The sequence below is a fragment of the Bos javanicus genome, chromosome 3 (genome assembly GCF_032452875.1).
Source record: "Bos javanicus breed banteng chromosome 3, ARS-OSU_banteng_1.0, whole genome shotgun sequence".
NCBI classification, from domain to species: Eukaryota; Metazoa; Chordata; class Mammalia; order Artiodactyla; family Bovidae; genus Bos; species Bos javanicus.
In genome coordinates, this window is record NC_083870.1 from 100,102,751 (window position 1) to 100,580,404 (window position 477,654).

Genomic DNA, 477,654 nt, shown 5'->3' on the forward strand with positions numbered 1-477,654 from the left:
AGCAACTTTCACTCACATCCTGTGCTTTTACATCCTGAGTTTCCTCAGGGTTCGCCTTACAGAGTGGCTGCAGTCTGATGGCTGCTGGATGGCAGACATTCTTTGTTTCCTCTATGAGTTCCCCCAGGGCTCACTACTTTCTGTGGTGGCTGCAAGTCTCCAATCACTGATGACTGTGACATCTTTTGAAAAGACCCTGATGCTGGGAAAGATTGAGGGCAGGAGGAGAAGGGGGTGACAGAGAATGAGATGGTTAGATGGTGTCAGCAACTCAATAGACATGAGTTTGAGCAAACTCCAGGAGATAGTGAAGGACAGGAAAGCCTGGTGAGCTGCAGTCCAAATGAACAACAATGGCAGGCAGTATTCCATTTGTCATCCCTATTTTACAGATGAAGAAACTGCTTAGAGAAACTAAGTTTACACACCTTGAGAATAACCAGGATTTGAATTTAGAATCATTGTTTTTCAGTCACCATGCTGTGGTAAGGAGGGGCTGAGCTAAGTTTTGTGGGGCCTGAAGCTTTTGTAAGTACTTGTTTAGACCTTCTAAAGTTGCTGCTGCTGCTGCTGCTAAGTCGCTTCAGTCGTGTCCAACTCTGTGCAACCCCATAGACGGCAGCCCACCAGGCTCCCCGTCCCTGGGATTCTCCAGGCAAGAACACTGGAGTGGGTTGCCATTTCCTTCTCTAATACATGAAAGTGAAAAATGAAAGTGAAGTCGCTCAGTCGTGTCCGACTCTTAACAACCCCGTGGATTGCAGCCTACCAGGCTCCTCCGTCCATAGGATTTTCCAGGCAAGAGTACTAGAGTAGGGTGCCATCACCGTCTCCGCTTCTAAAGTTAGGTACACATTAAAATTAGGTACTCAGGGCTTCCCTGGTGGCTCAGTGGTAATGAATCTGCCTGCCAGTGCAGGAGACACAGGTTCACTCCCTGGTCCAGGAAGATCCCATATGCTGCAGAACAACTAAGCCCAGGCTTCACAACTGCTGGGCCCACACTATGCAGCCTTAGAGCTGCAACCACTGAGCCTCCGTGCAGCAACTACTGAAGCCCAAGTGCTCTAGAGCCCATGCTCTGCAACAAGTCACCGCAATGAGAAGCCCACATACAACTAGAGAGTAGTCCACTCTCACTGCAACTAGAGAAAGCCACAGACCAAAGAAGACCCAGCAGAGCCAAAAAATAAATAAATAAAATTACGTTCTCAATGTTTGTTTTTAATGAAAAACAATGATAGAATCTTGGAAATGTAGGTCCTTTTCTTCTGAAACCTCTAGGCAATTTATCAGAAAGCCTTCTTTATGCAGTCTGGCTTCTCCCCAATTAGAACACTCTGATCCCTAATAACTTCCAGGACTCCAGGGTCTGTGCAGATGGTCCCTGAAGCTTACCTTTAGCTTTATGGTAAATCTGCCTCTGATGTTTGCCTGGAGTGGGACAGGGTATACTTGCTTATTGACTTTTTAATCATGTATTTTAATTTAAAGATAATTACCAAAAAAAAGCTAAAAAGAAAGAAAGATAATTGCAGATTCATATGCAATTGTAAGAAATAATACTGAGATACTATGTACCCTTTATCCCATTTCCCTAATGGTAACATGTTGCAGAAGTGTAGTATGACATCGGGACCGGGATATTGACATAATGCAGTCACCATACAGAACATTTCCATCACCTGAGAATCCCTCATGTTGCCCTTTTATAGCCACTTCCCCTTCTCACTTCTACCCCTTCTTTAATCCCTGGTAACTAGTAATTTATTCTCCATTTCTATAGTTTTGTCATTTCAAAAATGTTATCTAAATGGAATCATATAATAGTAACTTTCTAAAATTGGATTTTTCACTCAGCATGATTCTCTAGAGATTTATCTAGATTGTTGAGCATATGCATATCATATCAATATTTCTTACTATTGCTGAGTAGGATTCTGTGATGCGGATGTACCTCAGTTTATTTAACTAGTCACATGTTAAGGACACCCAGGTTGTTTCCAGTGTTGGCTATTATAAACTGCCACAAGCATTCATTTGCAGATTTTTGTGTGAAAATGTCTTAATTCTCTGGGATAAATGCTCAGGGGTACAATTGCTAGGTTATAGAGTATTTGTATGTTTAGCTTTTTAAAAAACTCACAAATTGTTTTCCAGAATGACTGTAACATTTCACATTCCCAGCAGCAATGTATGAATGATCCAGTTTTTCCACATCCTTATACTTTTGGAGAAGGCAATGGCACCCCACTCCAGTACTCTTGCCTGGAAAATCCCATGGATAGAGGAGCCTGATAGGCTGCAATCCACGGGGTCTCGAAGTGTGACTGAGCGACTTCACTTTCATTTTTCACTTTCATTCATTGGAGAAGGAAATGGCAACCCACTCCAGTGTTCTTGCCTGCAGAATCCCAGGGGCGGGGAAGCCTGGTGGGCTGCCGTCTGTGGGGTCGCACAGAGTTGGACACGACTGAAGCGACTTAGCAGCATAAATTTGATGTTATCATTGTTTTTAACTTTAGCTGTTCTGGTAAGTGTCGAGTAATATCTTGTGATTTTAATTTGCATTTTCCTAATTGCTAATGACATTGAACATCTTTGCATGGACTTATTTGACATCTGTATATCTTAGTGAAATGTCTCTTCAATATATTTTGTCCACTTTCTAATCAGATTGTTTTTTACTGCTGTTTTGAACATGCTTTATGTATTCTAAATAGTAGTTGTTTGTCAGATATGTGGTTTGCCAATATTTTTGTCCATTTTGTAGCTTATTTTTTCATCCTCTTAACAGAGTCTTTCACCAAACAAGCCTCCTTAATTTTGATGAAGTACAGTCTATCAGTTTTTCCTTTTTATGGATCATGATCTTGATGTCAACTCTAAGAACACTTGACCTGGGAACTCCTTGGTAGTTCAATGGTTAGAACTTGGCACTCTTACAGCCACAGCCCAGGTTTGATCCCAGTCAGGGGAACTAAGATCCAGCAAGCTGCATGGCACTGTTCCCCCCAAAATGGTTAAAAACAGTAAGAAGAGGGGCTTCCCTGGCGGTTCAGTGGTTGAGACTTTGCCTTCCTATGTGGGGGGTGTGGGTAACACTTGATATAACCCTAGATCCCAAAGATTTTCTCTTAAGTTTTTTCATAAAACTTTTGAGCTTTATGTTTTGCATTCAAATATGTGATCCATTTTGAGTTAATTTTGTATATAATGTGTGATATATAAGTGGAGAGGCTAATTTCCTATCGATATTCAGTTGCTCTAGAACCATGTTAAGAAGTGATGAAATGGGTCTTCCCTGGTGGTCCAGTGGTTAAGAATCCACCCTGCAATGCAGTGGACATGGGTTTGATCCATGGCTGGAGAACTAAGATCCCACATGCCACATGGCCTAAAAAATAAATAAACAAAAAGATTAAAGAAGATAATTTAGGTGATACAAACTTCATTTAACACTTCATGATCAGACAGTAGCCATCCATAAAACTGTTAATGGAGTAAAAGACAGATAAAGAATAATAAACAGGAAGGGAAAAATAGAAAATACCTGATCGACTGGGACAACATAGTCAATCCTGCTTGGAGTGAGAAGGAGCAGAAATTAAGTATAGAGCCCAGAGTTGGCTTGGCATTTGGGGATGGCTGAGGGTATAGAGATGTATGTTTCTGCTGAAGCAGAGTAATTACAGGGACGTGAAGATTGTATAAATTTCCGTGTCACCACAAGCAGGAGTGGCTCCTGCTTGTTGAATAGGCTATCTTTCCTTCTCTGAATTGTTTTTGTACTTCTGTCAAAATTTAGTTGGGTGTATTTGTGTGGATGCATTTCTGGGATTTCTATACTGTTCTGCTGATCTATTCCTTCATCAGTACTATACAGTCTTGGTAACTGTAGGTATATGTCTTGAAACTGGATAGACTGAACCACTTTATTTTCTTTTTCAAAGTTGTTTTACCTATTCTAATTTCTTTGCCTTTCTGTATAAATTTGAGGATAATCTTGTCTGTGTTTACAAAAAAGTTGCTGTGATTTGGATAGAAATTTCATTAAACCTATTTACCAATTTGGAAAGAATTGATTATGTTTACTGTATTGAACTTACTAATCCATGAACATAATATGTCTCTCCATTTGTTTAGATTTTCTTTTATTTCATTCATCAGCATTGGGTAGTTTTCAGTATACAAATCCTATACATTTTTTTTTTTCAAATTGACACCTAAGTTTTTTCTTTTAATGATTATTAATGATACTGTATTTTTATTTTTTATTTCCTCATGTACATTGCTAGTATATTGAATGGAAATTGATTTTTGTATGTTTAGTGTGTATTCTGAGACCTTAAAGAACTAACTTATTAGTTCTAAGAGGCTTTTTGGTAGATTCCTTGGGATTTTCTATATAGGCAATCATGTCATCTGCATATAGGGACACTTTTATTTCTCTTTCTAATGTATTTGCCTTTTATTTACTTTTTCTACTTTATTGCACTGGCTAGAACGTCCCATAAAATGTTGAACAAGAGTGATAAAGGGAGACATTCTGTCTTGTTCCCTATCATGGGGGAAAATTATTATCCTTCACCATTATGTATAATGTTAGCTGTAAGTTTTTTGTTGATGTTCTTTAACAAATTGAGGAGCTCTCCATTTTTCTGGGAAGTTTTATCATAAACAGTTGTATTTTGTTAAAAGTTTTTTTCTGTATCAAATGATGTGATCATGTGATTTTGCTTCTTTAGCCTACGAATATGATAGGTTACATTAACTGATTTTTTTAAGTATATTTTCTAAAAATTAATTAATTTTTTATTTTTGGCTATGCTGAGTCTTTATTGCTGCACACGGACCTTCTCTAGTTGCAGCAAGCAGTCTACTCCCTGGTTGTGGTTCGCAGGCTTCTCATTGTGGGAGCTTCTCTTGTTGCACATCATGAGCTCTCCAGCGCCAGCTCAGTAATTGTGGCCCATGGGCTCAGTAGTTGCGGCCCATGGGCTTAGTTGCCCTGCAGCGTGTGGAATCTTCTCTCACCAGGAATCAAACCCATGTCCCTTGCATTGGCAGGTGGATTCTTAACCACTGGGCCACCAGGGAAGTCCCATATCATTCTTAATATCCAGTATCTAACAAAAAATTGTTACTCAATTTTGAAATGTTACTCATAAGTCAGACAATAAAATCCTGCCCTACTGTGACACAGATGTTAAAATTAGCAGACAAGAATTTTAATGCACCTGTTATTAATAGTTTCAAAGACATAAAAATATGTGCAAATAAAATACCACTACATAGCTACTAAAATAGCTAAAATTAAAAAGAGTGACACTATATTAAAGTATTGGTGAGGATGTAGAGCCTTTTCATACTGTTCATGGGGTCCTCAAGGCAAGAATACTGAAGTGGTTTGCCATTCCCTTCTCCGGTGGACCAAGTTTTGTCAAAACTCTCCACCATGACCTGTCCTTCTTGAGACTTTATTTTTTTGTGCTCTAAAATCACTGCAGATGGTGACTGCCCATGAAACTAAAAGATGCTTGCTCCTTGGAAGAAAAGCTATGACCAACCTAGACAGCATATTAAAAAGCAGAGACATTACTTTGCCAACAAAGGTGGGTCTAGTCAAAATTATAGTTTTTCCAGTAGTTAGATATGGATATGAGAGTTGGACTATAAAGAAAGCTGAGCGCCAAAGAACTGATGCTTTTGAACTGTGGTGTTGGAGAAGACTCTTAAGAGTCCCTTGGACTGCAAGGAGATACAACCAGTCCATCCCAAAGGAGATCAGTCCTAGGTGTTCATTGGAAGGACTGATGTTGAAGCTGAGACTCCAATATTTTGGCTGCCTGATGCAAAGAAGTGACTCATTTGAAAAGATCCTGATGCTGGGAAAGATTGAAGACAGGAGGAGAAGGGGACAACAGAGGATGAGATGGTTGGATGGCATCACCGATTCAATGGACATGAGTTTGAGCAAGCTCTGGGAGTTAGTGATGGACAGGGAAGCCTGGCATGCTGCAGTCCATGGGGTTGCAAAGAGTCAGACATGACTAAGCAACTGAACTGACTGACTAAGGAAGCAGAGCAACCGGCACTCATATACTTTACTGATCGGAGTATAAAATGGTAAAAGCATTTTCAGAAAAGTGTTAGTGTTTCTTTTATAAAGTTATATACTTGCCTTATGACCCATTCATTCCACTCCTGTATTTATCCAAGAGAGGTATTTATTTGCGAAACAAATGTTTACAGAAAAGCTTGTACATGAATGCTCACAGAATCTTAATGAATAAGAGCTCCAAACTGGAAACAACACAAATGTCCATCAATAGGTGAATGGATTAACAAATTATGGTATATTCATATAATAGAAAACTACTCAGTAATAATAAGTAACAAACTTTGATACATAAAATACGTATGAATCTCAACACATATGATTCTGAACAGAAAAAAAAGCTGCACATAAAAAAGTAGATGTTGTGTTATCCTACTTACATGAAATTCTAAAGCAGAAAATACTAATGTTTCTTGATACAAAGCAGATCAATGGTTGCTTGGGGCCAGGGCAGTAGAGACTGACTGCAAAGGAGGATCGGAGAAGGCAATGGCAACCCACTCCAGTACTCTTGCCTGGAGAATCCCATGGGCGAAGGAGCCTGGTAGGCTGCGGTCCATTGGCTCGAAAAGAGTCAGACACGACTGAGCGACTTCACTTTCACTTTTCACTTTCATGCATTGGAGAAGGAAATGGCAACCCACTCCAGTGTTCTTGCCTGGAGAATCCCAGGGACGGGGGAGCCTGGTGGGCTGCTGTCTATGGGGTCGCACAGAGTCAGACACGACTGAAGTGACTTAGCAGCAGCAGCAGCAAAGGAGCATGAAATAAATTTTTGAGGTGATGAAAATGTCCTATGCATTGATTGTAACAGTGATTATATGAGTGTATACATTTTCAAAACCCATCAGATTGTAACTTAAAATGCATTAATTTTCTATATGCAAATTATACTTCAATAAAGTTTATTTTCATTAAAAAGAGCAAAATAAATACAATTTCAGATAAATAAAAAGAATCATCACCATGAGATGTGTACTACAAGAAATGTTAGGCAAACTTCTTCAGACTATAGAAAAATGACACCACATAATCCACAGAAAGGGAGATCACCAGAAATAATAAACATGTCTGTGTGGCAGGTAGAATAATGGCCCATCAAAGATGTCCCTGAGCTAAACTTCAGAGTCTATGAATATGATTACATGGCGGAGGAAAATTAAGACTGCAGACTGAATTAAGGTTGCTAATCAGCTGACCTTGAGATGGAGAGATTATCCTGGATTATGTGACCCTATATAATCACAGATATCCTTGCAAGTGGAGGAGGGAGGCAGCAGAGTCAGTGTCAGAAAGCAGATGGCTTCTAGAACCTGGAAAAGGCAAGGAAACAGATTCTCCCCTAGATCCTCCAGAAAAGAATGCAACCCTTCCAGCACCTTGACTTTAGCTTAAGGAGACCCATTTCAGACCTCTGACCTCCAGAACTGTAAAGTAAGAAGTTTGCACTGTTTCACACCACCAAGTTTGGTGATAAATTTGTGTTGTTTTACAAACACTAAATTTGGTAATTTGTTACAGTGGCCACAAGAAAATAATACTGTGGTTTATTATAAAAGTCTGGCTTAAATTTTTTTTCTTCTCTTAATCTCTTTAAAACTCATATAACATATTGAAACAAACATTATAAACTATATTCTGGAATGTATAACTTATGTAGGTAAAGTACACCTGACTACAGTAATTCAAGGATCGGGCCAGAGGGGAAAAATGAAACTATCCTGTTGCAAGATTCCTGTTTTATATGAAGTAGTACAATAATTGTCTTATCACCCATGAAAGAAATGTGGTAAAATCTCCAATTATGATTATAGACTTTTTTCCCTTTAGTTCTACCAATTATTTTATTCATGTAATCCGAAAGCTCTTTTATTAGGTGCAAACATTTAAAATTTTTAAGTCTCTATGTATTGATCCTTTTAGCATTATAAAATGTCCCTCTTTTTCTCTAGCAATACTCCTTATCTTGACATTTATTTTGTCTGGTATTAATTTCCAACATTCCTTGGATCAGTGTTTGCATGCTATATTTTCCCCAACCTTTTAATTCCAACTTATTTTTATCTTTGTATTTAATTACATCTCTTGTAAAGAGCAATAGTTGAATCTTGCTTTTTTATTCAGTCTAGACAGTCTCTGTTTTTTAGTTGCAGTTTAATTCACTTACATTTAATGTAATTATTAATAAGTTTGAACTTAAGACTGCCATTTGCTATTTGTTTTCTATTTGTCTCATCTGTTGATAGAACAAGTGGATAGAAATTCACCAGGGAGGTAGAAGACTTGACTAATACTATCAACCACCTAACCTAATTGACATTTATAGAACATTATATCTAACACTTGCAGAATGCATGTTATTTTCGAGAAGATATGGAACATTCACTTAGATAGGGCATCTTTTGGGCCATAAAAGAAGTCTCAATAAAATTTTAATTCATACAGAATATATTGTCTGGAATTTAATTATTGTTTAGTCACTAAGTCATGTCTGACTCTTTGAGACCCAATGAACTGCAGCATACCAGGCTTCCCTGTCCTTCATGATCTCCCAGAGTTTGCTCACACCCATATGAATTGAATCAATGAAGCCATCCAACCATCTCATCCTCTGTTGACCCCTTCTTCTCCTGCCCTCAATCCTTCCCAGCATTAGGGTCTTTTCCAACGAGTTAGCTCTTCACATCAGGTGGCCAAACTAGTGGAGCTTCAGCATCAGTCCTGTCAATGAATATTCAGGCTGATTTTCTTCAGGATTGACTGGTTTGATCTCCTTTCTGTCCAGGGGTCTCTCAAGTCTTTTCCAGCACCACAATTAGAAAGCATCAATTCTTCGGTGTTCAGCCTTCTTTATGGTCCAACTCTCACATCTGTATATAACTACTGAAAAAAACACAGCTTTGACTAGATGGACCTTTGTTGGCAAAGTTATATCTCTGCTTTTTAATATGCTATCTGGGTTTGTCATAGGTTTTCTTCCAAGGAGCAAGTGACTTTTACTTTCGTGGCTACAGTCACGTCCACAGTGATTTTGGAGTCCAATAAAATAAAGTCTGTCACTGTTTCCACTATTTCCCCATCTACTTGCCATGAAGTGATGGGACCAGATGCCATGATCCTAGATTTTTGAATATTGAATTTTAAGCCAGCTTTTTCACTCACCTCTTTCACCTTCATCAAGAGGCTCTTTTAATGAAGTTCCTTTTCGCTTTCTGCCATTAGAGTGGTATCATCTGCATATTTGAGGTTGTTGATATTTCTTCTGGCAGTCTTGATTCCAGCTTGTGATTCATCCAGCTGGGCATTTCACATGATGTACTCTGCATATCGGAGAAGGCACTGGCGACCCACTCCAGTACTCTTGCCTAGAAAATCCCATGGATGGAGGAGCCTGGCAGGCTACAGTCCATGGGGTCGCTAAGAGAGTCGGACATGACTGGGCGACTTCACTTTCACTTTTCACTTTCATGCACTGGAGAAGGAGATGGCAACCCACTCCAGTGTTCTTGCCTGGAGAATCCCAGGGACGGAGGAGCCTGGAGGGCTGCCATCTCTGGGGTCGCACAGAGTCGGACACAACTGAAGCAACTTAGCAGCAGCGGCGGCACTCTGCATAAAAGTTAAATAAGCAGGGTGACAATACACAGACTTATGTACTCCTTTCCCAATTTTGAACCAGTCCGTTGTTCCATGTTCAGTTCTAACTATTATTTCTTGACCAGCTTTTAGGTTTCTCAGGAGACAGGTAAGGTGGTCTGATATTCTGATCCCCTTAAGAATTTTCCACAGTTTGTTGTGATCCACATAGTCAAAGGCTTTAGCATAGTCAATGAAGTAGAAGTATAAAAATAAACTTTCTAAAAAGCCCCAAGTATTTTTGTAGTTAAGCAATATACTTCTAGTTAACTTATGAACCAAAGAAGAAATAGCAAAGGAAATCAAAAAACAATTTTAACTGAATAATAATAAAATACAAGTATAAAAAATGTATGAGATGTAATAAATAAAGCAGAGCTTAGAGAGAAATGTACAGCTTATTTTTTAAAAAATAGAGGCTTAAGCAAATTAAATGCAAATCAGAAGAAAAAAATAATAAAAATTAGAGTTAAATTTGATGAAGAAGAAAACAAACAATAGAGAAAATTAATAAGGCCAAAATTTGGTGCTTTAGAAACATTAATAAAATGGATAAACTCTGAGCAAGAGTCTATTAATCAATAATAAAATGGAGCATCACAGATTATACATAGGAACAAAAGAGAAGTTGTCACTACAAATCCTACAGACGTCAAAGGATAAACAGTAAAGAACTTCTGGGAAGATGATAATTATGATGGCACGTATGTTTTCTTTTTCTTAATTAATCTATTTCTTTTTTACTGCATGGGGTCTTCATTGCTGCGCTCGGGCTTTCTCTGGTTGCAGTGAGCACAGGCTACTCTTTGTTGTGGTGCACAGGCTTCTAATTGTGGTGGCTTCTCTTGTGGAGCACAGGTTCCAGGATCATGGGCTTCAGTAGTTGCAGCACTTAGGCTCAGTAGTTGTGGCACCTGAGCTTAGTTGCTCAGTGGCATGAGGTATCTTTCCCAGACCAGGGATCGAACCCGGGTCCCCTGTATTGGCAGGTGTGCTCCTAGCCAGGGAAATCCTGGCACATCATTTTTCAATCTCTTCAGATCCCCACATAAAAACTGACATGGCAGCTGGAGACTCAAAATTTTAAAAACATGCGCAACATTTACAACAAAATTTGGTGACAATTTATCTCCACAACCCTAAATTACAAGCAAGTGGGGACAAACCACCAAGAGCCACCAGACTATATGAGTTCAGCATCTGTACAGAAGAAAGAAGGAACCAAAGGGATGGTATCTGAGACAGTAAGAATAATAGACTCCCTAAAGTGTCAAGAGGTGCTCACTGGAATCAAGAAAGGCCAATGAGAACAGTAAATGAAACTTAGGAGGGATCTGCAGTCTAAAATAGCAAGTGAAGGGACTTCCCTGGAGGTCCAGTGGCTAAGACTCCATGCTCCCAACGCAGGGGGCCCAGATTAAACCCTTGGTCAGGGAACTAGATCCTGCATGCCACAACTAAGACCTGGTGTATCCAAATAAATACATATTTTTAAAATTTACAAATAAAATAAAGTATCAGGTGAGTGCAAGGGGCCCACAGTGAGAAGGACTAAGTGGCTGGAGCAGGTCAGACACCTGTGAACCGTCAAAACCAGTCCATCTGGAGAAACTGCTGCTGCTGCTGCTGCTGCTGCTAAGTCGCTTCAGTCATGTCCAACTCTGTGCGACCCCATAGACGGCAGCCCACCAGGCTCCCCCGTCCCTGGGATTCTCCAGGCAAGAACACTGGAGTGGGTTGCCATTTCCTTCTCCAATGCATGAAAGTGAAAAGCGAAAGGGAAGTCACTCAGTTGTGTCCAACCCTCAGCGACCCCATGGACTGCAGCCCACCAGGCTCCGAGAAACTGCTAGGAGTGGAATAAAAATATAATAGGATAGGGACATCAGAGATGAAGAAATCAAAGATGGATACCAATCTAGAGCCAGGAAATCCCAGGAAACAAGTCAGACAAAACTAACAGAAGACGGAGTTCTCTGATGCTATAAAAGCTTTTCTGAATCCTGACTTATTCCTTAAGTTCAAGAAAACTAATTTCACAGAAAATGAATAGGAAAGTATCAAGGTCAAATGTCATATAAAGTTATTACCAAAAAACTGTAAGCATTACATTAGACACTGTGAAAGCACATCACAGAGATGTGCCACAAAGCAGATCAAAACTGCAACCTACTGTTTGAAAACAAACTAAAAGACACTAAGAAAACGATATGTGAAAGAACAACAAAAATCCCGATTAGAAAAACTCAGCTTTATTTCAGGCAAATAGCATTCAAATCCTTTGACCCAAATCTCTTGTCTCAACCTGTGTGCTAAAAAATTGACAGTGGTCCTAGTACCTTTCCATTTCCTTCTCCAGGGGATCTTCCCAACCCAGGGATCGAACCCAGGTCTCCCGCATTGTGGGCAGACGCTTTAACCTTTGAGCCACCAGGGAAGCCCTATAAAATCTAAACCCCAGCTAAAACTGGATTTTCCTTCTATCTTAAAATCTCTTTTAATTTTTTAATTTGGTGCCCCTACATTAAGCAAGCCAACACGCTTTTTTTTTTTTTAATCCAACCATTCTTGTCTGCTTCCAAGGCCATTTTGTATATCTTATGATGTTCCTACCTTCTTGGCCAATTATACCTACCCAAAGGCCCAAATTAGGTCTTCCTGAGAAATTCTTTCCAAACTTAACCTCCATCTCATTTAGGTGATATATTTATGTTTGTGTATCTTGTTTTCAGCACCAAACTGTACAGTACTAAAATATACTGGCATCTGCTCACCAGCTCTCTATGCTGGACTCAAGAAAAAAATCAGTTATTATCTAAGCCAGGGGATTCCAATCAACTGGTCAAGATTAAGATCTGATTAGTTGAAGCTACTGCTGTTCACACTGTTGAAAATTCATCTCTCTTTAAATACCTTTCCCAGGACTTCCCTGGTGATCCAGTGGCCAAGACTTTGTGCTGCCAACGCAGGGGGCCCAGGTTTGAATTCTTGTCGGGGAACTAGATCCCATATGCCGCAACTATAAGATCCCACATACTGCATCTAAGACCCCATGCAGACATATAAACAAATATATATTTTTTAAAAAGATTACTTGTAGAACTAAAATTACATAAGGGCTAAGAAGAAAAGAGTATAGTATACCATGACTATATGCCCTCACAACGTAGATTCATTATAAATTTGTTTAATGAGGGGGTGAATGGCAAGTGCATTTGTAAAATACTTTAATGTTTTCAGTAATCATATTGGTGGTAGTATGTTGTGATTGAGATAGAAGAAAGGAGTAATTATGGAATATTCTAAATCTGTCATCTCCTGTGTCTTTTTTGTTTTGGCCACACCCCATTGTGGGATTTAGCTTCCTAGGCAGGGACTGAACCCAGGCCCTCAGCAGTGAGAGTGTGAAGTCCTAACCAATGGACCACCTGGGAATTCCCTCCTGTGTCCTTGAAAACTAGGATTCTTAAGAAAGGAACTAGAGAAGAGATTAAGTAAAAGTTCTTTAATCTTTAATTTGAATTGAAAGTATTACTATGTACTTATGAATTATTTTAGTGTGTGTATGTACATGTGTGTGTGTATATATATATATAGTCTATTCACTGAATCTATAGCTCTGTCCACTGTAAAGGCCTACCTGTGTCCTTGAAATATAATTTCTCACTTAAAAAACTGAAGGCTTCTTAGAGAAATGGTTGATTGCAGTCTGGGGCAAGAAGTGTACAAGATGACCCAGGAATATTTTGTCAAAACAATCAGTAAAGAGAGCTGTCAAAAATTACTAGAGTCATCAGAAGAACTAAGAAGTCAGCCTAGTGTCCACTGGCCAAAGTTGGTGCACTTCAATAATGACAATATGAAACCCATCGGTTCCTAAGGGCTTCCTAGGTGGCGCTAGTGGTAAAGAACCCACCTGCCAATGCAGGAGACCTAGAGACTTGGGTTCAATCTCTGGGCAGGAAGATCCCCTGGACAAGGGCATGGCAACCTACTCCAGTATTCTTGCCTAGAAAATCCTATGGACAGAGGAGCCTGGCAGGCTACAGTCCATAGGGTCACAAGACTCAGACATGACTGAAGTGACTTAGTATGCATGCATAGGTTCATAATGATACATATATTTATTATAATAATATTTTTAAGAGTAGTCAACTTTGGAGGATGATAAGGATTCAATTCATTATCTTCAAAACTGGTGAAAAAAGAAAAGTCGAAGTGAAAGTTGCTCAGTCATGTCTAACTTTTTGCAACCCCATGGATATACAGTCCATGGAATTCTCCAAGCCAGAACATTGGAGTCAGTAGCCTTTCCCTTCTCCAGGGGATCTTCCCAACGCAGGGATCAAACCCAGGTCTCCTACATTGCAGGCAGATTCCTTACCAGCTGAGCCACAAGGGAAGCCCCCCCAAAAGAATCAAATATTTATTCTACCTTTCCTATGTGAACTGTACATTCAGAAATCAAATAGTAGATAAGAGGATGTTTCTCTTTTTGAAAGTATTTCAATGAATAAATAAAATTATAGAATTATTGGCACCATTTTATAATCCTCAATGAATTAATGGCTTTAGGCAATAAATATCAACACCTGAAAAAAAATCTTAAGCATAGAGACAGGATTTATATGCCTCTTAAGAGTCTTGCCAAAGTGATAAAATCTGTCTGATTCAGCCTCTGGAGTCAGCTACCAATTTGCAGGAGATATTGAGGACATAAGAACATTCAGAACTGTATGATGAGTATCTATATCAGCAAAATCCAGACTGTGGTAAACTCTACATGTCAAATGGCCCAGGTTGTTAAACAAATAAATTGTAAGGAATCAAGAAAGGGATGAATGGGGGACTTTAGGTTCAGTTACGTTCAGTCGCTCAGTCGTGTCCGACTCTTTGCAACCCCATGGACTGCAGCATGCCAGGCCTCCCTGTCCATCACCAACTCCCGGAGTTTACTCAAACTCATATCCATTGAGTTGGTGATGCCACCAAACTATCTAATTCTCTGTCGTCCCCTTCTCCTCCTGCCTTCTTCAATCTTTCTCAGCATCAGGGTCTTTTCAAATGAGTCAGCTCTTCACATCAGGTGGCCAAAGTATTGGAGTTTCAGCTTCAACATCAGTCCTTCCAGTGAACATTCAGGACTGATTTCCTTTATGATGGACTGGTTGGATCTCCTTGCAGTTCAAGGGACTCTCAAGAGTCTTCTCCAACACCACAGTTCAAAAGCATCAATTCTTCGGTGCTCAGCTTTCTTCACAGTCCAACACTCACATCCATACATGACCACTGGAAAAACCATAGCCTTGACTAGACGGACCTTTGTTGGCAAAGTAATGTCTCTGCTTTTGAATGTGTTATCTAGGTTGGTTATAACTTTCCTTCCAAGGAGTAAGCATCTTTTAATTTCATGGCTGCAGTCACCATCTGCAGCGATTTTGGAGCTGCTGCTGCTGCTGCTAAATCGCTTCAGTCGTGTCCGACTCCAGCGACCCCATAGACGGCAGCCCACCAGGCTTCCCCATCCCTGGGATTCTCCAGGCAAGAACACTGGAGTGGGTTGCCATTTCCTTCTCCAATGCATGAAAGTGAAAAGTGAAAGTGAAGTCGCTCAGTTGTGTCCAACTCTTAGCGACCCCATGGACTGTAGCCTACCAGGATTTTGGAGCACCCCCCCCCAAAAAAAAAGTCTGACACTGCTTTCATTGTTTCCCCATCTACTTCCCATGAAGTGATGGGACCAGATGCCATGATCTTCATTTTCTGAATATTGAGCTTTAAGCCAACCTTTTCACTCTCCTCTTTCACTTTCATCAAGAGGCTCTTTAGCTCCTCTTCACTTTCTGCCATAGGGTGGTGTCATCTGCATATCTGAGGTTATTGTATTTCTCCAGGCAATCTTAATTCCAGCTTGTGCTTCCTCCAGCCCAGAGTTTCTCATGATGTACTCGGCATAGAAGTTAAATAAGCAGGGTGACAATATACAGCCTTGACATACTCCTTTTCCTATTTGGAACCAGTCTGTTGTTCCATGTCCAGTTCTAACTATTGCTTCCTGACCTGCATACAAATTTCTCAAGAAGTAGGTCAGGTGGTCTGATATTCCCATCTCTTTCAGAATTTTCCACAGTTTATTGTGATCCACACAGTCAAAGGCTTTGGCATAGTCAATAAAGCAGAAATAGATGTTTTTCTGGAACTCTCTTGCTTTTTCTATGATCCAGCGGATGTTGGCAATTTGATCTCTGGTTCCTCTGCCTTTTCTAAAACCAGCTTGAACATCTGGAAGTTCACGGTTCATGTATTACTGAAGCCTGGCTTGGAGAATTTTAAGCATTACTTTGCTAGCGTATGAGATGAGTGCAATTGTGTGGCAGTTTGAGCATTCTTTGGCATTGCCTTTTTAGGGACTGGAATGAAAACTGACCTTTTCCAGTCCTGTGGCCACTGCTGAGTTTTCCAAATTTGCTGGCATATTGAGTGCAGCACTTTCACAGCATCACCTTTTAGGACTTGAAATAGCTCAACTGGAATTCTATCACCTCCACTGGCTTTGTTCATAATGATACTTTCTAAGGCCCACTTGACTTCACATTCCAGGATGTCTGGCTCTAGGTGAGTGATAACACCGTTGTGATTATCTGGGTCATGAAGATCTTTTAGATTAGATTAGGAGACTTAAAAAGACATCAAATGTACTAAATGAAGTAAGTCAGAGAAAGACAAATATCATGATATCACTCATGTGGAATCTAATTTTTTTTTAAATGATACAAGTGAACTTATTTATAAAACAGAAATAAACTTACAGGTATTGAAAGCAAATGTATGGTTACCAAAGGGGAAATGTGTGAGGCAAGGATAAATCAGAAGCTTTGGATTAACATATACACTCTACTGCAATCAATAAGATTGACAACCAATAGGGACTCACTGCATAGCACAGGGAACTCTACTCAATATTCTGTGATAACCTAAATGAGAAAAGAATCAATATATGATATGTATAACTGAATCATTTTGCTGTACACCTGAAACTTATACAACATAGTAAATCAACTACACTCCAATAAAATAAAAAGACATCAAATGTTTTCAAATGGACAAGACTATATAGTATCTACGGATGTACGTTTGGATGATAAAACTATATAAAAGATACAAAGAAGTTAATACTGTAGTCAGGAAATGGTTGCTTATTGGCAGCAGAGTAGTGTTAGTTGCTCAGTCACGTCCGATTCTTTTCGATCCCATGGACTGTAGCCAACCAGTCGGCTCCTCTGTTCATGGAATTCTCCAGGCAAGAATACTGGAGTGGGAGGCCATTTCCTTCTCCCGGGGATCTTCCCAACCCACGGATCAAAACTGTCTCCTGCATTGCAGGCAGATTCTTTACTGTCTGAGCCACCAGGGAAGCCCAGATATAATGTAAGTGCTATGTAAATAGTTGAAGATGAGTGGCAAATTCAAGTTTTGTTTTTTGGAATTTCATGGAATTTTTTTCCCAAATATTTTCCATCCTTCGATTGAATCCACGGATATGCAAATATGTAGGGCCGACTGTCTTTTCTTCTCTCTAAATACCAAATTCTTAGCAAGTAAATAATACCATATACACTTTCAAATTAAATTCACAAGTTTCTTGTTTGTGTGTTTGATTTTGCTTTAACCTGTCATGTAACATACTGCCATGAGTCTTTGAATGTGGCATCTAAGCAAAAAAAGCTGCATATGGTCATTCTCTGTATGAGAGGTATAAATAAGTAAGGAGACAACATTTTTGTGGACTATTTTTAAAGCATGATAAATAATATTATCAACATTATTCATGATTTAAATATTACGTATACACTACAGATCATCTCCATATCAACAATTATGTAAGGGGGACACTAGAAAATAAAAAATTTATAATGTTCTTATGCAGTGCTTGGCAGCAGAAGAGGATTATAATTGGGATGGGGCATATATACAGGACTTCTAGGTAGGTTCTAGTTCTTGACATGCCAGTAGTTATAGGAGTGTTTAATAATTCATTAAGTCCTATATTTATTTTGTGTGTTTTCTACACTTGTGCTTTATTTTCCAACGAATAGTTTTTTAAAAAGAATAACAAGGCAGTGTTATAAACAATTTTATGCCAATAAATTCAACAACTTAATTGAAACAAAATATTTGAAAAACACAACTTACCAAAACTAACTCAAAATGAAATTAAAAGTTGGAATACCTCTATATGTATCACAGAAATTGAATTTATCAAAACCCTCCCCCACAAAGAAAATTCCAAGCCCAGATTATTTCACTGATGAAGTCTATCAAATACTGAATAATGCTGCCAAAGTTACAAAAATGTTTTCAGAAAACAAAGGAGAAAGAAACACTTCCTAATTTCTTTTAAGAGGCCAGGATAATCCTGAAATAGTAAAACTTAAACAGAAGTTTATCAGAAAATTAAATAGCTATATTTCATTATATTGAGGAATTATTAATTTTAGGTATAATAATCATAATAAAAGTCCTTATATTTTAGAGGTACATAATAAAACATTATAAATAAAGTGGGATCATATCTAGTTTTGCTTCAAAATAATCTTGGTTAGGGGAAGAGTAGTTGAGGGAATAAATAAACCAAGATTGACCAGAGTTGATAATTATTGAAGCTGGGTGATAGATTCATGGAAACTCATTATACTATTTTCTCTACTATTGTTTACTCTCAAGATTTTTCATAATATAAAACAAAAAATAACTACAAAATGATTAAAAGACATTAAATATATAAAACAATAAGTTCACAACAATAATTTAAAAAGAAAGTAAAACAAAACAAAATCATTGAACACCAAGTTGCTAGGACATCAACTTACTATTTGAAAGGGATAAATAAGGGCAGCGATTTAAGCACTTATCTTGCCATTCTGGTATGAACTTTATTTCAGGGTAACCAAATGGTCCTGAAGGATGTAAAAAAAGTTTTTCTGTAGAGAATTATGACTAATAGAAGGAAAAATAATAGCATTAGAGAATAATCATTTTGTAATTGCTAGTGAAATACCCAATTTATAAAATGGTTATAAATGGATGGTAAAACAATTTGGTGAAGAATTGATAGAGAACCTTATGATACAGGGTCAGCCCATCACCACCTGAAAATGGAAGGAGCCTAGGGCATGAAGTGGGTAGTGAAGGAGAGCTGTCCAACCAAGAACACCTGTGCTGCTGTGTAAGTGAAAAATAAATCTTTATTGTGTTAAATCACTGTAATATGGGTTAATTCATTATAAAGGTGCTTACTTTAGAAGTATATCATTTATATATATTAAAACACATAAGCACATAATTGTATTTCAAAGATACATACATATCCAAACACATACTGAACACATTGAAGTGTGTGTCTGGGTCAGGGAGAGGAATGAGAACAGGGATCAGGGATTAAAAGAATAAAACCAAACAAAAAGTCACCATGCTCCGCCAAGCATGGTTTAACAAGGAATAAAAAAATAATAATTTAAAAGAGAGACAACTAATCTACTCTTTGTAGAGAGAGCTCAGGCTAGTGTTAGCCAGTAATTATCTTCTACCTTGAGGAGGAACAAGGTATGATTCTGGAGAGGAGGCAATGTTGAAGATACAGCCTGTTGGAACCCTCCATGACATTCACCAGGGAAGTCTCAGGTCTGAAAGGTTCCCTAAACTGAGACTTTCTCCCAAGTATGACCTTCACTCTCAGCTCTCTTTGGTAGTGATGCAGGAGAAATTTGCCATTCTCTAGACATGGGGCCTGGGCTGGCTAACTCCCCTTGGCACCACCTCTCACTCCAGGCTGAAGGAGGCTTGCTACAGCTGAGAGGCTTGTTCTGGGCCTGGGTACATCTTCCTGCCCACCCTCCATCTCTGCTTGAGGAGGACTGAATAATGGTCCTTCCTCCAAAGATGTTCAAGTCCTAATCTCCATAATCTAGGAATAGTTTACCTTCTGTGGCAAAAATGACTGGGAAGATACGGTTAAAGTAGGGATCTTGAGATGGGGAGATGATTCTGTTATCACAGTGGGCCCAATACAAGCACAGGGATATATAATCACAATGTAATCCTCCTAGTAGGAGACAGGAGAATCAGAGAAAGATGTAAGAATGGAAGTAGAGGTCAGAAAGGCGGAAACTATGTTGCTGGCTTTGACGATGGAGGAAGGGGCCATGAGTCAAGGAACACAAGCAGCCTCTAGAAGCTAGAAAAGGCAAATAAATGGACTGCCCCCTAGAGTCTCCAGAAGAGGTTACCAACACTTTTTAACTTAACCCAATGAAATTGATTTCAGACCTGTGACCTCTAGAACTGTAAGATAACACATTTGTGTTGTTTTAAGCCATTAAGTTTGTGACAGTTTGTCACAGCAGCAATAGAAAACGTGTACACTGGCCCTGCTGCTGGGCCGCATAACCTGTTCTCCTAGGAGAGTAAGGTCTGTGAGAAGGGAATGGGGAATCAGGGAAGATTTCCTGGAAGCCTCTGCAGCAGACTGACCTAGGTTCATAGCATAGTTCATTTATAATCTATCTGTTAATAATGCATTATTTATAGTGTTGCTGAGAATGGAATAATACTTTAAATTTCCTATTCCTACCTAATTAACCACTTTTTAAATTATAAGCCACGTCTCTTCCTGGGTTTACACACATTTATTCTTCTACTCTGGGTGTTACTGAACACCCAGTACGTGGCTGGCACCACGCACAGAGCGAGCCTGAGCCCACTGCAAACTCCAAACACTTCTCACCTAAGCTGCCGCTGAGCTCCCGCTCAGTCCAGGGCTCAAGTTCATTGCCCCATCCTAAATGCAGGCTCTCATACCTGAGCATTCACATGGTCTCACGTCTCCCTGATGGACTCATCCCAGCAGCATCACCTCTTACCCTCTCAGATGCTGTTTCCACAGCTACCAAGAGCAATCTGGCCTCTGCCTTTACCCTGACCCTGACAAAAGTCTGCAGCCCACTTAGAGGATAGTATGCTCCCTCTGATCATATTTTCAAGACTCCCTTTTCATCTCATTCTTTTTTGTCTTTCTGCATCTCTCTCCCTTTTCATGTCTTCTTCTTTGAGCTCCTAAACAGGTCCTCTTCATAACCTGGAAAGGTCTAAACTAACAGGAGAGCTAAGCCTTAAACAGCCAGTACAGAAGCAGGTAGAAGGGACCAAGGGTGTGTGTTTACCAGCTTCTCTGGGAGTGAAATGAAATCTAAGGTATTGAGACGGGATATCCAGGTTACCTGGAGTTCCCAGGCAGCCCCACTCACCCACCTCTCTAGCCTCTCAACACCTTCAGATGCCTATCCAAACTGAGATAAATCCCTTGACTTTGAAGCTTCCAACTCCTCGGGATCCATTTGAATTTCTCTCTCATCTCCCATCCCTATCCCCTTCTTCTAATGTCTAGGTCTGTAATGTTGAGTTCTGATCCCATGATGTTGGGCCTTCTCACCCTGCCTTCCCAGAAAAATATTTGGTCCAGGACTGATTTTCCTTGTATCCCTGGTCCGGATTAATGCACCCTTTACCCAATTCTGGTCCAAGAGTCTCTTTCCTCAGAGTCTGTGGCTCTTTCTGCAAACACCAAGCTGCCTTTCTAGGACAAGGTAAGAACCTGAATGTTAAAACAGGGAGAAAATTGCTTTCAGATCCTCTGGGCTTGGATGATGTTGACAGGGTGCGGTGGGGGAATGGTCTGGTCAAGTGATAGGACTTTGGTGGATAGGCAGGTAGGCAGGTGATCCGGGTTCTTTAACCTGAGGATCCTCAGAGTTACCACAGGCAAATCTGGGGTACTCTCTGCCTTCTCTACGCCTGTCTCTCTAACATGTCTGTGCAATCAGAGGGCTGGTCTTCATTAAGGCTCTTTTGAGCCTGAAGGTTTCACCCAGCTACTCCAGCAATGGTGCATGATAGCCACAAGAGGGCGGACAACCTCTTCAGCTCAGAAGTTTGTAGATTAAATGAACCACCAAGCTTAAAAAAGGAACACAAGGGTTTCAAGCAGAAAGGTAGTTACCCAAAGTTACCACAAAATGGCAACAGGGTCAGGGTACTGGGAAAGGGTACTTGAATTCCCAGCCTAAAGGAAGTCAGCAGCCCCGAGACCAAGAGGGATGGTAAGGAGAAGAAGAGACTTACTTATATTTTAAGTGAGAGTTACTTATATTTTTAAGAAGAGACTTAACGTATATTTGTATATTTTGCTGGTGGGCAGCAAAGAAGAGACTTTCCTATATTCTTTAGAGATTTCAATCCCTTTGAGAGGAGGAAACATGGTCTTTAGAGGAGAGCCACAAATCAAATGTATTGCCCGAAAAGGATCTGGGTGGGGGTTTCAGGATAAGACTTGAGGAGTTTATGGGAACTAGAGATGAACAACTTGGCTTCTGTCCCTTCCCTAGCATAGAATGAAAAGTAGAGAAACTGCCGGGGTTATTCTAGGATTTGAAGATTCCTCAAGTCAGGAAGTGAAGTCGCTTAGTCGTGTCCAACTTTGCGACCCCATGAACTGCAGTCTGCCTGCCTCCTCTGTCCATGGGATTTCCCAGGCAAGAATACTGGAGTGGGTTGCCATTTCCTTCTTCAGAGGATCTTCTCAACTCAGGAGGGCACAGCAAATAGGCAAGGATCACCTGACATCCTTTTTTTCTCCTTTTTGCCTTCCAATAATCTATTAATAGTTTCAGGGCCCAGGAAAGACAGGGACCAACATAGGGGCAGTACCTGGGGTTCCCAGGGTTAATTTCCAAGGCCAAACACTCTGACATCAGTCATAGCCCTCATCTCCACCCTCGCCCTGGGCCTGTCCCCTCCCTGAGCCCCAGGTTGGCAGCTTCCCTGAGTCCCTTCTTTGGTGTAACTCACTAGGGCCCTGGGACCCAGGACCACAGCCAGTGCCCCGCTTCCTCTGCAGTCCCAGGAGTCTAGAGCTTGTTCTAAGAGAGGAAGGAAAGCAGTCTTTCCCTCCCACTCTCCCCCTCCCAGGATGCGGGCCCTAAGACCAAAGAGCCTCAGTCTTTCTCTGCCACGCCCCGCATTGTAACCCAGACAAGGGGATTCCTTGTGTCCCAGCCCCAGGCCAGCATTTTAGCGTCCAAATGATGGGAGGTCTGGGGCAGGATGGGGGAAGGGGAATCACAGGATCTGAGAAGATATCTCCCCCTTTTGGAGATTCTGCTACACCCCAAGCTTCTCCCTCTGGCTCCCATCAGAAGTTGAAGGACTCATCTGCATATTAAAGGCCTGAGGCCCAGAGTAGAAACTGAGAAGGTGTGGAGACACAAAGGCTGAACCTTCTGGCAGACAGATTTGGAGCCAGAATACAAGAATGGGGGCAAACCAGGGACAGAATAAGACAGGGGACTATGGCAGGGCAGGCCAAATAGACTGTTGAGATCTGTAGGTGGAGGCCCCTGCCAGTTTCCTCCCTAAAAGCAGAGAAACAGGAGTGCAGGCACCAGACAGGCAGGGGGTCAGAGAAGAAGTGAGAATCCCTGGAATAAAATGAGAACTCCCTATTTAAATAGAAAGAACCTTTCTGAGAAGTGCAAACATCTGACTGAGAAACTTTCCTGCCAGGAGGGTAGTATAGTCCCATTCACAAGAAGGAATGGTAGGGAGAATAAATAACATGGTCTCACTTAGCAGCAGGGGTTCAAATACCCCTATATCTATCATCACTAAAAGACTGGTACAAAGGAAAGGCTAATCCATCCTGGCAGGAAATGACATCACTCACCAGACAGGAAGGGGTGGCCCTACCAACCCCAAAGGCTTCTGGGAGGGCCAATCCATGGAGGTTTGGCCCTGAATGTCCATGTCCCTCCATAGTCCTCCATATTGGCCAAAAGTGGGGCTAAGGCTCCTAGAAGTGGGTGAGGTAATCAAATCCCAGTCCCTTCATCAGTGATTTCATAGGGATGCTAAACCCTCAAATCCTTACCTAGTTGTGGGGAAAGGAGAAGAGATACTATCACACCTGGAGCCACAGGTCAAGCCTCTAGAGTCCACGTATCTATGGAAATAGCTCTAGGGACCCAATAATTGAAGGTTAAAGGCAGAGCCTCCCCAGGGACCAGAGGGATGGTAAGGCCAGGTTTCATGGTAACTGATTTCAATGTAGCCTCTTCCTAATTCCAGACAGAGGGAGAACAAATTCAAGGGAGACCAGGGCCTAGTGAGTAAAGAGCCAAAAGAGTGGAAGAGTTGTTACAGGAAGGTCACATCATCCTGGCACTGGCCCCAGTACCAGTGGGTCTCAAAGCCCAGCTTGGCACTCTCATCCTCTGGCGGCTCAGGAGATGCACCTTGCAGCCCCTCCCCTGGGGGTTTCCACACGGCCCTCAAGCTCCCTAGCCTGGTGGCTGTCAGGTCCACCTCAGTCCTGGCCCTCTCCCCACCAGGTATAACCTTCGCCCAGTCCATCTCGGGACGGGGAGCCCCAGGCGGGCCATGTTCATCCAGCTCGCTGGGCGCCACTGTGTCCAGGAAGCTGCCGATGGAGACACTGTCCAGCCGGTCAGTGGAGCTTGTGTCTGGCAGGCTGTCCCAGCTGCCTCGCCTTGAGCGGCCTGGGCTCCCGCCTGTCAGGCTATATTGGCTGCTGGTGAGGCTGCTGCAGTGGCTGGTCAATGTCCCCCTCTCCTCCAACAGCCAGCGCACCGCCTCAATGCCCTCATTCAAGGTCACCAGTTGCTGCAGGATCTTCACGTCGATGGCTCTCAGGTAAGCCTAGGGGAGTGGGAGAAGAAATCAGTCCCAGGTTCTGGGCCATGGGTTTCCCCAGTGTTTCTAGAGGCCTCTACCTCGTAATCCAACCAACTATGCTTGACTTTCAAGAACCATGTAAATAGAATGGTTTGGACTGTAGGCTTTAGAAGCAGAGAGATTGCTGCTTAAAATCTCAGCTCTACAACTGATCAGCTTTATGACTGTGGGCAACTTTCTTGCCTTTGTTGGGCCTGGGTTTCCTTGTCTGTGAAATAGGTTTAAATGACTCACCTCACAGCGTGGTTGGGAGAGTTTTGAGATGTTGTCTATTAAGTATGGACCACTGTACCTGGTATAGAGTAAGATCTCAGTAAATAATATTAAAATCCAATCCTACTGAGATTGAAACTTCACAGATAGGATATTTACTACTGAACCAGTCCAGATTCACCAGTAAGACTTAGAAGCAGTCATCCAAAAAGTTGCCTTAGAGGGGGCCAAGTGTTAATTGGGAAGCAGATTGGGCCAAACGGAGGCATGAGCTGGGGGCGTGGCACAAAGAGGAGGCTAACCTGGCCCCCCAGTCCCTTTGGGGGGTGGCAGTAGGCGCTGTGGGGAGGGAAGGGTTGGCTAGAGCTTCCAAGGGTCAGAATCCTCCTGGCTGGGGATTTGGGGCTTCCCTCTTCTATACACCAGTCTCCCTGTCTGCACTGAGTGCCAGTCTGACTTATTGGGTAATCTCTAGGGTCCTTTCCAGCTCAGATGCACTGAGTTATCTTCCCCAAGCACAAGTCTGAACTCGTCCTTCCCTTGCTCAAGAACCTTTAAGGGCTTTGCACTGCTCTCAGAAAACAGAATATTGGAATATTTTAGCAGCAGGTATTCAAAAGCCTGTCATAATATGGCTCGTGCTCATCCCTCTAACTTCATCTCTACCATATTTCCATGGGAATTCCAGGTCCTGCCACACATAACTTTTAAAATTTCACTTCATTTAGTTTCACTTTTAATGAAAGTAGTAGATGTACATAAAGAAGCAAATAGTTCTGTAAGCTTTGTTAAGAAAAGGAAGTTTCCCCATCCTAAATCCCACTTGCCAAAGACAACTACTATTAATTTTTTAGCTGTTTATTTTGTTGTGTGTGTGCCCAGTCACTTCAGTTGTATCCAACTCTGTGCGACCCTACGGAATGTAGCCAGGCTCCCCTGTCCATGGGATCCTCCAGGCAAGAATACTAGAGTGGGTTGCCATGCCTTCCTCCAAGGGATCTTCCCAACCCAAGGATCAAACCCATGTCTCCCATGTCTCCTGCATGGCAGGTGGTTTCTTTCCTGCTGAGCCACCAGGGAAGCCCATTTATTTTGGTACTTACCTTCTAATTTCTAAATAACTGCTTACTGATTTTTAAGTATTTTCTATTGACTTTGTATATAATAGAAGGTTAAGGATTTAACTCTTTCATCCTACTCCCTATATCTCTGCCATACTCACACCCTCCCCATTTTATTACAACATATGTAATAAAATCAATCATTCAGCATTTACCTTGTTAGAATTTGGAAATGCTACTCACAGCTAAGCCATGTGGTTTACTGTGGCTACTTTTCCTTTTTTTACAACTGTAAGTTTTACTTTTTAGATAATAATTATTATCCTTATTATTACTACTACTACCACAACTGTTTTGCTTAGTTTGGTATATTGTTATCAGTAAGTCATCCTTAAACTCTCTCCCAGGAGTCTGAATTTCCCTCTCAAAGCTTTATTTTTTTTTTTTATTGAAGTATAATTGCTTTACAATGTTGTGTAAGGTTCCACTGTACAACAAAGTAAAACAGCTATATGTATACATAGATCCCCTTCCTCTTGAGCCCCCCTCCCACCCCCAACCCCATCCCTCTAGGTCATCATAGAGCACTGAGTTGAGCTCCTTGTGATATACAGCACCTTCCCACTAGCTATCTATTAGACACATTATAGTGTATATATATCAGTTCAGTTCAGTTGCTCAGTCATGTCCGACTCTTTGTGACCCCATGAACTGTAGCATGCCAGGCCTCCCTGTCCATCACCAACTCTCGGAGTCCACCCAAACCCATGTCCATTGAGTCAGTGATGCCATCCAACCATCTCATCCTCTGTTGTCCCCTTCTCCTGCCTTCGATCCTTCCCAGCATCAGGGTCTTTTCAAATAAGTCAGTTCTTTGCATCAGGTGGCCAAAGTATTAGAGTTTCAGCTTCAACATCAGTCCTTCCAGTGAACACCCAGGACTGATCTCCTTTAGGATGGACTGGTTGGGTCTCCTTGCAGTCCAGGGGACTCTCAAGAGTCTTCTCCAACACCACAGTTCAAAAGCATCAATTCTTCGGCGCTCAGCTTTCTTCACAGTCCAACTCTCACATCCATACATGACCACTGGAAAAACCATAGCCTTGACTAGACAGATCTTTGTTGACAAAGGATTGTCTCTGCTTTTGAATATGCTATCTAGGTTGGTCATAACTTTCCTTCCAAGGAGTAAGCGTCTTTTATATATATCAGTACTACTCTCCCAATTCATTCCACCCTCCCCAAGACTTTTAAACATATCACATGTTCTATCTATTCCCTCTTCTTCGAGGCAGTTTCTGACCTGCTCCAATCTGTCCCTGCTGCACAACTATCCTCCAGAGATCTATCTCCCTTCACTATCACCTTGGGGATTCCCTTTGCCTCTCTCTTGAGTTGGATCCCAATTCCTGGATCCCACATCTTTTTTATTGATTTACTCCTTAATGTATGTGTGGTGCTTTTCCTCCAGTAGCTTCCCAAGAAAAGTCTGCATAGACTATACCTGCATAGGAGGTATATTTGTTGAAGCTTCACATGTTTTAAAACATTGTTATTCATTCCTCACACTATTGACTGATTAGCTGAGCATAGAAATCTAGGTTGAAAATAATTTTTTGTCAGAATTTAAAGCATTTTTCCATCGTTTTCTAATTTTCAGTACTACATTTAAAAAGTCTGATGCCATTCTGATTTATTGTATGTGACCACCTTCCCACTCTTCCTAGAAGTTTTTAGGATCTTCTCATGATCCCCAGTGTCCTAAATTATCATAATGATTTACCATTGTGTGATTTTGCTTTCATCCACTGAACTGGTCATTTATTGGGCACTTTTAATCTGTAGGCTCATGTCCTCCAGTTCTGGGAGATTTTAATTATTTCATTGATGATTATATATATATATATATATATATATATATATGAAAAATACATATATATGAAAGCGTGAAAGTGTTTAGTTGCTCAGTTATGTCTGACTCTTTGCGACCCCATAGACTGTAGCCTGCCAGGTTCCTCTGTCCATGCAATTCTCCAGGCAAGAGTACTGGACTGGGTTGCCATTTCCTTCACCAGGGGATCTTCCCAACCCAGGGATTAAACCTGGGTCTCCCACATTGCAGGCAGATTCTTAATTGTCTAAGCCTGTCTACCTATACACACACACACACACATTTTTGTTCTTCCTGGAAATATCTTTATTTGGATAGAAGGTACCCTGAATGGATCCTCTATTTTTTCTCTCTTCCTCCTCTTCCTATGTGTATTCTAGTTTGTGAAATATTTCAACATTATCAACTCTTCTATTGAGTTTTTCATTTTTTCCTATCATGTTTCTATTTTCAAGAGTTGTTTCTAGATCTTGGATTTCTTCTTCTTCTTCTTTTTAGTTGTGGCATGCAGGATCTTTTACTTGCAGCATGCAGAATCTTTAGATGTGGCATGCAGAATGTTTAGTGGGATCTAGTTCCCTGACCAGGGATTGAACCCTAGTCCTCTGCATTAGGAGTGCAGAGTCTTAGCCACTGAACCACCAGGGAAGTCCTTACATGTTTCCTTTTATAACTTTACATTTTTGTTCATGACTGCAATATTATCTCATCTCTTTAAGGATATAATTAACGATTATTTAAGTTCTTATCTCTCTGAATATCTCTATTCAAGTTTTTTCTTTTTTCCGTTAAATCTATTTAGTTAAAGGGTTTCATCAGTCTTATAATCTTAAGCTGCTGCTCACACTTCAGACTGGTCTCTAAAAAAGCTGATTGTAAAGTCGGTGCCTGAGGCTTGCCAACCCTGAACCTCACTAAGAGTTATTCAGTGAGGCTGTTCAATTGGGTAACGTAGGTAGTATCTTTTGTTTGTGTGTATGAGTGTGTGTTTCTCTTGGGTTCATAAGATTCACTATATTATACCCATTTAGAGAATATAATGTAAGCAAAGCTGCCATTATTCTGGGAGCCAAGTAAGGGAAAGGCTAAGAGGGGTATTACATAACATTTGGTATATTTTAATTTAATCCTTCTTGCTCTCAGACTCTGCTTCGTATCTCCCAATCTGGAGATCTTTGGTTTTATTATGTTTTAAATATATATTACTTGATAAGTGTTTATTAAACTATTCAGGAAATAAATGCTTCACTCAAACCAACAATGATAAGCCATAAATAAGACCGAGTATTTGTACACTAAGAAAAATATAGCCACTGGAATTAAACAGTCCTAGATTCAAATTCTGGTTTTGCCACTAATGAGCCATATGAAATGGGAATATACTTTTCCTTTAAGCCATCATTTCTTCATGGTAAAAGAGAATACTCTCTAAAGGTTTATTAAGAAGTAGAAGGAACAGTCACAGGCATGGCATACTGTCTGACAAGTATTCACTAATCAATAAAAGGTAGTTATGCCTGGAGAAGGCAATGGCAACCCACTCCAGTACTCTTGCCTGGAAAATCCCATGGGCGGAGGAGCCTGGTGGGCTGCAATCAATGGGGTTGCGAAGAGTCAGACATGACTGAGCGACTTCACTTTCACTTTTCACTTTCATGCATTGGAGAAGGAAGTGGCACCCCATTCCAGTGTTCTTGCCTGGAGAATCCCAGGGACGGGGGAGCCTGGTGGGCTGCCATCTCTGGGGTTGCACAGAGTCGGACACGACTGAAGTGACTTAGCAGCAGCAGCAGTAGCAGCATGCCTATTATTATAATTAACTTATCTACTATGGCATAAGCACAGAAAATTTTGTACCTGAAATTATTTGTGTTTTTGGAAGAATATCCCAACGTGAATTCAATTAAACAAATGATTATTGGGTACCTGGATCTTCTAGTAATTACACAAAGACAACCTAGACAGCATATTAAAAAGCAGAGACATAACTTTGCCAACAAAGGTCCGTCTAGTCAAAGTTATGGTTTTTCCAGTAGTCATGTATAGATGTGAGATTTGGATTATGAAGAAAGCTGAGCACCGAAGAACTGATGGTTTTGAACTGTGGTGTTGGAGAAGACTCTTGAGAGTCTTCTTGGACTGCAAGATGATCTAATCAGTCCATCCTAAAGGAAATCAGTCCTGAATGCTCATTGGAAGGACTGATGCTGAAGCCAAAGTTCCAATACTTTGGTCACGATGCGAAGAACTAACTCATTTGAAAAGACCCTGATGCTGGGAAAGACTGAAGGCGGGAGGAGAAGGGGACAACAGAGGATGAGATGGTTGGATGGCATCATTGACTCAATGGACATGAGTTTGAGTAAACTCCAGGAGTTGATGATGAACAGGGAGGCCTGGTGTGCTGCAGTCCATGAGGTCACAAAGAGTTGGACACGACTGAGCGACTAAACTGAACTGAAAACAAAGATAATGGAAAAACTCTCCCTGCTTAACAGAATCTTACAGTTTCAATAAGGAGATCTGGACATAAATAACTGAAGTACCATAGACTATACAGACTATTAATGATACAAGATAAAAGAGATTATATTCAATTATTTTATGCTGGGGACAAATAGATTAAAGGTAAAACCATTTAGTCCATGACCAAACTAAATGCATTAAACAAAACTTCTCATACTAAAAATGCTTCTCCTGCTTTATTTTCTCCTCCCTTCCTTCCTCTTTCCTCCCTTCTTCCATCCCTCTCTCCTTCCCTTTCTTCCTGCCTTCCAGCCTTCTGCCCTTGCCCTTCTTCCCTTCCTTCTGTTCCCTTCTTTCCAAAACGTGCATTTGCAGTCTTCTGCGATGATAAAGGAGTAGTGGGCAATTAGTTGCCCAGTTGTGAAGGGAATCTTAAAGAGTATGATTCTTAGATAGACATTCATCAACCCATTTGTGTTCAGCTCCATTTGTACCCTCAGTTCCAGAAATATCTGAGAATAGCTCCTGAGACCTTTGAGGTGTAAAATGGATTGCTTTTCTGCTTTTTTCATTGCTGGCTTGGAATTCAGCTTCTTTCAAGTCTACTTAGTTACTAGTCTTCCTTCTGCTTTCAGCTTCCAGATTTTATTTCTATCACCTTCTCTCCTATTCTTGTCCTAATGGCTTCATGGCTTTACAAATAAGCTCTTTACTAGCTTTTAGTGGAATTTCAAGAGGGAATGGAAGTAAATGCATGTGTTTAATGTGCCATCTTGAACTGGAATTCCCATTGACTATATTCAAGGCCCAACTCAAATGTTGCCTCCTCTAAAAAGTCTTCCCCATACTTCTTCAAGATGAAATTAAGCCATTCGGTCGTGGAACAGTATTTATTGAGTGTTTTTTATAGGCATGGCATTTTGTAGCTAAAGCAAGAAAAGACACCATTTCTTGCCTTCGGAGTTCACAGTCTAGTAGATAAGACAAAGATACAAGCATTTAAAATTCAGAGCAGGAAATGCCAGGGGACATAAATGCTGCACAGAGAGCTGTGGGTACCCAGAGGACTACAACCTAACCAGGGGAGTAAGGAAATGCTTCCTAGAATGAAGGACAGGAGCTGAGACTTGAAAGTCAATGAGTCTTAGCCAGACAAAGCAATGGAGAGTCATTCTAACCAGAGGAAATAGCCTGCGTCTCCAACTCAGTCGTGCCTTTCCAGAACACAAATCTGACCATGTCACTCTACAGTGAACTCTTCCTGGAAGTACTCTGTGGGTTCCAGCACCTGTGCCACAGTGGCTAGTCTGTTTCTCCCCTAACCTGGACTGTGAGCTCCCTGAGGGTAGCAGGTCCCACCCAGTTCATTTATGGTGCTTAGACTAGGATTGGGTAGGTCGGCTTCAGTGCTATGATTCTCTGGCCTTTATTTTCTTTGGTGTCTTTGCTGGTCTCAGGGTTTGGGGGCTGGGTTTTATCACATTGGTGAGAAATGAATCTGAGCAGCAGATCTTATAGTCCTGTGACAGTGGGATTCCCTGACTGTGACAGCACAACTGCTCAGAATAGAAGAAAGCAAAGCTTTCTTGCCAGAAAAAGAAACACTCATTTCACACCAATCTCTCTGGAAACAGCAAGGGGATAAACAGCGCAGAAAAGATGCAGCATCAGAGGCCACTCCAACCCAATTCTCTTCCCAGGGGAATTCAGGTTCCCCATTCCTCCCTTAGCAAGCATACATCAGACGCTCTGACCAGCCCTAAGGTCACAAGTACAGCTCACTCACAGGCTCAATCTAAATCAAGTCTGGGCACAAAAACCCAGAGATCTGAGTCTCAGCTCCCTGGTTTGAGACTGAGATTCCTAGACTATTGTTACCCTCCCCCCACCCCTCTACCCTCCCTCTAGAAGTAGAAAAACTGAGGCCAAAGAGAGTCAGGGCTCTGCTCAAAATCACAAAAGGATTTAGGAGCAGAGCCAGGACTTGAACCCATGCCTTCTCTCTCCCTGCCTAAAGCTTTTTCTCAAACTGTTCTGTGGGGGTGGGTTGCCATAGCAACAGTTCTGTGGGTGGGAGGATTAAGAATGGGAGGTTGCCATTGTTTTCCCTTCCCACAGATCCCAGAGTCTGTCTGGTTCACTCAACTTTTGAGTAGGGGAGGGAAGTGGCCAAGAAACAGGGATGACCTTGGCCTCAAGGGCAGGCCTGCCCACTCCCTGCAGGAAAGCTGGGTGAGGGGCAGTTGAAGGACACTACTTACAGGGCTTGGGCTAGTTCTGCCACAAGTGGCTCCAGGGGAACCGCCCCAATGCCCCACCCCTTGTCCTCCCCAGAGCAGAGTGCATAAAGAGACCAAAGGCACCTTTGCAGAGGAGGGAGAAAGGAATGGAGTAGGGCACTTAGGGAACCTCTCCCTGAGCAGGACCAGAAAGCTCCCTCCCTTGTGTCTTTCATAGGTAGCCCTGGGCCCCAGGCCAGGCTGGGTCCGGAATGCAGAAAGATCCAAACAAAAATGAAACGTATCCTTTCATGTTTACCAATAGGTAATCTCCACCAGGGCTTCCCAGGTGGTGCCAGTGATAAAGAATCCACCTGGCAATGCAGGAGACTGAGGAGTCCCGGGTTCGATCCCTGGGTCAGAAAGATCTCCTGGAGGAGGGCATGGCAACCCACTCCAGTATTCTTGCCTGGAGAATCCCATGGACAGAGGAGGCTGGCAGGCTACAGTCCATGGGGTCACAAAGAGTCCGACAGGACTGAGGTAACTTAGCACACACGCAATCTCCACCAAAGACAGGAAAGAGTTAAAGCTAGAGAGAGCAGCCATGGCTCCTCCCCGTGTGAGCTCAGGCAAGCCCCTCAGCACCTGCAAGCCTGTTTCCTCTGTGAGACAGGATAACTGCTTTTCTCCCTCCAGTGACATAAAAGACATTTAATGCATCTGGCACAAAGCAAGTCTCAATACTGAAAATGTAAAGTGCAGGCAAATCATCTGAATTCAAAACTTGGCTATACTTTTTACTTTTTGTCTGACCTTGGGCAGCTACTTAGCCTCTCTGTGCCTCAGTTTCTTCATCTATAAAATATCCCTTGCCTAGTAAGTTTCCGTGAGAACTAGGAGACTATCTTGTAAAATGTTCAGCATGATTCCTGGCACATGCACTTGGTGAAAGTTAGTTTCCAAAGCAAGACATTCTAAGTTAGCTCTTTCTCTGCCCTCAGCTAAAGTTTGTACAGTGAGGCAAAGCCAGACCCCTCCCTTAGGTGGGCACAGTTACAGCCCTACTGGGGAGAATCTGGCAATAGCTTCCAATCTTCAAGGCCAAATGCACACATGGCATTCAAATCCTTCCCCCAGGGAGCCTTCCCTGACTGCTTTGCCCAGAAAACTCTCCCATCCTTTCAGGAAGCCCCAAGACCTCCCTCCCAACATCTCCCTACACACACACACACACACACACACACACACACACACACTTCAGCAGGGCACAGAACTGGGCACAGTGGGGCTCCAGGAAGACCTATTAGCTGACACACTCACTGTGGACTCCTGGTTCTAGGCCAGAAAGTAGCTGGCAATTCCTCAGTTCCCTAGAATTGGTTGCAAAGTGGTGGCAGGTGTAGATCACCCCCTTCACCAGAACCAGGGCCCTAGGGAGCCTGGGAGGCCCCAGCTGCCCTTTTGGCTCTGAATCTAGAGCAGCAGCAACAGGGAAGGGGCTGGGTGCTGGTTTCCTCCTCTTCTCCCCAAGGAAGTGCAGGAGAGATGCAAATCTCCAGTGTACTTGGGGGCTGGCAGGAAGGAGATGGGGTCTGAGGAGGTGAGGCCAACATGCTGGTGCTGCTCCTCCGTGTCTGCTAAGCTCCTAGGAACTTTCAAATATTGTCCGTAGGTGTGGGGGATGCTGGGGAAAAAGGATGTTTTTAGTGGCCCTAGTCCAGGCAGTTTTCACGCAAATCTCTACTGTGCAGAGTGTTGGGGTGGATACCGGAGCCACAGAGGAACAAACCCCGGGCCCAATTTGGAGGAGGAGAAAAAAACTGTTGCCCTGTAATGGTGGCTAGGGGGAAAGGAGGAGCTAGATTTGTCCCGTCCTAGGTTCTCAAGGCTTCCCAACCCTCACCTCTCCCCTCCCAATTATTTGGCAAAAAAAAAAAAAAAGCTTACCAAATCCTGCACCTCCCACCCGGAGGGAGTGAGTACTCCACTCACCCTTGGTGGGGAAGGCAATTAATGGACCCCAAGGATTAAAGACTGATCTGGTAGGAATCCTGAGGAGTTGGGCAGGTGGTTTTAACTCTCTCCTCCCCAGCCCAACTCTGGGTACGCGAGTCCATCCTCTCCGGCCCCACGCAGGAGACTCGTCCCCCCCGGCCCGTGCAGCCCACACTCACCAGCTCCATCCTCAGCGCCATGATCTTGTCCCCCAGGCTGTGGCCCGTGCTAGGCGCCCCCGAGAGCAGCACAGCCTCAGAGGTTCCCGGCTCCCACTCGCCTCGCAGCCCGCGGAGCAGCCCTTCAGGGGTCTTCCTGCCCACCTTGCCCTCCACGTCTCGCAGGTCAGGCGTCTGGGACTCCGCAGTCCCCTCCATGCGGGCCTAAGCCTGAACGGGGTTGGGCAACCGGACGCCGGGATCCCGCTCCCGGGGGAGGGGGGGGGGGTCCTCCTTTTTCGGCTGCTAGTGCCGGGCGGAACCGGTGGGTCCCCGCCCGCACTCTGTCGCGGAGGGAGGAGGGCGCCGTAACACTCAGAAAAGCGGCGCAGAGCTCGGTATGTGTGTGCGTGAGTGTGGATCTTCGGGTGCTGCGCATACACCTCTGGCTCCGGAATGGGTGAGGCTGGGTGATGCTGAGTATGCACCTGAAGGAAACTCAGCGCCTTCTCCCGACTGTGGCGCTGAGTCCAGCCAGGCACTCAGCAGGCGCCCAATGAATGTTTGCTGAAGGAAGGTTAAGCACCCTCAGTTAGGGAAGTGGGATTTTAAGGAGGAGTGCTAACAGAGCTACAGAGGGTTTTGGAAGCCTTCTTGGAGTATATTCTTTACCGTCTGAGCCACCAGGGAAGCCCCTGGAGTAGAGGAGCTGGGTCTAAAACAGTGGTTGGAATTTAGCCACTGATACACACACACACACACACACACCCAGTGTAGCCACTAAATTTAGACTAAAGGAGAGGAAGTCAAGTTCTTCTGGGCAGTGAGGAGAAACCAATATTGAAGCTAATGCTTCTTATACTTGACTGTACATATATGGATTATCTGGGAATCTTGTTAAAATGCAGGTTATGATTCTGTAAATCTAGGGTACGGCCAGAGATTCTGCATTTCTAACAAGCTCCCTGCTGATGGCCATGCGGCTGGTCCACGGACCACATTTTGAGTAACAGGGTTATAAAAGATGGTTCTAAAATGCTTGGATTTTATTCTATGGGCAATGAGGATCCATAAAAAAACTTTTTATGCTCTGGCTTGATTTTGGTTTTTAATCCAAGTAATTCTAGTCCATGGCATCAGGAAGGTTTATTATGAAAAGATAGTTACCCTGACCTATCCTTTCCCACATCTAGTTCCACTTCCCAGAGGCAACCACTTTTAGCTATTTTTTCCTGGTGTTTATATTCATAGCTCCACAATAGGCTTTTATCACCATCTCCTGATTTTAAACATTGTCTACTGACTTCCTATTATAATACATAAGATTTACTGCACATTCTATACTTCCCTCCTTCCATTGGCCCTATTTCTATCATTATTTTTCAGCTTGTTACCTTTGTAACTTTAAGTAACATACTTTTCTTTAGTATGCCTTGATCCATGAAAGGGTTTTAAATCAGAGACAGACAAAATAGATTTGCCTTTTTGAAAAAAATACTCTGGATTTTGCAAGGAGAATTAAAGGGGTGAATATCTGAAGTCAAGGAGACAATGTAGAAGGCAAGAAACTAAAATGTCCTGGACAGGGGCTGGTTGTGAAGTTGGAAAAGAATTAGACCTGAATGGAGGAGGAATCTTTAGAAGGTATGATGGACAAGACTTGATAACTAGTAACATTCGTTTATCTATACTGTCATTCAATAAGTATTTGTTCAGAAACCAAATGATTTCAAAAAATATTATGGAGAATCTCCTATGTTCTAGCCATGGTATGTGGTACAAAGAATATAATGGTGAGCAAACAGATCTGGCCTGATAGCTAGAGAGACACAGGGAATTGAGGGTGACTCCCAGCTGTTTGACCTGATGCTATGCACCAAGGAAGGGAACCCAAGAAGACTGGGATTGAAGAGAGATGGTTCTTGCAGGAGTCATGTTGGACTGGAGGGGCCTATGAGAACATTCACACAGTAGTTGAACACGGGTCTGCCTGGAGCTCAGGAGAAAGTCTGCAGGAATGAGTTTAGAAATCTTGATGGTCAGAGAGCTCATGAGAGTGGATGAGATCTTCTATGAAGAGTGAGTTTGAGGAGAGAAGAGGGTGGGGAGGGGAACCCCAAGGGACACCTTTTTAAAATATGTTGGGATTTATTCTGTTCTAACACATACTTGGGCTTCCCTGGTAGCTCAGACGGTAAAGCGTCTGCCTACAATGTGGGAGACCCGGGTTTGATTCCTGGGTTGGGAAGATCCCCTGGAGAAGGAAATGGCAACCCACTCCAGTAATCTTGCCTGGAAAATCCCATGGACTGAGGAGCCTGGTAGGCTACAGTCCATGGGGTCACAAAGAGTCGGACATGACTGAGCGACTTCACTTCACTTCAACACATACTTACTTATTAGAAGTCACTCAGTCACTACTTAGAAGTAGTTGAGATTGCCTCAACTACTAAGACAAGCCCTGTTAACATTTTGAGGATACCATCTCACCATTTTAAGAAGCAGATGGAATATGGAGAGCTCAAAAAAATCTAATCTACTGGCTTCCTCTGTGTCCTTTTAATCCACTGTCCACAGGACAGTATATTTTCTCCTGAATTGGATTATATTGCTCCTGCCTAAAACCGTGCCATGGCCACCCACTCATTTCAAATAAGCAGCACCATCCCCTAGAAACTTTTTAGAAATGCAGTATTCTGCTTTGCCCTCCAGACTCCTAAATCAAAAACTCTAAGAATGGGGCACAGCAATCTGTTTTAATAACCCCTCCAAGTGATTCTAATTCAAGCTGAAGTTTGAGAACCACTGTGTTAAGCTAAATGCTTCACACCTGCTGAACTTTATTAAGTTATTATCAGTATAGTGAGGGGTTAAGAGGAATCTGGAACCAGACTGCCTGGGTTTGAATTCTAGCTCTACCAACTTCGTGATATTGAGCTTCATTTTCTTTGTCTCTATGATTGGGATAGTAATAGTTCCTACCTCTTGGAGTTGTTGTGGAATTAGATGAGTTAATATAGTGCGGTGCTTACTTAGAACAGTGACTGCCATGCAGTATGCATCGTGTAAAGGCATCCTCATTTCACAGAGAAGGAAACCTATGCTGAGACGTGAAATGACTTGCCCAAGGTCTAGGAGAGTGGTATAACCAGGTTTTAATTCCCCGTAGTCTTCAATGGCCTCACATACACTAGACCTAGGTGCAGCCTCGCCCAAGCAAAAAGAGGTGGGTGTCCATGTTCCAGGCCTGTCGCCCTTCTGACTCTGGCGCGCAACGCGGTCTAGTCCAAGGCTCTAGGACTCCGACTCGAATCGGGTTTGCCATCACGCGGTACTGGGGGCCGGGAAGTGGCTCCCCGCAGCCGCCCACCCGGCCAGCCGGCTGCAAAGCAGCCGAGGGACCGAACACTAGCAGGACTCGCGGGCAGCAGACACTGGCCGCCGCCCTAAGCGCCGCCCGCCGCCCTCTCACCCCGCGGCGGCTGCGGCGGCGGAAGCGGGGAGGCGGGCCGGCCGGGCCGGGGCGGGGCCGCGAGCGGCATGGAGGAGGCGGAGGCCGCGGTGCTCCGGGCCGAGCTGTGCGGGCCCGAGTGGGGCTCGAACGGGGCCAGGGCTCCTTGAGATGTGAGTGTCTCTGGACGGGGGTCCAGGAGGGGTGGCGTGGCCCGGGCGGATCCCCCGACTGCTCGGGCAGCCCCGAGCCCCGGGAGGAAGAAAGCAAGGCCAGATCGGAGGGGGCGAGGGCCGAAGCGGATAGAGAATGGTGATGTTGGGAGTTCGCTGCCCTTTGCTCACCCGAGCATTAGGAAGATCTGGGGCTTTGTTCTTTTAGGGACTGATGAGCCTGAGAGCCGATTATTTGGCCTCCACCCCCGGGACCGTGAGCAGTCCTGTCAGTTTCTCCAGCCACAGGGGAGTTTGCAGGTGTTCTGACCCCTTCGAAGGTTTCCTTTCCAGAGTAGTTGAGCTACTTTCTCTGGGTCACAGAGCATGGATGCCTGCAGGGAATAATTACTGGGAGGTCCTCCCTCATCTCCCGGAGAAAACATCAGACTCTGGGAAGAACACCTTACCCCATGTGACCCTCTCTGGTCTCCTCAGATTGCTGCAGGCATGGGTTGGCCAGGACAGTGGTGACCCCCCCATACGACATGGACGACTGGAAGCCCAGCCCCCTCATCAAGCCCTTTGGGGCGCGAAAAAAGCGGAGCTGGTATCTTACCTGGAAGTATAAACTGACCAACCAGCGGGCCCTGCGGAGGTTCTGTCAGGTATAGAGGTGTCCCCAAACTCCCAGGGGCTCCCTCTCAGCTTTGCCCCCAGCCTAGACTATGGGCACGGGACCTACCTTGGCTGGCCCCACCCCAGAAAGAGGCAGCAGCTTCCTAGAGGGGAAACTTCTTTGTCTCCCATCCCTACCAGGTAGTGGTTCAGGCCCAGAGTTCTGGAATCAGAACCCAAGTACAACCTCCTAGGCTTCTGACAAAGCTGAAGTTGGATCAGGAAGGCTTTGCCCAGGGTACACACCTGTCAGACAGGCAGGGCTAGGACCCAGGTCTTCCAATTCCCCGTGTGGTTCTCTGGTACTGGCTCCATCTCTAGGAACTAATTGTGGAGGGGACCAAGGAACTCAAGGCCTCCAATGGAAGAATACAGGAGTTCTGGGTAGGGAGCGCCCTGATGGAAGGGGTGGGCCTCTGAAGGAGGTGGTTATGAAACTGGACCCTGGTCTGGGGGAGTAGAACTGGTCATACAGAGAGAGGACAGGCAAACCCAGGTTCTCCCCATGTCATTGCTTCAGCCAGAGCCCTCACTTCAGGAAGACCCTCAGTGATCTGGAGGGGGTACACCTCTTTATCATCCCCACCCATCCCCTCAGACAGGAGCCGTGCTTTTCCTACTGGTGACCGTCATTGTCAACATCAAGTTGATCCTGGACACACGACGAGCTATCAGCGAGGCCAGTGAAGACCTGGAGCCAGAACAAGACTATGGTAGGGCCAGACTGAGGCTGGGATTGGCGGTGGAGGGAGGTCCCCTGGGATCCTAAGACTGAAATGGCAGGCAGATCCCAGATTTTGCTGGAGGGACCATCTCTAAGACCTGTCACACCCCAACAGATGAGGCCCTGGGCCGATTGGAGCCTCCACGGCGCAGAGGCAGTGGTCCCCGACGTGTCCTGGATGTGGAGGTATACTCAAGCCGCAGCAAAGTGTATGTGGCAGTGGACGGCACCACGGTGAGTGGGCTGGTGCCTGGTGTAAAGTATATGAAATATATCATATGTAGCGGGTATTACGGAGAAGGCAATGGCACCCCACTCCAATACTTTTGCCTGGAAAATCCCATGGACGGAGGAGCCTGGTAGGCTGCAGTCCATGGGGTCGCTACAGTCTGACACGACTGAGCGACTTCACTTTGACTTTACACTTTCATGCATTGGAGAAGGAAATGGCAACCCACTCCAGTGTTCTTGCCTGGAGAATCCCAGGGACGGGGAAGCCTGGCGGGCTGCCGTCTATGGGGTCGCACAGAGTCGGACACGACTGAAGCGACTTAGCAGCAGCAGCAGCAGCAGCGGGTATTATCAAAAGTGATAATTAATATTAGTAGGCAGTTACTTTATTGATTTATTTATTTTGTAACTACTTCCTGCTGCCTTCTTTGATCTTGGCCTTGGTCTGGACACTGGGAATCCAGAGGTAACCAGACCTGGCCTCTACTTTGAGGGGTTCAGTCAGATAAACTGTGATAGCTCCAGCATGAGGCAGAGATAGTCAAGGGCTCTAAAAGTCATGACAGCGGGAGTAGAAAGATGGGATCTCTTTTCATGGGAGAACTATGGAGACTTCCTGAAGAGCTGGGCTTCAAGCTGGGTCTGAAGAGAACTATGTGACCAGAGGCAGAGGAAGGAGGGGAGGTTTTGTTTCATGCAGCTGTTTCTATAAGTGCCCATAAGACAGAGAGACCTCAAATGCCAGAATGAAGAGTTTGTCCTTGTCTACACTGCTCTGCAGGTGCTGGAGGATGAGGCCCAGGAGCAGGGCCGGGGCATCCACGTCATCGTCCTCAACCAGGCCACGGTGAGGTTCTAAGGGTAGGGGACCTAGAGGGCCGTAGCTAAGCCCTCCTTGCTGGTGACACTAACTCACAGGAGCTGTGTCTCCTGCCAGGGCCATGTGATGGCAAAGCGAGTGTTTGACACCTATTCACCTCATGAGGATGAGGCCATGGTGCTGTTCCTCAACATGGTGGCACCTGGCCGAGTGCTCATCTGCACCGTCAAGGTCAGTGACTCGGCCTTGGCCCCATTCCCAGTGCCCCTAATTCAACTCTGCTTGTGGCCCTGGGTTCGTGCCCCTAATATGGCAGAGTGGCAAAAGCCTCTGGAGGAAGGTGACCAGGTTCCAATCCCAGACTTGTCAGTGGAGAGCACAACAGAGTCCCTACCCTTATGGAGTTTATACCCACAGGGCAAGATCAACAGAAAGCAGCCAGATAAATCTATAATGTCAGGAAACGAAAACTTATATGAAGAAGAAAATTAAGCAAGGGAGACAGGGTGATGGAGTGTGTTTTAGAAAGGGAAGGCCTCTATAAGGAAATGACCTGTGCACAGAAAGCTGGAAGTAGTGAGAAGTGAGCCCTGTGAATATCTGGAGAAAGAGCATTCTAGATGGAAAGGCAAGCACAAAGACCCCTAATTGGAAAGGTGCTTGGCATGCTTGCGGAACAAGGCTGCCAGTGGAGATGGAGCAGGATGGGGGAGGGCAGGGAGGTGGCAGGGGACAGAGGTGGGTACCGTGTGGGACCATGGTAACGACTGCTTAGCCTGGTGACCTTGGGTGAGTCTCAGAATCTAAGCCTTCAGTTTTCTGGGATGTGATAATTCAGTGAGCTGATTTAAGTAAAAGATTTTACATGGTGCTTGACCTGTGGTTAGTATTCCCTGAGGCCAGGTCTCCTGGAGCTGTGCCAGTCAGGTTGATCACCTTCTCTGGTCTCCTAGGACGAGGGCTCCTTCCATCTCAAGGACACCGCCAAGGCTCTGCTGAGGAGCCTAGGCAGCCAGGCTGGCCCTGCCCTGGGCTGGAGGGACACCTGGGCCTTCGTGGGACGAAAAGGAGGTGCCAGCACCATAGGCATCCACCCTGTAGTATTCAGGGCCTGGGAGGAGCAGAACTCCAGGAGATGGGGTGGGATAGGGGTCCGAGCAGAGCTGGTGCTGGTGGGCTGGATGAAGCTGGGCCAGGAGATGGGAAGAAGATCCAGCACTAGAGCCTGGATCTAGGGCCCCCATTGCCCCTCATTTCTGCCCCCTGCCAGGTCCTGTGCTCGGGGAGAAACATTCTAAGTCACCTGCCCTCTCCTCCTGGGGGGATCCAGTTCTGCTGAAGACAGATGTGCCGCTGAGCTCAGCTGAAGGTGGGGTCAGTGGGGGCTGGGCTCCAGGGCAGTGTCTGGGCTGGGGGTGGGCATCTGGGTTCTCTTTACAGGGCTGCATTCTCAACTGCGTGTCTGGTGTTCTCCAAACCACACTGGCCTCATTCTCCCATCCTGTTGACCTCATCTTTCCCCCCACCTCAGAGGCAGAGTGCCACTGGGCAGACACAGAGCTGAACCGTCGCCGCCGCCGCTTCTGCAGCAAAGTTGAGGGCTATGGGAGCGTGTGCAGCTGCAAGGACCCCACACCCATCGAGTTCAGCCCTGACCCAGTGAGTGGGGCTTTAGGCAGTGAGTCCCAGACTCTTCCCCAGCTAGGCAAGAGGCCCCAGGAAAGGTCCCGATTGGGCTTTTCCTGCCCCAGCCTGGAGGGAACCAGGAGCTGATTTATACTGGACTCTGAAAGATGGGGGATCCCGGTTGGGGGGAAGGAGCAGACCATGTGAGCAAAGGCCTGGAGATGGAGTTGAGCTGAGTGTGTGGAGGGACCAAGACAGGGAAGCCCTCTGCCTTTTCCCTTGAGTCCCCCTCTCCCTCAAGACTCTTCCCCAGGTGGGGAATCCCAGTCTGAAGAGAAAACAAGGCAAGAGCTGAACACTCTTTCTCCCTCAGCTCCCAGACAACAAGGTCCTCAATGTGCCTGTGGCTGTCATTGCAGGGAACCGGCCCAATTACCTGTACAGGTGAGCCCGGGAGTGGCTGTATCTAGCACCGAACAGGAGGTTGCTAGTGGTGGGAACCCCAGGCTCATGTATCTGCAGGAAGAATGCTTGAGGTGGGTGGAAAGGCAACAGATTATGGGTCCATTCACTTATGTGGGTGAACATGGGGAGTTGGGGCCCATCTGTAAGTATAGAGGAGTCCTGATTTTGGGGGGACAAAGAGGTCTAATCCATCCCTGGGCTCCCCAGGATGCTGCGCTCTCTACTCTCAGCCCAGGGGGTGTCTCCCCAGATGATAACAGTTTTCATCGATGGCTACTATGAGGTGAGTGGGGCTTGGGGGCTTTGGGCAGAGCAGAGTGCAGGGTTGCAGGTACTGAGTAGCAATGATCACAGAGGCCTGGCAGGGGAAACAGCCCAGGCAAGGGCTGTGAAACATGCAGGGCTTGACGAGACAGAACCTGCAGGGGGTGGAGTTGAGGTGGGGGGCTCACATGATGGCCGTGCCCCTTAGGAGCCGATGGATGTGGTGGCGCTGTTTGGTCTGAGGGGCATCCAGCACACTCCCATCAGCATCAAGAACGCCCGTGTGTCTCAGGTACCACCTGGGCAAGGATGGAAGGGGTGGACATCTGGCCCCACTGTCCACCCCAAAGCTCACGTGCCCTCTTCCTACTCCCCACCCAGCACTACAAGGCCAGCCTCACTGCCACTTTCAACCTGTTTCCGGTGAGTAGTAAGGACAAAACTCTTGGACCTAGATGGGGAAAGTGAGCATAAGTCTGGTCTTACCATATAGCAAGCTCTTCCTCTCCCTGGGCCTCATCCTCCTGATATGAAAAATGGGGGCAGTGTGGCCTGAGAAGTGGATGGAGGTGGGAGAGACATGGGATGAGAAAGCTCCCTAGGGCTCATGTTGTCCCCCACCTGCTTTAGGAAGCCAAGTTTGCTGTGGTTCTGGAAGAGGACCTGGACATTGCTGTGGATTTTTTCAGGTGAGAGGGATCCTCCTCCATGCAGCTCCAAGCTGCATGGGGCCTCTTTGCTTGACTGGGTCTCCAGGGAAGAAGCCCCCAACTCCAGTGGGGGCTCTTAGAAAGCTTTCTGGAGGAACCAGTCTCCAAAGTGGGGGGGAATGCCTGAGCAAAGGTAGGCTGGCCGGTGTTGGGGCAGCAGGAGAGAGCAGAAGGGATGAATGGAAACGGAAGGGATGAATGGGGTTTGAGGGGAAGGTGGAAGGAGGCATGACTCCTGAGTCCCATCTCCAGCTCTTCCAGCATCACTGTGTGACTGGGTTTGTCCTTGCCCCTCTCTGAACCCCTGGACCCTGCCTCTCAGTTTCCTGAGCCAATCCATCCACCTGCTGGAGGAGGACGACAGCTTGTACTGTATCTCTGCCTGGAATGACCAGGTAGGCTGAGCGGCCAGGGGTCAGCTGAGGGATGGGCAGAGGCCCCAAGCTAAGACCTCCTCTCGTGGCCGCCTGTCCACAGGGCTATGAGCACACGGCAGAGGACCCAGCACTGCTATACCGTGTGGAGACCATGCCTGGGCTGGGCTGGGTGCTCAGGAAGTCCTTGTACAAGGAGGAGCTTGAACCCAAGTGGCCTACACCAGAAAAGGTGCCCTGGCAGGGGAGGGTGGGTAGGCTTGGAATCCCCTGCCAGCTCGAACCTCTAAACTCCCATTGTCTTCCACACTGCCAGCTCTGGGACTGGGACATGTGGATGCGGATGCCGGAACAACGCCGAGGCCGAGAATGCATTATCCCTGACGTGTCCCGATCCTACCACTTCGGCATCGTTGGCCTCAACATGAATGGCTACTTCCATGTGAGTGGGAGGCACGGGTGTTGGGGCGGGGAGTACAGTGTGGTAGATGGGGCAAGAACATGGGCTCAGCTCTGCCACTCACTAGCCAGTTAGCCTTGGGAAATTGTTAGTAACTGCCTTTTGCATTAGTTTCTTTATTTGAGAAAGGAGGATAAAAATACCACCTACCTCATAGGGTTGTGAAGCTTAAAGAAGTTAGTATGCGTAATATGCTTTGGACTGTAAACATTATATAAGGGTCAGCTGGTATTATTTTTATTATTGCTATTCTTAGCACTAGACTGTGGGTGTGGGGAGGGTATTTCTGCTGCCACGCACTCGTCCAGCCCTGCAAATTGTGCTCTCTCCTATCCTTATAAGTGCTGAGGATGAAGCCTCAGCCTGAAGTGACCAGGGAGGGCCCCAGTCCCCACCCCTTCATGGCTGTGTCCAAAAGGCCACTCCCCAGTTATAGCCAGGGAGACCTTGAGAAAACCCAGTGTGAAGGAATGGACAGCTTCCACTTTGGGACCTCTTAGAAGCCAAGAGGGCCTTCAGAGGCTGGTTACTATAAGACCCCCACTCATCTCTGAGAGGAACAGGGAGTGATCTCATTTCCCTCACCCTCAGCTCCTTAGTCATAAAGTTCCCTCCCTCCCAGTCCAACCTGTCGCTCTGCAGGCCTCATTCCCAGCTTCTGTGGCCTTAGAACAGCAGGCCCAGGGAGAACCGCTGGAGATAAGGACTAGCTCAGGGGCCAGTAGCATGAGATGCCAGTGTGAACTGTCTGGCAATGGTGGAGCCAGATTAAAGCTCGTAGCATACTGCCGAGAGGATGGGGAAGACGAGGAAATTAGAGAGGCTTTTATAGGTCTAGGACTTCATCTGTGGGTCTTGTGGATGTGTGGTGGGTCTGCAGCAGGTGTAGGCCAGCCAAGATAAGGCCCTGCTTCTTACCTTCACATCCATTCCAGGAGGCCTACTTCAAGAAGCACAAGTTCAACACGGTTCCAGGTGTCCAGCTCAGGAATGTGGACAGGTAGAGGCTGCGGACAGCAAAGGGGAGGTCTGGGAGCCTCGATGACCAGTACTTGACAGGCCCTTTCCACCCTGGGGCTTGTGTATTTACGCCAGCCCTGTTGCCCCCGACCCACATGTGGTCCCTTAAGGGGCTACCCCTCCCCTGCACTGATTTCTCCCCCCCGACTCAGTTCTTCCTCTCTTTCAGTCTGAAGAAGGATGCTTATGAAGTGGAAGTTCACAGGCTGCTCAGGTATGGCTGAGGGCAGTGAGGGATGTGTCAGGGAGTGAGGAGATGTCACATACTGGGAGTCTTGGCCCCAGAGTTTGGAGTCCAGTACAAAATGAAAACCAGGGTCCCTTGTTCAAAAATTATTAAGAAGTTCAAGATAGCCACAGTAGAGCATTAAAAGCAAGGGTCTGTGTGACACAGTCACGAGGTGGGCCTTGTCTTGGCCTTTCTCCCCCGCCCCCTGCTGCAGCGAAGCAGAGGTTCTGGACCACAGCAAGAACCCTTGTGAAGACTCTTTCCTGCCAGACACAGAGGGCCACACCTACGTGGCCTTTATCCGGATGGAGAAGGACGATGACTTCACCACCTGGACTCAGCTTGCCAAGGTGCTCCAATACCACACCTCCCCCAGGAATACCCCTCCCCAAGATACAGGGAGCCTTTCTGGACTCCTCTACTTCAGAACCTTCTCTTCATAGTCTCAGAGCCTCTCTTCTAGCCCCTGTCACAAATTCATAGTCTTGAAGATGCTGTCTCTTGCAAATTGAGAAGGCTGCTGAGGGGGGTGGCGCTGCGGGCCCTCACCACAGCTCTCTGACCTATGCCTTTGTCGGCCCCCCTCCCCCACCCCCAGTGCCTCCGAATCTGGGACCTGGATGTGCGTGGCAACCACCGGGGCCTGTGGAGACTGTTTCGGAAGAAGAACCACTTCCTGGTGGTGGGGGTCCCAGCCTCCCCGTACTCGTGAGTGACCCTATCCTGTCCTGGGAAATGGAAGACTGATGGGATTAGGGGATGTAGCTAGTGACCGCTTCTCTGTCCACATTCCTATTCTCTTCTCAGGATGAAGAAGCCACCATCAATCACCCCAATTTTCTTGGAGTCACCCCCAAAGGAGGAGGGAGGCCCAGGAGCTGCAGAACAGACATGAGACCTCCTCCAGGAACCTGCAGGGCTGGGTACTGTGTACCCCCAGGCAGGCTAGCCCTTTACCCAATCCTGTAGGATTTTGTAGACACTGGCAGGGGCTGGGTCTGGTTTGTTTTTAACATGAGACTTAATTACTAACTCCCAGGGGAGGGTTCCTCTGCTCCTGAGTTGGAGGTCTATTTATTTACTTCCTTGTCGGGAAAGGGCAGGAGAGTACCTGGGAATCACTGGGATCCTTGGGCAGCCCATCCTGCCCTTTGCATACTCCCTCCTCCCAGGCCTGACTCAGAATCTAACATATTTATTGACTGTCCTGAGGACCTTGGAAACAGCTGAAGCCTGGAGGGCCTTGATTCTTTTTTTTTTTTTTTTTTCTTGGACTGGGGTGCTGCCCTGAGGGTGGGGCAGGCTCTTACTCAGGAAACTGCTGTGCCCAACCCATGGACAGGCCCACCTGGGGCCCACCTGCTGATGCAGACTCACTCAGAGACCCTCAGACACTGAACCAGGCCTCTTCTCAGCCTCCTCTTTGTCCAGATTTCCAAAGCTGGATAAGGTGGTCATTGATTAAAAAAGGAGAAAAGCTCTGGGGATGTGTCTCGTGACTGTGTGTGTATGAGAGAGAGAGACACACACACACACGGATGGGTGGGAGAGAGAATGGTGATGATAGATGGTGAGTTTTCTTTACTATCCTCCACAGGGTTATTTTCCACTTGGGCTTCCCTGTGGCTCAGCTGGTAAAGAATCCACCTCCAAAGTGGGAGACTTGGGTTCGATCCCTGGGTTGGGATGATCCCCTGGAGAAGGGAAAAGCTACCTACTCCAGTATTCTGGCCTGGAGAATTCCAGGGACTGTATAGTCCACGGGGTCACAAAGAGTCAGACACATCTGAGCGACTTTCACTAGTGCCTTTTGGCCACCAGGGGATGCCCGAGTCTCAAACTCCAAGATTTTTACTTAAGGTCCACCCTAGAACAACTGAGCCTGACCTTTGCCCGCTACTTGGGCCTGAACTCAGAGCAGCCACCCCACGCCCCGTTCCCACTGTTCAATTAACCATCCTACTGTTTCCTGCCAAGTTCATCTGGGCCAGAGGACCTGTCCCCAGAAATGGAGCAAGAGAGAGCAAAATGGAATAGGTGGGGATGAGGAGGTGATGGGGAGCAGGAGGATAGTGCATGTGGGAAGGAAGTGGGCAAGACAGAGCTGAATGTCCCTCATGCAGGAAGTGAGGAGTGCACTGCAGATGGAGACGGAAGAACAAGGATGCCTGTGGCCCTTAGGGTACTTTGTATACAGATTCCGTATCTGAGCGTTTTTCTGGGGAAAAGCTATCATTTTCATCAGATTCCTATCCAACCAGTGATCCAGAGAAGATGTAAATCATGCAAGCCTGCCAGAAGATGGAAGATATTATCCAGAGGAGTAGTTGATACAGCCCAAGGCATGGCAACTGGGGAATCTGTGAAGGACTTAAGTTCATGAAAGTGTGTATAGGACAGTTTGAGAAGGGGTCTGCCTGCAGAGCCCTTGTAAAGTGAGCTGGATAAGCTCCTTATATGGAGCTTTTTGGCCAAGGAGGCAGGAACTGGCAGGAACTCCGCCCTGTCATCAGCTCTCTGCCCCTGCCTCTCCACTGGTGCCTGGAGCCCTGCTCAGTAATGGCAGGGATGGTATGTGGCTCCAGCATTTCTCGCCACCATGACGCCTTCAGTGTTTGCCGGAGGTAGAGATAGTGTTCGAGGTGCCACAAAAGCCAGGTTGAGGAGCAATTAACCTGTAATGAGGTGGACGAGGCCCGCCCAGGGCAAACAAATCCCTTGCAGCCTCTATGTATGCAACTGGGGGTTGGGCAGTATGAGGCATAGAAAGGTGGGATGGGTTCCGAGTACTCCACCTGCCCATTCCCCAGCAGACTCCTGATCTGGGCCGTGAAGACTAGCTCTTGGACCGTGTTGCACTGGCAAGGTTGCAGTTCTTTTTTGGACTCAGGGCAAGTGATGGTTCTGGCTTGTCCTAGTAAAGCCTGGGAAGAAGGATTGAAGGGTGAAAGGGAGGCAAGGAGGCCTGGTTTGCCAGGCTGGGCTTGGCTTGGAGGTAGACACCATACCCTCTGGCCACGGCCTCCCTTAGTGCTCTTTCTTCTGCAGCAGTGATCAGATGGTTGTCTGGGATGTTGTGACTTAAAAGTGAATCATGCCACCATGTCAGCCAGGACCCCACCTGGCTCTGGAGTCAGATGGGCTGGACCCAAATCCAGGCCCAGCTTTTCATAGGAGGTTGTGGGCCTGGAACAAGTCACTTGGGCTCTCTAGGCCCAGTTTCTGGAACATGGGGTAGTTAAGACCAAATAAGAGATCAGATCTATAGAGCACTGGGTGACCAAGAAAGAGAGTAAATGAAATTCCTTCTGATGTCCCCAAAGCAGGGACAGGTGTGGGGCTCTGCCTGCCTGGGAAGGGTAGGCAGCTTGGGTGCCCTGGTGGGGGCTTCTGGAGGGCTTCCCAGAACTTAAGGAATGACCCTCTTCCATTGCCCTGGCAGTATTTTTAGTCTCCCTGCCCCCTATTTGGGCACAAGCTTGTTATTTTCATAGTTTTCCAGTCCAGTGCCTCTACCCAGGAAGGGGTAGTTTCAGGCCAAAGTCCTCCCACATTATAGGGCTGCAGACTGGCTCAGCCCCTGCCACCTCCTTCAATGACCTCTTGGGCATTCTTGTTAAGCTCCCTTCCAGGTCTGCAATCCAAATGAAGGTGAGAAATAGCGGCCCGCCTCCATGCCACTTCCCTTCTGCTGCCTTCCCAGGAGCCTCTGAGTCAACAACCCCACAGGCATTTGAGGCCAGTGTAGACAAGTTTGAGGTCCCTCTCCCCAAGGATACACAGAGTCCAGATAAACATTTTAATGGGTTTATGAGTTCTGAAATGCCTTCTACACATCCGCTCTGTAACTGCTGATTTTGTATATGCTCATGCTATGGGCTGCCTTTCTCTAATCCCCCCTGTGGAGTACTGGGATCCCCAAGAGCACCCCCCCGCCTTGCTCTGAGAGGGTATCAAGTGTTTAAGGGACAGACTGGAGGAGTGGGTAAGAGGATTGGCTACCTTAGGGGCTCTGGAATAGGAGGACCCCAAACCCACCAATAGAAGGAAATGTCAGGCTCCAGTTGAAGGGGGTGGTGTCCATTTGGCCCCGAGTCCAGAGGAACAAAGTTAGGTCAACTCCGGCCCAAGAGACACTGTTAGATCCTGTCCCCACCCTGATCATCGCCTCTTCACAGTTCTCATACGACAGCAGCAGTGGTGGAAGGAGAAGCCAACTTATTCCAGATTGCAGTACAGATACATGGACACAATCATGGCAGCCAGCTGGTGGGAAAGGAATAGGGAGAGATGAAGAGACATATCAGGGTCCTTAAACTTTAGTCCCCTGTCCCACCAGACACTGATCATGAAGCTTTGTTAGAAGTCTGTCTCTTCCAGAGAGGCCTCAGAGGTGGGTCAAGCAGCCCTGAACCAGGGTGGGGGATATCCTGCCCCAAGCTCCTCTCCTTACCTCCAAGCCCCCAATTCCGGCTGCCACACCACCCACAGTGACTGCATTGGTTCGGATGTCATACAGAAGCTGTTTGAAGCATCCCTTGGGGGAGGGGAGAGAGCATCTATAGTCAGCAGCTGCTCCCATTCTCATTCAGCACCCTGAGGTCGTTAAAGCATCCCAACCTCCTAGGCCAACCTTTACCTGTACACTCATGTTATGGGCGGTGAAATTGTTGCAGGGTTCCATGAACGAGTTATTCACACTGTCATAGCAACAGTATGGGGGAAAGGTACCGTTCTTTCTTACATAGGGTGACCCCTCAAAATCTGTGTAGTTGGTGAAGCCACAGCACTTAAGCTGGAGATGAAGAGAAGATGATCAGAGGGGCCTTGCTTATTTCTCCCCACCCCCAAGTCTCCCTCAGCCCACCTTACCCCTGCCATGGTGGAGTTCCACACTTGAGTGAAGTCTTTTTGGGAACCGTACTCTTTTTTGATATTAGGCACCACCACCGCCGTCAGGAAGTTCTCAGCCTGGGTGCGGAAGGCCAGTGTTTACAGCCTGGTGGGGAGGGTGTGGCCCCCTCTCAGGGCTTGCCCAGTGGTACCCCTTTGCCTCATCCCTGTTCCTCACCAATGTAGTATACACTAAGGCGACCACAGCAGCTGCAACCTCAGCAATGAAGATGAGGAGGAGGATGAAGAAGAACTGAGTGGAGAACAGGGATCTGAGTTTTAGGGAGAGAGAGCCTCTCATGCTTTCCTTACCCTAATCGTGCTCTGCCCTCCCACCCCACCATGAAAACAAGGCAGGGGCCCCGTTTGCTGAGACCCCTGGAATCCAGAGCAGGGTTTGGGGATCCCCAGGGCCTAGTGTCAAGGGTGAGGGGACCCTGGGCTTTGGTTATGGGCCTGTGGAGCTGGGTTTGACACACCGTCATGAGGGCACACTTGCTCTCAGTTTGGGCACCGTAGCAGCCCAGGAAACCAAGAGCGAAGAGCACAGCACCGGCTGCAATGAGGAAGTAGCCCACGTTGACGAACTGCATGGCACTGGATGACATCGGCCCAAAGATCTTCACAAAGGATGGTCCATCAACCGACACCCAGATGCCCACTGCCAACAGGGCTGCACCACATAGCTGGGGACAGAGAGGCAGACTTTGAAAGAGTGCTGTCAGGCAGCTCCCTATCACACAGCTCAGTTAGGAAGATGGGAGATGAGAAACTTTCCCATTTATTGGGTATGGAGTCCAAAAACTCATCCTGTAGGGAGTTGTGACTCATCTTTAGAGCTAAAAAGATGGGAGCTGGGACATCTGCAGTCAGCAGCAGGCTGCACATCTAGGCAGATGTAAATGGGACCAGGGATTCCAGAAATAGCCACGGTGTGGGGGAGGGGCAAAGCTTTCCCTTACCACTGCCAGGGTCCTGCCACATAGCTTGAAGTGCAAACAAGCAGGTGAACACCTGCCCCTCCCCCCCACCCCCCACCCCCGGCCAGCAGCCACCTCCCCCCCATTTCGCTTCTGGGTTATAGGTGCCTGGAACACCTTGGTTCTCTGATAGGCAGAAAGAGGAGGGTGGTAGCATTGAGCAGGTTCAACAGTCACTATAGCAACAGAGGTGTGGCTGAGGTTTAACACCTGCTTCCAACCTTGGAGAGGGCAATGGTAAGAAGGGACACCCACCCTAAGGCCCCCCATTTGGGTCTCTTCCAGGACCAGCTTAGACCTCTCCTTGCCACACAAGTGGAAATTGAGGCACCAGAGATGGAGTACAGCCAGAGCTCTGAGAGGCTCTACCCCACCTCAGAGGTGATCCTGAGGCCAAGACTGGAAAGGAGGGCCCTGCCCAGTTCCCACAGCTCTTAGAGCAAAGCCTCGCTGACCCAGTGCTTCAGTGGATGAATCAGCCCGACACCACCCAGGTGTCCAGTCCCCACTTTCCGGCTATGGAAACTGAGGCTGGAACCAGGAGCGAGGTGGCAGGTTGTGGGTGGATCCCAGGCATGTTTGCCCAAGGACACAAGACTGGGCTTCTAGCCTGTGGGGTCAGATTTCAAGGAGTCGGAGGCCAGCCCTGCCCAGTCTGGCAAGGCCTGGGCAACAGAGGCCAGAAACCAAACCGGATTTGCCTTTAACCCCCTTGGGCCAGAACCCCTGTGCTCCAGATCCCTGCAATCCTGCTGCCTTCTTCAGATACAGGGATAAAGGCTAGTTCCCTGAAAGGAGAAGAAGCCCAAGGCACAGGCCACACCATCAACAGAGACTGTCCTCACCCCTAGCCCAATTCCTCCAAATTCACCTACACTTCATGTCTCCACTTCCTCATCCTTTGCTCACTCTCACCCAGTCTCCTGTGGCTTTGAGGTCTCTGGTGACAACCTGTGCTCAGCCATGGGTGTATCCTCCTTGACTTTCTGACACCTTGCTCTCCTGCTTTGCTTCCTTATGCTCTTTCTCTATTTGCTTCCTGGTAGCCTTTCCTCGGAGAAGGCAATGGCACCCCACTCCAGTACTCTTGCCTGGAAAATCCCATGGATGGAGGAGCCTGGTAGGCTGCAGTCCATGGGGTCGCTAAGAGTCGGACATGACTGAGCGATTTCACTTTCCCTTTTCACTTTCATGCATTGGAAAAGGAAATGGCAACCCACTCCAGTGTTCTTGCTTGGAGAATCCCAGGGACGGGGAGCCTTGGTGGGCTGCCATCTCTGGGGTCGCACAGAGTCGGACACGACTGAAGCGACTTAGCAGCAGCAGCAGCAGCCTTTTCTCTGTTTATCCCTTACAAATTGAGTTTCCTGGAGTTCACTCTCCCTGTGTGTGCTCACCCTACCCATGGCTTCAATGACCACCTACGGGCACATGACTTCCAAATATCCTGAGCTGCAAGTCCACTGGGTACATGGCTGCTGATGAAGTACCCACCAGGTTTGCTCTCAGCAGAGAGGAGATGTGGTCATCATCTCCAAGACCTCTGTCTTGCTTGCCCCTTCCTCCATCCTCAGCCACCATCCAAGGGCTTTGTCCTTTGTTCATGTTGTCTATTTCTCCCCAATTTTACCACCATCTCTAGATTCATGCCTCATTGCTCAGCTTCCTCAAACATGCCCTATATAGTCTGTTCCTGGTTTTCTGAACAATATCTGATTTCATTGCCTCTGGGCCTTTTTGCATGCTTTACCAACCCCCTCACTATGTGCAAATTCCTAGCCTCAGCTATTTCCTTCTAGAAGTCTTCTCTGACTAGGCAGGGTTCAAGCCCCTTCAATGCACCCTGTGATCAGACCACACATACTGTGGAAAACTGGTTGCCTATCTGGCCTGTTGGACCCGAGATCCCTGAGGGCACAGAGTCTTAGGCAGTGTTTGTTGAAAAAATACAACAAATTCCGCTTGCAGCTGAAACTCTTACTCTCATATCTCCGGACCTTCTCGGCTTTTGGCTCCCCACCATACACAGGCCACCGAATTTCCTTCCACGCTAGGTGATCTTGGGCAAACCCCTGCCCCTCCCTGAGGCCCCAGCCTGTTAGCCTACCCTGCCCTGCTCTAAACCTGAAACTTCCTGGAAGGAGAGGATGCCCCTAAACTTCTCCACCCCAAGTTGTGTGGCAGCTAGTTTGCTCCTGGAGCCAAGACTCAGTCTTCAGGGAGACTTCCACATCTCATCATCAGGGGAAACTTTCAGGAAGAGTGGACATAGCAATCTCTTATTCCCCAGTTGGGGCTCTACTCAGGTTAAGACCCACTCCTGTAGGGAACCCTAAATAACCCATAACCCCCATACTTACAAAGATGAGCATATTGAAGAGGATCATCATGACCTTAATGAAGTTGAAGCACCCCATGGTGGCTCCTGGGAGGCAGACATGTGGGAATTAGGATCTCGATCCCTGACCGCCTCCCCCAGCCTGGACTGACATACCAGACTCCAGCATCCTGGACTCACATAATTACCAAGCTTCTCCTGCCTCTGGACTCTGATGTCTCTGGACTCTGACGTGTCAGGACTTTCCCCAGTTCCCATCCTGATACCCCTAACCCTCTGTACTGCCCAGGCCCTCTACTAACACCTGACACTTTGAAATTCTAACATCCCACGTGCGTCCATCCCACAGGCACCCTGAGCCTGATTCCCCCACTTCAGGGTCACTCCATGTCCTTACCTGGCTCCTGCTTATCCTGGACTTTCCACTCCCCCCACCCCAAACCAATCCTAGGCTCTTCCAGGACCCTCCCCGTGGCCCTCCCAGCTCCCCAAACCTGTTTCCAGATTGCTCTCTTTTCACAGGAGAGTCTCTATCCTATGCCATCACCTGGTCAGGGGTCCTGGTAGTAAGTTCTGTAAGAGGGATCTGCTGAGGCTCCAGAGAGGACCACAGCTCCAGGAGAACTGCCACTGAGTGGGCAAGCGGGAGACAGCGCGGGCTCTCACGGCACTGCTCACCTGTGGGCGGGGCAGGAGCTTTAAAGGCTCCTTCTGCCCGCCCACCCCCCGCCCACCCGCACCCGGTCGGCCTGCCCCTGCTGCCCCCTGCTGCTTGCCGCTCCCTCCCCACAGCTCCAGCAGCCTCTGGCCTCCGCCTGGCAACCCAACCACAGCAACGCCCCTCCTGATCTGAGTAAGACAGCTAGCTGTCTGTGGCTGAGGTGAGCGCCCCCCAGAACCGTGTGCCTTCCACAGCAAGGCACAGCTGCTTCCTAACCTGCACCTGCCGAGATGGCCGGACACATCCCACATGCTCGCAGGTACACACACCTGCCCAAGCTGTGTATTCACACCCACATACACACATCAACTCCTCCTAGTGCTCTCGAATGCACACTTGCACAGGCACACACACCTGTGAACTCTGTGTGGGCTGACTCCTAGCAACAATCCAGAGCAACATCTGAGGTGCATACTGAAACGCTCATACGCACACACACACACACACACACAAACTCATGCAGGCATGCTCACACATGCTTTCAAGGAAGTGACCCAGGCTTGGCATTTTCTTCCCCTCCTCTGAGAGGCAAACAAACGACTCTTCCTTTTTCTCCCTCCAGGAAACTTCAACCCATCTTTTCCCTCCCTGAGTCTTTCCTCCCTCTCCTCCCTCCCCACACTTTTTCTCTCCTCAGTCCTCTTAGCATTCTGTATACACCCCTCCCTTCCTGCCAGCAGAGGGCACCATGGTCCCACAAAAGCACTGCCCTCCCCTGAAAGTTCTTCAGCTCTGTTATACCCATCTTCACGAGTCCTTTCCCGGCTGCTGATGTTGAGCTGCTGGGAAAGTTCTGGCTTTTAAGTCACTCAAGCCAAGTGCTCCAATCCTGGTTCTGTTGCTTATTAGCTGTGTGACCCTGGGGGCATTTCTTAGGCTTGAGTTTGAGCCTCTATTTCCTGGTCTGTATAACACAATAGTTACAGGGTTTTAAGATGAGATTAAAAATGAGATTTTTCTTCCCATTCTGGGACATAAACGAATGACCACAGAGTGAAAAGTTCAGAACAAGGAGAGTCACAGCCAAAGGGGGTGTGGGGTGGAAGATTTTTAATTTGTTTTTATAATGGGAGGAGGCAGCTGAAGAGACAGGAAAGAGAGGAAGGCTGTTAACATGAATATTTGTACAGATCATGTTTTCAATGTGTAACTTATATCGTAGGCTTTTTTTTTTACCTTTCACAATAATCCTATAAGATTCTCTTTTCATCTGCTTTTTCAATATGGGGAAAGAGATACAGAAAGTTAAGTGCACATTTCTGAATGAATGAATAAATGCAGAATGTGCTGTGTGGTCAGTTGCTCAGTTGTATCCAACTGTTTGTGACCCCCTGGGTTGTAGCCCACCAGGCTCCTCTGTCCTTGGGATTCTCCAGGCAAGAATACTGGAGTGGGTTGCCATTTCCTCCTCCAGGGGATCTTCCCAACCCAGGGATTGAACCCAGTGTCTCCTGCAAAGACAGGTGGATTCTTTACCACTGAGCCACTTGGGAAGCTTTGACTGCAGAAGAGCAGGAGTTAAATGTCTGGGCTTTGGACCTTGGCCATCCCAGATTTGAATCCTTGCCTGCCTCTAGTTGTGTGACTTCACTCAGCTAAGCCTCGGTTTCCTTGTACAGTCGATTTTCATCGTTCATGGATTTCACATCTGTGAATTTACCCACTCATAAAATGACCTGTAAGTCCAGAGCACACTCACGGCATTTTAGTGGTCATTCATGTACACATGTAGAGCAGCAAAAAAATTCAAGTTGTCCAACACGCTTGTTCTCAGATGAGGTTGAACAAGGGGATGCTCTGCTTTCTTGTTTCGACTCTCATAAACAAGTGTTCTTTTTGTGGCCTACTTGTTGTCTGTCACTTTTTTGCACTTATGTGCTTTTTGTTGGTGATTTTGCTATTAAATACCCTCCTCTAGCATAACACTGAAGTGCTCTTTAGTGTTCCTAAGTACAAGAAGACTGTCATGTGCCTTATGAAGAAAATACTTGTGTTGGATAAACTTTATTCAGGTACATGTTATAGTGCTATTGGCTACGAATTCAATGTTAATGACATCAATATATTTTAAATGAAGCACCTTTAATAGAAACACACATAAATTAGGTTATTGGTGAGTTGACAAGATATTGTGACCAGAGCTTGGTATGAATCTAATCCTGTATTTCTCCTGAAAGCACTGGCTAAATATTTGCTAATACCATGATTGTGGTGACTTTATTGGAACATAACTACCACAAATAATGAAATTAGAAGACGTTTGCTCCTTGGAAGAAAAATTATGACCAACCTAGACAGCATATTAAAAAGCAGAGACATTGCTTTGTCAACAAAGGTCTGTCTAGTCAAAGCTATGGCTTTTACATAAGTCATGTGTGGATGTGAGAGTTGGACTATAAAGAAAGCTGAGCACCGAAGAATTAATGCTTTTGAACTGTGGTGTTGGAGAAGACTCTTGAGAGTCCCTTGGACTACAAGGAGATCCAACCAGTCCATCCTAAAGGAAATCAGTCCTGAATATTCATTGGAAGTACTGATGCTAAAGCTGAAACTCCAATAATTTGGCCATCTGATGCAAAGAACTGACTCATTGGAAAAGACCCTGATGCTGGGAAAGATTGAAGGCAGGAGGAGAAGGGGATGACAGAGGATGAGATGGTTGGATGGCATCACTGACTCAATGGACATGAGTTTGAGTAAACTCTGGGAGTTGGACAGCGAGGCCTGGCGTGCTGCAGTTCATGGAGTCACAAAGAGTTGGACACGACTGAGCGATTGAATTGAACTGAACCACAAATAATGATAATCGACTGTATGTGAAATAGGAATAATGATAGAATCTCCTTGTTGTGGGGTTGTTGTGGGATTAGATGAGGTAATGTTTGTGAAGGACTTGGCACCATATTTGGCACATAGTAAGTGCTCAGTAAACAATGTTAATATTATTAACATTGGATGAGTGAAAAGGTGAGGGAGTGAATTTTTTACTCAGAGTTCCTTTCCCAAGGGGCTAAACTGAAGTTTTCTGTCTCTGGGGCTGGATCCCTGGAGGGAATTGTGACGGAGTCAAACCCTTAGGGAGGGGCTGGGCACCAGGCTCTGTAATAAAGAGCATCACCCCTACACAAGCTCTGTATGTCACAGAAGCCGCGTTGCCCTGGCCAGTAGCACCATCAGGCACCTTACAGAAGCTCACTACACCCATGGGGCCTTCTCAGCTTGTCCGTGCCCCTCGGCCCCGGGGCTTAATTTCCCCTTACCGCAGGCCAGGCGTGGGTTGGCCTCGGCGCCGCTTTCCCAAGATGTTCAAGTGTAGCCGCAGAAGGTACCGGCAGAAACGGCAAGGCCCAGCTGGCACCACTGTAACCACCAATCTTGCCAGTGTGGCCACGGATATCAACGACACCCAAACTGCCACCACCAGGGTGTTGATCCTTGCACCGCAAGGTAGGCTGAGGGCCTGAGCCCGGGTAGGGTGGGGTGGGGTGGGGGAGGAGAACAGGGCCACTGAAGTCCTACCCACATGAGCCCTGTGCAGGTACTCTAGCACCCCAGAGTCTGAGCGCCGTAATGGAGGAGGACGTGTTAGCTGAAGTGGACGGCTTGGGGAAATGGGAGAGTCTAAGAGCAGTGGAGCTTTCTCACACTGTTTTTCTCTCCCTTCTCTCCTCAGTTCTCAGACACCTCTGTCAACCTGGCAGCTTTCTGATCCTCTGAAACATCCAGAAACTAGTCCAGAAGCTTGGCTGGCTCCGGACCTTCATCTCCTCAGGGCCACGAGTGGTGAATAGCAGACAAATACAGTCCTTTCTGCTCCAACTGCTTTCCTCCACTCCCAGGTGCTTCCAGCTGACTATGGAGGGTATGAGGGCAGGGCTAGGGCTGAATGCTCCCAGGGACAGGCTTCAGCAGCAGCAGCAGGCATCACAGGAAGACATTGGAAGGACAGAACAAGGTCAGCAACACATACCATCTTTGGCCTCAGCTTTTGCTCTGGCCTGTGAGGTGGGGGTCCTTCCTGCCTTGCACTCCCATCAGAACAGGGAAAAGGGTCTCCGTAGACATATTGGAAGGTATAGGGACCTGGGTCACTGGGGAGAAGGGTAGAGGCATAAATCAGAAAAAGATGGCATGAAAGACAGATTGCACTGCTCCAGCGTAATGTCTGAGTGTGAGATGTATGTGCCTCTGTGTGCCTGTGAGGGTTAGTGTGAGTGAGACAGAGAGAATGGAGTTTGAAGCAGACGTGACTGAGTGTGCCTTTGAGATGAGTGTGTCTCTGTGGCCAGCTGTGTGTCAAGGTGTGTGTGTGTGTGAGGGTATGAATAGGCCAGGGAGGCAGTCATCTGCTCCACCAGGAGGGGGATGGGCTCACCCGGAAGTAGGAAAGGGTTAGCTTCCAAAGGGGTGCACCACCCTCAGCCCCCACAGCCGTTCTCTGAGGTCGGTATTTTCCCAGACTAACAGCTGAGCTGGGGCGTTTGGGGGTGGGGCGAGACTGAGTGAGCGTCCAGGAAGGGGGAGGGTGCTAAGCACTCAGGCCTGGGGATTTTCCATTTGGATTTCTGCGTGTGCGCCCATGTGTCATCGGGTGTAACTGGGTTTCTGTGGGGTGTGTCTCCGTGGAGTTTGTGTCTCAGAGGCAGGAAACACTGTGAGGGACTGTCTGTCATGTGTCACTTCATGCACAAGTGAGTGAGTGTCCCAGTGTCCCGAGGTCTGGCTCCAGTTCCAGGAGGGCGGGGGTGGGAGTGGACTGTGAGACCTCTGGCCTGGCCCCCTGGGCAGCCTGTGAGGAGAAAATGAATTGTGTCTGCTTTCCTCCACTCTAAGGCTTGCCAGAGACCGGGACCTGAGAGGAGGACCGGGGCAGAGAATTCACTGACACATCGTGCCCAGACTGCACTGGTGGAGGATGAGGCTTCTCAGGGTTTGGGGGAAGGTGCTGAACCCCCAGTCAGAGCTGGAGGCTGACTAGCTAGTGCCCAAAGCCCGCAAGGATGCCCACACATATAGACATGTGACACAGTCCAGGAACACATGCAGACATATAAACACAACCGATACAGATAAACAAGGTAACAAATTCACACCTGCATGCAAGTACACGCCAAGTACACCCCTATAAATAGATGTATGTACTGACACAAATACATATAAACCTTTCCACCTGAGACAGGTAACACACACACATGCCTACAAATGAGCACACACACGCAAACATGCATGCACCTGGTTACAGCACACGAGCATATAGACTGACATCTGCAATCCTGCTCACGCCAACATAGGCACACACTCATGCAAACACACTCAGCAGACTTCCCTGCCCCTGTGGCCCTGGGACCCAGAAGCCTCCCTTCCCCTATGTGAGACAGCGCGTGTATGGGGGTGTGTGTGTGCCTGCCCACACTTGTGTCTATGTGTATCTGGGGCTGTGAGATTGTGTGTGGATGTGTGTGTGTGCACGCACGAGTGGATGTGTGTGTGTGTGTGAGAGAGAGAGGGGGTTGCTTAGCTGTGGGAACCCGATGACATCATCTCTTCTGGCTATTTTTAGCTTCCTCTGCAATGACGGCTCCTTCACTGCCCCTCCCCCGCCAGGTTCCCAACTCTCCTTCCCCTTCAAGCTCCCAGAGACAGCCACAGCCAATGGTCCCCCTCATCCTAGTCTAGGTGACCCCCTGGATCGCTAATCTGGTTCACTCTCTCCCACCCCAGTCATGGCTCCCTGGAAGCTGAGAACACTGGGCTCCCAGGCCAGAGGAGGAGGCTTGGGCAGTATGGCAGCCCGGAGAAGGGGCCTGGGTTAGGTGAGCTGACCTGGCTGGTCTCCAGCCCCTAGGGTGCCTCTCCTTCTGCTTTTCAATCTGAAATTATGTCTCGGTCAGTAGTGCCTGCTATGTGCCAGGGAAGATGCCAAGTTCTGGGGATAGAGCAGTGAGCAGGACCGTGGGAGTTCTTCCTGGTTAGAGTTGCAGCTCGGTGGGAGACAGACATTAAACAGAGCACACAGGTGCAGCCCTGAGCTGCAGCAAGGGCTCTGAGTTGGTAACGAGGGCATTCAGGCTGGGATGATGGTCTGTCTCTCATAGAGGGGACCTGAGGAAACCAGAAGGACACACTCCCTTTACCTTATACCTCTCACCCCAACCACTGCACCTCCAGAATTCCACCAAGCCCTGCTTCCTTCTCACACCCCATTCTGTGCTCCCAACACTGTACCAGCCCACCATCCACATGGAGGTCCACTGCTATTCTTTCCTTTGGAGCTTCCCCACAGTTGATCCCTGGGAGGCAGTGCAGTGTTCCCCATCTGTAGATGAGAAAACTGAAGGCCCAGAGAGGGGTAGTGCCGGATCACACATGCCCCTGCTCAGGGAGCAGCTCAGGGGAGATGGCAGGCAGGTGGAGGAGGAAGCAGCGGTGGCACTGCTGTAGAAGAAGCAGGGGATGCCATCAGGAGGTGGGGGAGGGGATGCCATCAGGAGGTGGGGGAGGGGATGCCATCAGGAGGTGGGGGAGGGGATGCCTGTGGCCTGAAGGACTCACGCCTGGAGGAGGGCTTCCTGCTTTACCCAGCCTGGGGCAACCACTGGAAAATCGGGTTTGGCAGCTTCAGCTGGGCTGCAGGGCTGGAGGAGAGGTCTAGACCACAGTGAGGAGGCCTGGAGGCGGGCCTATCTTCTAGCATGGAGTGTGGCCAAATGGTCTCATTGGGGGAGCGTTTTATAATACTGGGACCCTTTGGAGAGTGTGGGCTGAATTCAGGAGCCCAGAGTTTCCATTCTCTGGTGTGACACTTAGAAACTCCTGCCCCTTTCTTGGCCTCAATGGCCCCTCCCAGAAAGTTGCTCTGGAGGATCAGTTTCTCCACTTTCAACTCCTGCCCTCGGGGGAGGGCAACTCCTGTTTCCTGGGAGTCTGACTCAGGCACAGGAGCACAAAGCCAGTGGGTTAGGGCTGACCAGACAGCCCCTAGGGCGCCAGGATGGAGGTCCCTTGTCACCAGTGGGTCAATGGCCGGAAGCCCAGCTCCAGCCCCACAATGCAATACCGGTCACCCCACCCTTACCAGTGCCCTCATCCACACCCCCACTTCCGGCCTCTCTTCCTTCCTCACCTTCAGGGAAAGCTGCAGGGCTCCCTTGGGGATCTCCCATATCTCCTCCACTGGCTCCCTGCCCTGTGCTTAACCCTCCCTCTCTGCCCATTTGGGCAGGCCAGTCTCCCAGTAAACTTTCTTTTCCTGGACCTGTAGGCAGTCAAGGGAGGAAAGGAAGCTGGGTGGGAGGAGCTGTAAAGGAGCCTGCTTTTCCTCCTGCCCTCAGATGTTGTTGTTCAGTTGCTAAGTCATGTCCGACTCCGCAACGCCATGAGCTGTAGCACAGCAGGCTTCCCTGTCTTTTACCATCTCCCAGAGTTTGCTCAAACTCATGTCCATTGAATTGGTGATGCCATCCAACAGTCTCATCCTCTGTCATCCCCTTCTCCTCTTGCCCTCAATCTTTCACAGCATCAGGGTCTTTTCCAATAAGTTGGCACATCAGGTGGCCAAAGTATTGGAGCTTCAGCTTCGGCATCAGTCCTTCCAATGAATATTCAGGGTTGATTTCCTTTAGGATTGACTAGTTTGATCTCCTTGCAGCCCAAGGGACTCTCAAGAGTCTTCCCCAACACCACAGTTCAAAAGCATCAGTTCTTCAGTGCTCAGCCTTCTTTGAGAGGCTTGGGGGAGGCGGGTGGACTGAGTGCATGGGCCTAAGACTGAGCTTCCCAGGGCATGTCTCATACCTGGCAGCCCCAGGTGAAGTAGGAATGCTACCCTTGACCCATCCAGCTGGCTTCTTCCTCTGCTTTCAGCGAATTCAGAGATAAGAACCTAGAGCAGACCTAGAGCAGATATTTGCATTCTCTGGAGGACAAACACAAGAAACTCATGCCACGTGACTTCTGATTGTTGTCATCATGTCAATGACAAATTTATGAAACAAAAATCACAAAATTCTGGATGCATAGACTCCATAGTCACAGAATCTTAGTATCACAGAATTCTAGCATGGTGCAATGCAAGTAACAGCATCTTAGAAACACAGAATTCTGGCATCAGTGAGTCCCAGATGGCAAGGCTAAAGTATCCTTGAGATGGAAGTCTTGAGAAGTCAATTAGTAAAGGGTGGAGGTCTAAATCTGGGAATTCCCCACGGGGGATGCGCACAGTAGTTCTCACATGAACTTGAAGGAGGAGGCAGAGCTCGGGACACATGAGTTTAGTTAGGGTGAGGTAACACACCTGCAATAAACCAGACAGAAGACAGACCTCTTTCATAAGGACACATTCCTGGTTCCTGAGGGTGAGGGGAGTGAAGTGGCAGTGAGAAGAGAAGGGGAACTATATAAACAAAGAAAATACAACCTAAAGAAAGATCAAGTAGCAAAATACACTGGCCCTAATGCCTTCAGCTTCTCCAGGATTGGGGTGAATATCAGCTCAGGACATTTTCAAAGGTTAGTAAGACTATTTACCGCATTGGAATGGGTGACCCATGGCTGGTGTTTTTTGTTTTTTGCCAGAAAGGTACCAAACAGAAAATAGTCCGCATCCTACATTTTTCTTGGGGCTGCTGGCAGGAGCAATCCCTTTCTAAAGAGATGCTGATCTTGGAGCAACATGATGTACACCAAAGCCACTTTGTAGGGTGGGGCTCACAGCCCCCAGCAAGGCCCTGATAGGGGACCTTGTAGAGGGCGTCTGTCTGGGATGGTGCCTGTTGGGGGCGGGCATCTCTATGGAAGGAGCCAAGTTTGAGGCAACATTTTGTATGGGGACCCTTGTCTGATTATGGGGTTGGTTACTCAGTAAACAACAGGGATATTTACCTAGCATTTCTGGGAAACTACTGCAAACTCAGGAACCCAGAAGGAGTGGCTCCAGAGAAAGGCAAATGCCAGGCCCTTCTGGGCATGGGAAATGGGGCAATGTCCGATGGAGATCCTCCTGCTCAGCTGCCTGTCCTTGGATTCAGCCTTGACCTCTACCCACACTCCCACTTGCCTCCCTCTCCCTGCTTGCTTGCTGCTCTACCTACCTACACCTGCTGTGTGTTCTTTGGTAAATGTTGTTCCCTCTCTAGGCCCCAAACCTCCTTTACTCTTTTTTTGAAGTCTGTAATTGGGTCCTAAGTGCAGCTTTTAGTATTTTATAGTCCTGCTTTCATCCAGAGCAGTTTCAGCTTCAGATAGCTCCATTCTCAGCTTCCAGAGAAAGTGTCTGGCAGCTTCAGGGAGGAGGCAGGGAAGAGGGAATAGAAATAGTGCTCACATTTGACATGCTACATGTGTCAGTGTCCATGATGAGTGTTTTTATAACACTCATCACTGGGCATCTTACGCAATGCCCACAAACACCCTGTGTATATAAATCATTGCTCCCATTTTATAGATGAAGGAACTGAGGTTCAGGGAGGGTAAATAACATAACCTCAAATTATTCAGCTAGAGAGCAATAGGAGTGGAATCTCAACCAGGTCTGTCTTAATTCTGAGTGCTGTGATTTCAGATTAGCATTATTTCATGCGGCTTCATTTGGTAAAATGGAAGTCCATGGATCGGAGTTTCAGGGAGAAGTAGTCTCTCCAGCCGGCTCTGAAAGGTGACAGGTTCCACTTAGAAAAGTTTGCAGCCAGGACTGACAGCTCATACTGTGAAAAAGCTGAACTGAGACTCCTTGTCTTGGGAACTCTGGGTATGCTCCAGCTCAGATTGGAGCTAGCTGAACTGGGTTGAATGTGAGGAGGTTGGGTTGGAGAGTGGTCCTGGTTGAGAGGCTGCTGTCACTGTTCCTGGAGATAGTGTGTATATGTTGGGGAGGGGCTGTGAATGGAGGCTTCTTGACTTTCTGGGATGGGCTAGCCTCTGCCCGCTGAAGCTGGAGCTGACTGATAGGCCTCCAGGGCTTGGGGCATGGGACTTTCCAGCTGGGATGGCATCATGACATGTTGGCACTAGTCTCACTACCTTGAGAATCCCAATACTTTTTGGATCCCCAAGACTCAGCAATGTGCACAACTGCATCAGGTAACTGACTCAAAGGAGGTGGAAGGATTTCAGATAGATACCTACCCCTGGTCTGTCCAAAGATGGGTCATCATCGGGGGCTGAGAAATAAGGAAGTCACTGATTCATAGGGTCAGGACTAGGGGCACCTGGTGGGGGTGGGGGTAGTCATCTAAAAGATCCTTCACTGTAAGGGTGAGGATAGAGTTTGAGGTCCAGAAAGGGAACAGGACTTGCCAAAGATTGCTTGGTGGATACACCGACAGAGATGTCAGGACTAAAAGCTTCAGATTTTGTATACTGGGAGCTTACAGAGGCAGGGCACAGACCTCTACAGGCCTCATGGAAAATATATAGGTGGGGGACTTCCCTGGATGTCCAGTGGCTACCACTCCATGCTCCCAATGCAAGGGGCCCAGGCTGGATCCTTGGATAGGGAACTATATCCTGCATGCCACAACTAAAATTTTCCATGCTGTAACTGAAGATCCCACATGCCACAGTGAAGATCAAAGATCCTGCATGCAGCAACAAATATCCAGTGCAGCCAATTAAATATTTATAAAGAAAGAAAAGGTATGCTGCTGCTGCTGCTAAGTCACTTCAGTCGTGTCCGACTCTGTGCGACCCCATAGACGGCAGCACACCAGGCTCCCCAATCCCGGGGATTCTCCAGGCAAGAACACTGGAGTGGGTTGCCATTTCCTTCTCCAATGCATGAAAGTGAAAAGTGAAAGTGATGTCGTTCAGTCGTGTCCGACTCTTATCGACTCCATGGACTGCAGCCCACCAGGCTCTTCCATCCATGGGATTTTCCAGGCAAGAGTACTGGAGTGGGGTGCCATTGCCTTCTCTGAAGAAAAGGTATAGGTGGTTTTAAAGGTGGACTTAAAGAAAGGACAACGTTTTAGCTGATGCAAAGGGGTAAAAGACATTCCTGGTTGAGAAACAGTAAGAGCAGCCTCTGGAGGGGGCACCGATTGGCCACCTGGGATGAATGAATTATCCCACGAGGAAGAGAAATCTGATGCCCAGTGATACAAGGCTCAAGGCTGTTTGTGTTCTGTGCGCAGTCACAGAGGTGGAGGCCACAGGGATACAGGGCCCAGAAGCAGCTGGCGGGCCAATCTGAGGAGACCAGGGCTGGGAGACTCTTAGCAGTAAGGGGTGGGGGCCGCTAGACTGTCGCCACCCCAGGGCGCCAGCTTTTCCTTTAATCCTAGCCTCGACAGGACCCAGGCCCAGTCTGAGGTCCGGCCCAGCAAAGGGGAAGCGATTACACCTTTCCCGGCCAGTGTGCACACCTCCTCCCTTCAGCAGCTTCCTTTGCACTTCCTCACAGCCTCCGATCCGGCCACTGGGCGGTGACGGGAGAGGGACTTTCTCGGCTTTAGGGGTTTGGAGGCTGTGAGCCTATCCAGTGTTGCTGTGATGCAAATCCGCTCTGGATTATTCCCGGACTTTCTTCCGTAAAGCGGGACGCACCCGGCGCCAGAGCTGGACTGGAAGTGTCTCCCTCGGCCCTGACCCGGGGACGCCAGGGCCTAGAACGGGGTGGGGTGTGGGTGGGGTGCCTTCCGCGGCAGCCCTGGGATAAAGGTGGCGGTGGGAGCCCGGGGTGGGATGGGGGGCGGGTGGGAGCAGGGCTGTAATTAACGTGCCGGAACGCCTGATGTGGAGCCGGAAGCAGTGGTCTGGAACACCACCAAGAACCCAGCTAGGAGTGTGGAGGGTGGGCAGCTGGAACTCAGGTCCGCGCCTGAGGTTTTGGAGAGATTTGAAGGTGTTGGACTCGGGACCATGTGTAGCGGTGGAGATCGTGGTGGGTATGTGAGTGGCCTGTGAGGGGCAGCCCCAAGCCTGAGCGTGGCTTGGTCTCGGTACAGACGTGGTTTGGACACCAAGACCAAATTTGAATGATCACTGTTCCGCAGGGAAACCAAAGCTGGAGTAACAAGCATCTGAGGCTTGAGAGTCTGAGACTGCTAGGGGGAGGACAGAAGAGAGGACAAGGCGGGTGGGGGGTGCTGGGTGCTTGGGCTCCAACTTAAGGAAATAGACCTGCAGAATGGTATGAGCAGTTTATAGGAAATGCTGTCCATACAAATCAGCATGTATGTATAGGTATAAGGAGAGGCATTTACTGAATGACTACTGCATCCTTGACCAAGGATACTCAACACATTGACAAAAAGAGGAGTGTGTTTGCTTTTTTCTTGTTACTTTTATAATCAGAAAAGGACAATACAGCTCTTTTTATTTAAAAAACAAAAAACAGTAGACCTAGTTTTCAGCCGTACAAAGCCTACTTACTGTTTGGCCTTGGAAAATTTGCTTTAACTTCTACAAGCCTCAGTTGTCTTATCTGTAAAATTAAGAATAACAGGGACTTCCCTGTGGTCCAGTGGTTGAGAATCTGCCTTGCAATGCATGGGACTCAGGTGTCATCCCTGGTGGGGGAACTAAGATCCCACATGCCACAGGGCATGAGCTACATGAGTTACATGAACTAAGCCCATGAGCCACAACTAAATCCTACATGCTGCAACTAAGATCTGATGCAGCCAAATAGATTTAAAAAAACAAGAAGAAAAAGAAGAAAACCTAGGCCAGGGTCCGTGGATTTGAGGATTAAATGCGTTGGGACAGCAAAGGTGCTTGGAACAGTGTTCAGCAAGTTGTAGCAGTGAAAACATAGCCTAGTTTGAAGGTGAGGATTGGGAGCAAAAAGTCTTCTGGAAGAGTGGAAATCAGAGCGGAGTCTTAGAATATGAGTAGCAGCTTGTTGGTGGAAGAGGAAGAAGGGAAGAATGTTAATGACCGAGCAGACAGCAGGAGGAGGAGCAGGTGGGTGAGAAACGTGAGAGTGAATTTGGGGGAAATAAGGAGGCGTGAGGTGGGGAGTGGAAAGAGATGAGATTAGAAAGGTAAGCTGGGGCCGGATGTTCAAGGTGGAGGCTCAGTTCCTGAGGCTGGTTTCCTTTCTAAGAGCTGTTGAGGAGTTTTCAGCAGAGGCAGGAGGAGATAGGTTCCTAGTGGGGCAGTGTGGGGGCAAGGAGACCTGTGAGGAGAAGGGTAATGGCTTGAACTATGCGGCACCGGTGGGGTGGGAAGAAGTGGATGGGTTTGAGAGATTGAATAAGAGGCAGATCTTGATTTCTAACTTGGGTCCCCAGGGTGCTGCTGTTCTCTGAGACAGAGATCAAGGGATCAGAAAGAGTAACACATTTGAGGGGAATCTGAGTTCAGTTTTCAGCATGCCTTTGACCTCTGAACAGACCCTCAATAACTGAGGTCCTGTTGTCCCACCCGGCAATTACTCTGTCCATAAGATGGGAGGGGTGTCTCCAGCACTACTGGCTGGCTGTTCCTTGGCTAGAACTGAGTAGAGATCTGGGTGGGGAGGCTGGGTTGGGGGTGCTGCTACCAGTGGGCCAGACCTGGGAGCATTCCTTTGTGGTTCTGGACTGCTCAGCAGTTTCTTTGGGCACAATCATGTTATAGGAACGTGAAGATTGAGTTGTCAAATGGTTCCCGTAGAGAGTCCCTGGAGGGGGGCAGTGGGCTTCCCAGGTGGCCCTAGTGGTAAAGAACCTGCCTGCCAATGCAAGAGACATAAGAGATGTGGGTTCAATCCCTGGGTTGGGAAGATCCTCTGGAGGAGGGCATGGCAACCCACTCCAGTATTCTTGCCTAGAGAATCCCTAGGACAGAGGAGCCTGGTGGGCTACAGTCCATAGTGTCGCAAAGAGTTGGACACGACTGAAGCGACTTAGCACGCATGCCCGGAGGGCGCCAGTGCTCTGTGCTGTGGAGATTACTGTGTCCATTTTATAGCTCAGGAAGCTGAGGCTCAGGAGTTGAGAGTCAGAGCTTAGAAGTAAACAAAGTTCTGCGTGATGTCTTCTCACAATTCTAGCTGCCACATCATCAGTGGTGACATTAAATCTAAGAGGGTATGGAAAAGCACCACAGCCATGGCTCCTTAAGAAATGCAGTCTAGAGGGGTTCTGGGGACTCAGGAAGGAGGCAGGGAAACTTCCTGGAGATGGTACAATATGAGAGGTCATAGAAGCATAATCTTGTCTGTCTTTCCAGCCAGTGGTCATTGGCAATCAGCCACTGCCTGCAGTGAGGGAGACCTTGTCATCTGAGGGGCCTTTAGGCAGAATGTGTCCACAGAGCCCCAAAACTGGCAGGCTGGAATTCCTTCAGGCATTTCAGGCCTGAGATGGAGGTACTTCTACCTCGATCTCTGGCATCCATCAACCTGAGCATCCTTTCTGCACTGGTACTTCACTGGCCGCTGGAATCCTAGTTAGCCTGTTCATTTTCATATCAGGGTTCAGCACAAGTTTCTGTTCTGTTCCCAGGTTTTGTTTTACTTAAAAAAAACCTCTTGTGATGAGGTGATGAATTCTTTCTAAGGGAGGACTGACCATTAAAAAAACCCCTGATCTTTCTGTGAATGGTTGGGGAGAATTTTTAAGATACACACACAAAAATGTTGCTAACCTTCATCTGTCACTTACCAAGTGTTTTTATTTTCCAGGTGTCCAAATAACTTGCCATGGTAAGGGATGGCCAAATTTAGGAGCTGAGAAGGGGTAGTTTAAAAAAGAAAACAAATGTTTAAATAATATTTGGTCATTGTAGATAACACAAGCAAATAAAAAAAGAAAAAGATCAAGCATCCATCAAGAGAGAAATACTGCTAACATTTTAAAGTATTTCCTTTTTTCCATTTCTGGGCATATGTAGTTTTCTTTTACATGGTTAATACACTGCATAGACAATTTTGTGTCTTGCTTTCTTATTCAATAAAATTGTAAGAACTATCTCTTGATTTAAAACCATTAAAAAAATTTTAAATGACTGCATAATCTTCTAGTATATGGAGTTACCATATATATATATATATTTACCACTCCCCCATCCTTAGACATACAGGCCTTTTCTTTCTTCCCTTCCTTCCCTCCTTTCTTTCTTTCCTAAAATATTTACTAATTTTTTATTATCTTTTTGGTTATGTCAGGTCTTAGCTTCAGCACACAAGACCGTCCACTGCAGCCTGTAGGCTTCTGTCTAGTCAAGTCACGAGGGCTTAGTTGCCCCATGGCATGTGGGATCCTAGTTCCCTGACCAGGGATCAAACTCATGTCCCCTGCAATGGAAGGTGGATTCTTAACCACCGGACCTTCAGAGAAGTCCCTCTTTCTTTCTTTTTTATTATAAAAATGCTGTGATGAAAATCTTTGTACATATATCTTTGTCTGTATTTTGGGTTATTTTCTTATAGCTTTTTCCTCATCAGCAAGCTAAATGACACAACCAGAGCCTTCATGACAGTTCCTGCTGCTGCTAAGTCGCTTCAGTCGTGTCCGACTCTGTGCGACCCCATAGACGGCAGCCCACCAGGCTCCCCGTCCCTGGGATTCTCCAGGCAAGAGCACTGGAGTGGGTTGCCATTTCCTTCTCCAATGAATGAAAGTGAAAAATGAAAGTGAAGTCGCTCAGTCGTGTCCGACTCTTAGCGACTCCATGGACTGCAGCCTACCAGGCTCCTCCATCCATGGGATTTTCCAGGCAAGAGTACTAGAGTGGGGTGCCATCGCCTTCTCCGATGACAGTTCCAAGGCACCATCAAAAGACCAAAAAGTGGGAGTGGCCCAGTTCCTGGAAATCTCCACTCCTTCCCCAAGATGCTTCCTAATGTCCACTTGACTTCAGACTCCAGGATGTCTGGCTCTAGGTGAGTGATCACACCATTGTGGTTATCTGGGTCGTGAAGACCTTTTCTGTATAGTTCTTCTGTGCATTCTTGCCACCTCTTCTTAATATCTTCTCTTTCCATTAGGTCCATACCATTTCTGTCCTTAATTGTGCCCATCTTTGCATGAAATGTTCCCTTGGTATCTCTAATTTTCTTGAAGAGATCTCTAGTCTTTCCCATTCTATTTTCCTCTATTTCTTTACACTGATCACTGAGAAAGGCTTTCTTATCTCTCCGTGCTATCCTTTGGAACTCTGCATTCAAATGGGTATATCTTTCTTTTTCTCCTTTGCCTCTAGCTTCTCTTCTTATCTCAGCTATTTGTAAGGCCATCTAGAGCCAGACATCCTGGAGTGCGAAGTCAAGTGGGCCTTAGGAAGCATCACTAGGAACAAAGCTAGTGGAGGTGATGGAATTCCCGTTAAGCTATTTCAAATGCTAAAGGATGATGCTGTGAAAGTGCTGCACTCAATATGCCAACAAATTTGGAAAACTCAGCAGTGGCCACAGGACTAGAAAAGGTCAGTTTTCTTTCAAATCCCAAGGAAAGGCAATGCCAAAGAATATTCAAACTACTGTACAGTTTCACTCATCTCACATGCTAACAAGGTAATGCTCAAAATTCTCCAAGCCAGGCTTCATCAATATGTGAACTGTGAACTTCCAGATGTTCAAACTGGATTTAGAAATGGCAGAGGAACCAGAGATCAAATTGCCAACATTCACTGGATCATCAAAAAAGCACGAGAATTCCAGAAAAACATCTACTTCTGCTTTATTGATTATGCCAAAGCCTTTGACTGTGTGGATCACAACAAACTGCAGAAAGTTCTTCAAGAGATGGGACTATCAGACCACCTGACCTGCCTCCTGAGAAATCTGTATGCAGGTCAGGAAGCAACAGTTAGAACTGAACATGGAACAACAGACTGGTTCCAAATTGGGAAAGGAGTATGTCAAGACTGTATATTGTCACTCTGCTTATTTAACATATATGCAGAGTACATCATGTGAAATGCTGGGCTGGATGAAGCATAAGCTGGAATCAAGATTGCTGGGAGAAATATCAATAACCTCAGATATGCAGATGACACCAGGCCCTTATGGCAGAAAGTGAAGAGGAACTAAAGACCCTCTTGATGAAAGTGAAAGTGGAGAGTGAAAAAGTTGGCTTAAAGCTCAACATTCAGAAAACGAAGATCATGGCATCTGGTCCCATCACTTCATGGGAAATAGATGGGGAAATAATGGAAACAATGAGAAACTTTATTTTGGGGGGCTCCAAAATCACTGTAGATAGTGACTGTGGCCATGAAATTAAAAGACGCTTGCTCATTGGAAGAAAAGCTATGACAAACCTAGACAGCATGTTAAAAAGCAGAGACATTACTTTGCCAAGCTATGGTTTTTCCAGTAGTCATGCATGGTTTTGAGAGTTGGAGTATAGAGAAAGCTGAGCACCAAAGAATTGATGCTTTTGAACTGTGGTGTTGGAGAAGACTCTTGAGAGTCCCTTGGACTGCTAGGAGATCAAACCAATCAATTCAAAAGGAAATCAGTCCTGAATATTCATTGGAAGGACTGATACTAAAGCTGAAACTCCATTAGTTTGGCCACTTGGTTTGAAGAACTTACTAGAAAAGACTCTGATGCTGGGAAAGATTGAAGGCGGGAGGAGAAGGGGATGACAGAGGATGAGATGGTTGGGTGACATCACCAAATCAATGGACATGAGTTTGAGCAAGCTCCAGGAGTTTTGATGGACAGGGAAGCCTAACATGCTGCAGTCCATGGGGTTGCAAAGAGTCAGACATAACTGAGTGACTGAGCTGAACTGAACTCGCCAAGGTAGTTGGAATAATCCTCCCACTCATTAGTCTATGAAATTACTGAGCCCATAAAAGCTAGCCACACCTCATTTCAAGGCTGCCACACTTATCCTCCTTGATGGCCCACATTCTGTCTATGAAGTGTATTTCTGAAGAAATCCACTTCTTAACTATCACTTTGTTTCTCACCGAATTCTTTCTGGGATGAGACATCAAGAACCTGAGCTTCATTAGGTCCTGAAACCAATACTGTGGGTTCCAGTCCCAGCCACATGGGTTAGAGTCCCAAACTGGGTTTTGACCTGGTTTGAGTCCCAGCACCTAGGTTCAAGACCCAGTCTGAGGTAAACAGTTTTAATTCTTTTAAAGGTTGTGCCCTGTCCCCTTTCCCTCCTGTTTCAATGTGATTCAAATGAGCCATGTCCACCTCTGAATTCCAGGGATGGGCATTAAGACCCTGGCATAGTCAATCATTGTGGGAATTGGTTTAGTGGTGGGCAATTCATCCAAGTGGGGCAATGAAAGCCTTTCACTGGAACAACTGGGAGGCAGAGGCCATCTCTCCTGTTAGGGAGTTGGGAATAGAGACAGTGAAGCTAAAGAATGCAGGCCTGGAACTGACTGGTGGCTTTTGCCAATCAAGGAAGAGTCCATGTAAGACAGAAGCCAAGACTAGTTAAGTGGTGCCAAGAAATGGGGAAGATACACTGAAGACTTTGAGCACTTGGATTCAGCTACCTTACTTTACATGAGGTAATGAATCCACCCCTCCCCACTTTAAAGCCACTTTGAACTAGTTCTCTGTTATATGCAATTGAAAAAGTCATATGGTTTAGCATGGTGTTCAGAAAAAAGTGCCAAATTGTTACAGAATCATAGGTTCTGAAATTTAAAGGATCTTTACAGTGTTCTTCATTCATGTTCTATAATATAAATCTTCCAAGTATTTGAATCAGGCCTTTGCTTGGGTAATTCCAAGGATGGGGTACTCACTACCTACAGAGGTAATCTTCCATTGAGATGGGAGATAGATGTGTTCCCTGTGGGCAGATACTCCAAGATAAGATAGTGGCATGAGCTGAGATAAAAGACAAAGGAGCAATTCAGTGTTGTGGAGCATTTTCCTCCAATTAAAAAAAAGAAAAAAGTAAAAAAAAAAAAAAAAAAAAAAACCTAGTAAGAAGAACAGCAAAAAAAAAGAGACCACATATTTCTCATTCCTGAGGTCAAGAAGACCTTCCTGACTACACATGCACAGAATGTCTCCTCAGGGGCGAGAAAGGGAGGGGGCACCACCCCATAGTAGATGATGTCACATCTCTGTGCTAGAATCCATCTTGGCTAAGAGAGACTTGTACACATAGGCAAGGACACTGAGAAATATACCAGATACAGACTCAGACCCAGGCAAAGCACGATGACTGGCCAGAGGAAACAGAAGAAATACCTCATATGAGTGATTGAAACTACCACAAAGGCATGACTCTCTATCTGAACCCACCCACATCGGTCTCAGTTCAGTTCAGTCACTCAGTCGTGTTTGACACTTTGTGACTCCATGGACTGCAGCACGCCAGGCTTCCCTGTCCATCACCAACTCCTGGAGTCCACCCAAACCCATGTCCATTGAGTCGGTGATGCCATCCAACCACCTCATCCTCTGTTGTCCCTTTCTCCTCCCGCCTTCAACCTTTCCCAGCATCAGGGTCTTTTCTAATGAGTCAGTTCTTCGCATCAGGTGGCCAAAGTATTGGAGCTTCAGCTTCAGCATCAGTCCTCCCAATGAATATTCAGGACTAATTTCCTTTTGGATTGACTGGTTTGATCTCCTAGCAGTCCAAGGGACTCTCAAGAGTCTTCTCCAACACCACAGTTCAAAAGCATCAATTCTTCGGTGCTCAGCTTTCTATATAGCCCAGCTCTCACAACCATGCATGACTACTGGAAAAACCATAGCTTTGACTAGACGGACCTTTGTTGGGAAAGTAATGTCTCTGCTTTTTAATATGCTGTCTAGGTTTGTCATAGCTTTATCTTCCAAGAAGCAAGTGTCTTTCATGGCTGCAGTCACCATCTACAGTGATTTTGGAGCCCCCAAAATAAAGTCTGTCACTGTTTCCACTGTTTCCCCATCTATTTGCCATGAAGTGATGGGACCAGATGCCATAATCTTAGTTTTCTGAATGTTGAGTTTTAAGCCAATTTTTTCACTCTCCTCTTTAACTTTCATCAAGAGGCTCTTTAGTTCTTCTTCACTTTCTGCCATAAGGGTGGTGTCATCTGCATATCCCGTGACACATATCTATGCACACATAATTTTTCCCCCAATAAGGCCTTTATTTGTTTCACTACTACTTGTCTCTTTGTTGAAATTTATTTCTGCAAATCAGACAAGCCAAGATCTTGTCATTGACCCTCATGGTCTAGAGATAGGGTTCAGTGCTCTCATTGCTGGGGCCTGACTTTAGTCTCTGGCTGGGAAACTGAGATCCTGCTTCAAGCCACTGTAGGCTGAGGCCACCGAAGATCACCATCACTGGAGAGTCAAAATCAAAGGGAAGTTTTTTTTCTCCTGAATTGGAAGAACTAAATTACTCCCTTTGATTGAAACTAAAACAAAAGATGGGAAGATTCTAATCGGATGACCCAAGTGAAACAGGAGGGAAGGGGGCAGAGGACAACTTTTGAAAGAATGACATATCCTGAAGACAAAACATAAACTAATTTGAATCAGATGGGTCCAAGATGGCAGACATGTCAGCTTCGACTAGACCTTGATCCTCAATCAGCAAGCTAAATGATACACCCAGAGCCACTATGACAGTTCCAAAGAAAGAAGTAAAAGAAAGTGTTAGTAGTTCAATCATGTCTAACTCCGCGTGTGACCCTATGGACTGTAGCCTGCCTGGCTCCTCTGTCCATGGGGTTCTCCAGGTAAGAATACTGAAGAGGGTAGCCATTCCCTTCTCCAGGGGATTTTCCCAACCCAGGGATTGAACCCAGGTCTCCTGCATTGCAGGCAGATTCTTTATCTTCTGAGCCACTAGAGAAGTCCATGACAGTTCTAAGGCACCATCAAAAGATCAAAAAGTTGGTGGTGGCCGAATTCCTGGAAATTTCCACCCCTTCCCCAAAATAGTTGAAATCATCCTCCCACTCACTAGCCTATGAAATTACCCAGCCCATAAAAACTAACCACGCTACATTTGGGGGCTGTCACCCTCACTCTCTGTGATGGCCCACACTCTGTGGAGTGTGTTTCTCAATATAGCTACTTCTTGCCTATCATTTTGTCATTCACTGAATTTTTTCTGCGATGAGACATCAAGAACCTGAACTTCATTAGGTTCTGAAACTAGGTCTGTGATCTCTGTTGGAGGACTGTGGGTTTTGGCTGGGTTCAAGTCCCAAGCAAGGTTTTGGCCTAGTTTGAGTCCCAGCCTGTGGGTTCAAGTTCCAATCTAAGGTAAATGGTTTCACAAGTATTTTGGCCAAATCCATGGCTTTAGAAAGGAAGAGGTTAGGGACTTCCTTGAGGGCCAAGTGGTTAAGAATTTGCCTGCCGATGCAGGGGTCCCTGATTTGATCCCTGGTCCAGGAACTAAGACCCCATATGCTGTGGGGCAAGTAAGCCTATGGCCCAGAACTACTGAGCTGGCGTGCCCTAGAGCCCATGCTCTGCAACAAGAGAACCCACTGTAACAAAAAGCCTGTGTACCACGAGGGGAGAGTACTCCCCAGTCAGTGCAGCTGGAGAGTAGCCCACATGTGGCAATGCAGAGCCCATGTGCCATAACAAAGACCCAGCACAGTCAAAACAAAAAAGTAAAGAGGTTAAAGACACCTGAGGTTGGGGGCAGGAAGGAGCTTAAATGATGTGAATAAGATAAGGGGCATTTTGTTTGTTTGTTTTTGCTTTTGAGAATTTGAAGGGGCCAGGAAGAGAAGGCTGGAGAGAAAGAAGAGAAAGGAAAGTCAAATAATACAGCATAGTACCAGAAAGGCTTTTAAGAACAATAATTTCTAATACTAAATTTCAAAGGTCTTCTGCAGTTGTGCTAAGTTCTCTCTGTCCCATGAATCTTCAGTAAAGTTTGGTCACAAAGCATTGGAGCAAGCGATTGTTTTTGATGACAAAGGATTGAGGACCAGGTGCAGGACAAGGATAACACACAGGGGATGTGAGGCAATCCATAAGCTAAATTCAGACAGTGGAAGCAGGAATGCAGAGACAGGTTATTACGGCAATGTAATTGCCCTGGGGATTTCCAATAATGTTTGGGAATGTTTCCGGGAATTTGGGGGAATGAGGGTTTGACTAATATTATCTGTTCTTTTTTGTTTGTTTGTATGTTTGTTCTGCTTTTTTGACTATGCTAGTTGGCTGTGGAATTTTAGTTCCCTGACAAGGGATTAAACCTGGACCCTCAGCAATGAAAGCATGGGGTCCTAACCACTGGATGGCCAGGGAATTCCCTTATTTGGTTCTTAAGAGGTAGAGAGAACTCCAGCTAACAACTATGTACTCATATTAAGATGAAATCAGCCTCCTTAATGCTTCCTCTGTGATCAAAGGCATTTGTCTTTGAGGGCCATAAAGACCAAAGCTGTTTTCTTTGCCTCATAAGACTATAATTTTGTCATCTGGTTTTGGATTCAGAACTGGATTTGAATCTGGGCTTTGCCCCTGACCAGTGTGACTGTGAAATTTATAATCTAGTGGGGAGAGATTGAAAATATCCAAATAAATAAAATATGTAGGGACTTCCCTGGTGAAGATTCCATACTTCCACTGCAGGGGGGGCATAGTTCCCATCCTTGGTCAGGGAACTAAGATCCCACATGCCTCAGGGAGTGGCCAATAAGACAAAATAAAATAAAATATGTAATATGAGGGATAGAAATAAGTGATATGGTGGTAAAGCAAGTGAGAGGGAGATGAAATGCCAGGGAGTTAGTTATTTGCCACTTTTTATATGGTGGAGACAGGAAGCCTAATAATGTGATATTTGATAAAAGACCTGTAAGAAGGGAGGCAGCAAGACTTGTTTATACTTGGGGGAAGAATGTTTCAGGTGAGGGTAGAACAAGTGTAAAGGCTCTGAGGAGGTAGTATGTAAGGTGTGTGTTTTTTGTTTTTAATTAACTTATTTTTTAATTGAAGGATAATTGCTTTACAGAATTTTGTTATTTTCTATCAAACCTCAACATTAATCAGCCACAGGTATACATATATCCCCTCCCTTTTGAACCTCCCTCCCATCTCTCTCCCCACCCCACCTCTCTAGGTTGATACAGAGTCCCTGTTTAAGTTTCTTGAGCCATACAACGAATTCCTGTTGGCTATCTATTTTACACATGGTAATGTAAGTTTCCATGTTACTCTTTCCATACATCTCACCCTCTCCTCCTCTCTCCCCATGTCCATAAGTCTATTCTCTGTCTGTTTCTCCATTCAGTTCAGTTCAGTTCAGTCACTCAGTCGTATCCGACTCTTTGCGACCCCATGAATTGCAGCACGCCAGGCCTCCCTATCCATCACCAACTCCCGGAGTTCACTCAGACTCACGTCCATCGAGTCAATGATGCCATCCAGCCATCTCATCCTCCGTCGTCCCCTTTTCCTCTTGCCCCCAATCCCTCCCAGCATCAGAGTCTTTTCCAATGAGTCAGCTCTTCGCATGAAGTGGCCAAAGTACTGGAGTTTCAGCTTCAGCATCATTCCTTCCAAAGAACACCTAGGGCTGATCTCCTTTAGAATGGACTGGTTGGATTTCCTTGCAGTCCAAGGGACTCTCAAGAGTCTTCTCCAACACCACAGTTCAAAAGCATCAATTCTTTGGCACTCAGCTTTCTTCAAGGTCCAACTCTCCCATCCATACATGACCACTGGAAAAACCATAGCCTTGAGTAGACGGATTTTTGTTGGCAAAGTAATGTCTCTGCTTTTGAATATGCTATCTAGGTTGGTCATAACTTTCTTTTCAAGGACTAAGCGTCTTTTAATTTCATGGCTGCAATCACCATCTGCAGTGATTTTGGAGCCCCAAAAATAAAGTCTGACACTGTTTCCACTGTTTCCCCATCTATCTCCATTCAGTTCAGTTCAGTTCAGTTCAGTCACTCAGTCATGTCCGACTCTTTGCGACCCCATGGATTGCAGCATGCCAGGCCTCCCTGTCCATCACAAACTCCCAGAGTTCACTCAGACTCATGTCCATCGAGTCAGTGATGCCATCCAGCCATCTCATCCTCTGCCATCCCCTTTTCCTCCTGCCCCCAATCCCTCCCAGCATCAGAGTCTTTTCCAATGAGTCAGCTCTTCGAGTGAGGTGGCCAAAGTACTGGAGTTTCAGCTTCAGCATCATTCCCTCCAAAGAAATCCCAGGGCTGATCTCCTTCAGAATGGACTGGTTGGATCTCCTTGCAGTCCAAGGGACTCTCAAGAGTCTTCTCCAACACCACAGTTCTATCTCCATTGCTGCCCTCTAAATAAATTCTTCAGTACCATTTTTCTAGATTCCATACATATGTGTTAGAATACAAAAAATATGGAATGCTTCACGAATTTGCATGTCATCCTTGCACAGCAGCCATGCTAGTCTTCTCCGTATTATTCCAATTTTAGTATATGTGCTTCCGAAGTGAGCACTGTAAGATGTGTTTATAGACCAACAAAAAGGTTGGTGGCTGAAAAAAAGAATTTGCCCTCCCAGAGCCTCAATTTTTCATCTAAATAATTCAGATGAGAATTGTACCTATATAACAGAGTGGATATGATGAGTAAATGTGATGGGTAGCACAAGGCCCAGGCCTTGTAAGTTGTTGTCATTAAGACAGTTACACCTTTGGCCTTGTTGACCATTCTTTTTTGATAGTGATTAATGGTTCCCCCTCTATCCCAGTTCTCTTCTTCTGATTCATGCTCTCATTAGCCTATAATCTGTCTATGGCAGTTTGTGCATCAATAACTAATGATTACCAGTGCCTACTGTATGCTGCACACTAGATGATAAGACTTTCTTAAGATGCCTATTGTCCCATGGGGGAGAGTACATCTGTATGTTAACATCAGTTTTAAAAAGCAGAGCAGGCCCTAGAGAATAACTAGCAAAGTGCTCTGGGAATTCAAAGGTGAGCTACGGAAAGCTTCATGGAGGAGGTGGCATTTGAGCTGAGTTTTGTCTCCTTATTTATGTATTTATTTTTGGCTGTTCTGGGTCTTTGTTGCTGCACAGGCTTTTTCTAATTGTGGCAAATTGTTGTTCAGTTGCTCAGTTGTGTCGACTCTTTGTGACTCCAGGACACCAGGCTTCCCTGTCCTTCACTATCTCCTAGAGTTTGCTCAGACTCATGTCTATGAAGTCAGTGATGCCAGGCAACCATCTCTGGAGTGGTTTTGGAGCCCAAGAAAATAAAGTCTATCACGTTTGCATTGTTTCCCCATATATTTGCCATGAAGTGATGGGACTGGATGCCATGATCTTCATTTTTTGAATGTTGAGTTTTAAGCCCTTTTTCACTCTCTAAGAGGAGAGGCTCATCAAGAGGCTCATTAGTTCCTCTTTGCTTTCTGCCAGGGGCTTCCCTCATAGCTCAGTTATTAAAGAATCCGCCTGCAATGCAGGAGACCTTGGTTCTATTCCTGGGTCAGGAAGATCCTCTGGAGAAGGGATAGGCTACCCACTCCAGTATTCTTGGGATTCCCTTGTGGCTCAGCTGGTAAAGAACCTGCCTGCAATGTGGGAGACCTGGGTTTGATCCCTGGGTTGAGAAGATCCCCTTTTGGCTACCCACTCCAGTATTCTGGCCTGGAGAATTCCATGGACTATACAGTTCCAGTCGCAAAGAATTGGACACGACTGAGTGACCTTCACTTTCACTTTCGCTTTCTGCCATAAGGGTGATGTCATCTGCATATCTGAGGTTATTGATATTTCTCCCAGCAATCTTGATTCCAGCTTGTGCTTCATCCAGCCCAGCATTTTGCATGATGTACTCTGCATAGAAGTTAAATAAGCAGGGTGACAATATACAGCCTTGACATATAGTTGTAGCAAGTGGGAGCTTACTTTCTAGTTGTGGTGCTTGGGCTTCTCATTGTGGTGGCTTCTCTTGTTGCAGAGCACCAGCTCAAGAGTGCACGGGCTTCTGTAGCTGCAGCTCATGGGCTCAGTAGTTGTAGTTTCCGGGCTCTAGAGCACAGGTTCAATACTTGTGGTGCACAGGCTTACTTGCTCTATGGCATGTGGGATCTTCCTGGACCAGGGATTGAACCTGTGTCTCTGCATTGGAAGGCAGATTCTTTACCACTGAGCCACCAGGGAAGCCATAGGCTGTCTTTTGAGAAAAGTCTTATCATGGACGGAGATGAGGTGGAGAGGCCATTCCAGAAGGGGAAAAAAGTGTGAGCCTGGGCACAGAGGCTGGCATGCTTAAGTCACAGGTGGGGAAGGGGAAATTGCCTGGTATGGGATGAGCATAATAGGTTGGAAGTGGGACAAGATTTTGAAGAGATTTGGTTATTAAGTTGCTAATTTTGGACTTGCCCTGTAAATTATAGCGCTGTCAGATACTTTCAGGGAATGATACAGTCACAATTGTGTTTTTGAATGATCTGTCTGGTTGTAAAGGAGGAGAGCTGAGGGTCAGCATGGACAAAGAGGGTGATGGGAGTACCCAGAGAGGAGGCTGTAGGAACTGCCCTGATGAGTAATGATGAGGCCTTAGGAATGGAGATGGAGAGAATGGATGATAGGGATACAGGGTGAAATAAGATACTTTAACTGCTCCCCAAGGATCATCAGGGAACAGACAGGAATTGCCCAAATATGACTACAATGAAACTGTGCTCTCAACTCTTCTGCAACTGGGCTTTGGGAGATTGAGGTCAGCTATTTTCGCTCCTACTCCACGGAAATACCTTTCAGAAAGGGGAGATGGACAGGAGTAACATGGGTGTCAACCCTGGGCACCTTCCTGTTTTGGCATTTGATAACTGCACGGAACTTCAGCAGCTAGGAGTACTCTAGCCATCACTCTGCCCTGCGGGGATCAACTTTTTGAACAGGGATTTCTCCTGGCTCCCAAGAGCAGCTTGAACTGAAAGATGGAGAATTGAGCTTCTGCCCTGGGGAATGTCAGTTTGAAAGCTCTGTAATCTTGGACAAATAATGCTGTGATTCCCACATAATCTTTTCAAAAGGCTGTTCTGACTTCCTAAATGGTCTATCTAGCTGAAGAAAGTAATCAAAGATAGCCAAAATTTGATACTTTGGGGGAACCCAGACCTGCCGTGCTGCCAATTCCTCTAAAAGAAGAAAGCCAATCCAGACTCTGGACTTCAGGATTTACAATACTAGTTGGCTGAATGCAGAGCATCAATATTGGGAGACTGGGGGATGGGGTTCCGGCCTGGAACATGGACGACTACTCAGCCATTTCCTGTGGAGTTTTCCCACTGACACTCCTGTGGGCTGACTTTGGAGGGGCAGGAACTGAAGGGAGAGGACTCAGCAGATGATTATTTTAATAGCCCAGCTGACCATTCTTCAGCTTCAAGCATTTTTACCCACATTAGCTAATTAATTAACTGAAAGTTTGTCCAAGTGGAGATGAGGGATGGTAGGAGACAGGGAGCTCATGCCTGATCACGCTTTCAGGGTCTGAAGGGACTGATATCATGACTACAGTTTAGGGCCAGGGCATTTAAGTGTTTGGACAGGGGCTAATGGACAAGAGCTAATTGGCAGGCTCCTAGGCCCACGTGCATGATGGTCAGCTGGTCTGTCCGAGACAGTGTGATAAATGCCCCATACAGTTCATGGGCAGTCATGGTCAGAGAAACCCAGTCAGACCCCGTCACTGATCTGATGACAAGTGCATGGGGTATTAGCCGCTTCACCACAGATGTCTTGTCCAGAGAACTGTCCCTGTGTCCAGGAGCCTGAATGAGATTCTTCATGGTCAGAGATGTTGCGTATGATTTTTTTATACAGGAAACTTTCACATCAGAACCCAGCCAGGAATGAATTCTTATTATTTACTATTTGTGCTCTATAAGGAGCATCAGAAAAGACAAGCACATTTATAGAAAGGAGTGTGTTTTAGTACAGCTTGTAGTAATTCAATGTAGCCATCTATAATTTCACATTTTAAAATTCACCTTAAAATTTTTACATAAGTAAAATATACTATTTTTTGTGTATATTTTTGTGGGTTTAGACTTAACTGTAAAGAAAAACATTTTAGGCTTTGTGGACACACAGTCTGTCACAAATACTCAACTCTGCCTTTGGATCACCAGATAATACATAAATGAATGAACATGACTTTATTTATGAACACTGAAATTTGATATATACTGTTGTTCAGTCACTAAGTCGTGTCTGACTCTTTGTAACTCCATGAACTGCAGCACACCAGGCTTCCCTGTCCTTCACTATTTCCAGAGTTTGCTCAGATTCGTGTCCATTGAGTTGGTGATGCCATCCAACCATCTCATCCTCTGTCTCCCCCTTCTCCTGCTCTCAATCTTTCTCAGCATCAGAGTCTTTTTCAATGAGTTGGCTCTTTGCATCAGGTGGCCACAGTATTGGAGTTTCAGCTTCAGCATCAGTCCTTTGGATGAATATTCAGGGTTGATTTCCTTTACGATTGACTGGGGATATAATTTTCTGACCTCTGGTTTAGACTGGGGTTTCTCAGCCTTGGCACTACTGACACTTGGGGGCAGATAATTCTCTGCCGTGAGGGCTGTCCTCTTGCATTGTAAAATGTCTAGCAGTGTCTCTGGCCTCTATCCATTAGATGCCAATATCACTCCCTTCCTCTTTGCATTGTGTCAACCACAAATGTCTTCAGACATTGTCTGATAGCCTCTAGGGAGCAGATCGCCCCCTGTTGAGAACCACTGGTTTAGACAGATGCATATAGTCGATTCACTACCACAACCATGAAAATACAGAATAGTTGTATTATCCTAAAAACGTCCCTCATACTGCACCTGTGTAATCAACACCCTCCTCCATCCCAGTCCCTGGCAGTCACTGGTTTCTGTTTCTATAATTTTGTCTTTTCCAGAATAATACATAAATAGAATCATAAGGCATGTAGGTTTTTGAGTTTGATTTCTTTCACTTAGCACAATGCACTTGTGATTTATTCATGTTGTTGAGTGTATCCGTAATTCATTTCTTTTACTGCTGAGTAGTAGTCAATTTTATGGACATACTAAAGTTTATCCATTCACCAGTTAAAAGATATTTATACTGTTTCCAGTTGTTTTGTGATTTTGGATGAAATTGTTTTGGACACTTGTGTGCAGGTTTTTGCCTGAACATAAATCTTCATTTTTCCTAGGTAAATACCTAGGAGTGGAATTTGGAGATCATATAGTAATTGTATATTTAATTTTATAATAAACTGCTAAATTATTTTCCAAAGTGGCTGTACAATTTTAAATTCCCACCAGCCATGTATGAACATTCCATTTGTGCCTCATTCTCACCAACACTTGGTATTGTCAGGGTTTACTTTTTTAAGCCATTCTAATAGGCATTTAGTGTTTCATTGTGGTTTTAATTTGCATTTCCCTATTGATTAATGGTGTTAAGCATATTTTAATATGCTATCTTTATTAGTGAATTGTTCATATCTCTTGCCCATTTTTTATAAAGTGATTTGTTTTCTTATTACTAAGTTCTTTATATATTCTGGATAGAAGTCCTTTGTTATATGTGACTTGCAAATATTTTCTCTCAGTCTGTACCTTTCTTTTATTCTCTTAGCAGAATCTTTCTAAAACAATTGTTTATGTATCTACTTTTTAAACTTTTTGGCTGTGCTGGATCTTCACTGCTGCACACGGCTTTCTCTAGCTGTGGCGAGCAGGGGCGCCTCTCTAGTTTCGGTGCAAGGGCTTCTCATTGTGGTGGCTTCTCATTGTGCAGTAAGGTTCTAGGGCGCACAGGCTTCAGCAGTCGTGGCGCATGGGCTCAGCAGTTGGGGCCTGAGGGCTCCGAAGCTCAGGCTCATTAGCTGTGGCCTTAGTTGCCCCACGGCATGTGGGAGCTTTTTGGATCAAGGATTGAACTGGTGTCCCTTGCATTGCAAAGCAGATTCTTAACTACTGGACCACCAGGGGAGCCCAACAGTTTCTTTCATAAGCAGATGTTTTTAATTTTGAGGAAGTCCAGTTTGTCAATATTTTTCTTTTATGGATTGCTCCGTTATGTCGTATCAAAGAAAGATTTTTTTTTCCTGTGTTTTCTTCTACAAGCTTCATAGTTTTAGGTTTTACATTTAGGTTTATGATCCACATTGAATTAATTTTGTATAAAATGTGAGATGCGTTGTTTGTTCTGTTTTTGCATATGGGTATCTAATTGTTCCAGCACCATTTGTTGAAAAGACTATCCTTTCTCCATTGAACGCCTTTGCACTTTTGTCAGGTTGGTTGAGAATATATGTGTGGGACTGTTTCTGAGTTCTCTATTTTGTTCCATTGATCTATGTGTCTGCTGCTGCTGCTAAGTCGCTTCAGTCGTGTCCGACTCTGTGTGACCCCATAGACGACAGCCCACCAGGCTCCCCCGTCCCTGGGATTATCCAGGCAAGAATACTGGAGTGGATTGCCATTTCCTTCTCCAGTGCATGAAAGGAAAAGTGAAAGTGAAGTCACTGAGTCGTGCCTGACTCTTAGCGACCCCATGGACTTCAGCCCACCAGGCTCCTCTGTCCATGGGATTCTCCAGGCGAGAGTACTGCAGTGGGGTGCCATTGCCCTCTCCGATCTATGTGTCTACCTTTTAGTTGATATCACACTGTTCAATCTTACATATTAAATAAAATTCTCAAAGGTGAATTCTTTTGAAACAGTTACGTGTCTAATAAGTGTTCTGTCATGTTGAACACATTCAGAATTGTGAAAGATTTGAAACCCAAAGCTAATGTTTAGGTGAAAATCTTGGATCAAAGTTGGCGGGTGACAGAGTTGACAATGCAGATAATGTGAAGGTGTTGAAAGAACACCGAAACATCTGTGGTTTTGGGCAAATCCCCTAGCCCAGTTAAAGTTCCTGGGAGTCATCTGACATAAGCTGAAATAGTAGTATGGTGGCAAGATGACCAGCCACTGAAAAACTTATTCTTTTCTTTTCTCTAATTTGGCTATTAGGTCTTAGTTGAGACTTTCGGGATCTTTAGTTGTGGCATGCAAACTCTTAGCTGGAACATGTGGAATCTGGTTCTCTGATTAGGGATTGAACCCAGGCCCAATGCACTGGAAGTGTGGAGTCTTAGCCACTGGACCACATGTAAGTTCCTGTAGAACTTATTCTTGAAGACTCAAAAGGCCCTGGAGAGAGTCTCTGAAATAGCTGAGGAGGGGTTAATTCCTACAAGTAGGGAAGTGGGTGTTCATGCTAGAATAAATAAGGTATAAAAGGTTATTAAATAATATAATCTCATTTGGTAATTGGAGGCAAATGAAGCTGAGGATATGTGGTTATATTTTGGGGATTCCACCCAGAATTTTTATAAATCTTATTGAAATGTATATCCACACCATGAACTCATCACTATATCTAGAAATAAAGCCAATAAATGTTAGGATAATGACCAAGATAACATTAGAAAATTTGTGCATGGTGGTAGATGTAGACTTCTAGAAATCTCTGTGCATTGTGGGCTTTAAAAGAACTGTGAAAAATCTGAAATCGAAGAGATGTGCAACTTTTCTGTTAGGTACCTGGGCAGATAGAGGGCCCAGTAAGGTCTTCAGGAGGAGAGAGAACACAGCCTTACTCAAGTTTCTAAAGATGTGAACTGGGCTGCGGTACTAGGCAGATACCAGGGAACAGAGTTTCAGTGTTGGATATGGTTAGAATTTCTCCTACATGAAAACAGATAGTTCCAACTGTCACCAGAGTCACCGGCCTAATTGCTGGGGACAGGTGAAAGGAAAGGCCATTCAGTTAGAGATTTGTGAGATCCAAAAGCTGAGAGTATTTAGGGGAAGGCAACCTCTGGCATGAGGAAAGTGTGCTCTTGGTTGGGCCCTCTGCTGAGATTCTGCAAGTGGTGGCTACCACTAGTGGAGAAGTGAGAGCAGAAACTCTGAGTCTGACAAGGGAGTTTTCAAGGCTACCAAGGTCTCGGTGTCAGCTGGCTGAGTGCCAAACACTCTATTTTAGCAGTTGGAAAGATTTATAGTCATAAGGTTGTTCAGATTTTTTTCTATGCTCTATTGGAGGGTGTGAGGAAAGATGTGTACTTTTTTTCTTTAAAGAAAGAAAGAAAGTGAAGTCGCTCAGTAGTGTCCAGCTCTTTGTGACCCTGTGGACTATAGCCTACCAGGCTCCTCCATCCATGGGATTCTCCAAGCAAGAATGCTGGAGTGAGTTGCCATTTCCTTCTCCAGGGGATCTTCCCAACCCAGGGATAGAACCCAGATCTCCTGCATTGCAGGCAGATGCTTTACCCTCTGAGCCACCAGGGAAGCCCCTTTTCTTTAAAGGTGCCTACTTCTGAATTGGGGTTGGAGACACACTTATAGGAGGCAGAGGAAACAGAAGCCAAAGTTCTAAACAGTATGAATCAAGTTCTCTGTATAACAGGGAAGGACTAAAGTAAGGCTTTGGGGAAAATTTCAGCTGCAAGACCCAGAATAGTCTTTTAGGTTCTTCCAGTTATTGAAATTAACATAGGAAAAGGAGGAAGGGAGGCAGCTCATGTCATGGGATGAAGGAAACTCTATCAATTGAGTTGATTGTAGATAACTAGCAAGAACTCCAATGACTACTATCCACGAAGACGTCAAGGTACATATGAAAGCCCTACTAGTGCCCTTATAGGTTTGGAGAAAGAGCTCTAAGGGTGGATACTTTAGAGCCCTAAAATGCAGAATGCTGGAGGAAGTAGGGGGTGAGGAGGTTCCAGGACAAGAAATTCCAGCTATCCTAAGGTTGAAGAGCATCTGGGGAAGAGAGAGTAGAGATGGGCCTAGAGTTTGAGCTGTCTTCGACCCAGCCAGGAGCCCCAGGCAGGTGAAGAGCCCATCTTTGTCTTGTGGAGGGAGCATCCTAGGAAGATGAGGAGCCAAGAAAAGCACCAAGCAGTAAGCATGGCTTGATAGTGAATTCACAAGTAGCAAGCTCCCAAGCCATTCCCCAAGACAAAAATAGGATGAATAAGATGCGGCTTTGCTTTAGTACTGATTGTGAGGCATGAGTATCCTACAGGACTGGTGGAAATGATAGAAGAGATGAAAAGTCTGTAGTTATATATTGGACCCTGGCAGTGCTTGGCAAAGGTAGGTATTTTATAGGGATCAAGGCCAGACTCTAAAGTATTCACTGGAAGCATTCCATGGTGTTCTACACTTACCCAGGAAAATCAAAGCAAGGAAGAGTCTAAAATTCCGCCCCCCGTCCCCCCCCACCCCCGTTTCCATTCTGGGTCCTTTAATTGGGGGATTCCTAAAATTCAAAAGGTGGAAATAGAAGGACCAAACCCGGAAGTTTCTCTAAGAATGGGCTGTGACTGAGCATAAGGTATGCCCATAATCTTGAAGCTGGAAGCCCAGACCCTTCAGAAGGTAGTGCAGGAAGTCTATATTGTCTGAGAGGGATGATTTTTTAGATCACCTTAAAGACCTACTGATTAACTGCATCAGCTCTGGGTTCCACATCCCCTTTTGTGATAGTGAAGAAAAAAATTCAGGTAAATTCTGGGTTTGTGTGGATTTCCTGGCTCTGAACAGACAGTCTAAAATAGTCCAGCACACTGTGTTCCTTATACAGGATGGCTTAGCCACTTCCTATGGAGTCAGTTGTTTCCAGAATTGGATGTCAGAGCAGGTATTATAAAATCTCTATGACTGCAGAGAACATTAACAGGGTAGATTTTATCTGTCTTGTGTAGGTCTAGCAATGTGAAGGGATTGGGGTTTCAGGAACGCTTATTACTACTCAGAGGTTATTGGAGAAAGTGACCGGTCATTTGAATTTATCTGCAAGTGCTTATGTATTCATTTATATGTAATGTTTATATATTCGTTATTTATGTTTATATACATATATTCATATTCTCCCAAACCTTGGAAAAACATGGACAATGGGTCTTCGAGGAGTGAACATATATATAAAAAAAAGTAGTGAACTTTTTTTTTGTCTGCCTAAATTTTCTTTAAAACTGCCCTTCCCAGTTCTAAATCTATGTATCTTGGGTACAGCTGACCTCATTCTCTGCTTCTAGAAGTGCCATATGACCTGCTGCTGCTGCTGCTAAGTTGATTCAGTTGTGCTTGACTCTATGCGACCCCATAGAAGGCAGCCCACCAGGCTCCTCTGTCCCTGGGATTCTCCAGGCAAGAATACTGGAGTGGGTTGCCATTTCCTTCTCTGCCATATGACCTAGGCCTGTCCAATTAGAACATTCCATCTAACTAGGCTCAGGGATTGGTTCGGGGTGAGTGTGTGATCCAAGTTAAGCCATTGAGACTTAACCCTCAGAATTTTTCTGTAACTATAAGGAGAAACTTGCACTTTGCTAGATGGCATTGCTGAGCATGTAGAATGTAGGCCTGGGGTTGCTGGATGCTCTCCTTGTCACCACTTAGGGGAACATCAGAGGGAAGGAGGACTGAGAATGAATCTGATTCCTGGTAGCATTATTTGAGCACCTCAACTTAAGCTTAGGGCTTTCCAGGTGGCTCAGTGGTAAAGAATTTGCCTGCCAATGTAGGAGCACACAGTGTGCAAGAACAGGCCATGAGAAGATCTCTATTATTAACAACTAGTCCTACCCTATCAACTATGAAAATATGGAAATACTCATAATGTTTATGAAGAACTCTTCCAGGATTACATAAGTCTTGTGTTCTAACTTGGCATTATCAGGACAGACCCAGGGCACCGATTCATAAGTCAGCTTCCAGAAGGAAGTCAAATGCCTTACTCCCTTGACCCCTTTTGGGAGTTCAAGGCCTTGGCGACTTTGCTGAGCTCCTTAGCTTAAGGTTGTTCTAGCAATTGCTGATGCACACTAATATCAGTTTTGAGGACATCTAAGTAGGTGCTATGTTAGAAGAATAAAGAAGAGAGAAGGTCTACAGTTCTTGTTATCAAGTCTGTCTGATAGTGAGACACCATTTAAATGGAACAAATGGAACACCATTTAAAACAGAGTTTCTGGATTGAAAGTGGGAAATCACAGGTAAATTCTGAGAGAGACAGCAGGTGTGTCAAGTGCTAGACTAATCTCATTTGTCCACGTGTTTCCCAGTCCCAGGTTGATTGCTCTGGTCAGTCAGTGTGAGTCGCTTAGTTGTGTCCGACTCTTTGCGACCCCATGGACTGTAGCCCACTAGGCTCTTTTGTCCATGGAATTCTCCAGGCAAGAATACTGGAGTGCATTGCCATTCCCTTCTCCCGGGATCAAACCCGGGTCTCCTGCATTGCAGGCTGATTCTTTACCATCTGAGCCATCAGGGAAGCCCAGGTCGCTTCTGATACCTGGCTATTATTGACCTGTAAGCATGCCACTGGTTTTTCTTCACTAGTTATATTCACAGGCCACCAAGAATCAGGCTCTGACACAGGTCTAGCAGGAAGACTTGTACACCATGATCGTGGTGGCATTTGACTATGTGGTCGAAGGCAGATCATTACCATCCTAAGTGTGGGTGTAGAGTTGGAGAGAGGAATCATGGACAGGAGCCAAGCCTAGTATATGTGTGTGTGGGTTCTCTCCAAAGAAAATACTCAGAACTTCCCAAAGGAGAGGACTAGAACATCCTTCAACAGAGATGGCTTCAAGACCTGATAAATAGTGTAGTACCGAATATTTGAAATTCCGTTTTGGAGGACTGCCTAGTCAGATGGGAGGCATGGCCCATAAACTCTAATATGATGTTGAGTATGGTGCCAGAAAATGCAAGAATGAAATAAAATGCTCTTTTAGGATTTGAGGCTGCCCATGGAGAAGACAATGGAACTCCACTACAGTACTCTTGCCTGGAAAATCCCATGGATGGAGGAGCCTGGTAGGCTGCAGTCCATGGGGTCATGAAGAGTTGGACACGACTCAGCGCCTTCACTTTCACTTTTCACTTTCATGCATTGGAGAAGGAAATGGCAACCCACTCCAGTGTTCTTGCCTGGAGAATCCCAGGGACTGGGGAGCCTGGTGGGCTGCCATCTATGGGGTCGCACAGAGTCAGACATGACTGAAGCGACTTAGTGGCAGCAGCAGCATGAAGCTCAAAATAGATAATCGGAAGTATAACAAATAGCCAGTGAGAGAGGAAAGTCACAGCGATTGACCAAAATAACTTACTACTAATGGAGGAATCAATCCTCCTTTCTTCTGGCTCACTTGGTAGGCATTAGGGTTCATGAGGAAACCCTCCCCCCGTCACTGCTCATTCACTCAGTTGCGTCCAACTTTTTGCAACCCCATGGGCTGTAACCCACCAAACTCCTCTATTATGAATACTGGACAAGAAAACTAAAGTGGGTTGCCATGACCTTCTCTACCTCCTGTCAATACTAGCGGCCGTACAGGGAACAGAGATAGGAAATTGGACAGTTGTTCAGAGGGTAAAGACAGCAGCCTTATTTAGGATTCTTGGGTTGCAAGTAACAATCTAGTTGGAGCCTACTTAAACAAGGAATTTATATAAACAGCCCCTATTAGAACTGAGAAAGAGGGGCAGGGCAGGGCACACAGACTTTCTCCTTGTCAGATGAGAAATCAGTATAGTTAAGGGAACTTATCCACCAAGAGCCTTTGCTTCCTTCTTTTAGACCATGCTGTTGGAGTTCTTCACCCAACTGGCCCTAAGCCTGTTTCCAAGATTGCACTGGGTCTTTTCCCTGGATCTGTTCTCCTAAGGACAGATAGAATTGTCAACGTCAATACCTTTAGACCCAAGCGGTAGTCAAGGGACAGCTGTTTATAGTGGAACGGATAGAAGGAGATTGGACATGTGCACAAGGATCCCCTTCAGTGCAGAATGAAGACAGGGGTGAAAAGAGATGGGAGTCAGAAATCCAAGGATTTGTGAATTCTAAATTTGAACGTAGTCTTTCAGGTTTGCATAGAGGTATATTTGGCAAGATAGGAGCATAGAATACATTTAGCTTAATCGCTTGTTCCTTCGATTTATAATTTTAAAGTATTTTGACATATGGTATGTGTGCTTCTATTTATATTGCTGTCCTGGGCCCTGCAAATGTTAGAGGTGAGCCTGACCTTAGAACAGGGACAAAGCTGGGCATTAGGAGGCTGGAGACTCAAGAAATTGACTATTAAAAAAAAAAAAAAAAGAAATTGACTATTGATCAGGTCCTTTCCATTCTACATCTCTGTTCCTTTCAGAGTGTTTCCTTCATCCTTCTTTGGCTTTCTGAACACTGGCCAGCTTCAGAGATTCCATGCTACAGATCCAAACCCCTGGAGAGACCAATTCTTGTTTTGGCTAACCCAATATTCGCAAATATTTGTGAAAGAAAATTTAACTCAACCTGTGTCCCTCAACTAAGGCCAGTGGCAAGGTCATGTGCAAATTGGAGAAAGGAATGTCACATTGAACTGGAGAAAGGTATTCAGCAATGTGTACTGCTGCTGTTGCGTCGCTTCAGTCGTATCCGACTCCGTGCGACACCACAGACGGCAGCCCACCAGGCTCCCCAATCCCGGGGATTCTCCAGGCAAGAACACTGGAGTGGGTTGCCATTTCCTTCTCCAATGCATGAAAGTGAAAAGTGAAAGTGAAGTCACTCAGTTGTGTCCAACTCTTCTCGACCCCATGGACTGCAGCCTACCAGGCTCCTCTGTCCATGGGATTTTCCAGGCAAGAGTACTGGAGTGGGGTGCCATCGCCTTCTCCGAAGCGTGTACTGCTGCTGCTGCTACTGCTGCTAAGTCGCTTCAGTCGTGTCCGACTCTGTGAGACCCCATAGACAGCAGCCCACCAGACTCCCCCGTCACTGGGATTCTCCAGGCAAGAACACTGGAGTGGGTTGCCATTTCCTTCTCCAATGCTCGAAAGTGAAAAGTGAAAGTGAAGTCGCTCAGTCGTGTTCGACTCTTAGCGACCCCATGGACTGAAGCCTGCCACTCCGTCCACAATGGGGCAATTGACCAACCAGTCTGGGTCATCAATCCACTGACATCCTCAAGCCTTAACTCATAAACAGTATTCTTGGGGCTGGTTAATCTACCCAGTGAGGTCCCAGAAGTGAGTGTACCACCTGGAAAAGCAGAGGAGGAAAATACTACCAATAAAGGGAAAGATTCTCCACAGAAAAGTTGTAATCTTATTTTGTAGTGAGTAGTTTTTAGGACGGGGATTTGCTGGTTACCTAATCCTCACCAAACGTGGCCTTTTTTAACCTCTTATGTGTGTTTATGCTACATTGCTTTAGTCGTGTCCAACTCTGTGTGACCCTATGGATTGTAGCCTGCCAGGCTCCTCCGTCCATGGGATTTTCCAGGCAAGAATACTGGAGTGAGTTGCCACGTCCTCCTCCAGGGGATCTTCCTGACCCAGGGACTGAACCTGCGTCTGTTGTGTCTCCTGCATTGGCAGGAGGGTTCTTTACCATGAGAAACACCTTTCAAATCTACCCATGGCTCTCCCTCTTTTGCCTACATTGTTTCAACAATGTTTTATCTTCAAGTGATTTTCAGTTTGTATCTTTAATTCACTCTGCAATCTGTAATGATTCTTGAATACAAATCTACCCTCATTGCTCTGAACATAAGGAATGCATTCTTGGGAATTCCCTGGTGGTCCAGTGGTTAGGTCTTTGTGCTTTCACTGCTGAGGGCCAGGGTTCAACCTCTGGTAGGGGAATTAAGATCCTGCAAGCTCTGTGGTAAAGCAAAACAAAACAAAACAAAAACCAATGCATTCCTTATCTTGGCTTACAAGGCTCTTCATGTTTACCTTGTGCTTCATCCCTCACCATCCTCTATCTCCTTCATGATACAATTTCCAGGGTCCCCAAGAGACACTGGCTTTCCTCATGGCTCAGACAGTAAAGAATCTGCCTGCAATGCAGGAGATGCAGGAGACATGGGACGGATCCCTGGGTTGGGAAGATCCCTTGGAGTAGGAAATGGCAATTCACTCCAGTATTCTTGCCTGGAAAATCCCATGGACAGAGGAGCCTGGCGAACTATAATCCATAGGGTCGCAAAGAGTCAAACACGACTGAACACGCACACAAGAGACACACGCTCTCTTCTGGGCCTTTGTACATGCTCTTCTCCTTGGCCCACATTCCCATCTGGCCCTGTCACCCGACTAGAAAAGAAACTGGCTTAGACATGATGATTTTGAGGTGTTCTGGGGCTATCTAGTAGGCATTTGGGTAGACAGGAGTAAGAATACTTTAGAAGGCTGATGAGGGTGCTACCCAGAGGTCAGAAAGTGTGACTGGCTTTCAACTGGAGGAGAGACATACTCCCTCAGAGAGGAAGGCAAGGAAGCAAGGATGGTACTAGTTGCTAAGCTCTGGAGGGGATGTAAGGAGGGAGGCATTAAGCCTGATGGTCTCTGAAATAAAAGGCCAGGTTACATTTACTGATCTGAGGGTGAAGGTTTGGAACATCTGAGAAAGAAGGATAAGTAAAAGAAACTGAAGTTATAACTAGAGACCAGCCCAGAATGAACTTGGTAAACTTTTTTTCTTTTTTAAATCTAAGCCCAGCTGCCTGAGTATAGAGCTTCCCTGGTGGCATGTTTTGATCTGGAATTTGGCTTTGGCAGTGTGACTTTTTGGAAGGACAAGGAAGAGAGACAATTGAAGGTACTGGGAGAAAATTGTTAAAAAGATACACCTTGGGTCAGGCCTGTGGTTCCTGGTATTGGGGCTAGCCTGTGACAACGTTTCATCAGTTTGAATAGCATATTCAAAGCGACTTACAGGGTTTTCCCTGGTGGCTCAGTGGTAAGGATCTGCCCGCCAATGCAGGAGACATGGGTTTGGTCTTTGATCCGGGAAGATCCCACATGCTGCAGAACAACTAAGCCCACACACACAATTATTGAGCCTGTGCTCTACAGCCCAGGAACCACAACTGCTGAGCTCATGAGCCACAACTACTGAAGCCCCCGTGCCCTAGAGCCCATGCTGCGCACCCAGAGAAGCCAATGCGACGAGAAGCCCGAGCACCACAACTAGAGTAGCCCCCACTCACCACAACTAGAGAAAAGCCCACGAAGCAACGAAAACCCAGCACCACCAGAAATAAATAAATAAGTAAATAAAAAGAAAAATAAAGTGACTTACAAACATTTCTTGGGAAGGATGGTCCTTTAATTTGAAGTTATATTCTTTCTATATCTTGTTTTTAAAATGTCTTTACAAATTAAATTATTGGGCAATATATTAGTTTCCTAGGGCTAGAATAATGAATAACCACAAATTGGGTGAATTAAAACAGCAAAAATATATTCTATCACAATTTTGTAAGTTAAAAGTCCGAAATCAAGTTGTTGGTAGTATTGGTTCTTTCTAAAGACTCTGAAGGAGAATCTGTTCTATGCCCGTCTTCTACCTTTTGGTGGTTGTGGGCAATTCTTGGTGTTTCTTGGCTTGGACATGCATCACTCCAGTTTCTGCTTATGCTTCACACTGTCTTCCGCTCTGTGTTTCAAATATCCCCTTGCCTTTTTCCTTATGGTACCTGCCTTTGGATCTAGCACTCACTTTAAATTTAGGATGATCTCATTTTAAGATCTTTATATCTGCAAAGACCCTCTGTCCAAATAAGACCACATTCAGAGTTTCTGAAGGATTAGGATGTAGACATTTTTGGGGGGCCACTATTCACTACAGTGGTATTAGATGGCTGTCCTTTTCCTCCAATGCCTATGCCTGGTCAAAAAAAAAAAAAAAAAAAAAAGAGGTCAGGGAGGGCTGGAGAGAGTTGTCTATTTGAGCTGAGATTTAAGATAAAGAGCAATTCATGGATATAGTATCATATGATTCTCATTTGCAGAGTCCTGGGAAAACTCATAAGAAACATCAAGGCCCTATATCAGGGTAGGATATGGAGCTAGATTCCTCCATTGCCCTGGAAAAGAAGACAAGAAACATTTGAGTTGTGGTTAGGGAACACAGCCAGAAATCAGTGCTACAAGAACAGAATCAGTGAAGAGTGTGAGGTTAAGATAATAGTCAAGGAGATCAGGAAGAGGCTAAACAGAAAAGCTATTGCAGAAGATGGAGAGAGTAAATAGAGTGTGCTGTCTTGCCCTGACCTTTTGGCCTCAGGAGAGTTAGCTAGTCTAAAAGCATGAGGGTTGGGAGGGAAGGATAAATTGGAAATTTGGGATTAACAGATACATGCTATTATATATAAAATAGATAAACAATAAGGACCTGCTGTATAGCACAGGGAACTATATTCAATATCTTATAATAATCTATAATGGAAAACAATCTGAAAGGGAACATATAACTGAATCACTTTTCTTTACACCTGAAACATTGTAAATCAACTATACTTTGATTTAAAAAAAATGAAAAAAGCACAAGGGTTGGTGAATGTATTACTACTTGTTCATGAGTCTCCCTTACTAGATGATGGGTTCATCAGGGACAGAACAGTGTCTTACTAAGTGTTGTTCGTTCAGTTGCTAAGTTGTGTCTCACTCTTTTTGACTCTATGGACTGTGGCACACCAGCTTCCCTGTCCTTCACTATCTCCTGAAGTTTGCTCAGATTCATGTCCATTGAGTTGGTGATGCTATCTAACCATCTCATCCTCTGCTGCTCTCTTCTTGTTTTGCCTCCAACCTTTCCCAGCATCGGAGTCTTCCAATGAGTCCTCTCGTCACATCAGGTGGCCAAAGTATTGGAGCTTCAGCTTCAGCATCAGTCCTTCCAATGAATATTCATAGTTGATTTCCTTTAGGATTGATTGCTTTGATCTCCTTGCAATCCAAGAACTCTCAAGAGTCTTCTCCAGCACCACAGTTCGAAAGCATCAATTCTTTGGTGCTCTTGCTGAGTACTCAGCATAAACTCTAGATCATGAAAGGATTTCAGTTGAACTGAAAGAGCTTATCATTTTGGATTGTTCTTCCCTTCTACCTTTAACATTTAATAAATCTACTTTGGGTATAATTATCATATTACATATTTGATATATGTGATGACCAGTTGATAGGGACAGAGTAGAGGGACAGAGTAGGTGATTAAATAGTTAATCCCACTGAAGTGAAAGTTGCTCAGTCGTGTCCGACTCTTTATGACCCCAACAACTGTATAGTTCATGGAATTCTCTAGGCCAGAATACTGGAGTGGGTAGCCTTTCCCTTCTCCAGGGATCTTCCCAACCCAGGGATCAAACCCAGGTCTCCTGCATTGCAGGCAGATTCTGTACCAGCTGAGCCACAAGGGAAGCCCAGTTAATCCCACTAGGGGATGGTAAATAAAAAATATATTGGAAACCCCTGTAAGTTGATGGCTACTATAGAAAGCAGGTTCAGAAAAACAAATATCATATATTAATGCATATATATGGAATCTAGAAAGATGGTACTGACAACCCTATCTGCAGGGAAGGATTGAGATACACATGTAGAGAATGGAAGCCTTGACATGTGTGTACTAACATGTGTAAAATAGAATGCTACTATGAAGCTTCTGTATAATACAAGAAGCCCCAGCCTAGCGCTCTGTAACAAGGGGTGGGATGGCAGTGGGGGTGAGAGGGAGGCTAAGTGGGAGGGGATATGTGTGTGTGTGTGTATATATACATACATATATATGTATACACATAGCTATGACTAATTTGCATTGGTATATGGCAGAAACCACCACAACACTGTAAAACAATTATCCTCCAGTTTAAAAAAATTAAAAAAAGAAAGCAGGTTTGCTTAACTTCAAACCAAGCCGGCTTGCTTAGCAACAAAACCATATTGCAGAAGCATGACACGTGCCCCCAAACAATAAAACAATGGTGGCATGAGACCCACTGCCCAGTGAGCTCAGTAAGTTAATGATCTCTAGGGTACGCTGCCTGCACATAGAAAAAACAATAATCTGTGGACCTATCTTGACCATGTAGGGACAAGAAAACTCCCCTGCTCAACCTGGAGGAAGAGCTGATGATGGAAGCATGACGTCTACTCAGGAAAGACAAAGAACTTCTCCCCCTCTCCACTTTTCCTTTGATTATAAAACCATAGCTCAGTAAGTTCTTGGGGCACGATACCACCTCGCCAGTCGCTTGTAAGCCTCACAAGCATCCTATTCTAATAAATCACTTCTTATCTATCACTTTACCTCTCACTGAATTCTTTTCTGTGCTGAGACATAAAGGACTATGGTACTGGAGCTCTTTGGATCCCCCTGAAACGATACCAAAAACGGTTTCAAATGGTGACCATGACAGGACTGTGGTAAGATAAGAATAAGGGGTCGGGTCCTAGTAGAGGCATGGGATGCCATGGGCTAGGAGTTCCAGGGAGGATGCTTCACCCATGATAGCCCATTTCAGTCAGCCCGATCCACTCTGAATGCTTTGGGCCTCTGATTGGGTTCCCAGGTACAGGCCAGCAGGACAATGGTATGAATGTCTAAAGACAGGAAACTGGAGGAACGGTGGCAATCAGTGTGAGTTGCTACAAAAAGGTGGTGTGGATGTTTAGAGATGCCGAAGGGATCTTGTTGTTGCAGGGGTCAAGAGAAACGGCATGTGAAAAGGAAGGAATTTCACCGTGTGGCTTGCTTTGGTCAGAGTTGAATCCTGGCCACATGGAAACATAAAACAGCAGTGAGATGGTTATGCTTGTGCACATCCAACAGCAAGCCTGGGATAAAACCAGCTACTACATGATGTTACAGAATTTAGTCATCTATACTCCGCTCTTTCACTCCGAGGTTTTCCTTCTATGCTCTGTATCTGTTTCTGTTCCATTTCTTTTCCTTTTAATTCCAGAAAACGTTTTACTACATTCACTAGAAAAATTCATTCTTCTCTCTCAGTTTATTTGGCAAGAAACCAGCTAAATTCTGAGACTTTTCTCCTATATTTGATTAAAACTCAAGACTATGTGTTTCTCACAAGGCCCTTGCCTTTCAAGATGGCCCACATTCTGTCTACGAAAAGAGTTTCTTGTTAAATAAATACTCATCACTTTGTCTCTCACTGAATATTTTCTGTGATGAGACATCAAAAACCTAAACTTCATTAAGTCCTGACACTAGATGTGTAAGCTCCAATTAAAAGACCCTGGGTTCAAGTCCAATCTGGCTTATGGCTGGGTTGGAGTTTTGGTTTATGTGAGTTCAAGTCCTAATCTGGGTTACATGGTTTCAGTATTAAATGAGAAAAATTAAGCTGTAAATCGGCACCCACTTTGTTGGACAACTTATACAAACCTCTGTGATAAATTAGCCAGATTTATTTTACAAACAAATCAATCTTAACTTGGCTATATTTGGTAAAAATAAAGGCAATTTTGGGCTTCCCTGGTAGCTCAGCTGGTAAAGAACCTACCTGCAGGAGACCCCAGTTTGATTCCTGGGTTGGGAAGATCCCCTGGAGAAGGGATAGGCTACCCACTCCAGTATTCTTGGGCTTCCCTGGTGGCTCAGATGGTAAAGAAGCCACCTGCAGTGTGGAAGACCTCTGGGTTCGATACCTGGGTTGGGAACTTCCTCTGGAGAAGGGAATGGCTACCCACTCCAGTATTGTTGCCTGGAGAATTCCATGAACAGAGGAGCCTGGCAGGTTACAGTCCATGGGGTCGCAAAGAGTTGGACATGCCTGAGCCACTTTCACTTTCAGGGTAATTTTAGAGAAAAAAAGTTATGTTTTAATAGATAATACATTTTAGTTTTACTACTTGAGGTCCATATCTACTGCCTAAAACACACTTTTCAAATAGCTCTATGTTATATTATAAAGCTTAACTGAGTTATTAAGAAGGTATTTTAAGCTTGTTACTGAAGCTGATCACTGTAATCTATCTTTGGATAAAGATTAAATGCATATAATTTATACTCAGGGAACTTATATGTTAGAAAAAGAAATCATTTAAAGGACTGTGTCCCACCTAGATAAAAAACCTCTTATCAGGTATTCTTCAGTATATCACGCCCAAGAAAACTAAAGGGAATCAACTTCTAAGACTTAAGGTACTTTCCCCTCAATTTCTGAAAGGGCCCTATGGAGGGCTTCCTGAGGCCTGATGTCAGTCTTCCTCTCCTTTCAACTCTTACAAGTGCTGACCGTTTATTTCCAGTTTGCAGCCAGACCAGTTCTCACTCACTGTCACCACCACTGGGGCACCTTCTGTCCTTCTGTCCTATTCCTTTGCATCAGGTTCTCAGGCATTGACAACTGGTTGGGAGACTACTTTGGAAGAGATAACATCTAAAGTTACAAATATAAACCTTGATTAAATTACATGGTAGATTTTGACATGGGAAAGAAACTTTTGGATAGGTAGCTATTGCTCCAGTGAAAGCTGCTATATCCATAAAAATAGCTGCTCCAACAAGGGCTGTCTCAAAGGTGGGAGCCAAGGCTACATACAGTTGAGGATATTATAGCCAGAGCCCGTGCGAACCAAATGGCAGCCCAAGCCCAGAGGGCCATAGAGCACACCAGATGGGGAATAATGCTGTCCCTGAGGCAAATCCACAATGGAATCACCAGGCAAATTTTACTGATAGGGATAGATGGGACTATATGATTAATTGTTTAACAGCAGGTATAAAAACTTACAGTGAAACATCAATTATGAAAAAGTGAAATAAGTCCAGCAGGGACCAGATGAAAATCCTATGTTTTTCAAGAGAGATTAAAGGAAGCTTTAAAAAAGTATACAAATGATCCCTAATCTGCCAAGGGATATGCCCTTTCAGCTATGCATTTCATTTACAGCTCAGTCTGCCCTAGACATCAGGTGCAAAATTCAAAAAACAACTGTGGGTCCTCAGACTCCTTAAGAGCGATTTGCTCCAATGGGCTTATTCGGTTTTCAATAATGCGGATATGGCCAAAAAGGCTGAATGCATCCAGAGGGATAAATGAAAGGCTCCAATGATGACAATGGCTTTCTCCACTCAGAGACCACCAAAGGGGAGGCTGGCTTTTCCAGGCCCATTTGGCTGTGGTAGACCACAAGGCCCATGGGTATCCAAAGAAAATCAGTAGGCCCTGTGTGGACAGAAAGGACACTGGAGGAAATACTGTGATCAATGTGCCCTTTACAAATAGCCAGGACATTGACAGAGGGAATGCCCCAGATGCCAGAGAGCAATGGGAGCCCCTCAGCCTTTAATGGTTTCACAATCAAAATACTAATGAGGCCCAAGGCCAAAAGTGGCTCTGCCTAGTGGGGCCATCTACATAACTAATGCTGAGCCTCATGTGGACACTGGAGGGGTGAGCCACTTGATAAATTTCTCGTAGATGCTGGTCTAGCCTTCTTGGTCTTAACCCAAAGTATTGGAAACCTTAACAACTATAAGAAATATGTAGTGGGAGTATCAAGAAAGAGACAAGGGCACACTTTTCTGGGACCCCTTTTGTGCCATATCAATGGCTGGTTGTTTCTTTATTCCTTTCTGTTTGTGCTTGATAGTCCTGTTTCTCTAATGAAAGGGACTTATTAACTGGATTAGGGGCCACTTTGTGTCTCCAGGGACAAGGAAGCTACCCTTATCACCAAAGGATATTAACACAAAATTTTTAAAAACAGATTAAATCTATAACTGAAATAAAAGACTCCATAGACCCTGCTGCTGCTACTGCTGCTAAGTCACTTCAGTCGTGTCCGACTCTGTGCAACCCCAGAGACGGCAGCCCACCAGGCTCCCCCGTCCCTGGGATTCTCCAGGCAAGAACACTGGAGTGGGTTGCCATTTCCTTCTCCAATGCATGAAAGTGAAAAGTGAAAGGGAAGTCGCTCATGTGTCCGACTCTTTTCGACCCCATGAACTGCAGCTCACCAGGCTCCCCCGTCCCTGGGATTTTCCAGGCAAGAGTACTGGAGTGGGGTGCCATTGCCTTCTCCGTCATAGACCCTAAGGTATTAATATAAAACACTGAGATTCTGAGACTAACCAAAAACAAACAGATTGAGGCTTTAAGTGATGGGGAAATGGTTTAGATCCTCAAAATCATGGATAAAATCTCCTTTAACAACTTTTCTAATGCTTATTGCTGTATTTCTTTTCACTTATATCTTTTTTGTGGACTCATCCTCCAGTGTTTTACATCTAAGAGGACTACAAGGATGATGCTAACCAGAGTGACATTGACTTGAAATTCTCCCAGTATAGAAGGGACAGTCAGCAAGGTGCTTTACTCCTTCCCTAGGCAGGCCTATGCCTCATCTCAGCTGGAAGTAACTAATGATTGATCATTGCCCCTTACCCTCTTTTAAGCATACGAGGGTAAACACCTGAAGGGGACAATGATATCAACAGAATAAAGGGGCAAAGTAGGTGATTAAATAGTAAATCTCCCCAGGGGATTGTAAGTAGAAAAAATATGGGAGACCCCTATAAGTTAACAATTACTCAAGAAAGCAGGCTTGCTTAACCACAAAACCAAGTAGGCTTACTTAGCAACCACCAACAGAAGCACCAACCATCTAGCAGAAGCACAAGAACGCTCCCAAACAATAAAACAATGGTGGCATGAGCCTTACATCCTGCCCAATGAGCTCAGTAAGTTAATGATCCCTAGGACATGCTCTCTGCACACATAAAAAACAATAATTTGTGGACCTAGCTTGACCGCATAGGGACAAAAAAAGCTCCCCTGCCCAACCTTGAGGAGAAGCTGATGATGAAAGCATGATGTCTACTAAAGAAAGACAAAGAAGTTCTCTTTCTCCCCACTTTTCCTTTGATTATAAAATTATAGCCCAGTAAGTTTTGGGGGCATGACACCCCATTGCCTGCCTGCTTATAAGCCTCACAAGCCTCCTGTTCTAATAAATCACTTCTTATCTGTCACTTTGCTTCTCTCTGACTTCTTTTCTGCACTGAACAATAAAGGACTATAGTACTGGAGCTCTTCACAGCCTCTAAAACAACATCCAAATGGTTTCGTGATTGTATTTTCTCTTTTTTTCTTGCTCACTATATGAAAATATATTGCTTTTGAACTCCTAGCTCCTTATACTGGGAATATCTAAGGTGCTTTTACTTCTATTCCCAGGATCTTAGGCGCCTTTACTTCCCAGGTGGTCCTCAATTCAGTTCAGTTCAGTCGCTCAGTCGTGTCCGACTCATTGTGACCCCATGAATCGCAGCATGCCAGGTGGTAAGGAATTCATCTGCCAGTGCAACAGTTGTAACAGATAGGGGTTCAATCCCTGAGTTGGGAAAATCCCTGGAGGAGGGCATGGCAACCACTCCAGTATTCTTGCCTGAAGAATCCCATGGACAGAGGAGCCTGATGGGCCCCAGTCCATAGGGTTACAAAGAGTCAGAATATGATTGAAGTGACTTAGCCCACACACTTAGCTCTAAGATCTTAATGACCTGGATAACCATGATGATGTGGTCACTAACCTAGAGCCAGACATCCTGGAGTGTGATGTCAAGTGGGTCTCAGGAAGCATTACTATTAACAAAGCTAGTAGAAGCAATGGAATTTCAGCTGAGCTATTTCAAATCCTGTGTGCAGCACTCAATATGCCAGCAAATTTGGAAAACTAAGCAGCGGCCACAGGACTGGAGAAGGTCAGTGTTCATTCCAATCCCAAAGAAGGACAATGCTAAAGAATGTTCAAACTACCACACAATTGCAATCAGTTCACATGCTAGCAAATTCACATGATCAAAATCCTTCAAGCTAGACTTCAATCATATGTGAACTGAGAACTTCCAGATGTACAAACTGGATTTAGAAAAGGCAGAGGAAATAGAGATCAAATTGCCAACATCCATTAGATCATAGAAAAAGCAAGAGAATTCCAGAAAAACATCTAGTTCTGCTTCATTGACTACACTTAAGCCTTTGACTGTGTGGATCACAACAAACTGGAACATTCTTAAGGAGATGCGAATACCAGATCACCTTACCTGTCTCCTGTGAAACCTGTATGCAGGTCAAGAAGCAAGTTAGAACCAGACATGGGACAACAGACTGGTTCAAAACTAGGTAAGAATACTGCAAGGCTGTATATTGTAACCCAGCTTATTTAACTTATATGCCTACTACATCATGTGAAATGCTGGGCTGGGTGAATCACAAGCTGGAATCAAGATTGCTGGGAGAAATATCAGTAAACTCAGATACACAGATGACACCACCCTTATGGCAGAAAGCAAAGAGGAATTCAAGAGCCTCTTTTTTTTTTTTTTTTTTTAAGCCTCTGATGAAGGTGAAAGAGGAGAGTGAAAAAGCTGGCTTAAAACTCAATATTCAGAAAAATCAGATAATGGCATCCAGTCCCATCACTTCCCTGGTGGCTCAGATAGTAAAGTGTCTGCCTGCAATACTGGAGACCCAGGTTCGATCCCTGGGTTGGGAAGATCTCCTGGAGAGGGAAATGGCAACCCACTCCAGTATTCCTGCCTGGAGAATCCCAGGGACGGAGGAGCCTGGTAGGCTATAGTCCATGGGATCGCAAAGAGTCGGACACGACTGAGCGACTTCACTTCACTTCACTTCCCATCACTTCATGGCAAATAGATGGGGAAACAAAGAAATCAGTGACAGACTTTTTTTTTCCTGGACTCCAAAATCACTGCAGATGGTGATTGCAGCCATGAAATTAAAAGATGTTTGCTCCTTGGAAGAAAAGCTATGACAAAACTAAACAGTATATTGAAAAGCAGAGACATCACTTTGCAAACGAAAGTCCCTCTAGTCAAAGTTATGGTTTTTCCAATAGTCATGTAGGGATGTGAGAGTTGGACCATAAAGAAGGCTGAGGGCTGAAGAATTGATGCTTTTGAAGTGTGGTGCTGGAGAAGACTCTTTAAGAGTCCCTTGGACAGCAAGGAGATCCAACCAGTCAATCCTAAAGGAAATCAGTCCTAAATATTCATTGGAAGGACTGATGCTGAAGCTGAAGCTGCAATATTTTGGCCACCTGATGCAAAGAACTGACTCATTGGAAAAGACCCTGATTCTGGGAAAGATTGAAGGCAGGAAGAGAAGGGGATGACAGAGCATGAGATGGTTGAATGGCATCACCAAACTCAATGGACATGAGTTCAAGCAAACCTGAGCAGATGGTGATGGACAGGAAAGCCTGGCATGCTGCAGTTCATGGGGTCACAAAGAGTTGCACACAATTTAGTGACTGAACAACAAGACTGCATAATTTAGAATTTCACACATTGGTATTGAGAGAGGGAGAAACAGGATCCTGGATGAAGTTTGGGAAATAATAGTGATCTGTGTAGACTGATTCCTTTGCAAGAAGCATAAGATGAGCAGAATACAAGGTAGTTTCTACACTCGAATTAAAAGAAAGTAATTATGAGTGTATCATTTTTCAATCAAATTCTTAGCTCTGAACACACACATGACCAGGCCTTTTACATTCCATGCTGGTATTTTTATTACTCAAATGGTGGTCTTTAAGCTCTAGAGGTTGCATCATTTTCCCAGGTTTCCCAAGATGCCCACGCAGAAGTGTCTGAGTGTATGTATGTGTTAGTTACTCAATCATGTCCGACTCTTTGCAACCTCTGTCCATGGGATTCTCCAGGCAAGAACACTGGAGTGGTTTGCCATTTCCTTCTCCAGGGTATCATCCCAACCCAGGGATCGAACCCAGGTCTCCTGCATTGTGGGAAGATTCTTAATCATCTGAGCCACCAGGGAAGCCCTAGAGGTGTCTGGGGAGGCTGCAAAAAGACTTTTTCTTTGAATACATATATTTTATAAAATATTTCTAAAGGCTGTTTGTGATTTTATTGTTCATAGAGGTGAGGTGATTCATAGAATCAATGAAAAATGCTGTTAGTTTTTTTTTTTTTTTTAACCAAAATTGTCTGATATGGGAACTGGACTGATTTTGCCCTCTAACAGTGAAATATCTGACAGTTTTTAGATTGAGAGCCTAGAATTACAGGGAGATTATTGCACTTTCCAGAAAGCAGACATGAACTACAAATTGTTTCAAACTATTGAAATAATGACCACAGAAAGTGAGCATACTTTAAAGCCCTATATGGTGTTACATTTCAGAAATGAGCTGGACTGGAAAATGAAACCAGCTTCTCTTCCTGCTGCTGAGTTTTTCTGAATTTCCTACAAGCTGCTTGGAATTTTGCAAACAATTCACAGCTGATAAAATAAAAGGGCAGTGGAACTGAGTGTCTCCAGTGAAGACCTAGAGGCACTCAGCAGGGCATCACCATCTGCCCCTTGTACTTCTGTAACCAATAACTGTATAATTTAAAGTTTTCTTTTTGTTCTTTTAAATACATGAGAGTCAATTGAGGAACTACAGAAAAGATTATCAGGCTAACTTGAATTTAGACTGCCCCAGAACCTTCTTGGAGGGTTTCATTTCTTCCTGTGATTTTCGTTTATTCACTCAAAGAACACTCACTGGTTACCCACTGTGCACCAGGCCTGATGCAGGGCACTGACGGCTTGAGGACATGCTCTCCACCCCTGAGGAACTCCAAGAGCTAGAGGGGAGAGTTAGACTTGGAAACAGGCACTTTGAATGTGGTCTGCTAAGGGCTGCACAGAGGCCAATGCAGGGGACTGAGTGAGCACAATCTTCAAGATTAGATGCACAGAACTGGGAGTTTGCCACTTTGAAGTGGAGGGTGTTGTATGGAGGAGAAATTTCCTACTGTTCTGAGAACTGCAGTATTCCAATATAGCTAGTTCTTAGGAGGGACGGGAAGAAATAAATGTGTGAGAAGACTGGAGAGGTAGGCAGGGGTTAGACCACCAAAGCCTTGAATGCCAGGCTAAGAGACTGAAACCTTATCCTGAGGGCACTGGGCAGTTTCTGCAAGGGAGTGACATGTCCAGATTTTTTATTTAGAGCCATCAATCTAACTTTGTAGAATATGAATCAGAAGAAGCAAAGCAGGGAGATTATGAGGGCTATTGCAGTCCGATTAAAAATAATGAGAGACTGGTGATCTGATCTTTGGGTCAGTTTTCAGTGAAACTTTTTCAGGTTTTGAGCTAATCAAATGGATCTGACAAACTGAGAAGTAAAGAGACCATGTAAGTTTAGGGCAGGCTAAAAATTAGGGAGGCTTCCACCTCCTCTAGGAAGCCTTTACTCAGCTGCATGTGGGCAGAGATCATCATTGTTTTGGGGGCTCATAAAGTACTTTGTCAGTTTCTCTATTATAGTGTAATTCTATAATTCAGTTCAGTTCAGTTCAGTTCAGTCGCTCAGTCGTGTCCGACTCTTTGCGACCCCGTGAATCGCAGCACACCAGGCCTCCCTGTCCATCACCAACTTCCAGAGTTCACTCAGACTCACGTCCATCGAGTCAGTGATGCCATCCAGCCATCTCATCCTCTGTCGCCCCCTTCTCCTCCTGCCCCCAATCCCTCCCAGCATCAGGGTCTTTTCCAATGAGTCAGCTCTGCATGAGGTGGCCGAAGTACTGGAGTTTCAGCTTCAGCATCATTCCTTCCAAAGAACACCCAGGGCTCATCTCCTTTAGAATGGACTGGTTGGATCTCCTTGCAGTCCAAGGGATTCTCAAGTCTTCTCCAACACCACAGTTCAAAAGCATCAATTCTTCGGCGCTCAGCCTTCTTCACAGTCCAACTCTCACATCCATTCATGACCACTGGAAAAACCATAGCCTTGACTAGACAAACCTTTGTTGGCAAAGTAATGTCTCTGCTTTTGAATATGCTATCTAGGTTGGTCATAACTTTCCTTCCAAGGAGTAAGCGTCTTTTAATTTCATGGCTGCAGTCACCATCTGCAGTGATTTTGGAGCCCCCAAAATAAAGTCTGACACTGTTTCCACTGTTTCCCCATCTGTTTCCCATGAAGTGATGACCAGATGCCATGATCTTCGTTTTCTGAATGTTGAGCTTTAAGCCAACTTTTTCACTCTCCTCTTTCACTCTCATCAAGAGGCTTTTTAGTTCCTCTTCACTTTCTGCCATAAGGGTGGTGTCATCTGCATATCTGAGGTTATTGATATTTCTCCTGGCAATTTTGATTCCAGCTTGTGCTTCTTCCAGCCCAGCGTTTCTCATGATGTACTCTGCATAGAAGTTAAATAAGCAGGGTGACAGTATACAGCCTTGACATACTCCTTTTCCTATTTGGAACCAGTCTGTTGTTCCATGTCCAGTTCTAACTGTTGCTTCCTGACCTGCATATAGGTTTCTCAAGAGGCAGGTCAGGTGGTCTGGTATTCCCATCTCTTTCAGAATTTTCCACAGTTTATTGTGATCCACACAGTCAAAGGCTTTGGCATAGTCAAGAAAGCAGAAATAGATTTTTTCTGGAACTCTCTTGCTTTTTTGATGATCCAGCGGATGTTGGCAATTTGATCTCTGGTTCCTCTGCCTTTTCTAAAACCAGCTTGAACATCAGGAAGTTCATGGTTCACATATTGCTGAAGCCTGGCTTGGAGAATTTTAGCATTACTTTACTAGCGTGTGAGATGAGTGCAATTGTGTGGTAGTTTGAGCATTCTTTGGCATTGCCTTTCTTTGGAACTGGAATGAAAACTGACCTTTTCCAGTCCTGTGGCCACTGCTGAGTTTTCCAAATTTGCTGGCATATTGAGTGCAGCACTTTCACAGCATCATCTTTCAGGATTTGAAAGAGCTCAACTGGAATTCCATCACCTCCACTAGCTCTGTTCGTAATGATGCTTTCTAAGGCCCACTTGACTTCACATTTCAGGATGTCTGGCTCTAGGTGAGTGATCATACCATCGTGATTATCTTGGTCATGAAGATCTTTTTTGTACAGTTCTTCTGTGTATTCTTGCCACCTCTTCTTAATATCTTCTACTTCTATTAGGTCCATACCATTTCTGTCCTTTATCAAGCCCATCTTTTCATGAAATGTTCCCTTGGTATCTCTAATTTTCTTGGAGAGATCTCTAGTCTTTCCCATTCTGTTGTTTTCCTCTATTTCTTTGCATTGATCGCTGAGGAAGGCTTTCTTATCTCTTCTTGATATTCTTTGGAACTCTGCATTCAGATGCTTATATCTTTCTTTTTCTCCTTTGCTTTTCACTTTTCCTTTCACAGCTATTTGTAAGGCCTCCCCAGATAGCAGTACTTGGATGCAATCTAAAAAACGACAGAATGATCCCTGTTCGTTTCAAAGGCAAACCATTCAATATCACAGTGACCCAAGTCTAGGCCCCAACCAGTAACGCTGAAGAAGCTGAAGTTGGACGGTGCTATGAAGACCTACATGACCTTTTAGAACTAACACCGAAAAAAGATGTCCTTTTCATTATAGGGGACTGGAAAAGTAGGAAGTCAAGAAACACCTGGAGTAACAGGCAAATTTGGCCTTGGAATACGGAATGAAGCAGGGCAAAGGCTAAGAGAGTTTTGCCAAGAGAAAGCACTGGTCATAGCAAACACCCTCTTCCAACAACACAAGAGAAGACTACACATGGACATCACCAGATGGTCAACACCGAAATCAGATTGATTATATTCTTTGCAGCCAAAGATGGAGAAGCTCTATAGAGTCAGCAAAAACAAGACCAGGAGCTGACTGTGGCTCAGATCATGAACTCCTTATTGCCAAATTCAGACTTAAATTGAAGAAAGTAGGGAAAACACTAGACCATTCAGGTATGACCTAAATCAATCCCTTATGATTATACAGTGGAAGTGAGAAATAGATTTAAGGGACTAGATCTCATAGATAGAGTGCCTGATGAACTATGGACTGAGGTTCATGACATTGTACAGGAGACAGAGATCAAGACCATCCCCATGGAAAAGAAATTCTATAATTACAGGTATATAATTGGACTCCTCCTCTGAGGAATCTGGAGGAATCAATGTTAGGCACTTTGTCTTATTCATTTTTTTATCCCCCGTGTTTAGAAGCATCAGTAAACATTTGCTAAGTGAATGAAGGGGAGAAAGAAGCTGTGTGATGTAGTGGGAAAGGCATTTTTGCTGGTTGTCAGGACCTGGGGCTCTAACCCTGGGTCTGCTACTAAGTGGCTGTGTGACTTTGAACCAGTCTCCTTACAGCTATGGGTCTCAATTTCCTCATCTCTAAAATGAGAACGGGGCTTCCCTGGTAGCACAGACGGTAAAGAATCCGCCTGCCATGGGGGAGACCCAGGTTCGATCCCTTGGTGGGGAAGATCCCCTGGAGAAGAGAATGGCAACCCACTCCAGTATTCCTGCCTAGAGAATCCCCATGGACAGAGGAGCCTGGCGGGCTACAGTCCATGGGGTCGCAAAGAGTCGGACATGACTGAGTGACTAACACAGACACACACACACACACAATGAAAATAAAAATACAGCCCTTCTCAGGGTTATGGAGATTAAACGAGATAACAGCGCTCACCAGCTGCCTGCCCTGTTTGAGCCCTGCCCTTGTGAAACAGCCTGGACTATTGTTCCTGTCATTTGGATCTCATTTGCTCTCTCTCTCCTGGTGAGAGCCGAACTGAAAGCTGTTGCCTTGATGGAGGGGAAGTTTGCAGCAGCAGTATAACACACCGTCCAGGTGGACATTGTGTTGCTAGTAGGGTAGACACCAAAAAGAGGCGAGCATGTTAGGCTAGAGAGAGACCTGCTGTTTTTGGTGATCCCCAAAGCTGAAAAAGAACTCAAAGTGGGGAGATCTATATACTGTGTTGAGTCTGAAGAAGCCCTAAAAGAGAGCCCTATAAACTCAGGAATTGAGCAGCATCTGGAGAAATGCCACTTCTATGAAAATCACTCATTCATCTCATGTCATAATTTCTCACTGCCTTGGGTTGATAGGATTTACCCTTTCCCCAAGTTTCAAGACAGATATAGAGGAGAGATAAAAAATTACAAATGCCAAATAAAAGGAGTATCATTCTGGAAAAAAAAAAAGTAAAGACAAGATGCTGGGCACCATCATCTCAAGAGATTATGATCAATCCCTAGTGAAGATGTCTTTCTAGAAGATCCACTAGCACTGCTTTTTTTTACATTTTAAAGGCAAACTTTTCTACAAAAACTTGATATTCCCTAACTTATAAGGCACGCGGTTGGGGAGGTCCTGAAATCTGCAACTGATATAATTTGTAGAGTTTTCTTGTTTATTCCATTTATTGAGTTTATTTAGCTGCATGGACTTGGCCTTATCAGAAGACATGTGGTCAAGGGAAGATGATAAGAAAGGAAGAAAAAGAGGGGAATTGAGTTCAGTGATCCTTCCCCAAAGGCTAAAGCCAGTTTTGTGTTAAAGCCAGTGACCTTAAAATAATAAAAGTATGTTTCCATTTTGCAAGACTTAAAAAAAATATTGTGTGCTCAGATGGCACCTTTAATCACGAAGAACTTTTGGCTGAGTTCCAGGCTGATTCTGCTGGCACAGAGAGCTCTGAGATCATAGCCTATATTCAGTGCATAGAAGACATATTTCATCCATCTCTGAAATACAGAGGGGAAACAGAGCATATTAGAACTGTTTCACAGCAAGACCAGACCAGGGTGAAATGTGAAGGACACCTGGTCCATTTGGAATCACAGAAAGGTATATTAATTCTAAGTACTTAAGTGGCTTTTTTTTTTTTTTTTTCATTTTCAGAGTGTTTCACAATAAACTAAGTAGCTTGCATAAATCTGAAGGTAATCTCCAAGGCAGATTTTGTGATTTACCTAACACTAAATTTAAAAGAGAAAGGAGGGCGGCAAATGGGAAAAAAAAATCAGTTCTCAAAGTAGCCGGTGGTGACCCAGAAGTTTGAGCTCTTAGAGCTGAATTTAATCCACACCCAGGCCAAATATAATTCTCCAGGATGGAAATGGTCCAGGGCACCAGAGCTAACATTTGCCAAAAAGCCTGAGGCAGTTTGGTGACAAGTAGTCAGAACCTCACTTCTATTTCTCAACTGAAGGAAAGTAAAGCCAGCATCATATGACAGGCGCTTCCCACCATGGCAGGGCACTGGTTCAAGTCCATCTGAAAGAAGTGTGCTTCCCCTTGATTCATCCTTACCTCTTGCATCACTGTTATTCTTCAGAGGCCTCTTATTCAAAGGTTTATTTGTTGGGCAGCTGGGTCATATGATCTTAGGTGGCAAGGTTGAATCACACAGCTTTACTGTGTATGTCAGTTTGGAGCACACATTATACACTTTCCTGCTTCTTTTTTTTATTATTTTTATTTATATATATATATATATCCCAGGGACGGGGGAGCCTGATGGGCTGCCGTCTATGGGGTCGCACAGAATCGGACATGACTGAAGCGACTTAGCAGCAGCAGCCTCAGACAATGGCACCCCACTCCAGTACTCTTGCCTGGAAAATCCCATGGACGGAGAAGCCTGGAAGGCTGCAGTCCATGGGGTCACTGAGGGTCGGACACGACTGAGTGACTTCACTTTCACTTTTCACTTTCATGCATTGGAGAAGGAAATGGCAACCCACTCCAGTGTTCTTGCCTGGAGAATCCCAGAGAAAGGGGAGCCTGGTGAGCTGCCGTCTCTGGGGTCGCACAGAGTTGGACACGACTGAAGTGACTTAGTAGTAGTAGTATATATTTTTTATTTTATTTTTAACTTTACAATATTGTACTGGTTTTGCCATATATCAACATGAATCCACCACAGGTATACACATGTTCCCCATCCTGAACCCTCCTCCCTCCCCGTACCACCCCTCTGGGTCATCCCAGTGCACCAGCCCCAAGCATCCAGTATCGTGCATCGAACCTGGACTGCTTCTTTACTGCATCTCCCAAAGCCTTAGTTGTGGGGAGGGCCTGGGTGATTGTTCTGTGAATTGAAAATTGAACCCCCACCACCAAACCATGAGAACTGGTCCACACAAAAGCTATTATGGAAATCTGAAAGACATTATCTTTCCCACACTTCCTCTCTTCACCTTCATTTTGTTTGGGAATGCACAGGGACACCCGTGAACAAAAATAAAGCAACTTGCCCTGACTGATTGCTCTGCTTTTTGAGTTATCAAATGTGAGTACTTCTCGCTCCCAGATACCACGAAGTAAAGAGGCTGCTGGGAAGCCAGCCACAAATTGGGAGTTGATCTTCCAGCATCTTCTATCTGATGAATGGTCCAGGACATTCAAATTAATGTGCCCTGTCCCAGGTAGATTTGCCTCCTGAATCACATTTGAATTTCAGAAATGTAAGAAAGTAAGTCTATTAAGAACCCTGATATGTAATTTCAGCACAGTCTGGTCCATTCCTTCTTCCTGGCTCTTTTCAACCCATGACTTTATACGCAGTCCATACACATTTTGACTGTCTGCTCCCAGGAACTGTCTCAACTCACAGTCAGAGCACTTTTAAGGAAGGCAGAACCACTTGAGGAGGTTGAGGGTGAAATGTGGCAACTTTCCCGCAGGCATGTCAATATAGCAGAGCCACTCGCGGTAGTTTTTGCTAGGGCTTAAATCAGGTTGTCAACCCAAACACAATAGGCTTTGTTATTCCTGTGTAAAGAGGAAATGGAGCAGTTTTTGGCCTCTTGACTGTATTGCAGAGTATGAAAAGCGGCAATTTCAGGCACAACCTTCAAGAGATGCTACTGTACCCTCCACCCCTAGCAAGTTAATTAGCAGTTTCTGAAATGCGTGAAAGTATTCAGCATTTCATACTTTAAGAATGGGGGGAGGGACTAGGTATACGTGGAAGAGGGTCTGTCGGGGGGAACAGAATAGAGCTCTTTTGGCGAGATTCCACCTGTGATTTATTTCGAAACTCACACACGCGCTGTAATTGCAAGGCTTTTCTCTTTTTTTCCTGGCTAGAGCCCTCGAGTTGAGGGGCCTGCTGTGGTGCTCCACTGTTTATTTCAGGTGTGGCGAGTTCCCCCTGGGTTCAAAAGTCCTGATGAACTGTGCAGAGGAACTGCGAAATGCCTCCTTAAGAAGTGCCTCACTGCTCAAGGGAAGAAATCGAGGCCGGGCTCAGGTTAGCGGCCGGGACTGCTGCACGGGGCCCACGGGCATGTCCTCTCACTGAGCAATAACGGTCCAGCAGTTGGCTTTAGGGACCTTTGCTTTATCTGACAACTTATCATGGGGGGTGGGTGAGGTGGGGCGGGCTGTCCCAAGCAAGGGGAAGAGGTCCGTGGGGGAAGAACTCTGCCCGGGGACATCCTAAGGGCCAGAAGACCGCGCGTCCCGCCAAGTGACAGCACGCTCCCCTCTCGGTCCGCTCCCCTCCCCCGCGGCCAGTCTCCGGGCAGAGGTGTCTCGCGCCAGCCCGTCCTCCCCCTCTTCTACTCGTCCGAGCGGACCGAGCCTCAGCGGGAGCCCCGCCTGTCTCCGGGCAGCTTGAGCCCCCGAGCGCTCGCCCAGCCTGTCAGTAACCGCCGTTTGCGCTTTCTTTCTTTTTTTTTCCTCCTCTTCTTTTCTTTCCCCCTTCTGCCTTTGTCCCGCTTAGTAACTAGGCTCCGACCAATCGCCGCCACACCGGCCGGCGCCGGCTGGCTCCTGATTGGCCCGCTTGGGGCGCGCAGTCGTCTCCCGCTCCTTTGCTGGAGCAAGGCAGACAAAAGACGCAGGCTCCGGGCTCCGGCAACCCGGCTAAGCCAATCACCAGCCACTTCACTCTCTCTTCCCCCCCTCCTCTCCTTTCTGCTCGCCTCTCCCTCCCGGCCCGGCTCGCGTGCTCCAGGCACTGACTCCTGGCGAGCAGCCAGCGCCCGGGCCCTACCATTCTGATTAAGTCTTGGGGGGGAAGAGAGGTTGGTGGGTTAAGGAGCCGAGGCCTAGGGAGCGATGGGGAGAATTGATAGCTGAGGCAAAGGACAGTTTGACTCACACCGTCTCAGGCACCTGACAGAAACTCCAACACTTAGAGGGGGATAGAGTGGAAGGAGCACTGTCGATGCTGGCCGTCCCCCCTGCTCGGCCTGGTTGGGTGGCGCCTCAGCGGGGGAGCTTGGGGGCGGGGGAGGGTGTCCCCCTCCGCGCCGTTAAAATGAAACTCTAGTGGCTGGAGTCAGGGCAGAGCGTGAGGGGATCAGACGCTGGCGGGCTCGCTTACAGCCCGGCGGGAGCGTCCGGCCAAGCAGAGATAACTGGACTCTGGAACAGGACCCCATCCCAAGGCTGCGGCAGCTTCGGTTCCGAGTCCGAACGGAACGAAGCCCGGGTCCCGGCCCCTGGGGATCTCTCCTCGCAGACCAGTGGGACCCCGAAACTTGAACGCAATACCCAACCCCCTTTTTATTCTTTTCTTTGTCACTTCCCCACCTTTCTTGCAACGCGTTCTTTTCCCCCCCCTCTCCATTCTGCCTCTCGAAGGACACGAAAGTGGCTTCCGCGGAAAGATTTGAAGGCTATAGGAGCTTTTCTCTTTGCAGAACGACTGTGTAGAAGAGATTTTTGGAAAACCGCTTTTTAACACCTCTGCCCTCGCCCCCCCCCCCCCCCCCCAAGCCTCTCTGTATCCCTTCGAGGAGAAAAGCCCGTAGATTGAACATTCCGGGGGCATTTTGTTTGATGCCGGAGGAGAGGGTAGAAGGACCCCGTCCTCGTCCTATTAGTTGGCTGGACTTGTACCGGCCGTTGGAAACCCCGAAGTACATTTTCCAGTGGGACTTTTACAGATATATATTTTTAGATTTTTAAAATATCAGATAAAGAATATATATGCTTTCTATATATTTTCTGACGACCTGCCCCTGACAGCGCGATGTACAATACGGTGTGGAGTATGGACCGCGATGACGCAGACTGGAGGGAGGTGATGATGCCCTATTCGACAGAACTGATATTTTATATTGAAATGGATCCTCCAGGTACTTGGGAGAAAAAAAGAATCTTGTGATGGGTCTGATTTGTGTTTAACAAGACCTTGGTGATGTTTTCCGGGCAGAAGTATTCTTGGGTGCTCTAGGTTCGGGATGAGGGGCAGATTTGCAGTTAGAGCTGCAGTAAAAACTGCTTCTGGTTTACACGTTTAAAGTTTGCAGTTAGGACCCCGATCCTATTGTCCTGTGAGAGTGGGGGTGGGGGCTGGGGTGGTGGGGGTGGGAGGAAGGACCCGTTTCTTTTACTTTGCCTTTGCTTCTCGTTCAGGTTTTCGTCGTACCCTCCACACCCCCTTTCCCCCCCTGTTTCAATTAAATATTCTACCTGCAAAGGATGCTTTATATCCCAGTCTTAAAGTCAGTCTTTCCCTTTAGGGGAATTCTTTAAAGCTTGTCATTTCGTACGTTTGGCTCGCTGTGTTTTACCATCGTTAACTTCTGAAACTGGGCTTGCCTATGTGATTATTCGTTTTAAAGACCCCCTTTTCTCTCGTGGAAACCGAATGCCGGTTAGTGATTTTCAGGGGCTGGGCTTTTTTATTCAGTCATGGCCTTAGTCTGAGGTTTTTCTTTTCAGAATATAGTCGCTCAGAGAGATATGTGTGCACTGTTTTATTACTCTTTAATTTAGGGTGATTTAACTTAATTTATGGGATAGTATTTAATGTAACTTCGGTTCTTAGCATAAAAAGAGGAAGAACCTTTTTTGTGTGAATATATGTGATGTGTACATACATGTGATAGGTTTGAGTCCCCATAATGTAAAGTATACATAGACTCTATTTTTACTTTAGAGCTTTGTCTGAGATCCTTACAGACATTTTGTGTATATGGTAGGAAAAGGAAAGGAAGGAAAATGGAAAAGTTGGGTAATTTTTTTTCTTTTAAGTCTATGTCCTGATTATAAGCTGTCAGATTTTCAAATCCTGTTTGCAATTATAGACTGTGCTTTATGTAATGATTTTGAATAAGTAGAGGGCCTTTGTGCCTATTTTTGTTGAGGATGAATTCGTTATGTCTTTTAAAAATGTGTTATAGCCAAGCCTACAGGATAAATTGTGTCATTGGGGAATCTCAGTTATCATAAGACTGTATGTTTTTGGAAACCTTTGAAAAGATCTGAGCCCATGAAAGTGTAATGAAGTATAACTGTCTTACAGGATGTATGTAGAAATTATTTCCTGTGTCCTTGTGAACAGTGAATTCTCCTCTTTGTGTTTTTTTTTCAATTAGTCATCGAGTGATAGAGTGTTAAATGATGTTATATTAAGAGCCAGTACTAATATTGAATCAACCTTTTTCACTCTCAATGATCACTTAGAATTTTTTTCTTTTCCCTTCATTTTGGAGCCTTCTTTATTTGCTTTTATAATTGTGACTGCGATCCAGATACAGCTTTTTTTTGTATTTCGCAAAGTTTGTAAGATTTGCCACCCATCTATTGTGTGTATTTCCCTCTTTGTTTCCCCTTAATGGTAAAGCATCATTTCTATTAGATGCATTTGTCATTCACATAAATGGAAATTTAGTACATCATCAGTTCCTTTCCTGTAAAAAGTAAGGTTAATAATTCTACATATCTGTTAGTGTGAGAATCATATATTCAGACTGCCTTAGAATCATACTATGTTCATTTAATATCTGGCCTTGCAGACATACAAAGGGAATTTGTTGGGCGGAGAGGTGAGTGGGGAGGAGGGGAGAAAATGAAGAAGGCACTAATATTTGAAAAACATGGGCCTAGTAGAAATATAGACTGAGTTGAGTTGAGTTGTCCAAAAATGATTTTAAGAAAAGTCAGCTGTTTTCATTATACAGTGCTGTGGGTCTTAAAAGGTTGTTTAGAAAATTCTGATCCAAACTTTGTGTATTCCATGGAAATAAACTTTTGAGTTTAGAATGTTTATTCTTAAATGAAATTTTGCATACTGAGATTCTAGTCAGAATATTAGAAGTATCCATATACTGTTCATTACCCATTTGTAGGCTTAATGTATTAATAGAATACAATTAGTTATTTCTAACAGCTTTTTGAAAAGGAAACATACTTGAGTATGCTAAAATATTGCCTATGAAGTGAATAGTTTTTAGTGTAAATAATGTGAACAACCTTGTTTTGTGTGATAAATTAAGTTTTGAGATGTTTAAGTAAATTTTTAGTGAAGAGGTTGCAGCGTGTCTCGTATCCATCCTTTTCCTAGTTCCTATCATAGGATCCTAGATCAAGCTCCTGGACTGGTGTGATAGTGCACTAACTGTTCTCCCCGTTTCTACTCTGTCCAGTCCACAGTGTTCTTAAAGTATCATTTAATGATTTATCTTCCAATGGTAAACCTTCCAATGACTTAAAAACCTTCCAGTGCTTTTCCTTTGCCTACTGAAAAAAGCCACATCTTGCTTATCCTATCAGATAAGTCCCTTTATTTTTGCTTCCAACCTAATTTTCCAGTCTTTTCTCCTAGAGTCCATCACAAGTTCTGTGGAAGCTGTTTCATACTTGCTGTTCCTTGACTGTGTGCTTTTCCCTCTTCCTGGGTGCCTTTCACTTTGGGTTGAAATCTCATACATGTTAAGGGTCCTGGTTAGATAAAGGGTCCTGGTTAGATGACTTCTTTGCCAGAATGTGTGTTCCCTGATCCCTACTGTTTGGAGACATCCTTCCTTTCTTTCCCTCCCTCTTCTAGCACTTCTCAGATAGAACTTTTTCCATTCTGCCTAGAGTAGCTTCTGCATTTATTTATGTATACTTCCCCCTTTGGAATTATCTTCCCACCAGTTTATGAGCTTCTTAGCTTGTCAAGGTCTTGCAAGTAGTAGACAATTTAATAAATATGTGTTGAATTAACGAATGCCTAAGGAGTGTTGTTTTTTTCTAGCCTTTACCTGCTTTTCTACTTAAGGTCTTTAGTCACTTCATTTCTTGGCTATTGCAGTAGCCTCTGTTTAAGTAACTTTCAAATTACACAGTTATTGACTTAGGGTCCTTAACTGTAATATTAATATTACAGTTTTAAAAATATGACTTTCATTTTTATTTTAGTCTGAAGTGTAAATATGAAATTTTTGTCTGTTATTGCTGTCAGCAGCCTCAAAAACTAGTTTTCAAAGGTCTTTCTTTCAGCCTGTATTTTCAAAAACTACCATTACCATGTATCCTGAAGATTCTAATAACTGGCTGGATTGCTACATCTATTATAATTTACTGACAATGTAAGGGTTGGATCCAAATGAAACTTTGATGTCTTAATCTTTATATGTTTCCCAGAAATACTGGGAAATACCAAACTGTTTAGATGGAGTATAAAACATTTTAATATCAGAAATGTTAAGATTACGGTACAGAGAATTGCTTATAAGCATCTTGGTTAGTCCTCTTGTGATTTGGAAATCAGGATTATTCCATAACAGAACAGTTGCTGTCCTTTCCAAGAGCCCTGTTTTTTTTTTTTTTTTAAGATTTATTTATTTATTTTTTGGCTGTGATGGGTCTTCGTTGCTGTGTGCAGGCTTTCTCTAGTTGCGGCAAGTGGAGGCTACTCTTTGTTGTGGTGCTCTGGCTTCTCATTGCAGTGGCTTCTCTTGTTGCTCTTCTAGGCATGTGGGGCTTCAGTAGTTTTGATATCATGGCACTTGGGGGCTTGGGCTTAGTTGCTAGCAGCATGTGGGATCCTCCCGGACCAGGAATTGAACTGGTTGACCCCTGCATTGCAAGGCATATTCTTAATCAGTGGACCACCAGGGAAGCCCCAGAGAGCCCTGTTTTGGGGATAAGAGCTATTGGAAGATTACCAATATGCAACTGATCATAAACTCATCCCCAGAGCTTATAGGTAGAGTGCACTTCAGTTTTGACATTGTTATTGTGTTTATTTTGAGAAGATGTAATAAATCATTTCTTTTTTAGACTAACATACAATTCTTTTTAAGATTATAGACTTTTTTGTTCTTATTTTTTCTTATTAAGAACAAATTTCTGAATCTGTAGGGCAGCAGCAATCTCTTCAGTGATAATAGAAAATTAAAAAAATTTAATTGTTTGGCAAAACATAAATATAGGAAGGTCTGGAAAAGTGATTCTCGTTTTTTTAAATCTCAGTACCCCTTTAATAGGCTTCCTGGGTGACTCGGTGGTAAAGAATCCACCTGCTAATGCATGAGACCCGGGTTTGATCCCTGAGTCGGGAAGATCCCCTGAAGAAGGAAATGGCAACCCACTCCAGTGTTCTTGCCTGGGAAATCCCATGGACAGAGGAGCCTGGAGGGCTACAGTCTGTGGGGTTGCAAAGAGTTGGACACGACTTAGTGATTAAACAACAACAACCCCTTAAACTCTTAAAATTATTGAGGGTCCCAAAGAGTTTCTGTTTAGGTGGGTTGTTTCTATTGAAGTTTGCTGTATATTAGAATAAAACTGAGAAGTTAAAAAGTATTTAATTCATTTAGAAATAATAAAGCATTACATGTTAACATAACTTTAAAATGAGAAAATAGCTGTGTTTCCCCCAAAACAAACAAAAAAAGTGAGAAGAGTGGCATCATTTTATGTTTTTTGCAAATAACTTTTAATGTCAGGCCTTTTAATCTTTAATGTATGGCTTAATAGAAGGCATATAAATTCCCATGTCTGCTCTTGCATTCAGTCTTTTGAGATATCACAGGTCATAGCCTCTGGAAAACTCCACCACACAGTTGTGAAAGAAAGAGTAGAGAAGGCAAATAATGTCTTAGTAACACTCTGAAAATAGTGTGAAAATTGGACCCTCTTGGGCCCTCTGAAAGGGGGGCCCAGTGGTTTGACCCTCAGTGGTCTCTGGATTACACTCTGAGAAATACTGGTTTAGTAGTTACTTGACTGCATAGTTTGATGGCCAACCTAGTAAAGTATTTTTGGAGCCAGATGAAAAGGTTGTTTCAGGAAACTTACTTTTTTTGGCATACTTGGTATTTTCATCCTGGTAAAATTTTAGATTAAGTAACATTCTGGTGGAGAACTAACATATTGGGCCTGTGGTTGAAGAAAATGTCTGCTGAGAAACACACTGGAGAAATAGGTCACCTGCTGCCATTTGGTCCTTACCGTTAGCAAACTGGGCATCCTGCTTCTGTGGTTGAATTTTTCTTTATAACTCTGAACATTTGATGGATTCATCTTGTATAAAATGCTTCTCCTGTGTGTATCGTAAGATATTTCTTTTATGAGCTAGGTGTCACTTTTTAATAATATTGTAATACGGAAGGAATGTTTATATAATCAAATGATGTAAAAAAGCCATGCCAACTTTTTCTGCATCTTCTTATCGAAAAAGATTAGTCATTGCTTTCATTTTAATATATTATAGTTTATAGTATATCTAAGTATGTTTCATTAGAAGTATGGTAAGTCTTCACTTGATAATGCTTTTAAGGTTTATTCTCATTGTTTTTTCATGCTTTGTATTTTTCTTAGAATGTAGAAAATATTGGACATCTTTATGGTCACCATGTTTAACAAAGTATATGAAAAATAATGACAAATATGTCTATGTGATATAATTTTTATTGATATTAAAGGAGGATGCAGCCTGAATGTAGTAGAAAGAACACAGGCTTTGGAAACAGATGGTATGGGTCCCAAACCTAGCTTTGCTTCTTACTTTGCTGTGAGCATCCATTTTCTCTTCTGTAGAATTGAATTAATACATACCATTCGCAGTTGTTCTGGAGATTAGAAGTACTATATCAATATCTTGTACAGTGTTTGGCATATGTTGTGTGCTGCATGTGTGCCTGCTCAGTTGTGTCTGACACTTTGTGACCCCATGGACTATGGCCAGGTAGGCTCCTTTGTCCATGAGTTCTAGGCAAGAATACTGGAGTGGATTGCCATTTCCTCCTCCAGGGAATCTTCCTGACCCAGGGATTGAACCCACATCTCCTGAAGCTCCTGCATTGGCAGGTAGATTCTTTACCACTGAGCCACCTGGGAAGCCCTTTGGCACATGTAATATACTCAATTCATTGTAGCTTATATCCTGGCATATTGCTAATATTCAGTTAACTCTATCTCTTTGCATACGCTTGTAGTCAAAACCTTTTGAGATATCTTGCTGCATGCTTTTCTTCATCCTTGACATTTAAACTGGAGCCATTTTGTTTTTGGAAGAACTCCCTAGGGTCTTTTCTAGACTCTCATGAGTCTATGGAAATATCACTCAAATCATCCTTTCTTTTTAGTTTCTATTGCCTTTGTTCCTCATCACCTCACATTTGAAATTATTTGTAATAAGGTAATAGTTGCCAGCATTTGTTGAGTAGTTGTTGTAGACCTGGCACTATGTTAAATGCTTTCATATGTATTATTTCGTTTAGCCACACAACAACTTTATAAAATAGGCACGATTATTATCCCACTTTACAGACGGGAAACTGACACAAATGTGTTTACTAACTTATTCAGTTGTCAGCAAGTAGCAGAGCAAGTCTGTCTGCCTAACCAACGCCCAGGTTCTTAACTGGTACCTCCTAACTGGTTCTTTGTTTCTAATTTCTTTTTCCCCTCCCCTATAAATTCATCCTGAATTCATCAGCCAGATTAATCCTACTGAAATGTTATTTTCATTGTTTTATGGCTCTATTTAGAAATTATTAGCAACTCTCCATTTATTTTAAGCAGAGGCCATACTCTTAAACTTGACATATGTAATCTTTAGTAATATGGTACCAATTTACATTTCCATCTTAATTACTAATCTTCTATTCTCATTTTTTTTCTTGCCCAATTCCTTGCTTATCACTTCACTATACCTTGCTTATTTCCATCTCCAGCCTTTTGCTTATGCTGCTGCTTATGTTAGATTATGCTCATCCTACCCCATCTTTAAATCTGGATCCTTTGTAAGTCCTTCTTCCTCCTTTTCTTCCTCTAAAAATTCCAGCACTGAACCCCTTTAATGATCTAGGGCTGGTCTCTTATTTTGACACAAAATCACGTTCTGTTATGGCATTAATTATTTCACAAATGTAATTTATTTCCCCAACAAGATAAGCTTAAACACCCAGTGTCTAAATATTTTGTTAAATATTAGGCCTGTGGACCCAACCAGTTTTATTTTGTGACTCATTTCAAAATGTTGGTATTATTTATTATCAACATGTGATCTTTAAAGTTCTAAGGATAATTTATTGTAACAAAAGGAATAATGAAAAAATGCAATACATAGTGTTATCAGCAAAATTTTATGGTTTTGCATAAAAGTCGTATTTGAAATTTTGAAGTAGTAAAAGTGAATAGTAAGTTTCTGAAAGTTTGGGTTAAATGTAGTTGTTTAGTGTGTTACTATACCAATTAAATTTAGATTGTGTAGAAGTTGACTTGGGATAACAAGGTAAGGTCAACCGTAGAGCCTTATAAGATCAATTTTCAAATTGTTCGCCCATGGTATCTTTTTTGGCTCCTTGTGCATTATTTGTAAGTTCATATGAAGTGAGAGGGTTATCTTATTTTTTTAATAAAAGGGGAAGTAGACTAGGTCTAGCCTGCTAGATCATTCCATTTTGTATGTCCCATGTCAGTGTAAAAACTGCCCTGTGCCCTGTGACTATGAGCCAACACAAAGCCAAAGTCAACACTATGATGTCATACCATCCACGATTATCCTGCCTTCGATTTCCTGTCTGATGTTCTGTTTGTGGACCAGTTTAGTTGTCTACCTGTGTGTAAGGGTATAGGGCAACAAGTCCAGGCTATATGATCTTAGGTAGTTATTGTTGTAGTTTCTTTCTTTCTTTTTGGCTGTACCAGGCGGCTTGCAGATGTTACTCAGTTCCCTGACCAGGGATTGAACCCACGCCACAGAAGTGAAAGTGCTGAGTCCTAACCACTGGACCAGGGAATTCCCTAGTTTCTTTTCTTTTTTAAACTTAGGCAAATATAAATCATGAGTCAAAATTTAAAATTTGTATATAAATTATTTTGGAGAAGGCCATATCAAAATGATTGTGTTAGAGGAATACTGCTTTAGAGTTCATTCTTTCACATGTATCCTTCTTAGCTTTCTAACTGTACAGAAGAGTCATTCAGTATGGTATAATTCACATTGAACTTCTAACAAGGATTTGTAAAATGAACTACAGACTTCTTTTCCTGAAATTTGTCCTGGTCGTCCTGGGATATGTTTCATAAAAAAGTATATAATTAGTATATTTTCATCTGTAAGCAGCAGAACCTCATTTCAACATGGCTTAAGAAATAAGAAACTTTATCTTCTCATGTAATAAGCTTCAGCATTGGTTGATTACAGAAATTCAACAATGTCAGTAAAAACCCATATTCTTTGCCTTGCCCAGTTCTGCTGCCCTCCCTGGAACTGGCTACTGTCTCTATGCACACAACTTCTGAAAGAAGGAAGAGGTCTCTTTCTGTGCCACTGTATTCAGAGAGAGGAAACTTTCTCTAAAAGCCTGTAGCAGACTTCTTTCACAGCTTTTTGGCCAGAATTGGGTCATATGTCTATTCCTGAACCAGTCATGAGTGGTTCAATAGTGATTACTATCGAAATAACGGTGTTTGTGGAATCTGGAGTGGTGTTGACTTCCTCTGAGGCATTATCAGGGGAAGGATTCTGTTAGGAAGGAAGAGGAGGGGATGAATTCTAGGTTGGCAAACAACAGTGGCCACTCTGAAAAGTAATTTGGAGAACCATAGCTCTTTTCAAAGTTCTTGTCTCTGTATTTGGAAATAAAGATAATTAGCGAGTTAATTTTTTTTCTTTTTCAAAACTAAAATCTAGTTAGTACAGTGATGTATTATGAAACCCATTTTCATTTTATAAATTGGAATTCACAGGGTTACACAGTATTGAGAGTTAAATATGACAGACCATTTCCTGTCTTAACAGTTGCTTTCCAGAAGATGAGGAAGCTAACATCTCTGGTTGACAGTTTCCTTATTTGAGGCTTGTAGGTGTTGGAATAGAGTAAATTAGTACATCTGATAAATGAGTGTGAGAAAGCATTTATAAAATTATAAATTCCATATTTCAAAGTTTAGTAAATTAAGTTTGGTAAATTAAGCCTAAGACTTGATTTATGATTTGAATGACTGACCTTAAAAATTAGGACACTTAAAGTAACTCATAGATCATATCTTTTAATTAGATTGTATTAACTAGTTAGAAATTCATAGGCAATATAGTGGGGCTGTGAAGAGAGAGGGTTCTGGAATCAGATTACCAGAGTTCATGTTGGCTTCTGCCGCTTCCTAGCATATATCATTGGGCAATTTACTTATGTTTTCTGTGTTTTGGTTTCCTTGCCTAAAAACGGCAATGATGGTTGTCCCTACTTCAATAAGATTGTTTTGAGAGTCCAGTGAATTAACAACTGTAAAGCAGCTAACATGATGCCCAGACCATATTAAGCATCCAAAAATGTTTTTGTTCATGTCTATTAATTAATTCATGTTTTTCAGCAAATATTTGATTGCCAGGCAGGTATAGCATTCAACAGAACAGCAAAACTCCCTTTATTCATGGAGTATACATTTTTAAGGGAGGGGAGAGAACAAAGAATAAACAAAATCATAAGTGGAATACATAGTGATGGTGATAAATGTTATGAAGAAAAAGCAGAGAACAAAAATATGAGTGCTGGGTGAGGGAGCTGCTGTTTTCAATATCATATATTTATTTACTCATTCATTCAGGCCATGCAGCATGTAGGATCTTAGTTCCCCAATCAGGGATCAAATTCATGCTCTCTTGCGTTGGAAGAGTGGAGTTCTAACCACTGGACCACCATGGATTCCCGCCGGAAACTATTTTAGATACTAGGACAGGAAGGGCCTGATGTGAAGGAAGTGAGGGTGCTAGTCAGGTAGATATATGGGAGGTAAGATATATATGCCAGTATGCCTGGCAGAGGGAATACCAGATGACACGCAGGAGCATGTGTGTCAGGCAGTCAGGGATCAGGTAGGAGGCCGGTGTGGCTGAAGTGGAGTGAGGGGAAGCTATCATATAGTCAGATTTAAAAGACAAGTAATGATGTGGATGGTGGGGAAGACTGTATAGGACATTGTAAGAACTTGGGCTTTTAAAACTTGACTGAGAAATATAAATGGAGCGTAACCTTTAAAAGTTGTGACTCACTCTTCTGTACATCTGTAACTTATATAATATTGTATATCAAATATGCTTTAATAAAGAAAAAAACTTGACTGTGATGAGAAACCATCCAAGTGTGTTGAAGAAGGATATGTTATGATTCCTGGCTTAAAAGGACAATGCTGGCTGCTGATGGAAATGGATAAACTGTTAGGAGGCTACGGCAGTAAACAGGCTGAGGGATGGTGGTGGCTTGGACAAGGGTGGATGCTGTGGAGATTGTAAAAAGTAGTTGGATTCTGAATATTATGACTAGTTATATAACTTGTCATTTCTAAACTGACTTATTTTCTATTTTTTAGGTTTAGGTATGCTTTAGTAATTAAAGATTTAGCTTTTAAAATGATGTCAATGTATATATTTTTGGATGGATTTTTCTATCTTTGAAGTGTTATGATTTCTAATCTCTGACAGTGCAAAGCAGCATAATATGTGGCCTTAGTTATTTGATGAAGGCTTACTCATGAGTTGCTTTGATAAACATTACTGAATAAATCTAGACTATATTATAATTTACTTTCAAAAGTAACTTTGAAAAGGAAATTATCTTGAAATTCTAAGTTTCTGTGGTGGGCTGTGAAGGGGAGGAGAAATTAAAGAGAAGGAATCCATGCCACATATGTGTCATTTTACTTTATGTGCTAAAGTTGTTGGTGTTTTAGAATAATGAAAATACATTTGTGTGTTTACGTATTAGTGGAATGATTAGGTGCTTGAGCACAGACTTTGCTGAAATGTTGCTCAGTGTTTAGGGGTGCTGGATTCAGATTGTTTTGATTTCCAGTTGTATTCCTGTCTGCTTCTAGTTTGTGACCCCTGGAGAGCAACTTGAACAGTCTATAGCAACTTGAACAGCCATTGTTTTTGCTTCTTTCCTGCCTTTCTCAAACTTATTAGTTTCTCTTCCAGGAGTACCGGTTTCCCTTTCAGCTCTCTCCTTTGCCTGTTTCCTTACTGTGATCTGTATAATAAGGGCCAGTAAAGAAAAGAAGCTATGAATACTCATATAGGAACATATTTGATTTTGTCACACTTACCTGCCAGAGGGTTTGACGTGTTTGACTTTTAGGAAGAAGTTTAAGACAGGTGATTCAAACCTGTAGTAGGACGGAGTTCAGTACTTGGAGTTTACTCTTGTTCCTGAACTGTGGAAGAGCCGTTATCACTGCTGTCTGACTGAAATTGACCTGGGCCTCTCTTTTGATTCCTGGGTATCAACAGTGGGCATTTAGGGTAGCATTGCCAGATAAAATATATGCAGTATGTCCCCATGAAATATTTGGGACATATTTATACTAAAAAGTTATTCATTATTTATCTGAAATTCAAATTTAACTGGGTGTCTTGTATTTTTATTTGCTAAATTTGCCAAGCCTAATTTAGAGAGAGGCTAGACAGTTGAATAAACACTATTTCCTAGTACATTCTCCCCATGTAGATAAGATGTGTAGGCATAGACGTATAACTTGTAACTATTATCAGAATACTTTTCAGATTCAGTAGCAAAAAGTCCAACTCAAGTTGGTTTAAACAAAGAGAATTTATGGGTTTGTGTAATTGAAAAGTTCAAAGGGAGTGAGGGAGTAAACAAGATCCTACTGGATAGCACAGGGAACTATATCCAATCTCCTGGGATAAACCCCATGGAAAAGTATATAGAAGAAGAATGTATAGATGTGTATAACTGAGCCACTTTGCTGCTCAGCAGAAATTAGCACAACATTGTAAATCAACTATACTTCAGTTTAAAAAAGGTAATGAGGGCCCCTGGCTAAGTTTGATCAAAACTGTCAGACTTTGGCCCAGTTTTTCTGCATTTGCTTTGGCTTTTCCCTATATCAGCTTTTTTCTCAGGCTGGCTTCTCTTGTAGTATAAGATGACTGCCTTTGGCTCGTGGGATTGCATGTTTCCTCAGTTCTTGGAGTGGGGTGGTGGGTAGGGAGGATGCTTCCCACAAATATAACACAAAGATCCTGAGTTTGTCACTAATTAGACTGTCCTGTGTCCCAAAGGATCACTGTCTTAAAATCGGGATTCCTTGAATTACTAATTGTAGCTTTCTCTGTCTCCTAAACTTGAGAGTGCATCAGAACCACCTGGAGGACTTTAAAAAAACAAAAACAAAAACAGAATGCTAGGCCTTACCCCCAGAGTTTTTGATTCACTAGGTTTGGGATTGGGTCTAAAAATTTGTAACAAGTTTACTGCTTTGATGGGTCTGCACACCACACTTTGAGAACCACTGCTGTATGGAATCAAGGCCTACTCCTGGAGCTGGGGAAGGGGTCAGTCCCATATAAACTCGTTACCAGTGTGGGGAAGGAACAAGGTATATTTTGAGATAATTACAGTGTCCGCTAAAGAGAGGACTGCTTGCTGTTTTTGCCTGTCCAACTAACTTTCCCTCTTATTTGGGTAACAAGCTGCCTGATGTTTGTTTTGGAACCATCCGCCCCCATTTGCAGTCAGTGTGGCTTATGTAGAATTGATCTCATCCATTGGCTTTAAGGGTGGGTACATGACCCAGGTCTGGTCAATAAGAACACTGCATTCATCTGGCCAAAGGGATTAGTCTGGGAGTTAATAGGTCAGTGATCTTTGTAGTATACAATGCACATTACTATACATTACTATTTACTGTCCTAGCTAGTGATATAAAGATGACATAATCCTTATCCTTAAGGAGCTCAGACTAATTAAGGAATACCCACCTGTAAACAAATGCATGCAGACTTCTCTTTATTACTTCCTCCATTTCTCATGGCTATCAGCTAACATACATTTCCATTATATACTGTATTACCCACTTTATAATCTTTAACCACACTTATTATTAATTGTTGAGTATCTTTAGTCCTCATGAGATTATAAATTTCCTCAGGATAAGGGCTAAGGCTATAATTAACTGCTGGGTCTCCCATACATAGCCCTGTCTCTGGTACATAGAGGTGTTCAGTAAATATTGGTTAAATGAATATTTTAAGTGTAGTAATAAAAAAGTATAAACAGAAGAGGGAGTGATTTACTGGTCAGGTAGTAGAGAGGTAACAGCCTGGATGAATGGACACAACTTGATTCATTTTGGGAACTGTAACTAATTCAGTTTTGCTGAAACAAGTATGAGGTGGGAAGTGGTGGTAAATGCATCTGGAGATATAGGTGAGGGCCAATTCATGAAAGGCCCTGAATGCTATACTTAGAGGTTGGACCTTTTTCCTATGGGCAGTTGGGGAGCTACTGACTGACTGGTTTCAAGTAGGGAAAAGAATATATTGGCTGCAAAGTGAAAAATAGATTGGAGGAAAGCCATATTGAAGAAGGTAAACTCTCTAGGAGGCTTTTTCAGTACAGATGAAAGATGTTATGAAAGCCTAAGGTAAAGGAGGGGAAAAAAGAATAGCATGGAGGTGGGGAGACCTGTGCACAACAGTTCATGTGGACTCATGCAGATAGCTAATCTTAACTACCAACCCATATAGTTCTACATCTATACCCATGTTAGATTTATAACCAGAGATTATACTTCTGTTTTATCTTCTAATTGTTTAAAAACAAATAAGTGGAAATTACGTGACAATTCCTCTTCCCACCCCGAACCCCCAAAAAAAGCCTAAGGGAAGATAGTAGCAGAGAGAATGAAGAGGAAGAGTTGTTTAAGAAGTAGAATAATGGGACTTAGAGACTATCTTGAGAAAAATCAAAGACTTAGTTTTCTGGCTTGGGAGATGGTGGTACCATAAACTAAGAGACCCAATTTAAGGAGGAAGGACATCAGGGGACGTGGGTTTGACCCCTGAACTAGGAAGATCTCACATGCCATGGAGCAGTTAAATCTGGGTGCTGCAACTACAGAAGCCCAAGAGCCCTAGAGCCCATGCTCCCCAAGATAAACCATCTCCATGAGAAGTTCATGTGCTGCCACAAAGAGTAGCCCCAGTTCACCACAACTAAAGAAAACCCGTGTAGCAATGAAGACCCAGAACAGCCAAAAATTAATTTATTTAAAATAAATAAAGATGAAGGTTAGGCTTGGATCGTATGGATAAAAGTATAAAGGTGTATTTTATTCTAGGTACTTTTCTAATGGCTAGGAGCATGTGTGAAAAATGGGCCTCACCCTAGTGGGTCAGATGTTAAAGAATCTGCCTGTAATGCAGGAGACCCAGATTCGATCCCTGGGTTGGGAAGATCCCCTGGAGAATGGAATGGCAACCCAGTGTAAAGGTGTATTTTTTCCTAGGTACTCTTCTAATGGCTGGGAGTATAGCAATGAACAAAATGAACTCCTTGCTTTATGCAGGAGGAAATATAACAGTAAATTAAGTAAATACATAGGTTATGTTAGGTGAAGACAAAGAAATAAGAAAAAGAAGAAAAAAATCTACTGGCTGTAGAAAAAAAAAGTCTACTGGCTCAGAAATTTCCTGGCGGTCCAGTGTTTAGGACTCTGCACTCTCACTGCAGAGGGCCTGGGTTCAGTCCCTGGTCAGGGAACAAAATCCCACAGACAGCTCAGGGTAGCCAAAAAAAATGAGAAAGAGAAACAAAACAAAATGGCTACTGACTTAGGGAGATAGAAATCAGGGGAAGAATTACTGTTTTATTTTGGGTAGTCAAAAGAAGGCCTCACTGGTACAGTGATTTAACTTTTTATATTGTGAAGTAAAATACACAATCCCATATAAAAATGGGCAAAAGACATGAAAAGGTATGTCTTTGAATATATAAAATGTGTAAGTATATAAAACATAAATGTACAGATTACTGACTTCATATAGTGAGCAACTTTGTAACCATCACTTAGATAAAGATGTTGACGATAACTTCCCAGAAGCCAAAAGCATACCCCTTTCCAATTATATACCCCTTCTCTTCTCCCTACCAGAGGTAACCATTGGCTTGACTTTTTTGTTGTTGTTGTTGAAAGATAATTGCTTTACAGAATTTTGTTGTTTTCTGTCAAACTTTAACATGAATCAGCCATCAGTTCAGTTCAGTCGCTCAGTCATGTCTGAGTCTTTACAACCCCATGAATACCAGCACGCAGGCCTCCCTGAATATCACCAACTCCCAGAGTTTACCCAAATTCATGTCCATCAAGTTGGTGATGCCATCCAGCCATCTCATCCTCTGTCATCCCCTTCTCCTCCTGTGCCCAATCCCTCCCAGCATCAGGGTCTTTTCCAATGAGTCAGTTCTTCTCATCAGGTGGCCAAAGTATTGGAACTTCAGCTTCAGCATCAGTCCTTCCAGTGAATACCCAGGACTGATTTCCTTTAGGATGGACTGATTGGATCTCCTTGCAGTCCAAGGGACTCTCAAGAGTCTTCTCCAACACCATAGTTCAAAAGCATCAATTCTTCAGTGCTCAGCTTTCTTCACATTCCAACTCTCACATCCATACATGACCACTGGAAAAACCATAGCCTTGACTAGATGGACCTTTGTTGGCAAAGTAATGTCTCTGCTTCTGAGTATGCTATCTAGGTTGGTCATAACTTTCCTTCCAAGGAGTAAGCGTCTTTTAATTTCTTGACTGCAGTCACCATCTGCAGTGATTTTGGAGCCCCCCAAAATAAAGTCTGACACTGTTTCCACTGTTTCCCCATCTGTTTCCCATGAAGTGATGGGACCAGATGCCATGATCTTCGTTTTCTGAATGTTGAGCTTTAAGCCATCTTTTTTACTCTCTTTCACTTTCATCAAGAGGCTTTTGAGTTCCTCTTCACTTTCTGCCATAAGGGTGGTGTCATCTGCATATCTGAGGTTATTGATCTTTCTCCCGGCAATCTCGATTCCAGCTTGTGCTTCATCCAGCCCAACATTTCTCATGATGTACTCTGCATATAAGTTAAATAAGCAGGGTGACAATATACAGCCTTGACGTACTCCTTTTCCTATTTGGAACCAGTCTGTTGTTCCATGTCAAGTTCTAACTGTTGCTTCCTGACCTGCATATAGGTTTCTCAAGAGACAGGTCAGGTGGTCTGGTATTCCCATCTCTTTCAGAATTTTCCACAGTTTATTGTGATCCACACAGTCAAAGGTTTTGGCATTGTCAATAAAGCAGAAATAGATGTTTTTCTGCAACTCTCTTGCTTTTTCGATGATCCAGCGGATGTTGGCAATTTGATCTCTGGTTCCTCTGCCTTTTCTAAATCAGCTTGAACATCAGGAAGTTCGCGGTTCATGTATTGCTGAAGCCTGGCTTGGAGAATTTTGAGCATTACTTTACTAGCATGTGAGATGAGTGCAATTGTGCGATAGTTGGAGCATTCTTTGGCATTGCCTTTCTTTGGGATTGGAATGAAAACTGACCTTTTCCAGTCCTGTGGCCACTGCTGAGTTTTCCAGATTTGCTGGCATATTGAGTGCAGCACTTTCACAGCATCATCTTTCAGGATTTGAAAGAGCTCAACTGGAATTCCATCACCTCCACTAGCTCTGTTCATAATGATGCTTTCTAAGGCGCACTTGACTTCACATTCCAGGATGTCTGGCTCTAGGTGAGTGATCACACCATCGTGATTATCTGGGTTGTGACGATCTTTTTTGTACAGTTCTTCTGTGTATTCTTGCCACCTCTTCTTAATATATTCTGCTTCTATTAGGTATTGTGCCCTTCTTTTCATGAAATGTTCCCTTGGTATCTCTGATTTTCTTGAAGAGATCTCTAGTCTTTCCTATTCGGTTGTTTTCCTCTATTTCTTTGCATTGATTGCTGAGAAAGGCTTTCTTATCTCTCCTTGTTATTCTTTGGAACTCTGCATTCAGATGCTTATATCTTTCCTTTTCTCCTTTGCTTTTTGGTTCTCTCCTTTTCATAGCTGTTTGTAAGGCCTCCTCAGGCAGCCATTTTGCTTTTTTGCATATCTTTTCCATGGGGACGGTCTTGATCCCTGTCTCCTCTACAATGTCACGAACTTCCGTCCATAGTTCATCAGACACTCTGTCTTACCAGATCATATCATCCCCTCTCTTTTGAACCTCCCTCCCATTTCCCTTCCCATCCCACACCTCTAGGTTGATACCGAGCCCCTGTTTTGAGGTTCCTGAGCCATACATTAAATTTCTGTTGGCTTGACTTGTAATACAATTACTTCCTTGTTTTTCTTGGATTCAGAATTCTGGTTTATAGAATATATGTAGAGAATGCCAAATTATTGCTTTCTGTAACAGTATGTGTTATTCTACATCTACAGTAACCCTTGGTATTGTCAGACCCTTAAACTTTTGTAAATCTCATAAGTGTGTAGTGGTATCTCATTGTAGTTCTTTTATTTAAAAAAATATTTATTTATTTATTTTCGGTGGCACCAGCTGTTGTGGCATGCGGGCTTCTCAGTAGTTGTGGCTCACAGCCTCAGGAACTCAGTCCCAGGTTCTAGAGCACAGGCTAAATAGTTGTGGCCCGTGGACTTAGTTGCCCCACAGCATGTGGGATCCATAAGCATTGGAAGGTGATTTCCTAACCACTGGACCACCAGAGAAATCTCTCCTTGTGGTTTAGATCAATTTACATTTTCCTTATTCTTAATAAGGTTTATAATCTTTTATAGCCATTTGTTTATCCTCTTATAAAATACCTTTTCATGTCTTTTGCCCATTTTTCTATGGGATTGTTTAGTTTTTCTTAGGTTTGTAAGGATTATAAACATGAATCTCAGTTCTTGTTTATTACATGTATGCAAATATTTTAAGGTGCCATTTTGGGCAGAGACCTAAAGGAAATGGAGTGAGCTGTGGGGGTAGTTGAATGAAGGGTATTACAGGCCGAATGAACAGCAATAACATACAAAGACCTTGAGCTAGGAGTATTTTTGCAGTGTTGCAGGAGCAACGAAGGAAGCTTATGTGAGGTTGGAAAGGAGAGGGGTAGAAGGATCGCAGGAAGAAAAATTAAGCAAAATGAAAAAAAACAACTCATGGAATATTATTAAAGTGTAGGCTATAATATCCATTTCTTGCTATTGCTACCAATATGTAAAAATGAAATACAGTGAAGGAAAAGAACTAGAATATGATCAAATGAAAAGAGTAATAATAGGATTGTGGATAATTTTGTCGTAGATTTGTTATTATATATCAAAAACAATGTTAAAAGTACATTTAATTTTACTTACTCATTTTTGGCTCTGCTGGGTCTTTGCTGCTGCAAGGGCTTTTCTCTGCCTGTGGTGAGCGGGGGCTGCTCTATAGTTGCAGTTCCCGTGGCTGCTCTTGTGAAGCACAGGCTCTAGGGCACTTGGACTTCAGTAGTTGTGGCTCCTGGCCTCTAGAGCACAGGCTCAATAGTTGTTGCGCACAAGCTTAGTTGTTCCACGTCATGTGGGATCTTCCCAGACCAGGGATTGAACCTGTGTCTTCTGTGTTGGCAGGCAGATTCTTTCTGAGCCATTTGGGAAGTCCCTAAAAGTATATTTAAAAAGAGAAAAGATTTACAAGTAGATACTACAGTTAAGTTAAAAAAATTAATCTTCAGAAAGATAACCTTGAAGCTGGCTCTTACTCTTATGTAGAAACTCTGTATTAGTTTCCTATTGCTACCATAACCAGTTACGTTAAAGTTTGTGGCTTAAAACATTGTTATCTTGCAGTTCTGGAGGTCAGAATTCTAAAATCAAGGTGTTGGCAGGGTATATTCCTTTTGGAAGCACTGGAGAAGAATTCATTTTCTTCTTTTCCCACTTTCTGGAAGATGTCTGTGTTCTTGGCTCCTGGTCCCTTATTCTGTTTCAAAGTCAGTAGCATTGCATCTTCAAAACTCTCTCTCTCTCTGACCTCTGCTTCTGTTGTCATATCACCTTCTCTAACTGATATTCTTGCCTTCCTCTTATGAACACCTTTGTGATTTCTCTAGCACACTTGGATAATCCAAGATGATCTTCCGATCTCAATATTCTTGACTTAATCACATCTACAAAAAGTCCCTTTTGGCATGTAATGTAACATATTCACAGGTTGCAGGGACATTCTCAGAGGGCCCTTATTCTATCTACTGTAGACTTGAAAGTTGAGAATAAAAAGTTCACTAATCCCTGTTTCTTAGGGTTTGATGAAGGAGGAATTATAAGTACAGATAGAGAGAACCCTTATTAACAGAGAAGAAGCTTGGTGAATGTCTTATCTTAATTTTGAATATTCTACATCTGCCCACTCCAGTACTCTTGCCTGGAAAATCCCATGCATGGAGGAGCCTGGTAGGCTACAGTCCGTGGGGTCGCTGAGGGTCAGACAAGACTGAGCGACTTCAGTTTCACTTTTCACTTTCATGCATTGGAGAAGGAAATGGCAACCGACTCCAGTGTTCTTGCCTGGAGAATCCCAGCGACGTTGGAGCCTGGTGGGCTGCCGTATATGGGGTCGCACAGAGTCGGACACGACTGAAGCAACTTAGCAGCAGCAGCAGCAGCCATAGAGGGACAGCTTAAAGGTAGCCTTAAACATGATATGAAAGATCACTAGAAACTTTTAAGTCATATTTCATGTAGTTGATGGCTTGAGAGAGAGGATTGTGCTTTTTTAGAAGGCTGGTTTGAATTTTGTGTGCTTAACAACTGAAATACATTGAACAGTCTTCATCTATGAAATGGGAATTGTTGTTGTTCAGTCGCTCAGTTATGTCCCACTCTCTGTGACCCCATGGTCTGCAGCACGCCAGGTTTCCCTGTCCTTCACCATCTCCTGGAGCTTGCTCAAATTCATGTCCATTGAGCTGGTGATGCCATCTAGCCATCTTGTTCTCTGTCGTCCCCTTCTCCTCCTGCCTTCAATCTTTCCCAGCGTCAGGGTCTTTAATGAGTCGGCTCTTTGTATCAGGTGACCAAAGTGTTGGAGCTTCAGCATCAGTCCTTCTAATGAATATTCAGGATTGATTTCCTTTAGGATTGACTGGTTTGATCTTCTTGCAGTCCAAGAGATTCTCAAGAGTCTTCTCCAACACCACAGCTCAAAAGCATCAATTCTTCAGTGTTCAGCCTTCTTTATGATTCAACTCTCACATCCATACATGACCACTGGAAAAACCATAAGTTTGACTGTATGGATCTTTGTTGGCAAATATGCTGTCTAGGTTTGTCATAGCTTTTCTTCCAAGGAGCAGGCGTCTTTTAATTTCGTGGCTTGCAGTCACCATCTGCAGTGATTTTGGAGCCCAAGAAAATAAAGTCTGTCAGGAGTAGTAGTACTTAATTCACAAAGATTTTTATAAGAATTATAAAATATAAATACACACACACATATATACACATATAACAAACTGATGCTTAGTATCTGGCATATAGCAGGTACTCTTCTTGCAATTCAGTGCTTTTGTGACACAATGGTAGGGAAGTGTTAGCAAGGTTAAGGTAAGGGGCTTGTGCTGGAGGTTTTGCCAGAGGCAGCTGCACATCTTACTTGTTAGAAGCTGTCTAACTCTAGTGTGTGCTTGGTTCTACCAGACTGACCTTTTCTTCTTTTTCTGCCTTAAGAAAAGTCTACTGCTGTTCTTTCAGCATAATTATTCTTGAATCTTCCCTTTTTCTTCATGGTTAGCCTAAATGCTGACCATCTCATGCGTTCATTCAACAAATATTTATCGAATGCCTTGTATCAGTGGAGACTCAGCACTGGAGACACAGAGATAAATGAGAAAAGGGGTGTCCTCAAGGAGTTCCAGTTTCAGTGCAAAGACAGGTCAACAGCTGCACTGTAATGAATAAGCTTTATGTTAAAAGGTTCAGCAGAGCTCTGTGGAATCAAAGAGGAGGTAGTGCTTACCTAGGTCTAAAAGTATAAGGGAAAGTTTCATTGATAAAATTGTGTAAGACCTGGGTCTTAAAAATAGCTGGGTAGGACAGTGTGGTGGGAAATGGAAAGGAGAGGGAAAGAGAGGAGACAGAGGGAGAGAAAGGGTGAGGGAGAGAGAGGGAGGGGAGAGAAGCGGGAGAGAGGAAGAAAGAGAAGGAGAAACAGAGGAATGGGCGTTCCCTATGGTACAGGGAACCCTATGTACAGAGGCGTGAGAGTGTGTTGGATGAGCTGTGGGTATTTAGGTGTGGCTAGGGTGAAAGGTGCTTGTGGAAAAGTCATAGGAAAATGAGCTTAGAAAAGTAAGCAGGGCCAGACTTTGAAGGCCCTTATATTTCAAACCAAAGAATTTGGACTTTATCTTATAGGTAGTATAGAACTCCTGAAACATAGTATGCTAAAGCAGTATGATCAGATTAAAGACTCAAAGCAGCAGGAAAGGTAGGAAAAGAAGATGGATCACTGGGGAAATTTTTAGGAAGAAAAAAATGACTTAGCATGTAAAGCCTAAGGTGAGTTTGTGACATGAAGATAAAAAAGTTTCTGTTGGATTTTGTTATTGAGAAGAGTTTAACAAGACATATCTTTAGTGAATGGGTTGGAAATCATATTACAGTATGTTGAAGAGTGGATGAGAGGTGAGAGTGTAGAGACTACAAATATAGACCACTCTTAGAACATTTGCTGTGAAGGAAAAGTGAGAGGTAGCAAAAGAGAGGGACATAGATCTGAGAAACATATATATATATATATATATATATATATATATATATATTTTTTTTTTTTTTTTTAAGACAGAGGAATCTGGGACTTGCCTGGTGGTCCAATGGCTAAGACTCTGTGCTTCCAATGCAGGGGACCTAAGTTTGATCCCTGATCAGGAAACTAGGTGCCCCCAACTAAAGATCTTGCATGCCATAAGTAAGACCTGGCACAGCCAAATAAATAAGTAAATATTTTAAAAATCATAAAAGCAGAAGAGTTGAACACGTGATATTTTGGTGAAGGTGATAAAGCAGAGATAAGATTGAATATATGGGAGGGTGTGATTTGATGGAACAGGAGAGTAATGTGTTTGCAGGTTGTTAACCCAACCTTTGTCTAACACTTGAAAGAAGATGAGTTTGAAGAACAGTGTAGGTTGGAAAATTGGGTGAGATCAGACTTCTTTTTCTCTGGTAGAAGGCAGTTGTAATAGAAGAGGTGTATAGAGTGATCACTGTGTGGAATGGGAAGGGCCACTGATCAGAGGCATATAAAGGATTTACTAATAAGATAGTGAATGTCAGTGAAGGTTAGAGACTTACAGATTTGCAGTGGCACAGATTCTCAGCTCGTTGTAATTTTTTTTAGCAGCACTCAGCAGTTGTGGTATGGGAACAGAGGAAGCAGATGGTTGGATGACTTTCCGTGGTTGAAGAGATGTACTGAGCTGGTGTGGTAGAAGAAACAGCAAGGAGCTGGGTAGAGATATTGGTAAGAAAGTGGTTGATGCTCAACACTGAGGACATAAGTTGAGTGAATTATGACACATTCATGTAAAAACTCTTACAGTTATTAAAATTTATGTTTATAAAGTGCTTATTTTATAGTATTAAAGTAATAAAAGTGCTATAGGTTGTACAAAGATTTAGTAATGATCAACTGTAGTACTCTAGGGGTTGTCTTAGGCATAATGATGAAAGAACTTCTCAAAGCCAAGAGTCTTGGTTGCCCCTGTTAACACATAGACAGTCATTCGACAGGGATTATTATCTCTGCTTTACAGGTGAAGAAAATGAGATTTTTTTTTTTTTTTTTAATTTTAGCACCCGCTGAGTGGGTTTTTTAACTGTTTGGGTTTGAGAGGAACTGTTACCAAGCCACGTTTGGTTTGCTCAATATTCAGCAAGCCAAACGCTGAGACACCAAGGTGTGCAGCTGTGAGAGGGAGCACCAGTCTCAAACTGCTTCCCTGAAAGCAAGAGGCTTGGGGTGCCTGGGCAGAAAATGAGATTTAGCAAAGGTGACTGTTCAGAGTTATAAATTTGGTGAATGGCAGAGTAATAACTATTACAGTACTTATTGAGTAGTTACTGTGTCAGGCATTATTTTATTTAAATCGTCTTATTTAATATTTTCCTCACATATTGCTCGAATTTTCATTTCTCAGTTAAGAAAACAGACTCAGGAGAGTAATAATATAAGCAATAGACAACTATCAAAATATGATCCCAACAAGTGCTTTTAGAAGTTCAAGAGAAGAGGGAGATCATGGGTGGATGAAGGACTTTGGAGATGATATTTGAACTTAGACTATGAAGGATAGGTTGTTGTTGTTCTAGTTGCTAAATTGTGTCTGACTCTTTTGTGATCCCATGGGCTGTAGCCCACCAGATTCCTCTGTTCATGGGGTTTCCTAGGCAAGTATTCTTGGAGTGAGTTGCCATTTCCTTCTTCAGGGGATCTTCCCAACCCAGGGACTGAACCCATGTCTCCTACATTGGCAGGCAGATTCTTTACCACTGAGCCACCTGGGAAGCCCATGAAGGATAGGTAGGATAGTCTTTTTTTGGGCAGCTGGGGGAGTTTCTTTGATTTACATTTTCCACATTAAGAAAAGGTTCTCTATAATAGTCTTGTATACCATGTTTCTGGAGAAGGCAATGGCAACCCACTCCAGTATTCTTGCCTGGAAAATCCCATGGACGGAGGAGCCTGGTAGGCTTCAGTCCATGGGGTCGCTAAGAGTCGGACACAACTGAGCGACTTCACTTTCACTTTTCACTTTCACGCATTGGAGAAGGAAATGGCAACCCACTCCAGTGTTCTTGCCTGGAGAATCCCAGGGACGGGGGAGCCTGGTGGGCTGCCGTCTGTGGGGTCGCACAGAGTCGGACATGACTGAAGCGACTCAGCAGCAGCAGTGGCATATCATGTTTCTGGGGCCTTTTGCTGAGATAAAAAAAAAATTATTTTTGCTTATTTTTAGTGAAAAGACCAAGACTATCTATAGATGTCGTAAGGACTCAACATAATTTCCAGATCTTAAGTGTATTGCGTTCAAGACTGCTTTAGAAGGAATGGAAGAAATTTCCTTCCTGTCAGAACTCCTTAGTAGGCCTTCTAGGACAGGTTTAAAATATAAATATGAATCAGTCTATTTATCTACATATTAATCTTAGGTTATTTTTCTCCTTACACAGTAATTTTTATCCGGGTATTATTTTACGTTGGTTAATAGAAAACACTTCATTTAAAACAACAATGAAAAGGCCACCGAAAATTAGTTTTTTTCATGCTGAATTGAAATGGTGAAAAATAAGGGCTTTTTAAGGTTTAAAATTCCGTAAACCTTGCTATTGCTGCTGCTGCTGCTGCTAAGTCGCTTCAGTCGTGTCCGACTCTGTGCGACCCCATAGACGGTAGCCCACCAGGCTCCCCGGTCCCTGGGATTCTCCAGGTAAGAACACCGGAGTGGGTTGCCATTTCCTTCTCCAATGCGTGAAAGTGAAAAGTGAAAGTGAAGTCGCTCAGTGGTGTCCGACTGTTAGCGACCCCATGGATGGTAGCCCACCAGGCTCCTCCATCCATGGGATTTTCCAGGCAAGAGTACTGGAGTGGGGTGCCATTGCCTTCTCCACCGTAAACCTTGAAGTAGGTTTAAATTTCCTTTCCTCCAGTCTTGACACTTTCCTTCTATTGTTTTAGTGGAAGAAACATTTAAATATAGAATATTTTACATTAAGGAATCTTCAAGAACACATCAGAAAGGATTTAGTAAGTATGATCTCACATTACTCACAGTAGGAGTTGTTCTGTGTGGATTTATTGTTTATCAGGTTTTATATTTGGAGATGCCTATAATTGCTGTCCAAGCAGTCCATTCTGAAGGAGATCAGCCCTGGGATTTCTTTGGAAGGAATGATGCTAAAGCTGAAACTCCAGTACTTTGGCCACCTCATGTGAAGAGTTGACTCATTGGAAAAGACTCTGATGCTGGGAGGGATTGGGGGCAGGAGGAGAAGGGGACAACAGAGGATGAGATGGTTGGATGGCATCACTGACTCAGTGAACGTGAGTGAGTGAACTCCGGGAGTTGGTGATGGACAGGGAGGCCTGGCGTGCTGCGATTCATGGGGTCGCAAAGAGTCGGACACGACTGAGCAACTGAACTGAACTGATAATTGCTGTCTGTAAATTTCTGCAAAGTAGTCACCGTTGCAGTCTGTCTCATTTTTAGATCAAGTCAGTATGTAATAGATTGTGGCTTCAAATGAGTACTTGATACTTTGTAATATAGGACTCATCTGGTAACTGCAAAGAAGTAAAGATAAAACAATTTAATGAGCTGTGTAAAGGTAGCTTCCATAGGGAAAGCACATTTTGAAAACAACTATGAAAAACTTACTGATTTGAGAAGAAATTAAAAATCTTTATAGTCTTTAACCATAAAAGAAATTGAATTAGTGATTAAAGAAATATACCCTACTAAAAACAATTCCAGGTCCATATATTTTTTAAAATCATGATTAAAAAAAAAAACTTTAGAAATTTACCAGCTTAACCATTTTTAAGTGTGTAATTCAGTAGAGTTAATCATATTCACATTATTATAGAACATATCTCCAGGACTTTTTCATCTTGCAGATCTGAAATGCTATACCCATTAAACAACTCCCTTTTCTGCCTCACCTTGGCACCTGGTAACCGTGATTCTACTTCATGTTACTATGAATTTGACTACTTGAGATACCTCATATAAGAAGAATCATACAGTGTTTGTCTATTTATGAGTGCTTATTCACTTCCTATAATCCTTGCTGTTGTTGCTAAGTCACTTCAGTCGTGTCCAACTCTGTGCGACCCCATAGACAGCAGCCCACCAGGCTCCCCCGTCCCTGGGATTCTCCAGGCAAGAACACTGGAGTGGGTTGCCATTTCCTTCTCCAATGCATGAAAGTGAGAAGTGAAAGTGAAGTCTCTCAGTCGTGTCCTACTGTATCGACCCCATGGACTCCAGCCTACCAGGCTCCTGCATCCATAGGATTTTCCAGGCAAGAGTACTGGAGTGGGGTGCCATTGCCTTCTCCGGATTCATCTATTTTGTGGACTGTGACATGTTTTCCTTCCTTTTTAAGGCTAATATTTCATTGTATGTATATGCCACATTTTCTTTATCCATTCATCTCTCAGGGGACATTAGGGTTCTTTTCACTGGTGGCAATTATGAATAGTGCGTTGTGAAGGTAGGTGTCCAGTATCTCTTTTGAGACCTTGCTTTCAATTCTTTTGGATATATACTCAGATTGGAATTGTTGGATCAAATGGTATTTCTTTTTAAATTCTTTTTTACTTATTTATTTTTTTCTTTTAATTTTTAAATTTTCGGGTGCTGTACTGCACATCATGTGGGATCTTGGTTCCCTGACCAGGGATTGACCTGTGACCCTGGCAGTGGATGTGCAGAGTCTTAACCACTGTATCTCCAGAGAAGTCCTGCAAATGGTATTTCTATTTTTAATTTTTTGAGGTACCTCCATACTGTTTTCCCTAGTGGTTGGACCATTTTACAGTCCTACCAACAGTGCACCAACAGAAGGGTTCCAGCTTCTCTAGATCCTCACCAACACTTGTGTTATTTTCTGTTTTGTTTGTTTTTAATAGTAGCCACCCTTATCAGACTTATGAGTTCAGACTTTACAAGTTAGTTCTAGCAAACATTCATGAATAATTATAACTTTAGATAAACTCTTCTAGAGTCTAGAAAAATAATTATGCATTTGAATGTTCTGGGTATTTTGTATAAATGGAATCATAAATTTTTGTCCTTTTATGTCTGGTTTATTTCATTTGGCATGATGTTTCCAAGATTTATCCATTTTGTAGCGTGTATCAGAACTTCATTCCTTTTTGTGGTTGAATATTGTTCCTTTATATGTATATATTACTTTTTGTTTATCTATCAGTCTGTTGATGGACACTTGTTTTCACAACAAATATAATTTTAAAAAGATATAATTTACTATAGCAGCAACAGCAATTTAAAAAATACCTAGGAACAAAATCAGCACAAGATATTCATGACCTTTTATGGAGAAGACTATAAAATTTTATTGAAAGACATTAGAAAAGATCTAAATAAATTGGGATACCGTATTAATGAACAGGAAGACTCAGTATCATAAAAAACATTAGTTCTTTCCAAATTAATTTATAAGTTCAGTACAATTCTATTTAATAATAGGATATTTCATTTAACTTGACAACCTCTGTTCAAAATTTACATAGGAGAGCAAACTGCCAATAAAAATTAGGAGAATTTTTTAGATAGTGTGACTTCTAAAGCCATACTATTTGAACACTGTAATATTGGCACAGAATAGACCACAATGGAGCAGAATAGAGGCCAGAAACAGAACCTCTTCATGTAAGGAAATTTAATATATGACAGTGAGAGTTTTGCAGATGAGTGAGGAAATAATGGACTGACTAAACAATCTAAATGGTAATGAAACAATGGGATATCTATATGAAAACAATGGAATTTCTATTCACAGCATATATACAAGTAAGAGAGTGAAAGTGTTAGTTGCTCTGTAGTAGTTAAAGATGTAAATATGAAAAACTTTTAGAAATAATTTGTAATTTGAATGATAAAGGAAAATACTAACAAATATATCTATTATCAAAATTAAAAAATGTGCAGTTGTTAAAAGAAAACATGAAATGAAATATACCCTATCATCTAGGAGAAAATGTTTGTAAAACACTTAACTAAAAAGAATAGGGACTTCCCTGGTGGTCCAGTGGTTAAGAATCTGCCTTGCAATGCAGGGAATGCAGATTCAATCCCTGTGGGGGAACTAAGATCCCACATGCCTCGGGGCAGCTACTGAGCCCTCTTGCCACAGTTAAGACCTGGCGCAGCCAAAAATAAATAAAATATGTGTATTTTAAAGAATTAATATGCAGATACACAAATAATATTTTATAAACCAATAATAATGATAGTGGACTGGAAATTCATAGAAGAAGAAATGCAAGTGAACTATAAACATGAAGAAGTCTTTAATCTTAGTCATGGAAAAGCAAATTAAAACCTCAAATAATACATTATACTTGTCATTTTGGTAAGGAGGTGGAATAATGGAAACTCTCATGTACTGCTGTGGGGAGTGGAGTATCACTTGAAACTCCAATTTAGAAGATGGTTTAGAAGTATCTGACATAGTGTATACCCTAGGGAAACTTGAAAAGGTGGGCCAGAGTTTGTATGTGTAACAATATGAGAAAATTCGTAGCAATATTATTTGTTAAAGCAAAAAACTGCAAACTGCTCAAAAGGCATCAATAATAGAGTGAAGGAATTGTAGAATATTTATGTAGTAGTAGGGAACAGTGAAAATAACCACAGCTCCATGTAATTGCCAACATCCATTGGATCATAGAAAAAGCAAGAGAATTCCAGAAAAACATCTGCTTCATTGACTATGCTAAGGCCTTTGACTATGTGGATCACAACAAACTGTGGAAAAAATTCTTAAAGAGATGGGAATACCAGACCACCTTACCTGCCTCCTGAGAAACATGTATGCAGGTCAAGAAGCAACTGTTAGAACCAGACATGGAACAATTGGACTGGTTCCAAATTGGGAAGGGAGTACATTAAGGCTGTATATTGTTGCCTGGCTTATTTAACTTATATGCAGAATACATTATGCCAAGTTCCAGGCTGGATAAATCACAAACTAGAATCGAGGTTGCTGGGAGAAATACCAATAACCTCAGAGATGCAGATGACACCACCCTTACTGCGGAAAGCGAAGAGGAATTAAAGAGCCTGTTGATGAAGGTGAAAGAGGAGAGTGAAAAAGTTGGCTTAAAACTCAACATTCAAAAAACCAAGATCATGGCATCCAGTCCCATCACTTCCTGGCAAGTAGTTGGGGAAACAATGGAAACAGTGACAGACTTTATTTTCTTGGCCTCCAAAATCACTGTAGATGGTGACTGTAGCCATGAAATTAAAAGATGTTTGCTCCTTGGAAGAAAAGTTATGACCAACCTAGACAGCATATTAAAAAAGCAGAGACATTACTTTGCCGACAAAGGTCCATGTAGTCAAAGCTATGGTTTTTCCAGTGGTCATGTATAGATGTGAGAGTTGGACCATGAAGAAGGCTGAGCGCTGAAGAATTGATGCTTTTGAACTGTGGTGTTGGAGAAGACTCTTCAGAGTCCCCTGGACTGCAAGGAGATCAAACTAATCAATCCAAAAGGAAATCAGTCCTGAGTATTCATTGGAAGGAATGATGCTGAAGCTGAAGGTCCAATACTTCAGTGAAAACCTGATGCAAAGAGCTGACTCATGAGAAAAGACCATGTTGCTGAGAAAGACTGAAGGCAGGAGGAGAAGGGAATAGCAGAAGACAAGATGATTGGATGGCATCACTGACTCAATGGACATGAGTTTGAACAAGCTCCAGGAGATGGTGAAGGACAGGGAAGCCTGGCGTGCTATAGTCCATGGGGTTATAAAGAGTCAGACATGATTGAGCAGCTGAACAACAACAATACATGTATCAATATAAATGAATCTTAAAGACATGTACAGAGTGAAATGCTGTGGAATGATTCTTCCTTCTGAAAGTTATGAAGAGACAAAGTATTTTAGGAGATGGAGCCTCTGGGGGAAAATAAAAAGGAAATTTGGGAGATTTAAAAAGCAGTGGCAGGGGAAGAAAAGTTTGGCAAGGAATCTGAAAAGGAACAGCCAGACATACAATTAAGTATAACTGAAAAGGATCAAGACCAGGTAGTTTTTCTGTCATATATACAATTGTAGTACTGGCGACTTCATTTTCACTTTTCACTTTCATACATTGGAGAAGGAAATGGCAACCCACTCCAGTGTTATTGCCTGGAGAATCCCAGGGACGGGGGAGCCTGGTGGGCTGCCGTCTACGGGGTCGCACAGAGTTGAACACGACTGAAGCGACTTAGCAGCAACAGCAGCAGTGCTGGGTTGAAGGTAAGGCTTGAATTGAAACACATCACTCTTTCTGTGATTGGTCGTTATGTGTGTGTATTTTTATATTTTCTTTGTTATGAGGTTACAGAAGGTCTATTAAAATGGCCTGATATAAGTCTTTTAAATTGGAATTTTAAAAGTAACTTTGTTTGCTTTCTTTTCTATTATTGAGATATAATTCACATGCTGTTATAGTCATCATTTTAAAATACACAGTTCAGTAGCTTTTAATATATTCATAAAGTTATGCAGCCAACTAATTCCAGAACACCAAAAAATGTAGGAATTTCCCTGGTGTCCAGTGGTTAAGAGTCTGCATTTCTACTGCAGGAGACATGGGAACTAAGATCCCACATGCTGCATGTAGCACAGAGCACCCCTCCAAAATGTTGTAAACCTTGTAGCCTTAGCAGTTACTCCCTATTCTGCTTACCCAAGCCCATAGCAACCACTGACCTACTCCTGTCTCTATGGATTTGCCTGTTCTGGACATTTCATATAAATGGAATGATGCAGTATATAGTCATTTGTGTTTGATAGCAAAATGTTTTCAAAGTTCATCTATTTGTAGCATATATCAGTACTTCATTTTTTCTTATGGCTGAGTAATATTCCACTTTATGTATCTACCACATTTGTTTAAGTGGTAAAGAATCCGCCTGCCAATACAGGAGACACAAGAGATATAGGTTCGATCACTGGGTTGGAAAGATCCTGGATAAGGAAGTGGCACCCCACTCCAGTATTCTTGCCTGGAAAATTCCATGGACAGAGAGGCCTGGTGGGCTACAGTTCATGGGATTGCAAAGAGTCAGACATGACTGACTGAACACACATTTGGTCCTCCTTCATCAGTTGATAGATATTTGGGTTGTTTCTACTTTTCAGCTCTTACGAAGAATGCTGCTATGAACATACATGTGCAGAATTTTTAATTTTCAGTTTTCTTGGGTAAATACCTTGGAGTGGAATTGCTGAGTCATATGGTAACTTTATGTTTTTTTGAGGAACTGCCAAACTGTTTTCCACAGTGGCTGCTGCATGATCTTACATCCTTGCCAGCAACGTACGACGGTTCCATTTCTTCTGCATCCTCATCAATACTGTTATCTGTCGTTTTTATTGTAGACATTCTAGCAGATGTGAAGTAGTATCTCAGTGTAGTTTTGACTTACGTTTGCTTGATGACTAGTGAAGTTGAGCATTTTTCATGTGCATATTGGACATTTGTATATCTTCTTTGCTGAAATGTCTGTTCAATATTTTATTCCCTGTGGGGGCTAGTCTAGGTAGAATTGTTTTCTAAATTTTTTATTTATTTATTGACTTTTGACTGTGCTGGGTCTTCATTGCTACAGACTTTTTTCTAGTTGCAGTAAGCAGGGTCTACTCTAGTTGCGGTGAGTGGAGACTGTTCTCTAGTTGCGGTGCACAGGTTTCTCATTGCCGTGGCTTCTCTTATTGTGGAGCACGGGCTCCAGGGCATGTGGGCTTTAGTAGCTGTGGCATGTGGGCTCAGTGGTATGGCTCCCCAGCTGTAGAATACAGGCTCAATTGTTGTAGCACACAGGCCTAGTTGCTCCGCAGTGTGTGGGATCTTCCCAGATCAGGGATCGAACCCATGTCAACTGCGTTGGTAGGCAGACTGGTCACCACTGAGCCACCAGATAATTGTTTACTTAATTTCGGTTTTGATTATTAATTGCTAGTGTATAGGAATTCATTTGACTTTTTCTTTACTAACTCAATTGTTAATAGTGGTTTCTTTGGGGATATGATTATAGGAGGCTTACACTTTTTTTTTTAAGTTCCTGTTAGGAACTAGGCTGCACAACAGGAAGTGAGCAACAGATGAGCAAGCCAAGCTTTATCTGCAGCTCCCCATAATCCCCCACTGCTTGTATGACTGCCTAAAACATATTTCCCTGCCCTCCCTCCCTTCCACAGAAAAATTGTCTTCCATGAAACTGGTCCCTGGTGCCAAAAAGGTTGGGGACCACTGCATTATCAGGTTGAGGAAAATCCCTTCTGCTCCTAGTTTGTTGAGTGTTTTTATGTTGAAAGATTGTTTGATTTTTGTCAAGTGCTTTTTCTGCATCTATTGTGATGACTAAACCTTTATTCTTTTATTTTGTTAATAAGGTATATGTCATTGATTTCTGTTTGTTGAACCAACCTTGCATTCCTGGACCAAATCTCACCTAGTCATGGTGTATGATCCTTTTTATGTTTTGTTGGAATTGGTTTGCTAGTATTTAGTTGAGGATTTTTGTATCTTTGTTCCTGTTGGGATATTGGATCCATAGTTTTCTTCTCTTTTGTTGTCTTTTTCTGGTATTGGTGTCAGATGCAATAAGTTGGAAGGAGTTCCCTCCTCTGTCTTGCTAATTCCTCTTTCCCCCTAATGTCCAATCCTAGTTGTCTTCAGTTCTGTTGTTATTTCAAAAATTTTAGTGCTATTTTTTTGGTTCTGTTTTTTTTTTTTTTAATAAATACCTAAAAATACTTTATGGTCTTCATAATTGCATTTAGTGTACCAGTTGGGAGTATGATTCATGGTACACAGCAAACTTTAAATGAAATCTACCTAAGATACTGTCTTTCTTGGACAGTCAAGTACAAGGACAGGAGGAACTATTTAGATGTAATCAAACATTTTATAGGTAAGACAAAAGAGTTTAAGAGGATTGTTCAAGGTTACATTACTAGATTATGGCCAAGCTTGGAGATTTTATTTTAGACCTGTAGCGTTCTATGTGTTTGTGAGCAATACTAAGAAATAGTATTCTGTTAGTTGAATGGAATATGTCTAAAACTTATCATGTTATAATCATCATATTTTCCAATGGAGAAGTCCTTAGAAATATAATGAATTCATTGCTATCAGAAAGATATTATTGGAATCTTCAAAGCAATTAATTTTAACTGAAGGAATTGCTATTTACCTAAATTATATCATGTGAGTGGACAAAAAAATAAAGTCAGTGTCAAAATAAATTGAAATCTGAAGGAACTCTTGTCTCTAGGTTGGGGAAAGGAACAAAGGGAACAGAAATCACATTACTATTTCAACCTAAATGGTTTTTTTTTAATATTAAAAAAGTCCGAGGTTTATTTAGCATTTTATCTGAGGTGCAAATGAGAGTAAAAGAAGAACATGAAGATCAATCCCACATTCAACTTTAAGGAGTCTTGCGATAGTGAAAGCACTCAGACTAACAATTTTGAAAGTATGAAATGCCTTATGTTTACAACACACAGAAAATACTATAAGGATTTTCTGTCCACAGGAGATAGTCTCAATATCTGCAAAATCTTTCCAGTCTGAAGACTCCTAACACCCATGGTTCTGCTGTTTTTCCCAATTCTAACCTGGAACTCTGGACAAAACAAGTAGTACAGAAAGCTTTTCTAGGCAGAAGAGTCTCTGCTGCTGCTATTTAGTCACAAAGTCTGACTCTTTGCGACCCCACGGACTGTAGCCCACCAGGCTCCTCTGTCCATGGGATTCTCCAGGCAAGAATACTGGAGTGGATTGCCGTTTCCATCTCCACAACATAAATATTTTAACTTTTAATTATTAATTAAATGCTACTTGTATTAACTGTTAATTTTTTTTGTTTTTGCTTATGAGACAGTCTTTCAGAAAAATACATTTTCAAAGAAAAAAATAAACAATATACTTTTAAGAAAATAACATATGTTTCTAAAGATAAAATCATAACTTCAATTTTACTGAGCCAAGAAGCTGAACTAGAAGTACTTGCTGGAAATTGCAGTTTTCTGTCTCAATGTCAATAACGTACAAATGAAATTCTGTGTTGTGATTGGCTTATGTCCTGTTTTCATTCAGAGATTAGTTTTGTCAGCAATATCTGATTTGGGATTGGAATTTATCTCACAAAGCAGGTTGTTTTTTGGGACATAGGAAAGGGTCAGTGTCACTAATGAGCATGCTACAGAGAGAAAATTTCAGTGGAGAAAAATAGCATTTGTTCATGCATGAACAAAATTGTGCTGCAATTCAGTGTTGTATGCCAAATAGCCTGTGAAGTCTGGATTGGAGTGTGGCAGCTGGGGGTGGGGGGTTGTGTTTAATCATTATCTTTGAAAAAGAAGTTGGTTAAAGGTGTCAATTGTTTTTCTTTTAGAAAGATGAAATGTTTTTGTTTCTTTATCTCCTGTTTTCATAATTTTATTTTTAGGTTTTCAAAAAGCTGAGGATTTAAGTAAAATTTTTTTTCTTCCTTCTGAATAGTTGTTTTTTTCCTCTGGATAGTCTGATCCACCAGTTATTCTTTTCTAAGCATTTTTCTATATCTAACATTGTATCAGCATCCACAGTAGTTCTAGTTCTTTTTAAAAAGTTATCTAAAATGAAATAGGTTTATCAGTTTTAGGAACTGTATTTTTATTTATCATTATTTATTTAACATTTATTTATATATTTTTGATTGCATCGGGTCTTAGTTGTGGCACACAGGATCTTTGTTGTAGTGCTATGGCTTCACGGTAGTTGTAATTTGTGGACTCTGTGGTTTGTGGTGCATGGGCTTAGTTGCCCCTTGGCATGTGGGATATTAGTTCCCTGACCAGGGATCGAACCCATGTCCCCTGCATTGGAAGGCGGATTCTTAAACACTGGACCACCAGCGAAGTCCCTAGGGACTGAATTTTAATAGAATTATTTAGTTTTATTAGTTTTGTATTTCTTCAACCCTCCCTGGTGGCTCAGACGGTAAAGCGTCTGCCTACAATGCGGGAGACCCAGATTTGATTCCTGGGTCAGGAAGATCCCCTGGAGAAGGAAATGGCAACCCACTCCAGTATTCTTGCCTGGAAAATCCCAAGGACGGAGAAACCTGGTAGGCTACAGTCCATGGGGTTGCAAAGAGTCGGACACGACTGAGCAACTTCACTCACTTTTGTATTTAAAACCTTGTATAATTTCAGATTATTCACAAATACATGTACTGGGAATTTTTCTCTTGTTCCCTGGTTCCTTAGCAGTGGTTAGTAACTGCTGCTTTCATGTTGCCAGAAATTCAGAGTAATTTTTTAATAAAATGGTCATCTAAAGTACCATGGTTAAAACTTCATTTAGGTAGTCAGAATTTATCATCTGATGAAATATTTCAGGTCTGTTATGTGTACTTGATAACATTGTTTGCCTTTGACAGTGGAGGTGGTGGTTTAGTTGCTAAGTCGTGTCCAACTTTTGTGACCCCATGGACTGTAGCCTGCCAGGCTCCTCTGTCCATGAGATTTTCCAGGCAAGAATACTGGAGTGGGTTGCCATTTCCTTCTCCAGTGGATCTTCCCGACCCAGGAATTGAACCCTGGTCTCCTGCATTGCAGGCAGATTCTTTCCCAACTGAGCTACAAGGGAAGCCTTTGACAATACTTCACAAGATAATTTCTTTATTTACTTGGTATTATTTACACAGTACTCTCAATAACATATGGCAAAGTTTTATATAAATGAAACATTTTTCTTAAACTGAGAATTTTTAGGTCAAGGATATTTGTAGAAGATAGAATTTAAAAAAACAAATGTAAGAGGTTGATACAGAAAGATTTAAAGAACGCATTGCTAGTTCCTTTCTTTTAGGTGATTGATCAGAATCAATATCTAAATATAGCTTAAATGAGTTAACTGTAAAGAGGAAACATGAATTAGTAGTAGTTTGTTTCTTCTTTGTCTTTATTAAGTTAAAAAGTTTCTGATCTACTAGTTTGCCATCTCTAGTTATACTAAACTGCCAGTAACAGTTGACTAATCCAGAGGTCCTAGGGACTTTTTTCCAAATACCGAGATGACTGCTTTTATGTTTACCTTTTGGTTCTGCATATGTTACTTAGGTCTGGTTTGGTGGTAACTTAAATATCCTGTTAATGTCTAATAAATATTTTTGGTGTCCACTGTGTCACATCTAGGTAAGAAAAAAACCTTTTTATCTACCTTTATATGTTCAGTTACTGGGGATTTCAAATTAAATTCACAATTGCCAGATTAGAAAGGAAAGGAAAGAAAGGAAAAGGTTTACCCCTCGTGCACAGGAGTGTCACAGAAAAGTGAAAACCCAAAGCAGCAGTTAGGCCTAAGAGCTCATATGCCATATTTTTTCTTTTAAATTGGACTATAATTGATACATAACATTATGTTAGTTTCAGATATGCAGTATAATGATTTGATATATGTATATGTTGTGAAGTGATCACAGTAAGTCTAGTTAACATCTATCACCATGTATAGTTAGAAATTTTTTTCTCATGATGATAACTTTTAAGACTTTTTCTCCTAGTAACTTTCGAATATACTATATAGTATTATTGACTGTGGTCATCATGCTGTATGTTACATTTCCAGGACTTATTTATTTTATACCTGGAAGTTTGTATCTTTTCACTACCTTCACCCATTTTGCTCGACTCTCATTCCTTGCCTCTGGCAGTCACCAATCTGTTCTATGAGTTATGTTTTTTTCTTTTTCTTTCAGATTCTACATACAAGTGAGATCATAGAGTATTTGTCTGTCTGTCTTATTTCACTCAGCATAATGCCTTCAAGGTCCGTCCATGTTGCCACAAATGGCATGGTTATTTTCTTTTTATGACTGAATAATATTCCATTATATATGTGTGTGTGTGTGTGTGTGTGTGTATATATATATATATATATATATATATATATATATTTGGCTGTGCCATGTGGCTTATGGAATTAAGATCCCTGACCAGGGATCGAACCCAGGCCACAGAGCAGTGAAAGCCTGAAAGCACTGAGTCCTAACCACTGGACCTCCAGGGAATTCCCTCCATTGTATATGTTTTCGTTATCTGTGCGTCCATCTGTGGAGATTTAGATTGTTTCTGTATCTTGGCTATTGTAAATAATGCTGCAGTGTACATGGGGCTCCTTCTGTCTTTTTGAGTGAATATTCTCTTTGTTTTTGGGTAAATACCCAGAAGTGGAGATGCTGGTTTGTACATCAGTTCTATTTTTCATTTTTTAAGGAACCTTCGTACTGTTTGCTATAGTTGCTGTACCAGTTTAGAGTCCTTACTGACAATTCATGAGGGCTTTCTTTTCTCCACATCCTTGCCAACACTTGTTATTTCTTGTCGTTTTGTTTATTTATTTTTGGCTGTTCTAGGCCTTTGTTGCTGCATGGGCTTTTTCTCTAGTTGCGGTGTGGGCTTCTTACTACAGTTGCCTCTCCTGTGAGCACAGGCTCTAGGGCATTTGGGCCTGCGTAGTTGTGGCTCCTGGCTCTAGCGCAGGCTCAGTGGTGTGGCTCATGTGCTTGCTCTGTAGCATATGTGGGATCTTCCCAGATCAGGGATCAAACCCATGTCTAATGCATTGGCAGGTGGATTCTTTACCACTAAGCTACCAGGGAAGCTGTTTTGTCTTTTTCATAATAGCCATTTTAACAGGTGTGATATCTATTGTAGTTTTATTTGGATTTCCTTGATAATTAGTGATGTTGAGCACCTTTTCATGTAACAGCTATCTGTATGTCTTTTTGAAAAAGTGGCTGTGCAGATCCTCTACCCATTTTTTATCAGATTTTTTGCTATTGAGTTGCATAACTTTTTAATATATTTTAGATATTAATCTCTTATCAGATATATAATTTGCAAATATTTTCTCCCATTCAGTTGGTTGCTTTTTCATTTTGTTGATGACTTTCTTTGCTGTACAGAAGCTTTTTAGTTTGATGTAGTCCCAGTTGTTGATTTTTGCTGCTGTTGCCTTTGCTTTGGTGTCAGATCCAAAAAACCATCACCAAGACTTATGTCAAGGACCTTACCTTCTGTTTTCTTCTGGCAATTTTATGGTTTCAGCTCTTATGTGTGATTGTTTAATCCATTTAAAAAATGTTTATTTATTTGGCTGTACTGGGTCTTAGTTGCAGCATGCAGGATATTTAGTTGTGGCATGTGAACTCTTAGTTGTAACATGTAGGCTCCAGTTCCCTGACCAGGGATTGAACCCAGGGCCCCTGCATTGGGAGCATGGTGTCTTGGCCACTGAACCACCAGGGAAGGCCCTCTGCTGTTTCTTAATTGCCTTAGCTCATAATAATGCTCATGCTAGAGTGGCGTATTTTGATCCCCTTCACTGAGGCATGTTTTGTTCTATAACACATCTGGCCTTTTGAATAGGGTGTCAGATCAGAATCTGAGCCTCTTCTTTATCCTAGCTCTCTGTCTCTCTCTCTTTTTTTTTTGGTTTAACAATTCAGTTATATATAAACCTTTTGTACATGAACAAAAAGTGGTGATAAGAAAAAAAAATCACTTTTTAAACACAGGCCTGATTAAATTAGCAGTTCTTAAGCTTTTTGGTTTGGGGCCTTTACACTCTTAAACATTATTCAAGTAACCCTAAAGAGTTTTTGTTTATGGAAGTTATATCTATTGTTACTATGTTAGAAACTAAAACTGGCAAAATTTGAAAATGATTACCTTATTCATTTAAAAATAACAGTAACAAAACTATTACATGTAACATAAATGAAATATTTCAAGTGAAAAATAATTTAATTTCTAAATCAAATTTAGTTGGAAGAATGGCATTGGTTTTCTTTTTTTTTTCAAATCTCTTTAATCTCTGGTTAATAAAGGGCAGATGGATTCTTATATCTGCTTCTTTCATATGTTGTGATATGTTGTTTTGGTTGAAGTTTATGAAGAAAAATCTAGTCTCATACAGATACGTAGTTGCAAAAGGGAGGAACATTTTAACATAATTAATATTAGTGTTTAAGCTCTTCCTTGACACTACAGCAAAACTTTAATAGTTTCTTAAAGGTTAGTTGAAATGTGGAATCAAAAACCATATCCGCCTTCCTTTGTGGTCTAGTGGTTAAGAATTCACCTTGCAGTGCAAGGTATACTAGTTCCGTCCCTGGTCCAGGAAGATCCTTCATGCCATGGAGCAACTAAGCCCATGTGTGCAACTACTGAGGCCTTTGTGGCTAGAGCCCGTGATCTGCAACAAGAGAAGCCACCACAATGAGAAGCCCGTGCACTGCAATGAAGAGTTGTCCTTGCTTGCCACAGACAGCCCACACGCAGCAACGAAGACCTACCACAGCCAAATAACTAAATAAATCTTAAAGGGAATTTCCTGGTGGTTCAGTGGTTAAGACTGCGCTTCCAATGCAGGGGGAGTGGGTTTGATCCCTGGTCTGGGAATAAGATCCCCCATGCTGCACAGCACAGCTGAAAAAAAAAAAACAAACTTATCAAACAACTTTCAAACTCTTATTATATTATAGTCCGTTGGTCTGTCTTGTACTTTAGTGGATTTCTTAGCCATGCATGATTTTAAAACATCATAACTTGTTGTAGTCCATTTGGGTTACCATAACAAGAATATTTTAGACAAGGTAGCTTATCAACAGCAGAGCTTTATTGTTCACAGTTCTGGAGGCTGAGAAATCTATAATCAGGGTGCCATCAGATTTGGTATCTGGTGAGAACTCAGTTTCACATTCATAGGTGGCTGTGCTTTCTGAGCCCTTATGTGGTAGAAGAGGGGTCTAGACCACTAAGGGAGGTCTCTGGGGTCTTCTTTTATAAGGATCCTGATCTCATTAATGAAGGCTACATCCTCATGGCTTAATCACCTCCCAGAGACCCCCACCTCCAAATAACATCGTATTGGGAGTTAGGGTTTAACATATGAATTTTGTGGGTATATGTTAGGCTGTACCCTGCAGGCCTGCAAGCCCTGCCTGTTCTTGCCTCACTTAAAGACTGAAGAAAGAGCTTGGAGTCAGCGACAGAGATATCAATAGTTTCATAGGTGGGTGAATCTTACACCCACCTATGACAGCAGATGGCTACTGGAGGAAGGGGAGGTGGGTGATTCACATCATGTTGGCTCATTGGTTACCGGGGAAACCAACAGAGGGGCATATGCCTTTGATAAGCTATCACAGTGGAGATAAGTCTGATTTAAAGATTGAAACAATCACTAGCTGGTGTGGAGCAGGTGATTGATTAGATTCTATGATTAACACAAAATCAGTCATGTGAATAAGGTGCAGGTGAAGCAGGGACTGGATGGCCCGGTCATACACAATACACACAGTCAGCCTGTAGCGGACTTTTTGAGAATATTGGCTGACTTAATTAGGTAGGTCTTCCACATGTTTTCACATTTAATTCTGCAATATTAAGTAATCATCTTAATACCACTGTTGACCTCGGTAGAAAAGTTTTAAAGTATTGGGAAGCTTTCAAGTTTTTCAGAAGTTGTAATATTCTTTTGAAAGCTCAATTTTGTTATAATGGCTGCAAATACTATTCATAGTTTTCTGTAAAGTGAGAGCCTTTATTTTTAAGAAAAATGTCTGCTAAATACCCTTAATAATTATAGTTTGTTAGCCATTTTTAAAGTTAAAAATAGAATTCTGTGGAGACAATAGCTTGCAAGTCAGTCACTTAAGTGTTTTTCTTCAACATAACTGTCATATTACGTTGTGCAGAACTGCTTTATATGTATTTTTCATTTTGTCACACAGAATATTAAAAAGATATTAAGGTCAAGGTTTATAAAATTTTAGGTATGTATATTTTAATAATAAAATAAATATAGCGATGTAATAAAATATTTTACTACTTTATGTAGGACATTTTTGAGTCCAACTGACTTTTTTGTAAAACTCAGATGTGTGATATAATAAAGAATTGAGTGACTAGACTGATAAAATAGTACAGTTTGATTCCACTGCTTTTATTTATCTTTTATCCAGTATACTTATACACTCTCAGTGAACCATAACTAAGTAAAAAAGGAAATACTAATATGGAAATAGTTTTGATTTTTATGTTCCCTGAAAAAAGTCTCAGGGGCTCTTGCGGGTTTGTGGAACACACTTTGAAAACTGTTGCACTGTCATCAGGAGAAGAGTGCTTTTTCTATGTCAGGACGATTTTAGTGGGAATCACCTTAGCCATTTATTTGGTCCTGTGTAGGAAAACAAAAGGAAAAGATTATGATTGTGCAGGTAAAAAAATTGTTCTAATATATACAAAATATAAGATTTATAATTTTAACCATTTTAAGTATGCAGTTCAGTGGCGTTAAGTAAATTCATGATGTTGTGCAACCAATACCACTATCCATTTCCAGAATTTGTCATCATCCCTAACAGAAACTCAGTACCTTTTAGACAGTAATTCCTCCATTCTCCCTATCCCACAGGTCCTGGTAACCTCTATTCTACTTTTTGTCTCTATTAATTTGCCTCTGCTGGGAACATCATTTAAGCTGAGTTAACAGTGTTTATCTTTTTTTGTCTGGTTTATTTCACTTCGCATTATGTGTTCAGGATTTGTTCATGTTGTCGCTTGTGTCAGAATTGCATTCTTTTTTAAGGCTGAATAATATTCCCTTTATTTGTATACCACATGTTGTTGGTCTGTTCTGTTGATGGAGTCAGCTTGTTTCTGTCTTTGGCTATTGCGAATAATGCTGCTATGAGCATTGGTGTACAAGTATCTGTTTGAGCCCTTGCTTTGAATTCTTTTGGGTATATACCTAGAAGTGAAATTGCTGGATAATCCGGTAATTTTATATGTTTAACTTTTTAAGGAACCATAGCATCTGTACCATTTTTACATTCCCACCAGCAGTGTACCAGAGTTCCAATTTCTTCAGATTTTTGCCATCACTTGCTGTTTTGTTATTTTGATAATAGCCATCCTAATGGATATGAAGCAATAATTCATTGTGGTTTTGATTGGCAGTTCCCTAATAACCAATGATAATCTTTTAATGTGTTTATTGGTCTTTTGTGTATCTTCTTTGGAGAAATATCTATTCATGTCCTTTGCGTATTTTTTCAGATTGAATTGTTTGTTTATTAGCTCTAGTAGTTTTTTGTTTTATTTTTGATTGAGATTTTCTATATTTAGAGTACGTCATCTGCAAATAGAGGTAGTTTTGTCTTTTGTTTTTTTCCATGCTGCCTGACTTGCAGGATCTTAGTTCCCTGATTAGGGAGGGATTGAACCCAGGCCATCTCAGTGAATGTACTGAATCTTAACCACTGGACCACCATGGTATTCTCTTGCTTTTTAATTTCAAATTTGGATGCCTTTTCTTTCTTTTTCTTGCCTAATTTCTGGCTAGAACTTCCAGTCCCATCCAACTTTTACGTCATTTTACTCAGGTTTCAAAGTCCTGTGAGAAGAGATTCAGTTTGCTTTATTCAAATTATGTGTCCATCCCTGAATCCCTTAGCCTTGGGGATAACAGGAAACCTTGATTTATCAAGACATGTACAGGGAAGGAGTCATTCTACCAGGTGAAAGTGCAGTACTGTTAAAAAGAAGGGCAGATGGCTGCTAAACAGCCAAAAACAAACAAACTGCCATTCACTCCAAGGCCCTTTTTGGTCACAATTGATTGGGGCAAATCCAGGATTAGAATCCAAGTCCTTTGATTCATAGGCCAGTAGCTTTGTTCTGTATTCTAGCAGTTCTTTGTTATACATTAACCATGAATTAATTTTCTTAGAATGCTCAGTTCACTTGGTTTGAATGTTCTTTGTTACCAGTTGCCACAATTTAATAAGGCTTTTCAGCATCATTTTCTGTTACACAGAAAAAAAATTGTTGGATAATATTGAATTCTTTTATAAGCCTTATGTTAATCTAAAAGTTTATGTTCAATATGTGTATAAGGCATTTCATGTTAAGTTTTTATTCTCTGTCCAGTAAGAATTGCTCATGGCATGTATCAACACTTCATTTTTGCATTTGCATTTAAACATTTCTCTATTTTATTTATTTAGGATGTTGACTTATGAAGGGATGACCACCTTCATTCAAAAGCATCTCCCAAAGCATGTTGTAGATTATTTTCTTAAGAAAGGATCATTCCTTCCTATATAAGAAAGAGGTAGTCTTTGAAGTGGTTAAAATGTAGCTCTAACCCTTATTAGGGCTTCTCTGGTGGCTCAGCTGGAACAGAATCTGCCTGCAGTGTGGGAGACCTGGGTTTGATCCTTAGGTTGGGAAGATCCCCTGGAGAAGGAAAAGGCTACCCACTCCAGTATTCTGGCCTGGAGAATTCCATGGACTATATATAGCCCATGGGGTTGCAAAGAGTCAGACACGACTGAGTGACTTTCACTTCACTTCCAATCCTTATTAGTTGGGCATGGGCTATCTAATCTTTTTGTGCTTCAGTTTTGTATTTGTAACATGGATATAATAATAGTATTTCCTTTATAAGATTATTGTGAGGGTCAGATTAACTAATATGTGTAAAGCACTTAGTACAATGCTTGCCATATAGTAAGTAAATACTCAGTGAATATTAGCATATGTCGCCACTGGAGAGGCATCTTGGTCCCAGTATTTTTCATTAAGCTCCGTACAGCAAGATTTGTAGTGTTTGTTTGCTTTGATAGACTTAGGGTGAATTAGTATACCAGGAGGGCTTCCCTGGTGGCTCAGATGGTAAGGAATTCACCTTCAATGTGGGAGTCCTGGGTTCAATCCCTGGGTTGGGAAGATCCCCTGGAGGAGGGCAGAGCAACCCACTCCAGTATTCTTGCCTGGAGAATCCCTATGGAGAGAGGGGCCTGACGGGCTTCAGTCCATGGAGTTGCAGAGTTGAACATGACTGAGCGACTAAGCACAGTATACCAGGAAATTTCATTACTAACTCAACAAAATACTCCGGAGCTTCTGACATTTATTAGAAACTATATTAGGTACTGAGGTTACAATGATGACTAGTGTACACTTCTTACTAGGAGCTTGTAGTCTACTGGGAATCACAAAAGAGCAAGATATTAATAGAGACTGACCGGTACTATAATAAGAATAAGCAAGCAGGTTATCAAATAGAGGGACACTGAGTCTTGCCAGGCGAGAGAGGGCATTTGAGAAGTTTCCTTGAAGAGGTGTTGAGAATGAATTACATATAGGATTTACCAGGTAGAAATTGGGTGGCTGGAGATAAGATTTGGAGGTCTACAACATGAAACTACCCCTGTAAAGTGTACAGAACATAGTGTTGCAAACTTACTGTATACAGGTAGCTATGAGTGAAGCAGACTATATATTTTAAACATGTGCTACACTAGCAAAATCAAAATGATAGCTGATAACTTGGCCTTAGGTATCTTGGGAGACCCTAGGGAGTAGTTTTTGCTTTGTAGCAATATGGGTTTAGGATTTTCAGACCTTCAGTTTTTTAAGAGAAGCCTGAAATTAAGATTTTGATGTCATTTCAGTTTAGTCGCTGAGTCGTGTCTGACTCTTTGCTACCCATGGACTACAGCAAACCAGGCTTCTCTGTCCATTACCAACTCCCGGAGCTTACTTGAACTCATGTCCATCGAATCAGTAATGCCATCCAACCATCTAATTCTCTGTCATCCCCTTCTCCCGCTTTCAATCTTTCCCAGCATCAGGGTCTTTTCTAATGAGTCAGTTCTTCGCGTCAGGTGGCCAATGTATTGGAGCTTCAGCTTCAGCCTCAGTCCTTCCCATGAATATTCAGGACTGATTTCCTCTAGGATTGACTGGTTTGATCGCCTTGCAGTCCAAGGAACCCTCAAGAGTCTTCTCCAACACCACAGTTCAAAAACATCAATTCTTTGATACTCAGCTTTCTTTATAGTCCAACTCTCACATCCATCCGTCACTACTGGTAAAACCATAGCTTTGACTAGACGGACCTTTGTCTGCAAAGTAATGTCTCTGCTTTTTAATATGCTGTGTAGGTTGTTCATAACTTTTCTTCCAAGGAGCAAGTGTCTTCTAATTTCATGGCTGGAGTCACCATCTGCAGTGATTTTGGAGCCCCTCAAAATAAAGTCTCTCACTGTTTCCACTGTGTCCCCATCTATTTGCCATGAAGTGATGGGACCAGATGCCGTGATCTTAGTTTTGTGAATGTTGAGCTTTAAGCCAACCTTTTCACACTCCTCTTTCACTTTCATCAAGAGGCTCTTTAGTTCTTCTTCAGTTTCTGCCATAAAGGTGGTGTCATCTGGCTATTGATATTTCTCCCGGCAATCTCGATTCCAGCTTGTGCTTCATCCAGCCCAGCATTTCTCATAATGTACTCTGCATATAAGTTAAATAAACAGGGTGACAATATACAGCCTCAATGTATTCCTTTCCCAATTCGTTGTTTCCTGTCCGGTTCTAACTTTTGCTTCTTGACCTGCATACAGATTTCTCAGGAGGCAGGTCAGGTGATCTGGTATTCCCATCTCTTGAAGAATTTTCCATAGTTTGTTGTGTTCCACCCAGTGAAAGAATATGGCATAGTCAGTAAAGCAGAAGTAGATGTTTTTCTGGAATTCTCTTGCTTTTTCTATGAACCAGTGAATGTTGGCAGTTTGATCTCTGGTTCCTCTACCTTTTCTAAATCCAGCTTGAACATCTGGAAGTTCACGGTTCATGTACTGTTGAAGCCTGCCTTGGAGAATTTTGAACATTACTTTGCTAGCATGTGAGATGAGTGCAATTGTGTGTTAGTGTGAACATTCTTTGGCATTGCCTTTCTTTGGGATTGGAATGAAAACTGCCCTTTTCCAGTCCTGTGGCCACTGCTGAGTTTTCCAAATTTGTTGGCATATTGAGTGCAGCACTTTCACAGCATCATCTTTCAGGATTTGAAATAGCTCAACTGGAATTCCATCACCTCCACTAGCTTTGTTCGTAGTGATGCTTCCTAAGGCCCACTTGACTTCACATTCCAGGATGTCTGGCTCTAGTCCGGTGATCACACCATCGTGATTATCTGGGTCATGAAGCTCTTTTTTGTACAGTACTGTGTATTCTTGCCACCTCTTCTTAATATCTTCTGCTTCTGTTAGGTCCATACCATTTCTGTCCTTTATTGAGCCCATCTTTGCATGAAATGTTCCCCTGGTATCTCTTAATTTTCTTTAAGAGATCTCTAATCTTTCCCATTCTCTTGTTTTCTTCTATTTCTTTGCATCACCAGATATTCAGTACTGAAGTCAGATTGATTATGTTCTATGCAGCCAAAGATGGAGAAGCTCCGTACATTCAGCAAAAATCAAGACCGGGAACTGACTGTGGCTTAGATTTTGATGTGGAATTCCCTAATTTTTAAGTGTTGGGAAATCAAAACACTCTGGGAGTAGAGTTGGGGGGAAAATACTAATTGTGAGGTCAAAACAATATAATTCTGACCACTAAAGTCAGCCTTGTGGATTGCCAGTTTGTGATGTCTTGGTCTAGAGTGGTGGGATGGATGAGGCAGCTAGCCTAGGAAAAGGAGCCAGTAACAGGTTTAGAAAGAATGACCAGAGAGATAGAAAAAGCATGCAAAGGTATAGGGTCTCTGATGCAGAGTAAAGAGGGTATTTCAAAGAGGAGGGAATTATTAGTAGTATCAGATGCTTCAGATAAGGAATGAAAACTGCCCATCACGTTTAGCAATTGGGTCACTGCCTTAGACAAAAATGTTTCAGTGGGGTTGGGAGGCAGGATTGCAATGCATTCAAGAGGAAATTTAAATGGTGACACAGGTAGTATGCAGCTCTTTGATAAAACTTGGGTAGAAAGAGAAGTTATAGGATATGAGTCCTTAATTTGGGACTTATGGATCCTCCTCCGTCAGTATTATATGCACACTGTGTATGTGTGTACATTTTCTTCTGGACACAAGTCTTAAAGGTTTCCTCAGCTTTGCAAAAGAGTTTACACTCCAGAGAACCACTTGTGTCGGGAGGCCTGTAGCTGAGAGATTTGGGTGTATTTATGAGCTTGTAGGAAAGGAGCCAGTAAAGCATGAGAGACTAGAGAGTAGGAATAGGGTGTTGGAGAACTGTTGCCCCTCTGGTGGTAAAAGGAGATGGGATCTGGAGTATTAGGTAGAAGGACTAATTTAGATAAAGAATGGGTATAGATGCATATATATTTATAGGTAAATGGTAGAAAACTGAAGTAGCTCAGTTCACAATGTTTATTTTTTCTGTTATATAGTATATTTTTAATATACAACATATTGTAATATAATACAATATACAACATATATATTAATATATAACATTTATAGTATATGTTTATTGTTTCTGTTATATAGGTCTACCAAAAGATGAGTGAAGAGAGATGGAATATGATGTTTGAGGAAGGTGGAAAAGGTTTAAAATACCCATAGTGAAGAGTGAGAAAGAGGCAAATCTAGGGAAAGTCTTTTGGATTGCATTGAGGGGTTCTGTGTGTGATTGGAGATCATTACTAGTAAAACCAAATGGAAAATGTGTCCACATTTTCCCCATCTTGCAGCCTAAGGAGAGAGCAGAAAAGGCATGAAAATGGATTGAGCTGTGATAGGGGTCTTGCCAGGCAGGTGCATTTAGGAGAATAGGAGGAATAAAAGAGATGAGAGTATTAGTTGAGATCAAACATTGTATCGAAAGTAATGAGTTCAAGGAATTGGAAATCTCATAGAAGTGGAAGAACAGGGGGAGAACTGGAGTAAATGAGAAAACTGTAGAGACAGAAGTCAGAGTGCATTTATGAGATTAGGACTGGGGTTCTTTCCCTATTTTTTTTTTTGTTGTTGTTCTTTAATCAGAATTACCAGTTGTGTTTAAAAAACACAGATGCCCAGGTCTCATTCTGGATCAACAGATTGAGAATCTCTAGGGAGTTGGACCAAGGCATCTTCATTTAAAAAGTTCTACATGATTTAAATACAAATTTTTTAAAGTTTACATATAGTAAAATTTACTTTTTTTGGTGTACAGTTCTGAGTTTTGACAAATGCATAGAGTAGATAGGAGGAGCAGGTATGGTGAGGAAGGTACATTTGTTTTTGAGCATCTGATTTCTTATTACACTGAAGATGTAGCCCATGGAGTTAAGATTATTACACTGAATTAACATTTTTTGATCACTTTTTAAAGTCTAGATCAGGGATGGCATACTTTTTCACAGAGCCAGGTAGTAAATACTTTAGGCATTGTGTATGCTTAGTTGCTCAGTCATGTTTGATTCTTTGAGACCCTTTGGGCTGTAACTTGCCAGGCTCCTCTGTCTGTGGGATTCTGCAGGCAAGAATACTGGAGTGGGTTACTGCAGGGGATTTTTCTGACCCAGAGATTGAACCCGTGGCTACTGTGTCTCCTGCCTTGCAGGTGGATTTTTTACCCACTGAGCTGTTGGAGAAGCCCTTAGGCATTGTAGGCCACTTACGGCCTCTGTTGCCTGGTTTGTGTGTGTGTATGTGTTCCCAACTATTAAAAATATGTAAAAATACATTCTTTGCACTGCACAAAATAGGCAAAGGGCCATAATGTACTGACCCCTGGTAGAAAATCAGTACAACAGTAAATCAAGCTCTGATTTGTAGTATTTGCTGATTCTAGAAGTATAGATACTCCTGGGGCTGATTTCAAGCTACCAATGTTATATGCTGAATGCAGAGTTTGAAAGAGATGTGCAATAGCACAAAGTATTTCTGCTGTATAGATAAAGTAGATGTAAATTAAACTTTGAATGCATAGTTGATAAAATATAGTAGCTGAAGCTGAAGCTCCAACACTTTGGCCGCCTGATGCGAATAGCTGACTCACTGGAAAAGACACTGATGCTGGGAAAGATTGAAGGCAGAAGGAGAAAGAGGGTGACAGAGGATGAGATGGTTGTATGGCATCATCAATGCAATGGAGGTGAACTTGAGCAAACTCTGGGAGATGCTGAGGGACTGGGAAACCTGCTATGCTGCAGTCCATGGAGTTGCAAAGAGTCTGACATGACTGAGCAACTGAACAACAACAAATGCCACACACACGTTTTCCCTTTCCCCGTTTTCCAGTGTAGTTATATCACAATTATCATTGTTTCTCAAATTATCTTTTAGTGTTTACACTGTTATGACTGTGTAAGTAGTGTTCAAGTCATCTGTATGTTATGATTATATTTTGTTTATTATATGTTTTTGGAATTAATTATTGCTTTAATTTTTAAACATTTGCTGGATTCTTTTTATGTGCTTATGACAGTGTTATTCTCATATTCCATGACAGAACTATAAAAGTCATCACAGGGGGGTTAAACATGAGATAATCTATTATTTTAATTTTTTCCTTCAACACACCTCCTTAGTCCCCCATTGTTCTCTTGCTAGAATCCCAGTTATTGTTTCCAGCTATCATCCTGATACTCTTGTTGTCCTAGTGATTACTTTTGCTTCTCTCCTGTGTTGGTGTCCACTTTCCTGAATCCTACACCATTTTCTTCTAGGTTTATTTCTTCATTTTGCTAGAGGACATTGTAAAGGAGCTTCTTAAGAAAGGTACTAAGAGAAGTTTCCTGAGACTTTGTATGTCTGAAAATGACAATTCTACCCTCATGTGTAATTGATAATTTGGCAGGATATATGATTCTTGGTTGAAAAACCATTTTCCCTTAGAACTTGAAGGTTTTCCCTCCAGTACTGTTAATTTGCAATATTGCTGTTATTTCAGGCCTTAGTTCTTTGTGATCAGCCTTCCCCCGCTACCCCAACCCCACCCTGCTGTGATAGATTTTAAGATCTTCTCTTTATTGTTTAAGTGAAATTCCACCGAGATGTACCTTGATGTGGATCTTTTTCATTCATTTTTTGGCATTCTTGGCACTTTCCCTTTGGAAATGTATGTCCTTCATTTCTAAGAATTTTTTTTCCCCTTATTTTAAATGTTTCTGTTTTTTGGAATCTCTTTTAATTTGGTTTTGGGTCTTAGTTTATTCTCTAATTCTCTTGCCTTTTCTCCTATTTTTCATTACTTTCTCTTTCTGTTCTGCTTCTAACTTTATTTGATAGCTTGTCCATTAAAGTTTTTTTAAAAAAACTCTTTTATAATTTTAGTATATCAGGGCTCTTGTTCTTTAATGTTACTTTGTTATAGATCTTGTTTGTATTTCATAGATGCAGTATTTCCTTTTGTATTTCTGATATACTTTTTTGATCTGTAGAAATCTTCTTCTTGAATTTTTGGTTTATGCTTAAATTCCTTTTGTTTATTTATTTATTTATGGTCTTCTTTAATGTTGGTGAGTTTCCTTATATGTCTCATGGTTTTTTATTTTTTTTTAAAAAACCCTGAGGTAAATATGCATAATGTAAAATTTATTATTTTAACAGTTTTTAAGTGTGCAGTTCTGTAGCATTAAGTTCTTTGACACTGTTGTGCAGCCATCACTGTCATCCATCTCCAGCGCTTTTTCATCTTACCTGACTGCAATTCTGTACCCATTGAACACTGACTCCCCATTCCCCGTCCCTGTCAGCCTAGGCAAGCACTATTCTGCTTTCTGTCTCCATGAATATGACAGGCACCACATATAGGAGGAATCATACAGTGTTTGTGCTCTTGTGACTGGCTTATTTCTTCAAGGGTCTTCATATCTCCATGAAGACATGTCTTCAAGATTTGTCCTTGTGTAGCATGTTAGATTTTTAAAGAGTTTGCTCTCTCTCTCTCTTTTTTTTTTTTTGATTGTCCTATGCGGCATGTGGGATCTTAATTCCTCTACCAGGGATTGAACTTGTGCAGTGGAAGTGTAGAGTCTTAATCACTGGTCCGCCAGGGAAGTCCCTAAAGGGTTTGTTTTTATTTAAGAATAAGATACTGAATAGCTGTATTGAAGCTCCATGTAAGTAGGAAGGACTTAGTAACTGGAGGCCTTCGCTGAAAGGTGTTAAGATGATGAATATCTGTTTTTAAAGAATATCTTATTTTACTTATTTATTTTTAAAATTTTATTTTATCTATATTTATTTTTGGTTGCACTGGATTTTGCTGCATGGGGGCTATTCTCTAGTTATGCTTAGAATAGTTGTGGCTATTGTCTTATTGTGGTGGCTTCTCTTGTTCTGGAGCATGAGGCTTTAGCATGGGCTTCACAGCTGAGATCTTTTCAGTTTCTCCAGAGAAAAATCTCCCTAACTCATACCTTGGGGTAGAAGCTTTGTGGCTTATTGTTTAGAGAACTGAGATGGGGAAGGGGTTTGGGAAATCTACCTACTTAGTAGACTTTTCTTTAACTTTGCTGTTTTCAGTAAAGGATTTGTCTCTTGACCCAGTTGCACTTGGTGTTCCCCGAGTCCAGAGCCTCTATAACTGTTTCTGTGACCTGATGAGTGACAAGTAGCCTTGGTGTAGGAGGAGGGAGAGGTAGTTGTCTGACTGCATGGGGACTGGGAGGAGAACTGGGGATCTAGCTGAGTTTGTGTACACTTTCAGTCAGTTCTCCTATTTTTGGCCCCTTCCCTCAATTCTCCCTTTAGAGATACAGTGTGCCTCCAAGTCCTGGTCTTTACAGAGTACAGTGGTGTGATTCCTTTTTTACTGGATTTTCTCTCTTCAGGCTTAGGTTTCAGTTTTTTGCAATCTACCAAGTCAAATTCATTTGGTTGCTCTTCGTGTGTTAAGAGTTTTGTTGCTATCATCTGATGTTGTTTCCTCTGATCGCTTTTGCTATGGAATGCTTCAGATCAGATCAGATCAGTCGCTCAGTTGTGTCGGACTCTCTGCGACCCCATGAATTGCAGCACGCCAGGCCTCCCTGTCCATCACCAACTCCCGGAGTTCACTCAGACTCACGTCCATCGAGTCAGTGATGCCATCCAGCCATCTCATCCTCTGTCGTCCCCTTCTTCTCTTGCCCCCAATCCCTCCCAGCATCAGGGTCTTTTCCAATGAGTCAACTCTTCATATGAGGTGGCCAAAGTACTGGAGTTTCAGCTTTAACATCATTCCTTCCAAAGAACACCTAGGGCTGATCTCCTTCAGAATGGACTGGTTGGATCTCCTTGCAGTCCAAGGGACTCTCAAGAGTCTTCTCCAACACCACAGTTCAAAAGCATCAATTCTTTGGCGCTCAGCCTTCTTCACAGTCCAACTCTCACATCCATACATGACCACAGGAAAAACCATCTAGGTTGGTCATAACTTTCCTTCCAAGGAGTAAGCGTCTTTTAACTTCATGGCTGCAGTCACCATCTGCAGTGATTTTGGAGCCCAGAAAAATAAAGTCTGACACTGTTTCCACTGTTTCCCCATCTGTTTCCTATGAAGTGGTGGGACCAAATGCCATGATCTTTTCTGAATGTTGAGCTTTAAGCCAACTTTTTCACTCTCCACTTTCACTTTCATCAAGAGGCTTTTGAGTTCCTCTTCACTTTCTGCCATAAGGGTGGTGTCATCTGCATATCTGAGGTTATTGATATTTCTCCCAGCAATCTTGATTCCAGCTTGTGTTTCTTCCAGTCCAGCGTTTCTTATGATGTACTCTGCATAGAAGTTAAATAAGCAGGGTGACAATATACAGCCTTGACGAACTTCTTTTCCTATTTGGAACCAGTCTGCTGTTCCATGTCCAGTTCTAACTGTTGCTTCCTGACCTGCATACAGATTTCTCAAGAGGCAGGTCAGGTGGTCTGGTATTCCCATCTCTTTCAGAATTTTCCACAGTTTATTGTGATCCACACAGTCAAAGGCTTTGGCATAGTCAAGAAAGCAGAAATAGATGTTTTCCTGGAACTCTCTTGCTTTTTCCATGATCCAGCGAATGTTGGCATTTGATCTCTGGTTCCTCTGCCTTTTCTAAAACCAGCTTGAACATCAGGAAGTTCACGGTTCACATATTGCTGAAGCCTGGCTTGGAGAATTTTAGCATTACTTTACTAGCGTGTGAGATGAGTGCAATTGTGTGGTAGTTTGGGCATTCTTTGGCATTGCCTTTCTTTGGAATTGGAATGAAAACTGACCTTTTCCAGGCCTGTGGCCACTGCTGAGTTTTCCACATTTGCTGGCATATTGAGTGCAGCACTTTCATAGCATCATCTTTCAGGATTTGGAATAGCTCAACTGGAATTCCATCATCTCCACTAGCTCTGTTCGTAATGATGCTTTCTAAGGCCCACTTGACTCCACATTCCAGGATGTCTGGCTCTAGGTGAGTGATCACACCATCGTGATTATCTTGGTCATGAAGATCTTTTTTGTACAGTTCTTCTGTGTATTCTTGCCATCTCTTCTTAATATCTTCTGCTTCTGTTAGGTCCATACCATTTCTGTCCTTTATCAAGCTCATCTTTGCATGAAATGTTCCTTTGGTATCTCTGATTTTCTTGAAGAGATCCCTAGTCTTTTCCATTCTGTTGTTTTCCTCTATTTCTTTGCACTGATCGCTGAAGAAGGCTTTCTTATCTCTTCTTGCTATTCTTTGGAACTCTGCATTCAGATGTTTATATCTTTCCTTTTCTCCTTTGCTTTTTGCTTCTCTTCTTTTCACAGCTATTTGTAAGGCCTCCCCAGACAGCCATTTTGCTTTTTTGCATTTCTTTTCTATGGGGATGGTCTTGATCCCTGCCTCCTGTACAATGTCACGAACCTCATTCCATAGTTCATCAGGCACTCTATCTCTCAGATCTAGGCCCTTAAATCTATTTCTCACTTCCACTGTATAATCATAAGGGATTTGATTTAGGTCATACCTGAATGGTCTAGTGGTTTTCCCTACTTTCTTCAATTTTAGTCTGAATTTGGCAATAAGGAGTTCATGGTCTGAGCCACAGTCAGCTCCTGGTCTTGTTTTTGCTGACTGTATAGAGCTTCTCCATCTTTGGCTGCAAAGAATATAATCAATCTGATTTCAGTGTTGACCATCTGGTCATGTCCATGTATAGAGTCTTCTCTTGTGTTGTTGGAAGAGGGTGTTTGCTATGACCAGTGCATTTTCTAGGCAAAACTCTATTAGTCTTTGCCCTTCATTCCATATTCCAAGGCTAAATTTGCCTATTACTCCAGGTGTTTCTTGACTGCTTACTTTTGCATTCCAGTCCCCTATAATGAAAAGGACATCTTTTTTCGGTGTTAGTTCTAAAAGGTCTTGTAGGTCTTTTTAGAACCGTTCAACTTCAGCTTCTTCAGCGTTACTGGTTGGGGCATAGACTTGGATTACTGTGATATTGAATGGTTTGCCTTGGAAATGAACAGAGGTCATTCTGTCGTTTTTGAGATTGCATCCAAGTACTGCATTTCGGACTCTTTTGTTTACCATAATGGCCACTCCATTTCTTCTGAGGGATTCCTGCCCGCAGTAGTAGATATAATGGTCATCTGAGTTAAATTCACCCATTCTAGTCCATTTCAGTTTGCTGATTCCTAGCATGTTGACATTCACTCTTGCCATCTCTTGTTTGACCACTTCCAATTTGCCTTGATTCATGGACCTGACATTCCAGGTTCCTATGCAATATTGCTCTTTACAGCATTGGACCTTGCTTCTGTCACCAGTCATATCCACAGCTGGGTATTGTTTTTGCTTTGGCTCCATCCCTTCATTCTTTCTGGAGTTATTTCTCCACTGATCTCCAGTAGCATATTGGGCACCTACTGACCTGGGGAGTTCCTTTTTCAGTATCCTATCATTTTGCCTTTTCATACTGCTCATGGGGTTCTCAAGGCAAGAATACTGAAGTGGTTTGCCATTCCCTTCTCCAGTGGACTACATTCTGTCAAATCTCTCCACCATGACCCGCCCATCTTGGATTGCCCCACGGGCATGGCTTAGTTTCACTGAGTTAGACAAGGCTGTGGTCCTAGTGTGATTAGATAGACTAGTTTTCTGTGAGTATGGTTTCAGTGTGTTTGCCCTCTGATGCCCTCTTTCAACACCTACCGTCTTACTTGGGTTTCTCTTACCTTGGGCGTGGGGTATCTCTTCACAGCTGCTCCAGCAAAGCCCAGCCATTGCTTCTTACACCTTTAAAATATGTATTTTATTGCCAATTTGGAATGATTAATAGAGGGACTGAAGAATCACATGTATTTAATCTACTGTGTTTTAGCTACTGTTCTATACTTGCCTAATTTTTTTTTTTTTTTAGCTCCATAAAAACTTTTTGAAGAGAATCTGTAAGTTCCTTATTACTGAAAAGCTTAGACTAGCAGCATTGGCATTACCTGGGAACTTGCTAGAAATGCAGAATTCCAGGCCCCAACCCATACCTAGCAATCAGTGTTCTGTATTTTACAGTATCCCTGGGTGATTTATAAGCACATTAAAGTGTTAAAGGTACTGTTCTGATTCACTGTGCCTGCTACAGTGCTTGACACATGTTAGGTGTCTTCTGTTGGATAATCAGAAATTTAGAAAAGACGCTGTAGTTAGAAATACTGTTTTGGGGTCAGTATATAGGTATTATTTATAGAAGCTATGGGAGTAGATGAGAGTACAGATTAAAAGAAGGTCAAGGAAATGTCAGTTGTATGGATGAAGGAAGAGAGGGCTTTCTGGGAAAACTGAGCGCTAAAGAACAGAGGCCTTGAGTATACAAGATGTAGGACAATGAGCAACCTTCCACGAGAATGGGCTGCCAGGTTAGAAGTGTCTTTAGGGAGTGCAAAACTTCAGAGATGGCTAAGAAGTGGGAAAAAACACTTTTCTGGAAAGACATTCAAGTTACAGAATAGTTTATTTAATTAGAATATGGGGAGAATAATCTAGGAGGTTGCTCCAGAGGACATAATGGAATGATCAGCAGTGAGAAGATGGTGTAGTGATGAATTATCTTGAAGTTTATACTTTTGGATTACAAAGTCCATAAGTATAAAGACTGTGTCTATCTAGTTCATTGCCATATTTCCAGCTCTTAGAACATAGGAGGTATTCAATAAATAGTTGTTATACACATATGGATTGATGATAGATTGTAAAAATAGGCCAGCATTTCATTCCTTCTTATTGTGTTCTTTTAGCAACTTTATGTAGAAACAGCTTTGTAATTGTTTCATTCTACTTATATTTCTGCAGATGAGAAAAAATACAAGGAGGCTGTGGGCAGCCCTCTGTAATAGATGTGACATGGTCATTATCTGTTTGTTGGTAGTGGAGCTATCACAGAACTGTCATTATCCATAAATAGCAGCTTCCCTGTGCTGCTGGTCAACTCAGTTCTGTATAGAGCTCCCCCAGAGAAGGAATACAGACAGCAGCAAGTCTTTGTGGTTCCTTTCAGTGATTTGGTTCTTGTTGGGCCAAACTGGTTCTTGTTGGGCCCTGCTGGTCATGGCATTCAGTTCAGTGAGGACTTGGTTTGACAAGCCCAGTGTTTGAACTTTTCCCAGGAGAGAATCAGTTGTTCTTTTTGCTGGGTTTCAGTTGCTCTTACTGTGTTTTCATTGCACCTTACTTTTACTTTTATTACAGTATTCGCCTTGTTCTGCTGAGAATTATGGTCATGTGTTTCTAAGTGTCATTCCCTCTAGATTTCTTTTAGTGTCTTGTCTTTGTACCTTTCATAGTAATAGCACAGTGCTTTTGTATAGCACAAGTTTAAACTATTAATCCTTATAAGTAGAAGAATTTTAAATTCTGTAAAATTATATTTCCAACTGTAGCTACTTTTATATGCCACATCCCTTTCAAAGAAGATAGGTATAAATAAGTAGCTACTTAGAAAAAAAGAATGGATTATAGCAAGCTCTCCCCATCTGGTCATTTTAGAAGTCTGATATTTGTTTTTTTAAATAACAGCTTTTTTGAAATGTGATTCACATACCATTCAGTTCATCCACTTAAAAAGTATACAATTCAGTAGTGTTTAGTATATTCACAGAATTGTGTAGCCATCACCGCAAGCAACTGGAACATTTTCATTGCCCTCAAAGAAACCTGCATATATAGCTGTCATTCCCTTTCCCCCTTTAGTCCAACCCTACACAACCATATACTTTGTTGCTGTAGATTTTCATGTTCTGGACAATGGAATTATACAATATATGGCTTTCATGATTGCTTTTTGTTTCATTTAGTCTAATGTTTTCATGGTTCATCCATGTTACCACATGTTTTTATTCCTTCTTACTGCCTAATAATATTTACTTGTATGTATGTATATTCACACATACATACACACTACATTTTATATATTCATTTACCTTTGATGGATATTTGGGTTGTTTCCAGTTTTTGGCTACTGAAGTAATACAGCTTTGAACATTTGTATCCAGTTTTTTGTATGGTTTTATGGTTTCTTTCTTTTAAAATATATGGCTAGGATCCAAATTGTTGGGTTATGTGGTGACTCATCATTTAACCTTTTCAGGACCTGCTAGACTGTTTTCCAGCCAGTCGCATCATTTTACATTTCCATCAGCAGTGTATTGAGAGTTCCCGTTTCTCTACATCCTCACCAACATTTGTTGTTATCTGTTTCTTTGAGGTGGTATTTCATTGGTTTCATTTTCATTTCCCTGATGGCTAATACTGTTGAATATCTTTTCATGTGCTTGTGGGCCATTTGTGTATCTTCTTTGGAGAGATGTCTGTTCAGATGCTTTGCCCATGTTTAATTTTAGTCATTTTTTGTTATTAAGTTGCAAGGGTTCTTTATGTGTTCTAGATACAATTTTTATCAGATATATCATTTATGAAGATTTTCTCCCATTTTGTGGGTTGTCTTTTCACTTTCTTGATGGTGTCCTTTGAAGCACAGAATTTTAAATTTTGATGAAATTCAGTTTTCTACTTTTTCTTGTTTGTGCTTTTGATGTCATACCTAAGAAACTATTGTCTAATCCAAGGTCATGAAGACAAGCTTATTTTCTTCTAAAAGTTTTATAGTTTTGGCTGTTAACATTTAGGTCTTTGATCCATTTTGAGTTAATTTTTGAATACGTACAGTATGAGAAAGGGGACCAACTACATTCTTATATTCGTGTTGTTCCCCTTTTCCCACAATATTATCTTTAACTTTTTTGTTAATTAAAAAAGTTTTTCAGCAATCTAAAACTTACAAAAAAGTTGAATGTACAATAGAAATAACTTGCTTTCTAGAACCATTTAGAGTAGGTTGCCGACATGAGAGTCCATGATGTCCATGTTTGTATTTCCCACAAATAAGAACTTTCTCCAACATAACCACAATCAGATCAGAGATCAGATCAGTCGCTCAGTCGTGTCCGACTCTTTGCGACCCCATGAATCGCAGCACGCCAGGCCTCCCTGTCCATCACCAACTCCCGGAGTTCACTCAGACTCACATCCATCGAGTCAGTGATGCCATCCAGCCATCTGATCCTCTGTCATCCCCTTCTCCTCTTGCCCTCAATCCCTCCCAGCATCAGAGTCTTTTCCAATGAGTCAACTCTTCGCATGAGGTGGCCAAAGTACTGGAGTTTCAGCTTTAGCATCATTCCTTCCAAAGAAATCCCAGGGCTGATCTCCTTCAGAATGGACTGGTTGGATCTCCTTGCAGTCCAAGGGACTCTCACAGCTATCAAAATCAGAAAATGAACAATGATGCATTATTACCGTCTCATCCTCAGATTCCATTCAGGTTTTTCCATTGTCCCAGTAATGTCCTTTATAACAAAAAGATCCAGTCCAGACTCACACGTTGTATTTAATTGGCATGATTCTCTAGATTTTCCCTAATCTAGAACAGCCGCTCAGTCTTTCTTGAGTTTCACGACCTTGATGTTTTTGAAGATTCCAAGCCAGTTCTTTTGTAGAATGTTTTTCTAGCGTGGTTGGTTTGTCTCATGTTTCCTTATGACTGGATTCAGTTTATGTGTATTCGTCGTGTCCTTGGTGCATCCTGTTGGTGGCCTGTGATCTCATCGTTACTGTTGGTAGCTACCTTGATTGCTTGAATAAGGTTTGTTTCCCAGGTTTCTCCACTATTATATTAACCTTTTTACTTTCCTGATTAATAAGCATTTGTGGGAAGGCCTTCAAGATTATATAAAGCTTCTGCGTTAATCTTTCTATTTTTTCATTTATTTATTTACATCTGTGTGGACACATGGATTCCTGTTTTGTTTACTGGTTTATATTCCCTTACTATTGTTATTTGTATTGATGATCCAGTCATTCCAGATTGGGTAGTAGGAGCCCCTTCAAGCTGGTTACTTTGTTGTTTTGTCATGGCCCCTCATTCTTTGAATATTTGGTTACTTTTTGTCACAACATGATGTTCCAGGTTCATTTGGTACTTGGTTTACCCACCCCAGCCGTTTGTCCACAAGTGCAGATATACAGCTTGATGTACTTCTTTCCCAATTTGGAACCAGTCAGTTGTTCCATGTCCAGTTTTAACTGTTGCTTCTTGACCTTCATACAGATTTCTCAAAAGGCAGGTCAGATGGTCTGATATTGCCATCTCTTGAAGAATTTTCAACAGTTTGTTGTGATCCACACAGTCAAAGGCTTTGGCATAGTCATTAAAGCAAAAGTAGATGTTTTTCTGGAGCTCTCTTGCTTTTTCAATGATCCAATGCATGTTGGCAATTTGATCTCTGGTTCCTCTGTCTTTTCTAGTTGAACATCTGGAAGTTCACGGTTCATACACTGTTGATTTATTTATTTTTATTTTAAAGATATAGGTATAAACACACACTTGAATAGCTTGCTAAATAACTGCTTCCCTGGCCTTCCTACTCCTTTTCCTGTTGACCAAGCGGCTGAGCCCTCAGCTACATAGGCTCTGGTGCCTAGCTGGTGTTTTTAAATAAAACACTGAAAAATGAAGTACAGAGAAGACTGTGGAAAGTAGTGAGAAAGAGAATACCGTGAAAAACAAAAGCCATAGAATGTGATGTTCAAATTTAGACACAAGATGGTTCATGATGATTATTGGTAAATAATAAAATAGGGGACAGATTGGCCAGGACCGAAGAAACAAGAGGGCCAGGGAGCCCCATTGTGCCTGACAAAGGTGGGCATCCTCCAGATGGAGAGTCTTAATTACATCCGTTACAGTGAACATCTTCACGACGCTGTGAGCTCTTCAAGGCCAGGTGCATGGCTTCCTTATGTCTGTATCCCCACTATTTAACACTTTCTTGCATATGGTAGATTTTTAATACATATATTTGGGAACCAGGAAACTGAGCTGAGTCGGCTTACTGCTTTCAAAGCCGTTTTGGGTGATGTCTATTCATGCAGTTCATTCACTCCTCTGCCTAAGGCAAGGGTGACAGACTTCATCTCACTCTGATGGACTGATAGTGAATACCTGGAAGCATTAATAATACAGATTTTGAGGGGACTCCCCTGGCAGTCCAGTCGTTAAGATTCCATGTTTCCACTGCAGGGAGCATGGGTTTGATTGATGGCATGGAAGAAAGGAGTGCCACTCATTCACAGTGCCACCTTGAAAGAAGGGTGGCACAGATATTCTCTACCCCCCACCCTGGCCTAGGAGAAAGGCATCCAACAAAAAGTTAGTATTTTATAAGAAGGAAAAAAACGCAGATAGCTTGAACATTTCATTTTTTCAGGCAATTATTGGTAGAGTTCTAAAAGGATTCTTTCATTGGCAAATGTTTAACATTTAACATAAAATAATCCCTATTTTGATTTATAATGATCTGGAACCTTAATGTACATTGGTTAATGAACTGTATTTGAGGAAATTAGAGAGTAAATAATAATTTACATTACAAAATAATAATGTTAATTTCTCTTCTAGCTCTTCCACCAAAGCCACCTAAGCCAATGACTTCAGCCATTACAAATGGAATAAAGGACAGTTCTGTTTCTCTTCAGGATGCAGAATGGTACTGGGGGGATATTTCAAGGTAATTAGACTAAGTATTATAGTTGAATGGAGTTTAAAAAATAATTCTTGAGATTAGTAGTTTAGAAAAATATTTTTAATGCCCCACAAGTTGTCATTTAAAGATTACCATTTAAAAACCTGTGTAGGAGAACCTTTTAAATTTTCTAAATAGTTTTCTTCCCACACACAAAAAAAGACAAGACAATCTTTAAATTGTACGTATGGTTATTACTTTTAATACTGTACTGAGGATAGGGTTCTGAATAAGTGAAACGTACATTTAGGATAGATGTATGTGTTTTGGGATAAAATATTTATGCTTAATTTTCCCTATGTTTCTGTTTCTAAGGTAATGGTTCCTCAGTGTTTTCACACATAAAAATCAATGGGGTAGGGTTCAGGAATCTGCATTTATAACCTCCCAGTTGATTTTTATGTCTCTTCACCTCCTTTTGAGAAACAGGACTCTAGGACACATTTGCTTTTTGGGTAAAATGTGGTTTTGGAAAACTCTGAATGTAGAGAGAAAAAAAAGATACATCTATATTTTATAGATAAATACGTATATATATTTTAAATTCAAATATTGTATTTTCTTGTTTTTAAAAAGTTATATCTACTTTTGCCAAATCAGATTTCAAGTTGCTTCTGTATTCCTCAATATGCTTGTCCTTCTCTTTCTCTTGTCTGTACTTTTCTATTACCAAAGTAGCACTCATTTATTTTTTTTCCATATCATTTTAACCATCTAAAGATGTACAGCTCAGTGGCATAAAGTACATTCACATTATTGTTCATCCTTCCCCACCCTCCATCTCTGAAAGTGTCATCTTCCCAAAGTGAGCTCTGTACTCATTAAACACTAACTCACTTTTCCTTCTATTTTCCCCAGCACCTGCCTCCTCTTTCTGTGAATTTGACTTTTCTAGGTACCTCATATAAGTGGAATCATGTAACATTTGTTCTTTGTGTTTGACTTGTTTCGCTTAGCACAATGTCTTCAAGGTTAATCCATGTTATAGCATGTGTCAGAATTTCCTTTTTAAGGCTGAGTAATATTCCATTATATATACCTACCACATTTTAATTTATTCATTCTTATGGACATTTGGCTTTGATGAATACTTGAGTTATTTCCAGCTTTTGGCTATCGTCAATAATGCTACTATGAACATTGGTGTATAAATGTACAAGATTCTGCTTTTAGTTCTTTGGGCATATACCCAGAAGTGGAATTTCTGGGTCATACAGTAATTCTGTATTTAATTTTTTGAAAAAGACTTAATATATTTGATATTAAACATAAAATTTAAATTTTAGCAATGTACAAAAAAAGGATCTACTATATTTACATACTACTTAATTTATATTTTAAGACCATGTGGTTCTGTGACTCAAGTTTCTTTTATGTCTTGCCATTTTCTTTGAGTCTTCTAGTGTTGTTCCTTAAAGTCCTAAACCATCTCTGCAGAAGAAATTTTTTGTCAGTATAAATTCAAATTGGAGAATATTATTGAAATATTGTGAACTGAGTAAATTATCCCCACTCTGATCTGACCCAGCTGCCACTGTTGTTTAAACTTAATCTTTCTAAACAGCTGCTGTTTTTTTCTGACACTCTACAAGTTCATACCTGCCTAAGGAAGCCCTAAAGGCTTAATGGAAACAGGTATTCCCTATAGACAGTTGAAACCTGGAAGAGTTTAAAAATCAAATACTCATCCTGGGATTGCAAAACACCAAAAATCAAAACAAAAGCATATCTAGGGGAGGAACTAAATGACCTCTGACAGCCCCCAGGATTCTATAATCTTAGACCCCACCTCCCAATTAGTCTTAGTGATAATATGTGAAGAAAACAACCAACACTTACATTAAAAAAAATTTTTTTTCCTATAATTCCTTTCTTCAGGGAGGAGGTAAATGACAAATTGCGGGACATGCCAGATGGTACCTTCTTGGTCAGAGATGCCTCAACCAAAATGCAGGGAGATTACACTTTGACCTTGCGGTGAGTATTTTTCAGCATTTTGTCTAGTGTTCTACTAGCATGATTTATTTCTGGTATACAAAGATTCCTGTATTTTATTTAAATCTTTATATACAAATTTCTTCATATTTTTATTTAATTTAGATACATAATTTTAGTTGTTTGGCTAACTATCTTTTTCCTACACATTTAAATATTTAAATTAATACTAAAAAGGCAACAATTTTTATTTTTATGTAGCAGTAAAACAAAAAGCCTTAAAATCCCTAAATATGATGAAGTAAGATGTATACTGTTGACCTTATGAGTGAAGTAGAAGTCATGGGCACAGCCTAAAGTTATTAATGATATGCTGGGAATCCACCCCTCCAATAACTCTATTGTTTTCCTTAATCTAGACTTCAGAGAGTAAAACTCAACATAAATAAGACAATTTTCATGCCATCTGTGTGGGCATATTAGAATCTCATAAGGTGGATGTATCAGTCTATATTTACAAAGATGGGATGTATAATTAAACAGATTAGGGAAACTATATTAGATATTTCTACATTTAGTTTTAACCATTAACATAGCCTAAGGACAATAAAAGAATCTGCCTGCCAATGCAGGAGATGTGGATTTGATCCCTAGGCTGGGAAAATCCCCTGGAGAAGGAAATAGCAACCCACTCCAGTATTCTTGCCTGGGAAATCCCATGGACAGAGGAGGCTGGCAGGCTACAGTCCATGGGATCACAAAAGAGTTGGAAATCACTTAGCAACTAAACAACAAGGACAATAAGGTCTTGCATTCTGTTTTGTTTTTTAAAAAGGGACTGTCTAAAGAATAATGGCAACGATAACAACTTCCTTGTACATTTTACATGCAGTATCTATATCAAAACAACCTTATGAGGAAGGTATCATTAATACCATTAATATTTCCATTTTATAGATGAAGCAACTGAAGCTTAAGTTGGTTAAGAAACTTGTCCTAAAGACACTTAGCTTGTAAGTGTCAGAGGACAGGTTCAAACTCAGACTTATTTGTTTGTCGCCTTTCCAGCCTAGCATCTTTAGGAAAAATAATCCCATATTTTATCCTAGAAATTTGGGATTACTATATATCAGCTTCTGGTAAAGACATTAAGAAGTTAATTAAGCTAGGACTTAAGCTGTGCTGAGGAATAATCCATGTTCTGCAGTGATTCATTCAACATAATTTTTTCCCATTCCAGTCAGGCTTCTGTCTCTACTGCTGTTCACGGACTGGTAGACCAACGGCCACTTCTCTCTCCTTACCTTTCTGACCTCTTAGCAGCATTAGTCATGGACATGTCTTCTTAGAAACAGTTTATTGTCTTGGCTGTTCTGACATCACACTCTCCTAATGTTCTTCCTAACTCATTTGAGATTATTCCAGGGCTCAGAACTGGGCTTCATTCTCTTCTCCCAAGAGTGAGTATTCATTCTCCCAAGGTGAGCTTGTCCTGTCCCATGGCTTTAATGTACATCTTCATAGTGATGATTCATAAACCTTATCTTCTAGCTCTGACCTTCTGAATTCCAGATGCATATATCCAGTTGCCACTCAGATAACTAGAGCACATACTAATTTTAATATAGTCAAAGCAGAATTCTTGATTTCTAATGCAGCTCCCCCTACCCAAACTGTTTCTCTTCTAGTGTTCCCTTTTTTTTCAGAAACAGAACCACCATCTCCATTACTACCACTATTTTGTGCTACTCGAGTCACAAAATCTTTTTTTTCCTCACATCCAATCTGTCATTAAACAACCCCTGCCAACTCTACCTCCAAATCTATATCCATAATCTCTTCACACTTGTCTACCATCCAAATCTAAGCCACCATTTTCTGGCTTGATATTTCATAGTTACCTCCTAACAGGTTTGAATATGCAGAAAGTTAGAGAGGAGGTTGCAGGATTAGGTAGCAACAGAAACAAAGATTTGGAGGTGAGAAACTGTAGAGCTCTGTTCTGTGAGATGCAATTCCATTTGGCTAGAGAGTAACATTTGAAGAGGGAAAAGTAGCAGGGGTCAGAAAGTTGGAAAGGGTCATGTTGAAGAGGGCCTTGAATTCTAAACTTAGGAATTTGTGTTTAATATTGTATGGAGGCAGGGGGAACCATTTCATTTTTCAATGGGGATGTTTTACAGTTAGACTGTGTTTGAATAGAAAAAATAAAAAAGGATAGAGACTAGTAAGGAGTTAGATGGCTGTTATGAATTGAGAGGGAATGATGTTCTAGAATTAGGTTTATTCTTTAATCATTTAATATTATTAAGTGCCCACAGTGTTCCAGGAAAAGAAAATACTGGACAAGCCAAAAATGGTTTCTTATCTATAGTGTTTATATTTGGGGGTTGATTATAGTCAGGGAGAGGGAGACAAAAGAAACCAAAAAAAAAAAAAAAATGAAATAGTTCCCTGGTGGTCCAGTGGTTAGGACTCTACGTGTTCACTGTGGGGTTGGGAAATAAGATCCTGCAAGCCATGTGACACAGCCCAAAAACAAAAGACATAACAAATCACTTTGTTGTACACCTGAAACTAACAGAATATTATAAATTGGCTATAGTTCGATTAGAAAAATGAAAAGATATAATTTCACAGTATATAAAGGGCTATGTAGGGAATACATAAGGTTATATGATAACAGAATATGAGGAAAAGAATTTCACCAAGTTTTGAGGAGAGCCTCTCTGAGGATATGACCTCGGAAAACTGAAGTATTATAAAGAGCTGGCCAGAAAAGTGTTCCCAGGAGAGGGAACAGAAAACGCAAAGACACTGATTTTTGAAAGATCTGGTGAATCCAATAAATGCAGACACTGATGTTCCTGCTTTCAGTGTGAATCAGAGTAGTAGGAGATGAAGTTGAAAGTGGGAAAGAGCCAGATGCAAAGAGCCTAATGAGCCATGGTAAGGAATTTGAACTTTATTTCTAAGTGCAAAAAAAAAAAAAATAATAATAAAGGGTTTTAAGCAGGGCAATGACATGATCAAAAGATTGAATACACGATTACCTAGGATTGTGGCTCTAGGAAAGGAGTTGAGAATCAAAGTAAGAGGCAATGTTGAGCTGAGAGCTAAAGGGATTTGATAATAGAAAAGGTATGAGGTTACGGAGGAGTTAAAAGTGACTGTGGTTTGAGCCTGCTGGGCTTAGAATGAATGTGCCATTTATAGAAATAGGAGAGTCAGGAGCAGTTGATTTTTAGCTGCTTCAGAACTTCCAGGTAAAAATATATCTAGAGTACAGCTAGAAATTTATGTTTAATGCTTAAGGGAGAATATAGGGCCAGAAAAAGATTCAGGTACATATCTACATAGAATAATTGGAATTTTAAGGAAAGAGTTTATATAGGAAAAAAAGGGTGGAGGACTGAAGGCAAATTTTTTTTAGGGAATAAACTGTGTAGCAGCAGGATGGAGGCAGAGAAAGAACAATTAAGAGGTTGAAAGAAAAGAGTAATGTCACAGAAGTCATAGAAGTATGAAATATTAAGAAGGAAGTGGGAGTAGAGGAAAGAAAGGGAGTGTGGAAATTTCAGTCACTGCAAAGAATCTGAGCCTGGGATAGAGGGGGAGAGCAGAGTCCGAATTTGGTAAAAAAGTCACTGGTGACCCTCAAATGAGAGAAAAGAGCGTGAGATCAGACTGCAGACAATAGGTGAGAAGAAGTAGAGCTTTTTCAATTCAGTTACCATTTAAAAAAATCAGCAAATGGTATTTATAGTAGAAAATCTGGATAGTTAACAAATCTTTAGGAATCTGATATATGCCGGCATTGGACCAGGTGCTAGGATGTAAGGAGGAGTAGCAGTGTTCTTCTGTTAAGAAGGTTACAGCATGGGAGAGACATAATTAAAAACCCACTATTCCTCAGTTCCTTCATGTCTTTACTTCCTTCTCTGTTTAAAGTTAACAGTCTAATATTAAAATAACCTTGTTGTGTATATCCTTTCTCCAGACTTGTGCCTCTCTCCCTTGTAGTAGTCGTCTAAATATTGATATATTCCAACACTTGTTAAATTCAACTCTCCATCTGTTTTTTGCCTATACCCGGGCAGCTGAATGTGGAGAAAAATACATCATGCAGACTGTTGTGCAGTCACTAAGTCCTGTCCAACTCTTTATGAATGTGTGTATGCTCTGTCATGTCCAACTTTTTGCGACCCTATGGACTGCAGCCCACCAGGCTCCTCTGTCCATGGAATTTTCCAGGCAAGAATACTGGAGTGGGTTGCCATTTCCTACTCCAGGGATCCAACTCTTTACCACCCTATGAACTGCAGCATGCCAGTCTCGTCTGTCCTCCACTATCTCCCAGAGTTTGTGAAAGTTCATATCCATTGAGTTGGTGATGTTGTCGAACCATCTCATCCTCTACTGCCCCCTTCTCCTTTTGTCTTCAGTCTTTCCCAGCATCAGGGTCTTTTCCAATGAGTTGGGTTGTGACTGCCAGTCTTAAGTGGGCATTTAATACTGCCCCGCTGAATTTACATTTTCACAGTCCCATTTGCTCTCTTACTTTTCCTAGATAATAATTTCACATGTTCTTTTTTTCTCTTCAGATCAACAACCCACATCCCTCCCTTTTAACTAAAGAAGTTGCTTCCTGTTTCTCTGAGGGTATGGAAGCAGTTAGAAGAGATCTAATTCCATCATGCTCCTGTTGCTACAGCCATCAACATGAATGTGAATACTCTGCCTTTCTCCTGTTCCAGTGATGACTGTTCATTTCCTTGTCCAGGATCCCGTTGTGGATGAGATCCCATCCCATCCCATCCCTCTAACCTACTCAAGGAATCACCCTAGGAATTATTTTGTTCTTTCTTATGGATCAACAGTTTTTGTCTCTACTGAGCCATTCCCATAATAATATAAATATGCTTTACAATCTTTCACTTAAGAATAATAAAGAAAGAAAATTCCTTTGACTCTTTCTTTTCAGCTGTTTCCCTATTTCTCTGCTTCCATTTACAGCAGTGTTCCTCAAGACAGTTGTCTGTAGGCATTTCTTCTTCCTCTTCTTTCATTCTCTTTGATCCATTCCAGTCGGTCTTCCATCCTTACCATTCTATTGACACCATTTGGTCAGGACCCCTTAGTGATCTCTGCTTTGCCAAACCCCAAGATCATTTACCCAGTTGATCCTATCCTCTTTGACAAAATGCTTTTTTAAAAAACAGGGTTTTAAGATACTGTTTACTTCAGTAATTGCTCAGTAATTCTCCTTTTACTTCATTAATTGCTCTATCTTGGTTTCCTTTCTCATCTCCCTGACCACTAAACATTGGTGTACCCCGGGACTTAGACCTCAGACCTTTTCTCTTATTCAACTATGTTCATCTTCAAATAACATCTATAGGCTGACAACTCCTGATTTTATACATCTGGCCCAGAACTTGCTCCTGAACTTTAGATTCCTTACGTAGGCTGCAGGATCCTCTGCTCTTGGATGTTCACTGGGCATTTCAAACGTTAACAAATCTAAAGTTAAAGTGCTTTTTTCCTCTTTAAACATGTTCCTTTTATATATACCCTCCTTCTTTCTGATAAATGACAATTCCATTCTGACTGCTTAAGATAAAAACCATGAGATCATCTTTACTTTTGTCCCCTTTCATGCCCATATCTAGGCCACAGCGCATCCTGTCAACTCTATCTTCAGCATATATTCAGAATCCCACCATTTCTCAGTATCTCCACAGCTACTACCCTTGTCCAAGACACCATCATGTCTTGCCTAGATTATTTTACAAGTCTCCCAGCTGACCTTTCTACTTCTACCTCTGCCTATTTTGAATGGTCTTATCAACTTAGCAGCTAGAATGAGCCTTGTAAAACACAAAATAGATGATATCATTCTGCTCAGACTTTCTTGTGTTCCCCATCTTAGTCAGCAAAAGCAAAAGCCATTACAGTGATCTACAGGCTATTATATGATCCAGGTTCCTTTTACTTTGCTTCCTACTACTCTCCTTTTTGCTTTTTTTAGCTCCAGCAATGCTGACCTCATTGCTGTTCCTGGAACATGCCCAGCTTGCTTCTACCTCAGGCGCTTTGTACTTGCTATCCCCTGTCTGGAAAACTTCTCCCCCAGATATCTGCTGTGCCAGACTGCTCCCATCATTTAGGACTCTGCTAAACGTCGCCTGAGCAGAGTGATTTTCCTTGTGCAACATATATGAAGTAGCCATTTCTCCACCCCCAGAATAATCTTTTTCCTTTGCTCTGTTTTTTTTTTTTTTTCTAAAGGACCTATTACCAGATGATATATCTAGTTGTTTATTTTTGTGTTCTATCTTAGTGAAAAATTCTTTATCCTCTTTATAAAAATGGGGATATGTTCCACCTGTTCCTAAACTGGAAGTTCTGTGAGAGCATGGACTGTATCTGGCCTGTTTATCACTGTGTCCACTGTGCCTCATACAGTCTGGACATATAATAGATGTGCAAAAAGTTTTTTTGAATGAATAAGTACCTTCTAGTTTTCCTCTAGCAGAAAGAGCAGCTGGCATTACCCATACCCTCTATGGCTATATGCATGGGAATACACCTATAGAAACTGCTTATGATTAGGTGGTCCTTCTACTGTAACGTTTTATAGGATAGTTCTTCATCCATCTAAACTGACCATCTAAGCATTACATTTAAATCGTCCACGGATTCAAACCTATTGTGTTTGACCTTTTACAAATCCCAGTGCTTCATTTATCATGTGTAATGGCATGGCATAAAGAGATAAAGAAGCATATTTTCCCCCCATTAAGTCTGTATGCTGCTATAAGAACAGTTGAGTGAGAATTGTGCACTATTTTGCTATGATATAATGAATCAGTCTGCTCTGCTTTTAGATTATACCTTAGGGGACTTGCAAAACATGGCCATTTTTAAGCTTTGGTTATAAATTATCTTTTAAGGGACCATTGGATATGTCTCAGTAAACAAAAGTGGTCTAAACTATTCAAGCATCTAATATAAATGGCTCTTCAAAAGCTATACTTTGTAAAACAGTTGAATGACAGTTGAATCATTTACATATTGTGATGCCTAAATAAATAGTCTTTCCAAGTATTATAAGTGAATCTAAAAGACAAAGTAATGTAGGGTGCTGGATTAATTACTCAGTTATAAATCATTCAAGGAGCTTAATTATGTTTGTGCATTAACAATAAAACCATGAGTGTTGTGTTGGTATATGTGTGACAAATGGTTATCACCCTCTTCATATAGAGATTGCTTCTGTGTCCCTCCAGAGACACACTACCACATATCTTTAGATCCTGAAGAGATTGTCTCTGTTCTTCTTGATACAGAATTTACATTAAAAAAAGTGGTTCAGAAAATAAACAAAAGATACACTTTACTTTTGTTTTAGTTTGTTTTAGTGATTATTTTTGTTAAATTTGTTGATACTGAAAGTTGTGTATGTTGACCTTTAGTAACCAAGATACTTTACAGACAGAAGAAATAATTGTAAAAATAATATGTATACTTCTACACATATAATATATGCCTTTTCACCCATTCCAGTCTTGTTAACATAATAAAACTTGTTTACAGTGTGACACCAAGCTTTCATATCTCCAAGTGAAAGAGTACTTCAACGGAATTTTTTGGGAAAAAAAAATCTACAGTTATGTCTTGTTGTTCACAGGAAGGGAGGCAATAATAAGCTAATAAAGATTTATCATCGAGATGGTAAATATGGCTTTTCTGATCCTCTGACATTTAATTCTGTGGTGGAGCTCATTAGCCACTATCATCATGAATCTCTTGCCCAGTACAATCCCAAACTTGATGTGAAACTGATGTACCCAGTGTCCAGATACCAACAGGTAGGTATATTACATAAGTTTGGGATTTTTTTTTTTTGGCTGTGCTCTGTGGCATGTGGGATCTTATTTCCCTGACCATGAATCAAACCCATACTCCTACAGTGGAAGTGCAAAGTCAACTACCGGAGCACCAGGGAAGTCCTGTGGTTACACAGGCTCTTAATAGCTAATCAGCAAGTCATTATTTAACAACATCATTTGATTCTAACTTACCAGGTTTATTAGGAAAAAAAAAAGAAGAAATGCTAGATGCTTAAATTTTCCTACTTAAGATTTAAGATATGTTTAGAACTTATTTTGTGACTACTATTCCTTAATATCTTGTTGCATGTGTTTGTTAACTTTATGATACAGGATACTCGGGGCTGGTGCACTGGGATAACCCAGAGGGAGGGTATGGGGAGGGAGGTGAGAGGGGGGCGTTCAGGATGGGGAACATGAGTACACCCGTGGCGGATTCATGTCGATGTACAGCAAAACCAATACAATATTGTAAAGTAATTAGCCTCCAATTAAATAAATTTATATTAAAAAATAAAAAAATGTTTGTTTCCTATTTATATTTCATTAAAAAAATTTTAAGTATTACCTATTTTGATGTGATCTTAAGAGGTTGATCTTAGTGTTAACAAAAGGATTTAGTGGTTTCCCATACTTGATACTAATACAGTAGCTTAAACTTACAGCAGAAATACAATTTAAAAATAAATAGTTGTGGAAAAACCCATGTTTTAGAAATATTGGCATTCTTCATTTCTTTTGTTTACCTATATAGGATCAGTTGGTAAAAGAAGATAATATTGATGCTGTTGGGAAAAAACTGCAGGAGTATCACTCTCAGTATCAGGAAAAGAGTAAAGAATATGACAGACTATATGAAGAATATACCAGAACATCCCAGGTTAGTATATTTTTGTTGTTTAGGCCAGTAAGTAGGCGGTAAGGCTTACAGTTATCTTGGATTTTCTATAATATTATTATTTTCCATAATTCACTTGACAGTCTTTATCTGCCTTGATATCTTTTTTAAGCTAAAAAAAATTTATTGAAGTATAGTTGATTTACATATATAAATTCTTATGTATATAAAGATTTTTATGTATGAATTCTTTTTCAGATTCTTTTCCATTATAGGTTGTTTCAAGATATTGAATCTAGTTCCTTGTGTTATACAGTGAGGCCTTGTTTTAGGCTTCCCTGGTGGCTCAGAAGGTAAAGCGTCTTCCTGTAATGTGGGAGACCTGGGTTCGACCCCTGGGTTGGGAAGATTCCCTGGAGAAGGAAATGGCAACCCACTCCAGTACTCTTGCTTAGAAAATCCCAGGGAGAGAGGAGCCACGGTAGACTACAGCCCATGGGGTCGCAAAGAATTGGACATGACTGAGCGACTTCACTTTCACTTTGTTGTTTAAGCTATCTTGGTATCTCTTTTTTAAAATTAAACCAAATTAAATTAATTAATTTATTTATTGACTGTTTTGGGTCTTTATTGCTGCACTTGGGCTTTCTCTGACTGTGGTGAGCAGGACCATCTCTTGTTGCAGAATACAGGCTCTAAGTGCACGGGCTTAGCAGTTGTGGCTCACAGGCTTAGTTGCCCTGCGCCATGTGGAGTCTTTCCAGACCAGGGATCAAATCTGTGTCCCCTGCATTGTCAGGTGGACTCCCAACCACTGGACCACCAGGGAAGTCCAGTACCAACTTAGTATTGAAAAAGTTTTCAGTAGGGTTTAAACACTGTATATGCTCCTATACATTTTTATTCCTTCCCCCTTATATTGTTATCACTACTGATTACATTGTTATACATTGTCTGCCCATTAGCATAGATTTATAATTATAGTTTTATACATTTGTCCTTTAAAACATATAGAACATGGACAGAAGAGCCTGCAGGCTGTAGTCAAAGGGTTGCAAAGAGTCAGACATGACTGAAGCTACTTAGCATGCACGCAACCAAAAGTACAAAACTACTGGCTTTTATATTTGCTTATGCAGTTGCTTTTACCAGTGTTCTTTCTTTATTCATGTAGCTTTGAATTACTGTCTAGTGTCCTTTCATTTCATCCCAAAGGAGTCTCTTGAGCATTTTTTGTAGGGCAAGTCTTGGGGTAACAGACTCCTTTAACTTTTGTCTATCTGGGCTTATCTTAAATAATTTCTCTTCCTTCATTCTTGAAAGACAGTATTTCTAGTTACAGAATTCTTGGCTGACAATTGTTTTCTTCCAGGTCTTTAAATATTGCCCACCTGCTGCCTTACGGCCTAAATATTTTGGATGGCAAATCAGCTATTATTTTTTTATTTTTATTTTTTATTAGTATTTTTTTATTGAATGCCATTTGTATATGACAAGTCACTTCTTTTTTGCTGCTTTCAAGATTCTCTCTTTGTGTTTTGACAATTTGATTACAATTGTGAAATACTTAGATTTTTAAAAAATGTCTTTGTAGTTTGTTAACTGTTGAGGGTTAGTCATCTGTGAACTCTTCCAGTATTACTGTGCTTCATGGTTCCTTGTTTTGACCCTAGAATTAATGTTCTTGATTCTCAGCCCCAAAGCCCTTGATCTTGTTTCTAAGCTAGTGTCTGTGGTGTGCAGTGTAAATGCAGAGACTGCACCAGGAGCCTCTGGACTGGAGGAGTTTATTAGGAGATGTTGGCCTGCGAGAATTGCAGGTTAGGTGTGCGATACAGTGCTGACTAGGGGAAGGTGTGGGATTACAGTGGTCAGAGTTACTGTGATGGTCCATTTTTCTTTGTGAGATGTTTGGTTTCTTTTTTTTTCAGGTTTTCTTTTATTAGCTAAGTAGTTATTCAGAATGACTGTAATAACCTTTTTTTCCCCTCCTTATCTGATGCTTGTGCTGTGTCTGTGGTGTGACTGTGTGTGTATGCTGTTTTTTACACTGCAGATTTCAGGTTTTCTGTGTTCCTTTGCCTCTTCTAAGTGAATTATCTGTGATGAGACTAGTATTTGATTTAGAATGGAGAAAAAGTTACTGAGGTTTCTTCAGATTGAATCAACATAAGTGGTCAATGTTAGGGGATGGTGAGATTATCATATATATACATATATATAGCTATTAGAAGAGTTTTCAGAAATTACTTTAAAACTTGATTTTTAAAACATACAAAAGTTATATAAATATATATGTTAAATATAAATATTGCTGAATTCTATGAATTATATCACACAGCATGAAAGTCCCCATTCCCCAGAGGCAACTACTGTTATTAAATGCTTCTAAGGAATTCCTCATGACCTCAGAAATGCTAATGATGTAGCTTCAGGTAAACGATGGGAACTTAAGTATAGACAGACTCTCTCATAGGACATCAGTAGATTTTAACATAACCAGTTTTAGGAAATAATTCTCCTAAATTCCAATTTAGTTCATTTTATATTTTTAAGAAAGGTAATCTGTGTGTGTGTGTATGTAAGAGGGGAGTGGGAGAGAGGGAGAATCAGGTACAAAAGATTAGTGCAACCATCCAAAAACATGTATTGAATACCTAGTCTAGGTAGGAAACGATTTTTGACTCCAGCTATACAGAGGGAGTAGTGAGGCCTTATTTTGCAGAAGTGAAAGGTTCTCTGACATATTTGTTAACTGTAATGTGCATTAGTCAAAATGGCATGCTTTAATCCCTTTCCTCTGCATCAAATAAAGCAGTGATGGGTTACTCTAATCGTGTGGGTGAATTTATTTAAAGGGCATTGTATAACACTATGTTTAATCTCACAAAAATATTAAGTAAAAGACTCAAAAGATATATGAGTATATTCTATAAGGTACAAAACCAAGCAAATGTTAACATTTTCATTTTGACTAGGAATATAAAGTGGTAAGGTTCTAGGAGAGCAGAAGTTTTCAAATTTGTTATGTATCCTAAATGCTTCAAATAATGCCTGCAATATTGTTGTTGTTTATTCGCTAAGTTGTTTCTGACTCTTTGAGAACCCATGGACTGTAGCCCACCAGGCTTCTCTGTCCATGGGATTTTCTAGGCAAGAATTCCAGAGTGGGTTGCCATTTCTTTCTCCAGGGGATCTTCTCAACCCAGGGATCAAATCCACGTCTCTTGCATTGGCAGGCAGATTCTTTACCACTGAGCCACCATTCAGTTGTTTATTGAATGAATTTATGCAAGATAATGAACCAAAGCATTCCACCTTTGTCAAGAGCCTGAAATCAGATCTCAGTGTGGACTACAGTCTTGGGGAAGGTTAACACTTCTGTGAATGGAGGTTAGAAAAAAATAGCCACCATTGCATATGGCTTTGGCTTGTGTAGAGTTGCATTTCTTTCTTATCATGACTGGAGAAAACAGAAAACTCCACATGTTGCACACATGCCCAATAATATCCTCATATTTAACAGCAGAATATGAGTGCTGAGCAGCTGGTATGAGACTGGGTTCTGGAAGTGGAATCCCTGCTTAGGGAACTGGGAATGGGGCTGGATGGAGGCAATCAAAAAAGCCAGAAGGCCAGAGCTAGAAGAGGGCTAATTTCTGTGTGAGAATTGAGAGTGCGACCTGAGATGGGCCAAGCAGAGAAGAGCCTTGGAGGCTTAAAGCTTTGGGAGGTAGAAGAGAGGGAGGGATCCAGAACAGTTTAGGAGAGACAATGAGTGTTAAAGGGAGATCAAAGAACTGACCTCCTCCATTTGTGTTACAGTGTTTCTAAATGTTGTAGACCTTCTTCATGTTTTCTTTTTCTATAAAAGGAAAGATTTCATTTTAGATAAAATCTAGTTTGCTGTGGTGTAATCAGATTCTTCCCAGAGAATGGGAAGAGATGGTGTACCCAGAGTCAGAGTTGGCACAGAGTGAGAATAGGCTGCATGTGGGGATATTTACATCTGGATTACATATAATAATGAGGCAAAGTGATAGGATTTAGTGATGGTTTGGAATTAGACACCAGAATTCAGCCATGAGATCATTGGTGATCTTGGAAAGAGTAGTGTCTGTAGAATGGTGAGTGCAGAAGCCAGAAAAGAGTCAGTTGGAGTATGAATGAGAGATGAGGAACGAGAGAGAGCCCATATAAACAATTCTTTTCAGAAGCTGAAAAGAGAAATCAGGATTAAGGAACTTTATTTTTTTTCAAAGTGGTGTTAAATTAGAACCTGTGTGAGAAGGAACCTTAGACTGGGAGAGTGAATGTTGTGAGAGGGACTAGTTGATATGATATGAACTACCAGAGGAAGGGACAGGAGGTAAGACCCAGAGAAGAGAAGAAGGGGTAAGGTGGGTTACAGTTTTGATGGTAGGCATAGTCGCATTGTTTGTTGGGGAGCTGCTGCTTTGGCAGTGACACCAAACATTATTTCTTTTGCTGCTCTGCTTGCCAACACACACAACAGTCAGACTGTTGGTGTTTGCTTTGAGGATCTAAGGCCAGAACTTTAATCAGTTCAGTTCAGTTGTTCAGTCATGTCCATTTCTTTGCAACCCCATGGACTGCAGCACCCCAGGCCTTCCTGTCCATCACCAACTCCCAGAGTTTACTCAAACTTATGTCCATTGAGTCGGTGATGCCATCCAACCATCTCATCCTCTGTTGTCCCCTTTTCCTCCTGACCTCAATCTTTTCCAGCATCAGGGTCTTTTCCAATGAGTCAGTTCTTCACATCAGGTGGCCAAAGTATTGGAACTTCAGCTTCAGCATCAGTCCTTCCAATGAACATTCAGGACTGATTTCCTTTAGGATGGACTGGTTGGATCTCCTTGCAGTCCAAGGGACTCTCAAGAGTCTTCTCCAGCACCACAGCTTTGGCGCTCAGCTTTCATTATAGTCCAACTCTCACATCCATACATGACCACTGGAAAAACCATAGCTTTGACTAGATGGACCTTTGTTGGCAAAGTAATGTCTCTGCTTTTTAATATGCTGTCTAGGTTGGTCATAACTTTTCTTCCAAGGAGCAAATGTCTTTTAATTTCATGGCTGCAGTCACCAACTGCAGTGATTTTGGAGCCCCCAAAAATAAAGTCTGTCACTGTTTCCACTGTTTTCCCATCTATTTCCCATGAAGTGATGGGACCAGATGCTGTGATGTTAGTTTTCTGAATGTTGAGTTTTAAGCCAACTTTTTCACACTCCTCTTTCACTTTCATCAAGAGGCTCTTTAGTTCTTCACTTTCTGCCATAAGGGTGGTGTCATCTGCATATCCGAGGTTATTGATATTTCTCCCAGCAATCTTGATCCCACCTTGTGCTTCATCCAGTCCAGCATTTCTCATGATGTACTCTGCATGTAAGTTAAATAAGCAGGGTGACAATATACAGCCTTGACATACTTCTTCCCCAATTTGGAACCAGTCTGTTGTTCCAACAAGTTCTACTTGTTGCTTCTTGACCTGCATACAGATTTCTCAGGAGGCAGATCAGGGGGTCTGATATTGCCATCTCTTGAAGAATTTTCCGCAGTTTATTGTGATCCACACAGTCAAAAGCTTTGGCATAGTCAACAAAGCAGATGTATTTCTGGAATTCTCTTGCTTTTTTGATGATCCAGCGGATGTTGGCAATTTGATCTCTGGTTCCTCTGCCTTTTCCTCCAGCTTGAACATCTGGAAGTCACGGTTCATGTACTGTTGAAGCCTGCCTTGGAGAATTTTGAACATTACTTTGCTAGTGTGTGTGAGATGAGTGCAATTGTATGGTAGTTTGAGCATTCTTTGGCATTGCCTTTCTTTGGGATTGGAATGAGAACTGACCTTTTCCAGTCCTGTGGCCACTGCTGAGTTTTCCTACTTTGCTGGCATATTGAGTGCAGCACTTTCACAGCATCATCTTCTAGGATTTCCATCACCTCCACTAGCTTTGTTCATAGTGATGCTTCCTAAGGCCCACTCTACTTTGTACTCCAGGATGTCTGGCTCTAGGTGAGTGATCACACCATCATGATTATCTGGGTCGTGAAGATCTTTTTTTGTATAGTTCTTCTGTGTATTCTTGCCACCTTTTCTTAACCTTTCAAGGGAGCCAAAACCCTCCACCATATTTGAGAATTGTAGAATTTATAGCTAAATATTTAGATACAGAGATTCCAGTAAGTTTACAGTACTACTTGAGATATATATGATATATCCTCAGCTATATGAAGCATCACAAGGTTCTAGTGCCCCTCATCTGCTGATTCCCTTATGTTCCAGCCCTACTGAGCAATTGCAGTCTTTTAAGTGGACTTTTAATACCCACTTAAAAGTCATGCCATGCCATCTGTGTGCAATGCTGAATTTTCTTCTCCCACCCCAATTCTTTAAGACCTAACTCTGATGTTGCCTCCTCCATGAAGTCTCTGTAAAGCAATAAGAAACTAATTCACCCCACTTTATTTCCTCTATCATGACATGAAACAAAACCTTATTAGAGTTCAGAAATCTATTTTGCCTGTGTATTCTGAATCTTGGAGGGCAGGCCCCTTTTGTGACTCTCTTTAACACCAGATGATACTGTCTGTGTAATGGATTCTCAGTAATCATTTGTTGAAATTAATCAGTCAAATTAATCAATTAATAGTTTGTTGAAAATAACCAGTGAAATTATTCAGAGCTTTCCTGGTGGCTAAGTGGTAAAGAATCCTCCTGCCAATGCAGGACACATGGGTTTGATCCCTGGTCTGCGAAGATCCCACATGCCGCAGAGCGACTAAGCCCGTGCACCCCAACTATTGAGCCTGTGCTCTAGAGCCAAGGAATTGCAACTACTATGCCCATTTGCCACAGCTTCTGAACCCTGTGTGCCCTAGAGCCTGTGGTCTGCAATAAGAGAAGCCACCATAATGAGAAGCCCGCATACTGCAACTAGAGAGTAGCCCACTCTTGCCACGACTACAGAAAAGCCCAAGCAGCAAGAAAAGACCCAGCATAGCCAAAACTAACTAAATAATAAATAAGACAAATAAAATTATTAAAAAAGGAATTAATCAGTGCTAAATAGTTGATGAATTGTCCCATAAGCATTGAAACTTTTAAACTTATAAACATTCAGGATTGCAGTCTTTCTAGAACTTTACACATATTTTCTTGACTTTCTAAAGTAAACAAAATTTAACCCTCTTTGAAAATTTTAGGGGAAAAAAAAAAAGAAAATTTTAGGGGAGTCATGATTCAGATGCTAAAGTGTACAGATACCCTCAGAGCTCATTGGAACATGGAGGACCACTTACCCTAGTGTGAGTGGCTTAGCCTCCTGGGCTTCTGTTTTGTGGTGTTTTTAGTTTTTAATCTTACTTTGCATCTGATTTTAGCAGCTTTCTTCCCCTTCCTCATTTTCTATTTTTAATGAGATGAATGTACTAATGAATCTGTTTCAAAAATGACATACTTTGGAAATGAAGTAAGACTAAAGAGACTCTGTAAGGCTTTTCTGGAAAATAAGGTTTTGCATGCTGGTGCATGAACTCTGTTCTGTCTCTTCACTCCATCAGCACTTTTTAGGGGTCAGTACTGCATCAGTTACAAGGGAGGAACTTTATCTTGTCTTCAGGGTATGCAGGGTTAATCTCTTAGCAGCTCAGAGGCCTTTCTTTGGTTCTCAGCTATATTTCAGGTAATAGTTATTTTTCTTTTATTTTAGGGTTTTAATGATATATTTCATATATAAATAATGGTAGCAGGGTCTTGTTTTGGCCCCCTTAATTTGATCTCATATGGAATCATAATTAGAATTTTAAGATTTGTTTTAAGACTAAGGTTACAAAAAGAAATACAATGATAATGAAGTGTGTTTATCTTTTTTTGTCTTATAGGAAATACAGATGAAGAGGACTGCAATTGAAGCTTTTAATGAAACAATTAAAATATTTGAAGAGCAGTGTCATACACAAGAACAGCATAGCAAAGAATATATTGAGCGATTTCGAAAAGAAGGGAATGAAAAGGAAATTGAACGGTAAATCTACCTAATATCTCCAAGTGCATCAGTGAGCCAAGACGTTTTTTCTTCTTTAATCATCTCTGTCATGTCTGCTTTTACCTCCTCAGACTTGACAGTCCTGTCGTATGGAGTTACTTGCTGTTCACACTGATGGTACCAAGCTGAACCTCTTTCTTCTGCATTCTTTCTCCATCCTCCTAAATTGTTGACCCCTTTAGCCCTCAGCTTAGACATGACTTTCTAGAAAATTTTCTCTGATTCCCTAGACTGTTTTAGGGGCTTCTTGTCCACATTTCTGTAGCATCTGATCCTGATCCTTACTGTAACATTTACTGAAAGTCACACTCACAGAACTGTGTGCTTATTGAGTGAGGGTGGTGGCTTATTTTCCTTCATAGCTTCAGAATGTGTTACAGTATCTGAGAGTACATAGTGGTGAATAGAGTTAATAGAAATGCTGAGGACTGTATGCCTGACCAGACGTGGCAGGTGTGGGAGAAGCCAAAGATTATTCCTAGATTTCTGGTACTAGTGACTAAGGGATGGTGTAATTCACCAAAATGGGAAGTACATGAGGGGAGTTTCGAGTGGGAACCAGTGAGTTTTGAGGTTCCTGTGAGAACCCAAATGGAATTTTCTGAGTGGTAGGCAGTTGGTTATTTGGATTTGGAACTCTACAGAAAGGATTTGAGGGGCAAAAGTGTGTAGATTATGGTAGATGATAAGGATGAGATTACACAGAGAATGAGAAACATGAGAAGTATTGAATCTGGCAGCTAATACTGGGAACCTTTATCAAGCAAATTTAGTGGAGTGTTAGAAAATGAGCCAAGTAACAGTGGGTTGAGGGGTGCAGAAGTAGATAATAAACCTGAATCATATAAAGGGAAAAGCAAAATTATTGCTCATATCAGCAAGTGTTAATGAACTTTTGTGCCTAAGAATAGTACTAAGTGCTATGAGGCAGTATAGCTTAATAGCTTCAGTTCAGTTCAGTTCAGCCACTCAGTCCCGTCTGACTCTTTGCCACCCCATGGACTGCAGCACGCCAGGCCTACCTGTCCATCACCAACTTCCAGAGTTTACTCAAACTCATGTGCATAGAGTCGGTGATGCCATCCAAGCATCTCATCCTCTGTCGACCCCTTCTCCTCTTGCCCTCAATCTTTCCCAGCATCAGGGTTTTTTCAAATGAGTCAATTCTTTGCATCAGGTGGCCAAAGTATTGGAGTTTCAGCTTCAGCATCCATCCTTCCAATGAACAATCAGGACTGATCTCCTTTGGAATGGACTGGTTGGATCTCCTTGCAGTCTAGGGGACTCTCAAGAGTCTTCTCCAACACCACAGTTCAAAAGCATCAGTTCTTCGGCACTCAGCTTTCTTTATAGTCCAGCTCTCACATCCATACATGACTACTAGAAAAACCATAGCTTTGACTAGACAGACCTTTGTTGGCAAATTAATGTCTCTGTTTTTTGGGTTGGTCATAACTTTTCTTCCAAGGAGCAAGGGTCTTTTAATTTCATGGCTGCAGTCACCATCTGCAGTGATTTTCAAGCCCCCCAAAATAAAGTCTGTCACTGTTTCCACTGTTTTCCCATCTATTTGCCATGAAGTGATGGGACCAGATGTCATGATCTTAGTTTTCTGTAAGTTGAGTTTTAAGCCAACTTTTTCACTCTCCTCTTTCACTTTCATCAAGAGCCTTTTTAGTTCTTTGCTTTCTGCTATAAGTGTGGTGTCATCTGCATATCTGAGGTTATTGATATTTCTCCAGCAATCTTGATCCCACCTTGTGCTTCCTCCAGCTCAGCATTTCTCATGATGTACTCTGCATGTAAGTTAAATAAGCAGGGTGACAATATATAGCCTTGACATACTTCTTCCCCGATTTGGAACCAGTCTGTTGTTCCATGTCCAGTTCTACTTGTTGCTTCTTGACCTACATACACATTTCTCAAGAGGCAGGTCAGGTGGTCTGATATTGCCATCTCTTGAAGAATTTTCCACAGTTTGTTGTGATCCACACAGTCAAAGGCTTTGACATAGTCAATAAGGCAGAAATAGATGTTTTTCTGGAACTCCTGCTTTTTCGATGATCCAGTGGATGTTGGCAATTTGATTTCTGGTTCCTCTGTCTTTTCTAAATCCAGCTTGAACATCTAGAAGTTCACAGTTCACATACTTTTGAAGTCTGGCTTGGAGAATTTTGAGCATTACTTTACTAGCGTGTGATATGAGTGCAATTGTGTGCTAGTTTGAACATTCTTTGGCATTGCCTTTCTTTGGGACTGGAATGAAAACTGACCTTTTCTAGTTCTGTGGCCACTACTGAGTTTTCCAAATTTGCTGACATTTTGAGTGCAGCATTTTAACAGCATCATCTTTTAGGATTTGAAATAGCTCAACTGGAATTCCGTCACCCCACCAGCTTTGTTCGTAGTGATGCTTCCTAAGGCCCACTCTACTTTGCAGTCCAGGATGTCTGGCTCTAGGTCTGTGATCACACCATCATGATTATCTGGGTCATGAAGATCTTTTTTGTATAGTTCTCCTGTGTATTCTTGCCACCTCTCTTAATATCTTCTGCTTCTGTTAGATCCATACCATTTCTGTCCTTTATCGAGCCCATCTTTGCATGAAATCTTCCCTTGGTATCTCTAATTTTCTTGAAGAGATCTCTAGTCTTTTCCATTCTATTGTTTTCCTCTATTTCTTTGCACTGATCACTGAGGAAGGCTTTCTTATCTCTCATTGCTGTTCTTTGGAACTCTGTGTTCAAATGGGTATATCTTTTTCCTTTTCTTCTTTGCCTTTTGCTTCTCTTCTTTTCACAGCTATTTGTAAGACCTCCTCAGACAACCATTTTGCCTTTTTACATTTCTTTTTGTGTTTAATGGCTTAAACCACGGACTTAAATTCTGTGCATGCATGCTGAGTCACTTCAGTTGTGTCCAACTCTTTGCGACCCCATGGACTGTAGTCCACTAGGCTCCTCTGTCCATGGGATTCTCCAGGCAAGAATACTGGAGTGGGTTGCCATGCCCTTCTTCAGGGGATCTTCCTGATCCAGAGATGGAACCTGTGTCTCCTGCATTGACAGGTGTGTTCTTTACCACTAGCGCCACCTGGCTGTGTTGCCTTCACTGAGTTATTTAACTCTCTGGACTAGTTTCTTTCTCCATAAAACTGTGGATAAAATCTTGTTGAAATGCTCTGAGGACTAAATAACACACACACACACACACACATACACTTTATGGTAGAGAAAGCTGTGTATGTGTGTGAGTGTGTGTGAGTGTCTTGACATTACAGTACCAACAAGTGACCATTATTAATAATGAAGAAATGGAAAAGAACTTGTAGATTAGTTGCATAGGGAGTTAAAGTATCATGATGAAGTTTTAATGGTAATATACAACTGTTTATTATCGAGTGACAAGTGAGTAATGTGGACAGTTGTTGCCTTAGGGTTCAGAGCACGGCAAAACTTTGTGTGGTGGAAAAGCTTAGGGCCATCCTCTACTGAGTGGTTTACCAAGATGTCCCAGACACTGGTCCTTTTACATGTTGTGAGCACATTTAGTTCACATAGTAACCCAGCTTTACTCGTTCAGTCATGGCTGGGGCCAGGGCTCAAACAATGTCGTCCGGATTCTCCTCATTCTCTGTCTGTTGGCTCAGTTTTCTTCTGTGTTGGCTTCATCCTCAGGCAGGCTTTCCCTTCAAGGCAGTAGTATAAACTGTTGGGAGACTAAGAATCACATGTTAACAACTTAACAATCTCAGTGGAAAGAGAGAATCTGTCTACAATATTGCTAGCAAGAGCCCTAGATTTGACTGTCATTGGATTACTTTGTGTATTATTCTGATTTCTGAACAAGTCACTGTGGCCTGAGGCTGGGATAGGATGGAAGAGAACACTTTTCTTGGCCAGGAGGGGTTGTGTGATGTTCACCACTGAATCTGAGATGGGAACAGGAGCCCTTCGCTACAGGGAACGTGACAGTGCTCTTCCCAGAGGGGTGAGAATAAAGATGTGCCAGGCAAAAACAGCAGATGTCCACCACATTGAGGGTGTTAGACCGTGTGCATGCTGTAGAACGCTTCTGCTTGGTTTCTGTTTTAACCTTAATATGTCAAATATTTTCACAGAATTATGATGAATTATGACAAGCTGAAATCACGTCTGGGTGAGATTCATGATAGCAAAATGCGTCTTGAACAGGATTTGAAGAAACAAGCTTTGGATAACCGAGAAATAGATAAAAAAATGAATAGTATCAAACCTGACCTGATCCAGCTGCGCAAGATCCGAGATCAGCACCTTGTGTGAGTATTCTGGGCCTGTGGGGAGGACACCCTGGCACCACCTGATCCTGCTGCACGAGAGACATTAGAGGTAGAAGAAGAGATTTGTAATTGAGACCTGGCCAGCGGGACTGTAAGAATTTAGGAGAGTGGTCCTGTTAGTAGTAGGGTGTTACAGTCAACTAAAGTCAAGCGTGTGGGACCGATCAGGAGGTAGGGCTGTAATCCATACAAATGAACAGTGATGGAGCTTAAAAAGTGCAGATTAATTAAAGTTTGCCTAAAACACAAAACCCAGAATCTTTGGTTACCTAGAAAAACCGTAGAAATAGAAATTACCCCTGACAGGCAAGGAAACTAAAAGTGGGAACCTGCAAGTAAGTATACAGAATAGTCCATTGAAGAGTTTTTATTTTTAAGGGAAAAATTCTCTATTTAAGTAATAGAAATATGTGCGTGGATTTATCTCTGGGCTTTCTATTTTGTTCCATTGATCTATATTTCTGTCTTTGTGCCAGTACCATACTGTCTTGATAACGGTGGCTTTGTAGTAGAGCCTGAAGTCAGGTAGGTTGATTCCTCCAGTTCCATTTTTCTTTCTCAAGATCGCTTTGGCTATTCGAGGTTTTTTGTATTTCCATACAAATTGTGAAATTATTTGTTCTAGCTCTGTGAAGAATACTGTTGGTAGCTTGATAGGGATTGCATTGAATCTATAAATTGCTCTGGGTAGTATACTCATTTTCACTATATTGATTCTTCCAATCCATGAACATGGTATATTTCTCCATCTGTTAGTGTCCTCTTTGGTTTCTTTCACCAGTGTTTTATAGTTTTCTATATATAGGTCTTTGGTTTCTTTAGGTAGATATATTCCTAAGTATTTTATTCTTTCCATTGCAATGGTGAATGGAATTTTTTCCTTAATTTCTCTTTCTGTTTTCTCATTATTAGTGTATAGGGATGCAAGGGATTTCTGTGTGTTGATTTTACATCCTGCAACTTTACTATAGTCATTGATTATTTCTAGTAATTTTCTGGTGGAGTCTTTAGGGTTTTCTATGTAGAGGATCATGTCATCTGCAAATAGTGAGAGTTTTACTTCTTCTTTTCCAATTTGGATTCCTTTTATTTCTTTTTCTGCTCTGATTGCTGTGGCCAAAACTTCCAAAACTATGTTGAATAGTAATGGTGAAAGTGGGCACCCTTGTCTTGTTCCTGACTTTAGAGGAAATGCTTTCAGTTTTTCACCATTGAGGATAATGTTTGCTGTGGGTTTGTCATATATAGCTTTTATTATGTTGAGGTATGTTCCTTCTATTCCTGCTTTCTGGAGAGTTTTTATCATAAATGGATGTTGAATTTTGTCAAAGGCTTTCTCTGCATCTATTGAGATAATCATATGGTTTTTATTTTTCAATTTGTTAATGTGGTGTATTACATTGATTGATTTGCGGATATTGAAGAATCCTTGCATCCCTGGGATAAAGCCCACTTGGTCATGGTGTATGATCTTTTTAATGTGTTGTTGGATTCTGATTGCTAGAATTTTGTTAAGGATTTTTGCATCTATGTTCATCAGTGATATTGGCCTGTAGTTTTCTTTTTTTGTGGGATCTTTGTCAGGTTTTGGTATTAGGGTGATGGTGGCCTCATAGAATGAGTTTGGAAATTTACCTTCCTCTGCAATTTTTTGGAAGAGTTTGAGCAGGATAGGTGTTAGCTCTTCTCTAAATTTTTGGTAGAATTCAGCTGTGAAGCCGTCTGGACCTGGGCTTTTGTTTGCTGGAAGATTTTTGATTACAGTTTCAATTTCCGTGCTTGTGATGGGTCTGTTAAGATTTTCTATTTCTTCCTGGTCGAGTTTTGGAAAGTTGTACTTTTCTAAGAATTTGTCCATTTCTTCCATGTTGTTCATTTTATTGGCATATAATTGTTGATAGTAGTCTCTTATGATCATTTGTATTTCTGTGTTGTCTGTTGTGATCTCTCCATTTTCGTTTCTAATTTTATTGATTTGATTTTTCTCCCTTTGTTTCTTGATGAGTCTGGCTAATGGTTTGTCAATTTTATTTATCCTTTCAAAGAACCAGCTTTTGGTTTTGTTGATTTTTGCTATGGTCTCTTTTGTTTCTTTTGCATTTATTTCTGCTCTAATTTTTAAGATTTCTTTCCTTATCTTTGCTTATTTCTTTCCTTATCTTTCCTTATCTTTGACAAAGGAGGCAAGAATATACAATGGAGAAAAGACAATCTCTTTAACAAGTGGTGCTGGGAAATCTGCTCAACCACTTGTAAAAGAATGAAACTAGAACACTTTCTAACACCATACACTAAAATAAACTCAAAATGGATTAAAGATCTAAACGTAAGACCAGAAACTATAAAACTCCTAGAGGAGAACATAGGCAAAACACTCTCCGACATACATCACAGCAGGATCCTCTATGACCCACCTCCCAGAATATTGGAAATAAAAGCAAAAATAAACAGATGGGACCTAATTAACCTTAAAAGCTTCTGCACATCAAAGGAAACTATTAGCAAGGTGAAAAGACAGCCTTCAGAATGGGAGAAAATAATAGCAAATGAAGCAACCGACAAACAACTAATCTCAAAAATATACAAGCAACTCCTACAGCTCAACTCCAGAAAAATAAACGACCCAATCAAAAAATGGGCCAAAGAACTAAATAGACATTTCTCCAAAGAAGACATACAGATGGCTAACAAACACATGAAAAGATGCTCAACATCACTCATTATCAGAGAAATGCAAATCAAAACCACTATGAGGTACCATTTCACACCAGTCAGAATGGCTGCGATCCAAAAGTCTACAAATAATAAATGCTGGAGAGGGTGTGGAGAAAAGGGAACCCTCTTACACTGTTGGTGGGAATGCAAACTAGTTCAGCCACTATGGAGAACAGTGTGGAGATTCCTTAAAAAACTGGAAATAGAACTGCCTTATGATCCAGCAATCCCACTGCTGGGCATACACACTGAGGAAACCAGAAGGGAAAGAGACACGTGTACCCCAATGTTCATCGCAGCACTGTTTATAATAGCCAAGACATGGAGGCAACCTAGATGTCCATCAGCAGATGAATGGATAAGAAAGCAGTGGTACATATACACAATGGAGTATTACTCAGCCATTAAAAAGAATACATTTGAATCAGTTCTAATGAGGTGGATGAAACTGGAGCCTATTATACAGAGTGAAGTAAGCCAGAAGGAAAAACATAAATATAGTATACTAACGCATATATATGGTATTTAGAAAGATGGTAACAATAACCCGGTGTACGAGACAGCAAAAGAGACACTGATGTATAGAACAGTCTTATGGACTCTGTGGGAGAGGGAGAGGGTGGGAAGATTTGGGAGAATGGCAATGAAACATGTAAAATATCATGTAGGAAACGAGTTGCCAGTCCAGGTTCGATGCACGATGCTGGATGCTTGGGGCTGGTGCACTGGGACGGCCCAGAGGGATGGTATGGGGAGGGAGGAGTGAGGAGGGTTCAGGATGGGGAACACATGTATACCTGTGGCGGATTCCTTTTGATATTTGGCAAAACTAATACAATTATGTAAAGTTTAAAAATAAAATAAAATTAGAAAAAAAATAAAAAATAATAAAAACAAAAAATTAAAAAAAAAGTAATAGAAATATTTGAAAGCACTTATGAAAAATGGCACACCTGCGGAGTGATGGAATGTTATATGATTTAGCTAGATTGGCACCCCACTCCAGTACTTTTGCCTAGAAAATCCCATGGATGGAGGAGCCTGGGAGGCTGCAGTCCATGGGGTTGCTAGAGTTGGACACGACTGAGTGACTTCACTTTCACTTTTCACTTTCATGCATTGGAGAAGGAAATGGCAACCCACTCCAGTGTTCTTGCCTGGAGAATCCCAGGAACGGGGGAGCCTGATGGGCTGCTATCTATGGGGTCGCACAGAGTTGGACACGACTGAAGCGAGTTAGCAGCAGCAGCAGCAGGGATATTATCTAAGTATAGATGGAAAGATATATTATCAGAACAAGATATATCAATTAGATTTTTAGGCTGGATGACTGCTTCATAGAAGGACATAATCAGTGAGAAAGAAAAATGTATTAGGTTTAGTTCTAGGTAATGAATAGACTGTTTTGTAATATGTTTATGGGTGACTTTCACGCATGTAACACAGTTCAAACACCTTGGCAGGAGGAGACAGAGTAACGACCTCTGACTGGGTTTTCTATAGACTTCAGGGTTTCTTTGTGTGAGAAGGAGGGAGGGGATAAAATACAAGTTTCAAGGTTGGAACATTGGCTGTTGAGTTTTTGGAGAGGAAAGTTGAAGGTGATTGTTTCGGAAGCAAACAATTACTGAGTAGTTTTTAATAACACTCCTCTCTAGAGATCTTTCAGTTTGCTACTGTGGCCAAAGAGTCAAGCAAGCACACAAGCATACAGAAGAGCTTTGGAAGCAAGGCCAGGAGGTGGCTTTGTATACAAGCAGGGTGTGTCTGCTCTTGGAATATTTATATGGTTCTGGTCACATGATGAAGCTAAAGAAAAGCCCCAGAAGGCTGTGCCATGGACCAAAGGAATGAATGGAAGCATTTCTTTGCCCTGGAAAGTGATGAGATACTGAGAAACCTACCATTTCTAGGTGCATGACTAAGTATGGCAAACTAGACCTTGAAAATTCGTTTAACAAGTTCTGTAAGCTAAATATAAAATAGAATTTAGGTACTATCATGGGTGATAAGCCATGACCTACTTATATCCTGCTAGAATGTTTAGGGAGACACAGAAACCATTACCTCTTTTGGAACCATTGCTTCAGGGAGAACAGTCCAGTGTCCATACTCCATGCTTTGATGTTTCTACCAAAGACAACACTAGGATTGATAGGCTTGATCTGCTCTAACACTGAAATTGTATAGTCAGTCCTGGAAGAGACTGGTTGTACTGCTACCTGATACTGAATACGACCTCTCTTTGGTCCTGTTTTGAAGTTGGAATAGGTTGGAATTCTGCAGCACCTAAGAAGAGACTGTCATTAGTTCATCAAGTCCCCTATGTGTGTGGCCATTTCTCTGACTTCTTGCTATATATATAGCCCATAAGGACTTTTTGAGATTTTTCTTCTGCTGAGATTCCAGTGTACTGTTTCTAGAATATTCTTGAATGCCTAAATCAGGATTTCATTTCTTAAATATAAGTCAGTTCAGTTCAGTCACTCAGTCATGTCCGACTCTGCGACCCCATGAACTGCTGCACACCAGGCCTCCTTGTCCATCACCAATTCCCGGAGCCTACACAAACTCATGTCCATTGAGTCAGTGATGCCATCCAACCACCTGATCCTCTGTCGTCCCCTTCTCCTCCTGCCCTCAATCTTTCCCAGCATCACGGTCTTTTCAGATGGGTTAGCTCTTCTCATCAGGTGGCCAAAGTATTTGAGTTTCAGCTTCAACATCAGTCCTTCCAATGAACACCCAGGACTAATCTCCTTTAGGGTGAACTGGTTGGATCTCCTTGCAGTCCAAGGGACTCTCAAGAGTCTTCTCCAACAACACAGCTCAAAAGCATCAATTCTTCTATGCTCAGCTTTCTTTACAGTCCAACTCTCACATCCATACATGACCACTGGAAAAACCATAACCTTGACTAGACAGACCTTTGTTGGCAAAGTAATGTCTCTGCTTTTTAATATGCTGTCTAGGTTGGTTATAACTTTCCCTCCAAGGAGTAAGCGTCTTTTAATTTCATGGCTGCAGTCACCATCTGCAGTGGTTTTGGAGCCCCCAAAAATAAAGTCAGCCACTGTTTCCCCATCTATTACCCATGAAGTGATGGGACCAGATGCCGTGATGTTAGTTTTCTGAATGTTGAGTTTTAAGCCAACTTTTTCACTCTCCTCTTTAACTCTCCTCAAGAGGCTCTTTAGTTCCTCTTCGCTTTCTGCCATAATGGTGGTGTCATCTGCATATCTGAGGTTATTGATATTTCTCCCAGCAATCTTGATTCCAGCTTGTGCTTCATCTAGCCCAACATTTCTCATGATGTACTCTGCACATAAGTTAAATAAGCAGGGTGGCAATATACAGCCTTGATGTACTCCTTTTCCTATTTGGAACCAGTCTGTTGTTCCATGTCCAGTTCTAACTGTTGCTTCTTGACCTGCATACAGATTTCTCAGGAGGCAGATCAGGTGGTCTGGTATTCCCATCTCTTTCAGAATTTTCCACAGTTTATTGTGATCCACACAGTCAAAGGCTTTGGCATAGTCAAGAAAGCAGAAATAGATGTTTTTCTGGAACTCTTTTGCTTTTTCCATGATCCAGCAGATGTTGGCAGTTTGATCTCTGGTTCCTCTGCCTTTTCTAAAACCAGCTTGAACATCAGGAAGTTCACAGTTCACATATTGCTGAAGCCTGGCTTGGAGAATTTTGAACATTACTTTACTAGCGTGTGAGATGAGTGCAATTGTGCAGTAGTTTGAGCATTCTTTGTCATTGCCTTTCTTTGGAACTGGAATGAAAAGTGACCTTTTCCAGTCCTGTGGCCACTGCTGAGTTTTCCAGATTTGCTGGCATATTGAGTGCAGCACTTTCACAGCATCATCTTTTAGGATTTGAAATAGCTCAACTGGAATTCCATCACCTCCACTAGCTTTGTTCATAGTGATGCTTCCTAAGGCCCACTTGACTTCACATTCCAGGATCTGGCTCCAGGTGAGTAATCACACCATCATGATTATCTGGGTTGTGAAGATCTTTTTTGTACAGTTCTTCTGTGTATTCTTGCTGCCTTTTCTTAATGTCTTCTGCTTCTGTCAGGTCCATACCATTTCTGTCCTTTATTGAGCCCATCTTTTCTTGAAGTGTTCCCTTGGTATCTCTAATTTTCTTGAAGAGATCTCTAGTCTTTCCCATTCTATTGTTTTCCTCTATTTCTTTGCATTGATTGCTGAGGAAGGCTTTCTTATCTCTCCTGCTGTTCTTTAGAAAAAAATATTTCTTAAATATAAAAGCCTTTATTTATTTTAATTTTATTTTTGGCTGTGCCATCCGTGGCTTGCAGGATCTTGGTTCCCCAATCAGGGATTGAAGCCAGGCCCATGACAACGAAAGTGCCAAGTCCTAACCACTGAACCACCAGGGAATTTCCGAAAAACCTTTAAAACTCCTTTTTTATAAAAGGGGTTCATTTGCAATTCTTTTCCATTAGGAGTTAGTTTTCATGATTATTGCTTCCTTTTCCTGGTTTTCATAAACCTAAATTCATAAATTCAAAATAAAGAATAACTTGCCATGGTACAGCTCCGTCTAACTTGACTGACAAACTATGATCACTGCCGTCCTAGAGCAGCCTCTGTGTAGCGCGTCATTCCATCCACAGCAGTGCCCTAACTCGCACTGTTATCAAACATCAGATGGTCATTAGCAGCTGATCTTATTTTTAAAAGCTGGGAGAAACAGCTGATCAGATAGATGGTAAGATATTAGAGACTAGAAAGATTTCAGGAGAGTGAAACTATGATCCAGATTGAATATCATAAAACTTAATTTGAATAAATATCATCTTATACATAGCTCCAAAGTCAACTTCCCAAATATAAAATTAGAGAGGCGAGGTGGGGCAGCAGTGTGTGTAAGGAATTCTGAAGGATATTACCATGCCAATAATTGTTAAGTTAAGGTACAGATTGTGACTACAAAAGTTAGTTTAATCTTGCCTTAAAATGTATCCTAAATAAGCCATCCTCTTATGCTGTGCAAACAGTCCTTGAGTACAGGAAACCGTCTCTTTATCAGAGGATCATAGGTTCTGGGAAAAAAGTCCATTTGTTAATCCATTTCATTGAGTGTGCTGGAATTTTCCATCTGCCTTCACAATTTCTACTCTTCTTTTTCTACCCTGCTCTGTGCCTAAGAAAGCGGATCTCTCTGCCCTCTGGCTTCTCATTAGCTTTGGCCATTTGAAGGCACTGGCAGGAGATGAGAGGGCAGAAGGAAGGGAAAGTAAGAATATTTTATATTCTAACTTCTTCCCCTTGTGATCCCTATGAGATGGCTGTGTCCTCATTTTGTACCAAAGGTTGCACTCCCCAAATGGTCATCTCTGGGTTCAGGTCACTGCTCTCTACAGCTGATTCTTCAATTCCAGGATACCTTGGCCTCACACTATTGCTAGCCCCAGGGAGTTTCTCTAAAACATCTCCAGGCCTTTGTAAATAGCCAACTCTCCTAGCTACCAGTTTGACTGTGCCTTATCCTTCTAGCTAAGACCCTAACTGATAAAAACTAAGTGAGATGTCATAGTACATAGTAAACAAAATTATAGTTTGATTAGAGATTTTAAGTTGAAAATGAAACTGAATGTAAAGAGAATAAGTTCATCTTATACGCACTGAATTTATGTTATAACTTCAACTTTATATCTTTTATAGAATAAACAAACAAAAAAGGACCACATAATTAGTAACAGAATGCTAATTGGATGTTAGGTCTTTGATGCTTTGTTCAGGTTTTGTCTCTAGAATGTATTGTTTTATACGTGATAAGGAAAATAAGGAAAAGTGTAGAGAGTGACTGGTGGACTGCCTTAGTTGGGACAATTAGGGTTGTCCTCTGAATGAACAGGGATGTGGTTGGGGGATGATGATGAATGAAAGAGTTTTTATACTCAAGTTTTAGGCCATCGTCCATCTCAGTGAAGCTAAATGAAATGGTTTATATCATTTTACATCTAAAATGTTGGTATATTTTAAAATACTGTGATGAAGTAAATTTGTATTAATTACTCAGATTGCTACCCTGAATTTCTTGTGGCTTGCTTTGGGTGTAAATATAGACCTTGAAATTCTGTTTTAGAATTTTAAACTCAATGTATTAACAGTAGGCCATGGAGGAATTGCATCCTGTGGCTCAGTGGAGATTGCAAATGTGACACATGCTCACCTAACTAACGATTTCAAAAACAGCTGTCCAATGGTGTTTGAGTGCAAGGATGTGTGTGCTTGTGGTGATAAAACCTTCTAGAAAAGGAAAGTGAAAAATGAGGGACATGCCTAATTTCAAGTAGCTTTCTGTTTCTGCCTTTTTGCTGAAAGTTGAAGGAAAAGTAATAGAGAAACTATTAATTTTAGGGAAATCTCTAGCCATTCTTAGTGGGACTGGGGAAAGCAAGCTCTTGGGCCTGGATGTTTGGTTGGCTTGGATGTGTTTCCTTTGCACCCATGCTGACACTGGTGTCTTTCTTTGGGCAGGTGGCTCAATCACAAAGGAGTGAGACAGAAGCGCCTAAATGCCTGGCTGGGAATCAAGAATGAGGATGCTGATGAGTAAGTTCTCACTGTACCTTTCCGTCAGAGGGCTTTGTTGCCAGTGTAAGACATGGGCCTTTTAATGCTTGCTGAGTTGCTTGAGCAAATGTCCTCTCTGTTATTTGAGGACATTTGAATCAAGGACTTTGCACCTCTTTAAACTGATTTGCTTCATGAGTATGCTATAGGCACTTGAGTTCACAGACCTGCCAAACCATGTGAAACCTGGATACTTAAGCATCGCTCATTTAGACAGTCAGAAGTCAGAGTCTTGGATGAGACACGTGAATTCTGTGCTTTCTGCGTGAAACCTGGACACTTAAGCATCGCTCATTTAGACAGTCAGAAGTCAGAGTCTTGGATGAGACACGTGAATTTTGTGCTTTCTGCGTGATAGCAAATAATGAAATTTTTTTTAACCTTATTTTTTGAAATTATTTTTCAAAAATCCAACTACTTGCAATTCTACTTTGTTATTTTGTGGTTAAGATTTAGGAGAGAGTTTTATTCGTGAATTTGCTTTTAGATATAAGTAAACTGATTGTTAGAATAATATTTTAACATTTAATTTTTAGGACCTATTTTATCAATGAGGAAGATGAAAACCTGCCCCATTATGATGAGAAAACCTGGTTTGTTGAGGATATCAACCGAGTACAAGCAGAGGACTTGCTCTATGGGAAACCTGACGGTGCATTCTTAATCCGTGAGAGTAGCAAGAAAGGATGTTATGCTTGCTCTGTGGTGTAAGTCTTCTCTGGGGATATAACCTTTTCACAACTTCTACATTGATTAATAGAAAGTCAACCACTCATAAAGTTCAGATCACATTAGTTGAAGTATGGTAAAATGAGTAACCATGGCTTAGACCTTTAATATTTGTACAAAGAAAAGTTAGTTGCTTTAGGAGATATATAATCTGAAATTATTTGGGGGATTTTAATTTAAATGGTAAGCAGGCTAGGCCCTGCAGTTGTTCGTTGTTGGATTTCAGGTATCTGAAAAATAATTGGAGATTTTTCAATTGAAAAGATCACTTAATTCTTTAGTAGTCTCCTGCATGCCTAACTTGGCTTTCGTTGTCAGATTATGAAGACTTGATTGAATAGAACTGTTTTTACTTCAGAAGAAAAACTATCTAAGTTTTGTACTTAAATAGTATTGTGTTGAGTTAGTGATAGAAAATGTTGGATGTTTTCTTATGACTGTTTGGAAAAGCTTATTTTCCTTTTAATGGAAAGTGAAATTCTAGGGACAACTAACTATGCCTTAGTCAGATTTTGCTGTTATATATAAATACATATTTATAAAATATATATAATATATATTTATATATTATGTATAGCATATATATATAAAACAGTTGCCTTTTAAGGAATATATATATATATATATATGTATTTTTATGCTATTAATATGTTTTCATTGACAATGACCAATACCTAGAGAGGAGGTATAGTATGATGGTCATGAGAGAAGCTTTGGGATCAGATATACAGGATTCAAATCCTGACTCTACTACTTAAACATACATGTGACCTAGGGTAAATTACTTAACTTTTCTTTTCCTAGTTTCTTTATAAAATAAGCATAATAGTAATATCTACTTAAGGGTTTTTAAACTATCACATGAGTTAATATATGTGATATAATATGCTTTGATCAGTGCTGGAACATAATAAGTAAATGTTGTTTACTAGTATTATTATGATGATGCTTCTGCTGGACAGGCTAGAAGGCAAGCAAGGATCACAAATGATCTGAGGACAAAGTGGTGAGGCTAGACAAAAGACACTTGTATTAACAGAGTGCTTTACATGATCATCTTATCCTTAGCAATCTATCTCTGTCATGCGGAGTTTGAATCCGGCTTTACCTGGTTTCAAAACCCACATTTTTTTTTTTTTTTTTGGCACCACGCTTTCTTCATTTCACAGTTAAATGTCCAGGATAAATGAAATCACCGTGACATAGTTATCACCAGTAGGCTGTGTGCATGAGGAACTGAATCTGGTGGAGAAAGGGTTGGGAGATTCTGTGGAAGAGATGGTGTTGAGCTGGACGTGGAAAGGATGAATAGTGGGGTGTCTGTGGGCAAAATGTAAGGGAGGTATTCGATTAGTGTTATCCCTGGATAGAGCTATGTGAAACATTTCATTTCTTTGTGATCTGGGCTCAGATCCTCAAGTTATCTGAGTGGAAATGGCAGGAAAAGATGGCTCTTGTGGGATCTGAGATCTGTAAGAACGATAAAAAGAAGACAGTAAGCTCAGTGCATCAGCCCCTCACCCTTATCCAGGTCCCTGGGTGGCAGCCTTGTGGGTTAAGGACTTGGCTGGTGGAAGGTGCTGTTCAGCAGCTTGGGTAGTTCCTGAGAAACCAGGGAGCAGCTTGAGTATCTTGGGGAGTGGTATTATTTTTCCCTTCCCTTTAGCCATAGACTTGACCAGTAGTGTGGATTTCTGTTGCCTATGAAAACCAGCTTCAGTCATGTATCATATTGGGGTTCACCTTGGGGGACATTGGAAGCAAAAGAGTCTGGCATCACAGACTTCCACTTGTTTGCCAGCCACTGCAGCTATAGAAAGCCTGCTTATAGTGATTTTTCAATTTACTTAGGACTAGGTTAAGGACTTGCTTAACTCTACAGCCTTCTCAGGCTAGAGACCTGTAGCCAACAATGAATGTGTTTATGTTAGGTAGTGAGCAGTTGTGATCCTTACATTGTTATTGCCATTTGGCATAAGAAATTTGATTAGGGATAGAACATATAGATCAACCAGGAAACAGAAGACTTGAACAACTCTATAAAACAACTAGACATAGGTAGTGCTAGTGGTAAAGATCCAGCCTGCTAATGCAGGAGATGTAAGACATGTGGATTTGATCCCTGGGTCGGGAAGATCCCCTGGAGAAAGAAATAGCAACCTGCTCTAGTATTCTTGCCTGGAAAATTCCATGGACAGAGGAACCTGGTGGACTACAGTCCATGGGGTCACAAACAGCTGGGCACGATTGAACTCACCCACACACACAGAGAGACATCTTTAGAACACTCCACCTAACAACAGCAGAACACAACATTTTTCTCAAGTGCGCATGAAACATTATCCAGGCTAGACCACACTTTAGACCACAAGTCTCAATAAATAGGGTTGAAATCATACAAAATATGTTGTCTATAACCACAATGGAAAGAAATTAGAAATAAAAAATAAGGAAATTTGGGAAATTCACAGAATGGACAATAAATAACATATTCCTAAATAACCAATAGATTAAAAAAATAAAACAAGGGAAATTAGAAAATACTTTGAGTTAAAAGAGAAACACAGAATAGCGAAACTTATCTAATACAGCTAAAGCAGTGCTAAGAGGGAAATTTATAACTTAAGCCCTCAAATCAATAACCTACCTTCTTCTACCTTAAGAAACTGAAAAAAGAAGAGCAAACTAAACCCAAACAAGCAGAAGGAAGGGAATAATAAAGATTAGAACAGAAATAAATAAAATAGAGAATAGAAAATAATTGAGGAAATCAATGAAACTGGAAGATGGGATGATGGGATGAATAAAATTGATAACCTCTTTTCTAGTGGTCATGTACAGATGTGAGAGCTGGACTATAAAGAAGGCTGAGCACCAAAGAATTGATGCTTTTGAATTGTGGCGCTGGAAAAGACTCTCTAGAGTCCCTTGGACAGCAAGGAGATCAAACCAGTCAATCCTAAAGGAAATCAATCCTGAATATTCAGTGGAAGGACTGATGCTGAAGCTGAAGCTCCAATACTTTGGCCACCTGATGCAAAGAGCTGACTCATTGGAAAAGACCCTGATGCTGGGAAAGATTGAAGGCAAAAGAAGAAGGTGGCAGAGGATGAAATGAACCAACTCAGTAGACACGAGTTTGAGCAAACCAACTCAATGCACATGAATTTGAGCAAAGTCCAGGAGATAGTGAAGGACAGAGGAACCTGTAATGTTGCATTCCATAGGGTCGCAAAGAGTTGGACATGACTTAACGACTGAACAACAACAAAGCTAAACTCTCACACACACATACAGGGGAGAGAGAGAAGACACAAATTAGTAAAATCAGGGTGAAAGAGGGGACACTCGTTGTAGTCCTTACAGAGATTAAAAAAAAATAATGATGGAATGCTACAAATAATTATATGCTAACAAATTAAACAACCTAGATGAAAGAGACAAATGCCTGGAAGCACACAGACTACCAAAACTGACTTAACAGGAAGTAGAAAATCTGAATAGAACTATAATAAGTAAAGAAATTGAATTACTAATTTAAAAAACTATCCACAAAGAAAACCCCAGGTCTAGTAAGTTTTACTGGTGAATTCTACCAAACATTATAAAAAGAATTAATACAGTTCTTTCACAGACTTTTCCAAAAAATTGGAGCAAATACGTCACAGTTCGTTTAATGAGGGCATATTCCTTATGAATATAGACATAAAAATCTTTAACTAAACAGTAGCAAAGCAACTCCAGCAGCATATAAGAAGGATCATAAACCATGACTGAGTAGAATTCATCTTAGGAATGCCAGTTGATTCAACATTAAAAAATCAGTGTAAATAAACCATATAAATAGATTAAGGACAAAAATCAACTGACAAAAATCTACTAATTATTTCAGTAGATTCAGAAGAAGTATTTTTACACTGTTATTTGTTAAAACACACTGAAAAAAGTAGAGATAGGCGGGCATTTCTCAACCTGATAAAGGACATGAAAAACCGACAGCTGACATCATACTTAGTGGTAAAAAACTGAGTACTTTTAAGAGCAGGAAGAGACTAAGGATGTCTTTTCTCACCACTTCTAATTATTGTACAGAAAATTCTAGCTGAGACATTTAGGCAAGAAAAAGAAAAGGCATCCAGATTAGAAAGGAAGAAGTAAACTATTAGAACTAATAAATGCATTCAGCAGGGTTCAGGTTAAAAGATTAGAAAACAAAAATTAGTTGTATTTATGTATACTAGCAGTGAACAACCTGAAAATGAAATGAAAACATACTATTTGTAATAGCATAAAAATGATAAAATGCCTAGGTTTAAAGTGTAAGAGCTGTACAGTGAAAACTATGAAACATCATTGAAACAACTTAAAAAAAATTCTAAATAAGTGGGAAAACATCCCATGTTCATAGATGGCAGTACTTTCCAAATTGATCTGTGTGTTCGGTATAATCCCCATAAACAGTACCAGCTGGCTTTGTACAGAAATGACAAGCTGATCTTAAAATTGATATGATAATACAAGGGATCCAGAGCAGCTAAAATAATCCTGAAGGAACAAGAAAGAGTTGAAGTACATCTCCCAATTTGAAAACTTAACTACAAAGTTGTAGTAATTAAAATTGTGAAGTACTAACATAAGATAGAAGTTATGACCAACCTAGACAGCATGTTAAAAATCAGAGACATTACTTTTCCAACAAAGGTCCATCTAGTCAGGGCTATAGTTTTTCCAGTAGTCATGTATGGATGTGAGAGTTGGACTGTGAAGAAGGCTGAGCACCGAAGAATTGATGCTTTTGAGCTGTGGTGTTGGAGAAGACTCTTGAGAGTCACTTGGACTGCAAGGAGACCCAACCAGTCCATCCTAAAGGTATCAGTCCTGAATGTTCATTGGAAGGACTGATGTTGAAGTTGAAACTCAATACTTTGGCCCTCTGATGCAAAGAACTGACTCATTTGAAAAGACCCTGATGCTGGGAAAGATTGAGGGCAGGAGGAGAAGGGGATGACAGAGGATGAGATGGTTGCATGGCATCACCGACTCAATGGACATGGGTTTGGGTGGACTCTGGGAGTTGGTGATGGACAGGAAGGCCTGGCGTGCTGTTCTTCATGGGGTTGCAAAGAGTTGGACATGACTGAGCAACTGAACTGAATTAAACTGAACTGAACTGAGGGCTTCCCTGATAGCTCTGCTGGTAAAGAATCCTGCAATGCAGGAGATCCGGGTTCGATCCCTGAGTTGGGAATATTACCTGGAGAAGAAAATGGCAACCCACTCCAGTATTCTTGCCTGGAGAATTTCATGGACAGGGGAGCCTTGGCAGTCTACAATCCATGGGGTTGCAAAGAGTCAGACACAACTGAGTAAGTAAGCACAGCACAACATAAGATTAAACATGTGAATCAATGAATAGAAATGACAGCCAAGAGATAACCCTCTACAGTTATGGTCAGTTTGTTTTCAACAAGGTTCTCAAAACCATTCAAAGGGGGAAAAAATAGTCATTTCAACACACGGTGCTGGGATAGCAAGTGAGCCACGTGCAGAAGGATGAATTTGGACTCCCAGTTCATGCCACATACAAAATCTAACTCAAAATGTGTCATATAACTAAAAGTAAGGGCTAAAAGATAAAACACTTAGGAGGGAATAGGCAGAAATCTTTGTCACTTGGAATGGCCAGTGGTCTCTTACACATCAAAAGCACAAGGGACAAAAAGATGGATTGGACTTCCCCACAATTAAAGACTGTCTGCATCAAAGGACACTATCGGGAAAGTGGAAAGACAACCCACAGAATGGGAGAAGATATTTGCAAATCATACATCTAATCAACTAGTATCTAATACGTAAAGAACTCTTAATAAAAAGACATACTGCCCCAGTTTAAAAATGGGCAACGGCAAATAGACATTTCTTTAAAGAAGATATAAAGATGGTTAATAAACATATGAAAAGATGCTCAACATTATTAGTCATTAGGGAGCTGTAAATCAAAACTACAATGAGATACCACGTAACTATAATCAAAAAGATGGACAATAACAAATGTTGACAGGGATGTGGAGAAAGCTGCTGGCAGGAATTTAAAGTGGTGCAACACTTCAGAAAACAGTTTGGCAGATCCTCAAAAGGTTTAACTTTCTTTGTCAGGCAGGGTGGGGGTACATGCCACGTGGCTTGTGGGATGTTAGTTCCCCAACGAGGGATTGAGCCCGGGGCCATGTCAGTGAAAGCAAGGAGTCCTTGCCACTGGACTGCTGGGGAATTCCCAAAAAGTTTATTTCATTTATGATTCAACAGTTCCCCTGTTAGGTAGGTATACATCTAAGAGGACTGAAAACATGTGTCCATACAAAAACTTGTACATAAATATTCATTATAGCCAAAAAATGTTAACAATCCAAGTGACCCATAAATTGATGAATGGATAACCAAATTGTAGCATATCTATACAATAGAATATTAGTCAACCTTGAGGAGAAATGAGGTCTCAATACATGATACCACATAAAAGAACTTAGAGAATGATGTGCCAAGTGAAAGTAGCCAGACAAAAGATTGAGTAATACTGTGTGATTCTGTTTATATAAAATGTCCAGAATAGGCAAAGCCATAGTGACAGGAAGTAGATTACTGGTCACCAGGGTCTAAGGGGAGGGAGGAAAACAGTGAATGCTGATGGCTACGTGGTTTCTTTTTAGGGTGATGAAAATATTCTGGAATTAGTAGTGCTTGTTGCACAATCTTGTGACTATTTTAAAAACAACTGATTTGTACATTAATTTTTTTTTTTTTTGGTTTGGTTTGCCCCCTCCAGTGCATTCTTACCTAATTTAGGTCCAGGGCTGAGTGACCGAATGCAGCCAGCCATTTTAGCCCCACCAAGTCTTGGGAAGTGAAGGGTGTCTCTGTGACCAGTGTGGAAGGGGCTGGGGGGACACAAGGGTGTGATGCTCCGATGGACGGAAGGCGGCTGCTGCTTTGCAGAACAGCCGCTCTCAGACTTCTGGTCTCAGGGCCCCTTGTGTTGCGCTCTGCCTTCATGCCCTGCGGGGTCTTGTCTTGTGTCGTTGCAGCGCCGATGGGGAGGTGAAGCACTGCGTCATCTACAGCACCGCTCGGGGCTACGGCTTCGCAGAGCCCTACAACCTGTACGGCTCCCTGAAGGAGCTGGTGCTCCACTACCAGCGGACGTCCCTCGTGCAGCACAACGACTCTCTCAACGTCAGGCTCGCCTACCCTGTCCACGCACAGATGCCCTCGCTCTGCAGATAAGCAGGGAGCAGTGGCTCTCTGGCAGAATTTTTCTACAGTTTTTATTAGACTATGAGGGCATTCTTTCTACGTAGACTGCTTGTTTTGCACAAGAAGTGATTCTGTGAATGTGAAGTGGAGAGGCCGAGCAGCAGCCGGCCAGGATGGGGACATACGGGGCCTGGGGTTCTCGGGGACTCAGCCGTGCCACTGCACTGACATAGGAAGCTGGGAGCAGATGCTGGTTTTGGGAGAGTCTTTCATTGGGGTTTTTGTTTCACTTAGCCAGGCACCCTCAGCAGAACATGTTAGGCCTATTGGGGTGGGGGTTGTATCTGGAAGCCTCTGAGGAGGCCCTGTCCTCTTCTGAGAGGCCAAGGTGCTTTAAGACTGTGGAGGGGCGTGGCCCTGTTGGGAGTCTGTTTTGGTCTGGCGGTCTCTCTTCCTCCCAAAAAGAAGGTGGTTTTGGTTCAGTGGTAGAATGGCATTTGGTGAAAAAGACAACCAAAGGAAAATGGGGAGGCTTGGGATTTCATTTAAAGAATTGTAATCTGTGGGTAAAAAAACTTTCAGCCGAAGGTACCTAATGAGTATAGTTCAGGTGTCAGCATCTCAGTAGCTCCTCTCTCTAAAGCATTATGTTTAGAAACCATATTGGTCCCAGCAAAACAATGGTTGCTGCCAGCCTAGGCGCGGTGGGCGATGGTGGCACTAGTGTCCGAACGCACACTTCTGAACCAAAACTTGAAAATAAAAGGAAAACTAGAGACTGTTAGTTTTAGCAGACACTAAAATTGCTCAGTGTAATTCCCTTTTGCCCTGCCCTTGTTTCTCAGAGATGAGGAATAGTGTTCTTTTTGTGGGCTGGTGAGCTTTGAATTATAAAATGAAGTTGGTGCTGTGTGGTGGTGTTTTCTTAGCCTAAAGAATGATCTGTTGTGTGAAACCTTTGTAACTTGTGTGTATGAGTAAAGAAAAGGTGCAATCCAGTGCTTTTAGACGGCTTGATATACCAAATAATGATCTAGAACAACATTCTTCTCTGTGCTTCCACAAGTTGAAAGGCCCTGCAGAAACAGTCAACGTGTTTAATTTCCCGTCGTCTCCTGTCCTTTTCTGGGTAGGGCCAGGGGAGCCATAGGTGGCTAGGGCTGTGGCTAGAAGGGAGTCAGTGTGGTCAGGGACTTTAGTAGGTCACAGGCCTGGGGCTCTGGTGTCCCCAGCAAGGGCCATATGCCACCCTTGTGCTTCCAGACAGTGGTTGCTGAAACTTCTGCAAGGAGAGGAAAGGATGGCTTGGCGTTCAGACTGTTAGCTGAAGTCATCTGGAAGCTGTTCTTTGCCTTTTTTGTGATCCTGCCATTAAGATGATGTGCACAGACTGTCCTCATGCTCTAGCGGCCCTGACTTTAGGCCAGGAACCTTCTGCTTCATGTGGTTTAAGCCTTCCAGCTGAGTGAAGCTGGGCAGATGGAGTTGGGGCAGTGTCTACTCCCACCTCCATCGTGCTCCACCCCCATCAGTCAACATTCATTTGACAAACAAAAGAGTCCAGCTGCCTCTGAGCCAGTCCTAGAGCTGCAATAGGCTTGAATGAGTCAGCTGTTGGAGCCCAAAGCTGTGCAGCCAGGCTTCCTGGTTGAGTAGGGAAGCCAATATCCAAGTCTTACTGAATCAGGTTTACACCTAGGGAAGCTCTAGTTTGGAGGATGAAAGAAAGAAATTTTGCTTTCCCTGAGCACTTATCTTAGTGACAGGATCTAGAATGTGCCACAACATAGATTAAAATTTGGGGGAGAACCTCCCGTTACTAACAATGAAGACAGAAAGGAAAGGGGGCATATCTTTGGCTTTTCCTTGGTTACGCTGCAGTTTCAGGATTGGATGAGGCAGACAAATGAAACCTCCTCCAGTGTCGCTGTTCTAACCTGAGCCCTTAACTGATATCAGCCAGCTGGACATTCCTTCCCCAGATGGCCAGATTGAAATCTTGCTAAGAGTTTTACTGAGAAATAAGGCCAGACCAACTACTGTGAGGCATGCCTGATGGCTTTGTGCCTTAAACAGTTAGATGCTCAAGATGGGGTGCCAGGAATGCCTTCTTTCTGGTGTTAAAATGTAGTGTGTTCTGGTTCTCTCTTAAAAGAAAAGAACCAGGATACATGCTGTAGTGTTGAACCATGCTGTGTTGCTTGCCAGGCAGCATTAACTAAGGGCGCATAGGGAGCAAGCAAGCGCGGTCTATCGCCTGCACTTGGGCTGGCTTGTGGAGGAAGCAACTCACTTTTAAGTCCTACATTCCTTCACCTGTTTGTTGCTTTCCTGTTTTTCATTCTTGAATTTGTTGCTTTGTGGGAACTAAGACGTAGGGATCATTTGAGAAGTTTGAGTCTCTTTTCTGACTAGTTGCCACATGATTTGCTTGATCTTGACCAGTGGAAATAGCAGAGGGACCAGTCTACTAACCACTGGGAGGGGTGGTATGCAGCTCCTTTATTCTATGGTCCTGGCCTCCTTCATCAGAACTTAGCTCCATGTCTTATCCCATGACCTGGACCCTGGGATTCTCTCTTGGCATCTTCGGTGCAGTCTCATTGAGGCAGAGGGTAAAGAAACAGACCAAGACCAGAGGGGCTCACTGTCTTCCTGGCTAGGGAAGCTGGCCACCAACATGGAAGCAGCTCGAGGCTGTCTGGACACTGGTCAGAGGCCTATCTATTCTGGATGGAGCTTTCATCACAGAACAATGCTTTGTCTCCATCTGGCCACAGATACTAAGCCTCGACCATAGCTCAGGCCTGTATAGACTAGCAGTGTCCTTACCCCTAATTTGGCCAAGATTGAGGACTTCTGATACCGCCCCTACTCTGTCTCCAAGCCTCGATGAGACCCTCACAGGCTTTGCAGAAGGTCTGAGAACCAGTGTGGTATCTTCAATGGGTCTCCTTGCCGCAAGGAACGAGCCTCATGGGTCCTTTTGGGCCAAGAACTGCATCTGGGCAAATTACTGTTTTTTCAAGGTGTTTTCTGTTGCCAGTTAAGACTCCTTATTAGGTAGCTCTCTGTGAGGCTTCAGTGGCCTCAAAGCAGGGGGTCCAGATGGGGGCCTAGCTGGGCCCTCTGCTGTCAACTGCTCAGCCTTGCTCTAGCTCCAGCCACTTGTGACGAAAAACAACCTTGTTTCCTTACAAATTGCAGCATGTGACTTTGGTGCCCTGTTGTTACTTGTGAAAAACCTATTCTTCTGTTGTCTTTGATGTAGTCAAAAAAATTCATGTAGTTACGTAAAAATATCTGATTCACAAGGAAGCCAACTATATGTCTTGTGTTGGGACAGTTCATAATGTAGTTCCTAGACCACTTTTGCAAATTGTTCTTGTCACCAGGTGTGTTCAGACATTGCTGTGCAGTTGTAGGGGAGGGTGGGGGGGAAGGCGAGGGGAGATACTTTTTGGTCTTTTTGTTTTTTACCTTCCCCAAGAGGGAACAGTCTGGCCAACTTGCTCCAATAATGCAATAAAGACATTGCAATAAAGCACCTTTTGTTCTCATGCTATGGAGAGGTGGGCTGGGGTGGGGGCAAAAGGGAGACGACTGGGGTACTGAAAAGTCCTGAAGCTGCCAAACCTTCTCTCCCATGAGCACCAAAAGATCGGTCCTGGGGCTGAACTGGGGCTACAGAAATGCTTCCACCAACACTGGGGGCCTCAGAAACTAGCCCTGAGAAAGTTGTTAACATTGGTGCCCCTTCATTGCCACCGCATTCCTATTAGAAAGCCCACTGAGTTGATTCTCATCACCTCTCTTTGCCCAGAAATGTGTTTGCACATTCTGTTGTGGGGGTGGAGGACGGGGGCTGACTTACAGTGTGTCCTCTTGTGCCCCAGGCCCTGTCACCCTCCTACCACAAAACTGTGTTGAGGTCCCTACGTGTTGGGAACATAAGCAGCAAACATGACCACCACCCTGGGCAACAGGCACTGCGGTTCTTAGCCCGGGCACTCAGGCCCCACCCACGCGTACCGAACTGCAGATCCGACTGAAGGCTGATGATCTGTTGTTCTCAATGACCTTGCCTATATTCTTCCTCCCCGCTATACTTAGCTACAGAGCACCCTCAAGGCCAGTGCTAGAAACCATGGATCATTTCCGCTAATTCCAAGAGTTCTTCCCACTGTCAGCATGGGATACTCCGACTGTCTCCAGCCCAGTCCTCTCTCCTAAACTCCACCTGCTGGGTGGATAGTGCCACTGGCCCCTTGGATGTCCCACAGGAGTTTATTCACAGAGGAAACATATGCTTGGCTATGATGCCCTTACATTCCTACCACCACACCTGTAAGTGGTCTACAGCCACATAACTCCTCTCCCTCTCACCTGTTTAGCCCTCCTCCTCCTAAAAGCCAGTCTCTCCAGCTGTATTTGGACTCCTCTTTTTCTCCCATCTTCTCAGGAATCTCCCATGAGTTTATTGTTTCCTCTCAGCTGGTTGGGTATCTCTACTTGCTCAATCACTACTCAATCCTTTATCTCTTCAGGGGAAACCTTTTTAAAAACATTTAGGTTTTTGTCTTTATTTCCTCACCTCCTCAAGCTTTTCAGTCCAGGTCCCACTGCTATCTGAAACTGCTCTCCTTGATGTCTTTGGTAACCAGCATTTGTGACGACCATTCTCCATGAAAAACTGCCGCTGACTCCATGATCACTTATCTGGTTTTCCTCCTGCATCTCTGACTGCTCCTTTTTAAAATAAAATTTTTGCACCACGCAGCATAAGGCATCTTAGTTCCCCAACCAAGGATTGAACCTGTACCCCCTGCATTGCAAGCATGGAGTCTGAATCACTGGACCACCAAGAAGTTCACTGTGCTCCTCTGGCCACCTTCTCACGTATGCTTTTTTCTTGGCAGTTTTATCCATATCCATGAAGTCACCTACCATCTCTCGACCAATTATATCCGTCTTCGTTTCTCCTGCCTTGACTATGTCGCGAGGTACCTCATACTCAGAATACTGAATGCAGGGTCACCACTGAGACCTGATTCTCTTTCATTATTTCATATTTCAGTGAATGGAAGTACATAATTTCATCTGGTTATGTAGATCAGGAATGTAGTCATCTCTGATACCTTGTGCTTTTTGTCTACATAAAACCTACCACCAACCCGCATCAGTTTTACTTTCCAAATATCAAAGGCATTGCTTCTCTCCAACTTCACTGTTTCACCATCTCTAGCCTTAATACTGGAAGGCTTCCCTTCTTTCATTATTGCTTCCTCAAATTCATTCTCATCATAGCAACCAGATTCATCTTTTCAAAATACAAATCTGGGGAGCTCCCTGGCAGACCAGGGACTAAGATGTAGACTCCCACCGCCGGGGCCCAGATTTGGTCTCTGGCCAGGGAACTAAAACACCAAGCAAACTGCCCCCACCCCCATGCCCCAGATATCCAAATCTGAACTTGTGTAAAACCATTAAATAACTTTCAATTGCTCTAAAGCACAAAATTCTTAAAATAGCCTGGCTTCTCCCGAGTTCTGGGTCTCTGTTCATTTGGCTCCCTCCTCAGCTAACCCCAAGGGCTTGGACTTCTTCCTCCTGCACAGGTCTTCTGTACAGTCCCTTTCTACTCTTGTGGATTTAATTATCATCTCCTGGCTGATGGCTGCCAGGTCTATGCGCCTGGCTCCCTACACGCCCGTTCCCTCTGGGGACCTTCCTCACTGTTGGCATCCTGGTCCAGAACACTGGAAGGGGTTACTACATGATTTTCTCCCTGGTTTGCTTACCCCCAGCCCTGAACCTCTCTACATTGCAGCCAGCGAGTCCTAAAACCTAAATATGATTATACCACTTCCCTGCAATTACCTTCAAGAAGCTCCTCATTTCTGTCGGGCTAATCTGGCAGTGTTTCTCAAGGGAAGCACTGCTGGTACTTGGGGCAGTTGCCTAAGCATTACAGGATGCTTAGCACCTCTGTGCCCACTCCTCCCAAACCCCTTCCTTCCCCCATTTCCAGCCTCCTGGGTTGGGCGCAGTTCTCTCCCATGAAATGCTGCAAGATGTGCTGCTCCTCCTCCACCCATGGTATGATGCGTCTAACCAGATCCTGACCTACACAGCGGGGCTGCCACAGGCAAATAGTTTCCTGTGTTCCCAGTGTCCTAGACTGGCTGGCCAAGGATCTGCCATCAACGCATGACTGAGGGAAGGAGGGAGTGTGAGGGGCCCGGAAGGCTGAGGGACCAGATATCTGCCACCACAGGCAGAGTGCGCCCTCTGGTGACCACAGCCTTCCCCATGCTGGGAGACAAAGACCTGCAGAACAGGTGATGAGCCCAGCCAGTACCCAGAGACATTTTCCTGCCTCTAGGCTTCTCCTTCTGACTTAGGTATTGGATTGTGGAACAGTTAGGGGAAGACAGCAGTCTGGCAAGTCCACTGTCACTATGGGGGCACTCCCCCATGGCCCTACCCTGCTCCTGTGATGCCATCTCCCGACTCCATCCTCGTCCTCCCTTCCACACCAGCCACTCACCAAGTGCATTCTGCCCATGGCGGCTGCTCACATCAGCAGGGTCCATCTCCAGTGCTGAGGCCTACCTGATGGTAGCCCAGGAAGGGCTCACGGGCGGCAAACATCAAGGGTTTGTGACTTAATCCAAAGGCAGTTCTGTCAGCATTTCACCAAATAACTTCTCCTTCCATTTAAAAACTCTTTACTTTTGGATTTTATGGCTCTTCTGGCTGCTTCCTCTCAGTCTTTCTTTGCCTTAAATGCTAGTACGTTACCACTGATACACTGATGGTGCTCAGATTTCTATCTTCAGTCTAGGTTTTCCTGCTGAACTCCAGACACATGCACCCGACCTTCTGGATGACCCACAAGTACCCCAAAGATAGCCAAGTTCAACTCTTCACCTCCCTCTACCTCTTTTTCTTCATTTACTAGCTAAGAGGCACTCCAAATGAGATAAATATGGCTTCTAGAGTCAAGAGGACCTAGATTCTAATATTAGCTCTGCCCGAGCTGTATGATCTTACCCATGTTAATGTCTGAAAAACCTGAGTTCCCTTCTCTAGAAAGCAGGAATATTTACAGCTACTGGTTCCCCATCACCTAGAGAAAGTCTAAATTCCTAGAAGACTCTGAGATATGGCCCTAGCCTAACTCACTAGACTCAACACCAGTTTGAATTATTTTTAGTTCTTTGAATGTACCAGGTGTATGGCTAATGCTGTGTGCTTTCTCTGGACATTCTTTCTCACACTAAATCCTCACTCTTCTAGCAAGTTACTACCTATCATCTATCCTTCAGGTTTGAGCTCAGACCCCACAGTGTCTAGGACGCCTCGCTGGCTTAGGCTCCCAGGACAGTGGGAACTGTCTCAATCACCATCATATTCTCAGCACCAGAGGACCTTATGTTACATTTGTATTGACTGAAAGAAAGAAGCAAGCAAAAGACATAAAGATAGTTTCCAAGAGCGTGTTATTACACAGGACCGAGTGCAAGAAATGGCAAACAAGTTCTATGTTTGCTTTAAAAGCTCATCAGGTGACAATGCCAAGTCCTGATGCTCCTGAGGGCCCCCTGGGTCTTGGCCCTTCTGGAGCAGGCTGGGCCCAGGCTCTGGGGTGAAGGGGCAGCTCTTGCATGGAACGTCCTGCCTCCTGTCACTTGAGGCATCAGGCACTTTGGTGATGCCCAGCGCTGGCTCCTCTTTCTCTTTCTGTGCACACTCAGACTCCCATAGCCAGCTCTGGCTGGGAACCTCACAAGGTGGATGGGCCAGCCCAGGGGCACTGGGTGGCCATGACTTCCCCTCCTGTCTGGGGGACAGGTTTGCAGGGTGGCCTGGAGTTGTACTTTCCAAATCTTGGGAGCTGGCTGGCCCATCTTCCACTGCTGCCTTTCCGGTTGGGTATGCCCTGTCAGGGCCCTTGAAGAGGAATTTCCAGGACCACGGGCCCAGCTCTCCAGGGGTGGAGGCAGTGGAGCAGCTGGCAGGGATGCGTCCTGACAAGCTCGGACAAAGTGCTGTCAGTGCCTGGGTGTGGAGGTGCTGGGCCTTCCAGCAGCCTTCAGCGGGGATGGGGTCTGTGGGGCCAGCCTTCCCCAGGTTGGGGGCTGAGGACGAGGAGCTGGAACCCTCTTCAAAAGCCTGTAGGATTCCAAGCTTCTTCTGGGGGACACCAGGGCCTTCCATTCTGGGAGATCCCAGTGTGACCCCTGTCAGTAGGCCTGTGACCACTGGGCCCTGTCCCCTGGGATCCCTGGGCAAGAAGGCATCCTCTTCCTCACCCTCTCCTGCTCCTCTGAGGGGTGGATCCTGGCCCCCTTCTCGGTGGGGTACCAAGCTTGGCTCCTGAACACCTTGGCTGTTCTCAGGCCCCTCATCAGTGTCATCTTCCGAAGAGTCAACCTCCCGGATGGCTTCCTGCTTCTGCAGCGACTCTCGCCGTTCAGCCCTGTCCTGGCGGAGGGTCCCTAGGGCCCGTGAGGGAGCAGCCTGCAACACCCCTTTCCCTGGCAGCGCCCCCTTTCCAGACAGCACACTCCTGGTCCCAACTACCTCCAGAGAGCTGACTTCCCTGGGCGGCAATTCCTTCTTTAGCTCGGGGTGGGGCAGGTCAAGGCTCTGTTTTCGAGAAGTGGCGAGCTTCTTCTCAGAAGCAGCCAGTGCAGCTGCCAGTTTTTCAGCTGACTGCACCCTCTTAAGTAGTGGTGAGCGGGGTGGCTCCGCGCTCTTGGGCCGTGAGAGTTGCCGGCCTAGGGGAGGCGACAAGTGGAGCTTGGTGGGGAAGGCCTGGGCCCCGTGGCCAGACAGAGGTGATGGGGAACGCTGAGGCGAAGCCGCTGGCGGTGGTGAAGGGGTGTGGGCCAGTGGTGACAGCGGGATGCTGCCTGCCGACTTGCGCCGTGGAGAGCGGTACTGGCGTTGGAGCTTGGGCGCCAGACCGTGGAGGGAGCTCGGCCGTGTGTGCCCCGAGCCGGCGGGAGAACTGGGCACGCTGGAGCTGGGGGAGCTGCTCTGTGATGAATTCCCCCCCACTTTGCACAGACAGACACACACACACAGAGGTAGAGAAGTTAGCTCTTAGAAGTGACGGAGGGGAAAACAGGGCTTCACCCTGGAATGTCCCAGATCATCAAGGTGACCCACCAGGAAACCAGAGCTCGGGCTACAGACATGAGGTCGTCCCTCACCTGTCACCTCCTCCCCAGGACTGCTGGATCTGCTAGGGGTGGGCTGAGCAAGAGCCTTGGAGAGGGACGGGTGAGATGCACAGAGGGCCCAGGACTCTGCCACCTCCAAGGGGCTGCTCTGTGACTTGCGGGGAACCCTCCATACCTGAGTGCACGGCTTCAGGGGTCACCCGGTAGCCCTGCGTGGGAGAGCGGGGAGAAAGGCTGTGGCTGTGTGTGGGCGAGCCTGGCCCACTCTCGCCGGACGACAGGGAGCGGTTAAGGGAAGAAAGGCTGCGGCTGGTGTGGAGCAGGGATGCCTGCTTGGTGATCTTCCGGAACAGGGAGCTCCTTTTTCTGCTGCAGAGACGAGGTCAGAGGTGGTCTGAGCTCTGACCGGGGCACAGCACACACTGGGCCCAGGGCTGGGGTCCCCGGCACACACCAGCCCTGGCGTGGCTCAGAGCGGACCCCCGTGGCTGAGTCTGGCTCACCTTTCTTGTCCATCCTTGCCCCGGCTCCGCTTGCTCCTTCGGGCCATCTTGGCCTTGTAGCTGCCCTTCCGAGCGGGCCCCACCTTAATGGACGTGTTCTCCAGGGGAGTTGTTGAAATAGACACCTTGTTTCCACTCTGGGGAACAGAGCATGCACCCAGGCTAAGGCCGCAGCCATGTTCCTGCCCTGGTCCCTCGCTCCTGGCACGGCTGTCCACAGCCTGAGCTTCTGCCTCTGCAGCACCAGGTCTGAAACAGGGACCGCCTCCCCTCTTCACAGAGCAGGAAACAGCTCCACTGGAACCCGAGTGGCTCAGGGTTGGGAAAGGAGAGAAGAGGCTCACAGGCCTGTCCTCCATTCCACAGCTTGGCAGGATCCCCGCCTTGGCCAAGGAGGGTGTCACCTTCCAGTGAAAACCCTCTGCTCCAGCCACTCCCGTGTGTATGGGCGCCTATCTCAAGTGCCAGCTGTGCGTGTGCCCCACTCCCCCACGGCTAGTCAGACTCAAGGCTGGGGTCGCACAGGGGTTGCAGGCGGCACACCCAGCACTGACCTTCAGGATCAGCTCCACCACCTCCGTGTGCACCAGCCCGTGCACAGGCTCCCCGTTGACGTGCGTGATGAGGTCCCCCTGACGCAGCCCTGCCTCACTGGCTGGACCTCCGTCCTCCACGTGCTGTGCCGGGGAGAGAACAGTCCTCAGTCTGGAGCCTAGCATGAAGGGTGGGCCTACTTCTGCTCATCGAGCTGTGACCCCTCTCCGCCCCACCCTTTGACCCTGGAGGGTGGTGTGGGCAGGGACAGAAACAGGGACAGACAGGCCCTAGTAAGAGGAAGGAAGAGGAGTGATAAAGTTGGGGGACAACAGGTCTGGATGGCCCGACATACCCACACCATGTGGTGCACAGTGTAGACATCTGAGTCACCCATGTAGACACGGATGGCTCGTAGGGTGAAGCCATACTTCTTGCCGGCTCGGTGGATGACAATGGGGGGCCGTGAGCTGCTGAGGGCTGGCAGGAAGTCCCTGCTTGGAGAAGAGTCCCTGGATGATGGGTTGGATGACTGGGAATGTGGGGACATGGGGCTGGCCAGTGGAGAGCAGGAGTGGTGCTCTGGAGAAGGAGAAGCTGGGACTTAGCAGGTCCACGCTTGAGCCTGGCCCATCTGGGCTGTTGCTCCCACACAGCTCTAGTCACAGAGCCTGCCTCCAGCCCTGTTTTCCCCACAGCCTCTGAGCAGCAAGGCCCCCTCATGTGCCCAGACCCTCACAGACCCAGGAGGTGATGGAAAATGGCAGCAAGCATTTACTGAGCACTTACTTATGTACTAGGGATCATACAAGTGCTTCATTCTTGAATGTCACGATTATCCTATGAACTACCATTATGGATATTCACATTTTTTGATGAGGAATTTGAAGCTCAAAGGAGTTAAGCAACTTACTCAAGATCAAGGGCCCTTTAGAGACGGAGCCAGGATCTGAACGTAAGCTCTCTGCCTTGGACCCTGCCCTTGCCACACAGTGCTATCTGCCTTCTGGGGCACACGCACAACCTGAGACTGATACTCACTCCCTTAACAAACGGACAGCAGTGACATGCAGTTTTTCAGACACCTGCTCCTCAACACAACACACAGACACCCCTGCTGGGGGCAGACCCCTGGGCCACAGGCCCACAGAGAGGCCAAGGCCCTTGCTATGAATCTTGATCTTCACTCCCCGGGGGCCTCACCAGCAGGAATGAGAAGGGACAGGGCTGTGGCTGAGGCGGACTTGATCACTTTGTTGATGGGGCGAGCGGTGCGCTTTTCTATGGAATCCCCAGAGAGCAGCCGGTGGCGGGCCCTGCGCACCGCCAGGTCGCTGATGGCCTTGGCTGTGGCTCCTTCCGCCAGCTGTGGGGTTCCGCGGCCTCCTCGGGTCTCCATGGCTGTGGACCAGGCGGGCAATGGGGCCCACTGTTCAGCTGAGCCTCCACTCCGGGCCCCCCACAGCACCCCAGCCAGGCCCCCCACTGGCGGGGCCGCACCTGGGCTGGGGGCGCTGCTCTGGCCAGCAGGTTCCTCATCCAGCTTCAGCCGCCGCTCGGCCGGCCGTTCCAGGGCAGGCCCAGACGCCCCCTCTCCAGACGCGGTCAGAAGCCATGCACCCTCCTGCTGCTGCCTCCTGGGAGCGCCAACAGCCTCCTCAGTGCTCTCCGGGAAGCGAGGCACGTCCAGGAGGCCCGAGCAGTGGCGCCGCACGGTGAGTGGAGGGCTGGAATCGCTCTCCGTGTGGGACGACTCGGACACCGACAGCCGCTTCCGTAATCTGGGAGACATGAGGCCGAGGGTGGAGGGCCCGGCGGCCTCCCTCCTCCAGCCCAGGCCACCTCGGGGGCTCGGCTCACAGAACCTCCCTCCGGGAGCCGCACCCGCGAAGGCCCCTCACGGCATCACGTCCTTCCCCATCATCGGTGACGGCCCTACGGATGGCCGTGCCGCCCACCCCTGGCTCTGAGCACTCACATCTCAGGGGAGCCGATCACCCAGCTTCGCTCTCGGCCCCTCAGCCCCGCCAGGCCATCCGTGCGGTCCTCCTTTTCCTCACTCAGGCTGCGCTTGGTGGGGGGTGGCGTCCGGCGCTCCTCGAGCAGCGAGAGCCGCTCCATGCTGCTGTACACCTGTGGGCACAGGGCACCTGCCGGGATGCCCAACCACCACACCACAGGCCACAAAGGATCCCCGGCGCCTGAAGCCCAGGAACTGGAGCTAATTCTCCCCTTTCCTCCCCTGCACACAGCTGAGAACATTCAAAGAAACAGGCATTCCACTGGTCTGACCTGGCGCCACCCTGGCATCTCGTACCTCAGGGCCCTGAGTAGACCTGGAAGCATCCACTCCGTGCAGGTGCGGCCCTCTCCCCTCTTTCCCTGGAGACAGCGCCAGCCCCTGCCCCCTTAGGTGGCCCCAGCACATCCCTCAACAGGTCTGCTCCTCCCAGTTCTCCAGCTGGGGCTGCACCGGTCGCACCTTGCTGAACCTTGGAGAACAGGACGAGAACTGGCGAATCTCAAGGCAGCCATCCTCACTCACTTCCTCCTCGTCCTCCGAGTCCACGTGGTGGTATCGCTCTGAGCGGGCTGGGACACACACAGCAGTGCCTTTCAGAGGCCCTGGTGCTGGCCTCCTTCAACCCTATTAGACCTCAGGAGGGCCTGGGGAAGTGACTCCCAATACCAAGCTCAGGGCACACAAGTGTCTCTGGGCACAGGTAGGATTCCCACTTCTCCCTGTCCCACCAGTGGCCTTACTGTCAAAGTAGCTGGTATCATCCTCTGACTCCAGCTGAGGAATAAATTCAGCCTTCTGGCGAAGAAGTCCTGTCCAGTCCAGACCAGTGAAGAATGGGTGCTGCTTCACCTCAAAGGCACTGCCTGTGGACAGGGATGGTTTGGGCAGGTGGAGTCCAGGTCGCACATCCAGTGAGAACCTAGTTCCCGAGAGGCTGGGCTTGGAGGCCTCAGCTCCAACATCTTCCTCTTCCACCCACAGGGAGCACGGCAGTCAGGAACCAGGGGCACTGCCTACACCTGAAGCCTGAACCTCCCAGTTACATGGACAGCCCCACTCCTCCCTTACTGGGGCCTGGCCCACCTGTGCCCAGTCTCTCCAATGGGTTCTGGTGGAGCAGTTTTGAGGTGAGATCTTGGGCGTCCGGCGGCAGTGCATCGTCCCCCTCAGGCCACACAATCTCATCTGAAGAGTCATCGGGGTGACAAGGGAAGGAGTGGGTTAGAGAAGGTCTTAGAAGTCGTGGGCAGAGTGGGGAGCTGGAGAAGAGGGTCCTAGGATAGGATATACCATGGGGAGGTATAAAGGGCCCAGCCCAGAGCCCTGAAAGCCTTTCCTGGGACCCACTTCCTTCAAGCTGCACAAGCTCCCCTCTCTCTGGGGGCATCTCCCACATCCTCGACCACAGCTGGTTCTTTGATCCAGAGTAGCCACTGGAAAGCAGTGGCATCCTCTGTTCTAATCTCCAGCTCACCCCGCCTTTATCTGACACAGATACACTCACTCACACACACACACACAGAACTCACACTCACGGCACAGGTACACCCATGCACGTATGCAGGATCACAAACACGATCAGAACAAGTGCTAGGTGACACACATGGTGTGCACGTGCACATCTGAAGCAAGCACACCAAACACACACAGAAGAATTCAGAGCAAGAACTTGTAAGCCTCACAGATGCTTGTGAAAATCATATCTGTGGATCTGGATTCTGTCCCCGCAGTGGGCTGGGGTGATGGTACCTACCACTGATCACTTGCCCAAAGAGCTCCTCCGGAGTGTCTCCAAAGAAAGGGACACAGCCCACCAGGAACTCGTACAGGATGATGCCCATAGCCCACCAGTCCACTGGCTTCCCGTAGCCCTGCCGCAGGATCACCTCAGGTGCAATGTACTCCGGGGTCCCGCATACCTGGGCACAGAGAATTTGGGGGGCTCAGCATCCTGAGATAGTCACCTGGCATGGTGGCTGGATGGGTGGGGGTGCTTCCGCTTCTTGCAGCAGAAAGTCTCTGAATAAAGACTCATCACACTCTGGTTAATGAGCAGGAGTGACAGGAGCCCCAGGGTACCAGAGCTGGCGCTATCGGTGGGGCGAGTTTACGTATTTCCTAATTAACTATCCTAATTAATTAGTTAATTATAATAATTAACTATTATATCCTAATTAACTATTAACTAGTTCTATCCCTCTTGGCATGAGGTGCCCACAACTGACCTCTGCCCTCCAGCCTCCCAAAGAACAGATCCTATGGCCACGTGACTACTACAGCGACTTGTGGACAGTCACAACCCGAAATGTCAAATCAGGAAACGCTCAGAGGCTACTCTTTGGATGCAGCCCAGTGGAAACTTGGAGCTGTGTTCTCAGGACACAGGCGCTGGGAGAGCTCTGCCCTTCACTGAGGCCAGGAGGCTCAGGACCCACCTAGTGTCAGCTCTGAGAGTGTCAACGGTCCTGAGACCGATCTTCTCCCAAGCCCCAGGAGGAAGATGATTTTGGATTTTCTACCCATTTGATTCTCATGGGCCACCCTATTTCCAAAGGTGCTCCCTCTCTTAATACCTCCCTGGAACCACAAGGAGGAAAAGACAGGCGCTCTCAGTCTTAACACTGAGCTGCAGGGGAAGCATGCGGCTCCCCATTCTTACTCTGAGGCCTGGAATTCAACCCCCAAGCTCTCAACCATCCTTCTTACCTGCTTGTCCAGGAACTCCCGTGCATCCTTTTCAATGTGGCCCTCGTACAAGTTTGTGGTCAGACTCATAAGGCCAATTTTGGAAAGGCCAAAATCAGTGAGCTTGATGTGACCCATGGATGTAATCAGCAGGCTGGGAAACCAGAGAAACAAATGTCTGGAGTTATCTCCTGGTCTTCCAAAAGTGCTGACTTTAGCATACTCCCCCTTTCCCCACTCAGACAGGGGAACAGGCAGCTGTGAGAGAACAAGCAGCTCTGGCAGTGTGAAAACTGCACTCGGCATGAGCAACTAACCCGCCTTTTGCCCAGCCCCCCGCCCCCCAAGTCACCTTTGTTTACTGTCCTCGACTGTGCTCTACACTGAGGGCAAGTATCGGCCGGCTGAGGAACAAGCTTTCCTCCGCAAGCGGTCAGCCCTGTCCTAAGGCTCCAGCCATCTCCAGCCCCCTCTTCTGACCTGGGGGGCTCACAACACCCCAAATCAGGGAGAATGGGAAAGGGGCACAATGACCTCATCCCAAATCTATAGCTGGACTGGGGGCTCTAAGATCTCACAGGGAACTGTCTTCCCCTTCACACACACTGCCTGAGCCATTTCACTTAGTGCCAAAGGCTTCGGCCCTGTACTCCCTAGTATCTCCGGCCCCGACTCCTTTTATGAGCTCCAAACCTACTCGCTGCCAGAAGCCCTGTGGGCACCCTGAACTCAACCTGTCCAAACAAGCTCATGCCTCCGAATGGGTCCTCTTCTCAGTGAAAAGCAGTGTTTCTCTTACCTACTGAGCTCTGTGATAAGTGCTTTAATGATTGTTTATAAAAATATTCTGGCTCATGAAAGGTTTTACAGAGGAATAACACAACCAAAGCAGGTATTATCCCCAAGAGGAGGAACACGAAGCTCAAAGAGGTTTAATTCACTGACCTGAGCTCACAGGGTTAACGAGCTCTATGAATGCAGTCTAACGTCAAAGCTGCTTTCCATGACAGAGACTTATCACCCCAGCCTCAAGACAGAACTGTGGAAGATGTCCCAGCCTGCTCTCTCACCCCAGCCTTACCATTTCCTTCCCACTTCCCCATCCCTCTCTTCTCCCGCCCGACTCTGCTCCAGGGGCCTGGTCTACTGCTGTGGTCTCACCACCTCTTTCCATGGGCAGTGATCTTCCTAAACCTAAATCAAAGTCTGAGTGCGTCTCCCCGTGGTTAACAGACCCTTCAGAGACTCTCTGTGTGTATTCTGCGCTTAGTCGCTCAGTTGTGTCTGGCTCTTTGCAACCCCATGGACTATAGCCCGCCAGGCTCCTCTGTCCATGGGGATTTTCCAGGCAAGAATATCGGAGTGGGTTGCCATGTCCTCCTTCAGGGGCTCTTCCCAACCCAGGGATTGAACCCAGGTCTCCCGCAATACAGGTGGATTCTTTGCTGTCTGAGCCACCAAGGAAGCCCTGGGTCAGAGATTCTCTAGGACCCTTTAAAACTCAACCCAAACTAAATAAAAGGTCCCCTGATGGTCCAATCCCTGCCCCTCAGTCACGACTGAAACTAACAATCTCAGCTTCAGCCATACTGCACTATTTGTAGTTCCTCACACCTGTGTGTGTCTTTGTATATCCTGCTCCTCAGCATGACAGTCGCCCACACTGGACTTAAGCTCTATAGACCAGAGACGAGAATACAGTGCTTGGCAAAGAGCACATGTCAGTAAATGCCAGGCCACTTGCTCTGCCATCTACTAGATGTGTGGATTCTTTTGCTTCTGCTTGGGTTCTTGAGTAGAGCTCCTCAGTGATTCTTTGATGTCACCAAAGGTTTACAATGCCCCTGCTGGACCTTGCTGTCAATGTTCTTTGCATCTGGGGAGAGTCAGGGGTTAGAGTACCAAGCCTGGGTGCACACCCACATGACTAGCCATTTGGGATAGATTCAAACATGCTGTGTCTGCCTTCATTTATCTTGAGATCCAAGTGGGAGACCCTAAACAAGGGACTCGAAGAGTGGGCATACTTGTCAGGCTTGAGGTCACGGTGCACGATGCCGTAATTGTGTAAGTACTCCAGGGCTAGCACAGTTTCTGCAAAGTACAGGCGCACCATGTCCACAGGCAGGGCCCCGATGTTCTTCAGCAGCGTGGCACAGTCTCCTCCTGCAACAAGCCCAGGCCACCATGAAGCAGGGAGCCAGTGCCCTGCTCCAGATGGTCTCAGAGGCCCCAGAGGAGATGGCCTCACCAAACTCCCTGGCGCTAGAGACGGTGACTCTAGCACCCCTGCTGCTGGTGTGGGTGGGAGACAGACTGTAGACTGGAGCAGGAGCAAGAGGAGTCGGCCGGGGGCGGTCAAGGCCGCTGTTCAGGCCAAAGAAGGAAGGAACCCAGGCCTCTATGCCTGTAAGTTGACTTGTTGGGACAGGACTAAGTTATTTTTGGGTGGGAATCCTGTTTATTGTAAACACGTCTGGCTGATATTTCAGCATGTGTTATTTCCTTCCCATTGGCTGTCCTTTAGTTTTGAGTAAAGTAACATTGTAAACTCCCAGCACATACCCAAGGAATTAAAAGGGGAGTGTTGTTCCCAACTTCAAGACTTAGGCATATTTGGAAGCTGTGCACAGCCCTGACGAAAGGAGAGGGAAGGCCACCGGAGAAGCTGTGCTCCACCATGCTCTTCTGCGCCACCCTGAGCATGCTGTATGCTCTTTAAGGGGTGCCCTCTAAAGCCATCTGTCAGGGTGGCAGCCTGCCTTTCTCCCAAGGGCCCAGATGCAATCCTCCCAGTGACTGACCCTGGGCGTGGGTGGCTCTGCTGCCTCCTCAGCCCTGTGTGGTGCCAGCAGGCTATGGGCCGTGCAGGCTTTGGGCATAGGTTTTACAGCTGAGGGACATATACATCCCGTCCCAGAATGCCTCTTTCTGTGCCTGACATGGGCAGCCTCATGGCAGCTCCAGCTCCAGAAGCCTCTTCCTGGGAGAGGCACGGCACCTGGTGCCTGCCATGGCCAAATGGTCTCTACGATCCTAAAGCAGAAACCAGGGCCAAGGACAGGTGGGGAAGCTGGGCCCTGAAACACCACAGCCACACAAAGCTGCTGGGCCCTGATCAGGGCTGTCTCTGACTGTGCCTTGGCCCCTAGGGCAGGCCACCTGTCCCCCGTACCTTCCACATACTCCATCACCATGCACAGGTGGCGCTTGGTTTCAAAGGAGCAGAACATGCTGACCACAAAGGGGTTCTCAGCAAAAGTCAGGATGTCCCGCTCCACGAAGGCCTGCTGGATCTGGTTCCGCAGGATCAGGTTCTGCTTGTTGATCTTCTTCATGGCAAAGCGCTGCCGGGTGGACTTGTGCCGCACCAGGAACACGGCCCTGGAAGCAAAGCCCGTCTGTTCCGCACGGCCCTTGGCCATGCCCTCTGCCACTGCCAGCCTGGGGGTCAAACTGACTCCTCTCACACCTTATTGGTGTATGGAACAGCGGGGCAGGTGGTGCTCGACAGTGAGAAGGACACGAGGGCCTGCCCTGGGAGCTCGTCAAGTTCCTGAGGACACAGCTCAACCCCTCCTCAGACCTCATAAGAGGAGGAGTGCCCCCAAGGGAAGAGGGGCTCCTGCCCAGGAAAGGCACCACGCTCAGCTGTCAGAGGGAACTGCACTATCGTCTCTCCAGGAGGCTTCAGGGAGGGAGAAGAGCCATCCTGAGGGACAGTCCTGCTGCCCCGAGGACCAGGTACCACTCACTTCCAGAAAGAAGAGCCCACGGGCCAACTGAGCTCTAGTCCCGGCCATACCCGACCCCTGACTTTACCCATAGGCGCCATTGCTGATGAGCTTAATGGTTTCGAAGTCCTCCTCAGAGGGTGTCTTTTTCGATGTCAGAGATGCCCCACGGCCCTGGAAGACAAGGGAAAAGGCAAGGGGCAGGCATGCTCGTCAGAGTGTGCATACCTGAGGAGGCTGTGCCCCAGTGTCTGCCCCGCTCAGCCCTGCCGGAGCCTCCCCACTCCTCCCGGAGCTGAACAGCCCTCAGACCGTGCAGCAACCACCCTCTCCACTGGCCCTCCTGCAGACAGTCTCTGAGAGAACCCACAGCCCGCGCTTCACAGGGCCCAGGGCCCAGGGTTGAGGCAAGAGCTCAGAGTCTTTACCTCGACTGAATCATCTGTCTCCGGAGTATCAGGACTGTCATAGCTGCTCAACTGGGCCATTTCTAGGAACAAAGCAAGGACACAAGACAAAAGTGTGCGCGGCAACCTCAGGCCTCTCGGCCGCCCGCTCACGCCAGAGGACAGACGCATGCAGGGGAGCCATAAATGCTTCCTGCACGGGTCTGGGAGGCAGTCTTGTGGCTCTGGCTTTAGTGGAGTCACAGCTTTTGGACTTGTTTGCCAAATAACATTGCCACTCGTATGTAAGTCCAGTGCCATTCAAAAGGCCTGGAAAATTCTATAAAGCTTCCCTCAAACTCGGGACAATAGCTGAAAACAGGCCTGAAGCTGGTAGCCGGCCCCCGTCCTGCTGCCAAGACTCTGCTCTGCTGGATGAGGCCGGGAAGCAGGAAAGGCAGGGGCGGGGCAACTAGAGACAAGGGACTCAGACGCCCACCTTCACGAGGGGCTCAGCATGAAGCCCGGAGTCGGGACCACCCCAAAGACACAAGGGAACCTGTAAGGTGGCTGCAGGAGAGGCAAGCATGCAGACGAGGTGACCGTTTCTGAAAATGTGATTGTGGTCCTTGTGTTGACCTCCTTTGACCTTCAGGATCTAAATCCAACCCAGGTGTGCCCAAGACAGCCCCGCTTGGGTGTCAGAAGGCAGATGTGGACTATCTCGAAGGAGTGGCTCTTTTATGACACAGAACACAGGGTTTTCCTGCAGCCCTCGGGCCTCTGAGGCTGTGTTGTGTCCCTGTCCAGCTAACCCTCTTCTCCCAGTGGTTTCCCTGCTGTTAGAGCGTGTAGGCTGTGGGGCCTCTTTGCAGCCACGAGGCTGCATGCTCACCCTCTAGGGGATCCCGTGTGAGGCCCAGTTGGCTAACGATGTAGCGGGGAATGTCACATTTAATCCCTTGTCCCTCTTTGGCGTGGCCCTCAGCTGCTTCTAACAGGTGGTAGAACTCTTCAGGGTCAAACTCCTGTACCGGGGAGAGAGGTAGTCAGTGGTGAGACCTACAGGCGAAGGCTGCTGGCCTTTATGGTTTTAAGGCATTTACCCAGAGCAGGAGGAATAGGAAGACTCCCTCTTTGTGATGGACACCCCTACCCCAGAATCCCCAGAAACATCATGAGTCAGGGACCAATGAGGACAGAGCTATCTTAAAGGTCACCTCCAGAGTGAACATCCTCCACATCTGCTGTCTTCTACAGCAAGACGACTCAGAGCTTTCAGTTTCAAGAGAGCTCTGCCTATCTGCCTGGTCCAAAGCCTTGTGCCAGCCAGACACAGCACTGTCGGTGTCTCCCCATACCTAGTGCAGGGGGCAGTCGTGGCCACCTTCAGTCACACTTCACAGCCCTGGTGGTACACACCCATGCTGTCAGGCATCTACTGAGCAACCCCTGTGTCCTGGGGTCTAGAGAGCCATATGGACACAGCACAGAAGTCTTTGTCTGCCCAGAGCACAGAATAATGAGGGCCTCACTGACTGAGTGCCTACTAAGTGTCACACTCGGCACTAAGCCCTGATGATACCTCTATGATCTTGGGGAGGAAGTCAAGTCTCACAGAGATGCATGGATTTGACCATGGCCACAGAGGTAGGGAGAAAGACAAAACCACTGCACAAGACCAGACTGAACTGCCAGCCCCTGTTTAACCACAGACTTCATGTTGTTGCAGGAGCGGCCCTCTGGTCACAACCCCAGCCTCCACTGCTTTTCTTTACCTCTGGTCTCAGGGGTTTAGAAAACACCACCACCACCTATTTGGGTAAAATCTAAGCCAGACTGGGAAATTCTATTACCTGCTTCTTCCTCCGTCCCTGTCTAGTCAGAATGCCTACTTCATAAACTCCCCTCCACCCAAATCTCCTTATCTGGTCTCTACCACCGTCCTAGTTCATGGCGCGCCTTTCTCACATGAACTGTGTTAAGAGCCTCTGCCCCACTGTCCCTGGCTCTGCCTTCTCCCCCAGTTCATTATCCATGTTGTGCCCATAGGTATCTTTCTCAGGAGTAAATCTCATGGAGTATTACTCAGAAATAAAAAGGAACCAATCACTGCTGCATGCAATAATATGTATGAATTGCTACAAAATTATGCTGAGTTAAAGAAGTCAGAACACACTGCATGATTTAATTTATATGAAACTGTATAAAAGGCAAACTTGACCATAGTGAAAGAGCAGATAGGTGGCTGTCTGGAGTGGGAGGCGAGGTGGGGAGGGGAAAGGGGCTGACTGCAAAGGGCCACAAGGGAATTTTCTGAGGTGAGAGAAATATCTTCCATCTCAACTGTGGCAGTGACTAGACAGGTGTAGATTTGCTAAAACTCACTGAACTGTATAACCAAATAGGATATATTTTATTGTATGTAAATCATACCTTTACAAAGTTAGTTATAAAAAGTAAATCTGACCACGTCACATTCTTACCTAAACTTCCTGATGGCTCCCAGTGGCCTTATGGATAAACACAAACTCCTGAACCAAGAACCCGCACCCTTCATGGTCCTGTCATGAAGGACATGAAGGATCCACCTCCCAAGTTTTTCCCTCACCAGCTCTTCAGACACACCCACACTCCATCAAATGTCCTTTCTGACAGCTCTCTCCTGGTAAACTCACAGTTATCCTTCAAGTCACTGACGAAGCTTCACGTTCCCCAGGGGGCCTTCACTCAACATTCATTCCTGTCCATCCTGAGAAGCACGTCCTTCCTCATGTTCCCACTGCACCTTGGATTTTCCCCCTTCGCAACACTTCGCCAATATCATAACTATTACTTGCACATCTTCAGGCTTCATACCTAAGGCATTCAAGATGAATTCTAACCCTGCTGCAGAGGAGGCATTATGGGATCAGGACTCTGCTTTATTTATACCTGTATCTCCAGTGTCTAGAATGAAGGAGGCATTCAGTAAAGTGTCACTGAATGATCAAATGAAGGGTGGACTCAACTTGTGCAAACAAAACTGGCCTGTGCTTCTCAGCCCTGGGGCCCCCACTAACCTGGGCCTGCTCAGTGTGGGGTGGGCAGATGAAACCTCTCCCCACCACTCTCCTCAGAGGTGTCCATGTTTCCTCAGGGACTCATTTGGTCCCCCAGTGCTTGCACATCATATTTAAATAAGGACTTCAGCAGCAGAAATGGCAGCGGGTGCCCCCACAGTTCTGCTGTTAGCAGAATACTTCCTCTGCAGTCCCTGTTCCCACCCCTCCAGCCACCACCACCCCCCAACCTTCCCAGAGCCCACTCACCAGGCATTCCAGGAGACGAGCTGGGCGGGCAATGACAATCATCAGCTTTTTCACCAGCTGCATCACAAAAGCCACTTCTGAACTCTCTGAGCGCTCATGAGCCTGTAGAGAAGACAAAGGTAGCTTGAGCGATCTGCCGGCCCAGCGTGGCGGAGCGAAGCAGGACCGGCCTGAACAGAGCCGACTCTGGGGAGAAGCGCTTTGTAGTACAGAGAGTTCTGCAAAGCAGAGACCTTAGAGGAGGTCAGTGGGCCATGAGCAGGAGCCACGTGAGCTGGTGAACACTGCATGACACAGGAATGTCACACGGACACACCGCTTTACCTGCTTATCCATCCAGCAGGCTTCACTTACCTACCAGACCCCAGCTCAAGAGGCAGCTCTCAATGGAGCCTTCACTGATGCTTTCCACCACAGACAGACCGTAAGGAATAGAAAGACCTCAAAGCAGGAGAGTGATGCGAGCAGCAGGGACTTCAGAGAGACGGCTCTGGCTGTAGTGGGGATGGTGCATGAAAGAGGGCAAGTCTAAAAGGAGGAAAACCCACCAGCAGGCTATGGCAATAGTGAAGATGAAAAAGGCATAAATCAAGGAAGTAAGAATGTAGGGAAATGGACAGACTGGGCCATCTGAGAGCAGCCCTGAGGGGTGCGTGAGGCAGGAATAGATGGTAACTGCAGCTCCAGTTTTAGGGAAATTTCAGTGAACCCCTAAATGAAACAGATAATATAAAGAGATATGCAGTTTAGGTAAGGATAGGTAGTAGCAGTTAGTAGTAGTTAAATTGCTAAGTCGTGACTCTTGCAATCCCATGGACTGTAGCCTACCAGGCTCCTCTGTCCATGGGATTCTCCAGGCAGGAATACCAGAGTGGATTGCCATTTCCTTCTCCAGGGGATCTTCCTGACCCAGGGATCAAACTCAGGTCTCCTGCATTGTAGGCAGATTCTTTACCAACTGAGCTACAAGGGAAGCCCCAAGGATAGGTAGAGAACATATTCCCTTTAGCTTTAAAGACAAAGCAGGTAGGTGGAAAAGAGTTCTGTTTTGGACCTGGAGAGTCTGAGGTACTACACTAGCTACTTCCTGAGGTATCTGCTCAGCCCAGGAGAGCTTCTTTCTTTCTGGAAACTGTTCTGACTTCTAGAATCTGTGTTGTGTGGCTGCACTTTCCCTCCCACTTCCAACAGCTGACCAGAGGGGATATAGGTGCTGAAAGGTGGATGGAACGACAACGGTTAATATCAGGGTGACAGAACTGTATAATCTGCTTCTGGGGAAAAGGATGAGCATGCCTACCAAAGAGAGAACAGAGTGGACTGGAGGAAGATGAACACTTCCTGGGCTTTCCACAGGTTCTCATTTCTAGCTCTGGTCCGTTCCGAAAGCCTGGTTGCATTGCTGTCTTCAATTCTCTAAGACCTGCCCTTTCAGTCTTTATATAATAAACTGTTCTGAGGTGGCTCTACTACTTGCAATGAAGAATACCAGCCAATGTGAGAAGGAAAGTGAAGGATCTGAAACTCAGGAGAACACAGGTGGGCAGGGACCCTTAGTGAATGGATGACAACTGAAGACATGGGAGCTGTCAGGACTGATCAGAGTGAAGAGTATGTGATGCTCAGAGTGAGTATGGATGCTCAGGAGGGTGTCCCTAGGAACACCAGAATTTAAGAGAACTTGTGAAGGGGCAGCAAGACAGGAGAGAACACTTTCACGACAACCAGGGGGAGGGGAGATCAAGGAGAGGTTTTTTCACTGTGCAAACTCCCACAGAGAGGCAAACGAAGATGAGGGCTCAGAGAGGTCACAGGATTTGGCAACTGGTCAGTTAGTTCTTTGGGGACTTTTGCCTGAAACAGTTTTAGTGGAATATGGGAAGGGAAAGTGGAAGGCAGGATGATGAATAGTGAATAGGTTGCAAGGAAAGAAATATAGCAAATGAAGACCATTTAAAAACAAAAACAAAAAAAACCTGGTTATTAAATGAGAAGAGAGGCTGGGCACTTGATGAAATTGCGTTCGTTCTTTTAAGGTGCAGCCCAAATATCAACTGTGTGAAGGCTCATCTAAGACCCCTGCTCCATCACACACACACACACACACGAAGAACAAGAAGTAATGGCTCCCTTTTCTACGCTCCCCAAGCTGTTTGCTCATAGCACATGGTACTAGCATGTTGTCTTATAATTAACTGTCTCTACAGCTATGCTGCTGGGCCGTGTGAATACACAGCCTGTGTCCTTCTTTTTCCCTCACATACTAAGCCTAGCATAGGTGCCTCTTGTATAGCAGATGTCAATGCTTGCTAAGTGTTTGAAAGTGTAAGATCTTAGGCTCTGGAATGAATAACCTCGGTTTGGGTTCCAACTCTGTTACGCAAGAAACAAGTTACCTTGGGCTCACTTGGCCCCTTTAAGTTTTGGTTTTCTCATCTGTTTATTTAGAGAATAATAATAGCACCTTCCATACAGTGCTGTTGTGAAGTTAAATTAGCGCAGTGACTAGCATATTCATCTACCAAGGTTTCCCCGCAGGCATCTTTCATTCTAGTCATGTCAAACTACTTTACCTGTAATGTCCAGAATGTACCAAGTTCCTCCACACCTCTGAGAGGTTGTTTGTACTCCTTCCTAAGTCCAGTGAACTCCTACCTCCTCACGAAGATCCAACTTTTCCTGAACTCTCCACACAGAGTCAGCATATCCTCCTCTGTGCTCAGAATTCATCTCTAGCTAGTGCTCATCAATCACACTTACTACAATAAACAAAAGTGAGGTAATTCATAGAGCACTCGGTGTGATGGCTGGCACACAGGACACTTCACTAACTAACAGCTGTCATTTTTACTGCAATTCTTATTGATGGGTCTGTACACCCCAGTCAAAGGCAAATTCCTTGAGCCAGACCCGCACTGAACTTCTTTTCTGCATTCCTAGGGCCTAGCAAACGACAGAACGTATGACTGCACTGGCTCCGTGTCTAGTATTCTTCCTAATTCCAGGGGCAATGAGGAAAATGCCTGTAGTTTCTGGGCAGGGCTCTGACTTTAGCATTTCAGAAGATTAATCTTAGATGTACAAGCAACCTTGGAAGTCTGGTTGATTTACCTGATATCTCAGTCCCAGATTCCTATCTATTGTTACAGAACTGTTAGAAAATTATTCTTGAACAGAAACAAAGAGCTGCCAGTGATGTTTCATGGGACTTTAGCTTTTTTAAACTCGTATTTCTGCAATGTCTGAATGCAAGTATTACTTTTAAAATCAGAAAGACAATTTTATAGAAGGAAGAACTTCTTCATCTATTAAAATTAAAACCTTTCTCAAAGTAACTCTTGTCCACTGGGCTTGTCTACCTTTTAGGGGACAGAAAAGCTATGCATCTATTACATAAGAGAAGACTTCCAGTATCTGACAGCAATGATCATGATCCTTTCTCTAGATTCAACTTTTTCCTAAATTAAAAAAAACAAAAAACTTCCAGCTCCTAACTTCTGGACTAACACACTGGAGTCCATTTGATTATCAGCCTTGGCTCTCAGCTCAGTTGGTGAGAAGGCACAGGTCTGGAGGTAACTGGGTCTGGACTGGGAAACATTCCAGTGACATGAAGAGCCCAGCCCCAGGCAGACAGCACATCTCCTCTCCCCTAAATTGTGCTAATGGTGTGATGTGAACAGCTGTGGTCTGCGGAGAAGCACCCATCACCCAAGTGGAGAGGTGGAGAGGAAGCCAACCGCAGAGCATGAAGTAGCGACCCAGAGACTTCTCACGCTCAGGAGCACCAGGTCTCTAAACCATCTGTCCCCACTAGAGAACTTCTCACTATGTACAGGGAGCATCAGTGAACAGATAAACCCACAGAGCAGTCTTCAGGACTGCTTTATCTTGGCTGAGAAGAAGCGGTTTCAAGGCTCTGCTTACACCAGTGTGTCTACCAAACGAGAACCCATGGCAGCCACTGGGGCCTCTTTCTGGCTTTGGGTTACAAGTCTCCGAGGCAAATACTTATGAACACTACCAGTGTTGGAACCTTGGGCAGGGTGACTAGAATTAGAAAAGGAAAAGACTCATAGCACTGGGTTCTGATACTAAACAGGCTTCTCTCAGAAATGCAGGGGACTGAGGAGGAACCAAAGTCCAGCAGCAGCAGCAGGACACGTAAGGTGGGCCCCGCACATCAGCAAGAGCTGGCACGCAGGCTGGGAGCACCATGACCACTGTAATCTTGGCTCAGCACTAATAACCACTGCCACGTGCAGCATTCACCAGAGTTCGCACAAGGACACTCACATCTTGCAGAAGCTTCTCTAAATTCTCTTGAAGTTCGTAGAAGTAGTGTGAGGTAATGAGGCCACTCCGGGATTTGTCCAGGCAGTCTCGGGCCATCTCTATCACCTGATGATGAATAAAGCTCAAGGTTCCATCAGCCAAGGGCAACACGTTGTCTGGAGTGTTGGAGGAGATGAACTCGGCCAGACGCTCTTCCATTTGTGCAGTGGCCTGCAAATCAAAAAGGACAAGTGACTTTCTCCTCCTGCGCCAGGTCGCCTGGAGCTAAGCCGGAAGGGCCTGGTCATAGCCTGAGGACAGGCTCTGTGATCCTGCTCTCCGGATGCTGCACTTGGGGAACCTGACAACTGGACACGTGAAAGGCCGCCTTCAAGTCAAGTCAAGGCCCTCTCCCATCTGGCCTCGTCCACCTCTTCACTTCTTAAAGGGCATGCTCTCTTGCTCTAAGGACACTGGGGTTCTGTTGTTTCCCTCCTCATTATGCTGTCTCATGCCTCCGTCCATTTATGCTGTTGCCTGTGTGTGGCTTTTTCACCTGCCAAGCCTGCCTGGCAAACTCCTACGACTCCTAATCTCAGTTCAAGCATCATTCTCCTCTGGGAAGTCTTTGATTCCTCCAGGCAAACTAGGGCTTCTTTTCCTCCGTGCTTCCACTGGACCCCTCAACTATACAAACTTGGTGTGTGGACACTGCTGGTTTCTAAATCTGTCTCCAAACTGGGAACTTCTTCAAGCCAGAGGGAGTCTGATTATCTCAGGATGCTCTTACTTCACCTTAAGACCCAAGTGAGCTAAGCAGATGTTCAGAGAGTATTTACTCAAGTTGTGAACCTACCGGCTCATGGACCCGGATCCCCAGCAGAGCAGCATGGGGTTTGGCTCAGAAGCCTCTTGGGGATCTAACTGCACATTAATGTCAAAAGAACACACGTGAGCTAACAAGTTCCTGCCTATCTGGGCCTTGGCTTTCTTTTCTTTGCCCACCAGGTGGCAATTTCTGATTTTCAGTGTGTTTAGGTGGATATTTGTGTATGTGCGTGTATGTATACACACATTTTTGGTTTATGCATATATAGACACACATATATATACGGTGGTGGGAGGGGAGAGGAGGAATCAACATATTTTCTCTATCATCACTTCATCCTGCATGAATGACTTGGGGACATACAAACATGGAGTGCTAGAATAACACAACACCTAATACATAAGGAGGAGGAAACACGGGATGCATTTCCAAACACTATCAGATCAGTCGCTCAGTCATGTCCGACTCTTTGCGACCCCATGAATTGCAGCACGCCAGGCCTCCCTGTCCATCACCAACTCCCGGAGTTCACTGAGACTCACATCCATCGAGTCAGTGATGCCATCCAGCCATCTCATCCTCTGTCGTCCCCTTCTCCTCCTGCCCCCAATCCCTCCCAGCACCAGGGTCTTTTCCAATGAGTCAACTCTTCACATGAGGTGGCCAAAGTACTGGAGTTTCAGCTTTAGTATCATTCCTTCCAAAGAAATCCCAGGGCTGATCTCCTTCAGAATGGACTGGTTGGATCTCCTTGCAGTCCAAGGGACTCTCAAGAGTCTTCTCAAAAAGCATCAATTCTTCGGCGCTCAGCTTTCATCACAGTCCAACTGTCACATCCATACATGACCACAGGAAAAACCATAGCCTTGACTAGACGAAACTTTGTTGGCAAAGTAATGTCTCTACTTTTGAATATGCTATCTAGGTTGGTCATAACTTTCCTTCCAAGGAGTAAGCGTCTTTTAATTTCATGGCTGCAGTCACCATCTGTAGTGATTTTGGAGCCCAGAAAAATAACGTCTGACACTGTTTCCACTGTTTCCCCATCTATTTCCCATGAAGTGGTGGGACCGGATGCCATGATCTTCATTTTCTGAATGTTGAGCTTTAAGCCAACTTTTTCACTCTCCACTTTCACTTTCATCAAGAGGCTTTTTAGTTCCTCTTCACTTTCTGCCATAAGGGTGGTGTCATCTGCATATCTGAGGTTATCGATATTTCTCCTGGCAGTCTTGATTCCAGCTTGTGCTTCATCCAGCCTAACATTTCTCATGATGTACTCTGCATATAAGTTAAATAAGCAGGGTGGCAATATACAGCCTTGATGTACTCCTTTCCCAATTTGGAACCAGTCTGTTGTTCCATGTCCAGTTCTAACTGTTGCTTCCTGACCTGCATACTAAAAATTTCTCAAGAGGCAGATCAGGTGGTCTGGTATTCCCATCTCTTTCAGAATTTTCCACAGTTTATTGTGATCCACACAGTCAAAGGCTTTGGCATAGTCAAGAAAGCAGAAATAGATGTTTTTCTGGAACTCTCTTGCTTTTTCCATGATCCAGTGGATGTTGGCAATTTGATCTCTGGTTCCTCTGCCTTTTCTAAAACCAGCTTGAACATCAGGAAGTTCACGGTTCACATATTGCTGAAGCCTGGCTTGGAGAATTTTGAGCATTACTTTACTAGCGTGTGAGATGAGTGCAATTGTGCGGTAGTTTGAACATTCTTTGGCATTGCCTTTCTTTGGGATGGGAATGAAAACACCTTTTCCAGTCCTGTGGCCACTGCTGAGTTTTCCAGATTTGCTGGCATATTGAGTGCAGCACTTTCACAGCATCATCTTTCAGGATTTGAAATAGCTCAACTGGAATTCCATCACCTCCACTAGCTTTGTTTGTAGTGATGCTTTCTGAGGCCCACTTGACTTCACATTCCAGGATGTCTGGCTCTAGGTCAGTGATCACACCATCGTGATTATCTGGGTCGTGAAGATCTTTTTTGTACAGTTCTTCTGTGTATTCTTGCCACCTCTTCTTAATATCTTCTGCTTCTGTTAGGTCCATACCATTTCCGTCCTTTATCGAGCTCATCTTTGCATGAAATGTTCCTTTGGTACCTCTGATTTTTTTGAAGAGATCCCTAGTCTTTTCCATTCTGTTGTTTTCCTCTATTTCTTTGCATTGATCGCTGAAGAAGGCTTTCTTATCTCTTCTTGCTATTCTTTGGAACTCTGCATTCAGATGTTTATATCTTTCCTTTTCTCCTTTGCTTTTCACTTCTCTTCTTTTCACAGCTATTTGTAAGGCCTCCCCAGACAGCCATTTTGCTTTTTTGCATTTCTTTTCTATGGGGATGGTCTTGATCCCTGCCTCCTGTACAATGTCATGAACCTCATTCCATAGTTCATCAGGCACTCTATCTCTCAGATCTAGGCCCTTAAATCTATTTCTCACTTCCACTGTATAATCATAAGGGATTTGATTTAGGTCATACCTGAATGGTCTAGTGGTTTTCCCCACTTTCTTCAATTTCAGTCTGAATTTGGCAATAAGGAGTTCATGGTCTGAGCCACAGTCAGCTCCTGGTCTTGTTTTTGCTGACTGTATAGAGCTTCTCCATCTTTGGCTGCAAAGAATATAATCAATCTGATTTCGGTGTTGACCATCTGGTGATGTCCATGTACAGAGTCTTCTCTTGTGTTGTTGGAAGAGGGTGTTTGTTATGACCAGTGCATTTTCTTGGCAAAACTCTATCAGTCTTTGCCCTGCTTCATTCTGTATTCCAAGGCCACATTTGCCTGTTACTCCAGGTGTTTCTTGACTTCCTACTTTTGCATTCCAGTCCCCTATAATGAAAAGGACATCTTTTTTGGGTGTTAGTTCTAAAAGGTCTTGTAGGTCTTCAGAGAACCGTTCAACTTCAGCTTCTTCAGCATTACTGGTTGGGGCATAGACTTGGATTACTGTGATATTGAATGGTTTGCCTTGGAAACGAACAGAGATCATTCTGTCGTTTTTGAGATTGCATCCAAGTACTGCATTTTGGACTCTTTTGTTGACCATGATGGCCACTCCATTTCTTCTGAGGGATTCCTGCCCACAGTAGTAGATATAATGGTCATCTGAGTTAAACTCACCCATTCCAGTCCATTTCAGTTCGCTGATTCCTAGAATGTCGAGATTCACTCTTGCCATCTCTTGTTTGACCACTTCCAATTTGCCTTGATTCATGGACCTGACATTCCAGGTTCCTATACAATATTGCTCTTTACAGCATCGGACCTTGCTTCTATCACCAGTCACATCCACAGCCGGGTATTGTTTTTGCTTTGGCTCCATCCCTTCATTCTTTCTGGATTCCACTGATCTCCAGTGACATATTGGGCACCTATTGACCTGGGGAGTTTCTCTTTCAGTATTCTATCATTTTGCCTTTTCATACTGTTCATGGGGTTCTCAAGGCAAGAATACTGAAGTGGTTTGCCATTCCCTTCTCCAGTGGACCACATTCTGTCAGACCTCTCCACCATGACCCGCCCGTCTTGGGTTGCCCCACGGGCATGGCTTAGTTTCATTGAGTTAGACAAGGCTGTGGTCTTAGTGTGATTAGATTGACTAGTTTTCTGTGAGTATGCTTTCAGTGTGTTTGCCCTCGGATGCCCTCTTGCAACACCTACTGTCTTACTTGGGTTTCTCTTACCTTGGGCTTGGGGTATCTCTTCATGGCTGCTCCAGCAAAGCGCAGCCATTGCTCCTTACCTTGGACGAGGGGTATCTCCTCACCACCACCCTTCCTGACCTTCCACGTGGGATAGCTCCTCTAGGCCCAAACACTATGCATACCCCTAATTTTTTTAAATAAAGAACCAAGCACAACAGAATGATTTCCACACTGTCACTCTGCCTCTCTGTTTTGCTCTCGTTCTCCAGTGCCCACTCAAAGGCTAGAAAGTGCAGACCACAGAGCAGCAGAGAAATAATAGCTAACACTTGTGAGTGCTTGCTGTGTCCTGGGCACAGTTAGAAAAGTTTAATGTTCATTCATCTTCACAAGCTCCCTATGAGATTCTCTTCTTATCCCAAATTACGGATGAGGCAAATGAAGTTCAGAGAAGTCAATCATCTGCCCAGGGTCATGAGACTAACACACAGTTGAAGCAGACTTGAGCCCAGTCGGGCTGCTCCCAGAACCTACTCTTCCTCAAGCTCCGCTTCCCCGTGAAGAAGGAAAGCAAGAGGACGGCACAGCTTTCCCTCAGCCTGCCCCGTGTGCCCAGAGACTCCCCAAGGCTAGAGAAAGGACATGCTGGAGGAGCAGGAAACCACACATTGCCAACCCTGATACAGAAGAACAGGCAGAGCCGGGGGTCTGGATGGAGGATGAACAAAGAGGCCTGAAGACCTCATGCTTGCTGCTGTCATGAAGAGGGGTCCACCTGGCCCTGGTTCCCTCCCTCCAGAGCTGGTTTGTTCTGCAGGGGCAAGGCCTATCATTAGACAGCCACATCACAGGGTTTAGGCATGTGGTCTTCAAAAGGAAAGGCAAATGCAAAACAAGGTTCTCTTTCCACATACGAGGAGGTTCACCATCAAACTGCAGCTCTGAAGACCACTTCCCAACTATCTCAGGACAGTAACCCGCCTCCCTCCTTGGCATTTCCCCACTTGAAAACACAAGTCCAATTGTGAATAGCAACTCTGAGCTCTGTCTCCCACCCTACTGCTCCCTCTGGCCAATTTCCTGGCAGGGGAAATTTAGAAATCTGCCTTAAATGAAGGTGCTCTCAGAGGGCAAATCTCCTTCTTGGGGATCCCAACTCATGGATCCTCATGGGCAGGTTAGAACCAAGATCTCTGCTCTTTCCTTCCCCATTAACATATGGTAGGATACGGCTTTGACATTTCCCTTTAGACACCCCTTTTCTGTGGGGAGCGGGGAAACAGAGGCTTGCAAGCACAGTTCCCAGACTTCCAGGTCCTCTGTCCCTCCTCTTCTCTGGCAGTCTGGCAGCCCCCATGTTGTGCCCTCCTATTCTGGCTGCCTCCAGAGACAGGGTGCTACCTCCCACCTCTGGTCTTTGCAGTGGGGCTGGCTGGAAGCGACATCCTCAGGGATATTACCGTTTCCTTTAATCTGGATCCTTACCTTGGGGAATCTTTCCTTGTATACATGATTCATCATTATTATTTCACTGTCAAAGGAAACTGGTGACCGTCCAGGACTAATTAAGAAAGAAACAAGTGTGTTACATTAGTGCAGGGAACCAGTGAGGAGAAAGATGCCCATCCCGAGCCCGTGCCTGCCCACTGTCTGCAGCAGCCATACACTCCCACCTTCAGCAGTGCTGAGTTCCAGAGCCTCCTTATTCCTGGAGCTGCCAGTACACTTTCTTCAGCTCAAAATGGTGTCACTTGGAGCTAGACTACCTTCCTGTAAGAGGCCTGGCCTTCACAAAGACCTCTGCCAGGGCCTGAAAAGGCCTAGACAGCAGGAGACCACTCTTGAAGCCACAAGAGGTTCTTCTAGGATCCCCACCCCCATAACAGGACTGTCTGCGTCCTCCTTGCTTTGGCCAGTGGGGTTGGGCACACCCCCAGCATGTTCCAGGAATCAAATTCAATCAAACCACCAACCATCAAAACAACTAGAGGAAGACAGTCTATACCTGTATCTTTTCCAAACAAGCTGCAGCCAGTGGGGCTGACCTAGCTCTACCTCGGGGATGAATGAGGCCAGTCCCGCCAGTCTGTTGAGGACCTGGGCCATCTAAATCTTCCACTTTGGCCCACATGTGGTTATATCCTCGTAAAGGATTTCAAAGTCTGAGCCACGCAACTGAATGGCTACTTGGGTCCTGCCCAGTTTGATGCCCCCGACCTGTGATCCCAGTTGAGTCCAGAGCTGCTCTTTCCTGCCTTTCCTCCCTGCAGTGGCCCTGGTCCGTCTGCTGCACTAATGCACATTACCAAGCATTTTAAGAGTAATCCTCAGGGATTCCCAGAGGTACTGCCGTCCTCTCACTCTTGGATGTTCTAACAGGCGCCCCTGTTTCTGTGTGGACTGTGAAGAGCACCAAGACTCGGGCGTTCCCCGGTGGACTGGGCTCCACGCTCCCTCGTCTGAATGTCTGACCCTGTGCACTGCAGTCCCAGTCATTACTGTCACCAACCTAAACTTGAACCAGTCTTTGTGGTCTGGCTCAGCTCCCTCCCTGACACCTGCAGTGCCAGCATTACCCGAGGGGACTCTTCCTGGGAGGCATTACTCCTTGGCCCCCACCCTCAACATGTTGGCCACTTTAGTACTTCTCAGGGGCCCTGGAAAGCTGAGCTCCATCTCTGAAAGCCCTGCTCATTGCAGTTTCCACCTTCTTCTTAAACTTGGAATTTTGGCACAGATTTACCACCTAATGCCAAAGAGAAGAGCTGACTGAATCCATGGAATACACAGAGAAATCAGGGGTTAAGGACTGCTTGGTTTGATGAGCCCTAGTGATTCAGGGAGATGAGACTGATTGAGATGGCCATTTAGTTCTTCTTTTGCGATGGGCTTCTCCCTGAGTCAGCCACAAGTGTCCTCAGAAGCAACATTTTCAGTTGGCTGAGTTACATATTCTGGGCCACTGGGTTCTTAGCCAGGTAACCATCAGGAGGGATGATACCATTATTCTCCCATAACTGAAAAGAGTCCACAGTACATTTTTACTGCCAACTACTTTTAAAGGGAAGAAGAGGGACCCCCTGAGAGCATCATTAGGCACCTCTCGGTGGCAGCGGGTGGTGGGGTGAGCTGAACTGTACCTGAAGCCAAAGGGCTTGAGCCTCCCTGGGCTTGACTCATTTGAGCTGTGCCCATGTGCTAGGCCAGGGGTTGGCAAATTATGGCCCGCAGACCAAATCTGGCCAGCTGCCTGCTTTTATAAATAAAGTTCACATAATGTCTGTGGATGAGTCCACACAACAGCAGAGTAAGTAGCTGCCAGAGGTGGTATGGCCTACAAAGTGTGAACTATTTATTGTCTTGCCCTTTATGGAGCAAATGTGCCAACTCCTAGGCTCTGAGGACAAGCTGAGCTCCAGGCGGGAGAGGGCCCCTCACCTGAGGCTGCGGGAGCGGGGCCGCAGGGCGGGGGACTGCCGCCCCTCCTCATCAGGCACACTGTCTGTGCTGAAATGCTTCGTCAAGAAGTGCAGCTCATCGGCCGTGGGCTGGAAAGGCAACTGGTGCAGCTTCTCCTGAGAGGAGCACGACGACTAGAGGGGACATTAAAAAAAAAAAAGCATTAGAGAGAAGTGTGAGGCAGGCCAGGAGCGGAGGTGGGCTGAGAATGGTGAGGGGCCCCCAGTCAGTGTAAACCTGAAGTCAGCCCACAGCGGCAGGCTTCCTCTCCACAGGGCACGATCCTGTCCATCTCTACCCCTCAGGGCTCTCAGTCCTGAGGAAGCCGAGATACTCTTCTCTTTCCTGAGTTTTGCAGGGGGTCAGACCCAGACATTCATGGGTGTGAGAGTTCCCCGACTTCCTAGGGGCCCTCTTTAGGTGGCAAAAAGCAGATTCTTCTGCAAGGACCCCTTACTTTCATGAGGCTTTTGGCTAGTTGGAATGGCAAGTAATTAATAAGCCATGCTTCCTGGCTTCTTTGGCAATGTCCTAGGAATGCTCGACCTACAAACGACATCCTGTAAGTTCTCCTTCCTACAACACCTTGGAGAGCCCTAGGGGTGCTCGGCAATGCTTCCTTCAGGTTGTTAACCAGAGGGCAACTGGCTTTGCTGAGGCTGTGACCACTTCACCCAGGCTCTAGGGATACCAATAGGCAAGAAAATTCAGCAGGGAAGAAAATTATTTTCAGATCTGCAACTCAAATATTAGACTTGACCTGAAAATAGGTAAGAGTTCTAAACATGGTCTGATGACTGAGATTAAAGCTAAGCCCACTGGAGTCACAGGAGACAATGAGAGGGAGTGAGCTGTGCTATCAGAGGCAGCCCACAGTGCAGCCATTGCTGTGGCAGCCCTGGTCGTGAATCCCCCCTTACCCGATCAGACCAGCTACAACAGCAGCCAATCTAACACTCTTGGCTCAGTTCTGCTCACCAACTGATGAAGAATCTGAAGTTAAATGTCTAAATCCATTTACACTCAAAGCTGCAGCACCACACTGAGAGAACTCTGAGGCCACATGTAAGCCTTAATACCAAGTGAGAAACCAGAATTCTTTTGACTAACAGTACACACTTCTCTCATGGAATGCTATAATAAATGAAGTTGTAAACAGCTGGTGGGAGGTTTTCACAGGGCTCTGTCTTGGTCACGTTTTTTATAAATGGTTTGGACAGAAACTGTAAAAAATTATCCTCACTCAACTGCAACTAACATGAAGCAAAGTTGGTATTTTAAGGTATTTCAATAAAATAAGCTGAAGCAATGGGTTGGGTCAATTAAAATTTTTTGAACAGGAATATATATACATAATAAATACATGACACTTACCTTGGATCTAAAAAAATCATGGTTGAGTAAAGGATTATGGGAAGGGATATTTACTAGGGAAAGATCTGAAACTAACAGCTGCAGAAGGACCAGTGAGATCCTTGGATTAACTTAAGAGTAATATTTAGGACTCTCCTGCAGGTCCAATGGTTAAGACTCTGCACTTCCACTGCAGAAGGCATGGGTTGGATCCCTGGTCAGGGAACTAAGATCCCACAGGCTGTGAGGTGCAGCAAAAAAAAAAAAAAAAAAAGAGTAACTCCTTTTCCTGCTTTGGATTTATGAATATAGACAAATTGATCTGAGAAGACCTAAAGAATGGTGGAATACAAGGGAAATGGGTCATCCAGTCTGTGGCTTGCAAAGCCTGAAATATGGCCCTTTACAGAAAGTGTTTGCCAATGCGTCATCCTGCCTTCAATTAAAAGTTGCTCAGTGAGGAAGTCTCATTTTAGCATCACTTGTGCACAGCGGCAATAGGACATCTGTTGTGTTTTAGGCTAAAATCTTCTCTAAGAAGTTTTAGAAGTTTTTGAAAGGAAAAGTGAAAAAGTTGGAGGATACATGTCCTTTGGGACATGGGAGGGGTTACCTGCTCTTGACTGCAGTTCTGGAAATAAAATAGGGGAGCAAGGGAACTGTGCTTAGGAGTCCCTGTGCCCAGCCTCATGGGCAAAGAAAAAGTCCATTCTCAAGTCCCCCTCGGACTCCACTAGGAATAACTGATGCTCAGAGACAAGCTGGTTCATTCTTTCCAAAGGCATGTAATGGATCTGACTATGGCTGTTAAGGGCCACCAGACCTCTGCCCCACTCAGCCTCACCCCAAACAACCTCTCTGAGCTGGGCTCTGGAGAAAAAGTTGAGAACCATTTCACAACACTGTAGGGCGAAGGAAGTACAGCCACAGATTTGGCCACTTACTGACACGGTAGAACTAGGGGTGTTGGTTCCATAGCCTGAAGAAGGCAATGAGGCCAAAGACCAGCGCCGTCCATCAGTCCTATGTAAGAAACGAACGTTAGGCAGTTTCTACCAGACCCCACCCTGAGCCCAGGACCTGCCTGTCTTTTGATCAGTTTTTTTGGGGCAGCTAATTCACTGGTGGGCTCTTTCTTGTCTCAAGACTGTACTGCTCGGTCCAGCACATGCTTTCATATCTCTCTCGTACATGGGGCCTATTGTTCTGTATTTCCCACTGAAAGACAGACATCTCTGACTATAAAGGAGTCCATAACTTTAAATAAGAACATCTGTTATGCAATACTATGGTTTTGGAATAAACATCTTTACACTCTCAACTTACTCACTTCTAGCGATGACAGAGGATCCCAGCTAAAGGGTACATCACAAGGACAGAACTGCCACTGAAATGCTAGCTCCTTTCCTAAAGGCTCCACATGAAGGGCTCTTTGGGGTGCCCCAGGCCACTGGGTTGATAACCAGGAAGAAATGAAACTACCACTTGGGTCTGAGTATGAATTAATAGATGGCAAATAGTCAAAGGCTACCCAGGACCCATCAGGACTGATAAATCCAATCTTTGAGAATGTTTGTCAAAGAGTGACAGCAACCTGATGAATGAGGAGTGAGGTGGTATAGTCTTGGCTGTATATGAGACTCTGGGGCAGGCTTCCAGCTGCTCTTTAGAGGATATGCCTGAAGCTCTCATTACAGAGAACCACAGTTACCTGCTTTGCTGTAGAGAAGAAAGATCAAGCAAATATTTGGCTTGAAGCTTTTATAACATGGACAAGTGATTCTTTCCTGGATTACAGGATGTATTGTAACAAACGTTCTTTCTTGTGGGGCTTGGGGTATAGCCTGCTCTGGTTGAAGTTAGAGGAAAACTTCTTTGAACATTAGCAATGGAGGACCTTTAGAAGTTAAGTTCAAAACTCTCAATCTTCAGAGAAAACATTAAGACCCAGAGATCAGGGTGGATTGTTTTGTTCCAGGCTTCACAGTTAACAGTGGGTGGGGTGAGGCATGAGAGGAAGAAGCAAAAAAGGAATCAATCTTGCCAGGGCTTTTCTTTTGGAAGCACTCCCCGCCACCCCCAGCAACACGGAGCAGCTTTTTCTACTAGGTTCTGTTAGGGGACAGCCGGGGGTTCCATGCCACATGCACACAACTCAAAATTCATGCCACCCAGGCAGCCAGTCCTGCTGGAACCTAGTCTCTGAGACACAAAATGTCCAGGAGCCTGCTCAAACATGATGTTCTCTCTGACCTCTCTGCTTGGCCCTGAGAGCTCTACACAAGAAAGCAAGTCAATTCCCAGAAAACAGAGCTCAGTGAAAATCGAACTAGTCTAGCTCAGGGAGGCATTTCCCAAACCCTTGTCAGATACACTTCTCCACAGATGACTTTTCCTCCTTCACAAGGAAATGAAAACCAATTGCCTGGCAGCAATTTTCCTATAAACTGAGGAGCAGGGACCACCAGAGTCAGAAATGCCACTGTAAGGAGGCCTCTGTGTCCTCTGCTGGGTCATCCACTGGGTGACCAAGGAAAGTTGTGGGAATGAGGGTGACTTGTCTCTTTGCTCAGAAGCTTGGAACTATTTATCAAATCCTGCCTCTAAGCGTATGAGCATGGAGCCTTGGTTCCAGCAGGCAGAGGGTGCTCCCTTAGGGCCTCTTTGCTAGAAATGAAAGGCCAAATGTCCAAACCCACAGTCAGAGAAGACTCATCACACCCGTTCTCACCAAGCACAAGACCACAAACCACACTGTCTGGCCATGCACAGCAGTTTCCCAGCCCCTCCCCGTCAAGTCCGCTATTACCTGTCTGCTCTGTGGCCATGGCTGTGGTGGAAAGACATACATTAAAGTGAGAACCAAAGGGAACCAGAGGGACTGATCTGTCTGACCCCTGGCATTTGGTCTAGCTTGGCAGAGGCAAACCTTTTGTTTAGGAATGTGCAAAAGTTAGAAGTGGAATTGTATGACTAACAGGTATACCCCTAGAGTTTCATTACATCTGCCTTTTGTGTGAAATTCCAAACTAATGCAATGCTATAAAACCCAAGCTGGACTTCAGTGACAGGAAACACAATTTCTGAGGACTCTGTTTGGCAGGATTGACGTCTTCTTCCCCTCCCCTATCAATACCTAATCGCTTTCCCACCTCTGTCTGGTAAGGGGACAGCCTAGATTTCTGTCTTTGACTCAAACTTTAGGCCACCTAGCACAGACCTGAGTGGATCTCAGTGGTAATACCAAGCCTCAGAGTTCCCAGCTGATCTATTCCGAAAGCCCATGCAGGCACAGGGCACCAGTGGAACAAGCTATTCCCTCTGCCTGGATTGGTCTACACACCTGTGTTCTCACTTTCAACATGGCAGGCTCCTTCTTATCCTTCAGGCTGGCTTAAAGGTCAGTTCTTCTTAGAGGCCTTATGACCACCCAGTATAGACTCTCCAGCCTCATTCCCTTCCTACTCTTTTAGGCAGCATCATATTCTTTCCCTTTACGGTGCTTATCACAGGTTAAAACTATATACTTGTTCATTTGCTTGTTCATCATTCTTCCCCACCACTCATTCAGTCAGTAAGCACCGACTGAGTGCTTATTATATACCAGCAGACATATTTGCAACATGTTAAGGCATCTCTATTAAAGGTGCTTTGATTCTGGTTAAGAGGAAATGGAAAGCAAATAAGAAAATACAGGCAGCCCCCCTTATCCATAGTTCTGCATCTGCAGATTCAACCAACAGTGAATCAAAAATATTCAGGGAAAAAATAATCCAGTAAGTTCCACAGAGCCAAACCTGAATTTTCTGGGTGCCAGCAACTATTCACACTGTATTTAAAACTATTTACATAGCATTTACATTGTATTGGGTATTATAAGTAATCCAGAGATGATTTAAAGTACAGAAGAGGACGTACAAAGGTTATATGCAAATACTATGAGCCTTAAACATCTGTGGATTTTGGTATCCACGGGGGTCCTGGGACCAGTTCCCTCTGGATACCCAGGGGTGACTGTATCAGGCACTGAAAAGTACTAGTTTGAACATCAAACTGGATGCTCTGCTGGAGAATGATGAGGGACTTCTTTATACTGTATGGTGAGGGAAGGCCTCTCTGGAGAGCTGATGTTAACTAAGCAAAGACCTGAGGGAACAGCATTCCTTCAAAGGGAACAAGTGCACAGACTCTACTAACTCCACTAAGTTTCTAGAAAATAAGGGCTCTGTCTGTCTGGTTCCCACTAAGTACCCAGCCTGTGCCTGGGCTTACTGGGTGCTCAGTAAATATTTACTGAATGAACGGGAAATGACTCAGTATAGAGGACAGTCCTAGGTCCTGCTGTCCCAGCTCTGAGGTGAGAGTTCACACACAGTCGAGGCAGCAAGTCTGGGACAAATGAGACTTTCGGCCGGGCTGGAAAGGCAGATGCATCCATCCAGCATATTCCTATACTGAAAACATTCCTTTTCTGGAGGTCTTAATGACAAAGACTGGCTCTAATCAAGAATAGCTTTAAAAATAAAATCAAAGAACACGAACTCTGCCAAGCAAGAATTGTAGAGATGTTCTGAAAAGTAAATAATTTGTATAAGAAGACTTGACACATGGATGGACTCATGTCAGTCAGCTCAGTACTTCTCCAGAGGCCAGAGAAGTACTGGCAGATAGCCTGGCAGTGGGCTGAACTGTCAAGCCTGCTCCCACGTGCTGGAGACAAGTTCATGTCACTTCCGGAAATGAGTGAAATGTGAGGAATACAAGCATGGCTGTTAATCACACCAAATCACACCAAATTCATGGGAGTATAAGTGAAGACCTGGTAGTCTCTTTATCCTCAAGGAGAGAGGCATAAATGGCCCCTTCCAGCTCCCTGAACTAGCTGAGTTAGAGGAGGAGAAGTGTAACTTTGGGTCCTCCTGGGAGGAGAGCCCATCTTCTCATTAGCACAGCTCTCAATTGAGAGTATAATGTTTCAGAACATACCCTCAGGAAACCAGGGATTTCTGTTTAAGATTGTAAAATAAATTCACTTCTAGTATCTGCTTGCCCATTCGAACACTCAAATGCAAACACCTATGGTGTTTGGAAAACAAAGGTTGAACAAGATAATTATGACCTGGGCGAGGAAAGCAGGAAAAGAATTTTGATGGCTGGCAGACCGAAGGTAACACACTTAGAAGGGCAATGTCTCAAAGGAGGAAGCTGACATTTAACTGGCATTCATGCAAATACCACACATGTTAGTCACTAGTCACAGAAGAGTCTACAAACTTACCTACGGGCAGGAACAAAGGAAAAGTGAGCAGGTGCATTTGGAGAGAAATTCCGGGGACTATCCAAAGGACTGTTACCTGTAAACAGGGAAAGTAAAAGAAATCCTCTGTGAGATTTGCTTCTGGGGAAGGCTGAGATGACAACCTTTAGAAAAGAAATCATCCCCTAGCACCAGCAATGAGCACATATGATTATTTTTCCAGGCCCACCATTAGTTTAATGATTCTCTCTTTGCAAAAGTTTGGCAGCCCAGAGGGTTTTCCCTTGTTCCCAAGTTGCCTATAACCCATCTATGCTTCTCAGACATCTGTTCTAGATCTAGCAGCAACTTGACAATTTCCTGTCCTCCTTGGAACATCTCAGGTTCCAATCTGCCTAGTCAAGTTAACCCAACTTTGCAAAGGCTTGAACTCATTCGGGGCAGAGCACACAGCCAAACACTCAAACACTTCTCAAAGGGCAATGGGACTGCTGGTCTGAAAGGCTCTTGCACATATATTCTGCACACTGCATCCAAGGAGCTAACCCAGAAATATGTGTGCCTAGGGGAAAATGAAGTTCTCAGGTGGGGACTTAGGAGAGTGGTGCTCCTTAAACAGTCCATACACAAGGTCCCCAAGTCTGCAAAGCATGCCCAACCCTTTCACAGGGTAGGAATTATCTCCATCTCTTTGTTAGTTTTCACATGTCCCCTACAACTTGTAAACTTATAGCTCAGAAGTTTTGAACAAAACTGTGTGCTTCTGTTTACAATAGCCAGGACATGGAAGCAACCTAGATGTCCATCAGCAGACAAATGGATAAGAAAACTGTGGTATATATACACAATGGAATACTACTCAGCCATTAAAAAGGATGCATTTAAATCAGTTCTAATGAGGTGGATGAAACTGGAGCCTATTATACAGAGAGAAGTAAGTCAGAAAGAAAAAACACCAATACAGTATATTAACGCATATATATGGAATTTAGAAAGACGGTAACAATGACCTTATATGTGAGACAGCGAAATAGACACAGATGCAAAGAACAGACTTTTGGACTCTGTGGGAGAAGGCAAGGGTGGGATGATTGAAGAGAATAGCATTGAAACATGTATATTATCATATGTGAAACAGATCACCAGTCCAGGTCTGATGCATGAGACAGGGCGCTCAGGGCTGGTGCACTGGGATGACCCTGAGGGATGGGATGGGGAGGGATGGGGAACATATGTACACCCATGGCTGATTCATGTGAATGTATGGCAAAAACCACCACAATATTGTAAAGTAATTAGCCTCCAATTAAAATAAATTGAAAAAAAAACAACAACAACTGTACTTACCTTAGTGCTAAGGACCATGATTGCCAAATCTAAGCCTGCCATACTTCTGTGGTCCAATTGCCAGCTGGGGGCTGCTATTTAGGAGAAGCTGTCAACATGTCTCTACCCAAAAAACCATGTTGAAATAAGCACCACACTCCATGATGTGCTGATCACTCAGCCAGTCCCTCCCCACCACCCCACTTCTGTGCTCACCTCTATGAACCCACACTAGCTATGAGAAACAGCAGCTACCCAGGGACCTAATAATTCAGCAGGCCCTGGTTTCTTCTTGGACAATTTATTTTTTGTAAAGGGTATGATGTTCCAAAGTGCCATGAAGCTGCCCATGAGTTTATTATCTCCATTCAACAGGCATGGATAGCACTCAATGTCTTTCTGTACTGATCTTCTGGGTGGCTGAGACAGTAAAGAACCCACCTGCAATGTGGAAGACCTGCAATATTGGGAAGATCCCCTGGAGGAGGGCATGGCAACCCATTCCAGTATTCTTGTCTGGAGAATCCCCAAGGACAGAGGAGCCTGGCAGGCTATAGTTCATGGGGTCGCAAAAAGTCAGACACAACTGAATGACTAAGCACAGTACTGATCTTAGACAAATCAGTCTCTCAAACAACGGCTCCCTACCCTGTGCAGTACCTCTATATCAATTATATAAAGGCACTCTCTTTAGGAGAACTAATGAAGAAGAGGCATTTTCAGCTTCTACTCATCCCCTTGCCAGGGAGCCCCAGTGAGGTGCACAACCTTATGCAGTAGATCTGCTCTCAACTCAGTACCAACTCTGGGTTTCCTGGGTGTTGGGGGCTACCTCTTATGGTTTATCCTACCTCCTGGCTAGCACATGTCACCAGGGTGTGAGAAAAGTGATTTAGAATAGCTGTTTCCTTAGGTAGGACTTAAAAAGAATCAGGCCTCCTCAGAATTATCAAGGTCTAAAAAACTATATATATAAAATTCTTTTTAAATAGTGTCATCTCAGAGATTAACAAGTGCCCTCAGTTTGATCCCTGACATGTAAAGCTAGATGCCCTTTGTTGGTTCCCCAAACCACCAATCTAAAGCCTCAAGGCCCTGAACATGAGTATCCTACAAACAATGGCCAGTCTTCCAAGGACCGGGTGTGGTGATGGTTATTGAAAAGAACACGAAGAATCTTCCAGGAGCTCACAGCAAAGCTAGGGATTCACAGAACACACACATGTCAGAAATGCCTAACACTAAGAGGAAAAAAAGTTGTAAATAACAACAATAATAAAAACCAGCACATCACTGAGGTGTGTGACAACTTCAAGCAGAATAATAATCCTTAAAGGATAAGAGAGTGGAGGATGCAGAAAACATATTTGAAGAAATAATGGTTGTTCATTGCAGCACTGTTTATAATAGCCAGGACATGGAAGCAACCTAGATGTCCATCACCAGATGAATGGATAAGAAAGCTGTGGTACATATACACAATGGAGTATTACTCAGCCATTAAAAAGAATACATTTGAATCAGTTCTAATGAGGTGGATGAAACTGGAGCCTATTATACAGAGTGAAGTAAGCCAGAAGGAAAAACACCATTACAGTATACTAACGCATATATATGGAATTTAGGAAGATGGTAACAATAACCCTGTGTATGAGACAGCAAAAGAGACACTGATGTATAGAACAGTCTTATGGACTCTGTGGGAGAGGGAGAGGGTGGGAAGATTTGGGAGAATGGCATTGAAACATGTAAAATATCATGTATGAAACGACATGCCAGTCCAGGTTTGATGCACGATACTGGATGCATGGGGCTAGAGCACTGGGATGACCCAGAGGGATGGTATGGGGAGGGAGGAGGGAGGAGGGTTCAGGATGGGGAACACATGTATACCTGTGGTGGATTCATTTTGATATTTGGCAAAACTAATACAATTATGTAAAGTTTAAAAATAAAATAAAATTTAAAAAAAAAAGAAATAATGGCTGATGGTTTTCTAAATTTGATGGAAAAAACTATAAACCCATTTTATCTAAGAATCTCTAAGAGTAAGAGGAAGAAATATATACCAAAGCACATTACAATCATATTGCTCAAAACTCATGATAAAAAGAAAATTCTTAAAAGTAGTTGGGAGGCAGATTGAGGGGGGTAGGAAAGACATGTTTAGACAGGAATAAAGATAAGGATTATAGTAGATTTCTGACCAAAAATAATGCAAAAGGATAATGAAATAACATCTTTAAATTATGGGAAAAAACACAAATCCTACCAACCTGGAATTCTATACCCAGCTACTGTGTAATAAAGAACCTGGTGGCATTTGTCCCCAGTTCCTAGGAATGTGCCTCTAAATCTTTGCAATTTCCCAGGTGATAGGAGTGTCTTCTTTATTTATGGTGGGGCCAGACAGTTTATGCAAATAAGATGAGGAACCAAGAGAACAGAGAGCTGAAGCTTAAGCCATTTGATATTACTCTGGCCTCCAGGGGTGCAAGAGACTGAGTTCAATCACATAGCTGATGAATTAGTCAATCATGCTTACTTACATAATGAAACTCTAGTAAGCACTATGGACACCAAAGCTCTGATGAGTGTTCCTGGTTAGTAATACTCTGCATATTGCTACACATGAGTATGCCAGGAGAGTGAAGCATCTGGACTTCATGGAGAGAGGCACCAGAAACTTCACACAGGGGACCCTCCCAGACTTCACCTTAAGTGTCTCTATTTTTGGCTGGTTCTTAATATATCTTTTTTGCTATAATAAAACTGTATTTGTAAATATAGTTCTTTTATGATTTCTGCAAGTCATTCTAGCAAATTATTAAATCTGAGGAGGCAGTGGGAGCCCTGAACTTGTATCCAGTTGGTGAGAATTATGAGTGGCCTGGGAACTGCCCATCATGCAAGTGATGTCTAAAGTAATGACAGTTTTGTGGAGGACTGTGGCCATAACCTAAGTTCTGCCCAATTCTGGGCAGTTAGTGTCAAAAGTCACTGCACCAGTGAAAATATTCTTAAAAAAAAAGATGAAATAAAGATATTTTCAGATTAAAAAAGCCAAACAAAATCCTCAACAGAAGACTGCACTACAAGAAATAGTTTCAAAATGTCCTTTAGGCACAAGGAGAATAATACCAGATGGAATATGGATCTACACGAAAGAGTGAAGAACACTGGAAATGTTAACTACATGGGAAAATATCTAAGATTTTTTTCTTATTATTTAAATGTCTTTAAAAAATAATGTTTAAACAAAAATAACAAGGTAATGTGAAATTTACATCATATATGAAAATAAAAAGGTTGAAGACAGTATAAAGGCTGGGAGGGTAGAAATGGAATAGTATTATTTTTATGCTACATGTGATGTGGTTTAATATTGTGATAAAAATATATATTATACATGCTAATCCAACTACTAAATAACAAAGAGTTATAGCTCATAAGCCAATAGAGGATGTAAAATAAAATTAAAAAACACTCAGTCCCAAATGAAAGAACAAATAAAGAAAAAAACAGATGGTACAATAAGAAAATAAATAGGAAGATGACAGATTTAAACCAAAACATTATCAACAACAATAGTAAATGAAATAGTATGGTGTTGGTGTTGGTGGTGGTGGTTTAGTCACTAAGTCATGTCCAACTCTTACGACCCCATGGACTATAGCCTGCCAGGCTCCTCTGTCCATGGGATTCTCCAAGCAAGAATACTGGAGTGGGTTACCATTTCCTTCTCCAGGGGATCTTCCCGACCCAGGAATCAAACCTAGGTCTCCTGCATTGCAGGCAGATTCTTTACTAACTCAGCTACAAGGCACCAATTAAAAGATAGAGATTACAAGCAATAAATGTTGGAGAGGGTATGGAGAAAAGGGAACCCTCTTACACTGTTGGTGGGAATGCAAACTAGTACAGCCACTATGGAGAACAGTGTGGAGATTCCTTAAAAAACTGGAAATAGAACTGCCTTATGACCCAGCAATCCCACTACTGGGCATATACACCAAGGAAACCAGAATTGAAAGAGACACGTGCACCCCAATGTTCATCACAGCACTGTTTATAATAGCCAGGACATGGAAGCAACCTAGATGTCCATCACCAGATGAATGGATAAGAAAGCTGTGCTACATATACACAATGGAGTATTACTCAGCCATTAAAAAGAATACATTTGAATCAGTTCTAATGAGGGGGATGAAACTGGAGCCTATTATACAGAATGAAGTAAGCCAGAAAGAAAAACACCAATACAGTATACTAACACATATATATGGAATTTAGAAAGATGGTAATGATAACTCAGTATGTGAGACAGCAAAAGAGACACAGATGTATAGAACAGTCTTTTGGACTCTGTGGGAGAGGGAGAGGGTGGGATGATTTGGGAGAATGTCATTGAAACATGTATAATATCATATATGAAATAAATCTCCAGTCCAGGTTCAATGCATGATACAGGATGCTTGGGGCTGGTGCACTGGGATGACCCAGAGGGATGGTACGGGGAGGGAGGTGGAAGCAGGGTTCAGGATGGGGAGCACGTGTACACCCGTGGCAGATTCATGTTGATATATGGCAAAACCAATACAATACTGTAAAGTAACTAGCCTCCAATTAAAATAAATAAATTTTTTTAAAAATTTAAAAATTAAAAAAAAAAAGAGCCCACATTATATTTAATTGCACTGAGCAGTTCCAGCTGTATGCAACAAATTCTAGTAAATTCTCTTTTGATTATTATTCTATTACAAATATTTTCTATTTTCCTTGTTATGACTTCTTAGATACATTCATTATTTAAAAGTGGATATTTATTTCCAAATACATGGGATTTTTTTAGAGTATCTTTGATATTAATTTCTCACTTTGAATTAATCTCTCATGAAATGCTTTCTTCTCTGCAATCATCCTCTGTTTTTTTCAGTCTTCTAACTTCATTGAGGCTTTCAATGGCTAAGTCAAAGATTTCTCTTGGGAAATGTCACGTTGCACTTGAAAATACGTTGGTAGTTTTCAACTATCTTTTGATATTGACTTCTAACATTATCCCATAGTGATGAGAGAACAGATTCTATGATTTCAATACCTTTAGACTATGAAATGTCTGCACCTTGTTTTATGCCTCTGGATACATTCCAGCGTCTCCTAGTTCATAGTCTATGGGAACTTGAATAGAATTTGTATCCTACTGTTGTGTGAAAATTGTGTAAGTCTTAATTATGTTGAATTGGTTAATAGTGCTTTTCAGGTCTACTATATCCTTCTACTTCTCTGTATATTCATTCCATTAATTTTTGAGAGTTTGATATTGAAACTCCAACTAAAAGTCTTAATTTATTTACTTAAAAAATAATTGCAATATATAATGGAATACATGTAACTTTTTTCTGTAAAAAAGACCAGAAAATCCAATAAAAGAAATCTGTGTTTGTTTTTTTTTTTTAAATGTTAGTATGGTATTGGTGAAAGAACAGACACATAGATAATGGAACAGAACAGAGCACCCAGAGATAAAGAAATGCAACTATATTCAACTGATCTATGACAAAGGAGCTTAGTCAATTCAACAGAGAAAAGATAGTTTTTTTCCATGAATGGTGCTAGAACAATCAGATGTCTGTATGCAAAAAAACAAAACAAAACCCACAGAAGAATCATCTAGACACAACCTTTCACAAAAACTAATTCAACATGGATCACATAAATGATCCTAATGTAACATCTGCCTAAATATAAAGCACAAAACTATCAAACTTCTACAAGATACATAGGGGAAAAGGAAGTGACCCTGCCTTTGGTGATGAATTCTTAAGATATGAAACCAAAAGCATGATCAATGAATAAAATTAATAAATTGGACTGCATTAAAATAAAAAGCTGCTCTGCAAAACACACTGCTAAGAGAATAAAAAAGATAAACCATAGACTGGAAGAAAATATTTGCAAAACATGTTGTATTTTGGATACAAAAGACTTGTATCCAAAATAAACAAAGAACTTTTAAGCTCAACAATAAGAAACAAACCAATTTTATAAGGCGAAAAAGGTCTGAACAGACATCTTACCAACGAAGATACACAGATGGCAAGCGAGCACAGGAAAAGTTGCTCAACATCATTTGTCATAGGGAATCATAAATTAAAACCATAAAGGGATACCCATACACATCTATGAGAATGGCTAAAAAACTGACAATATCTAATACTAATAAGGATGTGGAATAACAGGAACTTATTCATTGTTAGTAGGAATGCAAAATGGTATAGCCACCTTAGAAGATAGTTTGGCAATTTCTTATAATGCTAAACACAGTCTTATTGTATAATCCAGCAACTGTATTCCTAAGTAATTACTCAGTTGAGTAGAAAACTTCCTGTCCACATAAAAAATTGCACACAGAAGCTGAGAGCAGCTTTACTGATAAGTGCCAAAACTTGGAGCAGCCAATGTATCCTTTAGTAAGTGGGTGAATACAACTGTGGTACACGTAGACAATGAAATTATTCAGCACTAAAAAGAAATCAGTTATCAAGTCATAAAAAGATGGAAAATGAATGGAGTCTGAAGGCAAAAGGAACTAGATATATATACTCCAGTCTATAAAGATGCTTCCCATGGGAGTATGGGGAAAACAATTCTGACAGTCCTACTGTGTACAGTGGAATTGAAAAACTAAATATATACAGATAATGGGTGGTTGGAGCCAAGTTTTCATCATTTGAGTGGAAATTTATAGATCAGCAAGGGGTAGTAGTAAAGAATCTGCCTGCCAACGCAGGAGCTGCAAGAGACATGGGTTCTATCCCTTGGTCGGGAAGATCCCCTGGAAGAGGAAATGGCACCCCACTCCAGTATTCTTGCCTGGAAAATTTCATGACCAGAGAAGCCTGGTGGGCTACAGTCCATGGGGCTGCAAAGACTCAGGTACGACTGAGCACCTGAGCACACATCAACCAACTTGACCTAACTGACACTTAAAGAACATTACCAAACACACTCTTCAAGTAAACATGGAACATTTACTAAGATCATATTCTGGCCCATAAAACAAGAAGATCCAATAAATTTTAAAGAATTCAAGACATACAAAGTATGGTCTGTGAGCATAATGAAATTTAATTAGAAATCAATAATAGAAAGACCTCTGGAGAATTTCCAAATATTTGGAAACTAAACAACACACTTCAGAATAACTTGTAAATCAAAGCAGAAATGCAAAAGGAAACTAGAAAAGTATTTAAACTAAATAAAAATGAAAATATATCAGTTAAAGCAGTTTGATAGCAAGAAAAACATATCACTAAATAAATACCTGTACTAGAAAAGAATGAGGGCCTTCCCTGGTGGTCCAGAGGTTAAAAATCTGCCTTGCAATGCAGGGGATGCGGATTCGATCCCTGGTCGGAGAACTAAGATCCCACACGCATGGAGCAACCAAGCCTATGTGCCACAACTACTGAGCCCATGACACAATTAGAGAGTCCATTAGCTGCAAGGAAAGATCCTGCATGATGGAATTAAGATTGGACGCAGCCAAATAAATAAATATTTTTAGAAAAAGAAAATTCAGTTCAATGACCTCAGTTTTTATCTTAAGAAATTAGAAAAAGAAGAGCAAATGAAACCCAGAATAAAGGAAATCACAAAGATAACTGAATAAATCAATTAAAAAACTAAGAAAACCTATTTAACCTGAACTACGTATGTCCTCTTTCTCCTCTGGTTGCCTATATTTGAACACTTGATGGCATTTACCAGAATTAAGGGCACCATATGGTATACATCTTTGTTTCAGTGTCAGTGAGGTAAGTACTTATTAATTTACCATTCTTTCATAGGTCAGTCGGTAAAGAATCTGCCTGCAATGCAGAAGTGAAGTGAAGTCGCTCAGCCGTGTCCGACTCTTTGCGACCCCATGGACTGTAGCCTACCAGGCTCCTCAGTCCATGAGATTTTCCAGGCAAGAGTACTGGAGTGGGGTGCCATTTCCTTCTCCAGGGGATCTTCCCGACCCAGGGATCGAACCTGGGTCTCCTGCATTGTAGGCAGATGCTTTACTGTCTGAGCTATCAGGGAAGCAATGCAGGAGACCCATGTTCAATTCCTGGGTCGGGAAGATCCCCTGGAGAAGGAAATGGCAATCCACTCCAGTACTCTCGCCTGGAAAATTCCATGGACAGACAAGCCTAGTGGGCTATAGTCCATGGGGTCGCAGGAGTCAGACACGACTTGGCAACTAAACCACCACCACCACCACCACCACCACCACCATCACCACCACCACCAAGGTTTACACATCTGTTCATTAGAACATTTTAGAGTTGGTTCACAATTTAATGTCTTATATACCAAACATTGCCAAGATCACAGAATGGAAATGGCTTGCAAGTTATGGGAGTAGTCGCCAGGATATATCCAAAATCAGGCCTCTACATGTTAAGACTGTAATCTCTGGCAAAAAGCATCCCTGTTTCAGGGGTAAATAACAATGGATTCCTACCACCTGGAAGCTGATGAAATAATAAACTGATTATAACAAGTATTCCTCCCAAATGGCCAGGCTCCAACATATTTTTCAAAAAAGATACTATTCTGACACCAACTGCATGTACTTCAATTCTGACACCAACCTCAAAGAGTTAGTACAGACCCAACAGGTTAAGGGCAAAGTCCTTAATAAGACTGCCTCACTTTCTATACCAGCCATTTATCTTGGGAGGAGGGAGGTACCTGTACTTCTGACCTACTGCCTACAAATCTGGAGGTTTTCATGCCTGCCTTCTTTCCAGCTACAATAATTCACTAGAACAACTCACAGAACTCAGAAAGTGTCATATTCATTATTACAGTTTTATTAGAGAGGATGCACACAGGTGAAGTCAGGAAAGGAACGAAGAGCTCCTGTGCACCCTCCTCGTGGAATCTGGGTGCGTCCTGCTTCCTGGCACAATAAATGTGTTCACCAACCAGGAAACGCTACTATGAGATTTGGTGTCTACAGTTTTCATTGGAGTTTCACTACGTAAGAACAATTGATTAAATCACTGGCTAAACAATGAACTCAATCTCCAGCTCCTTCCCCTCCTCATGAGGTTGGGCTGAACCAAAGTTCCAACTCTCTATTTATGTGGTTGGTCTTCCTGGAGACAAGACTCCATCCTGGAGCTATCTAGTGGGCCACCTGAGTTACTTCACTGGCATAAGACTTTCTCAGAAAATTCCAAGGTTTTTAGAAGCTCTGTGCCAGGAACCTGGGATAAAGACCATAGAAATTATTTATTATATAGAAGCTAAGGTCTAAAATGTTTGTGCCTTTTTCTCTACTTTCCAATATTCATTTTACCAAGAGACCAAAAATCACTAGTATGAAGACTATGACAGAATAAAATCAATATAATTTGAATTGGTCTTCTTTTGAGGGAAGATCAAGATGCGAACATTTTGAAGAAAATAATTAAATTGATTCTTCTTATTGACTTACATCCACAATTCTGGCTCTAGGGGGAAAAAATTACATCATTGAGAGTAACTTATCCTTGAAAACAGCCAGAAATTGCTCAACAAGGACAAAAAATCTGATAGAAAACCCAGCAGCCCAAGAAGCAGGTTTTTTCAACTTCACCAAGCAGTTGGAAGAAATAGTTAGAAGACAAGCAATCATCCATCCCAGAAAAACAAGTTATAATGAAAGATAAATAGAACTGGGAGCTGTTACCTACAAATTGGCACTTGCCATCTATCTCTACAAGGATCAAAGTATGAGCCACTGCAGCTGCTGATCATCAACACCCCCCCGAGAGGAATTCAGGGTGGAGATCAGAAACGAGGCAATCTGTGTTCTGGGAAAAACTGGCAGAACAGGTCTTCATATAGTTAGGTATTTTCAAGAGAAAATTTTATGAGTCCAGTTCATGCTCCAGTTTCTCCTCATATCTAGAAAAGCACTAAAATCCTTCATGGTGATGACTGTTCCTCGCGACCAGCAGTAACTTTAACAAGACTAGCAGAAAACTTCTGCAAAAATATGTGCTTGGTTGCATGTTTTCCCTGCTTCACCAAAATCACATATATACTGACCTTTCTCCCCCATCTCTTTGGAGCAGTATATCCAAGCTATCTGAGATGTTATTTCCTGGGCTGCAGTCCTCATTTTGCCCCAAATAAAACTTAACTCACAACTCTCACATTGTGCATTTTTTTCAGTTGACAGTGCAATCAGCTGACCTTGAACCAGTTGCTTCATTTACACAGTTTAACTAGTAATAAAGTAATATAATTATATAGCAAGCACCTATATAGATACCATCCAGGTTAATGATGCCATCTTCCAGAATGCCTTCTTCTAGTCAACCTTTCCAGTCAAAGCACCTCCCTTTTTCCATTAAAGGTAAGCACCCTGACTTTTATGGGAATCATTTCTTTACAGCTTTACCAACTAAATAGGCATCCTTAATACCTGAGTTTAGTTTTTCTCGATTAAAAAAGTTGAGATATAGGGAATTCCCTGGTGGTCCAGTGATTAGGACTCTGTTCTTCCACTGCCAGCCCAGGTTTGATCCCTGGTTGAGGAATTAAGATCCCACAAGTTGTGTGGTGTGGCCAAAAAAAAAAAAAAAAAGGATACAATTCACATGTAATAAAATTCCTTTTCAAGTGCACAGTGTAGCAGTTTTAGTACATTCACAAAGTTGTGCAAATATCACCACTATCTACTTTCAGAACATTTTTATGACTCAAAAAAGAAACTGCAACTTTCCTCATTCCCCTCACTCCCAAGACTCTGGCAATCACTAATCTACTTTGTGTTTCTATGGAATCACCCATTCTGGACATTTCATAGAAATGGAATCATACAATATGTGACCTTTTGCGCTCTAGTTTGTTTTTAAACTTCACCTAAGAAAATGCCAAACTGGTTTTGCAAAATAGATTACCAATGTATGGTTCCACCAGTAATGCTTAAGAGCTCCCATTGTTTCATATACTTATCTACACCTAGTTTTGTCATTTTAATTTAAGCCATGTTTGACAGTAATAGAATGGTATTTCATTGTGATTTTATTTTGCATTTCCATAATAACCAATGAGATTAAAGTATCTTTTCACATATTTATTGGCCATTTAGATTGCTTTTGTGAACTATCTGTTTAAGTCCCTTGGCCATTTTCTAATCATACTATCTTTTTATGTCCTTTACAAAAAACTCCCTGTATGTATTACCAATTCTCTTTCTGTCCTTTTTAAAAAATAAATATGTTCTACTGTATATCTTCTAAAAGTTTAGTGTTTTGGTTTTCACATTTAAATATACAATTTATGTATATCAAATTTTCATATGTGCACTTTAAATATCTTACCATTTTATTTATTAATTATATTTACAGAAGCTGAAAAAAACTTTTACCATTCACCTGGAACTGATTTTTGTGAAGTAAGAGCTAAGTCTTTCAATTTCCCCATATGAATGTCCAATTGTCCCAACGTTGCCGCTGTCATATATCAAGTGGCCACATATATATGGATTTCTTTCTGGGATCTTCTTTCTCCTTCCCCTAAATCTATTATTCTCTTCAATTTCATTTAAGGGTATCATCACTCATTAATCATCTGAACAGGAAATCTGGAGACAATTAGTTGTAATTCCTGCTGATCTGACCACATAACTTTTCCCTTCTAGTACTACTCCCTTGCTTACATCTTGACAATGGCCAGGGCCTCTAACTGGTCTTTTAAAAACGCCAGCATATCTTTACTTTTGTATTTCCATACATCCTGGACATATATTTAGTATAGCCCTTAACAAATTAGGTGAAACTTGACTGTCCCCATGGACACAGCTTTCCTTGCAGCTTTCTCAAGTAATGACTGCTTGCTTTCACCCTCCCCTTTGTACCACTGGGCCTTAAACACGGGGTAGTACCCTGCTGGCTCCTCATATTCTCTGCCAGGCACTCTCCAGCCCTACTTCTCTCTTGAAGTCAAGATTAATATATTGACATGCCCATGCCAGTGCCTAAAAGGCATCTCAAACGTAACATATTTAAGGGTTCCAAGGACCTGAGGTCCTGGAATCAAATGACTGATTTTGGGGGGATACTTCTGATGGCATAGGAGAAAGACTGGGTTAGTACTTGGAGAGAAGGAAGAAGGAAACTAAAATTATGGAAACAAAGTCTAAATATATAGTACAGGGCATATGTGACCAAGGAAGTTTGGAGGAGAAACTCATTGGGAGATAGGTTCAAAGAACTGAAAGTCCTAAGAACTGAAAAGAACCTCAACATATGTGTATTCAAACTATCAAGAATAACAGAGGAGTTAGAACTGAAGAGTAAAAGTGAGTCAAGAACTAAGATATTTACAGCTGCAATGATGGTATTTAATGATAAGTGATAGTATTTAATGGTATGAGATTCAAAGTTTTGGGGCACTAGGAAGAAGAGAGGGACAATACTGAACAGACAAGAACATCTACTCTCCCTTCCAGGCCCACTGATCAGAGGTCAGGGGACAGGTAAGAGGGCAGCAGACAGCCAGTATTCTAACCCTTGCCTCTTCCCCAGGAGTTCATTAGAACTAGACTGATGGACTGAGTCCAAATGGTACACTGGAAGTCCTCAGAGTCAGAGAGGGATGAGAAAAAAGGTCAGAACAGGAAATGCTCAGAGATTTACAGAACTAGGAGTGTAGGAGATAGAAGGCTCAAATACCTGGGGGTTCCTGTCAGTCAGGCATAATGAAATTAGCCCATAGTGGATTCAAGACAGGTAAGAGATGGGAAGACTGCAAGTGTTAGGGAGTAAAGAGCAGTGGGTTACTGGAGATTGCTCTTGACCCTGCATGACAGGGGCTGAAGGCTTAAGGAAGACACACTTTTAATCCCACTATACCAGTTTAGAATCAGATGACATGGAACAAACATCATATAAATACACCCACTGACCTGTTCATCTTACTCTGAAAATTCGATTCACCAAGTTCATGCCTACACATTTTAAGACAGTCTTTTTTTTCTCAGACAGTCTTTATGCATATACATACTGGCATGCTGCAGTCCATGGGGTTGCAAAGAGTCAGACATGACTAAGTGACTGAACAGACGGACTGATGCATAGATACTAAAAGAATATGAAGAAGGATGTTTGTTGCAACACTGACTAAAATAGTGAAGAACTCAAAACAATCTAAATATTTGTGCTAGTTATCAATCAGATATTTCTAAAATTCATCCTTTAATACCTTCTCTGTCACAGAGAAGAGAATTCCTATCAGTTCAGTTCAGCTGCTCAGTTGTGTCCGACTCTTTGCGACCCCATGGACCGCAGCACGCCAGGCCTCCCTGTCCATCACCAACTACCGGAGCTTACTCAAACTCATGTCCATTGAGTCGGTAATACCGTCCAACCATCTCATCCTCTGTCATCCCCTTCTTCTCCTGCCTTCAGTCTTTCCCAGCATCAGGGTCTTTTCATATGAGTCAGCTCTTCGCATCAGGTAGCCAAAGGATTGGAGCTTCAGCTTCAGCATCAGTCCTTCCAATGAATATTCAGGACTGATCTCCTTTAGGATGCACTGGTTGGATCTCCTTGCAGTCCAAGGGACTCTCAAGAGTCTGCTCCAACACCACAGTTCAAAAGCATCAATTCTTCGGCACTCACTTTTCTTTATGGTCCAACTCTCATATCCATACATGACCACTGGAAAAACCATAGCCTTGACTAGACGGACCTTTGCTGGTAAAGTAATGTCTCTGCTTTTTAATACGCTATCTAGGTTTGTCATAACTTTCCTTCCAAGGAGCAAGTGTCTTTTAATTTCATGGCTGCAGTCACCATCTGCAGTGATTTTGGAGCCCAAGGAAATAAAGTCTTTCAGTGTTTCCACTGTTTCCCCATCTCTTTGCATAAAGTGATGGGACTGGAGTCTTAGTTTTTTGAAAGTTGAGTTTTAAGCAGCTTTTTCACTCTCCTCTTTCACTTTCATCAAGAGGCTCCTCAGTTCCTTTTCACTTTCTGCCATAAGAGTGGTGTCATCTGCGTATCTGAGGTTATTGATATTTCTCCCGACAATCTTGATTCTAGCTTGTGCTTCATCCAGCCCAGCATTTCGCATGATGTACTCTGCATTTAATTTAAATAAGCAGGATGACAAAATACAGCCTTGATGTACTCCTTTCCCAATTTGGAACCAGGTCCATTGTTCCATGTCCGGTTCTAACTGTTGCTTCTTGACCTACATACAGATTTCTCAGGAGGCAGGTAAAAATTAAATATAATTTAAATATTAAATTATCTCTTTAAGAATTTTCCACAGTTTGTTGTGATCCACACAGTCAAAGGCTTTGGTGTAGTCAATGAAGCAGAAGTAGATGTTTTTCTGGAACTCTCTTGTTTTTTCTGTGAGCCAATGGATGTTGGCAACTTGATCTTTCATTTCTCTGCCTTTTCTAAATCCAGCCTGAACATCAGGAAGTTCTCGGTTCACGTACTGTTGAAGCCTGGCTTGGAGAATTTTGAGCATTATTTTGCTAGCGGGTGAGATGAGTGCAATTGTGTGGTATTTTGAACATCCTTTGGCATTGCCTTTCTTTGGGATTGGAATGAAAACGGACCTTTTCCAGTCCTGTGGCCACTGCTGCATTTTCCAAATTTGCTGGCATATTGAGTGCAGCATTTTCACAGCATCATCTTTTAGGATTTGAAATAGCTCAACTGGAATTCCATCACCTCCACTAGCTTTGTTCGTAGTGATGTTTCCTAAGGCCCACTCTACTTTGCACTCCAGGATATCTGGCTCTAGATGAGTGATCACACCATTGTGATTATTCGGGTCATGAAGATCTTTTTTGTATAGTTCTTCTGTGCATTCTTGCCATCTCTTCTTAATATCTTCTGCTTGTTTAGGCATTTCATTTATGGCAAACACATTAAACTTTCCCAGTAGAGGGCGCTGGAGGAACACTGTACAAGGAAGCGGCTCAGGGTGCAGTCCCAGCAACTACACCTTCCGTCAGTCGTGTGGCAGTGCGGACAGGCAGGGGCGCGCTAACCTAGTCACATGCTGTCAGCCTTGCATCCTGAACCTGACCTAGTGATCACCTTTCCACAGTCCTCCCTGAAACGACACTGTACGCTCCAGGCATGCCCACACTAGTGCCCTGATGCCCTCTGCTTGCCTGGTTCACTCCTTATACTCTAGGGTTTGTCTTCCATGTTGTTCCTGAGGGAATATAATATACTCCATGCCACCTACCCTCTGTGCAGGCCTGGATACTGGCTGCTGTGCCAGTGTTCTGGAGAGCTGCCATGCTGACTGCTCAGTGGCTATGGACCAGTTCTGGTCTTCTTTTATTGTCACAGTTTATAATTCTATTAAACTTCATCTGTTTAAATCACTGTGTGGTTTCTGTCTCCTAATTAGGCCCAGACTGCTATAATGTCCATCAATAAGAAAATTAATAAGAATGTCTTTGAAAGGCTCATTAGTGGAACGGACACAGTTGAGAAAATAGTCTCTGACCTTGAGGAATGATACTAGAAATTTTCAAAACTAAAAAGAGAGGGAAAAAAAGGCTGAAATTAATAGAACAGAATATCCAAGAACTGTGGAACAACTGCAACAGGTGTTAAGACTTGTGTAATGGAAATGACACAGGAAGAAACGGAAGAAATATTTGAAACAATAATGACTGAGAATTTACCCAAATCGATGTCAGACACCAAACCACAGATCCAGGAAACTCAGAGAACACAAAGCAGGATTACATGCCAAAAAAACACTACACCTAGCATACTATATTCAAACTTAGAAAAAAAATCAAAGACAATGAAAAAAATCTTGAAAGAAACCAGATGGTAAAAAGATCTTATCTACAGAGAAGAAAAGAATTATATTCTCCTTCTCAGACATCACACAAACAAGGGAGCTGAGAGGGAAAAAACCCCACCAGCCTACACTCTACAAAAACCTACAAAAACTCCCACTCTACAATATTATTCTTCATAAGTTGAAAGAGAAACTAAGATGTTCTTAGACAGTCAAACACTGAGGGAATTTGTTGACAACAGACCTGCCTTACAAGGAATGTTGAAAGTTCTAAGAGAATTCCCTGGTAGCCCAGTGGTTGGGCCTTTGAGCTTTCATTGCCCTGGCCCAGGTTCAATCCCTGGTCAAGGAACTAATATCTTGCTAGCTGTGCAGTGTGGTAAAAAAAAAAAAAAAGTTCTAAGAGAAGTAAAATGATACAGGTCAGAAACTTGGACCTACATAAAAGAACAGCATTAGAGGTGAAATAAGTAAAGGTAAAATTAAAAACTTGATATCATATTTTTTATTTAACAGATAAGTCTGTTCAAAATAATAATAGCAAAAACACATTTAACTATGTATCCATAAAAACATTCTATCCATGTTTTTATGCTTATGGATATGTGAAATGAATGACTGCAATGAAACAAAGGATGAGGGGAGGAATTTGGATTATTTTGTTATTATAAGGAATTTATACTACCTGTGAATCAGTATGATGTTTTTTGAAAGTGGATTTGGATCAGTTGTGAATGTACACTGAAAAATCTAAAACTTACACAGACACAGAAAAAAGAAAAAGCTGATATGCTAACAAAGGAGAGAAACATAAATCATATAAAGTGCTCCATTAAAACCAGAAAAGAGTAGAAGACAAAAATAGGAACAAAGATCACAGACAACAAATGGAAAACAGTAGCAAAAATGGTAGATACAAGTCTAACTGGAAAAGGAAATGGCAACCCACTCTTGTATTCTTGCATGGAGAAGTCCACGGACAGTCCATGGGTTCGCAGAGAGTAGGACACAACTGAGCGACTTAACACACACAAATCTAACTGTATCAAAGAGTTGGACCATAAAGAAGGCTGAGCACCAAAGAACTGCTGCTTTTGAACTGTGGTGTTGGAGACTTTTGAGAGTCCCTTGGACTGCAAGGAGATCAAACCAATCAATCCTAAAGGAAATCAAATCCTGAATATTCAATGGAAGGACTGATGCTGAAGCTGAAGCTCCACTGCAAAGAGCCGACTCATTAGAAAAGACCCTGATGCTGGGAAAGATGAAGGCGGGAAGGGAAGGGGGTGACAGAAGATGAGATGGTTGGATGGTATCACCAACTCAATGGACATGAGTTTGAGCAAGCTCTAGGAGATGAAGCACAGGGAAACCTGGCATTGCTGCAGTTCATGGGGTCACAAAGAACTGGACATGACTGAGCGACTGAACAACTATAACAACTATATCAACACGAGCGTGCTAAATCGCTCAGTTGTGTCTGACTCTTTGCGACCATATGGACCACCAGGCTACTCTGTCCATGGGATTCTTCAGGCAGGAATACTGGAGTGGGTTGCCATGCCCTCCTCCAGGGGATTTTCCCGACCCAGGGATCAAACCGACATCTCTTACATCTTCTGCATTGGCAGGCAGGTTCTTCACCACTAGCACCACCTGGGAAGCCCAACTATATCAATAATCACCTTCAATGTTTATCACTTCAGTTCAGTCGCTCAGTCGTGTCTGACTCTTTGCGACCCCACGAATCACAGCACGCCAGGCCTCCCTGTCTATCACCAATTCTCGGAGTTCACTCAAACTCATGTCCATCGAGTTGGTGATGCCATCCAGCCATCTCATCCTCTGTCGTCCCCTTCTCCTCCTGCCCCCAATCCCTCCCAGCATCAGGGTCTTTTCCAATGAGTCAACTCTTCGCATGAGGTGGCCAAAGTATTGGAGTTTCAGCTTCAGCATCAGTCCTTCCTGGGGAACACCGAGAACTGATCTTTAGGATGGACTGGTTGGATCTCCTTGCAGTCCAAGGGACTCTCAAGAGTCTTCTCCAACACCACAGTTCAAAAGCATCAATTCTTCGGCGCTCAGCCTTCTTCACAGTCCAACTCTCACATCCATACATGACCACTGGAAAAACCATAGCCTTGACTAGATGGACCTTTGTTGGCAAAATAATGTCTCAGCTTTTGAATATGCTATTTAGGTTGGTCATAACTTTCCTTCCAAGGAGTAAGCGTCTTTTAATTTCATGGCTGCAGTCACCATCTGCAGTGATTTTGGAGCCCCCAAAAATAAAGTCTGACACTATTTCTGCTGTTTCCCCATCTATTTCCCATGAAGTGATGGGACCAGATGCCATGATCTTCATTTTCTGAATGTTGAGCTTTAAGCCAACTTTTTCACTCTCCTCTTTCACTTTCATCAAGAGGCTTTTTAGTTCCTCTTCACTTTCTGCCATAAGGGTGGTGTCATCTGCATATCTGAGGTTAATGATATTTCTCCTGGCAATCTTGATTCCAGCTTGTGCTTCTTCCAGCTCAGCGTTTCTCATGATGTACTCTGCATATAAGCTAAATAAGCAGGGTGACAATATACACCAATATACAGCCTTGACGTACTCCTTTTCCTATTTGGAACCAATCTGTTGTTCCATGTCCAGTTAGTTCTAACTGTTGCTTCCTGACCTGCATATAGGTTCATAGTCTAAATTAAAAAGATTGAGACTGGCACACAGATTAAAAAAAAATAAAAACAAGACCCAACTAAGTGTATTTTTACAAGGAAACCTTTTAAAATATAAAGGCACATGTAAATTAAAAGCAAATGGATAGAGTAAGAGATCTACTAACACTAATCAAAAGAATGTAGAAGTAAGTACATTTCAGACAGCTTGGGGAAACCCAATCCCAAGGAAAAGCAGTGCTAAAGAACATTCAAACTACAAGACAATTGCACTCATTTCACGGGCTAGCAAGGTAATACTCAAAATCCTTCAAATTAGGCTTTAACAGTATTTGAATCGAGAACTTCCAGATGTACAAGCTGGGTTTAGAAAAGGCAGAGGAACCAGAGATCAAATTGCCAACATTTGTTGGATCATAGAGAAAGCAAGGGAATTCCAGAAAAACATCTACTTCTGCTTCATTGACTATGCTAAAGCCTTTGACTGTGTGGATCACCACAAACTGTAGACAATTCTTAAAGAGATGGGAATAGCAGACCATCTTACCAGTCTCCTGAGAAACCTGTATGTGAGTCAAGAAGCAACAGTTAGAACCTTTCATGAAACAAGTGACTGATTCAAAATTGGGAAAGGAGTACGACAAGGCTGTATTTTGTTACCCTGTTTATTTAACTTATATGCAGAGTACATCATGCAAAATGCCAGGCTGGATGACTTACAAGCTGGAATCAAGATTGCCAGGAGAAATATCAGCAACCTCAGATATGCAAATGATACCCTGAAATGGCAGAAGGCAAAGAGGAACTATAAGAGCTTCTTGATGAGGGTGAAAGAGGAGAATGATAAAGCTGGCTTAAAACTCAACATTAAAAAACTAAGATCATGGCATCCAGTCCCATCATTCATGGCAAAGAGAAGGGGGAAAAAGTGGAAGCAGTGACAGATTTTCTCTTCTTGGGATCCAGCATCACTGAGGATGGTGATTGTAGCCATGAAATTAGAAGAGGCTTGTTTCTTGGAAGGAAAGCTATGACAAACCTAGACAGTGTATTAAAAAGCAGAGACAACACTTTTTGCCAACAAAGGTCTGTCTAGTCAAAGCTATGGTTTTTCCAGTAGTCATGTACAGATGTGAGAACTGGACCATAAAGAAGACTGCGCACTGAGAATTGATGCTTTTGAACTATGGTGCTGGAGAAGACTCTTCAGAGTTCCTTGACAACAAGGAGCTCAAACCAGTCAATCCTAAATGAAATCAACTCTGAATATTCATTGGAAGGACTGATGTTAAAGCTGAAGCTACAATACTTTGGCCACCTGATGCAAAGAGCAGGCTCATTGGAAAACACCCTGATGCTGGAAAAGATTGAAGGCAAAAGGAAAAGATGACAGCAGAGTATGAGATGGTTAGACAGCATCACTGACTCAATGGACATGAACTTGGGGAAATTTCAGGAGATGGTAAGGGACGGGGAGGCCTAGTGTGCTGCAGTCCATGGGGTGCGAAGAGTCAGACATGACTTTTCGACTGAACAACAATAACAATAAATTTAATTGAAGAGAATTCACCCATCTGCTTTCAGATCACAGTAGAATTAAACTAAATAATCAATAAACAGAAAGACAATTGGGAAAACCCCCAAATATTTGAAGATTAAACAACACAGTTCAAAATAACACATAGGTCAAAGAAGAAATCTCAACAGAAAATTTAAAGTATTTTTAAGTAAATAAAAATGAAAATACAACTTATCAAGTTTGGGCAATGGGGCAAGGGAGCGTGAGGTACATACTACTGGAAATAAGACAGGCTACAAGAGGGATTTCCCTGGCAATCCGTGGTTAAGACTCTGGGCCTCCACTGCAGGGAACATGGGTTTGATCCCTGGTAGGGGAATTAAAACCCCTTATGATGCATGATGTGGCTGAATTAAAAAAAAAAAAGATATGCTACAAGGATGTATTGTACAACACGGGGTAATATAGACAATATTTCATAGTAACTGTAAATGGAGTATAACCTTTAAAAATTGAATTTTGGGACTTCTCTGGCAGTCCAGTGATCAAGATTCCATGTTTCCAATGCAGGGAGCATGCATTCAATCTCTGGTTAGAGAACTAAAATCCTACATGCCCATGCTGCGTGCTGTAGCCAAAAAAAAAAAAAAAATTGAATCTTGATTAATTAATTAATCAAGGAAGATTTAAGATTAATCACCTCAGCCTCCACCTTAAGAAGCCAGAAAAAGAGCAAATTAAATTTAACATAAGCAGATGAAAAGAAAAAATACTGGAGCAGAAATCAATGAAATTGGAAACAGGAAATCAATAGAGAAAATCAACAAAACCAAAAACTGGTTCTTTGATAAGATCCACAAAATGGACATGCCTCTAACCAGGCTAACTAAGGGAAAAAATAGAGAAGACACAAGTCACTAACATCAGAACAGATGCTGTATTACTACAGATTCCATGGCCATTAAGAGGATAAGAAAGGAATATTATGCACAACTCTATGCCCACAAATTTGATACCCAGATTTAAATACACCAATGACTTAAAGACAAAACCTGCCAAATCTCACACAAGAAAAAACAGACAATCTGGATAGGCTTATATCTATTAAAAATTTAATCAATAATTAGTAATCTTCTAAAGCCAAAAGCAGCGGGTCCCAGATAGGTTCACTTGTGAATTCCATCAAACATTCAAAAAGAAATTATACCAATTCTCCACAATCTTTTCAAGAAGACACAAGTGGAGGGAATACTTTCTAACTTATTCTATGAGGCCATCATTACCCAAACACCAAAACCAGGCAAAGACATTATAAGAAAAGAACACTAAAGACCAGTATCTCTCATGAACATGGAAATAAAATCCTCTGCAAAATATTAACAAATCCAATCCAACAATGCATAAAAAGAATTATACACCATAACTAAGAGGGTTTTAATCCTAGGTATGCAAGGCTAGTTCAATATTTGAAAATCAATTAATGTAAACCATTATACCAATAGCTAAAGGAACAAAATCAAATGATTGTATCAACAGATCAGAAAAAGCATTTGACAAAGTCTAAAATCCATCTATAAAAAAATCTTTCAATAAATTAGGAATTGAAGGGAAGTTCCTCAATTTGATAAAGAACATCTACAAAAAAGTACAGCTAACACTGATACTTAATGATAAGAAACTTCAGGCTTTTCTGCCAAAATCAGAAAAATGGCATGCCTATATCTTCTCACCACTGCTTTTCAACATCATACTGGAAGTTCCGGCTAATATAGTAAGCTAAAAAAAGGAATTAAAAAGTATACAGATTGGGAAGGAAGAAAGTATATAAACTGTCTTTGTTTGCAGATGACATAACGGCCTGTGAAGAAAATCTGGGGGAAAAAATCAACAAAAATCCTTCTGAAACAAGTAAATGATTGTATCAAAGTTGCAGGATACAAGGTTAATGTACAAAAGTCAACACTTTATACCGTCAATGAACAAGTGGAATTTGAAATTAAAAATATTACCAATCACATTAGCACCCCCAAAATGAAATAAATAGGTATAAATCTAACAAGTTATAAATGTACAAGATCTACATGAGGAAAATTTTAAAACTCAGATGAAAGATATCAAAGAAGAACTACTTAAATGTAGAGAGTTTCCACATTCACGGACAGGAAGACTCAACACTGTCAAGATGTCAGTTCTTCCCAACTTGATCTGTAGATTCAATACAAACACAATCAAAGTCTCAGCAAATTATTTTATGGATGGAGAAACTGATTCTAAAGTTTATATGCAGAGGCAAAAGATCCAGAATATCCAACTCAATATTGAAGAAGAACAGAGTTGGAAGACTGATATTACCAAACTCAAGACCTACTCTAAAGCTACAGTGGTCAAAACGGTGTGATGTTAGAGGAAGAACAAATAGATTAATTGAATAGAATAGAGTCAGAAACAGGCCCAGGAAAATGTAATTAACTAATGCTTGACAAAGGAGCAAAAGTAATACAATAGAAAAAAGACATTCTTCCTAACAAACAGTGCTATAATGACTGGACAGCCACCTGAAAAAAAAGAATAGATGCAAATCTTGATAAAAATTAATTCAAAATGGATCACAGACCTAATCATAAGACACAAAACCACACTCCTAGAATATAATGTAGGACAACACCTTGATGACCTGAGACAGGACAATGACATTTTAGATGCAATACCAGATGGACAATCCATGAAAGAAATAATTGATAAGCTGGTCTAGGGTAAAATGAAAAACTTCTACTCTCCAAGAGGAGAAAGCAAGCTACAAATATTAATACTTGCAACAGTCCTTAAAGGACTGTTATCCAAAACATACAAAAAAAACACTTAAAACTCAACAATAAGAAAATAAACAACCTGATTGAAAAGCAGGCAAAAGATGTGAACAGACACATCATCAATGAAGATACATAGACGGCAAGTAAGCATATGAAAAAATCTTCAATACCATGTATCACTGCTGCTGCTGCTAAGTCGCTTCAGTCGTGTCCGACTCTGTGCAACCCCAGAGATGGCAGCCCACGAGGCTCCCCCCTGTCCCTGGGATTCTCCAGGCAAGAACACTGGAGTGGGTTGCCATTTCCTTCTCCAATGCATGAAAGTGAAAAGTGAAAGTGAAGTCGCTCAGTTGTGCCCGACTCTTCGCGACCCCATGGACTACAGCCTACCAGGCTCCTCCATCCATGGGATTTCCCAGGCAAGAGTACTGGAGTGGGGTGCCATCGCCTTCTCCGACCATGTATCACTAGGGATACGCAAATTGAAACAACAAGGTACTATTATAAATGGATTAGAATGGCCAAATTAAAAAACACTGACAATACTGAAAGTTGGAAAGTTTCTGTAGAGCAACTAAAATTCTCATTTGTTGCTGGTGGGAATGTCAAAATGGTTCAGCCACTTTATAAAACTATCCCTAACCATACAATCTAGCAATCACCCTCCTTGGTATTTAACCAAATGAACTGAAAATTTATGTACACATGAAAACCTGTGAGTGAGAGTGGTATATCCAGACAATGGAATATTATTCAGCACTAAAAAGAAATGAGCTGTCAAACCATGATAAGATATGGAAGAAAGCTAAATGCATATTATTCATGGGAAATAGATGGGGAAACAGTGGAAACAGTGTCAGACTTTATTTTTTTGGGGCTCCAAAATCACTGCAGATGGTGACTGCAGCCATGAAATTAAAAGACGCTTACTCCTTGGAAGGAAAGTTATGACCAACCTAGATAGCATATTAAAAAGCAGAGACATTACCTTTGCCAATAAAGGTCCATCTAGTCAAGGCTATGGTTTTTCCTGTGGTCATGTATGGATGTGAGAGTTGGACTGTGAAGAAGGCTGAGCACCGAAGAATTGATGTTTTTGAACTGTGATGTTGGAGAAGACTCTTGAGAGTCCCTTGGACTGCAAGGAGATCCAACCAGTCCATTCTGAAAGAGATCAGCCCTGGGATTTCTTTGGAAGCAATGATGCTAAAGCTGAAACTCCAGTACTTTGGCCACCTCATGCTAAGAGTTGACTCACTGGAAAAGACTCTGATGCTGGGAGGGATTGGGGGCAGGAGGAGAAGGGGACAACAGAGGATGAGATGGCTGGATGGCATCACTGACTCGATGGACGTGAGTCTGAGTGAACTCCGGGAGTTGGTGATGGACAGGGAGGCCTGGCGTGCTGCGATTGATGGGGTCGCAAAGAGTCGGACATGACTGAGCAACTGAACTGAACTGAACTGAAGAGAAATGAACCAATCTGAAGAGGCTACATACCGTATGATTCCAATTACATGACATTTTGGAAAAGGCAAAACTATGGAGACAGTGAAAAGATTAGTGGATATCAGGAGCTGGGGTACAGAGTGATGAACAGATGGGACACAGAGGATTTTAGGGCAGTAAAACTACTCTGCATGATACTACAATGATAGATACATGTCACTATACATTTGTCAAAACTCATATAAAAAAAATTAAAAAAAAAAAAAAAAACTCATATAATGCACACGAAGAGTGAACCCTAATGTAAACTACGGGTTTTGGGTAATAATAATGTGACAATGCAGGTTCAACAGTTGTAACAAATGTACTAATCTGGTGCTGGATACTGATGGTGCAGAAGGTGGTTACATGTGTGGGGATAGGGTATATGGGAACTCTGTACAATCCACTCAGTTTTACCATGAATCTAAAACTGCTCTAAAACAGGTTTATTACTTAAAAGAAAAAAAAAAATCACAATGAACTAGAAAGGTTCCACTCCCAGAATGGCTAAGTGCCTACTTAATTGACCTTACTATAGTTATAATCTAGTTATATATGCTGTTGTTGTTCAGTTTCTAAGCCATGTCCAACTGTTTGTGACCCCATGAACTGTAGCAAGCCAGCTTCACTATGTCCCTGAGTTTGGTCAAACTCATGTCAGTGATGCCATCCAACCATCTCATCCTCTGTCACCTAGTAAATATTTAATATTGAACTAAACTGTATGAAATGAACCTACTTTCAAATCAACAGACCCCATACTATTCAACATATTCCAGACTTTAAAGTGAAAATAAAGAGTCTTAGAATATTCTGTGGATCCAAATATCAGGATGTATAAGATTTTAGAATTAATCCGATATGAAGTTTGATCTTTCTCTACATTTGGTTAAATGCAGAGTCCACAGTCATAAACTGGGCTTTTACATCAGTTCTTCCTCCCGGATCTGAGGCCTACTTAGATTTTCTGCAGTATTTAAGAGCGATGATGATGATAGCTAACATTTATGGAGTACTGGGGAGCCTGGTCGGCTGCCGTCTATGGAGTCGCACAGAGTCGGACACGACTGAAGCGACTTAGCAGCAGCAGCAAGCATGTTATACGTATTAACATAAAGCTAGAGCCCGCAGACCCAGACAGGCTGAAAAGGCCAGGTGATGTTCTCGATCAAAGTCTCTGAGTAGGGAAAAATCTAGTCCTAAATTCTGTCAGCAATCTAAATAAAGAGATAATCATATCAGAGAGAAGCTGCAAGTAGTGATTACTGCCTGGCGTTCACATTACAGTGGTGATACTATGTTCAAGGTTTGCAAGTGCTAAATTAATTTCTACATGATGAAAATTCCAAGTCAGATATATGCTGAGTTTTTACAAAGTTCATGGTTAGAATGCACTATCTGAGCTAACACCTAGCCCAGTTCATTCTGAGGGAAAAGTCCCTATGCACAATGAGAAATCTGGCTTTAACAGCCAAGTAGGTCTAGTTCCCTGGGTCTCCCTGTGCTCTTGCTGGTGTCTTCTCATATTAGAGTTAGTACAGTATTTGAGAATTCTACTGATTCTTGGAAGAGGGTCATGAGCACACTGAATAGCTGGGTCTGAGTGAGTCTGATAAAGTGAGACCCTTATCTCAAGGACACAGATCAGCTTCAGAATCACTCGATTCTTAGGGTGCTCAAACAACTATTCCTCATTCATCCTCACAGTCACTCTCCAAAGACACACTAAACTATAAGCAAGTAGACAAACTCAAGTGGAACAGACCTGTCTTATTTGGTTTAATGCTATACTGTTTCACTACTTTAGTACCTTTTTATTGCCCAAAGACAAGGCTTGTAGATTATCAAATCCAGGCAGCAATGGCTTCCTATGGATCCAAGCCTGCTCTATTTCCATTATCCCTAGGTCTGGAACTTCTACTGTAAACAGCATAGCAGTGAACAGTGTAGCAGAGCAACAACTCCTTCCACAAAGCTGAGTCCCCTGGTCTGACTCCCCTGGGATTTAAGAATACATGTCTAGACTAAAACACATGGCTAACTCCAATGAGGTCTTCTGCCTCATAATTTTTATATATTCTGACTATATATATAGTCAGATGCAAGTACATCAATCCTTATACTGCCTAGAAGAGTCCATATTCCAGATGAATGCCTGAGATCAATGATTCCACATACTGGAACTGAAGTAAATGTCAACATGAAACAAACAGTTCTCTCACTACTGTTGACTTCTGTTCTAACAGAGGGCAAGTTTTTAGGAGTCCTATGAGGCAGAAAACCATCTGCGTGAGCCCTAATTCTTGGGCAAGGTAGGACAAAATGTTAATGGAGGCCTCATCACATGGTCCCAGATGATCGGAGTCATAACACACTCTCAACACACCAGAACAGGGGTGGTGGACCCAAGACATGCATAAGACCAAAAGGAATATTGACAGGTCAAGGCAAGAAATAACTAAGAGTCAAAAACAGACTGAACATACTCTCCCACAGAAAGCATGCCCGTGAGTTCTGTCTGCTTCAGTCAGCCAAGTGAAGAAAAAATATATTGTAACATGATGAACCTCACACAGAGAGAAGAGGAAAGAAATCGGGCATCTGTGACCACTCTTTGATTCCACTTTTCTTAATCTTTAAGCACTCACCTGTGTGGCCATGGAGTGGTGAGTGCGGCCGTGGCAGTGTAGGTGACGTACTAGAGGTCACAATCAAACTCTTGCGGTTACTTGTCCGACAGCTGCAATGAAAACACAAATGTCAGTTATAACAGGGTTGCATCATGGGCCCATAGAGCTTGAGTGGCTATCGAGAGACAAAGTCACATCATTTCATGAGCCGAGCAGTGTAATACTTGGAACTGGGTTACCAATTACTGTTTGCACAGTGAGTCTTCATAATTCATTGTGTTCCATCTTGCAATAACTTTTGTCACTGTCTTGACTCTTTCTTGTATTGTCACGGCACCTTTCCAATGTGCAGCTTTTGCTTCCTAAGCAAATAAATATCCAAGGAGTTCCCTAAATGTAATAACCATGCACTAAATGGTATGTAATGAAGAGTGACCACTGCAAGTTTGATTCAGAAAACAAAAAACACAAGCCATAAATATTCTCATCTCTCATAAAAATTAATGTTCTTGCCATAAACATGAAATGATTAAATCTATGAAATTTATCTTTGAAAAACTGCTTAATCAATTAATAGTCTCATTTCAACATAAATTTCAGAGCAGGGCTGGGTTCCTTCTACAAAGTTGGCTTTCCTTTACATTTTAATGCCTGAGGATTTTTCTTGTGCTTGGAGAAAGTCAAATCATGTTGAAAAGTCATTTCATACTCAACCTGTTACTGTAAAGTGTAAGTAAATTTATTTGAAAGCTAGCCCATCTTTTAAAGGCATTAAAGAAGCCTGGTCATTTATATTCATCGAAAAAAATATTTAGAGCTTCCCTGGTGGCTCAGGTGGTAAAGCGTCTGCCCACAATGTGGGAGACCTGGGTTCAATCCCTGGGTCGGGAAGATGCCCTGGAGAAGGAAATGGCAACCCACTCCAGTACTCTAGCCTGGAAAATCCTATGGATGGAGGAGCCTTGCAGGCTACAGTCCATGGGGTCGCAAAGAGTTGGACACGACTGAGGGACTTCATTTTCTTTCACACAAATATTTACTGAACATTAACTGCACATCAGGCACCATTCCAGGTGCAAGGGAAGCCGTAGAGAACAAAAGAAAATCTCTGTCCTCAAATGGCAGTAAACAGTGATATGAAGAAAGAGACAGAATGTTTAAGAAACAGCAAAGAACTCAAGTAGGTGGCAGGAGGGGAAAATGACAAGGAAAAAAGTAGGGTATAGAAGCTATGGGTATAGACTGCAGCCAGACTCTGTGGGGCTGCCAGACTGCTGTAAAGAACTATTGGAAATGTGATAAGGAATCGCTGGAAGGATTGTGATCAATCTCAAGAGATTATGATTAGAAATGACACAAACCTGTCCCTAAGAAACCATCAGGAATCATCCGATCACATCTCACATGCCCTTATTACCCCCAATTACCACCAAAGGCCCAAGCCTTCCATCTCTAATTTGACACAGTCTCCCTCTACTCCTTAATCTTAAAAAAAGAAAGAAAGAAAGCTTACACCATGCCTCCCTGAACTCAGTCTGTCATCAGCAAACTATAACCTTAACTTATTTTCTCAACATTCAGTTTCAATTCTGGCTCTAACTGAAACCTTGCTATCCCCTAGGACACCACAGTCCTGGTGAAAATTCCAATCCTTTTAAACCCAACTTTCCATCTATTTTGCAACTGCACTTGGGCGGCCGATGGTGAATGAAGAAAAATCCAAAATCATCCTGGCTGGGGTTTCTTTATGTTTATGATGATAAATATCAAGTGGATCCATACTACATCTACTTAGGTAACGCACTCTCTCTCCAAGACAACTCACAACTCAAGACTAATTCACATCTTCTCCCCAAACCTCCAGTACTTCTTCAGTTCCCCAAATCCTATCCTCATCTGCTGACTTGGCTTTTTATTCAACTAGGGGTAAAAAGAATCAAAACAAAAAGAAGTACTACATATTTCTGCTCCCCCAAATCTTACTAGCCTGGAGAATTTCCTCGTGGTCCAGTAGTTAAGAATCCGCCTTCCAGTGCAGGGGACGCAAGTTTGATCCCTGGTCAGGCAACTAAGATCCCCACACGCTGTGGGGCAACTAAGCCCATGTGCCATAACTACTGAGCCTGTGTGCTCTGGAGTCCACATGCCACAGCTAGAGCCCGTGTGTCACAACAAAAGATCCTGAATGTCTCAGCTAAGCTCTGATTCAGTCAAAAATAAATAATTTTTTTTAAATCTATCAGCCTGAATCTGTATACATATACTATACTGACTTTCCCATCAACAACAGCAGAAGACCATGTTGCTATGAAAGTCAACTCCCTGACTCGCTATTCAAGAAGTCTGTACCTCCACTGTCTTCCTTCTCCTATAACACAAACTTCTACATCCTACTGGGTCATTCTCATCATCATAAAAACATGCTGTAATTTCTTACATATCAAGAAAATTAGAATAAAAACTTTCATAGACCTCTCCCAACTTTGCTCCCCTGTTTAGGAAAAAGTCCATGTAGGGATTCTGTACTTGTTATCCTCATATCTCATTTCCTATTATCTCTCTTTTTTTTTTTTAAATTATTTTTGGCTGTGCTGGGTCTTTGTTGCTGCACAGGTTTTTCTCCAGTTGTGGAGGGGGGGGCACTCTCCAGCTGTGGTACGTGGGCTTCTCATTGCCGTGGCCTCTCTTGTTGCAGAGCATGGTCTTAGTTGCTCTGAGGCATGTGGGATCCTCCCTGATTAGGGATCGAACTCATCTCCCATATTGGGAAGTGACTCCTTTACCACTGAGCCACAAAGGAAGGCCCTTCTATTCTCTATTTAACCCACTCTAGACTAGATAATCAACATCTTTCTTGCCTATTATCAAGGTCATCACTGCTGCTAAGTCGCTTCAGTCGTGTCCGACTCTGTGCAACCCCATAGATGACAGCTCGCTAGGCTCCTCTGTCCCTGGGATTCTCCAGGCAAGAATACTGGAGTGGGTTGCCATTTCTCCAATGCATGAAAGTGAAAAGTAAAAGTGAAGTCGCTCAGTCGTGCCCAACTCTTACCGACCCCATGGACTGCAGCATACCAGGCTCCTCCGTCCATGGGATTTTCCAGGCAAGAGTACTGGAGTGGGGTGCCATTGCCTTCTCCGAAGGTCATCACTAACAACAGTCAATTCTCAATCCTTGTCTTATGTAACCTCTCAACATCATTCAACAGTTATAACTTCCTCTTCTAAAAAACAAATTGGGATTCAATTTATATTCAATTAGGTGTTCTGTTCAATGAGCCCTGACAACTGTACCCATTTATATAACACATCCAAAACAAAAGACAGTGATTCTATTACCCCAGAAAGTCCCCAAGTGCCCCTTCTGGTCAAAGCTACTGTGAGTCCATTTTATTTCCTTTACTGGTTTATTAACTATCAGTTCAGTTCAGTTCAACCATAGCTTTGACTAGACAGACCTTTGTTGGCAAAATGTCATTTCTGGTTTTTAATACTCTGTCTAGGTTTGTCATACTTTATGGAATGTACATATGAAATCACATTAACCCTTAGAAAGCTTATTTGGACCGAGAGGATCTTGAGCAGAAAGACACCCAAGGTCTCCTGTACTAGGGCTCACAGTACCTTCTTCAACAGGTATGCCCTCCCTCTTTAACTTACTCAATTCTACCCATTCCATAGAACCATGAGCTCGAATGTGGTTTTTAGTGAATTCTCTTTTATTCTTCCAAGCAGGATGAAAAAATGAAACAGTTTTCAGACATTAGACAACAAGCAATGTAGGACAGTGATCACTTAAAGAGAAGGGAAACAAACAAGGTGAGTCCTACAACTGCCTGGGCTTACTACCTGGAAAGACATGCCCACAACAGCACAGGGAGAAGATGGCCTGCACAGAACCTGGGGGTGGAGGAAACTTCTTAAGAAAAAGAGCAGGTGGAATCACCCCTGGTACTCAAACAGGGTTGGGAACAGTTTGTGTTTCCACCAGACAGAGGGGGAAAACCTGGTTATTCACAAGACACTAGCAAGGAAAAATTAGTCCAAATGCTGACCTGGTCCTACCTAACAAAGCTTAAAAGCAATCCTTAAAAGATCAAATTATTTCCAAGTAATTTAACTGTGTCCCAGAATAAGGCTCAAAAATAATATTGAAAGAAGCAAAAAACAAAAAAAAAAACAAAAAAAACACACTCTGTCAAACAAAGTCAAAATCAGTAATTGGTACACAATAAAAATTACTAGGCATGGAAAAAAGGAGGAAATATGACCCATGATGTGGTGTAGGGGAGTGGGGGAGAGTAGAAATAACAGATCCAGAGATGGCACACACAGAATTAGTAGAAGAGAAATAATAAAATCATTATAACTATATTCCATATTTTCTAAACATCCTTTTTTTTTCCTTTATAAAAATTTATTTATTTTTAGCTGTGTGGATCTTCGTTGGGACATGCAGGATTCTCTCTAGTTGTGATGTGCGGGTTTAACTGCCACGCAGCAAATGGGATCTTAGTTTCCTGACCAGGAATTGAACCCTCATCCCTTGCATTGGAGGCGGATTCTTAACCACTGGACCAATGGGGAAGCCCCTATATTTTCAGTGAGGCACAGGAAAGTGTAGCATATTAAGGAGAGATTATGGATGATACTTTTAAAAATCCAAATAGGACTTTCAGAGATTAATAGTCTAAGATGAAAATTAAACAGGATGGCATTAACAGAAGATAAAGCACTGCAGAAGAAAGATGTGCGATCCTAGATACAGTGAGAAAAAAAAACTATGCAAAATGAAACAAAAAAAAGAGAACTTTTTTCATTTTTAAAATTTATTTATTTTAATTGGAGGCTAATTACTTTACAATATTGTGGTGGGTTTTGCCATACATCGACATGAATCAGTCAAGGGTGTACATGTGTCCCCCTCATTCTGAACTCCCCCTCCACTTTCCTCCCCACCCCATCCCTCTGGGTTGTCCCAGAGCACGGGCTCTGAGCGCCCTGCTTCATGCATTGAACTTGCACTGGTCATCTATTTTACATATGGTAATATACATGTTTCAGTGCCAGAGAAAAGGGAACTTTTAAATGGAAAGAGCACCAGGGAGCTGTGCAATAACTGCTGCCAAGCACTGTGTCATTAGTCCCTGAAAGGGAGAAACAGAAAAAATATTTGCAGAAATAACTGCTGAAAATTCTCCAAATTTGAAAATTATAAACTCACAGATCTAACTGGCTCAATGAACCCCAAGCACAAGAAACATGAAGAAAAGTATCCAAAGCATATCACAATCAAATTACTTAAAATTGATGATAAAATCTTAAGAGCTGCCAGATATAAAAATTACATAACACAAAAGAATAAAGATAACAATGACAACAAAATTCTGCTTGGAAAAAGATGCAAGCCAGAAGACAGTGAAGAAATGTCTTAAAGCACTGAATCTAGAATTCAATACCAAGTGAAAATATCTTTCAAAAAAGGTAGTCCAAATAAAGACTTTTCAGACACACAAAAGCTGAAATATCCCCTTATCAACAGATCTGCACTATAATAAGTGTTAAAGAAAGTCCTTCAGGCAGAAGGAACATTATACTAGATGGAAATCTGTATCTACACAAAGAAAAGCACCAAAAATGATAAACATAAACCATTTTTCTTTTTTTATTTTTAAAATCTCTTCTTGAGACTTCCCTGGCAGTCCAGTGGTTAGGATTCTGCGCTTTCACTGCAAGAGGCACAGGTTCAATCCCTGATTGAGAAACTAAGATTCCCAAAAGCCTCTGGGCACAAAACACAAACAAAAAAACCCAAAACTCTTCTTGAATTTTAATGGAAACACAATAATTTACTGTGGGGTTTACAACACTGTTGTTCATTGCTGTTGTTCAGTTGCTCAGTTGTGTCAGACTCTTTGTGACCCCATGGACTACAGCACGCCAGGCTTCCCTGTCCTTCACTATCTCCTGGAGTTGCTCAAACTTATGTCCATCGAGTTAGTGATGCCATACAACCATCTCATTCTCTGTCGCCCCTTTCTCCTCCTGCCTTCAATCTTTCCTGGCATCAGGGTCTTTTCCGATGAGTTGGCTCTTCACATCAGGTGGCCAAAGTATTAGAGCTTTAGCTTCAGCATCAGTCCTTCCAATGAATATTCAGGGTTGATTTTCTTTAGGATTGACTGGTTGGATCTCCTTGCAGTCCAAGGGACTCTCAAGAGTCTTCTCCAGCACCAAAATTTGAAAGCATCAGTTCTTTAGTGCTCAGTCTTCTTTATGGTCCAACTCTCACATCCATACATGACTACTGGAAAAACCATAGCTTTGAGTATTTGGACCTTTGTCAGCAAAGTGATGTCTCTGCTTTTTAATATGCTGTCTAGGTTGCAACATATGTAGATATAAAATGCATGCAGAATAGCCATATCAGCAAGGCTGGGAGGGGAGAATGGAAGTATACTACTATGAAGCTCTTACATTAAGTATGAAGTGGTATAATACTACCTTAAGATAAACTAGTGGAGAAGGCAATGGCACCCTACTCCAGTACTCTTGTCTGGAAAATCCCATGGACAGAGGAGCCTGGTAGGCTGCAGTCCATGGGGTCGAAAAGAGTCGGACACGACTGAGCGACTTCACTTTTACTTTTCACTTTCATGCATTGGAGAAGGAAATGGCAACCCACTCCAGTGTTCTTGCCTGGAGAATCCCAGAGATGGTGGGCTGCCATCTATGAGGTTGAACAGAGTCGGATACGACTGAAGTGACTTAGCAGCAGCAGCAGCAGCAAGATAAACTAGAAGTTAAAATTTTACATTTTAAACACTAACGCAAGTAGTGCAAAAGAAAAATAAAGTATAGAGGTCAGGCTCCTAAAATTTCTTGGGCTCCAAAATCACTGCAGATGGTGACTGCAGCTATGAAATTAAAAGACGCTTGCTTCTTGGAAGAAAAACAAACCGACAGCATATTAAAAAGCAGAGACACTACTTTGCCAACAAAGGTCATATAGTCAAAGCTATGGTTTTTTTCAGGAGCCAACTGTGGATGTGAGAGTTGGATCATAAAGAAAGCTGAGCACTGAAGAATTAAAGCTTTTAAAGTGTGGTGTTGGAGAAGACTCTTGAGAGTCCCTTTGACTGCAAGGGGATCCAACCAGTCCATCCTAAAGGAAATCAACCCTGAATATTTGTTGGAAGGACTGATGCTGAAGCTCCAAAACTTTGGCCACCTGATGAGAAAAACCGACTCATTGGAAAAGACCCTGATGCAGGGAAAGATTGAAGGCAGGAGGAGGAGGGGACAGCAGAGGATGGCATCACCAACTTGATGAACATGAGTTTGAGAAAGCTCCAGGAGTTGGTGATAGACAGGGAAGCCTGGCAAGCTGCAGTCCATAGGGTTGGAAAGAGTCAGACATGACTGAGCAACCGAACTGAACTGAACGGATAGTTAATAAGCCAATAAAGGAAATAAAATGGACTCACAGTAGCTCAGTAGGTAAAGAATCTGCCTGCAGTGCAGGAGACCCGGGTTCGATCCCTGGGTTGGGAAGATCCTCTGGAGAAGGAAATGGCAACCCACTCCAGTATTCTTGTCTGGAAAATGTCATGGACAGAGGAGCCTGGTGGGCTGCAGTCCATGGGGTCACAAAGAGTCAGGCATGACTGAGAGACTAACACTTACTTACTTACTTAAAGGAAGGCAGAAAAAGAACAAGTATAGCTGGGCTAAACAGAAAATGATAAGCAAGAGGATAGATTTAAATCCAGTTACATTCAGTTCAGTCGCTCAGTCGTGTCCGACTCTTTGCGACCCCATGAACCGCAGCACATCAGGCCTCCCTGTCCATCATCAACTCCCAGAGTCCACCCAAACCTATGTCCATTGAGTCGGTGATGCCATCCAACCATCTCATCCTCTGTTGTCCCCTTCTCCTCCTGCCCTCAATTTTTCCCAGCATCAGAGTCTTTTCAAATGAGTCAGCTCTTCACATCAGGTGGCCAAAGTATTGGAGTTTCAGCTTCAACATCAGTCCTTCCAATGAACACCCAGGACTGATCTCCTTTAGGATGGACTGGTTGGATCCCCTTGCAGTCCAAGGGACGCTCAAGAGTCTTCTCCAACACCAACAGTTCAAAACCATCAATTCTTCAGCACTCAGCTTTCTTCACAGTCCAACTCTCACATCCATACATGACCACTGGAAAAACCATAGCCTTGACTAGACGGACCTTTGTGGACAAAGTAGTGTCTCTGCTTTTTAATATGCTAAGTTGGTCATAACTTTCCTTTCAAGGAGTAAGCATCTTTTAATTTCATGGCTTCAATCAGCATCTGCAGTGATTTTGGAGCCCAGAAAAATAAAGTCAGCCACTGTTTCCCCATCTATTTGCCATGAAGTGATGGGACCAGATGCCATGATCTTAGTTTTCTGAATGCTGAGCATTAGGCAATTTTTTCACTCTCCTCTTTCACTTTCATCAATTACATTAATAATCTCATAAAATGCAAATGTTCTAAATATATATTCAGCTAAAACAAAGACTGATAGATTGGATAAAAGAGCAGGACCTGACCATATGCTGTTTATTACCTGTGACAGCCAAAAACCTGGAAATCACCTCAAATGTTCACTAACAGATAAACAAATCATAATATATCCAAAAAATGGACTACTACTCAGCAATAAAAATGTATGAGCTATTGATACACACAATAAATGAATCTCAAAATAATTATGCTGAAATCAAGAAGCCAGACATAAAAGAGTACATACTGAACAATTCCATTTATATAAAATTCAAGAAAACATTAACCTATACGGACAGACAACAGATAACAGGCTTCCTGACCAGAGGCAGGGGACGTATTATAATGAGGCGTAAGGACATCCAGGAGCTGCAGATACGTTTATTGTCTTGAATGATTATTGTACAAATGGTTTCAGAGATGCATACATATATCAAGATCCATCAAACTGCACCATTCATTTGTATTTATTATTTATTTGGCTACATCGGGTCTTAGTTGGGGCAAGCAGAATCTTATTTGCATTATGTGGGATCTTTCACTGAGGTGCACAGGCTCTCTAATTGTGGCACACAGGTTCCAGAGCATGCAAGCTCAGTAGCTGTGGTGCATGGGCTTAGCTGCTCCATGGCATGTGGGATCTTAGTTCCCAGACCAGGAGTCAAATCCATGTCCCCTACACTACAAGGTGGATTCTCAACCAGTGGTCCACCTGGGAAGTCCCAAATTGTACATTTTAAATATGTACAGCCTATTATATTTCAACCACACTTCAATAAAGCTATATACTTTTTAATGTAAATAACATCAAAGTCACTTTTCTGCCTAAAACTCTGTCTCAGGGAGAGTAAAAGCCAATGTTCTTACAATGGCCGACAAGCTGTACATGGCCTGGATCTCCATTACCTCTGTCCCTCATGCTCACTCTACTTCAGCCACGTGGGCCTCCTCACTTCTCTTAGAACATGCCAAGTGTACCACTGCCTCAGGGCTTTCCCAAAGGAGGCTTCCTTTGCCCGTTTCCCTCATGACTTGCTCCCTCCTCTTTCAGGTCTTGCTCAAGTTCAATCTTCTGAATGGATTTTCCTTTGACCATTCTATTTAAAATGGTAACATCCACCCTCCCAAATACTCTTCTCCTCCTTTCCTGATATATTTTCCTCAATAGCACTTGCCATTATGTAACATACTATGCATTTCTCATTCATTCTGTTTGCTGTCTTAGAATCTTAAGCTCTGTGAGATCAGTCTGCACAGGCTTTGTTTATTGCTATATTTTGCAGTGCTGAGAACTCTGCCTGGCACATGGCGGACTCTCAATAAATCTGTTAAGTGGATGAATGGATGAGTATAATTTGTTACAAGAATTATAATAGAAGAGGACACTTATACACCTGACATATGTAAGGTATATCCAAACTATGTCCAAACTTCTCTTGTATGAAAACAAAGATCTCTCGAAATGGCAGGGACAGACAACTGATTCTCATTTCATTTGTCATGGTCTTATTAAAATTTGAATTAGATTCAAAACACTAAAGATCACATTTCTAGGCCACACGCCTTTTTATGAAGGTACATATAATCTCACTTGGCAAATCTGCAACAGCTGCCAGGGGAAGAAAAAAAAAAAAGGTCAGACACCCTGGTACGGATGTCATGACTCAGCTGAGATCCAAAGCAAGAACTGCCTAATTTTTCCATTTCAACAAGCACTGGCCACTTCCCCAGGATCCTAGATGATAAAGGGCGGGTCTTCATTTTTCCATTCCAGAAGATTAAGGTACCGGATGTTTACAGAGTTAGCCACACCAACTCTCAGCTGATGGAAGGCAACCTGGAAGCCCCTGAGCTGATGCTCTGCTGCCCATTGCAAGGACTGAGTTAAGCCAGACTGCTGCCCACTACCATGCCAGTCACTTGGTCACTCACAGCAAGGTCTGGTACTTTATCTTACTACTTGCTTCACCATGGTCACCCCACCATGGATAGTGGGAGCAAGTACTAAGGCACCCTGTGCAAGCTCTGTGAAACTGCTGAACTGTGACCATATTTGGAGACCGCCCAGCCTTCAAAAATCCCTTCCCTCAGCAACTAGCAGGTACTCAAATCAAATATTTAGGAAGTCTGTTTCCCAGTTTGAAGGAATATACAGTAGGATACACGGTTGCGGACCCCTCAGTGCCTCTAATCTCCAGCCTCTCAGTTTCAGAAGTCCAGCTGCTGCTAGGGATCTAAGTACTTGGTAATGAATTGACTACTACATGGCTATTTCCTTTCTGAATTAAGAGTGTGGAAAAGACCACTTCTGCTTCATTAACTGTGATCAATAAGATAGACAAGAATCTGGAACCATTTAAGGTCATGCACTTCCAGGTGCTATTTCAGAGTAACAACTAGGATGATGTCCCTGTAAAGACTGAGAAGCTAGTAAAGTAAAAGTTGCTCAGTCGTGCCTGACTCTTTGCGACCCCATGGACTATACAGTCCATGAAATTCTCCAGGCCAGAATACTAGAGTGGGTAGCTGTTCCCTTCTCCAGGGGATCTTCCCAACCCAGGGATCGAACCCAGATCTCCTGCACTGCAGGCAGATTCTTTACCAGCTGAGCTACCAGGGAAGTCCCAAGAAGATAGAGCAGGAGAAAATGCATGTTCTCTCAGTCAACAAAGGTTGCTGCTTGGAGATAAATCCACTATTTGTCTTCTGCCTGGATTATTTCAACAGCTTCCTAACTAGTCTCTGTAATTTACTCCTGTCTCCTATTGCCAGTCTGTTCTCAACACAAGCAGACACTGTGATCCTTTTAAAACATACATCAGACGATTTCATCCATTTGCCCAAAACCTCGCAAAGGTTGCTAACTTCACATGGAGACACCAAGCTACTTGGACCACTGCACCAACTGTTCCCTCCACTTGGAATGCCCTTCCTCCACTTACACCATGGCAAATACCCCTTACCTCCTCCAGTGTCACCTTCCACATTTCCCTGTGCAACACTGTGACCTGCCCCAAGAATCCCCCTTATTTTGCCTTTTTGGGGGATGGCAGCTCTCCTTGGATTAATAAAGTATTTTTTAACTCCTACTCTACTGGTTTGGAAATAATACATTTTTTATACACAGTTATTGTTACTAAACTTTTAATAGGCATTCTTGTCTTAACAGGAGTCTAAGTCTTAGGTCTAAGGATAACTTAACTCCAGTTCTCCTTGACCCTTCTAATATACATGTTATTTGGTCCAGTGCTTCCGGTCTATCTTGCTTTTACAATACCAAATTAGTAATTACTGTTTCATACAGTAACTGCTTGCATTGATTTACTCATATTTCCAGTTTCTTTGGTCAGCATTCCCTCCTGGATTTCACAACTTTCTTCTTTCTTCTTTTCTTCACAATTATTTCACTGAAAATCTAATATTGATAAACCTTCTCAATGTCATTGTCTGAAGATGGCTTTAGTTTTCTCAATGACTTCCACAAGTATGGAATTCTACAACCTCTTGTCGAGAGTACCTTTTTTCTCAATACCTTAAGGATGGTCCATTGTCTTATGGCTCCTGTTATTGCTGCTGAGAAGCTTGCTCTCAGGACTGTTGTTCCTTTGTAGTTAATTTTTCTTTTCTCTCTGCTTTCTTTTAAATCAAAATTTTTTTTTAGATATAATTCACATCTCACAGCTTCCCTGGTGGCTCAGCTGATAAAGAATCCACCTGCAATGCAGGAGATCAGTTTTAATCCCTGGGTTGGGAAGATCCCCTGGAGAAGGGAACGGCTACCAACTTCAGTATTCTTGCCTGGAAAATTCCATGGACTATATAGTCCATAGGGTCGCACAAAGTCGGACATGACTGAGCGACTTTCACTTACTTATTTACACATATCACAGAATTCAACCTTTGAAAATGTACAATTTAGTGGTTTTTAATACACTCCCCAGTGTGCAGCCACCACTGCTAATTCCAGCACGTTCTCATTATTCCAAAAGAACCCCTGTACCATAAAGCAGTCACTCTCCATTCCCATCTTTCCTACCCCTCTTCCCAGGCAACCACCAAAGAACTTCTGTCTCTATGGATTCCACCTGTTCTAGATATCTCACATGAACGGAATCATATGTCATGTGGCCTTGACTCTGGCTTCTTCTACTTAGCACGTTTCATCCACAATGAAGTATTTGTACTTCATTTCTTTTCATGATTGAATAATACTCTGTTGTGTGAAGAATATACAAACATTTAATTCATCCATTCATAAACTGATGGACACTTGGGTGGTTTCTACTTTTTAGCTATTTTAAATGATGTTGTTATGAATAGCTGTGTGTTTGTGTGTACATTATGTTTTCAATTTCCTTAGGTAAATGTCCTTGCTGAACTCATTCATAGGAGCACCTTTAGCTTTTGTGAATTCTTAAGGGTTCTCTAGTTCTTTTAAGACCTCTGTTTTTGGTTCTGAAATTTTACTGCAGTGTATCTAGATGGAGATTTATTTATACCTTTTGTGCTCCATGATGTTGTTTTGGTTTCTAATCAATTCTGGTCTCAGTCATTATCTCTAAATACTGCCTTTTCCCCATTTCTCTATTTTCTATATTGGACCTTGTTATTGTATCCTCCATATTTCTTAGTTCTCATTCATATTTTATACCTTTTCCATCTCTGTGCTTCATTTAGATAAAATTTTTCTAGCTTTGTCTACAGCTCTACTATATGACCTGACTACTGAGTTTTCAAATTCAATGTTGCACTGTATTTAATTCCTTAAATTCTAATTAGCATTTTTTTGAAATTTGCCTGATCTTTTAAAATTAAATATTTTTTGTTCTCTCATTTCTATCTCCATTTACATTGTTATTCGCTTTAAATTTACTTATTCTATGGTTTTTATTCATAATGCCACTTTTAAGTTCATAGGGACCTAATCTTACTGTTCCTTTTTTCTATTGATTTCACTTATAGTGGCTTGCTTCCTTGTATAGTCTATCATTTTGTACTATAAACTCACCATTAGTGTGGCTTCACGGGAATATTGTGCTACCTGATTTGAAGGTATGTCTTTAAAATCTCTTTGAATTTGTTTTGGACAGATCTGTCAGAGCTCTTTACAGCCTAGAATCAGCTCTTAAGACTAAACATATGGTATAAACTCTAGGTCCCAAATTCAGTTGAATAAAGGTTTATAGTTTAAAATTCTCAAAGAGACTTTTTCTTCTTTCTTATTAAGAACCTATTTAAAACCCAGATGAGATTAAAGAACTTCATTTCATCTCTCCATGTCAGTGGACAAAATTTTTCCCAGTCCATTCCTACACTAAGGGTAAAGCCCTTGAAGAATCCTAATTATACATGAGGTCTTAATTCTACCCTAACTTAGAGTCTCCCTATCCTAAACAAGCCCAAGGCCTCACCCTCTTTCCCCTAAAGATCTCAGGACTAATATAACACAGCACAGCTTCCTCCCTGGCCCTGTTTCTTGGAAGTTCCAACACTGGTTTCCACTGTTAGGTGTTGTTTTCATTCTTAGATTGAGGTCTCTTGGGCTTTTCCTCACATTCTACTGAATTTAGCTATGCATTTAAAACAATAATCATAATAGCTAGTATTTACTAAGTGCTACCTGGGCACTGTTGAAAGCACTGTATGTAGTATCTCACATCCTATGAAGTAGGTACTGCTGCTGCTGCTAAGTCACTTCAGTCATGTCCAACTCTATGCGACCCCATAGACGGCAGCCCAGCAGGCTCCCCGTCCCTGGGATTCTCCAAGCAAGAACACTGGAATGGGTTGCCATTTCCTTCTCCAATGCATGAAAGGGAAAAGGGAAAGTGAAGTCGATTAGTCGTGTCTAACTCCTATCGACCCCATGGACTGCAGCCTACCAGGCTCCTCCGTCCATGGGATTTTCCAGGCAAGAGTACTGGAGTGGGGTGCCATTGCCTTCTCTGATGAAGTAGGTACTACTATAACCCTATTTATACAGATAAGGAACCTGAAACACAGAGATATTATTGTTTGGATGACTAATGAATGGGAGAGAATGGTCCTGTAATGCATTCTTAGAGCACTGCATGTCTTGGTGATCAAAGGAAAGTGGCCAATGAGACTAGAGATATTTTTTCTTTGAATGGAGTACACTTCTACTACAAATACGGGCCTTGGTAAATGAAGTTGTCTTGCGCTATCCCTGATTACATAGTATCTGGGAAGTTGTGGTATATTTGGTTTGCCTTTACTAGTTCCCATGCTTCCAAATTTCTTTAAAAGTACCAAATAAGAAGCCCACTATCAGGTTACATTTCCAGATCAGTTTCTTTGAGAGTTAGTGGTTAAAGGGAATCACAGAATATCTTGCAGTCACTCCATATGTTTGTTCAATATCCAGGTTAAACCCTGAATTAGTAACAACCCTTCTTTCCTGCCTCCTCCCTCAATAAATGGCCCAGCTGTCTGGCCTGCGCCCAAGTTTCCGTAATAGAGAAGATCAGAACACAATTCTGTTTCTATGAGGCAGTCATGGATACAATGGCCACTCGTAGAGCCGAGCCCCAACTTTCAGTAATCAAACCTCAATATCCCAGTCGTTTTTAGTGATAATTAATCGCAAGGTTCTGGGCCGAGTGCTGGAATGAATGTAATCAAACACTGGCCTTCAGAGGCTTGCAGCTGAAGAAAATTAGATATGTGAAGGAAAAGAGCTCAGGCAACATTTACTGAACATAGGTGCCTTTTAAAAAAAGAATCTGGGACTTTGTTGGTGATACAGTGGACAAGAATCCTCCTGGCGATACAGGGGACATGGATTTCATCCCAAAGATAATTATAATATGATACCATTTATAAGAGGTATCTTTTAAAAAAAAAAAAAGAATCTGGGTGTCTATGCTCTACTAAAATGAACGATATGACTAAGAGGAAGGCAGAAAATCACAGGAATGTATTAGACTTCACAGTGGAAAGAGGTACTGGTAATACCATGATGCCAACTATGCAAGAAGACTCGAAAACAGTCAGCCTAGACTGGAGCGGAAGATGAGAGGGTTCTAGGAGTGATGACGCAGCGGGGAGAGTGAGAGGGAGGATTAGATCATCGAGTGTAACCTCCTGCATTTTACCTTCTGATGGAAAATTCAGGGATGAGCAAATGACTTCTGCAGAAAATATAAAGCAAGGCAAAAGTGAGGTAATTATTACCCTCGAGAAAACAAAAAGTTGTAAAATAAACATAATCACTGCATACAATGACTCAACTAGGGTAACAGTTATGAAGTCATAATTGAATTGATTATAGATGAAATTATTTTTTGTTTGGTTTTTTCTTTTTTTGTTTTTAGATGAAATAATTTAAAGTGCTTATTTTTGAGAAGCAAAAATCAAGGATGGTAAGAGTGGGATAAGAGAATATTTAGTTTTCTCTTATAAGCCTTAAAGAAGTCAATGGCTTTTGAAATTAGGTCCATAGATTACTTCAACAAAATAAAAATTAAATTTAAAATGACAGTGGTTTTCACATATGTTAAGTGAAGAAGAAAGGGATAGTTGGGGTAGGAAAAGAAATTTGCAGCAATCAGTAATGTAATCACAATAATTACACTGCATTTTAATTGGTACAACCATGGTTCTATCCTAGGTCATCATAGTTTAAAGGAAACTAGCAAGTGATCATCTCACCCCTCTGCTCAAAATTCTCTGACAACTGTCACAGTTAAATAAATAAATACCTAAATTAGTTATTAGCATGCCATTCACTGCCCTTCATGATATGGCCAACCCCCTGCCGATCTGTTCTACTCATCATCACCTCCCCACAAATCCATCCTCTAGATGGTCTACACCGCAATACTAAACAGGCCCATGCCATTATGTCTCCACTCCCATGCACATCTATTGCTTCTCCTTCTACCCTTGTTTCAAATGTCTACCTGACAAGTATATGTTAATTATTCTCTTCCCCACTCAAGAAATTTCCTTCTCTCTTAAGCCCTTATTGAGTTCTCCAGGGCAGAATTAAAGACTGGTTTCCATAAACTGGCACTGAATTTTATATAACCTTCCATTACAGAATGTATTGTGCATCACCACATGACTCCCACCACAAGCCAAGTAGCTCTCTACAGGAGATAATTAACAAACTTAGAAGCAACAAGTAATCCTTGGCTTATTATAAACTTGTACTAGAAAACTGAATAAGTTGGAAAGCTGCCTAAGTTGTTTTATGACATCAGTATAACTTTAATTCAAAGATGAATAACAATACCCTATGAAAGTTGTAGATTCATTTCCTTTATAAGCATATATGTTTTAATTCTGAGTAATACTGCAACACCAATAGTGGGTAAAACTTCTGGCACCTCAGCATAAATGAAACTAAAATGTTCTCAGTATTTTTCACCACCACTCACTTGCAGTTTAAAAAAAAAATCTTAAACTAGACTGACTCAGAATGTACTTGTCAAAACAATAAAAATTACTAATTCTATTAAATCTTGACTATTTCTTAAATACTCTGTGTGATACAATAAGAAGTATGCATAAAACACTACTTACTGCTGAATGATCAAAGTACAATGAGTGCCTTAAAGAAGATACTTGTGCTGTTGGTTCAGTTGTGAGCCACTTTTTTCATGAACACCATTTCACAGTAATTCAGACTTAAGTTTTTGCAAAGAGTTTCTTGACATGAACAAAATAAGCCTATTATTTTAAGAAACTGACAGTATTTATTGCCAATGATAAAATCCAACCTTTTAAGTAAAAATCATAATTTTGAACTTATGTCAGGAGTTTGACAGCTTTCCAATATTTAGACTTTTCTGATGACTTTTCAGATCAGTATTACTGATTCTGATCAGTAATACTAGCAAATATGATTTTTAATATTGTATATTTGAAATGCAGAAACATTTTGGAGAGAAAAGAGAGAAAAGGTATTTGATAAAGTTTAACAGGATTTAAAGAAAAGCTCAAAGAAAGTTTTAAAGAAAAATTTAAGAAATTTTCTTAATTTTATAAAGGATCTCTACTCTAAACTTAGAAGAAAATTATTATACTCAAAAGAGAAACTTAAGATACATTTCTTTTAAGGTCAAAGGAAAAAACAAAAACTAAACAAAAGGGTGCCTATCCTCCTTGCTACTTCTGAACCTAATACCAGAAGCTCTGGCCAATGAAAGTTAAAAAAAAAAAAAGACTCAAGAAGCTGAGGATAAGATGGAAATACATGAAACGGTCAGACTTGCATATGTGAGCAATAACTACAAAGAAAATAAATTACCAGTCACAATAATAACCAAAACACTTGAAAAAATCTAATGCTAAGAAAGCCAACCAATAAAATAAAAAATGGGAAGATGAATTTCCAGAGGTTAAAAATCAATTAATAGAAATCTAAAAAAAAGACTTGCAAAGATAGAATGTTTTAGACCATCAGAAATATACATAAATAGCATAAAAAATTAATGAATCAAAACTTGCAAAAGTAAAAAATAGTTGAATAGGAAAAAATGTACATGTTTTATAAATAAAATTATAAGATACTGAATGGATGAATGGATAAAGAGAAAATAAACACACAACACATTCTTTTTAATTCAGCCATTAAAAAGAATGAAGTCTAAAAATTATAAAACTATGTATGCATTTATTCTTCAACTCAGCATGCCCAATTCTAGGAATTTATTCTGAAGACATACCATGAAAATTAATTCTTCTGTGCCTAGAATCATCGTGAAAATTATTTGTGTTCTCTAACTCTTCCCCTAGTATACTAGTTCCTCAGTAGAAAGACTCTCTAATCCCCAGCCTATCCTATCTATCTGGAGAAGGAAATGGCAACCCATTCCAGTGTTCTTGCCTGGAGAATCCCATGGACGGAGGAGCCTGGCAGGCTGCAGTCCATGGGGTTGTGGGGAGTCGGACACAACTGAAGTGACTGAGCATCCTATCTATCAAGACCAGAAAAGGGACCCTAGTCCCTGGGGCAATCAGGATAAGCAGGGGCCCCTCCTCCTGTAGCATCCAGGGGCATGAAAGTGAAGCTGCTACAAGAGGCCCTCCTAAAGGAGCTTAACAAATAATATTTATCTTCTGCAGCTGTGGGGCTACTGAGTTCCTGCTACCTGGATCAGTCATTACCTCTCAGAGCACCTACATCAGTTTGTACCACCTCAGAGTCTCTACGACAAGGCGCCTGTCCAAGGATGACTACTAGGAGCCAAAAGAGCAAGCCAAGGTTTGCTCAGCTGAACGTTCAGTCAACAGTTACTAAAACGACAAGCCCTGAGGGCTTTCACAGAGACAAAATCTCCAGTTCACTTTTATGGCTAAACAATCTTCACTACAGAGCAATAGTTATAAAACACTGATCAAGGAAGTGTGTGACACTCGGGCATCAGGTTGAAGGTCCGGGAAAGAGTCCAAGTCGACTCAAGAGTAAGGGTACCTAGAGACTTCCCTGATAGTCTAGTGGTCAAGACTCTGCACTTCCACTGCAGGGAGAACAGGCTTGATTTCTGGTCAGCAAACTACGATCCTGCATACTGCACAGTGTGGCAAAGGAAAAAAAAAAAAGTAGGGGCACCTAATAGGATCACATATATAGAAAACAATCTTATGCTTACTAGGGGGTAAAGAAAAGAGAGGGATAAATTGGGAGACCGGCATTGACATATATATACTACTATACATAAAATGTCAAAGTTATGTTTTTTTCCAGTAGTTATGTATGGATGTGAGAGTTGGACCATAAAGAAGGCTGAGCGCTGAGGAATTGACGCTTTGGAACTGGGGGGCTGGAGAAGACTCTTGGAAGTCCCTTGGACTGCAAGATCAAACCAGTCAATCCTAAAGGAAATCAACCCTGAATATTCATAGGAAGGACTGATGCTGAAGCTCCAATACTTTGGCCACCTGATGTGGAGAGCTGACTCATTGGAAAAGACCCTGATGCTGGGAAAAATTGAGGAGAAGGGGGCAACAAAAATTGAGGAGAAGGATGAGATGGTTGGATGGCATCACTGCCTCAAAGGACATGAGTTTGAGGAAACTCAGGGAGATAGTGATGGACAGAGAAGCCTGGCGTGCTACAGTCCATGGGGTTGCAAAGAGTCGGACACAACTTAGCAACTGAAGAACAACAACAATATATAAAATAGATAACAAATAAGAACCTACTATATAGCACAAGTATAGCCCACCAGACTCCTCTATCCACGGGATTCTCCAGGCAAGAATATGGGAGTGGGTTGCTATGCCCTTCTCCAGGGGATCTTCCTGACCCAGGGATTGAACCCAGGTCTCTTAGTCTCCTGCACTGGCAGGTGGGTTCTTTACCACTGGCGCCACCTAGGAAGTCCATAGCACAGGTAACTCTACACAATAATCTGTAATGACCTTTATGTGAAAAGAATCTTAACAAGAGTGGGTATATGTATGCTACTGCTAAGTCGCTTCAGTCATGTCCAACCCTGTGTGACCCCATAGACAGTAGCCCACCAGGCTCCCCGTCCCTGGGATTCTCCAGGCAAGAACACTGGAGTGGGTTGCCATTTCCTTCTCCAATGCATGAAAATGAAAAGTGAAAGTGAAGCCGCTCAGTCGTGTCCGACTCTTAGCGACCCCATGGACTTCAGCCCACCAGGCTCCTCCATCCATGGGATTTTCCAGGCGAGAGTACTGGAGTGGGGTGCCATTGCCTTCTGCGGGGTATATGTATATGTATAACTGATTCACTTTGCTGTAGAGCAGAAACTAACACAACATTGTAAACCAACCATACTCAATAAAATTTCTTTAAAAAAAGAAAAAAAGAGTAAGAGTACCTAACTGTACCTTAGGGTGCAGTATGTGTGCTAAGTCACTTCAGTCGTATCTGACTCTTTGCGACCCTAAGGACTGACTGTAGACCACCAGGCTCCTTTGTCCATGGGATTCCCAGGCAAGAAACTGGAGTGGGTTGCCATGCCCTCCTCCAGGGTCTCCTACATCTCCTGCATTGGCATGTGGATTCTTTACCACTAGCACCACCTGGGAAGCCTGTACCGTAGGGTAACAAATAGGTAACAAAGGGGGGAATTCCTTTCGTGTAAACACTGTAACTAATACATGGAAAAGCAATGGGGATATCACCTTTTTTGCAAACTCATAATAAAATAACGGATGTAAGTAATAATTATCAAAGACCACTACTATCAAAGAAAGGGAAACCTGACATGACCTGAGTCCTAACAGCTGTACACGGCACCAACTTCTGTTAAGTATTCTTCTCCAGGGTCCCAAATCAAATTAGAATCAGATCTAACCTACAGTTTACAGGAAATACAGAGGTCACAGGATCATGTTAAATAACTTCTCAGGGATGCAATCAGGAAAATCCAGAATGTGGGAAAGTCTACAAGGACAAACAACTCAGTCGCTTCAACAAATTAAATACAAGGAAGAAAAGGAAAGGAAAAAGAGGATGGGAAAACCAAAGATAGTTAAAGGTAGAGTGACCAGACACCCCAACTTGTCCATTATAACACTGGTTCATGCCTGATATCCCAGTGTAACTGTTAATAGAGTCCTCTTTCATTACTAAAAGCTTCCTAGTTTAGATAATAAATTATATGGTCACCCTACCTAAGAGATGAAAGTGAAAGTCGCTCAGTCATGTCTGACTCTTTGCAATCCCATGGACTATACAGTCCATGAAATTCTCCAGGCCAGAATACTGGAGTGGATAGCCTTTCCCTTCTCCAGGGGATCTTCCCAACCCAGGAATCAAACCCAGGTCTCCTGCATTGCAGGCGGATTCTTTACCAGCTGAGCTACAAGGGAAGCCCAAGAAAACTGGAGTGGGTAGCCTATCCCATTTCCAATGGATCTTCTGGAACCAGGAATCAAACTGGGGTCTCCTGCATTGCAGATGGATTCTTTACCAACTGAGCCCTAAGAGATACAGTAATCAACAAACTGTGTTGGCACAGTTCGATACTGATTTAAAAAAAAAACAAAACAACTGTCATAAAACATTTGAACACTGACTAGATATTTGATGATATTGCAAGGTAAGAGTTCTTACCTTTAGAAATACAAACTGATATATTTACAGATGAAATGACATGAGATTTGCTTTACAACAACTGAGTGGGGGGAGAGGGAATAGGAGGGATGTAGATGAGATAATACTGATCACGAGTTGTTAACACAACTTACAGTGGGATATAAGACTACTCTCTCTACTTTGGAATATTATAGAGATTTCCCACAATACGATATTTTAAAAAGAGAGTAAGTTTTCCAGTAAACAAAATTTTCCTACTTCTAGAAACAGAAATACCCTAGAAACCTTCAGCTTCCTGCTCTTAATTCAAGAGCAAGCCTTTGGCATGTTGCCTGATAGAACTATATATTTATTCAGAGTCACTGAAGCCAGGATCTATAATTCTCTGCCATACAGTTCCCTGAGGTTAAATCACAGCTAGTATTCTTCATTACTTTATCTTTCCATAAAAATTTTTTAAAAAGGACTGCTGCTGCTAAATCACTTCAGTCGTGTCCGACTCTGTGTGACCCCATAGACGGCAGCCCACCAGGCTCCGCCGTCCCTGGGATTCTCCAGGCAAGAACACTGGAGTGGGTTGCCATTTCCTTCTCCAATGCATGAAAGTGAAGTCGCTCAGTCATGTCCGAATCTTTGCGACCCCATGGACTGCAGCCTACCAGGCTCCTCCGTCCATGGGATTTTCCAGGCAAGAGTACTGGAGTGGGGTGCCATTGCCTTCTCCGTTAAAAAGGACTACCCCTTCCCTAACAGGAGAATCACATTTGAATATACTCTCAAGTTGTTCTTTCCCTTACACAGGAGTGGGGGTGGTGGACAGGAATGAAACACCTTAAGCTCGTCTCAGTGGGCTTTTCCCACTGCCAAGAAATGGCCCAAAAGAGAATGTAGTTCGGTTTACTCATTTACTCATGAGTAAATTTTTACTCATTTTACTCCATGTCCTGGTGTGCCCCAGAGGGCCAGTTTTAGCTACAATAATTAGTGAGCCTGCGTGAGAAGGCAAGAGAGAACACAGCTGCTACTGCCTCATCTTAGCCAGTAACAAAACTTCCAAGGGCAGAACATAATAATAAGTGATACCTAGAGTTACTCAAGGGAAAATCAGAATATGAGAAAACTAAAAGGAAGCAAAAGGAAAAATAATAGAAGCAAAAAAAAAAAAAAAGTGAGGATTAGCAACATGTGAATTTTCTAACAAAGACAGCAAAAAAACTGTTACAGCAACAATAATTGTTATTCTGAACAATCTTACAGGTATTGACTTATCTAATCCTGACAGTGATACCTGAAGTCTATTACTATCCCCAGTTTAATAATGTAGAAAACTGAGACAGAAAGGGAAGTGATTTGCCTACAACAGGGCCAGAATAAGAACAAGTTCTGGAGACGTTCCTCTTTTAGAGTTACTTTGAAAAGCAGTTGTTTAAAGAAAGACAGATAAGACAAGCAGGTGTTGGTAAATGAAAATAGTGCTTTCTCTTTGGCAGGAAACAATCTTGACACTACCAAAAAAGGGTTTCAAAGGCTGCCCAGATTTGGAGGACACCCAAAGCAACACCTGTCCTTTGCCACTAAAGTCCACAGAAAGCTTCTTACACGTGTGACACAGGAAGGGCCAGAGGGCTGAATTAGTACCAGCTGCAAACTTCAACGGTGAACTTCTTGTTGCTGAAGATGTTCAACCAAAGAATAACTTTTTCACTAGAGATTGTATGTACGAAAAGAATTTCTATGCAGTGGGAAGTAGGCTACAGCTAGAACTCTTCCTATACAAAGTTCATTCTAATGAGGACTTCTTGCTGCACTTTAGGGCTGACAAAAACAATGGCAACTCAAAACTGAATCAAAACCTAAGCCATTCTATGTTCCAGGGAGTTGCCAACACCAAGCTTCTATCCCCAGGAGGTCTAAAATCCCAATGAACAGCCCAAGACACAGCTTCCTGCTGTCTTTAGGGACATCAATTACACCAAGGACCGTATCTAGTACTCCTTCAAATAGGATTATATCAACAATACAATACCCATGTCTCAGTGCCAATCAGTAGGCTAGAATCACATTCTTAGAAGAGGTACAAGTTGACTAAAGGTTTGAGGTTAATTCAACCCAAATCACAATCGCATTTATTATGCCTCTTAAGGTTGACCATACCCATCTAGGACACTTGAAAGGTAGCATCAAGACCTGTCCGTAACAGACCCATCCCTTCTCATCAAGGAACAAATGGAAGTGTACTGTAAGAATTCAAAAGGTCATTATTTTTAAACTGTGTCTTTATTGTCCTTCAAATTACTATGGACAACAATCTGTGAGGTCTTAAATATATAACTAAGATGCAGAACTCAATAAAAAGGGTTAAGATTCTGAGCAGTGCCAGTTCTAGCTACTATTTCTAGCCCCTTTGGGCAATGCAACCAAAAGCCTCAATAGCGGTGTCAGTTTGCCAGGGCTGCCATATCAAAGTACCACACACCCGGTGGCAAGAGACATTTATTTCCCTCCAATTCTGGGGGCTAGAAGGTGTCAGCAGGGTTGTTTCATCTGAAGCCTCACTCCTTGGCTTGTAAATGTCTGTCTTCTCCCTCTGTATCTGTGCCCCTGTCTAAACCCCTTCTTCTGAGTTACTGTTGTTGTTCAGTCGCTAAGTCGTGTCCGACTCTTTTGAGACCTCGTGGACCGTAGCCCTCCAGGCTCCTCTGTCCCTGGAATTTCCCAGGCAAGAATACTGGAGTGGGTTGCCATTTCCTTCTCCAGGGGATCTTTCTGACCCAGGGATCAAACACATGTCTCCTGCTTGGCAGGTGCATTCTTTACCACTAAGCCACCAAGGAAGCCTCCTTCTTATAAGTACACCAGTCATATTACAGCCCATCCCAAAGATCTTATTTAACCTTAATTATCTCCATGAAAATCCTATCCCCCAGTACAGTCACCTTCTAGGAACTGGAGGTTTAAAGCTTCAACAAATGAATTTTAGGGGGACACAATTCAGCCCATAAAAATAGTATGAAAAGTGAAAGTGAAAGTGAAGTTGCTCAGTCATGTCCGACTCTTTGCAACCCCATGGACTGTAGCCTACCAGGCTCCTCAGTCCATGGAATTTTCCAGGCAAGAGTACTGCAGCGGGTTGCCATTTCCTTCTCCAGGGGATCTTCCCAACCCAGGGATCGAACCCAGGTCTCCTGCATTGCAGGCAGACGCTTTACAGTCTGAGCCACCAGGGAAGCCCTAAAAATAGTATACTCTGTGGAAATAAAAGACATCCTAATATGGCCACTGCATGGCGGCAGTATGTAGATCCTAGATCTCTCCTGGGTCATCTATTTTTAAATAGAGGTTAAATTCACTGCCAGTAGCTCTAGAATTTTCTTCACTTATTCATACTTTACTAGAATCATTTTTCTCTCTCAGCTTATATTTGCTCAGTTGCTAATAACAGCATGTTCATTAGGCACATGTACTAATGTGCAAAAATGGTAACAATTTTGTAGAATTTAGGTTCACCATTGTGTTAATTAAAAACTCATTCTGTCCTAGACTCAGAATGTGAACTCAGAGAACAAAACTAAATTAGTGGATAACAACAATGAACGTGTGTAAAAGAATAAAATGGAATGACACATGCCTAAAAGAAGGACAGAGGTTTTTAAAAGGAAATAAAGATAATGGCATGGAAGTGAAAATGGATTAGAAATACCAACTCCCTGAGTATGAGCGGATTTGTATAAGAATGTCATGACTAGGTTACCTTGGGAAAAGAGAAGACCCGGGTCCACAAAATTACTTAGGATCAAAACATACTACATGAAAGAAGTATCTTAGATGGGGAAGCAGAACAGTATAGTTGTTGAAAACATGATCTCTGGAGCCAGATGGCTTGGGTTTTAATCCCACTTTTGCCATTTACCATCTGTTTTATCTCAAGTAATTTATTTAATCTCTCTGCACTTCTGTTTTCTCATCTGCAAAACAAGCGTAACAATAATCCCTACTGCACAAACCTGGTGTGTGGATTGAATGATTTACAGATTTTTAAATAGTTAGAATGGTACTCAGCTGAGGCACTATTAAGTCCTAAGAATTTGTTTACTTACTAACTAAACACACAATAGCACATTTCATTAGAAACATTATAGCAGAGTTAAGACTACAGATACTAGAGCAAGATCCTTTGGGGCTGAATGCCAGTTTCCATTGCCTACGTGAACTGAGAACTTCCCACTGCCTACGTGAACTGAGAACTTCCCACTGCCTACGTGAACTGAGAACTTCCCACTGCCTACGTGAACTGAGAACTTCCCACTGCCTACATGAACTGAGAACTTCCAGATGTACAAGCTGGATTTAGAAAAGGCAGAGGAACCAGAGATTAAATTGCCAACATCTGTTGGATCATAGAAAAAGCAAGGGAATTCCAGAAAAACATCTACTTCTGCTTTGCTGACTATGCAAAAACCTTCAATTGTGTGGATAACAAGACCCTGTGGAGAACTCTTAAAGAGGTGGGAATAGCAGATCACCTTACCTGCCTCCTGAGAAACCTGTGTACAGGTCAAGAAGCAACAGTCAGAACTAGATATGGAACAATGGACTGGTTCAAAATTGGGAGAAGAGTACATCAAGGTTGTATATTGTCACCCTGCTTATTTAACTTACATGCAGAATACATCATGCAAAATGCCAGGCTCAATGAATCATAAGCTGGAATCAAGATTGTCGGGAGAAAGATCAACCTCAGATATGCAGATGATACCTCTCTAATGGCAGAAAGCAAAGAGAAGCTGAAAAGCCTCTTGATGAAAGTGAAAGAGGAGAGTGAAAAAGCTGGCTTAAAACTCAACATTCAAAAAGTTAAGATCACAGCATCCAGTCCCATCACTTCATGGCAAATAGCTGGGGAAAAAGTAGAAGCAGTAACAGATTTTATTTTCTTGGGCTCCAAAAATCACTGTAGATGGTGACTGCAGCCATAAAATAAAAAGCTCTGATAAACCTAGACAGCATATTAAAGAGCAGAGACATCACTTTGCTGACAAAGGTTTGTATAGTCGAAGCTATGGTGTTTCCAGTAGTCATCTATGGATGTGAGAGTTGGACCACAAAGAAGGCTAAGTGCCAAAGAATTGATGCTTTCAAACTGTGGTGCTAGAGAAGATTCTTGAGAGTCCCTTGGGCTTCAGTCAGTCCTAAAAGAAATCAATATTGAATATTCATTGGAAGGACTGATGCTAAAGCTGAAGCTCTAATACTTTGGCCACCCGATACGAAGAGCTGACTCATTGGAAAAGACCCTGATGCTGGGAAACATTGTAGGCAGGAAGAGAAGCAGGCGATAGAGGATGAGATGGTTGGATGGCATCAACGAATCAATGGGCAAGAGTTTGAGCAAACTCCAGGAATTGGTGATGGACAGGGAGGGGGAGGCCTGGCATGCTGCAGTCCATGGGGTCACAAAGAGTCGGACACGGCTGAGTGACTGAACTGAACAACAACTGGTTACTAGCTTCCCAGAGCTCACATAGGGCTAGGAATGGACAATGCTCCCACCAGCCAGTGCAGAAAAAATCACAACGCATGGTCATCAAGTACAATACTTAGAAAGCACTGCCTCCATATAAAGAAAAAATTAGACCCACATGCTGCTCTGGGACCATCTACAAAGCCTAAAAGTAACCCTCAAAGGGATCAAACTATTTCTTTCTGATAATTTAACTGCATCTCAGAATAAAATTCAAGAACATTTAAAGAAATACAAACATAGCCAGCAAAGGTAAAATTATCTTGCTGTATCAGTGAACTGGTATGATGCATATGAGAGATACAAAAAAAGAATGGAATAAAACACTAATACAGTGACCAGACATGTGGACAAGTCTGGTGGGGTGGGGGTGGGGGGGCGGGATTTAACAAGTTGTCAATCCTAAAGCTATAAGATATTGCCTTAGATTGTGTCCTAAGAACACAGCTATCACAGGCTAGTAAGGTTGGGGAACCAAGATTCTGTAAGCCACATGGCACAGCTGAAAAAACAGGGGGTGAGGGGGCCTAGTACTTTAAGCCATGTGCCAAGATGGGGAACACCGTAGCTTGTGGGTGCTACCCAACCTACAATTTTTCTCAGTCGCATGCACCAAGCTCTAGTACCTCCAGAATAAGGTGATTTCAGGGAGGAATCAGCTTCTAATGCTGCCCTATGTCAGTCTAAACTTTCCCTCAATTGTCTTTGGAGTTTGAGTTCATATATCAAATAATGTCACTTAAGTCTGTATAATAAGTTTTGCTTCTATTTAAATTTGTCTTTTGCCACATTAATTTTTTTTCTAACAGAAAGCTTACCAAATACCTATTGATCAATCATACCTTCCTCTTATTTGAAAAACTTTTTCAATTGGTTTCTTAGTCCTTCCTGAAGAACTGTCCCTTTTTAGTTTCTCCTCTGCTCTGCTAGTTCTTTGTCTCCTGAATCTCTTAAAGTCAGATTGCCCCAGTCCAGGGCTCAATCCATTAACATTTCCTCCTTCTCTACTCACTGGATAATCTCATAAACCTAACGATTCATTTATAAGATGACAATTTCTAATTACATCTCTTTAGCCCAGACCTCACATATCTCTGACTGAATGTCTAATTAGCTATCTCTTGCAGTCCCCCAGTCTCAGTTCATGATAACTAAACTTTTCTAGCTGTTCAGTGCCAAATCTTCAGTTATCCTTAACTCACCATTTTCTCAGATTCTGCATCTAATCTACACTTCTTACCACCTGCACCATCGTGGGTTCAAACCACTGTCTCTCACCTAGAATATACCAGTAGCCTTCTAACTACAGTGATAGTGATTCTCTTCATCTGAGTTGGATCATCGCATTCTTCTGCTTTAATCTATTCAATAGCTTCTCAAGTCACTCAGTGAAAGAATAAGCATCCTTATCATGGTTTAAAAGGTCTACTTTATCTGGCTCCCCACTACATCTCAGATCTCATTTCTTCCCACTCACCACCTAACTCATTCCACACGAGCTTCACTGGACTCTGCTATACAAAGAACACACAGAGCAAGCTCTTAGATCAGGTCTTAGGCACTTTCTGCTGCCTCTGTCTGAAATGCTCTTCCTTCAGATATCACTGTTCTGGCTCTGAGACTTACTTCAGGTCTTTCCTCAAATGTCAACTTATTGCTGAGGACCTCCCTGGCCATCTTACATGAAATGTCAACCCCTGGATCCCACATTCCCCATCCCCCTTATCCTACTGTATTTTCTCAGTATCATTTATGTCCATCTCTTTTTACTCACTAATTTGTTTGCCTCCCTCCACTAGAATCTACGCTTACTGAGAGCAGGGACTTTACTCTTTTGTGATCACAGTCCTTCATGAGAAAAACAGTGCTCAGCATATAGTATGGACTCATTTTCCTTCTGTGTAAAATGTGGGTTTGGACTATTTAACCCTCAGAGAGCTCAAGCATTCTATCATGCTATGTTTCTCCTATGGGGTGATCACAGGGGTTAAGATGGACACACAATTATCTAACTACTGATATGCTACACTACTTTTCCCCTAATTTTGCATGTAATAGAGATCTGTGAAATTCCTTTCACACAAGCCATCACTTTTGTGCAGTTTCTCCCCATCATTAAGGAGAAAGACCTAGGTTTTACTTATCAGGCCAGAAGCAATCACTGAGGCCCACGTTCATCACAGTAGGTCTCCTTACCTCCACTGCAGTGAGCGGCTGGAACAGGGACTGCCAGGACTGCTATGGGCGTGTGTGTTCAAGAAAAAGGCAAGAGGAGAAGTAGCCAGAGTACATTCGGCACTAAAGGGGACTTTAGAGAGGGACCAGGCTGGAGCCGACGTGGGAGAAAGTACGTGCCGGTTCACTTCAGATCCTCGGCAAAGAGCAGAGATTCTGACAACGTACCACAGCAGAGAAAAACAGAGTCAGTGGTAATTTCTCAGCCAAAAAGAAACATTCAAAGTGGGTTAGTTTAGGCAAGAGGCTCAAGAAAAGTAAGTGGTCAAAAACCATTCTCAGATATTAATATCATACCCAGTACCAATGTTGGCACAGAATGACCATGGAGACTAAAACTTAATCCACAGAATTAAAACCAAAAAGTTAAGCTTTGGATATTCAAAGTATTTAGGTTGGCTTCTGTGAAAATGTGGTAAATTTACTACAATTCATCAATTAACAAGAAATAGACAATATGCTGTGTTCAATGACTAAAATTTCCTAGAGAAACATATATGTCAATAAAAGTAAAGCATTCTTAATAGTTTAAGTTGTTAGATTACATCTAAAATAATACCAAGTTGTTTAACTAACTTTTGTCTGAGTACACCAAATAATGTTATTTCACTATATATAATAAATTTTGCTTCTATTTAAATTTTCATTTTGCAGGTTATTTTTTTCCCAAAAAAAACAATTTAACCATCTTAATGTGTTAAATCCTAAAGAAGACTAAGTGAGATCATTAGACTAAACACAGACAGATGGTAAATATGAATTTCTATTTTTTAATCATATATAATAGATTATGTCACAGATGATGAAAAATAATTGACAGACACACAGCATTTGTGTAGTAGTGGTATAGCTTTCTATACAAATACAATATTTAACTACAATATCTTATTTACAAGATAGGAAAAAAACTTAAGTATCACATAAGCACCTGTTTTAAAATGATGTTAGTTTCCTGTATTGTTACTGCTACCTGTTTGGATTTGATGACATTCTGCTGCTGCTGCTGCTGCTAAGTCGCTTCAGTCGTGTCCGACTCTGTGCGACCCCATAGACGGCAGCCCACCAGGCTCCCCTGTCCCTGGGATTCTTCAGGCAAGAACACTGGAGTGGGTTGCCATTTCCTTCTCCATGATGAAATTCTACTTGTATTTAATTACATATATTCAAAAGAAATCTCCACCTTCCTATATATTATCCCTCTAGCTGGCTTCAGCATATTTCTCAGATGAGTACAAAATATGAAGATATAATAGGATGGTAAAATTTTTCTATATATTTTTAAATTATAAGCAAAAATATTAATTTTTCACTTTAAAAAAGAATTTCCACTTTTCTAAAGAACTCTAAATGACATCTAAATTTTAAAAATTAGTTCCCTAGTACAGTTGACACTTGAACAATGCAGGTGCCAACTCCCTTTGCAGTTGAAAATCTGTCTATAACTTCACAGCTGTCACTCCAACTTCATAGTCAGCACTCCATATCTGAGGTTCTGCATCTGCAGGTTCAAGTAACTGTACATTGTGTAGTACTGTAGCACATATTTATTGAAAAAATCTGTGGTGTAAGTGGACCTGTGGTTTTAAGGGTCAACAGTACATATAAGCTAGAGCTAATCAGAACACACAACAGGGTCAACAGTACATATATGCTAGAGTTAATCAGAACACACACTTTTCTTGTTAACCTGAATAACATTGCTTATAGAAAATTTTGGAGTCTTAAATCTTATCACATAAGATGAGGCTTAGCCATCTGATGAATATATAATTTGAAATTATGCAAAATCTATGAAAACCAAATTTCATTCTCTTTGCTCTTAATTACCACTCTGCAAACTGGTTATACTCTGGGGCTGCAGTCTAAAAAGGAATGTTTGAAAAAGGGAAGAGATTGATAAACTACCTCCTAGATCCTCAAGGAGCATTTTCCTAATCCAAATTCAAAGTCACTAAAACAGATACAATGATTAAAATTACCACTACACTAATGTTTGGAGAGCATGATTTTTAATCCCTATGTTTTCTTAATTGATGAAGTTTCTCTATTGTGGTCATTTACTTTGTAGGTTTAATATGAAAATAAACCATTTTTTTTTAAAGTGTGCCAATAGTTCCGATTTTATACTCCAAACAAGTCTGATTTCCCAAGGTCTGGTAGAATCATCAGTTCAATCAATGAGCATCCGCTAGCACTGAAGGGCAACAACCCAAAGGAAGCCCACTGACAAAGTCTGCCTACTTGAGTAGGCTGTGCTGTCTTCACGTAACCACTACCCTTCAGGGGAAGGAAATCTGAAGTGCATTCCCTCTGCCCTCTTACAGCAAAGGCTGTTTGAGACAGATCATTGAAAGGGAATGAACTCTAGGGCACTCCTTTCCCTGGTTCCCTAATTTGCTGATCAATTCACTCAATACTTCTTCGTTAAATAAGCCTGAGCATCTCTTGGGAAAGCTACCCTGAAGTGGAAGTCTTCTTCCATTCCCCAGCTTCAAAATCCTTACCTAAGTATTATTCCTATATTGGTCAACATAGAAATAAAATTCCCACCCTAAAAGACTCAGGCTTGGATCTGCAAGGGCAGATCTGAGGTCCTGAGCTGACAGGCCAAGGGTAGAAATACAACACCCTCTCTAGTCAAAAGAGGAGATATTTTCCTTTCCATTTGTTTCTCACATCCACTGGGGCTTTGACAGTTACTTTAAATATCCTTTTGCTTGCAAGGCAGGAAAAAAAGTCTTCATTGTTAGCCCGGCTTCCCAAGTACCTAAGAATCTTAGAGATCATCTAACTCAGTTTTCAGAATTAGAAACCCCGTATACCTCTGCCAGGGACCACTGTTTTGACCTTGAATTCATGAAGCCAGCCCAGCCCTCTTCCTGACAGGCATCTCCAAACCAGAGTCTTTATCCAAGCAAATGAAGGTGTGTTAGTTGGCATTAGTTCTTTTCCTGACACCTGCCAGTTTCCACTCAGAGACCCCAGCCTCCTTACTGGATCCGCAGGCATGGTGCTCCCAGTCTCTCTCTCCTCCGTTTCATCATTTTCCTGGCTACTCAAGCTTTTGCCCTTTCCCACTTGGAATCTTGGCAGGAAGTTCTCTCACACAAGAGGTATGCAGGCATAAGCCAAAGGAAACTTACAAAGGCTTCCCAAATTTAAGAGAAAAATTAAAGTACTTTTCTTCAAAATTATGATTATCAGCAACACCCCCCCTTAAAAAAACCTAAGAGCACGAAAGGTAGCAGTGAGGCAGAGTGAGGAGTCCCAGAGCCCGAATGAATCAGCTGTCCTCTGTCTGCCTGACATCATTCACACTCAGCCTGGAACAAATCAGAGTCCCAGGGAGCACCTCGTTCCTCCTCAGTGACAAGCATCAAATCCCCTCCCCCACACATCAGTCACAACCTCCAGCCCTGAAGCCGGGCAACAGTGAGGACTCTGGCAGAGACTGCACATACCAACTTGAAAACTCACACTGTGACAGAAATACTATTAACTCAGGAGGCGTGGGTCAGGCTGGAACAGCTGCTGCAGTGGGTAGCGGACTGGAACAAAGCACATTAAGGATCCCAAATCAGTAAATAATGAGCTAAGAATATGTGGGCATTTCTGCAACGTTATTCATTCTCAAGCCCAGACCTCATGGAGGACGACAGAGTTGTAATGTCAGGGCTCAGAAACCAATTTTAGTAAACTCTGTACTTCTTCAGACAAAATCCAGCATCATTTTAAATTCAATTGGTATTATTCTCCAGTCACTTAAATAACCGTCTGGTAAGAATAGCCATAAGTCAAATTAAGAGAAGTAAGCCTAGAAACTACTTAGTTTAATTTCATCCATAAATTATTAATGAAATAATTTCTATGGCAGATATTATATGAGGTAAGCTGCAGAAGAACTGTAAAGAAGAGTAAGTCACTGAACATTTCCCCACCTATAGAATGAAAATAGGTAAGATGCTTAATAGGTGGGTTGTAGGGAAGATTATTATATGTAAAACAGAAAAGTGCTTAGCATAGAGGAAGTGTTATAGAATTATTAGCTATTATCATAGGTCTTGCCCTCCCAAGAGGACAAGCTCTCAATCTAAAGGGGAAGATAAGTGCAAACACATAAGAAACCATCTGACAAAAGCAAATAAATTATTGAGCTAAACACTGACAGCTAAGGGAGTGAAAATTAAGCAAAATCTTGGTCCCCTGCTTCAGAGCACCTGCCAACTTCGATGAGATCCTCTCATTCATATGGATGACAAAGTATGTCAAACTGTTCTTCTAGGATAACATCCAAAAGATTAATTCATACTCCAACCAGCGCTTTTTCAACTGCAGGTCACAACTCTTTAGTGAGTCATGAGATCAATTTAGAAAGTCAGGATCAATATTTTCTTAAAAGGGAAAAAGAATTTTCAGAAAAGAAAATATCAGAGTGCTTCACACAAAGTGAGGGGAAGAATTATTTAGTGAAATTTGTGTTTGCAACACCTGTTATTGAAATATGTATTATTTATAAGTGCAAACACGTGTCATGGGTTACAGTGTAAAATCTATTACTGAGGGTCATAGTCTAAAAAATTTGGACGCCACTGCTCTAATTACCCAACCAAACTTACCCCACCCGGCAGCTACAGACACTCACTTTCCCTCTCCACATACCAGCCCAATCATTTGTCTCTCACAGTTCCTTTCCAGAAGCCCCTGTTCTCTATAACAAAAATGGAAACACTCGCTCAGAAATCTACCACCTCTCAACAAGTACTGAGTCCCACTTTGGGAAAGTCTCGTGATGATATCAGGGTCAGTCACAGAAGCCCACACTCCCACATCTAGCAAACTAGCCTCTGTCTATCCCCACCCAAAGCTGAGGCCATGCAGTTAAAGTGAGGTTCTAAGTTCCTACTCAATATTCTCCATTCTCTAATACCCAACCCCAGGCTACTTAATAATAATAACAATAATAATAATAACAGAATAATAGCATGCATATCTGGAGAAGGCAATGGCACCCCACTCCAGTACTCTTGCCTGGAAAATCCCATGGACGGAGGAGCCTGGTAGGCTGCAGTCCATGGGGTCGCTAGGAGTCGGACACAACTGAGCGACTTCCCTTTCACTTTTCACTTTCATGCATTGGAGAAGGAAATGGCAACCCACTCCAGTGTTCTTGCCTGGAGAATCCCAGGGACAGGGGAGCCTGGTGGGCTTCCGTCTATGGGGTCACACAGAGTCAGACCTGACTGAAGTGACTTAGCAGCAGTAGCAGCAGCATGCATATCATACAGCTGTGATGAGGACTACTCATCACAGAGTGTTTAGAGTAGAATCTAGTAATTACTTACAATTGTTGGTTGCTTTTTGTTATTATTAACATCATTTTTCATCTAAGAAATGCAAGTTAAAATCACAATGAGATATTACTACCAACCCCTTAGATTGGTCTTAAAATTTAAAGTCTTACTATAACAAGTAAGAGTTAGTATAGACTCTTCTCTTGTGTTGCTGGAAGAGTGTATTTGCTATGACCAGTGTGTTCTCTTGGCAAAACTCTATTAGCCTTTGCCCTGCTTCATTCTGTACTCCAAGGCCAAATTTCCGTGTTACTCCAGGTGTTTCTTGACTTCCTACTTTTGCATTCCAGTCCCCTATAATGAAAAGGACATCTTTTTGGGGTGTTAGTTCTAGAAGGTCTTGTAGATCTTTATAGAACCGTTCAGCTTCAGCTTCTTCAGCATTACTAGTCAGGGCATAGATTTGGATTACCATGATATTGAATGGTTTGCCTTGGAATTGAATCTGCCTTGCAATGCTGAGGACATGGGTTTGGTCCTTGGTTGGGGAACTAAGATTCCTCATGTTGTGGAGCAACTAAGTTGAGACTTTGCAACTACTGAGCTCCCGTGCCACAAGGAAAGATTTCACATGATGCAAGGAAAATCCTGTGTGCCGCAATCTAAGACCCAAATGCAGCCAAAATGTAGCCAAATAAATATTTTAAAAAAATTTTAAATACATATCTTAGTCAAAAGAATTTTCACATAGCAGATTCGATGAAAGTAACATTGCAATAAAATACAAGGAAATTAAAGCAAGAAAGTGGAAAAAGTAAGTTGGCATGATGCATTCTTTTTCTATTGCATAAGAAATTATCACAGACATAGCCACTTAAGACAACACATATTTACTATTTCAATTTCGATGAGTCTAGAATTCAAGCACAGCTTATCCAGGTTCTCTGCTTAGGGTCTCACCATGCCTAAGCAGAGGACCTAGATAAGCTGTGTCACCCCCGCATTCTTATACAGTGGCTTGGCTAAGGAAGAATCCACTTCTAAGTTCAATCAGGTAGTTAGCCAAATTTATTTCCTTCCTACTGGACTGAGGCCTGAGCTGCTTATCGGATATCAACTGAAAGCCAACCTCAGCTCCTAGAAGCTACCATTATTCTGTGCCACATGGGTTTTCCCAACATGGCTGCCTACTTCAAGAAGCCAGAAAGACAGTTTCTATGGTGAGTGTACTAACTTAGACAAAGTCTTATATACCATAATATAGTCACATGAATGACATCTTATCACTTTTACTCTTTCATTGGTTAGAAGCAAGTTTCAGGTACTGCCATACTCAAAGGGAATAGGATTACACAAAAATATTAAGAGGGGGAGGAGACTATGGGGGCCACCTTAGCATTTGTTCACCACACATGACTATGAAGCAGATTCACCAACAAATTTCCATAGACTACTTTATTAGGACCACCACAGATCAAAGTTAGTCTGAACATACTGCTATTTTTGGTTTTCTTTATATCCCAGCACTGAAAACATTAAAGGAGATCTTAAAACATGTTCTATGGCTGCCTAGCTATTGTTTTAAGGGATGGTGAAACTGCAACATAAGTGATAGCAATTTATAAGGTGATAATAAAATATTGTGTAATATCTTCTGTGACAAGAATAATTTATCATAAGACTCCATTACAAAGTTTGACATGTAGAGCTCATGGTTCATTTCTAAATCCATGTACTGCTTTAAGAATTTTTTTTTTAACCAATTCCAATTTTTACTACTGTAGCAGAACAAATACCCTCTAATTTAAGGGAAAAAAAAAAAAATCTAAGGAATTCCCTGGTGGTCCAGTGGCTAAAACTCTGAGCTCCCAATAAGAGGGCCTGGGTTTGATCCCTGGTCAGAGAACTAGACCCTACATGCTGCAACGAAGAGTTTTCATGCCACAACTAAAGATACTGCATGCAACAAAAAAAGATTAAAGGTCTTGCATGCTACAAACTAAGATCTGGTGCAGCCAAATAAAAAAATGCTTTTTAATCTGAAAACAAAATGACTCAAGAAAGTTTATGAAGCTGGTATTGTCAAAATAACACAATTTTTAATATATTTAACTTAGTATATTCACAATATACTATAGCAAGCATCTTTTATCATTCACAAAAAAAAAAAGCCTGCTCCTTGGAAGAAAAGCTATGACAAACCTAGACAGCTTATTAAAAAGCAGAAACATTACTTTGCCGACAAAGGTCCATGCAGTCAATCAAAACTATGGTATTTCCAGTAGTCATGTATGGATGTGACCAGTTGGATCATAAAGAAAGCTGAGCGCCAAAAAAGTGATGCTTCTGAACTGCAGTGTTGAAGAAGACTCTTGAGAGTCCTTGGAATACAAGGAGATCAAATCAGTCAATCCTGAGGGAAATCAATCTTGAATATTCATTGGAAGGACTGATGCTGAAGCTGAAGCTCCAATACTTTGGCCACCTGATGAGAAGAACTGACTCACTGGAAAAGACCCTGAGGCTGAGAAAGATTGAAGGTGGGAGAAGGGGACGACAGAGGATGAGATGGTTGATGGCATCAGTGACTTGATGGACTTGAGTTTGAGCAAGCTCCAGGAGTTGGTGACGAACAGAGAAGCCTGGCACGCTGTAGTCCATGGGGTCCCAAAGAGCAGGACATGACTGAGCAACTGAACTGAACAGACATTCACAATATCAATCCAATACATAATCAACATAAAATAAAAACACACTTTACATTCTTTTTTCACAGTCTTATTGTAAAAGAACAACATAGCCCTTGAAGACAGGACAAAATGGTTACAACTGATTAGGTCAAAGATGGCAGAAGTTCAACTTCCAGTAGACCTTGAGCTTCATTATACGCTCATCATAATACATTAACATATGCTAAATGACACACCTGTCAGCACCACAGCAGTTTCAAGGCCAACAATAAAAAGGCCAAATAGTGGGCAGGGCCCAATTTCTGTAAATCTCTTCCACTTCTTCAAAATTATGGAAATAATCCTCCTACTCATTAGCCTATGAAATTACCCAGCCCATAAAAACTAACTCTGCCATGTTTCAGGGCCTCTTGCCTTCTGAGATGGCCCACACTCTGTGTGGAATGTGTTTCTCCCATGGCCACTCTCATTTTCTAAGACAACCCCATGACCTAGGACCAGCTCTTACCTTTAGAGATGGACTGCATTCTGTCTATGACATGCATATACTCTCTAAGTAAATCTACTTCTTACCTATCATTGTGTCTCTCACTGAATTCTTTTTGCAATGAGACATAAATAACCTGAACTTCATGAAGTTTTGATATTTGGTATGTGAATATGTGATCTCAATTAAAAGACAGTGGGTTCAAGTTCCAGTCTAGTTTCTGGCTGGATTTGAGTCCTGGCCATGCAACCAAGTCCCAATTTGAGTTGTACAGTTTCATATATATTTCTCAAAATTCATCAAGCAAAACTTTTTGGGGACACCCAAAGAGCTTATTTGTATGAGTTATAACTATCAATAATAAATGTACTACAAATGGAAACTGCAAGGTTTTGTATGTGTGTGTGTGTTTAGCTTAAACAACAGACATTTACTTCTCACAGTCTGGAGGCTTGGAAGTCCAAAATTAAGATACTAGCAGATTTGAAGAATCTAATGCAGGGGACATGAGTTTGATCCCTGATTCAGGAAGATTCTACATTCCACAGAGCAACTAAGCCTGTGGGCTGCAACTATGGAAGCCCACTCACTCTAAAGTCTGTGCTCTGCAACAAAAAGCCACTGCAATGAGAAGCCAGCCCACAGAGCCCCCGCTTGCTGCAACTAGAGAAAGCCTTTATGCAGCAGGTAAGACCCAGAGCAGCCAAAATAAACAAACAAAACAAAAAAGATGCTAGCAGATCTGTTTCCTTGTAGGGCTCACTTCCTGAGTTATAACCAGCAGTCACCTTCTCACTGTGTCATGGGAGAGAGCAAGAGAAGGGGAAGAAGGAGGGGACTGGCAGTGGAAGCAGAGAGCCACAAGTATTCTCTGTCTCTCTCCCTCTTCTTACAAGGACACTAATTCCTTATAATGGCACCCTCAGGACTTCATCTAAATCTAATTACTTCTCAGACATTTTAATAATCTTATTTATTGATTCATCTGAAGACAGCAACGATAAACACATTACATGTTAGTATCATTTTAGTATTACTATAAAATTAAACCTGATTTGACAACCCCCTAAAAACCGTCCGCGCGGGCGGCTGCAACGGCGCACAAGCGCGGCTGAGAGGACCTACCCCGCGTCTGAGGTCAGGGGCGGTGGCCAAGGGTGCCAGGCTGCAACAACGCAGGAGCAGCGGAGAAGAGATACTCCGCATCCAAGGTCAGGGGCTGCGGCCGAGAGTGCCAGGCTGCGGCAGTGCAGGAGCGGCCGAGAGGAGCTACCCCACGTCCGAGGGCAGGGGCGGTGGCCGAGAGGAGCAACCCCACATCCAAGGAGCGGTGGCTGTCCCGGCACAGGAGGACCTAGAGGAGCTACTCCACATTCAAGGTCAGGAGGGGCAGAGGTCAGGAGATACCCCTCGTCCAAGGTAAGGCGCAGCGGCTGTGCTTTACTGGAGCAGCCCTGAAGAGATACCCCACATCCAAGATAAGAGAAACCCAAGTAAGACAGTAGGTGTGAAACCATACTCACAGGAAACTAGTCAATCTTATCACACTAGGATCACAGCCTTGTCTAACTCCATGAAACTAAGCCATGCCCTGTGGGGCCACCCAAGACGGGCGGGTCATGGTGGAGAGGTCTGACAGAATGTGGTCCACTGGAGAAGGGAATGGCAAACCACTTAAGTATTCTTGCCTTGAGAACCCCATGAACAGTATGAAAAAGCAAAATGATAGATACTGAAAGAGGAACTCCCCAGGTCAGTAGGTACCCAATATGCTACTGGAGATCAGTGGAGAAATAACTCTAGAAAGAATGAAGGGATGGAGCCAAAGCAAAAACAATACCCAGTTGTGGATGTGGCTGGTGATAGAAGCAAGGTCCAATGCTGTAAAGAGCAATATTGCATAGGAACCTGGAATGTCAGGTCCATGAATCAAGGCAAATTGGAAGTGGTCAAACGGGAGATGGCAAGAGTGAATGTCGACATTCTCTGCTGACACAGCCCTTGACTGTGTGGATCACAATAAACTGTGGAAAAATTCGGAAAGAGATGGGAATACCAGACCACCTGACCTGCCTCTTGAGAAATCTGTATGCAGGTCAAGAAGCAACAGTTAGAACTAGACATGGAACAACAGACTGGTTCCAAATAGGAAAAGGAGTACGTCAAGGCTGTATATTGTCACCCTGCTTATTTAACGTACATGCAGAGTACATAATGAGAAACGCTGGGCTGGAAGAAGCACAAGCTGGAATCAAGATTGCCGGGAGAAATATCAATAACCTCAGATATGCAGATGACACCACCCTTATGGCAGAAAGTGAGGAGGAACTAAAAAGCCTCTTGATGAAAGTGAAAGAGGAGAGTGAAAAAGTTGGCTTAAAGCTCAACATTCAGAAAACGAAGATCATGGCATCTGGTCCCATCACTTCATAGGAAATAGACGGGGAAACAGTGGAAACAGTGTCAGACTCTATTTTGGGGGGTTCCAAAATCACTGCAGATGGTGACTGCAGCCATGAAATTAAAAGACGCTTACTCCTTGGAAGGAAAAGTTATGACCAACCTAGATAGCATATTCAAAAGCAGAGACATTACTTTGTCAACAAAGGTCCATCTAGTCAAGGCTATGGTTCTTCCTGTGGTCATGTGTGGATGTGAGAGTTGGACTGTGAAGAAGGCTGAGCGCTGAAGAATTGATGCTTTTGAACTGTGGTGTTGGAAAAGACTCTTGAGCGTCCCTTGGACTGCAAGGAGATCCAACCAGTCCATTCTGAAGGAGATCAGCCCTGGGATTTCTTTGGAAGGAATGATGCTAAAGCTGAAACTCCAGTACTTGGCCATCTCATGCGAAGACTTGACTCATTGGAAAAGACTCTGATGCTGGGAGGGTTAGGGGGCAGGAGGAGAAGGGGACAACAGAGGATGAGATGGCTGGATGGCATCACTGACTTGATGGACGTGAGTCTGAGTGAACTCCAGGAGTTGGTGATGGACAGGGAGGCCTGGCGTGCTGCGATTCACGGGGTCGCAAAGAGTCGGACGTGACTGAGCGACTGAACTGAACTGAAAGTGTGAATATGTTCCAGAATATGAAGCAGAACAAAATTGGGAAAGTGATTTTTGTTTGCTGTGCCTTATAAATACCACATCATGAATCTGAAAAGCTATGAATTGGTTAAAATTTTAGCGAAGTTTGCCCAGTTTTGATGGGCCAGTTTCCTTGGCTTACTGTTTATTGCTTTCACCTACCTTATTAAAGTTTATTCTTTTTTCCTGTGTAATGTGCCCAGATAGCAAATATTTTATATCTTAATAAAATAACTTCCTTCACTTTATGTTGACTTATTATGTCCTTATTTAAGAAAACAAACAAAATAAGGTTCCTCATGGAAAAGCTGAGGTTATTCAAAACTGTGTTACCTTTTATTTAGTTTGGCATTGATGAGTTTCATGGAAAAAGCTAACAAATCAGAAAAGATGCTCACCCTTCCCTAGTTTAAATTTATAGAGCTAAAATGCTATGAATATAAATATTCCAGAAACTGTATAATTATGGGGAGTTTCTAGAGATTTGTCAATGCCCTTTTATCCCATAACCTGGAGTCGGAAATGGCAACCCACTCCCACCCAGTATTCTTGCCTGGAAAACCCCATGGACAGAGAGAGAAGCCTGGTGGGCTACAGTCCATGGGGTCACAAACAGTCAGACACAACTGAGTGACTGAGCATGCATTTATCCCATAATGTATTCCTGTTTATGAGTCCTCACAGTGTTTTGCTAGATTTTAGGAAATAATAGTTTAGTTTTTTCAGTCTTAATTTCAGTTATCACTTAAAATGCTTACTTGGTAAAAGCCTTACTTTTAAAATCTAAATCTAGCTTCTTCTAGGCCAATGGAATTTTATAAATGTATACTGATAAATGTCTACCATTTATTGCAGTCTAAATCTTTTTACTTGATATCTATAGCTTAGTCCTGGCATGTTCTCTGTCAAAAGATTATTACATATTATATATCAATAATTTTTCCTCTGTAAAAGCTATGTTCATTCATATTTTATAAATCAGACGTAATATCCACTGTCTTCTTTGAAAAAACTATCCCGAGACATTTTGCTAAAATTTTTTTTCAGTTGATTTTATGATTCTTACTTTGTATGCTACAGAAACAACTTAATTCCCTTGTTAGCTGGATTGTTCTTGTTATAAACTCTCATCACACCATTCACATTTAAAAACTGTCAATAATAAACTGACCACAGCTGTCATTGACCAAGAGATTTTTTTTTAACTGATGCTAGAGTTCAAGACTTTACAATCAACTACAAGCCAAAGTCTGTGTTTTCAACAAAGAATTGTTTCAGAGTTCCTTGGAAAAGGACTGTACTGTAGTAGGTATTTCAAACTATTGACACTTCAAAGAACAGACTCTTTGGGAACAGGTTTCTGATGGCGTCACTTGTGGAAAACTTTCAGACCATCGCAGTGGACTGAGTCAGAATTTCCGTAACTCTTTTTAGTCAAGAAGCAGACTACTAATCTAAGATCTAGTGAAATGAAAATTAATTACACTAAGGCTGAATGAACTAATGAGGGATGACTGCAGTTTGTTTGGAATATTGTCTTAAGGCCTATTTTCTGGGTATATAAGGAAGCCTACTCTTTCTCCTTAATCTATCTAAATTCTTAATAATTTGCTTTTGTAAAAGGAAACATTTCTGAATTGTATCTGATTCTCACTGACTCCAATGAGATTTGAGAAAGTCTTACTAAATTTACTTACTGAATTCCCTTAAAACATAATTGTAAAAAATGGTTATGCAACTAAGAGTTTATCTGAAATGTCATATTTGAGAATGATACTTATTTAATCAGGTAAAACAGGCCACTTTTAAAGAACTATGGTTGAATTTTTGGACTCAATACATAAAAAATGCTATCAGGAAAATGGGCCTGGTTTTACAGGGTCCAGCAGGTCACTTCCTGGCAGACCCAAGACCCTTAAGACATTTTTAAGGACCTTGATAAAAAGAAGAATCCACCCAAATTCATAGGTATTACAGATGAAATCTGATAAAGAATTTCTTAAGCTTGGCTCTCTAGCCTCTAAATACAAATAGCAGCGGCTTTTAAATGTTCAATCTGAGACTCTATAAAATTCCCAGCAAAGCAAATTTAAGAAGGCCAAACAGGAAATTAACATTATTGCTATCCCTGTATAAAAAACTAGGCCATATTTAATGAAACCAACCTTGTTTTATGATCAGGAATAGTATTTGAGACTGATTTAATCAAGAGTGAGAGAAAGACAGAAAACTTGGTGTAAGTAAAGAAAAAAATAGTAATAATCTTCAGATTGAAAACTATGCATTGTTTAGAGATTAAATTATTTGATTCTAGCCTTTTATTGCCTTTGTGCTATTTTACAACTCTCTAAATTACAGATAACTGACAGCAATACAAAATAGTTCCTTTCTATAGAAATGCAAATAAGCTCTGTATAGTATACGTTCTACTGACTTCCTTTCTCCCCACAGAAGTATCCAGGTTTGTAACCACTTATAAATTTATTTCAATATTTCTTTTCTACATACAAATTTGTCCTTTTTTCACTTCTCTTCTAAAGTGGCCACAACATGTGCCTGGTATTCATTATTAGTAATAATAATGTTAAATTGTAATAAAATATTTAACACCTTAAAAAAACAATAGTTTCACACTTTTTTGTAATTTGTTATTATGAAACTATATTTCTCAAGATAGAAGGATAGAACATGTTTTATTTTACAGTTTATTAGCTTTACTTAACGGAGAAGGCAATAGCACCCCACTCCAGTACTCTTGCCTGGAAAATCCCATGGATGGAGGAGCCTGGTAGGCTGCAGTCCATGGGGTCGCTAAGAGTCAGACACGACTGATCGACTTCACTTTCACTTTTCACTTTCATGCATTGGAGAAGGAAATGGCAACCCACTCTAGTGTTCTTGCCTGGAGAATCCCAGGGACTGGGGAGCCTGGTGGGCTGCCATCTATGGGGTCGCACAGAGTCGGACACGACTAAAGTGACTTAGCAGCTTAGCAGCAGCTTTACTTAAAACTCTTTTACATTTCTATCTCCATTTATATTCTTGTCCTAGGTCACATAAATGTGATCTTGACTTCATGGAGCTTACCATCTGCTATGATCTGAATTGTGTCCCCCACCCAAAATTCCTATTTTGAAGCTCTAATTCCCCAATGACTGATTGTATTTGGAGACAGGATCTTCAGGAGGTAATCACAGTTAAATGAGTTCATAAGAGTGGCGGGGGCGGGGAGGGGCCTAATCTAATAGGCCTGGAAATCTTATAAGAAGAGGAAGAACTAGATCCTTGATCTTTCCCTTTCTCTACACTCCCCACCCTTATACACATACACACATAGAGGAAAGGCCACGTGAGGATACAGTGAGAACAGTAAGAAAATGGCTTTTTATCAGCAAGCCAGGAAGACAGTTCTCTTTAGAAACCAACCAGGCCGGCACTGTGATCCTGGACATCTATCTTCCAAACTATGAGAAAATAAATTTCTGTTGTTTAAGCCCTCAGCCTATGGTATTTTGTTATGGCAACCCAACCAGACTAATAGACAATCCATTGAGAGATGAAAGACAAATAATCCTTCATCTACAATTTTTACGAGAACTATGAAGGAAAAGTAGAGGGTTTAATCAAAGTACATCATGGAAAACCCAACTTAGCCTAGGGACAGCAAGGTATGGATGAGATCAGAAAAGCCTTTCATAAGGAAGTGAGATGTAAGCTGAGACTAAGCAGGAGGTATAGGTAAAGAAAAGATCATTCCAGGTACAGAGAACACGCTGTGCAAAATACTGAGATAAAATAGGAACCAGATTGCACAGACAGTTTCATGGGCCATGTCAAGAGTTTCAGATGTGATCCTAAGACTATTACTCCTAAGAGTAATACAAATACACACTAAATGAATTTAAATAAACATCAAATAATCAAATCTGTACTTTAAAAAGCTTCTTCTGGCTATTTTATGATGGGTGCGTGTACTGGAGGGTAAGCAATGCTAGACAAAGACAAGTTAGAAGTTATAGGAGTAGCAGAGCCAACAGATTACAATAGCTTGGACTATATAGGCATACAAGTGCTTGTAGAAAGGAGAGGGAATTGGCACTATTTAGAGGTATAGCACAATATCAAGGAGCAGGAATGAGGCAGAGAAAGGTAACAAGGATAACCAAGTTTTCAATCTTGAGGAAGTGGTACCATTTAGTAAGCTAGAAAATAAGAGAGGAGTAGGTTTCTGAGAAAGACAATGACCTCAGTTTTATAAATGCTAATACTGAGCTGACTTTGAGATATTCAAATACATTAAAGTAGTTGCAAGGTCAAGAGACATAAATGTGCAAATGATCAGAATGATAACTACTTTCAACATAACAGTAACATACAGGTTCTCACAAATTTTCCATTTTCAGGTCTTGTGTCTACACACTTATGGCTCATTGACAAACCATGTTCATTTTTTAACAACAAAATAGTTCCTGCTGGGAAATTAGTAGTAACTATTGCTCCATTCCTTCCAATCTCTGTCAATCCCTGCCTTCCCACTGGGAGGTAGAGAACCTATGTAAGACCATTTTCTGTATAAGCCCAATTTAAAAAAATAGACTATTAAATGTAACACAAAGCTATCACTCTGGCCTTCAAAGTTCTTACAGGTATCAAAATTTCCTGACTTGCAAAGTCCACAGAGAAACTAAAGCCTTATATCAGGCACTATTGACACACACAAAGGATTTACAATGTGTAGCAGGTGGTACCTCTTTTTAGCACATTCTCCTGAAGCATTCATCTAGACAAATACCATCAAGTTGCATCAGAGTGGGAAAGTACATGATACTGTTTCACATGTCACTTTCACAGGGCTAAAGTTTGATACATCCAATCCTTGAGCCCCAGGAAGTCTTCCCTGCTCACTGACTACCATTGCAGACACATGGCATTTACTTTTGATAGCTTATGGTGAACGATGTCGGATTCGGAATCTCTGAAGAAGATTTAGCTTCAGGACCAGGGACCAGGCTTGATCACTCAAGAGCTTTTGTGTAGCGGAGTTTTATTAAAGCATAAAAAGGGACAGAGAAAGCTTCTGACATAATCATCAGAAGGAGGACAGAGTGTGCCCCCCTCGCTAGTCTTAGCAAGAGAGCTATATACTTTTTCAATTGGTTATTACAGTAAATCAAAAGAATGTCTCAAGGTTGTAAAGGTCTTACCAGACCCGCTCCCACAATATACATTTTAAGATAGCAGGATTAGAACTAACAATAGAAAAAAAGGAAAGATTTACCCATCTGAACGCAGAGTTCCAAAGAATAGCAAGGTTCTTCCTTTTCTCCTTTGCCTTTCACTTCTCTTCTTTTCTCAGCTATTTGTAAGGCCTCCTTGGACAACCATTTTGTCTTTTTGCATTTCTTTTTCTTGGGGATGGTCATTACTTGATGGTCACTTTTCTTGATCACTGCTTCCTATACAATGTCTCAAACCTCTTTTCATAGTTCTTCAGGCACTCGGTCTGTCAGATCTAATCCCTTGAATCTACTTGTCACTTTCAAAAGTTCCAAAGAATAACAAGGATTAAAAAAAAAATCCTCACTGTCAATACAAAGAAATAGAGGAAAACAACAGAATGGGAAAGACTAGAAATCCCTTCAAGAGAATTAGAGATACCAAGGGAACATTTCATACGAAGATGGGCACGATAAAGGACAGAAATGGTATGGACCTAACAGAAGCAGAAGATATTAAGAAGTTGCAAGAATACACAGAAAACTACCCAAAAAGATCTTCACGATCCAGATAACCACGATGGTGTGATCACTCTCCTAGAGCTAGATATCCTGAAATGCGAAGTCAAGTGGGCCTTAGGAAGCATCACTATGAACAAAGCTAGTGGAGGTAATGGAACTCCAGTTGAGTTATTTCAAATCCTAAAAGATGATGCTGTGAAAGTGCTGCACTCAATATGCCAGCAATTTTGGAAAACACAGCAGTGGCCACAGGACTGGAAAAGGTCAGTTTTCATTCCAGTCCCAAAGAAAGGCAATGCCAAAGAATGTTCAAACCACCACACAATTGCACTCTAGCTTGGTCCTTGGAAGAAAAGCTATGACAAACCTATAGACATTACTTTGCCAACAAAGGTCTGTCTAGTCAAAGCTATGGTTTTTCCAGTAGTCACGTATGGATGTGAGAGGTAGACTATAAAGAAAGCTGAGAGCCAAAGAACTGATCCTTTTGAACTGTGGTGTTGGAGAAGACTCTTGAGAGTCCCTTGGATTGCAAGGAGATCCAACCAGTCCATCCTAAAAGAAATCAGTCCTGAATATTCATTGGAATGACATGCTTAAGCTGAAATTCCAATACTTTGGCCACCTGATGAGAAGAACTGACTGGAAAAGACCCTGATGCTGGGAAAGATAGAAGGGAGGAGGAGAAGGGGATGACAGAGGATGAGATGGTTGGACAGCATCACCAACTTGGTGGACATGAGTTTGAGCAAGCTCTGGGAGTTGGTGATGGACAGGGAAGCCTGGTGTGCGGCAGTCCATGGGGTCCCAAAGAGTCGGACACAACTGAGTGACTGAATTGAACAGAGTTTAAGAGAAAACATGTCCTTGAGCAAGATGAGTTGTTTTGTTGTGCAATCATCAGCTCTGGGCTTAAAGAAAAAACTTTGTCCTTTTCTCCTCCTTGAGAACTTCAGAACCCTATCTCTTCCTCAAGAGACCCAGACTCCTTTCTCCTCCTCAGAGACCGAAGACTTCTTATCAACCTACCTAAGAATTGACTCTCCCACTTTCATCCAATATCTGATGTCCTAGTCCACTGATCAAATGAGCAAGTCAACACTGCAAAGGTAACTATCCTCAAGGACTCAAGTTTAATAAAGGCTACCAAGAGCCACACACACACTATGACAGGTGCTGTAGCTACCTTTTCGCTCCTACAGTTTGTTCTTTATCTCTACTGACTGCTCACAGCCTCAAAGAAATAAAAACATTTCAAGAAATAAAAGGAGAATTACCTTGAGTTGTATTATGTATTAGAAAAGCTTAACTTTCTGAGTAACTAAAGACTAGAACACCACTGACACTGAGCTCCTAAGAATAGGGCCTAGATATTGGTGCTGATTCACAAACAAAAAAAATCCTATTTGATAGGCACTGCTAAGAGGGGGTTTTGCCACAGACCCAGGCAAGGGAAGTCATTCAGAGCTGTTTCAACTGAGAAAAAAGCAAAACACAATATTCCTATGGCTTGGGTAAACAAATAGAAATCACTTTAGAACTTCGTTTTCTTTCAATCATTTCCCCACAGATATGTACACTATCAACAAAGTTATCAGCTCTTCTAGGTCTGATATTCTAGACTACATTTTTTTAATGCAATTAAAAATATTAATAATACACCAATGGGTTTAAATATGAAGTAGTTTTCTAAAATGAAAACAATTTTACTTCAGGAAGCTACAGCTAAGATAAATGATATAAGCCAGGCCAAAAGAACTTTCATAACCACCTTGTCCCAACAAAGTCTGTATCATTGCAAGCCTGGATGTTCTCATTCCCCATCTTGGGATTTAGCTGCTCTCTTCCCAATGTGACCAAAACCAACCATGAATAGCCTGTCACTTTTCTAAAGCACCCTACTGCTCGTTTAACTTGGTTTAGGATCTTACTAATTTGTTTTTCTAAAGAATTTACAGTTTTTAACAGGTAATTATAGCCTGCTAATAATAAAAACAGTAACAAACAACAACCACTTTTTCAAAGTCTACTAATTAAACAGGCATTGCAGTAAACACTTTAACAATAACAAATAGTTGAGTGCTAAATTGAAGGTTCTATGCCATACATTTTATATGTATAATCTTTTACAAATAAAATGAGGTATTTGAGGCTGCTGGGGACAAATTGTCAACATCCCTGTCTAAGGCCAGTACTTCCACATGTACTTAGATGGCCTCCATTTTTGCTTAATTAAGAATATTCCAGCAGTTGTTCTCTCCACTCCTGCATCAACATCTCCTTGGTTACTGGATAATTTCACTGACATACAAACAAGATATATCTCCTATTTATACTTTGAAAAGAGAGAAAAATGCTCAATGCCATTACCTTTCCAGGTATTGCCTACTTTCTAAAATCCTCTTTTCAACAAATCACTTTGAAATAATAGTATGAAGGAATGATGCTAAAGCTGAAACTCCAGTATTTTGGCCACCTTATGCAAAGAGCTGACTCATTGGAAAAGACTCTGATGCTGGGAGGGATTGGGGGCAGGAGGAGAAGGGGACGACAGAGGATGAGATGGCTGGATGGCATCACTGACTCGATGGACATGAGTCTCAGTGAACTCCGGGAGTTGGTGATGGACAGGGAAGCCTGGCGTGCTGCGATTCATGGAGTGGCAGAATCGGACACAACTGAGCGACTGAACTGAACTGAACCTCCTCCCCAAAATATCAGAAAAGAAATAAGAATAATTAAATGAAACTCTGTATGTGCTTCACTTACCTTTAACAACTGTTAACATATTGCTTCATTGCTTTTTTTCCTCTATTCTCTTTTCCTCTTATTCACTCCCTCTCTTGCTCTAACACATACACACACACACTTTGTGTTAATTAACTGAATCATTTGAAAATTAGCTATAAACATCATAATAATTCCTCTCTCAAATACTTCCACAATTAATGTCCTTGCTGTAAGAACAAGGAACAACCACAAGATTGTCACACTAACAAAGTTTAACATTGGCACCTTTTCATCAAAAGAAAAGTCCACATTCAAATTTCCTTAATTGTTCCAATAATATCCTTCAACTATTTTAAAAAATCCAGGATCCAACCAAAAATCAATCAAGAACTACATTTATTCACCAGGCCTCTTTTCTCCAACAATCTAGAACATATTCTTAGTGTTTGTGGTCTTTTACAACTTCAACATTTTTGAAGAGTTCAGGCCAGCAGTTTTACAGATTATCACCTCAATTTGAGCTTTTCTGATTGCTTCCTCACACATTAGATTGAAATTAGACATTTTTTAAAATACAAATAGTACAGAGGTAATATTGTCTCCTATTCGGTCTTGAATCCATTCAAATCAAGCTTTGGACCCACCTCTGATCAATGTCATTTGCCAAGGTCACCAATTGGGTCTTCCCTATTACTAAACTCAAAAATCAATTCTTAGTTGTCATTTTACATAGCCTTGACACTTTCTTCTGGCTTTGGAAACACCACTCTCTCTTGGTTTTATTGCAACCTCACTTGGATGTCCTTTCTCAGGCTTCTTGACTGACATATTCTTGTCTCCTAATAAGTAAATGCTGAAGAGGCCCAGGGCTCAGTCCTTAGATCTCTTTTATGACTAGATTCACTAACTCAACAGGTCAGTGCTTCTCAAACTAGCTGTGATGAAGGACCAAGTGAAATTTCCATCCATTTATAAATCATCGCACAACACAACAAATATAAAACAACAGAAAAATGATCAAATGCTTGAAGGTCACAACAATGTCAAATTGTTTAAACTTCTGTACTAAAGCAGTTCATTGATCATCACCTGTCAGTTGACTACACTTAAGTAGCATTTCAGTAGTTTATCTCATTCAATCCCATAACTTAAATCATCATCTATTAACATATGCTTTCAATCCCTAACTGTATAATTCCAGATCATATCTCATCCTTGATCCCCAGGATTCACATATGCAATCTCTTTATCAACACTCTTTCTTGAATGTCAAGCAAGCACCAAAGTTGCAATTCCTCCAAAAATCGCCATCCTGCCCATCCCAAGAGCAACAATAACAACAAAAAATCCCTGCTCCACTCACAATATTCTCGATTTTGTAAAGTAAATGGCAACCATATGCATCTACCTACTCAGCCTTAAAACCTCACCATCAACCTCAATCTCTCTCTTTTTCTCATATACCAAAATTAACTATCAGCAAATATTGACAGTTCTCCTTTTATACATCCAGAATCCATTCACTTCTCACCATCTAAGCTGCTACCACCCTGGCTAAGTAGTCATCATCTTGACTGAATTTTGTAATGGTATCCTCACTTACTTTCCAGCTTTCACTCCTGTTCTCCCTACAGTCTGATAAACCAGTGACCTTGTTAAAACCTAAGACAACTACTCAATAACGGTGCTGGGACAACAGCTATGGACATTCAAAGGACTGAAATCAGACCCTTACCAATACCACATATAAAAAGTAAGGTACCCTTACTTTCCTGATTTCTCTATTGAAGATGCTAAGTCATATTCTGCCATCTACTGCACACACTATACAAAGACATGCCCAGCTCTCTGCAGAAGAGGTACCATGGAGCTACCATTATCTGGGAAGATGACTAAGCACAGAGTTCAGATAAAGCAGTCATTTCATTTACAAGTGAAGAATTTCAAGCCTAGAAATGATAGTTCCTGTTAAAACCATATATAACTTGTTAGTGGCAAAGTATAGATTAGCATCCATGTTTCTAAGATTCCTTCCAGAGTAAAATTCTTTATACTCCTCTAATACTAATGATTTTTTTAATTAAATTATTGTTCTGGTTAACTTAACTCTAAGTTCCCAACATAGAGAAATGTATCTAATTGAAGCTTATAACCTCAGAACTTAAGAGCAGTGCCCAACAAACAGCAGGTATTAGTATGAATTTATTGAATGAACCACTGTTTAAATGTGAGTTAGTGTATTAAAAAGTATTTCTGGATAATTTCCATGGCGATCTAATGGTTAGGACTCAGTACTTTCTCTGTCAGAGCCCGAGTTCAATCTCTGGTCAGGGAACTAAGATCCTACAAGACAATCGGCATGGCAATACTTAAAGATAATTAGGAGAAGGAAATGGCAACCCACTCCAGGATGCTTGCCTGGAGAATCCCAGGGACGGGAGCCTGGTGGGCCACAGTCTATGTGGTCGCACAGAGTTGGACACAACTGACGTGACTTAGCAGCAGCAGCAGTATAAGCCTAACTTTAGATACCACTAAAATAACCAAGAAATGTCTCTAAAGCTAAATTGATCTAAAATTTCCTCCAGTTTCAAACAAAAATCACTTTCACAGGATATGCTTCCTTCTCTGCAAACTATTCATTAGAGGTATACATTCCTGAAAGAAGTGACTCATTTCACCTAACCTGAAGCAAAGGCAAAGCTCAGAGAACTTCCAAAAAAAGGAACCTAAAGAATAAAAAAATGCCGGAAATAATAGGAAAGTCACCAAGTACAAGTATTTGCTGAATGTGATGCTGAAAAGTCACTCTCTTTCAATTATATATACCCACTCAGTGCATCATTAAGTGGGTCCGTTAAGAGTCCTGGCAGCACTCCTGCCCAGTTTTTAGAAGACTCAGCACACCTGAGAACCTAGAACTGAGATTCACTGCTAGAAATACAGACAGAAAGGTGACTCTTAAATAATAAAATATATCCAAATTTAAAGTAACATACACTTAAACTAAAACTAAAAAATGAAGCACTATCACACATATTGTCTTTCTAATAACTATTAAAAAAGAAGAAAAACAGGTATCAAAATGTTCATTCTATAGATAAAGCAACTGAGATGAAGCGATTCCTCTACAGTACAAAGTTAATTAAGTGACATAGCCAAGACTGACCCCTAGGAGTTTTCTGACTCATAAGTCTCTTTATATCAAATAACAGTGAGCTTTCATAAAGTAGCCAAAAGGACTTTGTAAGAATCTCAGAGGATAATTTAATCATTAGAGCATTTTTACTAAGCAAAATCCCAGAAAGACAGTAACAGAAAAACCATGTGTTTCACACATTTTTAAATGCATACGATGTATAAAGTATACTTAATAAATATATATGAATACTGTTGTGTCCTGCTCCATAATTATGCCTCATGTATTTCTGTAAGGAAAAATTTCAAAGCCATTGTTTTAACATAGCCCTATTTCCTTACTGTTTCTCAAATTTGGTTTCTCAGCAAAATCACGGTGGGTGTGGGTGCAGGGGCGAAAAAATATAGGCTCTTGGGCCTCAACATGGAGATTTTAATTTAAATAAGTTCAGAATCGGCATTCTAACTGCTTTTTATCATTTAAATGTTTGTTTTTAATCTGCATAATAAGCATTCTAAACGATCCTGATTAGCCAAATTTGCAGTACTACCTCCAAAAGAATTCTTGAGGGAAAAAGCAGGCCAAGAAAATATTAGAAATTAAAATCCTGGGACAAGGATCATTAATGAATTTCCCTGGGCCCTGAAGCCAGAATGGAACAAACAGGTAAACAACAGCCCTATTCCAACCGTGATCCCAAACTTAGCCTTTGTTTGCCTCAACTTGTTGACCTCTCCCTAGTACCATTTATGGGACAGATGCAGATGTTAAGAGCTTCAATTTTAACATTCGCAAAAAGCATGACTACTAAACTCAGTAAACTCCAGAACACAAGCATAAGACTGTGATGGGTATTTAATTGGCGGCTTCCCCTCAAATGTTAGGCAAAAATTGACATAAAGGAGAGGATTTGAGGTAGGGAGTGATGAGGGAGAGTGGAAGAGCTGACCTAGTGAGAGAAGTTGGCTGGTCCACTGGTTTCACTGGCCCAGAAAAGAGTCCACAGAAAAATATACTCATGAATAAGAGTTCTCTGAGTGATACTGAAAACAGTCCCTAGGAGGGATTCCCAACCAGGAGATCATAATCGCAATCATAATCATCTACTTACAAGCTGCCTCTTCTTGGAAGGCTCAGCTCCTTCTGAAAAACAAAACACAAACACAACTTAGAGAGAAAGAAGAACCCATCTCAGTCCTAAAAGTCTATGCTCTATGTCCTAGAAGATTTATAGCATCATTTTAATAATGGCAAAAACTCACTAGCTCTAAAAAATAACATTTTCCTTTGTCTCTTAAATTTTAGTGAAATAATAAAATTTAAGCAGTCTGGCTAACTATCATCTCCTCATTCTTCCTTGCTGAAGATGTTTCACAGAACACCTGCAGCACTTTCACCACTAGATGGAACCAACAGGCCAGTGTAGGTTTCAGGTACTCACTGGGCCAGCCATCAACTGCTGATAGATTGTGAAGGATTTGTGTTAGTACTGGGTATGAGAGGAATGAAATGGAAGGTTTTTTTAATTATAAAATATTTTAAACAAATAAATTATAGAAAATACTACAATAGAGATTGATGATACACACCGCTGGCATGAGAAGTAACCCCTACAATAGAAGTTGGGCCGCTGTGACATGCTTTCCAAATTTATCAAGTCCCACCTCCCACTAGTCCCACTTAACAACTATCTTAATTTTTTGTTTATCTTTTCCATATATGTCTTTTTTATTATCTATATCCTTAAATAATTACTAGCATTGTTTTATATATTTTTAAATTATATACTTACAACACTGCATATATTCATCAGCTCACATCAATCTACACTATAATTAGGAGACTCACCCATGTGAATATATTTCACTTTAGTTCATATAGCTATAGTACAGTGGTCCAATCCATAAATTTTTATAATATTTATTTATTGATTCTCCAGTAAATGGAAACTTAATTTTCTTTCCATGTTTTTCTTCTCCAAAAAGAAAACGCTCCTATAAACATACTATACTTGTTTTGTCATCCACATGTATAAAAAGTTTCTTGGTAGTATACACTTAGCTGTGGCATGAACTGAGTCAGAAATTGTTCCCAAAATGATGATACCAATTTACCTTCCCCTCCAATCCAAATGTTCAAGCTGGATTTAGAAAAGGCAGAGGAACCAGAGATCAAATGGCCAACATCCGCCAGATCATCAAAAAAGCAACAGAGTTCCAGAAAAACATCTTTTGCTTTATTGACTATGACAAAGCCTTGGACTGTGTGGATCATAACAATCTGTGGAAAATTCTTAAAGAGATGGGAATACCAGACCACCTTACCTGCCTCCTGTGATATCTGTATGCAGATCAAGAAACAACAGTTAAAACTGGACATGGAACAACAGACTGGTTCCAAATTGGGAAAGGAGTATGTCAAGGCTGTACATGGTCACCCTGCTTATTTAACTTACATGCAGAGTACATCATGAGGAACGCTGGGCTGGATTAAGCACAAGCTGGAATCAAGACTGTCTGAAGAAATATCAATAACCTCAGATATGGAGATGACACCACCCTCATGACAGAAAGCAAAGAACTAAAGAGCCTCTTGATGAAAGTGAAAGAGGAAAGTGAAAAAGTTGGCTTAAAACTCAACATTCAGAAAACTAAGATCATGGCATCTGGTCCCATCACTTCATGGCAAATGGATGGGGAAACAATGGAAACAGTGACAGACTTATTTTGGGGGGCTCTAAAATCACGGCAGATGGTGACTGCAGCCATGAAATTAAAAGATGCTTGCTCCTTGGAAGAAAAGCTCTGACCAACCTAGACAGCATATTAAAAAGCAGAGACATTACTTTACCAACAAAGGTCCATCTAGTCAAACCTATGGTTTTTCCAGTGGTCATGTATGGATTTGAGAGTTGGACTATAAAGAAAACTGAGCACCGAAGAAATGATGCTTTTGAACTGTGGTATTGCAGAAAACTCTTGAGAGTCCCTTGGACTGCAAGGAGATCCAACCAGTCCATCCTAAAGGAAATCAGTCCTGAATATTCGTTGGAAGGACTGATGCTGAAGCTGAAACTCCAATACTTTTGGACACCTGATGCGAAGAACCAACTCACTGGAAAAGACCCTGATGCTGGGGAATATAGAAGGCAGGAGGAGAAGGGGATGACAGAGGATGAGATGGTTGGATGGCATCACCAACGTGACGGACATGAGTTTGAGTAGGCTCCGGGAGTTGATGGACAGGGAAGCGTGGCGTGCTGCAGTCCACAGGGTTGCAAAGAGGCAGACACGACTGAGTGACTGAACTGAACTGAACTGAACTGAACCAACACTTTCTAAGAGTTCTCCTTTCCAAACCTATCTCCCAAACTCCCGACACTTATAATAATCAATTGCCTTCTCAACATCTCAACTCCAACATGTCCAAAACTGAACATGTCCTCTCCACCAAAACGGGCTCCAACTACAGCCTGTTCATATCTCAGATGATGGTAATTCTTTTCTTCTGCTGTTCAGACCAAAACCCTGAGCATCTGGACTCCTCTGTTTTTAACATACACCACATCCCATCCAACAGCAATTCTTAAGTGCTTTAAATTTAAAATACAGTCAGAATACAATGATTTTTCTTTGTCTCCAAAGACAAATGCTTACACTGTCTTAAAGAAAAACCTTGGATTTAATCATGTTTCAGAAATCAGAATTGGGAACAGGTAATAGCATATACACACTCATACATATACACACACGTATAATATAAAACACCCTCAACAAAGACTAGGTCACCAACAAAACACATCACACAAATCAACATTTCTCCAGTTAAATGTATGAGGACCACAATAAATATGATAAAACTCTAGAATCTCAATTCAGGTTTGTCACCACAAGAGCTCAAATGAGGTCATGTTTTACTGTTAAATGGGTTACAGAATCTCTTGGGTTTTGCTATTGTGATCTAAGGACTGATGGTCCTCTCCCCAGCCTCACAACTGTCTCCCAATTGGTATCCCATTCCTGCTTCTATCCCTACCTTACCCCTCCACAGTCTAGTCTCAACATAACAATGATCCTTTTAAAGGTCAGTAAGATCACAACACTCCTGCTCAAAACCCTGGAATGGCTCCCCATTTCATTCATGAATAAAAGTCAAGACCTAGCTAGATAACCCACCTCCCCTCCCCAGTATCTCTCTGACCTTCTCTCTCCAGTCCACTTGCACACCTTGATCCAGCCACACTGGACTCTATTGTTTGTCAGACACATCAAGTATTCTTCTGCCTAAAGCCTTGTGCTTACCTGTACACTCTGCCTAAAATGCTCCTCTTCCCTGGCTAACCCCTATGACCTTCAAATCTCTTGGCTCAATTTTCACCTGAGTTCTTAATGAAGCCTACTACCCTGACAGCTCTATATATTACAACTTGTTTCCCACCCCCCTCACCCTCCTACTCCACTCTACTTTTATAACCTACACATCTTCAATACACCTATCACTTCTAACGTACTTGTTTATTATGTTTATTGTTCATTTTCTGTCTTTACCCACTAGAATCTAAGCTCCATGAGCACAGGGATCTTGTCTGTTTTATTTACTAATGCATCTCAATGACTTAGGACAGTGACTGGCAAGTAGTACAAGAGATGCTCAAAAAGTATTTGTCGAACAAACGATTTCACATACTCTCCAATACCTGGTATTTGTTAGACTGTTTAATTTTGTTTAATCTAATGGCTGTGATCATATCATATATGGTTTTAACTTGCATTTCCCATAATTACTAGTGAAGCTAAAAAATGTTTTATATGGTTAGGTCATTAGGGTTTCCTCAACTGTGAATTACCCACTTACAGTGTTCACTTGGTATCAGTGGAGAATTGGTTCCAGAACTCCCAGCAGATAACCAAAACCTACAGATGTTCAAGTCCCTTAGATAAAATGACACCACACATTATAGTCAGCCATCTGTATCTATGGTTGGGGGACCCACCAAGACACAGGGCCAAGTCTATATCCTTGGCTGATTTTTCTATTAGATTTTTTTTCTTATCAGGTTATAGGCATTCACCTGACATATTCTGGATACTAATTATTTGTGGACTGTTGTTCAGTAGCTAAGACGTGTCTGACTCTCTGCGACTGCAGCACTCCAGGCTTCTCTGTCCTTCACTATCTCCTGGAGTTTACTCAAATTCATGTCCACTGATTCAGTGATGCTATCTAACTATCTCATCCTCTTCTCCTTTTGCCTTCAATCTTTCCCAACATCAGGCTCTTTTCCAATGAGCTGGCTCTTCACATCAGGTAGCCAAAGTATTGGAGTTTCAGCATTAGTCCTACCAATTAATATTCAAGGTTGCTTTCCTTTAGGAATGACTGGTTTGATCTCTTTATTATATTCATTGAAAATGTCCTCTTAATCTTTTTATTTTTTAATAGAGTCAAAGAATTTCATTTTTATACCATCTATTTTATCATTCTCCTTTATGTTATGTTTTTACATATAAGAAATATATCCCTGACACACAGAGCCATGAATACATTTACTTATATTTTCTTCTAAAAGATTATAGGTTTACTTTTCACACTAAGTCTGTGAATATACTTGGAACTTATTTTTACATATGGAGGGAGATAAAAATTCTCAAAATTTGTATAGTGAACATCCACATACACACCCACAATCCAAACTGTACAACTGTTAAAACTTTGTGATTATTTTCTTTGTCACATATTTAGCCATCTACCCACCTGTGTTTTTTTCTTTTCTTTTTTTTTTAATGCATCTTAAAGTAGACTATAGACATTAGCACATACTTCAGCATGTATATCATGAACTAGAATCCAGTATTTGTTTACAACTGTTTCACGATGTTGGTTTTTTTTCCATAAGGTAAACTTACAAACACTAAACTGCACAAATCTTAGGTGTATCAATCAATAAGTATGATAATTGTATACACTCAGGTAACCTAAATCCCTACCAAAGTACAGAACATTTCCATCACTCCAGAAAGTTTTATCATATATTTTCTTAGTAAATCCCCAATAAACCACTATTCCCTCACCCCAAGCAAATACAATTCCTATATTTTCACCATAGATTTTTTTTCCAAAGCTTCATATGAATGGAATTATACAAGTATGAACCCTTTTATATAAGGCTTATTTCATTCAGCATAGTGTTCAGAAATACATCCATGTTCCTGCATGTAACAGTAGCAAATCCAATCATACTAATAGAACATATTTTATTTATCCTTTCTCCTACTAATGGACATTTGGATGCTATTCAGGTTTTAGCTACTAACACTCCTGTACAAGTCTTTCACAACAGGCATGTATCTCATTTATCTTGAGTAAATAAAAGTGTGATTGCTGGGTTATAGGATTGGTGTATGTTTAGTTTATAAGAAACTACTAGATCTTTTTCTAAAGTGATTGTATTAATACTATGTTATACTTGTATTAACAATGTATGGAGTTTCTATTGCTTCACATTCTAGCTAATATAGATTACCCTCACTAATAACATAATTGCTCTACATTCATGCCACTTACATGATATCAGTATTTTAAATTTTAACCATTCTTGTGAGTGTGTATTGGTATCTCACTGTGGGTTCAACTGACATTTTCTGGATGAATGTCAACCATGTCACGTGCTTATTAGTCATCAGTACATATTCTTGTATAAAATATTTTGCCCCTTTATAAGTGAACTGTTTATTTTTTTACTACTGAGTAGAAGAGGTCCTCATATGTTCTAGATATAAGTCCTTTGTTAGATACTTTGATAAATATTTTCTCCCAGCCTGTGGCTGGCCTACTGGAGTTATCAATTGGTGTTTTTTTTTTTTTCCCCTTGGTGGGTGGGGAGCATGCAGTTGGCAGGATCTTAATTTCCTGACCAGGGATTGAACTCATGCCCTCTGCAGTGGAGACGTAGTGTCCTAACCAATAGACCGTCAGGAAATTCCTTTAAGTGGTACCTTTATGAGCAAAAGTTTAATTTTGATGAAGGTCAACTTGCCAGTTTTCTTTTTTAAAAGTTAGTGCTCTTAGTATCTTGTCTAAGAAAATTTTGTCCGTGCCAAGGACACAAAAAATATTTTCCTACATTTTATTTCCAAATACTTTATGGTTTTAGCCTTTATGCTTAAGTTCATGATCCATTTTGAATTGATGTGGGGGTAATATTTGATTATCCCCAAATTAGTATTACCCCAAATACTAATTTGGTTAGTATTTGGGGTAATACTAACCTTACATATCTAGGTTAAACTGAACTTTGTCAAATATGCCATAAGATTATCTTTGCTAATATTTTATTAGTGGTTTTTACACCTATGTTCATAAGGGATAATGGCCTCCAGTTTTCTTTTACTATAATGCCTTTGTCAGATTTTGGTATCACAATTATGCCAGGCTCCTAAAACCAAGTGCAAAGTGTTCCTGCCTCTCCTCTATTTTCTGAACAAGTTTGTCTAAGACTGGTATTATTTCACTAATAAAACCATCCAGGGTCTGGAGGTTTTATTTAGGACTTTTTGCCTCTACATTAATAAATAAAACTGGGCTATGTACTTTTTCTTCTCAAGTTGTCTTGTTGGTTTGGGCATCATGGTTATTCTATCCTCATAAAATGTGCTAGGAGAGTGTCCTCTTTCTATTTTCTGAAACAATATATGTAAAATTGGGAATATCATTCTTTGAATCTACATGACAGCTCTGGCTTTTTGAATAGTTTAAATAGGTGACACGGGGTTGATTTATTAATATATTTGGGGGCAATAACAATAAACAAGTTTCCCTGGTGGCTCAGTGGTAAAGAATCTGCCCGCCAATGTAGAAGACACCAGAGATGCAGGTTCGAACCCTGGGTCAGGAGGATCCCTTGGAGAAGGAAATGGCAACCCACTCCAATATTCTTGCCTGGGAAATCCCATGGACAGAGGAGCCTGGTGGGATTCAGTCCATGGGGTCACCAAGATTCGGACATGACTGAGCTATGATAGAATGACAAACAATAAACAAAAATTCTATGAAATGCCTATGTGCCCCTCTCTGAATCACTTTTAGACAAGGAAATGAATCCATGGAAATCCATCCCTTCTCCAATCCTCACCAATCCTTGCACCTATACAAAAGCCTACATTTGCAGGATGGATGCCCAGGGCTCCAGATCAGTACTTCAGGTGCCGAGCTGTCCATAAAGACAGGCCGAAGGCAAAGTGAAACAAGGTAAGGTCTCCAATCAGATAAAAGCAGTCCAAGGAACAATGATTTCCTTAACCTCCCTTTCCCAGGGAATATTCACAGCAGGCTGAGGAGGAAAGCTGCCTAATCAGGAAATTTGGCTAAGGCAAGAAAAGCATTCATTTAGGCAAATAACCATAAATTCTCTGACTCATCATTTACTCTTAGAAAGCACGAAGTAATAACTGACAATACATTACAACCTCTGGTGAAACCTATTCCATTCAGCCTCCTCGAACCTACTAGTAGTTATCTCTGGACTCTGTATCCTTCATGATCTTTTGATTATCGCATTCTGAACACATTCAAGTTTATCCCACCATGATATAAGAAAAAAATTTCCCTTAATCACTGTATACCTCTCTTTAACAACTTAGCCTTATAAATGTTTTTTCCTCCTTCACAGTCACATTTCTTGAATGAATTATCTACATTCACTGTCTCCAACATATCGCCTCCTATTTTCTTCAACACAATGCAGATATCCCAAGACCCTAGCACCCTATTTTTCCCTCACCCTCCTTACCACCCCATTTAAGCCATTCTTGCCAGGTTACCAATGTCTTCATGTAAAACCTTCACCACATTTTTAATGTACCTTTTCTTTTCTGTGCTTGACTATTCAGCAGCATCTGACGGTATCTTTCATTCTTCTGTCTTAAATGACTTTTCTATCCATGAAACTACATTCCCCTGTTTTACCTCTTATCATTTGCAGCCTCTTCCTTCATCATTTTGCTCCTCTGTCCATGGAATTCTCCAGGCAAGAATACTGGGGTGGGTAGCCATTCCCTTCTCCAGGGGACGTTCTGGACCCAGGGGTTGAATTCGGGTCTACCTCCATTGCAGGCAGATTCTTTACTATATGAGTCACCAAGAAAGCTCCCTTTTTCTTTTTCACTCTTCACTTCTTTTCCAGACTTGACTGCTCAGTAGCATCTAACAGTATCATTCATTCTTCTGTCTTGAATGATTTTTATATGCATTAAACTACATTCCCCTGTTTTGCCTCTTATCATTTGCAGCCTCTTTCTTCAATATTTAAGATGCTTAGATGTTGATGGTCCTTAAAGCTCTCCCTGGAAACACTCCTCTCTACACATATTTTACAGATTTGTATCTTCATCCCAGACCTCTCTCCAACTATACAGTTGTATATAGTTTTACAACTATAGCTCAACTTACCTTTCTATTCAGTCTTGCCCTTTTTCTGTTTTTCATTTCAGTAATGGTACCATAAAACCCAGAGGTATTCCTGCTTCTTCACTTTCTCTGACCCTACACATCCAATTATTCATTGAGCCTTGCCAATTCTACCTCCAAACTATTTATCTTTAGTCTGTCAGTTTCACTTTACTTCCACAGCTATGTCCACTAGTCCAAGCCAGCATCATCCTGTAACACCCTCCCAAATGACTTCACTTTAGTTCTGTCCCCCTTGATTCCTAATGCCCTATTAATGCAAATATCATATAATAAGTATCTATTTTCTAAGTGATAGTGTATGAATTTAACAAAACAAATACTGCAGTCAGAAAGATCTTTTTAAAATGCAGAAATAACTAGGTGATTTCTCTTCTTAAAACTCTTCAATGGATAAAGTCTAAAGTCCTTTAGTCTAAAGTGCACAGAGGGCACTACTTAGCTGCTATTATCTTCCTTTCTATCATTATTTGCACAATTCTCAGGCTTGTTGGAGTTTTTATCTGTTAAACATGCCATACTCGCTCTCACACACACCTTTAAGGCTTCACAGCTATAGTTCTCTCTGATTGTTCCTTTGGTCTTTTTATACATTCTTGGACCTTAGCTTAAACCTCATTTCTTCTGAGAAGATTTTCCTACACACAGTTTCCTCAGCCTGCTGCTGCTGCTAAGTCTCTTCAGTCGTGTCCAACTCTGTGCGACCCCATAGATGGCAGCCCACCAGGCTCCCCCGTCTCCGGGATTCTCCAGGCAAGAACACTGGAGTGGGTTGCCATTTCCTCCTCCAATGCATGAAAGTGAAAAGTGAAAGGGAAGTTGCTCAGTCATGTCCGACTCTTCGCAACCCCATGGACTGCAGCCTACCAGGCTCCTCCATCCATGGGATTTTCCAGGCAAGAGTACTGGAGTGGGTTGCCATTGCATTCTCTGTTCCTCAGCCTACCTCTATTTAATTCCAACTCTTTACTGCAATTAGTTGCTTGTCTGTTTTCTATTAGACTGATTGTTAGCTGGAGAAGGAGAGATCAGTTTTGCTCACAATTATATTACTAGTACCCAGCACAAACCTGGTTTAGTAGGTACCAAATGAACATTTGATGAATAATCAATAATCAATAATGTAAGTGAATGCTACTTACTGTTTTATTATTACTATCATCATTATAAGGCTCACATAGGGTCTTGCTCATTGGAGTTATATTGATGGAAACTGTCAAATGCAATTATGTCAGCAAAAGAGGCTTTACTGGAAAAAGGATATGCTCTGCTATCACTTATTTACTGACTGTCTTCAGGATGGTAGCTATTCCGCTGACTGATTTTTATTGTTTTTTTCTTTAAGTTTTCAGGACGGGAAAGAGTGGAAGCCATTACCTACCAAGGAAATCCACTTTTATACCATTTATTAAGTGGCCTTAAAAGGACCATTATTCCCCAAAACAAGGTTTTTCCTCTGGCAGCAAGCATTCTGCTGGGATGCACAAAAATTTTCCCTTCCTGTATAGCAAATGTACCATTACTACTGCTCTGGGCATAATGGTGTTTTAGCTCCACTTATTCACACTTGAGTGTGGGTGTATCCTGAGGTCAAGAACCAAGGGGGAAATGAGTGTATATGGAGATATGGTATGCCTATCAAACTCTAAATTTTTCACTCCTCTTTTTTTATTAAATTCAGATGTCCTCATCCTGAGAACAGGTTCCAATGGCAGAATATTTACATTATGCAATAATATTAAGAAACATGGAAAAGAGCACAAAATTTGAATTTATGAAAATTAGGTTCATATTTTCAATAACATATAACTTGTGCCTGGAATTTTACCTACCTCTAAGGGCTAGATGAGCTTCCCTAGTGGCTCAATGGTAAAGAATCCGCCTTGCCAATGCAGGAGATGTGGATTTGTTCCCTGGGTTGCAAAGATCCTATGGAGAAGGAAATGGTAACCCACTCCAGTATTTTTGCCTGGAAATCCCAAGGATAGAGGAGCTTGGAGGGCTTACAGTCCAAGGGGTTACAAAAGAGCTGGACACAACTTAGCAACTAAAAAACAACAAGGGCTAGATTTCATGCTTATAAAGGTCAAACAAAACAAGGTATACTAAAGTATTTTATTCTATAAATTTTGACACAGATGATATGTGTTGTTCTCATATGAATGTGAAGAATAGTAAAAACAGTTTGATGATCCTAACAAGATTATTTCTGCATGGTATGAAGAACTCAAGGCTGAGTCAAAAAAATATTTTAACACAATTCTACTACTTACTCTGCTCATAAATCCTGGTCAGTCATTAAACCTTTCTAAATCTAAATTTTCTTATCTGCACACCCGAGATAAAAACATCTATTTTACCTATCTCGTAAAAGTTATTCCAAGGCTAAATAGGAAAATACATTTAAAAGCTTAAGGTTTTTTCATATAAAAAGATGCTCCATATCATATGTCATCAGGAAAATGCAAATCAAAATAATATTGAGATAGTGAATTGTCAAACTACTGAACAGTTGTGCTTATTTTGCATGCTAGTAAAGTTTATGCTCAAAATCCATCAAGCTAGGCTTCAGCAGTATGTGAACCAAGAACTTCCAGAAGTATAAGGTTTAGAAAATGTAGAAGAACAAATTGCCAACATACATTGGATCATAGAGAAAGCAAGGGAATTCCAGAAAAGCATCTACTTTTGCTTCACTGACAATGCAAAAGCCTTTGACTGTGTGCTGCTGCTGCTAAGTCACTTCAGTCATGTCCGACTCTGTGCGACCCCAGAGACGGCAGCCCACCAGGCTCCCCTGTCCCTGGGATTCTCCAGGCAAGAACACTGGAGTGGGTTGCCATTTCCTTCTCCAATGCATGAAAGTGAAAAGTGAAAGTGAAGTCGCTCAGTCGTGTCTGTCTCTTAGCGACCCCATGGACTGCAGCCTACTAGGCTCCTCCATCCATGGGATTTTCCAGGCAAGAGTACTGGAGTGGGGTGCCATTGCCTTGTGGATCACAACAAATTGGAAAATTCTTAAAAAAAAAAAACAAAAAAAAAAACAGGATGGGAAAACCAAACTACCTTACCTCTCTCCTGAGAAACCTGTGTGCATCAAGAAGCAACAATTAGAACCTCACATGGAACAAGTGACTGGTTCAAAATTGGGAAAGGAGTACGACAAGGGTGTATACTGTCACCCTATTTGTTTAACTTCTATGCAGAATACATTGTATGAAATGCCAGGCTGGATGAATCACAAGCTGGAATCAAGACTGCTGGGAGAAATATTAACCTCCCGTATGCAGATACCACCACCTTAATGGCAGAAAATGAAGAGGAACTAAAATGCCTCTTGACAAGGGTGAAAGAGGAAAGTAAAAAGGCTGGCTTAAAATCAACATTGAAAAAACTAAGATCATGGCAGCCAGTCCTATCACTTCCTGGCAAACAGACAGGGAAACAATGGAAACAGTGACAGATTTCCCCTGCTTGGGCTCTAAAATCAGTGCAGATGGTGACTGCATAAAGACACAGCCTAAAAGACACTTGCTCCTTGGAAGAAAAGCTATGAAAAACCTACACAAACCTAGTGTGTTAAAAAGCAAAGATACCACTTTGTCAACAAAGGTCCATATAGTCAAAGCTATGGTCCATATAGTCAAAGCTATGGTTTTTCCAGTAGTCATGTACAGCTGTGGGAGCTGGACCATAGAGAAGGCAGAGGGCTGAAGAATTGATGGTTTTGAACTGTGGTACTGAAGAAGACTCTTGAGAGTCCCTTGGACAGCAAGGAGATCAAACCAGTCAATCTTAAAGGAAATCAACTCTGAATACTCAATGGAAAGACTGATGCTGAAGCTGAAACTCCAATATTCTGGCCACTTGATACAAAGAGCCAACTCACTGGAAAAGACCCTGATGCTAGGAAGGATTGAAAGCAGAAGAAGATAGCAACAGAGGATGAGATGGTTGGATGGCAAAATCAATGCAACGGACATGACCTTCAGCAAATTCTGGGAGACGGTAAGGGGCAGAGAAGCCTGGCATGCTGCAGTCCACGGGGTCACATAGAGTCAGACACAACTTGGCGAATGAACAATAACATGGATGCCAGGTGCAGGAGCTCAGCCCATGGCAAAGGTCAGAGGAAGGAGGCTCGGCATACGCAAAGGCGGGATCGAGCCTCAGGAGTCCCCCTGGAAATTCTCGAGCATCTACCCCCAAAACCAGAGTCTGCCTACTTTCTGCTTTGTGCTCTCACCTACACCTCTGACTTTACGGGGGGCTGTCCCCCACTACCTCTCTCTGAAAAAAGGAGTTAACTTACGGCTCCAGTTAATAAAGTTCCTGGGTGTGATAGTGTTTCAACCTACAAACTCCTCTGGAAGTCCTCTAGCCTGCCTGAATAGGTTTTTCCGGCCACATGTGATTGCTCAGAGCCTCCCAACTGTGAGAGGCATGAGATGTTCTAAACTGTCTAAATACAGATTCCTTTGAGCAGTTAAAAGATTGATTATAAATTGTATTGGTGAAGGGTTTGTCACTTGTTGGGCCAATGTTTGCTGCTAAGTCTCCATATCCCTTACCTGCTGTGTCCCTGGCAGTGTATTGATTGACATAATTGGTGTAAGTAGTAGCTTTAATGTTTGTAACCTTGGACCCTTGAGTTAAGTCTTTTTCTTGTTATAGCCCACCACACCCTTGCCCTATAGGAATGCAACTTTATCTAATGCTTTTGGAGGGTGGCGCCTGACTAATCACCTTTAGAGAAAAATAAGTTTTCTGAAGAAAGAATCTTAAAATGTTAAAGGCCTCCGGGCCAGAAGATGATGCAAATCACCTAAACTTTTGCATATGATAAGTTTGCAGGAAGAAAGCCTGGCTTACTGCATGACTCTACACCTTCCCCCTTTATCCTCTATGCATAACTTAAGGTATAAAAACTACTTTGGAAAATAAAGTGCGGGCCTTGTTCACCGAAACTTGGTCTCCCCATGTCGTTCTTTCTCTCACCTTCTGGCTGAATTATTCAGCCTCTTTTATCCACTGAATTTCATCACTGAGCTATCCTTATTTAACCACTCTTTATATCCTTAATTAACATTTAATTAAGCAATTGTTTCTTGATCCTTGCCGACGCTGTCCCCGCTTCGAATTCCCTGGATCCACCGGGGCTGGACCCCGGCACATGGCTTTTCTGTTAGTCATGTACGGATGTGAGAGATGGACCATAAAGAAGGCTGAGTGTCAAAGAATTTATGTTTTCGAATTGTGGTGCTGGAGAAGACTTGTGAGAGTCCTGTGGACTACAAGGACATCAAACCAGTCAATCCTAAAGAATATCAACCCTGAATATCCATTGGAAGAGCAGATGCTGAAGCGCCAATACTTTGGCCACCTGACACAAAGAGCCAACTCACTGGAAAAGATCCTGATGCTGGGGAGGATTGAAGGCAAAAGAAGAAGGCAGCAACAGAGGATGAAATGGTTAGATAGCATCACCAATTCAATGGACATGAATTTGAGCAAAATCTGGGAGATAGTGAAGGACAGAGAAGCCTGGCATGCTGCAGTTCATGGGGTCACAAAGAATAGGACATGACTTAGCAACTGAACAACAACATCACTACACACCTATATGAATGGCTAAAATCTGGAACACTGACAACACCAAATGCTGGTGAGGATATGGAGCAACAGGAAATCTCATTCATTGCTGGTGGGAATGCAAACTGGTACAGCCACTTTGGAAGACAGTTTGGCAGTTCCTTATAAAACTAAACATAGTCATACCCTGGTGGTCCAGTGGCTAAGACTCCATGCTCCCAATGCAGGGGACCCAGATTCGACCCTTGGTCAGGGAACTAGATCCCACATCCTGCAACTAAGAGCTCTCATGCTACAACTAAAGATCCTACATGTCACAACAAAAATCAAAGATTCCACATGCAACAACTAAGACACTGATGAAAGAAATCAAAGATGACATAAACAAATGGAGAGATATTCCATGTTCCTGGGTTGGAAGAATCAATATTGTGAAAATGACTATACTACCAAATGCAATCTACAGATTCAATGCAATCCCTATCAAATTACCAATGGCATTTTTCACAGAACTATAAGCAAAACTTTTTCAATTCATATGGAAACACAAAAGACACTGAATATTCCAAGCAATCTTGAGAAAGAACAATGGAGCTGGAGGAATCAACCTTCCTGACTTCACAATACAACAAGGCTGCAGTCATCAAAACAGTATGGTACCGGCACAAAAACAGAAATACAGACCAATGGAACAAGACAGAAAGCCCAGAGACAAGCGTATGCACCTATGGGCACCTTATCTTTGACAAAGGAGGCAAGAATATACAATGGGGAAAGACGGTCTCTTCAATACATGGTGCTGGGAGAACTGGACAGCTATGTGTAGAAGAATGAAATTAGAACACTTTCTAACACTGCTGCTGCTGCTGCTAAGTCGCTTCAGTCATGTCCAACTCTGTGCGACCCCAGAGACGGCAGCCCACCAGGCTCCCCGGTCCCTGGGATTCTCCAGGCAAGAACACTGGAGTGGGTTGCCATTTCCTTCTCCAATGCATAAAGTGAAAAGTGAAAGTGAAGTCGCTCAGTCGTGTCTGACTCTTCTCGACCCCATGGACTGCAGCCTACCAGGCTCCTCCATCCATGGGATTTTCCAGGCAAGAGTACTGGAGTGGGGTGCCATTGCCTTCTCCATCCTAACACTATACATGAAATTAAAAGACGCTTACTCCTTGGAAGGAAAGTTATGACCTAGATAGCATATATAAAAAGCAGAGACATTACTTTGCCAACAAAGGTCCGTCTAGTCAAGGCTATGGTTTTTCCAGTAGTCACGAATGGATGTGAGAGTTGGACTGTGAAGAAAGCTGAGTGCTGAAGAATTGATGCTTTTGAACTGTGGTGTTGGAGAAGACTCTTGAGAGTCCCTTGGACTGCAACGAGATCCAACCAGTCCATTCTAAAGAGGATCAGTCCTGGGTGTTCTTTGGAAGGAATGATGCTAAAGCTGAAACTCCAGTACTTTGGCCACCTCATGAGAAGAGTTGACTCATTGGAAAAGACTCTGATGCTGGGAGGGATTGGGGGCAGGAGGAGAGGGGACGACAGAGGATGATGGCTAGATGGTATCACTGACTCGATGGACATGAGTTTGAGTGAACTCTGGGAGTTGGTGATGGACAGGGAAGCCTGGTGTGCTGCAACTCATGGGGTCACAAAAAGTCGGACACAACTGAGTGACTGAACTGAAGTGATACTATATACAAAGATAAACACAAAGTGGATTAAAGACCTAAATGTAGGATCAGAAACCATAAAACTCTTAGAGGAAAACACAGGCAGAACACTGTATGACATAAACCATAGCAAGATCCTCTATGACCCACCTCCTAGAGAAATGAAAATAAAAACAAAAATAAACAAGTGGGACCTAATTAAACTTAAAAGCTTTTGTACAGCAAAGGAAACTATAAACAAGGTGAAAAGACAACCCTCAGAATGAGAGGAGATAATAACAATGAAACAACTGACAAAGGATTAATTTCCAAAATATAAAAACTGCTCAAACTCAATACCAGAGAAACACACAACCTAATTAAAAAGTGGGCAAAAGACCTAAACAGACATTTCTTCAAAGAAGACATACAAATGGATAATAAATACATGAAAAGATGCTAAATATCGCTCATTATTAGAGAAATGCAAGTCAAAAACTACACTGAAGTATCACCTCAAACCTATCAGAATGGCCATCATCAAAAAATCTACAAACAATAAATGCTGGAAAGGGTGTGGAGAAAAGGGAATCCTCTTGCAAGGTTGATAGGAATATAAATTGATACAGCCACTACAGAAGATAGTACAGAGGTTGCTTAAAAACTAGGAATTAAACTACCATATGCCCAGCAATCCCACTACTAGGTATATACCCTGAGGAAACCAAAACTGAAAAAGACACATGTTCCCCAGTGTTAACTGCAGTACTATTTACAACAGCTAGGACACAGAAGCAACCTAGATGCCTATCAACAGATGAATGGATACAGAAGCTGTGGTACATATAAACAATGGAATATTACTCAGCCATAAAAAGGAATGAATTTGAGTCCATTCTGATGAGGTGGATGAACCTAGAGCCTATTATACAGAGTGAAGTAGGTCAGAAAGAGAAAAACAAGTATCAGATATTAACACATAGATATGGAATCTAGAAAGCTGGTGCTGATGAACCCATTACAGGGCAGCAATGGATACACAGATATAGAGAACAGGCATATGGTCACAGGGTGGAGGGAGGAAGGAGAGGGTGGAACAAATGGAGACAGTGACATGGAAACATATACACTACCATAGGTAAAATAGATAGCCAATGGGAATTTGCTGTATGACTCAGGGAACTCAAACCAGGGCTCTGTGACAACCTACAGGGATGGGATGGGGTGGGAGGTTCAAGAGGGAGGGGACATATGTATACCTATGGCTGATCCCTGTTGATGTATAGCAGGAGACAATACAATATTGCCAAGTAATTATCCTTCAATTAAAAAATAAGTGATTTTTTTAAAAAGCTAAAATACTCTTATTTAACCCAGCAATTGCACTCCTTCATATTTACCTGAAGGAGCTGAAAACTTATATCCACATAAAAACCTCCACATAGATGTTTAGAGCAGCTTTATTAATAATGGCTAAAACCTAGAAACAATCAAAATGTGCTTCAGTAGGTAAACAGATAAATAAACTGCAGTATAGCCAGACAATGGAATATTATTCAGCACTAAAAAGAAATGAGCTATTGAGCCATGAAAGGGCATGAAGGAAAGTTGAATGCATGTTACTAAGTGAAAGAAATCAATCTGAAAAGGCCACATACTGTATGATTACAACTATATGATGTTCTAGAAGAGGCAGAACTATGGACACAGTAAAAAGATCAATGATTGCCAGAGACTGGGGGAGGGGGAGATGAACAGGTAGATCACAGAGGATTTTTGGGGCAGTGAAAATATTCTGTGTATTATAATGACATATATATGTCATTATACATTTGTCCCAACCCACAGAATATATAACACCAACAGTGAATCCTAAAGTAAACTAAGGCCTTTGGGTGATTAAGATGAAATTGATGTAGGTTCAGCCTTGGTTAAAAAACAAACCAAAAAGTACCATTCTCGTGAATGGTATTGGTAATGGAGAAGGATATGTATGTGTGGGGGGCAAAAAATACATAAGATATATAAAAAAAAATTTAGAGTTTGATGGTCTGAATTATCATTAATAATAAGTTGCATTTTTCTAATCTGGCCCACCTCCAACAGGGTTTAAAAGCTAATGGATGAATTGCTATTCTCCAAATACTAACTCTGCTCCCAAAACTCAAGGATATATTGTTTAGAGTCTCTGTAATTTTTATTATCATTTTAGATCCCTCAAGTTATCATACTTTGACACTGCCTGCCAAAAATGATGTATCTCTCTTTTCTTGAACTATATTCTTAAGTGGCAAAGAAAGCTGTAATAGTAAATTCTAAAGAAATAACTAATCACTCCCTTTCACTTTTCCACAAAGCAAACTTCTAAAGGTATTACACACAAAACAAGATGGTGCTGCTTACTTGAGGAATCAGTGTCTATATGCATTACTCATTATTCACAATGACAAAACCCATAAAGTATTTCCAAAGAAAAGACAAAAGCCAAGTGTCTAAAGGCAATAACCACTACCCCCACAAGTAAATATGCAAGCCAAGAGTCACAAGGCTGGCGTTTGTCCTTTCTATCAATAGCCACCAGCATGGAGATGACTATGATCAAAGCTATCTCTGCCTAAGGCAGCTCCCAGTCAGAATCCCCTTCACATTTTCTATTTGAATTCTCACTTATATTCGTTCATTCCTCTTCTACTAAGTACCTTCCCAGAAAAGGAAATTAATAGTTCCCTGCTGGCTCAGCTGGTAAAGAATCCACCTGCAATGTGGGAGACCTGGGTTGGATCCCTGGGTTGGGAAGATCCCCTGGAGAAGGGAACGGCTACCCACTCCAGTATTCTGGCCTAGAGAATCCCAGGGACAGCGGAGCCTGGTGGGCTGCTGTCTATGAGGTCGCACAGAGTCGGACACAACTGAAGCGACTTAGCAGCAGCAGTACAGTCCATGGGGTGGCAAAGAGTCAGATATGAATGAGAAACTTTCACTTTCAAGAAACATAACTCAACTTTCCACTCCATTGGAGGTGGGTAGAGGGCTGGGTTTTGGAGACAACTTCTCAGCTAACATATAAAAGCACAGGGGGGTGGAGTGCAGGGAGAGGGTATTCTCCACAATTAAAAGACTAGATATCTCTTCACAGAACTTGTAAGTAAATTCATATAGTGTGGCTCACATAAATAACACTGTTTGGAGCGACAGCAGGAGTGGAGAAAAACACTCAAGGGGCCCCTCAGAATCCACTGCTGATAACAATACCATCCTATATTTCAGTGACCAACTGGATGAAAGAAGACAAGAAATATTTTATTATTTTTTAAATTACACTATTAAATATAGAAAAAATGCATGTAAGCATACAACTCAAATTTTTGAAAACTGAACACACTAGTGTAACCAACAGCCAGGTTTTTAAAAAACGAATTATAACCCATCAGTCTAGAAGCATCTTCATATCCCCTCTTCCAGTCACTACCTACACTCCCCAGGAAAACCACTATCTTAATTCTCAACTTTATAGGTCAGTTTTGCTTTTCAGACATCTTCTTTACATGGAATATAGAGTATATCCTTTTCTGCATCCAGCACTTGTGCTCAATATATGTCCAATTCAAATCTCAGAAGGCAACAAGTAAATGCAAGTGTTACAATATCTGAAGAGATAATGGCTAGAGTGTCAGTCACTGAGTGGGTGTCTGACTCTTTGTGACCCCATGGACTGTAGCCCACCAGGCTCCTCTGTCCATGGAATTCTACAGGCAGGAATACTGGAGTGGGTAGCCATTCCCTTCTCCAGGGTAACTTTCTGACCCAGGGATAGACCCCAGGTCTCCACATTGCAGGCAAATTCTTTACTGTCTGAGCTACCAGGGAAGCCCCAATAAGAAGCCTAAGACCCAAAAAGAAATACTGAACAAGAAAACTAGCAAAGGTACATAAATTTCAAAAAGCACTGACTATATAAAATAACAACAATAAATAGAAATAACTAACTTGTAGAATTTTTAAAAAAGAACTAAAATGCTAAACAAAAAATAGCGTGTATTTTTGGAAGGGTTGATGAGAAAGAAGGAGTCTCTTTTTCAGGAGGGGGGTTAAAATCTGAATTTGTTGTAACTCACCAGTAGAGTCAGAAAAATCAAACAAGAACCCAAGCCAAAAAACTAATCAGTACTTTTAAATGGCAAAGAAGAATCAGAGCAGTAAAGCATGGACATGCAGGACATGGAATGCAAGAAACAGTATGGCAGAAACCATGTATGACAAATGTAAATGGACAAGTTTATCAGTATAGACGGGGGGAAAAAAGAAGCTACTGCAAGCCATTAGAAACAGATACACCAAAAGCAAAATGACACTGGAAAGGTTAAAATAAAGGGATAGTTGGTTTTAGAAAAACTAGTGAAACAGATCTCAAATAATACAGAAAGGAAACACATCAAACTAGTAACAGCTTATTAAAAGAAAACCAAAGAATCAAAGAAACAGAGATCTTCAAGACATTAGAAAAAGAAACAGAGGAACCTAAGAACAACAGTGGTCTTTGAGATACAAATATTGCAAACTCAAATACTTTCAGGGGCCAGTAAGGTCACATATTTCATCAAATCTCAAAAACTACTAACTGCAACAGATGCTATTATTTTAGGTATCAGTCAAAAAAAAAATTAAGCAAAACAAAATAACCACTGTCAATTAAACTATAGCAAACCATCAAAAGTAACATACTGCCATTTCAGAGCTGTTAAAAAGTAAAAAGATGAGAGCCTTAAAATGATAAAATACAGTAAATGTATGAAACAACAAAATATAAAATGAAAAATGTTTGATGGTCAATTTTTCTTAAAATCTACAAAATTAGTCAAATAAAACATATCTACAGGAAGTGGTCTGCAGTCCTTCAAACTGTGATCCTGATTCACACAGGAGAATACAAGAATTTAACACAGAGATGATAAGGTGCTGTAATTTTAGAATATTATAAGATATTCTATTCATAATAACTCCATGTATAAAAATATGCACTGTTAGTGAAAGTATGTTGTTAAAAGAGTAAAGTCTAAGAAGTAGAAGAGAACTCTAAAGTTCTGAAGCTGACTCAATTTTCTGCAAAGATGTTGAAATTATCCACGATGACATTAGTTGCTACATGGGAATGATGACCAAGAGGTTGATAGGTACAGAAAGGAGAGAACAACACTTAAGAATGAGAAACTGTTGGAGAACATAAATGAATATGGAAAAAATAATCAAAAAAAAAGTCTGTTTTGACTGTAACATAGGAGTATACTATAAAGCACAGAGCAAAAAAAGAAAGCATATAGATAAATCACTCAATTTTTAAAGGCATCCAATTTACTGACATGATGAAAATATTTAATGGTACTAAGGATTGATGAGTACAACTGCAATTTTTCTTATTTTATCAAACTTCCCACATAAAGAATAACAAAATTTAGAACACCAGGAGGAAATTATTAGGTTACATGATTATTCATGTCGCTATCATTTTAAAAATGAAATAACTTTCAAAAAGAATGTTTGAAATCTAGTTGGTTCTTAAAGATTTTTGTTTTTAAGACTAAAATCTAAACTGAATTGCATCTTGTATGATGATCATAATTTATTAGGATAGTCATAATTTTCAAAATTAAAAATCCCAAGAAAGCTCTGTGAACAATAATGCTTCCCAGTATGTATTATGCTATCATATGTTTTCCAAACAGTCAAGTACCCCTGAATGATGGCACTTGCACTTTTGAACATCAAAGGTAGAAAATCAAGAAAGAAACATTACACAGTTTTTGCCTGAAGGCGCAGCATATTCTCAGTTCAAAATCTGGACTCTATACAATGATGGGCAATTACTTTGTTTGCCTTACAGGCAAATACTTACCACGTTACAGAAATGATGACACTAAGAGAGCTGACAATAAAAGTTTGTATATGGTAGCTAGTCAGGTGACCCTTCAAAGTTAAAATAACCTCCATAAAGTTGACTGGAAAATAGCACAAATAGAAAAGCACCTTCTTCCATCCACAAGGAATTGCAATCTCAAATCTCTCACACTGCAGCTGCTCCAAAAGCAGCAGTAAGATGAGAGCCAATTTTTACCATATGGAAGACCCAAACCTCAACTGCTCTTCAAGTAAAATGATGTCAGTCCCTACACAGGATGGAGGCTCCTCCAGTTTAAAAGAAAAATGCTCACATAATCTCCCAGAGGTCTAAAAGGACCCAGGGGTGCTGTAGTGTGTGAATGTGCGGGCTGAAACCACTATAGATCTTTTTTCTATTATTAATAAGTATGAAGCCAGTTGAAAAAGAAGCCACTAGCTGAGCAAGACTCAAGATCACCCAACTGTGAAACCCATCCAACCTATGGATTTCCATACTTGTGAGTCAATATATTTCTTTAATACTTCAACCACTTAGGGTCAAGTTTTCTGTTACTTTCAGTTCTGCTTATTCTGACCTATATCTGTAGCCCAGTCACTTTTACAAGCTGTTTGTCCCTGAGAAGGTACTGAGCTTCATATATCTGAAAAAGAAAGGCCAATCAGAACGCCTGCAATGCTATCATTCTCTTCCAATCTATTAATCATTCTTGCCTTTTGGACCACAACAGTCTCCTAACTGGTCTTCCTGCTGCAGCCCTTGCCTTTTACTCTCAAATGTACTAAGCAAAGTCAGACAGAGAAAGACAAATACTGTATGGTATCAGTTATATGTGGAATCTAAAAAATAATACAAATGAAAGTATACACAAAACCGAAACAGAGCCACAGATGTAGAAAACAAACCTGTGGTCACCCAAGGGGAGAGGGAAGTGGGGAAGGACAAATTAGGGCTATGAGATTAACAGATACAAGCTTACCATGTATAAATTAGATATGTAACAAGGATATATTGTATACCACAAAGAATTATAGCCATCATTCTACAGTAACTTCTAATGGAGTATAATTTATAAAAATACTGAATTCTGTACACTTGAAACTAATATCAATACTACAAATCAACTATACTTCACTATTTTTTAATTTATTTTTTATTGAAGGATAATTGCTTCACAGAATTTTGCTGTTTTCTGTCAAACTTCAACATGAATCAGCCATAGGTATACATATATCCCCTCCCTTTTGAAACTCCCTCCCATCTCCCTCCCCATCCCACCCCTCTAGGTTGATACAGAGCCCCTGTTTGAGTTTCCTGAGTCATACAGAAAATTCCCGTTGGCTATCTATTTTACATATGGTAATGTAAGTTTCCATGTTACTCTTTCCATATATCTCATCCCCTCCTCCCCTCTCCCCATATTGCTAATTCAATATTTTTTAATTTTAAAGAGAGGCATTGAGAGTTTTTCAAAATGTGACCATGGTTAGTTATATGGTTAGCATGGGGCAGAACTATAATTTGAATCAACTTTCTGTTTCTTCTTTAAAATTATCTATACCTGAAAATGCAGATAATATGTATTTGTCCTCAACATCATGATGACTGACTGAGGTAATGTATAGTCCAACAATGTAGGAAGCAAAACAGGCGCACCATGAGTGCCCTGTTTACTATGCTGGTACCTCTCAGGGCTTCCCAGGCGGTACAGGGGTGAGGAGTCCCCTGCCAATACAGGAGACACAGAGACACAGGTTTGACCCATGAGTTGGGAAGATCACCTGGAGTAGGAAACGGCAACCCACTTCAGTATTCTTGCCTGGAAAATTCCAAGGACAGAGGAGCTTGGTGGGCTACAGTCCATGGGGTTGCAAAGATATCTCTCAGGAAACCTGGCAAAGAAAGTTGGATGATCAAAGTAGACTGCATCTTCACTGATTTTCTGGAAAAGTTTTAAGAAGTCTAACTTGTTCACCAAAAAGCTGTTAGTAAGGCCCAGATATTCATTTGGACTTTCATCTTCTCCTCTGAGGTTACCCGGTAGATTATCTGGATCACTGGGTGAAGTGAAAGTCGCTTGCTCATGTCCAACTCTTTGCGAGTCCGTGGACTGTACAGTCCAGGAATTCTCCAGGCCAGAATACTGGAGTGGGTAGCTTTTCCCTTCTCCAGGGAATCTTTCCAACCCAGGGATCCAATCCAGGTCTCACACATTGCAGGTGGATTCTTTACCAGCTGAGCCGGCAGGGAAGCCCAAGAATACTGGAGTGGTAGCCTATCCCTTCTCCAGGGGTTCTTCCTGATCCAGGAATCGAACCTGGGTCTCCTTCATTGCAGGCAAATTCTTTACCAACTGAGCTATCAGTGAAGCCCGGACCACTGGGTACACTTTAGCTTTTATGTGTTTATGTAAACAAATCTAAAATCAGCTTTTAAAGTTTTATGTTAACAATTTACCTGTTTAAAACAAATAATCTAAACTGCTGCTTTTCAAGCATTACTTCTATTTCAGAATGTTCCAATGCAGTCTTCTAGAGAGTAAAGTGAAAGTTCCTAAGTCGTGTCCAACTCTTTGCAACCCCATGGACTATACAGTCCATGGAATGCTCCAGGCCAGAATACTTGAGTGGATAATGGATAGCTATTCCCCTTTCCAAGGGATCTTCCCAACCCAGGGATCAAGCCCAGGTCTCCCACATTGCAGGCAGATTCTTTACCAGCTGAGCCACCAGGGAAGCCCAAGAAAACTGGAGTGAGTACCCTATCCCTTCTCCAGTGGATCTTCCCAACCCAGGAATCGAGCCGGGGTCTCCTGCATTACAGATGGATTCTTAACCAGCTGAGCAACCAGGGAAGCCCTTTCTAAAGAGTAAACTTGCAACTAAAAAAAAAAAAAAAGAGGCTGTAAGAAAACACTTTACAGTGCTCTGTGATCTGGCAATTTGGAACTCCTGCTAGATAGAAACAAAGAACTGAGAGGAAGGGCATCAGTAAACAGGGTAGCAGATATTAGAGACTGACTCAGTCACTAGGAAGGAAATAACTGATTTAACACAAAACAAGCACAATAATTGAAAATATTGCCCATTCAAAAAACAGAATTCCCTTTCTGAATCCTGGAAACTAAAGAGAAATAAAGATATAAATAGGTAATGCACTTAAATGTGCTTACAAGCCAGCCATTTTTTTTATTAACAGCTACTTGAACACAAATCACTATTTATCAGACGTATTCTGAGTACTTTATAACTACTTCTCAAAATACTCCCAAGAAATCAAACGCCAAATCTTACGGAACCAATTGTACTAAAAAGGAGAAATTAAATAAGGCTTTGACTTTGAAAGCCCGGTGGTACTAAACAGCTGCCGAAGGTGCAGTGGGTGCTCCCAGTAGGCTCCGAGTGCCTGCAATGCCGTTAACCAGAAGCACAAATAAGATGACCTACAAATATCATCACTTGTTCAAATTTTACCAATCTTACACATTTTCCTTCTGAGCACTTTAAAGAAACCAAAATAATGGTAATTAAGAATAAGTAAAAAGACCCTAGGTACTTTGTCAAAAAAAGTGCTTTACAAACGTCAAAAAAAACAAAATCAAAACAAGAGAAATAGCTACATTTCATGACAAGAACTTCATAGGTTGACTGAGGTTTTATCCTGAAACCTTTACTATGTCAATCCTTTAAAACATTCAATGATGAACTAAATGAACTGTAAACAATCTGTCAGCAATGTCTGGTGTCCAAAATTAGATGTGTGTTGGTCTGATTTAATTGCTCCACTCAACATAATGTAAGTAAGCCCAAGCAGCACATTTTTTTCATCAAGACTAAGCCAAGATGATCTACTTTACAAAGCATAAAAAAATTAATCATCAAAACTGAAATAGTTGTAATATGTACTCTTTTAGTGCTAAAGGTACTCATTAAAACTCAGCTGAAGGTTGTCTACCAATATATTTCCCCCTCATTGTTATATTTTACTTACTTCTTCATGTACCAAAATGATCCACGACTTAGGGAGGAGAAGGCTTCCAAAATTGGCTTCAGATACATGGTTATCACATATGGTTACATTATGTATGCAAAGTGATAATTTAGAAAAGTTCTTAAAGCTATGTGTAGGGTTAAACATATATTAACACATATAATTGAATTAATTAAGGGAAAGACGGGCTGGGAGGCAGGCACAGTGGTAACAGAATACGTTTACTATAGACAATCTGTCAGAAACGTCTGGTGTCTAAAACTAGGTGTGCGTGGGTCTGACTCAATTGCTCCACTTGGGTAAGTAAACCCAAGCAGCAAAATTTTTCTATTAAAGTAGAAAGGTCTTAGATGATTCCTTTAATTAAAGTTACACATAATGGAATATAGAGGAACTTAGTAGCATTCTCTCCTGCCTCAAATGAATTAAATAAAATTGAAGCCATCCGTTCAGTATATTTTCAATAGACAGTAAGAGGAAGGAGATAAGTAAAAAAGGCTTTCTGTTACTCACCTGTAACCCTCTCCTTTGTAGAATACTGGAATCATCCATAATAGATAGAAGACCAACAAAAGCCACTCTCCAGACAGTCAGTCACTAGAGCCTACTTGCTTACTGCTGGGGAAAGAGGCACACAATCAAGCTTTCCCCATGCTGTGCCCACGGCTCCACTAAACCAGGTTTCTCTCAGTCCAGCGTGAGTACACAATCACTGCCTCACATCACAGCCACGTCTTTCTTCACAGCAGTCCAGACAAATCTCATCTGAATCACCACCACAAAAGGGGGAAATTTTTCCTATTTGTTTTTCTCTTCCATACATACCCCTTTTGGTTGCAAACATCTGAAGTACCAAGAAAAGGACAAAGCTCCCTGAAAAAAATTCCAATCTTTAATATCCTGACTTCACTGCTTATTAAAAAGGTTTGGCACACAAAACAAGAGAGTCTCCACCTACAGCTACTAAGCTTATAAAATCCGTGTCACGTTTTCCTTTCCCAAAACAAAACCACGCCACGTACATTTTTAAAAAGATAATTCTTCAGAAATACAAAGAAAAACATATTATTCTGAGGCTCTATTTTGAGCTCAGGCTGATATAAAACCAGTTATTGTTTTGACTAAGTCGGCAAAATTCTTTTCATCCTTTGTACAGACAAAGCAAATGTCAGATTCTTTCGATACTGTCACAGGCTCTTTTGTTTCTTTATCTCTAGATACGCTGGTCTTCACTTCTTGGACAGTCACGAAAGCCTCTTTCCTCTGGAGCTTAGATCATTGCTAAGGTCAGTCTCCATGCTCTTTTATGTCCTGGAGGGGGCTTGTACACGTGTGGTGAGTTCTGAGCATGGACAAATTCATTCATCTATTCATTGCTGACAGTACTGTCACAGGAAAAGCTCCCCATTCCAACAGACCTCTAAAAGGGCACAGCATGAGAAAAATCTAGTTTTACCCGGACTTTAATAATCTCAGAATTGTTTCTTGGGTCACTGGTTGTTATTTTCAAAGCAAGACTTGCACCAAGTTTAAAGGTGATTCAAGTCTCTTTTTAACATATATAGGTTGTAAATATATATATTATATATATATAAAATAAAGAGAGCTCAGGAGTGAAAGGTTAGCTCTCATAATATGATTTTATCACTTAAACACTCCATAAGCAATGTTTAAACTTTCCAATTTTACAGTAGTTGCCAGAATCCTAGTAAACACAGGGGAAAGAAAATCAAGGCAAGTGAGTGATTTTTCTAATAAGTCACAAAAGAACTGTTAGCAAAGGAAGCAGTACATTCTTAGGAAGAGAGTTAAATACATGATCTACCAACTCACAGTCACAGTTCTTCGTAGGACATGCACAAATTATTCCCTCTCCAAAGGATTTCAGAAGGTATTAATTCAAATTTCCTAATTTGACAAATAAAAGTATGTATACACCCTGACTCAGGATGCTTTATACATACCTTTACTCTAAGGAGTAAATATAGCAACAACTCTAGGACAGATTCAGTCTGTACCCAACAAGGAGAAAAAGCTGCCCCTCCTATAATTATGGTAGCTGCACCAAACAGTCTGGGGCTTGAAGGAAGGTCTATTTACAAAATCTTTTTCTGGTCTTTCTTACAACTGACTCCAGTCACAAGAGCTAGCCACACTGCTGAAAATAGCACAGAAAACAGGATCCACTTCTCTTTCATTCAGCAAAAACCTTCTAATCTGGAGCACAACCAGTGTGGTCTTTTATTGTGAGAGCTAATAAATCCACATCTCCATGGACTCCTTCCATCTGCTGCTTTAAACAACTAATGGATGGATTATGTCTATGGGGAAAACAAACACAAGACCTGAACAGACAGCTGATTTGCATAGGGTGTGTTATCCAGTGGAAGAGTGTCTGCAAAGTCCCAGGCTCTTAAAGCTACAGAACCTTTCAATCAAAAGAGATTTTATTAACTAAAACATATTCAATAGCAGAGAGGAAGTAGGAACGAGTCTCTAATCCTGTAGAAGTAGAAATGATATATTCTGATAAACTGTTCAGGCCAGAGATTAAAAATTCAAACTCTTCATTCATTTACTAATTCAGGAATCATATACTATGTCAAGCATTGAGATGGGCGGTGGGGAAAAATTACCAAGATTAACATTACCCATAAACTAATAATTCCACTTCAGAAGAGCTCAAATCCAATAGGGAAGCCAGATACAAACAAGTAATCATGATACCATCTGAGAATTATGACAAAGCGCTAAAGGAGTGTCAAAGAGCACTCAATTCATGTCACTGGGAAATCCACAAAAAAGGCTTCCAGGGCCAATTGCCGTCTGGTCACTGAAACAAATGTTATAAGATTACCAGCCCTTGGCCAAGACAGTCTCTGTATCCAAAGTGTACCCAGCTTAAAAATCTTCAACCAGTCCTCACTAATCAAAAAATGCAGTAACAAACCCCTTCCTATGTTCTCTGTAACACAGGAACAACAGATTTCATCTCCACACTACCCTGAAGCAACCTTAGCCTTCCAATGAGAAAGAACGATGCACTGCTTCCCAAGTACGTCCATCCTTCTTCTCCAGCTCATATTCTTTGAGGTTAAACAGGAATACAATCATATATTTTATTGGATTGCTGAGTAATTTAAGCAACATATACTGATGCTTCTTAACCTTTTTCAGTATTTCTAAAGACAAAATAGAACGCACTCTACCTAAAATTTCTTGCCACAACCTGGCTTCTTGAAAGCCTCGTGTTTTGGCAAAATTCATGCCAATTTCGCTTTCTTCTCTCTAAACTAATAAACTCTCACTTTTTAAAAAAGATTCATTTATTTATTTTTGGCTGTGCTGGGTCTTTGTTGCTGTGCGTGGGCTTTGTGGAGAGCAGGGGGCTACTCCCTCATTGCAGTGCACAGGTTTCTCATTGCGGGGGCTTCTCCTGTTGTGGAGCACGGGCTCTAGGGCATATGGGCTCAGTAGTTGTAACGCATGGGCTTAGCCACTCCGTGGCATGTGGGATGTTCCCGGGGCAAGAATTTAAAGGTCCTCTGCAATGGCAGGCGGATTCTCAACCACTGGACCACCAGGAAGCCCTACACTTTCATTTTTAATACTAAAATAATATTTACAAATGCTGATTAAATTGAAGGAGACTGAAAAGGAATAAACAGAGATGAAAAGAAAATCAAGACTGCTAAAGTTATTAAGTGAAAGTCAGTCACGTCTGACTCTTTGTGACCCCATGGACTATACAGTCCCCAAGGACTATACAGTCCATGGCATTCTCCAGGCCAGAATACTGGAGTGGGTAGCCTTTTCCTTCTCCAGGGGATCTTCCCAAGCCAGGGATAGAACCCAGGCCTCCCACATTGCAGGCAGATTCTTTACCAGAAGCCAGGAAAAGAGTGTTAAGAGGGGGTGAACAGTAACAAATGCTGCCAAGAGACCCATATCTAAAGAACACCCCTAAATTTTCTGACTTGGAAGTCACTGGTATCCTCTATAAGAAGAGTTTCAGAGGTAGATGGGTGAAAGGAGCAGAAGCCCACTAGCAATGGGTTACAGTTCATCCATTTCAGTCACTCAGTCGTGCCTGACTCTTTGCAACCCCATGGGCTGCAGCACGCCAGGCTTCCTTGTCCATCACCAACTACCAAAGCTTGCTCAAACTCACATGCATCGAGTCAGTGATGCCATCCAACCATCTCATCCTCTGTTGTCCTCTTATCTTCCTGCCTTTAATCTTTCCCACCATCAGTGTCTTTCCCAATGAGTCAGTTCTTCGCATTAGATGGCCAAAGTATTGGAGCTTCAGCATCAGTCTTTCCAATGAATATTCAGGACTGATTTCCTTTAGGATTGATTGGTTTGATCTTCTTGCTGTCCAAGGGACTCTCAAGAGTCTTCTCCAACACCACAGTTCAGAAGCATCAGTTCTTCGGTGCTCAGTTTTCTTTATGGTCCAACTCTCACATCCATACATGACTACTGGAAAAACCATACCTTTGACTAGACGGACCTTTGTTGGCAAAGTAATGTCTCTGCTTTTCAATATGCTGTCTAGGTTTGTCATCGCTTTTGTTCCAAGGAGCAAGCGTCTTTTAATTTCATGGCTGCAATCACCATCTGCAGTGATTTTGGAGCCCGGGAAAATAAAGTCTGTCACTGTTTCCATTGTTTCCCCATCTACTTGCCATGAAGTGATACAGAGTGAGCAGGAAATGCGGAAATAAAGATGGCAGATCTTGACAGCTCTTCTGCCTTCCAGTTAACACTTCTCTATCCTTCACTGATAATTCTCTTTAAGAAGTTATTCATGAAAAGGAATGGATGGGATTCGCAGCATTTAGAGAGATCAGAGGAGGAATATTTCTTCCATTGTAACACAAGAAAAAGCAAGTAAAGGTAACAAAATATCTATAATCTTAGTGGTAAAGAAGCTAATAAAGTTTTCAAGTATACCTATTTCCCTGTTAAATAAGAAGGAAGTCAGCAAAGAGAATAGAGATTTGAGAGGAGCAAAGAGAACTCGAAAGAGATAATGTGGAGAAGAAGAAGATCACTTAAAGAAAAAGGACTGGTGGTGTGCTCATCTTCTCCTGTGAGAGCACCAAAATTGCAACTAGCTGTTGAACAACCATTGACAGGACACTGGACCCCACCAAAAAAGAAAAAGGACTGGAAAGCAATATTGAGAATTAACAGGCAGTATTCATCATAATTTTATAGGGCCAGCCACCAATCTAATCCATGTGAGGCTTTCTTCAGTAAACTACAGTAACACAAGGGCAAAAGTTCTATTAGACAAATTTACCAGATGGATCAACAAAAATGGGGCAAAAGAGTTAATGGAATCTAAGCAAAAAGATTAAAGAACAGGAAAAAATTAGAAGAGTCTAATAGAAATGCTGATAAGCCTAAGAACTGTTATACTCTAAGAATAATTAAATGAGGGAGCTGAAAATCTATCCAGTCATGGTGACCAGGTTGTCCAGCATTATGACTTTAGTGGGAAAATATGTCAGAAGTATTCCAAGGCACAGCGTATGGTCTTGAAGAGGGTGAAGAGTCTAATAGAAATGCTGATAAGCCTAAGAACTGTTATACTCTAAGAATAATTAAATGAGGGAGCTGAAAATCTATCCAGTCATGGTGAGCAGGTTGTCCAGCATTATGACTTTAGTGGGAAAATATGTCAGAAGTATTCCAAGGCACAGAGTATGGTCCTGAAGAGGGTGCATAAGTGGGCTAGAAATGATGATAATGATGGAGTCAAGTAACTGTGATGCCAGAATCCTTCCATGTGGAAGGATCCACATGGTCGCTGAAGATAAAGATAATAAAGATAGTGATAGGAATAGGAAGACTTATACCTGATGACAGCATCCAACAAGAGAGGGGAGGAATAATTGGGAGGTTAGCAAATACAGCAGCCAGGAACGGAAGGGTTTAGACATAGGGACTGCTAAGAAAAATGAACAGTTTATGTTGAATAAAGTTGACTTAGAAACAGTTGTCATGATTGAACCAAAATCCCTTATTTTATACTTCAATAAATTAGGACCCAAGAAGGAGATGTAACCTGCTCAGAAAACACACAGCAGTAACTTGACCCCCGTTTTGCCTGAACATGCAGCTTTAACTAAACAGAACAGATGGAGGAGGTTTCCTGTCCTAGAAAGGATATACAGAACATTTCATCAACTTCTCTACCATATATTAATATGGTGTTTAAAAGACTACCTGTTAATAACTAACTAAAAACTAGAACATCTGTAGAAATAAATAAAATTTAATACTTAAGTTCTCAGAATAGGTTGCAACATACACTTTCCAACAACTATCAACCTCTCATTTATCCGAACATGAATAAAATATCTTATGACTAACCCTATGTGGAAAGCTATAAGGAGCTTTATATGGTAAACAAGCCAACGTAAGCTCAATGAAAAACTTAACTCTGGCTGTAAAACCCAAGTCCTAAAGGCAGTCTTGGAGGAGACTTCTCCAGGCATGCAGTACTGCACGCAGTACAAGGCATAGAACCTGGAGCCTCTAAGGTTCATGACAGGTCCTCCACAAAGGATTCCTTTTAATTTGTTGTTTAAGTGGAAACCCAGCCAGCCACATAAAATTCCTTCAAAATAGGCCTGTTTAATGAGGAAAAATATGTTCCTCAAGGTAAAAAGACAATGATTTTACTGATATCCCCACTTCACAATATACATGAGTTTACACTTAAGATTCCCCACTCAAACCTTAGGAGACACTGTCACTATTTCAAAATAGAAAGTTAAATAAACCAGCTGAAACTTGCTTGATTTCTATATTTCCATTTTACCGTATCCTATTAACGCACTTTACTTTGTTTCCAAGATCCCCATATATCTGAGGGACCTTTTGTTTGAAGTTTTGTGCCCCCTTTTGAAAAACAGCCCATTAACTGTGTTTGCCAGAAGCAATCTCAGTCCCTCAGATCAGGTAATTTATTTCATGTGGGGCTGAAAATTAGCAGAGGTCAAATGGTGAGGAAAATGGGCTGAAACTGAAAAAATTAATGTCATCTTTTAAAAGGCAGGCAAAACTTATAAGCAATCACAGAATAGAAAAGCAGTATCATTTTTATGTCTTTTGCTTATTACAATGTAAATTTTGCACTATCAAAACAAGAAACTTAAAAACAAAAACAGAAAACTTTCCAACAACTTTCAAAAACAGAAAAGCACTTTTGTATTCCTTTATATTCTGTTTTTAGAGGTTTTGTTTTCCCTATTTTTTTAAAGGATAAAACTAAAAGTCATACTCACATTCCAACAGATATGCCAAAAAATTCAGTCTCTCAATCTAAACACTGACATAAATAAATCAAAACTTTTATAGAAACTGGAAATCTTATCACTAAATTCTAATTCCTAAATTATGTATCTCCCTCACCTTAAAGGCTTAGATGACCTAAAATGATTTTTGCTGTGAAAACTGCCCAAAGTAATTTAGTACAAAATCAAAGCTAGAAAATCAATGACTTAAAAAATAAAAACATAGATAGCACATGCATTGACCTCCTGCCCATCTTGAGATTCCAAAATACTCTTTTAACAACTGATATAGCAAGCAGTAAAGACCAAAAAAAAAACCCTAAACACTATCAACCAACGTGACTTAAATGACACTTGTATAGGACTCACACAACAATGGCAGAATATACATTCTTTTCAAGTGCACATCAAACATTCACTAAGGTAGACAATATTCAACACAATAAAACATGAACCGATAAATTTTAAAAGGCAAGTCATATATGTAACTGACCACAATGGAAATAACTTAGAAAAGAACAAAAGACATATTTTAAAATCCTTTCATATTTGAGAACACCCATGACTAACTCATCATTCAGAGAAATTAAAAAGAAAATTGAAAAGTAATTTAAACTGAGTGAAAATTTAAAAACTCAAGTCAAAGATGTGTAGAATGTAGCTAAAGCATTAGTATAACAAGAGAAATGTTTACTACTATTAAATCACCTATATTAGAAAAGAAATGACCTCAGCTTCCACTTCAAGAAACTAGAAAGAATAAATAAAATCCAGTGTAAGCAGACAAAACAATAAAGATGAGTAGAAATCAATGAAGTAGAAAATACAGACATACATACATAAATTTCTCTTATTATAAATCAATTAAACCAAAAGCTAGATCTTAAGAAAATGGATAAACCATTATTCAGACTGATTAGGAAAAAAAGAAGGAAAAAATTACCAAGATCAGGATGACAGATTTATAATTTGATACCAATAAATTTCACAATTTAGATTAAATGGATAAATTCCTTAAAAGACATAAAACACCAAATTCCCCTCAAGAAATATAAAAAGTATGAATACACATATGCCTATATCTAGTAAAGCAATTGAATTTGTATTTTAAAAATATTCCTACAAATAAAATGACAAGTGCAAGTGACTTCACTATACTAAATTCTGCCAAGCATTAAAACAAATTCTTCAAAAATTCTTTCCAAATACTAAAAAGGAGGGAATATTTTCCAAACACATTCTATAAATGTCAGCACTATCCTGACTCCAAAACCAGGCAAGAGACATTACAAAAAAAGAAAACTATAAACCATACATCTCCCGTAGGAAAATAAATGTAATAAGTTTAGCAAATCAAATCCAATGATATATTAAAAAGACAATACATTATGACCAAGTGGGGTTAATTCGAGGAATGCAAGGTTGGCTTGACATTTAAAAGTCAACCAATGAGGGAATTCCCTGGCAGTCCAGTGGTTAAGACAGCACTTACACTGCTGTGGGCCCTAGTTCAATCCCTGGTTGCAGCACAGCGCCACCTCCCACACCCCCCAAAAAATTTTTTTTTCAAAGTCAGCCAATGAAAAAAAAATCAATATAATTCACCAATTACCAGACTAAAAAAAGAAAAAATTTATCATCTCAATACATGCAAAAACGCAGTTGACAAAATACATCATCCATTCATGTTAAAACTATCAGTAAGCTGGGAAAGAAGGAAACTTCCTCAACCTGATGGAGAACATCTACAACAAACTTCACCAGAGAAGTTGTTTGGATGGCAAATAGGTACATGAAAAGATGCTCAACATCATTAATCATTAGAAAATGAAAATTAGAAGCACAATGAGATACTATTACACACTTGTCAGAATGGCTAAAGTTAAAAAGGCTGACATTAGTCAGCACTGACCAGGACATGAACAACTGGAGCTCTAACACACTGTTGGTGGGAATGCAAAATGGTGTACTACTTTAGAACAGTTTAGCTGTTATTTAAAAGTTTCAAATACAACTACCATATGATCCAGCCACTCCACTCCTATGAATTTATCCAAGAGAAAGTAAATCATATGTCTACACAGAGGATACTACATAAATGTTCACAGTGTAGTTTGTTCAAGAAACAGAAATAAACCCCAAATGTTCATCATCAGGTCAAAGGATTTAAAAAAGCTCGTATAGCTATACAATGAGATAACCATTTGGCAATAAAAAGGAGTGAACTATTGATACATGCCACAACATGGATCAAGCTCAAAATAATTATAATACGTGAAAGAAATTAAACAAAATAGTACATACTGGATAATTCTACTCACACAAAAACCTAGAAAGTGCAGATTAATCTTCAGTGACAGAAAACTAAAGAGTGGTTGCCTGGGTATGGAAACAGGAGAGAGAAGTATAGGAGGGAAGGTTCACATACGAACAAAAGGAAACTTTTGAAAGTGATGGATATATTCATCATCTTGGTTGGGATAGTAGTTTCACAGATGTATACATATGCTAAAACTTACACTGTACACTTTAAATATGTACAACCAATTGTATGCCAATTATACTACAGTAAAGTATTATTTTTAAAGCATGTACTTTGTGTAAAAATAACCAAAACAACAAAAAAATGTTTTTAACTAGCCCCAAACTCTAAGGCTCATGTGCAAGTCCAAACACACCATGAATTATGAAAGAATTATTAGTCTGGCTTTTAATTTTCCTTCTGATCTTGGCAAATGGGGGTTTTCCTTTTTCTTTTTTTTTTAACTGTGCTCAGCTGTGGTTTTCTATGGTATTTATTATTTTTAAGTATATTTTATCCAGCATTTCTATGCCTTTAGACCAGAAGGACTCTTCACCTTTAGGTTAGTCTGTCATATTGCTAGAAGTTCTTTATTCTTTAACACTTGCATTTCTGACATCCATTCTTACACTGTTCATTTTATGATACCCTACTGCATGAGTAATTTTTATAAGGAGCATAAACTACCTTGAAACATTGATTAGTTAGTTCAATTAAAATACCTATTAAAATATTCATCTGACAGAATGATTCTAAGACTTTTAAACCCCAAATTAAACTTGTTAGAATGGCTATGGTTAAAAACACTGACATGAGTCAGCACTGGCAAGGACGTGGAACAACTACAACTCTCATACACTGTTGGTGGAAATGTAAAATGGTACACCACTTTAGAAGTGTCATCCATAAGTTGGTGTCGCAAAGATCACCTGGAGTTGGAAGATCCCCTGGAGGAGGGCATGGCAACCCACTCCAGCATTCTTGCCTGGATAATTCCATGGACTGAGGAGCTTCATGGGTTGCATGAGTCCATAGGGTTGCAAAGAGTCAGACATGACTCAAGCAACTTAGCACGCATGCAAAGACAGTTTGCACTAGACATTACAAAGAACAAAATCTCCCATCATTTCTTATTTGTCCTTCCACCAAGCAGAGCAGTCAGGATGTTAATGAACAAGGCAAAAATCAGAAATCCTCAAGTATGCTACGATAGTCTGTGTCTTAGTCACTCAGTTGCGTCCGACTTCCTGCATCCCATGGACTGTAGCCCACCAGGCTCCTCTGTCCAGGCACGAATACTGGAGTAGGTTGCCAGTATTCTTGCCTGGACAGAAGTAAACCAGAGGATCCCCTGGTTTACTTCTCCAGGGGATCCTCCCAACCCAGGGATCAAACCCAGGTTTCCTGCGCTGCAGGCAGAATCTTTGCCATCTGAGTCACCAGGGAAGCTTATATTTTCAAATAAAAACAGGTAAATAAATACATACATACTTATATACACGTTGTTAAATGCTATGAAGAAAACAATGTGTGATGGGGGAGAAATGACATTTGAAATAAAATTTGAAAGAAAGACACAGTCATTAAAAGATCAGGCAAAAGTGCTTATCAGCTGTAGCAAAAATTTTAATTGCAAAGGCTTTGTGGTGGGAACAGATCCATTATATAGAAAGAACACTAAGATGGAATATAGTAAGAAGAACCTTGTTGTATGAGTTTGGAGAAGTAGGCAGGGACCAGATCATATAGCAACTTGGTAGACCATGATAAGGAATTTAGAGTTCATTGTTTGTATAAAGGGAAGCTATTGGGTAATTTTCAGCAAAAGAATGACATAATCTGATATACATTATTTTTTATTTTTTGGCTGCACCACACAGCATGCAGGATCTTAGTTCCCTGACAAGAGACTGAATCTGCATCCCTTGCAACAGAAGTGCTGAGTCTTAACCACTGGACCACCAGGGAAGTCCCTGATATACATTTTCTTTTTTAATGTACTACTTTCTTTAAAATTCATTTAAAATTTATCTTAATGTGCTGACTACTTTGTGAAGAGTTATTTGTAAGTAGGTCAATGGAATGCAGAGAAATCCAATAAGTTACTGGAACAGTTTAGACTAGAGAAATGGGGGCGTGGAGTAGGGTTCCAGCAATAAAGCTTGGCAGAGTTGGGGAAAAAGGGAAATACACAGATTCAGAGTGTATTCCATACAGAGAATCAACTAGACTAGCTCTTGGACTGAACATGAGGTGGAAAAACAGAACAATCAAGGATGTCATCTTTTACCAAGATTGTGGCACCATTTACAAGATGAAGAATATTAAAGAAGGAACAAGTCTATCATTTTAGTATGTCAAAATTCCATTCTCCTAACTAATTTGCTTCTCAGTTCAGTTCAGTCGCTCAGTCGTGTCCAACTCTTTGCGACCCCATGAATCACAGCACGCCAGATCTCAAGAGTTATAAATGGTTGCCTACATTCCACCCTCAATAGTGTGTGCACGCGTGTTAAGTCACTTCTGTCGTGTCCTACTCTTTGTGACCCTATGGACTGTAGCCCGCCAGGCTCCACTGTCCATGGAATTCTCCAGCCAAGACTACTAGAGTGGGTTCACCCACTAGTAACAACCTTCAAATGGGAAACCTTGACCACCACTTTCTACTTGAGAAGACTATTACTTTCTAACTCTTTCATATGTAAAACCACAGTCTAGAAAGCTGACTGACAAAGCCAGAGTTAGGTACATCTGACTGAGGAAGGGAGGGAAATACTTTGTGAGCTTCTTAAGCATGAGAGTGAAAACATAAAGAGACGGTCTTTCTAGTAGTGTGAGCTCATATATAAACTATACAGACTTTTGCATTACTAAATGAAGTCCTCTTCCTTTCTGCTTTCAAAGACTCAAGCCCACGGCAAGAGTAGAAAAACATGCATAACTAGAATTTTACATAATACTTAGAACCTATTTAAACTTATTCTATCATTTGGAATTTTTACTCATGAAATAATGGTTTTGAAGGGGGAAAATATCTATCTTTGTATATTTTGACATGATGTCTTGACTCCTCCCTAGATTCATTTGCTAACTTCTGAATGCTGCCTTGAAGGACTGAAAGGTGGTTCAGTGATGAAGAATCCACCTGCCAATGCAGGAGATGTAGGTTTGATCCCAAGGTTGGGAAGATCCACTAGAGAAGGAAATGGCAACTCACACCAGTATTCTTGCCTGGGAAATTCCATGGATAGAGGAGACTAGAGGGCTACAGTCCATGGGTTCACAAAAGAGTTGAAAGGACTTAGCAACTAAACAATAAAAAGGACTGAAAATATATTCATTAGGACAGAAAAAAAGCAGCCTACACAGAGGCAAACTAATTAGAAAATTCCAGTCAATACAAAATGTTATCACAATCACATAACCCTGCCCAACTGATGCCAAGAAATGTTCTGAGACTCTCTGCAAATAATAGATGAAACAGGAAAAAGTTCACTTTGTATAGGCATTTGTGATTTAACAGAGAAAACAGTGGAATCAGAAATAAATTTAGCATTAATCATCTTGAGTAGTACATTCATACTATGTCACAATTTCCAGAGCTAATAATACAGTATGTTCTTCAGCAAGATGTCTTGAAGAACAAAATAAAATTTAAATAAAATTCTATTTTTAAATTTGTGAAATGTTTTCCAAATAATAACTACCATTTGCTGGTACCTAAATGGCTAATACTGTGCTAAGTACTTTATAAATAACATCTATATTACAAATGTATAACAAGAAGCAGAAAAGTAAGAAAGGAGGAAAATATGAAAGCAAGGAGAGAGGGAGGAAAAAGAAAAGACAGGATGGAAGTTGAAGGAAGAAAGGAAAAGCAGAAGTAGAAGGAAGGAAAGGTCTGTGTACTTAATGTCACAAAATTATTAGGGACAGAGTCAGGACTCAAAACTAGATATATTTTAATCAGTCCACAGTCCCACTGTTCTCTTCCTAACTATTCTTGTAAGACAGATAGATATTCTCAAACTCTTTCTAGCTAGCTATTCCTCAAGATCAAGTTCAAATTATTACCTCTGTGATGTCTTTTCTTCTTTATCACCTGAACCACAAAGATTTCCTACTTCTCTTAAAAGTATGTAAACGATATACCATCACTTGGAATATCCAGGTTCAAAATCCCTTATCTCCAATTCCAAAATCTAAGAAGTTCTTTTAAAATCTAAAGTGTTTTTAAAGCAACTTTGATACCAAAAATAATTTAGCAGCAAAACTGAACTAAGTTAACTTTAATGTTTATTTACACCCACTCAATGTAAAGATTCACGTTTTGCAATAGAAGTATAATGTGTTTGACGACTTGAGCACCCCAGATCCTGCTGCTGTGTTAGGTAATATATAGTATATGCACCTCATTATCTCTAAAGTACAAAGAAAAATATCTGAACTCTAAAACATATCTACTTTCAATGGTTTCAGATAAGGGAATATGAATCTCTATTATCATGGATTATTTAGTTAGCTTTCCCTGTATCTTCATTTTATACCCCCAGCTAGAAGTTATAATCTCAAAAGAATACACATAATTCTTTGAATCTCCTCTTACCCCTTCTCAGGCTTCCTTTGTGGCTAGTTGGTAAAGAATCTGCCTGCAATGCGGGAGACCCGGGTTTGATCTCTAGATGGGAAGATACCCTGGAGAACGGAAAGGCTACCCACCCCAGTATTCTGGCCTGGAGAATTCCACGAACTGTACAGTCCATGGGGTTGCAAAGAGTTGGACATGACTGAGTGACTTTCCCTTCTCTTACCTCTTCTCAGCAATTAATTTACTATGGTTGCTACTAGTAAACATTATATGGTGCATGGTTTTATTTGGTGTTGGTTACTTAAATCCAATACAAATAATCTTAACATCAGAATATACTGAAGATACAGATACATAATACACAATCTTTATCTTGAACCCTCTCCTTCCTGCCTCCTCCCACCCTCGCCATGTCCATAAGTCTATTCTCTGTGTCTGTGTCTCTACGTTGCTGCCCTGTAAATAATTTTATATTCTGTAAAGCAATTATCCTTCAATTTAAAAAATGAATAAATTAAAAAAAAAAACAAAACTTCTTTGTCCTAAAGGGAATTCATGGGGGGAAGACAATAAAAAATAACCAGGCTGCAAGGTACATATGGTAATTACTAAGTTAAAGAAAGGAAATTGTGCAAAATTTCTAAACTAGCTGGGGTTGGTAAGACTAAAATGAGAAAGAATTAACCAATCCATACAAAAGAAAACAGGAAAAAAAGAAATACAGAAAAGATGGACAAATAGCATAAAGTAAGGCAATAGATAAATGGCCATATATCAGTAATTCCAATAAAAGAAAACAGACTAAATACTCCAATTAAGACAAAGACTATCAAGTTGGATGACAGAATGGATAAATGGGTAATCTGGGAAATAAAGATTTTAAAAAATAACATAGTGTGGCAAAAATTACAAGAGTTTTAATATCTAATAACAGAGAAATTCGGAGAAGGCCATGGCACCCCACTCTAGTACTCTTGCCTGGAAAATCCCATGGACGGAGGAGCCTGGTAGGCTGCAGTCCATGGGGTTGCTAAGAGTCACACAACTGAGCGACTTCACTTTTACTTTTCACTTTCATGCATTAGAGAAGGAAATGGCAACCCACTCCAGTATTCTTGCCTGGAGAATCCCAGGGATGGGGTAGCCTGGTGGGCTGCCGTCTATGGGGTCGCACAGAGTTGGACACGACTGAAGCGATTTACCAGCAGCAGCAGCAGCAACAGAGAAATTTAAGAAAACAGGTATATTCAGATATTGCTGGTAGAAGGTAAACTATTAAAAACAATAATACCTATTAAAATAAAATATGCATATAACCTTTGATCCAGCAACCCCATTTAAAAGGATCTATTTTAGAGAGAGGGAGCATCAGTATTTAAGGATATATAAATATGGATATTTATTACAGCATGTTTAATATCTGCTAAGAGAAGAAAAGATTAAAAAAACATTGTGTAGGGATTTTTGGAAGTTCCTTGAAACCTTGAGTTTCCCACATCTCAGTGGTCCCCAAACTCTGCTGCACATTACGGTCAACCTGAGCTTTTAAAAACTCCTGATCTCCAAGTCACACCCACACATGTTAAATTTGAGTATCTGAGATCAAGAGCCTGGCATCAGTGTTTTGAAGATTCCCAGATAATTTCAGTGTGCAGCAAAATTTGGAAACCAACACCACATCTGTTAAAAATGAAGTCTACTGTTCTGAGGTCCGTCCCTGTTTAGGGTTGCTAGGTTTAGCAAATAAAAATACAGAAGGTCCAGTTAAATCTATACTGCTCTAACCTTTTTTACTGTCTGGTTTTAGATGAGAAAAGGGAGTTGTTATAGAACATTAAAGGAGAGGCTTTTCTATAATTTCTCAACAAAAGTGGTTCAAATGAAACCAACAGAGAAGTTTCCCAGATATGATGATCACAAAATAATAAACATCAGAGATTAAGAGCATTCATTCTACAAAGAGACATGAGCATTCAAACCATATTTCTATCATGAACCATCTGCATGAACTTGGACAAGTTACCCAATTTTAAATCTCCATGTCCTCAATTCATACATTGGTTGAGTAATCATGCCTGTCTCATAGGGCTGGTATAAGGATTAAATAAAGCTAATCCATTTCAAATACTCAGCATACCCCCTAGCACATAGGATGTATTTAACAAATGTTATTATTTTTAATCATGTGGTAAATGAGCCCTTCAAAATTGGCCCTGTTATAAAAAAAAATGCTAGTTGATGTGGAAATACTAATTAATACCTCCAATAAATTACTTCTAAAGGAAAGATATAATTATTCTTTAGCTAATCTCTGACTGTTTATATAAGTAGGCAAGTACCAAGTAGAATAACAGCACATGAATCTACAAGAAGGCTAGATCAGATGCCTATCCATCCCTTTAATACACACAGTATAGCAATTTACATTTGCATTCATAATCAGGAACATAAACAACTGTAGAAGATCCAATACAATGTCTTGTAAAAAGTTTTGTTGGACAGAGATGCTCTTAATTCCAGCATTCTGAAATACAGATCAAGAGTCACAGTACAGAAGACAACAGACCACAACTCCATACAGTCACACCAGGTAAACAGAACACCCAGATTCATTCATTTGTAGCAAAATACATTTTAAACACTTTGATAGTGCTGATAATAATTTAATTCTTTCATTGACATTTACAGCTATATAACAGCATCCATGGGCTTCCCTGGTGGCTCAGCAGTAAAGAATCCTCCAGCATTGCAGGTTAAATCCCTGGGTTGGGCTGACCCCCTGGCAAAGGAAATGGCAACCCACTCCAGTGTTCTTGCTTGGAAATCCCATGAACAGAGGACACTGGTGGGCTACAGTCCATGGGGTTGAAAAAGAGTTGGACAGAACCGAGTGACTAAGCAACAACAACTGCATCAATGCTGATTTATAATTATACACATATTCTTTTAAAAATGTGTTAAACCCCGCCCCCCATGAAGGTCTAGATTTCACAAGGACATGAACCATATTTATTTTTTCACCCCTGTATACTCAATACCTTTCATACATGTCAGAAAGAAGTATTAAATAAGCATTTCCTAAACATTACCAAATGAATAGGAGGAAGAGGAGTTAATTCTTATCACTCGTTAAGAGAAATTCTATTTGTTTCAATATAAATCTTCCTGCTTATAATTAATTCTCCAGGCATTTTCACTAAAAGCATAGTAGCAAGCATCTTTTCATCCCACTTAATAGTACTAGTCTATACAAAAATTACAATCAAGGACAACAGATGCAACTAATCTCTTGAAAGGATAGTTGTTTTCTTCTTTAAACACAGCAATATAAAACATTCACAAATTAATTACATTGCCTAAAAAAAAAAGAGCAAAAACCTTAACCTCCTAATCACACTGAGTGGACACATAATGGAACAGTTACTGAAAATGCAAGGCTCAACAGCAATTTCTCTTGCTCCCGAATAGCATCCTCTGCTCTGCACTGTTCACTACACATCTCTCTTTGTCCTGCAAGCCTGGGATCTTGCTAAGCACAAAGACTATATTTCATTCTTCTCTGTGCACCCAGCACCTGGCACAACAAACTGGCACAGAGAGGTCAAAAAAGATTAAATTCAGAAAGACACGATCCCTGTCCTAAAGCCAGTCATCATCTAACAGAAGTGTGATTCCCCTAAAGGTCTGTCTTTTTTAAACCACTGATGTTCTTCTCAAGTAAACTGATCCACACTCATAGCTTCAACTACCATTTTCATACGGATGATTCTTTGACTCTTAAAGCTCTATCTCTAGCACAAATTTCCTGAACTTTAAAAACAGCTCTTTATGCCAGAGTTCTTTTTTCACTACCCAGACCTGCCCTGGCTCACGTAATCTTGTAAGTGTGTTTGGGGACAGTGGGGGATGTTTGTTTGTTTGTTTGATTTTTGATTAATGAAGTCACTCTGTAAGATCTATCAAGACTCTGTAATTGTAAGAATGATCATTGGAGGCTTCTAAGCCGAGGATAACTATTAGATCTCTAGTTCCAGAAAAAATCTGAAACATATTTCATAAATAAGTCAATTAAGAGGAGTCAGAATAATGGTCAAGAAAGTGGGGAAAGGTAAAAGAAACTGATGAGGAAGGCAAGAGATGTACATAGGGAGTAAAGAACATGGTCAGACCCTCATTCAGTCAAGAAACACCCTCTGAGACTTAAAATACACTATCTCCCTCCTTCTCCCCCATCAACCACTCTCCCACTTTTTTATCTGCAATCTCTCAACTCCAGCTATCACCTCTACATAAAAGACTCCCTCCACCCCATGACTCCCCAGTACCCTAATCAAAACTCTCAGTCTTTTCATCCTCAAGGGCTCTCCACTACCTAAAAATGAGGTCCTAGTGGCTCCTTTAACATCCAACCTCCTTTGCTCTTTAATCTAATTTAACCCATCTACTGTTCACAGCCTTATCTACCACTCCATTTCTTCCCTTAGACTTCATGAATATAGGGATCATGTCTGTCTTAGTCAGTAAGACACAGTCAGTACTAAACACACTGACTGCCATACAATATGAATACATAAACTCTATGCTCCAACCAAAATGAACTACTTGCTATTTCTAGGATTTTAGACAACCATACCTTAATCTCATGTTCCCTATTCCAGAAAGGCCTTCTCCCTGCCCAAAGCTTTTCATGTTTAAATCTTACCCTTCCAGGCCTCTTCAATCAAGTTTTCCTTCATTCCCTAGAAAAAGTTATTTATTGCCCACAGGCAACTCTTACCAACTCTTATCATCCTTTGATCATTTATAATCATTCTTAAAAACCCAGCTCAAGCATTATCATTACTAAGCTTTTAATTCCTAACCACATCCAGAACTGATCACTACCTATTGTGCCCAAACTATGCCCCACACAGTTTACGATAACAATTATACAGAGAGTATTATTTAGTTCTCTAAGAATAAGGACAATGTCTTATATATATTACTTTCTCAGCTGTAATGTGCTATGCTTAGTTGCTCAGTCATGCCCGACTCTTTGTGGCCCCAAGAACTGTAGCCTGCCAGGCTCTTCTGTCCATGGGAATTCTGCAGGCAAGAATACTGGACTGGGTTCCCATGCATTCCTCCAGGGTATCTTCCCAACCCAGGGATTGAACCCAGGTCTCAAGCATTGCAAGTAGATTCTTTACTGTCTGAGCCAGCAGAGAAGCCCATTCATCCCAAATCCTGACACCATGTGGATACTAAAAACCATTATTTGCTGAATAAAAATCCAGACAATAGGTAGATATAGCATGCTTCAGTTCTAACCTAAACCAGATGAGATTTAGGAAGGGACCCTGAAAGTCCATAGATACATTACCCTGATTTAAAGGTATATAATACCCTCAAAATTATATTATCTCTGTTTTATAGCTCTCTGCCCAAAGAATGTGTACTTTGGTCAATTTATCTCTAACTTTACAACATTCTATAGAGCAAGATTATTTCACAGGTTCTACAACAGATGAAGACATGCTTCTATGTAATAAGTAGCTTAGGCTGAAATCTGCATATTAGTTTCACATAGATCACAGATCAATTGGATTACCACAAGTTTACCTTAATTTATCAGTGTTTACATTGCTATAAAGATGCTTATTATATATGCATTTCATGTTAAACACTGATGGAATATTTTAAGTCACAACTTTTCCTACAATTCTTCCTCACTAAGCACAGTAATAAATCATGTTTACTCTACACACCCACACACAAGCATGGGCTCCAAAATTTGGTTGTCATTTTATGTGGTACAAAATAATTTTGCAAGTATGGGGATATAAGATGGAAATTCCAAGAGAATTTTTTTTTAATTGGAGGTGATACTTAAATAAAGCTTTACAATGTTGTGCTGGTTTCTGTCATACAATGTGAATCAGCCATAAGAGTGTGTGTGTGTGTGTGTGTGTGTGTGTGTGTGTATCTATCCCCTCCCTCTTAAGGCTCCCTCCCACCAGCCCCCCATCCCACCCCTCCTGGTCACCAACGAGTGCCAGGCTATCCCCCTAGCTCTCTATTCTACTCATGGTAGTATATATATGTCAACGCTACTCTCTCAATTCATCCCACCCAAAACAGTTTTTTTTTTCTAACCGCCCAAGAAAACTGTTAAATATATTCACAAAGAGAAAATATTAATCAGGAAATCCTGAGACAAAGGAAAAACAGAAGAGGGTTATATTAAGATTGGGAGAAGTACGGGGGGTGGGGAAAGAACGAAAGAAACAGAGGCAGTTTAAGAGTTGTGTCTTATTTTTATTTTTTAATCACCCACAGCTCCCAGTATAATACTTCAACACAGTGGCCATATATCTAATATTAACTGAATAAAATAATGACAATAAAATATGCTGCAAAGAGGTAAAAGATCAAGAAAATAGAGCCTAGCTCTTTCCATCTGTTTTATGTGCCATAAAAAAACAGGAAGACATGGCAGAAGCAATGTCATCCTCAGGGTAAAAGGCAAATAATGCCAATTCTGGGGCAGTGGTAGAGTAAGGATGGCTCAATCTTTGGTGCTATGCAATGATCTCAAGTTAACTGCACCTAAAACAATCTTCGACCCCAACCATTAATGTAAATCTGGGGAGCTACCTTTGGCCGTTTCCACAAACCCTTCAAAGGCTACCTTTGTCAGGGACACTTAAGGCCACCCCTAGGTTTAACAACTCTCTAGGAGGACTCAGGGGACTGTGCATATTCTTGTACTCATGACTAAAACTTACTACAGAAAAAGGAAACAAAACAAAATCGGCAAAGAGAAAAGGTACATGACAAAGTCTGGAGGAAAACGGAGGCAAGCTTTCAAGAGTTCTCTCCCAGTGAAGATACACAGGCACATTTAATTCCTCCAGCAACAGACTTTGACAACGCACATCAAGCACTGGCTACTAGTGAAGTCCGTCAGACTCAGTGCTCCAAGTTTTTAATGGAGCTGGTTATGCAGGTACACTCTGCCTGCTGCATACCAAAATTCCAGGCCTCCAGGAACACAGATATTCACATTCTTTGGATAGTTCAAACACAGCCAGTCACTCTCATCATTTTGGGAAAACTTTATCAGTGTAAGAAGCAGTTTACCATGCATTTCCAGATGCTAACCAAGGGCCAATCTTGCATGCCTTTTTAAGGACAGCAATCTCAGGCCTTATTAACTCTTTTCTGCACAGCACACTACTCTTTCTTAACATTCCTCTCTTTCAAGCGCTACCAGTCTGCACCAGTGCTACCAGTCTACACACGCTTGAACCAGTTTTGTACTCTAGATATTCTACAGCTGAGAAAAGACACATTGCAAAAATGCAGAATGACAACTCACTTGGAAGCTGTGAGTTATATACCATAAAAAGACCCGATAATTTTTAGAAAAACTCATTTCACCTGACGTTTGTTGACTCAACTACTACAGATAAACAGCAAATATTATGTTAGATGGCTGTTGCAAGAGGCAGTGAATGGAAGGAAATTTTTGTAAGAAACTAACCTTGCTATCAAAAAGTTTATTACCTGTGTTTCCTGCATTGGCAGGAAATCCCTGGTTCAGGAGGATCCCACGTGCTGCAGAACAACTAAGTCTGAGTGCCACAACCCTTGAAGCCTGCATGCCCTAGAGCCTGAGCTTTGCAACAAAGAGAAGCCACCACCACGAGAAGCCTGAGCACCACTAGAAAGAAGCTCCCGCTTGCCACAACTGGAGAAAAGCCTATGCACAGCAACGAAGACCCAGCAGAGCCAAAATAAATAAATTTCAAAAATACATAAAATCTGGTGATAGATGGAATCTTCTACCAAGATTCCCAGCAAATATTTACAAATGTTAACCCTGAGGAAAGAAAAATGAAGAGACATGTTCATGGAGAGGATGTTGAAAGCAATCTTCATAACGCTGTCAATAAAACAACTATTCACAATTTTAGAAATTAAGTGTTTAAGACAATAAGAATATCAGAATACTCAAAATCAATTCACTGTGCAAATGTATACAGGAACCCACTACATGCTATGCATTGTGCGATGCTCTGGAATCCAAGTGTAAAGAGAAACACACACTTAAAGACTATCAGGTGAGAGAAGATTTAAACAATAATCATATTATTATCTAATGTCTCCTAGAGTTTACTATGTACCAAGCATTGTTCTAAACTTTACATCTAAAAATTCATTTAATATTTAAGACAAAAAGAGAATAACTATTTTAGATATTTTTTATTCCCATTTTACAAAGAAAAAGCATTACAGGAAAGTTAAGCAATCTGTACAAAGCAATGCATCTTCTATCGGAGTCAACTAGTTTAACCACTCTCAATCTTCTCATTCACATTCTTGGAGCCTACCACCTATATAGAGAAAGAAAGGTTGTATAAGGTTTAATTGTGCTAAAAATAAAGTTTAAAAACTCTGTTCAGGATGGGGGAGTCACAAAAGTCTTCAGAATAGAGGGAATCATTGAACTGAATCTTAAAAGATGTGCAGAAGTTGACTGAACAATCTAAGCAAGGGGAACAATATATTCCAAATAAGAGGCCAAGAGACATATCGAGTACTCTGATTTCCCACTTGAAAACAGAATTTATGAAAAGTTTACAGAATAACTGCTATTTGCTACTATGCATTATTTAAAAAAAAAAACTTAAGTTTTTACACACACGAATTTAAGGCAGAGCAAATGCTACATTTACATTTATTTTAATGAACCAGAACTGTATAATGACAGAATTTCTGAACTACAAGAGAAGGTTTCTGGGATGAAGACACACTCAAAAAAAGGTTTACCAAAAAGAAAATTAGCAGTACTTTGAATAAAACTGTAATATAACAACATAATTCATAGTCAAAATTATAAATAGGCTCATCGTTTAAAATAATTGCAAGATGTACAAGATACCATCCATTTGTTGCTCCAGATGCAGGCTCATTATGCAGGCCCATGTCAACAGGTTCCCTTGCCCTCTTCATTCAAATGGGTTCAGCCAATAGGTAGCACCAGCAGGAGATTGGAGAAAGAACAGAAGGTAAGGGACAGAGTAGAGGAGACTTTTCTCCTGGGTTAGTCGCCACAGGGTGGTGTTAGGCTGTATCACACAATGACCAGTCATGCTGTCAGGTCACCTTCTACACACAGCCTCCTCTGTCTCCAAGTTCCAAGGGTCACTTCCTCCCCTCACCCTTTCAGGCCTAGGGTTGGTAACAGCACCAGGTTATTATCAAGGAAAAGGTGCTATGTCTATATTGCCATTTCACATCTTGCCTATATCTCTTTATTATAGTTTGTCTGTTCTTTTTCCAGCTAGAACCATTTTATGTAGGATAAAATTAAACACATTTTCAACTTCATTTGCATACTCTAAAGAAGAGAAAGTCTTTTTAACTTAAAAGAGAAATTTTTATGTAATCAAAATCAAGTAAAATTTTACCTATATGTAATCCTGATCAAAACCTTCAGTATCTGAATAGTTGAGAAAATAAGAGTATCAAGTCAAAGCAAAAAAATGCAATTCAAATTTTCCAACTTGCTGAAGACTTTCCTCTCTACTTACCTACAAGTCTTGAAACAGACCTGAGAGTCAGACCCAGTTTTGAATCCCTATTCTAATATTCACCCACTATCCTATAGCGAAGTACTTTACTTTGTATTGTTCACTGTTGTATTACCAGCATCCAGTACAGTGGTGATACATAGTGGGTACCTCATAAATATTTGTGGAATGAATGGACAAATGAATATATCTCTGCAGGTCTGAATTTCCTCACCTATAAAATAAGGTAACTATGTCTACCTTACAAGAAGAAAATTCATGTTCCAGAGAAAATAAAGGATAATATATGTAAAAGAACCCAAGTATAAGGTCTAGTAAAGATTAGTTCTCTACCCCAACTCAAATGTGTGTATTAGTCGCTCAGTCATGTCCAACTCGTTGAGACCCCATGAACTGTACCCTGCCAAGCTCCTCTCTCCATAGAATTCTCCAGGTAAGAATACTGCAGTGGGTTGCCATTCCCTATTCCCTTCTCCAAGGGATATTCCCAACCCAGGGATCTTCCCCAGACCCAGGGATCAAACCCACATCCCCTGCATTGTGGGCAGATTCTTTACTGTCTGAGCCACCAGGGAAGCCTACTCCAACTCAAATATCTCCAGTAATTCTATTTTCTTTACATGACAGAATGTGCCAATATCAACACCTTTCAATCTTTCCTCAGCACTGTTACACTTATACACAACAATACACAGCATTAATGGTCCAATTTAAAAGACTTTCTGTAAAAAATTTAAAACAAAAACAAAACAGAACAAAATCTGTAGCTATAACTTTTAACTAGTGATTTAATAATCCTTTTTTCTTTATGAAATACTTGCATAAACACTGTCATTTATTCTAACTCTTAATAAATTCAACAAGATGTCTTCCAATAGTCCTAACCAATCAACTAATTTATCTAAAATTTTTTAAATTTTAAATGCTTTTTTTAAATATGGAAACCACTATTTTTGAAGTTGTACATCTTACATTCTTTACAAACTATCACAAAGATATAAAAATGTTTATAAAATTCAGCTCGAAATTTGTTCAGGTAAGATAATTAGCCTATTGTTTTGCTTCTCAAAAATATTCTTGAGAACAAGCAATCAGACTGTTAATATTCTGTGGAAATCTCATGAAAGTTTCCCAACTTTTATTTTAAAAACTCTTATGGAGATCCAACCAGTCCATCCTAAAGGAGATCAGTCCTGGGTATTCATTGGAAGGACTGATGTTGAAGCTGAAACTCCAATACTTTGGCCACCTGATGAGAAGAGCTGGAAAAGACCCTGATGCTGAGAAAGATTGAGGGCAGGAGAAGGGGATGACAGAGGATGAGATGGTTGGATGGCATCACCGACTTGATGGACATGAGTTTGGGTAAACTCCAAGGCCTGGCGTGCTGTGGTTCATGGGGTCGCAAAGAGTCGGACACGACTGAGCGACTGAACTGAACTGATGAAACCTTATTCTCATACCTTTGAAAAGACACTAGGTGGCATCAGAAACACATTCCTCTTACAAAAAAGAAAGAAACCAAGAGTGGAAGGGGAGGGATTCTCAAGTTAATAGGCAGTGAATGCACTTTTTAAAACATGTACTCCTATAATTCTTAATACATTGAACACTTCAATATTTTATACTACTTGATAAAGTCATACTTTTTCCTTCTTATGGCTTGTGCTTTTTGTGCCCTGAGAAACCTTTGCCTCATCCCAAATCACAGACTTTCTCCTGTTTTCTTTTATATGCTTTACAACTTCAGCTCTTACAACTGTCAATTACCCACTTCAACTTAATTTTTATATATAACATGGGGTAAGGATCAAGGCACATTTTTTTTCCCCATGTAAACTGTTCTAGCACCATTTGTTGGAATGACTATCTTTTACCATTAAATTACCCTGCATATTTGTCTATTTCCACATTTTCTATTCTGTTTCAGTGATTTGTGTATCTTTATACCAAGATCACAATGTCGGTTAGTGTACCTTTCAGTTCAGTTCAGTCGCTCAGTCGTGTCCGACTCTTTGTGACCCCATGAACCGCAACACGCCAGGCCTCCCTGTCCATCACCAACTCCCGGAGAGCACCCAAACCCATGTCCATTGAGTCGGTGATGCCATCCAGCCATCTCATCCTCTGTCGTCCCCTTCTCCTCCTGCCCTCAATCTTTCCCAGCATCAGGGTCTTTACAAATGAGTCAGCTCTTCGCATCAGATGGCCAAAGTATTGGAGTTCCATTTTCAACATCAGTTTTTCCAATGATGAATACGCAGGACTGATCTCCTTTATAGAGACTCATAAAATCAGGTGGGATGATTCCTTCAACTCTGGTCTTCTTTTTTAATATTGTTTTCGTTATTTTAGGCCCTTTCCATTTCAATATAAATTTCTGAAAAATACTGCTTGGGTTTTGACTGGAAGTGCACTGAATTTATAGATCAATAGGAGAATTTACATCTTAATGACACTGAGTCTTCCAATCCATAAACATATATTTTCCAATCACTTAAGTCTTTTTTAAATTCTCTCAGTAATGTTTTGTACTTTAAAATGTACTGGTCTTAAAAAAAAATAAAATGTACTGGTCTTGCAAATAACTTTTAAAAATTTCTCTTTATTTCAATTGTGCTGCTGCTACTGCTAAGTTGCTTCAGTCGTGTCCGACTCTGTGCGACCCCATAGACGACAGCCCACCAGGCCCTGCCGTCCCTGGGATTCTCCAGGCAGGAACACTGGAGTGGATTATTTCATTTGTAAGCAATTATAAATAGTAATTTCAATTTCATTGTGTTACAGAAATACAGTTGATCTTTGCCTAATTTTATACATAGATTTTTGTACAAAACAGTGATAAGAAAATGAAAACATAAGCCACAGACTGGAAGAAATACTTAGCATTTATGGAAGAAAGTGAAGAAGAACTAAAGAGCCTCTTGATGAAGGTGAAAGAAGAGAGTGAAAAAGTTGGCTTAAAGCTCAATATTCAGAAAACTAAGATCATGGCATCCAGTCCCATCACTTCATAGGAAATAGATGGGGAAACAGTGGAAACAGTGGCAGACTTTATTTTGGGGGGCTCCAAAATCACTGCAGATGGTGACTGCAGCCATGAAATTAAAAGACACTTACTCCTTGGAAGGAAAGTTATGACCAACCTAGACAGCATATTCAAAAGCAGAGACATTACTTTGTCAACAAAGGTCTGTCTAGTCAAGGCAATGGTTTTTCCAGTGGTCATGTACAGATCTGAGAGTTGGGCTATAAAGAAAGCTGAGTGCCAAAAAATTGATGCTTTTGAATTGTGGTGTTGGAGAAGACTCTTGAGAGTCCCTTGGGCTGCAAGGAGACCCAACCAGTCCATCCTAAAGGAAATCAGTCCTGAATATTCATTGGAAGGATTGATGCTGAAGCTGAAACTCCAATACTTTGGCCACCTGATGCAAAGAGCTGACTCATTTGAAAAGACCCTGATGCTGGGAAAGATTGAGGGCAGGAGGAGAAGGGGACGACAGAGGATGAGATGGTTGGATGGTATCACCAACTCAGTGAACATGGGTTTAGGTGGACTCCAGGAGTTGATGATAGACAGGGAGGCCTGGCGTGCTGTGGTTCATGGGGTTGCAAAGAGTCAGACACAACTGAGCGACTGAACTGAACTGATATATAATTTGTATCCAGAATATACAAAGAACTCGTAACATTCAATAATAAGAAGAGAAACAATCTAAAATTTTTAAAGGACAGAAGATCTGAACAAGTAATTCAAAGAATCACATCTATGTAATTTATAGTTTGACATGATGTGTTTGTTTAAAACAATGACATAGTGTAAACCCATTAAGGATTTGAGTGAAGCTCAAGCGGAACTAAGCTTCTCAAGTTATGTTTTTCTTTTTTAAAAAATTCTGGTCTTGGTGCAAATGTTAGTTATGTCTTATTTATATCACAGTTAGGTCACCATGCTGTGACATGGTCTGTATTCATGCTGCCTTAGATACTGGTTCTTTTTTTTTGCCTTAGATACTTTTGTAATTATTTTTGCAGACTTGTGATTGTCCCTCTTAACTTTCTTTTATGTAATTTATAAAGTTTCTTTAAAATTCTGCTTTTAATTTTGAATAAAAACTTAATTCATTTTTTTAAAGTATATACATATATATTCCTGGTGGCTCAGATGGTAAAACGTCTGCCTGCAATGCGGGAGACCTGGGCTCGATTCCTGGGTCGGGAAGATCCCCTAGAGAAGGAAATGGCAATCCACTCCAGCACTCTTGCCTGGAAAATCCCATGGATGGAGGAGTCCATGGGGTCACAAAGAGGCGGACATGACTGAGCGACTTCACTTCACTATATATATATATATCCCTGATGACTAATGAGGCTGAATTGCTTTTCAGCCTCACTGGTCATCAGGGATATGCAAATTAAAATTACAATGAGATATTCCTACACACCCATTAGAATGGCTAAAATTAAAATGACAATACCCAGTACTGAAAAGGATGTGGAACAATTGCTGGTGGGAATGCAAAAATGCCAGTTTCTCATCTAGATAAACATACACCAGACACTTGACATATATTCCAGGAATCTCATTCGTAGGTATTTATCCAACAGAAATGAAAGCATAAGTCCACACAAATACTTGTACACAAACTTTCATAGCAGTTTTCTCCACAACAGGCAAAAAACGAGAAGCAATCCGAATGATCATCAACTGGTGAATAAACAGTCTGATATACCCAGACCAATGGAATTGTTTCATCAATAAAAAGGAACTACCAATGCTCAAAAACAGGGTGGATGAATCTCAAAACCATTATGTTAAGTGAAAGACGTCAAATGCAAAAGATCACATGCTGTATGATTCCATTTACAAGAAATTCTGGAAAAGACAAAAAAAATCACAGTGACAGAAAGCAGGTTAGTGTTTGCCAAGGGCTGGCAGGGGAAAGAACTGATTGTAAAGGAACACAAGGGAACATTGCAGGGTGACAGAAATTTCCATACCATGATTTTCTTTATCTGTATCATGATTTTGGTGGTGGTGGTGACACAACCACATACAGATCTGAAAACTACGGTATTTCTCTTTGAAGCCATGTGTGAAAATTAAAGAATAATCATACAAGTTACGAAACATGGGGAAAGGTTGAAAGGAGTATCTTGGACTGCTTTTTTTGGCCACACCATGAAGCATATGGGATTTTACGTACCTGGCAGGGGACTGAACCCTGCACTGGAAGCCCAGAGTCTTAACCGCTGGACCACCAGGGAAGTCCCTTGGATTCTCAATTACTTCAAAAGCATACCCCAGTTATGTCACCTCAAAAAAGTGCTGAAACACTTAAGTTAAGAATACAATAATAGGGACTTCCCTGGTGATCCAGTGGTTAAGAATCCACCTTCCAAGTCAGGAGACCCAGTTTTGATCATGGGTTGGGAACAAAGATCCCACATGCCGAGGCAACCTAGCCCATGCTTAGCTGGGCTGCAACCACCAAGCTCATGCACCACAACTAAAACCCAATGCAACCGAATAAATAAATAAAAACAATAATAGGAAACTCCCTGGCTGTCCAATGGTTAGGAGTCCATGCTTCCACTGTAAGGATTCAGCAGTTGTGGCTTGTGGGCTCTAGGACATGTGGGCTTCAGTAGTTGTGGACCAGGGCTCATTAGTTGTGGCTCATGGGCTCTAGAGCACACAAGCTCCAGCAATTGCAGCTGGAGCATGGGCTCAGTAATTGCGGTGCACAGGCTCAGCAATTGTGGCACATGGGCTTTAGTTGCCCATGGCATATGGAATCTTCTCAGACCAGAGATCAAATCCGTGTCCCTTGCATTGGCAGGCAGATTCCTATTCAATGTACCACCAGGTAAGTCCTTCAATCCAGTGCTTTGGCTTTTCAAAGGTTACTTTTCTCTCTGTTAAATCTCATTGCGCTGGTTCTTCTTGAACCGTCATTTGTTTGTGAGGCTCTGACTGAATTTAACATTCAACAATGGAAATGTGCCATCAGCATATGTAATAAGTAATTTCTTCAGTGTCTTTATCCAAGAAATTGATTAAAATGGCAATTAGGACAAGGATAAGAATAGAGGTCTGTGTGACATCATTTCAGGCTGGTACCAACACATTAAATCAACCTTCTTTTGTGGACATTATATTTCAAACAAGTGTTAATCCAACCAGCAATAATACTAGCAAAGGTATTCCAAAAGTCTTTTACTCCTTCAATGAATAATTATACATTGCCTACTATGTACCGGGTACAACGTTACATGCCAACTAGGGACACAATGATGGAAAGAGCCATTCTTTGTAAATGACAATTCCTATAACCACAGTTGGTAAAGAATTCGCTTGCTAATGCAGGAGATGCAAGATACGCGGGTTCGATCTGTGGGTCGGGAAGATTCCCTGGAGAAAGATACGGCAACCCACTCCAGTACTCTTGCCTGGAGAATTCCATGGAAAGAGGAGCCTAAAGGGCTACAGTCCATGGGGTCACAAAGAGTCAGACATGACTGAGCAACTTGGCATGCATGCATCAGTCCTGTGAAGGTCCTGTCTGCCAATAAAGAAAGAATTAGTCAAATGCTACCAATTAGATTCCTGGTATGTACAGCCCTTCTATTAAAATCTGAACGTCTGGCACAATTCATGGGTTAGGTCAACCTCAGTATAAATTACTTGAACCCAATAGACTGATTTCAGAGAAAAATCATCCAAGCCTCATCTTTCCATCTGTGGTCTCAATTTCTCATTGACAATTTGCTAATACCAATGAAAATTCATCCATTCAATAATTACCGATTATTGTATTTTATGATAATTGTTACAGGAAGCTATGGAAATATTTTAAACATTGATGCTGGATAAATATTAACTAAATGAAAATTTAGAAGATAAAACTAAAAGAAAAAAGAATAGCCAAAATCAGATTTTGTTTTTGAAAGAATAGACTTTAGAGTGGAGAGTGGTTAGAAAGGAAAAAGAATGAATTAACAGTAATGAGGTCCCAGCAATGATCAAAGAGATTGCAAATGTGGCTTAGACTGGTGAAAAAAGTCTAAGGTGAAAAAAGGTAGACCTCTTAGAAATGTTTGGAGCTAGGATTCACTGGGTGATTGGATGGGGGAGAATAAGGGAAAGGAAGAGTCAAAATAGACTTCCAGGTCTCTGGTTTTGGGCTATCGGGGCAGGGAAGGGGGGTCATGGTGCTAGTTAACAGCTGAAGAACTGGTTTAGGGGAACACAGAGGCAGAATAAACAGATGAGTGAGTCTTAGACAAAGATCAAAGTTGCAGATACTACTTGGCATATTCATGAGAAAGCAAAGCAGGAATTAACCTTAAAGATTATATATATATTCTTATATATATATATGTCTTAAGACACATATACATGTATATATGTATATCATATAATTTATAGTATATAAGGATATGTATATATATTGTAGGAAGGTGGACCCCTTCCAGGGCCCAAGAGTGGAGCTCTTGTCCAACACTTGGAAATGAACTGTCTGAGGAGACACATGCAGGCAAAAAGCAAAAAACTTTATTGGGAATGAACACCCAGGTGGAGAGCAGCAGGGTAAGGGAACCCAGGAGAACTGCTCTGCCACATGGCTCGAAGTCTCAGGTTTTACAGTAACAGGATGAGTTTCCGGGTTGTCTCTGGCCATTCATCTTGCTTGGCCCAAATTTCCTCTGACTCAGAGTCCTTCCTGGTGGCCTGTGCCTCTCTCAGCCAAGATGGATTCCAGTGTGAGGGCTTCTGGACAGTTGGCAGGACACACCATCTCCTCCCTCCTCCTTTTGGCCTTCCCAAATTCTCCAGGTTAGTTTTGGGGAGCAGCACCGAGTTCTTTATGGGAACCTCCTGTTGTGAGACAATTCAGGCAAGCAGATATTATTGTGCCTGGCCTAGGTGGGAGGTTTTGGTCAACAGTTCCTGAACAAATATGTGCCACACTCAGTCATGTCCGACTCTGCAACCCATGGACTATAGCCCATCAGGTTCCTCTGTCTGTGGGATTTTTCAGGCAAGAATACTGGAGGGAGTTGCCATTTTCTTCTCTAAGGAATCTTCACAAACAAGGGATCGAACCATGCATATATTTTAAGATGAATAACTAATCTTGGACAAGATGCCATCTAAGTTTTTCCCTATCCCTAGGAACATACAATATAGTAATATGATTGGATGATTCTTTTTATACATGCTTTAGAAACCACTAATTGGAATCATAGTTTCTACATATATAGGGAAAATGGACATTCAGAGAAATCCTCTCAATAGATACTAGGAAATGAGAGAGAAGTCCAAAAATCTCACAAACACAATCACCCAGATGGCTTCAAAATGAAAATAGTTGCTACACTCAGGCTTTTGGCTAATTGTTCTCCAGACTCTGGTCAAATCTAACCTCCTGCAAATTATCTCCCCAATCATTACACCTAAGACAATTCCTGTCCCCTTAGTTCCTTATTCTATTAAATGTTGTCTTATTACTTTTAAATTGGTTTTTTGTTATATGTGAATCTTGTAGACCCAAAAATTCTCTGGAGGCTGGGTCTGTGGACTGTATATGGGTCTGCAGACTATATATGGATCTGTGGGCTGTATATGGCCATGATTCTATTAACAACAAGGATACATTATAGGACAGACTTTTTTAGAAATGCCACAGAAGCTGGGGTGGCATCAAGGTATATTCAGTGTACAGTAAGTCAAAGCAAGGAAAGTATTCAACACTAACTATCAAATGTGCCATCAAACATAAAATATGCAACTGGAAATCCTTGATTACGAGAATGGAAAAGGAGGAACTAGCCTGAGGTTACCATAAGTAAGTAAATTGCTGAGGAAGAAAAGCACAAGAGGAAACAAAAGGCAGATCCCTGGGAGGAAAGACATAACTAGATTCAGTTCTAGAGAAGTAATTATTTTACACACCCATAAAAAGACAAATAACCCAATTTTTTAAATGAGCAAAGAGTCTGAATACACATTTCTTCAAAAGATATACAAAGGGCCGATAATCACATAAAAGGATGCTTACTGTCATTAGGAAAACACAAATCAAAACCACAGATATCACTTCAGAACCACTAGGATGACTAAAATCAAGACAGACAATAGCAAATGCTGATGAAGATGTGAAGAAACCAAAATCATCATACACTGCAGTTTATCAAACACTGCTGCATTTAAACAGTTATCATAAGACCAAGTAATTCCACTCCCAAGAAAAATGAAAACTGTCCATATGAACGCTGTAAACAAATGTTCATTATTCATAATAGTCTAAAGGAATAAACAACCCAAATGTCAATCAACTGACAAACAGATAAAATAAGGTATATTCATACAATAGAATATTATTCAGCGGTAAAAAGGAGTGACATAATACATGCTACACAATGGAGGAACCTTAAAAACATCATTTTAATGGAAGAAGCCAATTACAAAAGGCCACATATAGGATTCAATTTATATGAAATGGATAGAATAGGTATATCTATGGAGGCAGAAAGTATATTAGGCAATGGCACCCCACTCCAGCACTCTTGCCTGGAAAATCCCATGGACAGAGGAGCCTGGTGGGCTGCAGTCCATGGGGTCGTTAAGAGTCCGAGACGACTGAGCGACTTCATTTTCACTTTTCACTTTCATGCATTGGAGAAGGAAATGGCAACCCACTCCAGTGTTCTTGCCTGGAGAATCCCAAGGATGGCGGAGCCTGGTGGGCTGCCATCTATGGGGTCGCACAAAGTCGGACACAACTGAAGCGACTTAGCAGCAGTAGCAGCAGAGAGAGATGAAAATAAGGTGATAACTAAAGGGTCTAAGAATTCTTCCTGATATGATGAATATATTCTAAAACTGACTGCAGTGATGGCTGCATCTATGAATATACTAAAAATCACTGAATTGTACAGTTTAAATGAGTAATTTTATCATATGTGAATTATATTTCAATAAGCTTTTTAAAAAAAAAAATTAATTCAGGAATATTCTACTTCAATTGTTAGGCTAGGAATTCAGCAAACTCAGTCCAGTAGTTTCCTCTGCAACAAACCACCTTAAAATGAAACATTCAGCTTTACCTTAATGGCAGCAGTTCTCAAAAGAGTGTATTTAAAGCGAATATGGATGCCTGGGACCACTCCAGACCCACTGGATCAAAATCTCTACAATGGTGCATGTATTTTTTTAAGTTCCAGAGGTTAAAAGAGGAGAGAGGTGGGGCTTTAATAGACATGTTGAAAACAAGCGGAGAAATCTGAATTTTTTTAAATTAAATTTATGTTAAACTTCTCAGATCTGGTAATATAGATGACTCTTGAACAACACAAGGGGTAGAGGTGCTGACATCTCCCAATCCCTCCCCATCCCCATGCAGTAGAAAATCCAAGTATAAATTTATAGCTGGTCCTCCCTATCCACAGTTCTGCATTCCAGGATTCAACCAACCATGGATCTGGTAGTATTAATGGGAAAAAAATCCATATATAATTAGGCCCACTCAGTTCAAATCCCTGTTGTTCAAGGGTCCATTATATATTGTGGTTATTTAGGAGACTGTCCCTTGATTTTAGGAAATATACTTGAGGGTGCGATAGCATAATGTTTGTTACTTGCTTTGAAATCTTCAGGGAAAAAAATATATACATATACACACAGATAAAACAAATGTGACAAAATATAAAGTTACAACCAAATTGGTCAATCTAAGTAAGTTTAATTGCCATTCTTTCCATTTTTATACAAGTTTGATATTTTCAAAATAAAAAGTTGGGGAAGTTCCACAAATGATGCCAATTATCCCTGTAGCCTAAAATCACAAACCTCAGGTCATATCAAGAAATCTTTTGATCCAAAAACTAACTTCCCACCTGCTATAAGCAGACTTCTTCCCCCATCCCCACTTTCTTGGATGAACAAATGGACAAAGCTTTCTACTCCCTTTATGCCAACCCAAAAGATTTATGGTCCCAAAGAGTAGATGAACTTATCTTAATGGGAACAAGCTTCTGTTATCATATCCTGCAAATTATTAGTCTGCCTTGTCTTACAGATAGAGGGAAGAGGGTTGAGATCAATAGAAAGTCAATGGATCCCCTAAGTAAATAGGCAGGGCCACTGAGGGTAAAAGGGTACAAGATGCAACAATAGGCAGAAAACAACCTGCCCAGACTGTACAGCTTAACATGTTAGGTCCTGTCTACTATACAAAGCTAGACAAAGAAGAGGCTCGTTCTTTCACTTAATATATACTGAAGTGCCTGCCTACTCTGTGTAAAACATGTTCTCTATCCACACGTACTAAATATGTATACCACAGAGCTATATACGGAAGCAACACAACTTCACAAGATTTAGAATCATTTCCATAACAAAGCTCTTTCTCAGGAAATTTATCCATTAAGGTTCAAATCATACTGAATCTTTTTATTGACTCGCATTACATAGTCAGTACCAGGGACAGCATGAGAGCACATTCAGAATATAGTCTATTAAATTCCATTCTTTTCCGTTGTTTGCTTTGAGAAATTAATCTAGCCAAACCCTAAAGGAAAAATAATAGCTGTGGTAATGACAAATGACAACCAAGGATCTGTTCACAGAGCAAGGGAGCATCTGTACTAACACTTACCAAGCCAGCGGTAAGAGAAGGCGCAGACTGTCCGAGGGACTGATTCCTCATCCGCACCAGGTTGGACGCTTCTCCTGAAGACTGCCAAGTCACCTGTCCCACGCTGCTGTGTGCACTGCCGGACAAGGGGAGCAGCTGCTTGCCTTCAAACACAACGTTTGGAAAATTAACAAATTATTAATTAACAAAATGAAAAAAATACAATGACAGCAAATGGATTAAAAGTACATTGATCCAAAACAAAGTGAAGCCCCTCCACATCCATTTTAGGATCCGCAGCCCTCTAAAAAATTCCACCTATGTTGGCGGTGGTGAGAAATCCAAGTGGAATACTGAACTGAGTGGATGATTTTAAATTCTCTGTAATATCCACCACCATGCCAGGGCCCAGCTTCCAACCTAACAGGCTTGTTCCAACCTAAGACCCAACCTAGAAGGCCACTAGTTTTCCAGTCCCTTCCATCCTACCTAGTTTCTCATCAACTCAATGTGGTAACAGTGGAGCTGGAAGCTTCTCCTAGACAAGTTTAGCCCTTAGGTTTCCAGAAGACAAACACTGAATCTATGCTGCTCTTGCCAGATTCCATGTGTTCAGTCCAGGTTGATTGAATGCCTTAATCCTACTGAAAGACTGCAAGAAAGTCATTTATAAAGACTGAGCACCTAGAACTGCAATGACTTTCTAGCTGAGGTTCAAGTCCTATTTCAATCCCTTCCCTCACACCATTCTTCACATTGGTGTTAGTGATCTAATCAAAACAAATATGGTCATGTCATCCCCTTCTCATGACTCCCTACTGTTTAAACAATTAAGCCACACTTTTTGTTGCTTTTTTAGTTTTGTTTTTTTGGTTTGTTGTTTTTATTTGGCAGCACCATGTGGCATGTGAGATCTTAGGTCCCTGACCAGAGACTGAACCCACACCCCTTGCAGGGGAAGCACAGAGTTTTAACCACTGGACTGATGGGGAAGTCCTAAGTTACACTTTTAAAACTCTAAAAAGATCCTCCATAAATCCATATTATCTCCCTGGCCTCATCTCTTTCTACTTTTTCCAAACCCATTCACTCATTCAATTTCAATATTCTGCCCTGCATATTCACCTGGCTTTAACTTGATCACCAATTTACTTAAAAACTCTTCTTCTTCCTGCAAAATTCTATTCGTCAGAGAAGTAACCACTCTTATAAAGAGGTATGAGCAAAAAGTAGGTTGGGTTGTTTTTTTTTTTTTTTGCTGTAACATACCCTTTTACTGCAAACAAAATGTGACGGAACTTATTTGGAGGGCAATTTAGCAAAACCTATTATAATTATAATTTGAGTAAGCCTGGACATAGCATTCCATTTGTAGGAATGCAAAGGAAAAAAAAAGTAGACCAGAAAGTTAACCCTAGCAATGCTCTCACTATAATAAAATGAGGGATAAAATAAATGATCACTACAAATTAAAGAAATTATAATATCTCCACATAATGACATACTGAACCCATTAAAAATAATGAGGCAGCTCAACATTGCAGCCAGGAGAAAATGTTCAATGTTCTCAGTTGAGTGAAAATAGCAGAAAGGAAGTATATAGCATATGATCCCAATTTTTATTTTTAAAATAAAGTTTATATACTTACATAAAATTTTAAATGTATATTTAAATATAATGGAGTATATATAAATGGTTTGGAGGGAGGGAAAAGAGAAGAAAGTAAAGATTTTCAACTTTGACATGAAGCATGTTACTGCACTCAAATTTTTTATAACTGGTATATTTTACATTTTTCATCAGAAACAAAATTAAAAAAAAAAAATCTAGCTTTCTCTCAAGTCTGCTCTCAAATGCATGCTTTAATGAGAAGTCTTTCCATAAAACCCTCCACAAAAAATAATACTGGTTCTCTATTCAAAACCTCCACAAGCCTGGAGTAGAGCCTGCCTAGTTTCTTTTCTTCCTTCTGCAAATGTTGCCAAGCTCTCCAGGCGATTTGCCTATAGATGTGTAGCTATATAACCTAAAGGAAAATTAGTTTGTTAACTTCCCATCTACATATCCAAAGGCTAGTATCACAATCCTCTCTCTCTTCAAAATAAGTGCCTAATGGGGAAAGAGACTTATACAACAGCAGACGAAACCCGTATGGACATATACTAGTAAGGGCTTGAAGCTTACCAAGAAGTGTCAAGAATTAGAGGAACACAAATAGTTTAAAACAAAAGGAACAATATGAACAAACAGAGCAACTAGCCCTTTAGTAAACAAATAACTCAAGGAAAAAAACTTCTTAAAAATTCTAATAATTATTCTTAAAATGATTTCAAGAGCCTATTTTTAAGAAATATTCCCAGTTAAAAATGGTTGAATGACCACATATTTGTATCTTCTGTCCCCCTGGAAACTCCATTAAATGAGAATAAAGAGGGAATTCCCTGGCAGCCCAGTGGTTAGGACTCACACTCTCACTACAGGGGGCCTGGGTTTGACTCCTGGTCAGGGAACTAGGACCCCACGTGCCACAGGGTAACTAAGCCCATGCCACAACTAGAGAGAGTCTACGTCCTGTACAGCCTGTGCTCTGCAACTAGGGAAGACCCCGTGTGCCACAATGAAGACGCAGCGAGCCAAAAAAAAGAAAGCTTAACGAAAATTTTAATTAAAAAAGTAAAAATCTATTTACTCATAGGGAATGAGAAGATAAAACACATCCTTGAAAGAAGAGCAGAACACTATGGAAAAAGAGACAAACAAGAAACAGCTCTGTGTGATTAAAACATGACAGACAAAATAAAAATCTCAATAGAGGAGTGAGAAGAGAAAACCAAAGGAACAGCCCTGAAAAGGAGCAAAAGTAAAAAGAAACTGATACTCTTCACTATAGGCCAAGGAATGTAATAAGATTACTTTTCCTTCTTCAACTAAAGTCAAATAGATTCTTTTTTCATACTCTATTGACTGCTTAAAACCATGCCATGTTTTAATTGCTTTCTATTTAGCATGACTTCCTTGTATTAATTGTTCCTTTTGAATCTTTTTTTTTTTTTTTTTATTATTAAGATTTTATTTATTTTTTTTTTAATTCTTCCAATTTTATTTTGTTTTTAAACTTTACATAATTGTATTAGTTTTGCCAAATATCAAAGTGAATCCGCCACAGGTATACATGTGTTCCCCATCCCGAACCCTCCTCCCTCCTCCCTCCCCATACCATCCCTTTGGGCCGTCCCAGTGCACCAGCCCCAAGCATCCAGCATCATGCATCGAACCTGGACTGGCAACTCGTTTCCTACATGATAATTTACATGTTTCATTGCCATTCTCCCACATCTTCCCACCCTCTCCCTCTCCCACAGAGTCTATAAGACTGTTCTATACATCAGTGTCTCTTTTGCTGTCTCGTACACCGGGTTATTGTTACCATCTTTCTAAATTCCATATATATGCGTTAGTATACTGTATTTATGTTTTTCCTTCTGGCTTACTTCACTCTGTATAATAGGCTCCAGTTTCATCCACCTCATTAGAACTGATTCAAATGTATTCTTTTTAATGGCTGAGTAATATTCCATTGTGTATATGTACCACAGCTTTCTTATCCATTCATCTGCTGATGGACATCTAGGTTGCTTCCACGTCTTGGCTATTATAAACAGTGCTGCGATGAACATTGGGGTACACGTGTCTCTTTCCCTTCTGGTTTCCTCAGTGTGTATGCCCAGCAGTGGGGTTGCTGGATCATAAGGCACCTTTTGAATCTTTTAAGACTTTTCTATGGAAGAGGTAGGGAGACATTATGGCCTTTGGAATGGATTTCAGAAATAGAAAAAAAAGAAAAGAAGTAGCAAAGTTTGTGAAGTCTGAAGAAATAAACACAGAGCAAAAATTATATTGAAAGGGAATAACCAGTAATAATGGTCAATCAAGAAATATCTAGCAGGTTTATTAGGTTAGGATTAAGAGATGCAATGAGGAAACAGCAAAGGAAGACAGCCTTACTCACAAGTGTTCTACAGAAGACTGTTACCACAGAAGAAGCTGTCAAGATGCCAAGTTAATACACCCTTAAACATTGACAACACAGTCCCAAAACTCTTAAAAAAAAAAAAAAATTAGATCCTTACCTGACAAAGAACTGGCCAGGCTTCCTCTCCGTAACTTACAGTCATCCTGACTAAGTTGTCGTTGAAGTTTAGCTTTTCCAGTGGATGAAAATATGTCAGGATTACTGAGCTTCCTGAAGAGCAGGGGACTACGTCCAGTTACCACATCCTGCAAAGGAAAAAAAAAAGTAAAACACATAAAACTTTAACGTCTTTTCTGAAAGTGTAAGAACTTTATATTTAAACATCTCTACAACATTCATTACAGTTAAAAAGTGCCAACATTTTATACTTCCTATTGAACAGCTGAAGCCAGAAACAAATTTCTTAGTGACAACTGTTTCGGTATGCCATGAATGATGTGAGACATTGATTACAAAATCCCAAAGGAAAAGTAGGGGATGAGATTTCAAGGTGACACAATAAGGCACTTTGACAGGATATATTATTCATAATGAGTACATGTCTACTTATGTTTATTTACTTTTCTCCTTTTAGTCACATTATATCCAGTAAAGAAAAGCATATTTCAGTTTTTTAAAAATCATAAATAATAAAATACCTGTCACACAAAGTTATAAATATCCCTAACATTCAATTAATGCTTAAGTAAAACTCAGAGCCTTCTTTGTATGTCTGTAATACATATGTGTATAATTCTCCAGGCAAGAATATTGGAATGGGTAGCCAGGCCCTCCTCCAGGGGATCTTCCTGACCTAGGGATTGAACCCAGGTCTCCCACTTTGCAGGAGGATTCTTCACATCTGAGCCATGAGGGAAGACCTTATGTTTCTATAATAGGAGCTAAATATATGTTTTCAATGAAAAAGTATAATAGTACAAAGGAGGCAATACAGACAATATGAAGTGCCTGCCTTCCCTTGGCCTTTAGTCTAGCCCATCCCACTCCATCCCAATGCCACTTCCTCCTCACCAGTAAGCATCATCAAGATGCAGACATTCTAAAGCAAACACCCACCTAATTAGTAGCATTAGATGAGAAAATATTATTTTTAAAAAAGGCAAATGAGGCCTATCTTTTACATTTCAATAAAGGAAGCTACAACAAATAGAGATAAGCAGCACATCAATCTGACCTGGACAGTACAAAAAAAAAATGAGAAGCATGAAGAGAAATAACTGAAATGTACATTACCTGCCATTTTAAAAACAAGACACAAGTACCTAGTACCACAGCAATACTAAGAGCCACAGGAAATAGAGAAACATCTACCTCCTGGAGAAAAGATTTTTTTAAAAGCCTCTGGTCTCACATACTGTGACAGATGGGTTCACATGCAGGAAAGCACAAATACTCGTTGGTAGTGGCTATCCAGAATATAATTGACAAATACCCCAGCATAAAAAGAGTGAGGTTGATGAAAAACAGCTGAAGAGGAAGGGGGAAAAGTTGTTTTCTTGCTTGTTGTTGTTTTGTTTTTTGTCACACTGCGCTGCTTGTAGGATTTTAGTTCCCTGACCAGGGATCGAACCTGGGCCCTCAGCAGTGAGAGTGCAAAGTCCCAACCACTGAACCACCAGGAAAGTCCCGAGAAGAAAGTATTTTTTAAATTGGTAGTAAATGGATAAAAGAATATGGGGGGTAGTGAGGCACTGTACCATTATTGGTAGCATTGAAAAAGACCCTGATGCTGGGAAAGACTGAAGGCAAAAGAAGAGGGCAGCAGAGGATAAGGTTGGATAGCATCACCAATTCAATAGCCATGAACTTGGGTGAACTCCAGGAGATGGTGAGACACAGGGAGACCTGGAGGGCTGTAGTCCACGGGGTCGCAAAGAGTTGGACACGACTGAGCGACTAAACAACAACAACCATGAAGCAATTGATGTGTCCAGGCAACTGCATCAGGAATGAGCAGGAAGAAAGGGGAGCTGGAAGAAGTCAGTGCAAAAAGAGAAAGTGTCAAGGCAGCAGCCTATATTACCACCAAGTGGTGTGACAAGGATGAAACAGTACTTATGCATCAAGTAGAAACCATGAAGAAATCAGGGTTTGGGCACTAAAGCTGGTAACCCATCCAAAAGGGCTGGCCATTCACAGAGGCAACACTCCAGCAAGCAGCTGTGGGTGGAGGGAAGTGAGGAGGCCTTACAAGATACCAAGGTGACGGAATATCCTATATGAAGGCAAAATGGAAAGGAAAATACTCCCCAAATAACTTACAAATGAGCAACAAGACAGGGCCAGCACTTGGATGCCTGTTTCACTGTATGGATGAACAGTTAGTCTTAGGCACAAAAGGACTGACAACCAACAGGACTAGATCAGCATCAGTTAAAAGAAAGGCATATCCTGTTCAATCTCCCTATTCCCTATAACGTACCAAAGAAAAGAAGTCAGAGGAGAGGAAAAATGAAAGCAGATTATGCACCTTCTTATTCCAAGTCTCTCCTATCAAAACTTTGCAAAGGGAAGGAAATGTTAATTAAATGGGAAATGAAATTTAACTTTTAAACCAGGACATCCTTTTAACTTTAGTATATTACTCATTTCATAAAAGTACATATAACTAAGCATATAACTTAAAGAACTTTTGCAAGTTAAACATATCCATGTAACCACCATCAAGATTTAAAAAGAAAAAAAAGAAACATAACCAAGCACTTTCCAGAAAGCCCCCTGTGCTCCCTTTCAGTCACTACACTATCTCCCCAGGATAATTACTATACAGGCTTCGAACAGAGTTGAGTACATAAATAGATCACTCTTTATGAACTATTCTGTACCTTGCTTCTCTTGCTCAGCTAGCTAGACTGGACTTATTTCTTTTTAATTGAAGGATAATTGCCTTACAATATTGTGTTGGTTTCTGCCATACAACAACATGAATCAGCCATAGGTATACATGTCCCCTCCTTCTTGAACCTCCCTCCCACCTCCCAATCCTTCCCACCCTTCGAGGCTGTTAGAGAGCCCTGGTATGAGTTCCCTGGGTCATATAGCAAATTCCCACTGGCTATCTATTGTACATATGGTATTTAGACTGGACTTTTAAAAACAGTAGAACATTATTGGATTTACTGAAGAATTTATTAAAAGACAAGAAAAGGGAATGCAGCAAATAAAACACACAGTCTAAGAGAGAAAGAAAAGGGACATGGGAAGAGGAACTTTCTTTCTATAATATAACTTTCAACCTAACTTACTTCTTGCAATTTTCTAGTTCCCATTTCTAGTCACTTATGAGAGATCCAGCCAAATCACATGTTTTGCAGGTTCAATAGCATATTACTGCACCCTTAAGCTGCCCCCTTCTGCTTAAACTGGATCAAATTTCTATGGTTCCTAGCATTTCTACAATCAAATGATTCTTTGGCAAAATAAGGAGTTAAGGAGGGGAAGGAACCTAGGATGACTTCCAGGATTCTGGCCTGGATAGTATCCCAGAAAATACAGGGAGAGAAACAAGGTTACAAATAAAACACTGTTATGGCAGTATTAACGTAACTACATATTACAGTATTCTTACAATAACTATTCAGTTCAGTTCAGTCGCTCAGTTGTGTCCGACTCTTTGAGACCCCATGAATTGCAGCACGCCAGGCCCCTCTGTCCATCATCAACTCCCTGAGTTCACTCAAACTCACGTCCATCGAGTTGGTGATGCCATCCAGCCATCTCATCCTCTGTCGTCCCCTTTTCCTCCTGCCCCCAATTCCTCACAGGATCAGAGTCTTTTCCAATGAGTCAACTCTTCGCATGAGGTGGCCAAAGTACTGGAGTTTCAGCTTTAGCATCATTCCTTCCAAAGAACACCCAGGACTGATCTCCTTCAGAATGGACTGGTTAGATCTCCTTGCAGTCCAAGGGACTCTCAAGAGTCTTCTCCAACACCACAGTTCAAAAGCATCAATTCTTCGGCGCTCAGCTTTCTTCACAGTCCAACTCTCACATCCATACGTGACCACTGGAAAAACCACAGCCTTGACTACACGGACCTTTGTTGGCAAAGTAATGTCTCTGCTTTTGAATATGCTATCTAGGTTGGTCATAACTTTCCTTCCAAGGAGTAAGTGTCTTTTAATTTCATGGCTGCGATCACCATCTGCAGTGATTTTGGAGCCCAGAAAAATAAAGTCTGATACTGTTTCCACTGTTTCCCCATCTATTTCCCATGAAGTGATGGGACCAGATACCATGGTCTTCGTTTTCTGAATGTTGAGCTTTAAGCCAACTTTTTCACTCTCCACTTTCACTTTCATCAAGAGGCTTTTTAGTTCCTCTTCACTTTCTGCCGTAAGGGTGGTATCATCTGCATATCTGAGGTTATTGATATTTCTCCCAGCAATCTTGATTCCAGCTTGTGTTTCTTCCAGTCCAGCGTTTCTCATGATGTACTCTGCGTATGTTAAATAAACAGGGTGACAATATACAGCCTTGACGAACTCCTGTTCCTATTTGGAGCCAATCTGTTGTTCCATGTCCAGTTCTAACTGTTGCTTCCTGACCTGCATACAAATTTCTCAAGAGGCAGGTCAGGTGGTCTGGTATTCCCATCTCTTTCAGAATTTTCCACAGTTTATTGCGATCCACACAGTCAAAGGCTTTGGCATAGTCAATAAAGCAGAATTAGATGTTTTTCTGAAACTCTCTTGCTTTTTCGATGATCCAGCGGATGTTGGCAATTTGATCTCTGGTTCCTCTGCCTTTTCTAAAACCAGCTTGAACATCAGGAAGTTCACAGTTCACATATTGCTGAAGCCTGGCTTGGAGAATTTTGAGCATTACTTTACTAGCGTGTGAGATGAGTGCAATTGTGCGGTAGTCTGAGCATTCTTTGGCATTGCCTTTCTTTGGGATTGGAATGAAAACTGACCTTTTCCAGTCCTGTGGCCACTGCTGAGTTTTCCAAATTTGCTGGCATATTGAGTGCAGCACTTTCACAGCATCATCTTTCAGGATTTGAAATAGCTCAACTGGAATTCCATCACCTCCACTAGCTTTGTTTGTAGTGATGCCTTCTAAGGCCCACTTGACTTCACATTCCAGGATGTCTGGCTCTAGGTCAGTGATCACACCATTGTGATTATCTGGGTCGTGAAGATCTTTTTGTACAGTTCTTCTGTGTATTCTTGCCACCTCTTCTTAATATCTTCCGCTTCTGTTAGGTCCATAATGGCAAACCACTTCAGTATTCTTGCCTTGAGAACCCCATGAACAGTATGAAAAGGCAAAATGATAGGATACTGAAAGAGGAACTCCCCAGGTCGGTAGGTGCCCAATATGCTACTGGAAATCAGTGGAGAAATAACTCCAGAAAGAATGAAGGGATGGAGCCAAAGCAAAAACAATACCCAGTTGTGGATGTGACTGGTGATAGAAGCAAGGTCCGATGCTGTAAAGAGCAATATTGCATAGGAACCTGGAATGTCAGGTCCATGAATCAAGGCAAATTGGAAGTGGTCAAACAGGAGATGGCAAGAGTGAACGTCAACATTCTAGGAATCAGTGAACTAAAATGGACTGGAATGGGTGAATTTAACTCAGATGACCATTATATCCACTACTGCGGGCAGGAATCCCTTAGAAGAAATGGAGTAGCCATCATGGTCAACAAAAGAGTCCAAAATGCAGTACTTGGATGCAATCTCAAAAACGACAGAATGATCTCTGTTTGTTTCCAAGGCAAACCATTCAATATCACAGTAATCCAAGTCTATGCCCCCACCAGTAACGCTGAAGAAGCTGAAGTTGAACGGTTCTATGAAGACCTACAAGACCTTTTAGAACTAACACCCAAAAAAGATGTCCTTTTCATTACAGGGGACTGGAATGCAAAAGTAGGAAATCAAGAAACAGTAACTATTAGGAAACTATAAATGCTTAACATGAAAGAAATTAAATAAAGGAGACATGAATAACTTTCTTCAACTACATGAGGGCTTTCTTCTGTTATAGGAAGAGTAAACTTCTTACCTCACAGGCCAGAACTAGAAATACTGGACAAAAATAACAAAAGGAGAAGTAGGTTTAATTATAGGAAGAACTGTCTAACAGTGAATAGGCTATCTTAAAAAGGACAAACTCTGCCCCTAGAATACTGAAAAAGTAAGGTGAAAGTTGGCCTAAGCTGTGATCCTGAAAATGTGGTCCCCAGACCAGGAACATCAGCATCAGCAGTGAACTTGTTAGAAATGCAAATTCTAGAGCCCCACCCCAGATTTACTAAATTGGAAAATCTCAGGGAGGGGACCAGCAATCTGTGTTTTAACAGGCCCTCTAGGTAAGTCCAAAGCACACTAAAGTTTGAGAACCACCAAACTAAACAAAAACTTTCAGTATGATTCCACCAACACACACACATGTTGATCAACTGAGAATTGTGTCACAAATTACTTGAAATTGGTTTACTCAATCAGTATACTCTTAATTAAATGAAAGCAAGTTCCTGGTAAATACTACAATACAGTCGGTTCACTTACGTTACAATGTTGTTTCTTATGTGAGATTTTTTAAAAGGCAGAATTACAGCTTGCATGCCAGAAATTACACATAATTTGTATTTATCTATTGTAGCAACACTGTAACAATAACATACCTACTATATGACATGTAAATTTCAACTATCAAATAAAAGGTTGAAAATTGCCTGACTACAAAATCTCTACATGCTCTCCCAACTCTAGAGCTTATTGCTTTCTCTTGAGTCCTCACAGAGTCCTCCCTCTCTCGGTCAGAACTATCTCCGTTCCCCATAATACTAAAGCAAATCTCAAGCTAACTTTATACAAGTTAGCTTGTATAAGATGTATAAGATGTACAAGTTAGCTGAAAGATGATACAACTGTAACTATACACAAGGCTAGTGTTGTGTTTATACTATATTATGCTTTAAGGATAGGACTTCTTCCTTGACTTCCCTGTAGCTCAAACAGTAAAGAATCTGCCTGTGATGCAGGAGATCAGGGTTCAATCCCTGGGTCGGGAACATCTTCTGGAGAAGGGAATGGCAATCCACTCCAGAGTTCTTGCCTGGAGAATTCCATAGCCAGAAAAGTCTGGTGGGCAACAGTCTGTGGGGTTGCAAAGAGTCAGACACGACTGAGCTACTAACACACACACACACAAGAACAGGATTAGAAGTAATCAAAGGATTCACAGCTAAAAAACAGAAGTCTACACACTAAAAACGTGTCTATCAGGCTAAAAACCTGGGCTTGAAACACAAGTTGTCTTATCCCATATGAATGGTAATTTAATAGGTGAAGAGAAGTCCATATCCTGTGACAGATTCTTCCTGACCTACCCTGTCAAGAGTCAAACCCAGGCGCCACACTAATCAAAGTACATTCTCTTAATCCCTATTAAAACCTTTGCTTGATGCGCATATACAAAAAATATATAGAAAAGTATTTTGACCCATACCTCAGGCATATCAAAGACAATGTATGAAAAATAACTGTAAATGGATTATAAATCTAACTATAAAATCTAAAAGTATAAAACTTCAAAAGAAAATACAAGAGTAAAATTTTTATACTTTGAGTTAGATAGCATTCTTAGATAACACAGCAAAGCATAAGTTTAAAAAAGAACAAATTTACAGACGTCATCAAATTTAAAAACTATTCTTCCAAAGATACTGTTTAAAAAGTGAAAACAAATCACACAGGAGGAAAAATATTTGCAAAACATATCTGAGAAAACATTCAGTAACAAGCCAATAAAAAAAAAATGAGCAAGAAACCTAATAGACATTTCAGCAAAGAAAAAGCAAATATGGCAAATGAAACCATTCTCAACATCGTTCATCGTTAGGGAGATAAAAATTAAATTCAAGTCAAAGACAACATAGGCAAAATGGTGGAGCAGACAGTTCCCAACCTAAAATTACCCCAAAGAAACCCCAAAGTTTTTCTGCCTGAAAAACAGGCAGAAACTGTCAGAACCACTTCTGTCAGACTCTGGAAAATAGAAGATTTACAACAACCATGAGAACTGAATCAAGAAGTCAACCTAAAAATGGCAGGAAAGCTTTGTGGCATTTTTAGTTGCCCTCACCCTACTCATTCATTGATGTGGAGGCAATCGTGAAGACATCAGTTGGGATCCCAGAGTGGGACCCTGGCCCCTGGTACCAGAAGGACCAGAGTAGATATCACTTGTAAATTATTAACATCTGTTCTAACTCATCTAGGGGTACCTGGAGGACTGACACAAGGAACTCCTCTCTATTTCACCTAACTTGGAATCTTCTCAACAGGGAAAAGCAGCAAGCACTGCTTAAAACCCCGTAAGGTGACCCAAACGCCCACAGCCACCTGGGCACAGGATTAGCAATGAGACATACAATTGACTACCTGAGATCTGGGCAGGAAAAGGGAGAGTTTCTTTGGGAAATTAGGGTAATAACAAACACCTGTGTATATAAAGTAAATTAGAAAGCCCAGGGTGAAATGCATGCTCAGGAAAGACTGAAAAGATTTTAAGCTTTCATCTCAAGCTGATCCCTGGACTCAGCACAAGTCTGGCTAGGGGCCGAAGGAGTCAAAGTGTCAATCTGCAAAAACCAGACTGTTTGTATGTTTGTAGTAGGTGTTGCAAGAGGGCATCAGAGGGCAAACACACTGAAACCATACTCACAGAAAACTAGTCAATCTAATCACACTAGGACCACAGCCTTGTCTAACTCAATGAAACTAAGCCATGCCCGTGGGGCAACCCAAGGCAGGCGGGTCATAGTGGAGAGATTTGACAGAATGTAGTCCACTGGAGAAGGGAATGGCAAACCACTTCAGTATTCTTGCCTTGAGAACCCCATGAACAGTATGAAAAGGCAAAATGATAGGATACTGAAAGAGAAACTCCCTAGGTTGGTAGGTGCCCAATATGCTACTGGAGATCAGTGGAGAAATAACTCCAGAAAGAAGGGATGGAGCCAAAGCAAAAACAACACCCAGTTGTGGATGTGACTGGTGATAGAAGCAAGGTCTGATGCTGTAAAGAGCAATATTGCATAGGAACCTGGAATGTCAGGTCCATGAATCAAGGCAAATTGGAAGTGGTCAAACAAGAGATGGTAAGAGTGAATGTCGACATTCTAGGAATCAGCGAACTAAAATGGACTGGAATGGGTGAATTTAACTCAGATGACCATTATATCTACTACTGCAGGCAGGAATCCCTCAGAAGAAATGGAGTGGCCATCATGGTCAACAAAAGAGTCCAAAATGCAGTACTTGGATGCAATCTCAAAAACGACAGAATGATCTCTGTTCGTTTCCAAGGTAAACCATTCAATATCACAGTAATCCAAGTCTATGCCCCAACCAGTAATGCTGAAGAAGCTGAAGTTGAACGGTTCTATGAAGACCTACAAGACCTTTTAGAACTAACACCCAAAAAAGATGTCCTGTTCATTACAAGGGACTGGAATGCAAAAGTAGGAAGTCAAGAAACACCTGGAGTAACAGGCAAATTTGGCCTTGGAATACGGAATGAAGCAGGGCAAAGACTAATAGAGTTTTGCCAAGAAAATGCACTAGTCATAACAAACACCCTCTTCCAACAACACAAGAGAAGACTCTACACATGGACATCACCAGATGGTCAACACCAAAATCAGATTGATTATATTCTTTGCAACCAAAGATGGAGAAGCTCTATACAGTCAGCAAAAACAAGACCAGGAGCTGACTGTGGCTCAGACCATGAACTCCCTATTGCCAAATTCAGACTGAAATTGAAGAAAGTAGGGGAAACCACTAGACCATTCAGGTATGACCTAAATCATACCCTTATGATTATACAGTGGAAGTGAGAAATAGATTTAAGGGCCTAGATCTAATAGAGTGCCTGATGAACTATGGGATGAGGTTCGTGACATTGTACAGGAGACAGGGATCAAGACCATTCCCATAGAAAAGAAAAGCAAAAATGCAAAATGGCTGTCTGGGGAGGCCTTACAAATAGCTGTGAAAAGAAGAGAAGCGAAAAGCAAAGAAGAAAAGGAAATATATAAGCATCTGAATGCAGAGTTCCAAAGAATAGCAAGAAGAGATAAGAAAGCCTCCCTGAGCGATCAGTGCAAAGAAATAGAGGAAAACAACAGAATGGGAAAGACTAGGGATCTCTTCAAGAAAATCAGAGATACCAAAGGAACATTTCATGAAAAGATGGGCTCGATAAAGGACAGAAATGGTATGGACCTAACAGAAGCAGAAGATATTAAGAAGAGATGGCAAGAATACACAGAAGAACTATACAAAAAAGATCTTCACGACCCAGATAATCACGATGGTGTGATCACTGACCTAGAGCCAGACATCCTGGAATGTGAAGTCAAGTGGGCCTTAGAAAGCATCACTACGAACAAAGCTAGTGGAGGTGATGGAATTCCAGTTGAGCTATTTCAAATCCTGAAAGATGATGCTGTGAAAGTGCTGCACTCAATATGCCAGCAAATTTGGAAAACTCAGCAGTGGCCACAGGACTGGAAAAGGTCAGTTTTCATTAAAATCCCAAAGAAAGGCAATGCCAAAGAATGCTCAGACTACCGCACAATTGTACTCATCTCACACACTAGTAAAGTAATGCTCAAAATTCTCCAAGCCAGGCTTCAGCAATATGTGAACCGTGAACTTCCTAATGTTCAAGCTGGTTTTAGAAAAGGCAGAGGAACCAGAGATCAAATTGCCAACATCCACTGGATCATCGAAAAAGCAAGAGAGTTCCAGAAAAACATCTAATTCTGCTTTATTGACTATGCCAAAGCCTTTGACTGTGTGGATCACAATAAACTGTGGAAAATTCTGAAAGAGATGGGAATACCAAACCACCTGATCTGCCTCTTGAGAAATTTGTATGCAGGTCAGGAAGCAACAGTTAGAACTGGACATGGAACAACAGACTGGTTCCAAATAGGAAAAGGAGTTCGTCAAGGCTGTATATTGTCACCCTGTTTATTTAACTTATACGCAGAGTACATCATGAGAAATGCTGGACTGGAAGAAACACAAGCTGGAATCAAGATTGCTGGGAGAAATATCAATAACCTCAAATATGCAGATGACACCACCCTTCTGGCAGAAAGTGAAGAGGAACTAAAAAGCCTCTTGATGAAAGTGAAAGAGGAGAGTGAAAAAGTTGGCTTAAAGCTCAACATTCAGAAAACGAAGATCATGGCATCCGGTCCCATCACTTCATGGGAAATAGATGGGGAAACAGTGGAAACAGTGTCAGACTTTATTTTGGGGGCTCCAAAATCACTGCAGATGGCGACTGCAGCCACGAAATTAAAAGACGCTTACTCCTTGGAAGGAAAGTTATGTCCAACCTAGATAGCATATTCAAAAGCAGAGACATTACTTTGCCAACAAAGGTCCGTGTAGTCAAGGCTATGGTTTTTCCAGTGGTCATGTATGGATGTGACAGTTGGACTGTGAAGAAGGCTGAGCGCCGAAGAATTGATGCTTTTGAACTGTGGTGTTGGAGAAGACCCTTGAGAGTCCCTGGACTGCAAGGAGATCCAACCAGTCCATTCTGAAGGACATCAGCCCTAGGATTTCTTTGGAAGGAATGATGCTAAAGCTGAAACTCCAGTACTTTGGCCACCTCATGCGAAGAGTTGACTCACTGGAAAAGACTCTGATGCTGGGAGGGATTGGAGGCAGGAGGAGAAGGGGATGGCAGAGGATGAGATGGCTAGATGGCATCGCTGACTCGATGGATGTGAGTCTGAGTGAACTCCGGGAGTTGGTGATGGACAGGGAGGCCTGGTGTGCTGCGATTCATGGGGTCGCAAAGAGTCGGACACGACTGAGCGACTGATCTGATCTGATCTGAAAACAAACATACTGACTGTATGTTTGTTTGTTTAGCTCCTGGCAATCCAAAAAATCATAATCAAAATACAAGCTCAGGAACGGAGACTTCAGTATCACAAACAGCAAGAAATACAATTTCTACAAAAAAGGCTGGGAAAATTCACTAGACAAATGAACAACTACAGCCTTCAATATTTAAAAAATAGCAAAACCTGGGGAAAGGGGAAACACTGTATTCCCGAGTTGCCAATATTCAAATCTCTACTTTTCAACAACAACAATTTTTAAAAAAACACAAGATGTATAAAGAAATAAGAAAGTATGGTCCACTCAAGAGTCAAAATACATTAACAGAAAACATCCCTGAGGAAGCCCAGCATTCCACTTGGCAGTATACTTGAAATCTATCGTCTTAAATAAGCTCCTATCACTAAAGGAAAACATTCGCAAAGAATTAAAGAAAATGAGGAAAACAATGTATGAACAAAACAAGACTATCAACAAAAAGACAAATTATAAAAGGGAATCAAATAGAAATTCTAGAAATAAGAAAGCCAATAAATGAAAAGTTCAGTAGGGGGTTCAATGGCAAATTTGAGAAAGCAAAGACATAATCAGCAATCTCGAGGACAAGACAATTAAAGCTATATAGTCTGAGGAACAAAAAGAAAAAAAGAGAATAAAGTGAAGAGAGCCTAAGAGATGAGGGGTTCATCTTCAAAAGAAACAATATATGCATTAAGGGAATCCCAGAAGAAGAAGAGAGAAATGGGAAGAATACCTGAAGAAACAACTGCCAAAAACTTCCCAAATTTGATGAGACATAAGCCTACATGTGCAGAAGCTCAATGAACCTCAAGTAGGTTAAACTCACACAGAATTTGAGTCAAAACATATCATTACCAACTGTTAAAGCCAACAACAAAGAGAAAAATATTCAAAACAGTGAGAAAGATGAATTTCATTATGTACGGGGACCCCCAATCAAAGAACAAAAAGCAGACATCGTGTGCCTTCTATTTAAAGAACACACTACCACCCAAAATCTTGCCAAAGGAATTGAACCTGAGACTGATTAAGCCTCTCTATCCAGCTGTAACTTGCAGGCAATACAAAGGAGCTGAAACATTTTGAAATGCACCGTAACTATGAATCTAGACTAAGGGAAACTACAGGTCAAATGTTCCAAGGTTTTTCAACATACAGACTTTAAAGAAGAGATGAAAGGAAAACGTATAGATTAAAAGAGACAAACACATCTAGTTTTTTAAAATGGGCAAGACTAAACTGTAATGTCTTAGATGCAGACTTAAAGAGAAATACAAAGAAATGCTTAAGTCAGAATCTGCTGTGCTATGCCTAGTCACTCAGTCGTGTCTGACTCTTTGTAACCCTATGGACTGTAGAGCCCACCAAGCTCCTCTGTCCATGGGATTCTTCAGGCAAGAATACTGGAGTGGGTTGCCATACCCTCCTCCAGGGGATCTTCCCAACCCAGGGACTAAACCCAGGTCTCCTGCATTACAGGCAGATTCTTTACCGTCTGAACTACCAGAGAATCCCCAGGTCAGAATACTGATTACTTTTGCAGAGACAGAGGGACTATGATTGGGAGGGCCACAGCAAGAAGTTTCCTGAATGGCTGGTAAAATTCTGCTTGATTAATGGTGTTCATTTTATAATTCACTAAATTATCTTTTTGTTTTTAACTGCTTTTCTGTACTTGTTGTATTTGACAACAAACAAGTTAAATAGTAAAAAAAGAAAAAAAGGAGGAAAGAAGAAAATTCACAAAACAAGTGGTCTGCTACAAAAGGAATACTTTGCTACACATAAAGTTACAGTAGTCACAAAGAACAAACACAATGAAAAACATAGAAACAAACATTTAGTGAGCTCCAATACAAACTAGGCAATTTATAACCATAAGAACAACATGGTTAAATAGACATTGCTATCACCATTTCAAATTCAAACCTACTAAGCTATTAAGAGAATTCAAACCTAAAGTATATTTATCTCCCTGTATCTCACTGTTTGCTGAACCCAGGATGGGCAAGGCACAAGTGGGGAAGCCGGAAGAAAACTCAAGGAACTGCAGACATGTTTATTCTCTCCGGGCTAGCGCAGCAGCCCTAAGGCAGACACACTGTATTCTCCTGTGGTTGACCTAGCAGATGCAGACATAATGCAGCCTCAAGGGCTTTGCAGGTGGAGCTTATATATGTTTGCAGAACAAAGGTGGACTGTGGCCAGGCGGGTAAGTTGTGAAGTGCACGTGCAGTGCCATAAGTGACCTCAGCTGTTACATAACCGTGTATTTACAAAACATGGTGCGAGAGCGAGAGGCCGTGGGTTGAAAGACTCTCCTCACTGCTATCTTGGCTAATTTGCTCTTTCCCTACAATACTTCTTCGCCATATTCTATTTCTAAATGACAATTTAAAAAAAAAAAACTCAATAACAATCAATAAGAAAAATAAAAAGGAAGTTTATGAGAAAAACAAAGTTCATAACTAAGGAAGTCACAGAAAGCAAAACTTCCAAGTAAATACTAAATCTGTGAAGAGATTCTCAACCTTGCTAATAATCAGGAAAATGTATTTAAAGCACTGAGATGCCATCTAAATCTAGAAAATTAACAAAAAGTGATAACACCAAGAGTTGTCAAGGACACAGCGAAACATCAGTGGCAAAGCACATACAGGTACAAACACTGAAAAAAGCAATCTGGCAACAATATCCTGTAAGAGAAACTCCTGCACATGTGCACAAGGAGATAAGTACAAGAATATTTACTGTAGCGCTGGAAAGTGGGAATCACCTAATGGTCCATTATTATAACAAAATGTTTGTTGTGCTGTGCTTAGTCACTCAGTCGTATTGGACTCTTTGTGATCCCATGGACTGTAGCCTGCCAGGCTCCTCTGTCCATGGGGATTCTCCAGGTGAGCATACTGGAGTAGGTTGCCATGTCCACCTTAAGGGGATCTTCCCAACCCAGTGATAAAACCCAGGTCTCCAGCATTGCAGGCGGGTTCTTTACCATCTGAGCCACCAGGGAAGTCCAAGTTTTTTTAAAAAGTTTACATATTACAAATTATTCTTTCAAAATAATGCTATATAGCAGTTTAAAATTGATGACATTAATCTAAATGTGTTAAGATAACATAGATCAAGGTAAGTAAACTTCAGCTGGTAGGCCATGTCGTGCCCACAGTCTGCTTATGTCTACCCAGGGAGCTAAAAGAAATTTTTACATTTGTAAATAGTTGGAAAACAAATCAATAGAACAAGAGTTTGTAAAATAGTATTCTCAATATGACAAATATGGAAATTAGATAAAATTCTAATTTCAATATCTCTATATAAAGTCTATTGAAATATAGATAAGTTCATTCATTGGCATATTGTCTTAGGGATGCTGTCATGCTACAACAGTTTAGTTGAGTATGTAGTTGTGAAACAAACAGTATGACAAAGCCTAAAATACTTATTATATTATGCCCTGAACAGAAAAAGTGTGCTGATCTGTGACATATAATTCTCAAAAACAATGCTGAGTGGAACACGGTTAGAAAGCAAAAGTATACATATAATAAATAATTTATATAAAATTAGTATTCCTACATCTATATTACCCCTGTTTTGCTGAAATACAGGCAGAGAAGCTATGTGGCTTCTTCATCTCCCAACAAATCGAAGGTTAAAGGATTTGTACCTCTGCTGCAAGGTCCACCCTTAAGAAGGGTGAACATTACATTAAAATTGGTAAACAACTAAAATATCACAGAATTTAAAATGTGGTTTCCTTGGTCCATATTTGCTATTAAATACATTCTAAAGCCTAGGGAGACTATAACACATTCTAAACCAGTTACTTAGAAAGAAATTCATGAAGTTTCCCTAAGGGCTTCCCTGGTAGCTCAGGTTGTAAAGAATCTGCCTGCAGGAGACCTCGGGTTGATTCTGGGTTGGGAAGATCCCCTGGAGAAGGGATAGGCTACCCACTCCAGTATTCTTACCTCGAGAATCCCCATAGACAGAGGAGCCTGGTGGTCTAAAAGGAAAAATATACAAATTAAAGCCGCTTTTTCAAGCTGAACAAAATAAAAGGACAGTTCAATAATGCCAACAAATCAAAGGTCAAGACATACCTTTTTTTATTTCTTTCTGAAACCAGATAAGAACACTGAAAAATATGAACCCTATATTCACACATTCTATGCATGTATTCTAAAAATATAATAATTAACCATTATTGAGCACTCGTTGGTATCAGGCTTTGTAGTAAGTGTTTTACATGGATTAACTTATTAAATCCTAACAATGAAATTGGTAATGAAATTATCTCCACTACATACACATGGGGTGATTAAGGCTTAAGGAATTTAAGTAACTTGCATCAGGTCACACAGTTGGAATCTAAGGTCAGACAATGACTTAATCACTATATATTCACTCAAGAAGCATTTCTTTAGTATCTCCAATATACATGTCTAGAAACTGGAGATACAGCAGTAAGGAAAAACCAATTCAAATTCATATCCTCAGGGAGCATATATCCTAATGTGTGAGAATGACAATAAATAACAAATATGTGACAGTCACAGGTGAATAAAGGACATAATAAAAAGAGGGGACAGGAGTGACTAAGAGTGCTACTTTAAAAAGGCTGGTCAAAAATAAATAAATAAATAAAAAGGCTGGTCAAGGAAGGCCTCTTTGAGGAGGTGATATCTGAACAGAGACCTAAATGAAATGAGGAAGCCAGTCATATAAACATATCCAGAGAAAGAACACCTCAGGTAGAGAAAAATACTAAGTATAGAAGTCCTCAAATAATTTTTAAAATGTCCTCAGGGAAGAGCATGCTTAATATATCTGGAGACCATCAAGGCAGCCACTGTGACTAGAGCACAGTAACAAAAGGAAGAGAAGGAAATGAGGTTTGAGAAGGCCTAGGACATGACTGAAGCGACGCAGCAGCAGCAGCAGCAGCAGAGGCAGATCACGTAGGCACTTAAAGGACAAAGCAAGCACCTTCAACTTTGACTAACTGTGATGGAAAGCCACTTTTGACTAGAGAAGGTGACAAATTTTGACTTTAGCTTTTACAGGATGATACTGCTCTTGCTGTGTGCCAATTATCATTATCATAGTTGGGGGGGAGGGTAGAAGAATAGAATCAAGAAGACAGGTTAGGAGACTTTTATAGTAACCCAGATGGAAGATGAAAGAGGCTAATATTAGACTAGTGATGGAGCTAGTGGGGAAAAGTCTCATGCAGTTTGAATACTGCACCAACCAGAACTGATGGGCTGAATGTGGAATATGAGGTTTAGAAAAGAATCAAAAACAACTTCCATATTTTGCTCTGAGTGAATGATTTTGTGGTGTAGCCACTCAGTAGTGTCCGACTCTTTGCGACCCCATAGACTGCACCATGCCACGCTTCCCTGTCCATCACCACCTCCCAGAGTTGGCTCAAATTCATGTCCATTGAGTTGATGATGCCATCCAACCATCTTACCCTCTGGTCACTCCTCCTCCTCCTGCCCTCAATCTTTCCCAGCATCATAGTCTTTTCCAGTGAGTCAGTTCTTCACATCAAGTGGCCAAAGTAATGGAGCTTCAGTTTCAGCATCAGTCCTTGCAGTGAATATTCAGGACTGATTTCCTTTTGGATGGACTGGTTTGATCTCCTTGCAGTCCAACAGTCAGTCTCTCAAGAGTCTTCTCCAACACCACAGTTCAAAAGCATCAATTATTCGGCACTCAGCCTTCTTTATGGCTCAACTCTCACATCTGTTCACGACTACTAGAAAAATCATAGCTTTGAGTATATGTACCTTTGTCAGCAAAGTGTTGTCTCTGCTTTTTAATACTCTGTCTAGGTTTGTCATAGCTTGAATGATAGTGCCATTTATTGACATGAAGGAGACATTAAGACTGAAGGAGAAGCAGAAAAGGAAATAAAAACAGGGTTCAACTCTGGACACATTAAGTTTGAAAGGTCTATTCGCTACCCAAATAGAAATGTTACACTCACAACTGAAAAAAGGAGTTAGAGCTCAGAGGAAAGTCAAGACTAGAGGAAAAAACATGGGAATCAACAGCAGACAGATGAAATGCAAAGTAATACAATCTAATGAGATTACACCAGGAGAGAGAACAGATTGTAGAAGCAGATTAAATACTAAGCTCTCTGAAGCACTGGTGAGACTGGAAGAAAACCAAGAGAGCACGGTCCCAGGAGCCAAATGATGGAATGATCAACCATGTCAAAAGCAGCAGGTTGAGTGAGATGAATACTGAAAACTGGCTACTGGACGTGACCAATGATGACCCTGACATAAGTGCTGCAGTGGAATTAGGAGACTAAGGCCTGATTTGACTGGAATGGGTTCAAGAAAGAGTAAGAGCAGAAGAAATGAAAGAAGATACAGACAACGCTTTCAAGTGGTTTTGTTCTACAAAAAAGCATTCTCTTATTCACAGACAATTATTTCATATCCCTTGCTCGTTTGCCTGAGTAACTGCAAGAGTCTCTTGAGTGGTCTCTCTGCTTCCACATACCCATTCAGTCAATGCTCCTGAAAGTAGTCAAACAGATGGGATTAAAATGAATGTCAGATCACGTGATTCCTCTGCTCAAAATTCTCCAATGGCTTTTCATCTCCTTCAGCACAAAAGCCAAAAACCTTACCCTGTAAGACACTTACCCATCTGAAACTCTCCATAATTCAGCCCTCCTCTCCCCATCTTTCCCCTTTGATCTCATCTACTACCCTTTCTCTTACTCACTCTACTCTAGCCATACTTGGGCTCCTTGGTGTTCCTCAAACAAAATTTTAGAGCTAAAGATATGCTTCCAGCCTAAGGAGCTTTCTACCGCTACCAAGTATATTCTTCCCCTCAGAATTGAAATGCCTGTTTCTTATATTCTTCAGGTCTTTACTCAAACATCTCATTCCAAAGAGATATCTTTCATGATAATGCTATTTAAAGCCATAAAATCTCCCATCACTCTATATCCCCCTTTCCTGTTTTATTTTCTTCATAGTATTTATCACCCTATAGCACACTACATATTTTACTTATTTCTTTTATTATCTGGTACAAGTGTACCATAGACAGAGTTGGTTTAATCACAGTTGGGATTTTCTCCAGTATGACAGGTATGACAGCTAAGACAGAAGGTACTGAAGGAACACACATAGGAATAATTATGACAGCCCATGAAATATTTAGTTGGACAAGGAGGAAAGTAGAGGCATGAGGTGACCAACAATGAAAAGATGATTTAGGAAAAAGCAAAAATCAACAGACCAGAGGTTACAAAGAGTTTGAACAATTTTGGGGATGAATGAATGCAAGCTACAGAAACAGAAGATGATGTGAAGATCAGAGTGTGATAAGCTGTAAACTAAGATTTTAGAAGTGGAACTATTATTAGTAAAGATGAAATATGCCCAATGAACATGGAAGCAGGAAGCTCAGGTTGATATCAATTTTCCCCATCAATTATTTACTATATTTCCACTTTATATAGGGTCTTCACTGGTAGCTCAGCTGGTAAAGAATCTGCCTGCAATGTGGGAGACCTGGGTTCCATCCCTGGGTTGGGAAGATCTCCTGGAGAGCAAATGGCTATCCACTCCAGTATTCTGGCCTGGAGAATTGCATGGACTGTATAGTCCATGGGGTTGCAAAGAGCCGGACACAACTGAGCACTTTGACTTTTACATCAGCACTGTGTATATGGCTATAGTGCAGAGAAAAGAGTTTGGGGTTGACAATGAGGTACAACACTGAAACAAAAAGGCGGCCAGCTATGTAGGACGAACAGTGCATCATGTGTAAGTCCTGACTCCCAGGGACGCCCAGTCTCTGCTCTCCCCTGAGGACTTCTTCCTCCACCCCCAGGGCTAGCCCTTGACCCAACAACCTGGTTTTCAAACCTCTTTGGAACCCCAAGTACGTATAAAAGAGAAGAAAAACAACCAATACCTGCTGATAAAAAAGATAATTACCAAGGTACCATGGGGGTTTTACCAAAAAGTACAAAGCTAGGTAGCAAATTTAGCAAAGAACCATATAGTAGCTAAGACTAGCAATGAAGGAGGCATAGTGATTGCAGTATGAAGCTGCCTCTGACAGTCCTAATCATAGGTCACCATAAGTAACTGGGGTGGAAAAAGCTTTTAGGCTGATCTTAGGCTAAGAGGCATCCAGTAAAACAAAGATGGGGAAAAATCTGTAAGCAGATGTATCCTACGCTCATCAGGGAAAACTGTCCAACCTGCTTCAATCATCCCAGGCTCTCTGCTCCCAGGACCTTTGATGAAATCAAATCTCCCAAAGGTAATAGGTTTTCAGGGCTGGCCCTTACTTATATTACTTCAGGACAAGATGGGAGGAAAGAGTTAACAAACACTCTGTATTGAAAACTCATTGTCATTGCAGAGGTCAGACTGGAGCAGGTGCGTGCTAAGTCACTTCACTCGTGTCCAGCTCTTTGCAATCCTATGGACAGTGGCCTCCCAGGTTCCTCTGTCCACAGGATTCTCTAAGCAAGAATAGTGATACTAGAATGGGTTGCCATGCCCTCCTCAAGGAGATCTTCCTGACCCAGGGGTCAAACCCGAGTCTCTTATGTCTCCTCCATTGACAAGCGAGTTCTTTATCACTAGCACCCCAATGGCTCAAATGATAAAGGATCCACCTGCAATGCAGGAGACTCAGGTTTGATCTCTGTGTCAGGAAGATCCCCTGGAGAAGGGAATGGTCATCCTCTCCAGCATTCTTGCCTGGAGAATTCCAAGAACAGAGGAGCCTAGCGGGCTATAGTCCATGGGGTCACAATTGGACATGATTGAGCAACTAAGCACACACCTTCCATTGAAAACTTAGCATGAGTACCTGCTCAATCACATCTGATATAGCCTGTCAGGTTCCTCTGTCAATGGGATTTCCCAGGCAAAAATATTGGAGTAAGCTGCCATTTCCTTCTCAGGGATGTTCCCAACCGAGGGATCGAACCAGCATCTCGAGCATTGGCAGGCAGAGTCTTTACTACTGTGCCACCTGTAAAGCCCCTGGGAAAACTCAGAAAAATTCTCAAATGCCCATGCCTTAATCACCATGTCCTACACTGTATCCTCCACACAGCTGCCAGAGTAACCCAGGTTAAAAAAACAAGTAAGACCCCTACTTTACTCTTTTTAAATAGTAGTAAAGATCTTCTACCCATCTAGGCTCTTTTAGGCTCTAAACTCATCATCTATGCCTCCAAGTTCAAATTCCAACAATACCAAATCAATTACAGTTTCCTAAAAAATACATGCAGTTTTCCCTCTGCATATTTTCTGCCCTGTGCTTTTGGGCTTCCCTGATAGCTCAGTTGGTAAAGAATTCGTCTGCAATGCAGGAGACCCCAGTTCAATCCCTGGTTTGGGAAGATCCTCTGGAGAAGGGATAGGCTACCCACTCCAATATTCTTGGGCTTCTCTTGTGGCTCAGCTGGTAAAGAATCTGCCTGCAATGCAGGAGACCTGGGTTTGATCCCTGGGTTTGGAAAATCCCCCAGAGAAGGGAAAGGCTACATACTCCAGTATTCTGGCCTAGAGAATTCCATGGACTATACAGTATACAGTCCACGGGGTCACAAAGAGTTGGATGTGACTGGGCAACTTTCACTTCACTTTGACTATACAATAACATTCCAGTGCCGAATAATGATTTTCATGAAAAAAATTTTGAAAATTCCTTAATGGTGCTGAGAGAATTCTAGAAAGTAAAATTGAACTCCATCTTCCTCCATCTTCAAAAATGTCTCATTTTCTTTACTTACCTATTTCTCTCTTACTACCGTTATTACTCAATTCAATTCAGTTCAATTACTCAATTCAAAATATTTGAATCATTTCCTGTTCATTCATTCAGGTAGTAAATAATTATGTGCCTATTGTGACAAAGGCCTTGATTACGTATTATGGTATATAAAATGATGATATAGTTCCCACCCTCAATAATTTACAACTTAAAAGCAGATACGAAATAATATAAAATGAATACAGAAGGACAGAAGTGCTATTTATGACAGCCCAATCATAGAAAAGCAACTTCACAGAACAGTTTCTGTGGCACGAGTTAGGCCTGGAAGCTTGAGTAGAATTTCAATGGGCAAAGACTGAGAAGAAAGTTTTTCAGATAGATAACTAATTAAAATAAAAATATGAAAGTGCCTAAGAAGGAAACAAATATTTACTAAGTGCCCATTATGTACCAGTTAAAACACTAAAGGCTGGTACAGTGATGATTAAGACAGCCTCCGAGGAGTTTTTTCTCTGATGAGAGACTGACAACCAATTAGGATATTGCTCAGTATACATTTCAAGTGCCAGCACACATCCATGTTTCTAATAAGTATTCAGACTAATAACTATGTTTCAAATACCACACTAGGTATACAATAATAAATGAAAGAGTCTGGGCCTCAAAGAACTTGCTAACAAGAGAGATAAGCTATTTCAATAATGTATACTACAATGGATACAAAGCAAAGTATTGGGAACCAAGAGAAGGGGCCTCTAACTGATTCTAATAAAAAGTGATGTTTCAAGTAGACCTTGAATGCCAAGGTCTTCAAACTTTATTCTATGGTATTAAAAAGCTAATGAAAGTTTCTGAAGATAAAGCAATGAATTGATTATTTAAAAATACTTATTGCAACTCAGACAGGCAAGGAGTTCCAATCTTCTTTATTAGAATACAGAATAAATTAGAGGTTAAAAGGCTAAAAGCAGAGTAAACGCAGTTAAGATATTACAACAACCAAGACAAAAGTTTATAAATGGTGTAAATTAAGGTGATGACAGTGAGCATAAAGATTTGAAACATATCATGAAGACAGAATCAGCAGAATCTGGATAAGGGGGTCAAGGGAGAGCGAAAAGACAAAGACCACAGATATAATTTCAAGTTTGAGGACCAGAGAAAGGAAAGACACAGGGAGAAGCACATTTCAAAAGAGAATAATGGAATCTATCAATATTTCAATGATACAGTAAGCCACTAATCCAGAGATCCAAGTTCTGCATCCTGTTCAGAAATTATTCCTAAATACCAGCATGGTATAACACATAACAGCATTATTCCACGTCAGGAGAAATGAAGAACAAAGTCATTTCTGAAAGGTAGATACCTTGGTGATCAGCTAGGTTTTTACTCCCTGAATGAATGGAATAATCCATCCTACCTCATAACACACAAAATTGAAAATTTTTAAGTTTTCAACAAATAATTTCAAGTCATGGAATTTCAAGACACTATCAAATTATGAAAACCACTAATGTTAAGATCACAAATGCTGAGGGTCTAAGGTGGAAATGTTAAGGCTAGAAATGGAAATATAAAGCTAAGAGGTGAGGCCTAGAGACTCAGATGACTTTACAAGGAGGCTCTCTAACATAATGTCATGAACAAAGAGAACTACAGACCCTTTTGCTCAGTCGGTAAAGAATGCCTACAATGCGAAGAACTGGGTTCGATTCTTGGGTTGGGAAGATCCCTTGGAGGAGGGCATAGCAACACACTCCAGTATTCTTGCCCAGAGAATCCCCATGGACAAAAGAGTCGGACACAACTGAACGACTAAGCACAGCACATAGACCCTACCCAATATCCTAAGTACTTGCCATGAATAGGGTAAGCCTGTTAAAAAACAAAATACAATTAAGAAAAAAACCTGTGGACTTCCCTGGTGGTCCCGTGGTTAAGAATCCACTTGCTAATGCAAGAGACATGGATTCGATCCATGGTCAGGGAAAATTCCACGTGCCAAGGGGCAACTAAGCCAGTGTGCCACAACTACTGAGCCTTCACGTCACAACTAATGAAGCCCACACGCTCCAGAGCCCATAAGCTGCAACTACTGAAGCCCATATGCCCTGGAGCCTGTGCTCGGCAACAAGACAAACCACCGCAATGAGAAGCCCATGCTTGGCAACCAGAGGGTAATCCCCACTCCCAGCAACTGGAGGAAAGCCTGAGCAGCAACAAAGACCCAGCACAACCAAAAGTGAATAAATAAATAAATAAATTTTTTAAAACAAAGGATAAAAGAAAAAAGCTGGGAATTCTCTGTTGGTTCAGTGGTTAGGACTCAGTGTTTTCACACGCAGGGGCCTGGGTTCCCTGGTCGGGAAACTAAGATCCTGTAAGCCTCAGCATGACCAAAAAAAAGAAAAAGAAAAAAAGCTAAGGACAGAGAGGAAACACATCCTCAAGGAACTCACTGGGGACAGCAATGGAAAACAGAAAAAGACACCCAAGAAGCAGTTAGAGAAACAGGAGTAGAAAAGACATTATGACAAAAGAGAAGAAAATGTCAAAAGAAACACATGGTCAAGAGTGACCAATAGTTCACAGAGGGCAGAGAAGAGGGAGGTTATCAGATTTAGTCATTTTAAGGTCCCCAGGACTGCTGCAAATCTTTCCGTGTAATTCTTTCACAATGAAAACTTTTAACAAATAGCCACATGTTATTTTTCAACTTAAAAAAGGAAGTTTTAGCATCTATCATGGTACATTTACACAAGGGAAAACTATACAGCAGGGAAAAAGAACACGCTTTTTCTAAAAGAAACAACATAGATGAATCTTACAGACATAGCTGAATGAAAGAGTACAGTCATAAAAGAGTTGAGCTGAATGATTTACTTTATATGAAGTTCAGAAGAGGCAACACTAATCCATGGTGATAGAGGCTGGTGAGTGGTTACCTCTAGAGATGGGTAATACCTGGGAGAAAACACAAAGGCACATTCTAGGGTACTGGAAATGTTCTACATCTTTATCTGAGGAGCGGTCACATAGGTGTATTCATTCTGTAAAAATTCATGGGCTGAATGAACCTTTGATTTGCACTCTGTAGTCACATCACAATTAAAAAGTAAATAAATAAACACACAAGTTACTGATGACCTTGAAGACATCAGTTTGGGGAGAGTGTATGTGTAAAAGCCAAATATATGAGGAATGTATGTAAGGTGAAGAAGCTGTGACAGTGAACTGTTGCTGTTCGGTCACTCAGTTGTGTCTAACTCTTTGCAACCCCATGGACTGCAGCACGCCAGGCTTCTCTGTCCTTCACCATCTCCTGGAGCTTTCTCAGACTCCTGAACATAAACTCATTTTTCAAGAAGGTTGCTGGTTAGCAAAAATGAGATTACAAAGTAGCTTAAGTAGGTTACAAAACTCAGGGAAATCCTGTTGTTTTGTTTTTATTTGAGGTATAAGACAATAAGGGCCTACAGAAGATAAGAGGGAATGAAATCAAAAACATAAAGAAATTAGCCTGGAAGAGGATAAGTACTTCCTTCTTTGAGATTTAAAAGGATGAGTGAACACAGAAATCCTGAGATAAAGGGGAAGAAATCAAGTAACCTTGAACTCTTCAGTGAAGCACTGGATAAGGTAAATTGGACCAGGTAAACTTGAGTCAGGAAAGGATCTGGGTTTTAAGTACATTTTAAAATGTTTTGAATAGGAACTGCAGAGAATATAAAAGACAAGGTTGAGAGAGAAAATTACAGTAAGAGGACAATGCTCAGCGGCCTTAAAGTAAGGGCAAAGATAGCAAGAGCACAGTCTACTCAGCACTGGGTGGAGAATACAAGATAAAAAACCAACAGTGGGGGAAAGTCCAAGTGCTAACATGTGCATCACTGAAACTATATAATAATGATGTCTATGGAAAATACTTATTTAACATACGAGAAAGGTCTCCTGTTAGGCAGGAGACCTAACAGGACCCTTCAAATCTCCAAAGATGAAGTCAGTAGGGTCTTGAATAGTATGTGCAAAAGGGAAGCTGTCACTGGAGTCCATTACTACAGTACATTTTTCTGTAAATCCCACAAGATCAAGGACCATGCACGTACTCACTGAACTTCCTACAGCTACTAATGAGAACTTCTCCTCCCTCATAAAACTGACCTTTATCCACTACTTCTAAATAACCCACACTCGATTAATAAATTAATACATAAACACATCCTGTCCATTCAGAAACTCCACGAACTTTTTGCATTTCTATGTTTTCCCACTAAGATATTTTCAGTGGTAAACTCCTAGAAGGCAGAGACTAAATCTATGAATTCTCTGCTCACAGTACTGCCTTTGGATTGCACACATGCAGCCCCAAAGCACATGTTTTAAAAAGTGCTTTCTCATAAAATGGATCATTACTGGAGAGAACTTTAACAATGGCTAGGAACATATTCCAACAAGACTATAACGATGGCCAAACCAGAGAATGCTTGGGAATGACATCTTTTTCACAACTGTCAAGGCAACCTCGAGAAAATAAGATAACATTTACTATATCACACTGACTGTCCCTACCTTACACTTTTTGCCCCTCTGGATAATTCCTCCATACCCCTTTAGTAAGCCTATTCTTTGCACTTCATTCACTGCCAGCCCACATTGCGGCGTCCCTTCTTCTCCAGAACCCTTTACTTCAAACGCCCATAGGACCATTTTTCATCCCTACGCTCTCATTTCCCATTCAACCCCAGACTAATACTTCCATTTCTCCACTCCCCATTTTTCTGCCTCTCCAGACCTCCCATTCCTCCTGCCCAACTTCAATTCAGTCCCCACCCCTTCAACTCCCCCAGCCCAAATCTTCCCGCCCGAGACAGCCCTCCCCCATCAGTCCCATTCAGGCTCCCCCTCCCCATCCTTTCCCTCCGAGACCCCGGCCAGCCCTACCTGCTCCCTGACTTCGGGCCCTACGGGCCCGGTCCGCTCCTCCAGTCGCTGCCTCCCGGGCGGCGCTCTCCGGCGCGGGGGCAGGGGCTGGGGCTGGGGCAGCTCCGCCGCCCGCTGAGCCCCATCCTCCCGGCCGGCTGCCTGCGGCAGCGGCGGCGGCGGCGGCTGCGGTCGATCGCGGCAGCGGCTCCGCTTCATATCTGCGGCTGGGCCCTGCGGGCGTCAGCGCCGCGACTGTCCCGGCCCCGCACCGCCCCGGGCCGCCGCGCTACCGCGCCAACCACCTCCCGCGGCCACCATGGCCCGGCGGGCACCCGAAGCCACCGATCCCAGCCCGCAGCTCCTCCGCGCTTTCTGGGGCCTCAAGGGCCGCGGCCTCCTTGGCGTTCCTTACGCAGGAGGCAGCATCGCCGCAGCCTCGTCCTGTCCCAGCCGGCACACGCTCGGCTGGTCACCCGCCGCCGCCGCCGCCGCCGCCGCCGGCTCCCCAGCCAGCCGTCCGCCCGCCCGCCCGCCTGCCTCTGGCCGGGCCCCGCCCCTCCCTTCCCCTCGCGCGCGCGCACCGGGAGCCCGCCCGCCACCTCCGGCCGCGCGCCGTCTCCCGCGCACGCGCCAGCGAACGGTCGCGAGAGACCCGCCCTTGGCCCCACCGCGTGGTGTGGGAGGGAGGGGGCGGAGAGCGGAAGGGGGCGGGGCCCGGCGCGCCTGTGGTAGCCGCGGACGGTTCATTGATTCTTTCATTCGTCCATTCATGAAATTGTGTGCCGGGCCAAGCTAAGTGGTGCGGATCTAAAATGAATTAGAACTGATCAACGTCCTCAAGGAAGTAGGTGGAGAAGGACCAGGAGCAGCAAGAAGATAAAGGAGACAACTAGTGAACAGAACACGAATGCATGCCTTTTTGTTAAGCACCTTCCAACCAACTGTCATCTGATCGTCACATCACACTTTGAAGGCAGGTCTGTTCATTCTCCTGTTACAGATAAGAAGACCGACGAGAAGTGACATGTACCAGGTCATTGAGCAAGCTAGACAGAACTCAAATTCTGGCTTTTCTGACTCTTTCCACGGTTTCCTGCAGCTTCCAAAAAGTAAGACTGGATGTGGAAAGTCCTATAAAAGGGGAAGAAGCAATAGATTCCTTCAAGGGGAAAGAGAAGACAAGCTTCCAGAACATCGCCATGATTCCCCACTGACAATGAAGTAATTACGTTATAGCCCAGTCTAGCCTGGCCACCGCGAGTCCAACTGTGGCCTGGGCAGCTCAGCCTGCCACTTTCAGTGACTCATCTGCTCAGCAACGTGGCTGTAGCTCAGCCCTGTCTGGCCTCCTCCTTCTGGCTTCAGCTGGCCTGCCACAGCACCATATTTTTCCTCTTTTGACTTGACGGGAATGCTTTCACAGAAGCATTTCCTTAAGGGGTCACCCTTTTTATCCTGAGCCTCCTCCCTGAACCTTTTTTAAAAGGTAGTAATAACTAACATTATAGCAAAACTACTGGATACCAGACAGTGTGCATTCAGTTCACACATATGTGAACAAGAGGTAAGTTGTATTATTTCCAGTTTACAGTTGAGGAAACTGAGGTTCAAGTTACATAAAATGCTCAGTATGACACTGCTAATAAGTGCAGAGCCAGGACTCAGACCAAGGTCTATCAGATATCAGAGCCTACACACACAACCAATGTTTCTACAGCCCATCATCAATCTGCTCCTTGTATCCCCTGTTTCAGTTTCTCACCACCATCCACCCCTTGTTGCCTCAACCAGAAACCTAGAAGTCATCCTATACTTCTTTCCTCCCCCTCCTGTCCCCACATCCAATTAATGAACAAGTCTTGCTTCTTCTGTAACTTTACCATCTCTCCAGTCTGTCTCCTCTTTCCATCATACTAGTACTACCTCACTTCAAGTCTTATCTTCTCTCACCTACTTGACTAGGAAAACTTTCTAACTAATTCATCTACATCCAGACCCTTTCTCTTCAAACCCGTCCTCCAATAAGCCTTTACAAGAATCTTCAAAAAACATGTTACTTTCTTGCTTAAAACAGTTAAATAGGTTTCCATGACCTTCAAGATGAAGTCTACCACTGAACTTAGTATGATTGGCAAGGATATCAAATCTGGTCTCTGTCTAGGCCACCTTCTCCTATTAATTCTTTTTTTTTTCCCTATTAATTCTTGTGTGTATGTGTGCTTAATTCCTCAGTCATGTCTGACTCTTTGCAACCCCATGGACTATAACCCACCAGACTTCTCTGTCCATGGGATTCTCCAGGCAAGAATACCCAAGTTTATGGTAATTTATTACCCAGTAATAGAAAACTAATACACTCAGATACTTAGTTTCTCAGCCTCTTATGTGTCAGAGATGGCCATGTGGCACAGTCTGGCCTGAGTCCACGTTTACTCCTATCTTCCCCAGTTTAATAAATGACAAGCCAATATTTTTTTCAGTTTCTCAGGCCAAAAGCTCAGAATGATACTTGAATATTTTCTTTCTCACACATTTCACATCCATTCCACTAGCAAGTTCTATGCTAGCCGAGTTAAGATAATGTTATAATTATCTGGGAGAGAGGTGATGATGACAAGTACTAAGAAAGTGATAGTCCTGATGAAAGAAAGTGAATGAATTTTAGAGAGACTCAGAAAGCAGAAATAATAGGAACTGTTGATTCATCTGGGTAGAGACAAAGAAAGAATATTTGAGAATAATTTCCAAGATTCTGGCTTGGACAACTGATATAGGGAACAATAAAGAAGTTTGAAGGAGATTATGATTGATCACTTAGATGTATTTGCTGTTAAGTACCAATGAGATATCTATGGAAGGATGTACAGTGAACTATTGATTAAATTGGTTTAGAACCCAGAAGTGAGAGCTACCAGTATTTAGATGTATAACAAATACAAACTGTTCAATAATCTTGGGGTTATACATGTGATGACATTCTTTTCTGTTTTCTAGTTAGTCACTCAGGCCCCTCATGTCAAGTTATCAGGAAGTCTAGTATCTCCTCCTTAATTATTTAAGAACTCCAAAGTTCCTACATATTCTAAAGGTAAGGATGGTAGTTGTCTATTGCTATATAATAAACCATCTCAAAATGTGCGACTTAAAACAACAAGCATTTATTTAGCTGACAATTCTGTAGATCAGCTGGATGGTTCTTATGGCCTGGACCAGTTTAGCTTATCACTGCTTGGCTTGCAAGTGCACCTGCAGTTAGCTGAGGATTGATGGGTAGCTAGATAATCTAGAATGGCCTTTCTCAGACATCTGGCAGTTTTCAGGCTGTTGGCCATAGCAGTAGAGCCAACTAAGTCACATATCTCATCATCCAGCAGACTAACTTGAATTTCTTCACATGGCAGCAGTATAGGGGTCCCAAGAACAGAAAAAAGTCAGCAAGCCTCAATGTGTAAACACTTTGTAAGTCTTCCTTGGTGTTGCATTGGCAACTGTGTCATTGCCGAAGCAAGTCATAAATCACAAAGCAAGTTGTTGCCAAAGCAAGTCAGTGTGGAAAGGGACTAAAGTTACATGGCAAGGGGCAATGGATTCAAAGAGAAGAAGAGTGTAGCTATCTTTGAAATTCTACTCCAGGAAGATCAGTACAGTTTCCACAGTAGCATCATCGTATACTGGGACCATGTTATGATGTGAAAGTCTTTGTCCTCCCAAAATTTGTATGTTAAAGTCCTACCTTCCAAAGTGGCTATGTTTGGAGATCAGACCCCTGAGGAAGTAATCAAGGTTAAATGAAGTCATAAGGTTGGGGACTGGATCCAACAGGAGTATTATCTGAACTGGGAGGACCTTGTTATGTGGTCTATATTAGTCTGCTTGGGCTGTCATAACAAGGTACCTTATGGAACTCTGTGGTGGTCCAGTGGTTAGGACTCTACACTTCCACTGCCCTGGGCCAGGGTGGATCCCTGGTTGGGGAACTAGGATCCTGTAAGCTGTTAGAGGAGACACCAGAGGGTGCTTGCTCACCCCCACCCCGTGCACACATACACAACAGGACATGTGACTGTGTAGCAAAGAGGTGGGTACCTACAAGCCAGGAAGAGAGCCTTCACCAGAGAATCAGTCAGAATCTTGATCTTGGACTTTTAGCCTCCAGAACTGTGAGAAAATAAATTTCTATTGTTTACACCACCCAGTCTAATGTTTTGTTTTGTTTTTTTCTCTTTGGCTGCTCCTTGGCAACTTACAGGATCCTAGTTCCCCAACCAGGGATCCACCCTGGCCCAGGGCAGTGCAAATGTAGAGTCCTAACCACTGGACCACCACAGAGTTCCATAAGGTACCTTGTTATGACAGCCCAAGCAGACTAATACAGACCACATAACAAGGCCCTCCCAGTTCAGCAAAGTTTTCTGAGAGAGGACAAGCCCGTTCCCTTGGTGCCCAGCTCAGCCAAAGATGCCAGGGTCACAGTTCCCACAGCTGAAGCTCTTAGTGGTAGAGCTATGTTTTCTATTTCCATATATATCACAATCAATTGCCAGGGAAGCAAGCAGACCCAGGACAAGTTTCCCAAGAAGCCCACATCCTAGGGATCTGCAATTCTTCCTCTTAAACACTCAGAAGAGAGAGTATCTAATTATGCCCCTTTTCCCTAGGCAATGATTGCTTGCCAATTCTCCTAAGGGAGGATACTCTTATGCTTCTAGGGGCCAAGGTATCATTACATACCCTCTTGGAAAAGGCTGTTTTCAGTGATACTAACATTCTCTACTCTTCTATGAAAGACTTCCTAGGAGATTCAAAGGGGCCCACATAATCTTTCTAAGAGTTAACTACAAAGATTCCTTATTACAATTATGGCAAAAACAGACACTTGTCGCCAAATATCCATTCTTCCCTTTTCATATTAGTAGACACATGCCACTTAGAATAAAGAAAATTTCCAGCCTTCTTTGTGGCTGAATGTAACCATGTGACTAAGCTCTGACCAATGAGCTGTGAGCATGAGCGTAACCTTTGAATTACAGTCTAAAAGGGAAAAGTCATGTCTTTCCTGTCTTCTTTTCTCCTTTTTTCTAGGTTGTTGCTTGGAGAGTGGTGATGGTAGTAACCTATCTTGAACCACACAGATAAGAAACCATCTAAGGGAGGGCAAAGCAACAATGTAGAAAGATCCAAGATAATCTAATGGATCAGACTTGCCATTCTTGCCCCCTGTAGCATTATGTGAGAGAGACATATACCTCTATCTTAAGTTACTGTAATTTGGGGTGTCAGTTACATGTAACTAAACCTCCATTGTCATCACTTAATAGGATGATTTTTAGTATCTGTTTTGCTAGAGCTGATGGATCCAAATGTAACCTCAAGCAGGGCACCAGCTACAGATAGAAACTGAAGCCATATTAAATACATTAGAATATACTCAGCAATAAAGGAAACAGGACTCTTAGGAAATTTGGAACGCGAAGCATCTCTAGGACCCTCAGCAACAGGAATGTAGGGCATTTTACTCCATGCTCTGTTATTACCATGACTAAGTTTCTCTCGATCTCTGCTCTAATTCATGTGTCTTTTTGCTTTTCCTCCCAGAAGCAACCACCTTATTTATCCTGTTATGTATTACTGCTTTATATCATCACTTCTATCTACCAATATTTTCTATTTAGGCAAAATTTTATCTTGGCCATTGCCTCTTATGTGCTAACTGGACTCTTTATGCAATTTTAAAAACTTCATTTATTGTTTCTAATGTCCAATTCGTTCCCTGTTTTCTAATTCATTTGTCTAAGGATGAGAAACTAAGTGGCCAAACTTTACCTGTCAAGTTACTTTAATAGCTGCTGGATAACCTACATATTAATTAGGGGTGTGCTGTGCTAAGTCACTTCAATTGTGTCTGACTCTTGCAACCCTATGGACTGTAGCCCACCAGTCTCCTCTGTCCATGGGATTCTCCAGGTAAGAATACTAGAGTGGATTGCCATGCCTTCCTCCAGGGGATCGCCCCTATCTCCAGGGATCAAACCCATGTCTCTTGTGGGTTCTTTACCACTAGCACCACTTGGAAGCCCCAGTTAGGAGTACCTTCCTGGTTTAATTAACAATGTAAAGGAATTGGGAAGATGGTATCATGTGGAACAGAACATGATTGCTTAGGACTACCAAAGAATGTTCAAACTACCGCACAATTGCACTCATCTCACATGCTAGTAAAGTAATACTCAAAATTCTCCAAGCCAGGCTTCAGCAATACGTGAACCATGAAATTCCTGATGTTAAAGCTGGTTTTAGAAAAGGCAGAGGAACCAGAGATCAAATTGCCAACATCGGCTGGATCATCGAAAAAGCAAGAGAGTTCCAGAAAAACATCTAATTCTGCTTTGTTGACTATGCCAAAGCCTTTGACTGTGTGGATCACAATAAACTGTGAAAAATTCTGAAAGAGATGGGAATACCAGACCACCTGACCTGCCTCTTGAGAAATCTGTATGCAGATCAGGAAGCAACAGTTAGAACTGGACATGGACAGAGTGAAGTAAGCCAGAAGGAAAAACACCAATACAGTATACTAACGCATATATATGGAATTTAGAAAGATGGTAACAATAACCCGGTGTACGAGACAGCAAAAGAGACACTGATGTATAGAACAGTCTTATGGACTCTGTGAGAGAGGGAGAGGGTGGGAAGATGTGGGAGAATGGCAATGAAACATGTAAAATATCATGTAAGAAACGAGTTGCCAGTCCAGGTTCGATGCATGATGCTGGATGCTTGGGGCTGGTGCACTGGGACGGCCCAGACGGATGGTATGGGGAGGGAGGAGGGAGGAGGGTTCGGGATGGGGAACACATGTATACCTGTGGCGGATTCATTTTGATATTTGGCAAAACTAATACAATTATGTAAAGTTTAAAAATAAAATAAAATTGGAAGAATAAAAAAAAATAAAAAAAAAAAAAAAAGAAACTGTTCAATACAATGACAAAAAAAAAAAAAAAAAGAACTGGACATGGAACAACAGACTGGTTCCAAATAGGAAAAGGAGTTCGTCAAGGCTGTATATTGTCACCCTGCTTATTTAACTTCTATGCAGAGTACATCATGAGAAATGCTGGACTGGAAGAAACACAAGCTGGAATCAAGATTGCTGGGAGAAATATCAATAACCTCAGATATACAGATGACACCACCCTTATGGCAGAAAGTGAAGAGGAACTAAAAAGCCTCTTGATGAAAGTGAAAGTGGAGAGTGAAAAAGTTGGCTTAAAGCTCAACATTCAGAAAATGAAGATCATGGCATCCGGTCCCATCACTTCATGGGGAATAGATGGGAAAACAGTGGAAACAGTATCAGACTTTATTTTGGGGGGCTCCAAAATCACTGCAGATGGTGACTGCAGCCATGAAATTAAAAGACGCTTACTCCTTGGAAGGAAAGTTATGACCAACCTAGATAGCATATTCAAAAGCAGAGACATTACTTTGCCAACAAAGGTTCGTCTAGTCAAGGCTATGGTTTTTCCTGTGGTCATGTATGGATGTGACAGTTGGACTGTGAAGAAGGCTGAGCGCCAAAGAATTGATGCTTTTGAACTGTGGTGTTGGAGAAGACTCTTGAGAGTCCCTTAGACTGCAAGGAGATCCAACCAGTCCATTCTGAAGGAGATCAGCCCTGGGATTTCTTTGGAAGGAATGATGCTAAAGCTGAAACTCCAGTACTTTGGCCACCTCATGCGAAAACACTCATTGGAAAAGACCCTGATGCTGGGAGGGACTGGGGGCAGGAGGAGAAGGGGACAACAGAGGATGAGATGGCTGGATGGCATCACTGACTCGATGGACGTAAGTCTGAGTGAACTCCGGGAGTTGGTGATGGATAGGGAGGCCTGGTGTGCTGCGATTCATGGGGTCACAAAGAGTCAGACACGACTGAGCAACTGAACTGAATTGCACCCCTTGACAGAGGTGTGGGAGAGAGAATTTTCCATAAAGATGGATGGTAGACTTGTCAGAAACTATGAGTGACATGTCTTCAACAGGTATATTGTAGGGGAATAAAAGTGGAGACCAGAAACCCCTTAAGAATCTATTCCAAAGGAACAGGTAAAAGTGATCAGGCACTTGTCTGAGTTTTATAATAGTAGAGCTAGAGAGAAAGGGACAGAGTGAAAAAATTTTAACTTCTGTACAGTTTACAGGGTTTGATGAATAGCCAGAGAGGAAAATGAACAAATGGGATGAATCAGGGATGATATTCAGGATTATGGTTTAAATAACCAGGTGGACAGTGGTGTCTTTCACTGTCCTAGAGAATACTGAAGAAAGTTGCATAATTTTATTCACACATCAATTCATGTGTGTTTCATTGAAGAGAAATATAGAACAAATGAATTCATAAACTTTACAAAGAAGTGCAGTTTGGGGACATGTTGATTTTGTGGTATCTATGAGATAAACAGGCTTCTCTGGTGGCTCACGGGTAAAGAATCCACCTGCAATGCAGGAGATGTGGGAGATGTGGCTTGGATCCCTGAGTCAGGAAAATTCTCTGGAAAATGAAAAGGCAAACCATTCCGGTGTTCTTGCCTGGACTCAGGAGCCTGCCTGTCCATGGGGTCGCAAAGAGTTGGACACAACTGAGCGACTAAGCATGCATGCATACATGAGATAAACAAGATGAATTATGGATCTAAAGTTCAGGGAATGCTCTCAGTATATACATATTTCATTTTCAGAATGAAAATTACTAATAGGCCAAATGCTCACAAAATTCTCTCCCGCCCCTGAGTTTTCCCCTGGCCAAGAGAGTTCTTTGGATGCCAGACTGCTTCTTTGGGCTTCGGAATTCAGGATAAGGAGAATGAAAAATAGGAAGAATAATTAAAGGGATAAAAGAAATAGAACTGAGTTCAAGAAGCTGAGTCAATCTACATGGGAAGAAGGGGAGGAAAAGGAAAAAAGTAGAAGGAAGATAGGTAGGGAAGCAGACAGAAGAAAACAAGGCTGTGTGGGCAGGTGGGAGTATTGTGGGTTTAAGGGAAGTACATAGGAGAGGAAGAGGAGCTGTAATGAGTATTGCTACAAATCCTCTTCCCAGTTCCCAAGCAATGCCTGCAAAGGACTTGCGTCATTTTGAAGTTATTTTTGGTTGCTGAACTGTGAACTTCTCTAAATACAATTCCATACAAGGTTGAGCCTTGTTGCCTTCCCTTATTCATTATCAGGTACTTGTCAGAGTTTTATAGTATAGGGCTAGAGAGAAAGGGACCGACTGAAGAAATACTAATTTCTGTACAATTTTTAAATTACTTAAAGTTATTAAAAATTGCTTAAAAGTTTGGGAGCAGTAGATGGAAATTGAAGTTGTGGAGATGCTAAAGCCGAAACTCCAATACTTTGGCCACCTCATGTGAAGAGTTGACTCATTGGAAAAGACCCTGATGCTGGGAGGGATTGAGGGCAGGAGGAGAAGGGGACAACAGAGGATGAGATGGCTGGATGGCATCACCGACTCGATGGACATGAGTTTCAGTGAACTCCGGGAGTTGGTGATGGACAGGGAGGCCTGGAGTGCTGCGATTCATGGGGTTGTAAAGAGTCGGACACGACTGAGTGACTGAACTGAAGTGATATATATATATATACACTCAGAGTATATGATTGAAGAAAAAGATTAAAAGAGTCTAGAATGGAGCCAAATATTTAAGTTTCAGAGAATGAATGAAAAGTTGGTTAATGAAAAGTGAGAAAGCCTACAGGTTTTAAAACATGTTAAACTCCATCATTGCAAACATATGGCAGTTTCAGACTAACTCTGGGCCTTAAAAATACAGAGCACAAATATTACAATCTGTGGCAACATGAAATAATATATATTATTATAATATATATATATATATATAATAGATGTTGAAAAATAGGTAAAGAAATTGAGTTTCCTCATCTTTTCCCATTAGGAGAGCAAAAGAGATGGTTTAAAGTTAATAAGATAGACAGAAGTTTATTTGAAGGTTCTTTAAAGGTATATAGATAATCTTCAGGAGAACTTTTAAAATAATGTTTCTCACTAAAATTACATGTTAAAGGAGAAGGTAAGGAAATGAAAAGTGGAAGAATAGTAATTTTGTCATTGCTGAAAGCAGAGAGTTAATAGATAAAGTCTCAAGAAATATAAGAAAATGTTACAATTATAAAGGTAAGCACTGGAAGAACTAAAAACTAACTACAGACTTCCAAGTTAGCAGAAGGTACATGCAACAAAACAAATATAAATCATATAGTAAAGTTCTTTTAAAAAGGTCATTATCTTAAAAAAGAAAAAACATACATTCCTGAGTCTTCAGAGCAGAAATAACTTACAGATCATCGGGAGCAGAACTATTCCAAGTGTGGTCCTTAGAGCCTGAGCCTGTTGATTAAGTGTTATTGCTCTATAAAATGGTAAGTAAAGAAATGGTAAGTAAAGAAACTGAAAGCTCTTAAAAAACATTTAGAGCAGTTTGGCTGAGTAATTTTATGTCTGTGAATCTAATAGTAATAAATTGTGTTTGTCTGTGTTATCTCATTTTTAAGCTGTTTTTACTGTATTTCAAAAAATATCAACCTGTGCAATAAAACATAGGACCCACAACAGATTTCCCAACCTAGGGATCCGGCAAAGGGAATGAGTGAAAGTGAAAGTGAAAGTTGCTCAGTTGTGTCCAACTCTTTGCGACTCCATAGACTATACAGTCCATGGAATTCTCCAGGCCAGAATACTGGAGTGGGTGGCCTTTCCCTTCTCCAGGGGATCTTCCCAACCCAAGGATCAAACCCAGGTCTCCCACAATGCAGGCGGATTCTTTACCAGCTGAGCCAGCAGGGAAGCCCAAGAATACTGGAGTGAGTAGTCTATCCCTTCTCCAGCAGATCTTCCCAAACCAGGAATACAACTGGGGTTTCCTGCGTTGCAGGTAGATTCTTTACCCAGCTATCAGGGAAGCCCCCAGGGAATTTAAATTTGGAGGCCAGTGGGATTTGATTTTGGAGAAGGCAATGGCACCCCACTCCAGTACTCTTGCCTGGAAAATCCCATGGACGGAGGAGCCTGGTAGGCCACAGTCCATGGGGTTGCGAAGAATCGGACACGACTCTGCAATTTCACTTTCACTTTTCACTTTCATGCACTGGAGAAGGAAATGGCAACCCACTCCAGTGTTCTTGCCTGGAGAATCCCAGGGATGGGGGAGCCTGGTGGGCTGCTGTCTATGGGGTCGTACAGAGTTGGACACGACTGAAGTGACTTAGCAGCAGCAGGGATTTGATTACAGAACTTCCACAGGACTTGGGAAATAGACTCTTGAAGGGCACAAACAAAACCTTATGCACACCAGGAGCCAGGAGAAAGGAGCAGTATCCCCACAAGAGACTAAATCAGACTTCCTGTGAGTGTCCAGGAGCCTCTGGTGGGGTCATGGGTCAACAGATTGGCCTCAGGCCAAATAACAGGGAGGGAACACAGCCCCACCCATGAACAGAATATTGAATTAAAGATTTACTGAGCACAGCCCCGCCCATCAGAACAAGACCCAGTTCCCCCTATAGTCAGTCTCTATCATCATGAAGCTTCCATAAGCTTCTTATCCTTATTCACCAGAGGGTAGACAGAAAGAAAACCAATCACAGAAAACTAACCGAACTGTTGACATCGACCACAGCCTTGTCTAACTCAATGAAACTATGAGCGATGCCACATAGAGCCACCCAAGACGGACAGGTCATAGTAGAGACTTCTGACGAAACATGGTCCACGGGAGAAGGGAATGGCAAACCACTTCAGCATTCGTGCCTTGAGAACCCCATGAACAGTATGAAAAGGCAAAAAGATATGACAGTGAAAGATGAACTCCCCAGGTCGATAGGTGCCCAATATGCTACTGGAGATCAGTGGAGAAACAACTCCAGAAAGAATGAAGGACAGAGCCAAAGCAAAAACAACACCCAGTTGTAGACATGACTGGTGATGGAAGTAAAGCCCAATGCTGTACAGAAAAATACTGCATAGGAACCTGGAATGTTAGGTCCATGAATCAAGGTAAATTGAAAGTGGTCAAACAGAAGATGGCAAGAGTGAACATCAACATTTTAGGAATCAGTGAACTAAAATGGACCTTAATGGGCGAATTTAATTCAGATGACCATTATATCTACTACTGTGGGAAAGAATCCCTCAAAAGAAATGGAGTAGCCCTCATAGTCAACAAGAGTCCAAATGCAGTACTCGAATGCAATCTCAAAAATGAAAGAATGGTCTCTGTTCATTTTCAAGGCAAACAATACAATATCACAGTAATCCAAGTCTATGCCCCAACCACTAATGCTGAAGAAGCTGAAGTTGAACGGTTCTATGAAGACCTACAAGACCGTCTATAACACCAAAAAGTATGCCCTTTTCATCACAGGGGCCTGGACTACGAAAGTAGGAAGTCAAGAGATACCTGGAATAACAGACAAGTTTGGCCTTGGAGTACAAAATGAAGCAGGGCAAAGGCTAACAGTTTTGCCAAGAGAACGCACTGATCATAGCAAACACCCTCTTCCAACAACACAAGAAACAACTCTACACATGGACATCACCAGATGCTCAGTACCGAAATCAGATTGATTTTATTCTTTGCAGCCAAAGATGGAGGCACTCTAGACAGTCAGCAAAAACAAGACCAGGAGCTGACTATGCAGAGAAGGCAGTAGCACCCCACTCCAGTACTCTTGCTTGGGAAATCCCATGGGCAGAGGAGCCTGGTAGGCTACAGTCCATGGTGTCACTGAGTCAGATACGACTGAGCAAATTCACTTTCACTTTTAACTTTCATGTATTGGAGAAGGAAATGGCAACCCACTCCAGTGTTCTTGCCTGGAGAATCCCAGGGACAGCGGAGCCTGGTGGGCTGCCGTCTATGGGGTGGCAGAGAGTCTGACATGACTGAAGCGACTTAGCAGCAGCAGCAGCAGCTGATATGGCTCAGATCATGAACTCCTTATTGCAAAAGTCAGACTTAACTTGAAGAAGTAGGGAAAACCACTAGACCATTCAGGCATGACTTAAATCAAATCCCTTTCAATTATACAGTGGAAGTGACAAATAGATTCAAGGGTTTAGATCTGATAGACAGAGAGCCTGAAGAACTATGGACAGAGGTTCGTGACATTGTACAGGAGGCAGTGATCAAGACCATCCCCAAGGAAAAGAAATGCAAAAAGGCAAAATGGTTGTCTGAGGAAGCCTTTTCTTTTCTCAGCCAAATAGCTAAGAAAAGAAGAGAAGCGAAAGGCAAAGGAGAAAAGGAAAGATGTATTCATCTGAATGCAGCGTTCCATAGAATAGCAAGGAGAAATAAGAAAGCCTTCCTCAGTGATCAGTGCAAAGAAATAGAGTAAAACAATAGAATGGGAAAGACTAGAGGTCTGTTCAAGAAAATTAGAGATACCAAAGGAACATTTCATGCAAAGATGGGCACAATAAAGGACAGAAATGGTATGGACCTAACAGAAGCAGAAAATATTAAGAGGTGGCAAGAATACACAGAACTATACAAAAAGATCTTCATGACCCAGATAACTACAATGGTGTGATCATTCACCTAGAGCCAGACATCTTGGAATTCGAAGTCAAGTGAGCCTTAGGGAGCATCACTATGAACAAAGCCAGTGGATATGATGAAATTCCAGTTGAGCTATTTCAAATCCTAAAAGAGGATGCTGTGAAAGTGCTGCACTCAATATGCCAGCAAATTTGGAAAACTCAGCAGGGGCCACAGGACTGGAAAATGTCAGTTTTCATTCCAATTCCAAAGAAAGGCAATGCCAAAGAATGCTCAAACTACTGCACAGTTGCACTCATCTCACACACTAGCAAAGTAATGCTCAAAATTCTCCAAGCCAGACTTCAACAGTACGTGAATCAAGAACTTCCAGATGTTCAAGCTGGATTTAGAAAAGGCAGAGGAACCAGAGATCAAATTGCCAACATCCGCTGGATCGTAGAAAAAGCAATAGACTTCCAGAAAAAACATCTGCTTCATTGACTATGCCAAAGCCTTTGACTGTGTGCATCACAATAAACTGTGGAACATTCTTAGAGAGATGGGAATACCAGACCACCTGACCTGCCTCCTGAGAAATCTGTTTGCAGGTCAAGAAACAACAGTTAGAACTGGACGTGGAACAATGGACTGGTTCCAAATTGGTAAAGGAGTATGTCAAGGCTGTATTTGTCACCCTGATTATTTAACTTACATGCAGAGTACATCATGCAAAGTGCTGGGCTGGATGAAGCACAAAGTGCCAGGCTGGAATCAAGATTGCCAGGAAAAATATCATTAACCTCAGATACGTAGATGATACCACCCTTATGGCAGAAAGCAAAGAGAAGCTGAAAAGCCTCTTGATGAAAGTGAAAGAGGAGAGTGAAAAAGCTGGATTAAAACTCAACATGCAAAAAACTAAGATCATGGCATCCAGTCCCATCACTTCATGGCAAATAGATGGGTAAACAATGGAAACATTGAGAGACTTTATTTTCTTGGGCTCCAAAATCACTGCAGATGGTGACTGCAGCCATGAAATTAAATCCTCCTTCCATTGCTCCTTGGAAGAAAAGCTATGACCAACCTAGATAGCATAGTAAAAAACAGAGACATTATTTTGCCCACAAAGAGTCAAAGCTATGGTTTTTCCAGTAGTCATGCATGGATGTGAGAGTTGGACCATAAAGAAAGCTGAGTGCCAAACAACTGATGCTTTTTAACTGTCGTGTTGGAGAAGATTCTTGAGAGTCCCTTGGACGGAAAGGAGATCAAACCAAACTGATTTCAAAAGGAAATCAGTACTGAATATTCATTGGAAGGACTGATGCTGAAGCTGAAGCTCCAATACTTTGGCCACCTGATGTGAAAAACTGACTCATTGGAAAAGACCCTGATGCTGGGAAAGATTGAAGGCAGGAGAAGAAGGGGACAACAGAGGATGAGATGGTTGGATAGCATCACTGACTTGATGGATATGAGTTTGAGCAAGCTCCTGGAGTTGGTGATATACAGGGAAGCTTGGCATGCAGCAGTCCATGGGGTTGCAAAGAGTCAGACATGACTGAACTGAACTGAACTGATCCAATAAATTTTTTTTTTTAATCTGAGAGTTGAGAAGCATTGCTCTAGAGTAGCAGTAACCACAATATCACCTGGGAATTTGTTAGCAGTGCAAATTTATTGAATTTCTCTTATTTTAGGCATTGTGCTAGGTCACATTCTCTGAAGAAATTGTGTTTAAGCTAGTCTGATGGATGAGTAGACACTGGCCAGGTAAATAACTCCAGAGCTCATGTTTGTACGTTTTACTATGTTACCTTCATTTATTTCTGAATTCACTCATCCAACAAGCATTCAGAGTGCCTACTACCTGTCAGGACCTACCCTTTGTTGAACCAATTGAGATAAACATGATCGTTCGTGCTGGTGAATTTGTAGTCCAAGGAAGGATTTCAACTTTTATAGGGGTTTAAGTCTATGTCTTGAGGGTCTATTAATTTCTACTTTCTATTCCTCAATTTGTAACCCAGTACTAGACAGTTTCGACAACTGTCACACTTCACAATATTTCAAGTTAGACGGAGCTCTCCACCCAAAAGTAATGTCACTTTATGTCTTTCTAGCTCTAGTTTTCTAAACATTTTACTAGAGTAGTCAGTAATTGTTGACATGGTTGACTGACTGTCTCTTTCATAAAAAGTTAATTTCTTCTCTTGGCTTTAACATTCTGGGTATACCTCCTGCTTCTCTGATCCTTCCTTCTCCATCTCTTTATGACATTTCCTCCTCTACCTAATTTTTTTTTTCACCTTCAAAGAAGTTCATTGTTTTACTCACACACCCTTGATTCTCATGCCACCTCTCACTAAGGTAGAGACTAGGGCAACAAGGAGCTGACAGGTCCTTGCCCTGACAGCCTTTGTCAGAGTCCACTCCCAGTGGACCTGAACCCCTGGAAGCTGGGTTCAGCGGTTGGAGGCAGAGCCACTGTCTGGCTTAGCAACCTGCTCACGATGCTGATTTTAACATCCTGCTTCTCAGTGTCCTCATACAGAGTGCAGGACAGGTCATGCTGTGACTTGTAGGCACCAAGCATGTCATGTGGATGACTCGTTCCCCACTCCTCTGGAGAAATAATGGAATGAACTTTTTTCCCTTATTATTCAGCTTGACTTTCACAGTCATTCATATTTACTTGCTCACAGAAACGTTCATTCGTCTGTTCCTCTCTTTTTGGTACACTCATTTGGCAAAATCAAAACCATGATTAAATCCATCCTGTGCCTCTGCCTTGTTTGTACTGTTTCAGCTGAACAAAGCTGGAAAAAATGTGTGACCATGACGTAAAGTCATAACCATAAATTTCAAGTGGGCCTTACTGTTTCCCAACAATCACACTGTATGTCCCCTAATTCATTCACTCTCCCCTCTCCTAGAGGATGATTTCATAACTTGTTACCAAATGGCTCAGACGGTAAAGCGTCTGCCTGCAATGTGGGAGACCCAGGTTCGATCCCTGGATCGGGACGATCCTCTGGAGAAGGAAATGGCAACCCACTCCAGTACCTTTGCCTGGAAAATCCCACAGACAGAGGAGCCTGGTATGCTACAGTCCATGGGGTTGAATAGAGTCAGACACGACTGAGTGACTTCACTTTCACTTTACCAAACCCCCAATTCTCTCCCATCCTCATGCTTTCTGTTTCACAGAATTCCATCATCACATCTTCTCACTGCCAGCATCTGCACTCATATATTTTCTTTTTCTTTCTGTTATCATAGATGAATTATCGATGTTCCTCTCTAAAGCCAATCCCTCCACTTGTACAATAATTCCATTTTCTGCCATTTACTCAAGACTATCACTCCCAAAATGCTACCCACTCTCTCCTATATTATAAATTTCCCTCTCTTTCCTGGATCACTCCAACAGATACTTAAAGTTTCTCTTCTCCTCACTTCTGCCACCAGCTACTCTTAATAATTTTTGCTGTCTATGTAGCTAAATGTCTAAGAATATTTGTCTATATACACTCTCTCCAGTCCCTCCCCTCTGTCTTATTTGTAAGTCTTTTTTTTTTTTTTGGCCTGGATACAGGCACATGGGATCTTAGTTCCCCTACTAGGGATGGAACCCACTCGCCCCTGCATGAGATCACAGAGTCTTAACCACTGGACCACCAGGGAAGTCCCTAAGTCTTTTCACTATAAAATTATAAAAATTGCAAACATACACAAAAATTTAGAGAGTAATATAACTAATCTTTGTGTGGGCAATCAAAATATTCTATAAATACGAACATTTGCCATATTTATTTGCTTCATCTTATCTCTTTTTTCTCTTTGTTGTTGTAGTATTTCAGAGCAAATCCCTGATAGTATGTCATTTCAACTCTAAATACTCAAATGTACTACTTAAAAAAATAGGAAAATCTTTTAGCCACACTTCTTACAAAATAAGCAATATTCCTTAAAATTATCTGATATCTGAGCTACATCCAAATAGTTCAAATTGTCTCCAGAATGTATTTATATAGTCAGCTTGTCCATTCCCTCTTAAATAAAACATTCCAATTAAGCCTCCTCCTATGACCACTCCACAAAAACTTCACTGGTCCATATCATCAATATTGACCATGTCGTTACTATATTGTTACCAATATTTACCATTGATCAATTCTCATCTCATTTAATATCTCAGTTGCGTATTATATATCTGCTCACTTCCTACTTCTTCTATTTTTAGAGAAAATCGTATAATGAAATCCCACATACTGCCACTACCCAGTTTGTATAATTATCAACATTTTACCATTCTTGTTTTGTTTTTGCTCCACACCTTTTTCTTTTTCCTGGAGAATTTAAACGCAATTCCAGACAGCATATAATTTCAATACATATTTCTACAGGTAAGGACTTAAACAGAGCTTAACACAAGAGAAGACTCTATACATGGACATCACCAGATAGTCAACACCAAAATCAGATTGATTATATTCTTTGCAGCCAAAGATGGAGAAGCTCTTGTTTTGGTCAGCAAAAACAAGACCAGGAGCTGACTGTGGCTCAGACCATGAACTCCTTATTGCCAAATTCAGACTGAAATTGAAGAAAGTAGGGAAAACCACTAGACCATTCAGGTATGACCTAAATCAAATCCCTTATGATTATACAGTGGAAGTGAGAAATAGATTTAAGGGCCTAGATCTGATAGATAGAGTGCCTGATGAACTATGGTATGAGGTTTGTGACATTGTACAGGAGACAGGGATCAAGACCATCCCCATGGAAAAGAAATGCAAAAAAGCAAAATGGCTGTCTGGGGAGGCCTTACAAATAGCTGTGAAAAGAAGAGAAGCGAAAAGCAAAGGAGAAAAGGAAAGATATAAACGTCTGAATGCAGAGTTCCAAAGAATAGCAAGAAGAGATAAGAAAGCCTTCTTCAGCCATCAATGCAAAGAAATAGAGGAAAAAAACAGAATGGGAAAGACTAGAGATCTCTTCAAGAAAATCAGAGATACCAAAGGAACATTTCATGCAAAGATGGGCTCGATAAAGGACAGAAATGGTATGGACCTAACAGAAGCAGAAGATATTAAGAAGAGATGGCAAGAATACACAGAAGAACTGTACAAAAAAGATCTTCATGACCCGGATAATCACGATGGTGTGATCATTCACCTGGAGCCAGACATCCTGGAATGTGAAGTCAAGTGGGCCTTAGAAAGCATCACTACAAACAAAGCTAGTGAGGTGATAGAATTCCAGTTGAGCTATTCCAAATCCTGAAAGATGATGCTGTGAAAGTGCTGCACTCAATATGCCAGCAAATCTGGAAAACTCAGCAGTGGCCACAGGACTGGAAAAGGTCAGTTTTCATTCCAATTTCAAAGAAAGGCAATGCCAAAGAATGCTCAAACTACCACGCAATTGCAGTCATCTCACACGCTAGTAAAGTAATGCTCAAAATTCTCCAATCCAGGCTTCAGCAATACGTGAACCATGAACTTCCTGATGTTCAAGCTGGTTTTAGAAAAGGCAGAGGAACCAGAGATCAAATTGCCAACATCCACTGGATCATGGAAAAAGCAAGAGAGTTCCAGAAAAAACATCTATTTCTGCTTTATTGACTATGCCAAAGTCTTTGACTGTGTAGATCACAATAAATTGTGGAAAATTCTAAAAGAGATGGGAACACCAAACCACCTGATCTGCCTCTTGAGAAATGTGTATGCAGGTCAGGAAGCAACAGTTAGAACTGGACATGGAACAACAGACTGGTTCCAAATAGGAAAAGGAGTACGTCAAGGCTGTATATTGTCACCCTGTTTATTTAACCTATATGCAGAGTACATCAAAAGAAACGCTGGACTGGAAGAAACACAAGCTGGAATCAAGATTGCCGGGAGAAATATCAATAACCTCAGATATGCAGATGACACCACCCTTATGGCAGAAAGTGAAGAGGAACTAAAAAGCCTCTTGATGAAAGTGAAAGTGGAGAGTGAAAAAGTTGGCTTAAAGCTCAACATTCAGAAAACGGAGATCATAGCATCTGGTCAGATCACTTCATGGGAAATAGATGGTAAAGTGGGAAATAGATGGGGAAACAGTGTCACACTTTATTTTTCTGGGCTCCAAAATCACTGCAGATGGTGACTGCAGCCACGAAATTAAAAGACGCTTACTCCTTGGAAGGAAAGTTATGACCAACATAGATAGCATGTTCAAAAGCAGAGACATTACTTTGCCAACAAAGGTTGTCTAGTCAAGGCTATGGTTTTTCCTGTGGTCATGTATGGATGTGAGAGTTGGACTGTGAAGAAGGCTGAGCGCCGAAGAATTGATGCTTTTGAACTGTGGTGTTGGAGAAGACTCCTGAGGGTCACTTGGACTGCAAGGAGATCCAACCAGTCCCTTCTGAAGGAGATCAGCCCTGGGATTTCTTTGGGGGGAATGATGCTAAAGCTGAAACTCCAGTACTTTGGCCACCTCATGTGAAGAGTTGACTCATTGGAAAAGACTCTGATGCTGGGAGGGATTGGGGGCAGGAGGAGAAGGGGACGACAGAGGATGAGATGGCTGGATGGCATCACTGACTGGATGGATGTGAGTCTGAGTGAACTCCGGGAGTTGGTGATAGACAGAGAGGCCTGGCATGCTGAGATTCATGGGGTGGCAAAGAGTCGGACACGACTGAACGACTGATCTGATCTGATCTGATAATCACATTATCATGCCTAACAAAATTAATCATAATTTCTTTATTTTTTTAAATTTTAAAATAATTTTTATTTATTTATTTATTTATTTTAACTGTGCTGGGTCTTCATTACTATGTGTGGGCCCTCTAGTTGCGGCGAGTAGGGGCTATTCTTCACTGTGGTGTGTGGGCTTCTTATTGCAGTGGCTTCTCTTCTTTCAGAGCACAAACTCTAGGCATACAGACTTCAGTAGTTGTAGCAGGAGGGTTCTGTAGTTGTGATTCACTGGTTCTGGAGCCCAGGCTCAGTAGTTGTGGCTCATGGGTTTAGTTGCTCCTTGGCATGTGAAATCCTCCCTGACCAGGGATCAAACCTGTGTCTTCTGCATTGGCAGGCAGATTCTTAACCACTGGACCACCAGTGAAGTCTCCTAATAATACATAAATTTTAAAAAACAAAACCCTTTCATTTACATATAGAATCATATTGATAGATTAAACTGGAGTTGAGGAAGCCACAGTCCAGAATATGAACAGAAAAGGCTAAAACAGAGGTGAAAATAGACTTTCTAAGAGAGGAAATTTCTAAACTGGAGTAACCAGGAGCAGAAAGCATCTGAGAAAGGAAGCAAAGATCAAAATATTAATTGAAACACTGTCTGAGAACAGCTGCACTATTTAGCATCATTCTCTCTCTCCATAAGCACCCACTAGCTTCCCTTTTACTTCAGAATACATCCTGAGAATAAAAGAAGAACCTGCCTTGGAGAGTTCATGCTCTAGACTCTTTATTTTGGTATTTGGGTGGGGGAAGTCTTGATAGCTAACACCTACTCATTTTCCTCAGAAAACAAGCTCAAATGTAAAACTACTTATCAGCTACACTTATATATATGTAATAAATCAGAAATTTTTTAAAGTTCTCTTCTTACTCTTCTTGAAAAAATATATATAACTTAGTACAAATGTGTATTCCAGCAAAAAAAAAAAGAAAAAAAAAGGGGGATACTCCCAAAAAGATGAGGATGTAGGAAGAAACAGATGACTAACATAAAAGTACAATGAAAATAAATATCAAGATTTAGTTATACTGTAGGCCTAAAATGCAATTGTTCAAAATATTAATAGAACGAGAAGTCAAAAGTTAAAATGGAATGAATTCTGTTCAAATTGTTGCAGGAAGAGGGACCCTTCCCAAGGCCCGAAACTGGGCTCTTGTCTAACACTCGGAAATGAATTGTCTGAGGAGACACATGTGCTGACAAAGCAAGAGATTTTATTGGGAAAGGTAACCTGGGTGGAGAGCAGTAGGGTAACCGAACCCAGGAGAACAGCTCTGCCACATGCTCGAAGTCTCAGGTTTTATGATAATGGGATTAGTTTCCGGTTGTCTTTAGCCAATCATTCTGACTCAGAGTCCTTCCTGGTGGTGCACACCTTGTTCAGCCAAGATGGATGCCAGAGAGAAGGATTCTGGGAGGTGGTTGGATACGGGGTGTCTCCTTTTTACCTTTCCTGAACCCTTCCGGTTGGTGTGGCTTATTAGTTCCATGTTCTTTACCAGGACCTCCTGTCCTAAAACAACTCATGCAAATGGTTACTATGGTGCCTGACCAGGGTGGGCAGTTTCAGTCAGTGTGCTTCCCCTAACAAAATAATTACATGGTCATGAAGATGAAAAATTCCATTGATATTGTAAAGAAACTTCCCTGAAGTAACAGGGAAGCTAGTGTCTTAATTGAACAAGAAAAAGGAAAGGCTACTAGAATCTCCAGAACATAAAGCTATGTTCCAAAGATGAAGCAAATTAAAAATATGGCCTATATTGCAGCAATTAAAGGCTAGCTTTCCTGATAGCTCAGCTGGTAAAGAACCCGCCTGCAATGCAGGAGACCCAGGTTCATTTCCTGAGTTGGGAAGATCTGCTGGAGAAAGGATAGGCTACCCACTCTAGTGGACTTCCCTGGTGACCCACTCTAGTATTCTTGGGCTTCCCTGGTGGCTCAGCTGGTAAAGAATCTGCCTGCAATGTGGGAGTCCCAGGTTGGATCCCTGGGTTGGGAAGATCCCCTGGAGAAGGGAACAGCTACCCACTTCAGTATTCTGGCCTGGAGAATTCCATGGACTTTCAGTGCATAATTGAGTGAATGATATGAAAATCTACTTGGCCATGATACTTCTGTTTTTTTGTTTGTTTGTTTGTTTTGTTAAAGTCTTATCCTTTGAAAGTTAGATTTTTTAAAAAATCCTAACAGACTTACAAACATCTTTGTAAACTTTAGCCACTATTAACTGCTAGTCTCAAATTCATTTCTTGCCCTTCCTCTACTTTGTTCTGTCTTGCAGAGGATTGGCTCATGCAAATTATCTTTCTAAAATTTCCTAGTCTTCTTTTTTTGGTTAGTGGAAAGGGATGTTTGCTTCAGGCAGCAACTCCAACATTGACCGTGTCTTTTCCATGGTCACATCTCACCAGAGTCCCTTCCTTCCTATTTCAGCTTCCAAAGGGTCCTTCCCTCTGTGGTTTCTGCTCCCACTGAGTGGTCTTAGCTCATGGGTTAACCTCCTCTTCTGATCTTTCAGCCCTAGGAATGGTAGGGGTTTTCTGCTGTTGCTAATTTCTGAGTTGCTTACCCATCCTCTGTTTCACTTCAGACCCTTTTGTAACTAGCTACCTATATTAAATTCCTTCTATTTAGCTGCTGGCATGGGCTCTGTTTCTCTGACAGGACCCTGAAAGATACAATTAACATCAGTAGTGTGTATAAAGCATGAGAATTAATGCCACTGAATCATGTATCAAAGAACAGGAAAGGAGAACACTGAGACTAGAGAGTTCCTGGAGCAGTAAGTTAGATAGGCAATGGAATAGCCAGGATCAGAGACATGCTTTGGAAAGGCTGGCTACATTAGCATTATCATTTCAAGCAAAGTGGAAATTAGTGACAGGGAGACTAGTGGGGACTCTAAACAGTAAATCCAGGAGCGAGACAATAAGCACTGAATTAGTTAAAACTTATCTGGTTGCATGTGATCAAAACCTAAGTCAACCAGACAAGCAAAAGTTACATGGGACACACTGCTAGTTACCTATCCAACATTCATTCCTCTGTCTTCCATACTAAGAGAATCCCAGTTTTCTATGGGGCAGCATTGTAGCTGAAAAGAAGTAGCTAAAAGTAGCTAAAAGTTCTTACCCTTCTAGAGTGCAAGTGGGGATAATATGTACTCAGAGGTGGCCATATGACTCAGTTCTGGCCAATAAGAGAATAAAAGAAAGCTTTAGAGTTTGGCATCCAGAGGTATGCTTATTCCTTCAGCCTTTGTCCTTTGTCTTTCCATCTCTTCATGATAAGAAAGCAGACTCTGCTTGGGAGGTACAGTCTCTATCTCACCTCACACTAAGGATAGTGGAATAGGAAGACAGAGAAGCCTGGTTTTTTATGATATTTTGTAATCTGGAACAGCTGCTTTTATCCTGGATTGCCTATCTCCATGAACCTTTTTATGGGAGGAAATTAAATTTGTATATAGTTAAGTCATGTTAATTGCTTGCAATTGCATACATTACTAGTTGATAAAGAGAATGTATTGGAAGTGTCTTAAAGTAACTCGGGTGATCAAACTGAACTAGAGTTCAATAAGTTGCTCTTGAAAGAGATTGCAGTATGTAGTATCGTAGATCCTCCTTCTTTATCTCATTACTTTTCTCTGTATTGAATTAATATTCTTTTCTTGCTCTGATCTGGCTTTCTCTATTCCCCAATTCATGTAACAGAAAATATGGCCAACAATATTAAATATCTACAGTCACTGAAGAGAGATTAACCTCAATCTCTTGGTCCTAAATATAAAAAGATAAGAAACTCATTGGCCCACTTTGGGCCGGATGGCTGCCCCTAGACAAATCAACCACAAACAAGCAACCAAGTTCAAATATGAACATGCAATCTCCAGCAGGAACTGTGCAGATAGAATTGGAAGAGAGGCAATTCCCACAAGAAAGGAGATGTCTGACAGATGAAACAAGAGATGTTTACTACAAAGACTAAATCAGGGTGGTGGTACCAGAGTTAGAGATAAGAGAGATTCAAGGAATAATCAGGGGGCTGATTGTATTAAAGACTGGGATGATGAAAGAAAGGGAGAAGTTGAGAATGACTTCAAAGTTTCTTGCTTCTAATCAAAAAGAAAAAAGAATAGGAAAGAAGAATTGGTGGTTGACTCGAATTGAGTTATCATAAACAGTAACTTCAGCCTGAATGATGTTGATTCTTCTCTGCACACTTTGACACATAGTTTTAAACAACAGATTCTTAGTTTCACACAGATTCCATGGAGATCTATATGAAAATCAAAATGTTTCCAATGAATGAAAGAACAGAGCATAGGGAACAGATAATTCACAAAGGATGAAATTAAATTTAACAAACAAAAAATGTTCTGATTTACTAGCTACCAACGAAATGCAAATCAAAACAAAGATGTACTAGTATTTTTTTAACCCATTAGACTAACAAGAAGGCTGGCTGCTAAGGCAATTTGTTAGTTAGAACTGGGCTATCATCTGTGTTTCAGATGGCAAGGAAGTAGACACAGCCTCCAGAGTAAGCTTCATGACCAAAATTATTCATGAACCGTGGAAATGTTCCACTCTAATGACTCCACCTCTGAAAAAATATCCTAGGCAAATAATACAAAATATAGAAAAAAAAAAACTGCATTGAAGATGTTTTTCACAGCACTGCTTAAAATAGTAAAAATTATTAAAAACAATAAATAGTGAGGATTGATTTAATAAAGTATGATACCCTCTTAAAACACGATATTATTTACAAAATATTTGTATAGCAGTATGGAAAATGCTTCTAACATAACCTTAATTATATAAACAAGGCTACAAGTGTAAATTAAAATGAAACCAAAGTATATAAAGTAAAAAATGAAAGTTTACTCCAGGGTAGCCATTGCTAAAAGTTTTGTGTGTTTGCAAAATTTTTTCTACATACAGAAAATTTTAAATCCTGATACTTTTACTTGTTATTGTCTGTTGAGCATTTTACATGTCATTAACTAGTCCTCTAAAACATTTTTAATGGCAGTTTGACAATCTATTATACAAAAAAAATGTATATTTATGCAACCATCCCCTTAACTGTAAAGCTACAGTAAGCTTTTGAATGCAAGTTATTGAAACCTACTTAGCTTAAGGAAAATATATAAGCTGTCATAACAATACTGTGTTTCCTAGAATAAAGAAGAAGGAATGCAGAAAGCAACCAGAATGTGCAATGTAATGGTCCAGGAATGTTTTCTCTGTCTCTTATCTCTACTTCTCTCCACGACTCAGCCTCATTCTCCTCTCTCTGCAGACTGGTATTCTCTGTTCTTCAGTTCATCTGGAGGGTAAGAGCCTTGACACAGTTCCTGAATTTTCACACTCCTTCTATTCAAGATATCAGCCTAAACCAGAATTCCTACGTAAGAAAGACAATATAATTGACCTAGTTTGATCAGGTGTTTACCCTGGTCCAATGAACAGTGGCCAACGAATCAAAGTCCCTCTTCTGAGACTGAACTAAGGAGGGTGACGACATGAATAGATTCCCGCTGTTCTCAGAGAAGGGTAAATCACTGGGAGCTGAAAATATACCCCCAAAGATGGCTACTATTCCCCCGTGGCTCAGCTGTAAACAATCTGCCTGCAATGCAGGAGATGTGGGTTTGATCCCTGGGTCAGGAAGATGCCCTAGAGAAGGGCATGGCAACCAACTCCAGTATTCTTGCCTGCAGAATCCCATGGACAGAGGAGCCTGGTGGGCTACAGTCTATGGGGCCATAAAGAGTTGGACACAACTAAGCATGCACACACTCCATTATCTGTGCCAATGACTTTTTCCCTTCCTAAAGTATCAACTCCATGAGGACATAGTCTATGTCTTTTTTTTTTTTTAATGTATTTATTTTTATTTTTTGGCTGCACAGCATGTGGGATGTTAGTTCTCCGACTGCTGCTGCTAAGTCACTTCAGTTGTGTCCAACTCTGTGCGACCCCACAGATGGCAGCCCACCAGGCTCCCCCTGTCCCTGGGATTCTCCAGGCAAGAACACTGGAGTGGATTGCCATTTCCTTCTCCAATGCATGAAAGTGAAAAGTGAAAGTGAAGTCACTCAGTCGTGTCTGACTCTTAGCGACCCCATGGACTGCAGCCTACTAGGCTCCTCCATCCATGGGATTTTCCAGGCAAGAGTACTGGAGTGGGTTTGCCATTTTCTCCATCAGGGGATCTTCCCGACCCAAGGAATCGAACCCAGGTCTCCCGCATTGCAGGCAGACGCTTGACCCTCCGAGCCACCAGGGAAGCTTGTTTTCATTCAGGATCCTTAGCTCAGCCACGTGATGCTCTCCCTGCCAATCCACCCAAAGAACCTTGTGTGAGCTGGGATAGAGGGACCTGGGAGCAGAATGTCTCAGGAGGTGTCCAGATGTGTTAGAAATATTGCCCAGTATGCATCTGGGCCTGATTCAGCTCAGAAATAGAAGGAAGGCATAAATGTCTTCTGGGATCCTCCACTAGAATGAGAGTACAAACCCTTCAGCCTCAGAAAGAGACCTGGAGACTTCCCTGGTGGTCCAGGGGTTAAGAATCCGCCTTCCAAGGCAAGAGACGCAAGTTTGAGCTCTGGCCAAGGAATGAAGGTCCCACATGCCTAGGGCAAGTAAGCCCTCTCACCAACAACTAGAGAGCCCTGGAGTTCTAGAGCCCGTAGGCCACAACTACTGAAACTGAGTGACATAACAAAGAGCCAGTGCAGCCAAACAAAATTAAAAAATAAAAAAGAAAGAGGCTTGGATGACCTTAATTCCTGGCTACGAAAACAACAATTTTCTCCTAGAAGATTCTTGGATTACTAAAAGGATTAATCCTCATGGTAGAAGAATAAATGAATTGAGTCTGTTCCTCTGCCTTTCTTTGTACTTTTTGTTCTCATACCATTCAGTAAACTTATTGCTTCACTTACTTTTTCAGGGAAGAAGTGACATAGCAGGTTAAAATGTTGTTTCTTAGCTTTTGAGAGTTGAAACCTTAGAAAAATGAGAGCATATCCTAAGGATGAAAAAAACTGCAAAGAGGGACTTCCCTGGAGGTCCAATGGTTAGGACTCTGGGTTTTCTGTAGGGAAGCTATAGGGAGCCCAGGTTTGATCCCTGGTGATAGAGTTAGGATCCCACAAGTAGCTGCTGCTGCTGCTGCTAAGTCGCTTCAGTCGTGTCTGACTCTGTGTGACCCCATAGACAGCAGCCCATCAGGCTCCCCTGTCCCTGGGATTCTCCAAGCAACAACACTAGAGTGGGTTGCCATTTCCTTCTCCAATGCATGAAGGTGAAAAGTGAAAGTAAAGTCACTCAGTCGTGTCCGACTCTTAGCGATCCCATGGACTGCAGCCTACCAGGCTCCTCCGTCCATGGGATTTTCCAGGCAAGAGTACTGGAGTGGGGTGCCATTGCCTTCTCCGCCCACAAGTATCAAGGCTGGCCAAAGAAAAAGAAAATGCAGGGGCTTATCTGATGGCTCAATGGTAAAGAATCTGCCTGCCAATGCAGGAGACACCGGTTCAATCCTTGATCTGGGAAGATCCCACTTGCCTTGGAGCAACTAAGCCTGTGCTCCAAATAGGAAAAGCCACTGCAATGAGAAGCCCGCATAGCAAGGAAAAGCAGCCACACATATTCCCCTCACCATCCCATCCCGCCACCCTCCACCCCACCCCGGCTTGTCACAGCTAGAGAAAAGCCCACACAGGAACGAAGACCCAGCACAGCCAAAATAATAGTAATAATAATTTTTAAAAATAAACTGCAAAGAAATCTTAAATGCTATTCAATGATTTGTAATTTGAATCTAATAAAGTATATTACAGAATAAAACAAGTAAATATTAATGTTAATAAGAACTAAGGTTTTCAGGATAAGAGAAAGGAGATACAAGACAAAATTCTAAGGTGAAGAAAAAAATGTACTGTTTACTTTGAATTGGAAATATTAACATTTATTAAAAAAAATGTATCTCCCCGTGCTGTCTTTTGAAAGCACCTGCAACCAATAATCTGTAGTACATTCTGTGAATGCACTGTCCCACAACCTCTTCTCCCTTCTCTGAGCTCACCTGAAGTAAATAGTTTCAGGGCCCTCTTATCAACTCAGACTTCTGATGGAAGTGCTGGGATTTAAAAATCTAGGGGTAGTTCTAAGAGAGTTGGCGGGTAAACAGCCCCTCATTTCCGTCCCTGTGTGGGACAGTTCTGGGGCACATTCTAGGTGGTTTTTCAGAGGGTCCTCAGCAGGATTGAGCCCCATTTGCTCACAATAGTAATTTGTTCATGAATACACCCTTTTATTGGCTTTTCTCCCTTCCCTGATTCATTTCCCCACTTTTTTTTTTTTTTTTCAAATTATAGGAAGTTTCTATTGGATTCTGTACTGAAGAGAAATGCTCAGTTGTCAAAAAAACAACAAATGGATATCTGGCTTACTGGGCTGGGTGGTGATATGAATACAGAGCTCCCTCCCTGTGAACCCAGGGTCCGGCAGCTCATCAGGAAAACAAACAGGCCTGGAAGCTAGACAAAGTGAGAGAGGGAGCCCCAGGTCCTGGAGGGCCTCTGCTTGGGGTCCTCCATCCTCTTCAATTATTAAAATCCAGGCCTGGAGGGACTTCAAGGGACCACGCCTCCTTGCAAGTACTGCTGCTGGACATGACATACACAGAGTGAAAACCCAAGGTGACAAATCGGCCAATGGAGAAGGGAGGGCAGTGGCTTACTGGCAACCTCTCCCCCCACATGACATGTGGGTCCTTGAAGGCACAGCACTGTTGGCAAGGCAGGCCTCCCACGGCTGAGGCTGGACCGGAGCCCCCTGACTTACTCACCTGTGGCCAGCTTATCCCTGCAAGTTACTCAACAGCCAGAGACTGAAGGGGCCTCTGAAGCTAAGAGAGAGCTAGGTACTCCTCACTTCCAGAGGTCTTTCTAGAGCTGGGACCAGAGAGTGAGGAGACCAGAGAGGAGGGTGATGGGACAGGCTTGGCCACCTGAGGGGCAGAGGCACTGCTGTGATTACAGATTGTTGAGCAGGAGGGAAGACAGTATAGACCAGTTCCTTGCCGGGCCCTGGAATCCACTCCAGACCTTCACATGTAGGGGCCACTGAATGGAGGAAGGGGATGGAATGAGACAACTTTTGCATTCACCCCAGCTCCTCCAGCTCAATGTTCAATATTCCTGGGCTTCTCTTTAGCATGAGTCTAGCGTCTGCCTTCATGCAAGACACAGGAGGCCCTTCCCAGGTCCATGGTCAAGCCCAGGACTGCAAGAGGTCTGCCCAGATTGGAGAGCAAAGAAAGATCCTTGCTCCAGAATGGAAAAATACTCCCACCAGGGACCAGACCTTAAACCCAGAATCTGGGAATCCTCTAGGCCAAGATCCCTTCCTGGCCAGACAAGCATGGTTTGGGAATTGACACTGGGATAAAGTGGCCCACTCACCGCTGCTTTAGTTCTGTCTACCATGTACCCACAACCTTCACGGTCATTTCCCCACTTCTTAATTTGTATTTCTGAGGATCATAATCCAAAGAAACTATCTGACTTCAAATCCTTGTCTCAAGGTCTGCTTTCAGCAGAATCCAAACGAAGAAAAACCCTGATAGTAATCAATAGAGCCTGAATTGTGATCACTAATTATTACTTTTCATTATATTAGCCTTGGAGTACAAATTTGGCCTTGGAGTACAGAATGAAGCAGGGCAAAGGCTAATAGAGTTCTACCAAGAGAACGCATTGGTCATAGCAAACACCCTCTTCCAACAACACAAGAGAAGACTCTACACATGGACCATCACCAGATGGTCGACATCAAAATTAGATTGAATATTCTTTGCAGCCAAAGATGGAGAAGCTCTATACAGTCACCAAAACAAGAGCGGGAGCTGACTGTGGCTCAGATCATGAACTCCTTATTGCCAAATTCAGACTGAAGTTGAAAAAAGTGGAGAAAACCACTAGACCAATCAGGTGTGACCTAAATCAAATCCCTATGACTTTACAGTGGAAGTGAGAAATAGATTTAATGGACTAGATCTGATAGACAAAGTGCCTGATGAACTATGGACTGAGGTTTGTGACATTGTACAGGAGACAGGAATCAAGACCATCCCCAAGAAAAAGAAACGCAAAAAAGCAAAATGGCTGTCTGAGGAGGCCTTACAAATAGCTGTGAAAAGAAGGGAAGTGAACAGCAATGGAAAAAAGAAAAGATATACCCATTTGAATGCAGAGTTCCAAAAAATAGCAAGGAGAGATAAGAAAGCCTTTCTCAGTGATCAATGCAAAGAAATAGAGGAAAACAAGAGAATGGGAAAAACTAGAGATCTCTTCAAGAAAATTAGAGATACCAAGGGAACATTTCATGCAAAGATGGGCTCAATAAAGGACAGAAATGGTATGGACCTAACAGAAGCATAAGATATTAAGAAGAGGTGGCAAGAATACACAGAAGAACTGTACAAAAAAGATCTTCATGACCCAGATAATCACGATGGTGTGATCACTCACCTAGAGCCAGATATCCTGGAATGTGAAGTCAAGTGGGCCTTAGGAAGCATTACTACGAACAAAGCTAGTAGAGGTGATGGAATTCCAGTTGAGCTATTCATATCCTAAAAGATGATGCTGTGAATGTACTGCACTCAATATGCCAGCAAATTTGGAAAACTCAGCAGTGGCCACAGGACTGGAAAAGGTCAGTTTTCATTCCAATCCCAATGAAAGGCAATGCCAAAGAATGCTCAAAGTACTGCACAATTGCACTCATCTCACACACTAGTAAAGTAATGCTTAAAATTCTCCAAGCCAGGCTTCAGCAAGACATGAACCATGAACCTCCAGATGTTCAAGCTGGTTTTAGAAAAGGCAGAGGAACCAGAGATCAAATTGCCAACATCTGCTGGATCATCGAAAAAGCAAGAGAGTTCCAGAAAAACATCTATCTCTGCTTTATTGACTATGCCAAAGCCTTTGACTGTGTAGATCACAATAAACTGTGGAAAATTCTTCAACAGATGGGAATACTAGACCACCTGACCTGCCTCTTGAGAAACCTACATGCAGGTCAGGAAGCAACAGTTAGAACTGGACATGGAACAACAGATTGGCTCCAAATAGGAAAAGGAGTATATCATTATTTTTCCAGTCTTTTTTCTCTCTTTCTTTCATTTTGGCTACTTTCTATTGCTATATCTTCAGGTCAACTAATTTGCAATATCTGCTGTTACTCTTATTTAATGTATTTTTCCATTTCATTCTTTCTTTGCCTCTAGAAGTTTATTGGGACTTTTTAATATCTTCCATGTTTCTTTTTAACATGCTCATGCTTCCTTCTACTTTTTTGAACATATGAAATAAAGTGTAGTTATAATTTAACATCCTTGTCTATTTAATTCTATCATTTGTGTCATTTCTGGATCTTTTGGTTACTGATTGATTTTTATTTGCTATAAGTTATAGTCTTTGTTTCTTTACATGACTGGTAATTTTTGGTTGGATGCCTTACTTCATCAATTATTGGCTGCTGGATATTTTTTGTATTCCTATAAATATTCCTGAGCTTTTTTTGAAGAAATAGTTTGTTCCTATCAAGGCTTGCTTTTAAGCTTTCTTACTTGGGACCAGAGCAACTTTTACTCCAGGGCTAATATTGCCACACAAGTGAAGCAATTATCTGAGCACTCTCAGTTCAGTTCAGTCACTCAGTTGTGTCCCACTCTTTGTGACCCCATGGACTGCAGCACACCAGGCCTCCCTGTCCATCGCCAACTCCCAGCATTTACTCAAACTCATGTCCATCGAATCGGTGATGCCATCAAACCATCTCATCCTCTGCTGTCCCCTTCTGCTTTCAATATTTGTAAGCATCAGAGTCTTTTCCAAGGAGTCAGTTCTTCACATCAGGTGGCTGAAATATTGGAGTTTCAGCTTCAGCATCAGTCCTTTCAATGAACACTGAGGACTAATTTGCTTTAGGATGGACTGGTTGGATTTCCTTGCAGTCCAAGGGACTCTCAAGTCTTCTCCAACACCACAGTTCAAAAGCATCAATTCTTTGGTTCTCAGATTTCTTTGTAGTTCAACTCTCACATCCATACATGACTACTGGAAAAACCATAGCTTTGACTAGACGGACATTTGTTGGCAAAGTAATGTCTCTGCTTTTTAATATGCTATCTAGGTTGGTCATAACTTTTCTTCCAATTTTTTAATTTCATGGCTGTCTTTTAATTTCATGGCTGCAATCACCATCTGCAGTGATTTTGGAGACCCCCCAAAATAAAGTCTCTCACTGTTTCCACTGTCTCCCCATCTATTTGCCATGAAGTGATGGGACCAGATGCCATGATCTTAGTTTTCTGAATGTTGAGCCTCAAGCCAACTTTTTCACTCTCCTCTTTCACTTTCATCAAGAGGCTCTTTAGTTGTTCTTCACTTTCTGCCATAAGGGTGGTGTCATCTGCATATCTGAGGTTATTGATATTTCTCCCGGCAATCTTGATTCCAGCTTGTGCCATATCCAGCCTGGCATTTCTCATGATGTACTCTGCATATAAGTTAAATAAGCAGGGTGACAATATACAGCCTTGACATACTCTTATTGTACTCTACCTGATGACATATTCTGGCTCTTTGGGACATAAAATGTTTCTGGCCTACGTGAGATGAGGATTTTTCCGTGACTCAGTTTTCTTACACAGATGTACTGATCAGTACCCAGATGAAGATGTGAGGAGAACCTTCTGAAGGTTTCCAAATTGCTCACCATTTTCACCTCTCTCTTTTCTGTGCTGCTCTATCCTCTCTGGTACTTTATCCTAAAAATTCTGTCCTCCTTGGCTTCCTCAAATTCTCAACTTTGTCTCTGCAACTCAGGGAGAATGCTGAACTGTGGCAGGAAATGTACTCCATGAAGCAAGCTGGGATAATTTTATTTGATTTCATTATTTTTTTAAAATACTCATTTATTTACTTGGCTGTGCCGGGTTTTAGTTGCAGCACGCAAGATCTTTAGTTGCAGTATATAAACTCTTAGTTGCAGCCTCTGGTTTCTAGTTCCCTGACCAGGAATTAAATAAATCCTGGCCCTCTACTTCGGAAGCACAGAGTCTTAGCCACTGAACCACCATGGAAATCCCAGGGCCATTTTAGAGCTCATCTTGTTTTCTTCCTTTCTCTCAAGGATAACTCTCTTGTTCTGTCTGTTTTCCAACATTTGAAAAATGTTTCAAATATTTTGTTCAGATTTTTAGATTTTTTTGTGTGTGCCAGAAGGTAAATTATGGTTGGAAGCAGAAGTCTCTGAGGAGATACTTTGAAACTATGCAAATATCCTTTTCTCCAACATTTTTTATGTGATTATTCCATTGATTATTCTTATTTATATAATTTATTGCTATGATGTTTAAAAAACAATGATTTTTGTCTATTATTTCTTCTACATTGATTAGCTGGCCTGTGTGAATGAAAAATGTCACCCACCCTCTCAGTAAACAAACGATATTGTAGCCATCACTGCAGACAACCCCGAAGGTAACCCCTGTGAGAACTCAGAATGGAGATAAATAGGCTGCCTGCTGCCAAGCCCTCAGCCACTGCAGCCAAGCCAGTGGTACACCCTGAGGGGACTCAGGATGAGAAAGAAGAGAATAGTCTCTCTAGAGAGTTAAGGTGCATATCAGAGGAATGATTTCAGTGAGCTCAGCCTCTTGAGGCTTCCCATACATAGAAAAGCATTAAATTCATTAACTTCAGATATCTGGTTTTCTTTAATTAGCAGTAATCTTTGATGTTTTAACTACCTAGTCTTTGTTGCAAAAACTCCTATATAACCTGGCTCCTTACTTATCCCTTGGGAGCAGTCCCTCAGATCTATCTCAAAAACTGCCTCCCAGGCTTGAGGCCCTCAGATATCCACCAAATAAAACCTAATTCTCAAGTTTTCGATTGTGCGTTTTCTTCAGTTGACACCTATTACCATGAAAAATAGCTTTCCCTTTTCCCTCCTTCACTTTTCTATTTAGGTATTTATTTAATGTGGTGGACAGACTCTGTGGTGGACTCCATGTTACTTGCCTCCTGGCATTCACTATCTTATATGACCCCTTCCCTTTGGATGTGCATGAGTCTTGCTACTAACCAATAGAATACAGCAAAGGTTATCTTATGTGACTATATTACATAAGACTGTAACTGTCTTGCTTGGAGAGTACAGTTCCTTTGCTGGCTTGACAGAAACAAGCTGGCATATGGAAAGGAACACCTGGCGAAGAGCTGAGGGTGTTCTCCTGTTGACAGCCAGCTAGAATCAGAGGCCCTCAGTCAGCAGCCTGCAAGAAACTGAATCAGCCAACAACCACATGAGCTTGGAAGGGGGTCCCTATCCAATTGAGCCTCAGATGAGATGGCAGCCCTGGTGAGCCAGCTGATAATAACTTTGTGAGACTCTGAAACAGAGGATCCAACTAATCCACGCCCCAGATCCTGATTCTTCGAGACTATGAGATGATAAATGTGTGTTGTTTTAAGCCACTAAGTTCATGACATTATTATTACATAGCAATAGATAGCTAATATAGTCACCCCACTCCAGTACTCTTGCCTGGAAAATCCCATGGATGGAGGAGCCTCGAAGGCTGCAGTCCATGGGGTCACTAGGAGTCGGACATGACTGAGCGATTTCACTTTCACTTTTCACTTTCATGCGTTGGAGAAGGAAATGGTAACCCACTCCAATGTTCTTGCCTGGAGAATCCCAGGGATGGAGGAGCCTGGTAGGCTGCCGTCTATGGGGTCACACAGAGTTGGACACGACTGAAGTAACTTAGCAGTAGCAGAATAGTCAGTTATTCACATCTTTAGTGTCAAGACTGAAAGGATTCATAGATCCTTTTCCTAATGATCTTTTTAAACTACAGTATCCATTAAAATCAAGTATATAAATGAATTACACTTAGAACTAGATCTTCAAGTTACTGTTGCACAAGATAACTAATCAAGATTTTTAAGAAGGATTAAGTCTACTCTCTTTCATAGCTTCCTATAGAAAGAACTTGGAGTTTTTTTAATACCATTCATAATGAAATGAAAACTTAAAAAAAATTGTCATATTTTAGGGACTTCCCTGGCGGTCCAGTGGTTAAGATACAGAGTCCACTGCAGGGGGCACAGGTCCAATTCCTGGACAAGGAACTAAGATTCTGCATGCCAAGCAACATGGCCAACAAATAGGGGGAAAATTATCATAGTTATATCATCTTTTAATTTTATAGTGTTTGCTATATATAATTTACAAAACAATAAATATACCTATATTTGGAAGGCATTTAAAATATCTTACTGATGGAGTATATAATCAAATGGTTTGGAATATAATGTCCTCTATGCATATATTTCTTGTCCTATTATCAAAGCTACTGTTTTTTAACCCAAAATTCTTTAGGTTTTTTACTCTTAGTATGGCAATTCTCAACTCTAGCTGCACATTAGAATCACCTGTGACTTTTTAGAACTTAAAAAGCCTGTGCCCTACCCGAAACCAATTTAATCAGCATCTCTGGGGGTTAGGTACAGTATTGTTTTTAAAAACTCTACATGTTATTCTAATGAGCAGACAAGGTTGAGAACTACTGCCTTGAAATAAGCAACTGTCTTTGAAAAGTACTTTGTGAAAAAAGACCTAGTTGGAAAAACATCCTGTTTGAGGTGTGATTCTCTGGCTAAACCCAACTCCTTGGAAGCCCTGAAAGTGACCCCTAGAGGAAATATCCAGATCACAAAATGTTAAGCCAGCATTCAGCTTCTGTTCTCATAACCAAAATAAAGCCATGAGTATTAGACAAAGGTCAAAACCAAACATGAATTAGATGGAGAGTAGTCCTCAATTAGGGTATCCCTCCGTGGCTCAGCGGTAAAGAATCCGCCTGAAATACAGGAGACACGGGTTAGATCCCTGTGTCGGGAAAATCCCGTGGAGGAGGAAATGGCAATCAGTCTTCAGTATTCTTGCCTAGAAAATCCCATGGAAGAAGAGCCTGGCGGGCTACTGTTCTTGGGTAACAAAGAGTCAGAAACGACTGAAGCAGCTGAGCAGTCCTCAACCACGGCTTCCCTGGCGACTCTGCGGTAAAGAATCCGCCTGCCGGAGATCCGGGTTTAATCCTTGGGTCGGGAAGATCCCCTGGAGGGGGAAATGGCAACCCATTCCAGTATTCTTGCCTGGGAAATCCCATGAACTTATCCCTTGGATAAGTTGCTGGTTTCCAGGCCTGGGACAAGAAATGTCGAGACTGAAATATCTTGCTGTGCCCTAAAGCAAGAAAATTATCAAAAACTACTGGCGGTATGTCAAAACGATTCAGAAGTCAATTAGAAAGGGATTCCAACTAATGGCATAATTTGAGTACTGGCAAGAATAATAACTTCACTGAGTTGAACCAAATCAAATATATTAAAATCTATGATTTTATAATAATACCAACATGTACTGTGAAATAAAAGTCTTTTTTTTTTTTTTTAATGGCATGACAAGAGAAATTTAAAAACCAAAAAACCTTCTCTGTAGTTTGGCCTCCTCTCTCCCTGCACTGTCCATTGTGTATCTGTGTTCTGCATCACCAAATCTCCCCCAGTGGCAGGAATACTTGCTCAACCATAAAGAGAAAAATTCTCCTAACATCAACAAGACAATTCCTTAAAAGACAGCATTCCTTCTTGATCTTATAAGGGGTCACATGATCCATTACAATGCTGCATAGATCAGATTATGTAAACTGTCCTTAATATATTTTTTGCATGCACATGGTCATTAGGCATATGAAAATCTCATCCCTAATTATTTTCACTTTCTTAATAGTGTCATTTGAAGCACAAAAGTTTTAAATTTGTATGAAGTCCAATTTATCTATTTTTTATCTCCTGTGCTTTTGATGTTGTATCTAAAACGTTACTACCTAACCCAAAGTCATGAAAATGTGTGCCTATGTTTCCTTTCTTTTTCTTTTTTGGCCAAGTGGCTCACAAGGTCTTAGTTTTCTCTCCAGCCAGGGATCAGGGATTCAACCTGGGCCCCCACATTGAAAGCACTGAGTCCTTACCACTGGACCACCAGGGAATTCCCTATTTTTCTTTTAAGATGTTATATTTCAGTCCCTGGTCTGGGAAGATCCCACATGCAGCAGGGCAACTAATCCTGTGCACCACAACTGCTGAATCCCAAATACCTAGAGCCTGTGCTCCTCAACAAGAGAAGCCACTGCAATGAGAAGCCCTTGCACTGCAACTAGAGACAGCCCAGTCAGAGCAACAAAGGCCCTGCACAGCCAAAAAGAAATTTAAACAACATATGAGAGTTGTGGCTCTCATATTTATATCACTATTCCATTTTGAGCTGAATTTTGTATATGGTGTGAGGGAGAGGTCCACCTTCATTCTTTTGCATGTAGTAACCAGTTGTCCCAGAATCATTTGTTGAAGAGACTCTTCTCTCCCATTTGAATTGTCCTGGCATCTCTGTTGAAAATCAACTGACCATCAGATCAGATCAGATCAGTCGCTCAGTCGTGTCCGACTCTTTGCGACTCCATGAATCACAGCACGCCAGGCCTCCCTGTCCATCACCAACTCCCGGAGTTCACTCAAACTCACGTCCATCGAGTCAGTGATGCCATCCAGCCATCTCATCCTCTGTCATCCCCTTCTCCTCCTGCCCCCAATCCCTCCCAGCATCAGAGTCTTTTCCAATGAGTCAACTCTTCGCATGAGGTGGCCAAAGTATTGGAGTTTCAGCTTTACATTCATTCCTTCCAGTATATTTCAATTAAAAATACAATGCATGGGACTTCCCTGGTGGCACCGTGGATAAGAATCCACCTGCCAATGCAGAGGACATGGTTGGATTCCTGGTCCGGTAAGATTCCACATGCCACAGAGCAACTAAGCTCAAGACCACAACTACTGAGCCTTGTGTGCCACAAATGCTGAAGCCTGCACACCCTCTACAGCCTGCATGCCGCCACTCCTAAAGCCCAAGAATCTAGAGCCTGTGCTCTGAAACAAGAGAAGTCACCTCAGTGAGAAAGCCACCACAGTGAGAAGCCAGCACATCCCAACAAATAGCAGATCCCACTCACCACAGTTAGAGAAAGCCCACACAAAGCAAGGAAGACCCAGTGCAGAAAAAAATATATAAAAATTTTTAAAAATGCATGGACACTGAGAGGAGTATATCAAAATGCTAATACTGGTTGTCTCTGGAAAGAGGGGATTATAGGTGATTGTTATTTTTTACTTTATGCTTTTATGTATTTCTAATTGTTTGCAGTGAACAGATATTGCTTGTGAAATTAAAAAGAAGACAATAAATGTCATTAAAAATGAAAACAAAGAAAATCAATTAACTATAGACACAAGGGTTTATTTATGAACACTCAATTTTATTCATTTATCTATATGTCTATCCTATGCCAGTTCCACACTGTCTTTGTTACTATAACTTTGTAGCAGATTTTGAAATTGGAAAATGTAAATCCTCCAACATTGTTTTTCTTTTTAAAAATTGGTTTGGCTAATCTGGTCCCTTGAATTCCATATGAATTTTAGGATCAGCTTGCCAATTTCCACAAAGAAATCAGCTGTTTTTTTGTTGTTTTTTTTTAATAGAGATTTCATTGAATCTAAGATCAGTTTGGGGAGTATCGCTATTATAACAGATTGTTTTTTATCATAAATACAAGACATCTTTCCATTTATTCAGCTGTCCTTCAATTTATTTCAATCATGTTTTGTAGTTTGTTACACTCATACTTCTTTTGTTAAATTTACTCCTAAGTATTTTATTATTTTTGATGCTGTTATAAATGGAGTTATTTTATTTTGTTCATTTCTAGTGTATGGAAATATAATTGATTTTTGCACATTGATCTGGTATATAGCAATCTTGCCAAATTCAATTATTAGTTCTAATAGTGTGTGTGGGGGGATTGTATAGGATTTTCTACGTAAGATCATGTCATCTGCAAATAGAAACTATTTACTTCTTTTCCAGTTTGGATGCCTTTTATTTTTCTTTCTTAATTTCCCTGGTTAAACATCCAGCAGAATGTTGAATAGAAATGATGAGAGCAGACATCCTTGTCTTTTTCCTGATCTTATGAGGAAAGTAGTCTTTCACTATTAATGCTGTTAACCATGGGGTTTTTTGTAAATGCTCTTTATCAAATAGGTGGAGTTCCCTTCTACTCCTAGTTTGTTGTGTGTGTGCGTTTTTTTTTTTTTTTTTTTTTTTTGTCATGAGAAGCTCCCTTCTATTCCTAGTTTGTTGTGTGTTTTTGTCATGAAAACACTTAAATGTATCATTTTGCTTGCTTTGTAGAGAACAGATTGAAGTTAAGGTCTAAAAGAGGGAAACTGGTTAGGATGTTATTGTAATAATCCGAGAGATGATAATGGCATGCAGTTTTGCAGGCAAAAAATGATGGGACTTCCCTGGTGGTCCAGAGGTTAGGAACCCACCTGCCAGTGCAGAGGATCCAGGTTCAATCCTTAGTCAGGGAAGATTCTCATGCCTCGGAGCAACCAAGCCTGTGTGCCACAACTACTGACCCTGTGCTCTAGAGCCTGCAAGCCACAACTACTGAATCCTCATGCTGTAACTGCATGAAGCCCACATGCCTAGAGCCTGTGCTTTGCAACAAGAGAAGCCACTGTTATGTGTAAACCCTGCTCGTTGCAACTAGAGAAAACCCATGTGCAGTAACAAAGACCCAGCACAGCCAAAAATAAATAATATTTTTTTAAATGACGATAGAGCATGGGAACTAACCCAATGGTAATGAGAATATAGCAAGAGATATTAAGAGGATAGGATTGATAGAATCTTGTGACAATTGAACGTGATATTGGCCAGAGCTGATAACATCACAGATCTTCTTTATTAAGCTGGTACAACCATCCCCCAGCTGCTGTGACTGTTGGCTGATAATGGCTCACATCTGCACTTCTCTTGATAACTGACATTAGCTGTGTTCAATGACTTCCATTGCTGTGGAAGCCAAAGACTAATTGGTGTGAAAGTATTAAAGTCTATTCACCATACCAAAAGGGATTATATATTACAAAGATTCTGATCCTTGCATTGCCCAGTGGGAGTGAAAAAGCTGCCTGTTTGGCATGATGAATTCAGTTATTAATGGAAGCCATATATTAAGCTGTTGAAATTGACTATGATAATTGGTCCGAGAAGTTCATCAAGCAATTTGCTGAAGGACTTTAGAGATAATGAAAATATTTGTGGTTAGAAAATAAGGAAAAACAAGTCTTTGAAAATTTTTTCAGTTTATGGAGTGACGGAAATAATTTTTATCTTGATTGTGGCATGTTGCATGACTTTATAATTGTAATGGACACATGAATGTGCCTCAAAGACTTTCAACAGTAGAGAACTCAGTATGTCACCTTCTGTTCCCCTATTTTTCATAGCACTTATTATCCCCTGACATATCATACATTCTTCATTTATTTATTTGCTGCCTCCTCAGCTATAACATAATCCCACAAAAGCAACAACTTTGTTTTGTTCACTGCTTTATTGCCACATCCAAAGTGCCAGGCACATTGTGGACTCTCATTACGTATTAGTTGAATAAATGAATAAATAAAGTTCACTGTCTTGATTCCTTTCTCTTCCTGCCTCAGTTCATCTAGCAAAAATAGAAAGTTACCAAAAGGAAAATCTCAGCAAACAGTACACCTAGGACTTATCTGAGGGCCTGGAGCATGTTGACATGCTCCATTGAACTAATTTCCTTGGGCTTCTTAGAACAACTCCTCTAGTTCATTCAACCGCTATTTCATTAAAATCTTCAAGGTCCTTGACCCGTGTTCTTTTCATAGTACCTTTACATAAATTCAAATGGTTGATTTTCTGCACCCAGGCAGGCTGTGAAGCACTATTGAAGGAAAACTATTCAACGGGTAGATTGATACCACTATAAATTCATAGTCACTCATTTCAATCAACAGAGACAAGATCTGTAAGAAAAATAATAGCCAATGTTTATTCCTGAAAATGGCAAAAATACTTTATATGCATTAACTCATTTGATACTTATAACACCACCATAAGGTAGATAGATATTCAATTCATGTTACTAATGATGAAACTGAAGCACAGAGAATTAAGTAACAAGCTAAAAGTCACACAGCTAGTAAGAGACAGAGTCAAATTTTTCAACTCAGGCATTTGGTTTCAGAGTTTGAGGCTTTAACCATTAGTGCCAAGTAAGTTAATTATGTTTCCCTAGTCAGTTCTATCTCTTTCCTTCTGTGTATTGAAGTTATAGACAAAAACTTTTCTTAATTCCCTTATTAATTAAAAAATTATCTATTACAATTTTTGGATTCTTCTGTGTAAATAATAATCTGCAAATAATATATTTTCTTGTCTGTGGGTCTGTTTTGTAATAGGTTCATTTGCATCATTTTTTTTTAATTCCACAAATAAGTGATATTATGTGATATTTGTCTTTCTTTGACTTACTTCACTTTAATATGATAATTTCTAGGTCAATTAATGTTGCTGCAAATGGCATTATTTCACTCTTTTCAGGGCTGAGTAACATCCCATTACATATATTTGTTATACATTTATATCAGTTCAGTTTAGTCGCTCAGTCATGTCTGACTCTTTGGGACACCATAGACTGCACCACGCCAGACTTCCCTGTCCATCATCAACTACTAGAGAGTGCTCAAACTCAAGTTCATCGAGTTGGTGATGCCATGCAACCCTGTCATCCTCTGTTGTCCCCTTCTCCTTTTGCCTTCAATCTTTCCCAGCATCAGGGTCTTTTCCAATGAGTTAGTTCTTTGCATCAGGTGGCCAAAGTATTGGAGCTTCAGCTTCAAAATCAGTCCTTCCAATGAACATTCAGGATGATTTCCTTTAGGATGGACTGGTTTGATCTCCCTGCTGTCCAAGGGACTCTCAAGAGTCTTCTCCAACACCACAGTTCAAAAGCATCCATTCTTCGGCACTCAACCTTCTTTACGGTTCAACTATACATCCATGCATGAGTAGTGGAAAAACCATAGCTTTGACTAGATAGAGTATTGTTGGCAAAGTAATGTCTGTGCTTTTTAATATGCTGTCTAGGTTTATCATAGCTTTTCTTCCAAGGAGGAAGTGTCTTTTAATTTCATGGCTGCAGTCACCATCTGCAGTGATTTTGGAGCCCAAGAAAATAAAGTCTTTCACTGTTTCCATTGTTTCTCCATCTATTTGCCATGAAATGATGGAACCAGAAGCCATGATCTTTGTTTTCTGAATGTTGAGCTTTAAGCCAACTTTTTCACTCTCCTCTTTCACTTTCATCAAGAGGCTTCTCAGTTCCTCTTTGCTTTCTGCCATAAGGGTGGTGTCATCTGCATATCTGAGGTTATTGTTATTTCTCCTGGAAATCTTAATTCCAGCTTGTGCTTCATCCAGCCTGGCATTTCACATGATGTACTCTGCATATAAGCTAAATAAGCAGGGTGACAATATACAACCTTGACATACTCCTTCCCCAATTTGGAACCACGTCCATTGTTTCATGTCCAGTTCTAACTGTTGCTTCTTGACCTGCATACAGATTTCTCAGAAGGCAGGTAAAAATTAAATTTAATTTAAATCTTAAATTATCTCTTAAAGAATTTTCCACAGTGTATTGTGATCCCCACAGTCAAAGGCTTTGGCATAGTCAATAAAGCAGAAATAGATGTTTTTCTGGAACTCTCTTGTTTTTTCCATGATCCAGTGGATGTTGGCAATTTGATCTCTGGTTTCTCTGCCTGTTCTAAATCCAGCTTGAACATCTGGAAGTTCTTGGTTCATGTACTATTGAAGCCTTGCTTGGAGAATTTTGAGCATTACTTTGCTAACATGTGAGATGGGTGCAATTGTGCAGTAGTTTGAACATACTTTGGCATTGCCCTTCTTTGAGATTGGAAAGAAAACTGACCTTTTCCAGTCCTGTGGCCACTGCTGAGTTTTCCAGATTTGCTGGCATATTGAGTGCAGCACTTTCAGAGCATCATCTTTCAGGATTTGAAATAGCTCAACTGGAATTCCATCACCTCCACTAACTTTGTTTGTACTGATGCTTCCTAAGGCCCACTTGACTTCACATTCCAGGATCTGGCTCCAGGTGAGTGATCACACCATCGAGATTATCTGGATCATGAAGATCTTTTTTGTACAGTTCTTCTGTGTATTCTTGCCACCTCTTTTTAATATTTTCTGCTTCTGTTAGGTCCATACCATATATTTCCTTATTGTGCCCATCTTTACATGAAGTGTTCCCTTGGTATCTCTAATTTTCTTGAAGAGATCTCTAGTCTTTCCCATTCTATTGTTTTCCTCTATTTCTTTGCACTGATCACTGAGGAAGGCTCTCCTTTCAATTCTTTGGAACTCTGCATTCAGTTGGGTATGTCTTTCCTTTTCTCCTTTGCCTTTCACTTCTCTCCTTTTCTCAGATATTCGTAGGGCCTCCTCAGACAACCATTTTGCCTTTTTGCATTTCTTCTTTTTGGGGATGGTCTTGATCCCTGCCTCCTGTACAATGTCATGAACCTCTGTCCACAGTTCTTCAGGCACTCTGTCTCTCAGATCTAATCCCTTGAATCTATTTCTCACTTCCACTGTATAATTGTAAGGGATTTGATTTACATCATACTGAATGGTCTAGTGGTTTTCCCTACTTTCATCAATTTAAGTCTGAATTTTGCAATAAGGAGTTCATGATCTGAGCCACAGTCAGCTCCTAGTCTTGTTTTTGCTGACTTTATAGAGTTTCTTCATCTTCGGCTGCAAAGAATATAGTCAATCTGATTTTGGTATTGACCATCTGGTGATGCCCATGTGTAGAGCTGTCTCTTGTGTTGTTGGAAGAGGGTGTTTGCTATGACCAGTGTGTTCTCTTGGCAAAATTTTGTTAGCCTTTCCCCTGCTTCATTTGGTACTCCAAGGCCAAACTTTTCTGTTACTCCAAGTGTCTCTTGACTTCCTACTTTTTCATTTCAGTCCTCTATGATGAAAAGAACATCTTTTTTGGGTGTTAGTTCTAGAAGATCTTGTAGGTCTTCATAGAACCGTTGAACTTCAGCTTCTTCAACATGAGTGGTTGGGGTACAGACTTGGGTTACTGTGATATTGAATGATTTGCCTTGGAAACGAACAGAGACCATTCTGTTGTTTTTGAGGTTGGACCCAAGTACTCCATTTTGGACTCTTTTGTTGACCATGATGGCTACTTCATTTCTTTTGAGGGATTCTTGCCCACAGTAGTAGATATAATGGTCATCTGAATTAAATTCGCCCATTCTGGTCCATTTTAGCTCACTGATTCCTAAAATATTGATGTTCACTCTTGCATCTCCTGTTTGACCACTTCCAATTTACCTTGATTCATGGACCTAACATTCCAGGTTCCTATGCAATATTGTTCTTTACAGCATCGGACTTTACTTCCATCACCAGTCACATCCCCAACTGGGCGTTGTTTTCACTTTGGCTCCGTCTCTTCACTGTTTCTGGAGCTATTTCTCCACTCTTCTCCAGGAGCATATTGGGCACCTATCAACCTGGGGAGTTCATCTTTCACTGTCATACTATTTGCCTTTTCATACTGTTCATGGGGTTCTCAAGGCAAGAATACTGAAGTGGTTTGCCATTCCCTTCTCCCATGGGCCATGTTTTGTCAGAACTCTCCACCATGACCTGTCCATCTTGTGTGGCCCTACCCGACATGGCTCATAGTTTCTTTGAGTTAGACAAGACTGTGATCCATTTGATCAGCTGTTTAATTTTCTGTGATTGTGGTTTTCATTGTGTCTGCCTTCTGATGAATATGGATAAGAGGCTTATGGATACTTCCTGATGGGAAAGGCTGACTGTGGGAGAAACTGGGTCTTGTTCTGATGGCCAGGGCCATGCTCAGTAGATCTTTAATCTAATTTTATGTTGATGGGCAGCGTTGTGTTCCCTCTCTGTTGTTATGCCTCAGGCCAAACTATGGTAGGGGTAATGATGGTATATATATATATATATATATATATATACATTTACTATATAATATAAATTACATTTAAATATAAATATATATAACTCTGTGTATATAGAGAGCTCTGGTGGCTTAGATAAAGGTAAAGCCTTTATCTGAGATAAAGCCTCTGCAGGCAGAGGTAAAGCCACTGCCTGGAATGCAGGATACCCAGGTTTGATCCCTGGGTTGGGAAGATCCCCTGGAGAAGGAAATGACAACCCACTCCAGTACTCTTGCCTGGAAAATTCTATGGACAGAGATGCCTGGTAGGCTACAGTCCATGGGGTCCCAAAGAGTCGGACACAACTAAGCGACTTCACTTTCATGTATATACGTACATAGTTATGGCTACTTTTTTGGTTTTAATACTATTTATTTATGGCATCTTCCTTTTTTCTTGATAAATCTTGCCACACATACATGAATCTTTTTATTTTAAAAGACCTAACTTTTGGTTTGGTTTATCCTCTTCACTAGGGGCCTACCTTAGTGGCTCAGTTGGTAAAGAATCTGCCTGCAATGCAGGAGACCCAGGTTTAATCCCTGGGTCGGGAAGATCCCCTGGAGAAGGAAATGGCAACCCACTCCAGTACTCTTGCTTGGAGAATTCCATGGACAGAGGAGCTGGGCAGGCTACAGTGCATGGGATCGCAAAGAGTTGGACATAAACTGTGCGAATTTCACATCCTCTTCACTAGATCTTTGTTCCTACTGCACCAATTTTTAAAAATTTTATTATTTTTTTAAGCTTTCATTGAATTTATTCTATTTTCTTTTTTATCAATTTCTTAAGTTTTTCAGTTGCTTCATTCCTGACTTTTCAGGTTTTATTCTTTTAAAATATAGGTTAAAAGCTATAAATTTCTAAGTATGGCTTATAGTGTAAGTATGTTTGTTACCCCTGGGAGTTAGGCAATGAAGTAGCCTAATTTGTAGATGGGAGAGAAATCTGAGTTAGCCCCATAACCTGTGTTCCATAACAAGAGAAGTCACAGCAATGAGAAGCCTGAGCACTGCAACTAAAAGAGTAGCTCCCACTTGCCACAACCAGAGAAAGCCCACACAGTAATGAAGACCCAGCCAAGCCAAAAGTAACTAAATAAATAAAAATTAAAAAAAAGAGTTTGCATGCTGCAACTTTAAAGATCGAATGTCCCCTATGCCAACTAAAATCCTGCACAGCCACATAAATAGATAAATATTTTCTAAAAACATATAATTTACAGTAGTACAAAGAAAAAGTACTCAGGAATAAATAAAAGACATATAAGATCCTTTTGAATAA

General features: G+C 41.8%; 6 protein-coding genes and 3 non-coding genes across 19 annotated transcripts; 3 read left to right on the plus strand and 6 right to left on the minus strand.

Moving 5' to 3' along the window:
• Positions 1 to 17,878: 17,878 nt before the first annotated feature.
• LURAP1 (leucine rich adaptor protein 1) lies at positions 17,879 to 35,235 on the minus strand. The gene is made up of 2 exons (XM_061412132.1): positions 34,590 to 35,235; positions 17,879 to 24,526 (listed from the first exon to the last, which is right to left on the minus strand). Exons 1-2 carry the CDS (start codon positions 34,785 to 34,787, stop codon positions 24,005 to 24,007), a joined length of 720 nt encoding a protein of 239 aa, XP_061268116.1. The 5' UTR covers positions 34,788 to 35,235; the 3' UTR covers positions 17,879 to 24,004.
• TRNAR-CCU (transfer RNA arginine (anticodon CCU)) lies at positions 28,303 to 28,375 on the minus strand. Its single transcript has one exon. It is a non-coding gene; the product is annotated as a tRNA-Arg (tRNA).
• POMGNT1 (protein O-linked mannose N-acetylglucosaminyltransferase 1 (beta 1,2-)) lies at positions 34,440 to 47,257 on the plus strand. 4 transcript variants are annotated; one of them, XM_061412128.1, is made up of 22 exons: positions 34,440 to 34,457; positions 38,670 to 38,839; positions 39,448 to 39,562; positions 39,689 to 39,807; positions 40,586 to 40,651; positions 40,742 to 40,855; positions 41,578 to 41,695; positions 41,895 to 41,993; positions 42,156 to 42,283; positions 42,624 to 42,694; positions 42,923 to 42,998; positions 43,188 to 43,271; positions 43,361 to 43,402; positions 43,610 to 43,668; positions 44,012 to 44,084; positions 44,167 to 44,295; positions 44,380 to 44,505; positions 45,459 to 45,523; positions 45,713 to 45,757; positions 45,987 to 46,122; positions 46,371 to 46,480; positions 46,580 to 47,257. In XM_061412128.1, the coding sequence occupies exons 2-22, from the start codon at positions 38,720 to 38,722 to the stop codon at positions 46,665 to 46,667; spliced, it is 1,983 nt and encodes a 660-aa protein (XP_061268112.1). In that variant the 5' UTR covers positions 34,440 to 34,457; positions 38,670 to 38,719; the 3' UTR covers positions 46,668 to 47,257. The 4 variants fall into 4 exon arrangements, with proteins under 4 accessions (XP_061268112.1, XP_061268111.1, XP_061268109.1 ...); XM_061412127.1 differs by lacking the exon at positions 34,440 to 34,457 and adding an exon at positions 34,673 to 34,754; XM_061412125.1 differs by lacking the exon at positions 34,440 to 34,457 and adding an exon at positions 38,070 to 38,192.
• Positions 47,258 to 49,565: 2,308 nt separating this feature from the next.
• On the minus strand, positions 49,566 to 54,667 carry TSPAN1 (tetraspanin 1). Its single transcript, XM_061412131.1, has 8 exons — positions 54,531 to 54,667; positions 54,006 to 54,070; positions 51,145 to 51,351; positions 50,844 to 50,918; positions 50,645 to 50,743; positions 50,412 to 50,567; positions 50,226 to 50,309; positions 49,566 to 50,038 (listed from the first exon to the last, which is right to left on the minus strand). Exons 2-8 carry the CDS (start codon positions 54,060 to 54,062, stop codon positions 49,991 to 49,993), a joined length of 726 nt encoding a protein of 241 aa, XP_061268115.1. The 5' UTR covers positions 54,063 to 54,070; positions 54,531 to 54,667; the 3' UTR covers positions 49,566 to 49,990.
• Positions 54,668 to 57,833: 3,166 nt separating this feature from the next.
• On the plus strand, positions 57,834 to 58,523 carry P3R3URF (PIK3R3 upstream open reading frame). Its single transcript, XM_061412133.1, has 2 exons — positions 57,834 to 58,151; positions 58,378 to 58,523. The coding sequence occupies exons 1-2, from the start codon at positions 57,908 to 57,910 to the stop codon at positions 58,419 to 58,421; spliced, it is 288 nt and encodes a 95-aa protein (XP_061268117.1). The 5' UTR covers positions 57,834 to 57,907; the 3' UTR covers positions 58,422 to 58,523.
• A 20,384-nt stretch (positions 58,524 to 78,907) lies between these two features.
• LOC133245405 (U6 spliceosomal RNA) lies at positions 78,908 to 79,014 on the minus strand. Its single transcript, XR_009735670.1, has one exon. It is a non-coding gene; the product is annotated as a U6 spliceosomal RNA (small nuclear RNA).
• Positions 79,015 to 114,216: 35,202 nt separating this feature from the next.
• Positions 114,217 to 219,783, plus strand: PIK3R3 (phosphoinositide-3-kinase regulatory subunit 3). Its single transcript, XM_061412129.1, has 10 exons — positions 114,217 to 115,289; positions 175,742 to 175,850; positions 177,744 to 177,842; positions 185,494 to 185,674; positions 186,450 to 186,575; positions 194,443 to 194,585; positions 198,727 to 198,903; positions 208,161 to 208,235; positions 208,793 to 208,963; positions 216,068 to 219,783. Exons 1-10 carry the CDS (start codon positions 115,184 to 115,186, stop codon positions 216,264 to 216,266), a joined length of 1,386 nt encoding a protein of 461 aa, XP_061268113.1. The 5' UTR covers positions 114,217 to 115,183; the 3' UTR covers positions 216,267 to 219,783.
• Positions 219,784 to 223,724: 3,941 nt separating this feature from the next.
• On the minus strand, positions 223,725 to 431,126 carry MAST2 (microtubule associated serine/threonine kinase 2). 8 transcript variants are annotated; one of them, XM_061412118.1, is made up of 30 exons: positions 430,918 to 431,126; positions 404,367 to 404,514; positions 400,257 to 400,399; positions 339,332 to 339,363; positions 285,747 to 285,838; positions 257,458 to 257,533; positions 254,989 to 255,009; positions 253,124 to 253,202; positions 250,806 to 250,960; positions 248,853 to 248,928; positions 242,903 to 243,112; positions 238,607 to 238,708; positions 236,191 to 236,323; positions 235,338 to 235,399; positions 234,998 to 235,083; positions 234,351 to 234,559; positions 233,203 to 233,341; positions 231,197 to 231,329; positions 230,244 to 230,409; positions 229,574 to 229,675; positions 229,231 to 229,353; positions 228,950 to 229,059; positions 228,446 to 228,600; positions 227,968 to 228,248; positions 227,671 to 227,868; positions 226,823 to 227,049; positions 226,488 to 226,610; positions 225,934 to 226,070; positions 225,606 to 225,796; positions 223,725 to 225,304 (listed from the first exon to the last, which is right to left on the minus strand). In XM_061412118.1, the coding sequence occupies exons 1-30, from the start codon at positions 431,113 to 431,115 to the stop codon at positions 223,782 to 223,784; spliced, it is 5,430 nt and encodes a 1,809-aa protein (XP_061268102.1). In that variant the 5' UTR covers positions 431,116 to 431,126; the 3' UTR covers positions 223,725 to 223,781. The 8 variants fall into 8 exon arrangements, with proteins under 8 accessions (XP_061268102.1, XP_061268101.1, XP_061268105.1 ...); XM_061412117.1 differs by having other exon boundaries at positions 225,606 to 225,799; XM_061412121.1 differs by lacking the exon at positions 430,918 to 431,126 and adding an exon at positions 420,159 to 420,188 and having other exon boundaries at positions 225,606 to 225,799.
• Positions 405,819 to 405,891, minus strand: TRNAE-CUC (transfer RNA glutamic acid (anticodon CUC)). The gene has a single exon. It is a non-coding gene; the product is annotated as a tRNA-Glu (tRNA).
• Positions 431,127 to 477,654: the final 46,528 nt, after the last annotated feature.

Coding starts and splice junctions, on each gene's coding strand:
- P3R3URF (XM_061412133.1), top strand. CDS start 57,908: ATGGGGCCTTCTCAGCTTGTCCGTGCCCCTCGGCCCCGGGGCTTAATT. Junction 58,152..58,377: donor GTTGATCCTTGCACCGCAAG/GTAGGCTGAGGG, acceptor TTCTCTCCTCAG/TTCTCAGACACCTCTGTCAA.
- PIK3R3 (XM_061412129.1), top strand. CDS start 115,184: ATGTACAATACGGTGTGGAGTATGGACCGCGATGACGCAGACTGGAGG. Junction 186,576..194,442: donor AATATACCAGAACATCCCAG/GTTAGTATATTT, acceptor TTTGTCTTATAG/GAAATACAGATGAAGAGGAC. Junction 194,586..198,726: donor AATGAAAAGGAAATTGAACG/GTAAATCTACCT, acceptor ATATTTTCACAG/AATTATGATGAATTATGACA.
- MAST2 (XM_061412117.1), bottom strand. CDS start 431,115: ATGAAGCGGAGCCGCTGCCGCGATCGACCGCAGCCGCCGCCGCCGCCG. Junction 228,601..228,949: donor GTTCTCCAAGGTTCAGCAAG/GTGCGACCGGTG, acceptor CTGTGCCCACAG/GTGTACAGCAGCATGGAGCG. Junction 226,071..226,487: donor TGGTGGAGCTGATCCTGAAG/GTCAGTGCTGGG, acceptor TCTGTTCCCCAG/AGTGGAAACAAGGTGTCTAT.
- LURAP1 (XM_061412132.1), bottom strand. CDS start 34,787: ATGGAGGGGACTGCGGAGTCCCAGACGCCTGACCTGCGAGACGTGGAG. Junction 24,527..34,589: donor TGGCGCTGAGGATGGAGCTG/GTGAGTGTGGGC, acceptor CCACTCCCCTAG/GCTTACCTGAGAGCCATCGA.
- TSPAN1 (XM_061412131.1), bottom strand. CDS start 54,062: ATGGGGTGCTTCAACTTCATTAAGGTCATGATGATCCTCTTCAATATG. Junction 50,744..50,843: donor CCTTAGTGTATACTACATTG/GTGAGGAACAGG, acceptor TTCCGCACCCAG/GCTGAGAACTTCCTGACGGC. Junction 50,039..50,225: donor CCGGAATTGGGGGCTTGGAG/GTAAGGAGAGGA, acceptor CTTTCCCACCAG/CTGGCTGCCATGATTGTGTC.
- POMGNT1 (XM_061412128.1), top strand. CDS start 38,720: ATGGACGACTGGAAGCCCAGCCCCCTCATCAAGCCCTTTGGGGCGCGA. Junction 40,856..41,577: donor TGCTCATCTGCACCGTCAAG/GTCAGTGACTCG, acceptor CTGGTCTCCTAG/GACGAGGGCTCCTTCCATCT. Junction 41,696..41,894: donor CTTCGTGGGACGAAAAGGAG/GTGCCAGCACCA, acceptor GCCCCCTGCCAG/GTCCTGTGCTCGGGGAGAAA.